At 36.8% G+C, this 576,716-nt stretch overlaps 2 long non-coding RNA genes across 2 annotated transcripts in view; both read right to left on the reverse strand.

Moving 5' to 3' along the window:
* Positions 1-240,232: 240,232 nt before the first annotated feature.
* LOC132437344 (uncharacterized) lies at positions 240,233-459,482 on the reverse strand. The gene is made up of 5 exons (XR_009522007.1): positions 459,412-459,482; positions 364,437-364,503; positions 352,840-352,921; positions 244,025-244,128; positions 240,233-240,332 (listed from the first exon to the last, which is right to left on the reverse strand). It is a non-coding gene; the product is annotated as an uncharacterized lncRNA (long non-coding RNA).
* A 112,754-nt stretch (positions 459,483-572,236) lies between these two features.
* The window catches only part of LOC132437342 (uncharacterized), a 207,290-nt gene continuing 202,810 nt past the window's right edge, over positions 572,237-576,716 (reverse strand). Inside the window, exon 6 of the long non-coding RNA XR_009522005.1 lies at positions 572,237-572,415. This is a non-coding gene — a long non-coding RNA (uncharacterized lncRNA). The remainder of the gene's footprint in view (positions 572,416-576,716) is intronic.

Genomic DNA, 576,716 nt, shown 5'->3' on the forward strand with positions numbered 1-576,716 from the left:
TAACACTAATATTTTAACCTGGTGTGACAGCTCCTCTGCGAACAGCTTAAAGCACCTTCATCTGGACTGAACCAATTCCGCCACTGTGAGATCCGTCCCTGCTTCTGGGTGATAAACTAGACCCCTCAGTAGCAAGAGCAATTGTATATTACATATTATAGGTTATTACATATTATCAGGATTAATAATATCTTCAAAAGGTAAGAAGTAAACATCTTTAACCTGTATATAAGAAGCAATAAGGTACTTAATAAAAGAATCATGTTATATCTTTAGGCTCCCAATTGAATTATGAACATCCCAGACTAAAGGATTCAGAACTTCCATGTTAATTTACAGGTTTGAGCTTTGCTAGCTAAAGGTGAAGATGGTGGTGGTGGAGGGGTTTTCAAAGACTGTTCGCGATATATTCAACATTTATGGTGAGTTTTCATGAAATTATCATTTTTAATTCAAGCAATGGATATTTGGAAATCACATGAAGCATGACAGAGAAATTGCATACTCCTGGATGGTTTCTCCAAGCTTGCCATTTCCAAAGGAAAAATAAAATCTCTTTGTGAGTTGAAGATAAATTTTTGGTGCACTTTTCCGTAAGAAGTTTGGGATAAAGTATACTTCAGAAAAGAAGGTCCAGTAATTTATGGTTTGTCTCTTTAATTTCAACTTGTTCTAATTCTGCACAGAAAGATCAGAGATTATTTTAATATGTGCATTAATTATTTCTAAAAATTTACAAAAGGATTGCTAATTTATTTAATTTATATTACTAGATGAGTTTCTTATCTAACGTTTTTAAGTCCACTTTTTTGTCGTAAAGTCTTTTATTAATGTAAAAAGTAAGTCAGGAACTTTTCTTATAATCAAAAGTCCAAACTGGATGTATTATCAACATTACAGCAGCTTTGATCAGCACTCACTCTTTGTAAATGGTGTGAATGGAATGGGGTGTAATCGGGTGGCATGCATTGGATTCTAAATGGAGATGCCCTAGCAGATAGGTGCATTTCCTGGAGTGTCTTTTTTTAGGTGCTTCTAGTATAAACATTTCTCACATCAGATAATGGTTGATAAGGAGCTCTTTAATTACATGGGTTTAAAATATTGCTCCAAAAATTGAGAAACATGCAAATTTAAGCACATAAAAAACACTCTTTAGATTTGATAATATTTCTCAAGAGTGACTTGAATTGACACATATTCCATATATGCTTATATGTATATCCTTAAATACTATTAAATATAGCATTGAGAATATGGTTTTTCTTGTGATTTCAGAATATCTACAGCTGAATACATTAAAGCTATATTTTATAGATATCTGATATGCTTTTTCTTCTTGATTTCCAAAATTTAATGGGGGCAAAAATCAATAGCCATGGCTCTCCAACTTATTATAAAAAATTCAATGAGATGCATTACCCCAGTCACAGTATGCTCCAACCTATACTGCACAAAAATTACAGTCAATATTATTTAGACATATGTGTTCGGAAACTGCAAAGGACATGATGAGTATGAGAGAAATTGACTAAATATGCAACTGAGCAAATTTCTGGATATATTACATGTCTTGGTCATACCTAGGTTAGAAATCTATTTAGAGCCTGCTGCTTCAGCCACAGACTGTTTATTCCTCACCTGATGCTAATCACAGTGATTGTGCCTGTCTTTGTTATGTCTGGCAAAGCAAATTGTAAGAAGTCAGCTCTGGCCAGGACAGCCAGTGGAACACACATGGTAGAAAGAAATCCATTTTGCTAGGATGGCTTTTCCAGGCTCTTTACTAAGGTTCTCAAATTGTTGGAGATAAAATTAAAATCTCAATGTCTGGGTAACTTTTCATATTTGCCAATTTTAATTTGGTATTTGGAAAAATTAAAGCAAATTATTTTTGTATTGTTGAAACACGTTTTTCTTGTTTTTTTCCCCTTGGCATCACATTTTTGACTAATGATATTCCCCAGAGAGATGGAATACATCCTAAGGAGCTACAGGGTCCATGCTCCTAAAATTACACTTGACATAATAAACGTGATTCCCTCCGAGACCCGACACACAGGCTTTGCCCAGAGGAGAAAGTGGGGATATTCAGGGCAGCTACTAGGCTCTGAACAGTGAGAGCCAAACACTTCACTAGCATGCTAGTCCTGGGTCCTTGTTTCAGAATAATCTTTCATCCACAGCTTTCTCATTTAAGGAATGATCTCTTATGAGTTCTGGACAAGTTCATACTAAGATGGAAGTTTCCTTACATCGAAGCCCATTTTACAGCTGTGAAAGCCAAGGCAAAATGTTTCATTTCTCTGAAGTCATACAACGAGCCACTTTGTGGGGAAAACTATGATTCAGCATCAACCACCAAGGCTTAAAATACTCCTTCTGGGTGTCATTGTACCCTGAGGATGTTTCAGAGTGAGGGACATATTTGCTAAGAACCGAATGTTTTATATTATTTATTTAAGAATACAATTTTTTACCGAATGAATACTTTAGAAATTAATAACAACTCAACCAAGTCCAAGTTGGTCTTAACCCTTTAAGAGTGATTCTCATTTGATTGACAGAACTTGCATGTTATTGCCTTAACATTAAAGATCAATACAGCTGTTCTGTCCCTCAGAGCACCTACAGCAGGTAGCCTGTCCTATTTCCAAAATGTTTTCATTAAGATTTCTTTAATTTCAGTTATGTGATTTTTGTTTTTTAGTGAGTGACTAGAACATTTAAGTCTTAATGTCTCTATATGTTTTACAGTTCCATACACTATTGCCACAATGGAAACAGACTCCTGTGGAGTGCTTCCCTAGTTTTCCCATTGATTTTCTATCCAGTATGATACTGTGATTATATATTACTTGGTTTTTCTCTTTATTATTCCCCTGGATATTAACTGTGCTATTTTAAAGCCTTTAATTCTATGGTGTGAACCTTAATCCCATTGCAGAGCACTTGCCTATGTGTCACATTGTCACAGTTCGTTCCCTAGTGTAAGTCTAGGGCGGTAGTGGCTTTTATTTAGGAAAATAAGTGTGTGCTGAATTCATCATAAGATGGAAAAACAGATCCTCTTTCATTCATTGAGCAGACCACACATATTTCCATAAGATGTAGTGCCATGTGGCCAAGGCTCGGTGTGAACAACTCTCTATTGTAAAGCGGTAGGAGAATAACTGTGAACTTCTTTTCTAACCAAGAAAATTCAGAAGTGGCACATTGTAACTCGGTTTGCAATATTTTCCCCAATATTTTCTTAAAGCCTCATGTATGGAAAGTGTCTTTGTTTTCACTCCATTTTGCATTTTGCCAAGAAAATGTGACAAAACAGTACTTATCATCTTCCTTCAAAACATATGGCATGTGCCCACGGAATATTAAATGATCTTTTACAATGACAACAAATGTTGTGATATTTCCTCTGAAACTCCCAGAATGTAAGGTTTCTTGAAGCAAGCAGGAAAAGCAAAAAGATGGTTCAGGGGGATTGGTTTGCTGGTAGAGATGGTGAAGAAAACATATGCTTCTTCAAGTCTGAAGGAGTGCTGTGTATAAACGCATGTATAAGCCAGGGTAGGAGAAAACATTGGTTGAAATTGCAGATCTTAAGTAAGATTCTGCAGCCAGTCCAGTGTCCTCTGCTTTAAAAGAGATAAGAAATTAGAGTAAATGTAATGAGGTTGTCTTTTTTTTCTATTACCTCTCACTGTAGTCAGAACAATTTTCCAGTGATCCTGGGTTACTGAGAAGAGGGCTGCCCACTTTTCATCTTTCTCTCACAAACTTCTAGCCAACAATGGAGGAGTCCTTTATTTGATCCACGAAGTTGGGAGAAGGATGTGGGTGTGTGTGACTTGGCCTTTCCTTCTTGTCTCCTTCAAATCCACCTGCCCCTATATGAGTGTTTCTGCTCTGCTCCCGCCCCCAGGTGATAAGCACAACTCCTTCTGGTCCAGATTTGCCTTCAGAGGGAGCTCTGCAGCTCCAGGCCTCTCTCTCACCCACTACTGGGACTCAGCAGCATTTTCCATCTTAGTTGTTCTGATCTACTCAGCAAACCCAAGCTGTTTCTTCAGTAGACGGTCCCAAGGTCTAGACTATGGGGATGGGGTAATGCCGGTGGAAGGACCTCTGATTTGGGCCACAGGTTAAGCTGTAGTCTCTCCCTACATTTTTACCAACAATAAAACTGCAATGTTCCATTTTCAGTAACATGGATGGACCTAGAGATGATCTATTATGGACCTAGAGAGTGAAGTAAGTCAGACAGAGAAAAACAAATACCATATGATATCACTTCTATGTAGAATCTAAAAAAAAATGATACAAATGAGCTTATTTACAGAACAGAAGAAGACTCACAGACATAGAAAACAAACTTATGGTTACCAAAGGGGAAGGGCAGGGTGTGGGGAGATGGATAAATTAGGACTTTGGGATTAACAGATATGCACTACTATATATAACATAGATAAAGTATAAAGGCCTGCTGTATAGCACAGGGAACTATATTCAATATCTTGTAATAACCTATAATGGAAAAGAATCTGAAAAAGAATGTATATATTACCTATATCTATATCTGAATAGGTTTGCTGTACACCAGAAACTAACACAACATTGTAGATAAACTATATTTCAATTTAAAAAACATAAAAAAAGACACACACTCTATACTGTAGCAGGAGTGACTTTTTAAACACACAAATCTAATTATGTCAATTTGTTTTCTTCAGTGTTTAACATTGCTTATTAGATGTCTAAACACCTCAGGGTAGAGAACCAAGCCTTTAGTGATCTCTACCTACCTGCCCAACCTCACTGAATATTTGCCTCTTCTAAATAAATTCTGCATTTAAGAAAACAAACAAAAAAACCCTCAGCTGCAGTATTGATCACTATCTGTCCATTTTCAGGGTCCATCTTTTAGTTGGTTTTGAACTCTGAGGGAAATGTACATTACTGTTTACTAGCCCTTAATAGCCTAACACTTACCATTGCGATGAAGTGTTATTTGGTATCATATTCATACTGAGCGCCTCAAGAATAGCTGCTATAAATAACAGATCCCTGAGAACAAGCGTTTTCTTTTTTTAACATTTCTTCCATATTAATATTTATTTAGATACTAAAGAAAGGCCAAATAACATTTTATTTTTTAGAAAATTCTAATTTTGAGTATATTTGAAAATTGTAATCTTAATTGGCTAACTCTCACCTCTCGCTACTCCATTAAAACATATCAGTTGGGAGGTTTATAATGTTTCATGAAAGATAGGAGAAAAATAATTTAGTGTTATATTAATAATAACTTTATCAGTTAATAGGTTTGTACTAATTTAATTAATTTCTGTGGCAATTAGTATTCCACAGAGAAATCAGGCATCAATATTTTCATTGCTAAGCAAATTATTTCAAAAGAAAGAGACATTCTTTTATTCACCAAATATGTATGTGCTAAGTATTGTTCTGAGTTTTGTGGTTACGTCAGTGAAAATATAGACCAAAGTCTAGGGATTTTTGTCCCCAAGGAAACTCACTTTGTAGCGGTGGGGAAGAGGTAGGAGATAATAAACACAATAAAGAAGTGTTTATAGTATTGGGGGAGGTGTAAAGTACTAGGGAAAATGAATATGGCAGAGTAAGGGTGATGGAGGGGTAGTAGGGGGGGAAGCTGCAGTTTAGGTAGGTAGGTCAGGGTAGGTTTCATTGAGGAGGTGCTGTTTGAGCAAAGGCTTTAAAGGGAGAGGAAGAAAGCCATGTGGATATTAGGAGGAAGAACGTTCCAAGTAGAGGGTACAGCCCTTGTGCAAAGGCTCTTAGGAGGGACTGTGTGTATGGAGAGGAGGGAAAAATGAAGACAGGGAGGAAGGGAGGTCAGGGGGAGGGAATGGGCCCAGAAAGAGCTTGGGTAGTGAGTTTTTGTGGCTTGTAGGCATTGTGAGAATTTTGACTTTTTCTCTGAGAGAATAGAAAGCCACTGGGAGGTTTCATAGAGGAGTAATATACGACTTAAGGTTTAATAGGATCTTTCCGGCTGTCGTGTTGAGAAAGTAGACTTTTGGGAGACAGGAGGGCAAGGAGGGAGATTTGTCAGAAGGTTCTTGTGATGATAAGGTGAGAGATAATGGTGGCTAGATCAGGTGACACCAGTGGAGGGAGGGAAGTGGCTGGATTCCTGATACATGTTGAAAGTTGAGCCAAAAGGGTCTACTGATGATGGGATGTAAATTATGAGAGAAGGAGACAAGTCAAGGACGGCTGCAGGGTTCTGAGCTCACTGGAGGGCTAGATTTTCCACTTAATGAGATGGGAAAAGTGGTGGGCAAAACAGATTGGGAAGGGATAAGATCAGGAATTTAGTTTTAATTAGACCTTAAATGTGGCATATTCGTAGACAACTAAGAGAAGACATTGAGTATGCTGTTGCATGTGTGTCTGGAGCTCAGGGGGGAAGTCTCTGTTGGAGATACACATTTGGAAGTTGTCAACATAGAGATGTTATTTGAAGCCTGAGTGTAACCTTTGATAGAACACTCTCAGTGCCCGGAGACTCTCCAAAGTCCTGTGAATGCTGAGCTTTTCTTTTTAGCCAAGTTTGAGATTCCATAAAGGCTGGCATTTTAAAAGGGAACCATTGAACGATGAACATTTTTCCTGCCGAAAAGTGACATTGAAAGAAAAAAAAATTGCCCTTCGATATCATGCACCTCACCTCTGCAATTAAAATGGAAAGGATTCAGAGGATCCAAAATTAATTTAGAGAATTCAGAGTCAGGCAGGCATCAACTTCCACGTCCCGAAGTTCTCTTAATTCTTGGCAACTCTCTCATACTTTTGTGAACATGCCCTAGACTGGCTTGCAACAAGGTCAGAGGTCTCACAGGTTTAGTGGTCAGAGGAAAAAATGACTCTGCTGCTTAATAGTCAAACCTACTCAACTTTTACAATGCATTTATTTATAGTTCAAAAGAAATTATTAGACGCTATACTACAGGCCTGAAAGAGTTAGTTCATTGCTCCAAAGAGCCTAATGCAAAGCTAAGGAATTTCCACATTGGGAGAATCTGACTCAAAATAGCAATCTACACAAGACTTTCTGAGTCAGAAAACTATTTAAAGAAGAGAGTGCTAAACAGTAATTCCAATAAATACTGGAAAATCTTTTGCTTTTGAGCATACGGCAATAGAACGGATGAAATCACTATCTTTAGGTCACACAACAAGATGGGTGCAGAAAAGGACAGAACCGCAGAGTTTCTGCCTTTCAGCTCTGTGGTCAGGCCCTTGGTGACATGGGCCTCAAATGTCCATAACTGAGTGACGCTAGTTCTGACACTGTCAAGCTGACTTCCCCCATGATTTACCTCCTTGGCACAGAATCATGTAACATTATACTCCTGACAGAGTGGCCGCCATCAGGAGCCTTAGAAACACTGTTTGAATGTTCAGTGCCCATCAAAAGAGAATGCCAAGTTTTAAAAAATGCATAGAAAAAGATTTTGCCAAGCTCAATCTTAACATAATTTTTCTTGGAGAAACTGTCCTTAAGCCAGTCATAAAACTATGAAAATATTCCAGGGACTGCCTTCTTGCACAGAGATTTGAAAATGCCAAACAGAGAGATGAATGTTAAACTTGCACTCAGTACCTGGCCTGGATCGAAGGTCAAACACCAACAGCTTGAAAATGTTGAAAGGCTCAGCTCACTGTGAAAGGTGAAGAGAGAAACGCGGTCCATGCTTTCAGGGATGCCCCTGGCTTTCCTCCCCTTATAGTAGAACCTGTTTCTCTTCCCCTGTTCTGTTGAGCACCAGTTCCCTATGGGGGCTTGATCTGAGCTGGGTGGAAGAATGGAGGTCTTGGGAGATGGGAACCAAGAGCTCACCGGGCGTGAATCCGGGCGACAACTTGCCCCATCCCACTCAGTGTTGAGCCATGCACGTGTGCACTATTTGAATGCGTTATCACTGGTGAGCTGAAGATCTGTTCCTTCAGAGAGCACAATCTGGGGAAAACTTTTCTCATTTACATAGAGGAGAGGACAGGGAATGCTAATGAAGTCTGTATATGGGCTATATTTCCGTCTATCTTAATAGTCTACGCTTTCACCAGGTGGGAAGGTGGAGGGAGGAGGGAGGGCACCGAGTCAAGGGACTTTCTGCGGTTCCTTCCTTTCAGCTTATAGGACTCTGGTTTTAAGAGGACTGAAACTGTGAGTTTAGTAGACTCACTTTAATCATTTAAAATGGCTTGGTCTGGAGGTGGGCACCCTTGTGTTTTGGGTCCCATGTTAAATTTAAGGAAACTGTTTCTAACCGTCGTGAAACTGTATTTTCCAAACCAACAGCCCGCAAGGCGTCGTATAGGAATAGAAGACACCAGCTTTATAGCCCCAGTTCTCAAAAACGATACCAGTGCCTGGTTGGATTTGATTACATTTGCCTTAATGGGCCACACAGGTGCCCCTCAGGTTCTTTGGGGTAACGTTAGGACTAGAACAGCTTTTGGAGACTGCCGCCAAGTGAATAAAGGCCTGATTTGATATCCAAGAAGCACTCATTTGCTCTCTCCAGACCTCACATAAGTTTGTTAAATTGGGAAAGCTCAGCAGGTGGTGTGTCTGAAATCTCTTTTTTTCTTTTCTTTCCCTTTTTCTTTTGCACTTGATTCTTGCTGCACTTGCCAAGGCGTGAGGCTTTGAAACTGACACAAAGACACAAAGACACACTGAAGCTGCTTGGTCAAATCTCCCCTCTCAAAACAGAGGGTTGTCTCTCTTCAAGAGGGAAACGTCAGCCCTCGGGATGTGGTAATTGCTTTCTAAGTAGTCCTGTCCCTTCTTCCTGGAGGAGATTTTAGTTAAATGGCCCTGAGGTTCGTGCCTTCAGCTACTGAAGTACCCTTACCTACTTGTAGTACAAATGGGACCCTCCCAGAAGAAAAACATGAAGTATTCTTCTAATTAAAGATTGAATGCTTGCTATTTGCACTTGTCTCTCTGTAGGAAGAGAATACACACTAGCCTTCCCACAGTGAGTATTTACTCACATTCCTGTCTGCATCCTCTTCCCTCTGTGTGAGCCTAAGACAAGGTCACCTTAATTGCCCTTCACCTGGATCAGACGGCAGCTCTATCCCACAACTAGATTTGGGCTGGCCGGAAGGGGGTCCTACAAACAAACCTCATCTGGGCTATGAATACTTCTGGCTGTTCATCCTTTCCCATCAGGGTCCTGCCTTCTGCTCGCTGTCTTCAAGCTGTGTTTACCTGCTTCCTTTTCCCCAGGCTGCCCCGGGACTAAGCCGTCTATGGCTCTCAGTGCATGCAGTTCAGGACCTGCCTCTACGCTATTGTCCGCGTTTGTACAACATAAATGAAAGTGAAAACCATCCTTTTTCAAGAATCCTTCAATAATATAGGGGAGGTTCTTCTGACTTATGTAACTCTGTCTCACCAGTGCACTCTTCATATCTGAAGTCCGTCGCAGGCATGAGCTCTGTCTCCTGTTCGTCTGAATCCTGGAGGTCCCTCATCTGTGCACCTTTCACACCGCCGCTCTGGGAGACTGGGAGGGGCTCGGTGCTGGGGACTTCACCTCTTGTCCTTCTCTCCAGGATCCTCCCTGCACAAGACCTGGCGAGGAAGTTTTTCGGACTAGATGAAAACACAGAATACCCTTCTTTGTGCCTTAGGTATTTAGTCAGAGGATGTGGGGGAGGAGATGGGACTCAGACAAGGGGTTCTTCAGCAAGACAGCAACTGACCAAGCACTAGATGAGAGAAGGCATCTGCAGCCTCGATTTCCTATTTCCTTACCTTCTCTTGTCCTGTTCTGCTCTGTCACTAAACATGCCACTGTGGACTGTCACTGGCAGTGGAGTCAGGGATTAGAAAGAAAGAGGGAGGAAAGGCAGGGAAATCTGGAGGAGAGATAGGAGGGGAAGGGATGTGCTGAGGCAGCACTCAGGGTTTATGGAAGGTGGGTTTGCGCCCACTGGGAGTTGCTTGCTGGTGGGCACTCCCAGATGGGAGGACCCCATTCCACCCCATCAAAGCCATGGGCTGGTGGCCTCCCCTCACTCTTTTCTACAAAGCTCTCCTCTGTGTGAGATTATCTCCACCTTTCTGGTCCTGTGTTACCTTCAAACAAAGACCCATAATTACTCTAAGCTAGGACAGATCTGGGATATACACAGCCTTTGACAATTGTCTTCTTTCGGAAGATTTCGGTATTCTCCAAGTATTAACATTCTTAGGTTTTCGGAGCCTGGGAACTTTCCTAATCCAGTGCATGCCAATGGGTGGTCCCTCATAGCCCTTCCCATTTGGGCCTACTGAGTTTCAGCAAATCCTAAGGGTAGAGCTGGAAGAAAGGACAATGCATTTTGACTATTACCTCCATTAGTTTGAATTTTTCATAGGAAAGAGCATGAACTCAGTGATCACTAAACCTTGAAGTTACATGGGCCCTTGTTTTTTGCATTCATTCAGTAGAAGTATTTACATAAAAAAAGCAAAAAAGCCCACCCTAACTTACTACATTATTCAGCATTGCAAGAACTCATTTCACGTCTATAATTGTTAAATTAAAAAAAAAATGGAATGTACCTTTCAAAGTAAGTCATTTTTTATTTGAATTCTACGTCCTTATGTATTATGTAACAATTAGTAATGATGTGATGGATAATTTTCTTTGGAACAGTTCCTGATTCCATTACTCAACTACTCGATCGACCAGTAATTATGAATCATATCTTTAATTAGCTGCTGCTCTTCAGAAACATATGAAAGCCAAGGGCATAAAGTAATTGGCATAAAAGTTTTCCTAATTAATTTATCTGTCCGTGTAAGTAACCAGGGCTAGAGTCTGGGGATCATTTATAACTCCGGGAAGGCTAGCCCTAAAACTCACTGTCGAAGGAGATTTATATTTGTGAATTATAAAAAGACAACAAGCCACAAAATTGCATTATCCCCCAACTCTAACAATACAACCCCCAATGTGCTGTTCAGAGATGAGCAAAAAGTTTCTATTGATCCAATTCATTTTCATCATATCCTCCAGTGAATCTTTCAAATCTCTCTTGCCTTTTCCTCACTCAACATTGTAACAGTAATCAAGCACATTAAGCAATTCATTAAACAAGAGCCCTCTGACCATAGGGAGTACTGCAGCTAACATTCATTAGGCAGCCAATAACTTTATTTAAGTAGCAAAGGGCTTGGGAGTAAAAACCAGCTCCTTTGTCTCTATACGGAAATGCACGTTTCAGCAATGATCAAGGCACACACCCTCTGGCTCACGAGGAGCTTTCAAATGAGGATCTGTCTCTGCATAAAGTGAAATTAGGGTAGGGTTGAGGTGTCCCAAGGATGTTCTCTCCTTGCCAGAAAGGCAGTCCAAGACTTAGCTCACTGCCGAGCATGGCTATGGAAGATTTATGTCGTCTGGAAACTCAATGTTCAAGTATTGATACTGGGGTGACAGATTTTCAGATCTGGCTTTAAAAATGCTAAATGACGGTTGTATGGCTTCAGAGAACCCTGGCTGGCTTTGCGTGGTAATAAAAGTGATGGATGCTTTTTCTCCCTTAACGACAGAAAGAGAACTGAAATACCAAAAGCGAAGAGCCCAAATTGTTTCTTCAAACCATAATTAGAGGCATCCTAGAAAAGTCCTACATGCCCTTCTGGGGTTGGGTCCTAGGGAGATGGGAAAGGAAGAGGTGACAAAAAGTGGCACTGAGACTGTACTTTTCAGAGAAAGGGTACCTTGCTAGTATCCCTTGAGGTCTGGGTTTCTTGCACTGCTGTCCTTGAGCTTTTTTCTTTATCTGGTGAACTTTTTCTTTATGGAGCAACTTGCGAATGTTGATATGTAGGTTGAGTCTTCATAAATAACACCATTCATGGTTAGAAGAAACTATTTTCAGATAGGATTATTTTTTTCCTTGAGGGGACCAAAGGAAACTCCTTTTCACAAGGTACTATTTTACTGCCTGAAGAGTCTCTAGGGGAAACACATAAGAGAGTTGCATTTTAAGACTTTCTCTCCTCCTACCTCTAACTAGTGGGCCATGTGTCAGGATTAACCTTCATTTGACGAGTTTGTTTCTTAATTCACAAAATGCTCTTTTCTTCTAAACCTTGAATCTCCTGGGTAAGGTGGTGGCATACTTCTTTCTAGCCCGTATCTATTGATTAAGCTACTGACATTGTGCCATCAGTAAATAAAATAAAATTGTCTTGGTTTTAGACTCTCTTCTGCAGCACAGCTAATAAAAGCAGGTGGTGTAGTGGGATTGATGGATGGTGCCCTCCCTCTGCTGCCAAGTTGGAGATCTGGGTTCAGAATGGGGCTCAAGCCTATGTTTGGGTCATTTCTGAGATCATTTTCTGAGTTTTTGAGAAGACGAATTATATGTGAGGCATGAAGCAGAGCAAAGGCAAGTCTTTAAGACCGAGGCAAGGGAAGTCTTTAAGACTGAGATTCAGAGCTGGGTGAGAATAAACCACATGAATGATGCTTCCAATAAACAGTAAGGATTTAAAATCATCACCTTTAGAGAAAGTGCTTTAAAATGTGATTAACAAATGCAAATTTTATATCCTCAAGGATTTACGACAAAGTGAATTTTGTATCCTTAAAACTTCCACTAAAATGTATTTTGAAACCATTGGAATTGTATCAATACTTCCGGGGTATAACGATCATATACAGAATTGTAGGTTTCAAAATGGAACAAATTGTTGTACCTTCTCAGTTGTAGCACTGGTGCTGCCACGTTCAGGCTGTGGCTGAGAGCAAAGAAAGGGAAGGAAAAATCATTGTAGTGCATCAAAGGCAGTATTCCTGAGGACATAGAAATCAGTGAAATGTGGCTTTGCCCTGAGATTTAAATCCCCTTTAACCGTGAATTGTTGTGGTTGAATTCATTTTTAATGGCAGTATGCTGAAGATAGTCATATTCTCTCTCTCGGTGATTCCATGGTGTTATGTTACTTTCTTGCCTTGATGTTTAGAAATATTTCAGATAACCATTCAGAAGTCCTACTTAATAAAAATGCATATGGATAGTCAAAAGTTCTTTTAAAGGAAGTATTTTTTAAAAACCAGTCTTTGGTGACATTTGGCCTTCATACTGCTTAATAATAGAAAAGGCTAACATGGTTTGAATGCATAGAAAGCATATTAAGTTCCAGGCACTGTGATAACAGTTTTCCATGCAGTATTTCATTTAATCTCTCAGTAATATGACAATGCAAGTACTGCTATTTTTTTCCTATTTTAAAATTGATGAATCTGGGGATTAGAGAATTTTTATAATTTACCCAAGATCCAGTAGTGGCTGGAGCTGGCTAGTATTAGCTTGGGAGAGCCACCTGTGTTTATCTTTTCTCAGCTCCCATATTCAGTGACCTCATGGTGGCAACTTGAAATTGACCATGGTGGGAGCATTTACACCAGGGAAATGGGCAAACGCTGCAGATCAGTGTCCCTCACATCCTTAAAACCAGTTATTAAACATTTATAAGCACACCACTTCCAAGATCCTATAGATAGTAAATGGTAGGGCCAGAATCTGAAACAATTTTTCTGGACTTTAGAGCTCATAATTTTTAGTGGTATATCACACTACCTCACTAAATTATCAGTCAGTATATGATGTTTACGGAACACTTTTTTTTTTCACTCCGAAGTACTATATTTGATGCTTTGGACCTAATATTGATTTTTCAAAAGTCTGTGTCTATTTGGGGAGACCAAATCCCAAGCTGGATCATGGGTACATGGAAGTTCATTTTACCATTCTCTCTGCTTTTATATTTTTTGAAATTTTCTATAATAAAAAGTAAGCATATCAACCTTTGGACCACAGAGGAACAGTTTGGTGCTAATAAGACTGAAGTACAAAACCTATGCCAAAGTATGCCAAAGCACATCTAAGTTTATAGATATTAAAATAGGTAATGGAATCTTAATGGAGGCCTAAAAGTGAAATGGTTAATCTTGACAGATCTGACTGTATAGCAAACAAGATGGAATAAAACAGTGCTATAGGACCGAAAAAGGGAAACTTCAATATGTTAAATAGTTATTTATATCCAATGGATGAACTTTATATACAAGGCATTTTAGAGGGACATCCCTTTTTTTGTTATAAGGTATCACTCAGGACTGTTACAATTGCTTTTCTTTTATCAATGTAATTTTGAAATTCAGCTTTCTCACAAAAGAGAGAAGACAGTGAATTAGATACACTAATGCAACTTTTTCTAAACATTAAGTGTTTATACAGCATCTTCTGGAGCTTTCTAATGAAGACCACTGCATGAAAACATGATGCGCCATTCTTTGTCATCCAAATACACATCTCTTAAGATGATGAGTTTTTAACAGTATTAACCTGTCACTACATTTAATAATAAAATGTCAATTTTATTAATAAAATTTAAAGTAAACTCTTAGATAAGTTTGAAATCCTTTTCCCTAATAATTATCTTTCTCATAATTGATGAATTTTTACTCTCCTCTTATATGCAATCCTTGATAGAATTTTTCTTTTAAACTCAAACCAATCTTATCTTAACTTGAAGCCAAAATATTCCTTAGACTTTGACAGCCCTGCATTTGAGGTGAGCTAGATGTTAGAGGCCCAATCACTTTTCTCTCAGCTTTGGCACTGACTTGTCTTGGTCTCGGTATCATACAATCACAACCACTTAAAGTGCTAAAATTAATTAAAAAAAGGTCTTGGAGAGACCTTCAAGATGGTGGAGGAATAAGACCTGGAGATGACCTTCTTCCCCACAAATACAACAGAAATATATCTACATGTGGAACAACTCCTATAGAACACCTACTGAACGCTGGCAGGAGACCTCAGACCTCCCAAAAGGCAAGAAACTCCCCATGTACCTGGGTAGGGCAAAAGAAAAAAGGAAAAACAGAGACAAAAGAATAGGGACAGGACCTGCACCTCTGGGATGGAGCTGTGAAGGAGGAAAAGTTTCCATACACTAGGAAGACCCTTCACTGGCAGAGATGGAGGAGAGCACAGGAACAGTGGTGCAGAGGGCAAAGCAGAGAGATTCCCACACAGAAGATCGGTGCCGACCGGCACTCACCAGCCCGAGAGGCTTGTCTGCTCACCCGTCGAGGAGGGCAGAGGCTGGGAGTTGATGCTCGGGCTTTGGAGGTCAGATCCCAGGGAGAGGACTGGGGTTGGCTACGTGAACACAGCCTGAAGGGGGCTAGTGCGCCACAGCTAGCTGGGAGGGAGTCCGGCAAAAAGTCTGGACCTGCCTAAGAGGCAAGAGACCATTGTTTCCGGGTGTGTGAGGAGAGGGAATTCAGAGCACCACCTAAACGAGCTCCAGAGACAGGCACAAGCTGTGGCTACCAGTGCGGACCACAGAGACCAGCGTGGACCCCAGAGACAGGCATGAGACGCTAAGGCTGTTGCTGCAGCCACCAAGAAGCCTATGTGCAAGCACAGGTCACCATCCACACCTCCCCTCCTGGGAGCCTGTGCAGCCCGCCACTGCCAGGGTCCCTTGATCCAGGGACAACTTCCCCGGGAGAACGCACAGCACACCTCACGCTGGTGCAACGTTACGCCAGCCTCTGCCACCACAGGCTTGCCCCACATTCCGTACTCCTCCTTCCCCTCCACCTGAGTGAGCCAGAGCCCACTAATCAGCCGCTCTTTTAACCCCGTCCTGTCTGAGTGAAGAACAGATGCCCTCAGATGACCTACATGCAGAGGCAGGGCCAATCCAAAGCTGAACCCCAGGAGCTGTGTGAACAAAGAAGAGAAAGGGAAATCTCTCCCAGCAGCCTCAGGAGCAGCAGATTAAATCTCCACAATCAACTTGATGTACCCTGCATCTGTGGAATACCTGAATAGACAAGGAATCATCCAAAAATTGAGTGGACTTTGGAAGAAACTGTAGACTTGGGGTTTGCTTTCTGCATCTAATTTGTTTCTGGTTTTATGTTTATCTTAGTTTAGTATTTAGAGTTTATTATCATTGGTAGATTTGTTTATTGATTTGGTTGCTCTCTTCCTTTTTTTATATATAGATATATATTTCCTTTTTCTCTTTTTGTGAGTGTGTATGTGGATGCTTCTTTGTGTGATTTTGTCTGCATAGCTTTGCTTTAATCATTTGTCCTAGGGTTCTGTCTGTCCCATTTTTTTTTTTTTTTTTAGTAGTTTTTAGCACTTATTATCATTGGTGGATTTGTTTTTTGGTTTGGTTGCTCTCATCTTTCTTTCTTTTTTTATTACTTTTTAATTTTAAAAATTTTACATTTAATAATTAAAAAAAATTTTAATTTAATGACTTTATTTTATTTTATTTTTTCTTTCTTTCTTTCTTTTTTTCTGCCTTTACTTCTAACTGTGTGGCTGAGAGTGTCTTGGTACTCCGAGCAGGTGTCAGGTCAAGAAATTAAAGATGATACAAACATATGGAGAGATATACCATGTTCTTGGATTGAAAGAATCAACATTGTGAAAATGACTATACTACTCTAAGCAACCTACAGATTCAATGCAATCCCTATCAAACTACCAATGGCATTTTTCACAGAACTAGAACAAAAAATTTCACAATTTGTATGGAAACACAAAAGACCCTGAATAGCCAAGGCAATCTTGAGAAAGAAAACCAGAGCTGGAGGAATCAGCCTCTGGACTTCAGACTATACTACAAAGCTACAGTAATCAAAACAGTATTGTACTGGCACAAAAACAGAAATATAGATCAATGGAACAGGATACAAACCACAGAGATAAACCCACACACATGTGGTCACCTTATTTTTGATAAAGGAGACAAGAGTATACAACACAGAAAAGACAGCCTCTTCAATAAGTGGTTCTGGGAAAACTGGACAGCTACATGTAAAAGAATGAAATTAGAACACTCCCTAACACCATACACAAAAATAAACTCAAAATGGATCAAAGACCAGGTAAGGCCAGACGGTATAAAACTTAGAGGAAAAGATAGGCAGAAGACTCTATGACATAAATCACTGCAAGATCCTTTTTGACCCACCTCCTAGAGAAATGGAAATAAAAACAAAAATAAACAAATGGGACTCTAATGAAACTTAAAAGCTTTTGCACAGCAAAGGAAAACATAAACAAGATGAAAAGACAACCCTCAGAATGGAAGAAAATATTTACAGATGAAGTAACTGACAAAGGATTAGTCTCAAAATTTATAAGCAGCTCATGCAGCTCAATATCAAAAAAACAAACAACCCAATCCAAAATTTGACAGAAGACCTAAATAGATATTTCTCCAAAGAAGATGTACAGATTGCCAACAAACACATGAAAGAATGCTCAACATCACTAATCATTAGAGAAATGCAAATCAAAACTACAGTGAGGTATCACCTCACACTGGTCAGAAAGGCCATCATCAAAAAATCTACAAACAATAAATCCTGGAGAGGGTGTGGAGGAAGGGGAGCTCTCTTGCACTCTTGGTGGGAATGCAAATTGGTACAGCCACTATGGAGAACTGTATGGACGTTCCTTAAAAAACTAAAAGTAGAACTATCATATGACCCAGCAATCCCACTACTGGGCATATACTCTGAGAAAACCATAATTCAAAAAGATTCATGTATCACAATTTCATTGCAGCTCTATTTACAATAGCCAGGACATGGAAGCAACCTAAGTGTCCATTGATAGATGAATGGATAAAGAAGATGTGGCACATATATACAATGGCACATTACTGAGCCATAAAAAGAAATGAAATTGAGTTATTTGAAGTGAGGTGGATGGACTTAGAGTCTGTCATACAGAGTGAAGTAGGTCAGAAAGAGAAAAAGAAATACCGTATGCTAACACATATATATGGAATCTAAAAAAAAAAAAAAAAAAAAAAGGTTCTGAAGAACCTAGGGGCAGGACGGGAATAAAGATGCAGATGTAGAGAATGGACTTGAGGACACAAGGAGGTAGAAGAGTAAGGTAGGATGGAGAGAGTAGCACTGACATATATACACTACCAACTGTAAAATAGCTAGTGGGAAGCAGCCGCATAGCACAGGGAGATCAGCTCAGTGCTTTGTGTCCACCTAGAGGGGTGGGATAGGGAGGGTGGGAGGGAGACACAAGAGGGAGGAGATATGAGGATATATGTGTATGTATAGCTGATTCACTTTGTTATAAAGCAAAACTAACTCACCATTGTAAAGCAATGATACTCCAATAAATATGCTAAAAAAAAAGAGGTCTTAATTTTCAGCCCTACAATGTAAGTCAGCTACAGAGGGTTATGCTGCTTCTCCAATGCCTTTGTTTTGCTTTTCTCCATGAAGCAGACAATACTCTTACCCTTCAGAACATGTACCTGATAATGATGGTGCCACAATATCAAAGAAGTATTTTCCTACTTCTCCTCTTTTTGAATGCATTCAGTCCCACTTCTGTCACTCATAAACTGTCAGAGAAAGAAAAAAGTCATTTACCTTAAATTTGCAAACAGCATTGCTTTCCTTTAAGAGCCACCACTTATTTGGTGTCTTCTCTGGCTCAGATTCTCTGCTGGATGCTTTAAACTCATTAACATTAAATATTCCGTTATTTTGTCCCGTCTTAATATAAAGAACTGGGAATTAGGGAGACAAAGATGAAGTAACTTGTCCAACCAAGATTACAGAAGTAGTAAATATTGGAGACCAAATTTGAACTCATTTTCCCCTGACCCAGCCTGAGCTGCTTCCTGTTGTATAGATTATCTAATTAAATGTTTCTCAGTTGGTTCCCTTTAACAGCAGTTTACAGCTCTGTCCTTGCTTAGTCACTATGAATTACATCAGAATAGCAACTTTTATCTAAAATGAGTCAGAAAAATATGCCTTCTTCATAGGGATCATTATTTTAAAGAGGTCTTCAAAGAGCAACTTTCTCTTACCACAGCTCTCTCACTAATTAATTATCAGCAGGGTAGCTTAATATTTGTTGAGCTGCTGTGTTTCAACCTAGGTAATAAAACAAGAACCTACAGCAGTCCACACCTCCAAGGTGTTTATAGGAGTGTGTGTAATGTGACACGGTCCTCCTCCACCGATGCTAACTTCCCAGGATTAGCTCCCAATTTTTATCTCTGCTTTGTACTTTAAAAGAATCATTTAAAGACAAAGTGAATGTCACTGGAAAATGATAATTGTTAAATGAAGACTTAAGGCAAATCAAAACCTTTATTCTGGCTACCTGGAGAGGTGAGGTTGTCCACATTGAGAATAAGAATGGGAGGAGCAATGGCCTCTGTCTACGGTGGAGTGTGAAAGGGCAGAGAACAAATATGTTTTTATGAGGCTCCCAGCCCAGGTAGCTGTCTAACTGGAGTGAGAGCTTGGAAACGAAACCGAACAAGTCAGATGGCCTCGAAGGAGAATCAGGAGTTAGAGGAAAATTTTAAATCAGTGGCTTGTCAAAGATAGTTAATTTTTATAGTCATTTGAAACTGTTCCTGGATAAAAGAATAAAAATGGGAAGTCACTAAGAATGGGGATAGAGGGATAGAAATCCAACTATGGAGAAACCCTTATTTAGAAGTAAGGGTTTAGTAGACAGTGTGACTTTTGGAGACACTTGTAGAAGAAATAGCAGAATTTGGGGACCATGCGGCTGTTGGTTATAAACAGACATATGTGTACAATCGTTGGGCATGTGTGATGGTTGATGATTCTAAGACTGAGCAAAAAAGGATGTAGTGAAGAAGAATTAAGAGAAAGATGAGACTTCAGTGTCTCTGCTCCTATGTCAGACAGCACAAGGAGATTTTCAGGCTTTATATGGAAATCTTTTCTTTATATGGAAAAATTTTCAGGCTTTTATATGGAAGACAAGAGAAGATATAGCCTTGAACAGCTAGGCAGAGGTGAATATTGGAAGGTAATTCTAGAAGACAGAAGTGCAAATCATCAAAAATAAAGCCTCTCTGATTGGTTAATAGGATGATTTGAGTTAAGATGGGTTTTTTGTCTACAACACCTCACAAGTGGCTGGTATGCCAACATTTTTGTCTCATCCTAGAGAACAGAAAATGTTTTGTGTTCCTTCTTTCATTGAGATTTGGGATTAAAGACCAATCAAACTGTCCAAGTAGAACAGCTATGGTTATTTGTTTTATTAGTGATAGTGAGAAAATATGATAAAAAACATCTGGAATAAAACATGTTCTACTGATCAGATATATTCCCCCAACTGCCATATGCACAGAAACACATGAATTACATGTGTATATAAAGCTGTGAATATATCTTGGCATGTCTCCTGGAAAACATGCCAAGTTTTATATATCCGTCTATACATAAGCACATATAGATAGATACACATATATATGCATACAGAGTTGTGTTATGTGCTGCTGAAGTGTTTGTTTAGTCCATTAGACACTAACAAGCTATTGAATAAGTGAAAGCATAAGATGGTGCCAATTGAACCTTATGTGTCTGCCGTGGTGGATGTGCAGACCTCAAGGCAGGGAGATAGACTCCCGTTTAGCACCAAGCTGTGTACCCAGTGGCTCTCAGTAAACATTTGTTTACTGACTGGCTGACTGACTGCCTAGATGACTTCTCACCATTCCTTGCAGCCCATCTGATATGTGGCAAGGGTGGATTTTAATGCCAGAAAATGCCCAAATAGAGAGCGGAGAAAGACTATACACATTGTGTTGGTGACTGCAGTTATAAAGGGGCAAATGTGTTACCTGAATACCCTCTTCTTCAAATTGCTAATACTGGATTAGGTGAGACCCAGGCCTCTTTCAATTTAATTACCAGAAGTGCCTTAAGGACTTTGCTGTAAATATTGTAAAACAATGATCCCTGTAACACAGCCTTGTGGCTGAGGAACTGAATGGTATTAGCATGTTCAAGTACATGAATTTTGTTTCTCCAATAATCCCAAGGGTTAAGTCTGAGGCAAGGCAAACTGTATTCATAACCAACAAGAGGAGATAATTCAGCCTTATGCGTTCCTTCAAAATAATACGTTTTGTTGCAATCCAAGAAAATATGTCGAGGTAATTTTTTCCTTCTCTTTTTCCTTTTTGAGGTTCTTTATTGATTCTAAGATTATTCAGGGATATCTACTATTTTCCACATTCAGTCTTTTTACTTCTTTTTGCTACCACATTTTCCCATTTTTAATTAGTCCATTGATTTTAAGAGCTGCAAAGCCTTATAGGAAAACTTTCAATAATATCCTTCTTATAAGTAGTTCTTTTTCATGTCACTCGTGTTCTACATTTTCAGTGTATTTTACTTCAAAAATAATTTGCAGAAGGTATTGCTAAAAATAACAACATCTGGATTTCTGATTGCTCGTTTCATCTTTTTTTTTTTTTTTTTTTTTTTTTTTTGCGGTACGCGGGCCTCTCACTGTTGTGGCCTCTCCCGTTGCGGAGCACAGGCTCCAGACGCGCAGGCTCAGCGGCCATGGCTCACGGGCCCAGCTGCTCCGCGGCATGTGGGATCTTTCCGGACCGGGGCATGAACCCGCGTCCCCTGCATCGGCAGGTGGACTCTCAACCACTGCGCTACCAGGGAAGCCCTTGTTTCATCTTTGATGAGGGTTATTCCCAACCAAAGTTGTAGTTTTCTCTTCCAGACACCATAAGTTAAGTTCTCTATTTTAAACCAGGGTGTATTTTGCTGTTGAGGAAACATTTATCCATAAATATTATTACTGGGGCTTAGGTAGAGACTTTCTGTTTATCAGTTAACTGATTTTAGTCCATTACTTAATCATTCTTACGGTATGATCACATAATTACAGATATTCCAAGAATGATTATTTATCGGTAAAACTTCAATAAATATGTTTCTGGATATGTGTTTTCTGTTTTCTTGTAGGAATATATGCTTATAGGTAACTAGTATGTTTGCTATGTTTATGATACGACACAGACATATGTAGTATATTCTAGAATTGATATCGTATATAAAACTTGATTTAAAGTATTAAATAATCACCTTTAACATGTGACCGAGTGGCAAAAACCTATAAAATATTATAAAAAGGTTTTTTGTAGATGTTCTAAAAAACTTTGATATGACCTTTATATTATGTCCTTCAGATAAATTGTTAGGTTTTTCTGGTTACTTCCTCTGTCCTAAACATCAACCTTGGCCCCTTGGGAAAGACTAAAATTTAAGAGTCAGAGGTGAAGTTCATGTAGAGATTTCCTATTCAATAAGTGTGTTCCCGGTCAGAGTACTTAAGTCTTACTAAGTTACTACTCGGAGTTTAAACATTTTCTTATGAATTCTCTGCCTATGAAAGTTTGGAAGTCTAATCTATTAGCATGAATAAGTGGCTTATAAAATGGTTAGAATTTTTCTATGAAAGACACAAATAATTAATCAGTATTTATTTTGATCGAAATTTACTGGGGAAGCCATCGTTACTCACTTTATCCAAAAGAAAAAGTGAGGCCCAGAGGTAGGGGGAGGCAGATGTATTTTCAGAGCTGGAAGTTACATCGAAGCCCATGGAGTCAGTCATGTGACCAAGGGAGGGGCCTGGGCTCTAGTCTCCATTGCAGAGTCAGGACACATACGTATTTCAATTGTTTAAAACTTAGTTTGGGGAAACAACCATCTGCAAAAATTTTCCTGTATTTCTCTGAATGCAAAATTCCTCTTTAATGGAACCTTTTCATGCCTTTATTTTGAAATCATGAGAAGCTGAGCCCTCTTTGGACACCCGATTTTTGAAGTTTGAATGCAGCCACCGTACGCTGAGGGTGAAATTAGCTTGGTCTCTGGGAGTTTTTCACGAGCCAGGGACTGGTTTAAAGCATGAAAGGCACAAGAAAGTCTGATAATTGGCCCACATAGGATTTATCATGTCTCTGTGGGGAAATGTTTAGGAAGAGGTATTCCGTACTTATTCATGGGAACATTCCAAGCATTTTTGGAGTTACGCTTGTCTGAAACTTATGTGAAGAGATTTTGATGGTGGCTATAAAACTATGGAGTTTTATATATATGTAAAAAAAAAGATGGAGTTGAACAGTCTGGTGATAGCTGTATAGACTGAAAAAAGTCAATAAATAAATTTCAGCACTTCTTTCAAAATGATAGCTTGAGCTATCAGATAAATAATAATTGTTTTACACATTGATAGTAAAAACAGAAAAAACATTTTATAAATAACATCAGAGGAAAAATAATCACAAAGAAACGCTTGGATGTTGATATTATAATTCAGTGAGTTTTTCTGGGTTTAAAAACCCCTCTTTTCCATTATTTTGCTAGCATGGTAGAATTACAGTGAATGTATGTTTCTTTATATAAGGTTTTTGTTTCTTCCAGCTAGCTCTAGGTAAACCCCCGGTTCTTTTTCCCCTAAACTTTATGCATACTCTAGTTCCTACATCAAAGCACCATTGACTGAAACTATATAAAATCCTTGGCCTCCAACCAGAGAAGGCCTAAATGCAGGAAAGTAAGGATAAATTAAAGTGACAGGGTCTCAGCAGTGGAAATTAGTGCAACTCTTCTAATTGCATGTCTAGCCTGAATGATGGGATACTTAATTCTTACACATCCCAGACAATTGCTTTATACTAACATGAGCTCTGGGAAAAAGGCAGATTCCACAGACATATGGAGCAGTAGATGGAGTGGAAAAATAAATCAGAAGCTCTAGCCACTCCGGAAAAAAAAATGTTTTATCTACATTGTTAATAAAGGTGTTGCCACAGTTAAGCCACGTGGATAACTGTCCTCTCGTCCTTTCTTTCCATAAACACTGAACATTAAAAAATTCAATGGCAGAGCTCCAACCAGCCTGGGTTAACTCTTGTGCTGCAAAACAACAAAAGCACGATGGGTAAAGGCATCGTTCCTTTGGTAAAAAGCAAGGACACAGTCTAAATACGAATCCCGACGGACAAATGGACCAGGAACGACAGCATCCTCTTCTCCCACTACTACAAGGACTGCTAATAAAAGCCTTCAAAACTAGCATGGGTTCTTATATCTATTTAACCTTTGGCCCCAAGAAGCAAAGAGCATCTGGCTAAGTGGAGAGTAAAAGTGCAGCAACTTTTCATTATCAGAGCTCACAGGCAGAGTATGGGGAAGCCGGAGCTGCCAAGCCTAGGTTAAATGCTTGTTGCCTTCACTGCCTGAGGCCATCTAGCGTGTTTAGAAATGATTAAGTACTGCAGCCTAGAAAGGACCTGTCCTGGGCGTTCATCTCTGACTTCCAGCAGAAAGGAGAGGCTGGCAATGACAGAGGCAGATGGATGAGTCTCATTAGTATGGCGAGGCAGCAAACCAGACTGCCTTCACAGAGCTGTCCAAAAAGAGGGAGCAAATTAAAATAGGATCTGGGAAAACCAATGAGCAAGTGTTTTAACTCTCTGCTACCTGGTTTCTCCAGCTGGGAGGTTATACAGCTGGCTTGGCTTCCCGTGAAATGCTGCTGCAGCATGAAACGATAGGATGGCTTTGCAGACTCACACAGTTCCAGTCGGCCATCCTTTGGCATCCTTAGAAAATGACTCCTGCGTTTCCTACGGCAGAACTTCACAGCTGATTTTATTCTTAAGCTCCCGTGACTGCCACAGATCAGAGCGGGGTGGAAGGGACGAGGGGGCGGGGTTTCCGCCTAAGTGGGAGTAGGAGCCTTGCCTTACACAGTACGCTGGCCCAGCCCAACCTGGAGGTGCCCAGTAAAGATCAAAGGTCTGCTCAGGAGCCAGGGTTCATGTGAAATGCCTGGAGCCCCTGCTGGAGAAGTGGCAGCTCAATCCCAAGTGCATTACCTTTCAAGACAAAGGAACTTCATTTGTGTTGAGGGCTGCCTGACCTCACAATTCCAGAGTCAGAAAGTTAGCAAACCCGGACCTGAGAGAGCTCTTCCAGGGCGGGAGAGCCCTGTAAGATGCTATGATATTCTGTTTGGGTGACTCTGGCAGTAGGGGACCCAGGGTCAAGTCAACACTATTGTGAGTGAGTGCCATGGAACTCAAAGCAATGAATGATTCAGTGAACAAATTGGACAATTGACTTGATCTGATGAAAGCCTTCTGGTCTACCCCTCTTCTGTTCAGTTGCTTGTTTATATCTTGGGCTTGGGATGGGGACATATGGCATACTAATACCCTGGGGTAGCCCTAAAGTGTTGGGGAAAAGTTGGTAGAAATTATTTAATTGTTTAGTCATTCACTCAGCAAACATTGGTCTGTCCTTGGGGTGATATGAGGCCCAGGGAACCAAAAGATGAGTAAGATAAAATATATTCTCTGCCTTCCTTCAATGACCTAAATCTAGTAGGACAGAGAAACAGAATAACCATGCCAGAAGTCTCTAGAAGGGGATAGCATTGCTCTAGGAGCTGAATGGAGGGTAAACATGCATTGACACGTAGAATCAGCCACCAAGGAGTTTATGGTTCAGGGTAGAAGCCAGACACCTGAACAATAAATTCTAGATCAAGGCAGAATGAAGAAAATGGCAGCTAGAGGTATAAGAACCCTGTTGTAAGAATCCAGGTGCAGGAGCAGTGAACTCTGCTGGGGTGGGACGCAAAAGGCTTCAGAGTGGAATTGGCATTTAAGTTGTGTTTTGCAGGGTCCACTGAAGGCCTATTCTTTGAATAAGAGAAATTTATAAATAAAGAAGGTTTTTGTTCTTAAAAAAGACTTATATACCCCTTTCCAAATATACTTTGGCTTGGTCAAATTTGTGTCATTGTCAGGTCTTACTTCATCTTGTCTCGTTCCAGTTGATTGTGTGCTACAAAGGGGGAAACAGTCTGAAGCTCCACGAGAAGTCATGAGGAATAAATGTAGCTGAGGAGATGAGACAGGAATTGGTTGAACATCTTTCTGATGTTGTTTGGACTATGCCCTCCTCTCACTATAGCACCCAGAAACTTAATTTGAAAAGAGTTGCTTCTTTTCCTTCAAATGAATACCTTTAATTCAGTTTTAAATTAAAAAAAGCAAAAACAAAACCATAAAAACAATGACAACAAAATAAGATTGATGGGATTTTATCCAGCCTTGTGTAAAAAATCCCCTACAAGTAATAAACTTCAGATCACAGAATCTGAAAAATGTCCAGGTTGTGCATATGTCCTGGGGAATTTTCTTTTTAACAAATCTCAATTCAAACTAGGTTGGTTTTCAGTTAGTGATCCAGAAAAGAAATCACAAAAGAACCTGCTCCAAATTTACAAAACTATAAGCTATAAATAGGCAACAAAATTGCTTTTGGACAGCAAGTATTTTTCTGTAACTCACCAACACAACCCAGCTTTCCAGCTTGTAAATTCCACAGCACAATCTTTCACAGCAGAGTCATCCTTACCTGATAGCACTGACAAATAGACAAAGAGTAAGCACCCACGTGATGGTACACGTAACATCTAAAGCCTGTGCTTACTGACGAATGAGAGCACATTGTTGGGGAGATGGTTTGGTTAGGTCCTATGAATCAAGAAATTATAAAAAAATATATTATCCCTCATGGCACTACTGCTATTCAGATAGATTTTCTTTGTACCCAGGTATAACTCCTGTTGACATCAGGGCCTGAATGGCTGAGCCAATTGACGTTGTATTTTAGAGTTGCTTCCTTATCCCACTCAAGAGAAGCAGAAACCATTTCTCATATTTATCCTCATGTAAAATGTACATGGATAAATCATTTAACTAAATGTAAGGTGTCAGAAAATGGTTCATACAAAGAAAATAATATTATGCAGTATAAACTCCCATTAAGTAGTAATGTGGCTGACATTGATTGAGGGAGATTAAGTCTAAGACTCTCTTTCTCATGACATTTGTTCAAATAAATAAAGGTAACTGGAGGGAAAAGTTGATGCTTTTTCTCATTTTGCATATAAATTTTACCCGTGTGATTTTTTTTCATCACAATACCACAAGACATTGCGGTATTACTGGATATATTATGGAATCCTGGATAGTGTGATAACTGTCAGTAAAGCAAGGTCATAATTGACCTTTATCACTGAAAAAAGGTTGGCTACCTAAAGATAAACTTTCATGTTGAATTTGGAATGTAAAGAGGAGGGTTGAGGCCATCGAAGGAGCACATCTGAATAGGAATCTATGAATATTTCATGTCTGTTAAGAGGTTGGAAACTTGGTATGACATTATCCTGACCCCTGTCCTGAAATATTTTCAAAAGAATATTCTGATGGGCAGCAGACAACTTCAGCAGAGAGAGGCTTTTCTTGCTTAGTAAGGAAATTAAACTGTGGTATGAAAATGTCTGTTCTTAAAGCTGTTCTCTGCAATGAACTAAACTGGGTGCTTATGTTCTGGAAGCAAGAGGCTAACCAACCTTCTCACTGGAACAACCTTCCCAATGTGTCCTTTCCCTTCATGTTTGGAGTTCTAGCTGCCACCATGCTGCTCTGCTGCCCTGATCTAGACAAATAACTGAGAAGAGGCACTTCTACTCCAAACTTCAGCACAGAGTGTTTATATATACTCAGTGAACACTCCTCTGACTAACTGGATGTGTTGTCCATTCTACCCCAAGGTACCTAGGTTCTGTCAAGCCAGAAATTTGTTAATAAAAAGTAATTTATTGAGAAATGGATAGCTGTCAAATGCTATGGTAAGACCCTTGAATATTTCAAGTAACACTATCAATAACTGACTTTAATAAAATACTTGATTTGTCAGACGTTCCATTAAATTTTTTAAATATACCATTTTATTTCAGTAGGTACCATTATCAACCTTGCTGTACAAATGAAGAAACAGGCACACACAGGAGTCCAGTTGTTTTTCCAGGATTGCAGTTAGTAGATGATTGAACCTAGAGGTGCCAAATGTCATATCCCTACAGTCTGGTGGAGAAGATAATCTTAGCAAACAAAAAGCAATTGGGAACAATAAAGAAGTTGTGTGGTAGAGATCACATATGTGATAGGAAATCAGAGAAACAACGAGAAAAAGTAGCTTTTAGAAAAGAAAGGTAGAAAGAACAGAAGCATTCCTGTGCAGAGTTTGCAACGATGAGCAATGGTATTTTAGTGTGAAGCAAATAAAAACTGAGGATTTGTTCAATGAACAGTGCTAAACAACAGCTTGGCATGGATCTCGTGTGATATGGGTTTTTCTGTTCCAGAGCACCCTTAACAGATTGTATATGCCTGCGTTGATCTTGACTGTCTTAAACTAATCTCTTCCCTGAGACCATAGAAGACTGAGCCTGTAACATTTATTTCAACCTGGAACTCCCCTGGCCTCCCGGATGCCTTGGCTTGGCATCCAGTCAGCATCTGACATGTTCTAGGGGTTGGAGGCAAGTCCATATGCTTCTCAGTGCACTGATTTCTGTGGGGCACCCAGCTTCACTGGAAGCCTCAAAAGACAGGAGAGGGTGAGGTGTGGGAACCGGGGAGTTAAAGGGATAAGACTATTGGCATTATATTCTAGGAGCTATTTGGAGTCCATTCATAAATAAAGCAACCATAATATTTTTCTAATCAATCCCCTGCTTTGGAAGGCAGACATGTATACTTGGTGCACAGTCTAGTCAAGGTTGCTTCTTTCAGGTGGAAAATCTAACCAAGAAATTCATCCAATGAGAACTGCAGAGGCACAACCTTGAAGGAAGCAGAGCCACTAGAGGATTAAGAGGGCCTTTGGTGTCTCCAGGCAGTGTAAAAATGCCTTTAGGATTATAAGAGTAAAAATGGACTCTTTCAGGAAACCCATAAACCTGCTCTGGGCTGAAATTCTCCAGTTGGGCATAAAAACCAGCAGTTTGTGTATACTTCTGGTTATGAGCTAACAGGTGTCTGGAAATGAAGAAACGAGTCATATTTCTGTGATAGAATGCCACAGAATTTCAGAGCCAATAAATTTTCTTTGAAAAAAAATTACTCTGTTCTATCACTATTGGTTTATAGTACAACAGAGCTTGACCTGCAAGTTAATAAAGAAAGCATGTTTACTAATTTGGCTTTATTCTCGTTGTCCCATGTTAATTGCAAAATATCCACCTATCTCATTTATGAATATGTTAATTTATGTCAGAGGGGCGCAGATTTTGAGTATGCAAACTCTTCCTTTAATTAGATCAAAGGAAGGTCCAGCTCAGTTTCACAAGATGGATTCTAATTTTTAATCGGTAAAATAAGTTTGGCTCCTAAAAGGCATCTTCTTTGACAGTTGGAAAACACTAATTAACAGACATAACTATATTAATTGCGTTATATCACTGAATTCTTATCAGTTAGCTTATGTTGCCTGCTTGCTAATGCAAACAGTTGTGGCTTTGGTGGAGTCAACTCATAAACGTCTTTCTAATGCTAACTAGCAGTCAATGCATGTAAAATTTCTAATGTTTCTTTAGGGAATTCTACATAATAGGTGTAGTCTCTCTTTTGAGTTACGCCCTGCTATTTAGTATAATTAGTACTTAAAGCTGCACCTATCATATTATAAGCTTCCTGGGAGATAAAGAACATATTTTATTTGTTTAAGAACAAAGAACCATAATAGTTTCCTTTAGGAATCCTTCTGCCCTAGGCTCAGTGGAAATCTGTGACCTACCAAGTAACTTCAAATTCATAACAATGAAAACTTTGTACCTTTAAAAGAATTGGTGAAAAGACTTTAACAGGGAGAGAATGGGGAAGGCGTAGTGCTGTTGGCCCCAGAGATGATTGTCTGAGCAGCAACTGCTTCTCTGATTAGGTCCTTCCAGTTACCCTGTCTCCATTGTGCTTCCAAAGGCCCACCTCAGGTGCTATGGGATGAAGGCTCATTTACTGTACATCCTTCAACCTGAGCTATGAGGAAGAATGTCACTGTGTGTTGATGGTGAAAGTATTTTTGTGAGTAGGGCCACCTCTGTTTTTTCCTTCTAGGTGTGTGGCCAAAATTGATTGCTCTGCTCATACCGGTGACTAAAGATGTTTTAAGATGATCTGTATTACATTTTACTAGTGCTCTTGAGATAAATTCTTCCATGTCCAGTGGAACATGCCTGCCTTGAAACCTTTTGGTGAAGCCTTGATGATGGGGCCTTAATATTTCCTTCCTATTCTGTAAAATATTTCCCCAAGAAAATATGCAGGCTGGGTTACCCCTCATGAGTAGCCTAGGACGATGAGACTGGGTACAGAGAAAATAAGAATCATGCAGAAGTTGACAAGACATTGGAAATGGCTGCACTGCAGTTAAGTCACACCCAGGGGAAGCTATTAGGACCTAATTTTGAGTCCTTTAAATCCACATACAATCAAAATCCTCCAGTGCTTGGAGAGACTAGTTCTGCAGATTTGTTAAGATGAGGTAGCCTCACTTGTGTATGTCCAGTTTGTTTTTCTGCAAACTTGTACCAGATCCCACAAACCATAGGAGTCCGAAACAGAGAGAGAATTAAAACTGACATTTATAAAAATACCACCCTTGTACTTCAGAGGTACCTGGGACCATATACACACACACTCCATAAACTCATTGTGCAATGCAAAAATGTCACTGTTTCTAGAGTAGGGATCTTTTTACACAAACTCATTTATCATCCAGTATTATGGTAACTTAAAGGTAAATTTCCCACTTAGTCTTCTCCCTTGCGTTCCTACTGTTTCCACCTCCCTCTCCAACCTAAAGAGAAAACACAAAAATAACAAAACTTGGTTGGAAGGAGGTGGGAAAGACAATTAAATTGAATGGAGAAGGCCAAGGCTAGGTGAAGAAGACAGCTGAAGAGTTTCCGACAAGGAGGTTTCATTATCACTAGTTGTTTCCTTGTAGGTATTCATTAAAATATCGGCTATTTGAAGGTATACCAATACATTCCTTCTTTGCAGATTCCACGTGGGAATTTCTCCACGGAGCTCTGAGTGAAAGAAGCCTTTGGGCTCTGCAGCCTCCCCATTTATGTCCGACTGCTTTTCCGTGGGCCATCCGCATGGGGCTCTTGGTGGCATAACATTACTAACGCCTGCTCGTAGATGCTAAGTTGTCCCTGCTCCCGGAAGCGCTGGGGATGAAGGACAAGACGTTTCCCAGTAACTGTAGCATAAATCCCTAGTTTCTGGCACTGTACAGAAGCTAGAACTTCCCGGCCTCTGTAATGTTTGCGTGTGAAGAGCTACATGCACTCAACTTTATATAGACTTCTCCCGGGGAAGCATATCCACTGCCAAGTCCTGTAACCAAAATGGAAGCCAGTTCTTATTAGAATTTCAGTATCAATTTTAATTCCCAAAGAGGTCTTTTTGGAAAACAGATTTTTTTTTGGAAAAAATCTTTGCAGATTTGCTAGTTTGATTTCCTAGTCAGTTGCCCACATAATTGCATATTGTCCACATATTCGACATTTGTCCTCAGTGAGTACAGTTGATACCGATGGTCACTACAAATCAAACCTGGGTTGCTTTTCCTTCTTTATGTCTCTTACATAAAGTTTGCTAAGTGAACACAAACTTTTATTTATAGTTTATTGTACGTTGAATAAATATTTATAGAGACCCAGTATGTGCCAGAACCTTCTCAAACTCGAAGATAAATACTGACTTGTGTGTGGTGAACAGATAGAGAAATTAGTAAAGTAGAAGTAAAAGCCTTACAAAGGGCACAGCGCCCTGGACCTTGTGAGGGATGGATGGCTTAGAACTGATGGATTATCTGCTCAGATATTTCCCGAGTTATACTCAGCCTCAACAGCCTGCTGCTGTCCCTTAACAGACTGCACACGCCTATTCCTCTGTCATCACAAGGCCAGAATGATGAGCTGTGCTGGTCCTGTGTGTCTGTCTTCCTGCTCTCTTTCAGTTTCCCTTTATTGAAAAGGCCAGGAGATTGAGTGAGATCCAGCCGGGAGACATTTAGGCATCTTCCAGATGGCTTCTGGGTAGGCTGCACTCTTTTTTCGCAATGGAAGAGCCCAGGAGGTGGTGATGGCAGCTCAGGTTTCCAGTACCTCAGAAACCTGTTCTCCCCGGTCCCTCAGAGATAGGTTCTGAGTCTCCCATTCAGAATCTCTGTGCAACTCCCCAGCAGCCCCCTCCCTCCCTCTACAGGGCAAACTCTGTGATTTCCATCTACTTACTGCATGGGACCTAGAGGTCTTCACAGGCTGGGATTGCTCTCCTAACTTAACGACCCAGTCCATAGTCAGTTTCAATTACCTCTTTCTCTCCAACATTTTCAGGAATATTATCTTTCATGGAATCTATTGCTGAATCCCATAGGATTTTATTTACGTTTTTCTCCTGTGTGTTTCTTTCCTCCAATTAACAAGGAGTTACATGGGAACTTTTATTTTTTCCTCAGGCACGGCTTTATTGGGCATCAATAAAGTCTTTATAAAGCATCATCTTATTTTAAGAAAGAGTTCCTCATTCATTTATTTGTTTCTCTTCATCTCTAAAAGGAATCGTTAACAATTAGGCCATCTGTCTTCTTATTTAATGATTATTAATTTAAAAAATTTCAAGATGAAAGGAAAGGTTTTCTTTTACTAGATAAAAATATCTCTTCTCAGCATTTTAAAGGAGGCCAGAAAGTTTTGAAACAATCTTAAGGTGTCCCTTTCAGCACTGAATTCCTCATATCCTGATACAAAAAGATCCTTCTTTTTTGGATTTAGGAGCCAGGATGGAGTTGTCATTCTGAGACGGAAAGACCATTGGATTTGGCGCTATTCAGACCTGAATCCTGGCACATCCACTGCTATTTACTAGCCACACGACTTAGGTTATTCAGTTTCTCACCTGAAAAATGGAGATGATATTAGCTACTTCAGAGAGATGTGAATATGGAGTTTAAAAAATTATGAAAAACACTTGAGGGCTTCCTTGGTGGCGCAGTGGTTGAGAGTCCGCCTGCCGATGCAGGGGACACGGGTTCGTGCTCCGGTCCGGGAAGATCCCACATGCCGCGGAGCGGCTGGGCCCGTGAGCCATGGCCGCTGAGCCTGCGCGTCCGGAGCCTGTGCTCCGCGATGGGAGAGGCCACAACAGTGAGAGGCCCGCGTAACGCAAAAAAAAACACAAAACACTTGAGAGATAGCGAACACAATTAAATTTAGCACCTCTCTTCCCCACTTTTGGATTTTTCTGTCCAGGAAGGTGGGTAATCAGCTAACCCTGGGCAGCTTCAGATCACAGTGAAGAGGATCTCTGAACAGCAGAACCTCGCACACCATGCGCAGACACGGACCACCTTTCCTGGGTGTGTGGACAGGGGTACATCTACCATGAATGACACAGAGTTTGCCCCTGGCTTCTTCCCACTCTGCCCTCGGAGGGATGCCCAGTGGACCATCCCAAGTCAGGCACTACTGGAGTGTGAGATCGCCTCATGCAAGACTTATAGAAGGACCCAGGGAGAGGAAACTGGCTCCTTCTCCCCCCTCTAGAAAACCCCACAGGGACTGTAAGAATTACAATTTCAGAGTAGGAAAAATGGCATCAATCCACAAAACCCATTTGCTTATAAATTTCTGCTACAGGGTCAGTCTATTTATGGGCAGTATGTATGACTGGCTGAAATGGAAATGACTGTGTATTACTTGTTTATTTCACAAATATAACATTTATAGAGGAACTATTTCAGTGCCAGGTGCTGCCAAAGTGTAACAATAAGTAAAAATAAACATGGTCCCTGCTGTCAGTGAGATTATGGTTTACCGAGAGAGGAGAACGGCCAAGTCATCACACAAATAGAGGAAAACCTAGAGTACTGATAAAGGCATAAACGAGAGGTACATGGCTTACTCTGAAGTTTGTAATAAGAAGATTTGAAGTAGTTGGGGGATAGGTGGGAGGGAGGCGAGTGGTCAGAAAAGGCTTCCCTGAGAGCTGAGGTTTGAATAAGAGCTACCTTGGCAAAGAGGAAGGGAAATGCAGGGGCAAGACCCAGTGGAGGAGGAGCAGGGAGAACCAGTATCCGTCTGAAAGCAGACAGAGCGCTGTGTGGGATGAGGCTGGAAAGATGGGCCGAAGCCAGGTTGTTCCAGGCTTCACAGGCTACTTCTTCATTAGAGTTGCAATGGTACTGGGGTAAAAGCACTGCTTTTAGAGCTGGGGGCCTGGGTTCAAATCCTGCTCTGCTTCTTCCTAGCCCTGTGGTATTGGACACGTCGCTTAACCTTTCCGCATCTCAGTATCTTCAACTTCATAATAAGGTCAATAATTATACTCCCTACCTCATGGGACTTCCACGCAAATTTAATGAGTTGATGAATGTAAAGACCTCAGGACGATGTCTGGCACCTAGCAAGCACTATGTAAGTGTTAGCCATTATTATTATTTTGTCATTTATCTGAAGAGTGATGGAAATCCACTCGTTTTGTGGTTGTCCCATGGAGAGCGGGATCAGTCCTCCTCCCCAGATTGGTTTGGATGTTGAGACTGAGGAAGCCATATATGTTCCAACCAACGGAGTGTGAGAAAGTTACTGCACACATAGTAAGGCTTCCTGCGGAGAGCGGAGCAGGCGCCCGGAGCCACTCCAAAATGGCCCGCAGCAAGTGGGAGAGGCAAGTGGCTTTGGTTTTCACTGTGGATATAGAAGGTGGGGCTGGACTGGAGATTCCCACCTACAGGCCAGCCTTGTGTAGTTTGAACTTCTCCACTGGCACCAGAGGAGAGCGTGCTCAGGGTTTTTTTAGCAGCTTACCCAGATCTGGGGCAAAAGAGAGGCAAGAGGAGAGATGAGAATGAAAGCTTTCAGTGGTCCAGCATCAAAAACAGTCAGACCCTTCATTTCCACCACCAAAGGATTTTAAGAAGGGAGGTGACTTGGTCAGGAAGATGGATTTGGCTACAAGGATTTACCGCCCCTTAACAATGTTACTTATCTTTCACACTTCCAAAAATGAGGGCTTTTTTTACCCTCAGGACAACAAAGGGATTTTGCTGACCCGTCAAAACATTTTATCATCTGGGTCCACACTCATTTAGTTCTCGGTCATACGAACTGATTAACAAAAGTGATGTGAACAATATATATCCCAAGAGGGATACAGTTTCTAATAGAATTTTACAATGTGCCAAATGTTGACTGAGATTACTGTGATGCTTTTTTTATTCTTTGATAATTTTTACAGTTGTGTTTAATATCATTTCAAAATGACTGGAAATAATAGGTGCTGCTTAACAGGCAGCGCTGTCATTTTTCTCTCTTTAGTTAAAATGCACAGTCCTTTTTATCTCTTCTTCCTATCACTGCTCTTTTGTCCTCTATTAGCTTAAATTAGGCTAAACTCATTGAATTCAGCAAAAGCAAGGACACGAGATGGGAGTTGCATATTTCTCTTTAGTTCAGCTATTATGGGATCATTCAGCATCTTTTTTCTTTGTCAGGTTGGATTTTACTGGCCTGAAAACAAACACAGCAAGCCGATATTTGGCCCGCTATACTTTTGCTTAAGCATTGAATTAACTCCCTCCAAGCAATGAATCTATGCTTTGACCCAGCCCAAATGTTTGACTGCAATCCTGTGTAACATCTGCCATGACTACCTTAAAACTCATTTTAACTTTTAAATTTATGTGGGGAAGCAAACTCCATATCTCACCTTGCTCTCCATCTCTCCTCCTGACTGCCCCAGTAAACGTTAATGTTTCATTCACCAAACTCTCAGTCAATTAGATGTGGAAAATCAGTCAACCTCTCTCTCTTCTTTTTCTGTTGAAACTGTTGCCAAATCTCATCAATTAGATTTTGATTTTTAATTTACATTTTTAATCAAAGTAATGCATGCACATGGGTGAAAATCAAATGGCTACAGCAGAATTTGTGACAAAAGGCAATAGCCCTTGTTCCATCCAAGCCTTGCCCACCATTTCTTTCTTTTCTTTTTCTTTTTCTTTTTCCATGATAACATTCATGGTGCTAGCAATAACCTTATGCTATTATTTCTTGATTTATCAACTTTAGATGTTGTCTTTTGACTTTTCCGATGATAAGTGAGAATTGATATCACTCACACCATCCTTTCTTCTCTGTCTTTCCCCACCCTAGTTTTAGTTCCTTCACTGGTTGATTCTAGAACCTCAATCACCCTGCTTCAAACTCCACCTTTTGTTTCATCAGGCAGTATTTCCTGACCTCCATATTGGGAGATAAAGTCATTAGTGCTCACAATTTTCCATCACCTTTTCCCCCTTCTAATGCCTCATCTCTGCCAGAAAGTTCATTATTTTGATATTGTGAAAGTCAATAGTGTTGACATTCTCTTCTCATGTAACAGATAATTTTCCATAATTTATTTAACAGTTAATTATAAGGTGAAAACAGATAAGCACCATTTACATTAATATGACTTTATAGATATTGTACACTTGCAGAGCAACATTCTGCCTGTTCCTCTAGCACCATTTCATGTCTTATTCCTGTGACTCTACCCTAATTTGCAGCACCTCTTGCCCATACCAGTGCTATAGTCTTTAACTGGTCAAGACCTCCAGGCTTTCTTTGTTTAAATTGAACCCACAACGATATAAGATTAATCTTCCTGAAGCATAGCTTCATTGACAGCACAGTTATTTTCAAAATCCTTCAATGGTTAGGCTAAAGCATCTTGTCAACATTGTTAGCTTAGCTCTCAGAATTCTTTACCAACTTTGTCTTTATGTTTATCCTCCCACTTCTGCCTCATCCCTTTTATGCTCTACATTTTTCCCTGTAAAAGTCCTACCCTATTCCATTCTCATCCTTTTGCTCACAATGTACCCCTGGAAGTCTGCCCCCAAGCCTACACCCAGTAAAAGTCTACCTTAAGGCTGAGATCAAATGCCTGCTTCATCTCCAAGGCGATCTTGCATAATTTTCTTGTAGCACAGTTGTCTTGTACCATTTTTTTTAACTTTTATATCTGTTTTAGGACCCTACTTGGATTGTGTGTTTGTAGACATTTTTTGTTTATTCCCCATAATATCCCTAATACTGGGCACTAATCATACTCACTCAACTCCAAAAACATTTGTTTAATGGAATGTATTTTTTGATTTTTTTCCTGTGCTGATAGGAACACTGCATTGCTAGGGGTTTTTGTATTGCCTTTGTATGTTTGACAGACTGGAAACACAGGGAAAATTAGGTAATAGGTTTTGTGATTTGTAAATAACTTTGACTCCCACAGGAAAGAGGCAATATCTGTACATGTGAAAGATAATAAGGATGATGGAAAATTTTTATCTTTAAAATGTGATTAAGTATAGCTTTCTCCTGCCATTGACTCTAGAAGGATGTAGGAATTCAGAATACATGTACTACAATTTCCCCTTCCCTGTTCAATGTCTTTAACATGCATGGCTAGTAAATAGCTTCAAAAGCCAATGTTTAGGTATTTTCTTTTCCTTTCAATTTCTTGATAATTCAGATGAAGCCTGTCTGAGATTTCATTTTGTTCATAGACATAAGCATAATGATTCTCTCTGCACTCAGTAATATGCGCTCTCCCTGTGACGGTTCGTCTGTGAATGGATATCGCTAGCATGAGCCGGTTGGATTTCCACGACCCTAGCTCTCTTTATGTAGGAAAATGGGGTCCTGAACCATTTTTACCATGAACTATCGTCTCTTTCTCTTATATAAATGCAAGCAACTTTGCAAACCCTTATGGATTCTTGGAAATTTCTTTTCAGAAACTTCTCTCTTTTTATTCTTTTCAAACACATACACATCTATCTTTAGTTTCACCTTCTCAAAAACCTACTAATATAAAATAAGTGGGGTATTATTCGTATCCATTGTGTAGACATAGAGTCTGGTCTCCAAGCAATAACTAACTTCCTAGTCTTTTTATGGCTAAATGAGAGACCTAGAACCCAGAACTCCTGGCCACTAGTGGTGCTTATACCACAATGCTGTGGAGCATCACATTTTGTAGATGCTGAGATTCCCATCCAGCTACGAAGTTTAATTTAACGATGAAAAATAAGCCCTACCATGCTAAAGAGAAAGGCATTCTGTTTACTATCTGCATGTATTGTCTATATGACATGGAGGGGCCATGTTCCATTCATCCTACTCTACTTTCCGTCACCTGCCACTCATGTGCCCCCAAGGCATCCCCACTCTTGATCTTTGCCTCTCAGGCCTCCCAGTTCCTTGTTCTCTGATCATAAACTGAGTTTTCTGGAATTGAGTCAAGCACTGGGTATGTTCCCCCTTAATCAGTGGCAGAGGGTGGGAGACAAGGCAGAGAATATGGGTGGCAGGGAGATGGCAAATGGCTGGCTGGTGTGCTGGGGTATTGTTCTTCTCAAAGGTTTTTACATATTAATGATGTCTCCTCCCGGGGAAGCAGTGCTCATCTGTTAAAGTTTCCATTTTAAAATTCATAATGAAGAAAAATTATCTGTCCCAGAGAGAGTGTTTAGAGCACACCAGACTGAAGCTAAGGTTAGGACTTACAAGAACTTAAAAAACTCTAAGCTGTCCAAGGCCTGGTTAGCTTGTTTCACTTTAAAGAAGAAAAATAAAACAAAACAAAAACCTACCATAATATGAAAGAAGATTTTCAGTTTCATTTTTTTGTTTCATTTTTGCCCCTTGAGGTTATTTCTGAGTCTTGAGAAGAAGACTTTATTTATTTATTTATTTATTTATTTATTATTATTATTTTGTGGTATGCGGGCCGCTCACTGTTGTGGCCTCTCCCATTGTGGAGCACAGGCTCCCGACTAGCAGGCCCAGAGGCCACGGCTCACGGGTCCAGCTGCTCCGCAGCATGTGGGATCTTCCCGGACCGGGGCACGAACCCGCGTCCCCTGCATCGGCAGGCGGACTCTCAACCACTGCCCCACCAGGGAAGCCCGAGAAGAAAACCTTTTTTTTTAACCCATTCCCTCTCAGTCTATGTGTCAGAACTAGCCCACTGCAGTCCTCTTCCTCAAGTGCCACTGCATGGGGCTGAGAGCGAAATATCCTTTCAGCCATTCACACACGTAACTTCGGAGTACAGCAGCCAGCTCTTAGTGATAGCAGGTCACCTGTCTTCTGTTCCAGTCAGATCTGGGCAAGCTTCAAGAGAAGGTCCAGACTGGCTGTGTTTGTGCCTAGGGAGAGGGGGGTTTGACTACTTCTTTCAGAGCATCAAAAAAAGGGGCTGAAACAACTCCTTTTGTCCTTTGATTTTTAAGTTTCTCTTTCCTCTGGAATGAGCAGCCCAGACTCTGTATCACATATTCGTTCTTATCAGAGGGGAGTTTGTTGTCATTATAGAAGATACTGGAACTGTATGGTCCCAGCAGCTGCCATCACTCCTCCTGAACCCCAAAGAGGAACTTCCACATCTTTAACTGGAGCAGAGTCCTTGAAGATTTACCTGACCGTGACTGTCATGTTCAGATTTCATCCCAAGGCTCTCATTCTTTCATACACTCATGGTAGACAGAATTCTAAAATGGCCCCTAAGAGTCCCTGCCCCATGGTGTATACGCATCTTCTAGTTTTTCAGTCAGACACTGTTCTAGGGGTGAAGGGATTTTTCAGATGTAATTAAGGTATCAAAGTAGCTGACCTTAAGAAAAGGAGATTACCCTAGGTGGGCCCGACCTAATCAGGCAAGTCCCTAAAAGGGACAGAGCTATTCCTGAAAAAAAAAAAAAAATTCAAAATGTGAGAAAGGGGGCTTCCCTGGTGGCGCAGTGGTTGAGAGCCCGCCTGCCGATGCAGGACACATGGGTTCGTGCCCCAGTCCGGGAAGATCCCACATGCCACAGAGTGGCTGGGCCCGTGAGCCATGGTCACTGAGCCTGCGCGTCCAGAGCCTGTGCTCCACAACGGGAGAGACCACAACAGTGAGAGGCCCACATACTGCAAAAAAAAAAAAAAAAAAAAAAGTGTGAGAAGGATTCCATGCCACATAGATTCTTTGTTTCTGGCTTTTTTTTTTTTTTGGCTGCATTGGGTCTTTGTTGCCGCACGTGGGCTTTCTCTAGCTGTGGCGAGCGGGGGCTACTCTTCACTGTGGGGCTACTGTGTCCCCTGCATTGGCAGGCAGATTCTTAACCACTGCACCACAAGGCAAGTCCCTTGTGTCTGGCTTTGAAGATAGAGGGGCCATGTGACAGGAGATGGGGGTTTCCTCTGTGAGCTGAGACTGACCCCTGGCAGACAGCAAGAAAGGAAACAGGGACCTCAGTCTTATAACCACAAGGAATCAAATTCTACCACAACTACATGAGTCTGGAAGACAGTACACGTCAGATGATTTTGGCTGACACCTTGATTTTAGCCTTAGTGAGACTCTGAGCTGAGAACACGGTCATACCATGTCCAGACTTTAACATACAGAGACAGTGAGTAAATAAATGGGTGTTATTTTAAGCTGCTAAGTTTGTGGTAATTTGTTATGCAGTATTAGAAAACTAATACGGTGGTTGCAGTGTCACCTGGAATGTTGTCATGAAGTCATCTTCCAACATGATCTATCTGGGAAGTGGGCATGTTTTTGTTATGTTAGAAACTAAAAGATGGAACTCCCTGTCTCTCCTACTGAAAAACGCCACTAGGTAAGTGACTAGTCTCGACCTGATAGCTAGTAAGGCCAAGTTATCTTTATCTTCTGTCATCCTTTTTGCCCTTATAGCTTGACATGAAAACAAATAGAAGAGCAATCTGTAAACTCTCAAGTGCTTTAAAACGTATGTGGTAATTATTATTTGGGGGGTGTATTTCAGAGAACTCTCGATTTTGTGTGTTTGGGTGCCAACAGCCACTTCTGCAAACTCCAGTGCGTCCCTAAGTTAGAATGCCGTCTAGGCAAGAGAAAGGTTGCCCTGATTTTATAGGGTAGCTGCCTATTTTCACTTTTTGACAAGTTCCCGGTTTCCCAGTCCACGTGTTTAAATCTTCCTTCTCTGTAAATAATCCTTGTCAATCGAGTGTATTTTTATAGGTAACTGAATCACTACTGCTAACCTTGTGGTATTAATGAAGAAGCCAGCACTGTCCCTGTAGGGCTGTAAGGAAGAGCTTAACGTGTCTGGCAAGAGCCCGGCCACTTGGCTGAAGCAATCATTGAACACAGTTTATTGGATGGAGGCCCATTATCCAGATCGAGTCCTGACACTCGTCAGGCTCCCTTCTTTACTCTGCGTGAACACAGGGAAGCCGTGAGGTCGAATTTTGCAAGTGGCTGTTAGAACTAAAGTTCACAATCTCTTTGTTACACAGATGCTACCTGACTAGTGGTTAAAAGGAGGGCAGCGGGATATTCTGCATGTTATTGGAGACAAATACGTTGCTTATGTAATTAATCTATTTCGTACCGAAGTCCTAAAAGTCAAGAATGACTGAAATCTTGTCTATGATGCTAAGCTACTTTGTCTTATTTTGCTGCTTGAACAACAATTTCATTATAGGCAAGTACTGATCATTTAAAACCTTGAGCTCTGGCTCAGTATGAGATTTCAGAAATAAGAGATTTCAGAGGTTCGCTGTTTAGGTTGGGTTATACCTGGTGTGGTCATGTTGTATTGTGGCAATGCTGTACATTTCACGGACATCCTATTCTAAATAACAATCTCAATAATTTAGAAACTGATAGCATTTTAAATCAGGGCTTCTTATACTGAAGTAACCACGTGAAACATCATTAGCTTCTGAGGTCTACCTTTTAAGACAAGGGAGTCTTGCAAGTTTAGCTAAGATGACACAAACACCAGAGAGCAAAAGCAAGGCCCCTTCTCCAACTGCTGAGCCAAATAAGCCCTGGGGCCAAGCAATTAGTGCAACACAAAGGCAAGCATTACAGTATCAGAGCCAACCTCCATTGTCTCACTGCACCCCGTGGGCTTGACAAGTTTTCTCATGGCCTGCAGCAACTGTGATTTGGAAAGTAAACAATTTATATGTCACATGACTGGATTGGTCCTTTAGACATCCACAAGCCTGCTATGATCTCAGGACCCCAACCTCAGCCACCAGACTGGTGAAAATCTCTGGGACTAGTCACATTTTGGGAATGGAAATGAGAGAGAATGGGAACATATATCTGGGTGTTTTATCAAAGCCCTCTGTTATCAAAGAGCTGAGGCCTAAGGGACTGGGGTGGGAGTGAAAGTGATGGAGGCTGCTGGAAGTGCCAGTGGGAGGAAAGTTTCCAGCAACGGGCTTTGGATTTGAATGAGTCCAGGAGAGTTTGATCTGGGTCTCTCAGCTTGGAGAAGGAAACTGAGACCACCTCCCTGTGTTTTGGAGTCTCCTGTCTCCTAGATAAGATAGTGAGGTATAATTCTCCAAGTTGGAGAAGTCCCAGAAAGCCACACTGCAGCGGTCCTGATGCCCTGTAAATGGGTCACAGGCCCTTTCCTGGGCCTAGAGGCACTTTTCCTTAGGCTACACACCTGGGACCCAGACATTTTTATCTTTCCTCATATATCATGTACATAAATACACACAGGATAAAACAATATAGTGAAGTCAGATTTATCTTCTTACAATCATTAAGGAGAATTCCTTTAAGTGAATGGATATCTTAGGCGGAAGGACACATTCAAATAATCAAAATAAAATTTGGAATCTCCTTTGTAGGATATCTTGTTCAACCCACAAATTTACCGTAATTATTTAAGTTGCAACAAGCATGCCCACTTAACCCTGTTATGTGTCTAGTTATACAGTTTTACATTTGGTTAGTAAACATTAGAAGCAAAAAAGGCTTCGGAAACACAGGTCCCTCTAGAATGGTGACCTCGGGAATGTATGGGAACTATGAAGCCATCTGATTGATGGTCTGCGACTCATCCATAATGACCTATATAACGATAGACAGTCATGCCCAGATTGATGCTGGTCATTGAATAGGTGCTGGGCAGTTTTTCAGGCCACTGCACAGTGCAAGAGGATGTGGGACTCTTGGTGATATTTTATGCAAATTTGCCTAAGCATGGAAGTAAGAGATTTCAGAGGTTCGCTGTTTAGGATGGGTTATCCCTGATGTGGTCATATTGTATTGTGGCAATGATGTACATTTCATCTGACATCCTATTCTAAGTAACAATCTCAATAATTTAGAAACTGATTGCATTTTAAATTACTTCCTTCAATAGCCATTGATTAATTAATATTTATATGCAATTTTTCGACCACTGTACATTTCATATTTCTCCATCTTTTCTTCTTTCCCTGATAAACTTATAACAAAAGGCTACAATTTATTTAAAGGAAAAAGTGCTTCAAAATTGCTTTATCCTTATTAATTAAAATCAAAATATACACTAACTTATTCCATCCAGTGGGATTTATTCTGGGTAATTCCATGCAGAAGGAATTGGGCGATGACAAGGCTTTTTTGCAGGTGCCTCGTTTGTGCTGTATCTTAGTTGAGTGAGGCATAAGGCGCGCTGACCCAGGCTTAGGCAAAACAGTTAATTCCACAGACATAGAATCAGAAGGATCTCTGTCAAATGCTGATTCCACTATTCACTGGCTGGCTGACTTCTGTGATGGTCTCTAAACCTTAATTTCCTCATCTACAAAATGGGGATTTTATTTCTCAGGGTCCTTGTTGTGAGGGTTAAATGAAACAATGTATATGAAGTCCTTAGGAGGGTGCCCAGCCCATTGTAAGTCCTCAGAAATGGCCACTATTCGTAGTAGTAGCATCATCCTTATCTAGCTTCTGTCTGAGGAATGCAGGCATTTCCTCAAAGGCTACAGACAGAACCATCTTTTGCCCCATACACCACATCTGTCCCTGTTGGGGTCTGCACGATGGTGACATCTGTGGTATGCTTTGCCCACTTCATCACCAGCCATTAAAAAGTTCTTTTTTTTTTTTTTTTAAATTTTAATTATTTTTTGGCTGTGTTGGGTCTTCGTTGCTGCGCGCAGGATTTCTCTAGTTGCGGCGAGTGGGGGCTACTCTTCGTTGCGGTGCGCGGGCTTCTCATTGTCACGGCTTCTCTTGTTGCGGAGCATGGGCTCTAGGCGCACGGGCTTCAGTAGCTGTGGTTCGCGGGCTCTAGAGCACAGGCTCAGTTGTTGTGGTGCATGGGCTTAGTTGCTCCACAGCATGTGGGATCTTCCTGGACCAGAGCTCAAACCTGTGTCCCCTGCATTGGCAGGCGGATTCTTAACAACTGCGCCACCAGGGAAGTCCCTAAAACGTTCTTCAAACTCTCTTAGCTAGGGAGATGAGGAAGCCGGTTAAGCTGTGTTGTTTCCTCCCAGGAATTTGACGGCTCTCAAGTAAGACCACAGGGGAAGCAAAGAGGGATGAAAGGCTTGAGGACATTTCAGAGACCCAGTTTCTAATGCTTTACCTACTTCTTCTTTTCCGGACATTGCGCTCTTCCTTTCAGATCCTGGTTTCCAGAGGACCTTAGCACAGCCCTGCAGCAGACAGTGAGTAATGCCTGCTGGATCACAGTGTGCCCAGGCCAGGCTGCATGGAAACTGCAGCCCCCAACCTCCCACTGGAGTTCTCTGACCAGCTTACAACCTCCCTGAGAAGGGAAAGCAAAGCAACCATTGTCATACCATGTTCTGTGAAAAGAGGTTCCAGTAGGTGTGGCAAATCTGGGTATGCTGTCACTCTTTGGAACATTTGAAATGTGCCTTAGCATATTAAGGGCTCTAGACCAGTAATAAAGAAATGTGGTGAATTTTTGTTTGGTCAAGTACTTCATCAAACATATTTGACCAAGGAATCACCAACTCCTTCCCAGAACCCCTGCATAGGACATCTCACTCTTGGGGAGACTCTGGAATAGTGGTTTGGTTCTGCTATTGTGAGAAGCATTATTCGCTGTTCTCCTTTCCTGCCTGGAGAAGATCTGGTGAGCCAAATAATGGACATTTTAAGTGAAATCAACTATCAGCCAGACTTTCTCTTCTGAATTAGATGGATTCTTTTTGGGAGAAGAGTGTGCACATATATTACTGACGTAACATCACTTTTGAATTGGGCTCATTTCACAGCTTTATCCTCCATTTCCGCCAAGATTCACTTACTCCTGGGATCAGGAAAAGAACAGGCACAGCTGACACTATAGCCATGAGCAGTTTCTGCATGTGCTAATGAATGTTTACATTTGTTCCATGCAGTCACGAACACCTCAGTTAAACATAAACAGAAATAATTCTGATCACGGTTCTAAAGTACAATTTGCATTTAAAAATTAGAAAGTAAAGTGTAATGATATAGCTTTACCAAAACAAAACCAAAACCAGAAAAAAAAACAAAAAAAACAAAAACAGTCCTGTCTCCCAAAGTGATGCGCTGGGTGTTCCTCTTTGAAAGAAATCTGATCAAATGGAAATTACCATCTCTCCTATGGAGGTGCTTGACGCGTTGGACTCAGTGAACTGTCATGAAAGGGTATGATTGAAGAAACATAGAAAATTAAGTTGCTTCATGGGTATTTGGTTTCACTCCTCTGAGGCTTTACAAATAAGATGATTAGGCATAATGTTGTAATTTTAGCTTCATAAATGTAATAATTGAACAACTATAATCTTTTTTCTTTCCTTGTCTTTCTCTTTGTACACATGTAGGCTGTGTATCATCTTTGCATCAGATCTGTCTTCTAAATTAGAAAAGATTCTGAAAATTATCAAGTTTATTTTAGTTTCAATTAGTATTTCTGAAAATCAGGATCAGACACTTCAGTAAAATGAAATTTTTGTCTTTTTGTGTCAAAACCTTTGTATCTTTATGACAATGATGTTAATCAATTAGTTTATAGGGTTCAGGATAAGTGTTGCCAAATTATTTTTTAAAGCTCATGAAAGTGTTGAACTAATTGATTAGTATATTAGCATCTGGGGAGTAGGACCATAGCTTCATAACTCATTTCTAAGGCATTTACAGTTAAAAAGTTTGAATCAGTTCTGAGCTGAACTCAGGTAGAATTCTTAGGTAAGACATTATTTTACTGGCCCTTGTTAAGCCACTTCAGAACTCATCATCAGTTTCTTGGTCTACAAAACAGGATCATAATTCCTTTGAGCGTATTATTTTATGGTAATGGGTAAGCAATTGTCAAGTTGTATTTAATGCAGTTTGGATTTAGAGAAGAAAATACCAGGTTATTGGATTAAGTAGATTTTTCTTCCTTTTGGGGATGTGAATAATGAAGAATATTGTTAGAAGGTGGTCTTAAATAGTAAAAAGTGGCGATCATGATAATGAAATTGGATGTACATTTGGGAAAGTTTTTGGAGAACATTAGGAATGGAGTATTTTTAAAGCTCTAATTGATATGAATCCAGAACATTTATAGCGGTTGTTGGCTTTCCTGTGGATTTGTCCTTAGAGGGTGCTGGATTCATCTCAGGCCTGGCCAGTGGTCAAAGCACTGTGTCCAAGAGACCTCCTGGCATAATTTATCAACACTCCCATGGTTCCAACAACGTCCATGCTGTATAGACCCTAAAATCATTGCTCTAAACTGCTTCATCCATGAGAAGGAGACTTGGATAACTTCCTTCCATATAATGAGAAAATGGTCACAACTATAATGAATGCTTAATTTTATAGTATTTACAGATGTGGCTATGATAGGAAGGATGTATTAAATACTTAGAAAGCAATAATAATAGTGATAATAATAATAACAACAATAATAATAATCCCTCAGATCTTGGGCTGAAGGACCAATGATAACAAAATATAGAGTTTGAAAAATAGTTTTTGGGGATGACATTGAACAAAGAGCGAAATGATTCTGTGAAAGAACACTGTTTGAAATAATTCATTCATTTCATCTCTATAGTTCTACTTGAAAAATGTGAGACTTTCTGAAGCAGAATGACAGCAACTAATGCAGTAGAATGACTTGGCTGAGCTACGTATTTGGGTGTGAAAGTGAATTTCTTTGAAGTCATAAATACATTCTGGATTTTTAGTCAAAGTTTAGATTTCCTAAAAGTTCTGCTCCGACTAGACTTTTAAAGCCATCCAAAACAAAATCTGTAATTTATTTTCCTATTACCTTTTTATGAGGTCTCACAGCCACCGTAACTTCTTTTGTGTTTTGAGATTTACAGGTTAGGTCCTGTAAAAGGGCACTTGTATGACCCTCTAGGCCAGGACTGTATATCTTGCCTTTCCATTTCTGGGCCACCAAAATTAATGAGGGCATCTTTAAGTGATAGTCTCCTCATAATGTTCCAATGTCCAGAGTCCAAGAGGTTAAATAATTTTACCACCACTGTTCTCAAATTTAGACACTATCATCAAGTGAATTGACATAGAAGATAGAGTTGACAAAGCTCACAGTCCCCTGTGCCCGATGTTAAATGGGAACTAAAATATTGATAGAATTCCATTTGGGATATTATCAAAAGTGTGGTACCTTTACTTTGAATTTTATTCGTGTTTGCAGTATTATTCAAAAATCAAATGCACCACACTCCTGCTGTCAGGGTGCCCTTGTTGTTTGACTAAGGGAGAATTCAGCTTCTGGGCGCTGTGCTCTCTAGCAGAACATGGTGCCAGGAAGGGCAGTGATACGCCTGCCTGGGAGAAATATCCCCTTTTGTACATAGCCTTACATTTCCAGTGCCTTTTAGACTCCTTAAAGCATTTTTAGCTAAAAATACACAGCCATTCACAACAGAAATTGTGTTCTCTCCCCATATTTTTTTTTAACCTTCTAATTTACTACATAATGGAAACAGCATTTCATGCACAGCATTCTTTTCTTTTTTCTTTTAATGTCCTATATTGCGTAGCTTTTTTTTTTTTTTAAGGACTCCTTTAAACCACAGTAACAATATTTGGACTTCAATATAAAATATTACCCTTTTATTCCAAGATAATAACGACTCTACCATTAAAAATAAATAAATAAAGAGAAAAGAGAGAAACCCCAAACAAGCCACACCATCCAGTTTCTGCCAAGCTGCCAAATCCTATTACAGATTCAATCCTATTAAAACGTTCCCAGGTTTAAGCCTGCTTTGGAGTTTTTCATAGGAGTGCATGACCCCTACCCAAACCCCTACATGTGTGGTCAGGGACCTCAGGATAATCGTAAACTGCCCGGACTCCCATTAATCTCGCACAGTCAGATATTAGTGCTTGTAAATCAGCACCTAAACAAGGACAATAGTTAAAGCCATCAATAGTCTTTTAATGAGGCAGATCAAAAACAAATGAAAGCAGCAGGACACTCGGATTTGCCAAGGAGGGGAAGGGGAAGGCCATAAGCTTTGTCTGATTCCTTATAGAAAAAAGTAGATGGATTTAATCCAGGTCCAGTCTCCTAACTATTGCATCCACTGTTTAAAAAAATACATAAAACAAGATTATTTCCAGGAACTTCCTTGATTTTCTTTGTTTGGGACATAGCAGCTGTCACTTTCTTTCTTTTCTCTCCCTTTCTCTTTATAGTTCCACACAAACATATATCGACATATGTGCATTAATGTACACATATTTAAAAAAGGAGGCCATTACAAATAATAACTGTACGTAGAGCCATTAGGCAATGATCAGTTATACTTTGTCAAGAATTGTAATTACTTATCTGCATCCTTGCAGGCATTTTATATGCTTTTGAAACTCCCACAGATGTTTTTTTGTCCATTAGAAAAGAAGGAAAATATCTTGCTTTGTAATTCCTTGTTTTAAAGAAGGAGAAAAATAAGGCAAGATAGGATTTATTATCTAGCACGCATGTGCAGCAGCATTATAATGGTTGCCAAGCAACCTAAAGGAACCATATCATAGTAAAGAGGGGGGCAAATGAGTGAACAGATGCATGGGATTAGATGTAGGAAGGGGAGAAAAGAGGCTGCCCTGAAATGAGCTCACCTTGGCACATGACTTTTTGATTGAGATTTACTCTTATTCAGGTATATTTATCTTAAATATCTCCTTTTGATTTTGTGTGGGATTTTTATTTTTGCAACGTGTTGTGGTCAGTTTACCATTTGACTGAAAGGCTCAAAAAGATGTTTAAAATGCTTATAAAATTCTTGCTCTTTCGTTGGTGCCCGTAACATTGGCTCAAGACAACATTTTGAGGAGCAGAAAGGTACAGAAACAAGCATTCTCACACATTTGCTCTAACGTCATCCAAGACAAACACACACATTCAAAGAAGGCATTTCTTTGGTGGTGTTATCAAAACATATGTTCACTTCACAATGACAGCTTATTTACTAAGCTGCTTTCATTGCCATCATTTAAAAACCTCCCCCCCATGTATGTATATATACACACACACATATATCATTTTATGCACACACGTATACATACATATATGCATATTACAGGGAGTCTATAGGTCAAAAATAAAACTCCATCTCTTCTTGCTTCCAGATTACAGACGTTTAGGCTGAACACTACACCTATCTTTTCGGAGGGTGTACTTAAAAGAGTTAAAACTGTTGTCTTACAGACACCTACTCTTACAGAAGAGTATACAACCCAGTTTGTACATTTGAAGTTTAAAAACTTATCACTGCGTGCATTTCCTAGCATGTATCCACAGATAATCAGATCATGTCGTAGGGGCAGAGCTTAATGTTAAATCAAGAAGGCAGCTTGCCTACACCACATCCTGGCAGTTCAGTCCCTTTTCACCCAAGAAAAGGGAAAACTATTTTCAAGCTCCTTGGAATTCTTTAAGAAATGAGACAGCCCCTAAATGAGTAAATGTTTCAAAAGTGACTCCCAAGTAGAGAACATTCAATTGGGAAATGCCCACCAGGACAGTCTCCGAAGATGCAAGATACGCACGGTTGGATGTTCAGAACCAGCCGCTGAAGGAAAATGAAAGGTCTAATCGACTCAGCAGACTTATATGGTGGCAGGATTCGCTCCACCTGAGAGGACTTCTGTCACTTCCTGCCTCATAGCAGCTATATTCGTGAGGAGCGCTGGCCTTGCGGCGAGATGTTGTTAGGCCAGATCAGCTCTTTGGGATCATCTTTCCCCTTGGACTATGTGATGAAATTGTAGCTCTGTAGGTGTCCCAAGAAGTGGTATGTGTAGTTGCATTTTAATTGTAGATTGACATGAGACTATTGCAGAATTATATTGTGTCTACTAATATATGTTCCACCTCTCTTGCCCTAATGAGATCACCTTACACTCTCTGGCACCGATGCAAACATTTAGAGCAGAATACTCAAAAGAGGCTGGAGTACAAATGGTACATAATTCATTACCCTGGGAAACGTGATTTCAATGCAACATAATGCAAGGTGCTCTCAAGTATTTCTGAGGCAGGAAGAGTGAACCACGGTCATGGTGAAGTGACGGTTTACATCAACCTGATTCCACTTGTTCTTTACTAGAGCTAACAAGCCCTCTGTTGTATTGTTGTATCCACTTCTATTTGCCAGACTCCACAGCAAAGTCCTTGCAGCTAGAGGAATAAACCCTTTGTTGCATAATCTGCAAAGCAATGGAAACTGGAAACTGCTGTGAGCAAAAGAGGAAGAACCTGGAAATTCTAAAGGACATTTCTGTGAGCTATTTTTATAAGGTCTCGGCAACCTGGAGAATTTGCATTTAAAATAACAAACTCTATTCTCCACTCCCGCTTCTCCACCCCCATTCACTCTTGTCAATAACCAAAAGGTGGCAGCATTTTGCCCATCATTCATTAGTGACATCTTTGGTGGAGCTAGGTCTGCATTTCCACTTTCATGTGTATTATGATTCCCTCTTGGTACTAAATGTGGATGGATAGCGCTGTGGCATTTATTAACAACAGCAACGACTACAAAAATGCGATTTCAAAAAAACTCAGAAGATTAATTATACAAATTATGGTGTAAAGCATCAGAATTCCTCCTGGATGAGGAAATGCATACCAGTCTAACTGCACTGACTGCAGAGCAATGAAACTCAGCACGTGGTATCAGAACCCAAACACCTTGTCCCTCCAGTCATTAGGAGACTGAACCTAATGTGGGGGAAATGAAAAAGGGCACCAATGAAAGTATCTGATGAGGTTTCCACCAGCCCAGGGATGCTCCCAATCTCTCCCTCAAAGCTCGCCCTAGTAAAGAGGGCAAGATTGGCTAAGTAACTGAGAGAAGGGTTGCAGATCGCCTTTACTTCTGATATTTGGAATGGAGTTGGGTCTTATCCATGAGGGTTTAAGGACACTCCTTCCCAGGAAGCCTTTCAAGGCCCACTCCACACATTTGCCTCAATCATTTGATTCCCAGCAAGGCCGAATGCCTCGTTTAAAAATCTCCTTATTTTGTAAAACAAGAGGGGACAGTTTTGCCACAGTTGTTTGCAAAGGGAATTTGGTCCTGTTTTTCTGAATGTTCCTTATAAACAGGGTCGACATTTGAAAGCAATAAACCTCTTCAGCTTCCTGCTCACTCTATGTAGTATGTTCACTAGGTTATTATTTTCCTCTCCTAGCATTATGAGATACAGTAATAGGTCTCATTCCCTCCTAAGTACCAAGATTCCCAATTTTCTCCAAATAAGGGCAAAATCCCTTTGTTATAGAATAGAGGTCCATTTTCAAATCTGATTAAAATGACCCAGGGAAATGTAGGCAAAAATAATGCTTAGAAGCCTCTAGTGTTTGTTGAAAAGGAATCAATTATTTTAGGGTTACTTTTGCTTTTGGACACAGTATCTGTCCATTTGAGAGAAGGGTTTTCATTGCTCTGGTGTCACTAACAGAAGTTACCTTCCACTCATCTTTTCCTAGGACTCTGGACTATATTGGGTGTGGACAGGAGAAGTGTGAATCCATTATAATATAATGGATGCCACTAACCAAAGTGATAAATGTTGATCTCTCATAGAAATGAAGCTGTAGAGTGAGTTTATGGATGTAATCAACATACGTACATTGCTTATGGAGTTCAAATACGTACAGTTAAAAATGGAATCAAGGAGAACTTAAATTTAAGAAACTCTGTGAAGGGATTCAGTTTCACAAGTGTCTATCTTAAAAAATAATGAATTTATAAATAACCTTGAATAATAAAAAGAAGTATATAGAATTAGAAGGAGAGCACAGCATGCTGTTAAAAGTTGATAAAGTCAACAACTATTAAAAAATGAGCTGGGGCTTCCCTGGTGGCGCAGTGGTTGAGAGTCCACCTGCCGATGCAGGGGACACGGGTTCGTGCCCCGGTCCGGGAAGATCCCACATGCCGCAGAGCGGCTGGGCCCGTGAGCCATAGCCGCTGAGGAGCCTGCGCGTCTGGAGCCTGTGCTCCGCAACGGGAGAGGCCACAACAGTAAGAGGCCCGCATACAGCAAAAAAAAAAAAAAAAAAAAAAAAAAAAAGAGCTGGAATCGCAGCTCTTCAACTTTATGCTGTGTGGCCACAGGAAAGTACTCAACCTTTCTGTGGCTCAGGTCTCTTACTCATCTGTAAAATGGTGATACAAACAGCTACCTCGCAGAACTGTGTTTGGATTAAATGAGATGTCCATAGAGCACCCATTCACCATGTGTAGAGTAGAGGAGCTGCTGTTATTATTACTATTAAGAACTTTATTAACATTTATAGTAACATGTGACTGATTATTCTAATGAGACATAACTACCAAAAATTACCAAGTCATAAGCCTGAGAAAGATAGTGGTAAATTTCTACACTTCCCTGTCATCCTAGAATAGAAGTTAATATAACCATAGATCCTTTCCTATTAAACATTGCATCTTTACTTCTAAACTGATGTCTTTCTGTACCTCTCTTTTCCCAGACCTGCTTTCTCACTTCACTGTTCTGATTCTTTCAGTGATATTACTATCATACTTTTAATATTTAAATTGACACTTGTTCATTTATTTATTCATCCAAAAGTTACATGGCTGCCTTCTTGTCATTCATGTATCCGATCGCTATCTTTTCCACCCAAATTAGTCATGCAGTCATTCTGCATCCCATCACCCTATCATAATTATCAGCATAAAACATATGACTCTCAGTTATCTTCTTGTTGACTCATTTGGAGTGTTTACTGTCTCCCCGCCACAACGAGAATGTAGGTTCTCTGAGGGCAGGCACCTTGTCTGTCTTGTTTACTGTTATCCCCAGAGTCTAGAACAATGCCCTTGGCATACTATGGGTGACCAGTAAATCACTGTGTACGTAATAAATGGCTGTGGATGATTATGCACTTGTTTTCACTAATAAATGTTGAGGTTCTTCAGTTAGGGATCTTGGTTCATTCATCTTCAGTTCACTGCTTTCTAGCATATAATAGAGGTTCCAATAAAAAGGTCTAGCTGTGTGATTCTGAAAGGCATCATGGTGAAGGCGTTTGAGCTGAAACTTGAGTCGATGACAAAGATGATGTTGTTCGTTTCAGGCAGTGGGTACTATGTGAGAAAAAGTTCAAGACTGGGAAAATTTAGTGAATTTTTAAAGATAATAACACTGAGCCAGATAAGCTATAGTTTGTGTAACAGGATAATACAGGATAAGGGTTTCAGGAGCACTGCGAATCAGGTTAGACCTGACCTCAAAAGCCAAATAAGAAATAAGAAGTCTATATATGAAGCAGACAGAGGAGAGAGATTTACGGTTATTGAGGAGAGTCAGTGGATTCATAGCTCTGATTTAGAAAGGTTACATGGCAGTTTTATGTGGCATAAACTGGGGAGAGGGTGGACAACAGCACTAGTTAGAGGCTAGTATAATAGCCTGGAACAGAGTAACCAAGAAAAAATTAGGGTGGCATCAGTGAGAAGGAAAAAAAAATACGAAGTCAAGAAAAATTGGAAAGAAAAAAAGAATTGCTAGAATTTGGAATGGAAAGTTCGGAGTGAAACACACTTTGAGGTCCCAACACTAGGTGATAGAATGGAGGATATATATCAAGAAAAATGGAGACGCCAGGAAGAAATTCAGGTTTGTTATAAGAGGGAGGAGATCCATTCTAGTTTTTACAAGTAGATTTTTAATTTATGATGAAAATTCCTAGAAGTATTGTCTACCAGGCAGCTAGAAATGTGGCAGGGGAGCTCAGAAGGTTTTGGTAGAAAAAGGTAGATTTGGGAATTACGTATACAGAGGTGTTATTTGAAGGAGTTGGATTGCTTAGGGCATCTTAACACAAAGATTAAAAAATACCTTGTGAATTGTGCATAATCAGTTTCTTTTAAAATCATGAAATCATCTTGACTTTTCTCTTATCTTTATTCCCTACAACTAATTAATCACAGAGTCAGCACCTTCCCTTTCAGCGTGGTTGACATTTTCATTCCCTTTGCTCAGAACATTGAAATCGTTTTTTAAGCGGTCCTCACTTCCTATCTTTTCTGATGGAATTCCTGTTGTACAAAGTTATCAGATTTCATCCCCGATTCCTCTCCACAAAGTCTCTAGTTGCATGCCACATCCTACAAGAAAAAGTGCAACTCTTTAAATATCTCATAACAAATATTACATGTAAAAATAGTCAAAGTTACATATGTGCAGTTTGGCTTTAGTATATCAGTCATCGATAGGACCTTGTAATAGGCCCTACGTTGCCTTGGAGGGCCAGCTCACTAGGATGGCAGCCATAAACATGGCTTTGTAGAGAACTCTGTTTTATCACTTTGGTCTATAGCTCTGCGATCTTTCCAATGCTCACAATTTAATGTACAATCCTTAAGGGTGTCTCTACTCAGATAAAAAGTATTGGGTCACCTTGTAGCAAAATGGAATAGTTTAGTCAAGAAAAGCAGGAGACATAGTGGGCTGACGTTAGGATGAGCATGAAGAGTTGATAGGTGCACTGGGAAAATCCACTCTAACTCTTGACAGTAGATTGTAACTAAAGTCATTTTACCTGGGCAAAAAACTCTGAGGCCTGAACAAACAGGGATGAACTTTAGGTGGCAGCTGAAAGAGAGGTCAGATGGAATAACACTATGGTCCTGCTGTACCTGCGTTGTCCAGGATGGGAGCTACACATGCATGTGGCTACTGAGTATTTGAAAAGCGGCCACTTAGAATTAAGAAGTAGTGTAAGTTTCAAATACACACCTGCTTTTGAAGATTTAGCATGAAAAAGAATGCATATGCACAGAGAAAAGGCCAGAGTGAGAAAGCAGCTGTCTGCAAGCCAAGGAGAGAGAACTCAGGAGAAACAAACCCTGCTCACACTTCGGCCTTACATTTCCAGCCTCCAGTCTATGAGAAAATAAATTTCTGTTGTTTAAGCTACATAATCTGTGGTATTTTGTTATGGCAGCCCTAGCAACCTAATATACCTGTCTTTTTACTTTTAAAATGTGACTACTGGAAACTTTTAAATGACCTTCACAGTTTGCATTTGTGGCTTGCATAATATTTCTCCTGGACAACTTTTTTCTAAACCCATGTAGGGCAGGTGTAGAGATGGTTTTGTAGAGTCCAAGATGATATCATGGATCATAGTGCAATACTCAGAGAAACAAAAGAATAGTGCTGGGCTTTGCTCGAGGAGAGACTGGAGTGGCAGTAGGAGCTGATATTTCTGGGATTAGTTCTCTGTAATCCAGGGGCCTCAGTTAACTTACTTCACCACTTCTCTAGCGGGCCTTTATGTCTAAAAGCATTGATGATACTTTTTAAGATTGCCTAAAAGTTGGCGGTGGAGGAATTTATTTGGATTAAACGTAACTTATCTGGATAGGATTCGGGGAGAGTTTTGAAAAGGTATGGAAACATAAAGAAAAAGGTGATTTTGGAACATGATCCTTTGCAGCAGGTAAAGTGGCAAGGGCATGACTACTGGTTATGCCAGACTGGGAGCTTCTGGGCATCTGAAGCAGTGTGATAACGTGAGACACATGAGAGATGAAGGGGGAAGGTTCAGAAAGTTCTATGGAAGAAGAACCAAAAGATTTGGCTTAGTTCCTGTCTCACAGGGTGTTAAGAAGATTAAATAAATATTAAATCAGGGCTTAGAAGAGTGACCTGGGCTTGTCCTACTTCCATTCCTTCCCTAATGTTGGGGACCCCATAAAAACAGGCTCCTCTATCTTAATAGGGGGCCTGATGGGAAGAGAAGCCTCATGGTGTTTCCTCCTCTGAGGATTTGAAGTCACACAAGTGGGGAGCTGGGGCAAGACTCTAAATGGCATCCCCAGTGCAAGCACCTAGTAACCTATTTTAATTTTCATCTTACATGGCTTCCAGAGTCCCCGGTTGGGCTCTTTTCAGAAATATAATTTCCTTCTCCATGTCACATTCGTAAATACTGTATTCAGGGGCTTTCTTTAAGGACATTAATCAGATTCTGCTCTCTGCTTTCATGTATACTTTTTTCTTCTTCTCACTCTTTTTGGCATGAGAAAGCTTGGGTCAACTTTTAAAGGATAGTCTAAGAGGTAATCTGTGTGAGAAAACGTATGTGTAGTCAAAGACAGCTTTGGATACTCCAACTGGGTTGTAGGAGTTTGATTCTAGGTACTAAGTAATTGCTGAGTGAGAAGCAAAGACAAGACTCTGTATGCAAAATTTCCTCTAATTAAAAAAAGTGAAGATTACAAAAAATAAACAACGTAAGAGAATATTAAAAATAAAGATAAAACTCCAAGAGTCATGTAATTAAGGGTGGTGCACTTTCCAAAACTCTAGCTAAGGAGTTTAGCTGTGACCTCTAAGCTATAAGCTTCCTGAAGGCTGAGGCATAAAGAAAAAAGAAAAGAAAAAGGATGGAATATAAAACATCTTGTCCTTAAAAATGATAAGGATGACTTTTTAGTTTTAAATGAATTATAGTCATCTCTCGGTATCAACAGCAGATTGATTCTAGGACATCTGCAGATACCAAAATCCACGGATGTTCAAGTCTTTTATATAAAATGGGGTAGAATTTGCATATAAACTATACATATCCTCCTGTATACTTTAAATCACCTCTAGATTACTTGTAATACTTAATACAAAGTAAATGCTATGTAAATAATTGTAAATACAATGTAAATGCTAGGTAACTAGCCTCTGGTGTGCGGCAAGTTTTGCTTTTTGGAAGTTTCTGGAATTAAAAAATATATTTACAATCCACAATTAGTTGAATCTGCAGATGCAGGACCCATGGATACAGAAGGCTGACTGTGCAGCCCAGATGCTAAAAGAAATTGATCATAGATATCTACTGTACATGATGTTTTTCACATATAGGTGTACACTAAATCTTTGCTGAACTTAGAATGGAGTGACTTTTAATGTTTGGGCCATCTGGCTTTGTGCCTTCTATTTTTTGGCTCTCTAGTTATTTTATAAGTAGCAATATCTGCTTATAAGTTACTCTGAGTTCTCCTCCTCCGCTTCCTCCTCCTCTTTCTTCTAAGAAAATATAGTTTACACATCTACTCAAATAAATGAATATTTCCATCTTGGCTGATATATTTGGTGAGTAAAAAATTGGTTACAAGATATGAGTATATTCACTTATTTATTCCACCAAGTTCAACATTTAACCTTATGTACTTGGAGTAACAAATATTAAAAAACAGTGAGCTTTTAAATTTGTTTTTATGCCAATTCCTATTGATTTACATGTGACATCTAATGTAACAGTTGTGTGTGCCAAGGGTAGCAATGCAGGAAGGATGGGTGAGGCATTTTTATTTTATCAAGATGTGAAAAATAGTCCTCATTGTTAAAAATAATACTATAATAGACTGCTTCAACTATGTATTTAAGTCGAGCTAAAAGTTGTCAAAATCTGTATATATATGGCAATTCTATAAATCTTATTCTCAAAAATAATAAGGTATGCACACACGAAAGTTCATAGGCATGGTTACTTTAGATGTGTACATTTCTTCCTAATCCAGTTCATTTATTCTGCCTGTAATATAATTTTTGACTATTTGTTTTTTTATCCCATCATATTTTCAAGCAATCTCGTATTCAATCAGTTTCTAGGGGGTTGGCACAGAAAAAGAAAATTACAGATCAATATCCTATATGAACATAAATGCAAAAATCTCAAAAATATTAGCAAATTGAATACACAACATGAAAAATCTCGTACATTATGATCAAGTGGGATACAAGGATGGTTGAACATCCACGAACCAAGACTCTGATGGAAGAGATTGAAAAGACACAAATAAATGGAAAGATATTCCATGTTCGTGGACTGGAAGAATTAATATTGTTAAAATACCCATACTACCCAAAGCAACTTACAGATTGAATGCAGTCCCTGTCAGAATTCCAATGGCATATTTCACAGAACTAGAACAAACAATTCTAAAATTTGTGTGGAACAACAAATGATCCTGAATAACCAACACAATCTTGAGAAAGAACAAAGCTGGAGGTATCACACATGCCCTGATCTTAAACTATACTTCAAAGCTATAGTAATCAAAATGATATTGTACTGGCACAAAAAACAGACACCCTGGTCAGTGGAACAGAATAGAAAACCCAGCAATAAAACTACACATATATAGATAATTAATTTATGATGAAGGAGCAAAAAACATACAGTAGAGGAAAGACAGTCTCTAAACAGTGTTGGGAAAACTGGACAGCTACATGCAAAAGAAAGAAACTTGACCACCATCTTACACCATACATAAAAATTAACTCAAAATGCATTAAGATTTAAATGTGAAATCTGAAATCATAAAATTCCTAGAAGAAAACATAGATGGTAACTTCACTGACATTAATCTTAGTGATGTTTTTGTGACTCTGGCTCCAAGGGCAAGGGAAACAAAAGCCAAAATAAACAAATGGGACTGCATCAAACCAAAAAGCTTCTGCACAGCAAAGGAAACCATCATCAAAACAAAAAGGCAACCTCTGAATAGGAGAAGATATTTACAAATCATATATTTGATCAGAGTGAATATGCAAAATATTTTTTAAAACTCATGCAAACTAACAACAAAAAAACAGACAATTCAAGGAAGTGAGGATGTGAATAAACATTTTTCCAAAGAAGACATACAGGTGGCCAACAGGCACATAAAAAGATGTTCAACATCACTGATTATTACAGAAAGACAAATCAAAATCACAATGAGATATCACCTCACACCTGTCAGAATGGCTATTATCAAAAAGTAAGAAATAACAAATGTTGGAGAGGATGCGGAGGAAAGGGAACAATTGTACGCTGTTGGTGGAACTGTAAGTTGGTACAGCCACTATGGAAAACAGTATGGAGGTTCCTCAAAAAATTAAGAATAGAATGACTCAGCTATTCCACTTCTGGGTATTTCTCCAAAGGACAAAAAAACACTAATTCAAAAGGAATGTTCATTGCAGCATTATTTACCATAGCCAACATATGGGAAAACTTAAATGTCCATCATTGGATGAATGGATAAAGAAGATGTGGTGTATACATGCAATGGAATTCTACTCAACCATAAAAACTAATGAAATCGTGTTATTTTCAACAACATGGATGGACTTTGAAGGTATTATGCCAAATGATATAAGTCAGACAGAGAAAGACAAATATCACATGATTTTACTCATATGGTATGAGTATAAATCTATAAAAACAAAACAAATGAACAAACAAAATAAAACAAAAACAAACTCACAGTCACAGAGAACATATTAGTGGTTACAAGAGGGGAAGGGGATAGGGAGGTGGGCAAAAGGCTGAAGAGGGTCAACTGTAGGCGTGAAGGATGGCAACTAGACTTGTGCTAGTGATCACTTTGTAGTGTATACAGATGTATAGTTATAATGCTGTATACCTGAAACATACAAAAATTTTAAAGAGAGTGAACTTAATAGAATACCCAATATTCCTGTATTTACAGGAAGCTGAACCACATTTTTACCTGGAGTTTGAACCAAAAGGCTTTTATAATTTCAAAATTACATTAAAATTGTTAACACTATAGTTTAGAGTTGTTGTTTTGTTTTACTTTGAGGGAATAGAGAATGTAGTTTTTATTCCTATTTTTATTTTTCAGAAAAAAAGTCATACTGCCATCTTCTAGGACAGTGTGAACTTTGATGACCTACCTCTGTTATTGTCTTGATAGCTAAGGAAGATAATTGAAAATTTTCTCTTTTGTGTATATTTTTACCCAGTAATTCTCAGAGCTTTCAATCTATGTGAAAATTACGAGTAACTGACATATTTGTATCCTTGGGGAGTGAAAACAATCTTACAGGACTGGTTTTTGAATTACTTCTAATTAACCAAAAGACTAATAAAAATCAACTTATTTTACACCCTTTCTGACAATCTACAGTAAAATTAAGGCAAATGTTATTTGGGGGAGTCTGCTTACTGGTCACATAACCAACATTTTAGTTAAATTTCTGTCAACTGAACTGTTAAAAATTAAAGATCCAAGATAAAATGTGCTCCCATGCTTCAAATCTGACCAATTCCATTACGTGCACTATTGAAGTATGAAAACTTTCTCCTTGATCAAAATGCTGGTAAGGATCTATACTTTTTTTTTCTTTCTTTACACGAGTACCCCTGCTATGAAAAAAAAAGTAGGAAGGCCAAATAAAAGTCTGAAACAAGCAGCCATAAAGTGACTTTTTACATTTTTAAAGTAGGTCAAAGTAAGGTATATTATTCTTACTACAAAAGTCAGGTTAAGCCTCTCAATTAGGAAAAGATGCATTTTTAGAGTTCTTCCAGTTTTATTGATTTTTGATGTCATTTTTAAAATGATGAATAACTACATTGTAGGAAACTAGACTCAAGGAGCATTTTTTTCCTTATCTTTTGCTACTTCCAAAGAGCCTGGTTCTGGCTTTCACAGGTCTCAGGAATATTACCTTCTAGAGCAGCTGGGATGATAGACCCATGCGAAAATGTCGTCTCTGACATTTATGAATATATGAATGTCCTTGTCCTGGGGCTCTGCCATGCACCTGAACATGGCCCATGCTTCAGACAAAAGCAAGGTCTCTCATTTGGAACAAGGATAATCTGCTTAAAAATCGAAATCTCTTATAAATGGCTGACGTGTGCAAGAATATCATAGAACATAGCTCTTCGTGAGGTAATTTTAAAAGAAAATGATACACATTTTGCTCAGCCAAGCAATCTGAAAGTTCAAAAGGCAAGAAGCCCTTCTCAGCATGAAACTGTCAAACATAGTTGAAAAGAAAGTTAATTACAATTGGCATTTCCAGGCCTTCTGCTGGCCATGGCTGCCTTACTGAAAGGTGACATTAGTGACATCCATTGCATAGGGGCTGAGAAATGAAGAGGATCAAAAAATCTGAAGCTCTGAATTTCTGCAACATAGGGTGAACGGCCCTAGGGCGCTTGTTATTTTTTATAGACATTTTACAGATGTGTGCATGAGAAGAGACTGAGACAAGCCACAAACTAGATACAGAGAAAATAGTGGGGTTCCAGAGAGATTGTCTGGATTCTTCCTTTTCATGGAAAAGGTACTGGCGAAGCCTGAAGCTCAGGCAAAGACAACTTTTCCTGTTTTGTCCACCTCTGAGTTTTCCTGAGTGGGCTTAGATTTCTCTCTGATGACTTCCTGGTTAGGTGGTTGGAAACAGAAAACGCTAATGGAAAAAGATTGACCTTCTCCCAGGAGCATCAGTTTTGTTGATAGTCTTGGGAGAAAGTATTTCATGTTAAAACAAGTATATATATTATGGGTGGAGAATTCAGACATTCACATATGTTTCAGATAAAATGGAGTATTTCAAGTATTTCAAAGTATTGTTTTGATTGTATGCGGCTTTGACTGGTTCCCAGATCCCAAGATGACACATTTTGTTTCCTTCGCCGCTAAGACAGTTTTGTGAAAACTTTTAGAGTTACTGCATCCTAGGATTGCAGTTATTAGTTAGAAATAACTGTTGAAAAATTGCTGCAGTGTGAAATTTAGCAATTGGTCTGGTTATTCCGTTCACAAAACCCACATTATGGTTTTATACACACCTTTAGCCCTGGATGAGGAGACAAGGGATACACACTGGGAGGCTTCCATCCATCAGAAAGTTCTAAGCAGACAAACGCTGAAGACAGAAGAGGTCACTCTGAGCCAGCTGGATGGGCAAAAACTGTACAGCCATCAGCAAAGCCAGAGCAGTATAAGTAAGACACACAATTATTAGTGTTTTTATGATAAATAACGGTTTTAGCAAGTAAGATGTTCACCAACTGATACAAAACAGTATTTTTCTCAGTGTTCTGTTAGGAACTAAATTACTATGATCGTCTTCATCTGGGTAAGAAACTAATGACATGATGACGTTACTGTCAACATATGTGATATAATATTTAATATTATAGCATTAGAGAGTTTTTCTTTTGTTGGCCAACCCAAAGACAGATGCAGCTAGTGGGAAGCAGCCACATAGCACAGGGAGATCAGCTCGGTGCTTTGTGACCTCCTAGAGGGGTGGGATAGGGAGGGTGGGAGGGAGACGCAAGAGGGAGGGGATACGGGGATATACATATATGTATAGTTGATTCACTTTGTTTTAAAGCAGAAACTAACACACCATTGTAAAGCAATTATACTCCAATAAAGATTTAAAAAAAAAAAAAAAGCAAGGGAGATATTGAATCACCATGGGATTCTAACCATGGGAATGCCATCAACTACCAATACTTTTTCGATGAAACAGCCAGTATAAGGAAGATGCTCAGAAGTGACACATTAAAAATTCCTTAATTTTCAATTATCGTTTGCAGTCTGGCTAGCATTATTATTAGGCACTCACATTTGAATTTCCATATGCATTTGCAAGAAATTCTTGAGTGATAACTTCAAAAATGTCATGTTTTTAAACAGCTTATTTTAGTTTGCCATGTATGAATACCCAGTTTTTATGCTTAGAATCTTAAGGATTCTGCTGTGAGTAGTTACGTAAATGTGAAGTCTTCTAATGATACACTGTTTTGCCCAAATGTAAAATTTCATTTTACAATAATAAAATAACAATAATAAAATCTGTGCGCCAACTAATTTTTGAAAACTATTTTCGGGGTTAAATAGTTATATAAATAAATTCTGGTAAATGACAAAAAATACACATTGACAAAAACCATATAACAAACCCATTGGATTTGGGAACTGATCTACAGAAGCTTAGTGGTTTTATTCATGCTTTAGGAAGTAATAAACATATTAATTCAGCCAATAAATATTTATTGAGCACCTACTATGGGCCAGTTGCTGTTCTGGGAGCAAAACTTCTCAAATAGGAAAAGGGAGAAAAAGTTAAATTCCAGTAACAACTAGAAAAATATTTTAATCTTATTTTAAATATTACCTAAGCTATTTGTTTGAGACTAAACTAAAATACTCTCTAATGTCTAACGTATCTGCAAAGTTTAATACAAATTACAACTTCCATGCTCTGCATCATGTATTAGGCAAAACTTTGATATACCTCTAATTCTTATATGTAATATTTAATACTTTCATTTAGATTTTTTTCAGTTTGGAGGATTTTATGAAATGCTCTAAAAATAAAACTTTCCTTCCTATTGAGGCTGGGAAACATCATTATTATCATTTTTGGTAACATGTAAAGCTGTAGTGATTCTTATTGCAGTCAAGTAGCAGTTACTGGTGAGGGCACAGATGACTGGTTTTTAGACTCGTGTCTAAAACTCGTTGCTGAATTCAGCCAACAACTTGTTCATCATAACTCTAACAGATTTTTCTGCTATTCGGACCACTGGGAACCTTATGAACCAGTCAGTTCTGCCCTCCTTCTTATGACAAAGTGCCAATACTGTCTACATCCAGAAAACCAAGCACCAGAATCATATGCTACTGCAGTGAGCTTACTTTTCAAGTGCAAAACAAAGAAAAAGAAAATTTCTCTAAAAAAGTGATAATTTTTCATTGTCATCATGCTTTAAAAAGTCTGAAATTTTCTGGTAAAAGTTTCCAGCCAAGAAGGAGGGATATTCTTGATCTTGATATACTAAATAATTCTCTCTCTCTCCCCCTCAAAATAATTGCGCGCGCTCTCTCCCCCTCCCCCCATCCTCGTCTCATTGAGGAGTAGGAACAGGGGATTGTTTCTCCATTATATAGACAATCTAATAATTTTAGCACTGGAAAAGATCAACTCATTTTAAGAGTAAGAAAATGGAATCCAGTGATTTGGATAAGATCCCAAAGCTAGGGAATAGTTGAATTTGTCGCTAGTTCCACGTTCCTAACTTGTAATCCAGTGATCTTATTAATGGACCCCCTATTGTCCCTTCCTGTATTATGTTATCCTATTGCTTATATGTTTAGGAATTATAATTTGACCGAATTTATCAAGTAAATAGAGTATCACCTCCATTAAAGACAGAAGGTTTTTTTTTCTATTTTGTTCATGATTTTGTCCTCTGTACCTAAAACAGTGCCTGGCATATAGTAAGTTCTTCAAACATATGTGTAGAAGGGTTTAATCATGGTTAAATTTGTGCATTAGTGAGTGAGATTACAGCTAAACTATTCTCTATTTTGCTGAAGTTAAGCCAGATAGAAGTGTAAATTCTACTGGAAAAAAAAAAAAGTTAACTTGCTACAAATAAATTCAAGAGACAATAAATAGAGTAGTTAATACTGGGAATTCCATTTGTCTATTCAGAATTCAAGCAAGCTTGACAAAATATTCAAAAGGTTCTATGAAATATGATTAAAACAAGAAAATAGTGATTAAAATGAGACTAAGAATCATAGCAACAGCTAAAATGTATTTTACATGTTTATTCTGAGAAAGAAGGCTATAACACACACATAATCTTCCCTTGTCTACACAATATTTTTATAAGGTAATTATTGAAGGTATATTTTCATTTTGAAAACAGTCTAATCCAGGAAAGTCAAACCACTTGCTTGAAATTAAAGGAAGTCAGAAGAAGAATGACTGGAAGAAAAGGAAAGGAGTGGTCTCACAATAAGTCCAATTCTGTTTGCATTTAGACCATGCTGCTTCTGGTTTGGTTTAATCAAAATAATAAAATCAGTCAATAGGCCACTAGCTGGGCTTTAAACACTATTTTAGGCGGAATAAAGAAAACGCATAATCATCTCTGTTTTTGACAGTCTTCACAAATGAGAAAAGAAATTCAAAGCTTTAGTTTCATTGATATTTGAAACATGACTGTTTAAGGTCACACCTTAGTTGCTGAGCAATAGAGGAAGTATAATTGAAAACAATGACTGACTCTGCAAAACCCACAGAAAAGATCCACGGTGCATCAGAGTCAGATGTGAGCTGGAGACCTTGCCACGAGCTGCTGCTACCCGGGGATGACAGAGAGTGACACAAAGCTGAAGGCGAGCTTCTGCCTTAGATTCCCATATACACAGTCTCTTTTGAAAACACCCTGGGTTTTGATAGCACTTCTGAAACCAGACATATTTTTTTTTCACAGAATTAATTTATACTCAACATCATGAATCACAAAAACACATTTTTGCTTGAACACAGGAATGAAATATAATTCACTTTCTTTGTTGCCGTCCAGAAATGCCCTTCAAAGCACTTTGGACACAATTGTCAGACAAGCATGATTTACTGTATTTGTGATGTTTTTGCTCAAAAGTTGGAATTTCCTTTGTGTTTTCCTTAGAAAGGACTAGTCCATTTCTTTACCCCTCTTCTGCAAGCCTAGAGCCCTCCTCACTCCCACACTCCCACACAAAGACACTCCTTAATTGTGTTACTGTTAGGCTGACCTCCAACCCCAACTAAAATGAGGACAAGGCTAGTTTTGTGTTTCGTGGGATAACAATTTATGAGCAATTAAAAATGAAGGGACACAAAGCATTCATCACAGTCTCAGCTAGACAGGCAGCTGAGGTCAAAGGCTCTAGCGATGAAGTGTGCACAATATATTTTTATTTCTGTTTTCACTAAGAAGGAAACGGGTTAGCTAAAAATTATGGCGTTCAGCCTCCAGTTCAAAATAGGTGCACTTAATCTTTGGAGACAGTCCATGCTTGGCCAGATAGGTTATGACAGCACATGCAAAGACACATACAAACACACACACACACACACACACACACACACACACACACTCACACTCACAACCTGAGTACCAAACAATATGATGTAGGAAAATGAAACATTTTCTAGTCCAATTCGCATACAATTTCTAAAAGAAAAATGTGCTAAATAAATATTCATTATGATTTTATAGCCAAATACACAATATTCTCTCCTCTTGACCCTATGATGGAAAACAAAATAGAAGATTTTAAGGTATAATCCTCCTGGCACATTTCTCAATCTGTTCGGGGGAACATGAGAGTCTTATAACTTTATTTTCCGGGAGCATCAGTGGTCTATTACATGAAAGTTGAGATTAATGTCTGGCCTGCTGAGTTTCAGTCAGAGTTACATATCAAAGGGCTAGAGAAAATGCCTCTCAACGTAATGTCGTTGGTTTTTAAAATTTGTCTTTTCCTGAAACACTACAGGATCCAAATCTGACACTCGTCTTCTGATTTAAGATTTTGGCCTGGCAAGAATAAAAGTTCCGGTGAATTAACTATTCGTTATGCTATTAATTGACGTCACTGTTGTTTTATACTGTGTCTAATTTTCAATAGAAACAAAAAGGCTGATATCAAGCATATCATCGGTGTTTATTCCAGGTGGAGATTTACTCACTTAATCAATGTGCTGTAATGTCAGAATAAACCAGAACCAAATCATAATGATTGTTATTATTTAACGCTACCAAGGTGATGCCAGGTACGCATGTAAAATTCTTCTGATGAGAGGAGTAGAAAGTTTACTATCACAAATTGGGAAGTCCTTTACATTCCTCAGTAATTCTCTACTAGAAAAGCAGAGTAAATTTTGAAAAGGAATTCAATTTGCACCTAAATAACTTGACTTTGCTAGAAGACAAAGATTAAAAGCTATCAATAGCTAAACTCAGATTAACACAACATTTCTCTCATCAGAAAATTTCAAGGTCTGTCATCCATTTGAAATCACCAGACTACGTGTCTGTCTCCATTAGCTGTGGCTTCTTTGAAGGCATATTCAGATACCTTGGTCATCATACACACACACATACCCTTTTATAATTTTGAAATACAACACATATTCCTTGCAGTAACCTTGGAAAAATTCAGGAAACCGCGGTAAAAACATTTCTCACAGTCGTACCATCCAATGATCCAATGATTATTACTGATAATTTTTGACATAAGACCCTCTAATATTTTCTTCTATTTATATCTTATTTTTAAGTAACACCATACACTATTTGTTTCTCTTTTATTCTGTGACTACTGTGAATTACTTTGATTGATTTTCCTATGTTAAGCCAACCTTAAATTCCTGGGATAAACTGCACTGTCATGAATATCTCATTCTTTGCATATATTGCTGGATTTTACTTGCTAATACTTGTTAGGGATTTTTGCATCTATGTTCATTAGAAACATTGAACTGTAATTTAATTTTCTTGTAATATCTTTGTAGTATTTTGGGATCAGGTTTTTGCTGGCCATATAAAATGACTGTGAAAATATTCCTTCCTCCTGTAGTTTTTGTAATAATTTATTTTGGAATGGTATTATTTTTTACTTAAATGTATGATAGAATTTATCATTGAAACAATCTGGGCTTGTAGTTTTCTCAGTGAAAGATTTTAATTATGAATTCAATTTCTTTAATTGATCTAGCGCTGTTCAGATTTTCTATTTTTTGTTGTGCCAGCTTTGGTAAGTTATGTTTTTCAGGAATTTGTTCATTTCACTCTCAGTCGTTGATTTTATTGACATAGTTATTCATAGTATCTCTTTATTATCATTTTCATGTCTATAGAATTTGTTATAATGTTCCCTCTTTCATTCCTCACATTGGTAATTTGTGTTTTCTCTCTTTTTCTATGGGTTTATAAATATTACCAATCATTTAAAAACACAACTTGTGACATTCCTAATTTTATCTATTATTTGCCCATTTTAAATTTTTACTGTGTTCTTCTTTTTTATTATTTACTTACTGTAGCTTACTTTGTGTAAGTTAACAAATATAGTTTGTTCTTCTTTCCCTAGATTCTTAAAATGGAAGATTAGATAATTAATTTTACACTTTTTTTCTTTTTAAAAATAGGCATTTAAAGCTACAAATTTCTCTTCAAGCAACACTTTAGCTGTATCTCACAAGTTTTGATATGTTGTATTTGTTATTATCATTCCATTCAAAATATTTTCAATTTTCCTTGTGATTTCTTCTTTCACTCATGAGTTTTTTAGAATTTTGTTGCTTAATTTTCAAATATTTCAAGAACATATTCTGTATGATTTTGATCCTTTTTTTAATTAATGAGACTTGTTTTACGGCCCACATACCATCTATTCTGGTGAAAGTTCCGTGTAAATTTTAAAAGAATGAATATCCTGCAGTTGTTGGGAGAGTGTTCTAAAATGTCATTTGGGCCATGTTAGTTGATAATTGTTTATATCTTTTATTGCCTTCCTGACTTTTTTCTTTACTTTCCTTGTCAGTTACTGAGAAAGAGCTATTAAAATATCTAGCTATAATTGTGAATTTATGATTTTTCCTTTAGTTTTGTCAATTTTGTTTCATGTATTCCAATGCTCAGGTATTATATACATAAGTGTTTAGGATTTTTATGTCTTTTTGAGAAACTGACTCTTTTATCACTACAAATCCCCCTTCTTTAACTCTATAAAACTCTGCTCAAAGTCTACATTGTTTGACATTAATACAGCCTTACTTGCTTTCTTTCTTTCTTTTTTTTTTTAACATCTTTATTGGAGTATAATTGCTTTAAAATGGTGTGTTAGTTTCTGCTTTATAACAAAGTGAATCAGTCATACATATACATATGTTTCCATATCTCTTCCCTCTTGAAGCTCTCTCCCTCTCACCCTCCCTATCCCACCCCTCTAGGTGGTCACAAAGCACTGAGCTGATCTCCCTGTGCTATGTGGCTTCTTCCCACTAGCTATCTATTTTACGTTTGGTAGTGTATATATGTCCATGCCACTCCCTCACTTTGTCACAGCTTACTCTTCCCCCTCCTCATATCCTCAAGCCCATTCTCTAGTAGGTCTGTGTCTTTATTCCCATCTTACCCCTAGGTTCTTCATGACCTTTTTTTTTTTTTTAGATTCCATATATATGTGCTAGCATACGGTATTTGTTTTTCTCTTTCTGACTTACTTCACTCTGTATGACAGACTCTAGGTCCACCTACCTCACTACAAATAACTCAGTTTTGTTTCTTTTTATGGCTGAGTAATATTCCATTGTATATATGTGCCACATCTTCTTTATCCATTCATCTGATGATGGACACTTAGGTCGCTTCCATTGTAAATAGAGCTGCAATGAACATTTTGGTTCATGACTCTTTTTGAATTATGGTTTTCTCAGGATATATGCCCAGTAGTGGGATTGCTGGGTCATATGGTAGTTCTATTTGTAGTTTTTTAAGGAACGTCCCTACTGTTCTCCATAGTGGCTGTATCAATTTACATTCCCACCAACAGTGCAAGAGGGTTCCCTTTTCTCCACATCCTCTCCAGCATTTATTGTTTATAGATTTTTTGATGATGGCCATTCTGACCGGTGTGAGATGATATCTCATTGTAGTTTTGATTTGCATTTCTGTAATGATTAATGATGTTGAGCATTCTTTCATATGTTTGTTGGTAATCTGTATATCTTCTTTGGAGAAATGTCTATTTAGGTCTTCTGCCCATTTTTGGATTGGGTTGTTAGTTTTTTTGTTATTGAGCTGCATGAGCTGCTTGTAAATCTTGGAGATTAATCCTTTGTCAGTTGCTTCATTTGCAAATATTTTCTCCCATTCTGAGGGTTGTCTTTTGGTCTTGTTTATGGTTGCCTTTGCTGTGCAAAAGCTTCGAAGTTTCATGAGGTCCCATTTTTTATTTTTGTTTTTATTTCCATTTCTCTAGGAGGTGGGTCAAGAAGGATCTTGCTGTGATTTATGTCATAGAGTGTTCTGCCTATGTTTTCCTCTAAGAGTTTGATAGTGTCTGGCCTTACATTTAGGTCTTTAATCCATTTTGAGTTTATTTTTGTGTATGGTGTTAGGGAGTGTTCTAATTTCAAACTTTTACATGTACATGTCCAGTTTTCCCAGCACCACTTATTAAAGAGGCTATCTTTTCTCCACTGTATATTCTTGCCTCCTTTATCAAAGATAAGGTGACCATATGTGTGTGGGTTTATCTCTGGGCTTTCTATCTTGTTCCATTGATCTATATTTCTGTTTTTGTGCCAGTACCATACTCTCTTGATTACTGTAGCTTTGTAGTATAGTCTGAAGTCAGGGAGCCTGATTCCTCCAGCTCCATTTTTCGTTCTCAAGATTGCTTTGGCTGTTCGGGGTCTTTTGTGTTTTCATACAAATTGTGAAATTTTTTGTTCTAGTTCTGTGAAAAATGCCCGTGGTAGTTTGATAGTGATTGCATTGAATCTGTAGAGTGCTTTGGGTAGTAGATTCATTTTCACAATGTTGATTCCTCCAATCCAAGAACATGGTATATCTCTCCATCTATTTGTATCATCTTTAATTTCTTTCATTAGTGTCTTATAATTTTCTGCATACAGGTCTTTTGTCTCCTTAGGTAGGTTTATTCCTAGATATTTTATTCTTTTTGTTGCAGTGGTAAATGGGAGTGTTTTCTTAATTTCACTTTCAGATTTTTCATCACTAGTGTATAGGAATGCCAGAGATTTCTGTGCATTAATTTTGTATCTTGCTACTTTACCAAATTCATTGATTAGCTCTAGTAGTTTTCTGGTAGCATCTTTAGGATTCTCTATGTAGAGAATCATGTCATCTGCAAACCGTGACAGATTTACTTCTTTTCAGATTTGGATTCCTTTTATTTCTTTTTCTTCTCTGATTGCTGTGGCTAAAACTTCCAAAACTATGTTGAATAATAGTGGTGAGAGTGGGCAACCTTGTCTTGTTCCTGATCTTAGTGGAAATGCTTTCAGTTTTTCACCATTGAGGATGATGTTGGCTGTAGGTTTGTCATTTATGACCTTTATTATGTTGAGGAAATTCCCTCTATGCCTACTTTCTGCAGGGTTTTTTATCATAAATGGGTGTTGAATTTTGTCGAAAGCTTTTCTTCATCTTTTGAGATAATCATATGGTTTTTCTCCTTCAGTTTGTTAATATGGTGTATCACGTTGATTGACTTGCGTACATTGAAGAATCCTTGCATTCCTGGAATAAACCCCACTTGATCATGGTGTATGATCCTTTTAATGTGCTGTTGGATTCTGTTTGCTAGTATTTTGTTGAGGATTTTTGCATCTATGTCCATCAGTGATATTGGCCTGTAGTTTTCTTTCTTTGTGACATCTTTGTCTGGTTTTCTTGTGCTTAAATATTTTCATGTCTTTTTTTCACCCTTTTACTCTCAACCTGTCAGTTTCTTTCTATTTAAACAAGAATATGAAAAACTACAAATCTTTTAATCAGCATTCAGTTGTGCTCAGGTTTTAATTCTGTTCAATAATCTTTACCTTGTAACTGAAGTGTTTAGCTCATTTATAATCATTTACTGTGATTATTGATATACTTGGATTTAAGTGTAGCATTTTATCATTTGTTTTCTATTTGTAACATCAGCTCCCATTTTCTGCCTTTCTTGTCTTCTTTTGCCACAATCAAATATTTTTTACTCTTCTGTTTTGTCCTTTTACTGATTTTTTCATATACTTATTAGTAATTTTTTTACTGGTCCCTCTAGAGATTACAATATATATCTTTAAATTAACACAGTCTACTCAAATGTTATACAAAGTCAGAAAAATATGAAACCTTACAACAATATAATTCCATCTACTCCCACTCTGTTCACTCTTGTCATGCATTTTATTTTACTTTATTATTTTGGCTATAAAAATCAATAGTCTATCAACAATATACATATAAATAAGGATAATGATTTTTGTATCCATTTCCCAGCTGAATATAGATTATTTCAAATTTTTGATTATTACGAATAAAGTTGCTATGAATAATATGTACAAGCTTTTACTGTGAACATGTGTCTTCAGTTATTTAAAATAAGTACCTAGGAGTGGAATTGCTGCATCATATAAGTGTTTATTTAACTTTCTGAAAACTTCCCAAGGAGTTTTCCCAAGTAGTTGTACCATTTTGAGTTCTTACCATCAATGTATGAGAGTTCCAATTGTTCTAAATCTTTGCTCTACTTGTTGTTTTAAATATTTTAAATTTTACCTATTTGAATGAAGTGGCATCATATTACAGTTTTAACTTACATATACTTTTGTTAAAGTGTGTGTTCAAATCTTTTGACTATATTTTTATTAGGTGGTATTATTGAGTGATAAGAGCTATTTATATAATTTGGATACAAGTCAGAATATCTGTGTTTTGTTTTCAGTGTTGGGGGAAAAATTCAGTCTTTCACATTTAGGTATGAGGTTAGTGAATACATTTTTTAGATGTCTTTTAATAATTTAAAGAAGATCCCTTCTTTTCCTAGTCTGTTAAGATTTTTAAAAAATCATAAATGGATATTGCATTGTGTCAAAATCTTTTTCTACATTTATTGAGATAGTCATACAGTTTTCCTTTTTTAGTCTGTTGATGTGGTAAATTACTACATCATTTGATTTCAAATCTGTATTCCTGGGTTAAAGTCCAGTTAATCATGCTGTATTATATTTTGATAATCACTAGATTCCATTTGATATGTCTATATCCATTTTTATATCTATGTCCATTTGAATTATTAATCTTTAGTGTTCTTTTCATGCAGTGTCTTTGTTTGGTTTTGATATTTGTGTAAAATCGGCCTCATTAAATGAGTTTAGAGAGTGTTGCTTCCTCTTCAATTTGCTAAAAAGGATTTGTAGAATCGGTGTTTCTTCCTTAAATGTTTGATAAATGTTGATAAGTAAACTCTCCTGGGCCTGGGATGATCTTTGTGGGAAACATTTTTATCTTTGGTCAAATTTTCATATCATAGATATTGGATGATTCAGATTAGTTATTTCTCCCAAATCAGATGACTTTCTTTTTGGGTCAGAGAAGTGTCACATCCCCAGCAGTAGATGGCTTTTGCTCTTGTATGAAAGGAAGGTCCATGGCTCATGTAGTTTTTGTCCTCAAGTCCATTCTCTATGTCTGTGTCTTTATTCCTGTCCTGCCACTAGAGTCTTCAGAACAATTTAAAACATGATTCTTAATACTAAGGAGTAGTTATTTAATTGTGTCCTTATCTGTTTTGTATTCCCAGCTTTTAATATAAAGTCTTGGATATACAGTACACAATACATCTTGTAGGACTGGATTTTTGAGTAAAGCTGATAATTATATTTAATTTAAAAAAAACTCTGCTGAACACATATAATATATAATAGACAAGACTGACAAAAAGTGGTTCCGTTTTGTTGCTAAATCTGCAGATAAATGAATCATGTGGTAATGTGCCTTAGACTGGGTTCCCCCAAGAGCAGAGCTTGAAGCAGCTGGCTTTTGTGGTTCTATTTCATTATGGAGCACAATCTCCATGGGGAAATAATGCAGAGAGGAAGGAAGACCAATGATATGAAACATTGTAAACTAACTAAACTTAGAGGGTGCAGGTTATTCTCAAATTTGTTAAGCAATGTATGTGTGTTTCTTTCCTATAAAATATTTGTTGATGTGAACAGAAAGAGTTAAGCAAGAATCTCTCCAATCTGAAACACTTAGAGCTAGAAGGCATCCTCCTTCCTCACACCAATTTTATGGATGAGCAAATTAAAAGTTGAAGGTTAAAGGCCTTGCTCAAAGTCATAAAGCTAATTTATAAGGACTATGAGTCTATACGGGACATAACATACAAGCAATGTGGGTCCTTTGTCTACTTGTTCATACTCTCTACAAACATGAATTGATCACCAATTTTATGCCAGACACTGTGCCCAGTGCTGTACTGTGTGCCCTTTAATGTTTCTGATACTGAAGGCATTCTTGCATTCTCATTTATATTGGTTTGCTCTATTGCTGTTCCAGGTTTAGACATGAGAAAAGCCAGACTTATAAGCATAGTTTTCAGGGGTTCACATCGCTTCTGTTCCCCGTGCAATGACACCATCCAACAGGCAGGTTACCATAATGAATAAAACATAAGCATCTAACCGTACTCTGGAGGCAAGACCAACTTTGAATAATACTCAAAGTAGAATGACATACTGAAAATATTTAGAAGTACCTATACTATTTTAATTAAGAGGAAACCTTTCTTTGATGGTCTTAGCTTTTTAAATTGTAATGAAAGTTAAAATTAATTTTTTTAAGACTTTTTAATGTGGACCATTTTTTGTTTTTTTTTCTGTATGTGGGCCTCTCACTATTGTGGCCTCTCCCGTTACGGAGCACAGGCTCCGGACGCGCAGGCTCAGTGGCCATGGCTCACGAGCCCAGCCGCTCCGCGGCATGTGGGATCTTCCCGGACCGGGGCACGAACCCGTGTTCCCTGCATCGGCAGGCGGACTCTCAACCACTGCACCACCAGGGAAGCCCCACGTGGACCATTTTTAAAGCCTTTATCGAATTTGTTACAATATTGCTTCTGCTTTATGTTTTGGTTTTCTGGCCTTGAGGCACGTGAGATCTTAACTCACTGACCAGGGATCAAACTTGCACCCCCTTGCATTGGAAGGTGAAGTCTTAACCACTGGACCACAGGAGAGTCCTGAAACTTAACATTTAGAGAGGAAATTTCTTCAGGTATAATAATTTCCACCAAAACCCACGCTGATATTAGTGGGTTGGAATAATAAAATAAGAATAGTATCTATGGGATGTGGGAAATAACAATGCTGAGTCCAGTCACATCAGACTTGGTAGTTTCCAATTCTGGCTGCATGTTAGAACCTTCGGAGAGCTTTTAAAAATACAGATGCTAGGGTTTCCCACCCAGAGATTCTGATGTAATTGGCTTGCAGTGAGGTTTGAGCAACAGAATTTTATTAAGGTAAGTCTAATATGTAGCCTATTAGAATGCACAGGTTGAAGATACCGTTAGAAACAAGTTTAGAAAGAAGAAAATAAAAACCTTTCATTATATGGTAGAAGGACTTGACTTTGTAGCCAAAAGGGAGTATCATATAGAACTAGGGTTCAATTAAGGTTAAGCTGATGATGGGGCACAGAGTGGAAGGAGAATGTGGGGGGGGCATGTGTGTACATACAGACTAAAGGCAGAAAACCACTTATCATGCGGACACAATAGGGCAACTGGGAGGTGATAAAGGTCTGAAATGAGGTTAAAATAGGGAAATGAATGCAAAGGAAAGAAAATATTTCCTTTCCGATAGGAATAGGAAGCAAACAGAAAAGAGTATGTCCCTTTTCCCTCCTACAAAATTCCAGTCTTCCTCTAAACTCAATTAAATGTTGCCTTTCAAATTGCCTCATATATTTTTTCAGTGAAAAAGGATACTTTAATTATTCATATGAAGTGACTATTACTTACCCCAAAATAATCTCTAAAAAGTAAATTTTACGTATATTTTAATGATAGTTGGAATTTTTCAAAATATATGCTAACATATCTAAATCTTAATGAAATCAACACATATATTCTCACATCAAAGCTCCTTTCGGACTAGATTACAGAATCTATACCTGCATAATTAAAGATCCCTGAAGGGACTTCGTATCAGGATAAGATTCTGAAAAAAAATAAATAAATGAAAATGTGCATTTCTGGTATGTAGTTTCTACACACCAAACTCAGGCAGCCCAGAGACAGAAGAGTGTGTCATAAAATTAAAATGTTTACTACAGCTTCTAGTTGTAAAGCTTAAGTCCAAATTTCTTCATCTTAAAATAAATAAAAAGAAATCAAACTATTCTCTGACTCTCTGACCGGCTGTATATTAGCTCCTCCAATGTGTCATGGGTCTTCCCTTCTTTCTTCCACAGAGTATTGACCTGCACACCTCCAGGGTTTGGTCTCTTCTGGGGTGGCACCCCTCTGGGAAGCCCTCTCTGACCACACAATGCAAAAAAAAGCTCTGAGCTTTTGCTACCAGATGCATCTTTCCTTGGTGTCACTATTACTGTCTGTAATTACACTACCATTTTGTAACCAATTGACTAGGGTCTGTCTCTCAGACTAGACCATAAGCTCTGTGATGGTAGGAAATGAGTCTGCTTTGCTTACTTCTGTATTTTTAGCACCCAGAGAAGTGATGGACACAGAGCAGATGCACTAGGGTCTGACATTTAAGAAAACAGAAACCATACCAGTTTCTGTTTTATAACAGAGATAATTTAACATGGGAGGACCTCATGGCACAAAACAGAGTGTAGAAGGGTATATTTGGAGCTGCGAGTCAATAGCCAATAACTAGCACACCTAGGGAAGTGCCTAACATATAGGAATTATTGAATATATATTTGTAAAATAAATGAATGAAAGAGGATAAGCCAAATTAAAGAATAAACTCAAAATAAGAAGATAATGAATAAAAAATGGAGTGTACTTGATACATCTCATGAGATAACATAAAAATTGGAGACAAAGGGTCTGAAATCTGAATTCTAATTCTAGGACCGTATGCATTCAGCTGTGTGGCCTTGAGGATGTCATTTAACATTTCTGTGTCTTAAATGTCTTGTACCTACAATGTGGTATTGAACAAGATCTTCTTCTTCTCCAGCTTTGAAGTTGCAGTCTCTCTTAGCTGGTTCCCTATGTCCCTTGCAGTGATAATCTGAGCTGTGGCAAGAACAAGTACAATCTTAGGAAATCTGGATGAAGAGTACGTCAAACTTGAAGACACCACTTTACTCCTACCCCAGGGAATGTGTGAATGTTCCCTCTTCTGTACTTGCCCTGGCAATTCATACATTCCTGCATTAATGCACAAGTTATCCCTTTGTATTTGAGAGATGTATTTAATTACTTTTTGGTTTCCCTGTTCGTCCTTGAAGTCTGAGACCCTGATATTTTTAATTCTTGAATTCCTGGTAGCATCTGGTACATGATAGGTGCTTAATGGAATAGTAGAATTTAGTGAAGACCGTTAGCTAGTGAGGAAATTCTCTTTAGGATTAGGCCAATTTTCAGGCTTCTCAATGAATCTATTTGGTTATGTTTTCTATCTATTCCTGCCAGTAATAATAGTTTTGGTCTTTACACCAAAGCATTAACAGTGTCTTCTTTGAAATCAAGAAGCATCATATAGATGGAAGAAGACAGAATACAGGAGGGAAAAAATCGTGAATGAATTACTCATCCATCCATCAAAGGGTCTTTATACCTCGGACCATGCCCAACACAAGATTTATGAAACACCCAAGAGCAACTGCAAGGCATGATACTTAAGAGACTTACAGTCTAGCTGGGAAGGTCACCATGAATAGTACAAGACAGAATCTAAGAAATACAGTGTGTCAGAAATTTTGTTTTTTCTGTCTTCAAATTGTATTTGGAATCTAACCACCAAGCACCACCTCCACTGGCTAGCTCAAGCTGCCATCATCTCTTGGCCTCCTCACTGGCCTGCCTGCAGCTGCCCTTGACTCACTTCATCTCAGTGGCACAGAAATCCTGTTAAAGTCTATATTGGACCAGAACACTTCTCTGTTCAAATTTACCAAAGCCCCCCATCTCATTAAGAGCAAAATTCACCATATTTACAACGCCCTTTTAGTAACTTCCGAAGACCTACTTCTCCAACCTCCTTGTCTTTTTCTCCCCCTTACTGTTGAGAGCCAAGCGTCTTGCTCAGAGATGTACAACTTCTCTGTCAAAAATTGGAAATTTTGGAGATTGTAGACAAATAATCCAAGGTTCAGTAGTGCTTGGAATTTGATGTGTGTGTGTGTGTGTGTGTGTGTGTGTGTGTGTGTGTGTATTTCTGTCTCTGACTGTTTAAGGGGAGCTATGTGCATGGCATTACAGTCAGACATATATGAGAGGCAATCCTATTTTACTACTTACTAGATGTGTGGCTAGTTATCCAATATCTCTGGGCCTCAGTTTCCTTTTCTATATAGTGGGTATGATCACATCTCATCTTGTGTCTTTCTGCATTTTAAATGATATCATGGCAGTTACAAGGATTTAGCTCAGCGTTCACCACATAGTGGATGCACAACAATTACTAGCTTCTTTCAGTTCTATTTGTGTCAGAATTGGGCACTTAAGATGCAAAAGAGGGGGGCATGGCTAAGGGTTCAATGTAGGCTCACTAGAATGGTAGCTCTGATCAAGAGGAGGGTCAGGCCTAATAGGGATGGGCTGGATAGGAATGGGTTAAAGGAGTTAACAGGCTGCCCAGCTGGACCATTCTCAATCAAGGGCCTGCATAAAAAGCAGGCAGGAGCAGAAGCGGGGGCTGGCCATGCTGAGAGTGCCTTCGGAGGCCGGCAGCTGAGAAGTTGCTCATCTCTTGGTTCAGCCTGTTGTCACACCCTGGAGTGGGGGACCAGGGGATGCGGGAGGCTGGCTGGCCTTTGTTAAAACCCTGAGAGCGAGCAAGCAGTGTTTTATATTGAGCCTGACAAATAAAAGGCCAACCTGAACCATCTGGTTCTGGAACATATGGGAAACACAGATTTCTATTGTCAATGACCAAAATATTAGTCTATTGAATCTTAAGGTATTTGACTATCAGGAAGAATTTGAATAATGGAATAAGTAGCTCTTAGAACGGTCACTCTGATGAGGGGAGGATTAGGAGAAAAGGCTTCGATGTTGCACACAAAGTGATTATTGATTTTAGTACAGTGCATCTCATTGCAGGGCTCCCGAATGTTTAGAAATATTAACTCACTGATGCTTAGAGTATTGCTGGGTGGGAGGGAGGGTTGCTCCAGTGGAGGGGAGAGTGAACGCGTGTCAGCCGAGAAGTCAGGAGACTGCTATTCTCCGGCAGGACGGATCAGAAGTGACAGTGGACTCAATTACAGCCTCCTGCTCCTATTTTCATAGTATGTCTTTGAGTCATTGTGAAACAAAAATTAAACACAATAACCAGAGCCTGTTTTTAATTGCACCCTAACAAGAGCCCTTGAAAGGCCTGCTAGTATGTAGGCAATTAGTTTAAAAATGCATCAAATTATTTGACAATCATTCAAGGATTTTTATTAAAAAATTTTTTTTTCTGTTGCTTTTGAGGTCAGGTTCATCAACCCTTAGTAACAGAATGGGGCAAGATGAATGCAAAATTCTACTCTAAAGCTGTCTGAGTGAAAAGTAGCATAGGTTGATCATTCCAATTTTAAACATGAAGCTTTGGACAAAAGTTTATAGTTGAAGAGGAGATTGCCTAAATAACCGATGACAAGCCCAGTGGATATACTGCAGCTTGACTTTAGCAAAACATTTGGAAATTCTTAAAATGTATCCTTCAGTCTACCCCAAATTGACTTGGACAAGCTTGAACGTGGCATAAGGCCTTATGAAGTTGATTTTTAAACCGTGAGGGCAAATTCTAACATATCCAAAAGTGAGGTGGTATACAGTAGGGCAAAACTGGGTCTTCAGTATTGCTTAACTGTGTTGCTAATTTGTAAAGAGTGCTAAGTGACATCTGCAAAGACAGAAGGGTGACAAGTGCCAATACTACCTGAGTGTTTAAATAAAGAGGCCCAGAATAATCAGAAATATTAACAAGAAGTTAATGGGCAACAGCTTGGAAAAGTACAAATACATTTGTGAGGGTCCACTGATGCTGCAGATGTTCAACCTGGGTAGAATTTGTCGTGACAGGGGGCAGCAGAGGAGATAATAATAATGTCTGGTATTCATAAAGCATCTGTCTTTGGGGATTTCAAAGCGCTTTGGGTGTGTATTATCTCATTCAGCCCTGCTCCTTTTTGTCTGCAGTAGCCCAAATAGTGGCCATAGGGGAGGCGGCCAGCACACCGACTGGAGACTTTATCTTGTGTTTAATGACACTGAGGCAAAGTGTCTGGGCCAAAGGGCATTTCAGGGAACTGAAAGGCCCAGCAATTTTGTGCTGGGGAAATTTCAGAAAATTTCTGTGAGTGTTCTGTGAGCGTTCTCAGCTTACTTCTTCGCACATAATTTAGAGAGGGGATGAAGAGGTGAGGGGAGTTGAGAAGCCTAGGAATAAGTATTATCTTGATGAAACTGAGGCTCAGAGAGATGGAATAGCCTTCAGAGTCCCACTGCATGTTGGTACAGGGAAGTTAGTCCCCCTCACGAGTCAATTCTGGGCTTTTTGATTGGGTGTTCACAAAATGATGTCTTTTAACATGGAGGTGGCAATCCAAGGGAGTCGTGGGATGGAACAGAGGAGGCAGACCACTCTGGAAAGTGGCAATGTAACTGAGTTCCTCATTACCGGGAGGAAGGAGATAAGTTGGAGTCAGGGTGGGCCTGAAGGGATTGACCTGTGACTAAGTGAGCTGGTGTTGGGGGAACATGCTAAGTCTACGGGCAGAAGAGGGATTATTGAGAATGACGCACGAGAAAACCTGGGAGTAATGGGACGGAATGAAGAACCCTTTCCAACAAAAGAAATCTTTGGGATGGTAGGGATACTCTAAGTCCACAGCATATTTTTGATTGAAAATAGCATGTATAAATAAATCCTATCCTTGCTTTTTGAATGATGAAACACATCTTGCAGTCTGCGATCATGATACAATCAACAAACACATTGCAAAGTTTTGTGTGTGTTGGTCCTTACCACACAGCATCCAACAATAGCAAAGAAAGATTACCCTCTACATGATCTTTGTGGGGAAATACAGGTTATAGCTGATGCTTTTCATAGAAAGGATGAGTACAACTTCACAAAAGCCCATAATCATTGCCTGTCTGGCATAGAGTGAAACCTTAGCCACCTGGTTTTGTATTTTCCCTGAAGCCCCCAGACGAAGGATAACTGCCACACAGAAAAGTAGAAACTCTGGTGATGCTGTAAAAAGTTGAGCAGTTTTGCTCTAAAATTATATAAAGTCTACTGATACATGCATTCAGGAGCAACTGGTGAAAAAAATTTCAGAAATAAACACCATCACGATTCCTTCAGGAAATGGCGTCTATAGACAATATGTCACTTCCTATATGATTCTACAGTGGTCTTGCATACATCCTCCCTCTTTGTACTCATAGTAAAAGCAGCTGATTAGAGTCTGGGAAACAACAGTCAAAGAGCCACGTTATACAGAGAATGCACAGAGACAATTAATGAAACGTGATCAGTCTCAACATTTTTCATATTGCAAGTGGAAACGTGCGTAGGATCTTATTACCTAATAAACCCTGAGCACACTGACAAATTCTGAACACTGCTAACTGTCCTGGTGCACATGCATTTCTTTCTTTTCCAGATTTTTGTTAAACACATACAAAAATGCCTCCAAACAATAAATAGAGCTACTCACATTAATATATTAAAAATCCCATTAATAATGTATTATAATGGTTCTCTTATGATGCAGTTTTTCATCACTGACCTTGCAGATTTTATCCAAAGTATGCCTGACCTCCCAAGGTCATGCCAGGGAGCCTGTGCTCAATTTCTAAATAGCAACAGGACCGCTCAGACATGAAATCTCTGGGTCCGAAGAAGTAAAGCCAGCTCCTAGCTGTTTTAAAAGAAGCCCCTTCTGTGCTGTGATTTTTTTTTTTTTTCGGTATGAGTCTTGATTTGATGAAAAGACTAAATTAAATAAATGAGCAAGTCATAATGTGTAAGCCATTCCTTCAACTCTCCTGCTCAATCCTGCTCACATGAGTTGGCAGTCTTTCTAGGCTGGTTCAGACTTAAACAATTACAGGCTTCCAAACTAATTAGGGGGCAGAGCATTATGGGACTGCTGAAATTTGGCAGTTGTTGCTAAAAATAAGAGTTCAAAACTAGCTGTTATGAAAACAACTGGAAGTTTTCAAGGAATCGCAATCATAAACCATCAGCGTGGCCCTGAGCCGCCCCGCTTCCTTTTGTGCACCTTTCTTCATTTTTCGCGCTGGTTGATAGAGGAACTGCACAGCTTTCTGTGCCAAAACAATGCCACTCGCACTTGGTCTAATTTACAGAAGCAATGCATCAATGTCTTTATTATTTCCACTATAAAGCATCTTTAAAATTTTTGAAAGTTTTGTGGTTAAAACATTATTACAGTCATCTCTAAATAGTCCATTGTGATACCGGATTTCTTTTTTCCCTAAAGAACTGCTGCTGCTTTAATATAATTTCTGAAAGGACAGATTTACCCTGAATAAAAGCTTCCCAGGAACAGTTCATAGACTGATGAGAGTCCACACCTACTCGTTTATAATTTTGAAGTAAACTTTAATCAGGAGTTGATAAATACAGCGAAACAGAAGTAAAATATTAGGTGAAGTGTTGTGATTATGAAGAAAGTGAGGGCTCAAAAAGTTCAGTGATTTCCTCCAAGTTTTCATAATATGTTTGCGTGTGATAAAAACTGGTAGAGAAGATAACTTTTTCCTTCTACCTTGCTGTCCACACAAAAATAAGGCCACTAAGGTCTTTTACTACACAAGGCAGGAACCCTGGACCTGCCTGTAAGTGTGAGAATGAACATGAGCAGATTCATTTTAGTTCTTACAGCACAAGATTTAATTATTGAACAACCAGAAACACCATCACCTGATTCATAATGCGATCTTGACATATGCCTCCCGGGATGGAGCTGGGTTGAGGCCACAATGCATGCACAGTCATGCAGGTACATAGAACACTACTTTCTCTAGTACATCTTTTCACCATCCTGGGTACTAACTGAAATTATAAAAGTGAACACAACCATCGGTGTAGAAAACGAATACAATCGTGATACATTTGGGATTTAATCCTTTAGCAAAAACATTCCATAGCTAACATAAAAAAAAAAAAAGCTAAGCACAAAACTTAGCACCTAGGGTTGCTTGATAATATTGATAATGAAAATATTGCTTGATAATGAAAATATTGCTATACTTTTCTCTCTCTCTTTCTTTCTCCTCTGATTGTAGCAGCACATAATTGAATCATTTGACTGCCAGGATTGGGGGCGAACTTTGCAGGCCCTGGTAGATCTTCACTGACTGGCCTATATGGGAGTTAAGCCTTGTCTTAATTCCAACAACATGCCTATATTTAGACAAGGGTGATAGTGTAGAAATGCAGCAGAAGAGCACAATCCTCTTTCTTCCATTTGGACCCCCCTTACTTCATTCTATCTTCCCTTTCTTTCACAGTTTAATATTTCAAAATAGCCATGTACACTTGTACCTCTAGCTACGTTTTCATCTTTATTTTTTTAAACCTTTACGATTTTGCTTTACTCCTACCATTCCCCCAACAAGATCAAGGCTTCAGCCTCTCTGTCTCCCCTAAATCCCATTACGTCATACCTCATCTAATTGTCCTTCAACCCCCTTGCTGGTTTCTCTTCCTTTAGAACCCTCCCAAAACCAGTATTTCCACTTTAACTCTCTTCCCTTCTCATTACTTCCTGTGTGCTGAGGACCACCCTTTACTGTTGGTTGAGATCTTTGCACAGAATTCCAGACCCGTGTGCTTAACACTTTGCTGGGCTTCACCACTGCGTTATCCCACTCAACATGTTCCTATCTCTTCCTTCACCTCTATTACCCCTCTCTCCACCTTGACTTTTATTCTCATTCCAGTTAACGATTCTGTCATCCGGTTGGTTAAATAGGAGAAAAATGTGTGAATTCTCTTGCTTCCTCTCTCTCCCTCCTCTTCCTATCCAAAAGGTTAAGTTATGTCAATGCACCTTGAAAGCTTCACTCAAATCTGTCTGTCCAGGGGCTTCCCTGGTGGCGCAGTGGTTGAGAGTCTGCCTGCCGATGCAGGGGACACAAGTTCGTGTCCCGGTCCGGGAGGATCCCACATGCCGCTGAGCGGCTGGGCCCGTGAGCCATGGCCGCTGAGCCTGCGTGTCTGGAGCCTGTGCTCCGCAACGGGAGAGGCCACAGCAGTGAGAGGCCTGCGTACCGAAAAAAAAAAAAAAAAAAAATCTGTCTGTCCGCCTTGCTGGTGACACACTCCACATCCTCATTATCTCTTTCAGATTATTGACACGGTTTCTCCTCTGTGCTCCTTTCTGCCAGGACTGCCCCCTTCTAATCCATCTCTACCTTGTTGCCAATTTCTAAAATGCAAACTTGATCATGTTAATTTCCCCTTTAGAATTGTGCAGTGGCTTCCCATCGCCTACAGGACAAATTCTTGTGTTGTTTACATAGCATATGAGATCCTCCGTGATCTAGCCACTAGTTAGCTCTCTGTTTTCACCTTCTAACATGCTTTTGTACACATTTTGGGCTTCATTCATCATAAAATATTTGCAGTTGATTCCCTTCCTTTCTTTTCTTGACTCTCCACAGGCGATCTCCTCCAGCCTCACCCCTTTAAATACTCTCTCTACATTGATAGTTCTCAAAATGACGTCTCCTGTCTGGACCTTGTTCTTGAATTCTAAACTCAAATACTCATTTGTTAGATGTCTATACACATCGCAGACTTAACATGTTTTTGTTTGTTTGTTTGTTTTTTGCGGTACGCAGACCTCTCACTGTTGTGGCCTCTCCCGTTGCGGAGCACAGGTTCCAGTCGCGCAGGCTCAGCGGCCATGGCTCACGGGCCCAGCCGCTCCGCGGCATGTGGGATCTTCCCGGAGCGGGGCACGAACCCGTGTCCTCTGCATCGGCAGGCGGACTCTCAGCCACTGCGCCACCAGGGAAGCCCAGACTTAACATGTTCTAAGCAAACTCCTGATCTTAAAACCCGGCCCTCTCATGGTTTTGCTCATATCAAGACATGGCAACTTCTATTTCTTGTTAGTCAAGCCAAAAAACCCTTCAACTCATCCTTGATGCCTCTCCTTCTCTCATACTCCATATCTAAGTCAAAAGTAAGCTCTGCCTATACCATCTTCAAAATATATCTAAAATCTGAGTTACGAATGTGGTCTAAGTTACCATTATTTTTGTTGGTTTGCTATAGCTTCCTAACTGGTCTTCCTGACACATCCTTGTCACCTTTCAGTCTGTTCTCGTAAAAACAGTCACTGTGATCTATTAAATTGTATGTCAGATCATATCACTCTTCTGCTCAGAACCCTCCAATGGCTTCCTATCTCACTCTGTGAAAGCCAGGGCTGTCTTCAATTGTTTTATCCCCCATTGGTTGTTCATTATCCTTTTTTTTTTTTTTTTGAGTTTTCTCTTTTTGTAAATTTATTTATTTAATTTATTTATTTGTGGCTGCATTGGGTCTTCGTTGTTGCATGCAGGCTTTCTCTAGTTGTGACAAGTGGGGGCTACTCTTCGTTGCTGTGCGTGGGCTTCTCACCGCAGTGTCTTGTTGCAGAGCATGGGCTCTAGGCGCGCAGACTTCAGTAGTTGTGGCACATGGGCTCAGTAGTTGTGGCTTGCGGGCTCTAGAGCGCAGTCTCAGTAGTTGTGGCGTGTGGGCTTACTTGCTCCGCGGCATGTGGGATCTTCCCGGACAAGGGCTTGAACCCGTGTCCCCTGCATTGGCAGGTGGATTCTTAACCACTGCACCACCAGGGAAGCCCCTGTTCATTATCTTAATTCCCATTGAGAAGTTTATATACATTGGTCTCTGCATTAATTAGAATCCTCTGCTACTTTCTGTATCCTAAATTTTTCAGAACCCAACTCATTTATCAAATCATTGTGTAATATTTTTCTTTGCATACTGTTACACAGAACAGCTATTATTATTTAAGCTGTAATGTGCTTGTCTGCAGCCAAACTGTACAATATTGAAAGTAAATGAGTGTGTCTTACATTTCATTTTATCCCTCGCAGCTTGGTCCATAGTATAGGATCCAGAAATATTTGCTCACATTTTTGATTGTATTAACATTACAAAGTAATTGGTTCTAAACCACAGGATTCTAAACATACATACTTTACTGGCAGAAGCGTTAATTTTGGGGATCAAAGAGTCCTAGACCTTGTTAATCTATGAAGGAGACATAGTTTGATGTGTATCTTATTAACAATAGCCACAAAACTGACTTTGAGGAACCAAGTTTTAAGTCCGTCTCTTCTGTCAATATTGGTGTCAGAACCCTGGAAAGTATTTCTGACCTGTAGCCGTCTAAATTACATACCTCCCTGAGATTAGATGGATACCCTACTCAGAATTAGACTAGCCCTTGGAGAGTTTACTTTTGGTTCTTAATCTTTTGGATGTCACAGACTGCTAGAGTTTTTTATGAAAGCTGTGACTCTTCTCCTCCCCAAATGACCATATGCATAGCCACTTAATATTTCCATAACTAAGGGACTCAAGTTTTCAAAAGCCTATCCATGGAATGTCTAGGACTTCATAGATCCCAGGTTAAGGATCACAGCTCAAGGACTGCAATTATATTTTTTCCCTTACTGCCCTAAATGGTTAGATGATTTTAGGTAAAGCATGTACAAGCAAACCTTGTTTTATTTGATTCACTTTATTGCCCTTTCCAAATATTGCATTTTTTACAAACTGAAGGTTTGTGGGAACTCCGCCTCAAGCAAGTCTACTGGTACCATATTCCCAACAGCGTTTGCCCACTTCCTGTCTTTGTGTCACATTTTGGTAATTCTCACAATATTTCAAACTTTTTCAGCATTATTATATTTGTTATGGTAATCTGTGATCAATGATCTTTGATGTTACCATTGTAATTGTTTTGGGGCACCATGAACCATACCCATATAAAACCACGAATCTAATCAATAATGTGTATGTTTTGATTGTTCCACTGACTGGGTCATTCCCCTGTCTCTCTTCCTCTCCTTGGGCCTCCCTATTCCCTGAGACACAACAATATTAAAGTTAGGCCAAGTAATCACCCTTCAATAGCCCCTAAGTGTTCAAGTGAAATGAAGAGCTGCATGTCCCTCACTTTAAATCAAAAGCTAGGAATGATTAAGCTTAGTGAGTAAGGCATGTTGAAAGCTGAGACCAGCTGAAAGCTAGGCCGCTTGTGCCAGTTAGCCAAGTTGTGAATGCAAAGGAAAATTTCTTGGAGGAAATTAAAAGTGCTCCTCCAGTGACCACACAAATGATAAAAATGCAAAACAGCCTTACTACTGATATGGAGAAAGTTTGAGTGGTCTGGATAGAAGATCAAACAAGCCACAACCTTCCCTTAAGCCAAAGCCTAACCCAGAGCAAGGTCTTAACTCTCTTCAGTTCTAAGAAGGCTGAGAGAGATGAGGAATTTGCAGAAGAAAAAATTGAAGCTCGCAGAGATTGGTTCATGAGGTTTAAGGAAAGAAGCTGTATCTATAACATAAAAGTGCAAGGTGAAGCATCTAGGGCTAATGTAGAAGTTGTAGCAAGTTGTCCAGAAGCTCTAGCTAAGATAATTCATGAAGGTGGCTACACTAAACAGACTTTCAATGCAGATGCAACAGCCTTATATTGGAAGACGATGCCATCTAGGACTTTCATAGCTAGAGAGAAAAAGTCAATGTCTGGCTTAAAAACTTCAATGCATAGGCTGACTCTCTTGTTAGGGACTGATGCAGCTGGTGACTTGAAATTGAAGCCAGTGGTCATTTGCCATTCTGAAAATCCTAGGGCCCTTAAGAATTATGCTAAATCTACTCTGCCTGTGGTCTATAAATGGAACAACAAAGCCTGGATGACAGCACACTTGTATACAACGTGGTGTATTGAATGTTTTAAGTCCACCATTGAAACCTACTACTCAGAAAAAAAGATGCCTTTCATGCTCTGGTTACCCAGAAGCTCTGTTAGAGGTGTACAAGGAGATTAATGTTTTCATGCCTGCTAACAAAACATCCATTCTGCAGCTCCTGGATCAAGGGGTCATTTTGACTTTCAAGTGTTAGCACTGAAGAAATACATTTTGTAAGGCTATAGCTACCATAGATAGTGATACCTCTGATGGATCTGGGAAGAGTAAATTGAAAACCTCTAGAAAGGATAACCAGTCTAGGTGCCATTAAGAACATTCTTTCAATCCAAGAACATGGTATATCTGTCTATCTGTTTGTGTCATCTCTGATTTTCTTCATCAGCGTCTTGCAGTTTTTGGCATACAAGTCTCTTGCCTCCTTAGATAGGCTACAGACACTATGGAGAACAGTATGGAGGTTCCTTAAAAAACTAAAAATAGATCCTGCAATCCCACTCCTGGGCATATATCTGGAGACAACCATAATTCGAAAAGATACATGCACCTTATTGTTCATTGCAACACTATTTACAATAGCCAAAACATGGAAACATAAATGTCCATGGACAGATGAGTGGATAAAGAAGATGTGGAATGGAATACTACTCAGCCATAAAAAGAATGAAATAATGCCATTTGCAGCAACATGGATGGAACTAGAGATTACCATACTAGGTGAAGTAAGCCAGACAGAGAAAGACAAATATCATATGATGTCACTCATGTGTGGAATCTAAAAAAATGATACAAGTGAACTTATATACAAAACAGAAATAGACTCACAGACATAGAAAACAAACTTATGGTTACCAGAGGAGAAAGGGGTGGGGAGGGATAAATTAGGAGTTTGGGATTAACATATACACACTACTATATATAAAATAAGACCTATATGTACAAGGACCTACTTTGTAGCACATGGAACTATACTCAATATTTTGTAATAATCTATAAGGGAAAAGAATCTAGAAAAGAATGTATTTATGCATATATATGTGTATAACTGAATCACTTTGCTGTACATCTGAAACTAACACAACATTGCAAATCAACTGTACTTCAATTTAAAAAAAAAGAACACTCCTGGGCTTCCCTGGTGGCGCAGTGGTTCAGAGTCTGCCCGCCGACGCAGGGGACACGGGTTTGTGCTCCGGTCCGGGAAGATCCCACATGCAGCGGAGCGGCTGGGCCCGTGAGCCATGGCCGCTGAGCCTGCGCGTCCGGAGCCTGTGCTCCGCAACGGGAGAGGCCACAACAGTGAGAGGCCTGCGTACCGCAAAAAAAAAAAACCCCAAAAAAACCAAACACTCCTGATTCATAGGAAGAAGTCAAATATCAACATTAACAAGAGTTTGAAAGATGTAGATTCCAGCCCTCATGAATGACTGTGAGAGGTTCAAGCTTCAGCAGAAGCACTGACTGCAGATGTGGTGAAAATAGCAGGAGAACTAGAATTAGAAGTGGAGCCTGACGATGTGACTGAATTGCTGCAATCTGATGATCAAACTTGAATGAATGAGGAGTTGCTTCCTATGGATGAGCAAAGAAAGTGGTTTCTTGAGACATTGTCTACTCCTAGTGAAGATGCTGAGAAGATTGTTGAAATAACAACAAAGGATTTAGAATACTCGGTAAACTTAGTTGATAAGGCAGGTGAAGGGTTTGAGAGGACTGACTTCAATTTTGAAAGAAGAAGTACTGTGGGTAAAATGCTATCAAACAGCACTGCATGCTGCCGAGAAATCTTTTGTGAAAGGAAGGGGTCAATCGGTGCAGCAAACTTCATTGTTGTCTTATTTTAAGAAATTGCCACAGCACTCCCAGGCTTCAGCAACCACCACTGCGATCAGTCATCAACGCTGAGGCAAGACCCTCCACGAGCAAAAAGATTGACTCTCTGAAGGCTCAGATAATGGTTAGCATTTTTTAGCAATAAGTTATTTTTAAATTAAGGTATGTACATCATTTTTTTAGACATAATGCTGTTGCACACTTAATAGGCTATAGTATAGTATAAACATAAGTTTTATATGCTCTGGAAAAATGAAAAAATTCATGTGACTTGCTTTATTGCAATATTTGCTTTTTTTGTGGTGGTCTGGAATCAAATCCAAAATATCTCTGAGGTTTGCCTGAACCATATTTACACCTCAATTTTCATCACTTACAAAGCACAGGAAAACTTCCTGGTGCCAGTTTAGTTCACAGAGGGTAGGCTGACTAAATCCCTTGGGCACTATGCAATGGAAAGTATAATTTCACCTAAGAGGAGAGTTGAGTCAATAAATGAGAAGTGTGAAACTGTACATAGCAGTAAGTCACCTTGTTAAATAGTTATGGGAAATTGAGCCCACTTCACCTAGATGCAATGGAATATCACCAAAAGGGAGAATTAACTTATCCCAGTAAATGCTTCACTTGAAAGTAAACAGCTCTAGTTCTCTGAGCCAGCCAGTCCCTGTTCTACTTTTCTTTTCTTTTTTTTTTTGTGTTTCCTTTTTAATAGCTTTATTGAGATATAATTCAAATACCATACAATTCACCCATTGAAAATGTACACTTCAGCATATTTTAGTATATTCACAGAGTTGTACAACAATCAGCATGATGAATTTTAAAACTTTCTCATCATGCCCCAAAGAAACCTTTAGTTATCACCCTCTCCCACCCCAGTCCCTTCAGCCCCAGGCAACAACTCCTCTGTTTTCTGTCTCCAGAGACATTTCATGTCCATGGAATCATACATATGCCATCTTTGTCTGCCTCCCTTCGCTTAGCGTGTTTTCAAGGCTCATCTGTATTGTAGCATACATCAATCTTTGGTTCCTTTTTATGGCTGAACAATATTTCTTCATATGGTTATACCACATTTTGTTTATCCATTCATCAGTTGATGGACATTTGTGTTTTTCTTCTACTTTTTGGCCATTCTGAATAGCTATAAACTTTTTAAAAAAATAGATCTTTATTGGAGTATAATTGCTTCACAATACTGTGTTAGTTTCTATTGTACAACAAAGTGAACCAGCCGTATACATACATATATCCCCACGTCCCCTCCCTCTTGAGCTTCCCTCCAACCCTCCCTATCCCACCCCTCTAGGTGGTCACAAAGCACCGAGCTGATCTCCCTGTGCTATGCAGCTGCTTCCCACTAGCTATCTATTTTACATTTGGTAGTTTTTATATGTCCATGCCACTCTCTCACTTCGTCCCAGCTTACCCTTCCCCTCCCCGTGTCCTCAAGTCCGTTCTCTACGTCTACGTCTTTATTCCTAAAACAGCTATTAACATCAATCTCTCTTTATCCTACGATTAATCAAGCAATCATCTCTTTTAAAGATTTATTTCTTTTTTGTGAGAACGGATGGCATGTTTTTAATGAAATTCTAAAATCTGATCAATGTCCCCCAATTCTACAGAAAAAGAATACAGCATTGCACTCAGAGCAATGATTTTTTTGGAATCAATCGGTGTTTTATTTTTTTATATATTCATTTCTCCCCAACAGCAAAAAAATTTAAAAGTAAAATAAAAAGATTTTAAGGCAGTAACAAGCAGCAATGTTTTAAAGACAGTTCCCCTAGATGTCCTGGCATTCTAGAGGGTTCAGTGAGGGTGATGTGGCCCCAGGCAGGGCTACCAGATGAATTTTATGGCTCTCTCCCTAAAGGGTGGCTTCTTATTGTATCATTTTGCCAAATCCAATAAGACCTGATGCGCTCATCACACCAAGTACATACCCGGGCTGGTGCCACAGTGTCTAGACTGTCATGTCACCTGTGTCACTTGTGAATCTTGTGAATGCAATCCATCACATTACAGTGACATCTCATCTTTTTCATCCCACTCCTTTTCCTCCCCATCATCATCCCTACCATTTTACTGAGCTCCTAAGAGGAGCCAGGCACTGTGCTATGTTTCCACGTCGTTAGATTATCAGTACAACTTAGCAAAGTAGTTATTAATCTAATGTTCCATTTGAGAAAACTGAGGCTCAGAGGAGTTAAGTAACTTTTCCTCAGTCTTTAGTAAAGGGTGGCAAGTAGACTGGAGAGAAGTTAAGGGGAAGAATGCACAAGCAGTCACAAATCACAGAAGTGGAAGGAAGGAGGAAGAACATGAGAGAATTTAAAAGTGTCCTATGAAGTTGGGACGACTACAGTGACACTGAATGGAAATCTTACAAGTAGAAGAGAAAATAGATATGAGTATTGACCTGTTTGAAAAATAGAACTGTTAGGGTAGAATTCGATGTTACAGGAGGAAACTAGAGCTAACAGTTTCTCCTTCGTTTCCGCCTGAAGCACAAAAGGGTTGAAGTTTTCCCACCTATTTAGAGAGAGAAGTGAGCTCTGCACAGAGGGCATGATGAAGCAGGACAGCTGGTGGAAGGGGCCAGCCACTCCACCACTGTCCTGAGTAATTCTGCTCTTGTCACCTATTTCATTCCCTACTTCCTAAAGTTGCCCTGTAGGTAACAAAACCCACATCCTGGATGGCCTCCCGCTGTTCTTTGAACCTGCCCCTTTAGAAGGGGGCGTCCTGCCCTTCAACACCTTGACTCTTATCTCTGAGAAAACTTCTGACCATTGAATTCGATTCATCTCATCTCACTGATGTCTTAGCATCCCCACGGACTGGCAACCTGAGCACATTCCTGGAAGCCCACCCCTTAAATCTATTTCTGCTTTCAGATAGTCGCTAACACAGCCATTCATTTCACAGTTATTATTGTATACATAGCTGTCCCTGTTCTAGTCTCTAGGAACACATAGCGAACAAAATAGGCATTGCTGCTTCACATGGGAACCTTACACACACACACACACACACACACACACACACAAATACACAGACACACATCAAAGTAGAAGAACAATGGGAAAAGGGAAATCATGTACTCATTCTATGTAGACCATGTGCATCTTTGCCATGTATATATTCACATCATAAAGATGTTGCTTCTTTTAATCATTGGATTTATCACTTAAGTTAGAAATTGTAGTTTTCTGCAGTATAGCAACAGGAAGAAAGAAGTGATTGTGATGCTTTCTTTCCTCAAAACATCCTCCCTGGGATGGAGTGTGTATAAGCTACCTGTCCAGCAGAGACAATGATATTGCATCTCTCCTCCCCGTGTTGCTTGGACGAAACTCACTCTTGAGTCTCTAGGGCTCAGGGGAGTTCAATGGGCTAATAGACAATCCCAGCTGAACCTTGGCAGACCTTCCCACCAAACCTCAGGGGTTACTGGATTTGTAATGCAACCCCAAAGCCATCTATGAATCAGCTGCAGTGGAAGTGCTTGCCTGTGGCATCTTGCCAAGACCCTATTAGAAGTCTCTCAGAAGAGCCTGACAACAGATATTAAAAAGGCTGCAGAAGGATGATTATGGTCTGTCATTTGAAGAGTCTACCCATGGACTACACATCTTCTTCCTTATGGATGAAAATGCCCCTAAGTATAAACTGTCTAGCCAGTACCATCTACTGTATATTGGCTGCAAATACAGTGAAGATGCTTTCAAATAACTCTTTCTTGGGAAGTTGGTCAGCAAAGGATGGAAAGCCCATAATTCTGGTATACATTTGGTATCCTCACCATATCAAATCCTGCTTGAATGCATCATCTTTAATTAAATGGTGTGACTAGACACTGAGAAAAACATATCTTCTGGGGCTAGCACTTGCTCTCAGAATCAGACATACTCTATCCAGGTGAAGCAGTCTGAACGTGAGGACGTAACACACTGATAAGGCGCTGCTTGGAAAAAAAGAGAAAAAGAGAGATAGAGAAAGAAAATTGTTCCTTAGAACGACCGAAGGAGCGTTTCAACACGTGCATAAGAGGAACAAGATAGTGGGAAAAGACAAGAAATTATGCTGGAGTGGTGCTCGAATTAAACAGAAAAGCTTTGGGGAAAGCATACTTTTCAACCTTCAACCCTTCTTTATACTAGACTATAACTAATTATAAATGAACAGATTTTTTTTTAATTTAAAAGTTGTATAAATAGCAATTTTTTCCATTGCTGCACAGAGTGTATAAAGAAAATAACCCCTTTCTGAGAGGGCACACCTGCTACAAAGATGTTACAAAATGAAACAGATACAACCTTTTGGGGGGAATGCCCTAAATGTGATTTATCTCGCTTGTAGTGTAGCCTGATTTTAGGCACAAAATAATTTGTGCTCCTTGTGGTCAATTTCAGATCTGTTTCATAAGAATTACAAAAAATGGGGATAAGGGAAAATTATTTGATATAAGTAAGGGGGAAAGATAATGAAATTGAGTAGAAGAAGCATACGTATTGAAAAGATTTAAGGAAAGAGAGCTTGATACATTTGAAATAGCTCATAGTAAAGGGACAAAAATTAAAATTATAGGACAAAACAATCATTCGTTCAATTGTTTACTCTTAAAAGAACAACAAGCTTTCTCTCCTCTTAGAGGGTCACTCTTCTGACCCCTCATTTTACATTTCCAATAGCCTTTGGTATATAATCTTCTCTTGGCTATAAACTCTAAAATTCATTCACTCATTCACTTGACATTTATTGGTAACTTACCAATAAATGTCTAGGAAAGGCAAAGGGAGGCTCCTGTGTGTCTAATTTAACAGCTGAGAGTTACGTATTAGAGTCTGGAGGCCACTCCAGCCCCCCCAAGTCTTACATCACAATTGTCTTTGGCCACCACCCAAAATGTAACCCCTCTGGGGACCATTACTGTCATTCCTATATCCCTCTGTGCTTTCTATCTCCTGACTCAGCCTCTCTTCTCTCCTCTCTCCTCTCCTGCTACTCCTTTCTGCTCTCTCTCTCTCTCTCTCTCTCTCTCTCTCTCATGTCTGTTCCATGGAATGCAAACTACCCTGTAACATTACCTTTTCCACAGAATACTTTGTTTTATTTGCTTGGAATTCAACTTTAGTTTTTATCTAGGATACTGCCTATCCAGGGGCCTGAATAAATAGAGTCTTCCATGGGATCAGGCAGTTGGGTCTGCTTTCACCTGGGTCCTGAGGCAACTTTCAGGTCATCCAAAATCTGCTTTTCCCCTGAGATTCACGCCATTTCACTCTAACACCTTCTTCTTCAATATCATCTAACCACGCCTAGTCAGTACTCCAAATTCGCTGGACATCTCGCTCACCGTCTTCCTTTATTTCCCATGACTTGCCAACAACCTAAGTGATTTCAGTGTCCAGGCCAGGACTTCTGATACCTAGAAACTATAATATTTTATTTCCCTTTCTCCAGTATATTTTTAAAGGACTTTATTTTAGAGAAATTTTAGGTTCTCAGCAAAATTGAGAGGAAGGTGAAGAGATTACTTATATACACTCTGCCCCACATATGCATAGCCTCCCCAGTTATCAATATTCCCCATCAGAGTGATAAACGTGTTGCAATTGATAAACTTCCATTGACACGTCATTATCACCCAAAGGTCATAGTTTACGTGAAGGCTCACTCTCGGTGCAGTATTCCGGTACCTTTTAACCTTCTCTTTTCTTGAACCCTCCACCCCCATGGCCATACCTGAATCTCGTTACAACCCACTTTTATTCCTCATTTGAGAGCTGTCACTCTAAAACCTCACTCTGACTGTAATCCTCATTCTTTATCTCCTACTCCTGCTACATGATTTCTTCAACTTCATAGAAATTTCCCAGCCTTTAGGTCCTCCATTTTCTTTCCATTGCTTCTCTAGGTATCCTGGAATCTTTGTTGATCATTTATTTACCCTCGTTTTTAGAACTTTTAGTATTTTACATCTTCATCATTCTGCTTATAGGTCAAGCAGAATTCTTCACTACTTTGCTCTCTTCTACCCAGTCTTCTGAGAGCAGCTGGAGGGAATGCCACCACCACACCGGTGCTCACATGACAATTCCCTGGCTTGACCCTGTCTTCTAACTGACAAGGTGCTTTACCTGTTCATAGTCAAGAGCCTTAGTTAAACACGAGTGTTTTCACTCTCAACCAAAGTGCACAAACTCACTCAGCCTCTGATTCCTGCCCTCCACATACGTACCTAATGTTGGTATATTTCTTATTCCCTTCTTCCTTCTACGTCCCTAATTCTGTACCTTCCACCACCTCTGGGACATTAATCCAGTGCTTTATCTCTTTTTTTTGTACCTTCAATGATCCCTCACTAGCAGTTTCTTTCCACTAAAGGTAAAAATATACACCAAATCCACACAGTCTAGAATAGTCATTGATACATGTACAATACGGGAATAAGTGAAAAAGGATACAGAGCTGCATAGGTAGAACGAACTCAACTTCCCAATAATTATTACATACAGCAAAGCCTAGGAGGAAATAGACCAAATCTTTACTGTAGAAATCGCTTAGTCATGGGATTCGAGATTACTCTGATTTTATTGTTTACCCTGTTTCATAGCCTCCAGACTTTCTGCTGTTAACATTATTATTTACAGAAATAATTTTTTTTCTAAAAATGCACTTTCAAAGACTTATAATCATACCTTTGATCCTGTGTCCCAACCTACCTTTATTTTATTTATGTAATATTTATCCAGCCAAGGAGATGTCTATGTTCATTCCATTTCTTCAGTTTTCATGCACTCCTTAACCCACTGCCATTAGAATTCCACCTTCCTAGTTTCACTGAAAGTCTCTGGTATTTTCTAGATGACCTTCGATATCACCAAATCAGAGGACTATCAATTCTTGTCCTGCTCAATCTCAGTGCCACATTTGCCTCTGTTGCCATCCCCCTTCACCTTAAACACCTCCCTCCCTTAATTTCCACTAAAGCCTTTGGTTTCATCTCCATCATGCTATCCTTTGTCTCCTCCCACACCTTAAGTGCGAGGATTCCCTAGGGCTTGGTGAGCACTTGGCTGCTTTTTGCCCTACTTTTTGCCCTCCCTGGGCTATACCATTCACACAAATGCATTTTTTTTTTCAACACGCATCTCCTGGCCATTCTGAAACCTCTACTTCTTGCTCTGGTCTAAAGTGTTTCCAAGTTTAGGAGACATATATGTATGTCATGTACAGTAGTAAGAGAAATAATAGGCTTTTTAAAGAACACAATTAACAGATTTAACTATAGTATATTTTATGCTTCAAATAGAAGTTGGACTTGTAAATATAAGATAATTCTCATTACTGCCAACTGGGAATAATATACTCAGACACAATCACATGACAAAAACTCGAAGGAGATGTATATTTTCACATTTGAGTGTATTGCTGCTTATGTGGTAGATTTTACATTTCAATAAAACTGTAAAGTGAAACTGTAAGTAAAATCAAAAGAAATAAAATTCGACACAACACAATAGAAATACTCCAAAATAAAAGCAAACATTTGCAGTAGCATTTGAAAATAGAGTTATTATGACAAATGCTGTGAACACCTGCTTATTGCATTGGTCTCATAATCTCACATTAAGGGCTAATCTGACATTCTAAATTATCTACTGAAATTTTATAAATGGCAGTAGAAAAAAATAGCTTTAATTTTTTATTGTTGCTGTTGCTCTCAAAGATGTCAAAGATCATTAAAAAATTCAAATAATAATGTACAGACACTCACTTGGCAAATTGTTAAAAGAAAGCAAAGAACTATAGGGAAGCCCTGATATATCAGTGGGACAATCGGAGAATGACCAAAAACATTAGATGCTCACTTGGTGTAATTCATCTTCACGCGGCTCTTCTTTGAGATGAGCATGGCCTTCCTTTTCAGGGGCCTGTGCCATTCACAGAGTCCTAGATTCTGAGTCAGTGGCCCTGGTTCAACACTGGGCTCTGCCACTAAGACTTAGTGTGAATTCTGGCCGATCATTTTTTTCTCTCTGAGCCTCGTCTTGTCCATCGGTGAAGGAAGTAACCGCACTGGGTTGTTGTGAGGCCAGCGCATGTGGCAGCAGAAGCCCTGTATCAAGTACAATACTCTCAATGTCCATTGAATTTCTTGAAATAATAATTGAGTCTTTTAGATGTCAAACAATTCTTAATGGAAAGGAAATAGAGATGAACACTGGATTTTATTATTTACTCTTCCATACACTAACTGGCTGATCGTGGGCAAGTCACTTATGCTCTCTGGGTCTAAGTTTCCTTAGCCTTAAAATGAAAAGTATAGATGAGATAAATTTTCCACCCTGATTCTCAAATCCTAAAGTCATTTAGGTGGTGAGATATTTTCTAAAACATTAAAATAAGCGTGGTCCTTTCATTTATTCTGCTTCTTCATAGATGACTAATTTAAAAATGTTTTGGAAAACATTTGGAAGTCAATATTAAACTTAACAGAGTATTTTGAAATCTTAAAATGAAAACTAAAAGATAGTATGATTTTTCTTTAGCTTTTCACAAGTTTCTTTTGGAAGTAAGTGTGTAAGTAATGAATAAAACATCTAACTGCATATGTGTGCAGATGCAAATAAAATTAGGCATTTCATAGCTGGTTGGAGCAAGAATTCCTATTCTAAATCTCTCTCTTCACTTATGCTGCTTGCTCAGAAAAAGCAGGCAGAGAGAGGCATTTTGCATCCATGGCTAGTCATAAAGTGACTATGCTTTCTCGGGGTGGGAAGGCAGAAATGACATCTTTAAAACTGGAAAACTTTACATCCAGACATTTGAGATCTGAGACAATCTGGGGCACTTTCTGGAGAATTAACACAAGTTCTCAGAGCTGTCCGTGAGGCAGCTGGAAATTACCAGGAGAATCCAGAGTGCGTCTCCCTGCGAAGAACATTCTTCCTACCAAGAAGAATGAATCACCCATTGTCACCTTGGGAGACAGCCTAAAACAATCAGGGCAAGTTGGGAAGTTTCCCAGGCCTCGCTACCCAGAATGAGACCAGATGGTAGAATTAATAAAAGTAAAAACATAGTATCTTTCACTGCAACTGAAATTGTAAGTAATTTGTATAGTCTGTGGAAGTCTGGATTTGTGTCACTGACATCTACTTGTTTCTGATGATCCTTAATACTAATTGAGGATTAAATTCAAAATATTTAAAAACAATATTTAAAAATATTTAAAAATAATTTTAAAGCAAATAAAATTCCCAACATTTCTATGGTTGTAAATTTTTAAAATCTGAGAACTACCATGATGTTGAAAACAGCTGCTAAGATGAAATAGACATCTATGTAAGTTTCAACAATACCCTATGAGAAATTTGTTTACCAAAACCTTTTTTTATAGGGAGACAGACCTAAAAGAAATAAAAAGAATTAACAATGGGGAGGGGGAAACTCAACATCTAGTCTCTAGTTTTTTGTAGTTTATGAGTTATCTGTTAATATATTTGCACTGCAAATTTACTAAAGCTGTTACCCACCATAGCCTGTGCGTCTCAATTTAAAACAATCATTTATGGGTGTTAGAGGATGCCTAGGAAAGCAGAAGGGTTCTGTGTCAATCAAAGCTAATCACTGGTACAGGCAGAGGGCTTTTGTTGGCCTCCATGCTCTAAGCCGTGCTTCCACATCTGTGTTTGAAGAGATTAGAGAGGTGCTTCATACAAGAACTGTATTAGTTAAAGCTGATCGACAGTATTTGGAATAAATCATGAAAAAGTTGAGTGCCAGAAGGGAAGTCATGGCAAGTGGAAGATCGAAACTAATGAGGGCGAAATGCACCCCGCTCCAGTCCCCCTGCACATTTGTGTTTCGGTTTTGCTCGCTGGAGAGCATTACCAGGTGCCATGCTCACCACTTCCTAGCAAGCACGCAGCAACTCAGCCAGGAAGCCCGACGCCAATGTTTTCAGTGAAATGCTTGCCACACTTGGGCGAAGGGCTCCGGTGTTATTGGAGGTGCTTCACAGAAAACAGATTAGCCCAAGTGGGTAAGTGGGATTTGAAGACTAAGGATGGCAAAGAATGAAAAGTGAAAAAGATCCCAGCAAAAATGAACACCGAAGCCCCCTCCCCACTTACGGCAGTGCTCTCTCTGCATGAAGGCCATACACTGGCAAATAAATTATGAGTGACAAGTATTTGAACCAATAAAGAGGGCACTATATTTTATATGCAGTAAATTTAATTCCAGATTGTGTTTCACCTCAGCAGGGTGACATGTTTATTGCCAGTGAAAGATGAAAGCCGAGGGAGTTAGAGGCAAGCGTCAGCAGTTCTAGTGGGCACCTGCAAAAAGAAGATTTGACAGACCAGTGGCTGAGCCCTTGAAATGAAATGCCAGATCAAATTTTACCCCCAAAGGGGTCAGATGTACTATCGTGCCCCCAAACTCGCAATACCAGCTGAATAAATGAGCCCGGTTCAGCAGAGAACAGGAGGCCAAGAGTGTGCTCTAAGAAATCCCACTCACAAGCTCATCAGCTTGTCCAAGTGCAGGGAGGCTGGGAGGACCAGGGTGAGGTGTGTCTGCGGGAAGATGTGCTAGAAGGATGCGAAGTGCCGCCGCCTCTGTGTGGCTCTAAGTGTCGTTTTAAAAATCTATTAAACAGATCGAAAAGTAGAAGGGAGTCTAAATTGATCTGCCTGCCTCTCAATTTCACCCTACAAGTGCTCAGCTCAGGTGCTCAATTTATTGAACCATAGCCCCTTTTTAAACAATCAACATCAACGTGCAATAAATATGCCCAGCAATGGCAATATGTACATGCACGACTCATTGTTTTAGATTATTTATGGGGGAACTGACTGACAATTACCTTGGTCTTCCTTTGGCAGATGGTGGCACAGTGGCACGTGGGCACAGCTCTGGTTATTGCCAAAATTAAGCACACTGAAGGGGTGAGCCCTGCTTTCCCCTATGACATAGGCAATGTACCTCAATTGCAAAGATGGGGAGGCATTTTTGGTATGATCTTCACAGGACTTCACTCATCAACTCAGAGAGAGAGGAGAAAGAAAGAAAGAGGGATGAGGGAGGGAGAGAGAGAGCAAGAGAAAGAAAGAAAAAAAGAAAGGAAGGAAGGAAGGAAGGGAGGGAGGGAGGAAGGAAGGAAAGGAGGAAAGGAGGGAGAAAGGAAGAAGAAAAAATAAAAAGTTGTTGGTCTCAGGAAAGTATGTCCACGAAGGGTATATGTAATAATTCCTACAATGATGTTGATAACTGATGTAAAATGAGAGCGAGTCTTTCCTCTTTGCATTTAGGAAATAGGTCTGTTATCCAATGTATGGATTGGACTAGCCCCACGATTTCAAAATCATTTGTGTAGACACAGTGTCATCAACTCTTGAATCAATCAGAAGGGTTAACACTTTAATTAGTTCCTTTCACTGACCCTACCCTGCAGAACTATCAGTAGAAACTTCTAGGTATTTAACTTCACATAAATGTATTTTAAGAATGTTTCTCATAGTTCAATGTCATCAAGATGAAGACGATGCAAAGTTTCTGCAAAAAATTTTGCAGAATTTCATATATGAAATTTCAAAATATTTGAACCATATATTCATTGACGTTATAAAGAACATGTACTACTCTCGTGTCTGGATGGGGGACGAAGGATCTAAATAATGTTACAAGCACCACCTAATTGATCTTAGGAACTTTCTAGGGCCTACTTGTTTCCTGTAAGAATAAACTCACATTTGGTGAACAGAGCTCTGGAACAGAAGGAACAGAACCTGGTGACACCTGGAGATACAAGAACACCTGTGATGTAAATAAGTACACCTACCATAAATAGTAATCGTCTCTCTGTTACTCACTTACTCCTGAAGGATGTTGTGAGGGTGACGGCTGGTTAGAACGTGTGTAAATCTTTAGTAGGACCTTTAGATAAGAGTCGCTGTATGAAAGACATTGTCATACATAGATGAAAGGCACCTGGCTGTCACCATTGCTAAGACCACGGTCCAGCGCTGTTTCCTGACCACCATTTTACTCTGCTCATTCATTCTGCTTGCTATGTTCTCCACAGTACATAGAATTGAAGCATTTTTAAGCTCATATCGTTTGTGTAGCTCCGAGTATTACAGACGTATCTCTTTCCTCCATCAACTACATCCCTCCTCCCAGGTTCCATATGCCCTGGCTTTCCCTATCTCTATGTTCCCTGCTGTTTCCTCCATTTTTCTCACCAGCCTCCTTTGTCTGCTCTTTTCAGACCTCTTGTGTGAGTTGCTCTTGGAACAGTCCATTTGTCTGGCATATGCCCTTCCTCTTGGCCAAAGAGCTCCCTAAGACTCCACAGGCTTTCAAAGCCATACAGCAAGAGTTCCTGCCAAATTAATCTATTCAGTTTGTTTCCCTTTTTGCAGATCATAATTATTGGCCTTACTTACAATTCGTTATAAGTTCTTGGGATAAAAGAAGCAGGTAAGAGTGTAGGAGGATCGGTAGCTGCCAGACAACTGAAAATATTAATAATGTTAGAAGAGAAATGATATTTAACTTGACAATGGTCAAATTCATTATAATCATTTAATGTGAAAGAATTCCAATGCATTTTATGGTTAGAATAAACACATTTCACATCATGTACACATGATAAACCTTCTATTTCTAGCCTTTTGTGTTTGCCTACTATCCTGTGACTCCTGAAATCCTGCTTTCAAGTAGTTTTAATGCCCTCCCTCAAGTTCCTCTTAGATTCACTCCTACTTTCCAATTCCACAGCCAACACCAACAATCAGGCATTTTTCACTCAAACTCAGACCACCTTAGAGACATCCTAGCCAGGGCATTGGAGGCTTTCTTTGTTTTTTTTTTTTCCTGTTTCATGGCTTCCTAGAAGCTGTTTCCTTTGGGTCTCCCTTATAAAGTTAAATTCAAACTCCTAATAATACTATTGAAAGCTCTCTATTCTCTGACCCTTCCAAACCCACCAGCCTGACATTGTGTGTGTATTATTGGATCCTGTTTCCTCCTAAACATTTGCCTTGCCAGGTTGTTTTGAAGATAGAACTAGACATTGACAGGCCTGACCACCGTGCCTAGCACATTGAGAGTTGCTCAATAAATGATACCTCGTTATTTATTATGACAAATGGCCCTTCTGCTTCTGCCCAGCTAATCTGCACCTCCTTCCTAGAAAATGGCTTCATACCCCCCTACTTTTCTCTACACTCAGATGCCTTCCCCCATTCTCCTCCATCCGTACAACTTGGCTCAAAGGTCCCCTCCTGCCAGAAACCTCGCTCACCAAGTGCTTTCAGAGCCTGCATGCCAGCAAGAAAGAATTAACAGACACCAGCGTGGCTGTGTGGGTTATGTTTAGGATTATTCTGTATCCCTCATATAATTTAGGATTATAGTTGGACTGAAAAAAAAAAAAAACCCTGATTCTGTTGAATAACAACTTCTGCTAAGTTATGCTAAATAATTTGTGTTAACTATGTATGCATATTTAAGTTCTAACCAACCTTCGAGGTCCAATTTAAATATCTCCTCCCCTTCCTTAGGTAAATTACTCTGTGATCTTCAGGCCATGATGAAGTGATCATGTGTTTTTGAAGGCTGAATTTTCTATTTGGTAAGAACGACATATTATCAGATATTGTGGTCGGACCTGCACATAGCATATCTGCCTTAATGGAGGATGGAGTGAGCTCCTGGAGCAAAGGAAGTTTCCCTCTGACAAATGTTTATTAAGGACCCAGGAGAAAGCCACTGTCCCTGGTGGCCCAGGCTGGAAAACAAGGAGTTGTGCCCAGCCTCCGGCTCAGGAGCACTTATGTTTCAGAGTGGCTGGGGACGACAGCTTGGAGAAGAGATGGACAAAAAGCACAAAGCAAACAAGAATGAGATATTTCATAAGTGCTAACTGTCAGTCTAGGCTTAATGGGCCACCAGTGGAAATTTAAGGAAAAATTTTGATTTGGCTCTACTTGCATTAGGATCTATTTAAAATTTTTGAATAAGCAAGATTACTTTTTAGTATTTAGGCATGTAGCATAATGTCCCCAAATAGTATATGGTGAGTGAATCTTTTTGAATGAATAGGAAAGTAAATGACATGCTGTTCCATTCTTTCCATATAATTGGAATTTTTTTTTTTTTTTTTTTTTTTTTTTTTTACTTTTACTGATCTGAGAAAAGTTGGCAGCATCTGAGTTCTATAGGACATGTTTATCTCCTAGGGTGAGGGTCACCTGTACGGTCACCTGCAAACCTTCTCTTGAAATTGACTATAAATGAATTAAAGTTGAATTGAGTTCAAATGGACAGTGGTTGTGTTGAGATCAAGGAAATAAACAAGAGAAAAAGCTGCAATTACAGTATAAAAACGAGCATTTTAGAGAAATGCTGAATAAAAATATTGCCTGGGATAGCAAAGTTCAATTGTGCTTACACTGCTAAGATTTCTTTGGCCCTTCTTCCATATACTTTTCCCCCAGAAGGTGTTAATTGATGTTGGCATTGAATCTTTGAAGCAGTGGGAATTCATACTTTAAAATGTCCAATTAGCAGCAAAAATGAGTGATGGAATGGGTCACTGAAGAATTTTAAAGGCAGAGAAGCACCGTCATTTGAGGGCATCTAAACCTCTGCCCTGAGTCAGCCTCCGAGGAGCTTTCCTTCAACTTTTGCTTTATCTCTTTGTATAGAGGCTAGGACAGCAGCAGACAGCCCCCAAAAGGAGAATCCTCGCAAGTTTCTTCAGAATGCCAAGTGTTATAGTGAACGATAAATAACCTTTCTGTAACAAGCATCCCTTTTTTCCTGCTGGAACAAACTGTTCAACTCTATTTGAATAAAAAGCCCACACATATATCAAATTAAACAAAATAGCATTGTTCCAAATACAGATCAGGCAGTCTTCCCAGACTCGTGTCAGTTAAATTTCATAGCACTCCACACCATTGTATAGTAGCTCTCTTTCTCCCCTTCTTTATGTGTGAGTGCAGAATCACTCTTCTTAGACAAAGGAATGCAGACACAGGCCGTGTCCCCATGCAGTTGAAGAAAATAAAGGTCCAAGTAGGGCCTCTGATGACAAGAAAAAAGAATGCACCACGGGAAATACAGGTGGAGACAGTACTACACAACTATACTAGGAGCAACTGATCAACAAGAAGTTATTTTGCTTATTGCCAGAACAAAGATTTTCCCATTTGATGAGGCATATCTCTGGATCGATGTTAATGAACCAGGGAGCTAATTGCATGGCACGAGTGCTGAGATGGGAGGGATGGTGTAGAATGTGAGGCCGCTTTGCACTAACTCCTAAGGGCCGATTGTTCAATTTTCAGGATTTTGCAAGCTTTTCGTTACACACAGTCATTATGAAAAACTGACATAAAAGTGTAAAAACTTATACTTCAATACATTATATCAAGAGGAATATAATATCCAAACTATTTTTAAAATTTAATTTAATTAATTTTTATACAGTAGGTTCTTATTAGTTATCTATTTTATACATATTACTGTATAAATGTCAATCCCAATCTCCCAATTCATCCCACCACCACCACACACACCCACCCCTCCCACTTCCCCCCTTGGTGTCCATATGTTTGTTCTTTACGCCTGTGTCACTATTTCTGCTTTGCAAACCGGTTCATCTGTACCATTTTTCTAGATTCCACGTATATGTGCTAATATACAATATTTGTTTTTCTCTTTCTGACTTACTTCACTCTGTATGACAGTCTCTAGGTCCATCCACGTCTCTACAAATGACCCAAGCCAAACTTATAACTTCTTATTTTACTACATTTTACTCTGTGCTCTTGAGGTTATTTACATATATTGTGTCTGTATGGTGGAAATAGTATGGGATGGCGTGATACTTTGTGTTTGCTCCTTATGATGCACTAGTAGCTTGGAATTGACTCATACTACAAGTCAGAGTTATTGCTTGTTTTTGTTTTTGCTTTCCAGAGAGCTGATTGTTATACATTTATCAGCACACCATCGGGTAGAAGTTCTTTGAGAAGAGACCTAACTTCCCATGGGAAACTTAGGCTGCTGAGGTGAAGAGGAACTTGAGCTGGGACTGCCTTCAGTGTTTCAAGGTTAAGAGGCACGTCTGTGCAGGACTTCCGGTGTGCAGGGGGCGGAGCTTGCTTGTCTCCTGCCTTCCATAAAACCTTACTAAGGGATTAAAGTCATTTCCTCCAGTCTGACATCTCCAAATTCTTTTTGAACACTAGAACTCAATCTGGGAAGATATTCTTATTAGGATAAGTTGGTTTATTAAGAAAAGTGTATATTCATTCTCACCAAGTGTAACATTTTGCCAATCTTACCGAATGTGGTATCAGTTTAGCCTGAATTGGCAGTAATTGAACCTCAGAGTAGCACAACAGCAGGACTGTCAGCCAGCACTTTTCTCTCTCCTCACCCTTTCCAAGCTTCCCGTTCAAGTTAAACTAGGAGGTGAACTGGGAAAATGTGATCAAGGTTGGAAGTGTTCAGAAGTGGCAATGAACTAGCTCTCTTTCCATATTGGGGCTTTTGGGTCACATACACCTATCTAGGCTTAAAAACTAAAAGTGAAATAATTTCTTTTGGTGTTGGTAGCAGATTTGAACTCACTAGGGGTTCTATAATTATTTTCCCCTTAATTCAGCCTCTATGGTGCATTAAGCCAATTAAATTACAATAATTTATTTAAATAATTATAATAAAAATATTTCATATATTGTCCAGGGTTATACACACAGAGTGTTATACAATATAGACATACACACATATTTTTGTGTATATATACTCAGTATATATATATATATATATATATATATACTATATATAAATATATATAGTATACCGTACACACACACAGGATATATATAGTCACATAAGAATATATGTTTTATATATGTTTGAATATATATATTCAAATAAAAAGTGTGCTCTGTCCTGGAATATCTGGTCAGAATGCCTTGGATAATACGCATGTCAGGACCAAGGCAGCATTTTTCTTTAAACATATTTTGTAAAGCGAGCAAGTATATATACAAACAAATTAGCATTTCTAATAATTACCATACTACTATTTTATGATTTTATGCTACAAAAGGCCAGTAACTATTATAATGTTTCTCAACTAAATGCCTTCTTTTATCAGCAAGTAAATTCCACTAAGAATGTCATGTGATCTTGCTATTTGGTTCTATGCACAGAGTAATCTCTCTCCATATTTAAATTGCACAACTGTCAGATACAGTATACCGTGAGGATCAAATCTCTTATGTCACAATATTAAACAATTATTTCTGGTCACACCATTGAATTTCCACTGCCTGAGGTGTCTCTTGTGTTCCAAATCAAGTCAAATTAAGAATGTATACACTGGTAAATTGAAGAAACAGATAAGCAGAAGCAGAAAAAAAAATAGGAAGATTATACTTGTAATGTTTCATTAAGCAATTTCCATTAGGAAAAGAAAAAAATCATTAATGCTAACCCATGTTTGAACTTAAAACACAGAATTCAAAATGATTCACACAGTGGGTTTTTACATGTAACCTATGCGTTTAATAGTCACTCTTTGATACATGACAAGTATCAACTTGAATTTTATGTGAACTGATTCACAGAAGTCATTCAGCAAATTAATGTAGTTTTGGAAAATTAACAGCAAAATAGGCATGCCGCCAAATGTCTAATGACAAATTGAAGGGTTTGGAGATGTGTCTGTCTATTTGCAGTATTGGAACTGTTTTCAAAACAAAAACACACTGAAAACAGTGCCGGCATGACAGGAGATGCAGTCATTATGCAATTTTAATTGACAAATAATTCCATTTTTATGTGAATAAATTCACCTAGCCAATAACTGCATTATCATCTATCATGTACTGGTTTCCCTTCCCATCTCATGCACCCTCTAATTTTGATGAATTTGATCAAATGTACCTGGCAGCATAGCTGAATCTGGCAAGTCAAGGGAAGATCACAGTGTGTTGGGGGAGAGGGAAGGGGCAGGTAGGAGGATGGTGATTTGTCACAGGGATGGAGATTGTCTTTAGCGTTACCTGTTGTGCAGATATTATTATCCTCCATTTATCTTCCAGTTTGAATATTCAGATTAGGATGTGTACCATTCTTTCAACAAGGCACTAAGAATCTCCCTAATTTCACTCAGGTATCCAAGGGGTATATGTGTAGGGGCGGAGATTGGGAAAATTAGAAACCTTTATCGATCTACATATAATTAATCTTCAGATGTTGGCTTTAAGCTCCAGCATAACAGCGTATAGCCCACTTTCACATAAGGAGTAGCTAAAATGCAAAATGATCACAAGTATGAACATACTCTAGCTAAGGGCAGGTATTCCAATGGCGGCATTAAATATAAATACAATAGAGTATTGACATAATGTAGTAAGGTTCCCTCGCTATTAAAAGGCTTTGTTCTAAAGCGTATCTGTGTACACAATGAGATGATGAACACAGAGCATCACATAGCTAAATTTAATATATGCAGGGGTATGATGTTTGCAATGCATGCATTTCAGCAGGTCCCATTAGTGCGCCTTTCCCCTCCAGTGAAAACAGAATGAACCACAGCCCCTTCTGGTTTGCATAAAGCAAACAAAATTAGATTTGCTTTGCTGAATTGAAACCCGCTTGGGATTGTGAGCCTCTCTCGGGGACAAATTACTTCAAACAATCCCTTTGTACCATAACAAAATCAAAAAATTCAGGCCAATCAACATGGCTCAAAACCCTTAACACAAGAATTAATAATACAACCTAGTCTATTTTTATTGCTTCTGCGCTACAGCTCCTTGTTTTAATGTAATTACACTTATTTGCCGTCCACATGTTAAATAAGCTTGCATATGTTAACTAATGCGACATAAAACAACTTTCCTAATTTTACCATTGCTACAAGCATTGTTCCCCCTGGAATAAGATCCGAACATTGGACAAGTTGAACACTAATGTTATTAAATTAAATCTATTTTTAGACCCTTGATAAATGAATATAGGCAAAATGTCTGTCAAATGTTTCTTCAGATAGGTGCAAAAGCTGATTGACAATCAGATTAGTCTATTAAGAATATTGGTTTATGGAGTGTTATTCACTTGATATCTCTTGGCTTTTAAAGCCTATTTCCCTGAAGAAGAGAAGGACATGTACAACTGTAAATATGGAATCTCTTAAATCAGTTATCTGGTCGATGACCACTTAAATTCAGCAGCTTGAGTCAGTATCAAGATGATACATATTCTTACTGCTTTAACACCTGAAAATCAGCAGAGGCTACATGCCTCTAAAACTTTCATCTGAGCCATAAGTTTACTGACTTTTCAGATTTGAAATTTACACTCTAGGATAACTTTTTGCCCATTGCTTTTTAAAAAGTATAGGTCAGATAGAATACTTGAATTCACAAAATTGTGATCTTTTGAGATCAAAAGCTCTCCTCCTAACTGCCTAGTCCATCACAAACATAATCTCATACTTAGGAAGGAAGAGTATGTCAAACATTTATGTATCAAGGAAGGTTTTATCTAATTGTTAAGAGGTAGTTAATTCTATAGAACTTGAGTAAGCTTCACCTGATACTGACCAAATATCTGAATGAAAAGTTGGAAAAGATCTGTCTTTAAGCATGGATTTATCTATGTAGCTATTGGATCATGTACCCTTATCAATTTGGTTCAACAACTTGTCAATTTTGCCCCAAAGATCATTTAGTCTCATTGTTTGCTATTGAATAGATAAATAAATATGATTGACATATAGCTCTTCCTTCTTACGAGTTATGTAGATTCAATCTGAGTTTCTATACGAAACACACACACGATTATGTAATCAAATCATTTATTAAAGTTCTCTTTATGTTAAATCTTTCAAATTAGACATTTCCTTTTAAATATGGCAGACAATTGATCAAAACAGTTAATCTCGTCCAAAGGTCTCAAACTGGGTCTCTAAGTGTATTTTGTTTAGAAAGGACAGTCTTTAAAAGAAGCAAAATCAGAACATTTTTATATACGGCACAACTGCTGCATTTCCCTGCCAGTCTTCTTATAATTAGCCCTCGCCTGAGCCCTGAAAGCACTTATATTTGAGAACCTCTGATCAAGACTGGCTGATTCGTCACTTATATTGAAATGACTTACATAATATACAAAGTACCTGAGATAAGGTTGTAAAAGTAGAATCAAGACACTGGGGTTTCTCCATATTAAAAAAATCCAACCCTGAATACGGCATGGGAACGTGTGTGTGTGTGTGTGTGTGCGCATGTATTTGTAATTTCATTTAATCCCCCTTTAGAACCTGTTATGGGACAGATAGAGGTAGGGAAAATGGGTGCCTTCCCATGAGAAGACCCAAAGTCTGTGGATCACACTGATGCCCTATTTTGAAAGACCATTCTCTACTGCTTCAAGTCAAAATGTTAACAGCACTGTTCTTTTAAAGAACAAGAGATGATGTCATTATTGTAGTTTTATTCATAAGACATAGGAATGCAAACTACCTCAGTTTTCTGCTATTTTTGCTTTCTATTATTTAGGTCTTATATTAAGTCCTTGGATCAGTTCCCAACCTATTGTGATTCTAATTTGATTTGTATACCCCCGTCTTTCTCAGAGGTACTTTAAAATCTTAGATAAAAGAAAATGAATTAGTTGTAAGTACGTGCCAGAGCAGCAAGAGTGGGGATATAAGATCAGTGAAATGAGTTCAGCTTCAGAAAGAACAGTTAAGTGATCTCACACCTACCCTCTCTCCTCCTTGCTCCCTCACCTCACAAATCACTCTTTTGTTCTCTGACGTTACCTCGTTACCTCGGTGCCCCATTGCTTTCTAGTACCAGTGCCAAGTGCCCAGTTTAGCCTTCCAGCTCCTTTCTCTGCAACTTGTAAGATTTTGGCTTAATGCATTAGCTTCTCAGATCTTTGCTTTCTCTATCTCTAAAGTAATAATACCTGCCCTTAATGGATTTTTCTTAAATTATAAGATTATCTCCTTTGAGTACTATATTGCATATTACATACGTCGCTATTATTTCCTTTGCTCATCCTCTCTCGTCTCCCCTTAGACTCTCTCTCCTTGTCTCACCGTTAATGAGTTAGATGAAGACCGTTAGCCCGGCAAACATAAAGGCATACTTTCTCAGATTAAATTCTATTAGCCCTCAGCTCACCGCTTTTTCCATTTTGAGGAAGAGGAAACTGATATTCATTGAGTATACCTGGGAGAAGGATTATGCATTTGCTTGAAGTGCTCAAACTACCACTTGAACTTTAGATTTTGCCCTGACATTCATGCAACATATAGAATATTGTCATGGGGCCTGTGAATATGATACAGAAAGTGGGAAGATCCTGAGTTTGAAGGCCAAATTAGGCTAGATTTTAGGGCATTTTTCACTGCTTCCTATTAGGGCAAGTTACTTGAGTTTAGTGGCCTTGCGTGTACAATGGGAATAGTATTTACCTTGCAGGATTGTTACAGGAATTAAGTGGGATAATTTCAGAACATAATAGGCACTCAATAAATTACAGCAATTATATACAGTTCACCCTTGAATAACACGGGGGTTAGGGCCGCTGTCACTGTGCACAGTTGAAAATTCGCATATAACTTATAGTTGGTCCTCTATATACACGGTCCCTCCTTATCTAGGGTTCTGCATCCACAGATTCAACCAACCTCAGGTTGTGTAATACTGTATTGAAAACAATCTGCCTATGAGTGGATCCCCACAGTTCAAAGCTGTGGTGCTCATGGGTCAAGTATATTTGATTGTCATGTAAAACACATATCGTAGCACCTGGCAAATAGTACATAATCAATAATGTTAGCTCCAGTCACCCATATCTTACTCGGTTTAACGAAATTCTTAAAAAGAAACTCAGTAGATGCTTTAAATTTATAACTAATATAAATTATTTCATTAAAAAACTGTTCACATCCTAAATAGCATCTCATATTGAAAAAATATTTTTATCTCATCATAAAAATGTTAACTAATTGATTGAATCACTCCTAAGATGTATCAATAAAAGACCACAAAAGAAGTAAGCAACAAGATCAAGTCATTTGTAAGACAATAGGGGCAACTAAATGCCTTCATACTGTGCCCAGCATGTATGCTGCACATATAGGCCACACAATCACTTAGCAATGTATAACTGATTAATTAAAAACAGAAATGGTTGCTTTGAACTTTACTGTTCTGAATTAGGACTATTTTTACTTTTGCCATGTGAAAACTAGCACCATTTTCTGCCAGAAAAGTCCTCTTCCTCTTTCCTTCCTTCCTTGTATGCAACCTCTCACTTTCCTGCACACTGTCCAGTAAACGTACAGGAATCAAGACAGTGTGGTTAGGAGTCTGGTATGAACCGATACATACTTCTATATATAAAATAGATAACCAACAAGGACCTACTGTATAGCACAGGGAAAACTATATTCAATATCTCGTAATAACCAATAATGGAAAAGGATCTGAAAAAGAACATATATACACATATATATGTATATATATTAGTATAACTGAATCACTTTGCTGTACCTTCAAAACTAACACAACATTGTAACTCAACTATACTTCAAAAAGAAAAAAGGCAGTGTGGTTAGCATGAGGTGGATATATAGAATAGTGAAACAGTCTGGAAATAGGACCATAGACATATGGTCAGTTGATTTTCGACAAAGATGCCAAAGCAATTCAATAGAGGAAAGAACAGCTTTTTCAACAGCTGTACTATAATAGCTGGATATTCTTATGAGGAAAAAAATGAATGTTGACTTCACACTATATATAAGTTTAACTCATAACCCATCATAGACATAAATGTATGAGTTAAAATGATAAAACTTTTAGAAGAAAACATAGAAAATATTTGTCTTTGGGATAAGGATTTCCTAGAAATGACACAAAAGGCACAAACTATAAACAAAACAAGATGTACAGTTGACCTCTGAACAACACAGATTTGAACTGCATGGACCCACCTACACGCAGTTTTTTTTTTCAATAAATACATACTACACAATCCATGGTTGGTTGTATCTGTAAATATGAAACCCGGATACAAAGGGCTGACCGTAAAGTTAACCAAGGATTTTTGATTGTGGGCGAGGGTTGGAGTAGGCTTTCCTAACACCTGTGTTTTGCAAGGGTCAACTGTGTTATATTTCATTAAAATGAGTAAGTCCTGCTTTTCAAAATACAAAATTTAGAAAGTAAAAAAGCAAGTCATGAGCAGGGCTTTGCAATACATATATTTGCAGTACATATATCTGATAAAGGACTTTATTAAGTTTTATAAAGAATTCTTACAACTCAGTAATAAGAAGATGAACAACCCAAATAGAAAATGGGCAAAAAATTTAACAGATTTTTCACAAAGAAAGATATACAAATGACCAGTCAGCATATGAAAAGATGCTCAACATTAATAGTTATCAGGGAAATGAAGATTAAAAGCACAGCGAGAAACCACTGTACGCCTATTAAAATGACTAAAATTAAAAAGACTAAAATACCAAATATTGCTGAAGTTACAGACCACCTAGACCTCTCCATATGCTTCTGGTGGGAATGTAACATAGCACTATCAGTTTGGAGAACTATGTGGCAATTTCTCATAAGTTTAAAATGCACTTAACAAATATGACGTGGCCGTTTTACTACCAGTAATTTGGTAAGAGAAATGAGAACAATGTTCATATACAAATGTTGATAAGAGCTTTATCCATAACCACCCAAATCTGGAAATAACTTTAAATGTCCATTAACATGTGAATGGATAAACAAATTTGGTCTATCCACACAATGGAATACTACTCAGCAAGAAAAAGGAACACTCATGGGTGAATCTCAACAACATTATGCTGAGCAAAAGATGCCCCACAAAATAGAGTAGATATTGTATGATTCCAAGTATATGAAATTCTAGAATAGGCAACTCTAACATATGTGATGGGAAGTTTGGGGCTGGGGTAGGAGAGGGGGGGAAATGACTGTAAAGAGGCAGGAGGGAATTTTGGGGGGTGGTGGAAATGTTTAAATCTTCTTTGGGGTGGTGATTACAGACGTGTACACCTTTGCAAAACTCATTAAACTTCATACTTGAAATGGGTGCATCTTATTGCATGCAAATTATACTTCAAAAAGCTGATTGTTTTTAAGTAGCTAATATTTAAATGCATGCCACATTGGACTGTTGGGTTACTACTGTAATACTATTCATTGTGAAACCAATTGCATGTGTAATCACAGATGGCAGAAAGTGTTTCTCTTGGGAAAAATCATGACTTGAAATTTTAACTGTTAAAATCGTGATTCGGGGTTTTTATGTTTGGTTTAGAAATTTGCTTCTAAATGTAAGCTCTTGTCCTGGCCCTACAATTTATTTTCCTTTGGCAAGTCAGTTAACTTCACCAGGTCTTTGTTTCCTCCACTGTGGAATGAAAGGCCTGGACAACGTTCAGATTTAATAAAAACAAATTATTTAAGCACCTTCTCTGAGCCAGGCATTGTGCTAGGTCAACTACTGCTCTCACAGGTCCTTTGACATTAAAATAATAAAGTTTTAGAATTTTGGACCTTTTCCATTTTCAAAGAAAATTGCCCTACCCCAATGTGTTAATTTGTATCATATTACCTACAAATTCTACTAGCCAGCAAAGAACTTCTAAACTTTATTATGAAGTGCAGTCTGATTCAATGTGCCTAGAAAAACATTACTTTCTTCTAATTAATCTCTGATAGTCTGAGTGGATAAAGGTTGACGTTTTTAAGCCAGATGCCTATAAGCTTCAATTGTATGAGCCATAGCATTCTTCCACTGACAGAATTTGACTCTTAATATATTCAACTCCAGGGTCTAGGGCAAGAGAAGCTTACTTAGTTAAGCCCAGGGCATGGGAGAACTTCTTCCAGGAGCGTTTAAGTGTTGCAGCAGAGAAGGATGGTAACCACATGATTAAAAAATGCAAATAGGGCTTCCCTGGTGGCGCAGTGGTTGGGAGTCCGCCTGCCGATGCAGGGGACGCGGGTTCGTGCCCCGGTCTGGGGAGATCCCACATGCCGCGAAGTGGCTGGGCCCGTGAGCCATGGCCGTTGAGCCTGCGCGTCCGGAGCCTGTGCTCCGCAGTGGGAGAGGCCACAACAGTGAGAGGCCCGCGTTCCGCACAAAAAAAAAAAAAAAAAAAAAAAAATGCAAAAGAAAACCTCAGTTGCCCTCCCACGGATTTCTTTCAGGCAGAGGGAATTAGAGCAGAACCCCTGACGAGAGAACTATTTAAAAGAAAAAAATGCTCTACTGGAAGTAGTGCATGTAATACAGCGATTTTTATACAGAACATCCACTCTCAGGGCACCCAAGTAGATGGCGAGTAGGAATATAAGCTTTTGTTACTTCTGGACACTAGATCCACTCAGGTTTTTCTTTTTAGATTCATATCTGATGTTTCTGTCTCTTTCAGTCTGTCTTTTTATCTTCCCAGAGGACTTGGCCTACCTTATTTACCTCAGTTTCCCTCTTGTACAAATTTTCCCTCTCAGTTTGTTCTGCATAAAAATTTTATTTATAATATTTTCTATGAAAGTAATAGTATCTGTTCATTGAGAAAATAAGAAAATACAGATAAGCATAAGGAAAATCACATACTCACAATTATTAGCAACCCATCTATAAACCCACCACCCAGATAGCATTATCCCCCAGCTGGGATAAAGTTTCAGAACTGTGCTATGGCCAAGTGCTTTCCCCTGGAGAGCAGGCTTTTGTTACAGACAAGGTTCTGGATATAATTCCCAATCTTTCTCAGATCTTCCATTTGAGAAACTGGAAGAGTTCCTGGAGGGAAAGCATGGGGCTCCCATAAGACTGGACCCACAGGAGTTTCTCACTTTTCCCCCAGTCCACAGTCAGCCTTCAGCAATTTGTGAGGATTACCCTTAAACATTCTGACCAGGTCATGGCTCCAGCTATGTAAGCAGATCTCAGTTCAGTATCTCTCAGGATGCACCTGCCTCCAGATTTTGATGCAGCAATTTGCCCTGGGACCTTAGTTCTCTGATGGGTCCAGTAAAAGTTACTGACTTTCAGGTTGTCTAGCTTTTTGGTTGTTGTAAGAAAGAGAACAACTTTCATTACATGTTGGAACTGAAACTGGAAGCATCTCTCAACTTTACCTCTAATGATAAAACTATACTTTGTTTAAGAAAGGAACTATCCAGAAAAGAAAAAAATTATCCATAATTTATTCACTAATCATGTAGGTGGGCAATCCTTTGCCACCTCACCACAGCCTTTTAGGAGCTGTCTGCTAACATTTGTCCACACAGAGCTCCCAGGTTATGCCCAGTGGACCATTTCTCAGCTAGACCTTGGCTCACTGAGCAGTTATGGTTATGGTCATGGCTGTGGTTAGAAAGGAAATCTGGCCTCTGAGCGTGTAAGGCTCTTTGCTGCTGTTGACATAACGTCAAAGACACAGATGTTTGGAACGAGTCTCAGTATTACTTAATATGTTTCTCCAGTTTTTATCTAGATATTTGGCCTTAACCTTTCTCGTAGTCCTCACAGTTTTCTTCTATCTAATATTAAATATAGGTCCTAATATATTTTTCTACAAGGATCAAATAAACATTCATGTATGAATGAATAAATGTTAGCTACTATTACACCAGTAGCTCCACTCTGCTATTTTTACATAAAAACTTGAATGCTGATATTGCTATAAATAGCAGCTACAAATGAATTTTGGGTGCATCGCTGGCAGGTTTCTGGTATACAAATGAACATGACTTGCAAATAGCAATTTTACAGTTTCTACATATGGAAATTCAGTTCTGTGTATAATATTCTGCTTCAAGGTTTAGAACAAGTATGCAGAGCAATGTTCATTCACACAACTTTGAAAAATGTGTTTGCTTAGCTATTTCAGTTTCTCCTACGGAAGAGTCCCAATTGCAACAAGCATTACTGTGTGCTGAGTTCAAGATGGCTGTGCTCAAAGAGATCAGGGCAAATTTGGATCCAATTCAATTCTATGTGGGCTTTTCTGATGGTCCCTCATCACAGAGTTCAAAGTGGACATAGCTCTTACATGTGATTTCAAGGTTTGGAGTTCCCTAGCTTTGAATCATTGCTGGAAAGAAACTGCCCAGCCTCAGACCACATTTCTAAGCCCTTATAACTTCTAAATGGTGTCATATGACTGTACCTGACAGCGCAATGTGAGGAGAAATGATGTGGGTCTCTTCTGAACCAAATGGATTTTCTCTCTCCTATCTTTCTTTCCTTTCCTACTACCTGAGTACAGAAGACACGAAACACTGCTAGACGGCTGTGTCAAAAGATGGTGGAACATCATTCTCAGAAAACAACAAACGGAAGAAAGTTGCCCACCAGCTAGAAGCATTATATTGCTCGTTTATGTGAGTGTGAATAAACTTCATTGTATTGAGTCGCTGAAATTTTGTAGCTTATATGCCAGAAGCTAGTATTACCCTACAGAAATTACTACTAGAAGTGATAAGCTGCTTTAGCAAATACTGGCAGTATCCCACCAGGACTGCACTGGAACATACCATTTTTTTTCTTAAGATATAATTGACATACATCACCATATAGGTTTAAGGTGTACAGCATAATAGTTTGACTGACATAGATTGTGAAATTAATACATCAGTAAGTTTAGTTAGCATCCATTATTTCCTATTTCATATAAATATAGTAAAAAGAAAAAGAGGGGCTTCCCTGGTGGTGCAGTGGTTAAGAATCCACCTGCCAATGCAGGGGACACGGGTTCAAGCCCTGGTCCGGGAAGATCCCATATGCCGCGGAGCGGCTGGGCCCGTGAGCCACAACTACTGAGCTTGCGTGCTGCAACTACTGAAGCCCACACGCCTAGAGCCCGTGCTCCACAACAAGAGAAGCCACTGCAATGAGAAGCCTGCGCACCATGACGAAGCGTAGTCCCTGCTAGCTGCAACTAGAGAAAGCCCATGCGCAGCAACGAAGACCCAACACAGCCAAAAAACCCAACAGATCCAAAAATAAATAAATAAAATAAATAAATTTTTAAAAACATTTAAAAAAAAGAGAAAAAATTTTCCTTGTGATGAGAACTCAGGATTTACTCTCTTAACAATGTTCATATATACCATACAGCAGAGTTAACTATAGCCATCATGTTGTACTTTATATCCCTAGTAATTATTTATCTTAAAACTGGATGTTTGTACCTTTTGACTGCTTTCATCCAGTTGCCCTCCTGGTAATCACAAGTCTGATCTCTTTTTCTCTGAGTACTTTTTTTTTTTTTTTTTTTTAGTATTCCAGATATAAGTAAGATCATACAGTATTTGTCTTTCTCTGTTTGGCTTCTTTCACTTAGCATAATGCCCTCAAGGTCCATTAATGTATTCATGTTATAGCAAATGGCAAGATTTCCTTGTTTTTTATGGCTAATATTCATTTATATATATATATGTGTGTGTGTGTGTGTGTGTGTGTATGTGTGTCTGTGTGTGTGTGTCTGTGTCTGTGTGTGTGTGTATGTGTATGTATCTCACATCATGACTTCTTATCCATTCATCCATCAACGGACACTTAAAGTTGTTTGCATGTCTTGGCTATTATACGTAGTAGCCAATAATAGCTATGAACTTGGGGGTGCAGATATCTTTTCAAGTTAGTCTTTTTGTTTCCTCTGAATATATTCTCAGAAGTGGGATTGCTGCATCATATGGTAGTTCTATTTTTAATTACTTGAGGATCCTCCATACTGTTTGGAATAAACTATTTTAAAGCTTGCTTGCCTTGATTTCCATCTGCCGGCATCTGCATCTCTTTGCAAGAAGATAAGGTCTTTCGTGTCTACACATATAGCAGGCTGGAAACAAGAGAGAATTAATGCCCAGGAGACCTCAACCAATGGCTGGTGGGAATTGGTCTATAAACACTTTATGTTTGCTGGTGGAAACTGACTGTACAAAAGCCATTTCACTCTACATCATAGTTCATGTTCCTCCTCCCATAGGTAGAGCTGTTGTTCCCTTTCCCCTTCTGGCTATGGCTTGCAGAGAGCTCTGAATCCCTAGGGGATGACAGAGCAACAGATTGGAGGGAGCATGGGTCTGTGTTTCCCCAAGCTGAGGTAAGCCACTTGCCAAACAGAAACTATATCATTATTATGTGAGCAAGTGGTAAATATATTTGGGTTAAGCCTCCAAATTTTGGGAGTTTACTTTTTTTTAAATAAATTTATTTAGTTAGTTAGCTTTGGCTGTGCTGGGTCTTCGTTGCTGTGTGCGGGTTTTCTCTAGTTGCAGCAAACGGGGGGCTACTCTTCGTTGCTTATTGTGGTGGCTTCTGTTGTTGCGGAGCACGGGTTCTAGGTGCGCGGGCTTCAGTAGTTGTGGTTTGCAGGCTCTAGAGCGCAGGCTCAGTAGTTGTGGCGCACGAACTTAGCTGCTCCGTGGCATGTGGGATCTTCCCAGACCAGGGATCAAGCCCGTGTCCCCTGCATTGAGAGGCGGATCTTAACCACTGCGCCATCAGGGAAGTCCCCAGGAGTTTACTTCTGATAGTAGTCTTCAATTAACTAATACAGAGGTAAACAAAAGAGCCTGTGTTCAAGGAGTACCACCGATGAGCCAGAAAATCACGTCTGATAATCATCAAGCAATGAGAGCAAATATGAGCATCCAAATTACTGGAGAAAAGACAGGGTTGGAGAATCATGGAAGATGAGAGCAAAACACAGTGGGTCAGAGAAGACAAATAGAAATAGGTTTGGACTAATGCCAGAGCTGGGAGTCAAGTGTGCGATGGGTGTTTGTGTTCACCTGCCACCAGATTGTGTGAATAACCTGAGTTTGTGTAAAGGGACCAGACTTGGATGTACCATTTACCTGGTATCTTACCTTTGTGGATTTTTCAAGAGAGTTGATTAGAAAAAGAATGGCAGGGATCTGCCATTCCCATAAACTCTACATGGTAATTTGGTATTATAGAGATTCAAAAACAACCATCAAAAGAAACAAAATTGCTTTGAGGTCACTAAGCCTATACTGTTGCTCGATATAAGAATCTCTTCAGGAATTCCCTGGTGGTCCAGTGGTTAGGATTCCGTGCTTTCACTGTTGTGAGCCCCTGTTTGGGGAACTAAGATCCCACAGGCTGCGCAGCGCGCCAAAAAAAAAAAAAAAGAAGAACGACAGGGTCTGCCATTCCCGTAAACGCTACACAGTAATTTGGTATTATGGAGATTTCCAAACCTGGGATATACGTCAACTTCAAATATATGGTTATGGCTTTACTAACATTTTTTACTTCCCAAAGGGCATATGAAGTCTTAAGTCCAACACATCTTATGTCTGGATTTCAGCCATCTGTAGTTTCCTAAAGATTTCTTTCAATCTGGAATTAGCCTCACTTAATCCAGACTTAATGATTTTCTACTGACCTACCCTGAGTCTCTGAGACAAGGTCAAACCAGTGCCAGGTATGGCGTTGATCTGGGGAGGATAGAGTGATGAAAGTACACACAGAAATTCATCATTGGAAGGTAAATAGGATGTCTTTCTCATTCTCTACACTTCTCTGTTCCATATTCAAGGAGCTTATAATCTATATGGGATGCTGTAAGGTATGTACCTAAAATGATAACTCATCTTACAGAAAATTAACGGTGTGGCAAAGAACTCAACGGCCTAATGAAAGGAGAGTGTACTTTAAGTCCAAATATTCAGAAAAAGTCCCATAGTGTAATGGTTTAGAGAAAGATGGTGTTTAGTACAAAGAAGAAAAAATTTGGGCCTCAGTAGCTGTCTTCAAACACCTGAAATGTTCTCAGAGTTTGTTAGCTTCAGGCAATCATTTTTTTCCTTGCTGTTTTATCTGTTTAGTTAATCTTAGTGAAACCTCTAAGAATATGCCACTGAATGATGTTTGTGTGTTTGTCAAATTATGATTACAGATCATTACAATGCATTAGATTCCAGCATACTTAATTTGTATATTTACCTTGTAAAGGTGCTAAGTTAATGTATACTAGAAATCAGTTTCAAGTGGCATCTGATGAAATTATTATTCTGTATCTTATTTGTTTATTTGCATGTTGAATTATTAGGCAGAATGATTTCTTTTCATTCTCTCCTTCTTAATTCTGATCAACTGTGAGGCAATTTCCAGACAAGTTTCATGACTGGTGATACTAGACCAAATTTGAGCAGTTACCTAATTTATAATCAGAAGAGAAGAGAGAAGAGAAAGACAGAAGAGAAAAATCATTTTGGTCAAATAGAGTTTGATTGGAAAATTTTTCTCTAACTTCAAAAGTACCAAAACCCAAATCATATGATCATCATATCTAACCAAATCATAACTCCCATAGGGAATTGGATTTTATGTGACTTTTTGAACACTTTGCTTTGAGTTCTATGAACCACTCAAGTATAGTCACAATGATCTAAGTGTTTCAGTTAAATCATACAGTTTAAACATTTACATTATGTAAATTTTCAGATAATTAGTTTACAGTCCCCAAAGACTTCATTTTGCACTACATCAACCTGATTTCTTTAGGATTTCAGTTAGTTCTTTTGTAGTTTTTAACGTCCATGTAGCAATTTATAAGCTAAAAAAATTCTAGATTAAGCATCATTTTTATGATCAATGGGACACTTCAAACAAGTAGTTGATTAAATGCCCTAGAGGTACATATACTGAGAAGCACACTCGTATAGCCCTAGGACAGACACTGAATATCTTACGACTTCTGCCAAATATGAAAAATAATGAATCTGCTCTGAAAGCCAGACCCACAGGTAAGCTGCGAGGCATGCTTCTCAAGGGTTAATTCTCAAGTGAACACAAGGATATATTCAGCCTCCAATAAGAAGTCTGTGCATTTAGCTCTTATATAGGCACACTCCAGTCTTTGGAGAAGTGAGACTGGGCTGAGAGGATGTCATACACCACTGTTTGAGCAGGGTGGAAGGCAAGACAGGTCTTTTCAAGTGTATGCTGTAGGCCTGAAGGAAGAATAGAATCGTCCTTGGAGCCTTCCAAGGAGAGGCGAGCCTGGCTGAATAATCAGTGAGCAGAAACCTAAACCCTGCAACTTATCAGGCAAAGGGACATGAAGGCTAGAGTTGCTGTGATGATGCAAATGAAGGGCAAATGGTACAAATTCCTGTCTCCCAGAAGGTGTAATTAGAGAACGAAGGTAGAAAAACAGCTATCTCTAGAAATGCAGAGCAGATGCTACCTCAGGCCTGGGTTAACAGTTAAAAGATATTGACAATTTTCATTTCTCGCCTTCATTTTATATAAAAGTTTGCCCGAGTTCCAATCCATAATACTAATAACAGATCACAAAATAGACACAGCACAATGTGAATGCAGAAGCCATGCACACAAAGCACTTAAAACATCTGAGCCAAAGGAAACCCGGGCCAAATATGAAAAACATATCTATGATAATCAATCTAAAATTATGCAACATAAAATTCAGTCTGAATCATGTGAACTATTTGACGTTCTAGCCATAAGAAATGCCAAGTTCTTTCTAAATGCTTTGGTTTGATAATACAAAAATATATTTTACTTCTCTCCCACTTCTCTTTAAATGGTATTTATGTTCTATATCATTTCTAAACTGGCATATACAATGCACACATTTTGGGCAGTTGCCATGCTGTCTCTCCTCATCATTTGCCGTTATTTAAGTAGCTTCAGTATAGAGGCCATGTGGTACTTCACTTTGCAGGGATACCAGAATCTGAGTATTTTTCTCATGTACAAAGGCACAAAATGTTTCAGCTGTTTCATGAGTCTGCATTAGCCCATAAAACTCTTAATTTAGCCTAGTGTTGTTGGTGACATGGTCTTATCTCCTCTGGGTACTGCTTAAGTTGCCTTCAGTTTTCTTCATGTTAGATGATGGTTTTCCTCTTTATACACTTGGTTAATTAAAATAACAAATCTTCAAGCCATCTTTTCGGAATGCCTTCTTATCACTCTAAACTAATTTAACTGGAGGGGGAAAAAAGGACCTGCTACAACCTAGTAGCCAATCTTCCAGCATCAACCATATTTAGTATCTTTTATAAAATAAAAATATTTTATCTTGGACAACTCTCTTTTTCATGGCTAATACATTGCTCTCTAAGATAATCGACCTTTTTCTGTTCTACTGTCCAACTGAAGAAACTTCGGTGCCTCTGCTACCAAGTGGACAACAGGAAGAACGGAATGTATTTTGTAGAAATCCCAGGGAATGGAATCAATCTGAAATCCACTGTCTACATCCCAAAAGCTAATTGGTAAGAGGGCAATGAGATACTAAATGGCTGATAGGAAAGTTTTCCATGGTCAATTTTAGCCTGTGGATCTCTTGGGCAGTCAGAAAATCTATAAAGAGTGAAGAACCGTTGTCTGGTGGAATGATAGCATTCTCTTATTCTGGCTGTGGAGATACGGATACGGTGCTTCCTTAATAGTTAAGATTCACGTATATTTTCATTTGCCTGGGACATTTTAAGTATGGCCTAAAATAACTTCTCAAGTTTCATTCCAACCATTTGATATTGTAATGTTCAGCAACTTTGAAGACATAGCTTTTTCACACTCGAGAACCTCAAACTATAATTCTATGTCAAAGAATTTGAATAGAGAGATGAGGTTAATCTTGTCATGAGATATGTTATTAAGGAGTTTTTCTATCCACTTGAACTACATACAATACTTGATTGTATCTTAATTTATACTATATTGCATTTTCTTATAGAATCTTCCTAATGAATATTCTGAATTAACCGGACTGATCTGCAGTTTTCTTTAGTTTTATTTCTGAAGAGTTTTATTTCTGAAGAGTTTAAGATCAAACACAACAAATGTGAACAATAAAGCTTAACTAAATAGTTTGGAATTAAGTAAATTAATTGCTGGCTCTAAAATTCAATGAAGAATGAATTTCTTTACTGTATAGTTTTTTCCCTGAGACATTCAGAAAGGAATCCATAAAGGAGTTAATTTTTAAGAATTCCAGTGCCTAGAGCATCTTGGAGTTAAATGATTAGTATGAGGCACATTGAGTAGGAGAATGGGGAGAATGATGGATTACCATCTGAGGACGTTTTGAATAAAGCAGCAAACTAAAAAGGAAAACTAGAGCAAAGGCTGCCTGGCAGATTTCAGTTGAGGGTACCCTTAGAATCTCTAACTGAGGTCAGTCTGAGGCTGCTCAGGACATGGCATCTGGCACCATTCCATTGGCTCTGACCTTAAAATCTACCTTCCTTCCACTCACAGTTACTGATTTACCATGGGAAGGTTGGATTGATAATATAGGCATATCTTGTTTTATTGCATTTTGCTTTACTGTGCTTCACAGATATTGTGTTTTTTACAAATTGAAGGTTTGTGGCAACCCTGTGGTTAGCGACAACCCTGTGGTTAGCAAGTCTATCAGCACCATTTTTCCAACAGTATTTGCTCACTTTGTGTCACATTTTGGTAATTCTTGCAATGTTTCAAGCTTTTTCATTATTATTATATTTGTTGTGGTGATTGCTGATCAGCCATGTTCGATGTCACTATTGTAATTGTTTTAGGGCACCATGAACCCCGCCCAGAAAAGACCATGAACATAATTGATAAATGTGTGTGTTCTGACTGCTCCACCAACCGACATACTCCCGTTCTCTCTCGTTCTCCTCAGGCATCCCTATTCCCTGAGATACAATCGTGAAATTAGGCCAATTAATAACCCTACAATGACCTCTAAATGTTTAAGTGAAAGGAAGAGTCTCATGTCTCCATGTTATTTAATTTTCTGTCTTCCAGTTTTAATGAGATATAATTGTCATATAGCACTGTATAACTTTAAGGTATATAGCATAATGATTTCACTTACATACATCATGAAATGATTACCACAATAAGTTTAGTGAACCTCTATCATCTCATATAGGTATAAAATTAAATAGAAAACAATTTTTTTCTTGTGATAAGAAGTCTTAGGATTTACTCTCTTAATAACTTTCATATAGAACATACAGCACTGTTAATTATATTAATCACGTTGTCCATTGTTTCCCTAGTACTTATTTATCTCATAACTGGAAGTTTGTACCTTTCGACTACCTTCATCCAATTTCCCCTCCCCCATCTCTGGTAACCACAAATCTGATCTCTTTTTCTATGAGTTTGTTTGTTCATTTGCTTGTTTTTGAAGTATAATTGACCTACAACACTATGCTAGTTCCTGTTACACAACATAGTGATTCAGTATTTCTGTACATTTTAAAATGATCACCACAGTAAGTTTAGTTTTAGTTACCATCTATCACCATACAAAAATAGTACATGATTATTGACTATATTCCCCACACCGTACATTTCATACTCGTTACTCATTTATTTTGCAACTGATAGTTTGTACCTCTTCATCTCCCATACCTATTTCTCTCCTCTACTTACCTTCTTCCCCTCTGGCAACCACCTGTTTGTTGTCTGTATCTATGACTCCATTTCTGTTTTGTTATGTTTGTTCATTTATTTTGTTTTTTAGATTTCACATATAAGTGAAATCATACCGTATTTGTCTTTCACTGTCTGACTTATTCTGCTTAGCATAATGCCCTCAAGTTCCATTCATGTTGTTGCAAATGGCAAGATTTCATTAATTTTTTATGACTAACATTCTATTGTATATATGTAAACTACATCTTCTTTATCCATTCACCTATTAATGGGCACTTAGGTTGCTTCCATACCTTGGCTATTATAAATAATGCTGCAAGGAACATAGGGGTGCATATATCTTTTTGAATAAGTGATTTCATTTTCTTTGGAATAAATACTCACAAGTGGAATTGCTGAATCATATGGTAGTTTTAATTTTTGGAGGGATCTCCATACTCTTTTCCACTGAGACTGTACCAATTTACATTCCCATCAACAGAGCATAACTGTTTTCTTTGGCCCACATCCTCAACAGCACTTGTTATTTACTGCATTGTTGATAATAGCCATTCTGTCAGGTGTGAAATGATCTCTCATTGTGGTTTTCATTGCCATTTCCCTGATGATCAGAGATGTTGAGCATCTTTTAATGTGCCTGTTGGCCATCTATGTCTTTTTTTGTGAAAATATCTATTCAGATCCTCAGTCCATTTTTTATTTGGGTTGTTTGTTGTTTTGATGTTGAGTTGTGTGACTTCTTTGTATATTTTGGATATTAATCACTTATGCATATATCATCTGCAAATATTTTCTCCCATTCAGTAGACAGCCTTTTTGTTTTGTTGATAGTTTCTTTCACTGTGTGAAAGCTTTCTAGTGTGATGTAGTCCCATTTGTTTATTTTTGCTTTTGTTCCCTTTGTCTGAGGAGACATAACCAAAAAAATATTACTAAGATCAATGTCAAAGAGCATACTGCCTATATTTTCTTCTAGAAATTTTATAGTTTGAGATACTATTTTTAAGTCTTTAATCTATTTTGAATTTATTTTTGTGCATGGTGTGAGAAAGTAGTCTAGTGTGATTCTTTTGCATGTAGGTGTCTGGTTTTCCCAACACCATTTATTGAAGAAGCTGTCTTTTCCCCATTGTACATTCTTGCCTCCTTTGTCATAGATTAATTGCCCATAGAAGTGTGGATTCATTTCTGTGCTATTTTGTTCTATTGATCTATGTGTCTGTTTTTGTGCCATACCATACTATTTTGATTACTATTGTTTTGTAGTATAGTTTGAAATCAAGGAGCATGAAATCTTTAGCTTTGTTCTTCTTTCTCAAGATTGTTTTGGTTATTCAGGGTCTTTTGTGGTTCCATTCAAATTTTAGAATTATCTGTTCCAGTTCTGTGAAAAATGCCATTGATATTATGATAGGTATTACATTTGAATCTGTAGATTTCCTTGGGTAGTAAGATCACTTTAAATATTAATTCTTCCAATCCATGAACAAGGTATGTCTTTCCATTTGTTTGTGTTGTCTTCAATTTTTTTCATCAGTGTCTATAGTTTTCCAAGTAGAGGCCTTTTACCTCCTTAACTAGATTTATTCCTAGGTATTTGATTCTTTTTGATAGAATTGTAAATGGAATTGTTTTCTTAATTTCTTTTTCTGATAGCTTGTGGTTAGTGTATAGAAACAAGCAGATTTCTGTATATTAATTTTGTATCCTCCTACTTTACCAAATTCATCAATGAGTTCTAGTAGCTTTTTGGTGCCATGTTTAGGATTTTCTATGTATAGTATCATGCCATCTGCAAACAGTGATGGTTTTACTTCTTCCTTTCCAATTTGGATGCTTTTATTTCTTTTTCTTGTCTGATTGCTGTGGCTAGAAGTTGCAATATTATGTTGAATAAAAGTGGCTACAGTTGACATCCTTCTTTTATTCCCAATATTAGAGAACGTGTTTTCACGTCTTTACTATTGACTATGATGTTAGCTATGTGCTTGTCATACATGGCCTTTATTATCTTGGGGTATGTGTCCACTATATCCACTCTGTTGAGAGTTTTTATCATAAATGGGTGTTGAATTTTGCCAAAAGCTTTTTCAACATCTATTGAAATGACTATGATTTTTATTATTCATTTTGTTATGTGGTATAAAACATTGACTAGTTTGTGGATATTGAACCATCCTTGCCTCCTTGGAATAAATCCCATTTGACCATGGTGTGTGGTCCCTTTATGCAATGTTGAATTTGGTTTGCTAATATTTTGTTGAAGGTTTTTGAATTGACGTTCACACAGTACATCCAAGGTATGCCCTTAATAATTTGCAATTATTGAGTATTTTATGTGCCAGTTATTGTTCTAAGTGCTTTGTATATATTAACTCACTTCAACCTAAAACAACTCAATGAGTGAGGCACTATTATAAACCCCACTTTACAGACAAAGAAACTGAGGCATAGAGAGTTAGTTAGCATGCCCCAAATCACACATTTCATAGGATTTGATCTCGGGAAGACCTGCTCTAGAACCCACACTCTTAAATATGAACTATACTGCTTTTATAAGAACATAATATCATCATTTTATTTAGTACTTTTATTTAATTCCTTTCTAAATTGTCTATAATTCCTTAGAGTTATCAAGAATATATCTAGTCTGTGGGTCCTCAAGACATTGAAGAGAACTGGAATTAACTTGAATAGTTTGTCAGACATGAAGTTAAAATTTTTTGAAATTTAAACCTTGAAGTCTACATTACAGTAAATGTACACTTAAAATGAATAGACAAAAATCACTCCGATTACCATTTCATTTCAAAATATATAACAATGCCTACCAACAAACAGCTCAAAATGGAAACATGAAACCATTCTTTATTGTATGTGAAGACAGAGTTTCAAAATTTTTTTTGGAGATGGGAGTAATAAGAAGACATTTTTAAGGCTGGATTGTTTGAAATCTCTTCATGTACAGAGTGGACGGACACTCAGTAAAGGCTAGTTGAAAGAATGAGTCTAAAATGAGGTAGCTTCTGCCTGCCTTTTGGAAAGATGTTCTCCAGAGGTCTATATTTTTAATGAAACTTTGCATTTATAATCAATCCAGGCAATTTCCTCTGAATTCCAGGAAATGCCCCTCAGGCCATACTCCATCAATTAGATTCTTTTCTTCTCTTTCTCTTTTTTTTAACTTGATTTTGATGTGTTATAAGCAATCAGCTTCCCCAAGAACTTGCTATTACTTTATAATTACAAGTACTGTACTCTGTTGCTGATTTAATATTATGTTTCTTAAGTAGTACTGTCAACTTTTAAAAATTAGTGATTCTACTTTAGCAAGAGCACTGGGCCCATTTCTCATCTTACTCTGAATCTAGAGGAGCTCAGCTGAACCAAGATGAGCACTGAGAGAGGTAAGAAACAATCTCACTGAGATTTGTTTCATTATAAAAGAAGTTTTCAATTCTACATCCAATATACTCAAATTGTAAATGCTTCAGCATCAACCAAGCATGATATATTGCTCTAAGAACAGTTGTTGCATTGTTTTTAAATGTAATGTTCAGGTAGAGTTACTTAACCAAAGAAATTAAATAATACTTTCCTGCTTTCACTTATAAAATTAAGCTTGCAATGATTCTTTTAAAATTTATAAGTTGAGTATTATTGGATCAGTGCTTGGAAGGGAAACACAAATTCCATATAGACAATAGTGATTTCTGTAGTCCAGAGAGTACTTGATTTTGAAAAGAAGTAACTTTCTACTTTCTGTTGATATTTGCTATGCATATATACTGACCTTTAATTCCAAGAACAAAATTCAAGAATAAGTGTATTGAGACTTTATCAATAATAAAATTTGATGCAGCACAGATAAGAAAATATTATGGGAAATGTTTCAGATATGAACCAAATTTAGAAGTCCAGATATTCTAAGTCAATCATGTACCAGAACAGTCTCCACTCTGCAATCTATAGATACCTCGTGTATACCTCCTACTTCTTGACTAAGGGTATATTACTGAGAAAACTAGCTACCAAAGAGTAACATCAGCATGCCAGCTAGCCCCAAACCTTTGAAAATTTTATAGTCATTGTTAAGTCCAGTTTATTGTGTAGCTGAGATAAATGTGCCACTGATATCACATCTGTGTTCTTTAAAACTGTCTCCATGGGCTTCCCTGGTAGCACCGTGGTTAAGAATCCGCCTGCCAATGTAGGGGACACAGGTTCGAGCCCTTGTCCGGGAAGATCCCACATGCTGCGGAGCAACTAAGCCTGTGCGCCACAACTACTGAGCCCGCACTCTAGAGCCCACGAGCCACAACTACTGAGCCTGCATGCTACAACTACTGAAGCCCACATGCCTAGAGCCCGTGCTCCACAACATGAGAAGCCACTGCGGTGAGAAGCCCATGCACCACAAAGAAGAGTAACCCCCGCTCACCACAACTAGAGAAAGCCTGCGTGCAGCAACAAAGACCCAATGTAGCCAAAAATAAATAAGTAAATAAAATTAAAAATAAAATAAAATAAAATTGTCTTCATGGTCTATGTAAACCTAAGCAATAAAAACAAAAATGAACATCACCAGAAATAGATGATGAAACCATCTGTGCTGGGTTAAATACCTTGCTCAGAAAGATGAGTACTGTATATCAGGAGTGAGAAGGGTTAGGTGGAACATATTGTCAAGAATTTCAGTGCACATATATACCACTGGGGGTTGGTAACTGCTGGCTCTAGCTAGCACAGATAGGGTGATTGGAGATGAGCTGTCTGTATGAAACAGTGGTATCATTCAGCTTGAATGCAAAGGGATAGAGTCAGAAATAGAGATAATCCTGCAGTGGCTATAGCCGTATGCCCACTTTGAAAAAAAAATGGCTTCTGATCACATTGTGCTTAGGTTCCATGTGTAATATACACATAGTAATGTGATCCTTTTGGCCTACTTTTATAAAGGACAACTCTATAGAGCTAAAGACCTTTCTAAAATCTAGAAATCATTGTGAAATGTGGAGCGCATATTAGCGGGTCTCAATTCAGTCGGATGAGTCTATTTAAAATGTGAATAGGGTGAGGGGATCTTGTATATCCTCACCCATTTGAAAGTAATTTTGAATGAATTGATAAATTAATATTTGCTAGGTATTCTGGGAAGGTTTTGAGATGAAAGAGAATGTGAAAAGGAAAGGGAACTATCATTAGATGCTCCTATTATAGTAACATAAAGTAGGTTACAAATTGTTTTATATTCACTAGTAAAGGAAATACTGTTTATTATTTCCTTGAAGGTGGGTACATCTGATAACTCAATTTCAGTGCCTATAGCTCATTATCTTCAAACTATGATCAATTTCCCTTCAGCTTTGAATGTTCTCTTGGCTCTAATGTCAACTTAAATTTTATTTTATATTCTTTGTCCATAATTAAGTCACCTTTTTGGAGGTAAAGTTAAGAACTATGTTTTAGCATCTGTAGTTCAAGTCTTTAACTGATGCATGACATTTATTTTAAATTTATTTAAATCTATTTAAATTACATATATTAAGTATATTTTTAAATTAATAACTACTTTTTAAAGAGTAAATATATGATAAAGTTTATTTGCTTACTCATCTAGCACATTTCTGGCTCTTCTACTAATTAACTAGTCCTCTGACCTTGTGGGAGGTATTTCACGTCTATAAGCCTACATGTCCTTATCTATACAATGGAAATAATGGAATTATAGCATGTTAAGGCTCTTCTGTGGTACACTTTATCAAGAAACATTTTAGAACATTTTGATACCACATCGTTAATGTATAAATTTTAAATATGGAGTGAGAGATAAGGACAGTTTTTCCTGAATAATACTTTATACTCTTTATTTCCAAATCATGAAAATGTTATATGGAAGGTTTGTGAGATATCAGCAGGTCAGGTATGTGTTGAGTTTTTCACATAAAGACCCAAGGGTTCTAAATACAAGAAGGCAGCACAGTTCCAGTGAACTTTTAAGGAAGTGGCCTCATAGAAAAGAGAAATTCACAGTAGCCACGAACTTTGAAAGGGACTAAATTACATTTCACTCCATATTCTTTCTTTCTAGCAAACAAATGACATTCTGTTAAATACAATAGTGGCATTAGATAGTATAGAATCAAATTATTTTTTAAGTTTGTCAGGTGATTTTTAATGTGTTTTCTTCAGCTATTATACTTATCTAAGACATAGTGTTGTAAAATAGAGTATTATGACAGTTAATTTTATGTGTCAACTGACTGGACCATGGGATGCCCAGATATTTGCTTAAACATTATTTTGAGTATGTCTGTGACAGTGTTTCTGGATAAGATTCACACTTGAATTGGTAGAGTAACTAAAGAAAAGAGATGTCCCTTCCAGTATGGGTGAGCCTCCTCTAATCTGCTGAAGCTGAATAGAATAAAAGGCTGAGTAAGAAAGAATTCTTTCTCTCTGCCTCATTGTTTTTTTCCTGGCTGTCAACTTGGGCTCAGACTGGAACTCCCACCGTTGGCTCTCCTGGTTCTCAAGCCTTGGACTTAGACTGGAACTATACCACCAGCTCTTCTGGGTCTCCAGCTTGCCTGCTGAAGATCTTGGATTCTACAGCTCCCATAATTTCATGAGCCAATTCCTTATAGTGTGTATGTCTCTCTCTCCTATTGATTCTGTTTCTCTAGAGAACCCATACTCATATGTGTCTAATGGCAGATTGGCAATTTACAAAATCCCTTGGGAACTATTTCAGAAAGTGGTCAGATAAATCATTGATATGCCAGCAATTTTACAAATGCTTTGTTATTCTTTAGAATAAAACTTCTATATCAAAATAATAATTTGGAAAAAATATTTAATGATACACGTATAGTTGTCTTTTCTCATTGTCTTACGTTGCTACTTTGAGAAATCTATATGGTCTAAGTAGCGTCATAGTATTTTTTCTGAAGTAGTTCATTATGTGATCATTATACAAATTAAGGTTGACGTTTCCAAGCATCTGACTAAAGGCATTTTATTTGACTCTTCTTTCTTCTTTTATAAAAAAGGATTGAAATGTTCTAGAACATAATGGACTAAACTATCTCTGATTTCTTTCTATGAGCTTTATCCTCACTTGAAGATGCTGAATGGTCTTCCCAGATTTCTACTGAATGGGCACCCACAAAGTCACTCTTTATTGTCTCTAATCTCTCCAATAAATTACCTACGAAAACAGAAAAAAAGATGCAAACTCACAGAAACCTGGAAAGTTAAGACTGGAAGAGGGAGGACTAGTGCTTCAGTTAAGCATGGTTGGGAGGGGGTTTCCACTGAATAGCAAAGCAATGGAAGATTACAATAAGAATAACTAATGGTCTCCTTCAACTTCTTCCTTACAATAAAGGTGTCTTGTTTCCTGAAACTCAGACGGAAGAAACCTCATTTCTTCCTCACTGCATGCACAGCAGTGTAGACACTCCAGGTCATTATCTAACAGAACACTGGGTCAGTCATCCTCATGATGTGAAAGTGTTGCTTCTTCAGGTATCAAGGCACTCTCACCACCCGCCCATCCACCACATTTCCTCAAGTTTTTCTTTTTTTTTTTACTTGCAAGAGATTTATTGGAGGTAATGCCTGTGAAAATGAAGGGAGACAGTAGGAGACAAAGAAAGCCTTCAGACAGCAATATGGGCCTGACACCACAAACTTAGCAGCTTTCATCAGCACTGACTAAGGATCTTCCAGTTTCGGCAGGTCAGAAGTCCCAGCACAGTGTGGCTGAGCAGATTCTCAGCTGAGGGTGTCTGAGACCAAAACCAAGGTGTTGGCAGGTCGCGTCTTTTGTCTAGAGGCTCTGGGGCAGACTCTGCTTCCAACCTCGTTCAGGTTGTTAGCAGAACTCAGTTTCTAAATGTTTGTAGGTACTGCTTCCTTGTTGACTACCAGCTGGGGGCTACCCTTAGCTCCTGAGGCCTCTGTCTGGTCCTTGAACACCATTCCTTATGTCTCAGAGCCAACCCCACCATATACATCTTAGAACATCCATATATGTAGAACACAATTCTAATAAGTCAACTGTGCAGGTGGTGCAGGGTTGAACACATGAAGTTACATCTTAGAAAACATCATACCGCAGGTGTGGAATCATAAATGGTCTACAGGCAGAAGCTCCTACAGTGGTGCAGCACAGAATTCCCTGTCCATCTCTAGGGTGCCAGAGATTCAAGCAATGGAGTTGGAAAATGGTTTCATTTCAGTTCAGAAGAACTGAACCAGATAGACTTTTACTAGACACCAATGTATACTGACAATCATAGATGTTAAGTACCCTTTGATCTATGCAGTTATGAAAAGGTGAGTCAGTTAGCACCTGTTAGACCACAAGCAGCTTCAAAGGAAATTTATACCTTGTCTGAGGGTGAACACTGATACTGAATGACCCTGATTTAAGAATAAGAAAGAGGAAAAAACAAAACCAACAATGGCACAAGGTCTAATAACAACAACCAAAAAAAGGTAAAGAGAACATTATCCTGAGGCCCAAGGAAAATCTGAAAATAATTTATTATGGAAATCTGAAGCCACACAAGAAAATTGTGTGGCAGACTCAGCATTAAGCTCTAAGACACAGCCTCTAGGAAGCTGCTTTATTTTACAACCAGAGAGAATTTAGCACAGGAAAGCCAGTCTTTTCAGTAACATTAGACATAGATGTGTTTGTGTGTGTATGTAGTTGTATAAATGGCATATTCAACTATATATAAATGTGTTAACTTATGTATACATGTGTGGATAGACAGATTTATACAAGAAAAAATCTCATAGGGTTTCTTTTGCTGTTATTTGTTGGTAAAAATTCCTTCAATAGCATTCAAGACCCATTTCTGATTAAAAAAAAATAAATTCCACAGAATTAGGAATAAAAGGATCACTACTATATTTTTTAAATTATCTTTAAAAAGATTCAAAATTATATTTAATTAAATATAACAATGCTTACATCGACTTCCTTGCCAAGGCAATAATATATAATACTGAAATGAGAGAGTATAAATTTTTGTTATTATTTGCAGACAATATGACTATTTAAATAGAAAACTCAAGAGAATAATTGACAAAACTCTGAGAATTAATATTAAAGTTCATTACAGTGATTAGATACAAATTAAATGGCAAAAATAGATAGTTTTTCTGTATAACAGCAATAACCAATTAGAGTACATAATGAGAAAAGGTACCATTCACATAATAGTAATATCTTATTAAGAAATGCACATAATCTGTATGAGAACTATTAAAATACTTTCCTAAGCAATATAAATAAAAACTTCAATACAAAAGGAACAGAAACTGTATTTCCATAATGGAGCACTGGATTTTATAAAATACACAAATTATTTCCAAATTAATTATAAGATTAATAAAATGTTATTTGGGATCATGATAAAATAATTTTAAAGTCTATTTGGAAGAATAAATAGGTAAAGATATCTATGAATATAATGGGTAAAAGTATATCACATTCAAATATAGTAAAAGAGATGTTTAAATATATTGCTATGCTAAAACAATCTGTGGTTCTGGTTCATGAAATTAAGTCTGATTAATAGAACAGATAGTACTTCAACACACTAAATACATACATAAGAATTACCTCATGGCAAAAATGAGAGTGCATCATAAAGTAAATGATTAAAAGATGCAGGTTTTTAAATAAAAGCTATTGGGAGAACTGATTACTGGGTGAAAAAATAGTTAAAGCCCCACCCTATGAAGTATGTATATTAAATAAAGACCTTATGGAAAAATTAGTTAAATAAATAAACAATGAGGCTTTTAAAAACTAAAAGTAAGTTGGTTAACTTTAAAAAAAAATGATCTTGGGACAGACAAATAGTTTCTATGTAGTGTCCCCTACAGTGTGTTCTGAGAAGCATTAGCTCCATGGAATGCTCTATGAACAAAGGGGTCCATGGGCAAATATGTTCTATAAATGCTGTACACTCTATTCTCTCATTGGAAATTCAATGCATATCAACTTCCTAAAAGCACGATATTATGAAAGAAAATCACTTAAATTTACACATCTTCTTTTTCTCCAAACTTATTAGGCCATATAATTTTATTTATTTAACAAAACTTTCCCAAATCCTAGTTTTTCAGAGATTACACTGTGGGAAAAGCGATTCTAAGTATAAAAACCATGGTAGACATATTTATTTTTAAAACACCAATGTATATCATCAACAACGTTAAACTTTTTCTGTCAAAAAACTCATAAGGCAATTGTTGAAAATATTTAAAACAAAAATGACAGCAGGTTAATATGATTACTACATATAAAAATACTTAAAATGTGGATAAAGAAACACCCCAATTAAAAATAAATAAAAGACATAGTAAGAAAATCCAAAGAAGAAAAGGATCAATAAATATAGGACATTTTTCAACTCACTGATAATGAAACAAAGACCAATTTAAGCATCCGTAAAACAGAATACCATTAGTTTTTCAAGTACCTTGATAAGTATATATATAGTTGTTAGTAAAAAAATTTAGAATAATACCATTATGTATAGTACCTCACTATTTCTGAGACACTATGAAAAGTACTTTAAATGAATTAATTTATTTGGAAGAAATAAGAATGCAAAAATGCCAAAGGTTAAGGGAGAAGAGAACTATTACACATCTGGACATAGTACTGTAATTGGCCAAACTTTCTAAGGCCTTTTGGCAACCAGCAGAAAGAGGATTAGAATAATTTACGTACTTAAATACGGTAAAATTTTCACATTAGATTAAGTACAAAATAATAACAGAGTTAGAACAAAATTTATAAATGAGGTTGTTGAAGAAGATATTGTGTACATTAGTGTAAGAGTTGGAATTACACCAGCTGTATGCTAATAAAGAAACAATTGGATAAATCACAATATATTCACTTTCTAGAATATTCTGTAGTCATTACAATTATGTTTTCATAGATTATTGGCAACAAGAAGTGGGGAAGGAAAGGAAAAAAAGAAATGATGAAAAAAGTGACTCCATCTAGTTACCAATAAATCCAATCTTTCACAGATTTATTTAGTGAATAGTCAATATCTTCATTATATTTTTTCTGCGGGATTTAGCGATCACTGAAGACATGGTCCCTGCTATTGTAGCCTTCTACAGACAGATAAGCCAGCTTAGATGCTAAGCAGAAGGAGTCAAGGAGGAACCCTGAACTCCAAGGGGAAAATTAAATTGTTCCGATGGCTGCATCCCGTGTTTTGTGTAATTATAAGGGACGAGAAATTAATCTGTCTTTCTCATAAACTGTAGTTTCCTTTGAAAAGGAGATAGTTTCACTCTTAGTGGGTATGGGACCCATGTCAGTTTACCTGGTATTGCAGCAATGTTTTTCTCAATGGTGTTCCATTGGGTAGGATAAGTGTAGAGAATGGACAGCAGCTGGGCATCCAAATGGCTCCTGCAGGGTCAACAGAAACAAAGTAAGAACAAAAAAAATAATCCTTTGAAAATACTCTGAGAGCATATTCTAAACTGATAGAGCATAGTTCTTGGAAGCTAAAATAGACCAGCACTGAAGGGGAGGAGGTGGTGGATCAGCTTGGCATTTTCTGACCTTTTTTTAAAAAAATAGTTTTATTGAGCTATAATTGACATAGCATAAAATTTACAATTTAAAGTATACAATTCTCTGGTTTTCGTGTATTTATAAAGTTGTGCAACTATCATCATATTCTAAGTTTAGAACATTTTTATTGTTGGGAATTTAAAAAAAAAGTTTACAGGGATAATTTTTCAGAATCAAATTCTTCAAATGCTGGCCATGTGTACAAATCACAAGCAGTTTGGTAAGTACATACTGTTTTTAGTACATAAGCAGACAAAAGTAATCTCTGTTCCTTGTTGTATTCCTTCAACATATTTATTAGATAGAATATGACTTAATTATACATTTACATCCCACAGCAGTATTAGTGCAGTTCTCGCTCTTGTTTCAAATCCTGTTTGAAACAAGAGTGTAAGATCCTAGGGGCTGGGAATTTACAAATAAGTATATATGAAAACATGGTCATTGACCTTATTGATCTTCCAAAGAGAAAGAAAAGGAAACTTGTCCTAAAATTTCTGCTGTGTTCCACGATGTGTTTCCAACTCTTCATTAAAACCTGGGTGATCTCTAAAGGTAAGCAGCAGTAATACCAAAAATAAACAACCTATTTTTTGTTTTCATGCTGAGAATTATTGCTTTGGTGACATTCTACATCTCGAACAATAATTTAGGGATTCAGGAGAATTAGCAAGAGAGTTAACTAGTAGAAAAGAATAAAAGAATAGAATCTACTTATTTTTTCTTTCACATAGTACAGAATTTTGAAATTGCCAATAATAATTACCCATCAGACATGAGCAATTGGAACCTCCCTGGTGGCGCAGTGATTAAGAATCCGCCTGCCAATGCAGGGGACATGGGTTTGAGCCCTGGTCTGGGAAGATCCCACATGTCACAGAGCAACTAAGCCCGTGCGCCACAACTACTGAGCCTTTGTCCTAGAGCCCGCGAGCCACCACTACTGCGCCCACGTGCTGCAACTGCTGAAGCCCATGCACCTAGAGCCCGTCTCTGCAACAAGAGAAGCCACCGTAATGAGAAGCCCTCACACCACAACAAAGAGTAGCCCCAGCTCGCTGCCACTAGAGAAAACCCACGTGCAGCAACGAAGACCCAACGCAGCCAAAATAAATAAATAAATTTACAAAATATAATTATTTAAAAAAAGAAAGGAGAAATTGTCATAAATTTTAAAATGAAGCCCATCGATATGATTTGCAAATTTAATGTAAAACAAAACCTGAGTCTCAATGCTTTGCCACCAGGTGACACTGACTGTAAAGGATCTTGTCACCTAGTCATTCAGAAAAGGCATTCTTTGGGGATAATTGTGCAGACAGAAGAATGAATGAGACAAATAAAGGAACAGGGAACGGGTTATTGCTGTTTTCTGAAGGCAAGTATTATTTCAATTTATAAGGAAATCAGTGTTAACTGAATGACAGGTTACTCTTCTCTTCAAAAGGGAAGATATTTAGCACTAAAAGCCTCATTGTTTTGGCTGAAAGGATGCTGGTTCCATCCTTTACCCAGGAAAGACTGAGCCCCTAGACCTAAATCTAGTTGTTGCTGTTTATTTCCAATAGCCTTAGGCAAAAATACTTAACCCACCCCCATGCCTCATTTTCTCCATCTGTAGAATGGCAGTAATGATCCTTACCTGTCTTTCAGGAGTGCTATGAGGCTTAATTAGTTGTTTGTAAAGTACTTTGCAGATGAAGAACTCAGTGTAAATGCTGTGCCATTATTATTATGGCAATCGTATGTTCTGTGCATCATTGCATTTTTTCTTTTCAAAATATTGCAATTTTCCATCTGTCATTTGTATTTCATCAAACAAAAGCTAAATTCTTGAACTTTCTCAAATTACCTTGCTAAGAAATGTATCTCAGTAAAAGTCTCAAGACCATATATGCACACAGCACCCAAGCGCCTTGAGGCAGTCTCTCCAAACTCATCACTAAGCAACGTTGCATAGTCCATGTATCACTATTTTCAGAAATTCTCATGGTCCTGCAAATATTATGATACCAAAAATAAACAAAAATTAGTAATGACTTGGTCTCCAAGTCTGATCAGAGCTAGATTTTTATCCCATAAAGTGAAAAGCCATTCGAGGTGATGGGGAGTTTGCCTCCCTTCCCTCCTCCCTTCCTCCCTCCCTGTTTCCTTCTTTCCTTGCCCTTGCTCTTTTAAACATATAGTCAAACAAAGCTGTGTAGTATGAACTGGATCTGAATTCACACACACTTTTCTCTCATGTCTAAAGTCATGGCTCACTGTGTCTTCTTGCCTTTCTTTTTTAAAAAAAAAAAAAAACAAAACATAGTTTTTCCAATCCTGTTTCCCTTCTGTTTGGGTCTACTTTACCACAGCCAACAATAAATGGTGAGTAACAAATAAAGAAACATTAGTGGGTCTAAGCACAATTGTCTCCCCAATCCATGCATTTGATAAATGTCCTGTTTCCGCTAAAAAAGATGTATAACCTTTCCTTTATACTAAATTTAGTGGTGAAAATCTTTAATAACTAAATCTGACTATAATTTCCCCCTTTTGACTGTTCTATTTCAAGGTCTCATAAACCCTTTTTATTGATTAGTTTTACACAGAATGCTGTAGAGCTCTAAACAAGAAATTAAACTGAATGGCAGGTGGATTTTTTTTCATGGTCTTTCAGTTCACCCAGCAAAAAGAAATGTTAATGTGATGGTTGACTTTATGAGCATTTCTTCTTTTTAATTTTTTTTGTAATTCTGCTACTGTGTGTGTAATTTCGTGTCACTTAGCTTTTATTCTGAACTTAATTGCAGAAAAGAATAACAAACACCTTAAAAATACTGGCTCACTTTTATTTTTGCGTCTTTGAAGTGAATCATCTGCATTCACATGTTGATATACATTATCTCATAAGAAGAAATAATGAAATTCCTTGTCAAAATGATTGGCATATAATTATGAAACTGGCTTCAGAATGGAATGTCAGGAAAGTTTTCTTCATCAAAGTTTGGAAATAGATTTTCCACCTCTCTTGTATATGGGAAAAACATGTTAGCTTTTGGTTTAGGTAATTAATACACTCTTCCAATAATATTCTTGAACAGGAAAAATATTTTCTACTATATTAACACTCAATACGACACAAGTAGTTACAAGTTTTTGACACATAAAAAAGGGATCACAGATGTTTGGACCAATTTGCAGCTCCTGTTTAGAATTTTATTTAATTTTATTTATTTTTTTGTCCTGCAACTGAGGGAGAAGAGCTAATTTTTCAAAAGAGGAAAAGGAATAGGTGCCTTATCCCTGAGGACTCATTTCCTTTATTTCTTGGGTGTTGACATTCCTAAAGTACTCTGTTCAGAAGGTTTTCACTGCCATTCAAAATTGTGGGGCACAGAACATAAAGATGAGAGATGTTAGAGATCTCATATTTCATGGTCAGTGGAGAAAACCACATGGAGAAAACACATGTGTCACCAACAGTGACTCTTAGAACCGAATGGTCAATAGCTGTCTAGCGTTGTTAGAACCATCAGAGGGAAAAATGACTTTGGAAATGCCTGGAGTTCCCTGCTTTGTGACCATGTGACTCAAACTCTTAAGGGACAAGGAACATATCTTTAGGAGCAGAGGCTCAAAGAGAAGTTAAGTCTTGAGGAGGAGATAGAGAAACTGAATAAGTGGGTACTGGTGACCCTAATTTAGCAATTATAAAACATAGGGAGATAGACTAGGGGAGAAACATACAACATATGAAAAGCTAAAGAATTCTAAGAATACTCAGCTAGATGAAAGATAAATGCTAGCAGCAGCTACAAAGAAGTTAGGAGGAAAATGTGCTGCTTTTTAATCTTGTTTAAACCAGAGTAAGTAAAATGAAGCTAGTTGAAGGAGCCATCAGTTCTGCAGAGAATATGTATGAGACATGGAGAGGACAACCACGTGAGGCCAGTACTGGGTATGCTGTTGTCTTTCTTACTCCAGGAAAAATTTGATCCAACATTGGTAAAGTAGAAGTCCTATCTATGCTGGACCTCCTGCAATCAGTGATAAACGTGTATACTAACTGTTAAATCGCATACAGGGAGTTCTTGCTTCTTCTTTAATAATCACTTTGCTTTTAGAATCTCAGGTTAAATAACTTGATCTTCACACCTTCAACATGGAAATGTTTTAGTTATTGTACTCAACTAAACACCAGGTGTTAATTCAAGAGCTCAGATACAGTTGGCCTTGAAAGACGGTGCCAATCCGTTTGTTACACAGCCTCCAGTCACCAAGCCAGTACTGGATCATGGAAGGAGCGATGATTAAACAGAGTGATCCTGGCTTATTACCTCAAGAAACTGTTTATGGTAAAATAACCTCAGTGAGTAGATGATGTAAGGCTGCCTATCACTGTGTTTCATAAATGAATGCTGCTGCTATTATCATTTCAGTATTATTATATTCCAGTAAATTTACCAATTTTCTTCAAGTTAAAATATCACAGCTTTTTGTAATATGTCTGTATCATTCCTGGGAAAACTTTAAAATACTTTGCATGATCATACTGGTAAGTGTCAGAAAAGTGAGCTGAAATCATCCAACACTTCCCAATTTCCCATTTCCAGCACATGTGGTCAAGGATCTGCTTTTATAATTGTACACTACTGTATTATTGTGGACTATCTTTGCTTTAAGAATGTCTTACTCACTGTCAGCTGAGGCTTTAAAGCAATAGTTCTCAAATGAGAGGGTGATTTTGACCCACAAGGGACATTGGGAAATGTCTGTACATTTTAGATTGTCGCAGCTAAGGTGGGTGGTGCTACAGGAATCTAGTGGGTGGATCCAAGGATGTTACTAAACGTCCTGCAGTGCATAAGAGAGCCTTTCACAACAAAGAATTATCTGGCCCCAAAGATAAATAATGCCAAAGTTGCAAAAGCCTGCTTTAAATCTGAACTGTTGCCCAAGATCTGCTATTTAGAAAACACACGCTGTGACTCGATAATAAAAGTCAAGCTTTCTTTTTAAAAATATATCTGTCAGTAAAGAGTTATGTCCAAGTTTTCAAATAATAATTTTTCACTTCTGTGTTTACAGAAATGATAAAAGCAGACTAGAGCACTCAGAATCTCATAGGTCATCAGATGCGTGTGTGTGTGTGTGTGTGTGTTTTACTTCAAATGCATTCATTCATTATTTCTTCCATTACTTAAATGTAAGAAATAGTTCTTCCATTCTTTAAGTTCCTTTACTAAGCAGAAGATTGGCTGAAAAATATGCATTTATCTGGAAATGGGGCAAAATACAGTCCATACCTTTTATTTACCTACTAATCTCAATATAACCAGCATCAGAACTATGGACCTAAATAAAATCCTAACTACAATCTTGCTGCTGACTCATTTAAAAGATTTTAAAAATGGATTAAATACTCACAAATGTCACTTGGGCCCACAAAAGTCCCAGGCGTGAGCACTGAATTGCTACCCTCTTTGCTTCTCAAAGGCGCATTTAAAGCTTTCTCTACATCTAAGGCAGCTGACAGTTGCCGACTCATTCTGACTGCACCTTTTGGCGGATTTTGAGTGTGTAAGCAATCAGCCATGTGTGCACCTTTTACAGGGCAAAGTGATTGACAAAAACTTGGAAAAAATCTTTGGCTCAACTGCCCTTCTCTGTGAACAAAGAGTAGTTTATCCAGTCGTCTGGAAGTTACAAGCATAAGAGCTCTGCTTTGCCCTGTTTTACCCTCAGATAAAGAGCTTGAATTTTCAGTTAGATGTTACTGTTCCCATAAAGCTATTTTTTCCCCCAAGACAGGGTAAATGTACATGTGTTGTCATTTTAGAAACACCGATCATACCCCAAAAGTGAAGTCCCTTTATTCTCTTCAGAGTGAAAAACAGTTTCTTGTTAGATGACTCTTACCAACTGAGCTACTCATGTTGAGAGGAAAAAAAAAAAAAAAACAACAACAGAAAAAAATCACCCTGACAATTGTACAAAGGACGACTTTATAGGAGACCTTCAAACACTGAAATTCAGCCACCGCTCCTGCTGACCATGATTGAGACATCTGTATTCACTTCACACTGACCCAGGCACTAATCAGCCAGGAAGTGCAACAAGCACTGGCAGAAAGTACACAAAGATAAAGTACCAAACGGTATGAATATTAAAATCATAAATACAATAAAACAAGGTAATGAGTGTCCTCAATTATAATAAAGCTAAAGCCCAATTAAAACATAATCACTGACTTATTATTCAGAATTTTTTTAGAGATCAAATTTAGCTGATTGGTTACACTCATTTCCCTTTAAAAGATTTCATCATCACTCTCTTTTTTGCATATCCACTTTAAGAAGATTCATTTATCCATCTAATTGAATAATTAGGCTTTTTTGATTAATTGTTTTAAATAGTTTCATGTCATGGGTCTCTTCTTACTGAAATGCTTTTATATTATCTTCTGTGCCTTGATGTTCCTGTTACAAATTACAAGTAATAACATCTTTTCACCTCTCCCTCTGGTACATCCAAAGAGGACAGGATTTAGTTGGAGAGTTTCCTACTGGTTCTTCTCTCCATCCCTCACTTTCTTTTCTGGTTCTCACAGCTGCAAGTGTTTCTGAGCTTCATCATATGTGATCATCTTAAACAACTAAGCTATAAAGCAAGTGTGGCCCTCTACCTTCTATGTCCATCCCTGCCATCGCATACAATATTCACAGCTTCAAAGGTTTCCCCAGGGGTCCTAGCCCAGCAGAAAATCATGATTATAAGCGACATTTGAGTGGATTTTTAGAATTAGTTTATTAACAATTACATCCGACTCAAGGCTCTTTATTAACAGTATCAAGACAGTCGCCCAGGATAGAACTCAGTGCTGCTGTGTTATCCTGGCATGAAAGCAATTTCTCACATGGGAAATGATCTCAAAAATTATCTGAAGGTCAGTATTGGGAGATGATACCTTCTTCTAAGATTAGAGAGGCTGAAGTCATGGAGGCCAGTCTGGGGCATGGGGGTGGGCTTCACTTTGCCATGCCACCTTGCTGGTCCCTTAGGACCAGCATTTCCATTTGAGAAATTAGGCAAGTCTTAGTGTTTGACTGCAGTGTATCTTCGACACACTTCTCCCACTAATCCCACTGTTACAAAGGAAGCCTGGAGTGAAGCATTTCTGTTGCCTTGAATACAAACTAGGTCGTCACTTGTCCCTAAAAGTGATTTAACTGACTCATAATCGTTTAGAATATTCCTTGAATATTGTTCTTTTACCAACAGACTGGTGCATTTGTAAATTGCTTCTTAAATATAAACAATTCATATGTGACAATTTTATAAATACGGCCCTAGTGGAATCATTTCAGCTTCTCTTATGAGCCAGAAACTGAGACATCTCAAATAGCAGTGTGCTCAGGTGAGAGCATGGTACGATGCCTGTTCTGTTTTCAGGAGTAAATTTTATCTGCCCTGAAGTAAAATGCAACGAGGTGAGACCTTTTATGAATCTGGATTAGAACATCTAGTTTTGGATTAAATCTAAATGGAATTGAGCCATTAACACTCCAGGAAGAGGGAAGAAAAACAGCTCTTTCTCCTAATGTTTTATCAGTAATCATGCCATCGGGGAACAAATGGGGGAGTAGCATGATTATCAAAAAAAAAATCTGTGATTACAGAGTCCAATTATGGCTATTTCATATATTGATTAACCTGCTTTTTTTTTTTAAAGGTAATAATTATGTTACCATTTGATTTCTAAGAAAAGAGCACATTTTCTCTTAAGGGTTTGTAATACTGAAGATTATGGATAAGTCAAGTATCAGGACAAGGTGATTACTTAACATCTGTGACCAAGTAAAAGGCTAAAGGAGAAAATCAACCAACATCTGCACTGTCAGTAAAATACTTGGCGGAAAAAAACACAAGTGAAGTGTGATTAATCACCGTGGATGTATGATTGAGTCAATTGACTGTTACTTTTTCATGATGATTAATCAGCTACAAAAATTATAATTGTCCCACTTCTAGTGGCTGCATGCTGTGCCCGATGACATCAGCTGGGGCTATAGATCCTCAATGTGTGGTTTTCAAAAGAATATGCAAATACAGCTGAGTAAGGAGGGGTGGGGCTTCGACTCCATTGTCAGAATCACCACGGAGTCCTCTCCCTTCTATTATGGTTGGAGTTTTCTTAGCAGCTTCCAGAGAGGGCAGTTCTTGTGCTATTATGAGTATTTCATAACCTCATCACCACCACAAGGGAAAATTAGAGAAACCCATTTCTGCAAATTGGCCATTGTGATCTTGTTCGGGAGATGATCAGATCCTCAGTGACTTATTTTCTTCCTTTTCACTGATTTCTTTTGTGATTAGCACAAATATATGTGCAAGGAATGATACTCTGTAGCAGGGAGTGGCTGGGGACCTGGGCTTTCAGTTCATTCACACATTTCACTCCTTCAGCACATTTGTGGAGCTAGTCGAAGGATCGGGGTTACAAATGTCCATCAGAATTTATCTAGGAACATCGGTTTACTAGCCATGACTGTGTGGTGAAGTGCGATTATCAGAATAGGCTTGCTTGTAAGTGTGAAGATATCTGTAAAGACTATTTTCCACAACATTCCTAAAACCTCAAGGCTGTAATATGTTTTTGTCGTTGGCTCTGCACACCTGTTCCTCACAGGGAGTACAGAGAACAATCCCGTACAGAATAAAGCAAAGCGCCCATTTTCTCTACAGGTTGGGGTCTTCTGGTATCGCTGGCAATGACATGATAGTGTTGAATGAAACTCTTCATCGTTCTACCTGATCCACGCTTCTTGTAAATTGATTGTTATCTTAAATTCATGGTTTACCTGAAGGGCTTAAGGTACTAAGGTCTGACACAGTAACCTGATTAATGAATTATCCCAAAGCAACTTTGTCTCATCAAGCTAGATCCAAGTATACTATTGAATTCCGCAGAAGGGCACCACAGGGCGAGAACCCTGGTCCTCCATGCATTGTAGTTCACTTTCACCATCTTTCACCCTGAGAAATCAAACTGCTTTCAGAAAATGTAGTCCACTTAAGGCTGGAAATTCAGGCTGTTATTTAGACGTTCAAAATGGGCCGATTTCTTTGAAAAAATCCTTAGAGATAACATCTTCAGAGAAAAAATCATCTTTTACATTCATTAAAAAATGACGGGGATTTCAAACTTCTTCTCAGCTAGTACTAAGCAGACAATACCTTTCTGAGCCTTCAGCTGTACATAAAGTTCACACTAATGATCTGTAATGAAGTGCTTCATTTTTGCACATCCAGCATTTTCCCCTTAAAGTTCAAGAAACAGCACAAATTTGCCAACACTATTCCCCTTTTAGCACATTGACTTTACTTCTAAACTGAAGCACTAACATGCCTGGAAAAAAATATTTAGTAATTTTTCTACTTGTGGGTCTTAACATATCTACAGATTCCAATGCGGTTCAAAGACACAGCCTTTTGAACACGCATCCCCCCCCCATTTCTTTCATTTTAAATAGGAATTATTAACAGCTCTCTCTTATATACACATGTTCTTCAAACCCACAGAGGCCTTCAATTTTATTAATATGAATCACTGAAGTCTCTCTAACTTCTTGTATTTAGATAAGAAAGAGAAACGTGGGAGCTCCAGTCTCTTGAGCTTTCTCTAGGTACCTACTAATTGTTAATTATTAGAGACTAACTAAGTCACTGAAGTGAGTCATTTGGCTGGTGTCTCAAATGCTGTCATTTACTACTACACAAATCAGCCTGGTGATAGAGTGTCTTTAAATTAGGTTACAACCATGCCGTTATTGGACAGGGAGTAATTGATAAAACCATTAGTAACACTTGTAGAGATAACAGCTAGCAAAATCATGCAACCATAATTATTCCTAATGGATACATGCTATAAATTGTGGCAAGAAAAAATCTTGCTTTATCTTTCAATCAAATCTGACAGTCCTGGAAGATTACTGTAGACTAAATGCTTGTGTATGAGAAAGTGACCTATCAGAATCTCTTTGCTTTTTCTTCTCCGTCTTTCCCATCAAATTATGGGTTTTTCTTTTGTAATTTCTTTTTCTGATAGCTTTCAGTGTAAGTCAAATGTAGGTCTTTTATTGGTTGTCTTTTTTGTGGGTTTTAAAGTATCTGTATTTTTCTCAACGACACATAAGACACCACGAGGCATTTCAAAACGTAACACAGAGACAGTTACAGATTAAGGCAAAGAACTTCAAGTTATTGTTTATTTTTCAATAGCAAAACTTACTGTTTGGCAATATATAACTTTTCTCTGAATTTGGATGTCAATATTCATTTAGCAAAGAAAGATCTCTGGTTGTAACAAAAAATTTCTATTTTTGGCTTACTTCAATTCTTTGATTTGAGAATGCAAAAAGATAAATCTCTATGGGGAAAATACAGAGATAAGTCCAAACTTTAGCAAAGCTTTCTTACTCTACTGATACCCTCTATGATGTGGCATTTCCAAGACATGTGAACATGGCCAGCAGTAAGTGAGGAAAACATACCTACCTATTTTCTGAGTTTAGAATTGTTTAAATGTATAAATAAAAGTTTCTTTTTTTTTTTTTTTTTTGGTATGCGGGCCTCTCACTGCTGTGCCTCTCCCGTTGCAGAGCACAGGCTCCGGACGCGCAGGCTCAGCGACCATGGCTCTCACGGACCCAGCCGCTCCGCGGCACGTGGGGATCCTCCTGGACCGGGGCACGAACCCGTGTCCCCTGCATCAGCAGGCGGACTCTCAACCACTGCGCCACCAGAGAAGCCCAGTTTCATGGTTTTTTAATCTATTTTATTGATATGATAATCATCATAGGTTGAATAAAATCTTTCCAAAGACTTCAGTGGCTTTCTATAGCTCTGTTTCCAAGTATCAAGAGATTTCAATTTGTAAAGAGTTAGTGATTATCTTACCTAAACTTCTCAAGAATCAGAAATATAGAGAATTTAAATAATTTTCTCAGACTAAAAAACAATCTTAGTTTAGGCAAATCTATATCTGGAACTCAGTTCTCATGGGTTCTGTTGAGTGTTACTTTCCATTTTCACAAAATTGTGGATACTCTTAAACATGAAATAGAGTCTGTGGGATCTTGTACATGATAAGTGTTCGAAACATGTTGGTTGACATACTAACAAATAATACAGGTAAAAATTTTGTAAAGATGAATGATAATAATATGGTACTTTAATTTTCTCTTAAAACTGGGTTTTAAGAAAGTACTTGGAGGGGAAACAAGTTATAAATTACTAACACATCCACACACATGCAGGTCTGCACAGCTGTTGGTTAACTCACTCCATTTTTCCTATTCCTCTCACATTATTCTTCAGTACATAGTAGGCCTGGATAGAACAGCCCCTTTCAAACAGGGCTAAAATTCAAAAAGAAACTCACAGATTACCTTGTATACATATCATCAAAAGAAGAGAAAGCGCATAACAAAACATGTGCAGGCAAAAAAACTACAAACGGAAAAAGAATAACTACAGTAAATAACAAATTTCAGACAAATATTTGTCTTTATTCTCATAATTTAAGGAGAAAATTATTACTAAAAAGTCTTAAATGAGATATAAAAGCAAAAAGAAACAATGATAACACACTAGAAGAATATAACACATAAGCTAACAGAACTCAGAAGAGAAATTGAGTCAAACAATAAAACCATTTCATAAATTAAAGCTACAAGATGAAGCATAAAGACAGAATAAATACTGCTGCAAACAGTGCCATGCAGTTCAAGCTTGAAAAAATTATATAAGACAGAATGTAAAAGAACAAAGAGAATAAAAGAATTAAAATGAACATTATAGATATTGGAGAAAGTTAAAGAATATCCCATGTATACATACTCGTGTCCCTAAAGAAGATAACAAAGCAAGTGGAACAGAAATAAAGTTGCAATAGAAGAAAACTTTTTTTAAAAAAATAAAGAAAATAAAGAAAATAGAATATGGGATATCTGAATGCCACATGAGATTTTGGGGGGAGGGGAAGTGCATTATTAAAGCAATCAACACTCAGATATATTCTAATAATTGTATTTAACTGCAAAGATAAAAAAATTCATCATATGAGAAAAAGGACCAGAAATATTAAATAATCTCTAAAAGTTATGGCCAAAAGTGTTCACAGGCACATTAAATTTCCAAAGACAATGAATGAATGAATGGTCATTGCACACTGAAAAAACAACTTAAACAACTTAAAAAGTTGACCCTGAAAGGTTATGACCAGTCCAATTATGGTCTATGCATAAAAGCAACAGAAAGATGTTCAAAACCTTCAAGAACCCCAAAATAAAGAATATAGAGATCTTTTTGAAAATAACTATTTAATGAAAATACCTAGCCAATGATCAAAATAAGGAATTTGAGAATGAGGAATCTGTGGTGTAAAATTATTGCTATAGAGCTAAGTGGAAATTGATATTTTAAAAATAATATACCTAACAAAATATCAAAGATTGTCAGGAAGGGGAGGTGGAAGAAAATGTAAGGCTACTCATTTTCTTTATGTAAGGTTGCTGGGAAAAGATGTAAGTTTACTTAGAGTGAGGTTATATACTTGCAGGAAGTTAAATCAGTGAATAGGGTTCTACTACTTTTTGTTACTCATTCAACAAAAAAGATATTGATCAAGTTCTTTTATTTCCACTCCTCTAGGTGCTAAAATCAGTCCAAGAATAAAACCTTTGTATATACTTAAAAAGTTACTGGGGGGAGGGGGGTTTAAAAACAATAACAACAAAAATCATTACATAAAATAATAAACTTAAGACAAAATATCTGCTATAGTAAAATAGAAATAGAAGGCATTTACCTTTTAAAAATAGAGTATTGCTGGATGGCATAACATAATTCACTTTTATGCGGTATATAAGACACTAAACTAACAGCATATCTCAGAGAGTTGGGAAATAAAAGAAATGACAAAGACCTAAGGTAGTAGAAGAGGAGGAATAAGAAGAGGAAGAGGAAGAGGGGAGAGAAAGCCAGGATCTCAACTTCTAAAATGGTTTAAATATATGAAAAATGTATTATAAAAGACCAACTTTGTAATGATAAGGGTATAAGTCACAATAAAAACATAACTGTAGGGGCTTCCCTGGTGGCGCAGTGGTTGAGTGTCTGCCTGCTGATGCAGGGAACACGGGTTCGTGCCCCGATCCGGGAAGATCCCACATGCCGGGGAGCGGCTGGGCCCGTGAGCCATGGCCGCTGAGCCTGCGCATCCAGAGGCTGTGCTCCGCAACGGGAGAGGCCACAACAGTGAGAGGCCCGTGTACCGCAAAAAAAAATAAAAAAAAAAAAAAAAAAATAACTGTAATAGAGATGTGCCAAAGGTCAGAGCATCAAAATGTATAAGGGAAAGATCATCAGGATTATAATAAACTATGGGAACACATCTCAGCCCCTAGCAAAACAAGGAGATAAAAAATAAATATAATTAAGATTAGCGATAGGGGTAATTGTGTACTTGAAATTACTTAGTTTTCAAGTGCCCATTGACTATATATGAATATATACTTAAAATCAGACCATAGAGAAAACCACAAAAAAAAAAAAGGATAAATTAGGAGGTTGGGATTAACATATACACACTACTATATATAAAATAGATAACCCAAGAAAGACCTACTGTACAGCACAGGGAACTATACTCAATATTTTGTAATAACCTATAAGGGAAAAGAATCTGAAAAAGAACATATATATATATATATAACATATATAAAAAACTGAATCACTGTGCTGTACACCTGAAACTAACATAACATTGTAAATCAACTATATTTAAAGTTTAAAAAAAGTACAACTAATATTGATTACATTCTATGATTACAATGTAGTAAAACTAGAAATTAATAATAAAATCATAGGCAAAAATCCCTATAACTTGGAAATTTTTAAATATGAAATCTCTTTAAAAATACAGAAAAAGTAAAAAATAAAACAAAGAAACTACATACTAGATTGGAGACTATATAGAAAATAAATTGTATGAATATACTTTACAGCAGAACCTGTAAGACACGGCTGAAGCTACACTCAAAAGAAAATTTAGAGCATTAATATTTAGGAATTAGAAAAAGATAACTAAAAAAAAAAGAAAATAATTAATTGAGATAAAAGCAAAAGATAAACTGTTTGAAATTGTAAAATAGGTCAAAAAGTTTCCCCTCTGAAAAAAGAAAAAAATTTGATCAATAACTAGTCGGGGCTTCCCTGGTGGCGCAGTGGTTGAGAGTCCGCCTGCCGATGCAGGGGACACCGGTTCGTGCCCCGGTTCGGGAAGATCCCCGTGCTGCGGAGCGGCTGGGCCCGTGAGCCATGGCCGCTGAGCCTGTGCGTCCGGAGCCTGTGCTCCGCAACGGGAGAGGCCACAACAGTGAGGTGTGAGTACCTCCCCCACAACCAAAAAAAAAAAACTAGTCAAAGAAAAAATTAGAAGTGATTGAAACATGGAGAAAACATACATTAGAAATAAGAATTTTGTTATAACCACAAATACAGAAAAAAGCAAGAGAATGCTTTGCCCAATTTTGTGCAAATATATTTCCAAACTTTATGAAGTAAATGAATTTCAAAAAATTTAAATCAACAAGAATTGGAGAATGACCCTTGTCTCTTTATTTTGGCATAATACTCAGATACATTTTTTCTCCATCTTATCAGTGCTGTTATTCGTGATGCTTTTGGCACCAAAATGTATTTTAAACTCTGTACAGCAAGCTCATGCTGAGAGCTACAGACCTGGGGACTGTTTCCTCCACGTTAAGAGAAGATAGACTCGCAGTATCAACTGGATAGAGAAGTCTGAGAGCTTCTTTCCTTTTGTTCAATTGAATAACTAACTCTTGGAAAATTCTCCAAGGTTTTTAGTGACAAAATAAATAATATCAGGCATTTCTCTTATTATTTAATTATAGAAATATTTTCTCTGTTCTATTTAGATCTTTATAATGAGGCAATAAATTTAAAAAATAAAGACAAAACAAAAAAATAACAATGTCATACTAGGTGCTATACCATGTCCCCTTCATTCACATTTGTGCATTAATTAGGAGTTTTGTTTTCTACTTTTCCTTCCTTTTGAAAAGAATGCTTGAGAGCTTATATTATAGGTACTTAAAATACTAATCATTTCCTTTATATATGAATAGATGGTGCTGAACTTATCCCTTGAAAATTAAAATATCATTGTGCTTCTATCACTCTCTACCCTGTGCTACAATTTCCTCCTCTCGTAAGCTCCTTTCTTTCCAATACCCACATATTTCATTGTTTTTAAGGCAGCAAGATTTATCCTGGTAAATATCACTACAATTTTCAACTGGTAATGTAATTATCATTTTTTTGGTGTTTTATCAACAATACAATTGCAAAAATAATTGTGTAAAAATGTATGTCATTTAAGTGTAACAAAATCACATTTGTGAACTTTAAAGTAACTGCAAGACAAGCGCCTATTCTTTTTGTATTATGGGGTAATCCATGGTTTTTGAATCCGTCAAGTTCAAACTCCAGCCCTGTTTGTGTGTAATTAGCAAACATCATTTCTTGAGTGTTACTGTGGTCCAGTCACAGAGGAACTGAGGGAAAGTAAAGGAAACAGGTACCCAGGCTCTGACATAGAGACTATATAGCTTGGTAAGAGGAAAGAACAATTATTGGAAATAACCTTAAAACTCTTACGAAGCTCATATAGAATAAAACAAATGTAAATATTGAATTTTGAGCAACAAAGTCCAAGAGAGATGGAATGAAGTAGGTAGGGTTAATCAAGAGATGTTTCAAACAGTAAAAAGATATGGAAAAGATTATTTAAGAAGAAATATTGTGAATATAATCTTCAAATGTGCACTTGATTTTTTTGTTTTTGTTAATTCAGGGTTCTTACAAATCCATATACATTAGCAGATTAAGTACAAAACAATCCAATTTATTCTTATATTTACTTATGTGATAAATCTCAGAGCAGTAATCTTTTCTGGTAAAAAAAAAAAGTGAATTTCAAATATGTTTCCATAACATGAAAGTCCTAATATATTGCCTTTTAACTGATCATTTTGATGTGTTTTATGACTGTTAACTTGTTAATTCTCAGTATACCCCTTTGAGAAAGATAGAAGAGGGAATTATTATAACCCCAGTTTATTAGTCAGAGAGTGAATCAGAGAAAGGTGAAGCACCTCATATCGGGTCACACAATTGGTTAGTAGCAAAGGCAAAAAATGAACCGTGTCAGAAGTCCCCAGCCATAGGCAACTGTGGCTGCCTTCAAAACATCAATCAGCAAACGTATTATGTTTTTTTAATGACATGTTAATGGTTTTAAAAAACCTCTCTTGGTTTAGAATATAAACTGGTATGTGAATATCACAAATTAAGTCAGTTAAATTAGTTCCAGTGAAACCCTTTGTCCTTTAAATGAAAAATTAACCAACTTGGTACATAGATCAGAGCCAGACTAGCTTTAATACACTCAAATTCATATAAACCTCACACTTCCCTGGAGAAAGTTGAGTGTCTAAAGATTTAATTCAAGTTCCAAGGTCAAGCTAAATAGATCTGAATTTCTTCTTAAAATGAGAGTTTCATTCCAATAAGTGTCTGACTTCAATTTGCTGCTTCTTCTCATATTGGGATGGCGTGGCCCAGGTCACCAAAGAAAGATCAAATCACACAGAATTGCGGAGGAATGCCCTAGAAAGGTTATTCTTCCACTGGTCAGGCAGGGGGCAAATAAGCAATTAAGTGAGCAGCTCTCTCCAAGAAGATGAGGCAAGGTGACAACTCGTCTGCTTTGCATGGGGAAACTTGGGTGAAGAGTGTCCTACCTTGCTGTCCAGATGCTTTCAGTAAACCTGATAGCTTTGATTGTATTTTGTGGGCTTATAGTATTGTTGAATGATATATGACAAAATAAAGCTATTAGAAATAAAACAAATGAAAAAATCAACACATTTCTATTCTGCTTTTTTAAATGCCATATCAAAAAGATCAGATATCCAAACGTGTAAACATATATGAAAAATCTCACCTTAATCCCTAATTGATAACCATGCTTCATTTTGCCTGAGTATCCTCTAACACTAGGTTTTGTTTTTGTCTTGTTGGTGTTTTTTGTTTGTCTGTTTGTTTTAAATAATTCCTCATTGTTTGGAAGTGTTCTAACAAGGAAATGGCTGAAGTTTACAGTTTTGTAATGGTTTTACAGATTTGAGGGAGGGTGTGGGTGGGCAGTTTCCCTGATTTTTCATTCACATTTTATTCTAAATATCAAAAGAGATAACAGGAAAATGCTAAATGGATAGAATCAGGTTTTGTTGAAATTTCTAGCAAAGTGTGGTCCTTTGGTGCTCTAAAAAACTTTTCAGTAACTGTGATGGCAATGTATATTTTAGTGACAGAAAAAAACAATTTTCAAGAACTTTATTAGTGAGGTAGTGCCATATTTTTAACATAACCTCAGATGAGACCTTATGAAATTGAAGGAAATGATGAATCTCCATTAACAGTATAACTTTTAATCAAGCTCTTAAAAGGAACATTTAAAGTCATAACTTAAAAATAGCAGTCTTGATTTTGTTACTAAGAAAATCAGAACTTTGACATACATTTTAGAGACACAGTCTCAAAAATGCAGGAGGACTCCTCTGTAGAACTTTAGAAAGTCATTTCAAAGACAAGCAGACCTAGATAATTAGAGCACACGTAAAAAACTGCGAGACCATCAGTCGATGGTGCTCTTCAGAGACCGTGTCAAACTAAAGAAATTGCAGGAGATATTGCTGAGCTTGAAAACGTGGCAAGGTTGAAGACAGGAAGTCTGAGGACCACCTGGAACCTGCAAGTGTGAGGTCCAGAAAAACAAATCACCTGAGTAGAGTTAGTTGAAGTATTTAATATTTTAAATGGCACAGATAATAGCAACATGAACTGCTATTTTCAGGACCAGAAGAACATAAATGTCAATTAAAAGAAAACAGGTGCAGAACACATGGAAGTCTCATCCATGCCGGGAGGAATAAACGCGCAGAAAAAAAGATTTCACAAGAAGGAATATTACGGTAAAACTCCTGACGTGAGCTGGAGCAGAAGGCATGTGTCCTGAGAGGAGGAGTTGGTAAGCACTCTCTGAGTGTACAGACCATGCCCTTTCCACTTTCCCTTCCTCCTAGGCCAGAACCCGGCACCCAGGAGCCACTCAATGTCCTTGCTACCTCTCAGCAACCATAACAGCTCCTATGTGATGAACATTTAATGAAATCAACATGCTGTTAAAATGAAGAAACATGACTATAGTTATCTTAACTAACTTGCTCTACTTCACTAACTCGAATTGAACTTGAACGCTAAATTGAAAGAATCCAGCATTTAAAATCAAAGATGTTATCTTTCAATGAAAGCCCTGTGCCTTGTTTCCCACTAGCTCTGCAACCAGTTCAATTAATTCTGTGGATCGAAATGTGTTCTCAACAAATAAATCTTGGAAACTACAGACTATACTCTCCTCTTGGAGAACCACAATGCTCATGAGCTTATTAAAGGCCCTGGGAAGTTTTTCAGTAAAAAATAAATGCCTGCTAATTGAGTTGAACCCGGAGTTTCTAAAACTTTTCCACACTTTTTTTTTCTTGAGGAGGTGGGATTACAGCTACTTATTGACATCTCAGGAAGTTAGAACACAGTGTAGAATGTGATGATCTAGAGTAATTGGTCCTTAGTTACCTTTGATGCCCCAAATGTGAGGGGTCCGTTCAGTCTAGAAACTTCTAGAGATTTAGATCTCAGGGGATCTCAATAAGCCTGGGTGAAGTCAAGAAATTTGGACTTGCCTAGTTAATCTAAATTCCTTTGAAGTCTACAAACTAACCTTGCATCACCAGGAACTTAGCAGACCATTTTCAAAGGTCTGGAAAAGATCTGGCTCCCTAATGATAATTCCCATCCTTTCAGATCTTTCTCTTTGTTACTTTCACCAGCAATTTGATCATACAGAAACCTTCTTAATCTATCTATTTTATCCACTCTTTTATCACTCTGGTCTATTTCTTTTTCCACCCATTATGGCTGGGTACTTATGTTATCCTCCGAACTGCTCTTTCCCAAGCGCCTCAGTTTCTTTTTATTCCTACTCTTAGCTTAATCTTCAGCCCTTCTGTATTGGGTTGCCAGAGCCTTTTCCTCAGCCTGAAAACACGTTCAAGTCTCTCATCCTAGAAAGTGTTCCCTTGATTCATGATTAGCTACTGGCAGAACTTGACCTTCTGTTTTTCATAAATTTCTCTGAAGACTTGTCTACCTACACCCACCATTCCCATCTCTTTGCTGCCATAACTTTAGGTCTTACCCTCTCAACTCCTATAAAATTATTCTCATTAAGTTACTAATATACCTTAAACTAAATGCAATAAATATTCTAAAGACTTTACTTGAGTGTCGTTTTCCCTTCATTTTTTTACCTGATTGGTTATTTGTTCTATGTTGAAAGTCTTTAATCTCCCTGGAATTTATGGTACCTCACACCCATGGTTTTTCTTCTATCTCCAATTGTTCTTCTCTGACTCCTTTGTGAATTCCTTTTCTTTCCTTACCTGTAAGACTTTGTTGCCCCAGTTCCATCCTTAGCACACTCCTTTTTACTTCGGACACCCTCCCCAAGGATCTTAATCACACTTATCTTGAACAGTTTCACGTTGTAAACTGATGTCTCCTGCATTTACCGTTCAATTCAAGCTCCTTTCATCTCTTGTCTGGATTACTGTCTTATCTCTGGTCCCTTCCTCAGAACATCTGCCCTCCATTTGGCCAGAGTGATCTATCTACATTCAAAGCTGACTCCTCTGTTTCTCAAATCTTACAGGATAAATTCAGAAGAGACAGGAAACATGTGTCTGTCTACCTCTCCAACCTCTTTTTTCTCTATTCCCTGCCTTATTGAATGGCTTGTTTGTGCTACTCTTCTTTGCTCATCAAGCCTGTGAAATATGCTCAAAGACAACTACTCCCTGCTCCCACCACCTTTGTGCATCGTTCAAAACTCAGCTGATATGTCACTTCTTCATAGCAACTTTTCCTCCCCCCCCAGGTTGTCTTAATTATCTTGCCTCTGTGTATGGTTTTACTACCTATAGCTTGCTGTATGTAGTTTGTTTCAGTTACTGCACTGTAATATAATTATAAATTTTTGTCATTATTTCCTCTCCTAGATTGGGGATTCATTAAGGTGAAGTGTCATATCTAATTCATTTTGTATCTCCAGTGCCTGGTAACCTTGCCTGAAACAGAGCAATTGCCAGTAAATGCTGGTTGGAGGTAGTGTTGAATGAATGATAAGAGCTCAGTTGTTCAGGCCTGCTGTTACAGGGAGCATTGCTGCATCTTCCTGGAGATGATGGAATAGACAACTTCCATTCCCAAATTAAGATACCTGAATTAAGCATTCCTTGTTTAAGACATGTGATCATCACATTTTGTCTATCACTTTGACTATTCGTTTGAATCATATTTTAAATGTACTCTGGAAACCTACAATTTAAGGAAAATAACAGTGAATTGAATCATTTGCAAAGCCAAGAATACTCTAAACATAGGAATTATTCCACTCCCTCTTCTTTCCTCTTTCCTTCATGTATAAAAGACCTGATGTGGCTTTTTTCCTGCAAATTTGTATTTCCAGGTTTTGAGTTACTTAAAGTGATATACCTTACACTAAGACTGTATTTAAGAGTCCAGGCAAAGAGCCCAGCTTAGAATATGTGATGAAACTTCAGGTTCCTTGTAGTTTTTCCAGTTTTGTGCCATTCGCTCATTAGGATAATGAGGATTTCAGCAGTTCCATGGGAAAAGCTTTGAGTTCCTCTAGTGAAGGGAATCATATAAACATAAAGTATTCTTCAGAACAGCAAATGCAATACTCTACACTAACTTCTGTCTGACTGTCATTATCTTTTAAAAAAGTGAGTGGATTTTTCCCCTGGAATTATCTTCAAAGACTTCTTTGTAGTTGTATTAGTCAGGAAAAATTCAATGTCATAGCCTGAACTTTCGTTTTTCCCCACGTAGTCCATATATGTTCCATTGTTCCACAAATAAAGAGAGGTGACTGGATGATAAGGGGATTTTTTCAGTCATTTTCAATTAGCTGCAGAATGTTTCTTTACAGTAGCTTGGTTTCTGGTTAGCTGACCCACAGAACAATGACGACCACTTTACACTGCAGAGACAGTGCTGACAGGGGGATAATGAGAGAAACTGTCTCGGGGTTTCCCATTAACAAGTGTAACCAAAGCCCCCATTGGCCTTGCTAATGGGTAATAGCATATTACGCTATTGGTGAAGGCCTTTAGGAGATGGCAGACAAAGTTGCTTAATTAGCGGCATCTGAAGTGTTACCTCTACTGCTCTCCCGAATCTTCAGTTTCCCTACAGTTTCTAATTATTTTCCTTTGAATAAGAATACAGTACCAGATTTCCCAACTTCATTATGCTCTTTTCCCCCCTCATCTGAATGGGTAATCAAGCACTACTTATTTCAATCAACATACACTCAAATAGAACCTAACCACAGACGTATGAATACAAGCAGTTCTGGTATTGATATTGATTTTCCAGTAAATCATCTTAAACCCAAATGATCAAAAATCAAGACAGGTCAACATCAAAGAAACAGGAATATTGGCATGAAAGCAAGCTCCGTTGATTGGTACAAATTAAAAGATCATTTATTAGTGATTATGCTGTATAATACTGCCAGTGCCAAATGAATGCAATTAAGATGAAATGGGCCCCTGCAGCTATAGGGGTTAATAAAGACTGAATTCCTAATGATTTTTCCATTAATTATGAAGATGTCCACAAAACAGCCTTAACAAAGTGGTGACCACCTCAGACAAATCTTTGTAATCGGGATAAAACACCTTCTTTAATTGGCACATTACTAAGATAATGTAAAGATTTCAACAGTTCCTAATCATTACTTTCTGAATACAAGGTAGGAAGAAAAAGCGTTTAGAACTTATGTGAGGAACAAAGCCAGGGAAGCTGATGTTTTGAGAAATCTGAAATAACTCTTATGAGAGTCTGATTAATGACATTGTTTCAAGCCCAGAAGACCCAATGCAAAGAGCATCTTCCTGTTTTGCATAATTAAATTACTCCCTCATATACCAACAGAGTTCTTCTCTTGTCTACAAATATGATTTCTGTAAGCCCTAAAGTGGTGAGGAGGGAAGAAGGGCAGAAAGAAGGAAGAAAGGAGAAAATAGAAGGGTTGAATTCGTAAGTGATTCTCAATTGGTTGGGGAGCACATTTCATCTTCCAGTGACTGGGAACAAGAGCAAATCCATCCAAAGATGTACATTCAATATGCATCTAAGCTTAGATTTAGAACTGAATCTGTGGCATTTACCTGGATGTAACAACATGGTCCTATCCATGAGCCAGTCTAATCTAATCCTGGTGGAAACAGAAAATATAAAATCCAAGTCTTTCTATTACTTAGTAGAAGTTGTTTAACTGATCTCAGAAAAAGAACATTTTTGTTTCTCTTTTTAAGAAAAATATTTCACAACATGCTTTTTAAACTGAGGACTTTTGCAAGCTTGTATCCCTCCTTAAAAACCAAGAGGCAGCCAGTGAATCAGTGAAAAAAAATCTCACAAGAAAAAGAACATTAGGAAAATGTGACAACTCACGTTGCTCAAAATGAGTCAGGGAAAGCACTTGTTTAGGGGTGTGTGTGCATCTTCTGTGTGTGTGAGAGAGAGAGAGAAGATGAGGAAAACTGAAATCTTATTTCATACATGGTACAAGTACAAAATCTCAAAAAAAAAAAAAAAACAAAACAACCCAGTGTTGCAAGAGGCATAAGTTTCTGAACTGCAGAGTTTTGTGTCACAGTTGACACACTTTAAGAAGTGAACATGCCAACTGTAACACCTACTGATCGCATCCTCTCTTGTCTCTCAGGCTGCCTTTTCTGTGGTTTTCAGTTGGGCATGCGTGACAGAGATTTCTGTTGGATCAACAAGTTTATACCTATTTTGCAACTTGATGCATGTGTGTGCATGGCTTAACATGTGACCATCTGCTACGCATAGGCTGCTAGGGACAGGTGTGCAGATGTGCCTCAGAGCCAGACAGTCTTGAGTTTGGATTCTTTCTCTGCTACCTATAATATTTTTGACCTTGAGCAAGTCACTTCATGTCTCTGAGTCTTTGCTTTCCTACCTGTGAAATGGACAATTAATATTCCCTGCTCATGGTCTTGTTATGAAGTCTAAAAAAAATAGTATATGTAAAGGACACAACACAGTGCCTACCACAGAGCAAATAGTCAATAAATGGTAGAAATAGTTTGTTCCTCTCCTTTAATTTTCAAAGATTGTTAGGTTGCAATCATTCGCATAAAAATTTCAAAGTTGTGTTGCTCAGCAAATTAGAAAGTATGAAGGCTCTAAAAAGCCTCACGAAATCTTGGGTGGGCCTGGAGTTACTTAATCATGAAACTTAATTTTCAACCTAACTAGTTATCTAATGTGCTTCCAAAATTGTTTGTTATGTTTGCATGTACACCTATTTGTGATATACAGATGCATTCCGCTCCTTGACTTATATATTTACTTACATGGTAAATATGTAATCACGAGGAAGAAGAGAAAATTGGGGGGAGAGATTTTTCTCTTAATTCTAATATTTTTAATGAAATTTCATTGTTACCGGTTGTTCTTCAACTCAGAAATAGAAATATTCTCTTGGGTGTGCGTACATGTGCATGTATGTGACTGCTCGACTGTGATATAAAATGTATTTCCTAGGGTGGATATGAAAAGAGCTTGAAAGCTGCTAGAGTGTAAGCTTCTTAAGGACCAGACTGGGTCATTTCCACTCTTTGAAAAGCATCACTTATGCTGTGAGAAGCAGGAAAAGTGATAGAAATCACCAGAAATAATGCTCACCTCAAGACAGGATTTATGAAAAACTAAGTATGTGTGGAGGAAGTCTTTTCCCAGGAGATAGGAAACTCAACCCCAGGTAGTGCTTTTGCTTTCCAGCTTTGATAAACAGCAAAATTTCCTGCAATTTTAAAATAAATTTATCTATGAAGATGACTGCTCTGGAGGTCATTTTCTGATTTCCTTTAAAGTCATTTAGTTCACTCAAATGTATTCTTCTGAGTCTCTTGAGTACCTTCCAATTGTGCTTCAAGGCTAACCACAAGGGCTGTGTAGCAAGTGTGGAGATTTTTTTTTTTTTTTTTTTTTTTGAGAAGAAGCTATTTCATGTAATGCAAAAAAGGGTTATACCCTCTCAACCTCAGGCTTGAGAAGCAAGCGAGCCTGCCTTCAACTGAAGAAACTTTTTTAGAATTATTATGGGGTTGGCTGACTACTCTTTTCTTTCTTTTTTTTCCCCATCATGGTTTGAATTTGTGCTTTCCCTGAGATGTGGTTTTCCAAATTTTATTTTTATTTTGCACATGTTGTTTCAGACTGGTGAAATGTTCATGAATAATGCTAGTTTATTTTCATAACTTTGTTTCATGAGAAGAAAGTTGCCGAGAGACATTTTCTCAGAATGGAGCAGATATGTGTGGTAGGTGAGGACAGACAGATGGTGTCAGGAGAATTTTTGTGTTATGGGGAAGAATAATCAGGGCTGTGCTTTCCCAGATATCCACAGCCAGTCAGGCTCCTCTGAGAAAAGGTGCAATTTGCATGTTTCTTTCATCAAATTTTTCCGATGTCATTTTAATAGTTCAAAGGAAGGGATATGAGTTCCTTCTTTATTTACTGTTATTTTAATGCTGAACAGCCTTTTTGTATAGCATTTGATTTTAGTTTATAAATAAAGAAAACACCTGAAAATGGTCATTCATGATATATCTCTACACTTCTGGGCCAATTATGGAATTATCAGATCCATGATAATTTAGTAACTTTTATTGCATGCTGGCTAATTTGTACTCATCGTATGCTGACACATGAGCAATACCACTTTTCTGGGTTGCTAAAAAGGACTCTACCTTCTTTACATTTCTGGTAATGAGTTTCATTGCATAATATGAATGAATATCTTTACCAGGTTTATACAGTTGGGTCACCCTTGACATATTAGTGATTTTGAATGTATAGGTAGACCTCGTATACAATCTTCAAGCAATAAGAAATTACAATAAGATTTAGATGCGAATTTTTAGAGTCTCCTCCCAAGTTTTTTTGGTAGCAGATCATTTGCGAACGCCCAAATAGATAAAATCAATTTCCTTGACTACACCATAAGAGGAGACCTAAGGAATATGATTGCTGTGTTTGGAACAGTATATTCCCGGATTTCACAAGACCTCAGGTTTAGGTTTCTCAGACAATGAAATCATATATGTCACCCTATGCCTGAGCGAATTTTGACCAAATACATATTGAATTTGAAACCAATCTTACTCTGTTTGCTGAGCTTGATATACACCCTGCTCAACCTCTCCACTCCTCAAAAGCAAACCTTTTCACGTTTCACAAATACATTTACACACACACACACACACACACACACACACGCGCGCGCGCGAGCGTGCACGCACTCCTTCAACAACCGTGTTCACCCCCTGCGAAGTTTAACTATTTTTCCAGCTTTCACTCAATCAACATGAGCTCCCACCAAACCCACACCTGTACTTTCCTACTCTCCTTTCTTACACTCCATTATCCCCCCAACCCTCCCCAACCCCTAGTTAATTGTATTGCAGAACTTACGTTCATCACACTATACTAATTAAGTTCCAGGTGGTGGCTTACAGTAGGTAAAGCTCTGGGATGTGACAACGAACAAGTGGACATGTTATTGCCCTCAGTTTGCGTTTCTGACAGTAACTAAGCAACTGCACTACAGTGGGATATGCGCTGTGATGGGCAGCAGCAGGGACGCTTGAGGGCAAGCCTCAGAGGGCCAAGAGTGTTAGAGAGGACTTGCTGGACTTGAGATTGGCTCTGCCTATGGCTCGCTTCTCTGATCGAGGCCCATCATGAAACTGGGCAGCCCCGGTGGGGTCTCCTGACTCCGGTCCTGGTCCACAGCCATGGTGAGAGCTACCCTGCTCCGAAACCCAGGCAGGCCCAGATCTATGACCTTCCTCTACCCACGGCTGCCATGGCCACACCCAGCCTGTTTCCTTAGGTTCCCCTGGGCCAGACCCAGTTGGAGTCAGCTTGCCCTTCTGAACACTGTGCTTGGATCTGCTAAGCATTCTTCTCTCTTTCCCTTCTTCCCTCTGACCTCACTACTTCACAGGCCCACTTTACCATTCGCCTGTGACCCTTAGCTCTGTCCTTACTCCTCATTGTGTTTTCATATATCGGCCTCATATACACCCATCAGGCATTAATAAATTGTAGTAAAATTTTGTTCTTAAATTTTGCAGCTCCTTTCTAAGTTTTCTCAATAGCACCATCTTTATACCTAGTTTACACTGGACCTGATCTAGAGGATGACATTCTCATCCTTGAGCCTGAGCCCAATGACATAATGGGCTGAGACTTTGAAAGGGTCTTGAGGAGGTGGTGAGTATATTTTGTATTTGTTAGGGATCTAAATTTCGTGGTCAGAATGAATGTTACAGAATGTATTTTCCAAAAATGATAGCAATGTTTTTTGTCCCCCAGGTTGTTCCAAAACCTTGTGTTAAATGATGTTTTAAAAGAGTCTATCCCCCAGCCTGCCCTGAACCTGATTGGGACATTGTGACTGCCTTGATGACTATAATGTGGCCATGCTGCCTAACTTCTAAGACTAAGTCTCTAGCTTCCAAGTGCCTAACTCTCTAGCTTCCAAGTGGCTCTCTGTGTGGTTACTTCCACTTGGAGACAGTCCACCAGGCTGTAAGGAAGCCCAAACTATACCATGCAGAGTCCTCATGGACAGACCCACTTGAAGAAGAACTGATTATCCCAACTGATAGCTAGCATCAGTCACCCAATCTGTGGGTGAATGAGTCTTCAGATGATCCTATCCCCTTGAAGTTTTCCATCTGAGGTTACAGTCATTAGGAAGCAGAGACAAGTCATCCTATGCCATGTCCAAATTTTTGATCCACAGAAACCATGAGTATGATAAATGACTTTTATCACACTAAACTTCGAGGGTAATTATTTTTGCAAAACCATAGCAACTAAAACACACATCTAATCATATGTTTTCTAATCTTATTCCCATATTTTCCCCACCTGAGATAACCACTATCTTGAATCTCAAATTTATCATTCCCAACATTTCATGTTTTATAGCTTTTATTGCATCTATATTTTTACCATCAACATATATGTTTTTTAGTTTAGTTTTTATTAAGGGTTGTGTGCCACCTTTGGACTTCTTTTTAGCAGTCAATAATTATTGCTAAAATTCACCTACATTGATGTTTGTCACTGTAGTTCTCTTGTTGTGACTATGGTATAACATTTTGTGTGAATATACCACAATTTATTTATTTCCTCAGCATTTTAAGGACATTTGCTAAGTTTTTGCCACTGTGAATAGCACTGTTATGAAGAGTTTGGAATATATCTAAGAGTGAGATTGCTGGGTAATATACATGCTCAACATCAGGACATAAATATTCAAATTTGTTGTACCTATTTACTGGTCCTCCAGCAGTTTATGAAAGATATTGTGGATCCCAGGAAGGATTTGGATGAAAAAAGAGCCATAAATTCATATTCTCCTGACCCTGATTAAAATGCTGCTTCTTTCACATGAGATACCTTGCCTCACTGTGTTGATGTTTCCACATCTGTCATCATCATAGTCAGTGATTTTGTTATTTTAATTCTCTCTCTCTCTCACAGACACACACACACAGATCAAGAAGAACATCCTGCTTTGCAGTTGTGTACCCAGTTCCTCCTTCCCACCATCCTAGTGGATGATTCCAGTAATTTCTCTAACTCTCCCAGCTCATGAAAGAAGAGGAAGAAATGGGAAGCTTCCAGATACAAAGTCCAGATGGCCAGAGAAAAAGTACAGACTGGACAAAGAAGCTATTGGCTGGCTACTGAAGATTAAAAAGTCTAAACTTCTTCATAATTAAATTGACTTCTGTTGACTGATTTATTTTTGCTGTTTCAGAATTAACACTGAAGGATTGCATTTATTTGTAAGGTGATCTTGCAACTGGCATTATAAAGTGCTAAGTAAAAGGAGGAGAAATGCTTAAGAAGCAAGCAGCTGGCGCTGCAAAACAGAGATGAAGTGAGACATGCAAAGAATGCGTGTAAGTCAGCTCTGTTATAGCAAATCGGGAGAAAGGACAGTAAAGCCATCAGTGGAGAACAGAAAATACTAAAGTGTCCATATATTACTTTGAATGACCTCAGTAATGTAGCATAACTGCAGATGTAACCTTGAGGATTGAAAGGGGGAGAATTAGAAAAGTATTGAAGATTTTTTAAAGTAGAAATCGACCAATTAAAAATCCTGTGTAATATCTTTCTATTTCTTTAGTAAGCTATTGATCAGATGAGAAGAATTACAGAAAAGGACACCAGATAGAAAGATCAGTCTATCTGTCTATCTATCTATCATCTATTTATCTATCTTTGTAATATAATAAAATAAATTATAACTTTACATGCATTATCTCACATTCTTTTTAAAACATTTTTCTCAAGTGCTAATTGAACAAAACTTCACAAAACATAAAAGATCAATGAACCCTTAATATTTGTAAAGAAAGCATATTTTTATAAACAAGTGAGATTCCCACAGGAATTCATCCAGGAAAGCAATTTATTGTACCTCACAGACAGTGACACTGCAAAAAAATGTGTTCATCAGTCTATTTATTTTAACACCAAGATATAGCATTTAATTCAACAATAAGACACCACTGACCGTTCTGTTTTTTAAAAAATAACAGAATTTGATGTTTTCAAACATGCAGTTGTTGTGTCACTTTTATTTGGTTCACTGTCAGTGCACCTTTATGGAAGATGGCTCATCTTAGCACCCTAGAAATACTCTATAAATTCCCTATCTGGGTAATGTAACTGTAAACTGAAATGCTAAGGAATCACATTTGTAAGTAGGGTGGATAAGGATGAAAACAAGAAGAGTTACACTCAATGCTATACCCTCACATAGGCAGGAGTCTAAAGAACATTCAGATAAAGCTGAGACTACTTTTAAGTCACTAGGAACGGTTTCCATGACTTTTTCACCAGAGGGCCTCTGAATGATGTACCCACCAAGTAGCTCAAAACCTTTACACTTATGATGGTTCCTGGTTTCATTTATTTAAATTCAATACAGAAATAATTGCTCTTGAAATTGGGGAGTGGCAGATTTATTTTGGAATCTTCAAAAATAGGAAACATAGGGAGGGTGGGAGGGAGGGAGATGCAAGAGGGAAGAGATATGGGAACATATGTATATGTACAACTGATTCACTTTGTTATAAAGCAGAAACTAACACACCATTGTAAAGCAATTATACCCCAATAAAAAAAAAATAGGAAACATTCTGTTGTAAACAAAATGGACTAGATCAGTCATACTCTTCTGGGGTACCCCAGACATTTCTGCTAAAACTGCCTCTGTTAGCATAGTAATGGGTCTGTAAGAACTTGTCAATGTTATCCAACAGCTAACAGAATCATTTGTGTTCTTGTGTTTAGACCGAAGAGGCTCAAATATATAAGCTTTATTTTCTTTTAGCTATAATTACTTCAAGTTAGTTTATTAATGATAAATAATATACAAGAAAAAAGTAGTTGATAGCAAGAAGATTGGTAAACAGGACTTGGCCCTATTTCTAAGTTTCTTACAGATAAGTAAGTCTATGATCTTACCTTCCTACTCAAAGCTCTGACTACAACTTGCCACTAAAAACATGACTGCTGAGAAATTCTGCTAGTCCTTAGTAACTGCTATAGTTTTCACTTTCAAGATAAATGGTTATGTTTTGTAAGGTAGAGTTTGGAGGTACTATAGCAGTGATGAAGAGTTCAGACTCTAGCAATAGACAGTACTTGATAGAATTCCACATCTTTCACTTGTTAGCTTTGTAATCATGGGCCAGTTTCCTCATTTTTGCCCTATAAAGGATGACTTCAGTACTGGCATCACATTACAGAGGGGTCCTGAAGTTTAAACTAGTTTAAACACACATGTAGAACCTTTCACATAGTGCCCATTACAGAGTAAGAGTTCAGTAAGTTGGGAGTCAATACAGTTACTTGAACCTGGAGGGCTCCGGATATAAATTTATGCAATAAACTGTAAAGTTAAAGTACAGTTAAGGTGAGTTTGAGACAGTGAAACAACAGAACCTGCAGGTGATTAAATAGTGCTTAACTCCAGAGGCAGACACTTTTGCACAGGAGGCATTCAGGGGCAAACGTGGGAAAAGGCCATTGAGTATTGCGAGAGACTCTTCCAGGGAGTACTCAGTCCGGAACATATTCTGGTTTTGTACTAAAGCCAGAGAAGTGTAGTTGAGCATGTTTACACTGAAAGCAAGCCACTTGGGAGAGTAGCACCACCTAGAGAACCTATTGTTCTGTACTAATAGAACTCAATAGGAATAGAAAGAATTAAGCCAAACCATGTAATTGCCATAACTGATGTCAGTGTGGTTGGGACACAGGGCTTTTCTTTAAGAAATAGCTTAGAGAAGTCGAGGCAGAGAGACTGAGAGCCCTCTATAGTACTTTGTGGTTAAGAGCTATGACTTTGGACCCAGGCCAACTTGTGTTTGCTTCCCTGCTCTACCAGCTACTGGCTATATGACTTTGGCAAAATGATTTAACCTTTCTGAATCTCAGTGTCTCATCTATAAAATAAGGATAATAATGTCAATTGTAAAGAGTTGTATTAAGGATTAAATGGAATAGTGAATATAAATTGCCTTGTAGAGTTTCAGCTTATTGGGAGTTCTGTAACTGGTAGCAATTACATGGCATTTATCACATCAGCATTGCTCTAAAGAAACAAACATCCATTAGTTCATCAGTGGATATTAACTGAGGGCCTCCTGTGTGACAGGAGCCATGCATGCTAGTGTCATAAGAAAAAAAAATTCTGTTTGTACCTAAGGACCCTAGAGAGTTGTTGTAGAGGATCTATGGAAACAAAGAGAAAGGAATATCTAAGCAAACTTGGGGACTTCAGGCCAGGCTTATTAAAGGAGTGAAGCTGAAATTAGGAGCTGACAAATGAATAGCAGGGGCAGGAGACTTAGTTCTGGAGGGCCTTCCTTGGACTGGGGACAGCATTGTCAGTTGGAGCACGGGTGTGTGGTGTGTTCAGAGACTGGGTACTGAGCCAGACCAACATAGGTTGGAACAGAAGGAAAACACGACAATAGATTTTAAAAGCAAAAGGAGTATAACCCTAGAATATGAGCTGTAGCTGCACTTGCCCAAAGCCTTCATTAATTGTTAGGAATAACAAATTCACATGCCAATACCCAGACTGATCACTGGCCTTTAGACTGAAGAGTAAGTGTGACAAGTATTGAGAAAGAGTAGTCTTTTTGCTTTTCTTATTTTCCATGTTGTATTACTTGACCTTTATCATGCCTCCAATGTTATTCTCTTGTTCCTACACTTGTAAGAGAAAATGAGAGAAAGTCAAGGAAGAGGGGACAGTAAAGAAACACTTTATAATTTAGCAAAATATAAGTAAAGATACTGCATTAAAGTACCAATAATAAATGTACTGTGTATATATTTATGTTGAAAATGTGTATATAGTTCATTTCATATGGGATTGATTGTCCAAGAATAATAATCTTGTTTCTGTTTTCATTTTTTAAATAAAATTTAGGAATAAATTAAACCAGTACCCAATCTAATGCTACGGGGTATACCTATGACATCACTGGAATTTCACATAACAATGAAGTGGCTACATTTTTCATTTTACATATGTATAAGGTGAAATTCAGAAAGATAGTGTAACTTGTTCAGTTTTCAAGAGCTAAAGAGTAGAAAATTTGGTACCTGAATCCAACTGGTGTGAGTCTGAAGTCTGAGTTCTTTGCATGACATTAGACAGTGCTGCGCTGTCCACCAGGAGGGGCCACGCCAAGGAAGAGCCCAACTGCTCTTCCTGACACTGTCTGGGTTCCTGAATCTGCCGTTCAGATAAGCTATGTCTGACATGAGAAAAACACGGTCTTATGAAACAGCTGTATTTGTTTTAAGTCCTAAGAACCATTTATCTCAGTTCATTTGATCCAATGCTTCTCCAATATTTGAAGAGTCAAAAAATGCTTTGCCGGATGATGGAATTATGTTATAAAGAGATAAGTAAATCAGTGGGGATGAAAAAATAAAGCGCTTGAGATTTTAACAATAACAAAGTGAACAAAATCTTACTCTTGTTTATTTCTCCAAATATTCTAAAGTACAGTCAAAAATGTGTCACAGAAACTCATGCCTAAATTAAAAGCAGTCACTTGCTTAGCAAATGGGGATATCAGTGCGCCTCTCAAGATGGACAGTCACTTGTTGCTTCTGTTTCACCGTGCAAGAAAGTGATGGACAGTGCGTGTCTTACTGCAAGTTTGGGCGCTTAATTGTGATTTCCAAATGTCACAATATGAAGTAGAATTCTTACAGATTGTTAGGCTATTAACAGTAACACATATTTTAAAATCATCCATTAATACAAATAAAGTCAGCTATATTATTACTTAGTAAATATTGTTGTGGTGCATCTAGGCTAATAATAATGCCAGTCTACCCCTCTAATTCCATTGCTTGTGTGCTATTCCAGTCAAGACATTTACATTAGATGAATGAGTTAATAAATATCAGTGAATCCGATTTTGGAAAATATTAAACAACAAGTATAACTGAGCATGTGACACAAAGTAATTTCAAAAACTCCATAAATAAAGCAGGACTTAAGTGTGAAAACACTGAGTGTACTTTCTTAGAATACTCTTCAGAATCGTTCAGGGAAGCATGTCACCTGTATTATAAGTTGAGAAGAAGATAAACCAAACCATCAAGTTGCAGTGAGTAAGAAGCTATAGCAAAAGATAACATGAGACAAAAGTAACCAAGAGATTATAATAAGGAGAAGAGGCTCTCGGAAGAAAAGCCTCAAGCTGTTCATAGCTTTGGTTAAGTGGAGTGCTCTGAACACAGTAGGGACACAATCAATGCCATGACCAATGAACTCATAAATGTGGAGCATCTTGAAATTAATGACAACTTTAACATGTCTGATGCCTTGAACTTATCTTATAAATTGGTCTTTGGAAAGAAGAAAAGAAGAAAAGTATTGGGCAATCAGGAGGTAATGAAGATCTTGTAAAAATAGCTATCTGCCTAAAGCAGGCTGAGTCCTTGGAAAGTCGGCGTATCTACAAATCAGCAAGCCCAGATGATATACCTTCTATCTGCGGGATGAAAGAAACTGGCAAGCATGCTAACTGCATCATTTACAGTTATTTTTGAAAAACTGTGGGGATCTAGGGAGCTACAAGAGATGAAAGGGAAAGAAAATACAATGCTCTACCTGCATTTACAAAAGAGATGGAAATAACCCCCAGAAAACTCAACAATAATTAATGTTAAAAAAGGGGGATATTCTAATGGCCTTTATCAAGATGACATTTTGAGAATATCTTCATATCCAGATGGAAGTATTTTTAAGGTTAAAATACAAAAGGAATTTGAATACAAAGGATTTGAATTTGAGTAACATTTCACAATAAAGTGTTTTGTTTGTTTGTTTATAGTTGTTTGTGCAAAACAATTTTCTGGAATGAACTCTGACTACCTAAGCAAAAAAAAAAATGGTTGGAAGATGGTAAATAGTAATTATAAGTATGGAGTTATCATTTCAAAAATACTAAGGAGATATGACAGTCTTTGATGTCATTTTTATGCAGATAAAATTATTGTGTTTTCATTGAAAAAAATGTTAATAGAATACTTTTATGTACCAAAAACTGTGCTATGTGCTGGACCATAAAGATGAATGAGGCAGGCTTCCTGACCAATTACACAGAAGTGTTTACTTAGCACAGGGGTTTCCACATAGTAAGAATTTAATAATGCTGACTATTACTATGACTATTTTAATTCTTAAAACAATCTTTACCTAGGGGCTTCCTTGGTAGCGCAGCAGTTGAGAATCTGCCTGCCAATGCAGGGGACACGGGTTCGAGTCCTGGTATGGGAAGATCCCACATGCCACGAAGCAACTAGACCCGTGAGCCACAACTACTGAGCCTGCACGTCTGGAGCCTGTGCTCCGCAACAAGAGAGGCCGCGACAGTGAGAGGCCCACGCACCGCGATGAAGAGTGGCCCCCACTCGCCACAACTAAAGAAAGCCCTCACACAGAAACGAAGACCCAACACAGCCAAAAATAAATAAATAAATTTATATTAAAAAAAAAAGCTTTACCTAGTGTAGAAATTCTACTAGTTTTCCTATTTGGCCTAAACATCATCTTAATTACTAGATCCTGACAGACAGATCAAAGCAGGCAATCTGTGAAATTTCAAATGCATGGGGATGGGATGGGGCAATGACCTTACCCATCCTCCTCTTTCCAGGACTGGTGACTCATGGCTTCACTCAGTTCTGTGACCTCTTTTCACATGCCAGTTATAGAACCAGGACAAATCTTACACACGATATGGACATTGAACATATAGCTTTTCATGTGGATTCCTATAGGGACTGGGGAACTCTAGCATTATTTTATCATGATATAGGACTTGTTTTGTACTTTAGACTGTGATGCTCCATGAATCTCCATTTTAGAAACACTCTTAGCACTGAATGGAATTTCTTCTCAGTTGTTTTATGTCCTTCCCATACTTTTTGCAACTGTGTCGACAGAAGGTATCATGGACCTCGGCATCTTGTAGTAAGTGCCACCATTGACATAGAGTGTATAATATGAACTTCAGTTTTTCGGCTGTGTCTTATTTATATTTTATTAAAATGAGTTTTAATATTTCTAAATTGCATATTTGGGGGGCAGAGGTATCCCTGATTTTAGAATATGGCAATTTTGCATTGAAATTAACAATCTTTTAATATCCTTTAAAGCAGATTAGATTAAATAATCAGTGAGTACATGAAATGTATATTTTATTCAGGAATTTTTATGCTCATAGTTTTGTTGGTCGTAGATAGTAGAGAACTCATGATTGTTGTTGTAAAAATACAGGCCTATGAATTATCTTCGCTATTTTACCTAACCGAAACTGAGAGCTGGAGCAGTTTTGTTGAATGGTCAATGGCACGCATTTAGTTAAGCCTAAGACTTGAGCTTCAATCCTTGACTTCAGAGCCTGAACTTTGAATCATTCTTATTGACTTCCATGACATAGGGTACAAAAGTACCACTAGAATTCAGGTTCCAGGAGAGCAGGACCCTTCATCTTCATCACTGTGTATTTAGCGTATTACTAACTTAGTTTTTGAACTGCCTTTAAGGTTGATCTCATTATTACACCAACTTATATACAAGAAAATGTTGAAGCTCTATCTAATTTAGAAACCCAGGCTCTTAACCTCTGTGCTGCTTAAGTGTTTCATGAAGTGGCCAAGAACAGAGTCTGAGAATTAATGTCCTGAAATACATTATAAGGTGAGGGGGGAGGAGCAGATCTGTGACTACTTCTGAAAGGACAGACATGGCAAATGAGAATTTGATTTCAAAGAAAGATAAATTAAGTTGTATGTAAATATCCATATATCAACAGAATGGAAGCATGAGTTTCTGGAAACAAAAGGAACAAGAAAATAAAAGTTAACATTTCCTGTGTGCTACGCCTTGGGCCATATGTTCCATCTTTATCATCAAGGACCATGCAAGATAAGCATTTCCTTATTTCCTTGACACTAAGATGCCACTGATTATAACATTCAGTAGTCTTAGTAATAGTGTTTTTCAGTAAAAGAATAAAGCTATACATAAAATATACACATGAAGTATAAGATTCATCCTGCTTATGTAACTTTAAAACGTGGAAAAATAAGTTCACAGAACTGAGTAATTACAGTATGGTCCCCACTTTGAGACATGTAGAAACTAAAGTTCAAAGAGCTTAAGGAGGGGCTTCCTTGGTGGTGCAGTTGTTGAGGGTCCGCCTGCCGATGCAGGGGACGCGGGTTCGTGCCCTGGTCCGGGAAGATCTCACATGCCACGGAGCGGCTGGGCCCGTGAGCCATGGCCGCTGAGCCTGCGTGTCCGGAGCCTGTGCTCCGCAATGGGAGAGGCCACAGCAGTGAGGGGCCCGCATACAGCAAAAAAAAAAGAGCTTAAGGAACTTTCTCAAAGTCATAAATCTAATTATGGTAATAATAAGAGCTGAGGTTTATTGAGTACATACTATGTACCAGGCACTGTTCTAAGCACTTTTTTTATATTAATTGTTTCAAAATCACAACAACCCTCTGTGGTAGGTACTTTTATTATCCTTATTTTGCAGATGAGAGAAATGAGACCCAAGAGAGGTTAAGGAATGGATATCTATGTGGCTGGGAATCACCATGGGCCCAAGTGCCTCCTACCCAATACACCAAGCTGTCCTGGCCATGTTAGCTTTTGTTCTGCAGTCTCCAGAGATGGTACCACCCTCAAGAATGGTCAATGTTAAGACCTAGTTCTTTCTCATTGGCCCTGGTCCACTGTAATTAACCTTTCAATGACTGGGCCCTCTCTGGAGCTATGGCAGCAAGATTTTTCCATTTTCATTAAAAGCTGAAATATAAATCTCAATAAATCTTAAACCCCTATTAATTGTTCTTTCAATGATTTTCTATATTGCCAGAAAAATCAGTCCTTCTACAGAAACATTCTAAATGTTTCACTGGTATGACCCCCAAAACTGGGGGTCACTGGTATGACCCCCAAAACTTCAATGTCTCCTTATTGCTAAGTTCAAAATTTTTTAGCCTGTCATTGCAGAGATTTTGAGATCTGGCTCCAGTCTTTCATGACCTTGTCTTTCACTGCATTCTGGTGAAGAATACAAAATTTTGTACCATGCTCTTTGGATATGAATCCAAGTTCTACCATTTGCTAGCTGTGTGACTTTAGGCAATCATGCTGCCCTCCTGGATTTCTGTTTCTTCATCTGTAACACGGTACCAGCCAAAATGTGTTGAGCACTGCTTTGTGCCATCCACTGCTCACTATCATATTTAAACCTTACAACAGCCCTATGAATCATCTTCGCTATTTTACCTAACTGAAACTGAGAGCTGGAGCAGTTTTGTTGAATGGTCAATGGCACGCATTTAGTTGAGTCTAAGATTTGAGCTTAAATCCTTGACTTCAGAGCCTGAACTGTGAATCATTCTTATTTATCGACTTCCATGACATGGGGTACCAAAGTACCACTAGAATTCAGGTTCCAGGAGAGCAGGACCCTTCATCTTCATCACTGTTCAATCACTATTGGGAGTCTGAGTGTGTGAACGTGCAGTGCATATTTCAAAAGAGATTCTATAATGAAAAATATTTTGAAAAGACCTGATTTATACCCACCATTTGGGAGATAATCAAGCACTCTTTATATCAACTGTGTGCCTTAACGAGAGAGGAATTGTGTCTGGCGCTTAGCTGAGGTCCAATAAATGCTTGTTGATTAATTCATTGAATAATAAATTCATATCAGGTCATTTACAAAAGTATTACTCACAGACAGGTAGTGTCTGAGTATCAACCTTTGTAATAAATTCCAGGTCTATAGTTTCCAGCTTAGTTCAGAATGACTTTCATTTAATACACTGTTGTTCTTCCTCTTGTGTGTATCAGGAGATGAGAAAAACGCAGAAGGCAACAGCTTCTGTTCTACACTCAGACATCACACTGGTTGCTTCTTATTCCCTAATTCTGTCCTGGCTGCCAGGGAGCTCAGAGCTAAATGTGGTACACAATTGCAGAGCCCAACTGTTACTCATTGTTTCTGATATAATGATGTTCCCTTCTTCATTACCTGACTTTGATGCATTTATTTTTATTTTAATGGTTTTCTTATATCTATGTTTTTCAAGCAAAAATTCTTAAATTATTTAAAAGAACACAAGTTTATACATAATAGGCAAATAGATCATAAAACGCTTGCCAGTACTTGCCTCATTAATGCTGACTTCTCAGACTTCAGGCCCAGCCTGTTGAGGACGATGGCTTCTACCTGAAGACTCTGTCCTTATTCAGTGTCCTTGGGAGTGGACTTGTCTGTCTAAGTATTCTGTACTTCTGAAGGTCTTACAGAGCTGTTGAAACCCAACTAAGAGCTTGCCAGAGAATTCCTGCCTTGTTCTGTTCATGGTTTTTTTTTGATCACTTCTCAACTACTCCTACTCATGCTAGAGATCCTTTATCCCACTCAAAACCTTAAATATCCAAACCACAAGCCACTAGGGCTGGTTCATTTTGAAACAAACCCCCTACCACTAAAGAATATAAGATTACTTGTATTCACAGAAAACAAATTATTTTGATCTAAAATGTACAGAAAGACACTACATTGTATCTGGATAAGACAAACGTATTTTCCAAGGCAACCATTTCTGCTTTCAAATTCCAGCTTGACTTTTCACAGTATCTGACTTCTCTGTGCCTCAGTTTCCTAATCTTCAAAATGATCTAATAATGGCCTCTTTATAGGATGATAGTGAGGATTCCTTTGATATAACAGATGTGAAATGTGACAGTTTTCATATTTTCTTCTCTTATTCTTTCCTACGTTATCGTAAATGGCCACATACATTATATTCTCCCTATGTAGAACATGAACCATCAAACACAGTTTCTCTGAAAAAGAGATAAAAACTAGGGGTGGAGAAAAAACAGAAAAAGGAGATCTTATCTTCTATATTTAAGAGGTAATAGAGTTGATCTTGTTGCTCGTGTGGGAATAAAAAGAACAGTGGGTACAGTTTAGGAGGCAGATTCTGACCCCATAGAAGTAGGAAAATTCTAATAGTTATAGCTTTCCAGACATTTCATGGCTGGCTCTAAAAGTGATGGTCTTCTTTTCATAGGACATATTTGAGCAGATATTCATCTTCCAGGACTGACAGAGGAGAGTCTTCTGAGTTGAGTGGGAGTTTAGACAACACGCCTTCTAACGGGTGTCTCAAAACACAGCTGCTGAATGTGAGAGCAATCAACTATGACGTCTTTCTGGGTTTCATGGTTCTATTTATGTCCTTTTGAAGCTACATCCTTGGTTGAAAAGGCCATTTTTCCTAGAGAAAAGAGGACCATTCTTCAGTCAAGGGCATGTCTGAAGTTCAAGATCTTAAAGATTTATTCACTTATTAAACGTTCATTGGGTTCCAGGCACAGTCCAAGATGTGAAAGGGGGATTAAAAAGATATTTCCTTATTTGGATATTATTTTATTCATTCATTCATCTATTCATTCATATATTTCTCTTTTTTTCATCCCAAATTACAACTTTTTACTGAACATTCTACTAAGTTTATGGCATTGTTTTAGGCTCTGGGGATATGCAGATAGAAACACTGCCTTCATAGATTTTACGTTTAAGTGGGAGGTACTGACAATAAAACGTTACAAATTAACAGAATAATTTTATTTAACTCTTTGGATTTTCTTCATACTTTAAAAAAAACCCAAAATATGAATTGCAAAATGTCAGCTTGAACTCCCTTCAAAAAGCAGGAGACAAATCCCTCCTAGACGAAGTCTCTGTCAAGGCTGGTAGACCACAGCTGCACCCTTGTCTTCCTCTCCTGCATCTCAAAAATTGCAACATTTGTTAGATCATTATCTTCACGACATCTTTCTTGGTGGGATTTAAGCTGTTAGTTTTATTTGAGCCTTCTTCTGTAAGCAGAAACTAACACATCATCATAAAGCAACTATACCCCAATTAAAAAACAAACAAACAAAAAGCAATGTATATTCAGATGGGTAAAATCATCTGTCATGGTTCACCTCCATCCAGGTAGACATGTTCTGTTTTTCCATTTTACTTGATGATCATGTATAAAACTGCTATCATTGGCAAGGCCCAGACCTTGATGGTAACGAGAGCTTAGGTTTTCAGTTTTGAGGGTGACAGATGATTACTGCACGGGGTCTGTTAGCTCCACTGTTTCATCTCTTTCAAGTTTGTCTTTTGTCCGTACTTGGATACGCATCAGAGAATGGATAAAGAAGACAGAGAAAATGGTGCCACACTCATAATTAAACCTCGTAATTACTGAGTGCTGACCACATGCCAGGCTCCACCGCGTGTGCTCTGTGTATGTTATCTTAGGTAATCCTCATAAAAACCCCATGAGGTAAGCATGATTATCTCCATTTACACTTGAAGAAATCAGGTCCCTGTGTCATACAGTGTACTCCAGGTCATCCAGTCAGAGTGTAAAGCCTGGACAGATGCGCAAGGCCTCCCCACCCTTTGCAGGGAATTTCCTCACCTCTTTCCTGCTCCAGCTTTAGGATGAAATGTAATGTGATTTAAAGGGTGACTGTGTAATGTGGCTACGGAGAGCTACCTGCCCTAGAATTGTGTCACTGCAGGTAGCTTTAGCTGTATGTGCTGTGACAGAGAAGTAGTTTTTCAAAGAAGTAATGTTGCAAGTTTTTCTTAAAAAGGTATTCTTTAATGAATATGCCTTTTTGTCTCACTAGGCTGTCAATTTCTTTCTGATTTTTCTCTCTATGTTTACCTTAAAGAATAAATTCTTTCATCTCCCCTGAATTGGCTTAGTAATTTAGAGGAAAAGCTGGCTGATACATCATCTCTATATAGAAGAATGAAACGTCTCTTAATTCAAGGAAAACTATTTTAAAGTAACTATCTGCTGGCAAAAAAAATAAATAAATAGGAGAGGTTACTTGAAGAGAACTCCTGATACAAATGATAGGGTGTAAGATATTTCTAATCTCTAAAGAGAGGCTATCATTGTCTGAATGATTTTATGTTAGTAATGAAAACCCAAGAAAATCAAGGTTAGCATTTTACGTGTAGCAATAAAATCGGGAAAATAAAAGTAAGGAAGAAAGAAGGTAGAGAAAGGAGAGAAAGAACAGTTAAGTCCTCAGATAAGAAAGAATCTGGAGTGAGACAGACCATCAATGGACACTTTACAGCTCTCATCCTTATCCCATTACAAATTCCTGTTTAAAACTGAATTCGAAGGCTTTCCCTGACCACAGTATTTAAAGTGGTATCTGCATCTTGTATCCCCTTATCCTTTTAATTTTTTCTAGCACCTACCAATTTCTATCCAAAAAGATATTTCAATGTCTTCTCATTTGTTTATTGTCACATTTTCCCATTAGAATTTCAGCTATGCAATAGAGACTATATTTTATTTATCCACATATGCTTAAAAATGGGTCTTGTATGAGGTATAGACACTCAACATCTTTTTGATAAATGAATGAATTAATGAATGCATATCAGTGTATGTAAACATAAACCTGTTTATTCAAGTACTGGAATATTTTTTATCTTACATAATAAGAAGAAAACCAATAAACCTATGTATGTAACATAAATTGTGCTCAAATTTGTTGCACATACTCGTGTGAGTACATTCATATAAAAATCACTACGCCTTTTCAACAATAATCTGAGTGTCAGATTGTTTTATGCAACAGATTATATATTATAAGTACACAGAAGAAGGTGCAGATAATACAGCAGTATTGCTGAATATGGATAGTATGATCACAGTTTAGAATCAATAAAATTGGGAGCATACGGACTGTTAGGATGGAAAAACAAAAGGGTCTGAAGGAACTTGGCCATCTTCATGAAGACGGCTTGCTGCAGTCTCTTTGACACCAGGCTTCATATTTGAAGGGAATGTCCAAGTTATGATTATAAAGATTAAACTGTAGTCATTGTTTTTTCATGAAATTTTAATATAGACTTAATCCTACACTACTTATCATGTTCTTATTGCTGTAACTTCTATGCTGTGTGAGCCAAAAACCGAAGAATGTTCTAATGTGTTGTCTGATACAAACACAAGGATATGTCCACTTTCAGTCCATGAAAAAATTAAATATATAAATTGATTATACTGCTCTTTGGTCTATGCCCTCCCTTTTTACTCCTGAGTGCATTAGTTACATTGATGTGAATCCTCTGATTCATATGTTTTGGGCTCTAATTATTGCCCTTATTATTCCAATGCAACCATGCAAATTAGTACAAGCTATAAGCTTGAGGTTTGAAAGAAACAAGGCCAAGCCAAGACGATATTAGTGCATAAGAAGTAGGGTTTGGGGCTTTCCTGGTGGCGCAGTGGTTGAGGGTCCGCCTGCCGATGCAGGGGACGAGGGTTCGTGCCCCGGTCCGGGAGGATACCACACGCCACGGAGCGGCTGGGCCCGTGAGCCATGGCCGCTGGGCCTGCGCGTCCGGAGCCTGTGCTCCGCAACGGGAGAGGCCACGGCAGTGAGAGGCCCGCGTACAGCAAAAAAAAAAAAAGATTAAAGTTAAAAAAAAAAAAATTCCTGTACTGCCTGCCTGTACTGTAATGTTCAAACTAAATTAACATCAAAATGATACATTTTATACTTTTATACTTGTGAGGAGTTTCTGTGACCCCAATGCTTATTTTTATTATTAACTCAGTGTCTACTATCTTCTTATGCTATTCTTTAACCTTTCCTCACTTTACTGATAGTCTTGTTCTCCATAGTTGAACTAAGAAAACCCACTTTATAAGAGGTTCAGCATGTCATCGTGATTAACGCAGAAAGAGGGTGGAAAATTCTCCTCAAATATCACCCTACTGAGCAGTGCCTAACACAGATGAAGACCTGAAATCTCTCAGCTCAACCCAGTGTCTCTTTTTTGTCAACTATACCAGAATTGAGTAGTTAGCTTAAAATTAGTAAGTAAAATTAGTAAGTAGTAAGTAAAATATTTTTGTATCACAGAAAATAAGCAAGTTACCTTACTTCCCATTAATGTTTCTCCTAAGAACCATGTCCTGTGTCCTGTCTAGGATTGTTAGCTTTGAATTTCCTTTGAATCTTCTAACCTTTTGCCTCTTCATTACACTCCATGAACCGGGAAATAATGATATCACTTCTTTTGGTTTCTCTTATTAAAGTGTTTTGAAACTGGCTCGCTCCTCCCCTCTGTTGTTGCTTATTCAGTCCTTATAGGAATGCAACCACAGCCAAGTTCTACAAATGAGGTGTGATTGCTTCCCTCAGAAAATTACTTCTCACTTTAATTATTTTTTCTGACATTTTCACCAATAAATAATCACACATTTTCAAACAGCACAACATAGAGTTTGAACTCTGAGCCTGGAGGTTAGGAAGCCCTTCATTTATCTCTGTCCACATGATCTGAGTTATTGGTTACTTGCTTTTCAACCAAGACCCATTATAGAAAAATTATATTCCAAGGTAATCATGTCTAATGAATTTTGCTTAATCTTTGCTTACATTTGATTTGCTAAATTCTACACTCATGGCATTTTTTTATCTCTCTTTTTTTTTCCATTGATAGAAGCTACAGATTTTCCTGAAAAGCTATTGTAGTTCAATATGGCTGTCTTCCTTGACATTTACATGCATCTCAACTTTATTTATTTTTCTGCATAGTACCTAGCTGTCCAGCTGGAGAAATGAAGATCGCACATTCAGCAATTTATGCAATCTCAGCCACAGACTATTTTACTGTCTGCTGAATAATTAGCAATGTGTGTAAAGATAGAATATACAGTAACTTGCCTGACTTTGGGCAAAAAAAGATTAGAATGACAAATAGTCAGACTCTAGGGTCAAATGCTTTGCCAGTGGTTGCATATGTTTATGCCAAAATACATAAAGAAATGTCACTTCAGCACATGAATGATGACAAACACTCCAAGTGGAGCTGCAGTTCATCAATCATTTCAAATGTGCAGATTGGGTTTACCTACATAAACAAAAGCAATAAAAGTACTCAAAGCCTCACCTTAAACAATTCAAGCATGACATAAACACTGTTACTGCACAGTCAAGCCCCATTTTACTTGAGAAGCAGTGAGAAAGGACCCGACAAACTATGATTTATTAAGATTAATAAAGCATATCTTTAATAAAAAAAGTTCTGCTCATAGTTTGTATAAATATGAGAATCTCATTCAGCATCATAGCACATCAGAAAGCATGTGCGGCAGGGAGTATGATTAATGAACCTTAAAACTGTGGATTTGCAATCATTCTCAACAAAGTTTCAGGTTCAGGTTGGGGAGCAGAGAGAAAGCTTGAAGCAAGAATCCACAAGGTAGGTTGCTCTGGGCTCAATTTTAATGATTCATTAAAAAGGTGACTTAATAAAACTATTACATGTTTCCAAGTCATTCTTTTTTCCCCAGGACGTTTTCGAAACATGGATCTTTTAAACTCCTGCTAATGTTTTAGGAGAATGAATACTATATTTTTGTCCCTCTTTGGTAAAGAGAAGGCCAAAATCTCCAAGGTCATAGATCATAGAGCAGAACTGAAGTCAGAAGTTCATTCAAGGTTACATACCATTTCTGTTTTTTGAGAAGGTGCACTGTCAGCATGAGATATTATAATTTTCTCATTTACCTATCTTCTTGTTTTCCTCTTCCACCTGAGTGCTGTGTCTGATACTAATTCTATGATTGGCTCTTTAGAAGACATAAAGCAGATATGTAAGATGGCAATGCCACTGTTCTATAATTAAAGAAAATTCAGCTCAGAGGAAGCAACACAATTTACTAATAATGAAGGCTCTTCTAGGTCTGCACATAGAGAAGTTAAAAGTTTCAATTCCTGAAATGAGGGACTCAGTTTAGTTGAACTGTACACTCTCTCAAATTTGAACTCAACTAACAAAAAGTGAATAGGGTTCTCTCTTCTTAATTTCATTGAACTTTTAGAATGTAATGGGGAAAAGTTCCCTGTTCAGGGTATAATTGAAAGATCAGAATGCTTTTGACATTTTTTTTCTTCACTTTTGGCCAATTTTGTAGATTCTGAGGGGTTTAAAGAATTCAGACAAGATACGCCCCATATCTGAAGTAAACCAAATCCCTTACAGGAAGTCATTTTGTTGTCTTGCCTCTTAAGAGGTAGAAACAAACTTGGTGGGCTTTGAGATACTTCTCTGAAGGTGTGGGAATAAAGACTGAACTGATGATAACATTCAAACAGAAAAGTTGATTAAAGTAAACTTTTAAAATACCCCAAAATGATAGAAAAAAATAAGAAATACATCCTTAGGGATGACAAAGGAATAATAGTTTAAAATGGCTAATTGGACATTTGTATGTTAAATATCCCAGGCTTTCCACATTCCTTGGAAATAACAGTGGATGGGGGGTGGGAGGGGAGGTCCAACAGGGAGGAGATATATGTCTACATATAGTTGATTCACTTCGTTGTATAGCAGAAACTAACTCAACATTGTAAAGCAACTATACCCCAATTAAAAAAAAAAAAGAAAGAAAGAAAAAACAAGGGACTGGGGCATAACTTTGGTTCCACCACAAATTCAATAACCAATTGAACAATTGCTGAGCAGACAAACTGTAAGCTCTGAGAAATTCAGAGATGAAAGAGGACCCTGTCTCCAAAGAACTCACAGTCTACTGTGGAAAAAAAATAACCATTCCCCTCAAAAATTATACTTTGGAGTTGCCATTTAGAACAAGAAGAGCCTTGATTCATGGAAAGTTTTGTGTAAACTTTGGCTTCATCACTGTCCAGACCCGATTACTATGAAACTCATTCAGGTTGAATTTAAATTGTTGATTTTCAGCTTCTTTTTTTTTTTTTTTTAACAAACATCATTAGATTTTAATTTCTTTCCCCAAAACCTGTTTGCCTCAGATTAAAAGGGCAAGTGGACTTTTTCTTGACAAATCTAAGATAGCAGTTTGAGCCGATATCTGATATGCATACACATATGTATATATGTGTATATATTTATTTTTTAAGTTAAAACTACTTTGTAGTAGATATTGATAATGTAGATAGAACCCAGCAACCTCTATCTTGGTCTGGATTTGCCTAAAAGGCAGAGCCTTTTATTTGGGATCAGATAATTCTCTTGTAGGGGCTGTTGCATATATTGTAGGATTTTTAGCAGCATCCCTGGCCTCTACCCACTACATGCCCATAGCCTCTACTCCTGAGTTGTGACAACCAAAACTGTCTCTCAACATTGCCAAATATCCTTGAGAAGGGGGAGGAGAGCAAAATTACCTATGGCTGAGAACCACTGGCATAATGTGAGACTCAGAAGGAGGAAATGTCAGTCCATGGGTATGTTATTAAGCTAGTCACACTGAGGCATCTGAGGTCTGTTTTTCTGGGGACCCTCTGTCATGCATAAGATGTAACTCTGATTTGTTCACCTCAAGGATGGAAGAAGCCTGTGTTTATCCATTTTGTATCATCTGTTGTTGGTCAAGGATCACCCTATGGGGGGCTGACTCCTTGTACTGCTTTGTGCTTGTGTCAGAATGGCTTGGTTTGTTCACACAGGTGTCTCATAAGTCATCAAAGAAGTCCCAGGTCAAAAATAAGGAGGTGTTGAGACCAGCTGTTTCTGGTTACACCTGTGTGAGATTGGTTGACACAGCCATGGGTGGAGTAGAAAATAGGGGGAATGTGAAGTGGGGTCCAAAGAGTGTCAAATGTAGCCCAAAGATACATTATGCTACTATTCAAGACTTTGGAACTCTTGGAGGGATACAGTTATGGGAACCGCAAGAAAACAAAATACTTTGGACTGCAATTCAATGGTCTGGTCATTATTTTTCCTCTCTCTATGCATTTAGAGACAACTAGGGTACATATGTGGGTGCATATGTATAACCTGAGACTTTTTCTCTGGAGAAAGCAAGCAACAATTAGATGGGCCATGGAGACACAGAAAGTATCTACAGGGTAGAATGTGCCAAAAATAGACATACTGCACTAAAATTAATATTCACCTTAGTCAGTGACTTTGGATTTTGCCCTTTAATTCATGCATTTAAAATGTATTTAAACTATAATATCAGGTAAGAGAAGCACATAGAAATTGTGTCAAATTCTTACAGAGTAGTGAAATGTGAGGTGCATAAAAATAAGACAAAAGTATAAAATCCAATTAAAATTTCACAGGAAATTTGCAGCAAGAATATATTGAGTAAAAAAGCCTAATCATGAGTTTTCAAATAAAATGTACATTTGTATTTGATTTTTGTTTCCTTTTTAAAAAATTAGCTCATAAGGTGCATGTTTAACTAAATGTTATATATTTATAATGCTGAAAAACAAGAATGTATGCATATATAGGTATACACCTATGTGTGCATTTGTATACGTGCTCAGAATTCTCTTCCACTTTTCATTTAGCTTATTAAAAATGAATACAAACAGACTCTGAGCTCCAGGACCCTCTAAGAGCTTATAGCCTGTAGCAGCTTTCAAGATAACAGCGTCTTCAACCAGAGGGATTCTGACTTCTCGGTCAGACTGTTTGAAGTTCCCAAGGCTTGGGGAGAGGGTGGTCTTTTCAGAAAAAGCCAGTATTTCAAAGAAAAGGCATACCTTTTTTTCCCCCTCTTTAGTGCCAAGATTTGAAAGTGCTCTGAAGAGGGGGAAAAAATATTCCCTTTAAAATGTAGTATTTCTCTAAAGAGACCCATTCCTCTGCTCGGCAGACTCCATACGTGCTGTCTGCCAAGTAATCCGTGCTCAGAGGCTCTGGGCCATACCCTAAGCCAGCTATGTGAATCAGGTCCTTCTCATAGTAATGACTTAAAATCAATTCTCATGACAGAGTCTTGTACCACAGGAAGTTTATTTTCCCAACATACGAAACTATGTTGGAATGACACCCATTAATTGGTTAGATTATTTATTCTTAAATACCCATAAACTATTTCTTCAATCTGTATTTGGCAATTCTAATTTAAAGGGAAGACGTAATTTAAGTTTGGTCAAACCATATTACATTGTAATATAGTATTTTTCTTTTCAAATCCCCGAAGCAGCTACGAAGGCAACTATCTTCAAGAGGAGGAAACCTGGAGTCTGAAAGCTTGCCTGACCTTGGCCAAGTAACTTAACCTCTTGGAGTTGGATTTTTCTCATCTGTCAGATGAAGCCATGTCACAGGATTATTGTGAAAGTTAAATGATGTCATGTCTATACAGTATCTGGCACAGAGAAGTCATCAACCTGCGTTCGTATCTTTCCCCATCATTCAGTCATGAAATATCACTTTAATACAGCATCTCGAGCCTCATTTTCTTTATTTGTGAAACAGCAAAGAGCACCTACCTTAGAACGATGTAGAAAGAGTGAATAAAGGAATCGATGAAAGGTACTTGGCATAGCACTTGCTTGATGATAACTGCTCCATGCACATTAGGTAAGGAGTGGTATCAGTAAGAGTAGTTACACAACTTTGTTATCACCATTAACAAATCTAAAGAGCATCTAAAACATGCATGGTATTGTGTCAGGTGCTGGGGGTAGAGTGTTAGAAAGCATTGGCTGTTAAGGAGCCAGGGCATACACATATGAAAGAGAAATACTAGGAAAAATTAGCATATCTTTAACAAATGACTAATACAGACTTTAAGTGACATAGGGGTAGTGAGGAAGGAGAAATCGCTGTTAATGGGAGTACTTGGGGGAAGGAGACATTTCAGTTAAGAAGAAATGACAAAATGATAGTAATGTATAAAGTGATTTGGGGAAATAAAGGATCAACCGGTTTGTCTAGGGCAAGAGATTGTGTAAGGGACTCGTGAGCATCAAGACTGAAAGAATTAGAAGGGATTCAATCATGAGAAGCCTTGGGTCCAGGCTTAGAAGTTTGACTTCTTTTTTCAGGAAGAGAATGTCAGTGGAAGGGGTTAGAATAGAAGATTGACAAGCAGAGCAAAAGTTTAGGAAGACTGAGAGCAATATATTTCATTTTTTTCTTAAAATTTCTTAGCCAATTAAAAACTCATCAACAATTAATATGTGAGCTGGTAATTATTGCTATTTATAATTCCAAGTAGAGCTCTTAAAATTTAATTTTAAATATGAGAAAATTGGCTTTCCTAAAAAAATACTGCAAAGCAAGCACCTGGGGAAAAACTAGTTTATTCTCTGGCTCATATGGGGACACGATTCTCCCCTCCCTTGTCTCTTTCTTTATCTCTAATTTTGTCTTTGTGTCAGAGAGAGACAGAGGCATTTATTCAAGAAGTGTCCTCTTGTGAGTCCTGAATAAGAATAACTAATAAAATTCTGTAGAAGATTATAGAGTTTTTGACAAAATTAACACAGCACTCTAGGAGAAAAAGGAGGAGGAGATGGACAAGGGGAATAAGGGGAAAGAAATAGAACCAAGTGGTAGACACCACAAAATTTGGAAGAACAAAACCAAGAAGACATTTACAGTATAAAAATAAAACTAGCTCCATTTGTGCAAGATTAAAGCTAGAAAATTTTGAGACAAAATAAAATCAGGTGAAGTCTAAAGTTCTTCCTTTCCTGGTGCTGTCCAGTGTAGCTTGGACATAGGCAACAAGCACAATCACCAATGGTGTGCTCAGCCAGTGAACATGTATTATCAAGGATGTTTTCATACTCCATTCCATGGGCAATGGTAGAACTGGATAGCTTATAAAAGATTTGAGCTCATCATTCAGTCATAGACCAAAAAGAAACAAAAAAGGGAAAGGAAAGATAGCTGTCTTGGCTTGCTTGGGCTGCCATAATAAAATACTATAGACTTGGTGGCTGAAATAAGGGAAACCTATTTTCTCACAGTTTGGAGGCTGGAAAGTCCAAGATAAAATTCCAGCAGGGTTTGGTTTCTGGTGAGGGCTCTCTTTCTGGCTTGCAGATGGCCACCTTCTCTTTATGTTCTGATGTGGTGGAGAGCGAGAACTCTCCAGTCTCTTTCTCTTTATACAAAGCATCAGCCCTCTGGGATCAGAGCCCCACACTTATGACCTCATTTAAACTTAATGACCTCCTTATAGGCCCATCTCCAAGTACACTCACATTGACAAATCACATATGATTTGGGGGACCTGTGCAAAATTCAGTCCATAACAATGGGCTATGAGCTGAACATCTGGTCCAAATTTCAGTTTGGTAAGTAACTACCAGTGTGTCTTTGAGCTGATCATTTAAACTTTCTGAACCTCATATCACTCATCTTTAGCAAGGGATGGGATGGAGGAGTATTGTTGGGCTAGAGACTTCTGAAGACCCATTTAGATTTAATATTTTCAGACTGCATCATTATGAATTTTGGTATAAACTGGCTTTATAGATTCCTGCAATCTATCAAATAGTCAGACTGCATAAATAAAGATTAACCTGACAATTTCTAAGGAATGAGCAAGCTTAAAATAAAGCAAGAGAAAAGGAGAGAACCTTTGGTGGAACCAACAGAAGTGTGACCACAAGTATTACAGTATTGCTGCCAACAGCTGGAAAGGGGTGACAGCAGCAGCAGATGGACTGGGCTAGCAGGCTTCAAGTTGAGAAGTGATTGCTAGTTTAGTCAAAAAATGCCTGGATTTTTGTTGCCAAAATTCTATAGTTTTTGAAAAACAAAACAAACCCAAATATTCTAATCAGTCTTTTTAGATGGGAACAAAAGCTCAATGCCATCTTCCACAACTAGATTCTCACCCATTCACACCATTAATCTTTGGATGCACATTTTTACTGACAACAACTAATTCTTTGCCACTATAATTGTCAAAGTTTGGTGAAATTCAGATCACTTCCTACCCTTTTTTGTAATTTTTAAAATAAAAAATCTACAAAACTAAAGAGAAAGAGTTACAGCGAGCTTGTTAGAGAGACATCGATAAAGATAGGGATAAATCACATTTAAGATCATTTAAAACTGGTAATTAAAGGAGTAATTTCTAGTTGATGGAGAAGCTTTGAAACTTAAGCATTTTGTGTCCAGTGGAAAAAATATGCCAGCGACTGTCAGAGTACTTTTTTGTATTGCATTGAATTCTATAATATTAGAAAGCCAAGAACATATTTAATAAAGCCACTGTTATCTGTTCTATTATATCTACCAGAATTCACGCCCAGACCAAAGAACCAAGGCAGCCCTGAGGAAGTAGGAGAGAAAAATCCTAGAGACAAAGGTGAGAAACTCAGCAGAGCAGAAGTAAGCGCTATGGGATGGATTTTTTCCATCCAGCATCCTAACTGGGGAGTAAAAATACCTTCTGCCTCTTTAAGGTAACTATTTATTTGCCCTGGTATGGACAGAGAACATTTGCTTTAGCTTAAAGGAACAAAAAAAAAAAGAATGTGTGCTCTAATGGAAGAATCAAATTATATCAGAAAAGGAAGCACTTTAAGCTTTATTGCTGTAGATCACTCTGCCTCCAGCTGTGAAACTGATTGATGTTTAAAACCCCTGAGGCACTGGCAGCTGTGGTGGCTGATTCAAATAAGAAAAAAACATGTGTGTGAGTGTGCATGTGGGTGTGAGTGAATAAGTGTGTAAGTGTGTGTAGGCGGGGTAAGAAACTATATAGGTAAAATTTATTTTCATAATTCTTTGTAAAATTCTTCTAAAATAGATGGAAGGAACATACTTAGATTAGATATTTAGACAGATAAATAGAAAAATGTGTGGGCATACATATTCCAATGAAGAGTATACTGGGAGAGAGACATATATATACACACACACATACATATACAAAGACAGAGGGAGAGAGAGAGGAGAGAGAGAGAGATCTATATGATCAATTAGATGAATGCTTTGCTTCTATGCCACTAAAAAATGAAGGGTAGATGAGTAGTTAAGGAATTAAGTGGTAAGGTTGTTGGCCTTATTTAACCTACGCTAATGTAGTTTAGGACAGGAAAAGATTCAGTAAATAGTTGCAAGGTGTAATTGAATTGAATTAGAAAGACACCTAGATTAGAAGGAATGCTTTGCTCTTGATTTCCCAATGCTAGGCTTAGGCCCAAGGAATATTTAATATATGACAAAGAACAAGGCGCGGCTGGGAGGGACACTATGCCCATCAAATAATCCAAATATTTGTTAAACTTACACTTTCCACCCAGCATTACAGCTGGAAACACAAAGGCTGGGTGTGGAAGAGTTTCTGCCCCCATGGTCTAGGTGAGTGCGAATGAGAACATTTGCATTGGTTTACGTTTGCATAAAACACGTACAGCTTTATCAATCTCCTGAAAAATCTACAGATTTCCTCCACGTGTCCACTCTTTTGTGCTCAATCCAAGAGATCGAAGCTATGATATGACAAAGATACTTTTTTTTTTTATTGAAGGAGTAATGGGAATAACAAAAACAAAAACAAGAGTAGGTGTTTATTGTGTGTATGTGGAAAATCCTGGAATAAACAAAATTTGCAGGGAAAGAGATATATTCTAGAACCTACAATGTAAACTTCTTTAAAATTACTTTTAAAGATATGTTAAAAAAAAAAAGAAAGAAAGAAAACCTCTCAACCAGGTTAGATCAGCTAGTATGAACTGGTTAGAACTCTTATCTTAGGATGAGTTCTTGAAATCTCAACTATTCATAAGAGTATAATAGTGTTTTTAATTGGACCTCTTACTACTCTTCAGTGAGCACTTTTCCCAGAGGAAAAAGCCCTCCTAATCCCATTATAAACCTGCAGTTTTCCTTCCTGCTGTCTGCTGAAGGCTTTCTGCACATAACCTTCAAAATTCTTCAGCTTGCCTCCCCCCCTTTTTTTTTTTTAATAATTTCATTCTTGCATGGTGAGTTACATAGTTTAAACTGATTTCTGAGACCTATCAGCCTGGAAATTAATTTAAAATTTTATTAAGAACTTTTCAAAGGAATGCTTGTGCTTATTTTTTCTCACCCACAACTTTCATAGTATTTCAAGCTCCCCTCCCAGAGCTTGTAAACAGAGGCCTCGAAGACAGCAGAGAAATATGCTGTTTTTATCATCAAAATAATTGTAAAATTGTATCTTGGTTGCATGGACAAATATTGCTGTTACCTTGCTAGTGGCATAACTAAAATGGAGAAGAATATGATCATTGTGCCAGATGTATCTTCAGCGATTTTATTTTTCTGGTGAAATATTCTTTTTTCTTATACTGGATTTGTTAATATAATTCTCTTGCAGTTCAGGTGACAATGGCCTGTTCCCTTTCTCCTTACTCTCCAATATGAACATGAATTCCCCATTACTCTTTTGGGTCTTGTCACTATCTGTCATGGCACGTGTCTCCTGTCTCCCTTTGATTTGTAGCAGGGGAGAAATCAGACTGACTAAGCTTCAACTACAGTGCCCTCTCCGGAGTTTCAATATAAAAGGGTTTAGGGGTGAAAATCTAATTGCAGGGAGAGCTACTTGTCTTAAGACTGCACTTGTTTAGAAAATACACTGTTTTAAATCTAACCTTGTGTTATTTAGCGTGTCTTTGGGGTGGGAGGGGCTGAAACTGCATCAAGACTCTGCTAATTACCCTTAGAGACACTGCCACCTTTCAGGCTGCACTTTTGAAACTGTCCTCTTCCAAATCAGTTCTCAGAAGGAAAGGCAGTTGAGCTCCCTGACATTCAGTGACCCACAGTGATGTACAGGAAATGTGGTGATATTTGGCAAATAAGTAACCCAAATGTACTCATCATGGAGCGTGGAACTCTATTATGGTACCCCATATTTTCATACTTTTGTATTATTTTTTTCGAAGGTTTCTACATACATTATTTCACCAGATCATTTATTCCTTCAATAGATATTTCTCTGCCTACTTGTTGGAAGGCTTTCTGCTAGCAACTGGATATATACTAGTGGACATGACATCAGTATTATAAGAAAGGTATGGTCTACACAGTTATGAGGTATATATTATAGCAGGCTGGACAAATGCTGAATACCCAACTATAAAGTGAATAATGTAGCTATAATAATTATTAATGCTTCTGAGAAGTTTGGGAGCCCTGATCTTGTTTTGTCTCTGTGGTTCCAGAAGATTTCTCTAAGGAAACGGTATTTAACCGAGATCTCAAAGACAAATAGGACTTTACTAGTGGAGGGGCTGGTGATGATGACGACAGTACCTCAAGTGAAGGGGGAGCATCTGCTGAGACCACACGGAGACCAAAAGGGACCTGCTTCTTCTGAGGAAAAGGAAGAAGGTCAGTGTGGCTGGAGCCTCAGGAGTGAGCAGAGGAAGAGAAGACGATTCTCACACTCACTCTGTAAGGGATGTGAACATGCATCCTCTATGCTGTTTTAACAGATGCAGGTGGCAAACTTGGTCAGATTTCCCCAGAACCTTTGCTCTTTCTCTCTCTCAGCCCCTCTCTTCGTTCTCTACACACCCTCTGAGTTTCAGTTACACATCAGGTAGCGTTTCCAGATTGCAAGAAATAGAAATATTCACTGACACTTAAAAACAAGGATTTTATTGGAAGCAGATTGGGTATCTTCCATACCTGAAGGAAAAGTTAAATAACCAGGACTGAGTTAGATAAAGAATGAGAATGATTCCAGAGAATTCAATAGTAGCAACTCATGGAGAGTCATCAAAAGGCCCAGTTACAACAATGTTATATCCTAGGAGAGAAGAGTTTGATTGGCCTGGTTTGGGCCAAGTGCCTATGTCTGGGTTTAGCAGAAGGAAGGTCCCAGGATTGCCAGTTCCAGGAGAATTACATGAGGGGTAGGAAGTATTGGGCACACTGGGCACCAAATGATTGCTTCAAAGCAGGTCTGTTACCTCCTTCTCTACTTCCTGTTTTGTTCCCAGCTAAACTCCCATTCAGTGTTTATTGGCTGCTACATTCCGGAGCGACTGCAGGGGGATCTTGAGTCTACATCTAATTTATCTAAGGTGTGAATCTCTTATGTAAGTTCAAGGGCTTTGTGTCTCTGGACTTCTGACTGAACTAGTGACTGGAGCCCTTGGGAGCCCACTGTCTTCCAGAAGATATTTATGCTGAGGGACTCTATTCTGGGAAAGTTATGCTTAGATTACTAAGATTATTTTCCAATCAGTTACACAAGAACTACTTTAAAAATCATTGTAGCCATTTCTCTTTTTATTTTCAAATGAATCATTCTTTTTTTTTTTTTAATTAAACGTGTTTTTTAAATGGTGGCTTAAAAAATGGCAGCACAAATGGCTGTGCGAACAATGACAACCTTAGAAAAGGAGATTTGATATTGAAAAAGCTGATTTAATACACCTTTAAAAACACTTTTAGGACTATTAAGTGTTTATTTAAAAAATTTAAGCCTATTGGAAAAAATATATAAGAAAATATAAAATCATCCATTGTAAGATAAACACTGTTAACATGTGGCTGTACTTCTTCCAGTCTTTTTCTTTGCATATTTATGTGTGCTTTTTAAAAGTGGTTCGTATTGTACATAGTTTGTATTACTGCTTTTTTCACTTAACATTAGACAATGACCATTTCTCTAGGTCATTAATCTTCAACAGCACGTTCTTTCAGATGCCTGCTTAGAATTCTATGTTATGGATAAATCACAATTTATTTACTCATTCTTCAACTGATGAACATTTGGGAAAGTTGTAAGTTTTATTATAAGCACTGCTACAATGAGCATGCCCAATACATGAAACTCAGTATGCATGTCTGATGATTTTGAGAGATTATCTTCCTAGGAGTACAATTACTAGGTCAAGGAGTAAAGACATTTTAACCAGAAAATTTTATTGATTTACTCTCTCAGCAGCAATGAACCTCTGGGGCACAGCACCAGTTTCCCACTTCTCACAAAATTCATTGTAAAGAATTTGGAAAATGCAGAAATGTATAAGAAAATAAAAAATCCTCTGTCATCTCATCAGCCAGAGGTAACTGTGTGTAACATTTCAATTCTAATCCCTTCCAGGATTTCTTCTCTATAACTATGGATATACACTCTGCATGTGTGAAAGTTTATGCAAAACCTGGAACTTTGCTCTGTCCACAGCTCTATTTCCAGCTTTATTCATTTTTTTCCTATTTAAGAATAATCTTCAGGAAATTTTTCTTAACGGTTTGCAATATTCTCCCCTGTGGATTTTATGTGTTAAATATTTAGGTTGGTTACTTCTGATTTTTATCATAAATAATGCTCTGATGAGCATTCATACACAAATCTTATTGTACAGCTCTGATGAGATCCTTGGCATTAACTTCTAGAGGTAGAACTATTTTGAGCAAAGAGCGTAAGTATTATAGAGATTTTTGATACATGATGCCAAATTACCTTTTAGAAAGGTTTTAGCAATTTATAATTCCACTAGCAGTGTATGAGAGCAACCATTTCACTCTAACTTCCTTAATGGTGAGTATTATTAATGTTTTCCCATCCTGGCTGTTGAATATTCAAAAGTGGTACTCTGTTTCTTTAATTTACATGTCTTTGATAACTAGTGATTTTGATTTTTTATATCAGCTGTCCATATGTATTTTCCTTTTGTGGTTTTCCAGTTTAGCATCCTTGCAATTTTTTAAATTGAGAGACTCATCTTTTGCTTTTCTTTTTTTTTTTTTTTCATTGAAGTGTAGTTGATTTACAATACCGTGTTAGTTTCAGGTGTACAGCACAGTGATTCCGTTTTATATATGTGTGTGTGACACATATACACATATATATTCCTTTTCAGATCCTTTCCCTTATAGGTTATTAAAAAATATTGAGTAGAGTTCCCTGTGCTGTACAGTAGGTCTTTGTTGGTTATCTATTTTATGTATAAAATCTTTTTCTAGTTGGCTTATAAGAACTATATAATAAGAACACTTTCTCCGAGGAAGAACAGAAAGCAGCTGTGCTCTCAGTGATTCCTGGTCTAGCAGCAGCAACACCTGGGAACTTTGTTAGAAATGGGGATTCTCAGGCCCCAGCCCAGCCTTCTGCAAGCTGTGTCTTACCAAGCCTTACAGGTGACTGGGGCATGCTGAAATTTGAGTGCCACAAGTTAGAATCAAGATGCCTTCTAAACACAACAGGATGTAATCACTCTCTCCTCTGAGTGCCTTTAACACCTGGTTTGCATAGAATGAACTCTATGAAATTGCTGATACGTATTCTTGAATGACAAAAATGGCAGTTTCATGGGCTCCAGACTTTTTACAGATTTAACAGTCCTTTTTACCAGAGATGATATTCAAAATATCTAAAACCTGTATCCTCATCCATCAGAAAGAGTGCCTTCAGTGTGACAGGGTCCTTCATGGCCCCTTGCTGTGCAGGTTTTTAACACTTCAGTTGCCAAAGGAAGAGTTGGGAAAAGGAAGGTCCTCCCTGAAAAGGAGCTGGGTGGCTGGGATGGGGGCGGGCACTCGTGGGGCTTGGGGCAGTATTTATTTACCAACCTGTCCAGAAGTATATACAATATTTTAATAATATATACAGCTGGACCTGTGCCTACATGACCTGGACGTCTGCTCTGTTACTAGTCTCTATTCTGTTTCAGTGTTCTTGATATAATTTTATTGTCCTCCGTCAATGACGACAAACTCTGTGGAGTTAGAAATTGCGCCCTCTTAATCTTTTTTACAAGCTGTAGAGATAAATATTATTCATTTCACATAATAAGTACTCAAAAAGTGTTTGTCGAATGAATATTGATTTTCAATTATGGCTCATTTTGAGGAGGAAGAGTTGAGATTTTGAGACGATGCTGCTTAAAGAGAATACACACAGAGAGAGGAATGAAGTCCTTGAGGATTTCATATTGTAACTCACCTAGCTTATTTATTTTCCTGGATCTGTATACACATGACAGAACATTCTGGTGTGATACTTAATTGCTGTCTGTAAAGAAACATCCTCTGGGAACAGGACTCAAAATTAGTCTTAGTGCTTCTTACATCAGGAGAATAGTTTTCTTCAAGACCCCACCTTTGCCTCCAGCACCTCTGCAGGCTTCTCCCCAAAAAGTGAGTTAAATGCTGGGCTCTTTGGTGTTTGTGTCAGTCCTTCCAACCCCACCGACTAGGCCAAGCGTACGCGTGTTCTGAACCCCACTGGAACACAGTTGCATCTTTGAGCAAACTGAGAACATTGCCAGTGACAAGGACATCTGTGATTTCAAAGCTTTTTTAAAATATAAATATTTGTATATACTTTAAAAACCTATTTCTGTATAAGATAGTCCATAGTGAAACTGTTTGATATTGAAACATGTAACCAGAGAAAAACTTTTACAAATCTTATTGAATCCTCCTAACACTTTCTTATAAGATCTAAATAAGTGCTGTTTTCCCAAATTCAGCAAGCAAGAGTTACTGCACAATATATCAGGTTGTTATGACAACTGATGATCTAGAACAAGTAAAACCTGTAGGGGTGAAGTACACCATTCAGCATAATGCACTTTATTCTGTTCAAAAGAAAAGTTATTTTTTCCTCTGCATATGAGACAATATGATGGGGAAATTAAATTAAATGGTGATGTTATTCCCTGAGGGCAAAACAATTCCATTCAATAAATTAATTTTACATCAGTAACTCTTTCTTTTCTTGAAACTGACAGTAATAACCTGACAGCTTAAAGCTCTAATAAACTTCAAGATCAGAATTACTACTCTACTTGTACAAAAGGGAAGTCGGGAGTATCACAGGTATGATAATCATTCCCTGTTCATCACAAACAGGAGAAAATCCTCCAAATTCAATTGAACTTATTGCATTTACCTGATGAAACAGGGTACTTAAAATAGTTTTTGACAGCCTGTGGTTTGAGCATCCTAACATTCCCTCCCATTCTTTGGGAAGGTCTCTAAACTTCCCTGCCATATTACATTAAACTATTCTAAATAAATAATACTTGAAACCTGGAAACCTATCAGAGAAAGAATTGTATCATCCTAATGAATACAAGAAGGAAGAAGGAGAGGAGGGAGAAAGGTGTGATGGGAATCTGTGGCTTAGATAAAACCAGTCAGGGCCAATGTTTCAATCTAGTGACGCAGGGATTTGTCGGGGCCGCTAAATTTGGGGCAGTTGAGCCCATCTAGAAGCTACTTTTTATATTGAGCAGCAGCAAGGGGGGCACTCGAAGCTTTGTGCCTTCATTTCCCCATCTCAACCTCTGCTACCCTCAGTGGAGCCAACAAGAACAAATACTAACCCCCAGGCATAGAAGAAGTCGTCTCTTTTACTATTCTTCTCATAAAAACTTTATGTTTCTCTGAGAGTATTTTACAAGCATGACAGAAAACATTATCGCTAATTCCGGTAGACTCACACTGGCCGAAACCTGGGAATTCAGCCAGAACTGAAGACCAAGTCGCCTTTGCATCCTCTCCCGGGTATGACTTCATTGCTAACACTTCTGTACCTAGACACCAACTCTTGGGTAACACAGCGGCTGCACTGTGCCAAACATCCCTGTGCTTATCTTTTTTCATTTCCAGGTGATACTGATGAGTGATTTGTGAATGTTAAAAAAAACCCATTAAGTGGAATATAATAAAGTTGCTCAGTTTCTTTGTCTCATTGAGTGGTTCCAATTAGAGGCCGAAGGAGCCCTGCTGGTTTTTCATCATTCAAGTTTATGACAAAGCACATAGCCCAGAGGTACCGGGACCCTGAAGACTCAAAGAGAGATGTCACCTGTACATCCAAATAGATTACAGAGGTTGGCTAATCTGCAAAGAAACGTGGGTCTCTCTAAAGCAGAAGGCATGTGCTGCCTGTTTTGCAGAAAGTACAATTTAATTGCCATGGTTCTGCAATTATTCACAAATCATGTTGAACAGTGAACAATTAAACCCCAATCTTAGCCCGGCGGTCTTTACTCCAGCTAGTGAGTTATATTTTAAAATGTTTAAGGCAGTTAGCTGAGCACATTTTTCAGCTCAAGCTAACAGACTACTCAAGGTTTTGTCATCTTTGCCATCAATCAGTCTAACCTAGAAACCCATGTTTTTTGAATGGAGTATGGAGGTGTCACATAAAAAGAGGGGAACACTTCTGCCTGAAAGAGTCCCAACCCCCCTTCTAAAGAGAAGGGTCTTATGTGCCATTTCCTCTGTGAATGGTTCCCTGGGAAAGAAAGGAGGCATTGATTTTGGTTTTACTACTGAAAATCTCTAGTGCCACCAGAGATCAAACAAAATACTCTCAACCTTATCTTTTCTTTGGAAGCAATAGCTTATTCTGTTGCCTAAAAGTGCAAAGCCAGAGAGGTACTATATTTTTGGCTGGACTCAAATGACCTATACCTACTATAATCTTAGGTTCAAAATGGTTTAGCTCTTGTCTCTCACTCGGTGAGTAATAAGATGAAAACAGGCCTGGAAAGGGCATGCAAGTGATTTCAACTGGCACCTTAAGGCAATTTTAGTACTAAATAATGGCTCTCGAAGGGCTTGTGTAATTGCCCTATTATAGGTGTGATTCTGTAACAATAAAATTGGCAGAATAACAATACCTCCACCAGTTGCTTTACATTTCAATTAAAGTCAACACTACGAAATGACCACTGTTACTTAGAATGAATGATATAAAGAAAATGACTTTCTAAGTTGAAAAACAACAAAAACAACTTCAACAAGACCCTCCAAAACGTCTCCTGTGGATCCCTAGTCATATGGAAATCCAATTCAACTTCATTCTCCTGTGAAGTTCCTGAAAGTGTAGGGCCAGTTGTATTTCATGCATTCATCATTTATTCACCAGAAAGGAGATTGTTGTCAAATACCTAATATGCACCAGGCATGACTCTGAACTTTAGTGACAAAGAGGAGAGCAAAATAAACAAAAACCCATGTTCTTCTGAAGTTTATATTCACAATGGTAGAGAAGCCTTTTCTTCAAAGGGCTTGAATAATAAAACATTTTTGGCTTTGGGGGCCATCTGAAAGCAGCCATAGATAATACATAAACAAATGGGTGTGGCTATGTTCCAATACTTTACTTACAAAAAGAAGCGGGGAGTTGGATTTGGCCCCTGGATGGTAGTTTGCTGACCCCTTTGCATCCAATGGGATAGTCAGACAGCATAAGAAAAAGATAAATAAGAGAAATCTTTATTAAGAAGAAAACCAAGCGATGAAATACACCGACTTGGAATTTTTTTTTAAAGGTTCTATCAAGGAAGTGAGGTGTACAATAGATGGCAAGAACACAGTTGTGTTTTTATGTCATACTGGAATTTCCGTTAGACCTTCTACTCGCTGAATTTTTGCTGATGGCTGCATTCTTATTGTGGATTAATAATAGGATAGTGCCCTTAGAAAACGTTTTAGTTTTGTTTTACATTTTAAATTAAGAGATTCTCAAATGCCCTCTTTTCCCTCATCTTAGGATGGGATGAATTTTTTGTATATAAGTAGTATTTATTTAACTATGCTATAAAATTATCGAGGGCCTGCAAAGGCTTTTAAACATTCCTAACCTTCCTTTCCATCGTTCTTAAATGACATAAAGTAATTGTGCAATGTTCCTGATTCTGCACCCAGCAAACTGCATCCAAACTCAAATCTGTTGTAATGAGTAAGCCAAAAAAATGCAGTTTGGATTACATCGCCATCCTTTGACTTTGTATGAAAGAAGTACTCTCCTACTCTCCTTTCAGGGAAGGATTAATTATCACAGTGTTCACTGGATGAGACTGACCCAGGGGTCTTACTGTGTTTTACATGTGCCTGTAAATTATTTTCAAAAAAGAAATAAAAAGGAAAAAAAAATAGTGTCTTAACATGGCAACTACCAAACTTCCTTAAAAATGAATGTTGGTGATGTAGCCAAAAAAAAAAAAGAAGAAAACCAAGGAGGAAGTGATGATACAAGTGTTGAGTGCATGCACGTGTGTGTGTGTGTGTGTGTGTGTGTGTGTGTGTGTGCTTTTGGTGTCCAGTTTGCAATTTTAGATAAGGTGGCCAGGGAAGTTTGATTGAAGACCTCAAGGAAGTGAATGAATCTGGAGTAATAGCCCTCCAGGCAGAGAGAACTGCTGGCGCAAAGGCCCTAAAGAATCCTCCATCAGATGCTCCAGCCAATGGTGTCCAGTGATCAAGGGGGACAGGCAGTAGGAGAAGATGAGGTCCAAGAGGAAATGAAACGATGGGCAGCAAATGTGGGAAGTGGGGCCAGATAGGAAATTGCAAAGACTGTTTTTTTATCTGGGTGAGATGGGGCCACAGAAGGGATTTCAGTAGAGGAGTAGAGTGATCACCTTTGTTGCTGCCCTGATAAAGAGATTGCAGGGAGGCAAAGGTGGAAACAGGGAGACCAAGTAGGAGGCCAGAATGGTTATCCAGGCAGGAGCTAATGGTGACCTAGACTAAGGTGATAGCAGTGGAGGTGATGACACGTGATGGGCATCTAGGTTATGTTTTAAAGCAGAGCCAGGATTTCCAGAGCATTTGTAGAGTTTAAGAGAAAAAAAATGAGTTAAGAGTGACTCCAAAGTTTTAACTCAAGCAACTGGAAGAGTGGAATTGCCATTTATTGAAATGACTACCCCTGCAGGAAGAGCAGAGTCTATCAGGGCCATGGTTTTGGAGGTAATGGCTCAGATTTCTTACACCAAAGTGGAGATGTCAAATAGGCAATTAGATATATGAGCCTGGAGTTGAGGGGAAAGTTCTAGGCTGCAGTTATAAATTGTCAGCATATAGATGGTATTTAAAGCCATGAGATTGGATGATATCACTAAGGATATGAATGTAGATAGGAAGGGAAATATCTGAAGACTGAGCCCCAGGCCGTTCCAATGTTGAGAAGTCAGGGAGAATAGGAATAATCAGCAAAGAAGACAGAGTCCCTTTACACTTAGGTGCTTTAGATATCAGTTTGCATCTTTGAATATATGTCTTAACATTGAAAATTTAATTGAAAGCTGAAAATAATGGCAAATAATTTGTACAAATTTAAAGAAAAATTTTAACATAACAATATTTTGTTCTTCATTAGGATTTTGTATATGTATATTTCTTGGCCTGAAGTCTACCAAATACAAACAACACTTGGCAAGATCTATGTAAGCGGGCCTGGGTCTTTTCCATCTTTCTGCTTAGGGCCTGGCACATACTGAACTTGCATATCCTTTTCTGCAGCGTAATTGATTTTATGTTGGTGCTTGACCGAATTACTTATACTAATCTGAGAATTTCTATGTTTGAGAAAGTACAGCTAGGTCTATGACTCTTCCATTTCATATTCAGAATTTTATGTTTTATATTCGCAATAAGTTTTTGCTAATGTCACTCCCACGCTGCCTGCACAACACAAGAGCTACCTGTTGAAAAGCAAATCAATTGTTTGTTTGATGTCAAACAATTAGACGTATATGATATTGTAGTGACAAGGAGGCAAATGACATATCCTAATCCTGGTTCTGCCATCAGTGTAATCTTGGCAAATCAGTCTCTCCGAGTACAATTTTCTTATCTACAAACTGCATGTGCTAACATTCTTTCATAACCTTTTGGACCTTTTATCCTATTGCATTGATAAATTTTTTTGGCTTGGGTTAAATTTTCCAAATGATATATGCTATAATAATGGATGGTAATGTATGTTACATAATTCTTTAACTGTATTGTGAATTCAGAATTTTTGCAAAATATTCCACAAACTTTTTATATTTTACACAAAATTCGAGGGGTATGTGTGGTTCTCCATTTGAACAGATGTGGTATCTTCTAGGCTGAATTTACATTTTCTCTACATAATAGCAACGAAACAAAACAAGGAAGACTTTCAAATAAAGGTGAAGAAGTAGATGGAAAAGATGGTCACTTAACAAGAGCTGCACTGACTGCTTCCATCTTCCTTTTTTCTCCATGCTCTTTTTGTGTGCTGCCAGATTGTCTCCTAGCTGGAGGTGACAGACAGCCCCAGTCCAGATTGCATCTACAGACAACCCATCTGGGAATTGTCTCTGCGAGTTTCAAAGATGTTCCCTGTGGCAAAAACCACTTTATAAGTCTCTTTTCAAGCTTGAGGTTCTGTTTAAACGTGTTTGAACAGTCATGGTCTGCTGTGTGATGGGGGTGGGCAGTTCTGCAGAGGCAGGGTGGACACTTCCTACTGTCGTTTCTCAGGAGCCGTGTCCTGTGGGATGCACCCTGGGGTTGGAAATAGGCTTGGGCTGACTGCCCTTTACTGCCATTTTGTGTTTGACACTCCTGCTGTCTTATTCTTTCTGTGAAGACTTATTTCCTCATTTTTTTCAGATTCTCTACTTAGGTATACACAGGACAAGGGGAGTTTTTTTTGGGGGGGGGGACAATGTCTTTATCCACTTAAACTTTTTCTCTCATGCTTAACCCTGTGGGTACAGGTCATTTATGTAATGTCTTGTGAAACATTTAATATATATAATACAGGGCATTTTAAAGTTATGCTATGATGGGTACGGGAGGTTTGGCGTGTTGGTTCTTTCAGCTGAGGAACCAGGGTGAAAAAATATGAGTTTGTCTTGGCCAAATGAGATGAAAAGGAATTGCTGACTTAAACACATGGGATGACAGTAACATACAACTGGGATCCTGGGTTGGGAGGAGAGAAGAGAAATATAGGAAAGCAACGAGGTAGACCAGGAATTCAGCGTCTCCATTCAAAGTGGAATGTCCAGATAAAAACTCAGTGGAATCAGTAAAGAAATATTTTGTAGCCTCTCTTTGCTTCTCAGAGCATTTGGCTATAAATACAGCTATTTCTCCCCTCTTTCTGATAAAAGATTGGGCGTATATCGCTTTCAGTTATAGCAGGATGGGATGACGTAGTTACATTTGTGAAGGCTAAGTTTCAAGACTATTGAATTTTGGACAGTAGCACTGTTAGCTATTCTCCCAAAAAAAGTACACTACAGAAATGAGCGAGTAGCACGCTGTGTCATTTTCGGTGTTAGCAGAATGAGCCATGGAAGGAGAAAGGTTCCAGTGTAAACATTTATGGTATTAGCAATATTCCCTTCTTGGGAGAAAAATCACATGGGGACAAATGTAATCATAGAAGAGCCGCCAGGTGAATGTAAATTTTAAAAATGGAATGATGCTTTATTAAGTGAGTTTCTTCAAAACATTCCAGTTAATGTTCTACAGGAGATATTGAGAAGGAAAACCCATAAAGAGTGATAAATTCCTTGGGAATTTTTTTTTTAATAGTGGATTTTTGACAGGTAAAGATAAAAGACCCGGGAACAATGTGGTGGCACTGGTGGAGAAATCCCAGCCAGTAAGAGATCTGGCTGTGAGGAGAGCAATAGAATAAGTGATGCTACGTGATGCTCAAAGATTAGAATTTGGGGGACAAAATAGATCATGTGCCAAGGGAACTATGGATGGAACCCACTAGGGTAACATGATGATTAATTTTATGTGTCAACTTGACTGGCCTAAGGGATGCCCAGATAGCTGGTAAGACATTATCTGGGGATGTTTCTGTGAGGGTGTTTCTGATTAGCACTTGATTCAGTAGACTGAGTAAAGAAATCTGCCCTCACCAATGTGGGTAGGCATCACCCAATCCCTTGGGAGGTCTGAATGGAACAAAATAGGCAAAGGGAAGGGAGAATTCTCTCTCTCTTCTTGAGCTGAGATGTCCATTTTCTCTTTCCTTCTGACATTGAAGCTCCTGGTTCTTAGGCCTTTGGACTCTGGAACTTACAGCAGCGGTTCCCCCAGTTCTCAGGCCTTTGAACTTTGACTGAATTCTATTATCTGTTTTCCTGCTTCTCCAGATTGCAGATGGCAGACTATGGGAACTTCTTTGTCTCCATAACTGTGTAAGCCAATTCCCATATAAAACTTCTATCTATCATCTATCTATCTATCTATCTATCTATCTATCTATCTATCTATCTCATATTGCTTTTGTTTCTCTGGAGAACCCTGACAAATACAGGTCATGTTACCAGAATAGAATGCTTCAGCAACTTAAAATGCAGGCAAGCATTGGAAAACACAGAACAGTACACATTTAAAAGGGTGGCTCCTAGACAAGGCAGGCTGTTGATTCTAGACTAGACATTCAGAGTAGAAATCACTGAAGAAACATATCCCAATATCTTGATCTCCAGGCAGAAAGAATATAAAAGAATTTCCGACTTTACATTAAGCCTAGAGAAATTTGTAACATAGGTTAGTTGAGATTAGACAAATCAGCAAAGACCAAAATAAGTTCTGGCAGTAGCTCATGAAGGGCCAGGCTCAGCTAGCCAGCCTCAGAAAGCTTGAGAGTCATGTGTGCCCTCCAGGAATCTCCCTGTTGTCACAATAAATTCTGATTGAAAGAAGAGAGAGCTAAGGCTATCAATAATCAGGAAGAAATAGAATGGTAACTCAGTTTAGATTTCTTCCTTAATAAATAAGCCAGCAGTAACTCTACAGAAGCTAGTAATTGCCCACTGCCTTATAAATGGTTGGAATTGGGAATTGATAAGCTTTTCTTTTATGAAGATGAAGGGAGCTGGGGACATCTCCTGCCTCCTCGTCTCCCCTCCTCTATGCACGGAGCATGGTCTCCCATCTGCCTACCAGTTAGAGAGGCACTCTGTAGGCTGGCAAACTGTGGGACACTTGCAGCATTCCTCCCTAATGTCAGTGGGGAAAATGGGAATAGTGGAGGTGGCTTGGGAAACTGGTGTGGAGCTCAGGACTGATCAGATGGCAACAAGAAGCAAATGGTTCAAATCCCCAACAGCATCCCAAGCTCTGAACCTTCCAACCTGCGCTATAAAATTTCAATCAGGTCTTTCTCATGGAGGCTGGGAGTTTCACAGATTTTAAAGACAATAACAACATCTGCACAAGAGATTGGTGATTCTTATCCTTATGCACACACATATGCCAAATTGCTGAGTGTGGCACAGGTGTAGAGGTTACATCTCTTCTTGGTTTACAGATCCATTCTGATCAAGGGAGAAATTTGGAGAATTGTGCCTTTGGAAAGAAATCTAAATGGCAGGAATCAAAAGTTTAAAGTTATGAGGCTAAGAGAACCTTGGTAACTCTGCTGGGTAACCTTGTGCAGGGGCAGGAGAGGCAGGAGAGCCTGCAAATATCCATCTAGATCAGACCACATGGAAAGAAACCGCTGGTTTTACAATTTCTGTCTTGATATTTAGAAGGAACTCCAGCTGCCAACTGACCCGTGTCTTACGATTAGTGGCAAAGGAACAGATCGGGAAGACCTGACTCAAGATGCAGCTAAACCAAAGAGAAAAACCTCAAGACCCTTTGTGGATGGCAGCCCTGGCCGTTTATCATAACACTGAACACTGTTTCACCTGGGTAAGGTGTCCTGAGTTTCAGTCAGGGATTGAGATCTTGTACAAGATTTGGGAGTAAGAGATCAACAAAACTGAAGGACTGTAGAAAGTGCTTGCTCCCTGTATATATCATTGTGTAATGATATGATCACTGCCTCTGTACGATAGGATCTTACAGCCAAACCTGTGGCTATTAAGAACATGCAATTCACCATGGAAAACTTTTAGGAAGGGGAGAGGATTCATGTAAATCTAGGATAATGATAATAAAGTCCATGATTTAAATTAGTTATCATCAATCATGTAGGGTCAGTAAAGAAACCCCATCTTCACCCTCACAGAGGAGAGAGATTGAGAGAAAAAGCAAACAGAAAGAAAGGATAATGAGTGACTTGCCTTAAAGGTACAGACTCAATGACACTGGCCTTTGGGGGGTGGGGTGAGATCTCCCACTGCCTCTCCAGGAGGCAAGTGCCTTCCTAGAGAATAATCTGGAAGCCCCAGATATCAAGTCTGCAGGCCCTTGTCTGTCTAGGAGAGGAATGTGGGGAATGTATTGTGTTAGAAAGGACGAATACCAATGAATCAGGAAGAGCTCCCCAAAGGAGTTTTGGGTAAAGTCACTGACACGTGACTATTCGAAAATTAGTGATCTCTCTCCAAGAAAATATTGGCTGGATGTCTATGGAACACTGACAGAATCCCAGTCCAATTATTTGGAAAAAAATGACACTTTACTCTGGGAGGGCTCAAGTAATTTCCAGTTGGCAAGACAAAGGTCTTCGTCCCCTTAACCTCTCCATTCTTTCCTGTTCTCACCCACAGTGGGGAGGGTGTCTTTTAGCTTACTAACACTGCAAAGTATCAGGGATGATTTTTCGGGCCTCTCACTGTTGTGACCTTTCCCATTGTGGAGCACGGGCTCCGGACACGCAGGCTCAGTGGCCATGGCTCACGGGCCCAGCCGCTCCACGGCATGTGGGATCTTCCCAGACCCGGGCACGAACCCGCGTCCCCTGCATCGGCAGGCGGACTCTCAACCACTGCGCCACCAAGGAAGCCCCAGGGATGATTATTATAATGTCTCGTAGTTTCTCCCTTCTGAGTAACAGGGAGCGCTAGGATGAGATCGCTGGGTGAATGGACTGTGCTGACTTTGACCACAAAGGAAAAACAAAACAAGAGAATGTGACATCACCTGGACTTCCAAGGCTGATTTTTTTAATATGAAAAGGAGAAAGATCATTCAGGGATAACAAAAATCACTCTCACCATCCTCCCACTTCAACCATGGGTTTTCTAGATGAGGTTCTTTTCAGGACTCGAAGGTGCCTGCATAGCCTTCAGACATGGCTGGTGCCGAGACAGAGTTACCTGTTGATCACCCGCCTAAGCTTAGATTCCCCCATTTTTTTCTTTTCTGAGTAAAAGGGTTATGTGGTTCCAGTGAAGTAACAAATGACATTGGTTACCTGGTTGGATATAACAAGGATGAGGAGGGCAGTCTCCATTCTAACCTTAGATTCAGTTTGTACCTTCACATAGAGTGGTGGTGACCTTACATCACCCCAAAGATAGAATCAGCCCCCAGAATGGACGTACACAGAGGAATACATGTACTTTTGCTAAATTAATTTTAATGAAGTGAAACTGTTTGCAAAATGTTTTGCTTCCTTGGCCATTCTGAAAACTGCTTGGGTGGGGGCCAGGCATCTTCTCAAGACCCTTCTCTGGGGGTGTGTAACTGCAGGGAAACGTGAGCTGGATTCTTCTGACAAAGACATCACCCTTCCTCCCTACCCCAATGACTCCAGGCCAGGAGAAAGACACCTTAAACTATTTCCATCACAATAGGGTTATAAAATAGTGCTTCTGATTTTTGTCAGGCTAATTCTCTCTTTAAACCATCAGATTATTTCTCGCCTTAAAATAGGGAAATTCTGGTAATATAAATAATAGTATGCATATAACAAGATATAAAATACAGAGGTATAGCACTCATCACCAGAATCAATTCGGGGGGTCTCTGAATGAAAGATATTTCATTCATTTGTTTTAACTAGTTGAAAACTATATTTTATTTTACTAATTTAAAACTGAATCATGGCAGGAGGAGTGCTATTTCAATTTTTTAAAATTCTTAATTCACTAATAAAATCGATCCAAAACAAAGTTCTTACCAAAGAATTATTTTGTATAAACATATATGGCTACTAGTTCATGAATTATATATTCGTGTATAATTTATAGCTACAATATTTCAGCTTTTTGTAGACAAGAACATTTTACCCTATGATTTATTGTCAGCGTATCACCTGCAACTTTACAGATAGTTCCTATCAATTATAGCTTCATATATATATCACTGAAAATGAAGGATAACATTTAAAGGGTTCTACTTCAATCAATTCTTATTCACAGGCTTTGCTAAGGATGCCAAACTTCCCTGGAAACATAATACTGTACATTTGGATACTACTTTACAGTTTTCAAAATGTAGTCAGACGTAATGTGTCCAAAATAAATTATTTTGTAGTCTTCTTCATATGAAACGATATTTCACAGTCAAATGTTGGATTTTAAAATATTAAAAAAAGTATGAGGGTGTTCAAAAAATATAAGAAACTTGACAATAAGGCAATAATAATAAGCAGGTAGTGCAATGGTGTGAACTCTTTCTAGCAGCCTTCAACTATTTTTATGCAGTGTCCTGATGAAGTCTCTGAACTTCTCTGACTCCGAAGTTCCATGGGTAAAGTAAGACTCTACTAACTTCACCGGGGATGTTGTCAAAACACACTTCAAAATACCTGATTTTATAAGCCAGGTAAGCAGTTTTATAACAATATGGCAGGGAGTTTAGGGGGGAAATATGTGAGTGCATATCTGGCCATTTCCTGCAGGCTAAGGCTGTTCAAGCAGAAGCTGAAGACTTGAGTGATGCATGAGCGTAGTTGTGTGTGTGTGTGTGTGTGTGTGTGTGTGTGTGTGTGTACAGGTACAGGTGGGCATGCGGGAATGTGCCCACATGGAGGGAATACTTGCTGAGAGATTTGTTGATGGGATGAAAGGTTAATCCTTTTTGTTGACAGTATAAGTTAATAAGGCCTACATTACCACCTCATCAAGGTGCTTTGGGAATATGAGAATACAGGTGAGACTTGGTTCCTGACTTCCAGAAGCTTAATCTCATTAGAGGGACAAGAAATTTACAGATGAAACAATTAGAGAACAAAACTTAATATATAAGTTTCTAAATTGACTCTGTGGTGTGTGTGTGTGTGTGTGTGTGTGTGTGTGTGTGTGTGTGTGTGTGTGTGTGTGTGTGTGTGTGTGTGTGTGTGTGTGTGTTTGGGGGAAGGCAGTATTAATGAAGGAATGTTCTTCACCAGGAAGAAACAAATGCTCAGAGTGCCACAAGGCAGTCATTCATTCAACAAAGCAGAGGATTGAAAACCCACCAGCTCTGCGCCAAGTATGAAGAACACAAAGCACATATTTCCCTTTTCGTTATCACTTATTTACAAAAAAAATAAGTGTATTCATGATTCAAAGTACAGTTTATAGATCCCAAGGTAACCAGTGGGCTGACAGCTCGACAGAAGCCCCACCTACTTTCCTTTCCTTAAGGACAACAAAGGAACAAATGTATAAACCCCAGAGCTCCAGCTCCAACATATTTTAAAAATCTATCTGTTTTATTTTATTTTTTCAGAAAATTAGATTAATTATCTTCTTAGGTCTGAGTGGATCCTTTTAGAATCAAAAGGCTCTGAGGGCTTGTAACAGAAACCACTAGAAACTTGTTATGAAATGATGCATTAACTTAGTAACCTGACAAGCCCTCTCTGTGCTTCCTGCTTCCTTCACAACAGTTGAGGCACTTCCTATTCTAGGGATCCTTCCCCTCCTGCCTCCCTTCTGGGCTCCTTGGGTACCCCTGCTTCCCAAGCATCTCTCATACTTTCCTATGGTTCATCAATGGTTTGTGTATTTGACTTCCCCGCGAGACTATGAACTTTTATATTTTCAGTACTTAGGACTAACATCACATCTAGCACCCAGTGGGTTCCCATGAAAATCTGCTACACAGTGTTAAACAATTCAGAGTCCTGGTTAGAAACTGTGCGTTTTCTAGAGCTATAAGCCGTAGGGAACCAGCTTTTGCAGCTGTGGTTTTTAAGAGACAAATTTCACAGACTCCTAGACCTGAAGGGGTAAAAATAAGGTTATAAAGGTATATATTTAATTCTTTCCTTTAGGAAATATATCACACAGGTGGAAAGGGGAAAAAGATGGTAGGCTGTGTCAAAAGAGTCAAGTTTTTCACTCTTGGAATATAAAGTAAAACTGAACTGAATGTTACTTGAAATTTTGTCTTTGGGTGGATGGGGTCGGGGAGGGCGGGGGGCAGAGAGAAGGAGAGAGAGACACTCACTACCATCTGAAGTCTAAGTGAATCCTTTTGGAAACAAAGTGTCAGGAGTGCTAATGCTCACAGCAAGAAACAGATTCCAAGAGTAAAGATCCGGGCTTTGAACCCTGCTGTGAAAGGCGACTCTTTCCAAATCAAAGGGTGCGGGAAGGCTGTAGTTCTGCTCTTCAACTCTGGCACTGATCAAAGCCTTTATTTGCTTCTGCTCTTTCAAACCGCAGATTAGTGCCCTAATCTTTGTATTCTCAACGCATCCAATTCCAAATGTAGAGAATGAAGATTCTCTAACTCCCCCAGGATGCAGAGCCCTCTACACCTGTATTCCTTCAATACAATAAACTCTCACTCATCTGGTTGTCAACGGTTTATAATTGACCATCAAATGAATACTTCCTTGTGATGCTCGTTGGACAGAGCTCTCAAGAACATCTTTCTTGTTTAAGCAAAGCCTGATGTGTTTAAACAATAGCAAAATAAAAAATCCTCAGGATGGGCAAAACAGAAAGATCGTCCTATTTCCCTGCTTGACCAATACAGCCCTGGGGAAAATGACTGGGATGTGACCTGCTTTAAGCCTCTCTCTGACTCTTTGCAGCAGTCCTTCAGTGCTCTCTTCCATTAGGGTTCAAACTCCTCTCACATCTCACACAGTCCCTCTGTGCTCTCTGCATCAGATACCCAAAGCCCTCAGGCTGTTTCCATTCTCCCCTACGGCAGGCAGGTAACACTGGAGGAAGAGCAAGGTGGCTAGTGTGTCTGGAGCAGAGAGTGAGGAGAAAAGTAGGAGAATAGGTCAGAGATATGGGGCAGAGGTGGGTCATGTATCACCTTGTATTTTTTTTTTTTTTTTTGGCGGAACGCGGGCCTCCCACTGTTGTGGCCTCTCCCGTTGCGGAGCACAGGTTCCGGTCGCGCAGGCTCAGCGGCCATGGCTCACGGGCCCAGCCGCTCCGCGGCATGTGGGATCTTCCCGGACCGGGGCACGAACCCGTTCCCCTGCATCGGCAGGCGGACTCTCAACCACTGCGCCACCAGGGAAGCCCTCACCTTGTATTCTTTAGTAAAGACTTTGGCTTTTACTCTAAGGAAAATGGGCTATATTAACAGGGTTTGAGCCATAGTCCAATTTATCTTGGAAAGGACCCCTTGGGTTGCTATGTTGAGAGTAGTCTAGGCAGCCATCCAGGTGGAGATTACAGTGGCTGGACAAGGCGATGGCAGTGGAGTCTGGATCTATTTTGAAGGTAGAGCAAACAGAATTCCCTGGTGGATTTCATTTGGGATGTGAGAGAAAGAAGCATCAAGAACACTAGAAAGGTGGAGTTGTTGCCAGCTGAGACAGAGAAGGCTGAGAGTGTAGCAAATTTGAGACGTCAAGGGTCCTACCAGAAAACAGGTGAAAAGAGAAAGCTTTTCTTTCTTTTGCAATATGAGATGCACATGAATGGGCTTCTGCTCTGCCTACTGGCAATTAGAAGAGGTTTTATAGTTTATAAGCTTTAGGTTGGTCACAAAAAAGGGGGATGAAAGAGAGATTGGTCTGGAGATTACACTTTAGGAACCACTGGCCGAAGAGCAAGAAAGTCTGAAACAAGTACATTCTACGGTTCAAATTTATCAAGAAAAGAAACAGTGTAGACCTAAGCCTTGCAATTCTTTATTGTAGGAAGATCTTAACCCTTCACATGGGGTAATATGAGGAGCTTAGTTTTGGACAGACAGTTCAATCTGTGAGTCTGCAGTTTGGGATGGAGGTCTGGGCTTGAGATAGTAATTGAGAGTTGCTGTCATATACACTTGTCCCTCTGTATCTGTGGGGGATTGTTTCCGGGACCCCCTGAAGATACCAAAATCCGAGTATGCTTAAATCCCTTATTAAAAATGGCTTAGTATTTGCATATAACTCACACATATCCTCCCGTATACTTTGAATATTCTCTAGATTACTTATAATACCTAATACAATGTAAATGTGCACAGTAAGTTCAAGTTTTGTTTTTTGGAAATTTCCGGAATCAAAAACCAATTTTTCGATCCGAGTTTGATTGAATTCACAGATGTGGAACCTGAGGATATGGGGGGCTGGCTGTAGATGGAATTTAAAGTCATGAAAAATGAGAAACAGATGTTCAAAATGCTTAATAATATAAGAACAGAAAGGTGAAATAAAGATTGGAGGCAAAGAAGGAATGATATTGATGTCAAATTTGATTGATACATGTATTTCATAGCTGTTCTTTTGTTATGATGGATTTGTAGAGGCCCAGATCAGGAAGTTTTCTTCTCTTTATTTCTTTTTGTTCTCCTCTTCTAATGTGAGGTGTCTGAGACTCTGAGATGTTGTTACATGAGCACTGTTACACAGCTAGTGTAGCACATTATATTTTCAAAGATGGCCTCAACATTATCTCACATTCCAAGTGCTATTCTGAAATGTGACCTCGACACCCCTTCCATTGAAATGTGAGGTCTTTGTTCCCATTCTTAAATCTGCGCAGGCTTATGACTTGCTTGTGAACAACAAAAGGCAGTGGATGTGAAGCTGTATGACTTCCAAGGCTAGGTCAGAAAAGGTGATGCAATCTCCACCCTATTTGGTGAACTACCTCTGTTAAAACCCTGAGCCTCCATGTATGAGGTTCAAATGCCATGTGGCTGCCATACTGTGAGGAAGTCCAAACCAGCCCTCATAGAAAGATCACATGGAGAGCTTGGAGGCTACAGTGAGAGAGAGAAATGACTGGCCAGCACCCAGCTGCTTGAGCTCTTCACTCTTCCAGTGCCAACCATTATATTGATAACATGGCAACTACATGAGAAATCCCAAGCTTTGCCCAGCCAGGCCTTTTCTGAATTCTTGATGCACAGAAACAGCAAGAAATAATAAAATGTTATTAAACCACTGAGTTTTGGGATGATTCATTCTAATTTGTTTAATTTTTCCAATTTGTTTGATCACCAAACCCTTTTTTTTGGAGATGAGGGAGACATAACACTCATTAACATGACTTAAAATTTGTTTCCCATCAAACAAACTTTGGAAAATATCCCCTGTATTCATCAAGCAAATTTTGGTTAGTGATTTGGTTGCTCACAGAGAACTTTCTACAGGAGAGAGGATTGCACACCAGTCAACATGTCTATTTGCAACTCAGTACAAATGTATAAATTAGGATTTCTCTATCATGATTGAATTTGGTTACCATGAATTAGTCCTCAGGGCCTCCTCACTTGGGGCAAAAATATCAAGTACTTAATATGCAAGGCTGAGTTCCATGCCTTGGATGTATGGTAGCCATTCTATGGAATGAGGCAGACCTTCTACTGATATTTTCTAAATGTAATAGACGTACCTTATTTATTTATTTATTTACTTACTTACTTTCTTTCAGAGGTAATTAGTTCTCTAAAAATTTGAGATTTGTCATGAATCATTAGAAGATAGTTTACCATTTTATACTTATCAGACCCTTTTTATTTTTTATTTATTTTTTTTTTATCAGACCCTTTTTTAAAAAATATATTTAATTATTTATTTATTTTTAATGTTGTCTGTGTTGGGTCTTCGTTGCTGTGCACAGGCTTTCTCTAGTTGCGGTGAGCGGGGGCTACTCTTTGTTGCAGTGTGCAGGCTTCTCGTTGCAGTGGCTTCTCTTCTTGTGGAGCGCGGGCTCTAGGTGCGCGGGCTTCAGTAGTTGTGGCACATGGGCTTACCAGCTGTGGCTCATGGGCTTTAGAGCGCAGGCTCAGTAGTTGTGGCACATGGGCTTAGTTGCTCCGTGGCATGTGAGATCTTCCAGGGCCAGGGCTCAAACCTGTGTCCCCTGCATTGGCAGGTGGATTCTTAACCACTGCCCCACCAGGGAAGTCCCTATACTTATCAGGCTCTTAATTAGGAATTTCAAAATTTTCAAGTGGAGTTTCCACAAGTGTCTTTGTTGGATTCTGGGCACAGTGCTGTTTGGAACCTAGGGCGTCAAAATTTGAAGAGTGGGTACTGACTTCAGCCCTAAGCTCTGTCTCTTGCTACCTTAAGGATGATAGGTCTTGGGAGTCTCCGAAAAGAGCCCCTTTTACTCTGATAACTGACCCTCTCATAATGGACTCCATCAAAGCAATAATGCAGAATCTTTCTGGAGAGAACCTCAAAGACAAGGTTGTATAGGAATATCCTCTGTTCAAATAAAAGTCTACTGACCAGAAAATAGATACAGAGGGAGAAGCTGTTTCTTTTCATTGCAGAGTCACTCATCCATACACATGGCTTTTTCTTAACATCTATAAGCTGCTTATTACCATATTTCTATTTCTAGTCTAGACCTCATATAATAACTATAAATGATATATAAAATTACCTATATAATGTCAATTTAAATCTCTCAGAGGTATTTCAAAATCAGCATATTCAAAACTTAAAACATGCAAGAACCCCTAAAATGTCACCCTCTTCCAACGTTTCACATCTCAGCAAATAGCAGTCAGCCATATATATAAGTTGGCAATCTTTTCCCTCATCTCATATGTCATCCAACACAATATATTTGATCTCCTTACCATTGTTTGATTCTGCTAAGTTCTTTCTCTTTCCAGCCCCACCACTGAGTGGAGATTACCATTAACTCTTACTTGAACTACTCCAATTATCAGAATTCTGTATTTCAGGCAACAGAAACCAACTCTGGGTGACTTATTTAGAAAATTAATGTAGCCTTAATATTGGGTAGGTAACTGATGGTTGAATGCTGGAAAAAGTGGTTTTAGCATATCAACAGAAACCATGGGAAGTAAGACTACAGATATCAAAGCCAAGGTCTCTTCATTCAAAGTCACACTTCTGTTTGAGAATATTTGATTTGCTAAGACTAGGAAATATGCCCATATCCCAAGTATCAGGGGATGGACATATCCGACTTATTTTGACATGAGACTTTCCTCCAAATTAGAAAATAGACTTTGATGAGATGACAAAAATCATGTTATTCTCATAATTGTCAACTTCCTCTCTATGGTAAATTAAAGATGGTTCAAAATTCTTCTTCACCCATGGCAGGGGAGGGGGGATTGTGTTCTAAATCTCCTCCCCGTGAATCTGGGCTGGCTTCTCTGACTGCTTTAATTCATGCTGTCCCCATTTCCAGACTCAAGCCTTAAAAAAACTAGCAGCTTGTACTTCTTGTTTTTGTAGTATTCGCTCTTGGAACCTTGAGACTACCATGCTATTGGAAGCCTAATCCATGGACAGAGACACTGGAGGATAAGATTTCTTGGAGGGAGAGAGAGGTGAGGGAGGGAAGAGAGAGAGAGAGAGAGAGAGAGAGAGAGGAAAGGGGTAGGGGGAGAGAGGAAGGGAGGGAGGGAGAGAGGGAGGGAGGGAAGAAAGAAAGAGAGAGAACGAACCAAGGCAGCAGACATTTGATTTTGGAGGCAGATCTTCCAGCCCCAGATGCCTAAACTGGCACCACACGAATAAGAGAACTACCCAGCTGAATCCTTCCCAAATTCCTGACCCATAAAATATGTGAAAAATAAAAGAGTTGCATTAAATCACTAAGTTTTGGAGGTAGTTTGTTAGGAGCAATAGATAACTAGAACAGCCTCCTTGCATTCAACTTTGAATTTCTTCTATTTTCTATACTGCAGCAAGAGAGTTTTTTTTAATGTATTTTTATCATATTAATATGCTGCTTAATACTTTTCAATAGCTTTCCAATGCTCTTAGGATCAAAATCAGTTCTTCAGCATTATCTTCAAGGTCTTGAATGATGTATCTCAGCTGTGTCTCATCTATTTCCACTGTCTGTCTCACTCTCTGAACTACAATCATATTGGCTATTTTAAGTTCCTCCAAAATGCCACACATCTTTCTGTCCTGCAGTCTTCACATTTGCTATCCCCTCTCCTAGAAGCCCTTCTTCTATCCACAGGCTTTTCCCTAGCTAACCCTTACTCATTCTTAAGATCTTAGTTCAAACCTCAGTTTCTCAGAAAAACCTTCCCTCATTCCCCAGATCTCTCATAGCTCCAACAGAGCAATCATTATATTCTAATTAAATAAGTCATTGTAAAAGAGTTTTTACCATGTCTTTGCTGCTAGAAATACAAACTTTATAAGATCTGTACCTATTGTTCTTCATTTTATCCTCAGTGCCTTGAACCATTCTCTGCACATAATAGACACAATAAATGCTTATTGAAAAATGGATACATGAAAACTGACCTAATATAGATGAATCAATGCTTCTCAAACTTCAAATGTGCAGATGAATCATATGGGGATCTTGTTAAAATGCAAATTCTGACTCAGTAGGTGTGGGATGGGGCCTGAGAATTGAGTCTATTTCAAATGAGCTCCTAGGTGTTGCCGTTGCTATTGGTTCTGTGGATCACCCTGAGTAGCAAGGCTATAGAAGAATCATAATTAAGCCGTGTGGGTAACATGGAGCAACCAGTTGGGATTACTTAATATTTTAAACGTGTGCTATCATTTTAATTTGATTCAATTAATTTCAACAAACAATTATTGAGCCAACTATTTCCCAGGATAGGCTAAACACGAATAAGATATGGTTAGTGCCCTCAAAAAGCTCACAGTATATTGGGCATAACTAAAACAGAAACAAACTAATGTGAAAAATGTACTATAATAAAAGAAGATTGAAAATACGGATTTGAGTATAAAATAGGCAGTTGCCAACTCAATTTGGGGAGCTCAGAAAATTTGAAACACGTTGGTGATCTAGCATGACTATAAACCACTGTTTTGTTTTGGTTTTGTCTTTTGTTTTGTTTTCTTATTCTATATATGTCCAGCTGAACTGAGTTATTGGAGAATTAGTGATTTAAACAATTGGCCTAACTTCCATATTCCATTTTCAGAATGAGCTGTGTAACTCTTTAGTCCTCCTCTGTACTATGGAAATCATGTTTTTGTTTGTTTCTTATGTCTGTTTATCTCTTTCATTTTCAAGTTACTGTACAATCTGTCATTTCTATCTTCAACTTGGTAAATCCTTTCTAGTCTTTATAGTTAGACTTGAATTAGAAAACAAAATATGCTAGAAAAACAATACCAGAAAGATGAAATGGACAGGAGCTGAGGTGGAGTCAGTATTAGTTAGTGTTCTCCAAAGAAACAGAACCAATAAGATATATGTAGATATACATAAAAGGAGATTTACCATAGGAATTGTTTCACATGATTATGGAGGTCAAGAAGCCCCACAATCTGCTGAGTGCCAGGTAAAGGCCCAGGAAGCCTAGCGGTATAATTTGTTCTGAGTCCAGAGGTCTGAGAACCAAGGGAACTGATGCTGTAAATTCTGGTCCAAGTCTGAAAATCCAAAAACCAGAAGCCCCGACTTCAAGGGCAGAAGATGGGTGTCCCAGCTCAAGCCGAGAGAGCAAATTCACCCTTCCCCCACCTTTTTGTTCTCTTTTTTCAGGCCCTCAACAGATTGAATAATGCCCACCCGCATTGGTGAAGGTGATCTTCTTTACTCAGTTTACAGATTCAGATGGGGATCTCTTCTGGAAACACCCTCACAGAGATACCCAGAAATAATGTTTTACCAGCTATCTGGGCATCCCTTAGTCCAGTCAAGTGAACATATAAAAGCAAGCATCACAAAGTCCTTTATTCAGTAACTTGGTCTTTAATGAGAAATAATTCTTTTTTTCTTAAACATTTTTCTAAATGTTTAAGCAATAGGTTGAGCTGTTTTTTTAGACAGGTATTTCCTCATTCACAGGTTGGGATATAGAACCTCATTTCAACCTCTGTGCCCACCCTTAGCTTTATTGCACTGATGATCTCCTGGCTTCGCTAAGGAACAGTCATCATTCTTTTAAGTTCTTCCCTTTCCAGCACAAAACTTTCCTTAAACACTTCTAAAATGTCATTTCTCCTGAGAGAAGCTAATTAACCATATCCTTCTGGTTATCATTTAATCATTATTTTTGGAGTACCCCAAATGTGTTAAATATCAGCCATTTCTAGCACCAAATCATTACTCAGAGTTTAGTCATTTCTTAATTTGGGGCCTTGACACCTCTTTATTTATCCCATTTATTAATATTTATTAGGACCCACATTGGGTCCTAATAAATGCTCACCTATTTAGGAAAGCCACATTTCCTGTCCTCTAAGAGTTCTCCAGGCCTTGCTTCATCTCACTTTTCCAATCAACCCGAGGTGTTACTTCAAAATAGTCTCTTTGACCCAGCTCTGTACTCTTTGACTTCCCTCCCCTATTGCATGCATCCACTAGCTTTTCACTGCCCAGGAATGAAATTTAAATTTAAATTTATCTGCGTCTCAAGCATTTATTTATTTTTATTTTTTCTTGTTCTTTCTGTACCAGTCATCTTCTACAATTCATGCCTTTCTCAGAATGTCTGCTGTATAAAAGAGAGATAAACAGAGGGGAAGATACCTTCAGGCTTGGAGTTTTGTCCCCACTCATATCCCTTTAGATAGAGGCCCACTTTCCTCAAGGTTGTGACAGCAGCTGTTTAACTCAGGAGTCAGTGAGGAAATGTTTTTACATAATGTATGCCTCTTAGGAAAACAGAATGCCTCTGTTTAGAAGAATCAGCACATTTTCACCTACCACTTCCCAAAATGCAGCCACAGTACTCAGCCCCGAGCTCGCTCTGTGTCAGTGTGATGGAGGGCACAGTTTCTCCAGTCGGGGTTGTAGATCATATTCTCAGGGGTTGCACTTTACTACAATGATTTTTTCAGTTTATGTTTTTATATCTTCATTTCAATACTAATATAAATACAATTCTGGATTATCTGCTTGATCACATTATAAGTAGGTCCTGCCTATGGGAGATCAGTGACCATTATGAACTTACTGATGAATACATCGGTGCCCATCGCTCTACACAGTGACAGTAATTTTAAGCCTTGTGGTATTGATAAGTACCACTACTACAATGAATGTTATGTGCCTAATGATATGCATGTATATTTTTAAGTCTGAAAGAATTTTCAAACTTGAGGAACTTTCATCAATGCGAACATGGACTCTCAGGAAGACATTCCTATACTCTAATTCCAGTCCAATTTACTAGCTCATTGCTCTTGAGAAAGTTGCTTAGCCTTTGTAGCCCTCAGCTTCCCAGTCCATAAAATGAGGTTAAAAAATGAGCTACTAAGACCACAGGAGTGCAGAATGAATTCAGATCATACACATATGCTTATTTGGTATATAACAGGTATTTAGTAAGTGTTATCTATGATTATGATTATATTTTGTCCTGTGAATCAGTTTAAATTAAGCACCCTCTGCATTATCTCTTTCCCTCTCAAAAGGAGAAGATATTTAAACTCATAGGCATAACTTTTAAAACAGAACTGACTTCTGAAGTGTAGCATAAAGCCACTGGCCACATACCTTGTATAATATAGTACATTATCTACTCTAAATATAGGTCTTTGTTATTATCACCTACAAAGTGTAGCAACTCGTACCCCGATTAAAGAGACTTCTGAAGGTGGTAGGAATAGAGAAGCCCAGTCAGAAAAAATGAAAACTCAAAAAAGCAAGAGTAGTTACCTGCAGAATAAAGAATGAGCAATTCTAACACAGTTTTGCTATATTTATCTCAATATTACTTTCTGTGTGGTCCTAAACTAGTTCTCTTGTTCACACAGGCAGCCAGAAATCTTCCACTAGGCCTAATAAAATAAAAAGGGAAAATTGCAGGGGAAAGATATAGCAAGACAGTAATCTATTGGTTTAGATAGATGAAATGCCTGCTGATACTGTTTATGGGAAATAAGTGTCATCCCTCCCTGCTAAACTTCACTATTTTCTAAAATGAACCCACTTTGAGATGTGATTTTTTTCTCCCACGTTAGACCAGTTGGATTCCATCGATCATAATTGTGACGGATAGCAAGTGATTTGTTTCATTACATTGTTAATGGCTGTAGTGGGAACATTTGAGCTATTACATGAAAAGCTGTGGTTGTGTCGTTGTGAAGCTTCCAAGGATAGAATTTTCTCTTCACTCTTTGTTTCTGCAATAGTCTCCCTTTGCCCTAACGGGGATGCACACTGAGTTTTAAATCCTTTTCCTCTTGGCTTGAGGGAGTTTGCTTTTTTCCTGTGTGTCATTGAAAAGTCTGGTATACACGTACTTTGTAGCCAGCCAAGACATGAAAGTGGCACAAGCAATATGCTGGAATTGATGTAAAAAGTTACCATTCCTGATAGACAAATGTGGAAAAGAAGACATGCAAAAAGGAACACATGCATCTGAAAAATTCTTATGAACCTCTCTACTTGGCCAAGTATCACCTCTTACCTGTGTGGATCTCTCTTATAAATCAGTAAAAAGCTGAGTGGAGCTGGGCCCGTCGAAGATAAAATGCATAGGATGATGAACAGCATTTGTCTGATATATTCACAAAGCAGGTGGGCTGGTTTATGCCTTTCATGACAAGCATAATCTAAAACAAATTTCAATCTTAACTTAGAGATATTTTAATGTATCCATTTGACTCACAAGCTCAAGCTCACATTGAACTTAAAAGAAAACCCCTCAGAGCTCAGTTTTTAAAATGCATCAAGTAAGATTTTATATATTTTAAAATTAGTCCAGATGTCATCAAGTTAGTTCTTAATTAACCATTGTCTCCCCTTGAATCAGTGACAGCGGTGGTTACCGCTGGGAGCAAGAGAGGCAGAGACACCTCTGAGTCATTTTAAAGGTGATTTTAACATTCTCAGCAACCTTCATCCCTAAGGGTAAAACCCTATGTAATGCAGGCATTGAAACCCTAGCCCTTTTGAATACAGGTCAAACGTATTCACTTCCCCAGTAGTTAAAAATTTTAAACTAACTTACAAACATATCTAAAAGTTGCTAACAAATATTTACCAGAAATTCGAAGATGAGAATCATTAATTTGAATCACCTTGAATTCAACGATGCTTCTCCTAAAGTTTAAAGTCCTTTCCTATAGGTTATATAATCCGTGTAACTCTACCATCCTTGGGAAACTGGTAGGAGAGTTGGTCTGTTTGCCCCTATTTTAGAAATGAGGAGAGAGAAAACCAAGTTGGTGACGAACTCAAGGTTATGCAATATCAGAACGAGAGCACACACTTTCAGCCTGTTCTCTGCCTTTAGACTGCCCACTGCCCTAGTGGATGCCTCTCCTCCCTTTGAGAACATACATATTCATGTGTTTGTAGTCAGCCGTGGATATTGACACAGACTACAATGAGTTGAAAAGAGAGGGGCAGCTAAAAGAACAATTAAGACTACTGAAAGAAAATAAGAAATTTAATAATTGAAATGTCTTCTATTTCTTAAAAAGAAAAAGAGAGAGAGTACATGAACCAGATAAGATTCAAATAAAAAAAGAAAACAAAATACATGTAAAATGAAAAATGCAATTGGTTTTGTATCTTCAAATGCTTAACTTACAGGATGGGAGAACACACAATTTAGCTTGTTTGGGTTTAGTTCTCCTAATATATTCTACGGAGTAATTTATTTTCAGGAGAAGCCTCACTGCAGCGCTCCTATTATGATAATGGGAATTTATGCACATGAGTATTTGTGATCACATCGCAGAGCAATTTTTGGAAGAACTAAGGGGGGAGGAATTAGCATTTTAAAAATAGGGATGAAGGCTTAAAATAAACCTCTAAATTTTCAATCTTTCACTCAGTCTATCTATACACACACACACACACACACAAAATTCCACAGTGAATTGTCTTATGTGGGCTAAGTGCTTCTCTGGTGAAGAACAAAACTTGTGAGTGAAAAACGGCATAATGCAGAGAATGCCTGCATGGATTTGTTGATGAGAAGGTGGCCGCCCCTGAGATTGGAAAACACAGCTCCTGCAGCCCCAGACCTCTCTGACCATGTTCACTTTGCTTACTCAGGAGCAGACAATGACAGGCAGGGACTTAGGGGGAGGGGATGAATCAAAGTCCCTCTTACTCTGTGTCTCTCTGCTAGAATTGCTGTCACCCTGGTGAGGTGACATGAAGTAGGGGATCAATCCAGTAGACACAGGATGAAAATGTAAACAGGGATAAGCTCTCTGTGCAGGCACTCTCTTTCTCGCTCTCTTTCTTCCATCTCATTCTATCTTTTTACACAAATTCCAGGCATTTGAGAGGGTAGGTGTTTTTTGCTGTCTTGAACAAGAAAACGCTCAGCACTCAAAGTCACTGAACAGTAGGATCATCTTTAGGGCAAAGCCACACTGCTTTTCGTGAATCGTGTGTGGCGATTTCAAGATTGTGTTACAGAGTGTGCCAATATCAGTGTGTATATTAGATCACTGCAAATACGAATACCCTCGGGGAATATTCTTGCAAAGTCACAGCTTGGGCATATTAATGAAAATAAAGCTGATCGAAGTAGGTAAACTCATAGGTCCGTGCACCAGTTTATGGGCACAAGTCAGCTGTCACTGGGTAGGCAAAGGGAGACATAATATTCCAGTCATTTCTCTAGTGGAAGGAACATTAGCCTACTCTCTCTCTTAATTGATATTCTGTGACTGAATCAAGCTCTGCTGATTGCTGACCAGCTCACACGTTCCCCATATGTCTCCAGATTGCTAAACTCAGAAATGTGAGACAGCATCACTGAGTTAGTCTGAGGACAGCCAACCTCGGTAGTGGTTGCTAGACCATTTGTTCCTATAAGGAACAGATAGGTGCAAATCAGGAGTCTGGAAAAATGTGTATTTTCACAATTTTCAATAAATTTATTATCTCATATATAAGGCACGACTCAAGGATTCAAATTAATTTCACTGGACAAACATTATTAAATAGTGTCAATTTGCCAGAGTAGGTGAAATATACTGTACAAGAATTTTATTTTCTTCTTTTATATTTGTCCTTTGATGTACATTCCTGTTCTTATTTGCTTGTGAAGAGTGGAAACAAAATTATGGATATAGTTAGCACAGATTAACTTCAGAGCAGAAAAGCTTGTATACTTCAAGTATCAATTGTTTACTAAAACTTGAGTTGTTAAAACTGAAAAGCAGAATGCAGAATTTCCTGTTCTCATCAGAGTCAAGGGCTAAAACTGTAACTTCTTCAATCACACATAAAGATATGCTAATATTTTACATTTTATTTTTGGAAAAAGTATCAAATATAATGCCAAAACCCCCAAGATGCGTGTTACTACTTTAAGATAATATCAGGGTGTATTCCCACATGCAAGGTCCTGAGCTCTTCTAAGTGTATTAATCATCCCAACAACCATACAGGGCAGGGACAGTTTTCATTCTCATTTTACAGATGCAAAAACAGGGGTTTATAAAGAGGTCGGAATCTTGTTCATTGCCCATAGCCCATCTGTGGGAGAGCTGTGATTTGAACCCAGGCAGTCTTGCACTGGAGCTCAAGTCTAATCTCTTTGCTATATGGATTCTTCAGTAACATTAAATAAATTCTTATAATTGAATCTGGCAATGTGTTTCATGCACTTTGAACATTGAGAATGTTTATCAAAATAGGAGAATGGGTACCATGTTTTAAACATAAATGCTTAAAAATGGATTGTACCTGAGGTTGCTGTTATGACAGATTGAAAAGTAACATATATACAAATATATTTAATCAATTTAACAAAAGAGACTTACCTTTTTATTAACCTACTTTTTATTATTTAAAAAAGGGAGAACATGCTAGGTTACTCACAGCAATTAGGGGTCTCATGTGTGTTTACATGGTTAGCAAGTGTAAATTATGCTGACCTGCTTAGGGCTTGCAAATAGCTTAGATATGATGATGGATCATGGTGTGACTTCCTGTGAGATCTCCTTGATTTTTGCTGAGAATATTTAAAAAGTAAAGGATGTGGCCTTCCCATAGGGATTACAACACTTCTTTGACTTAATCAGTTTGCTTTATGCTCTCAGAGAGAGAATTCTCTAGTTTCACTCATCTAGAGAAAACCATACTATTCTTGCTTTTTGCAGTAGTGAAGAAAATCACTGTTTTCCTCAAGGGAAGCATTTGGTAAAAACTGTAAATAATTTCTCAGCAAAATCTGATTCGTTAATGTAATCTTAAAAAGGAAAACCAAACAACAGGACAAAACAGATCTTATAAAATTTAATAACCTCAGTACATAATCATGTAAACAGTAACCTCCCTCTCTCATTAAAATCAAGGAGAAAGAGCTCCTAGTTTGAAGGTGTTACCATAAAACACAATAAATTGTTCTAAAATATTTTGGAGGAATTACAGTGAAATTTTTCAAGAGATACAAATCCCTTCATTTAATGTATTGGCTTGTGCTGTTCTTGAAATCATTCCATTTCTCCATGATGAGATAGGAGCCATGAGTCTCGCTCACTTGTTTTATACAGTAGCGTTTGAACAGAGCTATCACTTACTGCATGTTTGCTCTGTGTCTCAAGAAAATAAAACAGTGAAATGAGTAATGCTTTATTACCACCAGAGTCTACTGAAAAGCAAATAATATTCTCAGGCCTAGAATGAAATCTTACTGAGTGTTGGTGAAGGAAAGGAAAAGAAAATGTAGAAAAAAAGATTTCCAGAATTTTATTAGGCAGACAGCTGAAACAGAGTCACAGGAAATGATTTGAAAGCATTGCTTGAAATAAAGTTTTTCTTTTCTGCTCATCAATTAAACGATTAGTGCACAATTCTCTCCTTTCTAGCAATGTTGAAGTTAGGGATGAGAATTCTTGATTTACTATTTTCTTCGTAATAAAGGCGGCGTCCAACTTGCAAATGGATTGTTTTACCAAAATGCATTTGTTAGATTGTTGTGTGGGACCCAAATGCCCTTTTCCAAAGAATCAATGTTATAAATCACTGTTTGATTTAAAGCTTGGTCCACATAAGCCTAGTGAAAGCATAATGCTCCTCAGCTATACTACTGTAACTCTCAGCCTGAAGTCTGAGGTCTGAGCTGGGGGTGACTCATTTTGAACTAGAAGAGGGAGGAAGAGACTTTTCTTCCCTTTTCCTGGGCACAAGGCAATTCCAGGATATGGTGAGCATGCCTTCTGAATTAAAACCTGGGGCATATGGCCCAACATAGGAAGTTGTTTTCTATGAAAAAAATAAAATTAGAAAATAAAAAATTTTCTCCAAGGACATTCTACAGATATATGGAGATGACTTTTAAAATCGGTACAACCCCAGAAAATCCAGTAGATGTGGACGCTCCACACTAGTAACATTTGGGGAGAGAAAGTTTTGCTTTGTTTGGTTTGGTTTTGAAAGCCCAGCTAGAAGCAGGAAGCCCAGGAGGCTATTGCAGTTGACCAGAAGAGAGGTGATGGAGACTGGAATAAAGCCAAGCCAGAGGGAACAGAGAAGAGACCAATTTATTGATATGATAGATATTAAAAGTTGGAAATATCAAAACTTGGTCTTTTGGTGTGAGAGATAGGGAGGAGACAAGATGCTTGGGGGGGCTGACTGGCTGGACAGACTGGGGTTGGTGGTGGATCAAAATCATTGGCGGGGGCTTCCCTGGTGGCGCAGTGGTTGAGAGTCCGCCTGCTGATTCAGGGGACGCGGGCTCGTGCCCTGGTCCGGGAAGATCCCACATGCCGCGGAGCGGCTGGGCCCGTGAGCCATGGCCGCTGAGCCTGTGCGTCCGGAGCCTGTGCTCCGCAACGGGAGAGGCCACGGCAGTGAGAGGCCCGCGTACCGCAAAACAAAACAAAACAAAACAAAAATCATTGGCGGTAAAGGAAAATAAACCAATTAGCAGGGAAGATGAGTCTGCCCAAGGTCAGTTCTTTCAGCCACTCTTGCTTTAACACAGCTCCATTTTCTTCCCTACTTTGGACTTAACACATTCTCTAAAAAGCACTGAGATTTGGGCATTTGATCTTCACAACTATCCTAGGAGATTGTAGGTGATAACAAAGAATCAGAAAGGTTAAGTAACTTGCTCAAGATTATGGTTAAATGGCACTGAACTTCTATTAAAGAGATCTTTCTGACCAGTACTCTTTGCATTACTTAATCTTGCTACCTCTGTGTACACAACTAATCCTTCAATTCAATTCAATTCAATTAATTCATAAATTCAAAAAGTGTTTGATGAGTCCTTACAATAGGATATACTTGATACTGTCTCTAGGAATAGAGAGAACAAAGACATAGGCTCTGCCCTCCAGAAGTCTCATTAATGAGGTAGGCTTACAGAAATTTGAAAGCAAGCAAACCTCTCCTGAGAAAGAACCATATAAAGAAAGAAAGGAGTAGATAAACTTGATCCTCTGACTACAGGTGAGCAATATTTCCAGCAGAATTACTCACAGACCCTTGCTGTAACATTAAGTGGTGGGAAAACCTTGAAACTATCAACAAGACCTCTATATATCCCTGAGATGCAGGCAGTGCTGCTTTGGTGATGGTTGTCTCCTGTGGTGAAAAGAATGTAGACATTGAAGCCTAAGGACGTGGGCTTGAATTTCTGCTTAGTTAATTGTTAACGGTGTGACTTTGGGCCAGTCATTTAACCTCATGTGAAGTGGGTATAATGCTGTAAGAATTAGATGTGGTCTATATAAATAAAAATCCAACCTAGTGGCTACTATTATTACTACTATTAATAATAGTAGTATACTGCTATTATTATATTTAGTATTATTAGATACTGCTCACCCACTTCTGAATGGCAAATGGGACAATTTAACCATATTAAGGACCCCAGTTTATCAGACGCATGTGGCTGAGCAGGAGATAGCAGGCATAGCAGAAGTGAAGCCTTTTAAGTGACTAATATGGGGGAGGGGGGTACTGGCAATGTGTGGGTGAGATGAGGTAGTTGGTAGCTGTGGAAGAATCCAGGAGAAGTCGCAGAACTCAGGAACAGTTAATGGTGATGATGCCCAAAGGATAGAGTCAGGCAAAGGAGGGGTGAAGAGGGAAGGGCAGAAGTCCCATCGTAACTCATTCATGACCATGTTGGCAAATTCACTCATCTATTCCTTTAGTCCCTCAACAAATATTCGCTGAACACCAGCTATGTGCTAAGTACTGCTCTAAGCTGCAGGGATGAGGTGCTAAATAAGGTAATCAAGAATCCTGTCCTCACAGAATTCACAGTCTAATGGAGGTAAGAGAGATAAAGTAAACCGGAAATAGTCAAGGTAAGAGAAATCAAAGTGAAGATGTGCTAAAGCACAGAGACTCCAAATTGGAATGTATGGGAACAAAACACTAAAACTCTCTTTATATGCTGTTTGTGTCTATAAATTCATAATATTTAATTAACACTCTCCTAACACAGAGAGTGCAGCTGCTCCTGGGTCTGGCGTGCACAGTAGATCATGCCCTGTGTCCTGAGAGAAGGGTGGGAGCTCTGGTCCCTGGGGACTAGCAGAAGTGTTCTCCCTTTCACTCTCCCCATCTCTCTCTCTCTCCTTCTCTCTCTCCCTCTCTTTCTCCCTTTCTCTCACTACTGCACTATTTATTGGTCTTCTCTGATAGATCTGAGACCTGGACCCCTTATATGGCACTCTTTTCAGCCACACTGATATAAAAATGACAACCTAAACATATGTAACAAGAAATTGGCCAATATGTTTTCATATTATCAGTAAAGTTTGAAACGTGTATATATAGGCACAATGAACCTCACCCTGAGTGTAAATTTTACATTGTTTTTATAGGCCCTATAGACACGGCATAGAGGTCATTTATGTAATGAAATAAAATATAATGTAATAAAATGAAAGTAATAAGATAAACAACTTAAAATCAGACTTTACAGTTGCTGTATCAAAAACATTAAACAAGATTCTCTACCATGAACACAACCTTCTACATAAAATCAAGAAGTGTGCTCTCATCACACACCATGTCTGCTGGCACCTTGATCTTGGACTTCCCAGGATTGTGAGAAATATATGTTTGTTGTATAAAAAAAAATTAAACAAGATTTTCAAAAATAATGAAGCACAGTCAATCACAGTGTTCTCAGCTAAAAATTAAAATTATTTTGGAGAGAGCAAAATTTTATTTACTTAATAAAATAAATATCTTTAAAATATAAGCTATAATATCATATAACAAATAATATATCTAAAACATGTTCCAGAAACATAATGTTTTAATAAAAGTGTATTATTACTTTCATGAGTTAAATTTCACTTACCCTCCACTCTGGAAATGAAAGCATTCGTATTTTTACTATCAGCATTTGCTCAGCTATTTATAATCACTTAGAGATATCAACATCAGGTTTAGAGACATTTTCTTCTTTTATCTTTTCTTCATTCATTCTTTTTTCTTTTTTAAATTACCTACTGGGTTAAGACATTATCTAAAAAAAAAAAAAAAAAAAAGAGATCACCCAAATAATGAAATACTCAAACTAGTTTGGACACAAACCACAGTTCTAGTTCTAAACTTCATTGAATTTTTAAATTTCTCCTAAATCTCCTCGTATACCGGTGTTAGGATAAAGTGCATGGAGTGTTGAGGTAGAGCAGAGGTAGGGTGAATTATGAAGCTGCGTATCTACGTTCTCCAGCTTTTCCTCTCAAGTAACAGCCCTTGAACTTTTTTGCCTGGCATAAAACGGGGTAGAAATTTTTCGCCTGTCTGAAGACAGGAGCTGGACGAGATAACCCATTGTGAAACCTGGGTGTTTAGGCTGTACCCTAAGTGGTCAGTAAAATCATTAGGAGAGTCTCCTAAAGTTGTTGAGTTATTCGTTTTAAAATTTTTTAGCTATGAATATGAGCATCAACTCATCAGTTTTGGCTTGGACTTCAGTCCTATATCTAAAGAATAAATAATATAAATTTAATTATCTTCATCTAAATTGACCACCAATGCAGTAGTCATTTTGGTTATTCCTGGATCACTCAGTAAACCATATTTTACCTTATTAGTAATATGGAAGTTTTAGAGATGAAATCCATTGGCTTTTGAACGCACAGACCACACGAATTATCCACTTTCTTTTGACATGCATTTAACCCCAGGAACGGTTGTTAATTTAGTAGTGGTCAGAGGACAGGGACGGTCCCTACGTAGAGTTCCACGGCCCTAGCAGGCCTTCATTAGAACCTTGCTCCTGAACTCACTGGCCCAGAAATGGGCAACGCTTTACACTAACTGGCGAGATAGGATCATTCAAAGCGAGGGCTGGAACATAGCCATTGTGCCAGCACAGAAGTGTTGTGGCTCATCACAGCATAACCTTCCCAGGCTGTAGTTCTCTGGAGAATGAATGACAGATTCCTGAGCTGCTGTTGTACAGTGGACTAAAGAGAAGCAAAGGCAGGCAAAGGAAAAGAAAATAGAAAAGCCTGGAAGTTTTCCTAGCTGCTGAAAGTCCAAGCACGTGGTGGGGTTGGGGACCATGGGGGTAGACACAGCAGTTTGGCATGCTGCAGTCAGAAGCGTGTGGATCTTTTTAAATAAAATATCTGGGCAGTCGACAAGTCTAAGAGATACTGAAAAGTAAAGAGCCATCTCTATATGTGGGAAGCATTATTGTACATTGGTTTCTTCCTCAACTCTTACATTTGGAGAGCAATCATGATGAGGTATGTCATCTTCAAATACTGAGAACAGTGGCAAGCTGTGAAGTGGTTTCGGGAGAACTTTTCTCATATGTGAGATCTGGCCTAACAAATAAACAAAAATAATGCCACTAGGTGAAATAATACATTATTAGAAATTCATCATTTTATAGCATCCATGGTTTTTATGTTGAATAATACTGTGGGGAAGAGAAGACTTCTAATCAGGGTGGTAACTCCTCTTCAGAAAATATATTTATATTTTGCTTTTAAAAAAATGGGTAGTAGGCACTTCCTTGTGGCACAGTGGTTAAGAATCCACCTGCCAATTCAGGGGACATGGGTTCGACCCTGGTCCGGGAAGATCCTACATGCCACAGAGCAACGAAGCCCGTGTGCCACAACTACCGAGCCTGTGCTCCACAACAAGAGGAACCACCACAATGAGAAGCCCGTGCTCCGCAAAGAAGAGTAGCCCCCGCTTGCCACAACTAGAGAAAGCCCATGTGCAGAAACGAAGACCCAACACAGCCAAAAATAAATAAATAAATTTATTTAAAAAAAAAAAAAAGGGTAGTAGTCTTTTGGTTCAAAATGTAAACAGTAGCATATATCAAAGAACGGATAAAGATATTGAGATTATAGTCTCTGTGTAACTTTAAAATTTTTATCTTGGCATATTTAAATGCTAGTCTTGAGGTTTGTTTCATGTGAAATTTCTTCAGTCATCTCGAGGGGCTGTTACACACCTTCCAATCTTCCTGTAATTAAGGCAGTAGTTTTGTTGTCATCTTGTCACAACTCATGAGAAAAACTGAAAACTCAAGAGCATATTCAGTAGTAAGTCAGTATTAGACAGCTATATGTAATTTGACTTTGCATCTTGAGGCGCTTCACTACACTTGTGAAGAGTCAGCTATTCCTTTCCCATTAACTACTTTTTCCCTCTAAAGATTCTTTCTTTTTTCTTAAAGTTTCTAAGGGGCATCTTCCAGGATATTCCAGGAACTCAGGTGTTGGTAAATCTAGCAACAAACTCAATTTAATTTTTCTAGGATTCACTAAAATTAAGACTTTACTGTCTAGTTTTAATGGAATTCTAAGTAATATATTATTATAAAATTAAGTCAGAGCTCATTTGGATGAATTTGTAACTATCCCATAATGTTGGCAATCATGTACTGAGAAATTCTTTTGTAATATTTAATGTTTTTTGGTAAAAAAAAACCCAGATCCTTTCACATAGAGAAAGATAATGTGGAATTTAAAACAATAAATTATAAACTTGTATTTATTATTTGATAAGCCTTAGGCAGAGCCATGTACACATTAAAAATATTTTCTTTGCTCATATTACTTCTAAACATTGAAAATATGTTGCAAATTTCTAGAGGTTAGATAATGACCAATAATTCATTACTAAACCAAAAGGGCCTTCAAGGAGAATCCCAAAGACCTGAATTTATTTGGTTTTATTGTAACTTAGAGCAGAGATCTATTATCGACACAGTGAACACAGCTGGAGAACAAAATTATAATTGGAGATGTAGTAGGCAGAGTGACATTAAATCCCCAAATATAAGAAATCTCACAATGACTTCACAGATATAAAATTGGTCATGACTGGGAAGAGCACTGTGGATTAAAAAGACCTGAGAACTGGGCTTCCCTGGTGGCGCAGTGGTTGAGAGTCTGCCTGCCGATGCAGGGGACACGGGTTCGTGCCCCGATCTGGGAGGATCCCGCGTGCCGCGGAGCGGCTGGGCCCGCGGGCCATGGCCGCTGAGCCTGCGCGCCCGCAGCCTGTGCTCCGCAATGGGAGAGGCCACAGCAGTGAGAAGCCCGCGTACCGCAAAAAACAAACAAAAAGACCTGAGAACTAACCATAAGTCAGTAATGCCTGTAGGTAGGAGATTATTGGTCTTGAAAAATGTATAGATAAGGACATAGCATCAAAGGCCCCACAGAGTGACTCTCCCTGTATCCAACATTGTTTGCCTGACTTTGAACTCTATATTTTAATCAGCTGACAAGAGCATAAAGGGGAAAAGTGGAAATAATGAAAGTACTGAAAACTGGGTAACAAAAGAATAGCAAAATGACTGGGGTTACTTGGTCTGTATAAGAGAAGGGGGATGATGATAATATTGTTGAGTACATATAGTGATACCATGTGTATGGGAGAGTATAAATTGTTTATCATTAGTACCAAATCTAGACTGTAATGTAATTGTTTTGAAATAATCTGTAATATTTTTCCCCTTAGAAAAAACTTTTTGATTAAAAAACAAAAGCCCTGGGACTTCTGAGTAAGTTAAGGGGGACAAAGGAGACTGATTAATTTACTGTTCATGAAATGCATACAAAGTTAAGTTCTTCAGTTAAAATGGATAGATGAGATTCTTGGAAGAAATGGGACATCTGATGCACTTTGAATCGTTTCCAGGCCTTTTATCTTTGTGACAGCTGTAGCCAAAGTCGAAATTTTAGTCATTCCAATCCAGCTTTTTGAGCTCTGTAGACCCATGTGCCTTTAACAAGTAAAAAGAAATATTATAATGCCCTGAGAGGTACCTGATTCAGTTTCAGTGTAATTACCTTCCTGTTTCTCTTGCCTCTTTCTGCCATCCTTTATTTCTGACTTCCATGTTATACAATGCACCTGTCATTTAACTTTCTGTGCTTTCTCAGCTTTGGAACAGTTGGTGGTAATCCAAACCTAACAGCAAGCATCATTCTGTAAAGAACAATGCTTTCTTCCTTTTTATCTTCTATTTTCTTTTCTTTTTTAAAAATAATTTCTAAATGAAGAAAGACAAATTGCTACCCAGTTTCTGTCACCTGTTCATTTCTTACTGTTATGTCTGCTTTCAGGTTTCTCCATGGAGTATCTTTGATGCTATTCCTCCTAGAGCCAGGAAAAATCATCTCCTGCCTAAAATATTTTTTTCTGCAACATTCATTCTTGTCTGGAGATATGACACATTCATTTTGACATTTGGTGATAGAGGAGCTGAGACCAGCACTCGCAAGACTGAGATTCTTGAGAAGGTGGAGATTAGGATCTTTGAGAGAGAATCTTAATCTTATAATGTAGGAGGCAGAAATTTTTACATTTGAGATCAAACTTGATGAAAATGCACTTTAACAATTACCGTTACGCAAAACATTGTTAATTTCATATATATGAACGTAGCATCAAGGACTCCACAGAGTGACCTCTGCTGTTAACTGTGACCTCTTCAAATAATTTTGACTTTTATTTAAGCTTTATTTTATCCTGGGGAATATTCTCCATCTTTTGAAGAAGTTATGCTTCTTGTGTGATCTCATATATTATACTGGTCATAGCCTCATTCTGATCTTTAGAATGACCTGAAGATTTGGAAATGAATTCATGAGGTTAAGAGAAAATTTAAAATATCCCCATGGATTTATTTATTTTCTCTTTTTTACCAATAAAGCTCAACATTGAAATAAAGTAATAGTTTAAAAGCAATTTTATTTATTTTAAAAAGCCACATTATCTTTTAAGTTTATTTTTCACCTTTATTCAGTTTTATTTCTTATTTCCTTATTCTTCTGCTTTTGGTTATCAGATACTTTTATCATTGCCTCCCTCCAACTCAAACTGTTACCTATTTCTATTCCATATACAGTTAATATTTACTCTGTTTAAGGATGTTATCAACTTCATGTTTTCAAGTCCTACTTTCTAAAAATATTTTACTGAAATATTTCTAAAGATGAAAAATACTGTAAAGGTCAAACTACTTCATATACTTCCCACTTCAAAGGCTTTTCTATTTAATTCTAAGGTAAAATCATCTCGATTTTTTTTCCCCAAAGTGCTTTTCTGTAGTCAATATAAGAAATAAAATTAAAAATTTTAATTTATATAATGCTGAAGAGAAAACTGTCATCAGAATTGCTTATTAGTTTGCTTTTATTTAGATTCAGCTTTCAAGATATAAGAAACATTTCCTCTGTTCTTCCTACATGAATATTTGTGAACTGGTTGCCACCAAGTAGCAGGTTGTGTTATAATGTATCATACGCATACATTTAAGGCTTCTTTCATCATTAAAGGAGTCACTATCTTTAATTTTTGTAAGGGTTCTTAATTATTGGTGCTTATTTCATATTTTGATTAATTTTGGTTTTTAATTTCCACTACCTGTCATGGCATGTTTTGCCATGATCTTTCAGTTGGGTGCGATTTTAATTATTATTCCAGGGATTCATTTTCTCATTTATCATTACCTCAGTCCTTTTAGGTGCTTTCAGAGGGCTAATATCAACTTTCAAGGATAAAGTGTGAAGAACAGATTGCCTTCACACATTGATAATTTTGAAGATTTACAAACAAATTTAAAAATATGATTTCCATTAGTGCACTTAATAAAATTTGCTACAATTTAAGTAGTATAATCCTTGAAGTTTGCATTAGCAAAGTCCTGTGTCCCTACCTCCTGTGTCACAAGAGAAGCCCAGAAAGTTAAAAGGCACTAACTGGGCCAAGGAGGAAAAAGAGTTGAGAAATGTTTATGAGGTAAACTTAGAAGGACTTGATGAGGGTCTGTAAGGGAAGGAAGGAAGGAAGGAAGGAAGGAAGGAAGGAAGGAAGGAAGGAAGGAAGGAAAGCAGAGTGGAAGGGAGGGAGGAAGAAGGGAATTTTAGAATGACCCCTAGTACTCTGAGTTAGAAACATCCTAAGGAGCAGTAAGTTTTGACATGAATAGGGTAGACGGAGGAAGAAATGATGAGAGAAATTTTGGACCATTTTGAAAATGTGGAAATATCTCTGGCACAGCCAAGGAGAGATATCTCGTAACATTTATATTCAATTCTGAAACTCAGAGAACACCCTAGGGCTAGAGATGGCAGATATAAGTATATAAGTTGTAGTTATAACCTTGAGCATGGATGAGACAGCCCCCCTGCCCTCACCCCTAACCCCTACCCCCAACACACACACATCACTATGGACAATGTGCAGAGCAATCAACCACAGAGGGAGCCCAAGAACACTGGGGGGTTTTTTTTGTTTCTTTCTTTTTTTTTTCCCGTACGCGGGCCTCTCACTGTTGTGGCCTGTCCCGTTGTGGAGCACAGGCTCCGGACGCGCAGGCTCAGCGGCCATGGCTCACGGGCCCAGCCGCTCCGCGGCACGTGGGATCTTCCCGGACCGGGGCACGAACCCGTGTCCCCTGCAACGGCAGGCGGACTCCCAACCACTGCGCCACCAGGGAATCCCAGAACACTGGTTTTTAAAATGGGAGCAGAGGAAAGGATTTGGCATCAAGAGAAAGAGAAGAGAAGAAACTGGAATGAACTATGCCAAGGAATTCCTGCAAATAAAGAGTTTCTAAAAAGAAAGAAGGTTCAAAACTGACCAAGTTAGAAAAGTTTTAGTTAAGTGGTGTGATTGAAAGCAGAGGCAGTGTAAACCACACACGGAAGCAAGCTGGCTGACTGAGAGAGTGGGAAGAGCTGGGCACTTGTTAGAGAGAAACACCGGGCTGATGAGATTTTCCTTTCTTTTAGTGAGGGAAAAACTTGAGCATGCTTACAGAGTACAGGGAAAATATCAGTAGAGAAGGAGAGCTTTGAAATTCAGGGATAACAGAAACAGCTCCCTAAGAAGCTTTTCCTAGCACTCCATCTTCTTAATTCCCTTCTACTTGCAGCATGGATTGAGTATCCCTTCTATCTGTACTTGTGACTCTTTACATATATATTAGACAATTACCTATTTATTTGTCAGTATATCCCGCTGGAGAAGTGGGAGCCCTATTTAGTTCGTCTTTAAACCTCTTTTGCTTAGAGCCATGTTTATTGAAGGAAGAGACAGAAAGACACATGTTAGAGAGCAGAGAAACAGGATCCGTCAACCAAGGGGACTCTTCATAATATTTTGAAATTTGAGTGAAATGATAAAGATGGGCTTAAATCTTGAGTCGAGTTTACAGAGTTCAGACCGTGCTCTTACTTACCACGTTTGCAGACCCAGATCAATTTCACCTCTAGGGTATCTGACTTTAATATTTTTTAGACTCTTTCCTGCTAGCCCCATTTTTTGTGTTCTTTACTTCAGAGGCACACTCCTAGCTGTACAGAGCATGTAGAGAGAATATATAACAAGTAGTAGTGATGAATGAGACCATCAAATAAAAACATTCTGAAACACAGAAACCTATGAGTATCTGAACTAATTAAAAGCCCTCCAGGTCACTTTGTACAGGGAGCAGCAACAACAAAACAACTCTGTTTCACAATCAAGAGCTACTTGTTTTGTCCTGAGCAGCTATTTCTTAAATTAAAGCTGTTGGTCACAAATTAGACAAGGTAAGAAACTGGGGATTATAGTCTACTCATCAGCGATACTTTTAGCCCCCTAAAAGAAAGAAAAAGTAAATGTATGCCCGTTGATTGTGAATCGATAGCGTCATCTTCATTTGCGAAGGACAGCGCATTAGAACATGTTGATTTAGAGTTCCTTATTCCTGTTGAATAAACACACAGGTTGCTAATCATCAGCTACTAAATATATTTTCCAAAGGTGAACAAAAGAAGTGGGCAATTTGATGCTTCTTAATTAAGCTCACAACACAGAATTTTTTTATACTCTTAAAAGCATTTGTTTCTGAAAGCTAAATGAGTATAGATTTCTAAAAGAAAGATTCCCATCCCCCCAACACACCAACAGCTGTGAGTGATTCTGGCTAGTAAATTATATGCTATCCTCTACATTGCCTTGTAGATGACCTCAACCCTGACCTTGATACAGCAGTATTTCTAAGAATAATAATTTATTCTCTGTGTTAGATGAACTAAGCCCATGGTGATTCTCAGCTATAATTCCATACTATTTACTGAAAAACTGGTCCTATATATTCAGATAAATTATAGGTGGAGGAAGAGAGAAAGACAGAGACAGACAGACACAGATAGGAGACATATAGACAGATTTAAAAATAGAAGCATAGATGGATTGGAGGGAAGGTGACCAGGAGGTAGGCAGGGATAAATAGCTATCTTAGTAGTCATCTAGCTAGTGTGGTTTCATATATGTGAATTTTTTCTAATTCCATGCACATTAATTAATTTTTTATTTGTTTTTAATTTTAAAAATCTATTTAACCCAAGACATGCAAAATATTATCACTTTAAAATGTTGCTATAAAAATTATTGATATTTTACAGTTAATTTCTCATACTAATTCTTTTTTTTAACATCTTTATTAGAGTATAATTGCTTTACAATGGTGTGTCAGTTTCTGCTTTATAACAAAGTGAATCAGTTATACATGTACATATGTTCCCATATCTCTTCCCTCTTGCATCTCCCTCCTTCCCACCCTCCCTATCCCACCCCTCTAGGTGGTCACAAAGCACTGAGCTGATCTCCCTGCATGCACATTAATTTAGTGTTACTACACCTTATGTCAGACTTCAAAACCTGTTTTCCATTTGTAGGGTTATAGCCACAGATATAGGTATAGATATAGACATAATCTCTGAGGACTTTATAAGGTCATAACACTAATTTACATTCATAGAATTTCTATACCTTAGATTAACATACCTGCAATGAAAATTCCACAATTGTTATACTGACCCATAAACATTTCCATATATCACAGCTCACTTTGGCCCATTTTAAAGCTTTGTTTACGTATATGTAAAGCTCTACATTAATGTTTTGTATTCTGAAAATTTCACCCGCACAGCACCACTCACTTAATTGCACTAATTATTATTCACACATTAGCGCCTATTAGTCAGCATGGGTTTTTTTTTCCATTTTTTTAGAATGTTTTAGCCAGCATTCAGATTGCACTTACTTGGCAGAAATGACTTGTTATAGTGGTTTTCAAAATCTGGCAGTAAGCCTAAGAAGCAACCTCTTTTGCTGTCTGAATTTCCTGTTCCAGTCATCATTACAGATCTAGACAATCTGTTAAACTCATTGAAACTTTATGGGGAAAACGGTGGAGAGGAACTTCAGAAGGTCCCCAAATTCTGTTGTCAAAGCAATGGAGAACAATTTTCTAGTAAATGGGGGTTCAATTATACTGTGTTTGATATGCAATTACTGGTAGGAATTCATCCTTTATAAAATGTTATAGATTTGTTTTTAGTCAGTGTTATTTCACAGAAATCTTAGAATAACATTTAAGCATACTCAGGGGCATGACCTGCCTAAACTGGATCCCAAATATAATATATATTAAGATAGAACATTGAAGTTGTCTATAATGAAGATTGAGATTACTCTAATTTAAGAATTTCGGTACATATAGTAATAATGAAGTTGAAGTAAATTATAAATACTATATGTAGCTTGCTGGGGATACTAACTTAAGAGCTGGCATTGATAGGCTACTGCATTAATTACTATTTCCTGTACAATAATAGTGGGCACTTTTATTTTTCTAAACTCTATTAATTAAAAATCTTTCTTTTGGCGGTTTAAAAAAAAACCCTCTCAGGGCTTCCCTGGTGGCGCAGTGGTTGAGAGTCCGCCTGCCGATGCAGGGGACATGGGTTCGTGCCCCGGTCCGGGAAGATCCCACATGCCGCGGAGCAGCTGGGCCCGTGAGCCATGGCCGCTGAGTCTGTGTGTCCGGAGCCTGTGCTCCGCAACGGGAGAGGCCACAACAGTGAGAGGCCCGTGTACCGCAAAACAAAACAAAACAAAACAAAAAAACCCTCTCATTTTATGGACTGAATTCCTAGAAGGAAACAACAGATTTGTAGACAATAGAAGCAATAAAACAAACCATCACATTCTCCCATATGCTCAGTTTAGTTGACACTGCATCTTGCTGAATCTCAGACTTAGAGGGACTTTAAAGAAAACGCCAGTAGAGGAGGAGAGGTTGAAGATTCATGAGTGTCTTAGTCCATTTGGTCACCTGTAACAAAGTGCCATAGCCTGGATGGCTTATAAACAAAAGAAATTGATTGCTCACAGTTCTGGAGGCTGGAAGTCTGAGTTCAGGGTACCAGCATGGCTGGGTTCTGGTCAGGTCCCTTTTCTGTGTTGCAGACTTCCTTCTTCTCTGTGTATCCTTACATGATGGAAAGAGGGCAAGAGAGCTCTTTGGCGACTAATCCCATTCACGAGAGACCTCTACCCTCATGACCTAATTATCTCCCAAAGGCCCTCACTTCCATCTCCATCATGTTGGGGATCAGGATTTGGTCCATTGCACTGAAGAAGAGGAAGCCACTTCCTGACACTCTGTTCCCTGTTAGTTCCTTACCCAGTAGCTGAAAGTCTGTAGGTCTCTGCTTGCTGGTCAAGCTAAATCTGGGTTAAATCCTTAGCTCACAGTTCCTGGTTTACTGCATTTAAAATAAAGTGTTAACTTCATCTCTTCAAAATATTCTATAGATTCTGGAACACTTGTTTCAAGGCAGTCAGTACTGTAGCATCCCAAAAGGATTAAAATGGAAATCTCTGGGCTCTTTGAAAGCTGGAGAGAACAGAGTGGAGCAAAGCCTTCAGGGAACCCAGATAGTAACTGCAGCAGGGCTGTCAGTATAATGCAGTACAGGTGGACTAAAAGAGTTAGGGGGCGAAAGCAAAATCAAAGACAAGGCCCAGTTAGTACCCACAGGATGAAGGAACCAGTGAAAGAAAGAACAAACTGGGAATCACTTGGATCTGTTGGGGTTAGATAAAAACAAGATCGCAATATAGAGAGGATTAAAGTTGAGCCAGAGCCATTACAAGGACTAAAGTTTCAAGAAGCTATGAGAGCTAAGGAGCTGCTAAGAGGTCATTTTGGTGTGATAACTTGGGGGTTATTCCTGACCTTAAAGGATTCCGTAGATGTGGAAAGGCACTGGGATGGAGTGAGAGATTATCGGGGTCACCACACAAAGCTTTTGCTATTACCTTACATCTGGGTGAGAGTTCTTCTGGCTTTGTACCTCCATGGCACTTGGCTTGTCCTCTCTTAGGACCTGTGTTCGTCCACACACTTGTTACTGCCTCCCTCCTCACACTTTAAGCTCTAGAGGTCCAGACTCTGCATCTATTCTGCAGTTCCTAGTGCACTGTTTTACAAAGTACTAGTCTAAATTAAACTATCGATATGAACTGAGATATAAATGGATTGAATGATAAATATGTCCACATCTCTGCGGTTGTGTTTCATTCCATGCAGTGTTTGTTAGACTTGTCTTTGGCTATTTAATTCAATTGCTTGGGGTGTGATGAAAATGATGCAGAGGTCACAAGTTCAGTCCTTGTGTGAGCAGCTTGCTGAGCTCTATTTTATGGCCACTGAGTCCATTGGCCAGCTGTTTTGAAAATGCATAACATTGGCCACCAGAGGATGAGAAAAGATATGGGGGAATCAGAGGACCCTTATCACTTCTGATAACAATACACCTCAGAGTATTTGATTCATAATAAATCAGTCTTTGCACATAGGGTCCTGCTTTTTCCCTCAGGAATACTATTTAAAATATTACAGTACTATCCTTTTGGAAGTCCAGGAAGGAATGAGCCCCAGATAGAATTAGGCAGCAGAAAGGAAAGAGCAGGAAAATCATCTTTAAGAGAGACCAAGGCGTGAACCTCATCTATGCCGCTTGTGGCTAATATGATCCCTCAGACAAGCAGTCTTTCTGAGCTTCAGATTCACTAGATGTAAAAACTTAATTTATAGGACTTTTGTGAGAATTAGAGGAGAGAATATTAATGTCACAAACCTAATATCACTGTCACAGGTAAATACTTAGTAAATGTTTGCTGTTAGTGTAATATTTCCATAACATCTTATGGAAAAACCCAAATGAACTTTTTGGCCAACCCAATAACTTAGACTTGCAAGTAGACTAAAAGAAAATGGCTGGCCACATATGAGAATAGCAGGGGTGTAAGAATCAGAGTTATCGTGGCTGTCAAGGATCTCAGAGAGATACCCAATCCTGAGTTTTACAGATAAGAAATGGAAGAATCTCAAGTTTAAGTGCCTTGCTTGGTAGTCACATACTGGCAAAGCTGAGACTTGAACCTCCATCTCCATGTCCAATCTCACCGCTCCTTCATGCTTAGCAGGAGGAGGCAGTCTGAATTTCAATGAGGAAGTTAATATTTAGAATACCTTAGTAAGTTCTCTACTGAACACAGAACACACTCTAACTTGGTTACTTAATGTAGGCAACACTTATTGAATGCTTATCTTATGCCCAACCTTGCCCTAGGCACTGGGATGTTTGAGATTTGTTAAGATAAATATAAAACTGGCCCAGCCCTTGTGAGGACAAACCTCCAGAGAAAGAGCACCATGTAAACAAACAAATACCATTCAGGGCAGCAAAAACCCAAGGAAGGAGCTGTACAGTAAAAGAAGTCCTGGAACTTCCCAAGGAGAGGCAATTGAGCTATGCCTCCGAGCAGCTACGTGATGCTCTGCAAGTGCTATCAGACAGCGCCAGTCAGTCATTCCTTCTTCTCCTACATTTGTCCATAGAAATGTCTGTCAAAGAATATGTTAAGAAAAACTGCCAGAATTTTACGCATCGTTTTTGTATGTATGGTTGTTCTATGGCCATTTGATAGTAGGATATGAACTTGAGATTCAAACAGAAAACAGTCTTAAGTTTACTTATGTGGCTTTTTAATACGCTGAATTGCTTGGCAATAGCAGAAATTCTATTTTTTTTTCTTCAGTGTTTATACTATTCTCACTCTCAAAAGGAGGGGGAGGCATGTACAACCATCCTTGCTCACTGTATGCCACATCTGCCCTTGGGTCTTATTCTCATGTAGTCACCACAGTAGGAAGCCTGCACTCAGGAAAAAGTGCCGGAATCATTGTTCCATTGCATTTGTTTGGAGGAACCAATGGTTAGATAATATTTTGCTTGGTTGAAGAATAACTCTGATACGTTGTCTTAACTTTTAAAAGTAGATTTACAACCTTTTGAATATTTCCTCAGCGTTACCTTCTGTGTTCTGCTTTTTGTGATCTTAGGCTCCTCTTTGATCAAAGAAATTATCCCTTGATCAAAAATTAATACTGACAAAAATAATTTGACGGATGCTCTGAGTACTCATGTTAAAATTCAAGAAGCAAGAATTTGTATTATATTCAAGACTATAATGAATTAATCTAATTTGAAAAAAAGGATACATTTTCAATCTAAAAAATTAATTAAGTAGAACCCCTAATGTTGAATAGAAGTAATGCCCTAAATAAAATAAAGATACTGCTAAAAAGATTCTTGTTTGGTTTTTTAAAAAGGGGTAAGGACTGGGGAGGAAAATAATATTTTTCTTTAGATATTCAAAAAGATCTACTTTGTCAAATGTTACAAATAACCCCTCCTGCCAAAATAAAAAATTAAAAAAAAAAGCCACCATCTTCAATTTCTTTAACCAAATTGAGCAGGTATCACGGTTTTGCAGCTTTACATTAGGTTAATGTAAAGGTTGTGTTCATTTCACTTACTGTATAATTAGGATTTGAGTCCAAATCCCAGAGTGCGTATGATAGGGATTTTTCTTAAGGTGACTATCTGCTCTTCTCAAAATGGTCTTCTTATTTCTTGTGTTTCTAAAATCAGAAAAGTGAGTATAAACAAACAATAGATGACCTTTGTGTGTAAAACATCTGAGCATAGAAAGATTAATCAACCTGCATCAGTCAGTCATTAAATCAAATAGGAGCTTTTCTTGTACTTTTAAACCTCCGATTTACAGTCAGGCAAACTGTATAAAAAGGCTGGTAATACAGTGACGCCCAATGCCACTGGGCTTTAGAAAGCTGACAGTTCCTGTAAAATAGTCATTAAACAACCTCTAGAAGAGACTCATCAGCAGATGCCCCCAGGTGAAGGAGAGAGAAAGCTGAGAGAATGAAGGAGAATCTAACATCTTAGCATGACTGAATTAAACAGAGCATATTATGCTGATTTTCAGAGTCAGCCCAGTAATTTAATTTTCAGAGCAGTTCCTTTGATTGTAGCAACCATTTTATGAAACATTAATAAAACTGTGTGTGTGTATGTATAACACACATCTCTTTTCCATTTCATTAAGAAAAAGGAGTCAACATAGTCAAATGTGCTGACCATTCTGTAAATGCCAAAAAAAACCCAGAAATATTTTTGTTGTTTTTATTTTTGAAAAAGCAAAGGAACAGAATAATACAGCTCCCACTGTATTATTCCATAGTAAGCACAAAACAGGGACAGGAAATCAAGTACATAAATTTATTACATGTTGGTCCATGGGATTTTACATTAAGACTCTGAGCTAAATCATTACTGCAATGTATAATCCAAATGTGATTTTGTACCTCCTGGATAATGATGTCTACCGTGCATCCAAATTAATTATTGTAGAATATACATTGCCCTGTATACTGAGTGTTTAGCAAAGACATCTAAGACAATAGATATGTCTGCATCAAGATACCCAGTGGAGAGTTTTTTTTAATGATTTTTGTTTTACATTTTGAATAACAGAAGATTCACAGATATGAATGTGCTAAAGAAGGAAGGACCTTTAAATAATTAATACAGATGGGCCTCACTTTACGAATACGTATGTTCTTGAAATGTGCATCATAAAACTATTTTCTTTGCAAGTTAACTTGTATTTTCTCATTTATTTCCATCATAAAACTGAAGGTCCATTCTCACTGAAGTAATTTTTGGCTCAAAGACAAGGATCACATTTAAGAATGAATCAACCCTTTTAAATCAGTGGTGAATCTTATATTCAAATCTAGCAATTCTCCTTAGTCTGAGCTTTTTGGTTATAACTCTCTTTTCTTTCATGACACAGCCCTTATTTTAGCCTTATTGTTAGATACTTTGTATTCCCCCCTCCTCTATATTATATTTTTAAAGAAATAAGCATATATAAATGATAAAAAAATCAGAATATTCTTTCAAAGTAACATATAAATACAAATAATACATTTGTTAATGAATAGTAAAAAATAGCCCACACTGCCAGTCACAGCAAGGATGTGGGGAATGTCACAGACTAGGCAGCTCTAGAGGACATTAGGGGACCAGCGACCTGAGTTCACTGCAGGTGATGCAGGTGACTCACCACAGATCTTGCTAGGTCACTTGGCCTCTCTGGGATTTGGTTTCCTCATCTTTGAAATGAGGAGGCCACACTAAAGGGTGAAATGTTTTTTTCCTTCGTTATAGCTCTGGGATCCCAATAAGGGCTATGTAGGCCTGGTTAGTACTTTCTATGATTCTTGACGTGCTCATTAATGATAATGTCTTTGTTAAACTTGGCAGTCCTTCCTCATAGTATGATAGATACCATTAAAAAGACCATGGCCACATGTTATCATATCTAAGAAAGCCATTTCCCAAATAGTGTGCGTGTTTAATGATTATTCTTATGTTTGATTTTCAGTTTTTATGCTTATGGGTTTTCCCAGCTCTTCTATTAAACTATAAATTTCTATAAATATTTCTGTACTGAGTTTACAATTTGGACCTTGATATTTGTTTCTATATTTGAGACTCAAAATAATACCCAGGTGGCACAGATAGAATTCAAGTTCTCTTGGGTATTACTATTGTATATAAAAGCCTGCAGAGGATTGTCAGAATTTGTTTCATCTCATTACACCAAACATGTTAATTAACTCTTTAAGTTCCATAATCTTATAAAATGAATAACCTGTTGGGAAAATCATAAAGATTCACATTTAAGCACATACCTTAGGCACTTGTTAATCACCAACTGTAAAATACCCATAAGATTAAGCACCACACATTCAGGGAAGGAAGGAAATGAAAATCAGTTGTTTAACAGACTTTCATCTGGGAGAGATTTTATTAAGAGCCTCTTTCGTATATGCCAAGATATGAATGCTTGAATATAATTCAATTTCATACAAAAGAAAATTCCATTCAAATCTAAAGATAGAGTATTTCTATTCCAAGTTACTTTCCACTGAATCACTGAGAAGAATTGAAAGATAGCAATCCCAAATCCTAAATGTATGAAACAAGTCTTCAAACAGTTTAAAAATAACATTCGCAAATTCTTGGAGCCATGGTTGACAGCAGAATAAGGCCGACTGCTCAGTGGGTTAAGGTTAATTCCATGGTGTGTAGGAGGAATATAGTCAACTTGAATATTGGTAGCAAACCTTCTTGGTGAGTGTGGCCAATATCCTGTGATTCTTTTAAAAGGGAAACACAGTGTGGAACCCCAAATGCCAGCCCTAAGTTACACAATCCACTGGGCTACACTTTTTTCAAAAGTTTAATTTCCATTGTTAGTCCTATGAAGAACAGCCCTGCCCTCTCTATTTCCTTACAGAGCTGCTTTTGATGGAAAACTTTGTGGGTGTTTGTGATATTGCTCAGAGCCCATTGGCAGATGAGCCTCTCTTGCTGTGGCCTCCATCATTATTTGCCTGTCTTGTCTATTAACGAGCACTATCATCCCATCGTGGGATGACAGCTGCAACACGTACTCAGGCGCAATAAACAGCTAAATGAGGCGCACAGCAATTTCACTTGTCACCAGCGCCCTCGGCACGACTGGCTGCACAGCTTGATGCATAAATTCATGAGGCTGTTGCATATGATGGAGTATGCTTGGCTGAAAGAGGTGATGGATAGCAGGGCAGCTAAAAATGGCCATCACCTTGACTCTGTCAGGACATTTTTTAAAACTACCCCATCAGCTTTCTGGTATTCAATGCACTATCATAGCAGAGAAGACTCTTAAGGTACTGATTTGATACTTTTCTTCAATAAAGACTTTTTTTGGGGAGTTTTCTCTAAAAGGAGGTACCATGAACTGAGATGGGTTTCATTTATTCATCATTACCTTTGATGCTGCTAGATTAACTTAGGTTTAAGAGTAGAATTTTCTACATAAAAATCTCAGAATAAATTTCAACCTCAATAATGGGATGAAAACAACATGGAGTTTTGAAAACATTTCTGAATTGTACCGTAGAGCAGTGGGTTGGCTAACGTGAGATGTGAAGAATTTGAAAATAAAGCATAGGGATATTTAAACACATAGATTCCAGAGATAGAACTTAAGTACAACTCTTTATAACATTAAATTAAATTCCAAGACACATCATTACATCAGTGTTGGCAATTCATTTTTTAATTGGTATACAAAACACAAGGACTAATACTTTATAAAGTACCTCCATCAAAGAAGTGCTACAATGGGGACTTTAAATATAATCAATGATACAATGCATTCATTTCTCTAAAAATATCCCTTTAACCTCTTACTTACTCAGCTGCTTGAATTTAAGCTAGAACTCCAACCCCCATAGGCAGGGCCCTGGGTGTCCCACTGAAATGGGCTATACATCCTCCATCTATGTTAGTGGAAGTCATCTAAAGAAGACAAATATAAAGGCAACAAAATCAATGAGGCAGTCTCCTGCAAAGCTTTCTGCATTAATCTCTACCACACAGAGAAGTATACACACACCAGTGTAAGGGAAGGAAGTCACTTGTTCTCTAATAAAAGAGAAAACCCTTGATAATAAGCAATTAATAAAGTTGTCATGATTAGTTATGCAACTATGAATCAACAAGCACAGTAAAAATGACCACTTTCTATAGACATAAAATATCTATGATTCAATCATAGTGAAAACAGTCATTAATGTGGGTGATTATGAATGATTCTTATGGCTACTTTCCTTCTCTTCCTTTTGTAGTAAAGTAGGAACTCCTGAGCGAGAGTTAATCTAACAACTCAGACACATGTAATCTGGATCAGAGAGCACATTTATTAGCCATTTCCACTTTTGTTCTTATCTTCCCATATCCAGACTCATGTTTCTCAAACACGCATGTTCAAAATCCCCTAAGCTTAGCAAAAATATTTTTAAAAGCAAGCAAGCAAAAGGTGAAATCAGTGGGGGTAAATTTTAGTATTCATATGAATGCAAAGTGCCATTCCAAATGATGAAAAACATGTCCAAGGATGCAGGAGGAAAATACTTTTGAATTGTTTGAGAGGAAGGCGACTTTTAAAGAAGATACTGTGTTGGCCAAAAAGTTGGTTTGGGTTTTTTCCATCTTACGGAAAAACCCAAACGAACATTTTGGCCAACCCAATAGTTACATGGCATGATATCTGATGATATCCTTAAGATACTGCTTTAATAGCTACTCATCTGGCTAGTCCCAAGACTAGGTGGCTCTGATGTGGGTATGGAGGTATAGATACTGGCCATTGGTGGGGAGGGCAGATGGAGAAGAGGAACTTTGAAAGAATAGGGAAGATTAAGGAGATTCCTTATCAATAAGATTAGGTTGGAGGACACTGTGAACTAACAGAGATAACAACATGCATTGTATACCTACTTGAAGTCAAACATTGAAAGATCAGGGGTAGAGTAGGTAAATGAGACAATCTACTCAAGTACAAAAATTAACAGGGTACCAAAAAAGCTCAATAACCAAGATAAGTGATAATTTAATATGATATATTTTAAAATAGAAATTAATGCAAGATATTCATAATTGTATTAATCTATTGTTGCATACAAATTACTGCAAATTTAATGGCTTAAAACAATAACCATTTATTATTTCAATTTCTGTGGGTCAGAAGCCCATCACAGGCATGGTTGGGTCTACTTAGGACCTCACAAGGCTGAAATCAAATTGCAGCTCATGGTTCTCGTCCAAGCTCCTTTCTGTTAATAGCAGAACTCAATTCTCTGTGGTTGTAAAACTGAGGTCTCCATTTCCTTGTTGCCTCAACCTATTGATTATGCTCATTCCTTGTAGCTGCTCCCCAGTACTTGCTTGTGGCTCCCGCCTTCAAATGCAGTGCTGGTAGGTTGAATCCTTCCCACACTTAGAATCTCCCTGCCTTCTGCCTTTCTTTTTCACCATCAGCCAGAGAAAGCTCTCTGTGATTAAAGGCTCATGTGATTAGATCAAGCCCACCCAGATAATTTTCCTATCTTAAAGCCACCTGTGACATACAACATAACATAACATAGCAGGACATAAAATTACATAACAACATAGCACAACATATCATAACATAATCATGAGAATGACAGCCCATCATGTTTACACATACTGGGGACCGGGAAGGACATTTTGGGGCAGCTATTTGAGATTCTGCCTACTACAAGGATGAATAAAATATCAACATTTTAAATAAAATCAGGATTTAAACCTGCCCTTGTATGACCCTGACTCACTTCCTCACCCAAGCCCCAACTGTGTTTCTGATAAAATCTTTTTTTTTTCAAAAACAGGCAGCTGGCCTATGAATCATAATTTCCCACTTTGAATTTTTAAAATATTGAATTAAAATATTATTTATTTATTGGTGCCACTCTCTCCTAAAATTTTTGTACCCACAGTGAGTGCCTCAGTCACCTCACACTAGTCTCAGCCCTTTGTGTTTCACCTGCACCTTCTCAGGTAACTTTCCTCACAACCTTGTAAGGTGGGCCTGACCAATCCCTATCACAAATGGGCTCACAGAGAAGTTAAGCAATTTGCTCACATTCATATAGGTATTAAAAGACAGAGTTGGGATCCTAACTCAGATTCACCTGACTCCAGAAACCAAGCTACTGTCAGCACATTATGGGCCTTACTAGGAAGGGTCGATGAACAGAGACTATGTCAGCAACTCAGATCATGGATTCAGAATACTTTACCCAGCACTCCCACACTGTTGATTTAACTCATTAAAATGTTTAAGCCTCAGGTTGAGATAATAAGAGGCAGATTTTATAGTCTATGGAACAAGTAAGTGACAAGACTATAAATTCTTTAAGATCTGGGACATCTTTGATTTTATATATAGCTAGCATGCAATAGTTTTGTGAGCAAATTAATATAGAAGAAATGAATGCGATAAAATCATATAAAAACTCTAGGACTGCTATGATCTGTGAAGTACCATGCAATCATGATATGCCTTCTGCAGAAACATTAGGTGCTTCTGTTAGGGAAATATCCAATTCTATAATGTTTTATGGAGTCATCTCCCATGATCAGTTTCCTTAATATAATAATTAGTTGAGTCTGAAGACCTAGATTATATATATAGTATTAGACAAAAATAGTGGTTTAAGGTTGGTCTCCTGTGCTTTCTAAACTGATAACATAAGACAAAGCAATGTAGTGACTAGAACTGGCTGTAAAAAATGTAAACCAAAAAACCCCTCAATGATAAATTAGCTTTTATTTATTTATCAGAATGCACGTTCTGTTAGACTGTGGTCTATGAACAGGAAGAAACCAACAACCACCTGGTTAGTTTAGCCAAGGAAAGAAAAAAAGAGACAGGAAGAAAAAGAAAGAAAGGGAGGAAGGGAAGCAGGGAAGCAGGAAGGGGACGAGGGGAAGAGAAAGAGGGAAGAAAGAAAGAAAAAGAAAGAAAGGGAGGGAGGGAGGGAAAGAAAGAGAGGGAGGAAGGAAAGAAGGAAGGAAGGGAGAAAGGAAGAAAGGGATGAAAGAAGGAAGGAGGGAAGGGAGGGAGAGAAGGAAGGGAGGGAGGGAGGAAGGGAGGGAGAAAGGGAGGAAGAAAGAGAGAGGGAGAGAAAAAGACCTTTCTTGGATAAACTCAGATAATTAGATAACATGATATTTTGAAATATGTTACCTAGAATCATAACCAACTGTATAATTTGAACTTTAGAAGCATTTGCATTTCTTAAAGAACTTACTCTAGAATATTTTTATATTGAAGTATGTTTTCTTCTTTAAAAAAAAAGTGACAATCTAACCTAAATGAACATTAGCCAAAGCAGAGGGCAAAATGTTGGAGAGGAATCAGGAGTACATTTTATACTCAACTTTTGGCTAGGCTAGGGCTCCGCACTAGTGCACTCCAGATGATAGATTGGAGCTGTGCTTGGCTCGTTATGGATTTGGCTGATATCTAGCTGACCAGAAACACTTTCTTCCTCTGGAAACCCAAATACCTTTTTCTTTTTTTTTTTTTTTTTTTTTGTGGTACGCGGGTCTCTCACTGTTGTGGCCTCTCCCGTTGCGGAGCACAGTCTCCGGACGTGCAGGCTCAGCGGCCATGGCTCACGGGCCCAGCCGCTCCGCGGCATGTGGGATCTTCCCTGACCAGGGCACGAGCCCGCGTCCCCTGCATAGGCAGGTGGACTGTCAACCACTGCGCCACCAGGGAAGCCCCCAAATACCTATTTTTTTGAGCAAAATTATCCCAATTCAATTTACTTCTAATATCCTTATTACACTCTTTTCTGTTTATCTGTTGCATTATATAGTCACATCTACAGTGATATATATTTAAAATATGAAAAAACTTATTAATTTGTTTCAGGCCATATGCTTTTAAAAGTTTTAATAAAACTTCAAACTTTTATTAATTATATATTTTAATCCATGGATATGCAAATACTAGATTCATACGCTAAAACATGATAAAGATGCTATTATCTATTATTCCTGTATGCATATATGTTTATAAGAAATATATGTTTCCATTCTTTAATTTTGTCCTTTCTTTCTTTCCCTACTCATTGACAATGATGCATTATGTGGCATCATTTTTATAAAAGAATACCACATAGACATACATATGTTTCTAGATAAGATGGCTCGAGTTAACACTACCTTTTCTATTAGCCTCCTGCTTTAACTTGTCTTTTCTTCAGATACATTATTATCCTTTCTCTTAATTATTCTCTTTTCCTTATACTACACAATGATGAGTCTTTCTATTTTAAGAGGTATGAAACAGAGCTTCTCTACCAGAACCTGATCCAGATTCCACTTCAAAATGCCAAATGGCTAAACAGATACCCTGATATGTTCCAGAGAGAAAAAACAAGTTTAATAATCATCATCATAACTTCTTTGCTGAGCTTCAACATTAGTCCTGTATGATAGAGCTGATCATGTTATGTCCCTGCCTGAAACGATTCGAGGTTTTCTCCGGGTCTTTGGGATAAGAATTTAGGCCTCCAGAGCACATGGCCTGGCCCTGCTCCTGCCCAGCTGCTTCCGTGTCACCCTACTCATTACTCTCTCCCCTCTAGCTATACTTAATTTCTTCTACTTCCACCCATATGGACTGCATACTCATATGGATTAACTCTTTTAGTTTAATACTCAAAATGACTCTAGGAATTAGACAATAACGTTATCTTTACTTATATGTGAAGAAACTGAGACACACAGAGACTAAATAACGTACCAAGGACATGTAGATAAGAAGTCACAGAGCTAAGATCTTGACCCATGGGGCGGAACTTAAGCACTCCTGGCAATTTCTACAAAGAGGAAAGTCTACAGATATTCCTCAACTTATGATGCGGTTATGTCCCCCAAAACTCATCATAAGTAAAAAATATTGTAAAATGAAAATGCGTGTAATACACCTAACTTACCAAACACCATAGCTTAGCCTGGCCTACCTTACTTAAACATACTCAGAACACTTATATTAGCCTACAGCTGGGCAAAATCATCTCTACATGAAGCCTTTTTTTTTACAATAAAGTGTTGAATATCTCATGTAATTTACTGAATACTTAAGTGAAAAACAGGAAAGATGTATGGGCACAGATGGTTGTCAGTGTATCAGTTGTGTACCCTCATGATCACATGGCTGACCTGAGCTGCAGCTCCTGCTACCGCTCAGCACCACGAGAATTTGCATTGCGTATCACCAGCCTGGGAAAAGATCAAAATTCAGAATTTGATGTATGGTTTCTAGTGAAAGGGTATCACTTTTGCACCATTGGCAAGTAAAAAAATCCTAAATTGAACCATTGTAAGTTGGGGACTGCCTGTATTTTGTTGTTTTATTTGGTCTAGTTACTTGGCAAAACATCTTTAGAAAAACAAGAATAATTAACTGCTTTCTAGGCAGTAAATGTCAATGTACCAGTCCTCCAATTACCTTCTCTAAGAACCTATTTATCCACACCTTGATCTAGTTTGATGTGCATTTCTGAGTAAATACTTCTAAATAGTTTACAGACCAATCCCTCAAATATCTATAATGAATTTGACATTCTTTGAACATGTGTATTCTCAAACTATTAATTAGTTTGTATAATATTGAGATGAAGATATTGATTAGTTTATATGGTAATTTTGAGACATTACGACTAAGATGATCAATATTTCTGGCAAATGCTCATCTACAGGAAATCCAAATTGAAAGATTTTCTTCTAAAAGGCTATTAGCCCAGAGATAACTCTTTAAAAAATGGGCAGGAAAACATCAAGTCAAATTTATGTATGACTATACTATTGTAGTAGTAAATGACAATTGCAGAGATATGATAGGAAAGATAATTGTGATACTTTTGTGATAAAGTATCAATTCCTATCCCCTTCTCCAATGACAATGATATTAAATGCTTATTAATGAATTCTTTATTATTTACTGGTAGGGTGCATTTTTAGTGAAAGGTACTTGGACTTGGAAATTTATAAACCTTGCTCTATTAATTACTAGATGTGTGTCCTTGGGCAAGTTAAATCTTCTTAACTCCAATTTCTTCATTTATAAAATGGGTGATTTTACTTGCCATGTAGGTTTTGAGGATTAAATGAGATAAGATGAAAAATGTATAGCTCTGCACATTTACATGTATTAGAAGTTATATACCTAATGCTGTCGCTTTACTTTTAACTCCTCTCTAATTAGATAGTCTAGAAGATGTTAATAGTAGTTATTTCTTTTTAAAACTTATTTCAGCCTTCAATATTGTTGCGAATTATTCTAGCCATACAAAATAAGAAGTGACTACATCATGGCGCTGAGATTTATAGGTGAAATGAACACCCTGATCACATTACTGTTTCTTTTAGGATATAGATTTCTCTTAAATAATTATAAATTTCAGATTAGCCCAAAATAAACTTGAGTATTGCTTGTCTGATACAAAATAGAATTAGCCAACCTAGCTTTTGGCTTGATAAAGATGAATGAAATTTAAAAATCTAGAGTCCCATTAAAAGCAAATATAAATGAGAATTTCAACTTTTAATTGGAATATTTCCCAATATATGTACATTTAATAACGCATATCCAAATGCCTTGATTTAGGAATAGAATTTTCATACTCATGTGAATATGTGTCACTGTTTTATATTTAAAGTATAAAAATAAGGAAATGTTCAGAAAAAATATTGTATTTATGTAAAAATATTAACATGAAAGGATTATTCTTAAAGATTATTTGGAAGAGGAGTTTAGAGGTTCATAATCTATCCAAAATATAAGTAAATAATTAAAACTTCAATTACCCTAGCATCTACTGTAGTATGCGATATCCTTTAAATGATCAGTGAATGATACATAACAAGCAAATGAAGGAATGAATGAATACACTTAAAAAAGTGATATCCCATTCTTGTTATATACATCTTCCGCCTCTGGTGCAGGTGACAGAATTCTGTAATTCAAGATTCAACAAAAAGGAACTGCATCAGTCTATAACTTCTAAACCAGTACAGTTTATTATTGTATGTTGGCTTGGTATACAATAGAGATGCTAAGGGAGACTACAGTAGATTCAAAACTTAAACCAAAATCATGTTTTAAATAAAAATGCACACACTCTTTCAGTTAGTGACATTGTAAGTTCTCAGTCATCCATTCTGAAAATCTGAGTTACTATCTATTCTGCTTCTTACAACTAGTCTTTTTTTGTAAATCAAGAAGAGTTGCTGTTTGATTTTATAATATCAAAGCCACATCTTTTCTATTCTTTAGTTACCACCTAGATTCAGACTCATACAGTCCCTACCCCTCATTCAACCTACCCTCTCCATTTTTCCCAGTTACTTGTTTAAAGGTCTATACCGGTCATTTCATTGTCTTGTTCAAAAATTCCTCGTTTGTTCCTTTTGCTAATAGTTGTATTTTTCAAGCTGCTCCACAGTTTCTAGGGGTCTTTTGAGAGGCCTTCTGGGAGTGGGGAGGAAGGAAGATCCAAGGGATGCAGGAGGGTAGGAGTCTAGACCTCAAACCTACTTCAAACAGAGAAGCATTGCTTTTATCTGTTCCATAGATGAGGCTTCTGTTAGAGATTTTATTTGATGAAAGCCTAAAAACTGTTTGAAAACCTTAGGTCTATATATGGTCTCAACTCCCATCAGAGTCCCAGCCGTGGTCCTTCTCCAGTGAGTGAGAGCACACCTGTCCAGATTTGTGTTAGGCCATACTTTTCCAGGTCTCTTGTTTCAGCCACACCCGGACACTCATGGCTTTTGCCATGAGTTTTGTATTCTCCCTCAGGTTTCCGTCATAGGCTCTTCAATCCTGAATCCCCTCCAATCCCTCCTTGTTGAATTCCTCCTACACTTCAAAGCTCAGTTCAAATGCCACCTCCTTCTTCTCAACCTCAAAACATTCTCCTTTTGATTCTTTGGAATCTCAATTGCTCTTTTTTGAACCTCTATTGTAACTATTACCATAGTTTTCCCATGTACTTGAATACATGTTTACTTATCCGTGAGGCTGTAAACTGATGTCAGAAACCATAATAAATTCAAGTTTTCTTATCGCACGCCTATGTTTAACTCAATACATTTATTAAGTAATAATCAAAGTAATAATAAGTAAATTAAGTATACTGTACGTTAGATTAACTTTATTAGATTAACTTTATTCAGTAAGCCTCGATTACTGAAAAAAAAATCTGTATCCTGTTATACTAGATGCTAAGGATTGTATTCAATATTTTTTTAAATAATATTTTAATGAATATGGCTAGAATTGATCTTACCAGCCAAAACTCTTAAGTTTGCCAAAGAGGGATCATTACTTCTGATTTTAAAAATGTGGAAACTGAAGGACTAGGAGATTACAGCATTATTTTCAAATAGGAAAATAGGGCTAGAGAACCAGAAAGCTATACTTATTTTCTCTACTTAACCCACAAGGGAGCCTTTATTTCACCTTAACTTTTCATTTTTAGTTTTCCTCAGAATGTTCCCAATAAGCTTTGCTTAAACTTCCTTGAAAACTTTCCTCCCTTTCCTCAGCATGGGAGCACCTTCCATTTTGTGTGATACAGTCTCTATTTGGATAAGCCATACATATTTAGTTCTTTTTAATCTCACCTCACATCAGCCCTTCCAGCCTCTCAATCATTTTTGTAGCTCTCTCTGAATTCCCTCCAGAACGATGACATCCCTTCTGCTGCTGAGGTTTTCATAAATGGACACACTTTTCTGACTCACGATGTGTTATCTCTGCATGTGCTACCCAAGCAGTTTTTATAAACCACTATATCATCCCGTGCAATCTCATACTAATTTTCTGTAACTATCACTCCCAGGTTTCATTCAATATTACTACTTTCCAAGTACAGTAGCTTCATTTCCCTGATTATCTGTGAATTTTCATCCAAGATGCATTACTTTACATTTTTCAAAGCCTAATCTTATTTTGATATTGCCTACTCAGAGCTGTAACCTCTCTACGTTCATAAATATATTTTCATAGCTAGTGCTTGCAAACCATCCAAATTTTGTGATATTTCTAACTGTAATCTATGATTCAGCTACCCTTTCTAATTATTAGTCTTAAATCAAGTTAATATGTTATACAGACTCTCGTCATTTCCCTTTATCTCTTTCCCAAAAGAGAATACATACAAATCTTAGGTAGTCTCACCACTCAGTCTATGGTCACATATTTTATCTTTTGCTTAACATCCACATGCTTTCATGTGGATGAGTGACTGACGCATCACACATTTCCCAGCCTATTGGGGTTCGTTTTCTAAGTCATATTTTTAATATAACATATTAAAATACACATCAAGCCATGTAACGCATCCTCTATTGCATAAAAAGTGTTTTCTTTCTATTGTTTTTACTAGACTTTGAAAACTGTAATTCAAGAATTACAGTATTGAGCTTAAGTTACTCTTTTAGATAAAAAGAAATAATTATTCCTTGCACTCCCGTTTATAATGGAGAAAAGATTTCTTTTTAGGAATTATCCCTTTATTCATCTTAGTTGGACAGACAAAGCCTCAGAATTCCTTCTACACTTCCTTCTAAGGCATTCCTACCTGTAGCTCCTGCAGGGGAAAGAGGCCCAGGTGATCCCTTAAGCATAAAATGGATGATCTGTTGTTCAGACCTGGAATGAGGACTTGATACCAAGGTAGTCCATCTGGAGCCTACTAGGTAGTCTGATGCAAGAATTCTGTCCATATATAGATATAATGATGTAACATATATTAATATTTTTATATATCTGCAAAGGTAATGAAAGTATTGTTATTAAAATTTTATTAGTGGGGGACTTGAGATATAAAGAGTTTGAATGGCTTGTTTAACTCCAAACATATCAGTCGAAAGGCGACTTTTGCAGCACCAGGAATCCAATATTTATAACTGCAGGAAAGCCCAGAGTTAACCCAGTGTTGGATTTCCATTGACCACAGAAGTCTCTCTTCTTCTGCACATGCCTTTTAAAGCCAAAGCTTGGGGCCACCCAGGACTATAGTTTGCTGGTGGCTACAGAACTCACCTACATTCTGGACCTGGAGGATTTCTATTACTATCTTGTGACGTCATTCATCACAAGAGGATGCTATATGTATTTTAACTGGAGTATTTAGATGTTTTGTAGTGGGAAATTTTCAGGACATCTAGCTTGCCATTTTGCCAGGAGGAAAAGACTGCAATGGCTTCATGCATCTGTGTGTATCCCTGACCTGGAAAGTCCTTGAGGCCTCCTCTGCATGTATGCCCTCTGCCAAACCATGCCCGCAGATTGAAGGTGGCAACACATTTTTTTTTTTTAAGTAATTGAACAAATGAATTCATCCATTTGACTCGTTAGTTGACTAAAACAATAGATCAATGACAATTCATTCAAACCTCAGCCTGTTAAGCATTAATGTCTTGTAGAGATATCCTCTAAGGAATAGGTGGAACTCAGAAATGAATAGGGCATCTCAGTAATGCTGACCTACTCAAAGGCTCTTGGCCCATCCTGGGTCATGAAATCCTTTGCCTATCTGAGGAAATCCAGGGATTCCTCTTAAAGAAAAATGCATGTATGCAGAGAATATATGTGGCCTATGGTTTTGTTTGGTTCATAGCTCTCGGACACTCATCCACAGACCCCAAGATATGTACAGCACAGCCAAAATTCCTCACAAGAAGAGTCTGATTAATTTGTAGCTACTGGCATTATTACCCCTGGACACATGACCATACCTCTGTTTTACACAGTCACTTAAATTCACCAATTACTCACTCCCGAAGTCTCAGAGTCATGGACAAGAATGTCTAATGGGATCTGCCTATGTCACACTCCTAAAGGATTAGATGCCAGGTTGCTGGGGAAGGTACCAGCTACCCCTTTTCAGCATCTGTTGTGGGAGACCCTACCTCTCACTTATTCTGGGATATTCTTCCAAAGAGGAAGGGTGTTTGAATCTGGGTAGTCAAAATCACAAATATTCACTGAATCCTCAAAAACAAAGCAAAAGAACAAAATTCTTGCAAAGCTGAAAAGAAACATTAACCACATTCCACTACTCCAATCCAGTGTTAAAATGTTTCAGTATTTCCTTAATTTTTCCCCTTATTATTTTTCTTATCATTGTCTTATCCTCAATTTTGTTTTGCTTCTCACTCAATATCAGTATTACACAATAAACAACAAACTATAAGCTCTATAATTACAGTTATGTTTATATTTATGTAATATCTGTTTATATATCTGTGTATCTATCTATCAAATAATCTATCCATCTTTTCCTGGAACAAAATGAAAAATAATACTAATAGCATTTATGTCTAGATAGTACAATTTTAATTGTTATATTTTACTGTGTTCTATGGCTTCTAGAGTGTGTTCTAAAGTTTCCTTTTTACTGGGAATTCCCTGGTGGTCCAGTGGTTAGGATTTCTAGCTTTCACTGCTGAGGGCCCAGGTTCAATCCCTAGTCAGGGAACTAAGATCCCGCAAGCCGTGTGGCTTGGGAAAAAAAAAAAAAAAAATATATATATATATATATATTGCCAAAAACAACCAAAAAAAAGACTAAGGTTTCCTTTTTACTAGAAGAAATGCAGTAAAAGTATCAAAATAAATCAGTTTCCATACGTCCATATTTTTCATAGCATGGTTTTGTAATACTAATTTTCAGTTGTAGCATAATGTCCATTGAGTAATTGAGGGCAGTAATATTAGCTCTTATTTTTTTTTTACTGTCATAAAAATGAATATTTTTGGATTACTTTTGCAAAATAATTTTCATAAACGCAGTTATTGGCTCAAAGGTTACAAACATTTTGTTACTCTTAGTAGATATTGCCAAACTGCTTTCTAAAATCTTGTACCAATCCATAATGCCTCCAACCAAGAATGAAGGGTGATCATTTCATGGCCTCCTTGTCTACATTTGTAATATAATTTAAAAGTTTTGATAACCCAATATAAAAAATGGCAATTGATTTTTGTTTTACTTTGTCTGCCCCTGGTTATCTGAGCAAGGTTTAATATGTTCCATATTTATTTGCAAACTTATTGCATTACTCTGCATATTCTATTTTGTGTAGTTTCTATTCTATACATACTCAAGTATTTCACATACTTGAAAGTGTAGCATATACTTTGAAGTGCTTCATTTACCTAACCATGCATGCTGTTTGTAAATGGGGAATCACATATTACACTCATCTGCAATAAGCAAGCAAACTTATATTTTCAGATTTGCTCAAATGGGTCTATTTTCCTTACTATGGCTACATCTTCCATTTCTTCCCAAGCAGAAAAAGTAAGCAAACACAGGCACACACAAACACACAAAATCAAAACAAAATTTTCAATAGATAAATTCAATGATTTTTTAAATGTTAGTTTTTCTTACTGACAACTCCAGATCACTCATTCTCCCAGATAACTTTTTTCCCCCTGATTCTGAAATAATTTTCTTTCTGTTTGTTTGATGAAAGCAAGTTTGCTTGCCTGATCATGGAGTATCAGATGAGTCGATAGGGTTGGCTACCGGAGAATTTACAGCTTCAGATCAATCATCTGTATTAGAGACAGTGGGGATTTATGATGAAGAGTTATGGTGGCAAAGGGATAGATGAGAAAGATGTTTGTGACCCTGGGGATTTAGTCTGACCACAATGAAGAGAATAGAAGGAAAGAAATGTGTGCTTGTCTGGCATAACAAGAACAATGGATTTGGAAGAGAAGGGTGAAAAGAATTAGGTTTGAATGAAAGTCTGCCCCACGCAGGAGGTATTTGAGTTGTTCATTTGCTCCAAACAAAACATTTTCTCATTTTTACTCCCAGGACAGCAGGAAAAGAGGGAAATGAAGAAAACTTAGTGATAAGTTGGAAGAAGCAGATAAATAATTTTGGAGTAGTCTGGTTATGACTGAAGAGCAAATATGAATAAGAGAGGAAAACTTTTGCATATTATAGAGGTGAAAAAATCAGCATGAAATTTTGAGAAATAATGAAGTCTTCAGTGCATAATCATGCCCTGTGAAGGTATTAGCAAAACACTGAGAAAGGCAAGACTGGCAGAGGAGACAGCAATGAAGACAGAAACTGGGGATTTATCTACACAGACAAGGTAGTCAAAACCATCTGTGAAGCATAGTTCTTTAAGAGAAAAAAATTGCATCTATCTCCCCAAATACTATACAGGAAGGTATTGTGAGAAAGCTGAGGAGTCATCAGAAAGGATCCACAGAATCAGCGAGCAGTATTTATGGAAAGGCCATTTTGTGGCATGTGCTAATTAGTTATATATGTAGAAAGATGAATAAGATATATTTAGTATGACATTTTTAAATTTTGTTCAAGGAATAGTAGGAAAATAAAACAAAAGGAAGAAAAAAGTTTTATCTAGTCATATTTTAAAAATCCTTTCAAGAAAGTAAAATAACTATGCTATGTTTTATTTGCCCTGAAATCCTAAAATGACAACAGCCAGAAAGCCACAATTATGCTTAGTGCTGAGGTTTCATCAAATAATTTAGTTTTTATAAAATCTAGCATACTGTGTGTTTCTATTATGAATATAATAATAAATATTTTAGAAATTTTGGAAATTGCTGAGAAATAGAAGAAAGATTAACAAAACCATCTATAGTCACATCATTTGGGGGAAGTGCTTGAATGCCTTTCCACTAATTTAGCCTTGCATGGTATTTGTTTTTAGGTTTGACTCTTTATTTTTTTGGTATACTTATTTTCTCATAGCTATAGTCACATGTGAAAATAATATTGTGATGTCTTTTTTCACTCACCTTACAAACGAGTGCTTTCTAAGTTATTTCTGCACTTCAAAAAATTTCAAAATAGCCAAGCAAGCAGTTAAAATACAATTTACCTATTTCCTCAATATTGAACATTTAAATAATGCTGAACTAGGTAGCTTGATAAATTTTAAGTATTTTTATTATCATTAGTATTATCCACTCCCATGAGAATCGCTATTTTAGGGAAATCATCAGAAAGTACCTAAATAACCTTAATATAAAGCTAATACCTTTTTCATTTATCTACTTGCTGCATAATAAACAATCTTAAACTTAAAAAAAAAAAAAAGCTCCCAAATCAACAAATTGAACAGGGCTTGGCAGGCACAGTTCAAGAAGACCACAAGCTAAGTCATCATCATTAGTATCCAGAAGTATCTATTGAGCCTCTGTAAGACTTGATGCTTATCTCATTGAAAGACGTGAGATGGTATAGAATTTTCCCAGAGGAGAACATGTGGTATGTATTCAGGAAGGGCTGTCTGTATTCAGGTATGTGACTGGACTTGAATGCCTTGAATGAGAAACCAACAGGTGGAGAACAATTTCAATATGATGGTAAGGGGCAACTCTGAGGCATCACCTTAAGTCTTTCTAAGGTCTTAATAAATGATATTACCATCCTTGATTTGATCTTTGGCCAGGATTAGTTTCTTAATTTGAGAATGGTTTGCCTTCAGGAGAGATGGGAATGAGAAACAGTTTTATTTTGGGACCCCCATAAGTCCTGGATCATTTATATTTCCTCAAATTTCGCCTATAAACAGATCAGTTCTTAGCTCATCTCTGATCTCTCATTTTAGTCTAGGCAGCTAGAAAAAGTCAGGTGGTACCTTCAGTAGTTTTTCTGGAAATCTTCTTAACTAGCTCATCGAGTTCATTAGACATTTTTTATTTTCCACGTTAACTCAAGCACGTTTTTTTTTGTTGTTTGTTTGTTTGTTTGCTGTACGTGGGCCTCTTACTGTTGTGGCCTCTCCCGTTGTGTAGCACAGGCTCTGGATGCGCAGGCTCAGTGGCCATGGCTCATGGGCCCAGCCGCTCTGCAGCATGTGGGGTCTTCCTGGACCGGGGCACGAACCTGTGTCCCCTGCATCAGCAGCGGATTCTCAACCACTGCGCCATCAGGGAAGCCCAACTCAAGCAAGTTTTGTCAAACTTTCTGGTGCTACATAAGAAGGGTCCTCTTCCCTCCAGTGTCCAATAACACTTTTTCACTGATCTTTAGGGTCTAATTGATAGCTTCCTCTAGTCTCGTTAGGCTTCTGCTAATACTCTCTTCGAAGCCCTGTGAGCTTTCACTAACTGTCCTTGAGACTTTTGCAGCTTATAGTTGCTGTCTGATCCCAAAGGCAATGCCACATATTTTAGGACTTTTGTTATAGGAGCGCCCCACTTCCAGTACCCGACTATATTTCAGCTATGTATTGCTGCAAAACACACCAACCCCAAACGCCATGGCTTCAGACAACCACAGTCATTTAATTTGCTCAAAAATGTGTAATTTTGAACTCAACTATTACAAAGTCAGCAGGTACAGATTATCTCTGTTGCATTGGGGTGTTGAGGGTAGATCAACCCGGGGCTGGGAGATCTAGTTTCAACTTGTCAGAGAGATTGGTGCTGGAAATCAGCCTGGACGTGGACCAGGACCCTGGTGCTTCTCTACATGGGCTGCTTGGGCTTTCTCACAATATGCTGGCTGGGTCTTGGGAGCAAGCATCCCGAGAAAATCAGGTGGAAATAGTACCATCTTTTACAGCGTATCCTTGAAAACCACACAGTGTCACTTCTGCTATAGACACAAATCCACCCATGCAAGAAGAGGGAACCTAGCCCGTGCCTCTGAATGGGAGGAGTGGTAAAATCACATTGTAAGAAGAGCATGTGGGAGGACAGATATAGTTGTGACCCCTTTTTGGGTAATACTATCTGTCCCACACCCACCAATATTCTTGAGGACAATTAAAAATTCACTATTGATAATATGAAGCATTCTGGTTGGTAATGTAGCTGTGGCCATTTGTATTTTGGGAGGGAGTGTGTGTGTGTGTGTGTGTGTATGTGTGTGTGTGTGTGTGTGTGTGTGGTATTATATGTTTGATTCGGGCATGTTGGGGTGGAAGTTGGATAGAAGTGTGAGGAAACGTTTCTTTGTAGAGCATAAACTAAAATAGACCTTGTCAGAACTGTTGCTTGTTGCTTGTTCCTATGGAAATGGGCAATGTGGGAGGTGGGGGCAGGAGAGTGTTTTCTTGTGGGTAGGGCAGGTTGAAAGTTACTTTTATGAGGAAAAGAGCAGAGCAGAGCATAGACGCTGAAAGAAATAATCTTATAATAGTCAGGTGACAACCAGAGTTGCTTAGAAGACCAACTAATTAAATATGGCTGAGACATTAACAGAGGGGTATTTCTTCTCATTTCCATATAAAATCTAGTAATTCTCAGGAGGGTTTGAGAACATGGAGATCTTTGCTTAAACATAGGTGTCTTATGACTGTCACATCAACAGGACCACTGTGAGGTTTCTCTAGATGGACTTGAAAGTGGAGGATGGACTTGAAGGTGGAGGACCTCAACTGGGCACAGTTGTAGCAGAAAAGAGGAGCATGGCAGATGTCCTTAGGAATGGAATTTGACAGAACTTGTTTGTGAATACATATGATATATACCCTCTCTGGGGGTTCAAGAAATAATTACAGAATAATTCTGGTGGGATAATTTCTGATGGAGGAATTGTTTTGACATTTGACAGTTAAAAGAAAGAGCTTCAAGCCAGTGTAATGTGGGCATAAAAATTAATGTGATGTCATTTTACACTCATGGGCTGGAGTGGCCTGGACAGCTCTTTCCACAGCTACCATAAGGTCAAAGACTGTGACTCGCCTTCTTCCTGGAGAGTTGTTACCCAGGAACTGTTGTCTCTGAATGCAAGTGAGACAGTACCTTGGCTGAAGTGGTACCCTGGCCACCTCAGTCAGAATAACAATGCCAGTTTGGGTTATTTTTTATTTTAATTTTTTTTTTTTTTGGTGAAACTAACATTTTTTTTTTTTTTTTTTTGCAGTACGCGGGCCTCTCACTGTTGTGGCCTCTCCCGTTGCGGAGCACAGGCTCCGGACACACAGACTCAGCGGCCATGGCTCACGGGCTCAGCCACTCCGCGGCATGTAGGATCTTCCCGGCCTGGGGCACGAACCCGTGTCCCCTGCATCGGCAGGCAGACTCTCAACCACTGCGCCACCAGGGAAGCCCAAAACTAACATTTTTGAAGTAAGATAGGGATGATATAATTGTGAAAAGAAAGTGGGGAATGCATAAAGAGGCTTCCTATCTGGTGTGTGTGTATGTATGTGTGTGTGTGTGTGTGTGTGTGTGTGTGTGTTTGTGTTTCAATGTCTTCTTATGTCCTCTAATAGGAATTTGGGGAAGGCTGCTAGCCCGGTGTCATTTTAATTGGGAAGCATCATCTAAATTTTATGAAGAAAACAGGGAAGAACATTTCTGTCATCTGTCTGAGGAGATCATTTTCTGTGAATGATAATCTGGTACAAACAAAAGACACTTTTTAGGCCAAAATGAAATATTATGAATAAATAATTATAGTGGTACTCTATTGGTTATACTATGAACTCTTTTTCATGATTTATTTTTCTCTACTCTCTGAGTTATTTAAAATCCAGGATTTCAGTAATTCCAATGTTCTCTCATATAACACCCTCTGTTCTAGAAACAGTGGGACAAATATATTAGTATAAGAGATAACAAAACACCTGAAACGAGGGCACCTCAGGATGGAAGATGTTTGTTGTGCAAAGCCTTTGAAGAAAGACACTGCTTTCAGAAGGAGTTATAAATTTGCTGTGAACAAGGCAAGATCAGCACGAAGTTTTAAATCACTTCTTACACACAAGCTCTCGACAGGCATGCAAGGAAGCGAGACAAAGAACACTTGAGAAAATCTAAACTAGCTACCTGAAAATTGTACTTTTAAAAAAAGCATCACTAAGAAAGAACACACCTCATCACCTCTGAACTTCATCAGATGCCAGCATTTGGCGATTTTTAAGTGGACATGCCTTCTCTAACCATTTATGGTCTCCTCTACCTACTCTGACCCACCTCCTCTTATCCAGAAAGCTATTTCTTACTCACCTTTTAAGATTCAGCTCAAAAGTTGACTCCTAATGGAAGCTTTGCCTGATTCTTCTGCACAGCCTTCCCACTCCAAGCACTAGCTTTGGCCAAGTGTCCTTCCTTTGGCACCCAGTTAGAATACTTAATCTCCATATTCTCTTTGTTGGTTTACTTTTCTGATCTGCCTTCCTGCTCTGACCCCAACATAAATCCAGTGACTAAAACATAAAGTATTTTAAGCAGGAGTGACATAGTCTCTACTTTTCTATCATCCATATTCAGTATAATATCTGACATGAAGCAGATGAGTGCTTAATCACTCTCTCATAAATGACTCAGTGGGCAAGAAGCAAATCAATACATTCAGGGTACAAAAACAGTCTGCTACCTCTTCTTTCTCTTCTTCTAGGAGTGTTTTTTTTAGACAAATGCTGAGCAAAAAGGATTTTTCAGACTCTACATAGATATTATATCATTCTATTACTGAGGAAAGAGATTGACTTGACAGCTGACACAGAGAAAGGAAAACTACACAAGTATTTTGCTTTTGTCTTTTTCTTCAAGGAGAATGACTTGCAAACCGGAAAGGCTAAAAATGATGAAGAGGTAAATGTGAGAAGACAGTAGGGAAGTACTGAGATTCTTTAAATGAATCCAAATCTCTAGGCTAGGTGAATTTCATGCTACAAAACCGAAGTAAGTTACAGACATGACTGCAGAGCCTCAACTGATAACCTTTGACAAAACCTTGCTAGAAAACCAGAAATGGGAAAGCTTTTTCTGATTTCCAAAAAAAAAAAAAAGAAAAAGGAAAAGAAAAAAAAGTCTGGAAACTTCGGGGAAATGAGTATGACCTGTCACTGATAAAATTCTGTAAAAGATTTTAAAAAGGTTATTAGCTTAGCATTGGGAAAATAAAGTGATGCTCATTACTATGTTGAAAGGATTCACCTAGAACAAATCATTCTAAACAAATCCATTTTTTTCATCTTTTATCCTTTTGTTTTTGGAAAAGAAAATGAAAACAACATAAATGAATGAAGAATTTGCAGTGGACATCAAATCCCAGATACTGGGATTGGCACTAAAATAATGTTTCCATTCCTTCCGTAATCCTAGAATTTTGCACTATGCTGCATCAGCAATTTTTCTTTTGCACACTTTAAGACCTTATTGTCCTTTAATGTGGAAAGTACACATCAAATAATGTTCTCTGTTAGCTCATTTGTTGAACAGTACGTTACCTTGTATTCTAGCATTTCCTTAACCTGTCATTCTCATATCTTCATCACAATTTTGCTATATTTAGATACTACCAGTACAACTTGATGATTTTCTTTAAACTTTCTTCCTTTTGTACCTAAAATTTTTTTAAAGAAGTTTTTATGTCATTACCATCAATAAAACACCACTATCACTTTTTATAAATGGAAAGAAATTATAAAATAAATACAATGAAAATGTTACTACAGTTCAAAATCAAAATTAACTATATGTGTCAATAAATATAATTGATGTTTTAAATGCCTACTTTAAGAAAAAAGGTCCTCAATGAAAAGAATGGAACTATTTTTACTAATCACTAACTTGATAATGAAGAGAGGCACTACGTAAATGAAAAAATATATTTGGTTTTGACATTAATTATCTTCTTGAAGTTTTATTCATATATATCCCTAGACCAACAAGTGATGAAAAATTAGCTATATTGTAATTAAATGGTTAATGACAATAGGGAGCCCTTTGATAATGGGAAGGATTTGCAAAGCAAAAACTTGGTCATCATTTCCTAGTCATTGAACTTAGCCTTCACTCTTGCTCCAGGAGACAAAAACATAAGAAACCTGTGAAATGAAAACAGCTCCCAAGGATGGCAGGCTGGACACATGCATTATGTGCTCTACTGCTCCCACCATTCCCCAGAAAAGCCCTAGTATAACCTCAGTAAGGGAATGAAGGAGAAAGGTGCTCATGGAAACAAAGAAAATGGGAAAGAAGAGAGCAGCCACAACTGACAATAAATGGAAAGTTTTTAACTGATTTAACAGATCTGAAAAGATGAATCCTTACCGTGCTATGGAAGGAGCCAAGAAGCAATCTGACTTACACTGCCCTGAAAAATTCTCAGAAGGCTCAGTAACTGGGTGGTAGCAAATATTTCTGAAAGCATGGATGATGGTAGGGCTAAAAACTTAAAGAATAGTTAAAAGATTATTTAGGAAGCAATCAGAACCCAACGATACCCTCCTAACCAACTGGCAAATGACTGGAAGTTTATTCTCTGGAAAGAATAAAACTGAGGTCACTGGACTCAAGGGAGCTAAGCACAGTTGAGGTCAGGAATACCACACTGAAACTGGAGGTGTTGGGGAAAGCTTTCATCATGAATATGGAATCTCCAACCTTATTTCCCACCCAAGTCCTAAAATGCTAGCACCCGTGATTATGCCATCCAAGCAGGAGGCTGGAAGGAATTTTTCTGAAGAATCTGACTTTATTAACCAGCCCACAAGAAAAGGGCTAAAGATGCTGACATCTGAGTTTTTATCCCCAAAGCCCAAAATGGCTCAAAAAAATCACTTTGACAATGCCTACCTCCACATACAGAGGTTCTACCTGGCTTTTTATTTGCCCACTCAGATATCAGTAGATATTTGAGAAAAGTCTCTAATGGGAGAGGGAGATCAAAGAAAACAATCCAAATAAAGCAATCAGTGCTGTGAACACCACATAATAGGAAATAGTGATGTGGTCACTATTAGACTCTCTGGTTTTCATTTAATAATCAGTAAACATCGATTAAGCCCCTACTGTTGGAGTTTGTGAACAAATGTGAGATGAACTGAATCAGACAGAAGGAGATCATGATGTGAATTATTTTCCTGAAGAAGTTAGATTGGAGGACACATCTTGAGGGTCTAGCTGAAGGTGCTTGCTGACACTTTGCTAGCTACCACTCACAGACCCCCCCAGTGCAGACACTGGGGAGACCAGATGGAGGAAACTTTTCATCTGCAGAGCAGGCGCAATGTGCTGACCCAGGAGGGTCAACTGATCTGAGGCAGAAGCAAAGAAAGCAAATCTCCAGCAATTACAAGTTTTTCTTTGAATAGTTTTACCCAGTGAGGGGATGGGGACATACCAATGGCTGTCACCCACCAATCTAGTAGCACTTTCTTCTTCCAGAGACAAGTGAGTGAAGGTGGGAGTGGAAACCAGCAGTGCTGCTCCAGTGGAGGTCCCTCCACATGGAAACATGAGGAAGGGGGAATAAGTGTTCCCCTATAACGCCTGCTGTATTCTAGACTCTTTTGCCTGTGAACTGAAACCAGACCTATTCTTTTCCATGCTGTCATTATTCAATTTACATTTATTTCAACTCATCTTTAACCTAATTACTTTTGGACAATTTTTTCAAAGTTTTCACATATTTTCAAAATGTAATGATAACCAACTTACCTACCAGTTTTTGATCTACAAATTCGAGATCTTGTCCTTTCTACATATGTATCCAAATAAATAGCTACTATAAGATACAGCTAAGGATAAGACCCTATCCCTCCATGGTATCAATGGTATATCACATGATTTTGGGGGTATGGTCATTTGCCCAGTTTATAAATCTACTTACCAATTCAGTTCAAATTTCTTTTCACCAAGATAAGTCAAATCCTCTTATCATGAAGGAAATATTGAGACTTTGATCAAATTTTGTTCTAAAATTCACATATTTGATGTCCATTTAGCAGTAACTTAAATATTTGTTACTTAAATGGAAGAAAAATAGAAGGAAGTGAAGATATTTAGCCCAAAGAATAGAAGGTGTGGTGGGGAAGGCGTCTGATGTCTTTAAATATGTGAAACAGTGTGAAACAAAAGACTTAGATGAGTGTTGAGGTGTAGGCTTACATTTATGAGTAGAATGAGAGGGTTCCAAGTTCATGGGAGGGCTAATTTCAGTTAAATTTTGGAAGAACATCAAGATTTTATGTATCTAAAATCAATACATGCTTTTGAAATCCTCAGTTATTGATCATTAGAAATGTTGGAGGAGTGTCTAGATAACGATCCTACAGAGAAGTTGTCAGAGAGAACTGTACTTGGAAGCTAGCCAGTGGAAGAGTCTTTGGGAAACTTTGGGAAAGCAGGTTCTGGTACTCAAGCCAAACCTACTGAGATAGAACCTGGTGACAATAGACCTCTCAGCTGCCTTCCAACTCTCATCTGAATCTAGAATTGGGACTGACTTCTAGAGCCTGTATGCAGGAGTGCTCCCAGCAGTAGCCGAAGTTTCCAATTTTGTTTGGACATGAACCCTGATCATCAAGTCTTTGATGCCTCAAACCTAATCATTCATCCATGGTATGGACACATAATCACTCTCACAGTTACCTCATACTCAAAGGTACAAAATATAACTTATTACCACATTATATTATCAGATTGTTTTAAGTACTGCAAAATAAATAAGTGAGGTTCTCTGACCAAGAGTGATGAAGGAGGACCACTTTAGGAAGAAGGGTCATGGAAGGCCTTCCTGAGCAGGTGGTGTTAGAGTTGAGTCCTGAAAGATGAGAAGAAGCTGGCCAAGCACCCTGCTGGCCCAAGAGTGTCCAGGCAGAGTTAAGAACAGATACAAAGCTCCTAAGCTCTGAGTTTTCAAGAAAAGGATACATCGTCCCGATGTGGTAGGAGAGAAGTGAGCAAGGGGAAGAGTGGAAAGAGGTAAAGTCAGAGCTCAGCCTGGAGCATATCACGGGTGCCTTATAGGCCAGTGTTCACATCCCACTGGGCTTTATACATAATTGTATTATTGACAATCTATACTTTGTAATTCCCTTACCTGTTTTATTCACCTGATTCTATGTATAAGATATAAGTTCCTTAAGGTCAGGACCCATTTACTGCTCGCCTGAATGTCCTTCATTCTAGCACCTAAAACAATGCCAGTATCCTCTTAGAGGCAGTGCTCAGAATAGCTAGTTGAGTGAAAACCTTAAGGGAAACCGGATAAAACATATTTTCTGTGTTGATCCAAAGTGTTTAGAATGGCCACTGACGGCTTGAGATTCTGGCTGAAGTATCCTAAAAACTAAGATGACATATTGCTATTACTAAGCTGATACCACATTTTGCCAGTATTAAAACACCAAAAATGATTTTAATTTGGTATTTACATCTGTTGATTTAATCCACATAGACTTAACACAATGGATAAATCCAATTGCTATGTAACTTACCAGGGGGTTTCAGTTTTCTGTTTTTCTTCTGTACCTACTATAGTATGATAGTGTCTCATTATCCTCGTTCTTCCTGTTCACTGTGTTTTGACTAGTGCTATGCCAGAGGCTGTTTCTGAAGGTGGTACCACTTTTGAGTGAGCCTGAAGTCAAAAAGGCAGGGTATAGGGAAATCTTGGCTCCATCACACACCAACACAGTAGTTCAGTGCAAATTATTTAATCCATTTTAGAATTAGTTTCTTTACCTACAAATTGGGGATAACAATTATACTTCCCTCCTAAGATCGTGGCACAATTAAGAGATGATGTGTATATAGCGTTTAGCCCAGTCTCTGGCATTTTGGGATCACCACATCTATGTCAACTGCTACTATTTTCATAATTATTGTAACATATACAATATTCAAGCTTGGCCCCAGGTTTTTTTATTTAAAATGATCAAAATTTATACAAAAAAGTCTTACAAAATCCTGGCAGATCAAGGATGAGACAACTAGTAGGCAATAATACAGTAATTCATTTACATCATGTCAAAAATGACTGAAAATAAAACTTTATGGAAGAGTATATTTTTATAAAAATCTTTGCTTCAGAGTTTTCTGATAAATATTCGTTTTGGCCTGAGAACTACATAGTTGATTTCTGTATGAAACTGAATATTTTTTGAAAGTTAGAACTAAATTAGTTGGGTTATTTTTGCATGATGAAAGCGTGAAAACAAAACACCTTTTTTGCTAAAATATTATCTGGTCCTCGTTTCAGCCCAGAGGACTGAAAATACTATGAAATTAAAATTTCAAATGTGGGAAGGAAATTCTATAATATTTGTTAATTCTAGCCCCAAAATGTTCAAAGTTATTTTTGCTTCAAAATCTGGAACTGAACATGCACTTAACAATTTATTTCAATTCATACTGTTAGAAGCTTGCCCTATCTGCAGGTTTGAAGGTGTATTTGAAGTATTTCGCCTTTCTTTAGAGAAAGTTGCATAAAGTGGTAAGAGGAACAAGTCAAAACGGCTGTCTTTTAACATTGCTGGAGTATGCAGTTGTAAAATTTTTGAGGAAATAATAAATTATCTATATTTTAAACCAGGACATCTAAACACCATGTCATTGGTGTTCAAGGTGACGTTGTGCATGATCGGTGACATTTTTCAGAAAAAGAACAAAAAGCATCTCATTATGTATCACCCTTAAATAATTGTCTGAGATCAAATAATTTTACCCTGGATTCTCTATAGAACACTAGGATTATAATAGGCTTTATATATCAGGTGGGATAAGGAGTTAATACTGCAAAGGTGTTGGTTGAGAAATGCCATAGATACATGCCATTACATTCCTGGGTTTGGGGGCTCTGCAGCAGTGACCATTTGGGTTTTCCTATTAAAGGAAAATGTACTTCATATGGCTACATGGAATGTACCGAGTAATTGTGCTAATGTGGCTTCACTTGCTCTACTTTTCTATTTCCTTCTTTGAGAAGCTTAAATTTCAGTAGAACATGAATTTAGCATATATCTTGCATTTGATTAGATCACATTTTATATATTTTATGCATTTTAATCCAAGTTTGGCTCTGTGAACCTTACCATCTGTCTGGAGTTGTCATTGCATTTTATTTTTAATTTTAATTTACCCCATTATATTTTTGACTAAAAAGTGGTTTTATTTTTGGCAATTTCCTCACCTAGTGTCTTCTCTCCCTCTCATCCAGTTTCCACAATGCATCCAAAGAAGACCTTCTAAAACATAAATCTGATCACATTATTCCCAATTTAATCCCATTGTCTTTATAATAAGTCCAGAATCTTTAATTAGACTCATAAGACCTTGTATCATCTGGACCCTTTGAATATATCTCTGCACCTTCCTCTAGCCATGCTTTCTTTTGCCTCTGAGCCTCTGTACATGCTCTTCCCTCTACCTGGAATCATTTCTCCCACACTCTGCCTCAGTAGGTCCTATTTCTTCCAAGAAGTTTTCACTTACAATCTTACCTTTTCCCCACACTATATATACTACAGCCTCCCATCTCATAGATTAAACAAATTGCATAAGGTCATGTAGCACTATGTGTCTGCCATACTAGAATGTAAACTCCAAGAGGAAACAGATACCATCTACATTATTTACTGTTAGGACTCCCACATCTAGTCTAGGGCCCGGGACATGACAGTGGCTCGGTAAGTGTTTATTAAAAGCCTGGATGGATGAGAAAGAAAAGCTACCATAGAAAATACTATACATATATTATTTATGATTTTTACTTATTAAATATGTACAAATTAAAAAATAATCTGTAGGTATAACTGAAATCAAAAGCACTTGTAGACTTTTATTTTATTTTAATCTTTTATTCTATAGGAGCAGCAGCTAACTGAACTGCTATATTTTGTGGGCTAGTGGATGGTAAATGCAATAAAAATTATCTCAGATCATAAGATGTTCTTTGTAATTAGACATTGTTATCTGAGTTTCAATTATTTATGATAATGCTTCATTGCATCTAAAATAAATAGTTATAGAGATTTAAAAATCAATACTCCAATTAGAAGCTTACTACACATAAATCTACAAAATTGCACAAGTTTAAGTTTGTGGCCAAAACACCCTATAAAAATGCCTCTAGGAATCAGGAAGTTTATGAGATACAATTCAGATTGCTGCTAAATCCAAAAATGAGAACTGCAGTTCCAGTCAGAGGTAAGGTCTTTGGAGAACTTTACTATGCAACTCTGCTGATATGTTGAATATGCTGATTATGTTGACAGCTGCCAGCTTTTTCTCTTGATAGAACACAAAAGGTTGCTTAGCCATGGACCCAAAGAAAAAATAACTATAAATTCTAGAGTTGTTTTTTTTTTAAATTTTCATAAGAATTTATTTACTAATTTAGTTTAGTATTTTTTTTTTTTTTGGTTTTCACTACTCTTTATTTATTTATTTAACATCTTTATTGGAGTATAATTGCTTTACAATGGTGTGTTAGTTTCTGCTTTATAACAAAGTGAATCAGCTATACGTATACATATATCCCCATATCTCTTGGAGCCCCACATTTAGTAATATCACATCTATTGGAATCAGGTGGGGAAACCTATTCTCCTGGATGTGGATGACCTTGTTGATATAATTTCCATCACTGTGCTGCCAGTCCTGTGGGTTCATAGTTTGCAGGACAATACACTAAGCATTAAGGAGTTTATAAATTTAGTAAATATTTACTCATCACATATTTTGTGACACTATGTTGGGAATACAGTAATGAATAAGACAGAGAAAAAATTTAACAAGTAGATTACAGATTGTTACTGAGGGCTATAAGGGAAACAAAAAAGTGATGGGGGACGGTTACCAAAAGGGAGTGAAGTGGGAACCAAATTTAGTATAGCTGGTCTGGAATGCCTCTTAGAGGAGAAGCAATCAGTGAAAACGCTGGGACACACGTTCTAGGCAGAGAAAGTGGCGAGTGCAAAGTTTCTGATGTAGAAGAGGGCTTGCTATATTTGAAGATAAAAAAGAAGACTAATGTGACTGGGGAATAGTGTGCATGAGATCAAGCTGGAGAGGTACTCAGATGTCAGATGAGATAGGATTTGCAGGGGTTTGGGTTTTAGTCTAAAAGCAAGGGAAGCCCTAGAAAGGTTTTATGCAAGGAGATAACATAATCTGATTTACATCGCTAAAACTCTCATTCTGGCTACTGTATGGAAAATGGATAATAGAGGAACGAGAAAGAAAGCAGAGAGCCCTTTTAGGCAGTTATTGTTGTAGTCCAGGTCTGAAATACGGCAGCAGAGATGATCAAATATATATTTTGGAGACAGAATTGATAGGACTTGTTCAAGGGTTGGATGTGAGAGGTGTGGCAAAGAGAAGAATCAAGAATGACTCTCAGATTACCTGATTTAAGCAATTTGGTAGAGAGTGGTCTCAATTATTGCCGACGAGTGAGTCTGGGGAAAGAACAGAATCCCGGATAAAGGAAAGTTCAACTAAAAGACATATACACCTGAAGTCACTTGCTGACTCAAAGACCGTCTTACTACATGGGAAAAACTTGGTAGCTGAAACAAATCAGGGAGTCAGGTAATAACCGCTTTGTGCTTACTTGTGAAAGATATGTTATTTGCCTACTGGTAGGAGACAGAGACAAGTGCTTTGGATTATTTGTTATGTGAAAATGACATACTAAACTCTAAAATCCCTCATGAACAACATCTGCATTCACAAGACAGAGATCAGGGACTCGGGGTGTTATTGTGGCGGTGACATTTTAAGCAATGGCTGCGGAATCCCTCCAAGGTCTCCGACTACACTCTGCTGGCAATAGTCATTAGTGAAAATCAATCTGAAATTCTCTCACTTATTTGCCTCTTTAAAAAATAAACTCCATTTCCTTCCAGTGCTATTCCAAAAAAGAAAATTCTATTGCCTTTTTAAAATCATAGATTTTTAGGAATATGTTTTTAAAAGAGCATCTGGTTTATTTCGCACTGAAAGCTGGTGATGAGAAGTGAGAAACATGGATCAAGTCAGCACCAAACACAGAGACTGTGAATAATTTACTTCATAATTGGCAAAAAAATATTTTATTCAAGTTATGCGCCACCATTACCTGTTATTAAAAAGCCTTGGTATTCATTGAAGGACAAAATTTGGAGGACTTTCTCTCCCCAAGCATTATATTTCTTACCTAGACATTTCCCACAATAAGAAAGTCAAGGTTATGAGAAAATATCTCTTTTGAGCTATTAATTTAAGTTTTCACCTGGGGTTTTCCCCTTTTTTCTTCCCCTATTAGCCACGAAACAGAGCTCTGTGCTTACTACTTCAGGGTTCAGTGAAAGCAGAATTTGCCTGCCAACTACTTCCTCCCTAGTTCACTTTTAGCGCCGAAGCTTAAGTCAGTTTTGCTAAGCATCCTGGAGAGACAGTAGGGTTGGAACAGAGAAGGAGAGACTGCTATTGAAATAGGGCGTCCAGATAAAATGCAGGAAACTCAGTTAAATTTGAATATCAAATAAACAACAAATAATTTTTAGTATATCCCAAATATAGCATGGGATATACTTAAATTTTAAATTGTTATTTATTTGAAATTCAAGTATACCTGAGCATCTTATAACTTTTGTTGTTGTTAAACTGGCAACCTTACCCTGGAAAAGACTTAGAGAGGGAGAGACCTCCTCTAACTAAAAACAAAGAGGGGGAAAGTTTGGGACTTTGGCTCTGTTCTAGCAATATATGACTGTACATGGCAGGGAGGTAGGAAGACCTCTAAGGAGAATGGCTGCGTGTAGTGCCTGTGGGACAGAAAATTTGATACGTATTTATAAAATTGATATTTTAATTATTTATAGTATTCTGATTCTCTATACTCATAATTACTCCCCACCCAAATGAATAGCACGTTATTTCATTGACAATATATTTCTATCACCTTCATACATGAATGACAACTTCACTGGATATAGATCATTTGTATACAAACTTTTATACCTTAAACTCTGAAGATATTACTCTATTGTCTTTTTTCATCTAATGTTATGAGCAGGCTTAGTGTAGGTATGACTTTTCTTCCTTTATAAGTAACTTGTTTTGCCTGCCTGGTTATTTTCACAATTCATTCTTTCTCCTTGGAGTTAATGACATTCAACAGAATATGCCTAAATATCCATCTTTTCTAGCCCTGCACAGTGACTCTGCTTCCTAGGCCTATTTTGACAAAGATCACTGCTTCTAAAGCACTCCCCCTCCTGCCATCACCTCCACCCTCAGGGACCTGCTCAAAGGTGACTGCTCAATAAATATAACCGTTTGAATCTCTGCCTGTTCCAGCAGCCAGCGTTCTCTCATGCTCTGCTTTCTTGGACTGCCCCACTCCCTGAACATCAATTAACATTAGTTTTCTTTACTTCTCTTGACAATATGACCTCCCTGTGCCAGTGGCAGCCAAGGAACTCTAGGCATACCAGCATGAAAGAGGCCACTAGCTTTTTTTTTCTTTTTTTTAGCAGACTTTATTTTTTAGAGCAGTTTTCAGTTCACAGCAAAATTGAACAGACGGCACAGAGATTTGCAATATCCTCCCTGTTCCTACATGTGCACAGCTTCCCCCAACATCAACGTCCTCCATCAGAGTGTGCATTTGTTCAATCAATAAGCCTACATTGACATTTCACTATCACCATGGCCCATAGTTTACGTTAGAGTTCACTCTTGGTGTTGTATATTCTATGGATTTGGACAAATGTATAATGACATGTATCCCTCATTATAACATGATACGGAGCAGTGTAACTTCCCTAAAAAAGACCTGAGTATGAAATTAGTGGTTAAGTCCTATCTGAAAGTAGCTAGAATTTGGCATCTTTATATCTGGCCACCTGCTTATACTACCTGTTGATGAACTTAATAAACAATACATCACACACAGTAAAGATCATCTACGCCTTTGGTCCTGACTATTTCATAGCTACTTCCCCTTGTCCGCCATTGTTTTTCTAATTGTTCTTCTACAGGAAATAGAGGAACGATTCCCTTGTGGGATGAGCCAGGCCACTTCTGTAGCACTAGCTATATGGGAGAAGTGAAGGGAGAACAACACAAAATTTTTTTTTAAGAGTTGGAGCCAAGATACTGAGATGCCAGTAAGGAAGGAGGGGATAGAGGAATGCTTGCCCATTTCCCAATAGAAACTCCTTTGTTTAGCACATTAGCATATGTGGATGGGTTTTGGGAGTTCGTTTTTTTTATTTACTTGTGTAAGAGTTTCTCCTTCTTCTGGGGAGTGGATTAAGGGATAGAGAAAACTGCACTGGTTTCCAAATTTGTCTGCATGTTAGAATCACCAGGGGAGCTTGAAAAACATTGATGACTGTGTCTCCTTGCCTTGCCTTCAGCTACTGTGATTTAGCTGGTCTCAGATATGGCCTGGATCTTAGAATTTTTAAATCCCCAAGTCATTTCAGCATACAAACTACTTTGGGAATCACTTCCATAGAGTTGTCCAGCCAGGGGCCAAGACACATCAAAATCACGTGGAAGAGTTAAAAATATATACATTGCCTGAGTTTCCATCCTAGACCTCCTGAGTCAGAACCCCCAGTTGAAGGGCCAGAGCTCCTCAAGTGACTTCTCTGCAAACAGTAGCGACTATAGACAACAGCGGTCCTCATTAGCATGGCTACTACTCGAATAGATAGACCTTCATAGATGCTTGGAGCACCTTCTTTACTTCTCTCTAAGAATCCATGCCTCACACCCCCTTTTACAATTTGAACTGAACATAATTCCTTGCCTTTTTTTTTTTTTCATTTAAAAGTCACAGTGACCTGTTACCTGCTGTCAGTTGTTCTGTCCTGCCTGGTTCTTAACATGCTTCCTGTGCCTGTGCTCTCGCTCCAGCTAAACTGAAAGCTTCCTGAGAGCCAAGGCTTCCCCGTGCTTTAGTCTGGATCTCACATCACCCTTCCTCTGGTTTTCAGTATAATGTCCTGTAGGTTACAAATCACAATACAGACATCATATGTATATGGAGAGAAATTTGTTCAAGGGGCGTAAATGTAACTGAAAAGTAAAAAAGAAAAAAAAAAGATATTCATTTGTCCATAATTCTGAACGAAAATATTAAATTGATAAGTGGCTGGCAAATATTTAAAATTTTGGGATCTCTGAACTATATTATGTCTGTATTGTGCTTTGTACTTCACCAACCTATGTGATTGCTACCATAACCTTACTGGGAAGTAGACAAGACCATTTCATAGATGTATAATGATGGGGCCCAGAGGGAAGGTGACCTGCCCAGATCCCCCCTGACAGCTGGCAGACCCAGGTATAAAACACAATATTCCTGACTTTCAGTCCAGGTAGTTCCCTCCTATTTCTGTGATCTCAACTGCTCTCCATTCACCACTGACTCTCCACCTGCATCTTCAGTCCTTCCCTCTCTCCTAAGATCCACATTTCTAATGACATTTGAAAGAATTCCACCTGCATGTTCTAGCGATAAGTCAAACTCATTAGGCCTCAAAGGGAGACTTTATCAGTTGATCCCATCGCTTTTTTCCCAACTCCTATGTTTCTATATCCCATTTAACAACTTGGCTATTTTTCTCATTTCCCTTTTCCCCTTTTCATTCACTTTTCTTAGCTTATCACTTGCAAGGCCCCATTGATTCAGTTTCAACAATATCTCCCATTTCTGTCTTCTCTTTTCTGTGCCCACTGCTATTTTCTCATACTGGCAGGATGACAGCAGTCTTTTCAATGATTTCCTGCTGGCTTATTAATGCTCCAATCCTCACCTCTCATTGCCTCTTAATTTAAACCACAGATTTAGTTACCATATTCCCCTATTCAATGATCTTCCATTTCTTAAAGAAAAATTCAAAAGACTTTTAGGATCTTTCATGGTCTGTCCATAAGCTATCTTTCTAACATTACCTTTTCATAGACCTTATAGTCCAGACACCCAGAACTACTCACTGTTCCCTATCAGGTCACATACATTCAGTTTTATGCCTTTTTATACTTTGAAGGGTCTGTGCTCTCTCAGCCTAAGTGACCTTTTCCCTCCTTCTCACATCCTCACTCTCTTTATTGTCAAAAACTCACTCCTCCAAGAAAGCCTAAGTTTTTTGCATATCTTCTTCCAATTTCCAGCTTTATTCTGGCTGATAGCATATATACTCATTTAATACTTTATACTTCTCTTACCACATTTAATTATTCTTTATGTCATGATTATATATATATATATATGATATACAGTACATATTATAGATATTTTATAATATATATTATACTTTATATGTATATATGATATATATGTATATATGTATATGTATATATAATCTCACCTAAAATGAGCCTTCTTGGGAACACGATTCAAGTTTTGGTTAACTTGAGACAAGATGGCTCATAAATATTTAAATGAACTCATTTTTCGTATTTTTGACCTATCAGCACAATCTTGAAAATATATAAACAATTTCTGGATTGAATTGTAGAACAACTTATGTGTCCCATAGTGAGTTAGAATTGATGACTTCTAAAATTTTAACTTCAATATTGAATAATTGTTTCCAAATTTATAACGGATGATTCATTTAATAAAAATTTGCTTAATTAGAAATGTTTCTGTGAATTGCATATTTTAATTATTGGAAGAAATCTGCATATCACACATGTAAGACAGGTCCTGACTCCCTCCCCTTGCTCACCTGCCTCAGCAACGCATCCAGCTGCCCACCAAGACTACACCTGAGTCAAGCCAAAGTCAGTGAGAGAGGGGCTAAATATGGCGAAATGTGTGAAGTTCATTATCTGCAATTTCAACTTTGCCTTTTTATTAAAAACTCCTTTTTTCTTATAGTCTGTTACAAATCAGCTCCACAATTTAAAAAATTTGTAGCTTAGCTGAAAAACTATTTGTATTGAACAAGAGTGAATCAGGATTACATATTTTGAGATAAATTTTTTATTAACATCTCAAAACAAATTACTATCAATATCATTGCCTAAAAATACATTATTTAATTTGCAATTTGGTTTTACCAGGGGGAAAGATTTTTCTTTTTCTTTTCCTCTTTCTGGGAATTCTACTTTTGTCAAAATTTAGTTATTATCATAGTGGAAGTAATAGAAATGGTAATATTTTACAAACTAATATGAAGTTATTTTGATAAAGTGCTATTGTAATAACTATTCACAACTATATACTCACTATATAGAATTTAAATGGACAGTAAACCTAAAAGAAAAAAAATCAGTCCATAGAATATTGATGGAACTTGACAGAGTTTGACATTTTTTTTCATTTGGGCAAATTTCTATTATTGATCTGTTATTGATATGCAGATTTTAAAAATAAATCTTGGTTTAGTACCAGATATTGAAATATGTTAAATTTCCCTCCTCTCTTAGCATATATACTCACACTTTCAACTTAAGAAAACACTGTCATTAATATATTGATTCCACTGCAAAGTATTTAAAAAATAGCTAAAAATAATTGCTGAAAAATGATAACACTACCATCAACAATAATAAACACCCAAAAGGGGTCATTCCTTTTAATGACATTCCCTGTTCCTCTGAAAGAAAAATGACAAAAAAAAAAAGTTATTGAATGCAAAAGGAAAAAAAATGCAGCATTCTTGTTTTAACTTTGGATCAAAGACTGGGCATTAAACTAAACTGACCCATGCCAAATATTAATTCTACTGAGAAACTGTATTATGCCGAACATCAATTCTCTTGAGAATTTTTACTGAATCAACAACTTATGCCTATTATACATATTAGCAACACTATTATTTAATTTTATCATAAGAATATTCAAATTCTTTTTTGTTGGCGTCCAATACATAGACCAATATGTTTGAAATGAGTAGAATATTTTCACTGCCAACTAGTTTATCAATAGTAAAGGGAAAGCCACATTTGGCTAGCTATTTTGACCTGAGGCCACAGCACTTTTCAGCCAAACTTTGGACACATCACAATTTCCATTTTTTCAGTTTGATATTTTTCCCCACCAAAACCACATTTAAAACAATGAGAAAACTGATGTAGAGGAAGGAGGCTACACAACCATAGTTATGACATGCCACTCTTTGGGAATCCAAAAATAGTAAAACTAGCACCACTTGGACTTGTCCATTTGACCATGAATGAAAAAAAAAACCCAAAAAACAAGCAAGCGTATTTTTGCTTACAGAATTCTATTAGTCCATGAATATTGTTGCCAAGATGGGTGATTTTATACATTTTTTTCGGCACCATGTGGAAAGGTTTTTTTTGTTTGTTTGTTTTTTAATCAGGTAGACCAAATTTTTCTTGCTGGCATAATTCTCCCATAGCTTAAACAACTTATTGGATTATGTAATAAAATATAATATGCTTAATGCTGCATTTTTAATAACATTTTTAATGGAAATTTTCCTATATACACACAAGAATAGAAAATTTTAATGAACCCTCATTTACTCATCGTCCTAGTTTCAAAGCATTATCAATATTTTCCAATTTTGTTTCATTTCTACTCCATCCTACTTCTTTTTCTGGAGTTCATTCAAGCAAATCTCAGACATCCTATCATTTTAACTATAAACACTGTAGTATGTATCTCTACCAATAAGGACACATTTCTTCTAATCTATCACATAATGGTCCCATATCACAAAAATGACAATAATTTCTTAATATCATCTAATACCCAAATCTCCCTAATTGTCACAGAAATCTGTTCACAGTTGATTTGTTCGAATTGTGATTATAAAATGCTATTTAAAATGCTAGGTTTTATACAACCATACATTGCTTTCAATGTTATGTTTCTTAAGTCTTGTCATTTTTTATTAGTGCCCTTCCCCCTTTGGTTTTAATTTTATTGATTTCTTGGGGAAAAAAAAAAACAGTTTCACATTAAATATTTGATTGATTACCTTCTTGTGATCTCATTTAACTTGTTCCTCTAACTCAAGTGTTCTCAGTGGGGGTGATATATGTCTACAGGGGAGATGTCCAAGGGGCCACAGTGCAAAGGCAGATGTACAGTATATGGAGAGTATTAACATTTTACAGGTGGGACAATTAGGAAAAAAATGCCCCAAAGCTCTCCTTAGTGGGGATATAATGAAAAAAAGTTAATAAATACTTCTCTAACTCTTAATTCCAATAAAGTTGTAGTGAGATTTAGAGACCTGGATAAATTCAAGTTTAATTTGAAAGGAGAAGAAGACAGTGATACTGTGTGCATTCTATCACATCCTATTATGAGTCACATAATATCTAGATTTCCCATTTTTAGTGATGACAAGATTGGGCAGTGGGTTAAGGGGTTTTTAACCATCAACTAGTTCCCAATTAATTTTTCATCTAATGAATTTAGCTTTCGTTGGCCAGCAAGACCTACCGCCATTATTTCATTAAGGATCAAAAATAACAATTTTCCACTCCTATCTTTTCTTCTGCATTTATTACCTGGAATTCTTTTCAAAACAAAGAACTTTCCCACATTGACTATTAGCCTACCTTGGAATATAGTGCATAGAAGAAAGGTAGGTCAAATGCTTAACTCTTTTTCTTTATTTATAAAAATTAAGATAATGTATTCATGTGCTACTAATGGGTACCAATGAGTTTTGTTTTAATGTTTTTATACATTACGAATTCATGTATTTTAATGTATTTGATATGTTTTTCTTTTCCTTCTTGACACTTGCTTTGTCTCAGGCCAGAGGGAAACTCTTCAAGAGGCTTTTGTGTCCTTTAGTCTTTGAATTCTTTTTCACTTTCTAGAATAAGCTTAGTTTGCGTATTGCCTGACCAAGACCTGGAATTAGTTGTTTTCCAAGGAGTCCTGGTTCCTCTCCCTAGCCGCTATGGGTGCTTTATATAGATTTTTCACTGTTCCTAGGCCTTTTTCTTAAACAGAGGTACAAACTATATTCTTTTTCAAAAGATAGAAACAAGCCAGGAGTTCATCACAGTTTTTAGCTAACCTCTTTGATTTTATAACTTTGTGTATTTTCTGTTACTCAGAAAGCTTGATTCCTAATGATAATAACATAATTTTTCATTAACCCTATCTACCTATCTATCTATCTATCATCATCATCTATCTGTTTCAAAATAACAAGGTCACTGTTATAATTAACAATAAGTCTAGTAAATGTAGTTGAACATATCTTTGCTGGTCCTCTTAGATTCCCATTAGATTATTTCTTATGATGGATGTGCCCATAAAACACTATTTTAATATCACTTAAAGTGATTATCTTCTTTGTGTAGTTATGATAACAATATGGTTCAATTCATTTTTAGTTTGCTTTCAATTTTTAGGAATTCCTTTTTCCTCTGCTTTTGTTTTTTTACTCACACCAAACATTTACATAGTTTCAAAATCAAAGCTATGTGACAAGGTACATTCACAGATGTTGGCTTCTGTCTCTACCCCTTTTATCCTCTTTTTTACCTTGTCTTTCATTTTCTTACACAAAATATAGCATACTATAAACTGTTCTATATCTTGCATTTCCCTTAACAATTTATCCTGTAGATCACTCCATGTTACTATGTAATGATCTTCCTTGTTTCTTATTTTTACTACTATATCACCATATAGTATCATTGTTTACTCAATCAATTTCTTGTGGAGAGGCATGTGGAATGCTTCTAGCCTTTTGTTATTATAAATAATGTCAGAACAAATAGCCTCTGTATATAAGATTTCATATTTTTGCAATGAAACTTCAGGATAAATTCCTAGAAGTAAAATTTCTAGTTCACAGTGTAATACATAGGCAATTGTCAAATTTCCCATAGGTGTTATACTATTTCATCTTCCCACCAATAATGTGTGAGTGCCTGCTTCTCCAAGGTCTCATTGACAGAGTATATTATAAAACTTTTATTATTTTATTTAATCTGATAAGTGAGAAATGATAACTTAGTATAGTTTTAATTTACATACTTTTGTTATAGGATGAGCACCTTTTCATATGTTAAAGGATCACTTGCAATTACTTTTCTGTCAATTTTCTATTCAATATCTTTTGACCATTTTCAATTGAGCTTTTGGACTTTTTCTTCTGTTTATAGGAAGTGTTAAAACTTCTAACCTTAGGTTGGACCCAAAGTGGCTCTGGGCAAGTTACCCTCTCTATCTCCAGTAAAAATGATGGTGGCCTTTGGGAATAAACAAACTATTTACCAGGTTGAGAAATTGATTAACAATAAAATAAACGATTTCACTTTTATAATTACTCATTTGTAGTTGCAATGGTGTTATGTAATACTCAAATAATTTTATCTACTTTATAGTGAATGAAATTGTGCAAATGGAAATCTACATGAAGAATCAATCAGGGAAAAACTGATAATATAAAAATATATTATTTTTTAACCTTCCCCATGGAAGTGAGGGAAGACCATCACTACTCTCATTTCACATCAAGCTCTCACATGCAGAAGCTAATTTATGAATGTAAATCACTTGGGAAATACAGTGCAACAGTAATGTAAAATAAGAATGCATTTTTGATTACATGATATAGGAAACACAGATGTAGGGACTTAAATAATTCTGTAACCATAATTACAGCTTCCCAAGAACAATGCTGTTTATTAGATAACTCTACCTTTTTGTTATATAATAAAGCCAGATTTTCTCTTTTCCCCTCAGGAGGACACAAATTACAAGACTCCTGACCTCCAACCAATTGAATCCATTAGCATAGCTGTGCCCCAAGAGCATACCAAAGAGGACTGAAGCTGAGGAAAAGCTCCATTATGTCAGCTAAGTGGAAGGATCAATGGAAAAGTATAAACCAGACTTCTAGGATAGAACCATTTCAACCTAAAATGTAAGTGGAAAAGATGAAAATTAACATCTTATGAACCCTAGATACAATGAATTCTAGATTATTTTGTATTTTATTTTCCTACTTGGTTGTGGACTGATCTAAACTAATTTGGTCATACAAATTGTTAGGTTCTTTTTAGTATATCTGGAAAGCCACAGAGAGATCGAAGTAGGTGAAGGGTTAAGGTTAGCTACTTCCCACAAGTTGCTACCAGGTTTATAACAACAGTAACATACACAGATCTTTACTAATAAGAAATAGTCATATAGTCAGTCCAACAGGTTTGACATCCCCATCATCTCTGAAGCTCTGAAAAACCCTTGCATAAAAACTTTACCTAAGGCAAGTGCAATACACCTCTAGTAGCAGAATTCAGCTAACCCTTTGTCAGAGTCAGAGGACCAAGAGTCCTCTGACCCGACGCACATAAGAAAGCTTAAAGAGAAGCTCACATTGCACTCATAAAGGCATAACCAAGGACCCATGACTTTGACAGTTTGTCCACACAAGGATGAAGAAGTGTCTAAAATATTCCAGAGAATGCATTTATATTGAATAACATTAATTTTACCAATATCATTTATAATACACATTATTCTAATTAATAAGCCACCAGTATCACCAGTGAAAACCCATTTCTCCTTTAGTCTCTACACAAATTAGCAAAGCCTCTGGTCTTGATGAAAGATAAAGATACTCAGAGTACTTTTATTACTACCTCTGGACAGTGGTCTTCTTTCTGATTAAATACTTGGTAATACCCGTGGTGTAAGATTTTCTGGTTAGATAATTGCCCCTCGAGAATGGCTTAAACATTATCTCAGACTGTTCATGCTGAACTTTTTACAAGTATATTACAGATGTTACCATGGTTTTATGAGGAAGATACAATAATGCTTCTTTTCTTCATTTCCCTTTTTATTTTCTATTTTTAAAGGAAATTTTTAAAATCATCAATTTCAATAGAAATATTTCAATCTTGAGAACAAATCATCAAATTTCATAGTAATACTTTTATCTTGAGAATAAGATGTACAAGAATTTCAAGGTTTACTTACACAGAAATCTATTGCAATTTCTTGGCAATTGTAATTTCCTCTCACAAGTTTCTGGTGAGTACTAACTGACACAATAAAAGGCAACAAGTCTTCAAACACTACTTAAAATAAGTACTTTTCTAAGTGCACAGACAAAAATTCAATGTGTCCTAACGGTCTCAAGTCAGACAATGATCATCTGATTTCTTGAACCCCAGGCATCAGAGCATTATAGGCACAATAGCTCTGAGTAAGTGTGTTTATATGTGCTGAGATCAAGAGGGGATGCAGGCATGAAGAGGGCAAGAGAGGCCTTAGGAAATTCTGCTCTAGGCTTTGCCTGAGAAGATTTCATTCCTTCTATTAGCTTTTCTGCTCAATTGCCCTTCAAGTTGGGCTGAGGATTTTTAAAGTGCAGGACGGTTGTTAAGGGACAAATACTAAAGTGCTGTGTGGGAATAACCAGTTGAAGTTGACCAAGATTATAAGGTAATTGGCAAAGCTATTTGCCTCTACGCAGAGCATTTAAGTGTTAGAATATCATGGCACTACGAAAGAATTACCTAAAATGAGGTAATATGCTGTATTGTACTGTATGGGCTATAAGCAATTATGGAGGGATATACTTTCTTCACTTGTATTAATAAGGCTGAGCAGAATATAAAGAAATAAAAGCCTGGAATATATTACAACTCCTGAGGCAAATTGAAAGAAATTATGAAAGAATTCATTGTATTATTGAAACAAGGCAAAATGAAATGCATTGTGACAACATGATATAAATCACAGGATAATATCACATCTTAATAACCAATGCTGAACAGAAGAGAGACTCCTGTGTTGATTTACTGTGTAGAAAATGTGACATGACAGAAGACCCTTCACCAGCCAAATCTTTACATACTAGTACTGTCAGTTATGCTTTCCTTTCAAATATATAACTGAGAAATCATCCAGAGCAGAATGGACATGGGACGAACAAAGTGTGGTCAGTGATTCTTCTTACCTGCCCCATTCCACTAAGTTAATGCTCTGATCCTCTACTAGCCTGAAATAAAATCCCAATGCCAGTTTTTTATTCAGCAATATAAACCTACAGCTAATTACTATGTGCCAAAACAAGGCTGCAGAAAGTACAATCTATTAGCAATAACTTGTGTCTAACAATATAATTGCATCTGGAATAATGAATGTTCATTTTAGTATCAAAATTAATAATGTCATATCAATGCCATTAATAATTAAGGATTCTTTTTATAACATCACATCATTAATAACAACTCATTATGAATAATTCTATTAATATGAACAATAATAATATCATACTGTCTTTCTATACAATTTTGCAAGGATAATGAAAATGCTGTACACATATTGGACTAGACCATGCTGTGTCTGAGGAAAGCAGTTCTGGAAATATATTATACCTGTAGATCAATAAAGTATCTTTTTGTTTTCCTAGATAGTAATTTGTAAGTGCAAAAATTCATCATTAAATACTCAGAATACATATGAAAATTCTGTTTAAAATTGTCCATTTCTGTGTTTACAAGGAATACAGGATGGGATTAGGGGCAAGTTCTAAGTTTAATGCATGTAATATTACCTAACTTTAAAAAAATAATACACGTACCTGTCTTCTCAGGGAACCAAATCTCAGTTATTCAACACAGATATTTTTTTTATTTATCCAAGTATCCTCTATCTCCACAATGTATTCTAACATATCAAGGTATCTCTAAGTCAGATATAAGCAAATTATAGCCTGCAGGCTAAATCTGGTCCACAGTCTGTCTTTTGTACATAAACTTTTAATGGAACATAATGAGTTGTTTAGATATTATCTGTGACTCCCAATAACAGCAGAGCTAAGTAGTAGCAACAGAGACCACCTGGCCCACAAAGCTGAAATACTTACTCTCTTGCCCTTTACAGAAAAGTATGTTGACCTCTTCTCTAGATGATAGGAAGGAACTAATTTTGACATTTCCAAAACATAGAGAAGAAAATCAATAACATATCTTTAAAAATACTCATGTTCATATTTTAGATTTCCCCATATTAGAATAGTAAACTATAGCTGCATTATTCATTGTTATTTGTTGTTAATGGAATGAGTATAAAATAATCTAAGGTCAATGCTGGGAACAGAGATGGACTTCAATAAAAGCTGTTGAAGCGATGAAAGAGTACAAGTTTTATATTAGGATTAGAAAGCATATATCTTGAAATAATGATTTATTCTTGTCATTATTTACTTACCAATATGTTTTCATTGCTTTCCATCCACATTAACCCATGTGAATAAAAGATAATACCAAGATATTTTCTACATGCAGGTTTTTTAAAAAAATTTTTTTTAATGAAATGAAAAATTTCAAACATAAACAGAAGTTGACAGAAAAGTTAAATAAGTCCCATATGCCCTCTCCCAGCCTTCAGCAATTTTCAGCTCATGGCCTACCTCATTTCATCTACACTGCAATCTCTGTCTCTAATATTATTTTGAAACAAATTATATCATTTAATCTTTAAACATTTCAATAAATACCCCAAAAAACTAAAGACTTTAACTTAACTATAATGCCATCATTATTCCTAAAATTAACAATAATTCCTTAATCTTATATCTAGTTTGTGTTCAAATTTCCAATCATCTCATAAATTACCTCTGTCTTTTTTTTAAACAATTTTTAAAATTTAAATCAGGATCAAATAATAACTACAAATCTTTGCATCCAAGTTTGGGGATTCACAAGGAATGTCCTTATCTTGCTTTTTATTTAGATATTTTTTAGCGTATATGGGGATATGGGGGGGGGGGTGACAGATAATAATAGTATAGCTCAAAAGCCCTCGAGAGGGTGAGGAGCAAGAAAAAGCAGGTATGGCATGACCAAGTGTACTGTACCTCACAGTCACTCCAAACATTCAGGCCTGCATTAGGACAATCCAGGGAAACGCACTGTTACTAAAGACCTTAAAGCCATCCCCGATTAGTGTCCTCAGCTGGTACCAGGTAACAAAGAGGAGTTACCAAAACAGGTTCTGTGGTACCTGGGGTTCCACTTCCTGGACTCATTCCTTCCCCTCTTCTCAAATTCATGTGAGATGGAAACTAGGCCCTCAGCCCTTCCACAAAGCAGTTAGGAACAGGAACAGGCCAAAATAGCCATGTAACTGAGAAGTACAGCTACCTCAAAAAGAAAGCAGCATATTAAAGGGGACAGTGTACAGCATTTGAAGCAGAACTGCTGAAAGAGATAGACCAAAAATATAAAAGAAACACCAAACATCTACTTAAGAAAATGAGGGAACGTATGAGCAATCCGAAGCAAAACCAAGACATGATTAAAAACAAAAAAGAATGAAGTGAAAAAATATGAACAAGATAATAGCTATGAAAAGACATAAAGAACCTCTATCAGATATAGAACAAAGGAGTCAGTTGTAAGACCAAATTGAAGAACTCTCTCAGAAGGCAGCAGGGAGGGATAAAGACATAGAAATACAAAGGAAAACATAAAAGAATAAAAGCAGAATTATCAGAGGAGATATTTTTTAAATGAATAACAATAAATTTTCCACCATAGAGCTGAATGAATGACCTCAAGTACAATGAGTTCATATTGGTAATCATGAGGAGTAAGGAAGCAACTTCATATCTGGACACATTATATTAATATTAAGAACATTAAAGAAACACAGAAAAAAAATTTAAATCTCCCAGAGAGAAAGAGCAAATTACCCCAGGAAAACGAACCAGAATGTCATCAACTCTATTAAAGCAACACTGGATACAAAAATAACGAAATCATATTTTTACAGTATTAATAGAAAAGAAACTTTGAACTTAGGTTTTATATACAGCCAAAGGTCAATGAAGATTGTCTCTGGTAAAAACCAAACAAACAAACAAGACTTCACAGTTTTAGCATTGAGTGCAAAGACTAATATAAAAAACACTAATGTGGTAAGAACTCAAAAGAAGAAAAAAAATCCAGGACAGTACTTCTAGATGTATGGAAACTAAGGATAATCAAATGCCTTGTGACAATATATTGTTATCTTAAAAAAAAAAAAAAGCCTAAACAGAAGAAAAGGAAAGACCACAGTGACTCCACAGCAACCAGGATCAATTTCAAGAAATTTTCAAGATCTTTGTGGAGGTAGTGGTGAAGGAAGACCAATGGGACAGGACAGCATACCCAAGTAAATATCTGATCTGGGAGAATAAATACATATTGGCACATTTAAGAAATTAGTAAGAGTAAGTAAATGTGTGTAAGTCCCAAATTAAGAAAAACCACTGTAAAAACAAAATCAATATATAACTTTAAAAATAGCTAAATAAAAATTTAATGCACACAAAGGAAAGTTTATAAATGAAAATACATTTGAATGTTTGCCCGTGAAAGGGAATGGGAAATGGGGACAAAAGGAGTGAATGAATGAATGAAGCAAGAAGGAGTTCTGCATGAACCAATGTCAGTAGGACCCATAGATAACTGTGATTAATTCCACTCTCTGCACTTAAAGTCCAAACAAAATACACAAATGAATAAAAGAAATAGAAAGAATTGCCATGTGTTTCTTTTCTTTAAAATTTAAAGCAGGTGTTCCCTAAAACTCAGCTTCCCTAATGTACTTATGTTGGTTTCCATTTGCAGTATATGAATATCTAGAACAATAAGTCCTCTGAATATAAATTAAACAGTTTGTGATCTTATGAAAGTTTGATGAGTGAATGCTAAGGAAAACATAAAAAACAAAACTAACCTGTTCTCTGCCTGAAGAAAATGAACTGAGCGATTCTCAGTAGTTTATGGTAATGAATAATGCTTAAAAACACAGCCAGTTTCTATATGAGATTGAGTTTTATTGCTTGAGCTAAAGGACACTGACATTTTGCTTCCATAAAACACATTATATAGGGTTTTTCAAGAACCTGAGAGGTTTTGCTTTACTATTACAAATCCAGGGAAAGAAACGGAGTGTGTGATGTCTCTGTAGGTGAATGCTTTCAGGATATTGTCTTTTTACTGGGGACTGAAGGATCCTGAATTCTAATCATGGTGGTGCTGAGAAAGTCCTTTTAATTTTGCCCCAGTTTTCCCATCTCCTATGTAATGCTTGACATTGGCATTTGAGATGAAAGACTCATCTTCTCAGGATGAGTCGGTTTTATAAGGAAGGCTGCAACAAGGAGAGCTGTGCTCTATGAATCAGTGTAATATCCAATGCAAAATCTGAGCTGAGGGGTACAAACATTTCCTCTTTACTGTGTAATGTCTTTTTGAAAGGGCTGTTTGTAAAATTCAGCAAAATGAGTCATTTAGATAGTCATTTGGGTAGAAGGCAGCTAGAGAACGATCAAGGAGGAGCCGGTGGAGAATGGAAGTAGTTCCACCATTGGTAGGGCAGAGTAATGGAAAGAACCCAAGCCGTCCAATTAGAAGCACTTGGGCTGGAATCCTGACTCTGATGCTGTGTGACTATTCTGAATCTCTGTTTCCTTGTATCCAAAATGAGTATAATAGCATCCACATGAAAAGTTACTGCCAAATCAATTTTTAAAAGATAAAGTATAGAAAGCAATTAGCACACAGTAAGCATCAAAAAATATTATTACCTTTCTCATCCCCTGATTACACATTCTGTTTTCTAAGACAAAAGGGTACAGAAGCCTCAGGTCTAGTTTTTCATTTTCATCTTCTTGTAGAAATCATAAGGATCTAGAAGTAACACCTTGAATTTATGTCAGAAGGTGACATAAATTTCTGCTTCCTCTATACCCAGAAAATGTGTACTTCCAAACACATTTGGAACACAAGTGATGGTCAGGAGCAATCCTTAAGGGACTAATACAGGTAGAGAAAGGTGGTATGAAATTCTCACCTGAGTATATTATATTTGGTCATGAGTCAGGCACATCCCGGTTTGCTCATTTCTAGGATGTCTGTGACATTTTTATGCTCCACTTTTCTTTATTCCAGGGATAGAAGCTCATCCCCTAGTCTACTATGGCCCCCACCAGCACCTGCCATGACCTCCACAACCTAAGGAGCCTTGTCTTTCTGATCTGCAGAAGGTGATATTCTAGGATTGAATCTGGGTTCTCATAGTTGAGCATGACAATGACTTAATATTTGCTCGAAATTTATATAGATGATCTTCTAGATTCACTTAAGGGAACAAGATCTCTCCTAGAAAAGAAACATTTGAAGTTTATGTTATCTGAGTATCCTTTGTAAAAACAGCAAGCAATCAACAGGGGATAGTTATACTTTATTGACCCATGAGTCTCAGTTTGCTTGCAAATAAATATTGTGACTCTGTTTAATGACTTCATTTTTGTAGCACAAAAATATCTAATTTATCCATTTGGCTAAATTTTTTAAAAGATAAGGAGGCATTTGGAAAAATGTAAAGTTGTGTATTTAATTCATACCCACAATAAATTTTGATATAGATGAAAGAGCTACATATGAAGTAATAAAAGTACAGTATTATTAGAACAAAATGTATTAGCTAAGCTAACATTCTTGGGAAAGGGAAGGGCTGCTAAGGCAAAGCACAGAACAAAAATAGCATGAATATACTGATAAACTCAGCTATTCAAGAGACCAATGGCACATAAACATATAATTAAAAGACAAGCCAATGGCATTTTTCACAGAACTATAATAAAATATTTTAAAATTTGTATGGAAACAAAAAAGACACCGCATAGTCAACCCAATCTTGAGAAAGAAAACCAGAGCTGGAGGAATCAGGCTCCCTGACTTCAGACTATACTACAAAGCTACAGTAATCAAAGCAGTATGGTACTGGTACAAAAACAGACATATACATTAATTGATCAGGATAGAAAGCCCAGAAATAAAACCTCACACTTATAGCCAGTTAATCTACCAAAAAGGAGGCAAGAATATACAATGGAGAAAAGACAGTCTCTTCAATAAGGGATGTTGGGAAAACTGGACAGCTACATGTAAAAAATGAAAGTAGAACATTCTCTAACACCATACATAAAAATAAACTCAAAATGGATTAAAGACCTAAACTATAAAACTCCTAGAGGAAAACATAGGCCGAACACTCCTTGACATAAATTGCAGTAACATCTTTTTGGATCCAGCTCCTAGAGTAATGAAAATAAAAACAAAAATAGACAAATGGGACCTAACTAAATTTAAAAGCTTTTGCACAGCAAAGTAAACCATAAACAAAACAAAAACACAACCAACAGAATGGGAGAAAATATTTGCAAACAATGCAGCTGACCAGGGATTCATCTCCAAAATATAGAAACAGCTCATACAGCTCAATATCAGAAACCAAACAACCCAATCAAAAAATGGTCAGAAGATCTAAATAGACATTTATCCAAAGAAGACATACAGATTGCCAAAAGGCACATGAAAAGATGCTCAGCATCGTCAGTTATTAGTGAAATGCAAATCAAAACTACAATGAGGTATTACCTCACACCGGTCAGAATGGCCATCATCAAAAAGTGTACAAATAATAAATGAGGGAGAGGATGTGGAGAAAAAGGAACCCCTGTACACTGTTGGTAGAATGTAAATTTGTACAGTCACCATGAAGAACAGTATGGAGTTTCCTTAAGAAACTGAAAATAGAGCTACCATATGATCCTGCAATCCCACTCCTGGGCATATATCCAGAGAAAACAATAATTAAAAAGATACATGCACCCTAACATTCATTGCAGCACTATTCACAATAGCAAAGACATGGAAGCAACCTAAATGTCTATTGACAGATGAATGGGTAAAGATGTGGTATATATATATACAGTGAAATATTACTCAGCCATAAGAAGGAATGAAATAATGCCTTTGCAGCAACATGGATGGACCTGGCAATTCTCATACTAAGTGAAGTAAGCCAGACATAGAAAGACAAATATCATATGATACCGCTTATATGTGGAACCAAAAAAAAAGATACAAATGAACCTATATACAAAACAGAAACAGACTCACAGTCTTCAAAAACAAACTTATGGTTACCAAAGGGGAAAGGGGTAGGGGGAGGGATAAATTAGGAGTTTGAGATTAATAAGCACACACTACTGTATATAAAATAGATTACCAACAAGGACCTACTGTACAGCACAGGGAACTATGCTTAATATTTTGTAATAACCCATAAGGGAAAAGAATCTGAAAAAAAATTGTATATATATGTAAAGCTGAATCACTTTGATGTATACCTGAAACTAACAACACATTGTAAATCAACTGTACTTCAATAAAAATAAATAAATAAAAATTTAAAAAGACAAGCAACAGAGAAAATATTTTCATGTGTAAAACAAAGATCCTGGCATAGTTTGAGCCTAGTTTATATTCAGTGGAGAGGACTGAAGGTTTTCAAACAGAAGAATGACTTTAACAGAGCTGGACATTGTAAATATTACAAAATCCATAGTCAAATGAAATTTTCTTCATGACAATTTTACCAAAATATCTTACTTGCAATAGATATTAGTCTCAGAAATGAAGACTAAAAAATATTCTGTTCTAAATTTACACAAAATTAAATCATTTATACTTTACTTAGCACAATTATTTGTTATATTAACATAAATACGTTGTATTAACAACTACCATGTTATCTAACAAAACAATAAAAATTGCAATTTGTACAATGATGTTTCTAAGGGATCAGCATGCATTAAAGTACAAGGTACAAAATCAGCCTCTGATAAACTCTCCAAGCCAAGGTATTCATCAACAAAAAATACTAGGAGTCATCTCACAATAATATTATGAGGTTTAAATAATAAAATGATAAAAATAATCTATGCAAAGCCCTTAGCACAGGACTTGGTACAGTGGGAGGGCTAAATGTCAGCTATCAACACTGTTAGTGCACGGTCAACCTGGGAGAAGAAAATCTGGGAGCTCTCCTTAGTACTAATCCGAATGGTTACAGAAAATTCCGAGACTAAATAATGTGATTGAAGTTCAAAATATGTTTCAAATTAGTTTGAGATAACCACTGATGCTAGAAAATCATAATCTGTACAAAAAGATGCATGAGATAGGATTAAATGGGAAGGTAGATGAATTATAACAATTCCTTTCTATTTACTTAAGTATTTCCATTTTATTCTATCAAATGTATCTGGAATGTTGACAGAAATTTATAGTTCTCAGTGGTGGCATCAGCAAGATGGCTGATAGCTCTGCACTTCTTACAGCTTCTATTGCCTGAATTGAAACAAGAAGTCTTAAATTTTTAATACATGTGCATAGGCTTATGTATTGTTTCAAAGGACAATTTTAGAACATTAACTTGAAATATTTAAATATAAAAGCTGATAAAGGCAGTTTGACTATTTCAGAATTTTTATATAGATAAAAATTAAAACTTTGTTTTTTGGTAGGAAACAAATAGAAAGATAATCTTTTTTTTTTTTTTGGAGTTCAATCAAATAGGAAGGAAATGAGTTTTCATTGTTTAAGAATAAAATGCTCACAAGGAAGGGGAAATACTTGTTTCTACTGGATATTCAACCTGTACAAATATACATTTAAATAGCTACTTTCCTTGGTATCCAGTCCTTGAAATATCCATTTAAATAGCCTTTGGCTATGACTACCTGGATTTTAAAATAGTTCTGTTTTCAGTGTCAAACATTTGATGTCCATTTGCTACACTTAAAAAAAAAAAGGTTGGGCAATGTTGTGTCTTTTGAGATACAGTAACATGACAGAAAGTGACAAATGGGGGAATGTGTCACAATGAAGCATGATATATTATAGCAGAGTGATATGCTGATACTCAAAGAATCCATAATATGTATCTTTCTTTTTATTTGCTGCTACAGCAGAGGAGATTATTCTTATAGATTAAGGGACTACTGTCACATTTTAGGTAACAAAGTAAATATATTTCACCACATTAATATTTCTCTGTAAGACTGGCATGTGCTTTTTCTGTATTTCCTTTCTATTAATTTCAGAGTAGCAGCAGATGCATTTATAAATAGAATTCTATTTCTTATGCCTGATTTATCCAGTAGTAATACAATATTCTGAGTTTGAATTCTACGTCATTAAGAAAAAAAGACTGATGCCAACAATGGACAAAGTGTGACTGAAAAAGAAGAATATGTCTAAATACAGTAGTATTTTGACAATCTCAAACAGGATCCCTTATAGAAAAATACAACAATGCACAAAAATCCCTAATTTTAAACAGAAAATTGTCTAGATCATTAAAATACATTTTAAACAAAAATTGTATTGTCTTTTAATGTGTCCATTGTAGATTTAATGGATCTCATATGTTGTTACTTGTTCCAAATAATAGCCACCAGTAATATCTGTAACATTCAGCAAAGATGGCTTAACATAGGCTTTTTAATCTACAACTAAGAACTCTTGGATTTTTTTTTCTAGAGAGGTGTGCATGTTGTCTAGTTTCTCAGAAAATCCCTGAGCTACTTTTTGAAATCAAAGCAAACTAAAATCTGGGTTATCAGACATTAGTGATTATGATATATATAAATGCTAAAATAGTATGCATGGTGAATACAAATGCAATGTTAAAGTAAGTTGAAAAGAGGCAGTGATTTTATACTAAAAGCAACGATTTTTTTTTCTTTCCATCATAACTTTTTCTGTTTTCTTTATTTCTTTCCTCTTATTTATCATCAGAAAGGGAAACCCACTGGCCAATTAGCACAGTACCATCTCAAAAACATTAGAGTGTGGCTTAAAATCAAAGTCTGTTTTCTATACAAAACAGTTATACAAGGGAATTTAAATAATCATCCTGAGGGAATTTGCTACTAAGTATTATTGGGTACAACTTTACCAGACATGGTGATTCATGTATGTGAAGTTGTTTCTTTTTTTTCTTACCTATTTACATTAACCCCTATATAAGGTAGTTTATTAAAATAGAATAGCATATAAACTTTATTTTAACAAGTCAGAAAATACAAATAACTCATTCATGAAGCAATCACACAAGTTATTCCATTTCTCCTCACATGTACAAATTAGTAATAGAAGAGCCATTAACTCTCTCTTCTGTGTAACTCATACTCATAATTAAACATTTTTAATACTTCTCTGAGGCATAGGAATATCAGTCTAAAATAAAAATTCTTTGGTATTATGAGCATTGTTGTAAGTGTGAAACTCAACTTTTTGCACGTGATAAATAAGATTTTTAAAAATGCCAAATGAAATGTTTGACATTTAATAAGGAGAATATTTAGTCATAGAAAATACTTATTTTTTGAGGTGAAATGCCATTCTTCTCCATTAGCAGAGTGTAAAACATTAACTATACAGAATGTTAGTTTTTGCAGAGAGGAAAGGCACGTGATTTTATATGTTATCCTAGAGATGACTCTTGTCCTAGCAAAAGTCTATTGACCACACATTCCCTTAGATACAAAATCAAAACTATTTCAGAATTATTGAAAACTTGGGGATAGATATACTTAATGAATGGTGAAGATTGTGAATCATAGTATAACATTACAAAAACGAAGGTTCAAAATATTCTAACAATTATTATCTTCCAGGATACAATTCTTATATAGAAATGTATAATTTGTTTCAGAGAATGTTAATGTTCCCAGTTATATAAAAAGTTAAATTGTTACAGCTTTATTTTGTAACCATGAATATCTTATTTTAAAAACATAACAAAGCTTTTAATGTTTGGTGGAACATTATGATCATCATCATAAATATTTCCATTTCCATAGACACACTATGTCTGAATCACTTGACATTAACATTAACAATAATTTCAGTAGATATGGGTAATACAACCATATCTACTCTGTAGAAAAATGCACTTTATCACGTGAAATAAATTAATTCTTCTGTAATGCCCAAGGATAAAGAAAAGAATAAAATAAAGCGATTTATTCTCTATGTATTTAGATTTTGTGTTTATATTTGCTTTATTCAGTCTCCAGATTAATTTCAAAGTAAGACTTGCCATTAAAACAGTAGCATCCTAATAAAAGAGTAGTACATACAGAGTGAAGTAAGTCAGAAAGAGAAAGACAAATACCGTATGCTAACACATATATATGGAATTTAAGAAAAAAAATGTCATGAAGAACCTAGCGGTAACACAGGAATAAAGACACAGACCTACTAGAGAATGGACTTGAGGATATGGGGAGGGGGAAGGGTAAGCTGTGACAAAGTGAGAGAGAGGCATGGACATATATACATTACCAAACGTAAGGTAGATAGCTAGTGGGAAGCAGCTGCATAGCACAGGGAGATCAGCTCGGTGCTTTGTGACCGCCTGGAGGGGTGGGATAGGGAGGGTGGGAGGGAGGGAGACGCAAGAGGGAAGAGATATGGGAACATATGTATATGTATAACTGATTCACTTTGTTATAAAGCAGAAACTAACACACCATTGTAAAGCAATTATACTCCAATAAAGATGTAAAAAAAACAAAAAAGAGTAGTACAAGCAATATGTGATGGATTAAAGCCACATATTGAATTGAATTAATCATATCACTGAGTATTTTAAGGATACAGTTCACTGTGAGTTAAAGAAACATTTCACGAAATTGAGTTATTTGTAATGAGGTGGATGGACCTAGAGTCTGTCATACAGAGCGAAGTAAGTCAGAAAGAGAAAAACAAATACTGTATGCTAACACATATATATGGAATCTAAAAAAAAAATATATATATATATATATATATATATATATATATATATATATCATGAAGAACCTAGGGGTAAGACGGGAATAAAGATACAGACCTACTAGAGAATGGACCTGAGGATACAGGGAGCGGGAAGGGTAAGATGGGACAAAGGAAGAGAGTGGCATGGACATATATACACTAGCAAATGTAAAATAGATAGCTAGGGGGACGCAGCCGTATAGCACAGGGAGATCAGCTCGGTGCTTTGTGACCACCTAAGGGGTGGGATAGGGAGGGTGGGAGGGAGGGAGATGCAAGAGGGAGGAGATATGGGGATAAATATATAGGTATAGTTGATTAACTCTGTTATACAGCAGAAACTAACACACCATTGTAAAGCAATTATATTCCAATAAAGTTGTTAACAAAATAAAAAAATAATTAAATAAAATAAAAATTTCATTTTATGTATTTAAATATTTATATATGTATTTATTTATTTAACATCTTTATTTTTGTGTATGGTGTTAAGAAGTGTTCTAATTTCATTCTTTTACCTGTAACTGTCCAGTTTTCCCAGCACCACTTACTGAAGAGGCTGTCTTTTCTCCATTGTATATTCTTGCCTCGTTTATCAAAAACAAGGTGACCATATGTGCATGGGTTTACCTCTGGGTTTTCTATCCTGTTCCATTGATCTATTTTTCTGTTTTTGTGCCAGTACCATACTGTCTTGATTACTGTACCTTTGTAGTATAGTCTGAAGTCCAGGAGCCTGAATCCTCCAGCTCTGTTTTTCTTTCTCAAGATTACTTTGGCTATTCGGGTTCTTTTGTGTTTCCATACAAATTGTGAAATTTTTTGTTCTAGTTCTGTGAAAAATGCCAGTGGTAGTTTGATAGGGATTGCACTGAATCTGTTGATTGCTTTGGGTAGTATAGTCATTTTCACAATGTTGATTCTTCCAATCCAAGAACATGGTATATCTCTCCATCTCTTTGTATCATCTTTAATTTCTTTCATCAGTGTCTTATAGTTTTCTGCATACAGGTCTTTTGTCTCCTTAGGTAGGTTTATTCCTAGGTATTTTATTCTTTTTTGTTGCAATGGTAAATGGGAGTGCTTCCTTAATTTCTCTTTCAGATTTTTCATTATTAGTGTATAGGAATGCAAGAGACTTCTGTGCATTAATTTTGTATCCTGCTACTTTACCAAATTCATTGAGTAGCTCTAGTAGTTTTCTGGTAGCATCTTTAGGATTCTCTATGTATAGTATCATGTCATCTGCAAACAGTGACAGCTTTACTTCTTCTTTTCTGATTTGTATTCCTTTTATTTCTTTTTCTTCTCTGATTGTTGTGGCTAAAACTTCCAAAACTATGTTGAATAATAGTGGTAAGAGTGGACAACCTTGTCTTGTTCCTGATCTTAGTGGAAATGGTTTCAATTTTTCACCATTGAGAACGATGTTGGCTGTGAGTTTGTCATATATGGCTTTTATTATGTTGATATAAGTTCCCTCTATGCCTACTTTCTGGAGGGTTTTTCATCATAAGTGGGTGTTGAATTTTGTCAGAAGCTTTTTCTGCCATCTATTGAGATGATCATGTGGTTTTTCTCCTTCAATTTGTTAATATGGCTTATCACATTGATTGATTTGCATATATTGAAGTATCTTGCATTCCTGGGATAAACCCCACTTGATCATGGTGTATGATCCTTTTAATGTGCTGTCGGATTCTGTTTGCTAATATTTTGTTGAGTATTTTTGCATCTATGTTCATCAGTGGTATTGGCCTGTATTTTTCTTTCTTTGTGACATCTTTGTCTGGTTTTGGTATCAGGGTGATGGTGGCCCTGTAGAATGAGTTTGGGAGGGTTCCTCCCGCTGCTATATTTTGGAAGAGTTTGAGAAGGATAAGTTCTTTCAATGTTTGATAGAATTTGCCTGTGAAGCCATCTGGTCCTGGGCTTTTGTTTCTTGGAAAATCTTCCATTTTAATAATTATAAACCTTTTCACAATCTCATATCTCCCATATTGATTTATAAGTGAGTCCTTTATAGTGTATATAAAAGACCACATAAGGCCAAATTCTGTGGCCCTGGAGTTAATCTAGTATTATTATAAACCATAAACAGTAGATATGTTTATAGAACATCCAGTATCTCCAACAGAATAGTATTTTGGTATCTTTATATTCATAAATATTATAATAATTTAATATTCATTAAAATATTTGGAAAGAATTAGAGAAATTACATCAATTTTTGTCTCTCTTATTTCCAACCCTCAGTTCATCTGTAATATGGATAAACAATATTTTGCAATTTAAATTTAGTCAGTGTTAGAACTACAAATTTTTGCAAGCACGAAAATCAGCAGTCTTACAGTAATTTTATTAGCATTAATCCATCAAATTTCAAGTAGCCACCATTTTTGTCTACTGCACCAATATCTTTGCTATTATAATTTTCTTAAGCCTATGGAATTAAGTCTTTTAGGTCTGGCTCTTTAGCCATATCTTCATTTTTAGCTGAGACATTGCTTATTATCTCTGCTAAATAATTTGTAACCTTGAGGATATTCTGGGCAACACTTTCTACTTACATTGTCCACTTCCTGAGAAAGAAAGAGGTTGATGGATAGGAAATAGATACAGGCTTCCTTTGAGAGCTTCACACTGATATGTGCAAAGGTAGCCCTGGAGGTAGAAGAAAGATTTCTAATTGGTCTGGGATGGATGTTTTGAATTGGATGTTAGTGTATAAATCAGCCTTCATTGTTCTGGGTTACCTCCACAGCTCCCCCATAAAACAATATGGCAATGGGTTCAGAGCACGTTTCTTCACTTTTCCATTTTACAAACTACCTTAGTGGCATATGACTATAATCTCTCTCATCTGTGGTCCTGAAATCATAGACAGGAAGACAATAGGTTTGGTCAATGGAACATGAAACTAATGCATTATGGCATTCGAATTCCTAATGAATCAGTTGTTCCCTAACAACAGGATCCCACAGTTATACCAGTCACTATTCTTCATGGTTTTACACAGAATGAAGTTCTTTCAGTTTCTGGGACAAAGTGCTCTTTCTGGCTCAAATGTGTTACCTGCTAATCTTCCAAAGATCAAATTTCAGAGATTAAAAATTATGGAAAGGGACCCCTTTAAAGGAGGTAAAGAATGAATTAATAATTTGGAGGTTTCAGTTTCATCACTACTAAGTATTACTATAATTTGAAACTCATTTGAAGTATAGAAATCAGATTTTTTTGAAAAAAATTATATTTTATATAGCAATTTGATAATTGCAAGTTTCTTGTTTGAAAATTAGCATGGTTCAATCTCATTGACGTTATTGGTATTGGGTATACACATTATAATAACTTTTGGTTAGGATAGTAATCATTGATGATTATTAAGAGTATTTTAATTTTTTATCTTTTATGAGTATTTTTCTTATACCCACTTCTCTTCTTTCACTGTAGGAATCCATTTTGGCTAAAATCCAAGATTCTGACTCTCATCTGTGTTTACCATCAGTGCAATAGAAATGAGTAATTTTTCTTCCACCCATCATTCCCCATGAGAATGGGAAGTTTTCTCGTATCATCTGGATCTAAGATGAATGAAACTTGACACATTTATTTAAAGGAGCTGCGTAACTATATCATTACTGCATGAAACAATCTAAGGTTGCTTTTGACATTTCACAGTATGTGAAATTCACTGTGAATTAAAGTGAAATGAGTAACTAATAGGAGAAAACATAGTTATTTGACCTATTTTTTCCTCCTTATATTTTCAAAATAGTGGAGATAAGAATCATGAAGCCAGAATTCATCAATGTCTCTCTGTTAACCCTTTAATAGGAATCCCTGTCTTACTGAATGCTGTTACAGTTGGTTATGAACATCAAGTAGAAGAACTGAAGAGTATTTCTTAATCTGTACCCCTTGATTAAATAATTTATTTAAATAGAAGATATTAACTTGAAATAGAGATGTAGTTTCCACAGAATGAGTTTAGTTTATTCTAAATTCAAGCTCCTGAATGACAAGAGCAAAATAAATAAAAAGCATGCCTATTTTTGAAATTGTATTCTGTCCTGAAAGAAAAACAAAAAAAACGAATGTTCTCACTGATAAAGACTTAAGGAGGCAGTTAATTTTAGATTGTTTTGTAGCTAATATGAGGCTTTGAACAGACCTCTCCAGACTTTTCACCTTAGAGTAAAGCCATATTTTGGAAAATAACCAAAAATATTAAGATAGTGCATTTCTAAAGCACAACTTCTTTATGTTTTTGCTTCATGTTTTTAGATGTATTTTAATAATTGAAGTTTCAATAGAATTTGCCATACTAAAATTTCAAGTTCAAATCCAAATTCTGTGTTCAATTATTACACTAATCTTGGGTAAACAGTATTGCTTTTTTATGATTATCATGCAAGAAATGTTATTGACGGCATTATTTTAGAAACTCTGTAGCAAAGATCTAATTTAATATAGGGTCTCACTTTATGTACATTTTGCTTAATCCCAAATAGAATGATGTATTCACTCTCTGACCAGTTTGGAAGGTCAGTGCTGACTACATAAACTAATATACAAGTATTTTGCTTGCTTTGCTGATTTTCAAGTAAATGGCAAAATACTGCAGATTTATGGTACAGTATATTGATGAAAAACACATTATATCTACCACGCTCAATAAGTAACCAATTTAAGGTTTGAAAACCAATACGTATCAACTCATATAAATCCCACCACATATTAAATAATAAAAGCCTTCTGAAAAGATCAAATAAAGAACATCAATTTAAACTTTTCGCCAGAATTTTGGTTCATGAATAGTCTGACCTGTCTACGGATCAATGGAATAATTCTTTTATTTTGAATAGGGCTCCGTCTCTTAATATAACATATTAAGTTATCAAAGTTAAGTGTTACTGAAAATTTTCCACCTGGCTTATCATTCAATATTTTAAGTATATATTAATGTGTATGTTCACAGGCGAATGACCAGGGAATGCTTTTATAACTGGAAAGAAAAAAAAAAGGAGTTCAAATAATAAGTTCTTGAAACTGTACTGAGAAGCAGACTCTAAAGTAAATTTAAGTCATTAAAGCATACAGTGTAGAGAAAAGATTAAAAGACTGGTAGAAATATATTGAGGAATACTAAATTATGAATGAGTTGGTGTTTTTAAACCCTGCATGTTTCAAGCATGGTCTTATTTGTACATTCTAGAAGCCAGTCCAGGTATGATGAAGTACTAGAATTTGACTCTGGACTTGGGCTTACATTGCAGTTTACATTAACTGTGCAGAAGTCAAAGAGATTCAGTGTAGTTATGACAAAGCCATTTTCTCTTTTGGAGGATTCTTAGGAATACCTTGGGTGAGCTGGGGGGTGGGGATCAGGGTAGGGGAACTAGCTAATTCTTTCATGGTTATCAGCTGAGCTAAGGCACCAGGATAAACTATCAATTTCGTCTGAAAGTCAGGAGAGGTACCTGCAAAAATGAAGAACAATCTTTGGAATCAGGAAGCATCTGTCAAGTTTCACTGTCTTCTCCAAGAAATCCTTTCCCATGGAACAGAAATTACTTTTTCTACACTGGGAAACTGATTACATCACTTTCCTAAACTTCTAAGCTAACCATTTATAATTTGGTGTTCCTTATAATTTCTACTTTCAGTGAACTGTCATAATTTTCAGAATAAAATCTATGTTGCTTTTCTTGGACCAAGGTCTGGATCCCATCTCCTGGCTCTCACTTCCCACTCTTTCTATGTTCCAACCTTAATATGGTTGGAACTATTTGAAGATATTTGAATATGCTTTGCTCTCTCACCTCTCCATGCCTTGCACATACTACCTGAAATGTCCCTTCATTTTTAACTCCCCCTTTGAACTTCTCCATTTTATCTGTTTTGGAACTCTCACATAAGCCTTTCTCCTCAAGGTTCAGTTCTAATAGTCCTTGTTCAAACTTTACTCCCCAATCATCTTCAATTTCCCCATTCCCTGGCTGAGGGAAGCATCCCTCTTATGTGCTCTCATAACTCTCTGCTCACATCTCTATCAAAACCTATAACGATGTTGTACTATAGATATTACTTTACTTGTTTTTACACTGCAATAAGATACAGTTCCCAGGGCTATGACCTTTAACGCCAAACCCCTAATTCTTAGCTCTCAGTACAGTGTCTGACACAAATAAGCACTTAGAATGATTTGTTGAATAAATGTGCAATTGTCTTGGGAGTAGAGGGTAGAACTAAGCACCATTAGTAAATATACCACTTTTGAAAGGAAGAATTGGGAAAAGGCAATCAAAAGCAAGATCCATCACAGCTCTGAAGACTCAAGGCTTTGGTTATATTTCTTGCCAAAATGGAATTGTCTCCCTGAAGTTAGTCTTCGTAGTAGATTTGTGTCTTTGGAAGAACCACACTCCCCATTCCATAGTAATGCTGCTCTATGGGGTTTGCAAGGATTGTATCTGCTCTAACTCCACCTCCCCAGTCATGTGTCTCAGGGTTCTCCAGTCAGTTCTTAACCTGAGCTTTTCCATAAGCCATCAGGAAAGATGATCTCTTTTCTTCTAGAATAATGAGTTTTCAAGAACACATATATTGGAGGGATAGTATCTATCCAGTTACTATATGGAAGAGACCTATAGAAGACTGAAGTCAATAAGAGATAAACTCTTTTCAAAAAATTTTCTTTTAAATTTTCAATTGTAATAAAAAAACACATAATGTAAAATATACCATGTTAACCATTTTAAAGTGTATGGTTTAGTAGTGTTAAGTATATTCACATTATTCACATATTAGTATTAAATAGATTTATATATTCACGCATCTCCAGAACTTTTTCATCTTGGAAACTGCAACTATATATCCATTAAACAACAATTCCCCCTTCCCACCCTCTCCCCAGCCCCTGATAACCAACATTCTAATTTTTGTTTACATGAACTTGACTGTTCTAAGTAACTCATATGAGTGGAATCATACAGTATTTGTCTTTCTGTGATTGACTTATTTCACTTAGCATAATGTCTTCAAGGTTTATCTGTGTTGTAGCATGTGACAGGATTTCCTTTGTTTTTAAGGCTGAATAACATTCCATTGTGTGTATATATATATATATATATATATATATATATATATATATATAAAATACCACATATTCTTTATCTATTCATCCATCAATGGGCATATGGGTTGTTTCTACCTCTTCGCTATTGTAAATAATGCTGCTATATTGTGGATGTATCTCTTAGAGACCCTACTTTCAATTTTTTGGGACATATACCAAGAAGTGAGATTGCTAGATCATATGGTAGTTCTAATTGTAATTTCTTGATGAATTGTAATATTGTTTGCCAAGCTGTTGCACCATTTTACAATCCCACTAACAGCATGCCAGGGTTCCAATTTATCCACATTCTCACCAACACTTGTTATTTTCTGGTTTTGTTTGTTTTGATAGTAGCGATCCTAGTGGGTATGAGGTGATGTCTCACTGTGGTTGCAATTTACATTGAGACAGCTGGACTCCTGATTACATCATTAAGGCCACTGAATCCAGCCAGGACTTCATGAACTGATAAGCTTTTATAATTTCCTCAAATCAGTTTGAGTCTTTTCTGTTGTAACCACGAGAATGTCTAAGATACCTCTCTGTCCCAATGTACCTCTACACCTCTCCATACTTTTGATGTGCCATCACAAATCAAATCAGGCAGAGGTTTTCTGCAGTTAACAGGGATCCTTGTTGGGAAATGCAAATGTACTTTTACTATTGAGGAACTTTTAGCCAAACTTTGCATGAACTAACCTTTATCAAGCTGCTTCCTCCTAACGTCTAACTAACAAAATCCTCACTGAAGGTTTTACAGTTATACTTGCATCAGGAAGGAAGAAGAAGGAGAAGGAGGAAGAGAGGAAGGGGGAGGAAGGTGAGTAGGGCATGGAGGAGGGGTGGAGAAAAGGAGGAAGAGGAGGGAGGACAGAGGTAGAAGGGAGAAGCAGGAAGAATTAAAGAAACTCAAGATTCTGGAGCACTTTGTGCATTAGAGCCTTCTCCACCCTGCATTTCCGATCTGAGCTGAAGAGATGCACCGTCCCAGGAGAGCAGTAGGTGTTGGGAAACATTGCCACTTGATGTTGAGAGACCAAACTAGAAAGGAAGATAAGAGGATGCCAGATGTAAACATTGCCTATTTTATTAGAGCCAGTCTTGGAGTAGGAAAACGAAAGGACCCTCCTTGCCAGTGTCCTGCCCTAGGCCTCAAACTTATGGTCATGAAAAGACTGAATATTGATGTAGACAAAAGTATGATGTAATTACAATGAAAAGATGGGAGGGATGGCATGCAGTCAGAGAAGCCCATAGTAAAAAACTGATACCTAATACTAAACTGAAAAATCATGAAATAATAGTTATCAAATTATTTAGAAGTATAATTGTATTTTATGAGAAACAGAAATGGCTAAGTGTGGCATGGTAAGAAATCACCTTTTTTAAAAATTACCTCTGATAACGGGCAGAAGGAGGGAGGGGTATGGGGCTGCTTGTCTTTAATTATAAGCTTCAGAAAATTTTCACTTAAAACCATGTCCATGAATGACATTGGCGAGAAAGAAAAAGAAGGCAACACCACCCAGCAGGATGCCCTCACATCACACTCCTTGAGTTCAACACTTATAGATAACTATTAAGCAGGTGTATGTACACATGTTTGCATTTGTGTGTGTGGTATGTAATGAGATGTGTGTTTGTGTCTCTGCATGTCTGTGTATGGGTGTCTTTAACCAAATGAATTCCTGTTATAATACTGCAACTTGCTTTACCTCTAAAGAATATACCAGGAATATGTTCCATTCTTTTTATGTTACATAATCCTATAAAAGTAGTCTTATTTATTTAGCCATTTCTCTGATATATGCTTTTTAAAAGGTTCTTTTTTCCCTCATTTTGGGGAATATTTTTCAAATAAATAAATATAAAGTTTTTAAGTATTGATTTAGTACCAGAGACTATTTTATGGTTACAGTGATGAAAAATAAAGTGAGAAACAGCTACTTAGGTAACTATAATACCATGTAATGAGTTCCATGGAGGGTTGGCAAGATGGTCTACAACAAATATAGTATTATAGAAGCAGAGAAAAATAAGAAATAAGAAAAATATTAGAATGACAGAAAGGTGATAAAACTATAAAAAATACATTATATCAGGGGAAAAGAGCAGTTTATTTATTTTCTAAGAGTGTAATAACCACATGTTTTTCATTGAGATAAAAATATAATCAAAAGCTCTGAGAAGTTTGGTGCACCTCAACTAACCATGATTGGGTAAGGAGGGAAATGGATAAGGAGAAAAGGAGGAGAGAGGAAAAGATGGAAGGATAAACTTAGAATAAATAGCTTCGCTAAAATAGTAGTTTTGATTCTCAAAACTGCCTTAGCAGATTTGAAGATGTCTTCAGTAAGACTAACCGTGGTGGTGTGCTGTTCAAATAATTTGAGTCCTAAAATGAGAGTGATCAGGTGGTTTCCTAAGATCAACTTGATGAGACCATGTAAGAAACTTAACACACTCAAAACAAGGTGAAGAATTCTGATTATGCTCTGACCTTAACCAGTGTTCTTAAAATGGTTATATAGAAGTTGTTAATGTATGGTGATATTGTGTTAACGAACAAAATCTTAAAGCACATGCCAACAAGAAAAGCCCTAGCAGGACATAGTTTGCTTTGTACCATGAAAGAAAATTTTGGTCTAAAGAAAACAGACCAAAAAACTCTAAAAGCTAAACTTTTCAATAAAGATCAAGGCGGAAGCATTCACTGAATTCCATTCTAGAATCAGGACAAAGATGTCTGGTATCTAATGAAGTAAGTAGAGACATAGGTCTAACAGAGAAACGTGGTACTGTGAAAGATCAAGCTTTGAATCTACAGACTCAGGGGGATGGTCAAAATCTTTGAAGGATAAGGGATCTGATCCTAATATTGCAATTAAATTCAGTTCCCACATTCAAAATGGCCAAAAGTAGATCTCAGATTTGAAAAATGGTGACAGCAACTCATTTTATTGGGTTTAACCTGAAATCGTGTTTAGGAATCAACACTCAAGGTTGTGCGAAATCTGTACAGATATAGGCGGGGAAATATCAAATTCCAGAAGCAAATTCCAGATGTTGAAAAGAATAATTTTGTAAAAAGGCATCAGTAGAAGACGTTTCCATGCTCGACAGTCTATGAAGTAAAGCACAATAGGGCATGGGATGCTCTCACCTATGTGTCTAGCCAGTGTGTTCTAGACATGAAGAAGTGGAGAAGCGGAGGGCCAGTTAACTATATTTTACTTTGACTTTGACTTTTAGATGCACACACATGCATTTGCAAAATGAATATCTTTCTTGCATTCAGTTTTTATACCTTTTGGCCAAGGGGTCACAGCCTGAAGAATTAGGCTGGTCTGGGTTACGTTTTCGCTCTGTCACCTCATTCTGTCTGACTTTGGGCCTACAATTTTAATTTACTTAGCCTCAGTTTCTTCATATGTGAAATGAGCATAATAATAATTCCCATGTCAAAAAGTTATTATAATTCTTAAATGCGGTGGCGTAAAGCATACAGTCAGTTCCAAACATAGGGCAAATGCTAAATGGTAATAAAGTCAAACGTGGCAACATCCTCACATCTATTTCCCTTCAACACATTTTTTATGCCTATTTTATATGTTTACACAAAATTTTTTTTTAGTCATTTAGCTGTCCATGTTCATCCTGGGCATTGTTTACCATACCTGTTTTATTCATTGTTATATAATCTTTACAAGTTTAGATTGCCTGTTCATATTTTTTTTTGTATTCAGCAGCAATAAGATCAGAGATGACCTGCTTTTTTTTCTGTGCTTATTCAAAATCTGAATTATTGTTTTTAGAATGTTTAAAAATGACTGATGTATGCTTATTCCAACAATAAAAATGAATTAAAGAAGCCAGGTGATGTCAAAGCATTTTATATTTTGGAAAAAATAATTAAAGCATGGTTTCCTTCATGAAGAATAAAAGCAAAGTTAGATAGGATTTCTAAAAAAAAATTAGATGTAAAATTTGTACATTAAAACTTTTTATTGATGCCAATAAGCCTATTAGAGAGAACAGGATGCTATGCAGAATTGACCATAACTTTTTCATGTTATGAGTTGGTGTTCACAGTAAAATGTATTTTAAAAACTATGAATATAAAATATTAGTGCACTACGAATAATAATGGTTTCAAATTCTCCATTAAGACTTTTGCTTTCCAAAGGTCTGACAATTTTTGCAACTCCTTTCTAGCTTTGCATGTGTATAGCTTTACTTTAGAAAACAGCCACCAAAATATCTCTACTTTTCTTCCATCTCAGTGTTATGGTTTTACACATTGCTAAATCTCAGGCAGATAAACAGATTCAAATAAAATTTGGTGATAAAAGAAAACAGCACCTACTGTATGTTGAGAATTTCGATGGCAACTTTCAGCCGAATGTGAATTCAAATGGCTAGGTTATAAATCCCCTGAAAATAAGGTTTATAATGGAAATGCTGACAGGCATTTAACGATAGCAGCAGTAGCTGGCATCACTGTAATAAAAGGACTTAAATGAAAAAAGAAAAAAAAATGTATGCCTCACAAAGACATGTGGATTTCAGTGTAAAGTTATATGCAGACTCAATGTAAGGATGGATGATAATACGCCTCAGCAATTATGATGCATGGGTGTTAGTAACAAAGAATCTTGAAATTCAGCTTCCAATCAAATTGTGAAAGAGTTTAAGGAAAAACCTGAATGCAGTAGTCTTCAGTTCTGTTACTCTGGCACCATCATCCTCTTCCCAACATATTTTATTCATGCTTTAGCATCAGAGCAGAGCTTAGTCAGAAACTGACCCCCTTGAAAACAAGATGGGCATTTCAACAGCCAACCCTTTGGAACCCCCATTCTAATGAATTATTAAAGCGTTGGTTAGGCTTAGGTAAGAGAATACACACATTCTTTCAGGGACACTGATTTCTATAGTCAGAAAGTTCATAGTTCTGTTTATTTTTGGTCCTTCCCTAGAGGGGACAATAGCCCTGAGTAGCCTCTCTAAACCATCTGAATGCAGAAAGTTCACTTTCTGATTATATCCAAGCAATAAATTAATGACTTGGTTTTCTTTTTCCTTAAGAGTGAGACACATATTAACCTATTTTGTTTTTGTCTTCCACTTTTGAATTAAAAATCTTCTTATGTTTCTGAGTAATATAAAAATAAATGAAAGTTTAAAGTATCATATTTTTCTTGACTATGAATATAAAATAAAATAAATGAGGTTTTAACTCTGCTACAAAGCAGATTAAAATAATGTCTTAGTACGTGCCTATAGATCCAAACTGATCACTAGTAGATTCTGGTTTCCAGACTCTCGTCCCAGGTTACTCCTAAAGAGCTCTACTCTAATTCTTCTAACAAATAACAAGCTCTTTGGTTATTTTGGGAGAGAATATTTCCCAGGAAAAGGATAAAGGTACACACACTGGTGTGAGTGTCTGTGTATTCTTTCTTCATGCCTATAAATCCCACCCAAACTGTCAAGGTTGACAATCTAAAACGATAATCAAAACCACTTTTTACATTCGTTCTTGTAACTGCCGCAGGCAAGTTTTAAAAGATATGCTAACAAATCCCAAAGAATAGCTGGTATTAAATATTTGATATGACCTGAAATGAATACTGTGGATATAAAATTTAAGTCATATAGCTTATTAATTTCTTATCAATACCTAACTAGAGTCATATGTGTGCTCATTCAATTTTTAATTATTTAATTCAATTAAATAATTAAATTTAATTAAAAATAACATAAGTATGTACTTATATACACACATATATATGTGTATGTATATTCTTTTTAATTCACAGAAATTTAGGAAAAATCCAAAATGAAAAATTAAAGGTGGCTATTTTATAAGCTAGATTACTTTATTATTCTAATACCATAAGCAATACATCAAAAATCACCCAATGTGACTATTTATTTTTATTTGAATTGAACATTTCTTATTACACATTTTAATATACATTTACTGCTTTGTATACAACCATTTATTGGTTTATACCAAATATAACAAGAAGCGAATAAATTATGTATGCACAGTCAGTGCACTTTTATAAATTAAACAATTTCGTTTAACCTTACCCAGAGTAAGAGCAAGAATGTTAGCAGCACCCCCATCCAGTTATCACTAACTCCAAAGGTAATCACTTATCTTAGTGTGGCTCTCTTAAGAACAGATGTATGATGAGTGAGTGCAGGTGGTTTATTTGAGAGAAGATCCCAGGGTTTACCAAGTGAGAGAAGAGAAGTGAGACCTGAAAGAGAGAGATCAGTAGAATGTCTGTAGAAGAGTGGGTTAGTGCTGTGAGCAACTGGGGTCAATTCTTCTATGAATACTCTGAGAAACCATGTGGAATAGTCCAGAATTGTCCTGCTGGAGGACAGGGAGATTCTGTTTATCCACTGACTTCTATCTCTGATTTGTTGAGAATTGCCCTCAGGAGAGTTTACTTATCTGTACTTCTGGGTGAGGAGAATAAAAATGTGAGAAAGACTAAGATAAAATACTGAGATCACTTCTACTTTATCATGAGGTTCTTCTGGTCAGAGTTAAATACCATGTCCTTTTGGTAAGAGTTAAAGGTGATGGCTTCCATTTTGTTGTTGGTGTTATTAATATTTATGTAATAAATGATATTTCTCAGCAAGTCAAACTGTTACCAGATGCTCTGAGTTTTGCAGAAGAGTTTTAGCTGATGTCATGATGGGCAGCATTCCCAGTAATACTCTCTTTTGTCTGTTCCAGTTGTGGAATCTGCCCTAGGAAAGGTCTGTCCATGTCTTTGGTGTAAGAAGACTCAAATTTATCACAGCATAATGTCCTTGAGATTGCAAGATTCACACAACAAGACAGTATAATTTTCCCTATCTTGAACTTGATATGAGGCACGATGATTTATGTTAGAAGCAAAGGAAAGCAAGGAAAGAGAGAGTAAGTCATTTCACGCAGCCCACACAATAGAGTTGGATACGAGGGCAGGTGAAACGGAAATGCTGAGAAAATTTGAAGGAATGTGTCAAGATTCCATATGGAAAAGCAAGTTTAGTGGTGACTGAGATAATAGTGAGCTCAGTGATTTCTGAGAGGAGATAGCAGAGTTCTTATCACATGGGTGAAACATAGTGATATGGACTCCAAGTCTCAAAGTCATGTATTTGTCTACCAAGACATGTGTGACAGTCCCAATGCTGACAAGACTATAGTTTGGGGTCACATTTGCAAAGCTTCAAAGCAATGAGAGTAACAAGACAAAGAAACTAAATCCAAAGGAAACACTATCGTGGGCCTAAGGGCTCATGGAGAGAATTGACTGGAGTTATCTAAGATGCTGTTGGCACCTTAGGTCTAGACAGGGGATGACTGAGCCTTATTGGATGAAGATGCTAAGAATAAAAGTATTGGGACTCGTTTTCTGAGGTGGGGTGGGAGAGGACTTCCCTTCTAGCTTTTTTATAGAATTGCTGGCCTTTTCTGAAGCCAACGATCAGGACACGCATACTGAATTGAGTATCCAATAGCCAGCTGGATATGTCCTGCTGGTCAATTCTTGCTATTTCTGCTGACCACCATACTGTGTCTGCCAGTCAATTATTTTAAGACAGAATATTCTTTCTGAGCAAAGTTAACCAATAATACCATGGCTCATTATTTCCAGTTGCTATTTCTGGCTCCTCTCTGCTCTCCAGATTTATTTGATAATCACTTAACCTTTCATCCAACACCCTATATTCTGGTCACCTCTGAACATGCCATGCTAATTCACACTTCTATGCTTTTCAATTTACTGTTTCTGATATCTGGTATTCCCTTACCACCATTCCCAACTCAAAACTTTTAGCTTTCCTTTGAGACTCACATAGCTTTCCCTGATCACTCCCATCTTTTTTGATGTCCTACTGTACCTACCCCTCTACATGATGGATATTCATTTATCTCCAACTACATTACAAGCTCCTCTACTAGACAAAGGTCTTTCTATCTATTGGGATGAGGATATTAGTTGGCGCACAGTTAGCCTTCATTACATGCTTATTGGCTTTAATTGAAATATGCTAGGTGGTCCCAAAAGAAATTCTCCCTTTTTTCTCTGTTTTGAGCATTCCCAGGTATACAGTAAATTCTTAATAAATGCTTACAAATGTAATTGAACTATGTTAAATTGCAAAAATAAATGATATCTCTTTCATTGTGTGAGCATGATTATCTTTCCCTTTGCCCATTCCTCCAACTAGTTTTGGGAAATGATAGACCAAGAGATTCTAGAAGTTAAATGCATGAGTCCCAGAGACAGATTTCTGGCTTCAGTTTTTATTCACAAGTCATTTAAACTCTGTGATTTAGCTTCCTTATCTTCAAAATGAAGCTATTAATATTGCATTTACCTTGCATTTAGTAAATTATAAATGTTGGCTATTGTTACCCAAAAGTTTACATGAAAAGGACAATTTTCTTCAAATTTGAGCATGTAAATCAAACACTATATACCTAATATACATAATAATTATGGCACTTGATAAATGCTTAGCTCAAATATGGTGCCGCTTAAGCGCTCAATTTATCGTCACTGCCCCCTACTTTACTCCTTGTTCCATTACGGTAAATAACAGGAGCTTCTGCATAATGATATGAAAAGCTCTGTGATAGACAGACATATCACCAAATGCAAACATAGTGTCTTTCCCAACAAAACATGCGTGTCCATTGTTTGTTCCCAAGTAATAAACATATTGTTGGATGGAAGATACTGGGAACTAAGGCTGTTTCACTTAAATGAAGAGGCATTTCAAGTATACCTTCTTAACAAAATCATTTTGGTGGGTCTTTATACATCACTTTCAGAACTTTCTTCTGAGCTTTGATGGTGATATCTTTTCACATCCCAACACTATATAAATTAGGTTAGAATGAAGTAGGAACTTCCAATTTGGAAGACACTAATTGGCTGATAGTGTGGTGTGTTAGCTGCTAGAAGGAGCAGGGTGAAAGATGGGGAAAATACAGGTCCTATCTTAAAACAGTCTAGTTTTGAAATTTCATCATACAGAGGTAAAATAATGCAATAGCATGAATATGAAAATATGGGGTGAGGTAATATGTTAATAATGTAAATTGTATTTACAAGTATACCATTACTACATTTCAGAAAAAAAATGTGCATAAATTGGTAATATTTTACCAATATCACCAGGGTAATATTTCCCCTGGTAATTTCCAGGGGAAAACGCTCACCATTTTACTCTTCAAATATAATGTAATTTAAATAAAAAGTAAAACAGAACTCAACTTAAAAGTAGTTATATCCTGTATAAATGAAGATAGCTTAAAATGAGGCAGCTTAGATCTTGAATTAATTAATCAGAGAAGGTCACCCTGATCATCAGAAACATTACTTGTGAGAGATGAGGGTTTAAGTATCATTACTTTCCTACAGAAACAGTAGAAAATTAGAATCTAAAAAGGAAAACCTATGAGGTATGTATCAATAGCATTTAATTGAGTTAAGTATAGAAGGTAGAGTGTGAAGATATATTCTTATAGCACATATAGTCAAGAAGAATGTTTAGTGTACTTTTATTATTTTCCTTATTCAGGAATGATAAGTAGCAGAGCTAATTATCTCTGTATCTACGTCATATGCTCTGGCCACAGACACTGTCCTTGATAGCTGTCAATTTAGAAGCAGTACCTGCGACAAAGATAATATCAAATTTTGGAATAGTTAAGAATAACTTCATGTACATATGACAAGTTATGGACACTATAGAAAAATAAGTTAATGGAGGACAAAATGGTTATTTTGAAATCTCTTTAATTCACTTAACAATGAAAACGATGAACCCGATTTTACTTTTAAAAGACATAGATGTGTTTAAATATGTTAATTCCTATTTTTTAATATTGCTATTACTGTCTATGAATATACTCCCTGACTCATACACCATGCCATATTAAACTTTAATGCAATAAGCACAACATTGTATGTTTGCTTTACGAATGACTATACTTAATAAACAATGCATTATTTAGCTTGAATCAACTGAAGGAAGTTGTGGTCTAGGAAAAGAGAATTGTGAGACATAAGAATATGTTATTTCAATGTTCTCTTTAATCCAATGTTGTTCAACTCATCTGTTCTGCTCTGACCTCTGAGTTTTTGAAGAAAATCTATATTGTTGAATCACAATACATTTTATTACCAACCAGCATATATTACTGGATAAACAATAGAACAGTAAAGTTATGAATGAATAAAGTGCATGGGATAAATTAAAAAGTAGTAGAATAACATAATCTGAATTTGGAAATCATATAAAAACAGGAAATCTAGCAGATGATGAATCACAGTTTCTAAATTTTCAATATGATATTAAAATAGTGTCCATGAGAAAAATCATCATATTACAGACAAATTATAGGGGAAACAAGGTGCAAATTACAGAGGAATCCCCCTTTAAGTACAAATTTTTTAATAAAATAAAAATATAATTCAGTAAATAATATGCATATATGCTGCAGTGTTAAAAATGTCCCTATGAAATTTACATACAATTATCAGTAAGCTTTAGGGTGATCTTTGATATCCCTTTCTAGTGTTCACAGAAGTTAAGATTATAATTAGCAAGATTGGAAAGGTACTTAAGAATCCTCAAATGAGGGATTGTGTTATTACTTGTTAGTTTTTATTTTAATATTATGTCAGACTTACAGAAAATCTGCAAGAATATTTCTAAGACCCCAAGAGCCCTTTATCCCAATTTACTAATTACTTACTTTTTGCCCCAATTATTTTATGATTCTATCATTCTTTATCTGTATGTATACATAATTGTTTCTGAACTGTTTGAAACAGAGTTGGAGACATTGTTCCTTATTACCCCTAAATATTTTAGTATGTTTTCTAAAGAACAAAGGCATTCTAACTACAATAAAATGATCAAAACCACAAAATTTCACAGTAATGTGAAATAATATGATTATTACATAATCAATAGTTCATATTCAAATTTTGTAAACTGACTCAAGGCTGTTCTTTATAACACTTTTTCCCCCAGTCTAGGTGCAGTCTGGCATCACACAGTGCTACTGATCATTAGAATCCTTTACCCTGGAAGAGTTGCTCAGTCCTTTTATTTGCTGATCTTGACATTATAAAGAGTACAAAGTCATTATTTTGTAAAATATTCCTCAATTTGGGATTGCCTAATATTTCCTCACAATGAAATTTAGACTTTCCATCTTTGGCATGAATAATACAGATGTTGTATTTTCCTTAGTGCAGTTATAACTGGAAGCCCCAAACCCAACATCAGTGATGTTAACTTTGATCATTTAATAAATATTATATTATGTTATTGAAGAGGTTCATAATGAGCCTCCCCAAAATATGCCACTCTGGCATGTGGGATTATTTCGAGCTGAAGACAATCAAGGCCCAAAAGACTCATGAAGAGTTTAACCACTTAAAATAATTTAGATAGGTGGCCTGGCTCAGAAAGAGAGCTATTACCCGAGATAACCTGTACCTGAATGACCTATCTGTATGGCAGGGTAAACATCTATTTACTAAAGGTTTCTTCTCATGGTCCAGTGAACTACCCTACTCCCCTTTGAAGCTCCAGGCCCCATTCCTCAGCTCAGGATTGCACACTAGCCTCAATTGCCAGATTTGCCCTTGGGTCCTACATTTTTATGGAGAACTCTTATACATGTACTTAATTTTTATTCTCCTGTTAATGTCTTATGTCAATTTGGTTATTAGACCAGCCAAAGAACCTAGAAGGGTAGAAGGAAAATTTTTCCTCCCCCAAATTATATAATTAGGTTTCTCCATGATAAAGTTACTATTTTCTTCTTTGTAATGTAACTTCTATGGAGATACTTTGAATTTAATTTGTGGTGAGATACTTTATGTCTATGTAAGTTTTTTGTCCCTGATCAAAGCTTTATCCACTAACTTCAGCATCCGTTATGATTTTCCAACTCCATCATTTCTTCTATAACCATCAGAGTTCTATTTACAGTAGAACTTATTCACCCGTTTATTCATTTATTTAAACAGACTTATGGGTTCTTATTTCATTCAATGATTTATAATCTACTAGTATTGTTATTTATTTACTATCATTGTTTATTACAATACTCAATTTGCCCCAGATCTGACCAAGTTTGAGCCACTTCAACTTACCTCTTGTGTCTTTTGGACATGTCCCCAATATTCTCCCAGCCCTTGATTAATTGTGCTGCAAGAAGATGTTCAGGCTTATCGTGCCCTTTGTCTGCCAAAGACCTGAGATTCAAACATTTTTCCAAACATCCCTGGTTCTTTTTACTGGAAAATGATATTTAGAAAACAAGGTTGTCATAATTGCTATCAGTGTTAGCTATTAGTTGATAGAGCTAGCAAACATATGTAAGTGTGCACCTGTGTGCGTTTATGTAATATAAATAAATATATAAATATAGGTATATTTATACGTAATACATACTATATGTAATATGTATGTAAATATGTTCATACATATGTGTATTTTATATTGAAAATACACATGGAATTATTTTATACTGATATGTTTCAATTCTAATCCAGTGCCACAGGATACATTTAGTTTTCCCCCTTTCTGTATTTACAACTTGCTTCTTCAAAAGAGAAGCCTGTCTTCCATTACCCTTAATATAATTACTCATTCACTAATGCCTAGAATACATAGAATATACTTTCAGAATTGCTGATCCATACCACTGTAAAAAGCAAGCCTACTGAAAATTCTAAGTTTGTATTAATTTATAGGTAAAACTTATATACAGTGAAATTTACAAATCATAAGTACAAAATTGTATGAGTTTTGAAAATGGTACATTCATGAAACCCACACTTCTATCAAAATTTAGAATATTTATGTCATAAAGTATGATGGAATATACAGTTGTCTCTTTGGTGTTTGACTTTAACTCAGTATAATGTTGGTAAGATTTGTTCCTGTTGCTCTATCTATTAGGAGTCTTTTTCCATTTTATTTCTGATTAGCATTCTTATATATAAGGTACTACTCATTTATTCATTCTCCTCTTAATGAACACTTGGGTTTTTTTGTTTGTTTGGTTTGGTTTGGTTTGGCTTTGTCAGGAAGTAAAACTTTCCCGAACCCTTTTAGATGCAGTCTTTGGTGTTCTGCAAATTAAACAAACAAAAGACGACTAGTGAGAGCGAAAACATATAACATGGGAGTTCACAAAGAAATGTGACTCAAGGAGGTTAGAATTTGGGGCTTATATACCATTTTAATAGGGAATGGCAAGGAGCAGAGGGCACATCTGGGAGAACAAATGACTTTTTAGAAGAGAGAAGAGAAAGGAGAGTTTATGGAAAAACAGATGACTTCTTGGAAAGACAAATGGGCCCTTAAAAGAATAGATGGGAGATATGATAGTTTTGTGACAATGTATGTTGAGTGTGGTGCCAACAACTTCTTATCTCAAGAAGATTAGAAGATTAGATTTGTTCCTGGGGGAGGGGATTTATGGCAACTGAGCTCTTTTGGGAAGTTCCGCTTTTAGGCAGATAAGGGATTTCAAATGCCTTCAGCTCAAAATAATTCTTATGCCTCAGTGGCTTTTCTGGACTGTTTCAGCTTTTATGACTAAAATGCCAAAATCATTCTTTAAAACATCTTTTTGTATACATATGTTTCTACTTCTCTTGGAAAGTACCTAGTAATGAAATTACTGAGTCATATGGTAGGTATAAGTTTAACTTTGTAAGAAACTGCTAAAATCTTTTCCTAAATGGTTGTACCATTTGCATTCTCAGTGGCAATGTGCGAGAGTTCCAATTGCTTCAAATCTTCACCTACATTTGGTATTTTCATTTTTTTAAGTTCAGTAATTTGAGTGGCATCTCATTATGGCTGCAAATTATATTCTCCAAATTGTTCATTTTATTTCCTTATAGTAATTGTTTATTGTATCCTGTCTGAGAAAATATTTGTCTACCCATTTTGCCAAGATAATCTCCTTAGTTTGCCTTTAGAACCATTATGACTCTAGCTTGAGCATTTTGGATTATACTATATCTTAAATTAATTTTTATATTTGGTGTTGAGTAGAGTTTGAGTTTCATGTTTTTCCATATGATATTCAGTTGTTCAACTTCCTCTGTTGAAAATCCTTTCCCCAATGATTTGCTTTAGTGTCTTTGTGGAAATGCAATGTACTGTATAAATGTGAGTCTATTTCTGGACTCTCTAGTCCTTCCATTGATCTAGTTATCATTATTAAACAAAGTTAAGATGTCTTAATTACTGTAACTTTATAGCAAGTTTTAAAGTTGGATGATATAAGTACTCCATCTTTTGATTTCCTTAAGAATTTTTGGCTGTGTTGCATTTCCAAATAAATTTTGAGTATATTTCTGCAAAAAAGTCTGCTGTGATTTACATTGGGATTGTATTGAATCTATAGTCCAATTAGGGGAGGATGGAGAATGAACATTTTAACAAACTTGAATGCTCTAATCCACAAACACGGTGTGTTGCTCCATTAATTAAGATTTGTCTTAATTTCTTTCAGGAATGCTTTATAATTTTTAGTATAGAGATTTTGCAGTCCTTTGTTAAAGTTCATGTTTTTAGACACAACTGTATATGGGACTGAGTTTTAATGTATTTTCTACGCTGCTGATATATTAACCTTGTACCTGCAACTTTGCTAAATTCACCTACTGGCTCTAGTAATTGTTTTATAAATTCCTTGTGATTTCCTATGTAAATGATTATGTTATGTATAATTAAAGACAGATTTTATTTTTTGTTTCCAAGCTTTATTTATTTCTTTTGATTGCCTTATTGGCAAGATGTGGAATAGAAGTTGTAAAAACAGACATCTCACCTATTTCTAATTTTATGGAAAATCATTCAATATTTCACCATTATGCATGATATTAGCTGTAAGTATTTTTATATGCCCTATATACAATTGAAAAAAATCATTCTCTGAGTCTATTCAAAGATGTCAAGCTATTTCTCCTTCAGTCTATTAATATAGTAAATTATAATAATTGATTTTTGAGTGTTAAGACAACCTTGTATTTTTTTGAGAAACCACATTTACTCATGTTTTATCTTTCATATATAATTACTGGTTTCCTTTTGCTAACATTCTGTTAGGAATTTTTACATTTTTATTCATGAAGAATATTGGTCTTAGTTGTTTTCTTTTGTAATGTCTTAATCAGGTTTTAGATAATGCTGCCCTCATAAAATAAGTTTGAAAGTGTTCTCTCCATCTCAAACTTTCTGAAACATTCTGTATAAGATTTACACATATATTATTACATTGTAGTAATTGGCAATGTTTTTAAAAAATACATTTCAGAGATAAACTTAGTTGGACTTGATGTATTATTTTTTAATGTATGGTTCTTGTAGTTTAGACATATTTTATGACTTTTAATAATTTACACAAAAGATAAAGGTCTACCTTTTAATTTTTATAAATTTCTTGTGTCATTAATGACAACATCCTTCCATGTTTGGCTACAATATTAACAATAAGATATAGTCGTTCCCATATTTGAAAAATTGTGAAAAATGGGTATGTTCTTTTAGGAGTAATTCTTTGAAAATTTTCCAGTTCTCTTTTGAATTTTTGTTTTTTATGAAATATGGTCATTCATATTTTAAACAAATAAATCCAATATAACATGTTTTCAAATTAATTAGAAAATATCTATACACATAGGCCCACAATTTTTAATCTCATTTAAAAAAAATTATTCTCTTTTTAGACCAAATTTTGGGGCATGGACTATATAAAAATTTCTTATTCTATTTCCCCTACAAAAATCAAGTTCTTGGATTTACCACCTTTATACTTTTGGATTTTTTTTAATGCTTGGGGTCTTTTATTGCATTTTTTTATTTATGTTTGTTTTGCTCTTGTTTTCCAGTGTTCAATGTCTAATTATTCATTTCCATACTTTTATTTGATAACATATTCAAAGTTATGGATATTCATTTGAGTAAACTTTGGCAATATTCCATGAGTGATGACAAAAATATTCCTATTTTGTTCTTTTTCAAGAGCTTCTAATTATATTTTTGTTTCCTTTTTTAAGCAATTTCATAATACATTTTAAAAAACTATATGTTATGAGTGATTTTTGTTTAAATGTTTTATATTAACGTTTCCTTTTACTGCATTATGGTTAGAGAATGTGATCTGCATGTAGTCTGTAGAATTTGAGGTTTTATTTGTGGACTAAATCAATTTTGTTAGTATTGCATTGTTTATGTAAAATACATATTTTTTTTGTAGGTTATAATCATCTGGTATTATATTAATGTTAGTCTTTGTCAATCAGATCTGCCAACACCTTGATTTTAGCCTAGTGAGAACCATTTCAGACTTCTGAATTACAGAACTGTAAGGCAATATATTTTTATTTTAAGCCACTAAATTTATGGTTATTTGTTACAGCAGCCATAGAAAATGAAGATACCACTGCACTGGAAAATAATAGATACAGATGAAATACTATTAAAAAAATAAACAAACTCAGAGGGTCATTGACGCATAAAAGAAAGAAAATTCAAAGAATGCAAATAAATTATTTTCCAAAGAAACAAAGTTAATAGAAAAGTCAGAAAATAACTTCAAAATAAGTATATTTTAATATGTGGAAAAATAAGGGAGAAACGAGGATTCATGAGATAAAAACAGATCATCATAAATGAATGTTAGAGTTTTGGTATGAAAAATATAATTACTTTTATATAAATAGAGAACAACAACTGCACACTGGTAAAAAGCAAGTTAGAGAAATAAATGATCAAGGTGAAGAAACATGTCAAAAGACTTTAGAAATGGAATTATTAAGAAGAACAGAGGAAAACATTCTTATTTATCTACTGTCTAAAGTAGAATATAAGAGCATGTACGTAAGGAAATATTTAAATAAATCTATTCTCAAGAGTAAAATGAGAGCCTCTCTGAATGAAAAAGAGCAAACACTCAAGAATATATTCCTCCAAGGAAAACATAGGCAGAACACCCTATGACATAAATCACCACAAGATCCTTTTTGACCCACCTCCTAGAGAAATGGAAATAAAAACAAAAATAAACAAATGGAACCTAGTGAAACTTAAAAGCTTTTGCACAGCAAAGGAAACCATAAACAAGACAAAAAGACAACCCTCAGAATGGGAGAACATATTTGCAAATGAAGCAACAGACAAAGGATTAATCTCCAAAATATATAAGCAGCTCATGCAGCTCAATATCAAAAAAACAAACAACCCAATCCAAACATGGGTGGAAGACCTTAACAGACCTTTCTCCAAAGAAGATATACAGATTGCCAACAAACACATGAAAGGATGCTCAACATCACTAATCATTAGAGAAATGCAAATCAAAACTACAATGAGGTATCACCTCACACTGGTCAGAATGGCCATCATCAAAAAATCTACAAACAATAAATGCTGGAGAGGGTGTGGAGAAAGGGAACCCTCATACACTGTTGGTGGGAATGTAAATTGATACAGTCACTATGGAGAACAGTATGGAGGTTCCTTAAAAACTAAAAATAGAACTACCAGATGACCCAGCAATCCCACTACTGGGCATATACTCTGAGAAAACCATAATTCAAAAAGAGACATGTACCACAATGTTCATTGCAGCACTATTTACAATAGCCAGGACATGGAAGCAACCTAAGTGTCCATTGACAGATGAATGGATAAAGATGTGGCACATGTATACAATGGAATATTTCTCAGCCATAAAAAGAAACAAAATTGAGCTACTTGTAGTGAGGTGGATGGACCTAGAGTATGTCATACAGGGTGAAGTAAGTCAGAAAGAGAAAAACAAATACTGTATGCTAACACATATATATGGAATCTAAAAAAAAAAAGGTTCTGAAGAACCTAGGGCAGGACAGGAATAAAGATGCAGACGTAGATAATGGACTTTAGGACACAGGGAGGGGGAAGGGTAAGCTGGGAGGAAGTGAGAGATTGGCATTGACACATACACACTACCAAATGTAAAATAGATAGCTAGAGGGAAGCAGCTGCATAGCACAGGGAGATCAGCTTGGGCTTGATGCTTTATGTCCACCTAGAGGGGTGGGATAGGGAGGGTGGGAGGGAGGCTCAAGAGGGAGGGGATATGGGGATGTATGCATGCATTTGGCTGATTCACTTTGTTGTACAACAGAAACTAACACAGTATTGTGAAGCAATTATACTCCAATAAAGATGTTAAAAAAAAAAAGAATATATTCCTCCACAAGGTAAAATGAATTTATAAGGGTACAAGGAGGAGAGAGAATGATGAGCATAAAATTAAATAAATTGATTGTTAAAACTCAGTAAGTATAAATTAGAAGACGACAGAGAAGGAAGAAGAGAAAAAGAGGAAGAGAGGAGGAGGAGGCAAAGAAACTAAGGAAGATGTTTTTAATATTAATCTGAAAATAAGATTCAAGATGAGAGTTATAAATGAGTTGGGGAAAGGTGACAGGATCAAGGAGAGGGAGAGAAAGGAAAAGAGGGAGGAAGATAATGATAAGCTCTTGACCTTTTTTCGAAAAATATATTTAAGTATGAGTATTGAAAATTAAGCATAACTGAAAGAATAGAAATAAAATATAGAGCTATCAAAATAGGGACCATATGAAATTCAGTTCTTCTAGTAAAAAGTAGGGAAACATAGAGTCTAACGCATGATAAAGAAAAAACACAAAATGAGATGACATAGTAATCGCTGATCGGCCCGACTGTAAATGAGCTACATTCTCCTATTCCCAGACAGACTATATGATTGGATCACATATAAGAAACCAAACAACTATGACTAAATTTCTTTTCCCTTTCTTTTGTATTTCTATGGAAAAGTACGTGTGCATAAACAGTCAAGAAAAAAATGACAAAAAAGGACAAATTTAAGGTATTTTCCAAGCACATGTCTAGACATAATGTAAAGCTATAATAATGAGAATTGTGTGGCATTGAATCAGTAATGGATAAATAGATCAATGAAACAGAAGTAAGCCATAAGTGCGCATGGGCACGCACATGGCATATAATAAAGTTTCAAAATAGTAAAAAAAAAAAAAATTAAGTCTTACTTAAATTGTCTGCATATAAGTATTTTAAAATTTTGATTATCAGAAGGTAATCTATCTTTAGCTAAAACTTTTGACATGAGAACAAGTTTGTTGGAAACAAATGGACCTTAAATACCAGATATGTACATACTCATTCACTAATATAAATCCAAGTGATAAAAATATAATAATATCATATAACTGAAGGAATAATTTCTTTGCCTTCGTAATATTGGGTGAATTATGTAGAAGTAACATAATGCTGACAAGAGGTGAGACTATGCATAAAAATAATAATATTGCTAATTACCTTGCTGTAATAAAAACAGAATAAAAATGCTACAACTATTCTGTAGCATAGCTCATCCTTAAAGCATTGTAAACAGAGATATTATGATCATTAAGTATTAGCCTTGATGCGTGGTATTATGATGGAGAGCTAGTCTGACAAATACTGGCCCACGTGAAAAGAGATGTATTAAATTACTCTTAGATCCATTGCTGTATTTTTTCAATATGTAAGCTCTGTTTTTAAATTTTTATTCATGTCAGTATCAGAGAACACATATATAAAGAAATTAGATAATTTTACCCCAACATTATTCCCTATTCTTTACCTTTTTAACTAATATGCCCAAAGTGTGAAAAATTGTTTCAGAAGGTATCTTAAAATATCCAGACACAAAAATGAGCCCTTCAAAAAAAGTCAAAACAATTTTAACCTGGAAATTGCTATGGGGAACCTCTAAATGTTCCCGTATATTGCTGGCAGTCTACAAAAGCTTCTTGATGCATTTTTAATGAATCACATTTATTATCAAATATAGGATTTCGCATTCTATCAGCAGGGTAGTTGAGTTGGCAATAACAAAAAACAAGTTTTCCTAAAATGATATATAGACTCCCATATTTCAGCATTATAACTTCGGAAGTCACAGAATACTAGATGCACAGTACCCTTGCCTTTTAAAGGTCTGGCATGGACACATTGTGGCTTTTCTATCTACTTAACAAATATACGGGCTTTCTAATCTCTTCTGAATTATTGAGAATATTTTTTATAAATCTAGATGCAATGAAAATCTTATAGGCTTGAAGGTACCATGTGAATGAAAACCAAAACCATTTGCCACTAATTCATTATTCTGCATGAGTTCAGTTTCTCTGATTCTGAGATAGTGCTGGGAAAGCATATGACAAATCTTTCATTTGACGACAAAAAAAAGCACAGCAATGAGGTTATTTCTAGGCACTTATACTAGACTCTCTCTTTTTTTTTTGTCACTTTCAGTAATATTTTATTAAGTAAAATTCCTTTTAAAGTAAGGCATTCTAATCTCCCCCCAAATCTATATTTACCCCATCTTTGCCCCCAAATAAAAGCCATCTCACACTTTTCTCCAGAGAGTAACTACAAAGGGTTAAGCAAAATCCACCCTGACAATACTAGAAACAGTTCTCTCTCGGTGTGTGTTGGTTCACTGCTCCACAGGGCATAGCAGATGTTGTGTCTGGTAGTAAGAAGGGCCCAGGAGGTGTGGGCTGTCAATCACTTGGGTTTTTTTTTTGTTTTGTTTTCTTTTTTTTTTTTTTCCTAACTACAGGCTACGCTATGGATCTGAAGCCCAACTGAAACAATCTGCCTCAGCTGGGGTGTGCGAGGTATCAATAACCCTTGACAGAGGTGTCAAGAGCCTCGGTGGAGCTGAACTACCCTGCTGACCAGATGCTTAGCAAGTTAACAAGATAGCATTGAGCATTCACCACTTTTCCAACACAGCAATTAACACAACTGGAAGATCACTGCACTGATATTCTGAAAAAGAATCTCACCAAAGTAGCCTTTTATGGAACAGAGACAAATAAATATTGGACCACTTTGGGGGGAGGAGTGTTTTGAAGTTTCAAGTTGGACAGATGCTTTGGTTAAATAAATGTGAGAAACGGTGTGTGTGGGGGGGGGAAACTACTATCAAAAGTATTTTCTCGGTCCATTTCTAAAAATAATTTGTGAGTACACTAAAACTATATTATCTTGGGGAATAACAGTCAACATTTTTTTCAAAAGTGATCAGGACGAAAACTTGGTCTAAGAACAGAACCTAAATAGGCAAAGTTTTGCTAACGTGAGTAAAATCAGTCAGCATCTCTATATAAACTATAAGAACATATTCAGAAGTTGCTCAGTAAACAACATTTAGATATCTATAAAACTTGAAAAGAATAAAGCAATCCAATTACTGATTAAAAGAAAAACATCCCCTTTAAAAGACTGTATACCATGTTGATAAATGTCCTGACTCGAATATACTTTGGGTTTGTTTTTTCAACTTATCTTACTTTAGGGTTATTTCCTACCTTTTCATTTATAATTCCATTAGATAGCAATTATATATTTTTTCTGGAAAATAGATCATATACTATTTCTAGAAAAATACATGGTATACAGGAAAACATGAATATTCGCTTTAAACAATTTGATGTTGTTTGTCTTTGCTTTGAAATTCAATAATGCCATCAGCCTGTAAGACCTCTTAGAGCCCAGCATTTCACACAGTGAAAGCTGCTTTCTGTTACAAAAGCACAGCAGCTGTGGCTCCCGCAGATACCCTTAAAGACAGATATAATAAAACACTGGGAGGGAGTAGGTCGACACAGGAGCATGAAATGGACGAGATGAAGCCCCTTTGTCACAGCCAAACAGGCTATAAAGTTACTATAGTAACATACAGTATTAAACTCCAGGTGGATTGACTTAATCTTCCCCAAACAAAAAATAAAGGTTAACAAAAACCAAACCAATAACGATTACAATTACTCTACCCAAATATTTTTCAAGCAGTTGTTTTTGGTTGAGTCTGGATAGATGAGGAACTGGGTACACTGGTGCATGTTCTGATATGAAGAGACAATCCTAGAAGTTCAGGATTTGGGGGAAGAAATGCAGTTTTAAAATATTTTGAAAAAAATCAAATGAGTAGCAAGAAAATCAAAGTGACAATGAAAGAGCAATTAGATTATGTGGATTCTCAAGCCCAGCATTTTCTGTATTCATCACATTTTTGTCAAATGGTGAGATTTTTTACATGGTAATACCTCTGGTACTAAATTCACTGATAATGCAACAGCCTTTTCTTAACTTTAGTTAAAGAGTTTCAGTTCCATCTGTTTTAGACTGTGTTCTCAGCAAGAAAATAATGGCAAGATACAAGGTGCAGTAACTATGAAATAAAAGCTACAGGACTAGTCTGTGGAACATCAGAGGAAAAAAAAAAGGACAAGGAAATGGAAAACCATCTAATTTTTAAATTTCATGAAAGAAGTAAATCTAAGTGTTTAGGATATACAATTACAACTCAGGGTAGCTGTCAAGTCCTGCTATTCCTTTCTTGCACGTTTAGTACTTACTGTTATTATTTTGCTGTGATCATCAACCATTTCATCTACAAACCACTCCTACAGGGTAAACCTCACAAACTTTTTTTCTACCCAAACTATAACACATACACACATACTCACAATCTTACTCCTTTTTGCTTTAGTAAATAGCTATTTTTTTGTGGCTCTATTTTCAAGTGTGAAATTTCATGTCTTTAATGTAGATGAAAACTTGCAGTGATAAATAAATCTTAACATGTAGATATTTGCACTTTGGATTAACTCAATGATCATCTGAATTGCTCCTTTTGAATACTGCTTTAATGATCTGAAAGAGTTAAGAGACTTTCTCTGAACCTTAATTTATGCCATGGAGCTAGGCACCAGGGCATGCCGGACTCAGTATGAATATTTTTAGTAGGATTTAGCTAACAGTGTGAGACATACCTTTAATGGATTTAGTTTGGGTAAACAACCTTTGTCTAGACAGCCCAAATGTCACAGGTATTGGTGCTCATTTTAAGTGGTAACTTCTATGCAAATAATTGCAAAGTTGCATTTTGTTCTTTGTACTGATATTTTATGAATTAAAATGTTTGACTATATCAAGAGCTGAAGATACACTCACAGGTGGAAATTTTAGTCATAGACCTTTCTTACTGGTCATTCTTGTTTGACAACAGTGAAACAATTAGATTTCAGATTGCACTCTTAGATTTATGATGCGGTTGCTGAGGGCTGATTCCTACTAATATTAAGAAATCTATAAAAGAAATGTGGAGAGGAAGAGCTAATAGATTAGCAGACTTTGCGGGAAAGCAGAGAGCAGAATTAAGGTTGAGAGATGAAGAAACAGCCATAGTAGAGAGCAGAAAGAACCCATTTGTTATAAGATATTCATTCACTAAATCTCTTTGATATATCCATGCATGTAAGAAATATGGAATTTTGAGAACCAGAACAAACTGTATCATTTTTCACAGCTGAATTTAGTTTTCACAGCTGAATTCAGCTTCCTTGTAACGTATAACTAAAGATATTTTATATTAAATGTGTTTTCTTTTATTATTTAAAAGATCATATGGCTTTTACTAGCTATTTTTAGATTTACCCATAAAGTACTTACTGTTTACCTTATTATATTGTTCAAGAATCATAAGAATGGGGGAAAAAAATCAGTCCTTGATGTGGAAGCTTTCAAACTAACACGTCGATTCTAATGTTAGAATTACAAATGTAATTCACATTTACCTAGAGGTCTAACTTTTGAGTATTGCACAAAACTGTCCACAGGAATAGCTTAATGTGCCCTCAGATCTGGCTCATTTTATAATAGTTTCTTCATGCTCATTTGGGGGGTTTTCATAGATTCTAAAGTTCTAGGGAAGAAACAATAGGTTGTTCATATACTTTGAAAGAATAATTCCAAATCATTAAGAGTAAATTCTGACAAATGCAATTCTGTGATGCAATAGGTTATAAAAATAAGAGTAAGATACATTCTTTTCAGGCATATAATTTCATTCTAAGGAGAAATGCACTTAAAACTTTCAGTGCAGGCTAAAGTTTTTGCTTGTACTTAAAAACATTCAATTTTTTATGCAGGCAACATTATACTCTTCACAATTTTAATTCTGTTAAGAACAATATTTCATCTGAGGCTGCAATTAACTGTTCTGGTTGGTAACATCAGAATCCCCCTCCCCCAAATAAAGCAAAATAAAAGGGATATGGGGTCCAGAGCAACTATGATTGCATTAAACATTGTCTTAGATGAGAATGAGTTGCTGATATCCTCTTTGCATATTGCATAACCTGTTATTTCTTTTTTTCTTTTTTTTCCCCTTCAGTATGCAGTCCACATTCTACTAGAAAGGCTGTGGTCCAAACCAGTAATTAAAAACCCAGGGCTCTAATAACTTTGATAAACATGGATCTGCTCCACTGTATAAGTTGCTCTCAAAGAAGGAAAAAATACATGGATTTTTATAAGATAAATCAGTTTAATTCATAAAAATTCACAAAATGGGTAATAGTTCATACAGAGCATTTCTGCTATCTTCATTCAAAGCAGCAAACAAGGAAAGGCAAGGAGGCTACAACTCATGTTTTTAGTGCTATCAGCTGGAAAGTGTGTCAGACTCTTAAAATTGCTGTAATTTTCACCTCAGGCATCCCAAAGTGCTCGGTAAACCATCGGAGATGAAACCTACAACAATCTGTGAGCTCCAGCACCCTCCTCAGAGCCCTGCAGGATACCTCAAACTCCCCCAGACCCTACCGGCATCCTTAACAACTTGGCTCCGACCTCACTGATCATTTCATCAGAAGGACAGAGCCGCCCTCATCTGACTGCCTATTAGGATAGGAAAGAAGAATCGGAAACACGTGACAGAGCCATTGAGACAATTTATGCATAGGACAAGTATTCTAATGACTCTATAGATTGCACCCCAAGTTCCCTAACTCCAAAAGGAATGATGTAAACTGGAGGTTCTAGTCAGTTAATGAGCAAAGATAATCTTTATACGGGCACATCTATGCTCTGTACGGTGGATATCTCGTGAACAAGCACAAAGAGTGGTTGAATAAGCTTTATTTCTGTATTACTAACATTTAGTAAGGCCAATAAAAATCACTTTGCTTTTCTTTTTCAAGTAACACAAGCCCCTCTAAAGACTACTGCTATTCTCTAACTATATCCATCTCAGAAAATAAGTTCAGGAAGCTCATAATAAGGGAAGGTGTAAATATCATTGTGTTAGCATTATTTTCTTTTTCCCCAAAATGAAAATGGGGTTTGCAATGATTTCTGCATAAATATTGAGCCAAATTCAGTCAGTGAGCAAGTTGCTTTCTAGATACTTCTAAAAGCTGACTTAGCATTTGTTTTAATGGAGTGAATGGAGTCATCCTAACGTCTAAAACTTTTTCATGAAGTTGTTACCTAATTTGTTAATGACTTTCCTTGCTGGACTGTTCCATTTTTCAATCTTATCTCAAAATGCAAAGGTTTAAAAATAGGTATCAGCCATCTTAACAGCCATCACATTCAAAAGGGGTCACTAAGTGCTTCTACTCTCTGTGTAATTAATAGATCCTCTACTTCAGAGTTTGCTTTTCAAATAACGGTTCCTATGAAAACAGTAGAAAGTAATTTCTGAATGAAATCTGAAGCCCCAATTGCTTAGCTATGTTTGTGCTACATAAAATCAACTAACCTTAATATTACATGTAATTTACGATATATTAATAGTTTATTAGAATGTGAGCCCCATGGGGACAGGTCCTGTGTCTGTTTTGCTCACTCCACCTTCAGTGGTTGAAATAGTGTCTGGCACATAATATATATTTGTTGTTTGTTGAATAAATAAACAAATGATGAAAAGACTGAATTTGACATAATTTTATGCAGCTGCCTAAATATATGGAGAGGAACAGAACATTTTATTTCATATTTCAACAGAGTTAAATAAACTGAAATTCAGTTTAGAAAAGAGGTTTAAAAGCTGGTCCTCCTTAAAGAGTGTAGAATTCACAGTTAAGGTTACACAGAGTTTGTAATTCTATTTGTTTATAAATTAATGCTCTCTTTTGAATATATGTCACAAGATTAGTGTCAAAGGAAAAACCTATTAAGAAAAAATCCATATTTATTTGCAAAAGCAAACTGTTTATAAGGAAGTCTTCTGAAAAACTGGCTTCTTGAACACAGTTTGAAATGGATGTGTAAAGGGAAACTTAACATCCAAATGTAAGGTTACCAAGGTGGAAGAAAAACAGTTATTTCCTCAAATAATTACCCTATTTCTAAGAGTCTTCACCTATCTGTAGGTATCAGTACTGCAAAGGTAGGATTAACTTTGCTAGGAAGTTGGCCACTTTGGGGAAAGGACTAAAGTCTTCATTGATTTGAAGGACTGGCGCTAGACGGGTTTTCTGTTTTGTTTGTTTTAGTTTACCCCATAATGCAAAGGTGGGTTTTTTTGTTTGTTTGCTTCATTTTTATTTCTGACTGAGCTACAATATGCTTAGTCATAATGCAGGCAGGACAAGATGACAATTTTGCTTTTTCACTGCAGTTTTGTGGCCAGAAAATAAATTATTCAAAATATGTTTACTACAGGCCACACGTAAGTCTGTCTAGTCTGTTTGCAATGCTCTGGATGTTTAAGTCAGTCTGTCTCAGCCAGGCTGCTTTGGGCCAAGAAGAAGAAACTGGAGATGCTAGAATTTTGTTCCCTAGTAATCATCTAGGACTCACCTCAGTGCACTGGAAACACCGGAAACTTTGAACCCACTCTGCTTGCCCCCTCTATTATATTATTACATATTATTATATTATACTATATTATATTATTGTTATTATACAATGAATATAATAAATGTTGCAATGGCTATGAATTAACCTATCGATTTTTAGTAATAATTGTAATAATCAACTTGAAATTATATTTCATTATTTGGTCCATCAAGCAAAGGATTTAAGAAGTGCCTGCCCTAGTTCAAGGCTCATATCACCTGCTTGACAAATGCTTGTTGAATGAATACAATTTTATATAATGCTTATAATAGAAACTCATTACAGTAGAAACTTCTAGAAAATAGGGCTATTTCAGGAGTAGCAGGAGTACTTAGTCAAGGACACTTTTCCACATAAAGGGCTTTCACCATTCGGGATATTGACTGACAAGATGTCCTGAAGTGAGGATACCTTACTAGTCTAAATCTAGGAATTTCTACTGAGGTTGTAAAGGCAAGCCTTCAGAAAGAACTAGCAAACCAGAGAAAAGAAGAAACATGCATTACAGAGCATCTTAATGCCCAAAGGGAACTGTGTGACACCCCTGGATTTTGCCTGAATAGAGACATTTGAAAATAGAACTTCCATGGAATTCTTCATATAAAATATAACTAAAGTTGCATTCTTTGCTTTGTCACAAATTTATTTGTAATAAATAACTCTTTATGCAGCAGAAAGTGAATGAGTGGTAAACAGATGTGTGTAGCTACAGAGCTTTGGAATGATTACATTTGTTAAAAAACCAAATACCATATCAGCCAGTGAATTTATCGTAAACTTTGTTTCTCAGGTTTCACTTTAAAAAAGCTCTCAATTATTTGGATAAAGTCGGCTGAAAGGCAAATAATACCACTTAGGGAAACTGTATCTTAAAGCATATGAAAGTGAAATTTCCTGTTTGCATGAAGAGAATCAGTGGCCAATCCTTTCAAATAGATCAGAAGTTTCATTGTCATAATAAGAGTGACGATGGAAATTCATAGCGGGGTTTTTTGGCTGTCACAATGACGGGGGGAACTTTTGGCATTGAGTAGAGACTAGAGATTCTAGATATCCTGTGAAATATAGCCCTGAGCCCTGCACACGTTTTAATGCATTGCCAAGATACTAATATGGGTGTGAACGGCACCTAGAACCTACATCACTTTTATAAATAAACTCAAGCTATTATTTGTATAGTTTCAACATCACTGGAACTTTCCAGGAATTGAGCCATTATATAAAGTGATGGAAGTATGCCCTTTATTTATTCCAGACTAATAAAAGTTATTTACCATTTAGCAACATATTTCATAACTAGGGCAATGCTGCTTATTCTTGCACTGCTACTACGACACACCTGACTGAGTCTGTCTTTGGTAGCTGTTGCTTTCCATACATAGGGTCAGGCACATGACCACAAATCACTATTATAACCTTACAGAGATGTGACTCAGAGTAATGCAGAGAGAGAGAGCAAAAGAGAGACCAACTCTCTGAAGATACTTCTTAATCTACATTCCAATGTAGACACAGCAATGGAAGAACATCCTCCCAGAACACAGTATTTGCAGTTCCTGGTGCTCTGATGGTTTCATGAAAAGGACTTTGGCTCTTCCCTGGCTTTTTGCTGATGTGGTCCCTTCAGCACTTCTCTTTTCTGTCTACTATCTGGAGCACAGTTGAAACATCTTTTTCCTTCATTGCTTGTCAACTTTCCTCCTCAAGCAACATACATAGGCTGTTCTCATGGCTTCTTATTCAAGTGCAGGAAATGCTCGAAAGTGAAGATTATATTGATGGCCAAATAAACCTTCCTGAGTGTACATTGCATAAGTTTACATGTGTTCACAAGAAAAACTATGCTGTTCAAATTATTAACCACCATCACATTGAATGCAGTTGAGTTTCAGGATTTTAAGAATGAACTATCTTTCTTTCATTTTAATGTCTGTGTCATGCGATACAACAATGAATGTAAATTACTGAGCACAGGACCTAGCACAGAGTGAAAGCTTTGTCAATTATTGCTATGATTATCAGCTGTCTCTTGTTGCTCTTCTATACATTCAAGATAAAAGCACCTTGCAACTTGATGCCGGGAAAAATCATCCTTCAGTTCTTGCAAGTCTCATAGGGAAATGAAAGTTGCTTTAGAAGGAAAGCATACAATGACAGTGGTAAAATTTGTAGGTTTTACTCATGAATGGCAGTGATAATAAAGCGGAAATCCAAATTACATAGACATTTTAGGTAGTATTAGCTTCTTTAATTTAAAAGGTAAACTCCTTAATTCTCTCCTCTGTAAATAAAAAGTCAAAGTAAGTTTTCAAAGCACCCATACTTGTTTCTAAGTTATCTTAAGCGTATGGACTAAATGAAAATTTAACAAGTGCATGAAAGAATCTAGAAGCAATGCAGGCTATGTGATGGTTTTTGTCTTAGTGTAAAGCTTCGGTTCTGGTTTTGACTTTTGTCCTAATTTAGTGTGGTTCAAGACTTGGCCAAGAATTTTTTTTTCTTTTTGCAACACTCAGACTTCTTGGTGACAAATGGCCCTGAATAACAAAGTATGTGTCAACATCAGCAATGGGATAAGTTAAAAGTCTCTTTTATACTAAAATAACACAAGAGGCATTATTCAATCACAACTACTTGTTAGCCAAATCAGTGTGTACAATACAGGCTTTTCTCTATCAAAATATCTTTGGTGAGACCTTCAGATGACCTTTAAACTTAATATATACCTGATTTATTGTGAGGTTTCTGAGAAATAATTGAAGTGACTTCACAATGTTCCCAATCAATTTTTTTTTTAAGGATAAGAGTGTGAATTATATCAGGAACTGTTCATAGCCAGATGTGGCCCAGTCCCATGCACAGAGACTCTATGGGACTCAGAATATTGGAGGTCTACCTTTTCAAGGAGGCTAATATTGCTCAAGTATAAACAGGTCATTGATGCCTTGATCAAAAGCTATTGCTACAATGCAAAGCTATGAGATTTTCGAAAGGAGTTATGGAAAAGTGCAATGAAAAAAATAAACAAAATTTCCCAAGTCCTGCTGAGAATCTGACAAATGGATTCAATGAGTTTTCAGGTCTCTGCATGTGCCAAAAATCTGTAATTTTGAATTCTTGGAAAATTGGAATTCTAAACATGCTTTAAAAACAGGATTGGTTAATGATGAGTGATATACACATGGAAAATTTTCTTTTTCATATAGGTACATTGCCCAATATGCAAAAATAATTCAAAGGGAAATCTACTCATCAACCAAGCATATAAATTGCACTTGGGAAAAAAGTCATCCTTTCCCCCTATAAAGAAAGGCAAAAGTATAATTGGGATTATTTCCTCACAATCCTTTAAAATTATTTTTGACCAATAATAATACTTGAATGTTGTGCTGTATTTACTCATTTGGAGCAAGGTTAAATTTAAGTTTCAATCCATTTTTTGGTCAAATCCAATTCCCATTAGTAAGAGTTAAAAGCAGCTGTCTCAAGCAGTCTTAACAATGAGGATGTCCTTAAAAATATCAATTATGTATTAGATTTGCCATGGGATAAGCATTAATTTTTTTACTGGCCCCCAATCACCATACTTCTTTTAAAATTACTCTGTTATGAACAATATGTGACAAATTTTCTGTAGTTTTTAATCATGTTAAAATATATAAAGACACCAAGTGGTCTTTACGGCCGACATACAGATTAATAGTTCATTAAATAAGGATAGTAACTTAAAATCTTGATACACTTTATAACTTACAAATCACCTGTATATTTGTAATATAATTTTTAAAATTTATCTTAAAAAATGGAGATTTTTCCTCAAATTAATAAGATTCTTATGTCAAAAAAAAAAAACTCTGCCAATTTTCTCAGTCCAATTCAGGATTTTTTTCCAAATGCACTGAATTATTTAGAACAAGTCAGTTATAAATTAAATAGAAAACCCTACAGAATAAATCGCAGGTTCTCTCCTTCTACATATTAGACTTTTGCCCTTTTTGAAGAATTTTTCTACATTAAAATTATGTCTGATGTGGAATCTCTTATGGTATCAAGGCAGAAGATTTTTGTAAGACTTTTTACTAAATTAATGATGTTTGTAAAAAAGACAGATAAAATAAAAATGAGCCTGGTCGCTACTAGCTTAAGATTCTTGCTTTCAGTTTAGCATAATCTGTGCAGATCAAAAAGAAAATCATAATAAATAAGCTTCAGAAATACACTTGGCAAGAATTGTTAGTGTAAGGGTTAGTAGATTATGCTTATTAGATAACATTTAACAACAAAAACGTTGTGCAGTATTTTGTTGATTATGCTAAAGCAAGTGTTTTGAAAAATCACTAGCTTTTTCAGGTCTCTAATGCTTGCCTTACTGGGGGAAGGGGAAAACAAGAAAGGAAACATTTCTAGAAAAGCCATTTTGGTAATATCTGAGACAAAGCCATTCTTATTTCACTGGGATTTTATTTCATTCTTGTAGGCTTAACATCTCACTGCATGAACAAAGAAAATATCATGTGAAAAGAGCTTCAGGCTAGCTACTTCCAAAAGGATTCAACCTTCCGAGTGCTATCAATATCATCCATACACCCACACAGTTAGCACTTTTGAATACATTTACTGAAAACCATTAATAAAGCAACAATCTTAGTCTGGCTCTTAACCATGTGTCACAGTGAAATAAGTTCATGTAAATCTGTGAACTGCACGACAATGATCAAATTAACACTCATTTTAAGAAAAAATGCCCCTCAGGCTGAAAAATAATTAGGAGTCTCTCACTATCTTTTCCTAATAAAAAATCACGATATTATTGTTGACTGTGCTAATAAAACACCTCCCGTGACCCTGATGCAGCTTGATGTAAAATGTAAGGACTGTTCCATTGTGCAGTCTCGCACATGTTTTATTGAACATTTCCATTTGGCTCTTCATCTATGAACACAAGGGCCATAGAAACTGCAGAACTTTTGTCATAGTGCAGTGCAACTCTCACTTGTTTATTACTGCCCTTAATAAAACCTCCACTCTGAAATTTGGTATCCTTGAAATTTAACTTTTAACTACATAAGCTGAATATTCAGAGCTTTGGAAATGAGTAGGAATAAGAGCAAGGGACAGAAAAAGCAAGCAGAGAAATTCCATTTAGTGCAGAAAGCAGCCCACGGTTGGCACCTATGTTGCCATAAACGTCAAGTCTGGGATCTTGGTTTTCAGAAAAACATTATATTGAGGAAGTCATAATGGTCACAGATTGCTCAACATTTTTCCCTTTTGGTGATTCATATCCACTCCACAACTACTTCTTGAATGTTTTTGAAGGTCTAGGAGGGACAAAAAGAAGTAAAAATATAATCCCTATCCTCAAGGAGCTTATCAAGAATTTGACAGATTGGGGTTCTGTACTGAAGTGGATGATGAGCGGATGTTGGTTACTGATGTTTCCAATATGCAAATTGAGGATGAAGTATCACTTTATCTTTGAAAAACAAAACAAAACACATAAACCTGATAAGGTCAGCAAACTACTGAAGTGTGTGAATTCTTCACATTGAACAGCATCTGGACATTGATATCATGGTTCAGGGAAACCTGGTTATAGGAATCAACACAACTCAGGAAAGGCTTTTAAATAAAGGTGAGCAAGATATCTTTTCCCTCGAGTAGCTTGTAGTTGAGTGAGGGAAAATTCATGTCGATAACTAATTATAATACAAGCCAGGATATAGCGAGTTATTCTAGTAACCATTTACTTTATAATGAAATATTTTGATTCTTTTTTGGAAATTCTTAGAATTAGACCTTTGAAGTAATGAGTAATACATATGTTTCTTGGAAAACACTGAACACTTCAGGCACACGTACAATTTTAAGGTAATTTCTATTTTTTAAAAACCATTATATTCGAAAATATATATTAGTTTATAGCAGAGAGTAAGCAATTGGAAAGAAAAAAAAGGTCAAGCTTACAGGAAATGTTATGAGTACGTGAGAAAATATAAATTTTGCAAACCAAAGAAAGTTTTGTTTAATTTTAATTGAAGGAACATCTCAGCATTCTTCTAAACTTTCTTTTCTCAAAGTGTGCTCCATGGAATACTATGTTAAAAAATGTTTTGAAGGTCCAATAAGTCTGGAAATACTTGGTTAAGTCAAGTTAAATACATTTCAGAATTTAATATGACCATGTGCATTGTGTCTCTCTAGGAGAGAATGTTCCTTTTACAGAGCATCTCAAGGCACTGTAGTTTCATGGAAGAAAGCTTGGGCCACATGTGATGGTACATGAGAACAATAGCAGATTCTCAGGTCCCATTCCAGCAAGGTGTGGATCTAGAATTCCAGATTTTAAACACACTCTCCTGTGATTCTAATGTAACTGCCTGGCATCAGACCTTGGACAGATATTTGAGAATCTCTGATACTAAAGCTGAATTTACATTTAGATGCTACAGGTGAATCAAGGTTTACAGATACTAGTTTCAATATAATACTAGACATTAAACCATTTTTTAGAAAGCCTCTCAATGGGCAGAAGAAAGTGAGTGCTTTTCAAAAATACCCTCTGCTGTTGGGAGATTGGGATTGACATATACCCACTACTATATATAAAATAGATAACAAATAAAGACCTATTGTATAGCACAGGAAACTCTACTCAATACTCTGTAATGACCTATATGTGAAAAGAATCTAAAAAAGAGTATATATACTCTAAAAGAATCTAAAAATGGGTATATATATATATATATATATATATATATATATATATATATAAAACTGATTTACTTTGCTGTACAGCAGAAACTAACACAACATTGTAAATCAACTATAATGCAATAAAAATTTTTTAAAAATACCCTCTGTTGGAAGAGAGAAAAATTTTCATTACTTGGGCAATGCTCTTCTTAACATTATAACAATGTTTACAATCTGGCGGGAAAGAAGAAGGAGGATGTTAGTTAAAGTTCAAGAGATGTGTCTGGTTACACTTAGCACAGTTGTCATCTGCACTGCTCACTGCTGCTTTCAGCATTCCATTAGGCCTTTTCTTTTTTCCCTCCCCCGAAAATCACCTTCTATCTCTCTTCCTCTCCCAGGTTCCAAGAAGCCAAGTACTCACTAAAGAGAAACTAGGGGAAGTGTATCATTGCTTTAGCTATTACAAGCTGCTGGTGTCTAAATACTAAACATTCCACCCTATGTCGCTTCCACTTTCTAAGATACACAGACTGTTTTGATAAACTATTTCCACTCTTTGAGTTTTACAACTTTAGGTATAGCAGGAAACAAGCCCACAAAGGTGATAAAGAAAAGAAGATGGAACTGTCAAAGAAGGCCAAAGGCAAGGAGCAAAAGGAAAAATGTGTATTTTTTGAAAAAGTCAAGTCCATAAATTAAATTGTTTTCATCTACTTTTTTCCCAAAAGGTATGATTTGTGTGACCAGTGTTGTCCACAGCACATAAGATGGTATTGACACTGATCTTTCTAAAAGATCAAGAGTAACACCACTGCTCTTAGGATAATTTTATAAAGGAATTGTGGGGGAAATAGATGTTATTGTCCTAATAGCTCGCCACAGTTTTCCATTCTACTTCTCACTAGAATGTGAGAAACACTGACAAAACTAAAGCCTCTGTTCAAAGAATTCTTGAAGGAATGAGTGCAATTCAGAGTTAATAAATCACCACAATTCAAAATCTGGTATCTCATATCAGTTCTTAAAATAATTTATCATGGTTTATTAAAAAGGTACATCTTAAATCTCATTTTGTTATTTGTAAAAATTATTTTGATAACACACATTTCTGAACCAATATACTTTGAGGAACTAAACCTTTTGTTTATGAAAATTCTTCAGTGTATGTAACAAGCAAAAATTCTGGCTCATGGTAGCCAAATGATGGATGGATGGATGAATTAGTGAAGATAGCTGATATACCCAAATACAACTCCTCGCTCAATTATTCAAGTTCTAGCTGTGAATTTTATCTTGATTTGCCACTGTGATGTAAAAAGTTTAAATTACGCTAATATGCCGCTTTGTTGTTGTTTCATCATTCTGTCTATATAACAAATCATCCCCAGTCTTAGTGGTTTAAAGTAATACTTTATTATCATCTCTCACATTACTGTGGATCAAATGGACTCAGCTGGATGATTTTCACTTGGAGGCGCTCATGGGGTTGCAAACAAATGGTGGCTAGTGCTGGTGTCATCTAAAGGTTTGATTGGTCTAGACATCCAAGATGGTGGTCAGTTCATGCTGGATGTCACATGGGAGCTCAGCTAGAGCTGTTGACTAGAGCATTTACATGTGGCCTCTCCATGTAGCTCTCTCTCTCTCTCTTTTTTTTTAACATCTTTATTGGGGTATAACTGCTTTACAATGGTGTGTTAGTTTCTGCTTTATAACATCCATGTAGCTCTCTTACGTAGCTTCTTATAGATTCTTAGAGGATACATCGAAAGTACAAGTATACCAAGTGATCCAGGGAAACTGCAAAGCTTCTTACAACCTAGTTTGAAAGTCCTGGGACATCACTTTGCTGCAACCATAGAAAAAGGCAAGTCACTAAATCCAGGCTATATTCAAGAAGCGAAGAATTAGACTCCATCTCTGGATGTGGGAAGCAGTGTATACACACAGGGAAGGCAAGGAATTAAAGGTATTTAGCTTGACTATAACTTTTTAATTGTTCTTCTCTCTTCAAAGATATAAAAGTCTCAAAGATATTTCAGTGAAAAGAGTTCTTTCTTTTGATATAAAGAGGTCTAACACCCTTCCAACTCTTTCCATGTTTATCTGCTAAGGCAGAGGAGAATTAGCAAAACCTACGAACAGGAGTTAACCTCATTTCAATCAAGTATAAACATTGCCAATAATTTTATGCCCTGCCATAGATGGGCAAAAATGGCAAATATTTAACAAACTGTGAAGCACCAAGAAAATACATCTACCTTTGTTCTACCAAGAGTAACAGACTATTAAACAAAGTGGATGAGGAATCATATTTCTTATTTCATTTACATCTCCATGGAGCAAATGGTAATTTTGCAGAAGAGGCTCAATAGGTTAAGTGACTTTTTTCCCCTTAAATTGCACTATTAATGTGTAGTAAAACTACTACTGGAAATAAAACTTCCAGCCTGAGGACTGTGGATTTTTTCACTACATATGCTGCTTCAATGAAAAGTTAACAACCACTGTGAAAACCTGTGGAGACATTGGAGGTGAAAGAGTGAGGTTGGAGGGGAAGAATACGATGAAGTATGAGCCAGGGATCACTGTACCGAGAAACTTTTGTTTTACTCTTAATTGTTCCAACAAATATTTTCTACAACCCTATATACCCAGAGTGACAGTCTTATAGCAACCACTGTCTGGGAAAAATTAAAAAACAAAACAAGACTGTAGATGTGGGGAGTGGAGGAAGAGAGAATAATGTCGTGGAGGTCATGGAACCAGCAGCCAGGATGAGGCTCCAAGTGGCTGGAGATGGTGTGTGGGAAATACACTGACAAGTGATGAACAATGAGATACATGGAGAGATGGGAGAGGTGACCCCTTCCCTCCCTCGGTGCTCCCACCCCTGCTGCTGAATAGCCTTTTGGGTTTGTATAGAGCTTGAGGAAGGCTGTGAAAGAAAAGATGAGAACATCCATGCTGCCGGCTGCATGGCACTCTCTGATTTTTTTTCTCTTCCCACTGTTTGAAAACAAAACAAAACAAAACAGCATGCCCATAGCAAAATGAATTAATTTAAAATTTCAGTAACAGCCAAGAAATATAATGTAACAAATGAAACATGCTACTTCCTAATTATATAAGTATTACGTTTCTATTTCAGAATTATGTTTGTAGTTCAATCTTAAAACAGGGAAAAGGGTATGAGCAAGCAGCTACTTTATTTGATTCATTTCATTTCTCTAAACAGTATATAATTGTTTTAAAATGGAGTTAATTTTTTTCTTATGAAAAACACTGACAAATAAAGTTACAAAAAATAAAGAATAGAATGAAAGTGCTAAATATCACCTATTACTCTATTATCCTTTACAAGTGATTTATATATGTTACTAGTTAGAAGACTAATCTAGGCAAAATATTGTTCATAAAGCTTAAAATCTCAGCAAAACCCACTTCCAAAAATGAGGTCAAATAAGCAACTTTTCAGTTATATATTTTTAAGTGAACTGATTTATAACCTTCAGGGGTTAAGTGGTCTCAAATTCTTTTTATAACATTGCTGTACATTTTAGTTCATGAGAGAAAATTGCATACATTAAAAGGATACCAAATTTAATGCCATTCTTTATCTGCTTCTAATTCTTATCTACACATTCATTTATCTATATTCTTAACCTATTATGAATAATAATTTCTATTTTATGATCCATGCTGGGTTTTTTTTCCTGCAAAATGCACAAAAGTAATTAAGCTAAACTGAACCAATTATAGAAATACACTATTCAATAACGGAGTTGCCAAAAAAGTTTTACTGTACCCTAAGGAGGCAAAAAAAATGCCTATACAGCAGTAATATCATTCCACATGTTACATTTATTCCTGCAAGCCAGCCAAGCTCAAATTAATTGTACTGACTAAACTTTTCTTCTTGGAGAAAATTAAAGATATGCTGTTGTCAACACTTGAGCACAACCTTCCCGACACTTAAATGCAGAGAAGGGTGTGACATCCTGCCCCGGCTGCCTTGCGCTAATTAATCACTCTGGTATTTAGGACCATTCAAGCAGACAAATTAATGGGGAATAATTAGTGTATCTTTGTTCCAGCTCAGCTTTGCACACCAGACACTCTCGGGGAGAGAGGGGAGTTTGCAGAGCGCGAGCCATTAGCACGTGCATAGTTTCACTTCTGTTCAGCAAGTTCTTCCGAGATTAAGAGAAAAGCCAAATTAGCAGACGTGTGACTGGGGTTAGGACACCCTTCTGGAAAGAAAGCCCTCTGTTTGGGTATCAGCTTTCAAGAGCAAGTTGTTAATGCAGATACTGAATTTCACGAAACAATTAAACCTCAGGGAAAAAATAATTTCGGAAACCAAAAATAAGTCTTTTAAAAAGTATAGTGAGCAAATTTACTTTTATTTACATCATTTATATTTATATATCACGGAGATAAATTCAATCTTCAGAAATTCTATACTTTCCCTTATTATTGTTTGGTTTGGTGCATTTTTATTTAAAACAGATTTTTATCAACAAATAGTATTGGTAAATTTTATAATTAAATAGTGTAGACCATTTAACCTCTCTGCAGTTAGTGAGAACTCTCTGCAGATACACCCTAGGGCCATAAAACTTAATTTGTTTCTTCTGATAGGAATCACAGGGTAGAAAATTCAGACAAAGTCTCCATACACAGTCAGTGTGACCAGCACAGTACTGATTAAACTCTGTCCCAGTTTACACCTCTAACTGGTTACGGCGTGCACATGGGCTGAGCTAAGGCACAGTTTCTTACCAGAATATATTTAAAAACTAAAACCTGTTGAAGGTTACTAGATTGAGAAAATTTCATGATTTGGTCTCACAACTAAAAACAGAAAATCAACTGATTTATGATTACAAATTCTCCCAGATTAAACCTGTTTTACTCTAATATGTAGATTCCTTCCCTCACCAGAAAAAAACATCCGATTTTTCCACAAATAATACTTCAAACACCAGATTTTATTCTGATGATAAATTATTTCTGAGCTTTTTATTGAATAACAGGTTGTTATATAAAGAACTCATCTAAACATACTGCAAATAATAGTGTGAATATATGTATGTACATTCACATAATCACACTTATTTTGATACCATATGTATGAGAAATTTTTAGTTCTGTTTTTTCATTTTTCTGAGGTTTATGTAAGGGAGGAGTTTGAATATATAAAATATGTTTTCTGTGTTCAATGGCTATTTTCTGCATTTCTCTACCTAACTCTCCTGCTTTGTTCCTTAATAATCAAGGCAAGAATGACTGCTGTAGCAGCAGAGAACATTCCTGCAAATTCCAAACCCACTGTAGGAAGGTTCAGACCCCTGATGGCCTCACTCTCAGAGAGCAAATGTACCGCGTGAAAGGGCAGGTCTGAAAGGGTCAGGCTCTGATGTAAAGGAGACCACACAGTGAGAAAACAGACCACATTTGGAATCAGGTCATCCACCCTTTGTAAAGAAATTCCACCACCAGAAATACAAAGATGAACTGAGTGTGGGTCATCTGTGAGTGGGTTTAGTCTTGTTAGTAGCACATCACATAATAATAGTGTCAAAGAGGACTTTCCCTACCTGAGATACGTCATAATTTACCACACCCAACTTCCAGGTGTCATAAAAAGATGATAGTGTTAGGCATAATGCTCTTGAATTTGTGCTGGTAGAGAGGAAGAGGGAAAAAATGTCAATTACAAAACCACACATTCCCACAATTTCTTAGAGGCGAGAAATGAATCTCTCTCCGTTCTCCTCTGAGATACTAAATTACTGCCTATGATAAGCCCAGATGCCATTAGAAAGGCTTCCATCCTGGGAGCGGGTCCTCCTAGATCTTTGAAGGTGCCTAATCCTCATTAAAGGCAAACCCTGGGTGTAGGAGGGGCTGCGCTGGCATCAAGGCACCTGGCGATGACTACAAGCCCTGGCCCCATGGGCGGCTGCCGCTGAGCAGCAGAATGTAATTTAGTCGCACCAGCGGGAGCAGAGGTCAATGGTTTTATATTAATGGGGATCACGACAGTTCTAAGCTGTGGCGTGCTTTGAAATAAGTGTTGTACAAGGCAGCAAAGAGAGCTCGGCTGAGGAAATGAGCTGTGTCACTGTCTCCTCATGCCTTGCAGCAAACACCGGAGTGTTTTTAGTTGTACAGACTCGGTGCCATCATAATATTTTATAAACCACAATTACCTATTTCATTTGGAAAAACTCATACTCTTAAAGTGTGCTGATAGAGATGCTGCTAAAGATAAGAAAATTACTTTCTAATCCAAATAGAGTCCACGTGTGTGGCCAACGAATGGACTATGAATGGGATGCTCAGAGATGAAAACGAACTTATGAAAATAAGCCTGGGCACGTTATGGGTAGTTGTTGTGATGCTATTGAAAGATAGTATATCACTACAGACTCTGACATATTATGTAAGTGTCTACACCTAAAACAAAAGAGATGGAGAAGGCGTTAGAGGCAATGATTTTAAATTATGATCAATTATTCAATCTTTGAAGTTGAAAGCACTATTACCACACTTAGCCAAAATTTCTTTAAAATATAAAATTATTTGCAAATTTATTTTCAGGAATACCAAGTTTAGACTTTCTATTCCATTTTCAGCAGATCAATATTAATTTTTTTCAATTAGTAATTGGGGGCAAGGAATTATTTTTGTCAGCATCTCTGAGAGTAAGGAAAAAAAGCAAAATAACAGTTCTCCCAGGCCTCAGGGATGGTCAGATGAGAAGGGATGGGATGCACTATATATGGAAAACAATAAAGGTGTAACAGGAAAGGAGGATTAGATATTCAAAATTTCTTTTGAAGTAAACAGGTCAGAGATAGCTGAGCCAACAAGGATAAACGTGTAAGCTGTTCCAAACATGATTGATTAGGGGGAACTCTTTCATTAAGTGGATAATAGCTACCTGAGAGTTACAAAAAGTATTTAGCTGTGTAAAGGTTGGCATATTGATCAGAAAATTAAAATCTATGCTCATAAATGGCCACTTGGTAAAACAGTTAATTAATTTTCAATATTTCTCCCATGCCCAAGAAGAGTCTCGGCTGATCTTTGGGATACGTCAACCATTACTGGAAGATAAAGTGGTATCATTGAACACTGAATTACACATCATCTAAAAAATACTTTCTATAAAAGAAAATCCCATCTTGACTAGTCTATTAGAGATGCACTTTCCAAAGATATCTGTGAAATAATAGTGCCATGACAGATGTTCTATGCCAAAGCTCACACACATTCAGACACACACACATATATATATTCTGCAGTCAGATACATTTAAAAAATACTGCATTCTAAGTTCTTTGTATATGCCTGAAGGACATTAGCATATTAAAGGCTCTGAAAAGTCCTGAAATAAAGACCCATTTTAGTTTCCTTAAGATCTTTATCCATCTAGTTAATTTTATGACTATATTATTTTTTCTCCCCTGAGTCTATTAACATCCCCTTCTCTGAAACACATTTTGGGAAATGCTGTAATGTTAGAGTTCACTGAGCTAGTGACATGCATTTTCATGAAGTGGAACTAGTAGATGTAATCTCAGCCCCAAGCTTATTCCCTTGTACATAGGAACTGGTTAATGGAAGAGTTGGGTTGTTAATTATAATTTAATTAAAATTGCAGACTTTCAGAAAGTATGCTATAATCTACACGGTATTTATAAATTAATATACCAAAAAATTGGAGAGACACTCTAAAATTCTCAGGAATAAAAGGGCAGAGGATAGTTGGTACATTTCTATCTATAAATGTGAAGAATGGGAGCCACCAAAGGTTGGGTTTTGATGTGGGGACTTGACTAGTTCATCATGTTTTTAAATAATTTGGAATATGGAATGATTTGGATATTCCAAATCTAGAGATACATGTAGTTTTGTTGGGACAATCCAAGCCATGTCTAGTTAGGCAAATGACCTCTCTCCAGCACAAAATATAAAGGGCGCCAAAAAACTCAGTAATCAAGATACATAATATTTTTAACAATATTTTTCTTAATTAAAATTTATACAGATAAATCAATGGAAAACAAAATATCAGTATTTTAAATAAAGACAGGATTAGTGTTACAGATTTTTCCTTTTGCTTCAGGCTCCAATATGGCTCAGCATGGCACTGGGATAAGAAAGTACCAGAAGACAAATGGCAGGAAGAAAGAGCACTTAATTGGGAGTCCAAATTAGTTCTGATCATTTCTGCCAATAAATAGCCATTTAACTTTAGAAAAAAAATCTATCAATATACCATGTCTCTGTTTACTCATCTACAGGGAGAACAGCATTTCTCAAACAGCTCTGAGAAGCATTCCTTCAATGAGACATTAATAGGTGTTCAGAAAAAAAAGAAGATGGGTAATATTTTTATATCAAATATATTTTGGAAAAGCTATATCAAATTTGGTCAGATTTCTTTACTATAGGACTTCCGAGAATTTTTAACATGCTAATATATTTCATTTCTACCTTATAGGAAAATAGAGTATACAACAAATAGAACATTTATTATCATCTTGCATAGAGTATGCAAAATGCTAAACCAAGCAATCTAAGTTCCCTCCTCCCTATGGAACTATAAAATTCTAAAGAGGTTTTTCTGTTTAGAGGTCATGTGCATAGAGGAAATAGGAGTTTAGTATAAATTAAAACTTTATAGAAAAAATAACTCTAACAATGCTTACAGGAATCTTTATTTCTGCAAACATTTATAGCATAACAAAATGACTTTAAGTTCTCTAAAAACAGAAGATCTACATGTTGGCTTCAATAGCCAAAAACAAATGTTAGATTAGGACTGACACTCTGGTATTGAAACCTTACAAGACACATGTGAAGGATGGAAAGTGAACAGAGTAGAAAAATGAACCACCGTAAGCGGATGAGAGTAGATAGAAAGGGCTATTTTACGGGAACATATGTTTTTAAAGATGTTTCAGTATTTGAATATGAGTTTCAGAATTAATGTTACAAAATATTATCAATCATAAAAGGTATGGATAGATAGTTGACCCTTGAACAACACAGGTTTGAACTCCACAACTGCACTTAAATGCGTTTTTTTTTTTCTTTTCTTCCAATAGTAAATACTACAGTACTACTTGATCATCGGTTGGTTGAATCCCCCGATGTGGAAACACGGATACATAGGGAGGGCTGACTGAAAAGTTATACTTGGATTGTTAATTGCACAGAGGGTTGGCCCCCCTAATCCCCTGGGTTGTTGTATATACACATACATAGACATAGACAAAAATGTATAGATAAATATATGTAACAAATGGGTATTGAAACTTGAATACTTTTAAGGTATATAAAATAACCTCATACTCAGAGGTCATAAAATGATGTTACCCTGAAAATTTATATCAATGGCTCCTAAAATGATTTAGGAAAAAATGATAAAAATAGATCTATGGTGGATTAATAGTACATTGAGCAGGTTTTTGAAGGAGCTCAATATTGAGTAGCACAACTAAATATTGTGCAAAGAATCTCTTGGAACCTATGTCCAAAACAAATTACTGAATTGGAACTTTCATGAATATCAACAAAGATATTATTTTTCTGTTTAAACTTTGTGAGAATTCCAACTGTTTTCTTCTATAACCCCATGCTGATTTTGTCAATCTATAACTACCACACCTAATGTTTTCAGCTCACTCTCTTAAACCCCATTTTCAACAACCCTTGACCCCAGAGGACCTATAATCCATTGATTCTACTTGATTATCATGGTCCTAATCACCTTCATGTCCCCACTTTCCTCCTTACACAGCTAACTTCCTCAGGCAGTTATATTTTTTTCCTCACATACACTTCCAACTCCCTCGCTCCTCTTTTAATTCATTGTACCGGATGGAAAAACCACCAACCTGGTTAGATTCAATTCTGCCTATTCTGGCACATATGTTTGTACTGAATGAAACTGGAGAAACACACGCAGACACACAGACACACACACCCAGTGCTTTCTAAACTCACTTTACATTTATAATCACAAACCTCAATTGTGTTCTCAGTGCTCAATGATACCATATTTTCATTCACTCCACTATCTCCATCACCTAGAATGATGACTTCTTCACACCTCCACCTCCTCCAGTTCTCCAGTATTTCCTCCCCCATATTCGCTCACAGCAATGACTGGGAAAGTAAAAACACACGGAAGACAATTTCCACAAGTTTATCCCACTTTCTTCATAATTCTACCAACCTGCTTTAGTGACTATATATTTTGCCTTTTCTTCTATTACTGTGGATGACTTGTCCTTACTACCACATAAGGCCAACTCCTCCATTTGGCCATTGGATTGCATCACATATGGCCTAATCAATTTTATTATTCAAACAGTACTTTCCTCTTTCTCATATCACTCATCTTATTTTCTCTACAGCTCTTCCATCTCTGGGCCCCATTTCCCTTTCCAACTTCTGTCCAATTTCTCTCCTTCCTTTTACAGCAGAATTCCTCCTTTAAAGACATCTACTCTCATTTTCTCCTCTCATTTCCATTTGAAACACTCCAAAAAGTTTTTGCCACTATCCACTACACCAAAACTAGGTCACCAATGAACTCTATTTTGCCAAATCTAGTGGTCAACTCTTGCCATCTATTGTATTTCAGCTATAGGTAATATTTGACAGTTTTCAAATCCATTGCTACCTCAAATCAAACCACCATGATCTCCCATCTAGATTATTAAAAAACTTTTAGCTGTTCTCTGGAGCTGTTCTCTGAAGGAGCTGTTGCTCCTTCATTGCCCCCTACAGCCTATGCCTCACTGCAGCCAGAGCCATTCCATGATAAGGTAAAATACACCGTCACCCTTTTATGCTCAAATTTCCCTTTCCTACTCACAGTAAAAGCCAAAGACTTCATAATGTATAAGGTCCTGTTTTGGACCCCTATTACCTCTTTGGGCTTGTTACCTAAACTTCCCCTACGCTGCCGACTCAGCTCATTACCCCTATAACCACATTGGCTTCTCTGTTATTCTCAAACAAACGAGCATGCTCCCAATTCACTGCCTTCAAACTTTGTTTCCTATTCCTCTATAATCTGGACTTCAATATTCACGTGATTTGCTTTTTCCTTTCCTTCAGCTCTTTAGTCACCTGTCATCTTCTCAGTGAGCAACTCCCTGGACACCTTGTCTAAATCAGTGCACACACACACACACACGACATACTTCCTATATCACTACTCTGGTTTTGCACCACTACACTTATCACTCTCTAACATACTATATATTTTACATATTATGTTCTTTAACACCTATTTTACTTATTTATTTATTATTTTACTCATTATTTATTATATATTTTACTTATTATCTATTAATTTTACTTATTTAGAATGTGAGTTCCATGAGAGCTGGTTTTCTCTCTTTGGTTCTATTTACTGCTGTATCTTCAGCAACTAGGACATGGCTAGAATATAATAGGTGCCCAAAACATATTTGTTGAATAAATTAGATGAATGAATAATAACTTAATTTGAGTTGAAAACTTTCATCTAATTATAATAATTAAATAATTTGTTCAAAGCTAATATATAATATTCTAGCGAGCATGATTAGAAACAGTGTAAATGAGGTCCTCATTTATCTTATTCTAAGTTCATATTTCTTCTCAAATTTTGGAAATCTTTTGCTATACAAAGTTTTCATTTTTATATTATCAAACATGCTTATCTATTATTTTTTTTGGTAACTGGATTTCCATTCTTGCTTAGGAAGACCTCTCACAGAAACCCAGATTGTATATATAATCTCTGAGATATTTGTGCAGACTCTTTTAAAAACCAACTAGAATTTATTTTGTACATGTTGTATTATAGTAGTCCAATTTATTAATTAATTACTTCTACTTACACTCCTTTATTTAGTCTTCCACATACACTTTAAGATCATTTTATCCAATTCCCATAATAGTTCTGTTTGAGTTCTATTGGAATTTCATTAAATTTAATAATCAAAATTTGAAGAATTAACATTTTTACCATATTAACTCAAGACTAATAAATGAGATGGGTTAATAGTTCTCTAGTTTATACTCTTACATGTGTCCTAGTTGACAAATACATACATCTATGTAACCACAACATCGATCAAGTAATAGAACATTTCCATGTCCTCAGAATACAGAAAGTACTCGTTTGTGTCTGGCATTTATATGTAGCCTCTCCTTAGCAGAAAAAAAAAAAAAAAATTCTTCTTTTTAGAGATTCATCCATATTTTTGGATGTCTCAGTAATTTATAACTTTTATACTGCTGAGTAGTAATTCATTGTATGAGTACATCATAGTTTGTTTACAAAGTCACATATTATGACTCATTTTATTGATTTCAGGTTTTATATGTCATGAAAGCTGCTATGTATATCCTTGCACAAGTATTGTATAAATACATGTTTTTAATTCATTTCATAAACATATAGGATTGAAATTGCCAAATAGTTTTCCTAGGTTTTCTACTTCCACTGGAAATATAAGAAAGTACCTATTGCTCTGAAACTTTGCTAATAATTGGCACTGTCAACTTTTGTTTCTTTCCTTTTCTTTCTTTTTATTTATTTATTTATTTATTTATTTATTTTTGTTCTTCTAATAGGTGTGAAGGAATGGTCCACTGAGTTTCAATTATTTGCATTTCTCCGGTGGATAAAAAATGTCGATCAAATTTCCATATTCTTATTAGCTTGTATATTCTATTTTGTGAATGTTTTGTTCAATTTTTTAAAACTAATTAAAGGGTTAAAATCCTTCCATTTTAAATAATTATTCTTTTATTATTGATTTTTAAATGTATTTTATATATTTGGGATGCATATCTTTAATATATATTGTTTTCATTCAATTTTATCCCTGTAAATTTGAAAGTAATACTATTATTTACCATTTGATTGATGTCATCGCTCCCTGACTTCACACTATACTACAAAGCTATAGTAATCAAAACAATATAGTACTGGCACAAAAACAGACATATAGATCAATGGAACAGGATAGAAAGCCCAGAAATAAACCCATGCACCTATGGTCAATTAATCTATGACAAAGGAGGCAAGAATGTTCAATGGAGAAAAGACAGTCTCTTCAATAAGCGGTGCTGGGAAAACTAGACAGCTACATGTAAAATAATGAAATTAGAACATTCTCTAACACCATAGATAAAAAAACTCAAAATGCATTAAAGACCTAAATGTAAGACTGGATACTATAAAACTCCTAGGGGAAAACATAGGCAGAACACTCATTGACATAAATTGCAGCAATATCTTTTTGGATCCATCTCTTAGAGTAATGAAAATAAAAGCAAAAATAAATGGGACCTAACTAAACTTAAAAGCTTTTGCACAGCAAAAGAAACTGTAAACCAAACAAAAAGACAACCTACAGAATGGGAGAAAATCTTTGCAAATGATGTGACTGATGAGAGATTAATCTCCAAAATATACAAACTCATACAGCTCAATATTAAAAAAACAAAGAATGCAATAAAAAAAATGAGCAGAAGATCTAAATAGACATTTCTCCAAAGAACACATATAGATGGCCGAAAGGCACATGAAAAAATGCTCAACATCACTAATTATTAGAGAAATGCAAATCAAAACTACAATGAGGTATCACCTCACACTGGTCAGAATGGACATCATCAAAATGTGAACAAATAATAAATGCTGGAGAGGGTGTGAAGAAAAAGGAACCCCCTTACACTGTTGGTGGGAATGTGAATTGGTATAGTCACTAGGGAGAACTATATGGAGGTTCCTTTAAAATCTAAAAATAGAGCTACCATATGATACTGCAATCCTACTCCTGGGCATATATCCAGAGAAAATCATAATTTGAAAAGGTACATGCATCCCAATGTTCATTGCAACACTATTTACAATAGCAAAAACATGGAAGCAACCTAAATGTCTATTGACAGATGAATGGATAAAGAAGATGTGGTGTGTGTGTGTGTGTACAACATGGATGTACCTAGAGATTATCTTACTAAGTGAAGCAAGTCAAACAGAGAAAGACAAATATCAATTATATGGCTTATATGTGGAATCTAAAAAAAAGATACAAATGAATGTATATACAAAATAGAAATAGATCCACAGACAGAAAGCAAACGATGGTTACCAAAGGGGAGAGGGGTGGGGGAGGGATAAATCAGGAGTTCAGGATTGACATATGCACACTACTAAATATAAAGTAGATAACCAACAAGAACCTACTGTATAGCACAGGGAACTATACTCAGTATTTTGTAATAACCTATAAAGGAAAAGAATCTGAAAAAATATGTATTCTTTCCTATACATATATACATACAACTGAATCACTTTGCTGTACACCTGAAACTAACACAACATGTAAATCAACTATACTTCAGTAAAAACATTTAAAAAAAAAATTATGATAGAAAACTCCAAGGATTTGAGTTTGGTCAATATTAAGTATGTTAAATATATATAAAGAACAATAAAAGGCAAACAGTGTTTGAGGAAATGTTACAAATTGAAAAGAGATTTATAATATTAACATGTAAAAAGTTCTTTGTAATCAATAAGAAAAAAACTAATAGTTCAAAAGAGCTACTATGATATGAGAAGGAATGTTTAATAAGCATATGAAAAATATTCAACCATGTTTGTAATCAAATAAATGCAAATTAAAACAAAATACTCTGTTTTCATCCATTATAGTGGCAAAGATTTCTCAAGTAATAACTTTTTTTTTTCAGTATTACACTTAGTCGGGTGAGGAGGAACCAAGAATTAGGCATAATTTCAAACTACTGGTAGACATTTAAGTTGACATAATTTTGCTGGATATCAGTTTTACACTCATAGTTACACTTTTGGGGATTTATTCTGTGGAAACGTGGTGAAGCAAACCAAAGATTTGTGAATGAGAATATTGACTGTAACATCACCTAAAGCAACAAAACATGGTAAACAACCTACATGCCCAAGAGTAGGGGAAATATTAAATAAATTTTGGTACCTACACTTGTTGAAATATCATAGAGTCATTTAAAATCATATTTTAGATATTTAATATAATGGAAAATAATAAAAAATTAAGTTAACTTTTAAAAGTAGAGTATACAGCTCAATATTTAGAAGATTTGTAATTCAGTAAAAACAGTTTATGTGCACAGAAAAAAGACAAGATGCTAAATGTTAGTAATGTTTTGTACTTGAGGATATTATTAAAGATTAAAAAATTTTTCTATTTAGACATTTTTCTATATTAGAAATTTTCTACTTATAAATATTTTTATATCAAAGCCATTGTCTTGATATAAAAATATTTAATATCAAATATTTTCAGTACAAAGTGATTAGTGGCAAATCAGAAATAGATCAGCTTTTAGAACGGAATAGTTGTTCAATAATATTAAATAAATGATTAGCACTCAATATTAATTCTTTTACATTTTATTGTGTTTTCTCTTTCTCAACCTTTTGTTTTCTTACACTTTGTTTCTATACCCTAATGTCTTGGATTAATTTCTTCACAATCTTTCTAAATGCTTTTTAAACTTTTGCTCACTGCTTTGTCACCATTTTTGTAAAGATTTAACTAATGACAATAATATACTGAGGAATTTTGTACATTTGATATTATCAAAGATTAAAATTGCATTCAATTTTATTTTTCAGTCTTCAGTAAAAAAAAAAAAAAAATTATTAACAGAAAATGCTAAAGGGAAAAACAGAGGCCAAGGGCCAAGTATAACAAGAGAATACTTAGGTTAGGTGTTTGGGAAGTTCTTACTCTCTAAGGAAGACTGGATGAACAGTTGAAGTAAAACGTCCTGGGCTGTTAAATTCCTAATTTTTATAAAATTAAGTGATGAAAGAAATATTAACGTAGAATGATACTATAGGCTGAATGTTTGTGCCCCCCCCCCCCACAAAAAAATATGCATATGTTGAAACCAAATCCCCAATATGTCGGTATTTGGAAGCAGGGCTTTGGGAGGTGATTAGGTCATAAGGGAGGAGCTCTCATGAATGAGATTAGGGCCCCTTACAAAGGAGACCCCAGAGACCTTGCTGCTTTGCCATGTGAGGATACTATGAGAAGACAACTCTCTATGAACCTGCACCAGAAAACAAAACTGCCAGTGCCTTACTCTTGAACTTCCCAGCCCACAGAACTATGAGAAGTAAATTTCCATATTTATAAGCTACTTGGTCTGTGGTATTCTGTTATAGAAGCCAGAACATGCTAAGACAAGTGAGGTTTAATTTTTCCATGTGATGAATTAGAAGTATTTTGCTTTGAGCTTGACTTTGATAAAAAGATAAAGTGCTAGATTCAAAAATGGATTATATAAATGCATGTATTTTCAGCCTTTCCCACTTTTTAAGAATGGCAGCATATAAAACTTCCTATTTTTAAACACAATGGATTAAACATATCCATAAAAGCAGGTCCCCTACTTTGCCAGAATACAAAGCAGTTTGAACAAAATAATCTTAAGTGATACTTGGAAATTTTCTTAAGATCTTCAATAAAATCATAGATATATTGTGAACATCAGAGTAACTGCAGATAAAAAATATTTATCAAATATTTTCTGCCTCACTTACCAAATAGATAATTGATTTCAGTGCAGGTGTGGTTCTTGGCATTACCAAGCTGCAAATTCTTAATTATGCAGGAAAGTTGAGCCTGAAAAGTAAAACAAAGAAACGTATGAACTAATGTCAAATGGAAAAGTAAAGCCTGTTTTATGGAAAACAATTGATATTTCTCATTTTATCAAAAAAGAAGCAAGCTTACAAATTGATCCATATAACATTTCCTTATAAATATAAAAAATCCACTGTCATTGCCTTTATTTTTTTCCCTTAGCTTTTCAGGTCTGAATCTGACAGATGTGTATTAAATGTATCAATTCCATTTACAAAAAACAGATTCTTTTAATTGCTAGAATATACCCAAAGATATTCATAACATTAACATTTCATCACAGTATATCGTGATATTTTATTCTTTTAATTGCTAGAATATACCAACAGATATTCATGACATTACCATTTCATCACAGTACATCATGATATTTTTTTAACTACCATTTGCATCTTGATACACTAACTTTTTTTTTTTCATTTATACTGGTATTACACAAGCAATACAATATGCTGTAGTGGGTTTAAACTCAATACTTGTAAATTAATTCCCAGTTGTCTTCATAAATACTCTGGAGTATTAGAAGGATGCCAACTACATGAGCTATAAAATATTATTAGGAGTATCTAGTGAAATATCTACTTTTTACGACATTTTACAAAATTATTTCATGTCACAATGCCTCCTGACGGCACCTTTATAGAGGACTGCTACTTTAAAAGAAATTGATAAATACAGTAAAAAGCTGGAGTATTTTAATTTTGTGCAGTAAGCATCAAGTAGAAAGATGACTTACAGCTATTTTTCAAGGAATATTATAAAATGTGCCCAACTTTCAAGAGAAGTAATACTCTTGAAATAAAAATCTTGAAACATTGTATAAAACCTGCTCCTTTATTCAAAGAAGGAAATGTGATTTTGTGTGTGTGTGTGTGTGTGTATAAATGAGCCTGAGTGTGAAAGAGAGAGAGAGAAATAGAAATTAGAAGAAAATGAAAAACAAGTAAATAAATAAGAAGTCAAATGAAAAATAAAGCATCGTGTCTATTTCATGTTTTAGGAAAATTAAAGCCAAAGCATATTAAACCAAAGGAAAAAAGAAAAAAAAGTTATTTCATTGTCTAATTCATCTGTACATTTTATTTTATTTATACCTCTTGATGGAAGTCAGAATTTATCACCAAATCATCCAACACTGGCTTAAGATAATTTTTCGTCCTGTCTTGAAATTTCAAAATTCCACAGGTATCTATAGATCTGAGTCCTTGTAGGGCCCAGAAGCAAAGGCATTCCTCCCCGTGTTGTTGAAAAAGAAAAGATTTAGTGTGAATCAAAAAGGAAATGAAAGTAAAAAGGAGGGCAAAAAATGTCACATCTACAACTTGCCACTGTTGTTGGGCCTATTTTCCTTCCACTGGGTTAGTGACCTCAGTGCTAGCTACTGTCAAGTAAAATGGTCTGAGCGACACCTGTTTTCCCCAAACCCTTGACCCTTACTTGGCCTGCAGCTCTGACACGCCCTCATGCAGTGCATAGCAATGGAGTCAAGGAAATGGGCAGTTGCCAGGGGAACTGTGCCATACTTTTTGACTAACCACTTATATATTAACTCTCACCTCATTTGTGATGAAGAGAAATGCATTTTTAAAATTGAAGAGCAGTATTGATTAGTCTAAAAAGCTTTAAATTGGGTTTCAAGGTATCACAGCTTTATTCACTGCCACATGTCAGCAATGTGACTTGTAAAATATTTGAGACTTTCTGCAAAAGCATTCCGATTTTGGTACCTCAGTTGTAATACATAACCCAGAAAGAAACAGTGAGCCAGTTTTTTCTCATAGGTTTTATAAATCTGCATTAAAATTTTAAATTTTCAATAAAACAGAAAATTACTTGATTCTGTTTAAGGAAGTGAAAGAATAAATGTTCCTTCCTAAATTGAAACATACAGAAAATACTGAGATGCTGCCACTTAGGCATTTAAGTTGCTCCAGTCATTTTATTTACTTTTTTCAGACTCATCTTTACCAAAGTCATCCAGGCAGACTATGTGTGCGTCATATGTATTTGGTTCTTATAACGCCGAACTATCAAGAAAACATACCAGTTGGGTTATTTTGGTCATATGGATATGGATTTAAGTCCTAGGCATGACTTATACAAGGTGTATGACATAATGTAATTATCTAGTTAGTATTAAAAAAGAGACTTCTCTCCCAGGAAAGCAGGCTTTTGAAAATAAACCACAATATTTTTATGTTAAGCAACTGCCCCAAATTATGAAGAAATAGGAGAACTGGAAATGAAGAAACTAGAAAAGACCGCAAAGAAATTAAGAGCTTTCCAGGGATTAATGTCCTAGAAGCAATATGGCAAGAGAATCTTTCTTCCAGCTCCATATCATTGCACAAGGCAGAGCCACTCCCACTAAGGGCTGAAATCTGGATCAGAATAGGAAGGAGCACTGGCCAGCATGGAGCAAGGCTCTAGCCTTGGAGCCAGACCATCAGCCAGTACTCTCGCTTTCATGGTCAGCTTGACTAGCAAGACCTGAAATGTGTTCAGTAAGCCCTAAGGCCTGCTCCTTTAGGCAGTGAGAAAGTTTCACCTTGAGAAATAGATGTAAAAAGGAATCAACACTAAAAGAGATTGTGGCTTCATTCTTGAGGCTACATTGGGAAAATAAGTCAGGGCAGATTAATGTAGAGCACCAAGTAGAAAGTGTCAACTCTGTCACCATCACCACAACAGAGTAGTTATGTGTTTTCTTAGTGTCTGCTACTCAGTAAGTGCCAGAGTGGAAACAAATTTACATGATGACCAAACTGGATGAAAAAAGACAGTAATGGCAAAATGTACGAACAGAAGCTGTAAACAAGACAAAAAGTCTGGAATTTATAAAGTGGACTTAAATAATGTGGTAGGATCAGAGATGATCTAAAAGATGTTGTTAGAGATAGGACTACCGTGAGGTTATTTTAAAAAAGAAAGAAACAAAAGGGCCACAGTTTTACCTTTAATTGATCTTACTAAAACACCATTAAGAGAAATAGCCAGTCGAAAGTGAACCATAACTCTCTAAAATACATTTAATTATTTTAAAATGTGCCTTAGTTAATTTTTGAAGATCCACACATAGTATCATTTTTGTCTTTTCTCCCAAGATAAAAGCTTCTGACAATTGAATCAGTACCTCTAATATTTTTTATGTATTTGCCACAGACATTCTAGTTCTGGGAATTTATCTTAAAATTTCTCACAAAATATATAAATTGTGACACAAAGATGTTCTTCACAACATTGTTTATGACTCATTCATTCATTCAATAAAATTTCTGGAGAAATTTCAGTGGGCTAGGTAACGTGTCTGCTATTTAGAAAAAACCTAAATGCCATTAAAAGAGTAATCGTTAATTATGGTACATGCATATGATGAACTATTATGTAGTTATTAAAATGATTTTAATGGAATGTTTAATGACTTGGGAAAGTGTTAATGATATAATACTGAGTAAAAATGCACTTACAAAATATCACTTACCGTATTATATGAGACATGTAAAATTTGCATCAAAAATAAAGGAATACTCCAAAATATGAATGATAATTGCCCTTGGGTGGTGGAATGATGAATAATCTCCCATGCATTGCTTTTCATAAAGAACATGTATTCATTTAATAATTTAATAATAATTAACAAATACTCATATTTTGGTAAATTAGAAATATCATAACCTGACTCAACTGACCATCTGATTAGAATTTTACTCTGTAAGTGTAAGGACTTGATTGAGTCTGACCGAATGAAGGATATTCAGATAGCTTTTACAGACATGCGTCCCTGGAAAGCACAGTGCCTGATTTTGTGGATTGCCTATGTACTTATTTCACATTTTTAAAATGCCTTGTATTCCTAATAGTAAGCTGATATGTTTAAGACTTTTTGCTAATAATCAAAAGCAAGTTTAATATGTTTCTTATTATATCAATTTTATGGACGTATTATTTTAAGTGTATATTTTGATGAATTCTAACAAATATTTACATTGATACACTATTTTAATAAACATTCAGATTATTTCCATGATCCTCAAAAGTTCCTTTGCACTGTGTCCTTTGTAGATAATCTTTAGCCCCATCCCTGGCACCAAGCAAATATTGATCTGCTCTATGTCACTATAGATCATATTTGCCTTCTAGAATTTCATATAAATGGAATCATACAGTATATACTCCTTTGTGCATGATTATTTCACTCAGCTTAAAGTTTGTGAGCTTTGTCCATGTTGTTGCATGTATCAGTTTGGGATGCCATTATATATACTCCAGAATGGCTAAAAATAAAAAGATTTATGATATCGAGTGTTGGTGAGAAAGTGGAGGGACTCAAAATTTCACATACCACCAAAGGGAATATAAGATGGTTTAGTCAATTTAGAAAACAATTTGGAGTTTCTTATTAAGTTAAACAAATACTTATCATATGACTCAGCAACTCAACTCTTAGGTATTTATCCAAAAGAAATGAAAACATATGTCTACAAAAAGATATGTATACAAATGACCATGGTAGCTGAACTAGAAACATATCATTTATAACAGCCACAATTAGAAACAATCCAAATGTCTATTAACAGAAGAAAGAATAAACAAATTATGGTATATACACTCAATGGAATACTACTCAGTAGTAAAAAGTTGTCTCTTTTTTTTTTTTTTTTCGCGGTACACGGGCCTCTCACTGTTGTGGCCTCTCCCGTTGCGGAGCACAGGCTCCGGACACGCAAGCTCAGCGGCCATGGCTCACGGGCCCAGCCGCTCCGCGGCATGTGGGATCTTCCCGGACGGGGGCACAAACCCGTGTCCCCTGCATCGGCAGGCGGACTCCCAACCACTGCGCCACCAGGGAAGCCCCAAAAGTTGTCTTTTTAAGCATAATTTTTTAAAAGCTAGTTTAATAAAGTGTATTATCCTAAGAAAAAGGTTTTAACAGTGGGAAAATATTATAGATTCACCACAATAATATACATACCACTACTCAGTAGGAATTTTTTAAAAATTTAAGGAATTTTTAAAAAATTTTCTTCAATAAGTGGTATTGGGAAAGCTGGGCAGCTTGTAGCTTCTTGCAAAAGAATCAAGCTGGACTACCACTCTCTCAACACTATGCACAAAAATAAATTCAAAGTGGACTGAAGACTTAAATGTAAGACCTGAAACCATAAAACTTCTAGAAAACATATACAGTAAGCTCTTTGCCACAGGTCTTGGTATTTTGGATGTGTCTCCTCAGGCAAAGGAAACAAAAGCAAAAATAAACAAATGGGACTACATCAAACTAAAAAGCTTTCGTACAGTGAAGGAAACTATAAACAAAATGAAAAGGGGACCTACTGAATGGGAGAAGATATTTGCAGACAACATATAAGATAAAGAGTTAATATCAAAGAACTCATATAACTCAACATCAAAAAGAAAAACACAACCTGATTAAAAAATAGAGGATCTGAATAGACATTTTTCCAAAGAAGATATACAGATGGCTCACAGGCACATGAAAAGATGCTCAACATCAATAATCATCAGAGGAATGCAAATCAAAACCACAATGAGATATCACCTCACACCTGTCAGAATGGCCGTCATCCAAAAGACAACAAATAAGAAGTGCTGGCGAGGATGCAGAGAAAAGGGAACCCTGGTGCACTGTTGGTGGGAATGTAAACTGCTGCAGCCACTATGGAAAACAGTATGGAGATTTCTCAAAACATGAACGATAAAACTACCATATGACCCAGCAATTCCACTCCTGGATATACATCTGAAGAAAATGAAAACACTAATTAGAAAGGACACATTGCAACATTATTTACAATAGCCAAGATATGGAAGCAACCTAAATGCTCATCAATAGATGAATGGATAAGGAAGATGTGGTACGTGTGTGTATGTGTGATGGAATACTGCTCAGCTATAAAACGAATGAAATGTTGCCATTTGTGACAACATGGATGGATATAGAGGGTATTATGCTAAGTGAAACAAGTCAGATAGAGAAAGACAAATACTATATGATTTCACTTATATGTGGAATCTAAAAATCAAATGAACAAATATAACAAAACAGAAACAGAATTATAGATTCAGAGAACAAACAGGTGATTGTCAGAGGGGAGGAGGGGTGGGGAGGAAAGAAATAGGTGAGGAAGATTAAGAGGTACAAATTTCCAGTTGCAAGATAAATGTTGGGTATGAAATATACATTGTGGGGATGATAGTCAAAAACTATGTCATATCTTTGTGTGGTTGCATATTGTAACTAGACTTACCATGGTAATCATTGTGAAATATATAGAAATATTGAATCATTATGTGTGTAACAGGTACTAAATGTGCTGTAGGTCAAGTATCCTTCAAAAACAAACAAACAGGGGCTTCCCTGGTGGCGCAGTGGTTGGGAGTCCGCCTGCAGATGCAGGGGACACGGGTTCGTGCCCTGGTCCGGGAAGATCCCACATGCCATAGAGCGGCTGGGCCCGTGAGCCATGGCCGCTGAGCCTGCGTGTCTGGAGCCTGTGCTCCACAACGGGAGAGGCCACAGCAGTGAGAGACCCGCGTACTGCAAAAAAAAAAAAAAAAAAAGTCTAGCACAGTGCCTGAAATGTGGGAAGTACTTGTTGAATGGTGAAGCAAATTAAAAATGTCTTCGAAATAAAATATTCTATATCAACAATAATCCCAGTATTCAGTCTAAAATTATAAAATGATTAAATTCTAAAATAAAATCCCCAAAATTATCACTGTGATTTATCCACATTCGTGATTTTCACAACACTGTTCAAATGGGCTCAGAAATCTCTGGCCATCATGGAAGTGTCTTACACCATTTTCTTGTATTTTTTTCTATCAGAAAATTCATTCTTGGTTTGTACAATAACAATAATATACACAGGAGGAAAATGTACTTGTTCAGACTCTGGGGAAAAATGAGAAATTTTACGTATTGGAAACCTACTGTATCTCAAATACTAAGCTAAACAAGTTAATTCATCCACTCAACAAATACTGTTTAAGTGTGGCAGGTATAGTTCTGGTGCTGGTGACATATAGAAGTAAAAGATTCAGAAATGCCCCTGGGACTCATGGATCTTACATTCCAGTGGAGGGAGCATGAGGTTAGGGAAGGGGAAAAGGAAGTGGGACAAAGAACAAATAAATTAGTATATAATATTATGTCTAGTTACAGACCTGGTTTCCTTCATTCTCAACACAATCTTGCTACTTCACTATTTTTTAAATGAGGAAATTGCAAACCAGAGGTTGTCCTCAAGTCCTGCTCTAGTGGTAGTAATTTAACCCAGGTCCTTCTGACTGGAAATCCTTTGCTGTTTCTATTTTTTTATATTAGGGAAAAGAATGCAAAGACAATCACTAAATTCAAAAATTATAACCAACAAGGAAGAAAATGAAGGGGGAACAGGAAAGGACTTCAGAAGTAAACACCTGTCTCTGTGTGAAAGCCATGAGGATGTGCCTTGTGTACTTCCCACTATGGGAAGTGTAACTGACCAGGGGCCCCACTGCTGCACCGTGAAACCCACTGTGACATTTGCACTGAGGCCACACTTCCCATGGGCTGCTCCTAGCCAATCACTGAGCATGGCAAGGATATTAAGTGATGCCTATTCCTGGGAGACACTGGACTCCTCTGACAGCTGACTTTGGCTGGAAGACTCCCTAAAGCCCTTGCTAAAACTTCCTTAGACAGTATCAATTGTCAAGGACACTACCTTCCTTCTTTCTCCCACATTGTGGCCTGAAGGTGCTAAACACTTCCCTCACTATTTTAACTCAAAGGGGTATTTTCTCTAATAAAATACTTGCATGTTTAATCCAATCTTGGTGTCTGCTTCTCAGAAGTACAAGACAAGTGGCATCAACATTCATCTGAGCAAATGAGGAGTAAGATGAAGATTTGGGACTGGCTCACCTACCACCTGGCAGGTGCAGAGGAAACCATCTTGGTTAGTACGATAGTCCTTGGCACAGAGTAGCAGCTCAATTGTTAAAGATTTTACCAATGATGACCTGGGGAAATGTCTTAGTGGAACAGAATGCTGTAGCAGGTGCGAAGATGCAGACATCTGAAAAATAGGGGGGGCGGGAAACAATGCACACAAAGACAGCAGAGTAGAACACTCTTCAGATGGATAATGAGAGACTGAGGGTTGTTAACAAGAAGTTTATGGTTAAGTGTGTGAACCTGGAGAGTCTCAGTGCTAGCTTACAAAGAGGCCCTTATCACCTGTAGTGGAAGTGTAAATACAATTAAGTGACAGGCTAAAGACTTAACTGCCAGAGGCACAGAGCCTCAGACATATTTGAATACTCAGCCAAGGCAGTTTCTCGTGCAAAGATGAGGGCCCTGGTGGGAAAAACCTACGCCCATGAAAAATGGGACAGGGAAATCTGGATGGCTGACCTTGAGGACCATTCAAACTTCTGGTCACCCCAGGACTCTCTGGGCTTGCAAAGATAGCCCATATTTCCTTAGTGAGAGCTAGTATTCCCCCTGGAGGAGAAGATGATACAGAAGCTTCTCTCTCATAAGGTAATAGTTACCCCCTCAGGAGTTGCCCCAACTCCTCTTCTGACTGCCAGGCCAATAACTAAGGTCAAACCCCATCATAACCTGGCCAGGAGTGTGTTATCCCTGATAAGGGAGGAAAGAGACTCCACACTTAACAAATTGCAAGAATGAGCTGACATGTTCCGGCAACGGTAGAGGGAGTACCCCTTGGATTGGATTTTGAGGGTGTTTGATCAAGGGGACCACATATAGCTGGATAAGCAAGAATTCATTGCCTTAGATGTACTTTCTAAAGACATGGAATTTAACATCCTGGCAAGAACTCCAGGCAATAGGGCAACCTTGCTGCTGGGTGGCTTTTCGAGGTCTGTGAAAAATAATGGCAAACTCTCAGCAAAATAAAAGTGCCAATATTGCCCTGGCAGATAGCAGAGGAAGGAATAATGAGGCTGAGGGAAGTGAGAATGCTGAATGAATATGTTATATAAGCACAGAAGAGTCAAGAAGATATACCCTTCACCAAGGCCATCACAAATGTGCTGGTAAGAGGGGCACTGGAATAAGTAAAAAGCTCAGTGATGGTTCTTCAGAGGCCAAGGATGGTAGGAGGGGCAGTTACGGAGCTGTGCTCTTTAACAACGGTGGTAATAATGCCCTCCCTCTAAGTAACAGAAGCCAGGTGACAGCACTTTATCGCCAGCATTAAGTGGCTTCAATTATCATAATGACAGGTGAAATTGGAGAGACAGTCAAGGGATTTAACCTGCTGAGTTGTGGAAATGGTTAATAGAGCATGGCATCCTTACAGGCAGAAGGGACTGGCGGCCAACAATGTTGATGCTTGACATCTAAAATTAAGAAACAAAAAATGAACAAAACCCACAACAATGGAAGAGCAAGAAAGGATGCTGTAGCAGGTCCATGCTGCGAGGCAATCAGCCCCACCATCTGGGGCATAGAATACTTTATAGTGTTGGAGGGTTCACAAGACTCTATAGTGTTGGCAAAGGTGCAGTGTGGAACTTATGGCAAGCTCTAGTGGAGAATCACAACACAGACCTCTGGGATTCTGAAGTAAGGTCCGACACAGTAGAGGGTTTATTCACTCTTTGAGAAATAACCGTGTTACTGGCTCTAGTAAACACAGAACACTTGGTTATGGAACACATACTGACCATACATCTGAAACTGCCCATCATGAGCTGGATTCTGTTCCACCAATCAAATCATAATAACGAACAGACCCGGACACACTCCAGTGGTCATGAGAAAGTAGCCCAGACCACATGTCACCCACTATGGTTACACCAGTGTCCCTCTGCTTATTTGTATGGGAGTTCCTGTATCACTAAGTAAAAGATCAAGAAAAAGTCTGAGCTTGACATATGTGGATGGAATACCTCAGTACGTGGGTGCAAGTCAAATATGGACAGTGGTGGCATTGTAGTCACATTCAGGATTGGCCTTGAAAAAGTGGAGTGAAAAAAAATCTTCCTAATGGCTGCACTGTAGGCAGTGCCCCTGGTAATCCGTTTTGAGTGGAAAGAGATGTAACCTTAGGTAAGAATACATATAGATTTCTGGGCAATGGTCAGTGGCCTGATCATTGGAGTCCAGAAAGAAATGAACAAGAACCTAAGAGACAAGGAGGTCCAGGATAGAGCCATGTTGATGGACACAAAGGAATGGGCACAAGGTGTGAAGATTTTTGTATCACCCATTGTCTACCAGAAAGCATCCACTATGGAAAAGGCAATGAACAACAAAGTAGACAAAATGACTCCTGCACTTGACATTAGCCAGCCTTCATTATCAGTCACTCCAGAACTGGCATGATGAGCACCCAAATGTACTAGCCATAGTGGCAGAAGTAGGAGCTACATATGGGTCCAAAAACATGGACCTTACTTATGAAAACTGATCTAACCACTGCTACCTCCAAATATCCAACTTGTCAACAATGAAGAGCAACTCTGAGTCTCTGATATGGCACTATTTCCTAAAGAATTCAATTAGTTAGTTGACTACATTGCCCCATTCCACCCTGGTTTAACTTACAGGGGTAGACAGTTATTCTGAGCATGAGTTTATCTTTTTATCTCTGCCTACAAAACTTTACCCAGTACTGCTATACAGTGGCTAATAGAATGCCTGAATCAAAGACATGGAATCACCCACAGCCTAGCATCTAATTTAGGGACACACTTCACAGCAAAGGAAGTATGAGAGTGGGCCAATTACCATGGGGTCCACTAATCATAACATATACTGTGCCACTCAGAGGCATCCAGCCTCATAGAATGCTCGACTAACCTTCTAAATGTGCAGGTGAAGTGTCAGTGCTGAAAAAATGCTCTGAAAGGATGGGGTATGTTTATCAAACCAGAGACCCCTATATGGTGCTTTGTTCACAGTAGGAAAGACACATGGGTCCAAAAGCCAAGGAGTGGCCATTACTGACTCACTGAGGGATTTTGTGCTTCTTGTCCTTACACTCTTGAGCTCTGCCAGGGAATACACCAAGGGTGCCATCAAGCTATAAGTTATGGCTACTACCTAGAAACTTGGGTCTCCTGGTGCCCGGGGACCAACAGGAGAAAACAGCAGTCATCGTATTGGCAGGGGTAATTCATTCTGACCAGCAGAATGATGTAAGGGTGCTTGCACATGGGGAGACAGGGAGGAATGAATGTGGAGACCATTTGGATATTAGTAATCCCTTGCCCTACTGTACCTGTGAACAGTCATATGAAGCAACCCGGACTGTAAGAAATATGATAGTAAAGGTTGAGATATGTCAGGGATGAAAGTTTGGTTCATACCGTCAGGCAAGCCACCCAGACCTGCTAAGGGAATCAGTGAGAATGAAAGGAGTTTAGAATGAAGAGTGGAGGAGGGAGACAAGTACTGGTTATAACCCAGTGATCAACAGTAATGATGGGAGATTTAGTTCATTCCACTCACCTCCCTCTTTTTAATCTTTTGCTCAGGAAGAAAGGCTCATGGAAACATGGAGGAGCTGCTCCTGGACCTGTGGGGAGAAGCAGATCTGAATGGGTCAAGGGGCTCGTTGCAGTGGCCAGGAGAATGAGCTTTGCAGACCCACCACTACAGGGAGCGTTGCTGACCAAGGAGCCCAGCCATTGTGCTCCAGAAGCTATAGCCTCATTTATGCTGAGGTCATGTGTTCCACGGGCTGCTCCCAGCTAATGACTGAAATGGCAGGAATACTAAGGCAGACACATTCTTGGGAGGCAAAGTGACACCTCTGATGGACAACTTTGGCTGGAGAGCACTCTTTCACAGCCTTGCCAAACCTCCCTTAGATGCAGGGCTGTCTAGAACACTGGCAACCAACCTTCCCTCCCTCTTCCCTTCATTGTGGGTCAGATTTGCATGTGGTTTTATTATCATCCCAGCTTTATCCAGCTCCCTTCCTGTTTTATTTCACACAGATATTTCTCCTAATAAAATCCCTGAACATTTAAATCTGCTTTGTCATCTGCTTTTTGAGGGCCTCTGTGACATCCATATATGTTATTAAGGTTGAGATTTATGGATAGGCCGCAGGTCCTTTTTAACATGCTGAGGAAAGTACTGCAAACAAGTGAAATGGCACATGGCAAATAAGTGAGAGTAGGATAGTGTGACCATACAACACATTCTTTAAAAACCAGCATAGATAGTGATATTGATGACATTGCAATTGTTCATACTGTGGCTGAATTGCATCACTAGAGGGACAGAGAGCCTAAGTATTCTTGTCTCTCTATAAAAACATGCAACCTAAGAAGACAGGCTGGACGAGGCTCAGACTGCTGGGCAGTAAAACCACAAGTGGTAAAAATTCTTTTCCAACACTTCTCTTCATCTCTTTAAAAATTAAAAGGATTGGATTCTTGTTCCATACCAACACTTGGTAAAATCTCTCACTCTGCCAGTTACTTGCCATTTTGCTTCTGTCTCCCTTCCACAAACCCCCATTCAAATTGCTCCACAATCTACCTTACAGGGGCTTCCTCCCACCTACTTTCTACCAGATTTCTCACTTTCTTCTTTGCGCTCTTTACCCATTTTTCAATACACTCATTACAACAGATTCTTTGGAAAAAAGACAGGCTCTTCAGTAAGTGGTGCTAGGAAAACTGGACAGCTACATGTAAAAGAATGAAATTAGAACACTCCCTGACACCATACACAAAAATAAGCTCGGAAGATGGCGGAAGAGTAAGACGCGGAGATCACCTTCCTCCCCACAGATACACCAGAAATACATCTACACGTGGAACAACTCCTACAGAACACCTACTGAAGGCTGGCAGAAGACCTCAGACCTCCCAAAAGGCAAGAAACTCCCCACGTACCTGGGTAGGGCAAAAGAATAAACAGAGACAAAAGAATAGGGACGGCACCTGCACCAGTGGGAGGGAGCTGTGAAGGAGGAAAAGTTTCCACACACTAGGAAGCCCCTTCGCGGGCGGAGACTGCGGGAGGCGGAGGGGGGAGCTTCGAAGCCGCGGAGGAGTGCACAGCAACGGGTGCGGAGGGCAAAGCGGAGAGATTCCAGCGCAGAGGATCGGTGCTGACCGGCACTCACCAGCCCGAGAGGCTTGTCTGCTCACCCGCCGGGCGGGCGGGGCGGCGAGCTGAGGCTCTGAGGCTCGGGTTTCGGTTTCGGACGGAGCGCAGGGAGAGGGCTGGGGTGGGCGGCTTGAACATAGCCTGAAGGGGTTGGTGCACCACGGCTAGCCGGGAGGGAGTCCGGGGAAAAGTCTGCACCTGCCGAAGAGGCAAGAGACTTTTTCTTCCCTCTTTGTTTCCTGGGGCGTGAGGAGAGGGGTTTAAGAGCGCTGCTTAAAGGAGCTCCAGAGACGGGTGCGAGCCGCGGCTAAAAGCGCGGACCCCAGAGATGGGCGGGAGACGCTAAGGCTGCTGCTGCCGCCACCAAGGGGCTTGTGTGCGAGCACAGGTCACTCTCCACACCCTTCTTCCGCGGAGCCTGTGCAGCCCGCCACTGCCAGGTTCCCGGGATCCAGGGACAACTTCCCCGGGAGAACGCACGGCGCGCCTCAGGCTGGTGCAAAGTCACGCCGGACTTTGCCGCGGCAGGCCCGCCCCGCACTCCGTGCCCCTCCCTCCCCGCCGGCCTGAGTGCGCCAGAGCCCCCGAATCAGCGGCTCCTTTAATTTAACCCCGTCCTGTCTGAGCAAAAAACAGACGCCCTCCAGCGACCTACATGCAGAGGCAGGGCCAAATCCAAAGCTGAGCCCCTGTGAGCTGTGAGAACAAAGAAGAGAAAGGGAAATCTCTCCCAGCAGCCTCAGAAGCAGCGGATTAAAGCTCCACAATCAACTTGATATACCCTGCATCTGTGGAATACCTGAATAGACAACGAATCATCCCAAATTAAGGAAGTGGACTTTAGGAGCAAGATCTATGATTTTTTTCCCCTATTCCTCTTTTTGTGAATGTGTATGTGTATGCTTCTGTGTGAGATCTTGTCTGTATAGTCTTGCTTCCACCATTTGTCCTAGGGTTCTATCCGTCCATGGTTTTTTTTTTAAATTTTTTTCTTAATAATCAATTTTAATTTTAATAACGTTATTATACTTTACCTCCGTTCTTTCTTTCTTTCTTTCCTTCCTTCCTTCCCTCCTTTAGACAACGAATCATCCCAAATTGAGGAGGTGGTCTCTGACAGCAAGATTTATGATTTTTCCCCCTTTACCTCTTTTAGTGAGGGTGTATGTGTATGCTTCTGTGTAAGATTTTGTCTGTATAGCTTTGCTTCCAACATTTGTCCTAAGGTTCTATCCGTCCCTTTTTTTTTTTCCTAAATAAGAATTTTTTAATTCAATAACTTTATTATACTTTATTTTATTTTTACTGTATCTTCTTTCTTTCTGTCTTTTTTCCTTCTTTCCCTCCTTCCTTCCTTCCTCCCTCCCTCCCTCCCTCCTTTCTTTCCTTCTTGCCTTCTTTCCTTCTTTGCTTTTCTTTCTTTCTTCCTACCTTCCTTCTTTCCTTCCCTCCTTTCCTTCTTTCTTTCCTCATACTTCTACTAATTCCCACTACTTTTTCTCCCTTTTATTCTGAGCCGTGTGGATGAAAGGCTCTTGGTGCTCCAGCCAGGAGTCAAGGCTCTGCCTCTGAGGTAGGAGAGCCAACTTCAGGACACTGGTCAACAAGAGACCTCCCAGCTCCACATAATATCAAACGGCAAAAATCTCCCAGAGACCTCCATCTTAACACCAGCACCCAGCTTCACTCAACGACCAGCAAGCCACAGTGCTGGACAACCTATGCCAAACAACTAGCAAAACAGGAACACAACCCCACCCATTAGCAGAGAGGCTGCCTAAAGTCATAATAAGGCCACAGACACCCCAAAACACACCACCAGACGTGAACCTGCCCACTAGAGAGACAAGATCCAGCCTCATCCACCACAACACAGTCACTAGTCCCCTCCACCAGGAAGCCTACACAACCCACTGAACCAACCTTAGCCACTGGAGACAGACATCAAAAACAGCAGGAACTACGAGCCTGCAGTCTGCAAAAAGGAGACCCCAAACACAGTAAGATAAACAAAATGAGAAGACAGAAAAACACACAGCAGATAAAGGAGCAAGATAAAAATGCACCAGACCTAACAAATGAAGAGGAAATAGCCAGTCTACCTGAAAAAGAATTCAGAATAATGATAGTAAGGATGATCCGAAATCTTGGAAATAGAATGGACAAAATGCAAGAAACAGTTAACAAGGACCTAGAAGAAATAAAGATGAAACAAGCAATGATGAACAACACAATAAATGAAATTAAAAGTACTCTAGATGGGATCAATAGCAGAATAACTGAGGCAGAAGAACGGATAAGTGACCTGGAAGATAAAATAGTAGAAATAACTACTGCAGAGCAGAATAAAGAAAAAAGAATGAAAAGAACTGAGGACAGTCTCAGAGACCTCTGGGACAACATTAAATGCACCAACATTCGAATTATAGGGGTTCCAGAAGAAGAAGAGAAAAAGAAAGGGACTGAGAAAATATTTGAAGAGATTATAGTTGAAAACTTCCCTAATATGGGAAAGGAAATAGTTAATCAAGTCCAGGAAGCACAGAGAGTCCCATACAGGATAAATACAAGGAGAAATACGCCAAGACACATATTAATCAAACTGTCAAAAATTAAATACAAAGAAAGCATATTAAAAGCAGCAAGGGAAAAACAACAAATAACACATAAGGGAATCCCCATAAGGTTAACAGCTGATCTCTCAGCAGAAACCCTACAAGCCAGAAGGGAGTGGCAGGACATACTGAAAGTGATGAAGGAGAAAAACCTGCAGCCAAGACTACTCCACCCAGCAAGGATCTCATTCAGATCTGATGGGGAAATTAAAACCTTTACAGACAAGCAAAAGCTGAGAGAGTTCAGCACCACCAAACCAGCCTTACAACAAATGCTAAAGGATCTTCTCTAGGCAAGAAACACAAGAGAAGGAAAAGACCTATAATAACGAACCCAAAACAATTTAGAAAATGGGAATAGGAACATACATATCGATAATTACCTTAAATGTAAATGGACTAAATGCTCCCACCAAAAGACACAGATTAGCTGAATGGATACAAAAACAAGACCCTTACATATGCTGTCTACAAGAGACCCACTTCAGACCTAGAGACACATACAGACTGAAAGTAAGGTGATGGAAAAAGATATTCCATGCAAATGGAAACCAAAAGAAAGCTGGAGTAGCAATTCTCATATCAGACAAAATAGACTTTAAAATAAGGACTATTAAAAGAGACAAAGAAGGACACTACATAATGATCAAAGGATTGATCCAAGAAGAAGATATAACAATTGTAAATATTTATGCACCCAACACAGGAGCACCTCAATACATAAGGCAAATACTAACAGCCATAAAAGGGGAAATCGACAGTAACACATTCATAGTAGGGGACTTAAACACCCCACTTTCACCCATGGACAGATCATCCAAAATGAAAATAAATAAGGAAACACAAGCTTTAAATGATACATTAAAGAAGATGGACTTAATTGATATTTATAGGACACTACATCCAAAAACAACAGAATACACATTTTTCTCAAGTGCTCATGGAGCATTCTCCAGGATAGATCATATCTTGGGTCACAAATCAAGCCTTGGTAAATTTAAGAAAACTGAAATTGTATCAAGTATCTTTTCTGACCACAACGCCATAAGACTAGATATCAATTACAGGAAAAGATCTGTAAAAAATACAAACACATGGAGGCTAAACAATACACTACTTAATAATGAAGTGATCACTGAAGAAATCAAAGAGGAAATCAAAAAATACCTAGAAACAAATGACAATGGAGACACAACGACCCAAAACCTATGGGATGCAGCAAAAGCAGTTCTAAGGGGGAAGTTTATAGCAATACAAGCCCACCTTAAGAAGCAGGAAACATCTCGAATAAACAACCAAACCTTGCACCTCAAGCAATTAGAGAAAGAGAACAAAAAAACCCCAAGGCTAGCAGAAGGAAAGAAATCATAAAAATCAGATCAGAAATAAATGAAAAAGAAATGAAGGAAACAATAGGAAAGATCAATAAAACTAAAAGCTGGTTCTTTGAGAAGATAAACAAAATAGATAAACCACTAGCCAGACTCATCAAGAAAAAAAGGGAGAAGACTCAATAGAATTAGAAATGAAAAAGGAGAGGTAACAACTGACACTGCAGAAATACAAAAGATCATGAGAGATTACTACAAGCAACTCTATGCCAATAAAATGGACAATCTGGAAGAAATGAACAAATTCTTAGAAATACACAACCTGCCAAGACTGAATCAGGAAGAAATAGAAAATATGAACAGACCAATCACAAGCACTGAAATTGAAACTGTGATTAAAAATCTTCCAACAAACAAAAGCCCAGGACCAGACGGCTTCACAGGCGAATTCTATCAAACATTTAGAGAAGAGCTAACACCTATCCTTCTCAAACTCTTCCAAAATATAGCAGAGGGAGGAACACTCCCAAACTCCTTCTTCGAGGCCACCATCACCTTGATACCAAAACCAGACAAGGATGTCACAAAGAAAGAAAACTACAGGCCAATATCACTGATGAACATAGATGCAAAAATCCTCAACAAAATACTAGCAAACAGAATCCAACAGCACATTAAAAGGATCATACACCATGATCAAGTGGGGTTTATTCCAGGAATGCAAGGATTCTTCAATATATGCAAATCTATCAATGTGATAAACCATATTAACAAATTGAAGGAGAAAAACCATATGATCATCTCAATAGATGCAGAGAAAGCTTTTGAGAAAATTCAACACCCATTTATGATAAAAACCCTGCAGAAAGCAGGCATAGAGGGAACTTTCCTCAACATAATAAAGGCCATATATGACAAACCCACAGCCAACATCGTCGTCAGTGCTGAAAAACTGAAAGCATTTCCACTAAGATCAGGAACAAGACAAGGTTGCCCTCTCTCACCACTCTTATTCAACATAGTTTTGGAAGTTTTAGCCACAGCAATCAGAGAAGAAAAGGAAATAAAAGGAATCCAAATCGGAAAAGAAGAAGTAAAGCTGTCACTGTTTGCAGATGACATGATCCTATACATAGAGAACCCTAAAGATGCTACCAGAAAACTACTAGAGCTAATCAATGAATTTGGTAAAGTGGCAGGATACAAAATTAATGCACAGAAATCTCTGGCATTCCTATATACTAATGATGAAAAATCTGAAAGTGAAATCAAGAAAACACTCCCATTTACCACTGCAGCAAAAAGAATAAAATATCTAGGAATAAACCTACCTAAGGAGACAAAAGACCTGTTTGCAGAAAATTATAAGACACTGATGAAAGAAATTAAAGATGATACAAATAGATGGAGAGATATACCATGTTCTTGGATTGGAAGAATCAACATTGTGAAAATGACTCTACTACTCAAAGGAATCTATAGATTCAATGCAATCCCTATCAAACTACCACTGGCATTTTTCACAGAACTAGAACAAAAAATTTCGCAATTTGTATGGAAACACAAAAGACCCCGAATAGCCAAAACAATCTTGAGAACGAAAAAAGGAACTGGAGGAATCAGGCTCCCTGACTTCAGACTATACTACAAAGCTACAGTTATCAAGACGGTATGGTACTGGCACAAAAACAGAAAGATAGATCAATGGAACAGGATAGAAAGCCCAGAGATAAACCCATGCACATATGGACACCTTATCTTTGATAAAGGTGGCAGGAATGTACAGTGGAGAAAAGACAGCCTCTTCAATAAGTGGTGCTGGGAAAACTGGACAGGTACTTTTAAAAGTATGAGATTAGATCACTCCCTAACACCATACACAAAAATAAGCTCAAAATGGATTAAAGACCTAAATGTAAGGCCAGAAACTATAAAACTCTTAGAGGAAAACATAGGCAGAACACTCTATGACATAAATCACAGCAAGATCCTTTCTGACCCACCTCCTAGAGTAATGGAAATAAAAACAAAAATAAACAAATGGGACCTAATGAAACTTAAAAGCTTTGCACAGCAAAGGAAACCATAAACAGGACCAAAAGACAACCCTCAGAATGGGAGAAAATATTTTCAAATGAAGCAACTAACAAAGGATTAATCTCCAAAATTTACAAGCAGCTCATGCAGCTCAATATCAAAAAACGAAAAACAAAAAACCACCCAATCCAAAAATGGGCAGAAGACCTAAATAGACATTTCTCCAAAGAAGATATACAGATTGCGAAGAAACACATGAAAGAATGCTCAACATCATTAATCATTAGAGAAATGCAAATCAAAACTACAATGAGATATCATCTCACACCAGTCAGAATGGCCATCATCAAAAAATCTAGAAACAATAAATGCTGGAGAGGGTGTGGAGAAAAGGGAACACACTTGCACTGCTGGTGGGAATGTGAATTCGTTCAGCCACTATGGAGAACAGTATCGAGGTTCCTTAAAAAACTACAAATAGAACTACCATGTGACCCAGCAATCCCACTACTGGGCATATACCCTGAGAAAACAATAATTCGAAAAGAGTCATGTACCAAAATGTTCATTGCAGCTCTATTTACAATAGCCAGGACATGGAACCAACCTAAGTGTCCATGATAGATGAATTCATAAAGAAGATGTGGCCCATATGCAATGCAATATTACTCTGCCATAAAAAGAAACAAAATTGACTTAGTTGAGGTGAGGTGGATGGACCTAGAATCTGTCATACAGAGTGAAGTAAGTCAGAAAGAGAAAAACAAATACCGTATGCTAACTCATACATATGGAATCCAAAAAAAAAAAAAAAAAAAAAAACAAGGTTCTGAAGAACTTGAGGACATGGGGAGGGGGAAGGGTAAGCTGGGACAAAGTGAGAGAGTGGTATGGACACGTACACACTACCAAAGGTAAAATAGATAGCTAGTGGGAAACAGTCGCATAGCACAGGGAGATCAGCTTGGTGCTTTGTGTCCACCTAGAGTGGTGGGATAGGGATGGTGGGAGGGAGGAGATATGGGGATATATGTATATGTATAGCTGATTCACTTTGTTATACAGTAGAAACTAACACACCATTGTAAAGCAATTATACGCCAATAATGATGTTAAAAAAAACAACGAACAAACAAACAAAACAGATTCTTGACCAAGGTTGAAAGTTTCCAAAATCAGTCATCTTACTCTTATCAAAGAAACTACTAAAATCGATAGAAAGGACTTCTGAATGGTTAAAAATGACATTGAGTTGTTTGAGAAGCTGAGAGTTCATCCTGAAAGTTTTCAAGTTAAAGTAATCTCCCCAGTTCCCAAGAGCTTTCATTTTCAATGATTCTTAAGTCTTCCCTACAAAAATCCCTTAGGAGATTTTCTTTTTAAAAAGTGGGAAAATGATTAGCCATAGGTGCTTCTATAACAGTATAGAGAATTGACAGTTTTTGAAAGTTCTTTAATCAGGTTATCATTTTATTTACATTACTTTATTTTCTTCTTCTGCAAAGAGCTAAAGATAAACTTTAGTCTGTCAAGAATGTCATAAACTCTGAATCATCAGTGTCAGAAATAATGGTATTTTTGCTCTTATAAACTTGTTCTCTTTTGGTTTGTTCTTGTGTTTCCTGAAATGAGAGTTTTCCAGGATTCAGAATTCAAAAAGTTTAGCATAATTGTTTTGAATTAAATCACCACTATCAAAGGTTTCCAATGTTAGTATTTTTCTGTCAGTCAAGAAAGACAAAGTTTTGGGGAATCATTCATTTTAGGTCTTCATCAATATGAGCAAAAAACATGAAAAAAGGATACATTACTTTTTCTTTCTTCAAGCATAACTTTTTATTCATAGTTTCCTTATGTCTGCACTTATCTCTTTAAAGTTCCACTTAAGGTATAATGGAAAGGTCTCCATGAAATAAGCTAAGAATTCTGGAACTAAGTCATAATTCATTTCCTTTATCAGATACCTCTTCTCAAGATAAGCTCTAAGTCAAAAATAAATTTCATTATACTTCTATATTTGCTGAAGCTGTTGTTGTGATGACAGAAATTACTTCTAAATACTTTGAATTACTTTTATCTACTATAAAAATGTTACATGCCTTTTTTTTTAAACATCTTTATTGGAGTATAATTGCTTAACAATGTTGTGTTAGTTTCTGCTGTATAACAAAGTGAATCAACTATATGTATACATATATCCCCATATACCCTCCCTCTTGCATCTCTCTTCCACCCTCCTTATCCCACCCCTCTAGGTGGTCACAAAGCACCGAGCTGATCTCCCTGTGCTATGTGGCTGTTCCCACTAGCTATCTATTTTACATTTGGTAGTGTTTATATGTCAATGTTACTCTCTCACTTCGTTGCAGCTTACCCTTCCCCCTCCCCGTGTCCTCATGTCCATTCTCTACATCTGCATCTTTATTCCTGTCCTGCCCTTAGTTAGATCAGAACCTTTTTTTTTTTGATTATATATATATGTGTTAGCATACAGTATTTGTTTTTCTCTTTCTGAATTATTTCACTCTGTATGACAGACTCTAGGTCCATTCACCTCACTACAAATAACTCAATTTCATTTCTTTTATGGCTGAATAGTATTCCATTGAATATATGTGCCACATCTCCTTTATCCATTCAACTGTCAATGGACGTTTAGGTTGCTTCCAAGTCCTGGCTATTATAAAAAGTGCTGCAATGAACACTGTGGTACCTCTTTTTTTTTTTATTTTTTTCTTGCGGTACGCGGGCCTCTCACTGTTATGGCCTCTCCCGTTGCAGAGCACAGGCTCTGGACACGCAGGCTCAGCGGCCATGGCTCACGGGCCCAGCCGCTCTGCGGCATGTGGGATCTTCCCAGACTGGGGCACAAACCCGTGTCCCCTGCGTCGGCAGGCGGACTCTCAAGCACTGCACCACCAGGGAAGTCCACCTGTCTGTTTTTGAATAATGGCTTGCTCAGGGTATATGCCCAGTGGTGGGATTGCTAGGTCATATGGTAGTTCTATTTTTAGTTTTTTAAGGAACTTCCATATGGTTCTCCATAGTGGCTATATCAATATACATTCCCACCAACATTGCAAGAGGGTTCCCTTTTCTCCACACCTTCTCCAGCATTTATTGTTTGTAGATTTTTGATGATGGCCATTCTGACCAGTATAAGGTGATACCTCACTGCAGTTTTGATTTGCATTTCTCTAATGATTGACCATCCTTTCCTGTGTTTGTTGGCAATCTGTTTATCTTCTGTGGAGAAATGTCTATATAGGTCTTCTGCCCATTTTTGGATTGGGTTGTTTGTTTTTTTGATATTGAGCTGCATGAGCTGCTTGTATATTTTGGAGATTAATCCTTTGTCAGTTGCTTCATTTGCAAATATTTTCTCCCATTCTGAGGGTTGTCTTTTTGTCTTGTTATGGTTTCCTTTGCTGTGCAAAAACTTTTAAGTTTCATTAGGTCCCATTTGTTTATTTTTATTTCCATTTCTCTAGGAGGTGGGTCAACAAGAATCTTGCTGTGATTTATGTTAAAGAGTGTTCTGCCTGTTTTCCTCTAAGAGTTTTATAGTGTCTGGTCCTACATTTAGCACTTTAATCCATTTTGAGTTTATTTTTGTGTATGGTGTTAGGAAGTGTTCTAATTTCATTCTTTTACATGTAGCTGTCCAGTTTTCCCAGCACCATTTATTGAAGAGGCTGTCTTTTCTCCATTGTATATTCTTGCCAACTTTATCAAGGTGACCATATGTGCATGGGTTTATCTCTGGGCTTTCTATCCTGTTCCATTGATCTATATTTCTGTTTTTGTGCCAGTATCATACTGTCTTGATTACTGTAGCTTTGTAGTATAGTCTGAAGTCAGGGAACCCGATTCCTCCAGTTCCATTTTTCTTTCTCAAGATTGCTTTGGCTCTTCAGGGTCTTTTGTGTTTCCATAAAAAATTGTGAAATTTTTTATTCTACTTCTGTGAAAAATGCCATTGGTAGTTTGATAGGGATTGCATTGAATCTGTAGATCGCTTTGGGTAGTATAGTCATTACCACAATATTAATTTTTCCAATCCAGAAACATGGTGTATCTCTCCATCTCTTCATATCATCTTTAATTTCTTTCATCAGTGTCTTATAGTTTTCTGCATACAGGTCTTTTGTCTCCTTAGGTAGGTTTATTCTTAGGTATTTTATTCTTCTTGCTGCAATGGTAAATGGAAGTGTTTCCTTAATTTCTCTTTCAGATTTTTCATCATTAGTGTATAGGAATGCAAGAGATTTCTGTGCATTAATTTTGTATCCTGCTACTTTACCAGATTCATTGATTAGCTCTCGTAGTTTTCTGGTAGCATCTTTAGGATTCTCTGCGTATAGTATCATTTCATCTGCAAACAGTGACAGTTTTATTTCTTCTTTCCGATTTGTACTTCTTTTATTTATTTTTCTTCTCTGATTGCTGTGGTTGAAACTTCTGAAACTATGTTGAATAACAGTGGTGAGAGTGGGCAACCTTGTGTTGTTCCTGATCTTAGCAGAAATGGTTTCAGTTTTTCACCATTGAGAATGATGTTGGCTGTGGGTTTGTCATATATGGCCTTTATTATGTTGAGGTAGGTTCTCTCTCTGGCTACTTTCTGGACATTTTTTAAAAAATTAATTAATTTATTCATTTTTGGCTGTGTTGGGTCTTCGTTTCTGTGCGAGGGCTTTCTCTAGGTGCAGCAAGAGGGGGCCACTCTTCATCGCGATGTGCGGGCCTCTTACTATCGTGGCCTCTCTTGTTGTGAAGCACAGGCTCCGGACGCGCAGGCTCAGTAGTTGTGGCTCATGGGTCTAGTTGCTCCAGGGCATGTGGTATCTTCCCAGACCAGGGCTTGAACCCGTGTCTCCTGCATTAGGAGGCAGATTCTCAACCACTGCCCCACCAGGGAAGCACCTCTGCAGAGTTTTTAACATAAATGCTTATAGAATTTCGTTAAAAGCTTTTTCTGCATCTATTGAGATGATCATATGGTTTTTATCCTTCAATTTGTTAATATGGTGTATTACATTGACTGATTTGCGTATATTGAAGAATCCTTGCATTCCTGTGATAAGCCCTACTGGATCATGGCGAATGATCCTTTTAATGTGCTGTTGGATTCTGTTTGCTAGTATCTTGTTGAGGATTTTTGCATCTATGTTCTTCAGTGATATCGGCCTGTAGTTTTCTTTCTTTGTGACATCTTTGTCTGGTTTTGGCATCAGGGTGATGGTGGCCTTGTAGAATGAGATTGGGAGTGTTCCTCCCTCTGCTATATTTTGGAATGGTTTGAGAAGGATAAGTATTAGCTCTTCTCTAAATTTTTGATAGAATTTGCCTGTGAAGCCACCTGGTCCTGGGCTTTTGTTTGTTGGAAGATTTTTAACCACAGTCTCAATTTCAGTGCTTCTGATTGTCCTGCTTATATATTCTATTTCTTCCTGGTCAGTCTCAGAAGGTTGTGCTTTTCTAAGAATTTGTCCATTTCTTCTAGGTTGTCCATTTTATTGGCATAGAGTTGCTTGTAGTAATCTCTCATGATCCTTTGTATATCTGCAGTGTCAGTTGTTACTTCTCCTTTTTCATTTCTAATTCTGTTGCTTTGAGTCTTCTCCCTTTTTTTCTTGTTGAGGCTGGCTAATGGTTTATCAATTTTGTTTATCTTCTCAAAGAACCAGCTTTTAGTTTTATTGATCTTTGCTACTGTCTCCTTCATTTCTTTTTCACTTATTTCTGATCTGATCTTTATGATTTCTTTCCTTCTGCTAACTTTGGGTTTTTTGTTCTTTCTCTAATTGCTTTAGGTGTAAGGTTAGCTTGTTTATTTGAGATTTTTCTTGTTTCTTGAGGTAGGATTATATTGATATAAACTTCCCTCTTAGAACTGCTTTTGCTGCATCCCATAGGTTTTGGGTCATCATGTTTTCATTATCATTTTTTTCTAGGTATTTTTTAAAAATAAATGTATTTATTATTTTTATTTATTTTTGGCTGCATTGGGTCTTTGGTGCTGCATGCAGGCTTTCTCTAGTTGTGGCTAGCAGGAGCTACTCTTCATTGCCGTGCAGGGACTTCTCATTGCGGTGGCTTCTCTTGTTGCGGAGCATGCGCTCTAGGCACACGGGCTTCAGGAGTTGTGGCACATGGGCTCAGCAGTTGTGGCTTGCAGGCTCTAGAGCATGGCTCAGCATTTGAGGCACAGGGGCTCAGTGGTTCCGTGGCATGTGGGATCTTCCTGGACCAGGGCTCGAACCCATGTCCCCTGCTTTGGCAGGTGGATTCTCAACCACTGCACCACCAGGGAAGCCCCTCTAGGTATTTTTTGATTTCCTCTTTGATTTCTTCTGTGATCTCTTGGTTATTTAGTAGCATATTGTTTAGCCTCCAAGGGTTTTTATTTTTTACATTTTTTTCCTGTAATTGATATCTAGTCTCATAGTGTTGTGGTAGGGAAAGATACTTGATATGATTTCAATTTTCTTAAATTTACCAAGGCTTGATTTGTGACCCAAGATATGATCTATCCTGCAGAATGTTCCATAAGCACTTGAGAAGAAAGGGTATTCTGTTGTTTTTGGATGGAATGTCCTATAAATATCAATTAAATCCATCCTGTTTAATGTGTCATTTAAAGCTTGTGTTTCCTTATTTATTGTCATTTGATCTGTCCATTGGTGAAAGTGGGGTGTTAAAGTCCCCTACTATGATTGTGTTACTGTCAATTTCCCCTTTTCTGGCTGTTACCATTTGCTTTATGTATTGAGGTGCTCCTATGTTGCGTGCATAAATATTTTCAATGGTTATATCTTCTTCTTGGATTGACCCCTTGATCATTGTAGGGTCCTTCTTTGTCTCTTGTAATAGTCTTTATTTTAAAGTCTGTTTTGTCTGATATGAGAATTGCTACTCCAGCTTTCTTTTGGTTTCCATTTGCATGGAATATCTTTTTCCATCCCCTCACTTTCAGTCTGTATGTTTCCCTAGATCTGAAGTGGGTTTCTTGTAGACAGCATATAAATGGGTCTTTTTTTTGTATCCATTCAGCCAGTCGGTGTCTTTTCATTGGAGCATTTAATCCATTTACATTTAAGGTAATTATCGATATGTATGTTCCTATTACCATTTACTTAATTGTTTTGGGTTTGTTTTTGCAGGTCTTTTCCTTCTCTTGTGTCTCCTGTCTAGACAAGTTCCTTTAGCTATTGTTGTAAAGCTGGTTTGGTGGTGCTGAGTTCTCTTAACTTTTGCTTGTCTGTAAAGGTTTTAATTTCTCCATTGATCTGAATGAGATCCTTGCTGGGTAGAGTAATCTTTGTTGTAGGTTTTTCCCTTTCATCACTTTAAATATATCCTGCCACTCCCTTCTGGCTTGCAGTTTTTCTGCTGAATAATCAGCTGTTAACCTTATGGGGATTTCCTTATATGTCATTTGTTGCTTTTCCCTTGCTGCTTTTAATATTTTTTCCTTGTATTTAATTTTTATAGTTTGATTAATATATGTCTTGGCTTGTTTCTCCTTGGATTTATCCTGTGTGAGACTGCATTTCCTGGACTTGACTATTTCTTTTCAAGTTTGCAACTGTAATCTCTACACATATTTTCTCAGTCACTTTCTTTTTCTTTTTCTTCTGGGACCCATATAATTCGAATGGTGGTGCACTTAATGTTGTCCCAGAAGTCTCTAAGACTGTCCTCAATTCTTTTCATTTTTTCTTTATTCTGCTCTGTGGTAGTTATTTCCACTATTTTATCTTCCAGGTCACTTATCTGTTCTTCTGCCTCAGTTATTCTGCTATTGATTACTTCTAGAGAATTTTTAATTTCATTCATTGTTTTGCTCATCTTTGTTCATTTACTCTTTAGTTCCTCTAGGTCCTTGTTAAACATTACTTTTATTTTCTGCATTCTATTTCCAAGATTTTAGATCATCTTTACTATCATTACTCTGAATTCTTTTTCAGGTAGACTACCTATTTCCTCTTCATTTGTTTGGTCTGGTGGGTTTTTCCCTTGCTCCTTCATCTGCTGCATATTTCTCTGTCTTCTCACATTTTTTTTAACTTACTGTGTTTGGGGTCTCCTTTCCACAGGCTGCAATTTCATATTTCCTGTTGTTTTTGGTGTGTGCCTCCCCTGGGTGAGGTTGGTTCAGTGGGTTTTGTAGGCTTCCTGGTGGAGGGGACTGGTGCCTGTGGTATGGTGGGTGGGACTGGATCTTGTCTTTTGGTGGACAGGGCCATGTCCAGTGGTGTTTTTGGGGTGTCTGTGAACTTAGTATGATTTTTTGTTGTTGTTGCTGGTTTTTTGTTTTTTTGTTTTTGTGGCAGGGAGACATACCTGATGAGGGTGCTGCTGTGATCACAAGCAGTTCAATGTTGCCAGAGTATGAAGTTTGCGGCTGGAGAAGGTGAGAGTTGTTCAGAAGAGGCAGACCCAATGCAGGGTCCTGGAGGGTTTTGAAGACTGAAGGAAGGAGATTGGTCTTTTCTGGAAGGCAGTGAAGAGAGTAATGTGATCTCTTGCCTTAGTTTGGTTTCCATGAGAACAGGCCTTTTGACAAGGATTTGGGTGAAGTCATTTGTTTGCCAGGTGATTCTAGGAAGCAGGTCAGGGAGTAGGGAAGCCTTCCTAGTAACTGGATATCACATGCTCTCAAGCCTCTCTTCTAATGGGGAGAGTTGTGTTCCTGTCTTGCTAGTTGTTTGGCATGGGGTATCCAGCACTGGACCTTGCTGGCCGTTGGGTGGAGCTGGATCTCATTGTTGAGATGGAGATCTCTGGGAGAGCTCTTGTTGATCGATATTATATGGGGCCAGGAGGCCTCTGGTGGTCTAATGTCCTGAACTGGGCTCTCCCACCTCAGAGGCTCAGGCCTGACACCAGGGCAGAGCACAAAGACACTGTCAGCCACACTGCTCAGAAGAAAATGGAGAAAAAAGGAAAGAAAAATAATAATAAATAAAAAAAAATTTTTTAATTGTTAAAATAAATTTTTTAATTATTAAAATTAAAAAGTAATAATAATAAAAAGACGAGAACAACCAAACGAATAAACAAATCCACCAATGATAACAAGTGTTAAAAACTATACTAAGATAAACATAAAAATCAGAAAGAAGTCAGTTGCAGACAGCAAACCCCAAGCCTACAGTTGCTCCCAAAATCCACCACCTCAATTTGTGGATGATTCGTTGTCTATTCAGGTATTCCACAGATGCAGGTACATCAAGTTGTTTGTGGGGATTTAATCTGCTGCTCCTGAGGATGCACAGAGAAATTTCCCTTTCTCTTCTTTGTTCGCATAGCTCCCGGGGTTCACCTTTGGTTTTGGCCCCACCTCTGTGTGTAGGTTGCCCTAAGGTTTCTGTTCCCGCCCAGACAGGACAGGGTTAAAGCAGTGGCTGATTATGGGGCTCTGGCTCACTCAGGCCTGGGGGAGGGGGGAGGAAGGGGTATGGTAGTTATAATTGGAATGCAGTGCAAGCCTGAGGCAGAAGAGGTTGGCGTGAGTTGCAACAGCCTGAGGCGTGCCATGTATTCTCCCAGAGAAGTTGTCCCTGGATCACAGGACCCTGGCAGTGGCAGGCTGCACAGGCTCTTGGGGTGGGAGTGTGTGTGGATAGTGACCTGTGCTTGCACACAGTATTCTTGGTGGCTGCAGCAACAGTGTTATCGTTTCATGCCCATCTCTGGTGTCCGAGCTGATAGCCATGGCTTGTGCCTGCCTCTGGAGCTCATTTAGGTGGTGCTCTGCCTTCCGTGGGCAGATGGGGAAGGAATCCCCTCTCCTTGTGCACCCCAAAACAATGGTCTCTTGCCTCTTAGGCAGGTCCAGACATTTTCCCAGACTCCCTCCCGGCTAGCTGTGGCGCACTATCCCCTTTCAGGCTGTGTTCATACAGCCAACCCCAGTCCTCTCCCTGGGATATGACTTCCGAAGCCCGAGCCTCAGCTCCCAGCCCCAATCTGCCCCAGCAGGTCAGCAGACAAGCCTCTCGGGTGCTGGTCAGCATCAACCCTCTGTACAGGAATCTCTCCGCTTTGCCCTCTGAACCCCTGTTGCTGTGCTCTCCTCTGCGGCTCCGAAGTTTCACCCGTCACCCCCCATCCCCGCCAGTGAAGGGGCTTCCTAGTGTGTGTAAACTTTTCCTCCTTCACAGCTCCTTCCCAGAGGTGCAGGTCCCTTCCCTATTCTTTGGTCTCTGTTTTTTCTTTTTTCTTTTGCCCTACCCAGGTACGTGGGGATTTTCTTGCCTTTTGGGAAGTCTGAGGTCTTCTGCCAGCATTCAGTAGGTGTTCTTCAGGAGTTGTTCAACATGTAGATGTATTTTTGATGTATTTGTGGGAGGAAGGTGATCTCCACATCTTACTCCTCCGCCATCTTGAAGGTCCCCCCTCGCCTTTTTCTTTCTTAACTAAACTTATCAACCATTGTTGGCAGTGCAGCAAAAGTTAAGACTGAATGCTGTATTTTTAACACAAATTTCACAGGTGGCACTAAGATATTTTTAAAACATATCAAAATTACAAGTTTATGGAAATATAGTTTCTCAAGATCAAGATTAAGCAGTGTATATATTGGTAACGTTTATATATGTAATATATATGTCATTGTGTGTATGTATGTATGTGTGTATATATATATATATATATATATACCTATATCTAAGTATCTATATCTATACTTGATTATAGTGTCAAACTATGGCATCCATTACAACATATGTATATATAATATATATTCTGAATTTCTCAGTCGATAAAATATGTTGGTCACTTGTATTTTTTCCTTTCATTCTTTTTTCAAGAGTCATGTAACTTCTTAAGGTAGAGAACTATCTAGCATAACATCAATTTCCTTTTCATTACCATCTTGATATCCCCGTGAAATAAAGGCTTGTGTTCATCCTAGAGCATCCCTAAAATTTCCATGTACTCTTTGATTTTTTCTGAAATAATTCTTGAGGCCCTTAATATATCCGTGCCTCACATCTAAAGATACATTGTATATATTATACTTGATCAAACACTTTCCAAGAAAAACTGCAATATGTGTGGTGATAAAACTATCATAACTTTTTGTGTGTGTGTTTATATGTCTACTAGATAAGCCCAAAGTTTTTAAAGAAACCAACTTTATTCAAAGATTGATTAATTCAATGTTGTTGAAATAGTTTGTCTTCCCAAAGAAAGCATTATTATATTTTTATGCAGGAGAGTAAAGATCCTAATGTAACCATTCTTCCTCCTCTTCAATGCCCCCCACCTAAAAATGCACACAAATCTTTTGGTTACAAAGGGAAGTTTAAATAAATGCATTTATTTCCTCTCTTCCCTGAGGCCCATTTAAATGAAAGAAGGAAAAAAATGATAGTAAACTCATAAATGAAGGAACAGGCGAGGGGCCTCAGTAATTAAGAAATTATAATACATTTTTAGAAGATATGGAGCAGATAGAAAAAAAAGAAATAAAGGAAGCTATTTCCAAGGGAAAGTGAAAAGTAAGTAGAGACATAAAGGGAGCCTAATTTCTCTTGAGAATCTCAGAACATTGGGAATTGAGAAATACCAGCTAAGATGGGATCAGATAGGAGACTGGGTGCTAAAAATGCATTAATTAAAAGTCTACATAAGGGAGACTCACTGCCCTAAACACAAATCATTCCCCTAATTTGGGTACAGAATGCCAAGCAGATAAGAGTCCAGCTCTGACAATAAATAAGTCAACAAATTAAGTTAAATCTGCAGTGTCCTCTCAATCAAAATTGAAAGACGTAAGTGTCTTAGTTTAGGCTGCTATAACAATGTACCATAGATTAGGTGGCTTATCAACAATGAAAATTTATTTCACACAGCTCTGGAGGCTGGCAGTCTGTGATTACAGGCCAGCATAGCCAAGTTCTAGTGAGAGCCCTCTTCCAGGTTGTGGAAAACTCTCTTCTCATTGTATCTGCACATGAGATAAGAGAGAGCTTACTAAAGAGAGCTAGAGAGCTCTCTGGGGGTCCCTTTTATAAGGACACTAATCCTATACATGAGGGCTTCACCCTTATGACCTAATTACCTCCAAAAGGTCTTACTTCCTAATACCATCAAATTTGGGGTTAGGATTTCAATATATGAATTTTGGGGGGATACAAACATTCAGTCCATTGCACTGAGATCATTGATTTTTGCACTTTAGTGACTTCAGAAAATTGGCTAATTCTTTGTATCACCATCATAAAGCAAAGCTGCTTGTTAATAAAAGTAAAGAATTGGCTATTCTCACTGCCTCCACTTCCAAACTTGTCATTCTCTCTTGGACCTATTCCATGAAATAGCTTTTGACAGGGTCACCAAAGGCCTCTATATTTTAAAATCTTATGGTCAGTATTCAATTTTCCTTTCTTTCTTTCTTTTTTTTTTTTTTTTTGTTGTTGTCTTTCCTGTGAGCCCCAATAGTTACTCTTTCCTTCTTCCTTGAAACACTGTTTTTACCTGGATTCCAGATTCCACACTGCTGGTTAATTTGCTACCTCACTAGCTGATCCTTCTCAGTGTCCTCCTCACTGGAGTCTTCTCTTACCAACTCCTAAGCATTGGTGTGCCTCTAAGCTCAGCACTGAGACCCCTTCTCTCTATCTACACTCGTCATAGATGATCTCATGTGGTCCCATCCAACAAACAGAATTGTTAAAAATGTTTTAAGTCACAACATTTTGAGCTGATTTATTTCATAGAAATTCCTAAGTGAAATATAGGATTAACTAAGGGATTGCATATATACGTATTTGCATATCCATTGCTATAAATGCAGACTTTTAAAATATAAAATGCAGCATTCTGTGAAGGTTGTCTTGAAAATTGCACTTTGTCAGTTTCACTTTTTATAAATAGGATTTAGGCCATTAAATATCCATCAACATCATTGATGGTGGCTGCATACTTAACTATTTGGATGTGCCAACATTTATTTAAATAATATTTTGTCATTGGACATTAAAGCTGTACTCAATTGTTTCAATATTGTAAACAAACATTTAATGAGCATCCTTATAGCTAAATATTTGCACATCGTGATATTTATAATAAACATTTGGAAGCATAGTTCTTAAATCAGTTAAGTAAAGACTTTTGCTAAGTTTCTGTGAAGAAAGTCTATAACCAATTTATGTAACTACCAGCATGCAAAAGAATGATATCACTGGTTCTTAATGCCCATTTTTTTTTTTTTTTTTTTTTTTTTTTTTTTTGCGTTACACGGGCCTCTCACTGTTGTGGCCTCTCCCGTTGCGGAGCACAGGCTCCAGACGCGCAGGCTCAGCGGCCATGGCTCACGGGCCCAGCCGCTCCGTGGCATGTGGGATCTTCCCAGACTGGGGCACGAACCCGTGTCCCCTGCATCAGCAGGCAGACTCTCAACCACTGCGCCACCAGGGAAGACCTCAAGTTAATTTTTGATATCTAGTCTTAATACTGTATAAGAAAATAAATATATTTGAAACTTGAACTTGTGATATTGAGAAGAATATCACTAGAAGGCAAAAAATTTCATCTTTATGATGAATGATAGACTATTCATTAAAGACAAATTCTTTATCTCAGAAATTGAAGAGAAAGGCACTTGAAAATTAGTTCTCACTTACAATTTGAATAGAAAAGAACTATATTCAGGAAAAACTCTGACTATATCATTTTAATTTTATTATAACTTCCTTTGAATTCTGGATTCTCGTTTTATTAAAAAAATATTGATAGGCATTTAAGGCTCCTGACATACATTAATTATTTTAGTTATACTGTTATAACTAAACTGTTAGCTGAAGAGTACCTTATGCTTGTGGAATCATCTTTACTATTTAGATTAAAAAACAAGGTTTCCAAAACATTTGGCATTTTTTAATACTGGTCTTTTTAAAGGTTTCATTGAGGTATAATTTTTATACAATAAGCCATATATACTTAATAAGTACAATTTTATGTTTTGATACATGTATAAACCTGTGGAAACATTACCAAAATTAAGATAATGAACATATTGATCACTCTCCAAAAGTTTCTTCACTTCCCATTTTTACGTATCTTTCTCATTCCTTTTTGTACCCCACCCCCGAACTCTCATCCTGGGTGATGACTTATCTGCTGTCACTAACGGTTACTTTGCATTTTCTAGTTTTATATACATGGAATCATACATCATGCAGTCTTTTTTTTGCCTGGTTTCTTTTACTGGCATAATTATTTTGAAATTAATCCATGTTGTTACCCATATCAATGGTTCATTCCATTAACTTATACAGTCTGTCTTCAAGTGATATTATACCACTTCCTGTATAAGAATTTGACAACAGTGTACTTTAATTTTCCCTTCCTTGCCCTTATTCTATCATTGTAATATAGTTTACTTACATATATATGTGTGTATATATACATACACACACACACACACACACACACACATATATATATATATATATACTCAACATGACATTGAAGTTGTATCTGCTTAAACAGTTGTATATTTTAAAGAAATTTAAATATAAGGAAAATATTTTATATTTACACATTGTTTACCATTTCTGATGTTTTGCATTTTTTTGTGTAAATCAATATTTCTTTCTCATATAATTTTCCTTCTGCCTGAAAAAATTGTCTTTAATATTTCTCATAGTGTGGGTCACCTGATGATGAATTCTTTTAGCTTTTGGAGGTCTACAAAAGTGCCTTTATTTCAATTTCATTTTTGAAAATTATTTCCTTTAGGTATAGAAATATAGGTTGCCATTTGTTTAATACTTTTTAAAAACTTTTATTGTATTTATTTATTTTTTATACAGCAGGCTCTTATTAGTTATCTATTTTATACATATTAGTGCATACATGTCAATCCCAGTCTCCCAATTCATCCCACCACCACCACCACCATCCCTCTTTCCCCCCTTGGTGGCCCTATGTTTGTTCTCTATGTCTGTTAATACTTTGAATGATGTTGATTCACTTTCTTCTCACATTTTTCCCATTAAAAATCTACTACCCTCCTTGTTTTGTTTTTGTGCATGTATTCTTTTTCTCAGGCTAGCTTTAAATTTTTCTCGCTATCTTCATTTTTAATCAATTTATTTATGATATGTCTTGGTGTCATTTTCTTTATGTTTCTTGTGCTTAGCTTTTGTTGAGATTCTTGGATTTGTAGGCTTATAGTTTTGATACCCCTTTTGCTTGAGGTATTCCAAGTATATACCTATTAGTCCACATAAAGTTGTCCTATAGCTCACTGATGCATTTTTTTTTATTATTATTTTTTCCTCTGTTTTATTCTAAATGGTATCTATTTTTATTGCTTCAAGTTCACTAATCTTTTCTTCTTCAATGTCTAATCTTCTATTCATCCATTCTAGTGGGCTTTTTTTTTTTTGGTCAGAAATTATACGTTTCATTTCTTATAGTTTAATTTGCAATTTTTTAATAATATCTTTTATGTCTCTACTGAACTTTTTGAACATATGAAATTTATGAAATACAGTTACAATAACTTTTAATATCTTTGCTTATTTTGACATCGGTGTTAGTACAGGATTGGTTTCAATTGATTGATTTTTTTTCCCTCATCATATGTTATAATTTCCTTCTTTGCATGCTGATTAATATTTGGATTCAAGATGTTGTGTCTTTTACCTTGTCAGGTGGTAAACAATTTTGTATTTCTAAAATATTCTTAAGCTTTGCTTTGGGATGCAATTAAGTTTTAGAAATAGTTTGAGCCATTCTGGTCTTGCATCTACTTTAGAACTGGAGGGTGTTTGTCTAGGGCAAATTATTCCATAATAATGAGGGAAGACTCTTCAGAGTACTCTGCCCAATTATGAGGTCTTTCCAGTCTGGCTGGTGGGAATGATACTATCATGAGTGTTGGGCACCATTTCTTCTAATATTGGGGGGTGGATATTTCCCAGGGCCCGGCTTTTTTCCTCACGTGAATGCGCTGATCAGTACTCTACTGCCTACTTGAGGGGACCCTCTGTAGTATCTAGAGTTTTTTCTATGTGCAGCTCTCTCCTTTTCTGCACTCTGTTCTGTGAAGTTCAACAACCTTGGTGCCCCTGGACTCCCAACACAATCTCTTCATTTCAGGGAAGCTGGAAGACTCTATGTGCCTTTCTTCTGTGCCATCACCTGGAAACTCTCTCAAGGCAGTTAGCTGGGGTAGTTATTGGGCTCACCTTGTTTGTTTACCATCTCTCAGGAATCAGTGTCCTTCATTGACAGTTGTCCAGTGTCTTAAAACCTTTGTTTCAAATAAATTTTTCCAGTTTTGAATGCTTCCAGTAGGAGGGTAATTTCAATCCTTATAACTCCATCTTGACCAGAAGTGAAAGTTTACAGTAATTTTTTTAAACTATTACTTACCTGGCTTAAACTTTTTACTTTCTAGGGTTGTTAATTACATGAAGGGAGGGGTTGAAATTACAGACTTATCTTCACAATATACTGCTTTCATTGTGTCACTCTCAGCTCCAAAATCCAAAATGGCTCTTCTTGCTCATGAAGTTAATATAAATATAAACACAAGCCAATAAAGGTAGTTGTATAAGGAACTAAAACAGGATGTTCATTGTTTACAGCTTTCTTATTCTAGCTTGATGCAAGGAGACAGTTAATACAGAGGACTGGATAGAATATATAACCTTTATTCAATCATCCATGACTAATATTACTCGCAAACATAATTTTTATAAGAATTTCACAAGAAGTTATAGGTTGTATTCTCTGAACACAACCTGGACTCCAGATAATCTGTCAGATGAAAGAATATTAACCCCCACAAGTGAACTTAAGGACTCTAACCAAGACATTTGCCTAAATACTTGATCACCTCACTTACATATATAGTAGGAAACAGTTTTAATCTACTACAAGCATAAGAGTATCTTTCCTTAAGCATTTACAATATGAGTTGTGATTTTTTCCCACAATGTTTGCATATATTTGTAGACTTGTACCCTCTTTTCAAAGGCGACACATAAACTCCTATAGAAGGTCAAACTCCTGTAATTATCAAAATAGAAGAATTTTTAAGTACTTTTCAAAATAGAAGAATTTTTAAGTACAGAGTTTTTGTTGGAGGTATATTAATTTCTTTCTTAAAGAATAGTAGAATATTAGAGAATGAAAAAAGTTTATGTGGATTAAGCTCTTTAGGAAATATTTCAGAGAAAGCATTTTAACCTTAAAAATTCATAGAATTTTAGTAAACAGGGAAGCTGTAAATAGTGCTTCTACAAAATAAAATTACTAAATTCATGGTTTAGTTCCTTATTACTCTATATATTATTCTTGGAGCCAGATTTCAATACACCCTAATTATGTCTTAATGACTAATTCTTTATATACTGGTGCAGAGTTGTTTTAGAATTTTTGTGACTTAGGATATGTCCTTTTTATACAGTGATGAAATCAGCAAAGTCAGTACCTTTCAATATGTCTATGTCTATGTGGATGGACTGTACTTAATGAACTGTACTTAATCAGTCCTACTAGAGATTACCATTGGCATGTATTTCAGCCAGCTATTTCCATAATAGTGCTATATAATGAACCACTCCTATTCTCTTCAGTGTCCTAAAATAACAACAATTTTTCCATGCTCACCAATCTTCAGGCTGGCTGGAGGTCAAATGATTTAGGCTGGATCTGACTGAGCTTCATAGTAAGCTTCAGGTTGAGTTTAGGATTGTTCTAGCTGGATCTAGTCCTCATTGCTTGTACTCTTTTTCTATCATTAACAGGCTAATAGAGGCAGATGAAATCTGTTCAGTGGTGAACTAGATTATTTTCTCCACCACCAGAAATGGATTTTAGAGATGGTTAATATGAGAGTATTCCAGGGATGTGGGAATGTTTGCATAATTTTACCTGAGAATTTCCCAAGCATCTCCACCTTGTCTTTGACTATGTCCTTCTATGTCTCCTGAGCCTTTGCCAGGAGACTATACACAAAGCAAGACTGCCTTTTTTGAATACTTGATAACTTTATGTGTTGCAGCATATTGTTTCCTACGAGCCGAATATCATAATACGTTTAATGGCCATAGCCAGTTGCCTACCAAGTTAACTCTAAACATGAAACCTTTCTCCAAGAAGAAACATCTTAAAATTTATAGCCTATAAGAAAATTTACCTTAGAATGTCTCATTTTAAGTCTGAAATTCTCAGATACCTGTTAGGAATATAAAACAGAGTCTTTTTTTTATTTGGATGGGAGAATAATAAACAGCAATAAATAATGGTTTGGAGTTTTAGTGGCTTATCAATACCTGACTGAACTCATTAAGTAATCTGTCTTCAGTCTTATTTAGTGCTATGAAGTCCCCTAATAGCTTATAAACCTGAACACAAATGTAGAAGCACTACTGCTCATTTATTTTTCGCCAGCCACATCATTAGTAAAACATTTCTTTTATAAGAAGATATTTATAAATCAAAATCATATTTGGACCGTTACTATTTGAGCTCCTTTGGAACCACTATCTACTATGACACTTTAAACAGTCATGTTCCTTATAAACACTGCTGTAAAAAATGTAGGGAGTTTGAGGGTCGTGTGTATAAATGTGTGTTTTGTCCTTTTTTGTTTTCAAAAAATAAAGAATGGAAAATAAGAATTTTGCAAACTTGCCTAATATATAAATTTTCTGCTCTCTGGCACTGGTCTATACATTTTCCTGTTCAGATATCTTGCCTGGTGCCCATGCAAGAAGGTAGACCTACTGATTCCTATCATTTGGCTACCACTTGAAGATAGTAATCAAAACTTTCTTGGAATATAGTAATATAAGAGCGTTGAATAACAGAAACCTGGAGAGGACTTGGGGAGAGAATAAGGAGTACTGGTTTTCCTGGGGATGGCAAAGCTCTCTTCTGCTCCAGTCTTTTCATTGTCCTCCATGGATCCCAGTTCCCTGCCCTTGCCAGGATCCCTCTACTAGATGATTCAGAATTCCTCCTAAGAGTAACTTTTGAAAACATAGTTTTAATTCTTCAGTGTCTATCATTCCTTATTGATTATTATTTCTTTCTAACTTTTGCTTTTCCATGAGGGAAAACCTTGTATACTAGCACACTGGAACATTTTAACCAGACTAGAGTGACTCAGACTTATTTAAACAATGTCAGATGTCTTTTTATTCCACATTAAAACATTGCAACAACATAGGTAAAATATAAGAGACCTGGATTTGCTTCTCTCTGCTATTGCTATATTTCTCTAAAGGTCTCCAAATAAAGTTGTGATTTTATATGGAAACAGAGTATTCCCACTGGATTCTAATAATCATGAATGTCTGTGCTTATCTACAGTTGGAGTAATGTCTAAGCTCTTAAGATTTATACACACATGTCTTCATTCATACAATAAACATTAACTGAGTGCTTACTATGTTTCAGGCACTGGTACTACAGATAAGAAAGCAGAATTTAAAAGAGGAATATTTCTCATTTTAAGAGGACAAGAAATAGGAAAAAGACAAAAAGAAATACAAGAATGGGATGAAATAAACTAACACATTCTGACTCATACTCACTTATGAGCTGCGAAGATCATCCTGGCTTCAAAATCACCATGTCCATGACCCTGTTGGCACCTGCCTCTGGCCCAGTGCCTAACACATTCTACTCTTCCATGTTAAATTCCTCCTCTCTGGCCTGCCACAATGCAAAGCACTCAGCCTGGTAATCTCTATGGCCACCGGTTAAGTTGCAGTGCAGACCAAGTGGCTGAGATCTAGAGCTAAGGAAGTAGACTGTTCTCAGACGCCCCAACTAAATTGGTGTAGTTGCACGATTGCTAATGCAATGCTCTTGAATCCTGAACTGTGCTGACATCCTGAGAGGGATCAAGGGAGTCAGCATTACACTGCATTACATTATACTGTATTACATTACATTACACTACACTACACTACATTACATCTGATGCCTAAAACTTGCATTATTTTACATTCTTGGGACACATATCTTGCAGAGGCACAAATACTTAGATGGGAACCCCAAAGACCCATACTTGAAAGAAAAAGTAATGGACAAACAAATGTAGGTATTTTTAAATGCTATTTTTAACTTTATAGAACATTTCATCCTTTCAGATTAAAACGTATTTAGGGACCTCTGCACCGCTATCACATAGAATAAGTAAATTTCAGTTAAAATAACAGTATTAACACCAGCCTTAACAATATCATTAGCTAGAAGAGAAATTTTAGCTAATGATACCATAGGTCAAAAGACTTGATACCCAAAGGTCAAAAGACTTCAATTCATAGGTCACTTGGAAGTTCCCACTTAGGAACTTGAGAAAGGCATTTAATGCTGTACTTGGACTTAGAAGCACTTTCTCAAGAATAAATCAACTAATAAGAATCCTCCCTTCCATCACATTGGGTTACCTCACAAGTCAGTCCAAATGCCAATGCTTTTTGCTTTGATTTTCCCAAAGTACTAGTAATATGTTGTTATTCACTTCTGAATGATATTTCTCTGAGTTTTAAAAAAGTAAACCTTATTTAAGGTATTGCTGATATACTAAAGACAAGTTAATCATAATGATGTGATTTAGAACTAGGTATTTGAAGAAACAACTTTTTCTACATCATTTCTGTAAAAGCATCTCTTGGCCTGGAGCTGTGCCTAGGACTTCTATACACAGTCAGTGTAAAAACTGTGATATATTTCCCCCAAAGAACTTACAGTCCAAATATATGACACAGATCCTCAGGAAGAGTTTAAATCATTTTAGAATTGGTACTAAAAATTAGGGGATGGCAATTGTTAAGATAAAACATTTCAATTGTTAAGATAAAACTTTAAAGACAGATTTTCCCCCCATCATCTTAATGGTCTGGTGTCATATGTAATTCAGAGAAGGTAACTCTACAACTAAGCACACTGAACACATGTAATCTATCAAAAGAGTAAATAATAACACTTGCAAATTTCTTGAAGCCCTGAAATGAATCAAGGGAAAAGAAATAAATTATGATTTATGACTTGAATCTTTTACTAACATTTCTACTTTTTGAACGAATGGCATCGTACCATTGAATGCTTCCTCTCTGGGGGGGTGGTGGTGGTGGTTGGATGAACTGGGTGTTTGGGATTGACATGTATACACTGATGTGTATAAAATTGATGACTAATAAGAACCTGCTATATACAAAAATAAATACAATTAAATTTAAACAAACAAAAAAAGAATGCTTACTCTCTCTTACAGTTAGAAAATGTGTAATGGCATCATAATTAAAATATACCTATTGGTTATAAATTTACATATAATGCTACAGTAGTCATTGGACAAGAACTATTCAGGCAGAGATTCCACCTTCTAAGTGTTTAAAATCAGAACTGATGACACAAACTTGAATAAATCAGTGTCAGTCATATAACACATTAACTGAAAAGAAGTAGATACTAAACTATGATCATAAATTCATCTAAGGAGACTCAGTGGCATATGGTGGAGATTACAAAAAGTTTAGGTGAAATGTAGCAGAAGTATGGGGATAGGGAATGTGTCAGCTCTCTTCTGATCACTACTCAAAGGCTTCCTGGAAGATGCAGGGCTTCCAAAGAGTCAAGTTTGGGGCAAAGTGACAGGATGGAGTTCTCTCTGATCACAGAGTTATGGTACTGGCTTGAACTATGCTGGGAAGTGGGAGCGGGATAACAGGACGGAGGAAAGCTGAGAGACCTTGACTAAAGTTAACAGAAAGTACACAGCAAAATAGGCAACAGTGCCGAAAGGGGGCCAGGTAAGTTTGAGCACCTAGAACCAAAATTACAGCTTTCCAGGCCAAGGAGAAGTCAACGTCACTCTTAGTTTTGACTCAAGAAACTGAATTAGAAATAAACAAACCTGAGAATGATTCATTAAGAAATTCCCATGTGGATAGTTTCTATTTCAAAACCACGAATTTCAGTGTGCAAAACATATGACCTAAAGGCAGAACAATGCTTAATATATGAGGTATGCAGAAATGATTCTAGTAAGAAAACAGAAAAATGCAAGAGATAAAAAATTATAATTTTGTACCCACTTATTCAGGACTTCCTCTTGAAAGTGAAGAACAATCAGATTTAATTATGATAGAAAGAAAACAAAGCATTTACCTGTTTGGTTGGTGGACTATGTATTTATTGCTCTGTTATCTAAATATTTATTATAGATACTAAATTAATACAACACTCAACTCAAACAGACTACTCTCCATCAACTCAAAGTGAACTATCCCATTCTGGTCTATCTCCCTCTTATCCACATTTCAAGCTTACAGTGTACTTTTTAAATGAACTGACCCTTGGGATATGAAGAATAATTAGTTTTCTATTGTAAAAAGATTTTTAGAGGGAAAAAAAGAAAAAAGGAAAGAAGAAAAGATCAAGTCATATCTATTAGTTCCTTAGAACAGCAAATAATTTTTCTGGAACATATCATCATTATATTTCCATTTTCATGGTGGTCTTCTTTCATGTATACACATACACACACACACACACACACACACACACACACACATAAATCAATGAAAAAACAAGTCAGGTTGGCTTTCCTGAGTTACAGACCACCTTTTACAAAGGGTCACAATCATCCCCTCTTTTATCTCAAGACAAGAGATCCTTAAAGTAGCAACTGGTTTGGGTCTTGAGAAGGCAAAACAACACAATAGCAAAAACAAACAAAAACGAGAGAGAGAAGAGAAAGGAAGATAGAAAAAGATAATTCTGACCACTTGAATATATTTGTATTCAAATTATGTGCATTAGAAGCTTGTTTACTTAGGGAACTTATTACATATTTTTCTGAAGTTATGAGTAAAAATGTGAAACAGTTGGAAATAGTCACTACTCAAAGATATTTTTTATTAGGAACCCTAATGGCTGGAACACAGTTTAGCATTTGAAAAAGACTAAGATTCCTTGCTTGTGTTTTAAAATAAACAATGAAGTTCAAGGGGAGGGTGGATTATTTGACCAAGGTGGTGAAACAGGTGAGCAGTGGGTTGATGAGCACTGGTAGTATTATGACTGCCATGGTTCTGAATTCAGGAAATATTTGCACTTCCTTTTCCTATTCCCCTTTTCTTTTTAGTCTTTGATGGATATATAATAATTATATTTTATACGAATGCCAGTGGTGACGGAAGTGCTTCTCCTAATGCAGAGGCTGTAAAGCTATCAGAAGAGCTTTAAGCAAATGTTATCTGTTTTACAGAAGAAATCAATTACCTGCAGATTGCTTAAACCAGTGACAGGCATGGTAAGGAATAAAAGGTGTTAAGTAGAAAAGTTACAGCCATCAACATGTAAGGAATTACATGATATATGAAAGCAATCACTTGTTCAATTTACCTTCAAAACTAAAACAAGTTCTTCTGCATCGGAAATAAACATGAACCTCTCCCTGAAAAGGGACTAATTTCCAACTCAATGGAAAAAGTACTGTATAAATTTTAGCCAGCAATAGTGCTATTAGGAGCACACAACCAGGTTTTCAGAGATAAAGTATGTGAACTATTTAACATACTTATTTCAAAGTAGGCATCAGTTTGTCTTCATCTTCCTGAAATTCAGCATTATGTAATTTTCCAGATATGCCTGGAATAAAATGAGTCTGCTAGAAAATACTTCACGCTTTATAACATTCCTTATATTTATGTCGAACTGCAAAGGATTTTATTCAATTAAAACTATCTTTAGTATATTTAAGTTTTAATACTCATTATTCTCTGTTGGTAACATCTTATTATCTATATTAGCAAGACAAGATTCAGAAGTGGGCCTTTTTTCTCTGCTTAAGAAAAGTAAATGTTTCAGAGAGGCTCTGACAGTTCTTATGGAGGACATCATGGTTCAAAATGCTCATCAAAGCTGTTAATTACTCAGGTGGAGTTGGCATCTTGCTTGTGAAACAAGGTCACCATTTTTAGTTCTTTATCCTATCAGTCCTTTAGGAATTTTTGCCTTGTATCATTTAATTTTTAAAACAAATTAATTCAAATCACATGTAACATAAAAAGTGATTTCTTAATATTGCAAAACAGGAACCATTTTACCAGATGTGCCATTAGTGACATCACAGCATAAGCATCACATTTCTGTCATTGTGTGCAATGACAGCCATAACGAGAGATACCTGCCTAATGAAGAACTTATATTTTCCTTTTTACTTTCTTCTTTTTTTCAAAACAGGGAAGTGTTTAGAAGAATTTGCTCCCATGATCTTTTAATAGAATCAGGAGTAATATACCGGCTGGTGCATATCATTCTTTTACAATATTTTGAGGGAGAGTTCTACACTGATTTAATTTTCTTGGGAATAAAATAGGTATATTCAGATTTCATGCAAGTCAATTGTCCTTAATGGACATGTGTTAATGATAAATTCAAAGTACTACATTTTTGGAACATTTTTAAGTTAAAATTTTTAAGAAGAGTCATACTAGTAGTTTCCGCCCCCCCCCCCATTCTGACACAGAAAACAATATAGTGAATATTCCCAAATGAAAGACAACACAGCTAGTGCTTTTCTCTCTGCAAAATTATCAGGTTGATATAATGGCGATGTCCTACTGATTATTCACCACAGACCTTCCAGCAGGATAATGCATTCTTAAAATATGAACTTGAAGCTAAAATATTAAATATGCATTTCCTACTCCTATAGGACATGTTGAAATGCCACATGCTGTTGGTGAGAATGACCCATGAGTGTTGGATTTTTCTCCCCCTCGCTCTTCTTTTCCAGAAACAGTTAGTGTGGCGTGCAGTGAACCAAATCAACAATGTGATTCAAGCTGTCTCCGTAGCTTCTTGGCAAAAGAAAGGATAAACTATAAAACCCCCCTGCTACAGCTTCCTGCTCTTGCTTCCCACACTTTAACATCTTCTGTCACCTCTGGCGCTGTTACTGACCCATGCTAAGCTAAACTAAAGGATGATAAGTTTGCTGCCTTTGCCCTTGTCCTGAGGGGCTGCACATTATCCTATCAAGTATCAGTAGCCATTTCTGTGGGATATTTGTCACCCCACGCAGGTCTTTGGAACAAATGAAATGGGCAGCGAATTACAAAAATGTCATTCTCTAAAGGAAATGGATGAAGCCTTTTGTTCTCCAGTAATAAATAGATGCCATAGGCTTATAACACTATTTTTATATGAATTGACAGGGTTACTATTTCTAGGTCATTAAGGGAACAGCTTGAAAAGATTTCTTTCTGTACTTTTAAAAATAATGTTGTTTCCCTCTTTTCTTCTCAGTGATAAATATAAACAATACCTGGCAATAGATCCTAGAAATCACAGATCATGATTCATTTCAAGTTACTTTAGGTAATAATTGTTTTAAGAATGTATAAAAATAATTTTAGGAGGGATTTTGAAATTATAAATGGATTATGTGAGAGTTGTCTATGAACGGATTTTAAAAGTCTGATTTATACCTATTTCTCCTTTCTTCATGAAGCACAAGTATATTACTTCCTTTTCTTACTTTTCTCACACGTTATAGTTTTACAGGGCATCATGATAAATATGCCATGGACAAAGGTCAAGCAAAGAATAATAACTCAGTTCCTTAAATGAAAGCTTCAAAATAAATCCTCTGTGTTTAACAATGGTATACAGGGGTCAAGATTACTATTTCCCAGACTAGAGAATAAAATGTGTGTTATATCTTTGAGCCTCAGTACATTTGTTAAATGGGTATATTTGGACTGACATACTTAGATGTTCTTTGAAGTAGAATTTGAGAAAGACACATAATACATGGTAATAAATTAAATAACATCACATGTTTTTAGATAGACTTGGATTGGGTGGTTTATCAAGCTGAGCTGAGTAGTTATGGTAGTTATTAACTATTTCTAATATAATAGGTATATTTCTTCTATAAATTCGTGTAGCCAAGGATTTTAGAATTGAGCTGCCTTTTGCTTAATAAGCTTATTTTGTTAAGCAAAATTTGTAAGATAAGGTAGTGAAAATCATGCATGAGAATTTTTATTTGACATATTAATAGATTGATGAAGATTAGTAATAGTTGTGATATACTCTTTATGGACATAATTTAAGAGTGAAATACATTATCTGGGTTTATCTTCAGGTTTTGAGTCTATGTTTTAAATCATAACTCTTGAGTAAACTGACTGCATTGCATACCTTAGGTTTAGTCAATATATGTCAATATTTTGAGAGAATTGATTAGTAAAAACTGGGCAAACCAATTCTAACTTTCAATCAGGTCATAGTCACCATTTCCTGGAGGCAAATGATTTAAAAATTTCAGCTGTATCTTATACATCTTCAGTGAACATCTACCTTATTTTATATTTTTTATTTCTTTTTGCTTCTTAAAATGGGAACACATTCCTGGCTCTGTGAACTCCCCAACTGTATGAGCTGTGATAGGGCACTATGGGAGCCAAAGGTTCTTCAAAGAATACGTAAGTTTGTCAGACCACATATATTCATTTAACGCGTGCCAAAGCTCCAAGTACTAACGCACGATTTAATCTCTAGATGGATCACTGTCATTTTGACTCCTGTTTACTGCTGTGAGCCACCAGGTACTCACCCTCTAGAGTCTTTTATCTGGCAAGTTAGTCTCCATTGCTTGCAATGAAGAACTCTTTATCTTTAAACACTTAAATTCCTTAACTAAATCTAGCTGGTGATTCTTGCACATAAGGGAGGGGAAAGTGTTTGAAAACACAAAGGAAGAAAACCATAAGTATTTTTTTTCTCTGCAAATGAAAAATGATGGCTAATATTCCCCATCTTTGTATCACAAATAGCATAGGTAGGTTAAACAGAAGTATGGTAGATAAAATGATTTTCATTAATAGAAAAATTGTTAAAACATTACAGTAGTTTACTCAAAGAGTTGAGTGATTTGTTTTTCTGTTGATCTTTAAAAATAGAGCAGATTTCATCTTATTTAATTGTATTTTGTTCTGTCTCATTCAAAGGAATTAAAGGGAAAACTATATGCAATCTTTTCATCATCTAGATATTTATTGTTTAAAATTTGGCTTCTATCTATATCTGACTTCTCAAATGAAGACACTTCTCAAGGGCCATCAGTGTTCTCTTAATTACAAAAAGTAAAGTCCATTTAAAATTGATTAATTTCCCTGATTTCTAATCTTTAATTTAGTCAACAGATCTAAATCTGAGCTTCTTATTTCCCAAAATATCTTCCTGCTGATTCCTCATTGTTACATTCTAGGAAGCAGTAACTGTAAGCCCAGAGAACATTAGTGGTATTGTGAGAAAGGCCATAGGAAAGAATGCTATACTTCCACCTAAGAGGGGAAAAAAAAAAAAAAAAAAAAAAGGTAACAAGAAGCAAAAAGAAATGAGTTCCCCCATCTACTGGTGAAACTGAAGATTGTTTGAGCCACATTTGAGCCAAGGGCTTCAAAGCAAGAAAACCAAATGAAAGCTAAAGGTACTGGCAACAACTTGCAGCCTCCGGACCCTACCAGGTCAGGAGATGGGCAGATGGGTGTGTGGCTGCTTCAGAGCTGTGGCAACCTAATGGAAAGATGTTCTAACACACAGACACCCTGATCTCATTGACGAGCTGATCGGCACTCAGGAATATAGAATTTGGCAGAACGAAGTGAGGGTGGGGGGAGTGCAGTTTATTTTAGCATTTTTTTGGATAATTTATTGAACGAATGATATTTTTGATAGTGAATGATACAATGAATTACATTAAGTTATTCTGGGTAAGAATACCTACCTGCCTATATATACCCATGTTTTGGAGGAGAGAGGGCAGAAAAAGTTACAATATGTCAATCTGGACATATTTTATAAAATCACTTAGGAAATTTGCCCCCCAAATGGCAGATTATTTATATCAGAGGCACTTGTGGCATTTGAACATTTAATTTGACTAAATCTAGCTAGTGAGTCTTCACTATAAGAGAGGGAAACATATTTGAAAAGCATATAGAAAGAAAACATACGAAAAACTTAGAGTTTGAAGAACTAAATTTTTTAGAATAATCAAGTCTAAAGAAGAAAATTTTTCTTTCTTTTTTTTAACAAATTAGAAGCGCAGTAGGTAAAAGGAGATTCCTTTAATAGAAAAGTGTTAAAACATTGTGGTAGGCTACCAGTTTAATTTCCTTTTGTGTTGATCTTTAGAAAAATAGAGTAAACTCTGTTCTATTTAGTCAATTCTCTTCTATCTTGTTAGCACATCTCTCTCTTCAATTCCTGTCCAGTCAGTGGGCTAACACTCTTGATTTTGACCTTCAATATTTCTACCATCTGAATATAATTTTAAATTTCAGTTGCCTCTATCCTAGTTTGGACCCTCATGATCTCTCTGTTATGTAGCTTGCTACCACACAAAAACAAAAATTTTTTAGAATCAGCAAGGCTTACCTTCATTCTCCCTCCATCTCTATTGTACTGTATTGTATAATAAAGGAGACTTTGTAAATCACCTCTTCCCCTCACCCCAAAAAGCCTGGAAGCAGTCTAGTACAGGATTCACACTGTTGTATCTCTCACTAGCTCGGAGAACGTGGCCAGGTTGCTTCAAATCTTTAAGACTCAGTTTCGTCATTCAGAAAAGCAGGACTAATAATAGTTGATATTTTGAAAGCACCTGATTTTTTTGCAAACTTTCCCCAAGCTATTTGTCATAGTATGTTCCCTCCCAAGATAGAGACTTTTGGTAGGTATGTTTTCTAACAATACCTAAATAATGTGAAATGCAAAATACGTTACCTTTTGAATTTGCTGACATTTAGAACATGTATTCAATAATATTTAAAATAGCATTTATTTACAAAATGATTTGGTTTTCTTCATAAAAATAATTGTATATACTAATTTCATTACCTGATATTTATACACATATGTATAAATATGTAATTGCAAGTGGTTTAAACTCGTGTACTGAAATGGATCTAGGCGATTTTTTTTTCTGTAAATACTTTCTAAAAAGATGGAAACAATCAGTGTTTATGAAATCTGAGGCCAGTTTTGAGTAATATGCTCAAGGGTTAATGAGTTATTCTAAACCTAGATCTTTAAATGCCTTTTTTATAGCAGCATTAATATATATTTTTGTTAAGAACACAATAACTACCACATTTACTCATTCCTGGGGAATAATCATGAAGGTTGATTTTCATTACCATCTTAATTTTCAGATGATAATATTAAAGTGGAATCACAAACTTGGGCTGTTAACACTTAGTAAAATGAAATGTAATTTAAACCCATAATGAACAATTTTAAAAGGGAAGTGAACTACTGCTTTTAAATGGCTCAGCTTGTATTGATAAAAGTTGGCACACATAACTAATCTTTTTAAAGTTTACTTTCCAAATTTAACTTTGAGCTGTCACACAGCAACTATTGCTGGTTAAAAACTGCTTTGCAAAATCAGCCATAAAATGTGTATTATATATACATTTAATATAGAAAGAATTCTTCAAAGCATAATATATTAATTAGCTACATGATATAGCAAGTCACGATCAGATTACTTATTGAACTAATTTAATTTGCACAGTGGCAGCTAATTTAAAGGAAGCATTTTCTTTTCAAGCTTGTTTTTAGAAATTGTTGGGTAAAAATTATTAGTCTGGAATTTGAAAACAATCTTTCTCCCTCCCTTTCTCTCTTTGTGATAACTTCTACCTTTGGTGATAACTTCTACCTTTGGTGGATAGAGATAGAAATATTTTAAAAATGATAAGAATAAACTAGATGATGAAAACCCACTGGAAGAAGAAAATGAATTCCAGTTTCTAAGATTAGCATCAGATTTTCATCTCTTTATGCCCTCTTCAGTATCCTTTTGAAATCAATGGGAGATCTATGCATGGGGTAAGAAAGCTCACCTTAAATACGCTGTTGGGGTATACTCAGAACAAACAGATGGAAACTGAATCCTACTGCCCACAGGCCTACATGCTTGTTTCTATACTCATATATTCTGAAGAAGCAAATGTTCTGCTTGTCCCTAAGAAATAGGTGATCAGAGAGAGAAAAAAGAAATAAAGGGCCTTGATCCAATAATAAAGTGGGCCTTAACCAAGCTATTAATGCAAAAAGACATGACGGAAAAAGTTTGTGTATGATTACTAATATATTTTGAGACTGATGTATAAATGTCTAAGGGGACATGGGGATATGGGGATACACATATACATATAGCTGATTCACTTTTTTATATGGCAGAAACTAACACAACATTGTAAAGCAATTATACTCCAATAAAGATGTTAAAAAAAAAAATGTCTATGAAGAGTCTCCCTGAAAAGAACAAGTGACCCAACTGTATTAATGCTAACTGATAAGGAACAAAACTTTGCCGCATTACAGAGCCCCAAAGTTGTGGAAAATAAAACTATTCCAAGGATGTTGCAGATATACTTTACAAGACATTCTAATTAAATAATAAATATCCATAGTCCAAATACACCAATGGGTTCATTAGTGGAAATGAACAAAAGAAAAAGTGATATAAGGAAATAGGAAAGCTCTTTATTAAAATTTAGTTCTGGTATACAAAAGGTAAAATATGTCCCAATTCAACTAGCATTGTCTCTCTTAGCAATCTGTGATCATCCTGCTATTAGTATGGCGCTCATATTCTAACCACAAATTACTCAGAAATAAGTGTATTGATGGTTTAATCAAACAGATATTTGCCAAATTGGAAGTCATTTGTCAACATGAGATGTACACCTTGTATAGTTTTCAAATGATGGAAACTGATAACTACACAGGCAAAGTTCTGATCAGATTTATTGATCTGTGGAATTATTGAACATTTATTTTGTGCTAGGCACTACTCAAAGCCCACAAGTAAATCCTATGTGGTTGATACTCTTCTTAGACCAAAAAGTTCACTAAAATTTACCTATAAAGCCATTTTCTGAAGTCTAGAACCCCTCCCACATCCAGTGGTAATTGTAGCCTAAGATACAAAAACACTGGTCACCCAAACCACTTATACCCTCTGAGAGAAGCATTTATGCTCACTTCACAGACCAGGATCTAATTCCAGTTAATGTATTCAGAAATAATGAAATTCATTAATTCTATTCTGGTTTAAATTTTTATTCTCTTAAGTAAAACATGTTGCCTTATGGCCCTCAATTTAATAGAAACGATTTCAACTTCACATACACATGTTTCCCCTCTCTGTTTTGTGCTTTACACTATAATGGAGATAAACAAAATATTTTAGAATTAATTAAACAACTAAAAGCCTGAAGTCCAGAAATGTAGGTAGAAACACTCTTACTGAGTTATCTGTTTTTTTGTTGTTGTTCCTTGTTGGAGTTATTATTTCAAGTTTATACTCTGATGTTGGGGTATAGAAAATATTCAAAATAAAATAAAATTAATGAAATTAATAATAAAAGAGATGGTAAAATCAATTTGAACAAGAAACAGGTTGATATTCTCATGTGACTTGTGAAATAAACTAAGTTTATTAAAAATTTTAAAAGAGGATATTCTAGAATGTTTTGGAAAATGGTAGCATTCTAGAAAAAAATCATACATCCATGAAAAGTGGTAGCTCTCATCTACAGGTTTAAATTTAAGACAGGACATTATTGTCAACCTCACACACATATTTAGATGTTTAACGATTTAAGAGGGAGTTGTCTTTCATATTCTTTTAACAGAGCACAAGTCTTATTTTTGTTTTTCTGTTATCTCATATGTTTTAATAGGTCAGTGATACAAGAAGACAATTATTTCTCCTTTACCTGTTCATTTTCTGGAGAAAAATTATATGGTAAAAGCAAGGATGCAAAATAGGAAGAAGAAAAAAATGTATACGTTATGAATAAAGAAGAGAAAGAAAATATAAACAAGATGCTAAACAAGTATTCATGAACAAGGATCTTGGGTTGGCCTATCCATTTCTCATTTTTCTTTCCTCTCTCTCTTTTCTTTTATTGTCACAATGATTGTCTACAGTTCCTAGTCATCCACATCTCTTACTCTTTATTTTCTACTTTGAACCAAGTTGGCTATTTGCCATGCACTAAAATTTTGTATAGAAAAACTTTTACTTCTCACTTATTTCAGTTTTCAAGTCTGATGCTTCACACACACCCCCATCTTCCCAATTAGGTTGAAGTAGAAACAGAAAATCATAAATAGTAATAATTCCCATTCCCAAAGGAATTACCAAAAGGAATGATGGAATACTTGGATTTTTTTGAAGGGTGACCTATGATCACCTACCTTATCCATTTTTGAAAGAAAACTCACAGAGATTTTCCGTATGTTTTCTGGTTTTCTGAAGGCATTCAATAAACTGAAAAAGAATCAGCTCATATTGAAAAGAGCACAATGGGGATTCCCTGGTGGTGCAGTGGTTGAGAGTCCGCCTGCCGATGCAGGGGACACGGGTTCGTGCCCCGGTCCGGGAAGATCCCACATGCCGCGGAGCGGCTGGGCCCGTGAGCCATGGCCGCTGAGCCTGCGCGTCCGGAGCCTGTGCTCCGCAACTGGAGAGGCCACAGCAGTGAGAGGCCCGCATACCGCATTAAAAAAAAAAAAAAAAAAAAAGAGCACAATGATTTTGCCAGGGGGACAGTAGCTCCAGGACCTTTCAAAATAGCAACAAGCAGAGAAGAACTTGGAGTATGCTGTTGGTGGCCTTGTCTCAGCTCATTCAGGACAACCCAGGAGACATGAAATTTCAGACAATAAACTGTTCAATTGGATATCTGAACTGGCTGGAATGACTGTGCCACTGTGAGTTCTGGCTGTCTGAGCAGTTTATTTCAGCAATTCATTACTTGTGGGCTTTGAGTGCTAGGCACAAAATAAATGCTCAATAAATCTACAGTAACAGAAATTTTGATCAGAGCTTTGCCTGTGCAGTCATCAAGTCCTAGTTCTGTAGTCAATAACACTTCACTTAGTGTTGAACAATTCAGTTATCACCATCACCAACCAGAATGTTTCCAGAACAATCAAAGCCCTGCACCTCAAGAGGTTTGATAAACTAGAACTTTGAGAATCTTGACGAACACTCAGTTTCTCTTTATTAGACCAGCTTTTGACTATTAAGAAAAAAGGTCTACTTAATGAACTAACTTAGAAAAAAATAAAGATGAAGGCAAAGCAAACAAGAACATAATGGCTTTTACATGATATATGCCAATATTTTACCTGTTTCTATTATTCACCTTTCTTCCAGATTTATATATTTCTCCATTTACACATAAGGAATTGAGGACTTTTAAAAGTTCTTTCTCACCCTCAATAGATGCAACAATGTTTGGGATTCTGTGAGACACCTACTTATTCTTTAAAAAGAAATTTACCAAAAAAAAAGTTTGTTCTCAAAAACCATTGTGAATTTAGAATCCTCTTTTGCTCTTTTACCAATAGATCTCCTACTGCTGTTTGGTTAGTTTCTCGGCAAGAAGTTTGTCCTTCTAATGCAATCTCCCATCTCCAAGGTTTCCCAGCCATGGACATTCTGAGGTGGAGTGGAAGAGAGAGCCCTAAAGTTAATGCTAATGTTAAAGTACAAAGAAGGAAATTTAAATTCCCCCTAATATTATTAACACTGAAATTGAATACACTCATTTTTATTGTTTTTTTCTCTCTCTGAATCCTAGCTGTCCTAAATTCTACTTTTCAAGGTTGCAGGATTTAAAAAAAAAATCTCAATTAGGGCATCAACTATTATAACTATTGTTTTTTCAAGACCTGTTTACCCAGAAGCTAGAGTACAGAAAATGCAAGTATAGTAATAGGAAGCACATGTTTTTATTATTATTAAAACCACTTAATGAGAAACTCCTGAGGTAAATGTGTCAGCCTTTTTGTACCCTAAAGGATGGGCAGCTAGTTTTCCTGGCCACTGACGAGCTACTTCTGACCTGACTAAAACCATTTCAGAACCTCTCTAGTGTCTACTCATTCACAAAGGCCTCCCCCACCCCCATACCATCTCCATCCAATGAGCTGACTGCCTGATCTGCATGCAATATTGTCCGCCAGCATGAACGATTTACAATGGGCACTTTATTTCTGCAATTTAAAAGGAAAAAGAGAGAGAAACAACTACTGATGCAAAATATCATTTTTTCCTTTCTAATGGATAAGTAATAACCAGGAGATTTCTGAAAAGCTGTCCAGGGTGCCTGTCAGCATTGGCAAAATTTCTGACCTAGAGAAATATATTCACAAACAGCCCCTGTGATTATGAGTTACAAGCCCCTTTGGAGAAAGCTACTTAGAGAAGCACCAGAGAAATTATAAAACTAGTCTAAATACTTGGCACATCGAATTCACCATTCATACATACATAGATTTTCACAGAAGAAAATATATACAATTATGTGCTCTGAATTAAAATTAAAAGAACATATATGGAATACATGTTATACAAGAACTCTAAAATGAAACCCTATTTCAATAAATGCCAAAAGGCTGGAAATCAGGAAATGGACGTAAATTAGATCAGACTTGGCACCTTGCAAATCCATATTCCCATCAGCCCCAATCCTTGTGCTCCAATTTAACTTGATTCTGAAGATCCTCTTTGTGGTCTGATTTGGAACCTATTACTTCTCTTTTGAAAAGAGAACAATGAGGGAGGAGAGAAGGAATATGTGAAGAAAGGTAACAATAATTCACTTGAATTAAGGGATCATTTTGCTTCGTGTTCCCTTTCAGTCCCTCCTGCCCTTGCATGGATCTTGGCAATGGTTGCTGTTCTGGTGCCAATTTAGTGAAGGCAGTGGGTATCGTGCTGGAGTAGAAGGAACAGTGTAACGTCTCCAAACGGAAACTGCTTGTCAAACACCAGAAACCAACAGAGGAAATTAGGAAACTAGGGGTTAAAACAACTGTGCTCATTCAAATCAGAGCTTTGTCCTACACGGGATTTCTCTTAACAAGGGCTGTTCAGCAGCGGGCTCCTCTGGCAGGTCCCTTGGGAAAACTCTGCGACTTGGGCATAACTGTCCTCTAGGCGGTCTCTCTGAGTGCCGTTCACTTTGCAGAATGTGAAAGCTGTGTCTCCAATAAGTGAAGAAGTGTGCACTTAGCAAGGTATGTGGGATCTACACGAGATTATTTACATGGACTTGAAATGAAAATGATTAATGCAGTGTTTATACAATCTCCATATACATAGTAAGTTTCTTGGATAAAAATCAGTTAAAGTAGCAGTTTGGCATCCTGTGGAAGAAACATCTGGTTGGTTGACTGCAATTTCATTTATGAATCAGCAGTTTTGGCACTGTACAGACACAGAGATTAATTTTATGACATTATTTGAGCTTATTCGTGCTCCGTTTTAAAACGCGGGCAAATGTCCCAGTGTGATGGTAGGGGGGCTGATATAGTAATAACACTGTCTAGTGAGTAAATCGTGTAAATAAAATACTAATGGGATAAATCATATAAAGAGTAATTTATGTCATATTTACAGTCTGCAGAGTACTTCTATAGGTATATCATTGGGTTCTCATATAACCCTCTGAAGTAGACAAAGGAGATATTTTCAATTTCACAATTGAGGAAACTGAGGCCAAGGAAGTCACTTTGCCCAAGGTAACTTTTTTTACCAGAGCTTTAATTCAGGTCATCTGATTCCAATTCCAGTGCTAATTTTCAGCTCATAAGAGGTAGGGACATGAGCTAAATTGAAGAAAGAGTGCTTTAAAACCTGGTCAGGGTTGCTGCTTTGGGTTCAGAAGTGGAAAAGCAAAAAGGAAAAAAAATGCATTCTCAGAATTCAGTCTGTTTTGCAGTAACAGTGTGTGTTTGTGGTTATCGGGTATCAATAGGTATGGCACGTATGTACGCAAGTGTGCACCTTTGCATTTCATGTGTGACCATGCCCAATAGATACAGATCGGTATTCACAAGGCTAGTGCGGTTGAAAACGCATCGGTAACTCTGGTCTTAGTCACTTTTTACATGCCCTACAACAGTAAAGGTAATTCTTAGTTAGCTGCCACCATCACCTTATTATCCTTTAAGAAGATTAAAAAGTAGAAAGGAGGAATAGAAAGATGTTTGCTGTAGCAAACACCACCTTCACTTTCAATGTGCACTGGATAAGAGACAACTTTCATTGTCTATCCTGTGAGAAGCTAGAATTCGGATTCTCAATTTTTATATTTGAAAAAGAAGGTTGACCATCTCTTTACTTAAACATGTTTATGAATGTACCACTTTCATTTTAAAAAATTCCGAAATGTCAAACCTCTTTTTTTCCTTTTTTTAAAGATGTAGTGTTTGCATGGCATTCTGAACATACAGTGAAACTCAGACTGGCAGGAAATTGAGTTGGTTATTGACTAACTTTTTCCTAGCAGTTCAACATAAAATTCAGGAAAGAGGTTCTTCATGTGTTATGCACCCAGAAGCACGTAAAAAGAAGCCATACCTGTGCATAAGGACATAAGGAGATAATGGTAAAGGATACAAGTGCCACAAAACATGCTTAGTTTCATAGGCTTGTTTTTTAATTCTGCTTTTTTTTTTTTTTTTAACGCTTCAAGAGTAAAACAAAGAACAAGCTAGTGGCAAAGATTAATGCAAAAAAGGTGGCTCTTCCCCAAACATTCTGCCTTTTTATCCCACTGTCTGGAAAATGAATTGAGGTTTCTGAAACTAGCTTTTGCATTTCTCTTCATTAGGAAGTATATTTGTAAAACACGCTCCCAATTTTTGCCATTCATGATTCCTGGTCACAGGGTGATATTCTTCAGTGACACAGTCTTCAATGTATATGAGCCAAAGGATCATTCCTCATCCAGGGCTCACGACGGAGTTCGGGCGCAGCTGAAACCGCCCCTCCCTCACTCTCCTTTTCCACAACAGCAGCTCATTATCAGGAGCACGTTGCAAAGGGTGGTGCAAGCACAAAAATCAATCTGATTGCCTGTATAGCTCTGCAAAATCATTCCAGGGGAGAAAAAAGAAATGTCGGAGAGGAAGGAGAAAAGGGGCTGGGAGGGTGGAAAAGAGCAGGAATGAGGACATAAGCCCTCACAGGCCCATAAGGACTGAAGTTTAATGGCTGAGTGCTTGTTTTGAACTGTGACCTGAGGTTTGGCTGGGCACTAACAGTGGCATGCCTCATCAGCCACTGTCATAGCCACCCCAGGGTATACCTCCAGCAGGGAGTCAGCTCCATACCCTGAATTCTCAACTACCAGCTACCCACTGCCGCCTCTGCACGCACTGCTGAGACCCTGCCGAGAAATCAGCATGCAACCCAAGGAAGCATCCTTTCCTCTGGAATAAAAATTAATATTACTTGTCATATTTCATGTCTGAGCTCTTTTCATGCTTTATCCTCTGGTAATGAGGGCTAAATTACCAATATTAGTAGATTTTCATGGCTAGCACAGAAAGAGCTGTTACCAGAATAAATGTTTGCCTTGCTTCTGTTGGACACAGGCTCTGCTAATGCAGCTTTGCTAATTATTTCTAAATAGGCAATAATCTGCATCCCCTAGTGCTGGATAGCGGATTGGCCACGTACCTGCTATTTCCCTTATTTACATGTTTTACAACTTTATCAACTACACTAATTACACTCTGAGCACTGTTTAAAATTTTCTGTTAATAGAGATACAATGATGCACCAGAGGATGTGTATTTATGCCATAATTACGCCTCTGTTCCTACGATGCAGTCTCCAATTAGCTGTCTACGGTGGCACAAGCAGCTGCCTGATATTCTAAAGCAGTGAAACATCTGCACGGCGGATGATACGCTCACATGGATTTTTTTTTTTAAGCGTAGAAATTTACACCCAAGGGAGTGCAGACAAATAGGAGCCTGTCATGTGTAGGGATGATTAGAAATCCTCACCATGGCAACATTGGAGCAGCCATGTCACAGAGTGAGGGGACACATGTCTAGATGAAGGCGCTAAAAACATTTGCCTTTTTTTTTTTAGCTTCAGTCTTCCAAACTTCCCTCCCTCCCCCTTTCTCTTTTTCATATTCTTTGCTTTGCATCTAAAGCCAACCAAAACAGCAGGTGAAAAGGCCAAAGTCTGCAGCCATGCATATGACACACGGGATTTAGTGTCAGGAAAAACAGTGCGCAATCAGAAATGTTAGACCCAGGAAATGTGCAGGGCCAGGAAAGGGTATGCGTGGGGTTTCTTTGAAACATTTTGTAATAATAATTATTTTTTATTTTTATTTTTTAGTGGTGAGTTGTGTTCAGAGCAAGAGGCAAGATCGAAAATAAATATTAGACAGAATATAACAGTTGAGGTACCTTACTCAAAAGATGACACCTAATTTAAAATTTCCTTTTAACCCTCATTAACAGTTACAATTTCTGCATGAACAGTTGGCTAGCACACATTAGTGAGAGTAGGGGAAAGCACACAAATGTCTTCTAGTCTGATATCGAATATATTTCTTAATGGCTGCTCCTTCGATAAGCCTGCTTATATAAAGGCAGTGCATGGATGTGTTTAACTATACATAAAAAAGTCATTAAACGCTATAGGCAAATATGGAGGAAATTCAAAAACACATCATGTTTCCTAGAAGTATTTCTATAGTATGTTATATTAATTATACTTTCGTTAGGAGTAACATTGTACTTTGCTTGTGTTTTGACCACATAGGCTTCAAAGATGTAGCTCATGGTACATGAGCTCTATTATTGTTTTGCTCTATTATATTGCCTTTATTTCTATATGAAAATACTGAAGTTTAAATTATTAATTTAAAATTGGTTTTCCAAATAATTATCTTATCAGATGGTCATGGCAACACTTCACAATTAATAACAAAGACATGTTTAAAGGTATTTAATTAGCAGAGAGCTGAGAGGTGAAGGGGGCTACCACTAGTGAAATAATTAGAGGGAAAATGCTTTAGTATGAAGAGTAATTATAGGTAGGAGCAAAAACGTAACATATGTGCTAAATTATAAGTGTACCACAAGCAATGTGAATTGCATTAAGGATCAAACTTTATCAGTTAAAATCAGTACTTGTTCTGTGACAGCAATCCTAGTGGAAAGGCACTAGGTTGCCCATACCTGTGTTCCTTAACATCACTTTGGATGCTACTTTAGAATTTCTAAAATGTCAGGGTAAGGCCCAGATCATTCTATCACAAGTAGACTTCTCTTGGGAACAAGTCCCAAGAGTGCACATTTCAAAAAGAAAAAATCCTTTAATTCATTCTTTTGAGGAAAAATACAGCATTAGGAAAGCTTTAGTTATTAAAAGGCATACATAATACCTTTCGTTAATAAACTAAATATTTGCATATCTGCATATATATACATACATATGCAAAGCTGGCAATGCTTTCAAAATAATTGCATAATACTGTATGCCCATAGTATAAAATCTCAAAGTTGGAGTTGTATGTTTTAGAAGCAGGGTTTTTATAATTCCTCAATGTGTTTAAAATAACTTCTAATAATTCTAATAAAAATTTTAAAGAAAAGATCATTTTGAGTTAACAGACTATATCAGCGTCATCTTGGGTTAATGGCAGCTAAGTCTCCTAAGCCCACTTCTTCTAATTTCCCAACACTTTGGTACCACTGGGTAAATGGTGATCAATATTTCAGTGAGCCCCCTCAGGCTCCTGGCTTTTAGAGACCATGGCACTCAGGCACCTTACAGTGTTTACCAATGAAATCATAAGATGTTATGTTAACAGTGAAAATGTCTTTCCTCTTCTTAACACTTTAGGTAACATGGGAATTAGTTACTTATTCAATTCCAAAAGAGAAACTGAGAGTTGCCTTCATTTCCCCAAACCCAGCAAGTGAATTCTGAGTGCAGCTGGAGAGTGGCTACATAAACAATCCTTGTCATGACTCTGGGTTTCACCGTCCCTCAGCATACCATATTTTGTACAAGCCTTAGAGTAGAGAAGTATGATACTGAAGATCCACCATCCACCACATCTGTCAGCATAAGGACAGAGTTTATCTGATAAACAAGTCATTTTTGGAAACTGCAGATGCTCCCACTGTGAAGTATTAAATGTGGCCCCGCTTAGATACATAGAATAGGGTTCCGGTCGACTGAACGCGGGCTGATAAGCTCTGCACAGCTCAGAATGCTGTTTGCCCACATACTAATGTTAAACAAAAGAACCGCAGACTGCAGAGAAAGGATGCGGGTCAGACCAGTAAATTGCTTAAACCCTTAGGCAGCCTTCTGAAAAGAAAAGGCATGAAAGAAGCTGATATGAGCTTTTATGCAGAATTGTTCTGTTTATTATCCCTGTTAAGGAAATGATGGCAAGTGTTTTGTTAAACTCTATATTCCCAACAAGGCAAGAGGACTGCCTCCCTCTAAACAAGATGCAATATGCCACTGGTCATCACTTGATAAACCATACATCTCTTCTATATTATTTCTACATTATGAATACAATAAAAAGATGATAATAAAGCAGTACACATGATAACCATAAATGCTGTTAAATTGTGTCCTAGTATTACCCTACCTGATTTTTCATTGGGCATTCCAAGTTAATAACAATCTGTCATGGGAGAAATCCATTTTGTACAAAAATTTCACAATCTTCCAGTAAAACTTTTAGTTTTCAATTGTGATGACTCAATTTCAGATGAATTGCTGAGACAGTTTAATAATAAAATCAGATAAAATACGTCATTGTGGCAACATGTAAACTTACCCTGAGTAGAGCTGGGATACAATTTTATTAGTAAAATTCTCCGGTGGATAACATGACAGTCAGTACTGAATCTCCCCTGTGTTAGGGGTTTGAGCTGGGGGAAGAGAGGGGAAGATTCGTAAGTTTGCTAGACTTTCAGCACTTCCCCTCAGGTCTGACCCCTTAAGAAACAGCATCTTTTCTGAAAGAAGATTTTTTTCTTCTGCTCAACTCTCCTCTCTTCTCCCTCCCCTTCCACAGAGACACTCTCATTCTGATTCATGTATTGGGACAAAGGAAATGAGGGAAGATCCCAAGGCTTAAGGAAAATCTGATGAGAGAACCCTAAGAGAGGAGCAATCCACTCCATCCAAATCACAGAGCAAGAAAGGATTTGGCAATCAAAGGGCCACTGTACAGGACAAAGAAATAAAACTACATGATATAAAGATACAGAAGAAAGAAAAACACACACAGGCAATTGTACTAACAATAAAAAATTAAAAATTACCCTTTGCTTAAAAGTAGTCTAACATGTCATTGAGTACTACTTTGACATTTCCCTGCGGCTTTTCTCAACAGGCAACAAATGAAAACAATCTTGAAACCATTCTGCTAAAGGCTCAGTGCAGGAGGCCTGTCCTTACATTGTTATCAGATAATCTTACAATCAAGGTCGGGCTTAAAGCATTTACGCCTATAGGAGCAACAGGTTTTTAATAGAAAATACTTAATCCTGATCTCAAATGTTTAAAAAACAAACAAAAATTAAAGATACACACACAGACACACACACAAACACATACTAATATGATTCTTCCCTATTATAATCAAATTTTAGAGACAGTAAAATTTAAATAGCTGAACCATTAAGGGATGTAGAAACAGAAATATTTCTAGACAGAGTACTAAAGTAACAACAAAGAGAGCCCCAACCAGCAAAAGGCGGGTGGAAGGGGAAAGTTGGGCCTGCTGGAGCACAAGCGACTGGGGATTGGGCGGACTCAGTGTGACTGGTAGAGAGTTCAGCTAAGAACAGACATCAAAGAGTAAGGGAAGGTCACAGACATAAAAAAAAAATTATCTCTATATTTAAAAAACAAAACACACACACACACACACACACACACACACACACACACACACACACACAAGCTTCTGACACTGTGACACTGCAACTCTAGCAAATGGTCCATGGAGGGAGCTGTTGACACAAGTTCCTGGGTGGAGATAAAATGACACCATTACATCCAGCTGAAAAGAGGGAAAGGGAAGAGAACTTAACTAAACAACACATTTGACACGATTTGGCAGAAATAACTTTCCTTTAAGCTACAAATCTGCTCTCCGAAAGTGTTGCCTAATGTAGACCCCTCCCCTGTACCTCTGTAGGCCCCTGCTGTGCATGGATCAGAAACCAGTGTCACAGCTTCTATCGGTCCAGAGCAGAAGCAAAGATTCTTCAAATCACAGAAATAACCCACCACTCCAAAGAGGAAAGCGCTGAGAAAGGCTGGGAAGAAGTGAGTTAACCCCTGCAATGCCAGCCATTCTGTTATGGTAAATATTGATTATAGGCAACACGTTAGGTAAATAGATTGGAGGGAGGCTGTCATCAGAAAGGCCACTTTCAGACCGCTGTGAAGGGACAGGGCCCGCGGGAGGAGTATCTTTTTGCATAATGTCTGAGTCCAGAATGCATAATGGGTGCATCACTTCAAATAATTTTTGTTTTACACATTTTCCTTTATAGTAGTTTTGCCGAGTAAGCCTTTTTTTTCCTTCTAACTCCTTGGTAATAGGCATTGACAGGTTTCTGATGCTGAAAGTGGAAAATTATACATATGGACTGGGGATCCTAGCTGCTCAAGATTTATTCCCAAGGACCTTCACCCACCTAACCTGGGGGGTGGTTCTTCAGGGCACAGGGCTCACTGACCCCCTGAAGGGTGGCTGTGACCGAGAACAGGGCCAGGGCAGAGCAGTCTGTCCTCAGCTGCCTTCTGTTTCAGCTTATCTGAGGAAGATCTGCTGGAAGCTGCACACTTTCATGGGGTCTAAGAGCAACACTGATGACATTGGTTCACAAAAATGGGATAAGATTTTTTAAAAAATTGCAGACTTCCTCTTCCTCCCTTTTCGTGTCTTTAGATCTCTACGTGTGAGGGGGTAAAGCGAACTTCAGCAAGGACTATTACGTAATTTGGAGGAAACCTGAATGGTATCTTTTGGAAAATAAAACTTCTTTAGCAGCACATGTATATTTCCTTTTAGAAAACCTACCACAAAGGTTATTATCTGAGGTTGAGGAATCTTTTTGGAAGTGCAAATATTGAAATGAGAAAGATATTCTTCTATTTTTCAGTGTCTATGGAACTTACACTCATATTCAGCCATTATCACAAACCATTTTGCCCTTAGGTCATAAAAATTATGTATATATTTTTGAGATATTAAAGATTCTCAGGACGAACGTTTACTAAAAATATAAAGAATATGAAAATACCAATATTAAAACCATGGTTTGACCCTACCTACTTGGAATGGTACTGAAGAGGTATAGGTAGACCAGGGAAATTCTTTTCCATGGAATTTTGGTAAAAATTCATGAAATGGTGAGGCCTCTACTTGAACCCTTAAGGACTGCCTTGAAATAAAATGCTCTTTTGCCTATAATATCACATTTGTTCTCATAACAAACTTATGATGTGGGACAGAAGTTATTATTAATATCATGGGTTTAAATGGAGAGACTATGGTAAGAAGTTAATGACTATTAATGATGCATTAATTAATTAAGAGGAATGCTTTTTATTCTGTTTGCATTTTTTCGGTAGCTTTGCTTTTTGTTGAGTAACTTCAGGCCTTGGGGTAATTACCAAAAATTACTTTTGATGTATAACCTAACGTTGGTTCTCAAAAGCATGATGCTTGTATTTCAGCACATAGGATTAAGGATTTACGTGTTGATCCATTAAATTGTTTTTATTTTCTAATAAAGAATCCTTCCCAGTCTGGCTTTCTTGTGTCTGAATTGCTGAGTTGTTTGTGACGTGTGCTAACTGGTCATCCTGCATGAACATTACTTATTGTTCTGTGACTTATTGAAATTTAGCCATACATGAGAATGGATGCGAAAACATAAAATGGGACAATAAAAGAAAAATAGAAAAATAAAAGAAATTTACTGATGGAATGGTTTGGTAATTTTCTGTCATGTGAACATATTTTCACACCAAACATATTTCTAGAATAGTAGCAAAATAAGCAACATGTTTTAGACTTTAAGGAAGTTTGTACATAGATTGTGTTTACCTAAGTTAATACATCAGAAAGCTTAAGACTGAGTGTTTGGAATCAGTAATATTTGTATATTTAGCATATCCCCACTTCCTAGCTGTGTCTCCTCTTAACTAACTTGACTTCTCTGATCTGTTTCCTCATGTATAAATGGTCATTCCTCCTAGCCATAAGGTTGATGTGAGAATTAATTGATTAGTTAATGCGACTAATACATGTGATCAAAATTCCATCACTTCAAAGAACTAAGGATTTTGTACTGAATTAATTTCATATTTTGATCTTATTTAGAACAAGCTATTAGAAATTTTAAAAATTACTGGATCAAAAAAAGAAATCATGCATGTGTCTTAATATTCTTGATTATTTTTGGAACGAAAACTTTAAAAATTTACTGAAAAAGACATAAAAGAGTTACCTTGATATTTGGGTTCTAGCCTTAAATTCCCCTTAAAAGGAAATCTTGCTCCTCTGTGTCCTCCTCTGCAGACCCAGTGGTTCTGATATGCTTTCCAGCAGTGGGCACTTATTGCCAAGTTATATTCCTCCCTATCTAGAAGACTCTGAATATGGGACAGAAATTTCTCATTTAGAAATCCATTACTTTGGTTTATAGGTTTATCAGACAAATAGGAACCTTTGGGAATAAAAGGGGGCACTGTTGACAGCCACTTTCTAACAACAGGAGTAAACCTAGATCCTCTCTAGTAATCAGGGGCAGGTGGTCCATCTACTGATAAGTGCCATCCTATTGGTGAGCCATTTGTTTTAATTAATACACAAAATCAATAACTTGTGAAATATTTTCCCCTTCACCATACGTTTATCACTTGAATGATGTGGAAATTCTGTCTTTAAAAAAGATTTGGGGTGAGTGTCAAGGAACTACTTCTTTAGGTTATGAGGGACATCTTTGTGGTACAGAAATTATCTTCTGCAATGGTATTTTTAAAAGCAGAGACCTGTAAATATTTGCTTACAGTAATTTGGTGATATTGATATAATTATTCATAGAAAAGGAGTTTGCTGAATGAAACTAAACAGGAACCCACCTCCCACCCCCCATTTTTAGACAATTTCAAAAGGACATAGGAGCCTGAAATTCATATCGTACTTATTGATGCTTGCCTTAATTTAAAAATGCAAGCCATTATAGAATATTGACAAGGCTTTTATTTTTATCTCTTTGGTGGTATCTCCATTGCCTCTAACTTACACAGAGATCCTGAACTAATGCTATGAAATTCTCTTGTGTTAGCGATGATTCCCAAACATATCTTTCTGGCCAGATGAAGTTAACAGAATCAACTCATGTGAGCTGCTGGAGCTCTTCTAGTTGGGCACAGGATCATCTTGCCATCAAATGTGACCTGACACGCTCAACAACCGTTGATATATGTGCAGTAGTTACTAAGGCTAAACTCTTGATCAATATGTCAGATTTCAAAAGCGATTGCAACAAAGTAGACTCTGGATTATGAGAGAGCTGAATGCACAAAGGCAATGGAAGGACAAATCAGGCAGGACTGCCTGCATTTTGCATGTCAAAGGACAGAGCGCATGATGCCCGATCTATAAATGCTCCAAGTACTTACGGAGGCAGTAGTCTGTGGATCATTTGGTGGGCTAAACATGTTAAACATTACAAGCTAATTATTAGTAAGAAGAAGAAAGAGAAGAGGAGCATGAGCACACAGAGCTCTGTAAACCCCAGTAATTCTGTCCAGGACTGTGACTTGCTCAGACCTCACCTAAGCATCCATTAACATGATAATGCACATTAATCCTGCCAAACACAACTCATCTGTCATCCTCAGTGGCAACCCATCTGTGTGCATGTTGAGGGGGGGAATTTGCAGTCTTAGCTGTCGAGGGATTAGCTTCAGAGGAAAGGCTAATTTTCCGTAATTCTTTGCTAGGAAAGCACTCATTTGTTTGCATTTATTGAAGCACCTATTTACTTTTCAGCTTCATCATCTCACCAACATCTTAAGCAAAAGCTAAGCAGAGGATGGACAAAATGGCAATAAAAACATCTCAGGACGATCAAGCTGAAACCTAATTTAGTTCTCTCTCAAAGTTTGTGATATTATTTATTTGTATTTCTTTGGCTGATCTCAGATATGCTTTCTATCAAAGCAAAGGAGAAATATGTACATCGTTTTATATCTTTAAGTGTTGCTTATTAATGGGCTATGATCTTCAGTATTGCTTTGATCTAACTGATATAAAATGGGTAAAAAAACTATGTATGTTTTATTACCATATACATTATCTGTTGCGTGAACAAGAAAGAGAAGATACTGCTTCAGAGAAGGTACAAATAAAAGGAGTTTAGAGCTTCCCTGGTGGCGCAGTGGTTGAGAGTCCGCCTGCCGATGCAGGGGACACGGGTTCGTACCCCGGTCCGGGAAGATCCCACATGCCGCGGAGCGGCTGGGCCCGTGAGCCATGGCCGCTGAGCCTGCGCGTCCGGAGCCTGTGCTCCACAACGGGAGAGGCCACAACAGTGAGAGGCCTGCGTACCAAAAAACAACAAAAAAAAAAGGAGCTTAATTTTTTTTCTCACTAGTTATTTTATTTTGCGGTACACGGGCCTCTCACTCTTGTGGCCTCTCCCGTTGTGGAGCACAGGCTCTGGACGTGCAGGCTCAGCGGCCATGGCTCACGGGCCCAGCCACTCCGCGGCATGTGGGATCTTCCCGGACCGGGGTACGAACCCGTGTCCCCTGCATCGGCAGGCAGACTCTCAACCACTGCGCCACCAGGGAAGACCAGCCCTCTCACCAGTTATTTAAAAACAAGCACAGTGATTTCTCTCCTTGCTCTGAAACCTTATACAGTGGTTAAATGGTCTGTTCTTTGGGCTATATCTACTTTGGACAAAATTATATGCGTGTAATAAGCAACACAAACTTCCTTCTAATGCAAACCTACAAAAATTAAAAAAAAAGCATAGGCAAGAGAAATACCATTAAAATGTTTTGAGGGTAAACTAACTATTCCATTCAGTCAATTTAATGAAGAGAAAAATCAGTCATAAGGCATCATGACTGGTTGGTTGACTTAATTGTTCACTTTTCAGTGGGTTAGGTTGGAATAATCCAGCAATTACCCCCTGTGCTAAGGAAAAGATGCAGATAACCATTTAAAAAATAGCCATCAGGAAAGACCTTCAAGATGGCAGAGGAGTAAGACATGGAGATCACCTTGCTCCCCACAGATGCATCAGAAATACATCTACATGTGGAACAACTCCTACAGAATACCTACTGAACACTGGCAGAAGACCTCAGACTTCCCAAGAGGCAAGAAACTCCCCACGTCCCTGGGTAGGGCAAAAGAAAAAAGACAAAACAGAGACAAAAGAATAGGGATGGGACCTGCACCTCTGGGAGGGAGCTGTGAAGGAGGAAAAGTTTCCACACATTATGAAGCCCCTTCACTGGTGGCGACGGCGGGTGGTGGTGGGGAAGCTTTGGAGCCACAGAGGAGAGTGCAGCAACAGGGGTGTGGAGGGCAAAGCAGAGAGATTCTTGCACAGATGATCGGTGCCGACCGGCACTCACCAGCCCGAGAGGCTTGCCTGCTCACCTGCCAGAGCAGGTGGGGGCTGGGAGCTCAGGCTCCGGCTTCGGAGGTCAGATTCCAGGGAGAGGATTGGATTGGCTGCGTGAAAACAGCCTGAAGGGGGTTAGTGCACCACAGCTAGCCGGGAGGGCGTCCAGGAAAAAGTCTGGACCTGCCTAAGAGGCAAGAGACCATTGTTTTGTGGTGCGCGAGGAGAGGGGATTCAGTGCATCAGCTGACCAAGCTCCAGAGATGGGCATGAGCCGCGGCTATCAGCATGGACACAACAGACGGACATGAAATGCTAAGGCTGCTGCTGCAGCCACCAAGAAGCCTGTGTGCGAGCACAGGTCACTATCCACACCTCCCCTCCTGGGAGCCTGTGCAGCCTGCCACTGCCAGGGTGCCGTGATCCAGGGACAGTTTCCCCGGGAGAACACACGGTACGTCTCAGGCTATTGCAACGTCATGCGGGCCTCTGCCGCCGCAGGCTCACCCCTCACTCCGTACCCATCCCTCCCCCGGCCTGAGTGAGCCAGAGCCCCCTAATTAGCTGCTCCTTTAACCCTGTCCTGTCTGAGCGAAGAACAGATGCCCTCAGGTGACCTACACGCAGAGGTGGGGCCAAATCCAAAGCTGAACCCCAGGAGCTGTGCAAACAGAGAAGAGAAAGGGAAATCTCCCAGCAGCCTCAGGAGCAGCATATTAAATCTCCACAATCAAATTGATGTACCCTGCATCTGTGGAATACCTGAATAGACAACAAATCATCCCAAATTGAGGCGATGGACTTTGGGAGCAACTGTAGTCTTGGGGTTTTCTTTCTGCATCTAATTTGGTTCTGGTTTTATGTTTATCTTAGTTTAGTATTTAGAATTTATTATCATTGGTAATTTGTTTACTGATTTGGTTGCTCTCTTCCTTTTTAAAAAATATATTTATTTTCCTCTTTTTCTCTTTTTGTGAGTGTGTATGTGTATGCTTCTTTGTGTGATTTTCTTTGTATAGCTTCACTTTTACCATTTTTCCTAGGGTTCTGTTTGTCCATTTATTGGTTTTTTTTTTTTAGTATAGTTTTTAGCACTTGTTATCATTAGTGTATTTGTTTATTGGTTTGGTTGCTGTCTTCTTTCTTTTTAAATGAATTTTTAATTTTTAATAATATATTTTTTAATAACTTTATTTTACTTAATTATTTTTTTCTTTATTTCTTTTTTTCCTCCCTTTTCTTCTGCGCTGTGTGGCTGACAGGGTCTTGGTGCTCCAGCCAGGTGTCAGGCCCGTGACTTTGAAGTGGGAGAGCTGAGTTCAGGACATTGGTCCACCAGAGACCTCCCAGCTCCACATAATATCAAACGGCAAAAGCTCTCCCAGAGATCTCCATCTCAATGCTAAGACCCAGTTCCACTCAATGACCAGCAAGCTACAGTGCTGGACACCCTATGCCAAACAACTAGCAAGACAGGAACACAACCCCACCCATTAGCAGAGAGGTTGCCTAAAATCATAATAAGGTCACAGACACCCAATACACACCACCAGATGTGGTCCTGCCCACCAGGAAGACAAGATCAAGCCTCAACCACCAGAACACAGGCACCAGTTCCCTCCACCAGGAAGCCTACACAACTCACTGAACCAATCTTAGCCACTGGAGGCAGAAACCAAAAACAACAGGAGCTACAAACTTTCAGCCTCTGAAAAGGAGACCCCAAACACAGTAAGGTAAGCAAAATGAGAAGTCAGAGAAACACACAGCAGATGAAGGAGCAAGGTAAAAACCCAACAGACCAAACAAATGAAGAGTAACTAGGCAGTCTACCTGAAAAAAAATTCAGAGTAATGACAGTAAAGATGATTCAAAATCTTGGAAATAGAATGGAGAAAATACAAGAAATATTTAACAAGGACCTAGAAGAACTAAAGAGCAACAAACAATGATGAATAATACATTGAGCAATAATAAATGAAATTAAAATTTCTCTACAAGGAATCAATAGCAGAATAAATGAGGCAGAAGAAAGGATAAGTGACCTGGAAGATAAAAAAGTGGAAGTAACTTCCACAGAGCAGAATAAAGAAAAAAGAATGAAAAGAATTGAGGACAGTCTCACAAAGCTCTGGGACAACACTAAACACACCAACATTCTAATTATAAGGGTCCCAGAAGAAGAAGAGAAAAAGAAAGGTACTGAGAAAATATTTGAAGAGATTATAGTTGAAAACTTCCCTAATACGGGAAAGGAAATAGTTAATCAAGTCCAGGAAAGGCAGAGTCTCATACAGGATTAATCCAAGGAAAAACATGCCAAGACACATATTAATCAAACTGTCAATAATTAAATACAAAGAAAAAATATTAAGAGCAACAAGGGAAAAGCAACAAATAACATACAAGGAAATCCCCTCAAGGTTAACAGCTGGTCTTTTAGCAGAAATTCTGCAAGCCAGAAAGGAGTGGCAGGACATATTTAAAGTGATGAAAGGGAAAAACCTACAACCAATATGACTCTACCCAACAAAAATCTCATTCAGATTCCATGGAGAAATTAAATCCTTTACAGACAAGCAAAAGTTATGAGAATTCAGCACCACAAAACAGCTTTACAACAAATGCTGAAGGAACTTCTTTAGGCAGGAAACACAAGAGAAGGAAAAGACCTACAATAACAAGGCCAAAACAATTAAGAAAATGGTAATAGGCACATACATATCGATAACTACCTTAAATGTAAATGGATTAAATGCTCCAACCAAAAGACATAGACTAACTGAATGGAAACAAAAACAGGACCCGTATATATGCTGTCTACAAGAGACCCACTTCAGACCTAGGGACACATACAGACTGAAAATGATGGGATGGAAAAAGGTATTGCATGAAATGGAAATCAGAAGAAAGCTGGAGTAGCAATTCTCATATCAGACAAAATAGACTTTAAAATAAAGATTATTACAAGAGACAAAGAAGGACATTACATAATGATCAAGGGATCAATCCAAGAAGAAGACATAACTATTGCATATATTTATGCACCCAACATAGATGCCCCTCAATACATAAGACAAATTCTAAAAGCCATAAAAGGGGAAATTGACAGTAACACAATCATAGTAGGGGACTTTAACACCCTAATTTCACCAATGGAGAGACCATCCAAAATGAAGATAAATAAGGAAACACAAGCTTTAAATGATACATTAAACAAGATGGCCTTAATTGATATTTATAGGACATTCCATCCCAAAACAAGAGAATACACTTTCTTCTCCAGTGCTCATGGAACATTCTCTAGGATAGATTATATCTTGGGTACCAAATCAAGCCTTGGTAAACTTAAGAAAACTGAAATCGTATCAAGTATCTTTTCCAACCACATGCTATGCGATTAGATATCAATTACAGGAAAAAAATCTGAAAAAATACAAACACATGGAGGTGAAACAATACACTACTTAATAACCAAGAGATCACTGAAGAAATAAAAAGTACCTAGAAACAAATGCTAATGAAAACACGATGAACAAAAACCTATGGGATGCAGCAAAAGCAGTTCTAAGAGGGATGTTTATAGCAATACAATCCTACCTCAAGAGACAAGAAACATATCAAATAAACAACCTAACCTTACACCTAAAGCAATTGGAGAAAGAAGAACAAAAAGACCCCAATGTTAGCAGAAGGAAAGAAATCATAAAGATCAGATCAGAAATAAATGAAAGAGAAATGAAGGAAATGATAGCAAAGATCAATAAAACTAAAAGCTGGTTCTTTGAGAAGATAAACAAAATTGATAAACCATTAGCCAGACTCATCAAGAAAGAGAGGGAAAAGACTCAAAGCAACAGAATTAGAAATGAAAAAGAAGAAGTAACAACTGACACTGCAGATATACAAAGGATCATGAGAGATTACTACAAGCAACTCTATGCCAATAAAGTGGACAACCTGGAAGAAATGGAGAAATTCTTAGAAAAGCACAACCTGCCAAGACTGAACCAGGAAGAAACAGAAAATATAAACAGGCAAATCACAAGCACAGATATTCAAATGTGTTTAAAAATCTACCAGCAAACAAAAGCCCAGGACCAGATGGCTTCATGGGCGAATTCGATCAAACATTTAGAGAAGAGCTAACACCTATCCTTCTCAAACTCTTCCAAAATATAGCAGAGGAGGAACACTTGCAAACTCATTCTACAAGGCCACCATCACCCTGATACCAAAACCAGACAAAGATGTCACAAAAAAAGAAAACTACAGGGCAATATCACTGAAGAACATAGATGCAAAAATCCTCAACAAAATACTCGCAAACAAAATCCAATGGCACATTAAAAGGATCATACACCATGATCAAGTGGGGTTTATCCCAGGAAAGTAAGGATTCTTTAAAGTAAACAAATCAATCAATGTGATACACCATATTGACAAACTGATGGAGAAAAACCATATTATCAACTCAATAGATGCAGAAAAAGCTTTCGACAAAATTCAACACTGATTTATGGTAAAAACCCTCTAGAAAGTAGGCACAGGAGGAACTTACCGCTACATAATAAAGGCCATATATGACAAACCCACAGCCAACATTGTTCTCAATGGCGAAAAACTGAAATCATTTCCACTAAGATCAGGAGCAAGACAAGATTGCCCACTCTCACCACTATTATTCAACACAGCTTTGGAAGTTCTAGCCACAGCCATCAGAGAAGAAAAAGAAATAAAAGGAATCCAAATCGGAAAAGAAGAAGTAAAGCTGTCAATGTTTGCAGATGATATGACACTATACATAGAAAATCCTAAAGATGTGACCAGTAAACTACTAGAGCTAATCAATGAATTAGGTAAAGTAGGAGGATACAAAATTAATGCACAGAAAGCTCTTGCATTCCTATACACCAATGATGAAAAATATGAAAGAGAAATTAAGGAAACACTCCCATTTACCACTGCAACAAAAAGAATAAAATACCTAGGAATATACCTACCTAAGGAGACAAAAGACCTGTATGCAGAAAACTATAAGACATTGCTAAAAGAAATTAAAGATGATACAAGCAGATGGAGAGATATACCATGTTCTTGGATTGGAAGAATTAACATTGTGAAAATGACTATACTACCCAAAGCAATCTACAGATTCAATGCAATCCCTATCAAACTACCACTGGCATTTTTCACAGAACTAGAACAAAAAATTTCACAATTTGTATGGACACACAAAAGACCCCAAATAACCAAAGCAATCTTGAGAAAGAAAAATGGAGCTGGAGGAATCAGGCTCCCTGCCTTCAGAGTATACTACAAAGCTACAGTAATCAAGACAGTATGGTACTGGCACAAAACAGAAATATAGATCAATGGAAAAGGACAGAAAGCCCAGAGATAAACCCACATACATATAGTCAGCTTATTTTTGATAAAGGAGGCAAGAATATACAACAGAAAAAAGACAGCCTCTTCAATAAGTGGTGCTGGGAAAACTGGACAGCTACATGTAAAAGAATGAAATTAGAACACTCCCTAATACCATACACAAAAATAAACTCAAAATAGATTAAAGACCTAAATGTAAGGCCAGACAGTATAAAACTCTTAGAGGAAAACATAGGCAGAACACTCTATGACATAAATCACAGCAAGATCCTTTTTGTCTTACCTCCTAGAGAAATGGAAATAAAAATAAACAAATGGGAACTAATGAAACTTAAAAGCTTTTGCACAGCAAAGGAAACCATAAACAAGACCAAAAGACAACCCTCAGAATGGGAGAAAATATTTGCAAAGGAAGCAACTGACAAAGGATTAATCTCCAAAATATAAAAGTAGCTCAAGCAGCTCAATATCAAAAAAACAAAAAACCCAATCCAAAAATGGGCAGAAGACCTAAATGGACATTTCTCCAAAGAAGATATACAGATTGCCAACAAACACATGAAAGGATGCTCAACATCACTAATTATTAGAGAAATGCAAATCAAAACTACAATGAGGTATCACCCCACACCGGTCAAAATGGCCATCATCAAAAAATCTACAAATAATAAATGCTGGAGAGGGTGTGGAGAAAAGGGAACACTCTTGTACTGTTGATGGGAATGTAAATTGATACAGCCACTGTGGAGAACAGTATGGAGGTTCCTTAAAAAACTAAAAATAGAACTACCATACGACCCAGCAATCCCACTACTGGGCATATACCCTGAGAAAACCATAACTCAAAAAGAGACATGTACCACAATGTTCACTGAAGCACTATTTTCAATAGTCAGGACATGGAAGCAACCCAAGTGGCCATCAACAGATGAATGGATAAAGAAGATGTGGCACATATATACAATGGAATATTACTCCGCCATAAAAAGAAACGAAGTTGAGTTATTTGTAGTGAGGTGGATGGAACTAGAGTACGTCATACAGAGTGACGTAAGTCAGAAAGAGAAAAACAAATACCGTATGCTAACACATATATATGGAATTCCATATATATGGAATCAAAACAAACAAAAAAGTGGTAGTGATGAACCTAGGGGCAGGACAGGAATAAAGAGACAGATGTAGAGAATGGACCTGAGGACATGGGGAGTGGGAAGGGTAAGCTGGGGTGAAGAGAGTGGCATGGACATATACACACTACGAAATGTAAAATAGATAGCTATTGGGAAGCAGCCGCATAGCACAGGGAGATCAGCTCCGTGCTTTGTCACCACCTAGTGGGGTGGGATAGGGAGAGTGGGAGGGAGACACAAGAGGTCGGAGATACGGGGATATATGTATATGTATAGCTGATTCAATTTGTTATAAAGCAGAAACTAACACACCATTGTAAAGCAATTATACTCCAATAAACTCCAATACTATAATAAATTATACTCCAATAAAGATGTTAAAAAAATAGCCATCTTCAAGCAACCAATTTGACTGATTTCTCATCAAAATGATCTGTCATTTAACAAAACCGATCAGCAAGTTTATCCAAAAATCATATTGTTCTATGTTTGTGCATGGTTAGGCATTTTTAAATTAAAACCTATAAAGGTGGTAAATCTTTTATTTTCATTTTCCTAAAGTGTCATAAAGTACGTCCTGTGTGATGTAAAAAAACTCTTACATGCAAATGTTCCATCATATAATAAGCTTGGGGAAAATTGAGCTAAATAAAATTAACCAGGTTAATCATGACAGGACTTTTTTTTTTTTTTTTTTTTTTTTTGCAGTACGTGGGCCTCTCACTGTTGTGGCCTCTCCCGTTGCGGAGCACAGGCTCCGGACGTGCGGGCATGAACCCCTGTTCCCTGCATCGGCAGGTGGACTCCCAATACTGCGCCACCAGGGAAGCCCTATGACAGGAGTTTTTAGTTAATGGATTCTCTGCATCTTTATGTGGGAAATGCACGAGGAAGTTATTTTACATTTTAAACTGTTTCCTAATCTGGAAAATGGGGTCAAACACAGGACCTCAAACCAATTAATGCAGGCAAAGCATAGAGTAAGCACTTAATCAAAGTTAGCTAATATTGTCAGCATGTATATTTTTTCCAAACATATCTGGAAAAGTATCTTTTTCCCAAGTAACATTGCCTGGAATTAAATTTACAGAACTTACTCCCCTAGACTAACATTGTAAGATTTCTGTGAGAAATATCTATCAGAAGAATTTTTCCAACTAATAAATCCTCAATGTGAAGAGTTAACAGCTTATTTCTTTTTAAAGTACCTATTAAAGGAAGACATTTATAAAGAAAACCAACGCATTCAAGAAAAGAGGATCAAACTGTAATACTTGGTACTTGAGCAACCTCTTTTTTGGGTACCTGGTACTGAACATTTATTACCACCTGTCCATCACACCTGGAAAATGAAACAGATGTTAGAAAGCTGACACAGTAAAGCAAGGACTACTATTTAGCTTTTGTTTTCTTTTTTTCTTCCTTTCAAGATGGTACTAATGGAAATGACATAGAAATCTGTGTATGGCAGCACTTCTGAAAAAGAACATTTATGTAAATAGAGCATGAAGGAGGCATGAAAGAAGCTAGCAAGACCCATTTGGGTCTTTAGGCCTAATAGCCCAGATTTGGCCCTCAGATGTGCATGCATGCATGAGGTGATACTGAATTTGACTGAAGATGTGCAAACAATCCTAAAGCAAAATGAGTCCAATGCTTGATGCTTAAAGAGTTGAAATTGCAATTTCCAGACAAGATAGTCATAGAAAAGCTACTCGGGCACAGAGGAAATGTCCTGTTTCATCCTCACTGAGATGAGAGTGACATTTTAAGAAAAAAATGTCTAGAGCTTTTTAAGTTTTTTTTCTTTAGGGAGTTAATAACCAGATTTTTTTTCAAATTTATTTAAATCCATCAAAAGTAAATTTTGTGATATAAAACACTTCATTTCAATCATTTAAAAATATGTGGGTATTTGTGATCTATCAAAGTCAGTGAAAGATTTAAAACTTATATATGTGTATAGAACTTCAGCTCCACCAAAGTGAACTCAGTGCATTTGCTTGAATATGCAATGGTGCAATCACTAAAATAAATGTACTTGCTGCACTCAATTAAGCATTGTATTGTACATGTGTGTTTATTCAATTGTGTGACGATACAGTGATTGAAACACACACACTTGGCACATTTGTCTCAATCTGCAGTGCATTTATTTAAACGTACAATCAATCATAGACCTCTGCTTTTAGTTTTCCTTTGTGTTCTCAGAGAATACTAAATATAAACGATTGTGTGTATGCTTGACATGGTGAAGAACTGAAATGCACATTAAATAAAACAATATAAAATTGGAAATTTCAGGGCAAGAAATAATGCAACTAATATGTGTAAATGGGCAACTGCTGTCAAGTCTAATATATAAGGTCAGAGTTTTATGTTCTGAACTGTTCCTGTTGATTAGCAGCTGTGTGTATGGTGGTATTAATATAACTTTAATAGTAACTAACAAAAAGGATGTAAAAGATATTCAAAGCTATATTAAAATATTTGCTTCATATTTGTATATAGCTTTATTGAGTCTTGCTCTATGTCATTAATTATTTTAAACATGCTTATTATTTTATTCATCAGGCTATTCTACTGTCTGAATTTGTTGTGTCTCTCATCCTTCTGTGAATGTCTGTGAATTCTTACTCAGTATAGGATATCATATTGTGTAATTTTAAAGAGTAACCCTCTTCTTCCTAGGGCTCTATCTGTGTCTATTCTATGTGGTCTGAGTTGAGGGAACGTCTCTTCAGAGCAACATTTCCTGCCCGATATTCTGGCCTGGGACCCGAATTCAAGGGTTTCATATTCTCAGGGGGCATTTTTCCCTCCATCCAGTGCCAAGGTAGAGAATGACGAACTTCCTCGCCCACTTCTGGATTTTTGTTCATATATTTTCTTTACCTAGAAAGTGTTTTTTCCCTGTATGTGACATGGTCAACCTTCTCATATTTTAGATCTTAACTTATATCTCACTCTTTAAAGAAGCTGTCCCTTAAGACATTTCTACTTTTTTTTCTTTCATTTATATATTCATTCAATTAATATTTCTTGAATGCTCATAATATTCCAGGCATTGAGGATACGGTGATGAACTGGACAGATGCAACCACTATACCCATGGAATTGGTAATCTGTCAATGTGACCCTTTCACTTCTCATCTCCTTATTCCATTCCTTGTATAGCACATGCTGTAATTTGCTGTTTTTCTACCTGCTTACATTTTTTCTGTTTCTCTATCTTGCTTGGCTACACGCTTCTCAAGGACCAGAACCATGCCTCTTTTGCTCACCTATGTTTTCCTTAACACCAAGAACAGTGCCTGGAACATAGTAGGTGGTCAAAAAAAGTGAGGTGAATTAATTAGTCAAGAGGAGAGATGAATTTAGTCCTTGCAATGTCCCAAAGTAGCCTCTATTGTCCCTAGTTTGCAGTTAAAGATGCAGAAGCTGAGTGCTACAAATGGCATGTCCAAACCATGCTGCTGGTCAGTTACAGGACCAGAAATTAATATGAAAACAGTGTGACTGACAGTCCCCACTCTTCTCCATGGCATGCTGAATTAATTCATTTTGCACCGGTGAGTGACAGCAAATAGTTAAGAGAATAACCTCTGAAGAGAGTCAAGTCCAAATTCAGGAAATTTTCTTAACCTCCCTCATCTCTATAGTGGGGATAACAGTAATACCTAACTCATAGATACACTGTAAACTTTAAATAGATGATAGATGTAAAGTGTTTAGAACAGTGTAAATATTGCTGTTTTTGGTGTAATGATTATTATTGCTACTTAAAAACAAAAACCATGTAATTGTCAGAAGTGTCTTCTGCATGGAAGCTATTTGAATTATATCATTTCAATGAAAAGGCTAAGGATCATTTCTTATACTTCTGTTGTATCTAGATTAGCACGTAAGTCTGTGCCATTCCTCAAAAAGCATTTGAGCTATATGTGTTGGTTGGATGGCTAAAATGGAAGATAAAGAAAAGAAGGAATGACTTAATTCCTTTGCTGAAGAAAATAGATTGCAAATGATAAATCCGAACTTAAACAAATAGTACGAAAATTATTAAGCAAGCATGGTCTCTTTAGAGTATGTTTAAGCACAAACGTGCTGTGTGTTTACTGAATGTAGAGATATCCTCTAGAGATCAGAATAGTCCAAAGTTTCAGTCCAGACTCTCCTCTTAACTTTCCTATATAAGTCTTCTTGTACTACCCAATGCCTATAAAATAGGGTTAGCAGTAAACACAGAAAAGACAATGATGATACCTAACAATACATCTGACAAGGCCATTGTCATCAATTAAAGTAGATTTTTAACAGTAAAGCATTTTGACGCTTAAAATACTATACACATCAGAACTACGATTACTTTTAGTAAGAGTTGACAACAAACACCTGACTCAAGGGAAAGAGAAAAGGACCCAAGTGCCAGTCATGACTTCACTCACACTTAGAAACTTTCAGCTTTTTTTTTTTCCTGTGAAACTCAAGTAGAGGTTTTCTTCATTATCCCTATTCAGAGGACTCTCCGTTATCAGGGGCTTTCCCCTAATCCAAGGCAGAGGGAGAGTTGAACAAGGCGGTGGAAAGCTCAAGAGAAGGGAGACAGGGTGCTTGGGAAAACAGGACCTCAACAAGGACAGTCCAGAGACTCTAAGGACTAAAACCTCACCCAGTCTCCGAGGAGCCTAAAACCACTCCCTGCCAATCACTAAACCTCAGAAAGGCACGAGATTACTCTCCTCGTCATCCAGCCTGGGCTCACTGTGGCCTCCTCTTCCTCCATGAAGGACAGCTACCTGACCCACAGGGGCCAGGCTGCCGAGCCAGGAGGACCCACATAAGGTTGGAATCTGCCCACCTTGCAGCTGGGCAGGGCAGGATAGAAACAGCCAGCCCCCAGCAGCTTACTTCCATCAGGACAAGAACTTTTCAGTTGACTCTGAGCTACTTTCTTTATGAATCCTGTTTAGCCTCAAGCCACTATCAATCCTACCCTGTCCAGACGTTTACTACTTGGGCTACATCATTTTTGCCTAATGCTACCTACATGAAACTACACTGACATCAGCACTGCCTGCCAGAAATGCTTCTGCTCAAGTCCCCAATTACTGGGGTAATTGTATCTCCCTAGTTTACCTGAGACAGTCCCCATTTGCATCTATTGTCCCTATGTGATACCCACAGCTCCCCTTTCACTCCTAAAAGCGTCCTGGTTTGGTCCATAAATTATATGATCATACTGCTATATCCTGACTGTAACCCAAGCACCTTCACATTCATTCAGTAGGGAAATGCACCCATAGCCATGTGGATAAATCAATCACTGCTTTAGGTTATCCAGGAAAACTACCAATGATTGAAGAAACAAAAAAACAAAAAACAGTAATTTGACTCCTAATGCCACAGCATTTATCAATAGCTGATATACCATATGTTCCTTGCTTTTTTATTGTAGATGTTCCCTAACTGGAATATAATTTTGATAAGGGCAGGAACTTTGTCTGTTTTGCATACTGTTGTATCCCCAGCACTTAGAAAGTGATTAATGTTTAAATGAATGAAAGAAATCCAGGAGCTAAAGTAGCAGAATTTGAACCTTACCGTGGTCCCAGAACTATACCAAGGTCTTTACATACACTTTATTTTTCAATATTAGCAACTCTATTAGTGAAAATATTACTTTTAAAGATAAATAAACCAACGAAGACCAAGGATAAATAACTTGGCCGAGATCACATGGCTAGAACACCTTGGGCCCAGGTTACACATGCAACTGTAGTGCCAGAGTGCTTGGATAGGCTGCTGATGTTATAGCTGAAACATATATCCCTGACTTTTCACTTCCAAGTATGTTGTAGGAACAGAAAGAGACCAGTCCTTTTGTGTTGTTTTGTTGTAGCAGATCTGAGGAAATTCAGGTTTAGGTAGAGTTAAATACTTATTTTCGGTATCTGAAGAGATGTATTTTGATATTTTAAAAACGAATAAACACGTAACTTGTCATGCTTCCAAGTCTGAAGAGTCGTTAATAAAAAAAGCATATGCCTCATTTCAGCATTTCTCTAAGATGGTTAAGGTAGCAAATACTATCAGGCAGTGTTGACTGCACTATCACCATCTTGCTAATAGACAGTAGAGGGAGCTTCCCTGGTGGCGCAGTGGTTGAGGGTCCGCCTGCCGATGCAGGGGACACGGGTTCGTGCCCCGGTCCGGGAAGATCCCACATGCCATAGAGCGGCTAGGCTCGTGAGCCATGGCCGCTGAGCCTGCGCGTCCGGAGCCTGTGCTCCGCAACGGGAGAGGCCACAACAGTGAGAGGCCCGTGTACCGCCAAAAAAAAAAAAAAAAAAAAAAAAATAGACAGTAGAGGGAACTGTTAGTACATTGAGCAGCAAGGTGTAAACAGGCGACAGTAAACGGGGGAAAAGCAACCAATGACAGCGTACATTGCACTTGGATCTCTTCTCCTTTTAAATGTGATGTCATGTTATTATGAACTTCTCCTACCTGACAACTCCTTCTAGTCAATTCTGAGTGATATCTCTAAAAGGTTGGTTTTGCATGCTAAAGTACTTAGAATTTCTTTTTTATTGGGTTTCTTCACTGGAATCTCATTGTCATTCAGATGAAGCTGAAGCTACCTGTCCAAGCCCCCAAGGATTTTCAACACTTCTCCTCTTCTTTTTCTCTCCAGTCATTGCCTCCTCTGAACTCTTCGCCTTCTCACAATCTCAACCATCTGGAACAATTTCCTTATTTTTCTCTGACAGGTGTCCTATCTTACTTAAGACTCTCCATAAAACTCTTCTCTTCTGAGGGGATAATTTCAAGCTTACTTCGATAGATGTGTGGCCCTTCTGGTCATGACATCTACCACCCCATTGATAGCCAGGGGTTGATGGCACCAGTCTACTAGTCAGCTGATCTCTCCTTTCTCACTACCCTATGTCTTTCCCCCTCCAAAAAGTGCCTGATAAGTCAGAGACTTATCTTTCCAAACAAAGGAGGAATACTTTTACTCAAGAGTTTGGGTATCACAACAGTCCACTATAAGAAGCACCAAACTTCTCCTTTGATAGTTGAGGAAATGATTCCACCTTCAAATATCAGCTGCATGTCGTGTGAGCTGAATGCACACCTTATATGTCTTTTCTACATGGCTTTTAATGTATCAGGGGAAATATTCCACTGAAATTCTTGCAATTACCACCTGAGTTTCTGAAGTTACATTGCATGGATCACCTAAAACAGATAACTAAAGCCTATTCCAATTTCAGTAGAGAATCTATTATGTATAGTGGGACAAGCAATAAAATACATATATTTCATAAAACCCTGACACCAAAAGATGTAAGCTAGAAGGGTCTATGGTCACATAATCTTGGAAAGCAGTACACATATACTTTCCACCTTGGAAATACATAAAAATCATTCATGAACTTCATCAGCATAAGGCTCTGAGAAGTCCTCTCAAAAACAAACTATTATTGTTTTACTCAGTGTTTCCTAATATTGTTTGATCACAGAACTCTTCTTCTTTTAATTAACATAGCACATGTTATTATCTAGCAGAAATAGCATTCAATAGAACACAATTTAGAAAATATTGATTCAGAAAATAAAAGCTGGAGCAGGACTATAAAATAAATCTAGTCCAGTCCATTGATCTTATTGATGAGTAAACTTAGACATAGAAAGGATGTCTTGCAAATTCATGAAACATAACATATTTTACTTCCTTTGTCAGCTTCCTTGAAGCTAAGTTTCCCCATGCCAATCTATCTTCCTCTAACTCCTGCCCAGGTAACTTCTCATTGCCCAGCATCCGTCATTTTATGTCATAGTCAAATATCTCAAAATTACCTTATTGACGTAGCTTAAAATTCATACTCCTTAGCACGGCCTGCTATTGTCTGAGTGAACTGAGCATGCAATTCGTGTCATAGAAATGCTCCTAACATGCTGGCCAAAGTGTAGAGCTGCTTCCCAAAGACATTCAGTGCTTTCTCACCCTGGGGATTCTGCTCATCTCCACGTACCAAGTCCTGCCTATCCTTTGAGGCACTCTCAATGGTGTTTTCTCCATAAGGACTTCTAGGACTCTCTTAGTTGGAGTTTTACGTTCACTTATGTTCCTAAAGCACAACAAATGTGTACTCCAATTTATTAGTCTTCATCATGTACTTAAGGGTTTGTTTGATATCTTCCTTAAGGGCAGGGGTGTCTGCATTTGGTTCATCCCAGAATCCTGTTTCCCAAAGCAGGTTCACAGTAAATATTTGTAGCGTTAATCATATAGTTCACAGTCACACCAACATGTAATGACAGAGTGATGGCCAGACCCTAACATCTTTCAGAATTGGTCTGTTGCAAATAAACCTATAAAAAGCAATGGGAATGTATATGTTGGTAAGATACCATACTTTCAAATTTTCATAGAACCATAATATGCCACCAATAGAACAATTGCTATACACTCTTATGTTTCATTTTGATTATAGTTCAAGATGATAAATAAGGATGTGTGAAGTTCAAAACCCATTGCTCTATTTTCTGGCTTGTTCTGAGTGGCAGCATGTTTCTCTGCACACATGCTCGCCTGAGCGTGTACACACACACATACACACACACAGCAATGAAGTGCCAAAAATATGCAGATGTAATGTGAAAAACTCAGCCAATCATCTAAATGTTTAAAAAATATCCAGATGCTGGATTTAATGTAGACAAACCATCTGGCAGATTAGCTTAGTTTTCTACTTTTCATCCAGCTGTTGGATGCTATGGAAGGACGACCTAGGTCTGTACTTAAAGATGATCAAGGAAAGTGGTGTCCTATGTATATTGCTAATCCTCTAGAAAACACTTCCAGTTCAATAGGTTCTAGGTATCGATAATATTCTTGAGGCAGAAAACCAGAAATTCCATAGAGCAATGATGTGTTCGGAACTGCCCACTTTAAAACACCTTTCATGAACAACTGTTTTTCAGAAACTCATCATCTTAAAATAATACTGAACTTTGAAGTACTTGATTCCTACCAGCAAAATCTCCAGATTTTTATTTATTATTAAATATTTCGCAGAAGAAAAGTACCATAGAATTATTTTATTTCAACAGCAAGTTACCAAATATAAACTGCCAGAAAGAAAATCATCTTTGACAGAATGAAAAAGAGTGTTGCATCACTAGCACCAAGTTATAGACCAAAAGATGTTCTACCAAACACTTCTGTTTCTCTACTTCCATCAGCATATTCACATGAGATGAGGCACCAATGTCAATGTTCAGAAGCAGAGGTAGCCCATCAGTCATTGGGATTGAAGTTGGTTTTGATTCTATTTTGCAAAAAAGTTAAATATCTCTAGGTTTAATCATTGATTTTAAAAAATTCATAACTAAAAGAAATGAACAACTCTTTTTCTTTCCAGATAATGTATCATTCACATATCATAGCATTACATTTTTAATGTTTTTTTAAAAAAAAAAAAACTACATATTAAAAGAGAAAACTAACCAATGTGATAAATGCTACTTTCCTCCTTAATTTCCATTTGGCAGATTTTTTTATATTTAGAAGTCATAAGGGGTATAAAAATGTCCTAAACAAAGCAGTGGAAGGGACAGTGAAAAATCAGCAAATATTATTTTGTTAACAATAAAATAGGCACAAAATCATAGTACACATACTACCTCTAAAAATTATTAAAGGATGCCACGAGATAAAGCAGGGGAAAATGGTGTACAAGAAAATCAGACGTTCTGGAAAAAGCAAGGTGAAAAAGATGGGCATGAAAATTTATAGACAGTTTGAGGGTAGGTTTTCAAAGTTGCATGTGACAGAGCCAAGCACAAATCCTCTTACTTATTAACGGGATTTGTCCCTGTACCTGTCACACATTGCTTTGAAAATATCTGCCTCTGTGAAAGGTATACTGCTTCTCTCTGTCAGTTTTACTCTTAAGAGACTAATGTATAATCTCTTTAGGTTTCATCTTTTGTATTTCTGTGCACATGACAAATTGTTTTGAACACTCTTCATCCATACACATAAGAAGGTAGGCACTAAGGGCTTATCACCACATATTTAAAATCCCTGAGATACTACTCTCCTCATTGGGAATAAGTGTTCTATTAAAATAATCTCTAGATTTATCATTGAAAAAATTTTCTAACTAATGCATTCACGCCTTGATGCCAAAAGGCAATTGTTCTCAACCTTATCAGACTTAGTGCCTTTTTATAACAAATATTTTATAACCCATTTACTATAGTGACATAAAATTTGTAGATCTTATAACCATTCTAAGCACATCATTTAAAAAATCAGTACAATGCCCCGACTATAAAAGAGAAATAAAAAGAAAGTTCTTCATAATAAAATAGCAAGTATTTTGAAATGTAAATACCTGAGCATTGCTACATAATGAAGACACAAAGAAGCCAAGTCTGATAACTAAGAGAACCTTGCAAATTTGTAAACACGTCAGCTACCAAGGCAAACCTACACGAGATTGTTGTATTGATGCAGCAAACACCATGAAGGTAGTTGCTGCCAGTGACCAGCAATTGGTAAAGTTCAAGACAACAATTTTCTCTAAATTTACATAATAGTTTGAATTTTGAAAAATTCAGTGTACATGAAAATGTGAACAATCTTTTAAAATTACACGTAAAATAGAAGTAGGTTTTAATTGTAGATAATAATACACAGGTTTTTCATCTACATGAATATCTGATAAGATAATCAAAAGTCCTTCAGGCATGGAACAATATTTCAATGTGCTGAAAACTCCTGCAAGTTGCAAATGTCTAGCATTCCTTGGTTCACCAAGTCAGTGGTGGTCCCTGTGCCACTCCACCTAATATTTGTAAAAACCTAATACACCCTCACAAATTCCCCAAATTCTCTTTACAGTGATATTGTTTCCCAGTAAGAACTACTTCTATAGGATTACAGAAGAAGGAGGGCTAAAACAAATGATGGTACCTGCATTTTTTTTTGCTTTTATTTTGTTTTGTTTTGTTTTGCTAAGGTGAGGCAAAGCTTGATTTTTTTTTTTAAATCCACCATGCATTTGACATTGAGTTTACGAATTCTGCGGCAGGAGCACACAAGAGTCTTCTAATCATAACTTTTAGTTAAAAATAAATGGACTTAGCACATCAGTTGGGGACATTTGAGTGAAATTCACTTAATGGAGTATCATGAACGCTAAGGTTGACTATCAACATAAAAAAAATAGAAAGAATAGATTTAGTCCTTAGGAATTACATTTCACATGCATAAACAATTAATCCAGATACAAAAATATAATTTATAAAACAGAAGGAAAAATGAGATGCAGGAGGAATCTGAGGGAAAAGAAATAATGGTGTAAGCAGTTGTTTAAATGGAAAAAAAACCCAAAAACTTTGCCACATGACATGATATGGTGCGAGATTTATTATTCCATTTATCCATTTATCCTTAAAACAAGCCAACCATAGACATTTACCTTAGAAATCTAAAGTTCCTTATTTCTGTGCAGTACAGTTCTACAGAACCATGGATTGATGGTTTCATAAGGTATCAGTCACACTTCCATAGCATGTGCTGATATAAATATAAAAGCTTCATTTTAAAGGATAAATAAAGCCACACTATTATCTAAACAGGGTAAAATTTAACATCCTTGTGGTTTGTGGAAATTTTTGATGTGCCTGCTGGCTTTTCAATAAAAATCAATTATGCCTTAAATGCAAGCGGTAGTCAACATACTACAGACTATAAATTCAATTTCATACTCAGAAATATGGATTAGCTGAACTTGATGCCCTTCCATTGATTTCAGAAAGCAAAAGCTGATAAGGTAAATAATAGTAAGAGGCTCTCTGACACTTCAGATCAAGTTCCGGATTTCCATATTATTTTTGTAAGAACTTTGCAGTCACCACAATATGTCACCTTGTGAAATATGTATGATGAATAGATATTATATGGATTGCTGATTCATCTCTCCATACAGAATGGATATTCGGCTTTCATAAGTCGGGAAGGAACGGTACAGAGAAAAGAATATGCTTATTTCCCTTGGCTTAGTGCAAGGTATATGTCAACTGATTGTGAATAAATCCAGTGGATAATTAGAGAAAACACCGATTAAGCGCTGAGGTCCTTCCTAAAAAATAAAAATTTTATAAACCAGGAGCAAATGGATACTCTTCAGTTCTTCAGTGTCTTGTGTGTGTGTGTGTGTGTGTGTGTGTGTGTGTGTGTGTGTGTGTGGAGAGAGAGAGAGAGAGAAAGCATTTTAAAAACTGAAAAACATTCAGTCCTTCTGTTCACTCAAAAGAGCACCTTAAACTGGCAAGAATCTCATGGAGGGGGAATCATGAGAGGGGAGAAAAAGAAATGATTTGGTACTAAGAAATCTAAGGACTAATGATCATGAGGAAGAAATTTAGAACTGTTCTCAACATAATGGGAAATCCAATCATATCTGCAACAATTTCCTTCTTTCCTCCTTTAATGTGAAGAACATTTAGGTTTTATAGAATTACTCAAGTCCACATTTTGAGCATTTATGGCTCAACCATTCTCTTTTACGGTAAGCCTAGTGCATTCAGCTTAAATCCCAAAGAGTTCTTAGGACGCTTTAGTCCACAGGCCCTGGTCTCACCTTTTGTCAAGATGAGTTCCTGCTTTCCTGACACAAACAAGGATTGCTTTGTCACACATGTAGCATGCTAAGAGAGCAAAATGCTAGCTCATATTAGTTCAAAGATATATATACTTTAAAAGAGGAGATCCTAACAGCTTCCCTAGAAGCCAGCATTTTCTTAGTTCATATAATCATTTTGGTAAAAATCCATGGCCTAACGTCTCTGCTACTCCAAAGAAATTAATTATATTTAAATTTCTCAAGATAGAGGTAATTTATTTAAAATAAACTTATATGTCATTTATTTAACTGAGGTACAAGTAGTTTTATTAAAGGATGTTAAACATAAAAGTAGCCTATATAAAATGCTATAAATTCCAAGGGGGACAGATCCTAAAGAAAAATATTTCCAATAGTAAATAATTTTTTCATATATGCATCTATATAGTATCTGTTACTCATCACTATCAGTTTATGGAGAAATCATAAAGAAAAATGGCAATGTAGTTGCTGTGGACTCCTTTCATGAATAAGAAATTGTTTACACAAGAAGAATAAAATCACAAAAGAAATGCTACAGTCTCATTTCTGACTTTTTCAGTTATTTATCGTCTGAGGAAAGAAGTCAACAAGCATTTCTTTTTTGCAGCTCTTAAATATCTATGTGTATGTATGTTCATTTATAAATATATTTTCTTTTCATAACAGGGAATATAGGAACAAACATATTTTTCGGCAATGTCTTTTCACGTTATTTAAATTTAAGTTAAAAAGTACAACCAGAATTTTTTTCTTATACCAATATATACTCATAGAGCTGTAAAACATGAAGTTTCTTGGTAAACTATTTACTATGTGAATTATAAAATTTTAAGTTTCAGTGTATGAAATAACACTATCTTTGAAACCTATCTAATACAAAAATGCCACAACCAACAATTTTTATCATACGTTGTAATGCAACTGTAGCATATGAGGAAGAAAGGCATCACATTGTTTATGAAAAAACAATTCTTGTAGATACACTTGGAAAACTGCAAACATTCATAAACAGTTACTCTTTGGGGATAGAGAAAAACTGCCATTAAACAGGTGTTAGAATTTAAATGACATCTCATTAGTGACTCCTTTTTGCAGCTTGGAGACAAATAAAACCTTCATTTAAAAGCATTAGTGCTATTCCTAAGGGTTTCTGGTATCATAATGTTTTGTTTTATGAAGATATTTAGTTTCTTCCAGCATTCTTGCTTATTTATACAAAATAAACCAATTGCATTTCCAAGTTTAGCTGAGCGTCAAGTCCAGGGGTGAATAAGGCCTTTGCGGTGCTGTAAATACCCTTGCTCCTCCCTCCACTTCAGCCAGTCTGGGAGATTAGACCACAGCCTGATAATTAAAGGTACTTTTGAGCACCACTTCCACATGGAGAGTTACTCCTTGTGTCCTTTGCCCTCAATTAAAGAACAGTCATATAAAACTCAGATTTTCTCAATGTCCAAAGCCATTAACTATTTTTCCAATTCCTCTCAATGAGAAATGTGAGATGATCTTTACAATTTAAGCATTATATTAGAGTGCATAGCTATTGAAAACTTACCTGCAAATTGGGAAGTCTATGTGCACTAGCATTTTACACTATCCTCACAAAGACAACCTCAGGTCTCAAAATAAGAATGTGAAGAATAACACACAGGGGCTTCCCTGGTGGCGCAGTGGTTGAGAGTCTGCCTGCTGATGCAGGGGACGTGGGTTCGTGCCCCGGTCTCGGAAGATCCCACATGCCGCGGAAAGGCTGGGCTCGTGAGCCATGGCCGCTGAGCCTGCGCGTCCGGAGCCTGTGCTCCGCAACCGGAGAGGCCACAACAGTGAAAGGCCCGCGTACCGCAAAAAAAAAAAAAAAAAATCACACACAGAATGCATGTCCCAGTAATCAAGGTGGATTACAATAATTTCTCCATTTCACCGCCTTGAAAAGTTATGCAATCCACAGTTTAATTCAGCTGACTGAGAACCTTGGAACCCAATTCATTATAATTCTGTATTGTATTGGGGAAGCATCTGCTAAGACAAACAGCAAAGAGATAGAAACTTTGAGTAGTTGCTTTCCTTCAAAAATAATAATTGTTATTGAGTACTGGGTTTAGAAACTGCAATGATACATTTTGGAAATGTAAAGATAATTAGACCAGATCTGGCCAGGAAGGAGCTTAAAATTGAGTGGCGGCAAAGACAGTGGAAAAACAAAGGATAAGATAATCTCCAAGGATGATGAGGATCACTGAACACTTAGAAAATGCAAGGGGGTAAAGTTCACAGAAGAAAAGAAGATATCGGGCTGGAAGAATCAGAAGAGGAGATGCCATTTGAAAAGGATTTTACTGGTTGAAGGTGATTTTGTGAAAAGTGGCTAGGCTTGTGTAAACATAGGCTCTGTTCAAGGAATTTTCAGGAGATAAAACTGGCCATGACGTAGAAGACCATCAGTGCATGCTTAAGAGGATACCTCAAATTTGTGAGGGAAAAGGAGCCTTTGAAACCTTTGGGAAGCACAGAGATATGAGGTATAAAAAAAGTATTTTAAAGGAGGGAAGGATGAGAAATTGAAGGTGAAGAGACTTCTCAGAAAGCTAATCTTTGGTGTGGAGGCAAGAAGTCAGAAGCCCCGATTCAGGAGATTAATAATGTGAGACAAAACAGTGGAGAGAAATTACAGATATTGTAGAGCTAGATTCTATTGAATGTGGCAAATGATTGAAGAATGAAGAGTAAATAGGGACTCTGAAGGCCCTTAGCTTGAAGTAAAAGAAGTTGCTGGTTTGTGGGGAGATGGAGAAGGTGTTTTGGATATATTGAGTCTGAGACATTAGCAAAGAAACTGAGTAGATAAAGTGACAAAGCTGGTAAATTTCTCAATTAAAAGGTAAGTTTTCAGTGGTCTTCCACTCAAGTGTATTAGATTGTAGGAAAATTATGGTGTCACACCTGACATGGAGTGATTGAGAAGTAAATTATTGACTTCTGACTTAGAGAAAATCTGAGATTTATGTGACTATTAATCTAATCCTCAATAATAAAAGTGAGACTGGAGACAGAATCCTCTGGGCTAGATTTGCAAGCATTTATCTGCACAGGAGTGAAACCACAGGATGCAATAGTATCCAGAGAGAGAAAATATAGAGATGAAAAAAAAAAGAAAAAAAAGTAGAATGATAGGAACATATGCACAAGGGAAGAGGGAAAAATGGAATTCAATTTTATGATGGAGTAGGATGCATTCAATTACTGTTTATACATTTGGTGAATAAAAATAACAATAAGAAATGACGAAATTACTTAGGTGGCATTGCTTATTAAAATAATTGCTAAACATATTCCAGTTGATTTTGACAAGGTTATAACACTGTTATCATTTCAAATTATCATCCAGTTCTCATTTAATCACACAGCCTAAGCAAAATACAGAGCCCAGAAAAAAAAGGGGGAAGAACAGTGAACCAAAAGGCAGTTTAAACACAGTAAGTGACATTTATTCAAAAAGGACAAGTTGCAGGCTGCAAGGGAAAAAAAAAATGTTTTAGCTGAAATTAGCTTATATTGCTGAATACATGACTCTGTGACCTAAACATTGGAACACTAGTCTAGAATAAATCTAGAACAGCAGAATACAAATATGTGTATGTGTGACATTTTAAAAATATTCCCCTTTGAATATAATGACTAGGTATGTTCTCTTATTCATTGGCTTTATCCTCATTCTTATCCAGGAAGTGAATTAAAAATTTATGGGAAGGATGAAATCAAAGAAGAGAGAAAAAGGTACATAATAAAATGCTTTGTACAACTATAAACACCAGGTAATTTGGTCTTTCTACTATTGTTAAAGCTGAAAACAAATTCATCTTAGCTCTCCTGGGCTTCCTCTCTGCTTCTTTCCTTTTTCTCACTTCACTTACCTCAGGTGCCCTTTCCCTTTAACATGCCCATTCTTCTCTCAACACCAATTCACAGGTAATGGTTCACTTCTGTTGTTCACATCTTTATGTAAATTCAAGTCAACATGTAACTAACTTCTAATCCTCATTCACTCTTTTGCACAGATTAAATGAGATGTTATTACTTATTATCATGTACATTGGCATCTTCTGATTTACCACGACTTTCATATACCTCACTAGATTTGTAGACCGTGAACTGAAAAAGGAATGATTCTCTCTGAGACCATACTTATTATTGCTTAGGTTTTGTGTATGCCTAATTATTGATTAAAAGTCTTTACCCACTTCACTGAAGAATCTGAGAGATTACGGAACAGATGGAGATGTTTGAGCAATGGCGGGGACAACAGGAAACCCTGAACTCCCTCACACCACACAGGGAGCTGGCTATTCTAGCTACTGTGTCTGAACGAATACAGTACTTGGTATAGAGGACCTGAAGTGTGGAGAGCTAGAGCATTTTAGTGGTTGCCACGGAAGACCCTGCCTATTGGGGTAATGAAAAAGGTGACTCCAGCAATAAAAGAGTAAGCACCTCATCCCTGGTTGTCCTAACTTCCTCCTTTTTTTTAAACTTTTTCCTCCATAGAGAAGAAATCTTAGTTCTTTGGTTGGTCATATTTATGCTCTTTCTCCCTTCTTTCAACCTTGCAATATCTTTACTTAGCTGATTCAGTCATATTAAATAGTAAATGATCATTAATTGTAACGATTTGCTGAGTTTTGTGCCCACAAAAGTCACCTCTACCAAGAACTGTAATTTCCTGATGCTCGACGTAGTCTAGGGGCACTGAAACTAGCCCTAGTTGAACAGATTTAGGAACTTTCTCTCTTTAGATCTGACAGACACCCCATCAAACTGTCATTCTGTCAATTCTGTTCTGACCTTTTATTTTTCTGGGCCCAAACCTCCACGTTAGGCTCCTCCTTTTCCAGGATCAGGCCCTGCTGGTTCTAGCCCATACACTGGTAACGCTTTGACGCTAGGACGTGGCATCTGCAATTTGTAACCTTGCAGCCATGAAAATTCACTTCCAAGCTGTGGCCTGGTCACCTGCTTCCCAAATCCCTGATGCCTGCTGCTCTCATCCCCACTCGTTGCCCATTTGTCCTCACTCATATTTACAAACAAGAGAGTAAGATGCCAAGAGGTTATATAACCCATTTCAAGGTAATACAGATAACAAGTGGCAAAACCACAATACAAACCCAGATCGGGTTAATTTTAAAGTTCATAATCTTTCACCATACCTCCATCTCACCCAAAACATACACACACACAAACAATATTTTCCAAAAAGGCTGCTTTTCATAACCAACTAGAAATGTCAGCATCACAATCTTCAAATAAAGATAAAACAAACATTAAATTGAATTCAATAAAAGTAATAATGTTGCTGAATAGATAAATTTCGGGTTCCGGCTAAGCATTTAATTCCTCATTTCTCCTTTATACAACTCTTTTGGAAGATGCAAGTGCTATTTTAGAGATATTCAGAAAGCTTTTTTTCACATTTCAAGAGAAATATGCATGTTCATGAACAGAGCTAATATCTGCCATTACACAATCCTTGATTTTCAGCCCTTATAATTTTCTTACATGTGATTCAGTGTAGTTTTAAAATATATATACACATATATATTTTTCCCATTAGAAGTTTTTATATATGGCCACATATCTGTCTCAGTTTTACCGCAGAAATTCAGATCTTTAATTTTCTCCTGTTTTACTTGTCCACAACAGAAGAAATAAAAGACAAACTTGACCCAAAATAATTACCAACACATTAAAAATGCTACACACTCTTAGGTGTAACTAGATTGCTCCTTAATTAAAACACTGCCCTGAATGTTTGGTGGGTTAGAGTCCCACCTGAATGAAACAGTGGTTAAAAGAGTGTTTTCTCTGTCAAAGAATTATATTCAGAACAAGGCCTTTTAGACTTTTAACAATTGTGTCAAAGGGAACAGAACATTTTGTCTTTTAAAAGTGATAATTAGTTTGTTATTTCATTTAAAAATAGATATATCTAATACAAGTGTCTAATGATGTGTTGTAAATAAAACTAAAACTAAAGAGGAAAAGCCGGAGAAGCAAAAAATTACTAAATTAAAAATATTTTAAGCCAAGTTGAGCCCAAAGTCTCTTTCATTATTTGATGGTCTAATATCCCTATCATAATATATTTCATCACACAAGTGTAAAATTTTACCTTTCTTTTAATGAATGGTCAAAATTCTCACTTTTATATTTAAATGTCTTATAATGCTAACCCTTTTCATTCATATTACCTAACCATTCACAGTTGTTTAGAAATATTATAAGAAAGCTTCCCCAGAACAACAACCACCACCAGCTTTCTAAGAAGCTAAAATGCTGCATCACTTCCATTTAAACTGCAAATGCATCCCCCAGGAATATGTGCATTCTGTCTGCCTTTGTCAGGTACTCTAGGCCACCAAAGTTCTTACATATGAGACTGGTATGAATATCGCTTGGTATTACACACAAATCTCTAAAGATCTATTCCAAGCAGGCTTTTTGCTTTCCCCCCTTCCTTTCTTCCTTTTTTTTTTTTTTTTTAAAGGGGGGAAAAACTGTTTTATATCGACAACCATCTGTGAGCCTGTCTTTCAGGCCATCAAACTCTCCCATCCATTACGGAGCCTTCCTCACCTCCTCTGCATGACAGCACAATAAAGATGACATACTAATTCAATGACTTGTAATTTCAGCTAAACAAAGACAAGTGCTGCAGCTTCTTCTTTTGTGTTAACAGTGCCATATCGGTGAAGCCAGCTATGCAAACATAGCACTGGGAGGGTTTTATGACAGCAGTTGAATAGGGAGACTAGCTTGGTGTTGCTTTTTATGGTTTTTGGCTCCATAATTTTTGGCTCTGTGCTGCTGGCCATGGCTATTGTGTCTGGATTCTGTGTCAGCAGCAGCTAATTGTTCCAATAATGTTTATCATAGGGATCCACCAGGGAGCTGTATATGTGGAGATAAGCTACAGGGCAATGATACACACTATCTTACTGATCTCTATACACAGTGCTTTTGCCTCATGCCAAAAAGGTTTTTAGGTTCCCAGTCTTAACAAAAAAAAAAAATAACAGCTTAATCATCGTGCCAACAATAGTGTCTAAGGGGATGTAATCAGGTTCCTCTGATAATCTTAGCAACACATGAAAGTCATGTGCAAAAGCAGTAATTGAAGCAGTTGGTTCATTCTACCACCTGCTGTTGAAGTCACAGGTTAATCTAAATGAGGTCCCCTTCCGATGAAGCAGTATGCAAGGCACTTTTTATATCATAAATGTGCATTACAGAAACCTTACAAAATAATAAAGTAACAGTTCATTAAATGAACTGTATGAAGTAGCCCAGGCTTGTCTAGCTTCTCCTGCTGCTGTCAGATGGCATATCCAAGTGTAAATTCTGTCCTCGTGTCTATACCCCAATGCACGCTTCAGTTTGCAATGGTTCCAGACAATGGGAGTTCCTGAGACAGATGCCCAAATGTAACTAAGCGTCAGGCAATCATGGGAATCAGCTGCAGGAAAGTGAAACATTTTTCTTTGTCTGCTTTTGATGCTATTTCCCCCAAGATTACTAAATAGAATGTTGACAATGTTAAAATAGCCCTAGAATCAACAATTAAGCAGCTTGCCATTCTCTACATTAGCCCATGTATAAGGGATGAATTTTTCTAATTAAACTTTTAACACCTGATTTCCATTTAAAATTTTCCTCAACTGGTTTTCATGAGGTCCTCACCTGACAAAGAATAATAAGATTTGTAGTATGCTGCTCTTCTAACAGGCAGTTTCTTTAGCAGAAGGGGTTTTAAAAAATCATGAGAACTGTAGAATTAAGACTAATGAAAACTTTTAAATATAGAAGAAATGACACTTTCAGATTAAAATTTGTGCTTAACTTTAAGTTATTTCATTGAATAATAATAACCACCATCTACTGAGAGCCAACTCAGCATCAGATGCTAACTAGTAACCTTTTCTTAAGTCTCACAACCATTCACTGAAATTGGTATTAAGTCTGGAAAAGTTGAGGAAACTAAGTCTTAGGAATAATGCATGATAATCCAAGTTTCTGGGTGAATAAGTGGTAATGTTAAAACTGGAAACCAAGGTCAGCCAGAGTCCAATGCATGCACTTCTCCCACCAAGTTAAACTGTTATAATATATTTAGTATAAAAGAAGGGAAAGAAATACAGTGTTTATGTTGAGAAAGAAGTCCCTGGTTTGAATTAGGCACCTACAAGAGGGCCACAAAAGAAAATAAATTTGTGAACATAAATTAGCATATTCCTGAATTTAGTCATGTGTGTGGGGTTGGGGGGTAAGGGTACAGTGGATATTGTTACAGGATCAGGAAAATTTTTTGATAAAAATAATAGATTATATTAATTTAACCTAATTCAGGAGCACAAGGCAATAATAAGCAGTCAACAGACTATAATACTGAAGGTTCTTAATAAATGCTTGCCAACTTTTAATTGGTGAATGAATTAATCAAATAATATGAATAATCGCAATGACAGAAGCAACTGCATTTAGGAGTGCTTACTACATGCTCTCACCCTCTCAGCAGTTCACACATATTTTGTCTTGCACCCTTACAACAATTTGCTAAATTTGGAATTATTATGCCCATTTTATAGGTGAGGAGGTTGAGGTCCTGAAATATTAGATCACCTGTTCATGGCTACATTAGCAGGAAAGTGGGAGAGCCAATATTTGAGCCAAAGATAGTTAGACTCCTCAAAGTTTTTGCCTGAGCAAACTAATAAGTGAACTTAAAAATAATAAGAACATTAAAATTCTCTTCAGTTGTCAGATTCTAACATTGCCTCCAAGGAAAGCAGCCCTCTGTCCATGGACTTAATCAGAAGAATTGTATTCATGTCATAGGAATGATTTAGTTTATGCATTTGGTAAACTTTCTTAATGGCAAGGATTGTTAAGATCTGGACTGTGGTACCAGAGAAGGCTGGAGAATATTTGAATATTCTAGAGATCTTATTTTACTTATATCTGTCTCAATTATTTTACCTGATGGCTAAAACAGTAGAATAAGTAACCTTTAAAGACATATCTAGGACAAAGTTACCATATTAATTGGATGCAAATTCTTCTAGAAATTCTTTCTGTGATAGATAATATATCAGTTAAAGTCTATGAACCTAAAAAGTATTGTCCCTAGGAATGTCCAAGCTTACAATATCATGTTGAAGTATGTTTCATGCAAATGCCTAACATAAAAGGTGCATTCATGAGCCTTGAGTATTAATTTCCTTTTAATTCAGGCCTGAAGAGGATTCAGGATGCTATTCTGTTTGGAGAGATCAAAAACAATAAAAAATAAAAGGAAAAGTGAGGCACTTTTCCCTAAACAGCTTCTTTCAGAGAGGTTTTTGTTTCTGCTTTCCTTTTCATTGATATAATGTTTTCAAGATAAAATTTATTTCAATTTACCTGGAATTATTTTCAAGTAATCAGATTATTATTTAAAGTCTACCCACCTATTACTACAGTTGCTGGGATTGATTAAATTACAAAATTCACAGCGAAGATGGATTATCTATAATTCCTACAGGTCCTATAATAACACCCTATAGTTTTCCATTACACTTTGGTCTGCTCATCTTTACTTTGTTACTGGAAAAATATGTTTGACAAAATTTATAAAATAATATTTTGCCATTTTGGACTCCTCATTTTCTGTTTAGCATTAAACACTTGAGGCTTTTAAAGTACTACTAAAGTCAGGGCTTCTGGCTTCTCATCCAAAAGTAAGGAGCTTAGAAGTCATCATTCCATCCTAACAACAAGTAAACAGCTAAACAAACTGAGAAATCAACAACATTCTTTGATCCATCAGAGAAGTGAGATCATAGGGCAAATTTATGGATAGGAAGGCTAAATATTGTCAAGATTTCAGTTCTTCTGCACTTAATCTATAGATCCAACATAATTCAAATCAAATTCCCATGAGTATTTTGTGAGTATCTACAAACTGATTCTAATGACAGTGTGGTAATGGTGAAAGAATAGACAGATTGATCAATGGAACAGAATAGAGAGGCCAGAAACAGACCCACCTAAATATAGGCAACTGATCCCTGACAAAGGAGCAAAGGAAATATAATAGAGCAAGGGTATTTTTTCCAACAAACAGCACTAACACAATTTGACATCTAAGTGCAAAAACTGAATCTAGACACAGATCTTATACTCTTCAAAAAATTAACTCAAAATTGATCATAGACCTAAATGTAAAATGCAAAACTATAGAACTCCTAGAAGATAACATAGGAGAAAATCTAAATGACCTTGGGTATAGCGATGACTTTTTAGATAAAACACCAAAGGTATGATGAATGAAGGAAATAATAAGCTTAACTTCATTAAAATTTAAAAGTTCTGCTCTGTATATGACACTGTCAAGAGAATAAAAACACAAGCCACAGATTGGGAGAAAATATTTGCAAAAGACACATCTGCTAAAGGTCTGTCAGTCAAAAAATAAAAAGAACTCTTAAAACTCAATAATAAGGGCTTCCCTGGTGGCGCAGTGGTTGAGAGTCCGCCTGCCGATGCAGAGGACGCGGGTTCATGCCCCGGTCCGGGAAGATCCCACATGCTGTGGAGCGGCTGGGCCCGTGAGCCATGGCAGCTGAGCCTGCATGTCCGGAGCCTGTGCTCCGCAACGGGAGAGGCCACAACGGTGAGAGGCCCGCATACCGCAAAAAAAAACCCAAAAACCTAAAAACTCAACAGTAAGTAAAGGAAAAACGTGATTAAAAAGTGGGCAAAAGACCTGAACAGACACTTCCACAAAGAAGATACACAGATGATAAGTAAGCACATGAAATTACGTTCAACATCTCATGTTACTGGGGAATTGAAAATTAAAACAACAATAAGATACCACAGCGCACCTATTAGGATGGTAAAAATTCAAAACACTGACCACACCAAACGCTGTGGACGCTGTGGAGCATCAGGAACTCTCATTCACTGCTGGTGGGATGTGCAGTGATTCAACCCCTTTGGGAGACAGTTTGGCAGTTTCTTACAAAACAACATATTCTATCATTTGACCCAGCAATTGCACTTTTTGGTATTTTCTCAAGGAGTTGGAACTTCTGTCAAGAGAAAACCCTGCACAATGATGTTTACAGCAGTTTTATTCATAGTTGCAAAAACCTGAAAGTAAACCAAGATGTCCTTCAGTAGGTGAATGGATAAATAAACTGTGGTACATTCAGACACCGGAATTTTATTCAGTGCTAAAAAGAAATGAATTATCAAGCCATGGATGGCCACGGAAAAATTTTATTTATTTATTTATAATTTTAATGATGTATTTTATTTAACCTAAATACTATCATTTTCAAATGTAATCAATATGAATGATTTTTTTTTTTTTTGGCTGTAGAGTCTTTTTTAAAAGTTTTATTGGAGTATAGTTGCTTTACAATGTTGTGTTAGTTTCTCCTGTACAGCAAAGTGAATCAGGCATGGAAGAAGATAATATACTCAGGTTGCAAGAAACCAACCTGTATGATTCCAACTGTATGACATTGTGGAAAAGATAAAACTATAACGACAGTAAAAAGATCAGTGGTTTCTAGGGTTTGTGTAGGAGGGAGAAGTGAATAGGCAGAGCAGAGGATTTTTAGGGCAGTGACACTGTTCGGTATGATACAACAATGGTAGATACATGGAATTTGCATTTGTAAAGACCCAGGGAAGGTACAACATCAAGAGTGCACACTAATGTAAACTATGGACTTTGAGTGATAATAATGTGTCAGTGTAGGTTCATCGATTATAATAAATGTACCACTTTTGTGGGCAATATTGATTGTGAGGGAGGTTGTGTGTGTGTGTGTACAGGGAGTATATGGAACTCTATACTTCCCACTCAATTTTGCAGTGAACCTAAAACTGCTCTAAAAAGTAGAGCTTATTAATTATGAAAAAAGTAAAAGTCAAGAGGTTTTGAAAAACATTAATAGGAAAAACCTATCCCTCACTTAGTTGTCAAGCAGCCTAGTTAAAATGTAAATCTTACTGTATCATTACCTGCTGAAAACTCTTCAGGGACTCCCCATTGCTCACCTGAACGAGTGCGGTATGTGTATCACTGGTGGTACCTGAGATGATTTTAAGCAATACACAGGAAACTGTTCTCTAAAATTTTAACTGTAATGCATTTACTGTAGAGTGTATTAAAAAAATACAACTAGCATAACAAAAAAGTAGAAGTTGAATAACCATTTGTTGATTCTGATAATTGGATTATTTTTCTCTCTGCTATGGTATCCTGCATGTTGCCGTACAGCCCTTTAACGATTCAGTTCCTTATAAAGCATTATTTTTCTTCCATTATTATCTGCTATAAAATTAGGGGTATTTTCTGCTACTGGGGGAGAATTTTAACCACTTGAATGTTAAGGCAGTTAACATTTTTAAATGATCTAGCTCATGGACTAAGTTCCTAACAACAACATAAAATGTTTTATAGGCCTCAAAATATTTTAAAAATGATTTAAAATAATCATAAAATAAGCATAGCTGCAAGTAAAATATATTAGAGTAATAGAAAATAGAGCTCTCTTATATCTGGTGAAATCAAATTAAATTTTTTCACTAGCCTTTACAACTCAGTATGTTAAAAAAATCGTATACAAGGTAATTATTTATATTTACCTTTTTACATTTTTTTAGTGTTATCATCTCTCAGATTTATTGGCCTTTTTCTATTTGGTTAACTGTAATACTCTACATTGCTATGCAGTCATAGCTTGATTTTTCCCTTGGCATGGAAAGATGGCAGTTGCTAAAACAAAGGACTAACACTTCCAATCTTTGAAATTAAATGAAATCATTCCCTTCCCAGTGTCTTGAAAGATCAAGAAATGAAAAGGCTATTTGTCTTCTTTCCCTATGTGATGGTATCGTTACACAAGAGGAGACTCCACCTATCCAGGACTATACAATTATTGCTAACAGAGCCTAGCAAAGTACTGTGTGACCTTGGAAGATGAGTGGTTATGGAATATTATGGAATGTTTCATGAACCATGGTAAGGTTGCCAGGGACTTTGAGCAGAGTTCAAGCTGCAGCTGGAGCAATGGCACAATCTAGAATCTTTTGAGGCCAAGGAGTCAAGTCTCACAAAATCAGTAACCTGTTAATTCCTCCAGTTCATAAATATATTATGTAATTTCCACGTAATAAGTAATGCCTATATCTTACATTTTATACAACTTGTATCTTGGAGCCTGTGTCTCTGTTCTTTCAAGTATGCCCTAGGCTGCACCAGTAGAAACTAAATCAGAGTTCTCTCCTCATCCTCAGCACATAGCCATGTGTCTACTACATAAAAAAAAAAAAAAAAAAAATACAGAAACACCAATTTATTTCAAATTTAAATCTCTTTGTCAATTTTATATATATCTTGTTTCTGTCTTACTAAGATGCAACAGTTGGTATGATTGCTTTATATATATTTATACCTACGATGTCATGTACTACACATGAACATATTATTTATGCAATATAGAAATCTTTTGAAATTACAATTGAGACCCAGAATATTTCATTGATGTCTTAACATTTATGCTTATAAAAGCCATGCAGAATATGGTAGTTCTTTTTTTTTTTTTTTTTGGTGGTACGTGGGCCTCTCAGTGTTGTGGCCTCTCCTGCTGCGGAGCACAGGCTCTGGACGCACAGGCTCAGGGGCCATGGCTCACGGGCCCAGCCACTCCGCGGCCTGTGGGATCTTCCTGGACCGGGGCATGAACCTGTGTCCCCTGCATCGGCAGGCGGACTCCCAACCACTGCGCCACCAGGGAAGCCCTGGAATATGGTAGTTCTTGATTTTCCATTACATTAAATGTATGTAGTAACCTCTTTCTTTGTCATAGCCCAAAATCTTTTGAAAACTCTGTATTTTCATAACTCTCCAATTACACCTTTCTTTTTTCATGGGCAGAATCTCAAAATGTTATTTCCTGGTGTGACAGATTTAAGAATTAGTCCCAGTTCTTCATCCCTCCCTTTACCTGCTCCCTTTGCCATGTGACCTGCAGTCCCTCCCACTAGAGGTGGAATGTACTTCATCTTGACTTTGGACTTGGCCGTGTGCCTTGCATTAGGCAAAGAAACAGCCAGATGAGAATTTGCTGATTCAGGCTGCAGACTGTAAGAGACATTGTGTGTTTCTGCTCGCTTTCCTGCATTCTGCCATCACCATGAGAAGTGTTTTCCCTTCAGCCTGGGTCCCAAAATGAATACAATTTGGATCCAGAATGAATTCAACCCATATCAAAGAGCCTACTCCAGCCAGATTTATACCATGAAGCACAGCCACCCAACCGAGCCCCAACTATAGCAGCTAACCTCAGCCACCGTGTAGATGTGTGAGCAAAAACGAACCTGAGGTAGTATTTTATGCTGCAGCACTATGGTAGATAGAGCCTTTAATAAATTCATTCATTCAGCAACCTTGTCACAAGCTTACTAGCTTCTATCTAGTAAGAATTATAGGGCTAGAGTGAAGATTGAAGAAGCCTGCACAGTCTTGGAGGCATGGTGTTTCTACAGCGGCTAAAACTGCTGGTCCTATAAGAGTTTAGATGCAGGCAGCAGCAATAATTGAATTTCCATGAAACAGTCTCTTGGTACTGTTTGGTATTACTAACTTGGTAGTATTTAAGCCTGCAACATTGGCCTTCCCAGTAATTCTGTTAGCTAACTGATGCCCTGAAATATGTATTTTCCATTAAATAACTAAAGTAGATCATGTTACCTGCAACCAAACCTTGAATTGAGACAGTGATTGTCTTACTTTTACATTTTTTAAAATGGGTTAACAAGTTTAATGATAGTAGCAAAATAAACTGAGTTAGAACCTACACACATTAAAGAACAGTAAGAGAACACTATTAAGAACCATGTGCCAACAAAACTGACAAAACAAAAAGTTTACAAAATTGAAAAATTGAAGTCAAAAGTTAAAGTTTGATTTGTAGATTTTTTTCTCTTTAATTTCTATTCTTTTTAGGTAGTGAAATACTAGTCAGATAACCAGAATTCAAGGTCCATGTCTACTTCTTATCAAAATTAATCAGTCTCGAGTAGGTCATACAATATCCCCATGCCCCACTTTCCTCATTGGTAAAATATGGAAAATACCTAACACCTGCTTCTAAGAAGGATTATTATGAATAAAAAATAATATGATTAAAAGTCACTTTACTTTTAAACGAGGTCAGGATAAGTATATGCATATATATATTTACAAATGTACGTATTCAAATATGTGTGTGTATGATTTAGTGTTACTATCAGCTCAAATGCACTGAAAAAAAATGACCCATGCGTTTATACCTATTTCAAAACTGTTTCCAATTAGGAGAACTTCCCATCACAGTTTATGATTTCATCTACTTGTGCTCTATTCTTGCTTTCTGTTTTTGCCCATGGAAAGAGTATTATCACTAAACATGGTATAAAATATAACTCATTCACTAGGAAACACTTGTTCATAATATTTAATGTCAATCTGTTTCTCAGTTTACCATAAAAGGGCATTAAAAGTGATTGAGCTTTTAAGTGTGGGGTTATAATCACATTTATTAAACAATCTATGTGTTCACTTACTAATAGAAAAAAAATGCACGATTGATTTAGAAGAAAAGAGAAAAAGTCATGTACAAGCACTGTGTGAATGATTTTAGGTTATGAAAAGAAAAACCTTGAAGATGTTTTTGATTTTGATTTCCTTGTTAATATTCACTTTTATCCAATAATAAATGTCTGCAAATGGCTGAAATTAATAATTAAACAAAATGTGATATTTTGCGAATACACATAGGAAAACGTTTTGAAGACCTTAAAACATAAACTGCTCTCATGTAACCAAAAGAGAATAATATTTTTAATCTTTTATCTCATTTATATAACTTTCTAGAGGAAAGGAAGCATGTTAATGGTAATAATTTTCAGCTTAGTTACACTGGAACCCATTTGGAAAGCTCTGTAGGAAAGTAATGACTAGAAACAAAAATATACTGCTTTCATACTAGCAAAACTGCAGCCAAGTGTGAGCATGATGTCATCGCCCTGCTAATTGTTAGCCCATCGTTAAGTACCTAGTTATTACTAATTGAACCAAAATCAAGTGAGCCTTATTCCATGTGCAGTACATAAATGCCAGGGGGAAAGGTGGAATAAGTAGATGAGTTTTATGCTCCAAGGTATCTTGGAAAGAAACAGGACACATGTAAACAAGTAAATAATGTAAATTTAGATAATGAAAAACATTTTGAAGAAAATAAAGTCAGCAATCACTACAGAGAGTAACTGGGCAACAGTAGGTAGTATAGACAGGGAAAGTCTAAAGAGGGTGAGATTTGAGATAAGACAAATAACTATGGAAGTTATGTAGCATAATCAATTATTTTTTACTGTAGATACAGCTCTCTAGAGGGAAAAATTAAGAATTATTTAAAGCCAATTTCACTCAGAAGAAGTATGTCCAAGATTTTGACAGGGGTATAAGGAAGGAGGACCAGAAATAAATAAGGATATTTAAAAAGTGGGTACAAATGTCTAAAACTCTGACATATGGACAAATACACTTGGGCTCTGGAGTCAGACAGACCAGAATTTAAATCTCTCTCTGAGGCCATCAACTGAGTGGCTATGGGCAAGTCACTTTATCTCTCTGACAGTACCTACTTCATAGACTTGGATTCCATAAGAGACATTCTTAGCCTTCTTACAAGGTGAAAAATACTTTAACATACAAAATAACAGCAGTTTGCAAATGCCTGCACCACTGAAAAAGAATTAGAGGGTACAAAGTAGAAAATGCTAAGGTTAATTACATTTTCAACAAAAGGCAAGCGATGAGTGGAATTGAGATTTTATATAGGAGTCAATAGGAAGTTCCAATAAAGTAGAGGCAGTAGAGTGCTCTTTCCCTATAGACTTCCTTCTATCATAGCACTGGATACAGCTGCCATAACACCACGCTCTTCTAACGAATGGCCCTTGTTCTTCTGGAATAACCATTAAGAACACCAGCAGATTCCCAAGAATACAGGCATTTCCCAGACAGTTTCACCCATATGGTGATAACAATTTTTTATTTTAGTTTTAACTGAAATATAACTTATTATTTGAAAGAGTGACCTCAAAGCATCTTTGCAGCCAGACTATATGTGTTTAGATTAAGAAAAAAAGCAGCTAGCCTTAATTTTGCAATACCGTGTAACAATAAATTCTAGCTATTTTATATTCTGACTCATGTATCTTTAACAGAGCCTATAGCTAAGCTTTGGTTGTAAGATCGCCGTGGCTAATGAAAATATATGACTCGGCAAAAGTTTTAGAAACTACATTCATCTGCAGTTCTGGGATACAGGGAGAAAAACATTGTTTTTTACTTTTAAAATTAAGAAAATCTAATTTGCAAGTTACTTAGGAAGAAAATAGATGCTATTTTAAAAGTCTTGTTAAAGGATAATTTCTAATACTGCTAGAAATGCCTTCCAAATATGCTGGTTAGTATCTGCCCAAATTACTACATTGGTATCTTTGCATTAGGCTGAAGGTAAAGTTTTCAAAATACAATCTCAATAGTAAGGAGTAAAGCAGGGCTCCAGGGGACAGAAGGATGAGTAAGTACTTTCAAGGAGTTGACAATCTAGGTGAGAAAGCAGAAAGATGATGCAGAAATAAATGGCAAGCCTGTCTGTGATCCCAGAAAGATGGTTAGGAAAGCTACTGCCCTGCCCTTTTCTTTATTTGCTTCACTCTCTCTGAGGGAGGTGTGTCCATGAAATCACTTGAGATTCAACTCAAAACCCTTAGAGTGAACCCTAGCCAATGGCTAGAACCCAAGCTGATAACCTGCGTCTTTGGACCACTATACCTTTCCTAAAGTCATATCAAGGTCTCCACGGTCTCTAACTCTCTAGGGAACTTTCAACAGGTGAGTCTTTAAAATGGCTGTGCACTCTCCAGCACTTTAAAACCAGAGAAGTGGCTGCAGGACTACTCCTCATTTTCTGGGTACACACACTCTCTAAACCCTGGCCTTCTCCACATACTTACAATACTTACCACAAAGGCCATGGCAAATACCTCTTACTCAATTTCCCATTCAACTGTGTCCCTACTTTATTTATTTATTTTTTTTATTTTTATTTTTTTTGCGGTACGTGGGCCTCTCACTGTTGTGGCCTCTCCCATTGTGGAGCACAGGCTCCGGATGCGCAGGCTCAGCAGCCATGGCTCACGGGCCCAGCCGCTCCGTGGCGTGTGGGATCTTCCCGGACCGGGGCACGAACCCGTGTCCCCTGCATCGGCAGACGGACTCTCAACCACTGCACCACCAGGGAAGCCCCCTACTTTATTTTAAAGTAAGTGACTAGGTGGCTAATGCCATGACTGCAGCTTTAAAAAAATAATAATTGCTTACTGATACTCTTAAGAAAAATTTAAATTAATTTTATTGAGGTATAATTTCCATAAAAGTATCTATTTGGTACCAAAGGTATATGATTTGATGAGTTTTGACAAATTATATTCCTGGTTAATTATCATCACATCAAGATATAGAATATTTCCATCTTTGATGACTTGTTCTTTTCTTAGGATAAATCACTAGGAGCTAGACTGTGGAGTGAGAGGTATGTACATTTTTAAAGCTTTCACTATATATTACCAAATTGCCTTCCAGAAGCTTATTACAATTAGCCATGCTGTGATATAGACAAGAATCCTAAATTTAGATGAGATCATTGCCCTATTGACAGTCGTGTTGTCCCTTCCAATAAGATCTAATTTTGATTAGAATGAATAAAAAGAGGTTTAAAAATTCTTTGCTTTGATAATTAATATCACTGAATTATTATAAAAGTGGAACTCTTAGAAGCAAATTAAAAGCATGTTAGGAATAGAAATTGTTGATATGTTTTTTAGAAGATGACAATTTAATATAAAAGTTTTAAATTATGTATTTTTTCAAAAATAGAAAAACTGTAATTGAGATAACATTTACATATGATAATTTTTTTCTTGCAGCAATGCTATTCCAAAGGTAATCCATGGGCCTTAGTATCAGTGTCACCTGGGAACTTGTTAGGGAGGCAGATTCTCAGGCCCCATCACAGACCTCCTGACTCAAAACCACTGGGCTTCAGGCCCCTCAGTGTTTTAACAAGCCCTCTATTTGATTCTGATGCATCCACAAGTGTGAAAAAGATGGTTCTTTGAGAATATTTTAAGAAAGAGAAAAAAAATGAAACCCTTTCCAACACTAAGGAGTAAATCTGGCATTCATTAATCACCAAATATCTTTTTCAACATTTACTTTAACCTTTTAGATCTAGGTCTCTTATCTGTCTAAAATGGCTGTGATTTTCTTAAGATTCCTTCTAGATTTAAAAATTCATGATTGCTGTGTGCAAAATTCTGAATTAAGGGCTATAAAAGATATAAAGAAGTCATGAGTCATGATCTTTATCTTCAATGAACTTACCATTTGGTTGAATAGGCCTAACATAACTAAACATACAGGCTCTATTGGTAACTGAATAGGCCAGACAACAGGCCATACAGGTGCCAGAGGAGATGGAGATCACTGAGGGTCTTGGGGGACATCTTGGGCTTCTGTAAGAACATGTAATATGAGGTGTACATCAAAAGTTGTATAGGTTTTGCTTTAGTGGAAGAGGATGAAGGAGGGTATTTCTGGTGAAAAGACAGCCAAATAGAATAAAAGGTGTTTTAGAAAGAATATGTAGCTGTTTGGCTATGTTGGAAACTACATGTAAGTGCATAGCTTCAGATGAGCCTGTAAAGGAAGGCTGAGTCAGAATGTTATTGGAAACTTACATCCGCTTTCTGGGTATTTTATAAAGTAGACAGTTCTTAAAAGAAGTTTTCCTGATCAAATAAGAATCCCCCTGTAGGATGGTTTGGCTATGCAAATCAGATCACGAGATTCATATTAAGGAAAAGCAAGTCACTTAAGCCATATGAATCAAGATTCCTTTTGAGCTGACTGGAGAAAGGTAGACTCGAACTATAACCATGTTCTTGGAAACTTTGGAAATTACCTGCTTTCAGAATAATAAAACTTGAAAATTTGCACGTTCCTTCCAAAGAGAATTGTAGCTAATGTTTGGTATATTATATTATAAAGGCTGTGTTATGACCATGTTTTCCTGTACAAATTTAAAACTCCCAGTATTTAATGATGACCTAGTTTAATAAAATTCAAAACCCTTTTGACACTGCTGTAGGACATTAGGCTAGGCACATGAAAAAATTAGATTCAATAACCTACAGAAACCACAGTATGTGTATCTCATATGATACTCAGGATTCTGTTTTTCTTTAGAGAAATTGCAATGAAATTAGAAGTATATGCAGGAAAGTCAAGGAGAATCTAATAAAATATCTACGAACTTCCCATTACTAGTAAGGGGAGATGACATTTTCATGCATAGGAATCTGATAAAGATTTTAAACACCGGTTCATATCAGTCTACTGATTGATAGTTGTAAGTTAGCAGTGGTTTGTTAAAACAACTTACCTGTGTGGAAAATACTGCATCCAGTGATATCTTTTACAAGCTCTTCACATCTTATGGGTATGATGTTCGTGTCTAAAGGCAAAGGATAATACAAAGGTAGATGTAACTTAAAATACAAAGTAGAGGTTTTCACTTTCAAGTATACTGAGTTTATTAAATTGGTCTATGGGGTTTATGATTAAGTATTGACAGTGCCATGAATCATAAGCATGTAGTGTATCCCACCACAATTTGTAGTGATGCTTGTGGTGCTGATGGTACAATTTAACATTTAGATAGTTCTCTTAAACTAAGGGGCTATGTAATTTTAATCTATAATAGTAATTTCTGGAAAAAATTAGACTTGAACTATTTCAATTGGTATCTTGTAAATTGGGGATTAAATAAAACAAAGTGTGTGGCTTTGTCGATGCCCTGTAGAGATTTGACTGCAAAGTGTTCAGTTGAGTGCTTGACTGCCTGGACTGATGCTTTATTGAATTGATCATTGTGAAAACACAATTTTGCCTTTAGATAGTCATTTGTTGGCCTCCCCTAGTCAAAACCACTTTGCTTTTAATAAAGCTTTGAACTAATAGAGTTTCTAAAGGTTTCTTTGAAAACCTCCCTATTACTTATCTCTATAAATAATAACAGTATTTATAACAGCTCTCTCTGAGCTGTTACCTCATTTTCCTGTCTAATAATGTGACATCTGACATATTTATTTGAAAAGAAAAGTGACCAAGAATTAATCCTTTGTAAACCACCAGCACTTGAACAAGTTTGCAAATATATGGCTTTATGTAACAATTTTCTAATATCGTCTCTCCATATAGTACCTATTTTGAGCAAGAGTAAACAAAACTTAGCTCTAAAATATTCCTCAGATATATTTATTGTAACTTCCACTGAAAGCAATTTTTATTTCACTGTTATCTCAAAGCTGTACACTAAAATTTCAGTAAAATTGAAACTAGTAAATAAGATTATAGCTTTTACAGAAGAAACTTTAAAGATTAAAACTGAGTTCCTACATTCAAAGATAGAATTACAAAATTAACAGCTATTATACACAGTAATGTGATTGACATTGCTAGGTCTCTGTAAGTCAAGCACAAATAATCACATAATATGTGGGACCAAAATACGCAAAACTTCATAAATACCTGTAGGTGGGTGTTTTTCTATTATTATGTGACTGTATAGATTCAAGTTTGACTCTCTAATAATATAACTAAAATAAACTCTAAATTTCAATTCCTTCTTAATCACATCATTAATATAAAAAGTTGTATGTAACAGTTTTGCACATATTTATAATTGCTTATACATATAATTTTACTACTGTCCAAGTAGTATTACAATTTACATTAGTCACTTACATATGATTTCACCTATAATCCTAATAAATTTGAGCCTATGTGGCTCAGTCAATTCATGAAGTCATACTCCTAAAACCACAGTCAAACCACCAAACGATAATTTAAAAGAAAGTTCAATCTTTGTCTCTTTCAAATAAGTTTGAAAAGGATCTAATCCATAATTCATATCCATCAACAGATCTAAAACAAGCAAACCCAAAAGCTTATTCTCTCACAATTTGTAGGTGTTTTTAGGCAATTTAAAAAATAATTTTAATTTGAAACAATCTCAAAGTTACAAAAAATAACAGAGTAAAATATTTTTTCTTGAAATATTTGAGAGTAACCTGTCAACCTGATGCTCCATCACATCTGAAATATTATTTATTTCTTATAAATAAGTACATTATTTTACATAACTGCATACAGTCAGTAAATAAACACTATCATCTAATCCTCAACCCCCCTTGAAGTTTCATCAACTGTCTTACAGCAGAAGGATCTAGTTCAGAATCATGCATTATTTGTCATGTCTCATTAGTCACCTTTAGTCTGGTATAGTTCTTCAGTCTTTCTTTGGTAACCTTGACACTTTTGAATGTCACAAGCCAGTTATTTTGGAGAATAGCCTCCAATCTGGGATTGTCTAATGCTTCTTCATGATTAGATTTGTTATGCATTTTCAGCAGAAATGTCATATGCGATGTTGTGTTCTTCCAATTGCATCTTGTATCAAGTGGCACACACTTTTTATTTATTCTGTTATTGATGATGATCACTTTGGTTTTTTGTTTGTTCATTTGTTTTTGGCTTAAACAATAGCAATTACTGTCTCATAGTTCTGGAAGCTAGAAGTCCAAGATCAAAGTGTCAGCACGGTTGGTTCCTTCTAGGGGCTGTGAAAGACCATCTGTTCCATGCCTTTCTTCTAGCTTCTGGTTGCTGACAATCTTTGGAATTTCTTGGTGTAATCCTTATTGCCTTCTTGATACAAGACTGCTTCCCATGGTTGGTTAGAATATCTTTTGTTCTGATGTTTATATTGGCATGTTTAGATGTCAGGTTTAGTCTTCTGAAGATGAAGTTCAACCATTTTGTATCAAACAGCACAACCAGTGTCTGTCACTTTCCATGCATAAAGTTTAATGAGATCTTATATGTAAGATCTGATTTGCTAGTTCTTCCTTGTACAAGAATGACTCTGGTTTCTGCATTAACCTTCACATGGTGTTCTCCTACTTTCACCGTGTTCTCTCTGTGTCCAAATGTCCCCCTTTATAAGGACCCCAACGATATTGGATTAGGGGCCAACTCTACTCCAGTATGACCTCATCTTAACTAATTACATCTGCAATGACCCTATTTCCAAATAAGGTCACTTTCTAAGATACTGGGGGCTGTACTGCACCGTATGAATTTTGCAGGGGACACAATTCAACCCATAAGAGAGGCAGAAGGGATTTCTCCTTCCAGTCTACATCTTGTTCCTGTCAGTGCCAGTTGGTTCCAGAAACAGTAGTTAGTTCTTGTTTCCAGGGATTTTTTTTTTTTCTTCTCACATTCATTTCACTTAGCATAATGCCCTCCCACTTTTTTTAAGGATAACTAATATTTCACAGATTTTCTAAAAAGATATTTATTTCATTTTCTTTGTATATATATCCAGGAGTGGGATTGCTGGATTATATGGTAGTTATATTTTTAATTTTTTGAGGAACCTTCATATTGTTTTCCATAATGGCTGCACCAATTTACATTCTCACCAACAGTCCACAAGGGTTCCCTTTTCTCCAAATCCTTGACAATACTTGTTATCTCTTGTCTTTTTAATAATAGCCATCCTAAAAAATGTGAGGTAATATGTCATTGCAGTTTTATTTGCATTTCTCTGATGATTGATGATATTGAGCACCTTTCATGTACCTATTAGCCATTTGTATGTCTTCTTTGGAAAAATGTTTATTCAGGTTTTTTTGGTCCATTTTTGAATTAGATTATTTGCATTTTTGCTGTTGAGTTACAAAAACAAACAGAAAAAGGGATTTTATATATAGAACACCCTAAAGATTTCACCAGAAAAACTGCTAGAACTAGTAAATGAATTTAGTAAAGTTGCAGGATACAAAATCAACATTAAAAATCATTTGCATTTCTTTACACTAACGAACTATCGGAAAGAGAAATTAAGAAAGAAATCACATTTACAATAGCACCAAAAACAATAAAATACTTAAGAATAAATTTAACTAAGGAGGTGAAAAACTTGTACACTGAAAAGTATAAGTCACTGGTAAAAGAAATTAAAGACACAAACAGAAAAATATCTCATGTTCTTGGGTTGGAAGAATTGATAGAGTTAAAACATCCATACTATCTAAAACAATTTACAGATTCAGTGCAATTCCTATCAAAATTCCAATGGGATTTTTTTTTTTTTTTTTTTTTTGTGGTACGCAGGCCTCTCACTGTTGTGGCCTATCCCGTTGTGGAGCACAGGCTCCAGACGCTCAGGCTCAGCGGCCATGGCTCATGGGCCCAGCAGCTCCGTGGCCTGTGGGATCTTCCCAGACCGGGGCATGAACCCATGTCCCCTGCATCGGCAGGTAGATTCTCAACCACTGTGCCACCAGGGAAGCCCCCAATGGGATTTTTTTATAGAACTAGAACAAACAATCCTAAAATTTGTATGGAATCACAGAAGACCCCAAATAGCCAATGAAATCTTAAAAAAGAAGAAGATAACTAGAGGCATCATACTTTCTGATTTCAAACTATATCACAAAGCTACAGTAATCAAAACTGTATGGTACTGGCATAAAGACAAGTACATAGACCAGGGGAACAGAATAGAGAGACTAGAAAATAAGCCCACCCACATACTGTCAACTAATCTTTGACAAGGGTGCAAAAGGGAAAGGATAGTTTCTTCAATAAATGGTGTTGGGAAAACTTTATATACTTATACAAAAAGCATGAAATGGGACCACTATTTTATACCACTCAAAAATTAATTTGAAGTGGATTAAAGACTTAAGTGTAATACATGAAAACATAAAACTCCCAGAAGAAAACATGGGGAAAAGCTAGACATTAGGCTTGGTAATGATTGTTTGGGTAAGACACCAAAAACACAGGCAACAAAAGCCAAAATAAATAGGCAGGACTACATCAAATTAAAAGGCTTCCTCTCTTGCTTTCTTCCTTTGTCAATTGATGATGTTTTGTTGTGGTATGCTTTGATTTCTTTCTCTTTATCATTTGTGTATCTATTATAAATTTTTGCTTTGTGATTACCACAAGCTTTCATAATACATCTTACAGTTATAACAGTCTATTTTAAGCTAGTAACAATTTAACTTCAATTGCATAAAAGAGTTCTACACATTTGCTTGCTCCCTCTCACATTTTAGGTTGTTGATGTCACAATTTACATATTTTTGTGTTGTGTATCCATTAACAAAATGTTATAGCTATAGTTATTTTTAACACTTGTTTTTTAATCTATATGCTAGAGATCAAAGTGCTTTACACACCACAATGGCAGTATTAGAGTATTTTGAATTTGACTTTATATTTACCTTTACCAGTGAATTTTATACTTTCAAATGTTTTCATGTTACCAGTTAATATCTTTCCATATAAGCTGGAAGAACTCCCTTTAGCATGTCTTGTAAAGCAGGAATTATGGTGGTAAATTTCCTTGGCCTTGGTTTGTCTTGGAAAGTCTTCCTCTCTCCTTCATTTCTGAAGGATGACTTTGCTAGGTAAAGTATTCTAGGTTGGCAGTTTTTTCTTTGAGCACGAAAATATGATCCCACTCTCTCCTGGCCTGCAAGGTTTCTGCTGATGGCTTTATCAAAGTTCCTTTGTATGTGATGAGTTTTTTGCTTTTTCTCTAGCTGCTTTCAGAATTCTCTGTCTTTAAATTTTGAGAGTTTGATTATAATGTGTCTTGGTGGAAATCTCTTTTAATTAAATCTGTTTGGGGATATTTAATCTTCATGTCCCTGGATGGCCGTATCTTTCCCCAGATTTGGGGAGTTGCAGGTACTTTGAGGACTCTACCGCCAGCTCCATCCCATACTGCATTTCTGCCATCACTCCCATCCCCACTACAGAGATTGTTTTAGCCCCTCACACCAATCTTTCACCTTTCTCCTCAGATTTCTACAGATTTGACTCTTTATATCCAACATTCCTAATTTGCATCACAGAAGATCTGGAAACTGGGCTAGCAAAAACTCTCCTTCAGGATAAAGGATAAAGAAAGGATAGATTGGGGAAAGATGGATCAAGGAAAGATAGGGAACACTCAAATTTCATTTATTTTCCTTTGCTACTCTACTTACTTAGCTCCCACCCTAGCCTGAGGAGTACAGCAGCAACTTAAAGGACACGTGGTTAAGGGTAGCAATATAGCTCATTCAGAGGATACAATACAATTTCACTCTTGATTTTTACCTATCATAGCTATATTTTTACTAATTTAGCTAATCAGCCACATCATTATTTTAAAAAGCATTTAAAAAATAAATATGCTCAATAAAATCTTGAAATCATATGCTCTCATTATACATTTGCTTTCTTTAATTTTCCCTTTCAAATAAGAACTAATATTGAATTTCTATAGTCTTAATTTATATGAAAAATCTATTTGCCAGTTATATAAATCCATAAAGCAATTATAATTATGTGAATGAAAATAATAAATATGTATAAAGGATAAATAAGTGTGTACAGAAAAATATAGCAGTAGAAACTACTTTAAAATCAAATTCTAGAGAATATTTGAGGAAAAAATAAAGAGTGGATTAAAATGACAGTTGATAGTGAAAATTGATGGCCTTGAAATAAAGTTTAAAAAATGAATATTTATAAAGTAACTACAAATAATCAATTTTATTTAGAAGACATCATTAGTAAGCTCTTATAGCACTATAATAGTCTCATAAGGAGCATAGGTGAATGGATTACTGCCTCTGAAGTAAACTTTCTCTCCATAAAATGTCTCTGACACCACAAATTATGAATTAACTGTGGATTTCTTTGAAGACCTAACAGATCCTGTGGTTATCCTTCTCCTTTTACATTAATTATTTTCAGGGAGAAATAATCAACCAAACCTGGTTTCTTCAAGAGAAGGACTAGCCACTTCATTGGTTTACATAATTTCTCCTCAAATCTGCCATAGGGTAAGGTAAATAAAATGCTGCCTTCTACTAGCTCCACATTGTACTATTTCTTTGAATATTCTTAATATTTAACTTAAAATGTTAATTTAATAAAATCTGAACTTATACATTAAAGAAAGTCCAAATATAACATGTAAAAGGTGGATCTATTCCATAACCCACGATAATAAGCAGTAGGCTTTCAATACAATTTTGCTAAATGAATAAGTGAATGGAAAAATGAGATACTAAAAATATCCACTTCAAAACAGGTACAGTTTAGTTATTTATAGCCATCGTATTTTCTCAAGGCAATTATTTTTGTTACTGAATTCTTACTTTTCCAAATACAAATAATTTATTTAATTTTCATTATTTTGGTAAATACTGATGACTCTTCTGTTCCATCCTAACCCCTAATTTTTAAAAGGAGAGCATAATGCATAAGACACATCTTGTTTAACAAATTGTCTTTGTTGGAAATAAGTAAAAGGTGCTCTATTTCTCTCAGCAGTTTACATTAACTTCATCTGTGCTTTACAGATAACTTTTAGAGCAATGATTCCCAACCAGTGGCCTGTACCTCTGTGGCACAAGATATACTTGTGAAGAGTCCCAGAATGCATGTAGAAATAAGGTTACATATACTGGCTGAAGGTGTTTGTTTATTAAGCACACACACAAAAAATCACTAAAGTGTCTTATGATGATTTAAGTAATCAGTTATTTAATTAAATGGATATATGTATTAAGTGTATAAATATGTACATGTATATGTGTGCATATACATGTGTGTGTACGTGTGTGTTTATGATTAGAATACTACCTGGTATATAGTAAACACTTAACGTTAACTAGTATTATTTTTCATTAACATTTAAAACATTTTTAGAATGTTGGAAAGGAAATACTAAATATTGAACTTACGGATAATATTTGAACATTTGAAAATATTTTATAAGAAACTTTCAGTTTAAGAGCATAACAAAAATTTGATTTATCTTATTTTATTTACAAAACTATAAATTCATGGAAAAAATCAAACATGTAACCTGAGTCATTTCTATAAGCTTCTTATTAGAATGAATGTACTTTAAATATAATATATTCATTTCTATTCTGGATATTTCCTATATGGATCAATGATATCCTACCTGAGAAACAGTAAAAAGTTGAATTTTTAGTAGATTTCTAGTTGAGAAATATAGGAAAATTTAGTCTGATGATAATGAATTTCTTAATACCACAATTCAATAAAGGTGGCCATAAGCCTCAATTGCTTTTAAAAAAAAAATAGTGCTAAAAATTCCTCATAAACCTTAGTTTGGGACACAAGGCTGACATTTTGGAAGAACCATATTTGTGTCATAAAATCTAATATCACCTTAATTTGCAATACTTTTTAAGTCAGTGTTTAGTGCTTGATTGAGATATTTTCTGCTATAGAAAAATGCTGATGTAAAATGGCCCTACCTTGAAATAATACTTTAATACATTTTACTGTTTGGAGACTTTAAAATGAAGAGAAATACAAAAGATAATACAGAATATCCCACTCAAAGTAAACAAAGGGCAATTTTTAAAAATATATATTATCCCTCCTTTACTTCCTTTTTCTATTTGTTTAAGAAATAATAACTTACAGATAAAGTTGAATCCCCAATATTCTTTCCTCTAACTCTATGTCTCTTCTTCCCTCTCTAAAAAGAACCACCGCAATGAATTTGATCTGTACCTAGTCCACATTTTTACACTTTTACTACATGTAAGTATATAGATTTATAACTATCCCATAAGCTTCGAGTTTTGATATGCAGACGTTTTATCATTCAGTTTTAAATATTATTTCATTCTCATTGCTATTTTCTTCTTAATGTTATCGCTAACGCTGGGAAGGATTTTATCTGATTTTTTTAATGTTTATTTTCTTGTTGATTTATTTTGCAATTATATTTCAGTAAGAAAATTTGGCCTATAAATAATTAATTCCTTGAACTCTGTTGAGAATTACTTTTTGATCTAATAGGTGGTCACTGCCTTTTATAAATGTTTTATGTGCCTTAAAAAGAATGTATACTCACTATTTGTTGGGGCCAGGATAAATCCAACTTATTTTTGTGAATTACCCTTAGACAATTTTGTCATACTTGACTCTTAGGCTCACTTTTGTAGATCTTGGTGCCTCCAGTTGAAATATTTTATTAATACAGATGATTAGTATCAATCATGTCTACATACCAATTATTCTGTAAGTATCTTGAAGTCCCAGTTCTGTTATCTTTGGAGAAAACACCTTGCATGAAAGTTTCACCTGAAGCAAATATGACAATATTCCAAGGCAGAATTCAGCTAACTGTATCTTGTAGTTGAGGTATCTAATCTAGGGTGCTTTCCCTAAGTGGTGGGTTATAGTGCTGGCTGGACTTTCACAACCTGCTCATGTGTACACAAAATTCTAGCCAATCCATCTATGTCAAATGCCACTAATTTCATCAATGAGAACCTGTTTTTAATATCCACAATGCTGGTTAGCAAGACTTTTATCAATGGAAACTCATTTCTAACATTCATTGTGATAATTAGCAAAGTCTCTGGTGTTGATGGGAGTCAGAGATAGCTGCAGCACTATAGTAGCCACTTCTGGAGTGTGGGTTTTAGATTAAATGCTCTATAACCGATGGAGTGTACATTTCTGATAAAACAACTAATCTGAGCCCCTGGGTTATATATCATGATGAACACACCCATTTATACTGAACTGTGTATGTTGAAGTAATTTAAGATAAATGACAGATATCTAAGCAATCTTATAATTTAAACTGTCTGTATCCTGTTGACTTGGAATTTGATTGATCTATCCTTTTTTGACAGAAGGATATTCAATCTATTATGCTTGTGGAATTGCCCAATTCCTTTTGTAATTTTATCAGTATTAGGTTACATACCTTAAGGTTATTTGATTAGCTGTATACAGAGTCATATTTTTAAATCATCTTGGTGGACTGTAACTTTTACTTATGTGTAATATTTCTTCTTAATTGAATAACGGTTTTGCCTTAAAAACCTGCACTATCCAATATAGATCTCACTACAATGGCATTGTTTGGGCCATTGTTTGCTATCTTTATATTTTTAAACTTGTGTGCCATTTTCTTTATGTATTTCTTATATGTTAAAAATATATATCTAATCTTTCATTCTGTAATTTTAGTCATGTCCTTTACATATATTTCTATTAGTGATGTATAAAAGATTATTTCCAGACTCATATTTTTGGTCTTTGTTTATACAGCTTTTTTTTGCTTTTGCCTTCATACCTCTCCCTGCTTTTTATTTCTATTTGTGAACCAATAATGTTTATCTCATCCTTGCCTTTTTTTTTTTTTCTCTGCTAACATGGAAGTTATTCCCATTCTTTTAGTGCCCTCGCTTAACTTTCTAGCAATAATAATTATATATTTTCTCTAACCTTTACTGAGTTTTTATAACTTTTAAATGCTATTCTCTACACAGCTACACCATTTAAGATAGATAAGTATTTCTCAACCTTGACTCAATTGACACTTGGACCAGATTTTTCTTTGTTGTAGGGGACTGTCCTGTGCATTGTAGAATGTTTAGCAGCATCCATCTGGCCTCCATCTACTACATACTATAGCTCCTTCCCTAATTGTGACAAAAAAAGTGTCTCCAAACATCACCAAATGTCCCCTGGAGGGCAAAATTACGCCCTCCCCCCAGTTGACAACCACTGATTTAGAGGATAAATAAGACTGATAAAGCTCCTACTTTGCTATTTTTTAATGACAAGAAAAAAAGGTAGAATTTGCAAGTTGATCTATACCTAAGCATCTTGTACAATTTGCCTCTTAATTAACAGCTAGAGGAATTAAAAGCCAACCATATGTCAAAGTTTTAGAATTACAGTTCTTGCAAAGTTATTTGATCACCAGTTATTTTCCTATTTTCATGAAATTTCAGTTAAGAGCCAAATAAAAAGAGGTTTTTACCTTTAATTTATTTCCCAGAAGTATCTGTGTGTCTACAAAGATTTAGACAGCCACTGGGGCCAAGCCAGGATTCCCGTAGTGAAACAATTGACTTGGCATCACATTGACAACATATAAACAACAGTTTGTCAACAGGCTTCACATTAGTGACAGAAAATTTTTTGGCAAAATAGAGGCATCCTTCTGGGCACCATGGCAAAAACAGCTACTCGCTTTCATTTAGGAATCCTCTGTATGGAGTATCAAATTAATTAAAAGATTATAATTATGACATTTGTTTAGAAAAAAAATTTAAGGAAAAAAATACGGCAGAGCAGAATTTTTGCTGAAAAGAATTTGCCTCTAGCAGTTTATTCATAGTTGCTGTAGACCTATAAACTCTGGGTAACTGTTAAAGGTTTTGTGTTTTTGTTTTGTTTTGTTTTGATTTGATTTGATTTTTTTCCTGAGTTAAAACTAACAGTATGGAAGTTATTTGATAACCAAATTTGGGGAATGTATTTTTTCCAAAATGATGATCACAATACTACAACGTATTCTGCCTTCAAAGTCAGTTCATAGAAAATGAAAATGATAGACACAGTGAAAGCAAAACTACACATTTATAAAAACAATTTCTGTGAAATAAAATGTAAATAATGCTTCATAGCTTTCAAAGAATAGAGTGAGATAAGAATCATGGGAACCTGAAAATGTTCAAAGCAAAAGTAATTCTCTTAAATGTATAAAGAACAAAAGGATTTAAGCTTGAATAAAAACGATTTCAGCACCAAAACCACTTAATAAAGGTGAAAGTAGTTCAATCCAGTTGGGAATATAAATTCTGTGCACAAACCTGTAGCTGGAAATTGCTCAAGATAAACAGAGGATGGACTTTGCTTAGTCTTTCTATGCCCAGTTAAGGTAAGCATTGTTCAGAAAAATTTGAAAATTTGAAAATATTCACCACAAGCACGTCTTGTTCTCCTTTAAACCAAAGGCGGAAAGTATTGGAAATCGACAGGGTTATTTAGGAAGATCATGAATATAAATGTTAGTGAAGCTGAAACTGCTAGACCTAAAACTCACTAAAAACCATTAAAAAAGCTATTTTAACATTTGTGCCCAGATTTTTTATGTATTATTTGAACACAACAACATCTGAAATGATTTTTCTAATTCTAATAGATTAGCCATTTTCCCGAAGAGGTTTGTCATATAAATGGCATCTGCCTGTGAACATACATTCTCAGTCCCTTAGGATGATATTCAATTATTTAATCTTTTTTTCAACAATTCTGTGCTCCTAGTCTATCCCAGCACTGTGTTAATTATAAAGGTAAGATGTACTCTCTCCTCTCCAGGAACTCATGGTCTGTAAGAGAAGATCAGCGCATTAACTGGTAACTACATTATAAAAAAGTTCCTAGAGAATGTTTAATCCAAACTTAGTGTCTGTGGTTAGCTCTGTGAAAGGTGGGAGGACATTCAAGGACAGGTTGTTGCGCTAGAGAGGCCAGGGGTAAAACAAGAGGCTCTATGCAGGTGCTTGCAAACAAGGAGTAGAAGGAGATGAGGATGGAAAAGGAAGTAGGGTCTTGTGCATAATGATAGGGAGTTTGGACTTTATTCCAAAGTGTTTGAGATCCCTCTGAAGAGTTCTGAGAAAAGGAATGACACAAGTAGCATTGCATGTTAGAAAGTTCATGGTTACGGCAGTATGGATGGCGCTATTTGAAGAAAGGCATCCTGAGACAGAGGCCAGTTAGCAGGCTCTCTCTGGTAGTACAAGGGAGAATGGAAGTAGATACGAAAGTCAAAGAACTTAGAAGGGAAAATGGGTCAAACTTGGTAATTAATTGAACTTGAGAAGTTAAGAAAAAGCATTTCTAAGATCAGTAACCCTATAGAATATCTACAGTACCACAATTTGAGATAGCATATATAGGGGAATAAAATAATGAGTTCTGTATTGAACATTCAACCTTTAACAAATATTTATGGAGTAGTTACTACGTGCCAGACACATTTAGGAGCTAGTGATACCACAGTCAACAAAATTGACAAAAACACCTGCACTCAAACGCTTAAATTTATTGTGGGTTGCAAACAAACAAGGTGAATATGTACAATATTTAGAATGTTAAATGGTGACAAGAAGAAAAAAAAGAGAGAAAGAGATATGGACTGTGGAACTTGAACTTTTAGATAATGTGAGCAAGGACAAACTTCACTGAAAAAATGACTTTTGAGTAATGGATTGGGTTGGAATTGGAAGCAATAGTCATCAGTATTTTCCAAAAGAATGAAAATTACAGAATATAAAATTTTATTTGCAGTACAAAAATGAGAAATCAGTAATAATAATAATAAGCTTATCTTTCCACTCCAGTTCTTCCATCTGTACCTATGGCCCACATGGGACTATATATGCCCACAATGGTCAGTTCCTTCTCATGGATAGTATATTAAATGTTGGAAGTTTTCAGTCATTTCTAAAAATGTCTCATATCGTTCAGTCTCACAGGATTCAAATGATCAACAATGTTATTTCAATATCTAATTGTTGCTTACTGCAAAACAAAAAATGCTGAAAACCTAAGAGGTATCATTCTCTATCCATGTTTTCTACAAAATAAACTCTGCTTAAGATCCCCATGCTCTTTGTAGCAGTTGTGATGGAAGAGTTTAGGTCTTTTTTTCTTCAGATTTTAACTATGTTTTAGGCTGAGAAGGTTTTACTGCCATGACTCAAAAGTTTTTTTTCCAGGCTTCCCTGGTGGCGCAGTGGTTGAGGGTCCGCCTGCCGATGCAGGGGACACAGGTTCGTGCCCCGGTCCGGGAAGATCCCACATGCCGCGGAGCGCCTGGGCCCGTGAGCCATGGCCTCTGGGCCTGCGCGTCCAGAGCCTGTGCTCCGCAGCGGGAGAGGCCACAGCAGTGTGAGGCCCGCGTACCGCAAAAAAAAAAAAAAAAAGAAAAAAAGAAAAATGTCTTTATTCCTATGGATGTTTTCTGTGCTTTAATAATCTTGCTTATCCCTCAGGTTATAGATCACTGTGGTTTCCTCTTATAAGTGTTTATGAATGTTGGCATGTGAAGTATGAAAAAACAATGCATTCCTACTATGTGGCCTAAAAGGCCAATGGTTTAGGTTATTTGCTTTTAGAAATCTCCAGATTGAGAAACAGAGAAATAAAAAGACTACTATATATAATACAATTTCACAATTAAGATTTTAAGTCAGTGCTCTCCCATAGAACTTTTAGTGATGATGGAAATATTTTATATCTATGCCAATTTTTTTTTTTTTTGGCCGCATTGTGCAGCTTGGGGCATCTTAGTTCCCTGAACAGGAATCAAACCCGTGCCCCCTGCAGTAAAAGCGCAGAGTCCTAACCACTGGGCCACCTGGGAATTCCCTATGTTGTCCAGTATGGTAGTGACTTGTTATACGTGGATACTGAGCACTTGAAATGTGACTGACACTCTACTGAGGAAATGAATTTTCAAATTTTATGTAAATTTAATTAATTTGAATTTAAATCACTACATGTATCTAGTGGCTACTGTATCGAACAGCACAGTTATAAAATAAACAAATACATTGGAGGAGAACCAGAGATTATTACTAAAATGAGTTTTGAATAGTGACACTAATTGAGACAGATGTATTAGTAAAGGGACTTAAAGGTCAGGGGAAAGCATAGTCAAGTTACAAAAGTGTGAGGGAGCACGCCAAGTTTGGAAACCACAAGATTTTCCAGTATGGATCAGCTGATAGTATGTTAGATGTGGAGGCACAGTGGAAGTTTGAAAGAAATAAGGGAGGTGAAGGGCTTTTTCTGTCATACAGAGAAATTTAGATTTTATTCTGTTGGCATGAAAGGCCACTAAGAGTTCAAAAGGAGAAATAGAGACACAGATGTAGAGAACAAACGCATGGACACCAAGGGGGGGAAAGTGGAGGGTGGTGGTGGTGGGATGAATTGGGAGATTGGGATTAACATATATACACTAATATGTATAACATAGATAACTAATAAGAACCTGCTGTATAAAAATAAATAAAATTAAATTAAAAAAAAGCATTCAAAAGGAAGCAGAACATAATCAGATATGCATATTAGGAAGACTATCTTTTGAAATCAGACAGACCTAGTTAAAATTAAGGACCTAGAGTAATTATATCATATAATAAATAAAGTGATTAAACAAATTAAAGGAATGTCCATGAAATATTCATACATCCATGGAATACTTAAAAGAACCCATCAGATAACTGACCACAAAGAAAATGTTAAATCCAAAACAAAGAAGAAATTTTAAAGGCTACAGTATCTGATGATAAATACTACAACTATCAATAATATTTAAAAGCATAGCAAAATGTAAAAAAAAAAGTATTATACAACATGTCACTTAAAAAATGTATAATTATCATACTGAAAATCCCTCACTTTGTGCCCTGAAAACCCTTTTAAGTGTTTTTAAACTTGTGTACCTTGGTCCTTAGTCATATCTGTACAGCTTGATTTTGTCATAGATTCTGTACGGCAGCTGTCATAGAAAGAGGGTTTAGGTAAGGTATTTATATTACTTTTTTTTTTTTAAAGCATAAGTACTGCTTACTGTCCATTTCCAAGTCTACGTTTAAGTAAAAATAATATTTAATAAATGCTCATCATGCTGTGAAGAGAATTTTACCCTTATTTGAGTTTTGTCAATTTGGGTTTAGATTATAATATCTCTCAAATTCCCTTTCGTATTCCCTTGATAGCCTAAACAGATGCTTAAATCATATTTACTGTAATTAACCCACTTACTTTCCTTTGTTTTTGATTCTTTCTTATTAATGATTCTTCTCTACAGTTTATGGTTTCTACTAAATCTATTCATTGGCAGGGTGCACAGGATAATCACAGGCTTTGAAAAATGGAGGAACTGTTTTACATTACCAAACAACAAAAATAATTTGATTGATTTTCAGTAGTCAGGTTTTCAAAATGCTTCAAAGTCACATTACCTGCTTTTAATCAATTCAGTGAAAGGTTAATATTTTGAAATATAAGGGCTCTATATATTTCAACTATTATTTTGAATAATAGATACTCATTTCAAGTAAAATGTATTTCTGATTTGTAGCATTTGGTAAGTACATTATGTGCTTTTTAAATAAATGTATTTAATATTTAGAATACAGAAATGTTTTAAAAATAACATACTAAACAAGCTAAGAAATACACAAATGTGCTAATCATATGATCAATTATTTTAAGTATATTAAGAATTATTAACTGAGACATTCCATAATAATTTTCATGCCTGAGTTTAGACTACATTAAACTCGCTCTCTGGTGACATTATTTTGGAGTAGTATTACTTAGCAAGTGAGTGAATTTGATAATTAAAGATCTAAAAACAGTCACTATAAAAAAGTTATAAAAAAATTATGGCATCATTCCTATAGAGAGTATGATATGCTGATTTGGCTTTTTACTTCATTCATTCATTCTAAAATACATTTATTGCATACCCATGACACCAGAAAAGAGACTGGCCAGGGGACTATGGTATTTAGGCAATATGTAGGAATAAAAAGATGAACAAAGTATGCACCACACCCTCAAAGTGCAAAGTATTGTTACCTACTAGTGATGACACAAAGGGTGGTAAGCACTACAAATGTGGTAAAGGAAGAATCCAACCAAAATTAACTTGTTAAATGAATTTCTTACAGTATCACCAGAGTATTTAAATTTTCACAGCAAAGATTTTATAACTTTCTACTGAATTTTTTACCATCCCTTGGCTACGCATTACATTTCAAAATTTAGATGTTCGTAATTTCCCAAGGTAAATACCTTTTCTTATAAGCAATTCTAATACACATGACATATGGTTATATAAAATATACTAAGTAATAAATCCTCAATTATTATTGGCTTCATTTGCCTGATATTCCATTTTAAATATCAAATAATGATCTCTTTATTAAAAAAAAATACCTGAAGGGATGAGAAGAATCAAGCAATACTTTTCTTAAGGGAAATCAAAGAGAGTGGTTTCAATTAAGTAATCGGACATGTATTCAAAATATTTTAAAAAAAGGAGGAGCTTAATTCTTCTGACAGACAACCATCGACTACAATCAAGACTGTCTTTTTAATCAATAGAGAGCTTGCTGGATAGTAAACATTTACTGCGTAAGTAGTGTTATAAAGTACTCCAGCCTTAACATAGCTGTTGACTCATTCCTCCACTATATGTTCATAAGTAGTTTAGCAATATCTAGGAAAATGAAAACCTTTTAAAACACTGTAAAATGCTATTTTAGAAAAAGTATACATTTTACATGACATGTAAATTGCTTTCCGAGAAGAATTTGGTAGCATATATGAAAAATGGTAGACCTACTCTGAAAAGGTCTGTGAGGTTTTTAGGCTAAGAACTTTTCAAGTGAGATTTTCCAGTCATAATATGGTTTCCATACTGTAAATAGTGACTGAAAATAAACACAGATTCTTCTGAGAGGTAATTTTACATTTTGCTACGTGTTTGTCACAACATTCCACCTTAAAATAATATTTCTGATTTCTTACCTTAACTGACCGATTAATAGTCTTCCTCCCCAGTTTCATGCTTCAGTGTGATCACTAACAAAACAGTCTACATTTCTTAGCTGGGAGGTAATAGCATTTCTGAATGACCTGAAATCCTTTGGAATTGTACTCTACCTGATTTTCAAGGGTGTTTAATCCATTTGTATGCTCCAAATTTTCCATTTGAATTTGCATCAGGTCATGTAATATCAGTTTCTTCTGTGTCACCTGAGGTAGCAATAACTTTATATAAGGTGACAATGTGTAATGTACAGTTTAAAAACCCTCCTTTCTTCTACAGGAGTGGGATCTGTCAAATGCTGCATCTGTCCTACACCACTGATCTACTTAACGGGTGTAACTACTAAAAAAAAAATATCTAGCTAGTTTTGCATATCTCAGTATAACTATTACATACTGACTGATCTTCCAAATTAGCCATTCCATTTTATACTATGAATGCATTTTTCTTATATGAAATTAAAAAGAAGCTAATGCATGAAAACAATAAGAAATAAATTACTAAATTTTTTCTCCCTCCTATGGAAGTTGCCAGGTTGAAATGCAAGAAAACAATATCACTACCATTTAATTTCATTTATACACTCATTTGAGTGGTGAATCCTAGAAAAGGAGCATTATTCCTGGCTGGAATTTGGCAGGCAAAGAATAGTGAATTCCATCTTTAAGGCCATACTTCTGTATTATCTTCTAGAGCAGGGATCGGCAAAGAATGGCTCATGGGTCAAATCTAGCCCACAGTCGGTTTTTGTAAATAAAAGTTTGTTGTAACACAACCACACCATTCTTTTTTTCTTTTTCTTTTTCTTTTTGTATTGGCTATAGCTGCTTTCAGGCTACAAAGGCAGAACTCAATAGTTGCCACAGAGATTGTATGTCCCACAACGGCCCCCAAATTTACTCTCTGGTCTTTTATAGAAAATGTTTGCAACCTCTCTTCTGGATTATTTATGAACTGTGAATTGTTGGCTATATGATGTTAAGACAGATGCTATCATAAGACTTCTTCACAGGTGACAAAATTTTTAAAAGTAAATAAATATGTTGAAATACTAGAAGAAATAAGTTTCCTTTGTAAGCTCTGGGAAACAGAATCATATTCCATTGCTGAAAGAGTTTTGTTTCTTATTTAGTACAATGTCCCATTGCTTTTTTTTTTAATTTTTACAATATATTTTATTTAACTCAGTATATTAAAAATTTGATTTCAACATGAAATAAATACGAAAACTATTAAGATATTTAACATTCTTTTTTTTCTACACAGTATTCAAAATTCAGTGTATATTTTACCCTTACTGTGCATCAGCATTTGGATAGAGCAATGAACCCTTTCCTAAGGAGGGTTGGTAAGACACTTGGGCCAGAAGGAATTTTCCCTAAGGAGTGAGGCATGTGTACTTTTAGTCTAATCAAGGAAGTCTTAAAAAATCTTAAAGAGTGAGTTTTACTCTTAGAAAAGAATCAAAGAGTATATCTAGCACATACTTTGCTAGATATGATTCCTCCACTCAACAAACTGATCACCTACTCTGGGCTGGATCCTGTAAGAGAATCTGGGACTGATTTTACATTGCTATAGTGATATCTTTATACTCTATTCCCTAACCACATTGGGAGGGAAATTTCTAGGCTCTTTTCTATCAAAAGACCATTTATGAAGAGAGTTATAGACTATAATACGATACTGGACTGGGTGATAGATGGGCCACTCAGTAGAAGGCACTGAATAAGTTTGTTAAGAGGAGCCTGCAATGAGTATTACAGATACAACCCACCAACTGGTGAAAGCAAATAGACCCTATGGAAGGGACCTTCACCAGTGGAAATCTAGTATAACAAGGAGTAGATGCTAGCATCTAGGACTGGGCAGGATTTGATGTGGAAATGGACATTTCCTTTGCCATCTTCTGATGATGTCTAAATACTATTATTTAACATTTTCTTTTGAAGTAGAAGTGTCCTATATAAGCATCAGTATTTGTTTTCTTGGGATAAATATTCAGACTCAACTACTAAAGATCTCTAACCATGGCTAACTAGGACACAATTCCAAAAGCCACTTATAGCTGGTCCTGGTCATTTAGCAGGAAGGCAATTGTGATCAATTTGACTATTTGCTGTCTCTTAAAATAATACTCTTTCACAAGGTCTTTAGCCAAATCCTCACCTTCTATCCATCCCTAGCCGTATCAACCTGAGGGCAGCCACACGGCTTTCACCTTTCTGAACTCCACTCCTTTTGTTGAGGGTTTTGCCAACTTGCCTTACCCTGCCTGTCCACCCAGAGAAATCATGTGCTGGAGTCCTGCTTCAACCTGCTGAGAACCTCCTGGAAACACACAGCTTTGCTTGAAGACTCACCTTCATGTCTCTGCCAATTTAATTATGATCCCTGAATTCTATGTTTTATATCCTCAAAAGGTCCTGGCTTCCCTGAGGATCCAGTTGTTGGTGAGCCCTGTACCTAGTCTTACCTCTGTCTTTTTATGCAGTTACCAATCACTAAAGTTCTGGAAAGATATTCTGCTAAAAATGTTAGGGTTATGGAAGTACATGGAAAATTTCCTCTTTCCCAGATGATAATCAATTTATCCTGAATGAGGCTTCAAAGTAAACTGAAGCTCTTGGCATTGTTTTGGAAATTGAAAATATGATTGATGTCTCTCCTCGTTTCATAGCTTCTATTGCACTTAAACTTCATATAGAGTATACCTTATAGTACCTTGTTCTTTTCTATTTGTTCTGCTTTGCTTTTATCCCTATATTGGTGCTTTTGAGTGCTTCCATCATAGCATTACCAAATGCCTTGGCAAATACGGTAACAGGCCTGACTTACTGTGTCCTTCTTGTTGGATTTCCCACTCATCAGGTTTCTGTGCACTCCCTGAGGATCTCTTGCCTCAGTTAGGATTTGGTTGCCTCCATTACAAACTTCCTCTGATGATAAAACCAAAAATCAGCCAGGATGTACTGATACCACTGAGGTTGGAGGTAGGGTCAGTAAATACATGAATATCACCCCTGACAGTTACTGACCTGAAACACCCTTGGGGTCCTGCCTCCATGGCTCAGTCCTTCCCTTGAGACACTCCTAGTTTGGGTCTGATTACAATATACAGAACTCATTGTTGATAATACACTTTAACTATGTGATTAATCAGTTGTTTAAATTGAAATGAGAACTGAAATGTTCATGTACTTGAATAAATTTTTACTGGGTGCATATAGTTGTCTAATTCATCCTGTAATTTTTCTTTGTGAAATTAACAGGGCCTGGGGGAAAATTCAGTCACTATACTTGACTTTGCATCTGGGGCCTTTCTGGACACTACAGAGTCTCAATCTAGATTTGAAGTTAAAAAGGGGCAGAGCTTATGAATTAAATTCCCTTTGTGTTCTGCTGACTCTGTTCTATTAGTTTAATATGGACACAGGACTAGGCATGCATCAAAAGTGCTGTGTACATTGATACAGTCTGGAGACCAATCTCTTTGTGCATTTTTATCAAATTTAAATGACATACTTAAAAAGAGTGTCTTTTGGATACCCTACCAGATGTATACAAGGCATTATATTAAAAAAATTAAAGAATCTATTCAGGGGTGTTTTTCAAGTGCACTCTGCATATGCAATATAAAGCTGAAGAAGCTCTCAGAAAACTCAGTTGCCTCTACAAGAATCACCTGGAATTTTAAACCCTTTAAAAGTAGCTTCCAGAATAGTAGCTTTCATGGGCAACCTAATCAGTCCTTTTACCTTAAATGAATAAGATAATTTGACCTCTGGAATCTAAGATCCTTGAAGACTGTGCTAGTTTGTTTGCATGAATTTCCCAGAAACAAAGTTTCTCCTTTTTCAAAAGTGTTTGATCATGAAAGCGTATCCATCCTCTTTTTCTTAAGTCTTTGTATATCATATTTATATTTTTGATCAAAATGGAAAAAGGGCAGAAAAAAGGAGTGTTGCACCACCAGCTATATCACGAGCCAGACTACGCTGGGTGCTTCAGTGATTTCCTGGGAGTTCGACATGGAGAAGGATAACAACTCTGGAGGAACAAGGGAGCATTTAGTGCTTTCCTTCTGGGGAAGACAATGAAGAGCTCTAGAGCTTTCCCCAGCTGGCAGACACCACAATGCAGCATCTACAGAACACACATTTGGTGATGCTTTTTGGACTATAGGCTTATACACACTGTCTACAGCATTCAAGAGAACACTATGTTTCCAAGTATTACATTTACTGCGGGCAAAAGAGCATGAGTGGAGCACACCCAGTGGTGTGGTAAAATGCCCTGGCAGTCCTGAGTTACTCTGGCCTCCAACTCCCTAATGGGAGGGAATCACTTAGGCACAAACGAGACATGAGTTATAATTGACTACTGAGTTGGGGTAACATTCTATTCTTATTTCGCTGATGAAAATGACTGTTTTTTTTAACAAGAATATAATTTTAGTTTAAGTTCTGTTTTAAAGTTTAAATAAAATTGAAATAAACCTTTCAAAGCTGTATATTTGAGTACTTCCACTGTTTGCCAGTAAGATATTTACACATGATATGATGAAATGAGACAATGCATTTGAAATCATCTTTTAAACTGAAAAGCATTTTAAAGCTGTAAGATTCTTTTAGTTACCTTAAAAAAATAATAATACTAGATTCCCCATCATGGTATGGTTTGGCCTACTGTATAGTTACTAGCATATTTAATGTGTTTGATGAGTCCAACATATGACCTGGTTGGTGGAGTTATCGTGCTATCATGTTAGATTCTTAAAATAGATTAGAGGGGGAAAAAAGGCTCTGTATTGCATTAGTCATACTCCTGGCAGGAAGCTGGTGGCCCTGCCCAATAGAGTAATTGAGAAAAGTTTAAGGAAGCTTAATGAAACTAGAAATAGAAAGTTAAGTACTCTCAGGCTAATAGTGGGGAGTTGTTGCCACCCCAGGTCTGAAGGGCAATGGGAGGAAGCAGGTAATAGACCACAGAGATTTTGGGGAGAGGAATGCATCTACTGCCACGTTGCGGAGGGTGTCATGGGAATAAAACCCCAGCCTCCCTCCACTTCCACCCTTTAATTTTTGCCTGTATCTACTATTGGTTGAACCCAATCTTAAGCCAGAGAACAGGGGAGCCCATTAATAAAGTTCATAAACGTCAGTCTCTGGAGGCACAGAGTGGGGTGGATGTGACAGGGTAAATAAAGAACATAAAAAATAGAGAGAGAACTAAATTCAGAACAAGATGAATTTCTGAAATTTTTCTATGTTAAATATGAAAGTGTGTGTTAAAAATGAATTTAATTGACATGAGTGAGGTTCACTCATTCTCTTACTCAGCAAAACTTTAGTGAATACCTACTATATGCTCTGTTCTATGCTGGGCACTGAGTAAAATGACTTGATCAAGATTCCTCGCTTCAAGGATTTTTTTTTTTTTTTTTTTTTTCGGTACTTGGGCCTCTCATTGCTGTGGCCTCTCCCATCGCGGAGCACAGGCTCCGGACGCGCAGGCTCAGCGGCCATGGCTCACAGGCCCAGCCGCTCTACGGCATGTGGGATCTTCCCAGACCGGGGCACAAACCCGCGTCCCCTGCATCGGCAGGTGGACTCTCAACCACTGCGCCACCAGGGAAGCCCAAGGATTTTATCATTTCTCTGAAATAGAGGTGTGAACAATCAACTATTACAACCCCATGCTATAAAAGAGGAAATCAAAGAGACGGGAGGAGAAGGAACTAATAGGAGGCTTCTAGAAGGAAATACAACATGAGCCAAGTGTTAAGGAAGCATAGGAATTAAACAGTGGACAATGGACAAGTGAAAAAAGTGACAGTATAGGTAGACCAAGTAGAACATGTAAAGATGTTCGGCAGCTCAGTTCAGGAAACAGGAACTTTTTCAGTTTTGCTGGAAGGAAGGGAAATAACAAGGCTGGCCTGGGTCACTGAGGTGCTTTATTTGATATGTTAGCAGTTGTGTTTTATCTTGAAGTGGATGAGGAGCCAAGAAGAATTTTAATCTAGGAAAAGGCCTGAGAGATTTACATTTGAGAAATGTAAGTATGGCGGGTGTATGTTAGACATATGGGAAGGGTGAGAAAATGGAGAGCAATTAAGAGAATACTACAAAATCCAAGAAGAGAAGTGCCAAGGACTTTGTATTAGTCAGAGTTCTCCAGAGAAACTGAACCAATAGGATATAATCTGCAGTTGGCAAGCTGGAAACTCAGGAGAGTCTATGGTGTAGTTCCAGTTCAAAGGCCGGTAAACTTGAGACTCGGAAAGAGACTATGTTTCAGTTTGAGTCCAAAGGCAGGAAACAACAAACAACAAACAATGTTAGTTTGAAAGCAGCTAGGCAGGAAAAAAAATCCTTCTTACTCTTGGGAGGATCAGACTTTTTGTTGTATTCCGGCTTCCAACATTGAATAAGGCCCACCCGCACTAGGGAGGGAAATCTGTTTTACTCAGTCTACTGATTCAATGTTAATTTCATCCAGGAACACTCTCAGAGACACACCCAGAAAACTGTTTAGCCAAATGTCCGGGATGTCCGGGGCACCCCTTGGCCCAGTCAAATTGACACATAAAATTAACCATCACAGCCTTGAAGTCAGAACAGTTGTGGGAAGAGTACAAAGAGTCTATGTAATAGAAATGGGAGATCAAATGGCTCTCAGAGATGATGGACACGTGTGATGCCCAAGAGCCTGTCTTGCACACCAGGGTAAAATGTGATATCACTGACTACTGTGAGATGCGCCTGAGGAAGGGTAAATATAGGGAAGTTTGGGTTTGGAAAAATTGAAGTAGTACATGTGAGGTAAACCAGGATGCAGAAGTTTGCACTAAAATAAAGATGTGCTTTACATGGTCATTATAAGCATTCAGACAGACAACTTTTATGTAACCAATTATTATTAGATTATAACCACTCAGTATGGGTCTCTTTCATATGATCAAATATAAGAGAATTTAGAGCACTAAGGTGATCTACATTTCCCTTAGAAAAAGAATAAGTAAAGTCAATATTCCACTTACACTGTATATATAGATTCACTATATTATCAAGACATTAATATCTTGGTATTGAAGAATTTTAGTTTAATATTTTTATCTGATATTTTTGTTGGATATTATACTTTTTCTATTTTCTATATCTTTTCATGCAAGTGTTTTGAAACAATAGTAATAACATTGTTTATTTTGAAAACAAATCAATTCAGGTAAATAGCTATTCAATAAAGGAATACAAAAAAAAAATCCCTTAATTAAATTATCTTTGTTCCAAACTATTTGTGTCTGTGTAGATAGCTCTTCCATAACCCTGGACTTTGCTACATATAAAATTAATGTATTTTAACATATATTAATTATATTTTTACTAATCACAAACAATAATTACCTAGCTAACTTTTCTTGTGTGGAGCTCCATGAGAGAATATGCTCTCTGATTATACCAAAAACTGAATACGTTCAATATCATTTGAAAATGATATTTTCAATATCATTTGCAAAGGTAGATAAGTTGATATTAGTTGTTTATTCAACACTTAATTGTACAACATATTGTAACTCTAGGGCTCTCTGGGTGCCTCCAACTCCCCTCATTCTTCAACTTCCACTCAAGTTCATCCCTTCTGTGGAGCCTACCCTGGTTCCTATAGATGTTGCCAAACTTTGTTTGTTTCCAAACTTCTCTAGAACATAATCCACATCAAAAATGTATCATCTTGACTTATTGTTTCTTGTATTTGTTTTAATTTTAACTCTGAAAGCAGATGGTAATATCTTTGAGGTCAGGGCCTAATCTCTCACTTTGAGGTCCATAGCCCCTTGCAACCATTTGATTTTATATTTTTGTGCTCTGTATATTGGTTGATTTATTTATCCTGAGCCATACATAGGAAAGAATGAAAGAAGGGAAATAAGATAATATTCTGTATGTTATTGCCAGATAATTTAAAAGTGAAGCAGAAAGTTAAACTTACTGAACACTTCACAATTTTGTACAGAAGAGAAAATAGAAAATCTTAGTCAACATTGTAGACCTTAGATCAAGTACCATGTGTGGCAAAATGCTGAGCAGAATTCATGACTTTTAACCTTGGATTATGATTGAAATACATGGCATGATTTTAATATGTATATGTATAAATCATTTAAAAGAGAAATAATATAAATAAAGTTAACTTCCTTATTATAGAAAAATTAAAAAGATTTATTTTTAGTCTAAAAATAATAAACTCTTTAACCACACCAAATTTGTTCCTATTTTAAAAAGATAATTTAATAGGTTTATGTAAAACTAATAAACATATTTTTCATTATGTTACTTCCTTTGCAGATTTTGTAGGATATTATGTATTTATATAGTCCCATAGATAATCATTTCTAAACATAAAGCATCTATGTTCTCATATTCATTACAAAATGAAAATTCTATAAATTGAATTCCAATTTTTGGTTTTCTTCAGTAGTAAAAACAAAACAAAACAAAACAAAAAAACTGCTCGAAAAGACTAAAGGTTAGGAATTAATCCAGGTCCAGTAAATCAAGATAACAATTTCCTGGTGTGTAAATTTCTTCAGCTCTACTAAGACTGATACTTTGCTTCTACAGATATGAATATTGATCAATGACATAAATCTCTCTGTGGGACACACCTAAATTCCATTAAAATTTAAGAAAGCAAATGTATTTCTCATGTTGATATTTTAAAGCATAGTTTTCATTTTAAAATGGCTAGATAGTTATCCTTTATTATCTCTAAAATATTCTAGGATCTTGTCCCAGATGAAATTTTAGGTGAAGGAGATTCTTTTTCACACTCAAACTGTTCTGTTGTTGTTGTCGTTTATAGAAACATTATTTGCAAATAGAACACATGATGGAAGTAGAGTAAAATTTAAATACAAATATCTAGGGAGGACTAAGCACCCTACTCCATTCTCACTAATTTTCATTTGTTATTAATCATTAATTAATCTAATCCTTGCTGTTGCCAAAGTTCAACAGAAAACAATCATGCTCACCTTCACTGGGAAGACCCCATTTATCTTTTCAATTTTTCCTGCTTTCTTTTCCCCTCCTTACCTACAAGAACGATAAAGGGAAAAAAATTCATATCACAGTGTGATGCTGCTGGTGTGTATAAAAAACCCTCGACAGTCATTTTCCCGTCAGCGGTTTCCCTGCTGGCCAGCTTCAAAGTCTCTCCCCTTCCCCATCTCCTTAGGTAGCTGGCTGCTAGATGTTTACTGATTAATTTGCATCAAATGTTCTCCTAGCAACCAGTGTTAGGATAGGATTAGATACTTTTGTAAAAGACTGTTTTCTGTTAAAGAAGCTTAGACTTTCTACAACACCATAAACAGAAACTAATAGTCTTTAAGCAAAGCTATAATGTGATTCCTTCATATGTTTAAAAGGAATTTCAGCCAATTGCCTTTTACTGTTGTTTTTACTTGGGAAAATCGCCATTTCTTTGATTTATAAGTTTGCATTTGTGGACACACCCCCATTTATAACACAGATAATCTTGACAGTAGAGGAATATATATTATGTATTTTAAATAAATCCAGAATTTATGTCATTTTGTAATTGTCAGTGTGAGACGTAGACAACAAATAGGTCTGGTTTCTAATGGCCAGTTTAGTTATATACAGAATATAGTAAATTTTCCTACAGAACACTGTAATTAATTTTCATCTTTGAACAAAAATAATATAAACCCCAAATTTTCAATTAAAGTTTACTTTACTGGGAAGTTAATGTACATCTTTCTCTCTACTTCTTAAATAATGTTACTGTGTAAATTCCAATAACAATTACTAATATTAAAGTATTATTGGATGGAGAGTAAACATAAGAGAAGTTATAAAATGTATAATAAATCATCTCAATAACATTAAATAAACTGACCAACAGTATACAATGATTATCTTAACAGGTGGCTGAAACCAGAGGAGGAAATATTTTATTGTGTCACATTAGGATTTTAATCCAGCAGAGAACAATCGCAGATCAATAATAGTTATTAGGTTATTAAGAATAAAAGTGATAATATTTTACAATTAAAAGATCTAAGATTCAAAAATAAAAACCTATAGTTGAATCATTTGGTGAAGATAATAGAATATTTTCCCAGAGTTAAGAATAAAGCAGCAAATCTTTCATAAGAAAAATAAAATTACCAATTCAGCTGTGATGGCTATTACACCTAGAATATAAGAAAGAGTGCCATTTCCACAATTTTTCTTTTTTCACTAATAGTTTATTGTTTTCTATGTAGGTGTTTCTTAAACTTCTTATGTACTTTTAAGAAATCTGAATCGTAAACACTACCCAGTTATCCTGTTTCAAGAGTTTTTATATTGGAAATCTAATTCAAATTGTAGAAATTAGAGTTATAGATACTGCAGTGCTTTAGCATCTTGATAGATCATGGCAAAGCAATGCAACTTTTTACCTTCAGGGTATTAAAGATGTGGAAACTCTTATTTATTGAAGGCCTACTCTGTGCCAGGTGAGTGGCAAGGATTTTTAATAAAACACCTCATATAATCCTTTAAAAAACAGTTGAGACATATGTTAATATCCCCAAATTATAGATCTTATCTGAGATTTAAACAAGCTAAACAGCTTGCCAAAAATCCCAGAGTAAGGCAAAGCCAAGAAAGAGCTGCAACTCATGACTGTGGGGCTGAATCTGATATCTTTCACCACATCAAACCGTCTCCTTGTCATGGAAATGGAACCACGCTTCACCCTTCAAGCACCTGGCAGTTCGCTGAGGCCCAAGTTGCCCAAATCACTCATCCAAACTTGGCCTGGACTTTAAAAATACTACTTTCTTCTCTCTGATGTCTTATCAAAACTCACCATTTTCACATAGCAATGGCAAAAGAGTAAACTAAACTACATAGGAATATGAATGACTCAACTCAACTCAAGTGTTTACCTTCAGGTAGAGAATAGAAGGGAATTTGCATGAAGATACTGAGTCTGTGAGTATAAAAGAAAGATTGTTTCTTGTAAGTTCACGCGCGCGCGCGCGCACACACACACACACACACTCTCTCTCTCTCTCTCTCTCTCTCTCTCTCTCTCTCTCAAGGTTGCTTTTCTTCTCCCTCTTTGCATAGCCTTGTTTAAGAAATGCTTTGCTAATGAGATTTGAGGGATAGATATCCTTGATACCCATGCACTGACCTGTCAAAGGGTCCCAGATCAATCCTTCGGGTTAAGCCATTGGCCCTTGTTAAAACCATGGCTATACTTGTAATGAAGGAGAAAATGTAGAAAGAGAATAACCTGTTGTTACACTGCTGAGTTTTGAGTCCCAGTTGAGTAGCACTGAGCAAGAGATTTAGACAGAAGTTTGGGGAAAAATTTTTTATTACAAATACACCTGTTTAACAATGTCACCTACATCTTGAAAAATACATCATTAAGAAATATGTGCTAAGTGCCTACTTTCAAAGCATTGGTGAAAAATAATAGCTAAAACTGCTACAAGGGGATGCAACACTAAAGGATAAAATGATATTTTATATATGCTCTTTGTATCAAAAAAATGAAAGGTAAAATTGAAAGCTTATGCTCTATAGAGCTAATATGACACCCTTACTAAAGGTAGAAAGGGAAAATGATACCTAGTGGGAACAGTAAAGGAAATGAAACATAATAAATACTAAAATAAATTCTGGAGAATATACCGCAATACCAAGAATTTGAAAATGTTTAAGAATTCAACAGAGAAAAAAATAAGTGGGATATTTCCTTAACTGTTTATGAACATGCAAAAGAGAAAAAAAAATCTCTCTGAAGTGGCCTGGAAGAAGTGGGTTAGAAAAAGTAAATCTTTTTTAAAAGAGACATCCTTGCCACAGTCCCCAACCCATTAGTACAACTGTATGTCAGTTTCATCAGAAATGCTATAGAATGTTAAGCAAATTAAATTTTGCAAAACACTAAAAATGTTTTTACATTAAGAATACTATTTCCTGGACTTCCCGGGTGGTCCAGTGGCTAAGACTCTGTGCTTTCAATGCAGTGGGTGTGAGGGTTTGATACCTGGTCTGGGAACTAAGATCCCACATGCCACACGGTGCAGCCAAAAAAAAAAAAAAATGTATAACTGATTCACTTTGCTGTACACCTGAAACTGACACAACATTGTAAATCAACTATACTCCAATAAAAATTTTTTAAAAAGAATACTATTTCCTTATGCACTCCAATACACTGTTTATACCCAGTGCAGCTATAGCTTAAGGATGACCGTGGCTGGTAAGGTAGCCTTGTCTGTGTATTTCCACAGAAGCCATTCTCACTGAATGATTTCCTTGCACACAAGGAATTCCAGAGCTATTTGATCCAAATCAATGCAGCTCTCCACTCCAACACCCACATCATCCCCATTTCTCCACTCTAACACCTACATAACTCTCAGCTCTTCACTCTAATTCCTGCCATCATCCCTGGTGCCTTCAGCCCATAAGATCAACTCATCCAACAACCTAAACCAGCAACTCTTCTTCTAATCCCACTGTATCTACAGTCATGATAACTTGAGCAAACTCATAAGTACCATCACACCCAAGGTCTGGAAATGGCTTTATATGAAATAATAACTTCCAAAACCCCACTCTCTGATTACAATTCTGCATCCTTTTTACTTTCTTCTGCATCATTTCAGCTATACCTGGACTTTAAGGTTTCTGATTCCACACTCTCACCCTTTTCTCCCAGTACATTAGCTTCCTCTTGAGTTCCCTACTCTCTATAACTAGTCTCAACATGCTCCAGTTCAACCAGTCCCACCTCTCCACCTCAGGCCCTGCATCCAAGAAATTCAACCCAACTATTTTGCTGTTTCCAAAGCTGGGGGGCTCGTGGGGTAGATTGCCTTTACAAATGTAGCCCCTAACTTCAGCCTGGCCCAAGCAGCTGTGACCATCCTTTAACAGTCAATAATCAGCTGTTTCCTACTCCTCAAAGAACTCATTCAAAATAGTTACTGTTAGCCTCAAAAACTTTACCTCGTGGTTTGCCAGTATATGGTCAATCAACAGCTCTTTGCAAAACAAAACGAAATAAAAAAAGCCCTGATTTGTACAATAGCATTTGCTGATCTTCAAGTCACAGATACTTCCACCAGGGCACATTTCAAGGCATCAGCAACACCACTAAAAGCAGAGTGGGAAGCAGTGTGTAGTAAGTAGCACAACTTTTATGGCATTCCCAGATACAATAGTGTACCTGTGCTCAGACACAATAGATAAATATAATACCAAGAGCACAGAAAGTAGAAAGGAAGTGATGAATATTGAGCATTTATTACATTTTTTTACAATAATTCAACTGTAAATTTATGTAATTTGTGTTGCAATAATGGCCATGTTTTACAACTGGTTCACGAAATTCTTGAAAACTCAGAAATTAGCTCTTGCTAGCCCATGCTAGCCAGCACCAGCACATCATTGTTTCTCCCATGGCAAACCTTCATTTCTCTGTGCCAGTGATCCTGCCTCATACTTTACTGAGAAAACAGACTGTACATAATTTTGTTAATTTCTTTCCCCCATATCTACAAATTTCTTTGTAGTTTTCCTCACTCTGACCTCATTTCCAGCTGTTTCAGAGGTGTCTTTTATTCTGCTCAAGATGTTTACCTTAGTTATGATTTCTTTACCACTAACCCCAGAATTATGTGTCCTTGGTTTTCCCCCTGCCTCCTGTATTTCCAAATACTCTCTCTGCTAGCTCCATTTGTATACACATATACAAGATCCCCCATCAGTGAAATTGAAAACATCTCTTGACCTCTAGCCCTGTGTCTACTTTTAGCCATCTGCATTTTTTATACCTGCATATCATTTTTTATCAGAGATCTCCTAGGAAGAACAATTATTTTTTTTTCTTAGAGAACATAGCTTATATTTCTTTATTTTTTATTCATTTTTTAACATCTTTATTGGAGTATAATTGCTTTACAATGGTGTGTTAATTTCTGCTTTATAACAAAGTGAATAAGCTATACATATACATATATCCCCATATTTTCTCCCTCTTGCATCTCCCTCACACCCTCCCTATCCCACGCCTCTAGGTGGTCACAGAGCACTGAATTGATCTCCCTGTGCTATATGGCTGCTTCCCACTAGCTACCTATTTAATATTTGGTAGTATATATAAGTATATAAGTCCATGCCACTCTCTTACTTCATCCCAGCTTACCCTTCCCCCTCCCTGTGTCCTTAACTTCATTCTCTATGGCTGCGTCTTTATTTCTATCCAGCACATAGGTTCTTCAGAACAACTTTTTTTTTTTTTAGATTCCATATATGTGTATTAGCATATGGTATTTGTTTTTCTCTTTCTGACTTACTTAACTCTGTATGACAGACTCTAGGTGCATCCACCTCACTACAAATAACTCAATTGCATTTCTTTTTATGGCTGAGTAATATTCCATTGTATATATGTGCCACATTTTCTTTATCCATTCATCTATCAGTGGACCCTTAGGTTGCTCCCATGTCCTGGCTATTGTGAATAGAGCTGCAATGAACATTGTGGTACATGACTCTTTTTGAATGATGGTTTTCTCAGGGTATATGCCTAGTAGTGGGATTGCTGGGTCGTATGGTAGTTCTATTTTTAGTTTTTTAAGGAACCTCCATACTGTTCTCCATAGTGGCTGTATCAATTTACAACCCCACCAATAGTGCAAGAGTGTTCCCTTTTCTCCACACCCTCTCCAGCATTTATTTTTTGTAGATTTTTTTGATGATGGCCATTCTGACTGGTGTGGGGTGATAACACATTGTAGTTTTGATTTGCATTTCTCTAATAATTAGTGATGTTGAGCATCCTTTCATGTGTTTGTTGGCAATCTGTATATCTTCTTTGGAGAAATGCCTATGTAGGTCTGCCTATTTTTGAATTAGGTTGTTCGTTTTTTTGATATTGAGCTGCATGAACTGTTTGTATATTTTGGACATTAATCCTTTGTCAGTTGCTTCATTTGCAAATATTTTCTCCCATTCTGAGGGCTGTATTTTTGTCTTGTTTATGTTCTCCTTTGCTGTGTAAAAGGTTTTAAGTTTCATTAGGTCCCATTGGTTTATTTTTGTTTTTATTTCCATTTCTCTAGGAAGTCCGTCAAAAAGGATCTTACTGTGATTTATGTCAGAGTGTTCTGCCTATGTTTTCCTCTAAGAGTTTTATAGTGTCTGGCTTTACATTTAGGTCTTTAATCCATTTTGAGTTTATTTTTGTGTATGGTGTTACGGAATGTTCTAATATCATTCTTTTACGTGTAGCTGTCCAGTTTTCCCAGCCCTACTTACTGAAGAGGCTGTCTTTTCTCCACTATATATTCTTGCCTCTTTTATCAAAAATAAGGTGACCATATGTGCGGGGTTTATCTTTGGGATTTCCATCCTGTTCCGTTGATCTATATTTCTGTGTTTATGCCAGTACCATACTGTCTTGATTACTGCAGCTTTATAGTATATTCTGAAGTCAGGGAGCCTGATTCCTCCAGGTCAATTTTTCATTCTCAAGATTGTTTTGGCTCTTCAGGGTTTTTTGTGTTTCCATAAATATTGTGAATTTTTTTGTTCTAGTTCTGTGAAAAATGCCATTGGTAGTTTCATAGGGATTGCATTGAATCTGTAGATTGGTTTGGGTAGTATAGCCATTTTCACAATGTTGATTCTTCCAATCAAAGAACACAGTATATATCTCCATCTATTTGTATCATCTTTAAGTTTTTTCACCAGTGTCTTATAATTTTCTGCAATACAGGTCTTTTGTCTCCTTAGGTAGCTTTATTCCTAGGTATTTTATTCTTTTTGTTGCAATGGTAAAGGGGAGTGTTTTCTTAATTTCACCTTCAGATTTTTCATCATTAGTGTATAAGAATGCAAGAGACTTCTGTGCATTAATTTTGTATCCTGCTACTTTACCAAATTCATTGATTAGCTCTAGTAGTTTTCTGGTAGCATCTTTAGAATTCTCTATGTATAGTATCATGTCATCTGCAAGCAGTAACAGCTTTACTTCTTTTGCAATTTGGATTCCTTTTATTTCTTTTTCTTCTCTGATTGCTGTGGCTAAAACTTCCAAAACTATGTTGAATAATAGTGGTGAGAGTGGACAACCATGTCTTGCTCCTGATCTTAGTGAAAATGTCTTCAGTTTTTCACCATTGAGAACTAGGTTGGCTGTGGGTTTGTCATTTATTGTTGAGGTAAGCTCCCTCTTTGGCTACTTTCTGGAGGGTTTTTAATCTATGTGGGTGTTGAATTTTGTACAAAGTTTTTTATGCATCTATTGAGATGATCATGTGGTTTTTCTCCTTCAATTTGTTAATATGGTTTATCACATTGATTGATTTGCATATATTGAAGACTCCTTGCATCACTGGGATAAACCCCACTTGATCATGGTGTATGATCCTTTTAATGTGCTGTTGGATTCTGTTTGCTAGTTTTTTCTTGAGAATTTTTGCATCTATGTTCATCAGTGATATTAGCCTGTAGTTTTCTTTCTTTGTGACATCTTTGTCTGGTTTCGGTATTAGGGTGATGGTAGCCTCGCAGAATGAGTTTGGGAGTGTTCCTCCCTCTGCTCTATTTTGGAAGAGTTTGAGAAGGATAGCTGTTAGCGCTTCTCTAAATGTCTGACAGAATTCACCTGTAAAGCCATCTGGTCCTGGCTTTTGTTTGTTGGAAGATTTTTACTCACAGTCTCAATATCAGTGTTCATTTGGTCTGTTTATATTTTCTATTTGTTCCTGGTTCAATCTCAGAAAGTTGTGCTTTTCTAAGAATTTGTTCATTTCATCCAGGTTGTCCATTTTATTGGCATACAGTTGCCTGCAATAATCTCTCATGATCCTTTGTATAGCTGCAGTGTCACTTGTTACTTTACCTTTTTCATTTCTGATTCTATTGATTTGACTCTTCTCCTTTTTTTCTTGATGAGTCTCGCTAATGGTTTATCAATTTTGTTTATCTTCTCAAAGAACCAGCTTTTAGTTTTACTGATCTTTGCTGTCGTTTCCTTCATTCTTTTTTCATTTATTTCTGGTCTGATCTTTATGATTTCTTTCCTTCTGCTAACTTTGGGTTTTTTTGTTCTTCTTTCTCGATTTGCTTTAGGTGTAAGGTTAGGTTGTTTATTTGAGATGTTTCTTGTTTCTTGAGGTAGGACTGTATTGCTATAAACTTCCCTCTTAGAACTGCTTTTGCTGCATCTCGTAGGTTTTGGGCCATCGTGTTTTCATTATTATTTGTTTCTAGGCATTTTTTGATTTCCTCTTTGATTTTTTCCATGATCTCTTGGTTATTAAGTAGTGTATTGTTTAGCTCCATGTGTTTGTATTTTTTTCAGATTTTTTCCTGTAACTGATATCTAGTTTCATAGCGTTGTGGTCAGAAAAGATACTTGATATGATTTCAATTTTCTTGAGTTTACCAAGGCTTGATTTGTGACCCAAGACATGATCTATCCTGGAGAATGTTCCATGAGCAGAAAGAAAATGTATTCTATTGTTTTTGGATGGAATGTCCTATAAATATCAATTAGCTCCATCTTGTTTAATGTGTCATTTAAAGCTTGTGTTTCATTATTTATTTTCACTTTGGATGATCTGTCCATTGATGAAAGTGGGGTGTTAAAGTCCCCTACTATGATTGTGTTACTGTTGATTTCCCCTTTTATGGCTGTTATTGTTTGCCTTATGTATTGAGGTGCTCCTATGTTGGGTGCATAAATATTTACAATTGTTATATCTTCTTCTTGAATTCATCCTTTGATCATTGTGTAGTGTCCTTCTTTGTCTCTTGTAATAGTCTTTGTTTTAAAGTCCATTTTGTCTGATATGGGAATTGCTACTCCAGCTTTCTTTTGATTTCCATTTGCATGGAATATCTTTTCCATCTCCTCACTTTCAGTCTGTATGTGTCCCTAGGTCTGAAGTGGGTCTCTTGTAGACAGCTTATATACAGGTCTTTTTTTTGTATCCATTCAGCCAGTCTATGTCTTTTGGTTGGAGCATTTAATCCATTTACATTTAAGGTAATTATTGATATGTATGTTCCTATTACCATTTTCTTAATTGTTTTGGGCTTGTTATTGTAGGTCTTTTCCTTCTCTTGTGTTTCCTGCCTACAGATGTTCCTTTAGCATGTCTTGTAAAGCTGGTTTGGTGGTGCTGAGTTCTCTTAACTTTTCCTTTCTGTAAAGGTTTTAATTTCTCTGTCGAAAATGAGTGAAATCCTTGTCTGGGTAGAGAAATCTTGGTTGTAGGTTTTTCCCTTTCATCACTTTAAACATGTCCTGCCCCTCTCTTCTGCTTGTAGAGTTCCTGCTGAAAGATCAGTTGTTAACCTTATGGGGATTACCTTGTATGGTAGTTGTTGTTTTTCTCTTGCTGTTTTTAATATTTCTTCTTTGTATTTAATTCTTGACAGTTTGATAAATATATGTCTTGCTGTGTTTCTCTTTGGATTTATCCTGTATGGGATCCTCTGTGCTTCCTGGACTTGATTGGCTATTTCCTTTCCCATATTAGGGAAGTTTTCAACTATAATCTCTTCAAATAGTTTCACAGTCCCTTTCTTTTTCTCTTCTTCTACTGGGACCCCTATAATTTGAATGTTGGTGCATTTAATGTTGTCCCAGAGGTTTCTAAGACTGGCCTCAATTCTTTTCATTCTTTTATCTTTATTCTGCTCTGCAGTAGTTATTTCCACTATTTTATTTTCCAGGTCACTTATCTGTTCTTCTGCCTCAGTTATTCTGCTATTGATTTGTTCTAGAGAATTTTAAATTTCATTTATTGTGTTATTCATCATTGTTTGCTTGCTCTTTAGTTCTTCTAGGTCCTTGTTAAACGTTTCTTGTATTTTCTCCATTCTATTTCCAAGATTTTGTATCATTTGTCTATCATTACTCTGAATTCTTTTTTCAGGTAGACTGCTTATTTCCTCTTCATTTGTTTGTCCTGGTGGGTTTTCCCCTTGCTCCTTCATCTGCTGTGTGTTATTCTGTCTTCTCATTTTGCTTAACTTACTGTGTTTGGGGTCTCCTTTTAGCAGGCTGCAGGTTTGTAGTTCCTGTTGTTTTTGGTGTCTGCCCCCAGTGGCTAAGGTTGGTTCGGTGGGTTGTGTAGACTTCCTGGCTGGGCAAAACTAATGCCTGTGTTCTGGTGGATGAGGCTGGATCTTGTCTTTCTGGTGGGCAGGTCCATGTCTGGTGGTATGTTTTGGAGTGTCTGTGACCTTACTATGATTTTAGGCAGCCACTCTGCTAATGGGTGGGGTTGTGTTCCTGTCTTGCTAGTTGTTTGGCTTAGGGTGTCCAGCAGTGTAGCTTGCTGGTTGTTGAGTGGAGCTGGGTCTTAGCGTTGAGATGGAGATCTCTGGGAGAGCTTTCGCCATTTGATATTATGTGGAGCTGGGAGGTCTCTGGTAGACCAATGTCCCGAACTCAGCTCTCCCACCTCAGAGGCACAGGCCTGAAACCCAGCTGGAGCACCAAGACCCTGTTAGCCACAGGGCATTGCTCCCAAAGTCCACCACCTCAATTTTGGGATGATACGTTGTCTATTCAGGTATTCCGCAGATGCAGGGTACATCAAATTGATTGTGCAGATTTAATCCGCTGCTCCTGAGGCTGCTGGGAGAGATTTCCCTTTCTCTTCTTTGTTCGCACAGCTCCTGGGGTTTTCAGCTTTGGATTTGGACCCACCTCTGCACGTAGGTCGCCTGAGGGCGTCTGTTCTTCGCTCAGACAGGACAGGGTTAAAGAAGCAGCTGATTCGGGGGCTCTGGCTCACTCAGGCCAGGGTGAGAGAGGGGTATGGATGCAGGGCGAGCTTGTGGCGGCAGAGGCCGGCGTGACATTGCACCCGCCTGAGGCGCGCCTTGTGTTCCCCCCGGGGAAGTTGTCCCTGGGTCACGGGACCCTGGCCGTGGCGGGCTGCACAGACTCCCGGGAGAGGAGGTATGGATAGTGACCTGTGCTCGCACACAGGCTTCTTGGTGGCGGCAGCAGCAGCCCCAGCGTCTCATGCCCGTCTCTGGGGTCCGCACTATAGCCGCGGCTCACGCCCGTCTCTGAAGCTCCTTTAAGCGGGGCTCTTAATCCCCTCTCCCCGCGCACCGGGAAACAAAGAGTGAAGTAAATGCTCCTTGCTTCTTCGGCAGCTCCAGACTTTTCCCGGACTCCCTCCCGGCTAGCTGTGGCACACTAGCCCCTTCAGGCTGTGTTCACGCCGCCAGTCCTCTCCCTGCACTCCGACCGAAGCCCGAGCCTCAGCTCCCAGCCCTCGCCCACCCCGGCGGGTGAGCAGACAAGCCTCTCGTGCTGGTGAGTGCTGGTCGGCCCTGATCCTCTGTGCGGGAATCTCTCTGCTTTTCCCTCTGCACACCCGTTGCTGTGCTCTCCTCCGTGGCTCCGAAGCTTCCCCTCTCTGCCACCCGCTGTCTCTGCACGCAAAGGGGCTTCCTAGTGTGTGGAAACCTTTCCTCCTTCACGGCTCCCTCCCACTGGTGCAGGTTCCATTCCTATCCTTTTGCCTCCGTTTATTCTTTTTTCTTTTGCCCTACCCAGGTACGAGGGGAGTTTCTTGACATTTGGGAAGTCTGAGGTCTTCTGCCAGCATTCAGTAGGTGTTCTGTAGGAGTTGTTCCACATGTAGTTGTATTTCTGATGTGTTTGTGGGGAGGAAGGTGATCTCCACGTCTTACTCCTCCACCATCCTGGAGGTTTCCTCTGGAAGAACAATTCTTACTAGCAGTTTCTATATCCTTATGCTTGTTTTTTATTTTTTTCTAATATGTTACAAGATTACTATAAGGAAAAATCATGAATCTCCTCCAAAATGTCGAACTTCAAAGATTATTTTCCAATTCTCAGATTTTTAAAAAATTCTTTCAGCATTTGTCCCAGTTTTACATTCCTTCTTAAATTTTCTCTCCCCTGACTGCTGTGTGGTCTTTGACAATCTGCAAACCTGTAAGAAAATGGACAGGGCATCCATCCATGAGCATCCCTGCAAGGACCACCTGATCAATCTGGTCAGCGGAGGCTGGGAGAGTCTTAGCCTTTACAGATGTAGGGAGCAGAGAAGCTCTTTCCTGTTACCTTGAGAGGGGATGATCACTTGGCAAAACATCTGGCTCCTATGTCTGTCCTCACTTATGGGATAGCTGCTGCTTATTGCATCCTAGCAGTTGGACCTAGGACATATTATATATAGAGAAGAAAGCAACACATCTAAGGAGACCCACAAGAAGGGGGAGATATGCAGAATACTCAAAACAGGTGACTTGTTTGAAAGAGAATTGAGGTGGAAGCAAAAACACAGCTTGAATAAAAACTGAGATCACTCAAGCAGATTCAAACTTAATATTTGTGTACACACACACACACACACACACACACACACACACTTTGGACAACGCATGTTTCCAAAACATTGGTGATCTGGAATTAGCTCAGTAGCTCAGTTTTCCTTCTCTAAACCTAACCCAGGATACGTCTCAGAAGGAACAGGGATGGTGATGGATTCTGAAGCTTATTCTGAAAAGTCCTGAGGAAGATAAAAGGTGGTTGGGTTCTAATACCAGAGAAAACCAGTAACTTCAAATAAGAGAGGGCCACATAGCAAAGACTCACATGACTGGCAAACATCAGAAAGATAAGATTAAACGCTCCCCCAAGCTAGAGAATAGGAAAGTATTAAGTGTTGGTAGGAGGGTAAATGCTGGTCTAGAAAGCAATCTAGCAGTCGTTAATGAAATCAAGTATTGAAATAAATAGCAAATGACTCCTCAATTCTGCTTCTGAGTAGATCAGGGCCACAGAATATAGTAGTTTGTGTGCTATGCAATTTCAAGGAGTATATTGCACATGCAAATATGTATTACATGTAAATACACCTGAATTTTACAGAGATATACAGTTGAAACAAATGTTAAGTTGTTCAATTTATAACTAATTAAAAGATAGAATGAATGTGTGAAAAAATCTTTTCATAGAAAATACATATAATTAATTGAAATAGTTGTTATGTGCATTCCTGATAAAATACTAAGAATTTTTTATGTCTCACCTATATTGTCAATGACAGTTACCTATTATGGTTAGAAATCTTTAATAATATATGGAGGCAACAAAAGAGATAATTTTTTTCAACCAGATATACTGTACATAAAATAGTATCCTTTCTTATCTTGTTTCTTGAATTATTTTGTTTTCAGCTATCAATGAGATTTTTTTCCCCTGACTTCTCATAGTTCAATATCTGGAATCCACAAAAATAGCTGTTTCCATCTGTTCCTCTCAGAGTAATCAATACTTAGTTAAGTTAATGCATAATAATGAATACAAATCTCTCAGAACGTGCTTTGTCAAATTTTGGTATATAATTTTGTCCAGGATCAGGACCTTGACAGAAGGATATCTGCATTTTCATTTTATTTTACAAGGGATGTGGGAATTCTGAATATCTACTTTCTACTTTTTTCCCCATATTATTGCTTTGTAAAGGGAAGCATTCTGCCACAGTGAAATAGACATGTGTTTCAGAAAATTCTCCCTTTAGGCCCAAACATGGGCTAACTTCAATAAATGAAAGTGGTATAGTTTACAAAATTGGTTTCTCACAAAGTACTTGAGTTGAATCAGCTTTTTAGATGCCTCCAAATTTGTAAGGGAAGCAAAAGAAAAAGCTTTCCTCCAGCATCAAGAAAACACTTTACCACAGATAACTGTCCCATTTAATTTGCATTCGAATGCATACCAAACTGAAAAATAGCAACACTCAGGAGGCCAAACCAATGGAAGGCTTCCTATCAACTAATAAAGTGATAGGTGAACAGGGAAAGAGGAAGAAGGGCTGGACGGAACCACTTAGTGGGGTAGGTAGGTTGGTTGCATATTCCCAAGTTCAAGTTATTAACCTTTCTTCCTGTCTTACTACCAGCTCCTCTTCTGCCAGGAAAAAAAAAAAAATTCCAGACAGTCTAAGAAATCAGCTGACAAACCTCATTATTGATGGCATCAGGTGGTAGATCAATGCCAGAGGAAAATCAATCGTAAAAATATTTTTCAGTGGTGCATACAGATGAAGAGCCGCAGCAGCGTTTCTTGATGGAAACCATGAAAGTCTGCAGCCACCCCTGAGAGTCACTGCTTCACAGGAGGCAAGAACTTATCTGGTGCTCTAGGGATACTAATTTGCCCCATATGATTTCCTCTGTTGTAGAGTGTATAACTATTTTCCATGAAAAGAAAAGAAAATGGAGTGTGGAGATTCCACTGAAAGTACAATGTAATTTCTCAAATAGTATTTTGTTTTATGGGTATTTACTATATATACAGCTATTTAATAAATTTAAAGATCAGAAAGTTTAAGAGCTAGAAAGCATGTCTAAACTAAAGAGCATGTCAGTTTTACATTTGGAGAGAAAATAATTGTGAAAATAATTTTCTCACACAAAAAGATAAAGTTCTCGAAAAATTCCATGTCCAAGGATGCTTATTTAAGAATGGGAGAATGATAGTGAAGCAATTTTAAAGACTCATCCCAATTTATAGCCTCTGGTACCAAAATATCCTTACACTGCGTGACAATATTTTTTCTAAATCATAGACCAGATCCAATGAGAGGACTCCTACCCCAAAGCTTGTGGATCCTATGCCGAAGTTATTAGACTAAGATAACTAGGTGAAATGGGGAGTTGGTGAAAGCATATTACTACAGTCAGGTTTACTCTGTGGTAAATGAAACATAACTTTAGGTCCTAATTTGTACAAGTGTCTTTCAAGGCCCTGGGAGGATCTAAAAATCTTGTATACATTATTGTAAACTCCCCCTTTCCCAAAATTGTATAAGTTTTCAGCAGTCAAAAAATTGGATTTACCTTTGGGTGTTACCCAGTCGAAGTTCACAGAGATGCACACGTTCCTTAGTAAACAGAGGAGTACCTATTGTTCTGCCAGGACTGCGTGCTCATCAGAAGTGAAAAGCTATCATTTTGAGATAGGCTATATGACTTTCACCAAGGAGATGGAATGCAGAATCTCATTTCAAGGTAAAAATAGGATTCTACCAAGCCTTCATTTACCTCTCAGAGGAAATAAAGTATAGTTTACTAAGTATTATTGCTGTAATTTGTAAACTTCATAACTTCTCTCTCTTTTTTTTTTTTTTTGTATTATACATAGCCTGTTTTCACATAGTGATTTACAGTAAAATGCCCAAAGTTGTTTTTAAGGCTGTGAAGAGCCCAGAAGCCTATGTCCTTTCTAGAGACAGTCTTGGATGACCAGGACTAGAGAAGGCAGTGATAGAAACTTAAAGGAGAAAAATAAACTGATGAAGTCCAAGGATCTACAAGAAGATGGAAGCAAGGCCAGAGAAAGAACAGTCAGAGCAGCTGAAAAGCCTTGAACCATCATGGATACTTTCTCTAACACCTCACACTTAGGTTGACACATCAAGAAATCTCATTGGCTCTTACTCTAAAATATTTCCAGAGCATATTCTCTTGTTACTTATTCTAGCACTACCAAGATGCTCCAAGCCATTATCCTTTCTTGTCCAATTATTTTGGCAGTCTCCTAACTACCCTCCCTAATTCTACCCTCACCCACTGCTTATTTTCTGCATGGCAGTTAGAGAGATCCTTTCAAAATAGAAGTCAGATCACACCATTCTCTGCTCAGATTAAAATCTAGTCCTGGGCTTCCCTGGTGGCGCAGTGGTTGAGAGTCCACCTGCCAATGCAGGGGACACGGGTTTGTGCCCCGGTCTGGGAAGATCCCACATGCCGCGGAGCAGCTGGGCCCGTGAGCCATGGCCACTGAGCCTCCGCGTCTGGAGCCTGTGCTCGGCAATGGGAGAGGCCACAACAGTGAGAGGCCCGCGTACCGCAAAAGAAAAAAAAAATGTATAAGTGATTGGCTAAAGAAGAGAAAAATAAAACCACATGAAATGAAAACCACGTAAGGCAGAAAAATAGTGAAAGACAAAGGAGCAAAGAACAAGGACAACAAATTAAAAAAAAAAATAAAAATATGGTAGATATTAATGCACCTATATCAATACCCACTTTAGAGGTCAATGTTCTAAATACACCAATTAAAAGATAAAGATTTTCAAAGTGGATCAAAAACTAGATCCTATTATATGTGGTCTATAAGAAACTCACTTTAAGTATGGGGATACATACAGATTAAAAGTAAATGAGGAGAAAGCCACACCAATTTTAACACTAATTAAAAGAAAGGAGGTAGTTGAATTAACTTCAGACAAAGCAGATTTTGGAGGAAAGAAAGTTATCAAGGATAAAAAGGGGCATTAAATAATGACAAAGGAATCAATGGAACAAGAAGACATAACAATCCTCAATATGCATGCAGCTAAAAACAGGGCATTGAAATGTGTGAGGCAAAATATTTTGAAGTAAACAAACATGAAAACATAACCTAACGAAATTAGTAGAGTGCAGTGAAAACAGTGCTTAGAGGGAAATTTATAGCATTGAGTGTATATATTAGAAAAAAAGAAAGATCTAAAATCAATAATCTAAGATTCCAGTTTAGGAAACTAGAAAAATAGTAAATTAATTCCAAAATAAGCAGAACAAAAACAATAAAAATTAGAAGAGAAATCAATGAAATTGAAAATGAGAAATCAACAGAGAAAAGCAACAAAACCAAAAGGCAATTCTTTGAAAAGATCAATAAATTAAAGAACCTCTTGCCAGTCTACCTAGGAAAAATGACAGAAGACAGAAATTACTAATATCAGAAAGAAAAGAGGACATCAGTACTGATCCTATGCACATTAAAAGGATAATAAAGGAATATTTTGGACAACTCCATGTTCCCAAATTAGATAACTTAGATGAAATGGACCAATTCCTTGAAAAACACAATCTGCCAAAACTTACACAAGAAGAAATAACAATGTGAATAATTTTATATTAACTAAAGAAATTGAATCAATAATTAATATCCCCTCAAAATAGAAAGCAAGAGGCCCAGATGGGTTCAGTGATTAATTCTACAAACAACCAAAGAAGAAATTACACCAATTGTCTACAATCTCTTCCAGAAGACAAAAGCAGAGGAATTACTTCCCAACTCATTCTATGAGGCCAGCATTACTCTAATACTAGAACTAGAGAGTGACATTACAAGAAAACTGCAAACGAATATCACTTATGAACATCAATGTAAATATCTCACAAAATATTAGGAAACCCAATTAAATAATGTATAAAAATAATTACACACCACAACCAAGTTGAATTTATCCCAGGTATATAAGTCTGGGTCAACATTTGCAAATCAATTAATGCAATCCATCACATCAACAGGTGAAAGAAGAAAAATCACATGATCATATCAATAGATGCAGAAAAAGCATTCAAGAAAAGGCAACATGCATTCATGATAAAAACTCTCAGCAAAATAGGTACAGAGGAGAGCTTCCTCAATTTGATAAAGAACATCAACAAGAAACCTGCAGCTAACATAATAGTTATCGGTGAGAAACTCAACATTTTTCCAGTAAAAGCAGGAACAAAGCAAAAACGTTCCCTCTTACCACTCCTTTTCAACAATGTACTGGAAGTCCTAATTAATGCAATAAGGCAAGAAAAGGAAATAAAAGGTATACAAATTGTGAAGACCAAAATAAAACTGGAGTTTTTCACAGATGACAGGATCATCTATACAGAAAATCCTTGTAAAACAAACAAACAAACAAACAAAAAAAACCTCCTGGAACTAAAAAAGTGATCATAGTAATGTTGGAGGATACACGGTTAATATACAAAGGTCATTTGATTTCCTAGATACCAGCAATGAACAAGTGGAATCTGAAACTGAAAACACAATACCGTTTACATTAGCATCTCCCAAAATGAAATATTTAGGTATAAATCTAACAAAATATGTACAAGACCGATATATAGAAAACTACAAAATTCCAAGGAAAACTCCATATTGGCAAGAAGTCAGTTATTTCCAACTTGACCTGCAGACTCAAAATAATTCCAATCCAAATCCCAGCAAGTTATTTGGTGGATATCAATAAACAAATTATAAAATTTTATGAAGAGGCAAAAACTCAGAATAGCCAACACAATGTTGAAGGAAAAGAGCAAAGTCGGAAGATTGACACTACCCAACTTTAAGACTTACTATAAACCATTTACATTAGCACAGTAATCAAGACTATGCCATATGATTGAAACAATAGACAAATAGATTAATGGCACAGCATAGAGAGCCCAAAAAGAGGCCCACACAAATATAGTCAACTTTACAAAGGAGCAAAAGCTTTATAGTTGAAATAGTCTTTTCAACAATGGTGTTAGAACAACTAGAAATCCACATGCCAAAAAAAAAAAAATGCATCTAGACATAGATGTTACATCCTTTACAAAAATTAACTCAGCTGCATCATATACCTAAATGTAAAATGCAAAACTATAAAATTCTTAGAAGACGACATAAGAGAATACCTAAATGACCACAGGTATGTGATGACTTTTTAGATACAACATCAAAGAAATAATCCATGAAAGAAGGCATTGATAAGATGAACTTCATTAAAATTAAAACTTCTACTTTGTAATAAGCATTGTTAAGGGAATGAGAAAAAAAAAAAACCACAGGTTGGGAGGAAATATTTGCAAAAGTCTGATAAAGAACTATTATTCAAAATATACAAAGGACTAAACACTCAACAATAATAAAACAAACAATTCAATTAAAAAATGGGCCAAAGACCTGAACAGACACATCACCAAAGAAGATATACAGATGGCAAATACACATGTGAAAAGATAGTCCACATAACATGTACTTAAAAAAACAACAATGATATACTACTACACGTCTTTTAGAATGGTCAAATCCAAAACACTAATAGTACCAAATGCTGGTGAGGATGTGGAGCAACAGGAACCTTCATTCATTGGTAATGGGAATGCAAAATATTACGGCCACTTGGAAATTTCTTACAAAACTAAACATAGTCCTACCATATGATTCAGCAATTGTGCTCCTTGGTATTTAACCTAAAGGACCTGAAAACTTATGTCCGCCCAAAAACCTTCACATGGATGTTTATAGCAGCTTAACTCATAACTGTCAAAATTTTGAGGCAACCAAGATGTCCTTCAGTAGGTGAATGTGTAGATAAACTGTGGTACATCCAGACAGTGAAATATTATTCAGTGCTAAAAATAAATGAGCTATCAAGCCATGAAAAGCTACGGAGGAAACATGAACACATATCACTAAGTAAAGGAAGTCAATCTGAAAAGGCTACATACTTTAGGATTCCAATTGTATGACATTCTGGGAAAGGCAAAACTATGGAAACAGTAAAAGGATCAGTAGTTACCAGTGGTTAGGGGTCAGGCAGGGGTGAATAGGTAGAACAGAGAGGATTTTTAGGGCAGTGAAACTATTCTATATGATTCTATAATGGTGGATACACATCATTATACATTTTTCAAAACCCACTGAAACATACAAGATAAAGAGTGAACTCTAATGCAAACTATGGACTTGGGTGATAATGATGTGTCATGTAGGTCCACTGATTGTAACAATGCACCACTCTGGTAGAAGATGCGGTAGACTATGCATGTATTGGGGGACAGAGGGTATATGAAAAATCTCTGTATCTTCCACCTAGTTTTTCTCTGAACCTTAAACTGCTTTAGAAAATAGTCTATTTATTTTTAAGTTAGCTCTTCAGTACCAGTTTTTATATATAAAATTCAGTTTTTACTTAACAACTAAATGCCTGCTTTAAAAATAATCAAAAGAAATAGTTGGACTTTTTAAAGGCTTTCTTCCTATACCCATTAATTCATACTTTTATTAAATATGTTGTTTAGGATTAAATCTCTTTTACAATAACTGTATTTAGGTGTCACCCTATTTGAACCAGAACTCTTTCTCTGTATCCCTCTTTGAGTCTGACAAAAGACATTAAATAAATCAGAGTGTATAGAGTACATTTTTAAAAGTGAGGAGAAGCCTTTGCTTCTCTTCAATCTCTTCTAAAGTGGCTTTTTTAAAAAAAATAACTAGGATGAAGGAAAAACTTGTCTATATTTAAAATTCTTAACTGTTAAAAAGATAAAGATAAAATTTCAGATCCCTCTTAGCAGCACAAAATGGCTGGGCAGCACCTCTCTGGGTTGTATGGATTTTGGATTATGTCATAAAAGATGACATTTTCTTGATTGAGGTGACAGGTGGAACTAACCTAGGAGATGAACTCATGGGTAATTCTGTAGATAAACACTTTCAGAGTAGAACTGTAAATGTAATTTTCTGATGAAAACCTAGGTTTTTTTTGTTTGTTTGTTTGTTTTCAAGCCTTCCAATCAAAAGTCATCTGAAACTTCTGGCAAATGAATCTGGAAGATTAGGAAGAATTGAAAGAGATTTGAAAGGAACATGGTATTGGAAAAGATTTAGAATTATTCTCCAATAGAATTTTCCCTGTCTGTCTTTACCAATCTGGCTTACACAGTGCTTCAGAGAAATATTTCCAACCCGTAATAATGAACAGGAAACTACAATTTAGCACGACTCAGGTCAAAGTTCAGAACTAAGCCCAGAATGCTGTTTACATTCCTTTGTGGTAAAATCTGGATTCATATACTCTGCTTTAGGAAAAGTTCTGGTTACTGTGATTTAAAATATCTATTGTGAGACATGTGTTTGTAGCAAGTGATATCTGCTTTATAAATGTTGTAAATACTGTCTCCCCAATCACGTCTACCACCACTAGCACCGAATTTTAAGTTAGATAAAGCCATAGTCATTTGTGAAGGGGGTCCATGATGGCACAAATGGAGAAGTTATATTTCTTCCACTGTTTATCTTTCTATGTACACAGTTCATTTCTTTCATAAAATATGTCAACCATAAAAAAAGAATGAGAAGAGTCTCTTGCAATTAATTATTCATTTTAAACACACACACACACACACAATATAGCAAAACAACTTCAAAATCAGTGTTTCATTTCACTGGCTTTCTAGACACCCTAAGGAAACCACTCTACTGCATTTTGAAGAAATCTTCACTCTCAAATTGGAGAGCTACTTATGGAGGAGCACAAGAATTATAAGGGGTTAAAACTGGTCACCATGAGAACAAATAGATATCTGCAGGAATGTGTTTTTTTGCTCCCAAGATCCAACTAGACCATCCCTATTGATCCTGAAGGCAGTTAATCAGACTACAAAATTTTTACTTAGTTCTGGACATGTACGTTGGCTTAATAACACAATATCTTGCTTTTCAATAATACTTTATATAATATCCTTTTTTTCTCCATATTGGTTGATTTCCCAGCTATGACATATCTGGTTCATTTTTGTTTACATTTACTGAAAAAGGTACCACTAGAGTGGGCCTTTTTTAAGAAAGTCTTATCATTTACAGTCACAGCAAACCCATTAACATTTCCAAATTAATTATGATCTGAAATGATCTTTATGGCTTGCGTACTATGACTGGTATTTCTTTTTGCTTCTACTGATTTCCACAACTATTAAATGTGCCAGTTAAAGTGGTTAGGGGATGTATAAGAAATCGTATAAATTAAATATCACAATACAAAAGATTATTTTCTTAATAAGTGAATACTTCAGGAAAAAAATTCAATGTATATTTTGATAAAAACTTCACCAAGAAAACAGGTTTCAATATTATTTTTGTTTAAGTTGTCAGTCATTAAAATTCACTAATGATTATAAAATCATTTACCAGTCCAACCAGACTTCCAAGATTTTCAATGGAGAAAAGAAAAATTACCATCTGCAAGTTCCTATGATAGGCAAATCTCATTTGCAAAGCAACATGAGAATGTTTATTTGGTGAGATTGATTAAAAGCATAAATATTCATCAACTCCTCCATTTCATTCCTTTCTCTTCTTTTATTCTGCTAGCAACACTGACAGGTAAGGTCCTATAGTATAATACTTACTTAATCAAATGCAAGCAGAAGTATATCTAACTTTATAACCATTGAGAAAGTTATTCAAAAAGCTAGAACAGAGACTAATATCTTGAAATCCTTTTTTCATTCTTTATGGATAAGGTACTACAACAAAAATGAATCATATTCCATGATAGAGCATTTTCCCTTTGTTTAAACAGGAAATATTTATCAATTCAAGTTTCAAATTATTTTATTTTGTTTAATTTTTTTTCTATCAACTTTACTGCACACACTGAGATCATAGAGGTGTGACTAAGGAATTACATCTTCAGTTCCCTTCCAACAAGGTGACCACTTGCAAGAACTCCAATTCTCAGAAACAGTGACTCATACCCTGATCAAGCGCATTAAAGGTCATCTAAGTAATGCCAGGAAAGGATGTGGCTCCTTGCCAAGGCTTCTCTTCCCAGTTTATAAGTGGAAACAGTGTTCATGCTTCAAAATGAGCACATATAGTTTTATTTACAAACTTTAGTGTTTCAGCCAGCCATCGGATTGATATCACTAATGAAGTATTCTGAACTAGTTCAGCAGCACCCGGAACATCAAGACGTTGAGATCTGTGGCAGTCACAGCACTGAAATTAGATGGGCGTCTGGTTTGACATAGGGCTAGAAGCAAAAAATTATTATATTATACAATAATCATATTCTAATGCTTATTTTAACACTTCCTGAAGTGAATGACAAGAGTAGAATATCATTAACAAGGCTCTACAATTTAACACAGCAACACTCTTGAAAAGAAAAGAACATTGGCTTTTGTCATAATTCCATTAAGTATACCAATTTGAATGACTGATGAATGGCACTTTACTACTTTCCTGTCTTTAAATTTTAGCAGCGTGGTGGGAATGACTTTTTGAACTTGTGTCCACATGTATATTTTACTGAAGAGTCTTGTTTCACATTTTAAATGGGTGGCTGAAATAGTGCTGTAAAGGGAGACAGAAATGTTGTTGACTATTTCAAGTAAAACTACATCTTTGTTGACAGCTGAGTTAGCCACCTGAGAACGTGGTATTTGAGTTACAGAAAGGCTGAAAACTAAGAAAAACAAGTAGGAACAATAAAGGGATGGTTGTCATTCAGGAGATCACAAATGTGACTGAAACTATCTAGATTCAGCTATCTTCTAGCTCCAGTATTCCTTGTCCCTTTCCTTTTACCATCTCCTGCCTACATTTATTTTGCTGACATTTCCCTCTTTTTCCTAGCAAAATTATTCTGTATGTTGAAATTTACTATGGATCTGCAAAGAAACTAAAGTCATTGACCCTTTGGATTTTGCTGTGAATGAAATCCTTGGTCTAAATGCCTCTCTTCATTTCATTTTCCATACACCACTGGCTTCCTTGCCCTTTTCTTCCTTGAGAATATATATATTTTAAAATGTTAATTCTTAAATCTATTTCTATACCTGCAACCATGCTAAATGTAGCTGGAGAAAAGCACCACAACCACATAGATTATGTGTTTAAATTCATTTTAAATTCATGACCATGAACTTTAAGGACTCCCATACTGGTGTCCAGCAATTCTACAACACTTCATCTGTCCAATCACTAGTCCACTTTCCTAGGTGACTATTCTGTAAATTCTCTTCCCAAACCTCCAACACCTTCTGCCCCATTTCTACTCTCAGGCAAAGACCCTGCTTTCTATCTCACAGAGAAAATAAAAGCATAAAGTAACTTCCTCGAGCTCCCACTACCATATCTACCCAGCAACCATAATTTGTACTCATGTATTTGCCTCCCTTTCAGTTACAATAGATGGACTCCTTAAGTTTTTAAGGTCATTACCTTCACCCTCCACTTTTGCATTAGATATCAGAAATTCTTATCTGCCTGGGCACATTGCTTCAGTAATTTTTTCCTTTGATCTGCTTCATCATTTTCTATTTTTCCCATCATTCATACAAACATGTTGCTTACTTCTTCCATTAAAAAATAATAAAAACTTTTTTTAGCCCTATATTCCTGATTCCTTTCTCCAATTCATGGCAAAATTCTCAAAAGAATTGTCTATATTTCTCCAATTTCTCTTCTCCCATTTTCTCTTAAGCCCATTCCAGTTAGGCTTTTTCCCCACCACTATACCAAAATGGTCTTGTAGGTCATAGGTGATGCCCACAATGCCAAATCTAGTGGTCAATTCTCAATCCTACATCTCTTTAGCCATCAGAAGCATTTAACCCAGTGAATCACTCCCTCAATATTTAGTACAGTCTTTACACTGGCTTTTCCTCCAGCCTCAGTGAGGGCTCTCTCCCAGCCCATTTGGCTACTTCCCGTCCTTATCCCCAACATCTTTTTTTTTTTAACATCTTTATTGGAGTATAATTGCTTTACAAGGGTGTGTTCTCCCCAAAATCTTGATGTTGGAGTGTCACAAGGCTCAGTCCTTTGTTCTTGCCTCTAGCCACATTCATTTTCTTGGAAGTTTCATTCAGTCTCTTTCAAAATCTCAAACAGGCTTTAACTACAATTATGTGAAGATGACTGTCATATTATATCTTCAGTTCAGACTTCTTAACTCCAGACTCTTATGCCCAATTGTTTATACACATCTCTACTTGGATGTCTATTAGGCATCTCAAACTTAAAATGTCCTAAACTGATATTTCCCCTCAAATATGCTTTACTCATACTTCCCATATCAGTTTATGACAACTTCATCCTTCTCATTGCCCAGATCAGATACTGGAAGCCATTCTTAACTCCCCTCTTTCTTTCACATATCAAATTTAAGTATCATAAAATTCTGATTTTCCTCTCCCAGGTCAGCCTCATTACTGATCTCCCTCTTTCCTTGTTCCCTTACAGCCTCTTTCCAACACAGCACTCAAAGTGATTCTTTAAGAACTTGTGTTAAATCTGTCACCCTTATTTAAACGCTAATGATGTTACATTTATTCCCTAGCAAGAGCCAGTAGCCTACAAAGTCTTATATGATCTAGTCCCTGTACTTCTGTGACTTCATGTCCTCCTATGTTTTCTTGATCACTGTGTCTCAGCCTTACTGGTCACCCTGATGCTCCTTGCATGGTAGCCATAATTCAGCCTTAGAGCCTTGGCTCTGTGGTTCCTACTGCCAATAATGATCAGCCCCTAACATATTGAATGGCTTCTCTCTCAGCAATTTCAAGTGCTTACTCAAATGAGCCCTACCCTGACTACCTTATTTAAAATTGTATCCTGCCTCACACAATTTACTCACTTTATGTTCGTATTCCATGGCTCCGCTTCACTTAATGGTTTTATTTCATGCTATTTTCACTTAATTTTTGTTCATTATTTATTATAATTTTTTTCTATAAACCATGAGAGGACAATTGTACAGCTGCCGAAAAGAAAATAAGAAATTAACATAGATCCTTAACTTATGCCATATGAAACAAAACTAAAAATGTATCCTAGACCTAAAAGTAAAACCTAAAACTCTAAAACATCTAATCTAAAAGATAATGTAGCAAATAAAATCATCATTGTAACTTTGGATTACACAATTATTTCCTAAATAGAATGCAAAAAACAAACTTAAAAACTGGATAAATTAGACCTCATTAACGTTAAAAAGTTTTCTCTTTGAAAAACACTTAAAAATAAAAAAGCAAGATATAGACTGGGAGAAAATATTAGCAAAACTCATAACTGATAAAGGACATGTAGCCAGAAAAACTCTTCAAATTCAAAAATAAGTAAACCAATATTCTAATATTTAAAAAGGTTGAAAGATTTGAACAGACACTTCTATTCAGAGGTACAGATGGCAAATAGCTATATCGATTTCCCCATCATCACAGACATAAAATGGCTAAATGAACAACTTGATAATATCAAGTGCTGACAAGGATGAGGAGCAACTGCAACTCTCATGCATTGCTGGTGGGAATGCAAATTATATAGTCTCTTGCTAACTATAAAATCCACCAATGCCTCTCCTACTTATTTATTCAAGTAAATAAGAAAACATATGTGAGAAGACCTTCAAGATGGCAGAGGAGTAAGACGTGGAGATCACCTTCCTCCCAAAAATACATCAGAAATACATCTACATGTGGAACAACTACAGGACACCTACTGAACTCTGGCAGAAGACATCAGACTTCCCAAAAGGCAAGAAACTACCCACGTACCTGGGTAGGGCAAAAGAAAAAAGAAAAAACGTAGACAAAAGAATAGGGACAGGACCTGCACCTCAGGGAGGGAGCTGTGAAGGGGGAAATGCTTCCACACACTATGAAACCCCTACACTGGTTGAAACAGTGGTGGGGAGGAAGCTTCAGAGCCACGGAGGACAGCACAGCAATAGGGGTGCAGAGAGCAAAGCAGAGAGATTCCTGCACAGAGGATGGATCTCGGACAGCACTCACCAGCCTGAGAGGCTTGTCTGCTCACCTGCTGGGGCAGGTGGGGGCTGGGAGCTGAGGTTCAGGCTTCGGAGGTCAGATACCAGGGAGAGGACTGGGGCCAGCCTGTGAACACAGCCTGAAAGGGGCTAGTGCACCACAGCTAGCTGGGAGGGAGTCCGGAGAAAAGTCTGGACCTGCCTAAGAGGCAAGAGACCATTGTTTCTGGGTGTGTGAGGAGAATGGGTTCAGAGCACCACCTAAATGAGATCCAGAGACAGCACGAGCCGCAGCTATCAGCACAGACAACAGAGACAGGCATGAGACGCTAAGGCTGCTGCTGCGGCCACCAAGAAGCCTGTGTGTAAGCACAGGTCACTATCCACACCTCCCTCCCGAGAGTCTGTGCAGCCAGCCACTGCCATGGTCCCGTGATCCAGGGACAAATTCCCTGGGAGAACATACAATGCGCCTCAAGCTGTTGCAATGCCATGCGGCCACTGCTGCCACAAGCTTGCCCTGCATTCCATACCCCTTTCTCCCCCCAGCCTGAGTGAGCCACAGCCCCCTAATCAGCTTCTCCTTTAACCCCATCCTGTCTGAGTGAAGAATAGATGCCCTCAGGAGACCTACATGCAGAGGCAGGGCCAACTCCAAAGCCAAACCCCAGGAGCATTGTGAACAAAGAAGAGAAAGGGAAATTTCTCCCAACAGCCTCAGGGGCAGTGGATTAAATCTCCACAATCAACTTGATGTAGCCTGTATCTGTGGAATACTTGAATAGACAAAGAATCATCCCAAATTGAGGCGGTGGACTTTCAGAGCAACTGTAGACTTGGGGTTGGCTTTCTGCATCTGATTTGCTTCTTGTTTTATGTTTATCTTAGTTTAGTATTTACAGCTTGTTATCATTGGTAGATTTGTTTCTTGATTTGGTTGCTCTCTTCCTTTTTTTCTTTTAGATATATATATTTTTTCTTTTTTTCCCCTTTTTCTCTTTTTGTGAGTGTGTATGTGTATGCTTCTTTGTGTGATTTTGCAGGTATAGCCTTGCTTTTACCATTTGTCCTAGGGTTCTGTTTGTCCATTTTTTTTTTTTTTTTTTTCCTTTTTAGTACAGTTTTTAGCACATGTTATAATTGGTGGATTTTTTTTTTTTTTTTGGTTTGGCTGCTCCCTTCTTTCTTTATTTCTTTTTTATTTTTTTACTTTTAATTTATTTTATTTTTAATAATTTTTTATGTTTTTTTATTTTAATAACTTTCTTATTTTCTTTCTTTCTTTCTTTTTTACTCCCTTTCCTTCCAAACTATGTGGCTGATAGCGTCTTGGTGCTCCAGCTGGGTGTCAGGCCTGTGCCTCTGAGGTGGGAGAGCCAAGTTCAGGACATTGGTCCACTAGAGACCTCCCGGCTCCACACAATATGAAATCGTGAAAGCTCTCCCAGAGAGATCCACCTCAATGGTAAGATACAGCTCCACTCAATGACCAGCAAGCTACAGTGCTGGACACCCTAAGCCAAACAATTAGCAAGACAGGAACACAACCCCACCCATCAGCAGAGAGTCTGCCTAAAATAATAATAACATCACAGACACCCCAAAACACACCACTGGACTTGGTCCTGCCCACAAAAAGACAAGATCCAGCCTCATCCACCAGAACACAGGCACTAGTCCCCTCCACCAAAAAGCCTTAACAGCCCACTGAACAAACCTTAGCCACTGGGGGCAGACACCAGAAAAAATGGAAACTAAGAACCTTCAGCCTGCTAAAAGGAGACCCCAAACACAGTAAGTTAAGCAAAATGAGAAGACAGAGAAACACACAGCAGATGAAGGAGCAAGGGAAAAACTCATCAGAACAAACAAATGAAGAGGAAATACGCAGTCTACCTGAAAAAGAATTCAGAGTAATGATGGTCAAGATGATCCAAAATCTTGAAAATAGAATGGAGATGATGGCCATTCTGACAGGTGTGAGATGATATCTCATTGCAGTTTTGATTTGCATTTTTCTAATGATTAATGATGTTGAGCATTCTTTCATGTGTTTGTTGGCAATCTGTATAACTTCTTTGGAGAAATGTCTATTTAGGTCTTCTGCCCATTTTTGGATTGGGTTGTTTGTTTTTTTGTTATTGAGCTGCATGAGCTGCTCTCACACTGGTCAGAATGGCCATCAGCAAAAAATCAAAAACAATAAATGCTGGAGAGGGTCTGGAGAAAAGGGAACACTCTTGCACTGCTGGTGGGAATGTGAATTGGTACACCCACTATGGAGAACAGTATGGAGGTTCCTTAAAAAAGTAAAAATAGAACTACCATACAACCCAGCAATCCCACTACCGGGCATATACCCTGAGAAAACCATAATTCAAAGAGTCATGTACCAAAATGCTCATTGCAGCTCTATTTACAATAGCCAGGAGATGAAAGCAACCTAAGTGTCCATCATCAGATGAATGGATAAAGAAGATGTGGCATATATATACAATGGAATATTACTCAGCCATAAAAAGAAACGAAATTGAGTTATTTGTAGTGAGGTGGATGCACCTAGAGTCTGTCATACAGAGTATAGTAAGTCAGAAAGAGAAAGACAAATACCGTATGCTAACACATATATATGGAATCTAAGGACAAAAAAATGTCATGAAGAACCTAGGGGTAAGACGGGAATAAAGATTCAGACCTACTAGAGAATGGACTTGAGGATATGGGGAGGGGGAAGGGTAAGCTGTGACAAAGTGAGAGAGTGGCATGGACATATATACACTACCAAACGTAAAATAGATAGCTAGTGGGAAGCAGCCACATAGCACAGGGAGATCAGCTTGGTGCATTGTAACCACCTAGAAGGGTGGGAGGGAGGGAGACGCAAGAGGGAAGAGATATAGGAACATATGTATATGTGTAACTGATTCACTCTGTTATAAAGCAGAAACTAGCACACCATTGTAAAGCAATTATACTCCAAAAAAGATGTAAAAAAACAAAACAAAACAAAAACAAACAAAAACAAATTATTTTGGCTACAGTATGTCTTCTGCATTTCCTTATATTAGGTTAGCCAAAAAGTTTGTTTGGTTTTTGCCCTTAGTTTTCTTTAACTTCGTTTGAAACAATTTTGTTAGAATGTATTGTGACAGCTGTCATATAAGCGTGCATTTAAAAAAAAACATCAAAATTTGTGAATTTTTGTATAGCCATTTTAATATCGAATATGGAAGAAAAGCAATATTTTCGGCATATTACACTTTATTTATTTCAATAAAGGTAAGGACACAACTGAAACACACAAAAAAAAAGATTTGTGCTGCGTATGGAGAATGTGCTGTAACTGACTGAACGTGTCAAAAGTGGTTTGCGAAGTTTTGTGCTGGAGATTTCTCGCTGGACAGTGCTCCATGGTTGGGTAGACCAGTTGAAGTTGATAGTGATCAAATAGAGACTTTAACTGAGAACAATCAATGTTATAACACACGGGAGATAGTCGACATATTCAAAGTATCCAAATCATGCGTTGGAAATCATTTGCACCAGCTTGGTCATGTTCATCACTTTGATGTTTGTGTTCCACGTAAGTTAAGTGAAAAAAACCTGCTTAACCGTATTTCCACATGTTATTCTCTACTTCAACGTAATGAAAATGTTCCATTTTTAAAACAAATTGTGACAGGCGATGAAAAGTGGATACTGTACAATAACGTGGAACAGAAGAGATCGTGGGGGAAGTGAAATGAACCACCACCAACCACACCAAAGGCCAGTCTTCATCCAAAGAAGGTGATGTTGTGTACGTGGTGGGATTAGAAGGGAGTCCTCTATTATGAGCTCCTTCCAGAAAACCAAACGATGAATTCCAACAACTACTGCTCCCAATTAGACCAAGTGAAAGCAGCACTCAACGAAAAGCATCCAGAATTAGTCAACAGAAAATGCATAACGTTCCATCAGAATAATACAAGACTGCATGTTTCTTTGATGACCAGGCAAAAACTGTTACAGCTTGGCTGGGAAGTTCTGATTCATCCATTGTATTCATCAGACATTGCACCTTCAGATTTCCATTTATTTCGGTCTTTACAAAATTCTTTTAATGGAAAAACTTTCCATTCCCTAGAAGACTGTAAAAGGCACCTGGAACAGTTCTTTGCTCAAAAAGATAAAATGTTTTGGAAAGATGGAATTATGAAGTTGCCTGAAAAGTGGCAGAAGGTAGTGGAACAAAATGGTGACTACGTGGTTCAATAAAGTTCTTGGTGAAAATGAAAAATGTGTCTTTTATTTTTACTTAAAAAGCAAGGGAACTTTTTGGCCAGCCCAATACATTTTAGGATCTGCGTGTCAAGTTCTACAAAATAGCTATCTGAGATTTTGATTGGGATTGGCATTGCATTTATTAATTGGGGAGAACTAACATCTTAACAATACTGAGTCTTTCAATCTATGAACACAATATTTTTCTTTACATCTTTAATTTCTCTCACCAATTTTTTATAGTTTTCAGTGAATAGGTTTTGCAAATATTTTGTTAAATTTATCCTTAAATATTTCATGATTTAGATGTCAGTAATATAAATATAATGGTATTTAAAATTTTTCATTTTCTAATTTTTCAGTATGTAGGAATACAAGTGGTGTTGTATACTGAAAAAAAAAAAAAGCACGGAGAAAATAAAGAAACGTTTAACAAGGACCTAGCAGAACTAAAGTGCAAACAAACAATGATGAACAACACAATAAAAGAAATTAAAATTTCTCTAGAAGTAATCAATAGCGGAAAACGTGAGGCAGAAGAACGGATAAGTGACCTGGAATATAAAACAGTGGAAATAAATACTGCAGAGCAGAATAAAGAAAAAAGAATGAAAAGAATTGAGGACAGTCTCAGAGACCTCTAGGAAAACAATAAATGCACCAATATGTGAATTATATGTGTCCCAGAAGAAGAAGAGAAAAAGAAAGGGACTGAGAAAATATTGGAAAAGACTATAGTTGAAAACTTCCCTAATATGGAAAAGAAAATAGTCAATCAAGTCCAGGAAGCACAGAGAGTCACATATAAAATAAATCCAAGGAGAAACACATCAAGACATATATTAATCAAACTATCAAAAATTAAATACAAAGAAAGAATATTAAAAGCAGCAAGGGAAAAACAACAAATAACATACAAGGGAATCCCCATAATGTTAACAGCTTATCTTTCTGCAGAAACTCTACAAGCCAGAAGGGAGTGGCAGGACATATTTAAAGTGATGAAAGGGAAAAACCTGCAACCAAGGTTACACTACCCAGCAAAGATCTCATTCAGATTCAATGGAGAAATTAAAACTTTTACAAAAAAGCAAAAGCTAAGGGAATTCAGCACCACCAAACCAGATTTACAACAAATGCTAAAGGAACTTCTCTATGGAGAACACACAAGACAAGGAAAAGACCTACAATAACAAACCCAAAACAATTAAGAAAATGGTAATAGGAACATACATATTGATAACTACCTTAAATATAAATGGATTAAATGATCCAACCAAAAGCCACAGACTGGCTGTATGGATACAAAAACAAGACCTGTATGTATGCTGTCTACAAGAGACCCAGTTCAGACTTAGGGACACATACAGACTGAAAGGGAGGAGATGGAAAAAGATATTCCATGCAAATGGAAATCAAAAGAAAGCTGGAGTAGCAATTATCATATCAGACAAAATAGACATTAAAATAAAGACTATTACAAGAGACAAAGAAGGACACAACATAGTGATCAATCCAAGAAGAAGATATAATAATTGTAAACATTTATGCACCCAACATAGGAGCACCTCGATACATAAGGCACATGCTAACAGCCATAAAAGGGGAAATCAACAGCAACACAATCATAGTAGGGGACTTTAACACCCACTTTCACCAATGGACAGATCACCCAAAGTGAAAATAAATAATGAAACACAAGCTTTAAATGATACATTAAACAAGATGGACTTAATTGATATTTATAGGATATTCCATCCAAAAACAACAGAATACACTTTCTTCTCAAGTGCTCATGGAACATTCTCCAGGATAGATCATATCTTGGGTCACAAATTAAGCCCTGGTAAATGTAAGAAAATTGAAATCATATCAAGTATCTCTTCTGACCACAATGCTATGAGACTAGATATCAATTACAGGAAAAAATCTGTAAAAAATACAAACACATGGAGGCTAAACAATACACTACTAAATAACCAAGACATCACTGCAGAAATCAAAGAGGACATCAAAAAATACCTAGAAAAAAAAGACAATGAAAACACGATGACCGAAAACCTATGGGATACAGAAAAAGAAGTTCTACGAGGGAAGTTTATAGCAATACAATCCTACTTCAAGAAAGAAGAAACATGTCAAATAAACAACCGAAACTTATACCTAAAGCAATTAGAGAAAGAAGAACAAAAAAAACCCAAAGCTAGCAGGAGAAAGAAATCATAAAGATCAGATCAGAAATAAATGAAAAACAAATGAGGGAAACAAGAGCAAGATCAATAAAACTAAAAAGTTGGATATTTGAGAAGATAAGCAAAATTGATAAATCATTAGCCAGACTCAACAAGAGAAAAGGGAGAAGACTCAAAGCAATAGAATTAGAAATGAAAAAGAAGAAGTAACAGCTGACTCTGCAAAAATACAAAGAAACATGAGGGATTACTACAAGCAACTATATGCCAATAATATGGACAACCTGGAAGAAATGGACAAATTCTTAGAAAAGCACAACATTTTGAGACTAAACCAAAAGAAAAAGAAAATATAAGAAGACCAATAACAAGCACTGAAATTGAGACTGTAATTAAAAATCGTCCAACAAACAAAAGCCCAGGACCAGATGGCTTCACAGGCAAATTCTATCAAACAGTTAGAGAAGAGCAAACACCTATCCTTCTCAAACTCTTGTAAATTATAGCAGAGGGAGGAACACTCCAAACTCATTCAATGAGGCCACCATCACTCTGATACCAAAAACAGAAAGAGATGTTAGAAAGAAAGAAAATGACAGGCCGATATCACTGATGAACATACATACAAAAATCCTCAACAAAATACTAGCAAACAGAAACCAACAGCACATTAAAAGGATCATACACCATGACCAAGTGGGGTTTATCCCAGGAATGCAAGGAGTCTTCAATATATGCAAATCAATCAACGTGATAAACCATATTAACAAATTGAAGGAGAAAAACCATATGTTCGTCTCAATAGATTCATAAAAAGCTTTTGACAATATTCAACACTCTCCAGAAAGTAGGCATAAGGGAACTTACCTCAACATAATAAAGGCCACATATGACAAACGCACAGCCATCATCATTCCTAATGGTGAAAAACTGAAATCATTTCCTCTAAGATTATGAACAAGACATGGTCGTCCACTCTCTCCACTATTATTCAACATAGTTTTGGAAGTTTTAGGCACAGCAATCAGAGAAGTAAAAGAAATAAAAGGAATCCAAGCCGGAAAAGAAGTAAAGCTGTCACTGTTTGCAGATGACATGATACCATACATACAGAATCCTAAAGATACTACCAGAAAACTACTAGAGCTAATCAATGAATCTGGTAAAGTAGCAGGATACAAAATTAATGCACAGAAATCTCTGGCATTCCTATACACTAATGATGAAAAATCTGAAAGAGAAATTAAGGAAACACTCCCATTTACCACTGCAACAAGAAGAATAAAATACCTAGGAATAAACCTACCTAAGAAGACAAAAGACCTGTATAAGAAAACTATAAGACACTGATAAAGGAAATTAAAGATGATACAAAGAGATGGAGAGATATACCATGTTCTTGAATTGGAAGAATCAACATTGTGAAAATGACTCTACTACCCAAGGCAATCTACAGATTCAATGCAATCCCTATCAAACTACCAATGGCATTTTGCACAGAACTAGAACAGAAAATTTCACAATTTGTATGGAAACACAAAAGATCCTGAATAGCCAAAGCAATCTTGAGAAAGAAAAATGGAGCTGGAGGAATCAGGCTCCTGGATTTCAGACTGTACTACAAAGTTATAGTAATCAAGGTAATATGGTACTGGCACCAAAACAGAAATATAGATCAATGGAACAGGATAGAAAGCACAGAGATATACCCATGAACATATCGTCACGTTATTTTTCATAAAGAAGGTAAGAATATACAATGGAGAAAAGACAGCCTCTTCAGTAAGTGATGCTGGGGGGCGCTTCCCTGGTGGCGCAGTGGTTGAGAGTCCGCCTGCCGATTCAGGGGACACGGGTTCGTGCCCCAGTCCGGGAAGATCCCACATGCCGCAGAGCGGCTAGGCCCGTGAGCCATGGCCGCTGAGCCTGTGCGTCCGGAGCCTGTGCTCCACAACGGGAGAGGCCACAACAGTGACACGTCCACGTACCGCAAAAAAAAAAAAAAAAAAAAGTGACGCTGGGAAAACTGGATAGCTACACGTTAAAGAATGAAATTAGAACACTCTGTAACACCATACACAAAAATAAACTCAAAATGGATTAAAGACCTAAATGTAAGGCCAGACATTATAAAACTCTTAGAGGAAAACATAGGCAGAACACTCTATGACATAAATCACAGCAAGATCCTTTTTGGCCCACTTCCTAGAGAAATGGAAATAAAAATTAACAAATGGGACCTAATGAAACTTAAAAGTTTTTGCACAGCAAAGGAGAACATAAACAGGATGAAAAGACAACCCTCAGAATGGGAGAAAATATTTGCAAATGAAGCAACTGACAAAGGATTAATCTCCAAAATATACAAACAGTTCATGCAGCTCAATATCAAAAAAACAAACAACCCAATCCAAAAATGGGCAGAAAACCTACATAGACATTTCTCCAAAGAAGATATACAGATTGCCAACAAACACATGAAAGGATGCTCAACATCACTAATCATTAGAGAAATGCAAATCAAAACTACAGTGAGGTATCACCTCATACCAGTCAGAATGGCCATCATCAAAAAATCTACAAAAAATAAATGCTGGAGAAGGTGTGGAGAAAAGGGAACTGTCTTGCATATATTGGTGGGAATGTAAATTGATACAGCCACTATGGAGAACAGTATGGAGGCTCCTTAAAAAACTAAAAATAGAGCTACCATATGACCCCGCAATCCCACTACTGGGCATACACCCTGAGAAAACCATAATTGAGAAAGAGTCATGTACCACAATGTTCATTGCAACTCTACTTACAATAGCCAGGAAATGGAAGCAACCTAAGGGTCCATTGACAGATGAATGGATAAAGGAGATGTGGCACATATATACAATGGAATATTACTCAGCCATAAAAAGAAATGAAATTGAGTTGTTTGTAGCGAGATGGATGGACCTGGAGTCTGTCATACAGAGTGAAGTAAGTTACAAAGAGAAAAACAAATACTGTATGCTAACACATATATGGAATCAAAAAAAAAAAGTTTCTGAAGAACCTAGGAGCATGACAGGAATAAAGACGCAGACATAGAGAATGGACTTGAGGATACAGGGAGGGGGAAGGGTAAGCTGGAACGAAGTAAGAGAGTGGCATGGACATATATACACTACCAAATGTAAAATAGATAGCTAGTGGAAGCAGCCACAAAGCACAGGGAGATCAGCTTGGTGCTTTGTGACCACCTAGAGGTGTGGGATAGGGAGGGTGGGAGGGAAACGCAAGAGGGAGGAGACATGGGGATATATGTATACATATAGCTGATTCTCTTTGTTATAAAGCAGAAACTAACACACCATTGTAAAGCAATTACACTCCAATAAAGATATTAAAAAAAAGAAAACGTATTTACACACAAAGACCTCTATATGAATGTTTATACTTTTTTCATGATTACCAACACCTGGAAACAACACAAATGTCCATCACCTGGTGAATGGATTAAAAGGGAAATAAAAAATGTGTGGCTCATTTTAAAAACAGAATACTATTCAACAATAAAAAGAAAAGAACTGCTGATACATGCACAACATGGGTGAATTTCAAAATTATTATGCTAAATGAAAACATGGGGCTGATGGTCACCTACAGAGGAGAATAGTTTTACTTTTTGTGGTGACTAATTTTCTATAACTCCATTGTGGTGATGGTTATGCAACTATTTATGTTTATTCAAACTCATGTAACTATATACTTTAATATGATGGGTCTTACTGTACATAGAGTAACATAATAAATGACATAAAGAAGAAACTAAGAGATTAAAATAAGTAGAAATAAGTAAACAATACAACAACAAGTCATGAAGTTAACAAGAAAATGTGAAATCTGGATTTCATTTAAATATACCTCAAATAAATTTAAAGGCAAGAGACTGAGAAAAAATCTGTAATATATTAAATAACACGGATTAATTCTTAAATGTATGAAGAACTTCTACAAACCATTAAGAACATAAAAAATCATTAGAAAAAATAAATAAATGGTAATAATAATCGTCATCACAGAGAAAAAATTCAAACAGCAAAAATACTTCCAAGAAATATTAAGATCACAAGTAATTAGGGAAATGAAAATAAATATAAGATTTTTTTCTCACTCATTTTGTTGGCATAAATTAATAGTTTGATAAGACCCAGTGCAGGTGAGGGAAAAGTCTCTTTCTTAGGAAAAAATCACGGTCATTCTATTCATGGCAGAATGCACTGGTATAGTTTACTTAGCAGGTAATTTGTCTGTACATATCAAAAGCATACATATTTTGAATCAGTGATTTCAAGTCTAGATATCTATCATGGAGAAAAACTTGAACATGAACAAAAACAAATATGAAACATGTTTTTCCAACTTTATGTGTAATAGCAAAATTTTGCAAACTTTAACTTCTCCATATATATGTGAATATTTAAAAATTATAGTGTGACTGACAAGGGCTTAATTTCCAAAATATACAAACAGTTCATACAACTCAATAATAAAAAAACAAGCAACCCAATCAAAAAATGGACAGAGACCTAAATAGACATTTCTCCAAAGAAGACATACAGATGGCCAATAGGCACATGAAAAGATGCTCAACATCGCGAATTATTAGAGAAATGCAAATAAAAACTACAATGAGGTATCACCTTGTACAGATCAGAATGGCCATCATTAAAAAGTCTATAGGGACCTCCCTGGTGGAGTGGTCATTAAGAATCTGCCTGCCAATGCAGGGGACACAGGTTTGATCCCTGGTCTGGGAAGATCCCACATGCCATGGAGCAACTAAGCCCATGCACCACAACTACTGAGCCTGCGCTCTAGAGCCCGTGAGCCACAACTACTGAGTCCACATACCACAACTACTGAATCCCACGTGCCTACAGCCCGTGCTCCACAAGAGAAGCCACTGCAGTGAGAAGCCTGTACACTGCAACAAAGATTAGCCCCTGCTCACCACAACCAGAAACAGCCCGCGCACAGCAACAAAGACCCAATGCAGCCAAAAATAAATACATAAATAATTTTTTTTAAGTCTACAAATAATAAATGCTGGAAAGGGTGTGGAGAAAACAGAACCTTCCTACTCTGCTGGTGGGAATGTAATCTGGTGCAGCCACTGTGGAGAACAGTATGGAGGTTCCATAACAAACTAAAAATAGAGTTGCTATATGATCCAGTAATCCCACTCCTAGGCATATATGAGGAGAAAACTCTAATTCAAAAAGATGCATGCACTCCAATGTTCATAGCAAAGCTATTTACAATAGCCAAGACATGGAAGCAACCTAAATGTCCATCAACAGATGAATGGATAAAGAAGATGTGGTATGTGTATGTGTGTGTGTGTGTGTATATATATATATATATATATATATACTTATTTATACACACACAGACACACACACACACACACACACAATGGAATACTACTCAGCCATAAAAAGAATGAAATAATGCCATTTACAGCAACATGAATAGACCTAGAGATTATCACAGTAAATGAAGTGAGTCAGACAAAGACAAATATATGAAATCACTTACATGTAGAATCTAAAATATGATACAAATGAACTTATTTACAAAACAGAAACAGACTTACAGACTTAGAAACTTATACCAAAGGGGAAAAGGTGAAGGGATAAATTAGGAGTTTGGGATTAGCAGATACAAACTACTGTATATAAAATGAAGAACGAGGTCCTACTATATAGCACAAGGAACTATATTCAATATCTTGTAATAAACCATAGTGGAAAGGAATATGAAAAAGAATATATATATATTCTTTATATATATAACTGAATTACTTCACCGTACACCAGAAACTAACACAAAACTGTAAATAAACTATACTTCAATAAAATATTATAACTGTATCATGAGTTACTATATATTCACTAAAAATGTTACATCTATATATAAAGATATGGAAAGTTGCCCAAGATACATTGCTAATGGAAATAAAAACAAGTTACAGAATAATTTGTACAATATGACCATATATATATGTATATATATGCCTATAGCTATGCAGATGGGAAGATTATAAGTGGTATATGGATAGATATGCATACATAATGTTTTCAAGAATTGCATATGAGATTTACAACAATGATTACTTAAATTCAGGGAAGTGGGATTTGGAGAGAGTATTTGCAAGACAAATCTTTTTTTTTTTACCTATGTTTTTATAGCATTTGATTAATTTTTGAAACGATCATGTATTCCTTTCTTTTTTATTCTAATTTTAAAAATTTAACAGATAAATAAGACATAGTTCTTAACTTCCAGGAGCTTATACCCCAGGGTGTGAGGACAGACACCTCAATGAACAATTGGTATACAATGTGATGTGTTCCTTGGTGGGAATGTATACCAAACTGCTGTGGAATCATAGAAGAAAGAAGATATTACATTGCCCTGAAAATTGTAAAAGGTTACACAGAAAACTACATTTTATGATTGAGTATGAGCTTATCAGTAGGTAAAGAAGGGGAAGGCTATTTTATTTTATTTTATTATTTTTTTTAACCTTTAAGAGTCTTCATAGTAAAGAGTTGCCATAAAATCTAGTTAATTTTGAACTCCATTAGGGGAAGTTTACTTTAAAAAGAGATAATCAAATATTTGAATGAATACAGACTTTCAAATCAGATAACATATACTCAAATTTTGACTCTTATTTACTAGTGGAGTCATTTACATATTACCTAACTTTCAAAGCCATATCTGTAAAATGCATATAATATGACCATTTTAGTCAAGTTGAGGAATGATGGTATCATTAATATGATAGGGCATGAAGCAGGAAGGTTGGGTTTGAGGGTGACAATAATGAGTTTAGTTTTTAATATGCTAAATGAAGATTTTGAAGATTAGAAGAATTGAGACTGGACATAAAGAATACCAAATCATGAATATACAGGATATATTTAAATTCATGGCAGTGGATTAACTGGCCAGGAAGATAGTATCTACTGGGAAGAAGCCCAAGGATGATTCCCTAGGCCTTGTCATTCATGTGTGGTCCATGGACGAGAAACAAGTGCATCTCCTGGGAACTAGTGTGAAATACAAAATCTCAGGTCCCACCCCAGGTCTGTTGAATCAGAATCTGCATCTTAACATATTCCCCAGATGATTTGTATGCAGAGTAAAATAATAAGCATTACTCTAACAAGCATTACTCTAGAGAATGCCAAATCTTGAGGGTCAATTATACAAGAGAGAGATGTAAGCTAAGCAATGGCCTGCATATTCCATGATATTTATAGATAACCTGGCAAGAGGAGACATGAAAAATCCATGAAGGAATTACTTTTCTTTTTTAAGAGAAAAATCCTGATGGTGCTAAATTTCGATCTTTTCTCCTCATCCACTCTAATCACGTTTATTGTGCTTCTGACACCTTCCATTATCCTTTCCACGGCTTATTATTTTAGTAGATATTGTGCTGCTCTCTTCACACTGAACATGACATTGTTTCTGTGGCACCAGCAGCAACTTTGTGTTCATTCATATACACATATTAAAGAGTGGATTATCATTAATTACGCACTAAATGTTCTTGGCAACAGACTAAGTGACAAAACATTTGCTTTTGTCAGAGTTCTATTAGGTGAACCCAAGTTGAACCATGGAAAAATATGACACTTTTCTTTATTTTAATTTGTATCACAAGGTCAGGATCATGACAGTGACTCTATTTTGCACATTATTTTCTCTATCATTGTAATGATGCTAATGGAATTCTGTTAACTAAACAGTTTTTATCAGGTCTACAACCTATTTATTGCATATTAAGAATAAATTTCATGTTAACATTACTTAATCTACTGAAGTTTCAATTCAATAATAAAAATATGCTTTTCTGAAGAATGTCATTGCTTAAAAGAGTTCAAATGATGATATATTTTTACTGTTCACAGATAATTCAAGCAGAAATTGGAACAAAAAAGAGAAAATTAAAATAATATTTCTATAGTAGTTCAAATTATAGATCAAAGAAACACTTCTTATTAATATACCACGTATGTCACAAGTTGCATTTAACTCTAGAAGTGCTTGGAGTCTTAGAACTTCCTTTTAAAATATGCATGAAAAGAACCTTATAAAGGAAAATTTTCCAAAGGTAAATCCAGTGCTAGTTTTCATGCTAATATGTTACATTATAATTTTCCTACTGATGATTAGCTCCAGATCATAAGTAATTAAAACAACTTCAGCACACTTTCTTGTGGTATATCATAGATTCTCAGTAAGTAGTACACTATACCTACTACATAGTTCCCTGGGTAAAAATTCCTTGAATTAAAAAATGAATGAATAAAAATATATAAAATATTGTTTTCTACCAACATTTCTGTAATTAAACTAAGATTCATTTGCAGAAAGTTTGCATGAATACGAGAACATGCTTGATCCCTTAGCTTATTTTTCAGGGATAGGCTATACTAAAACTGGATAGAAAAGAACTTATTTACTCTGCATTTATTCAGTCTCTATAATGTGCCATTCTACATTCCAAAGAAAAACAGTATTGTGTGAGACTGGTATTCATTTATGGTTTTGTCTGTTTGTTTTGTTCTCCTGTTTTGTTTTTTTGTTGTTGTTGGTTTTTTTTTGCGGTATGCGGGCCTCTCACTGCTGTGGCCTCTCCCGTTGCGGAGCACAGGCTCCAGACGCGCAGGCTCAGTGGCCATGGCTCACGGGCCCAGCCGCTCCACGGCATGCGGGATCCTCCCAGACCGGGGCACGAACCCGTGTCCCCTGCATCGGCGGGCGGACTCTCAACCACTGCGCCACCAGGGAAGCCCTCCTGCTTTGTTTTTAAGATGTATTGATTAAGTTAAAATATTTAACATTAAGCAGAATTCTTGGAGCCTATAATGGAGACAAAAATGAGACTAAAACCATATATCCTGACTCTAAGTACAGAATTTCTTTAAAACTTACAAAATCCTATTTATTAAATGTTTGCATTTGATTGGACTGATATTATATAGATCTATTCAAAGACCTTTACATGGGGATCGTGAAACAGAGATTTTTTTCCTTACTTCTGCTCAGCCACAGTGAATTTCTTGAGCCTCACTGCAGAGCCAGAATAGGAGAAGATATTAGGAAAATATCTGCATGCAGAAAACCCAGCAATAGCAATGCTGAGAATCCAGTTATGTGAGTACTTCCATCATAGAAGACTACATAGACAACTATCAAAAACGCCAGATGTCATACACACACCGTGCCCTCTACACACCCAAAATATACACACATGCATATCTTACACTAGGTGGGCACACGGTAGGTTAAAATGGATCTTTGCACATTGGTTAACCTGATTTATTTCTCTAACAGACTATTTCTTTCACATAGCAATATGAGAGGAGCTGCCAAACTTTCCATTAGAGTAACAAGTTCAACATGTTAACATGGGAACAATCACTGATAAAAAAGCTATGTTGGAAGGATGAATTCTATTACAGTAATAAATGGCTTAGATTTTCATATGTGTCAAATCTATCAACAAGAAGGCTTCTATTATCAATATGGGTTTTGATTACAGATTTATAAATGGCTAAATAAAATGATAGGAAGTTGAATTTGTTTGTGCCAACGTCAGACTGGCCAAAGCCAAAACGTGAAGCTGTGAATTTCTTATATTCCTTGTGGCACTACTTTCATTGTCTTGGATATATACTCCCAACTTTCAGTAGCTACAGGGCATGTTAATATCTCCTATTTTTCAGGATTCCCTCTAGGGGTCCAGTGGGGGATTCCCTTCCTCAGCAGCACAAGATAGCACTAACTCCCTTCTCCCTGCCCAACCTTGCCAACCACATCTCATCAACAAGTACTGTACATAAATTTCACACCCATAGAATCAAACTTTAATCTCACATAAATACGAAATTAGCATTATGTAAATGGTTATTATAGCATTTATTTTTCACAGAATTTCCTATATTATTCCCTTTGGATGTTAGAACAGTATTTTCTCAGACTTTTTAAAATACCTTTACCCAACCAAATGTAGAGAGACTTTCAACATCCCTCAAACTACATTGTGAGACTAGCATCTACAATAGTTATATATGAATGTACTCACATTGTGCGAATGATACACAGAGAAAATCACAAATATTTTAGCAATAATCTCCAGTTATAATTTTACACATGTTGATACTGATTGCTTATCAAGGGAAGAAATATATTAGAATTTCTTCATTTCTTCCTGTATTCAGGCAAGTACAAATCCAAATACGCTTCAGGGAGTTTTATACAACTTTCTGAATTTTCCTGCAGGTTACATACCTACTGCGGCTGTTTAATTTAGTTACTTACAATACTGAGTTGAAATTACAGGTTCTACCCCATATTAACCAGGTTGCCGATTTTAGGATTCTGTGCCAAGCTTTCCTTTTTTTCCCTGGCTTTACTGAGGTATAGTAGACAAAAATGTAATAATTTAAAGTTTACAACATGATGATTTGATGTATGTATTTATTGTGAAATGAGTACCACAGTCAAGTTAATTAATGCATTTATCACCTTGCATAGTTACTTTTTATTTTCATTTTTTGATAACACTTAAGATCTACTCTCAACAAATTTTAAATATATGATACAGAATTATTAACTATAGTCACCATACTGCACATTACATTCTCAGAACTTACTCATCTCATAACTTGGGTGAAGTTTCTCAATGTAGTCCCATCACCACAAGCAATATATCCCAGTGAAGACCCTTAATATCACATATGGTCATGTAAATAAATCAGAGCCCAGATCTGCAAGTCTGAATGGCAACTACATCAAGTATTTCTTCTCCATTAAAGACATAGGCAAATATAAGTGTATTTCCATTCCATGTTGCAGATCAAGGCTCAGAGGAGAATTTCCTTTGTTAACAGGTGTTTTCAAGTTATGAGGTCAATATTAAAAAATTGATTCTGAAAATAAAAGCATAATCATTGCAACATTTTCCTTTATGCTCCCTACTATCCCCTTTAGGGTCCTAGTTATAATACCTGTATTTAGAGCATGCATTCCCAGACAAAATTTTAACTCTAACAAATATACATACATATATTAATATATACATATAATTAGATATATAATAAGTTCTATCTCATATATACATAAATATACAAATATAACCCATAAATATGTACATATAATCATATATACATACATATATATATATATATATATATGAGTACATGCATATATGCATGTATATGGAGTATGGAGAACTGAGGTGCCACAGTGGATATTACCCCAAAGGACAACCTATGAAGTGACTCATATATATTTAAAAGAGCACTTATGAGAATGAACACTATCTTTCTGTGTTTTTTATGTAACATCACTCTCACTGTTCACTCTTTAATCTATATTATTTTTTCAAAGGAGTCTATTTTCTCTAGCAGAGGAAAGCTAAGTGAAAGTAAAAGTTACAGAATGCTGGTTTATAATTTGATTTTTAGGAGTGGAGTAAGCATTCCAGATCCCCTACGTTTCACAAAGTCTCTTTCAAAAACACTAACAGTATATTTTAGGGAAACCTCGATTGCCATTCTAGCCCATCTGCTCTTTATTAACTCAAGGTTCTATGGAATAGAAGATTTTTAACCTCCACATGCATATTTTACAAATAATTTCTGCATAATTTTGAGTCTTTATTATGCACTTCCTTTTGGTATTTTTACTTTGGCCCAATATTCAAGGCACAATACTTGAGGCAAGAAATAGAAATTATACCCTTTTTCCTCTATTTATAAGGTGTAAAGCTTTCATAAAATGGGCTGTATCTCCTTGAGGGTCTTTGGCCACATTTCTCCCCCACCTCCAACCAGGCTAAGGAATTCTTCCAGAATTCTGTTTACAGATGTGTAATGCATTTTTTCTTTACTTCCAACAATAGCAATTTTACTTTGATCTCATAGCCACCAAACTATTAACCACAAGGATGCTCATAAGCAAGGTATAAGGCAGGCATGTCAGTGATTTCCAGAAGGTCATAACTCAGAATTTAAAAAAAAATAACTATTACAATGAGGAACAGGGTACATCCAAAGAAGGAAGAGTTATAATTTATGCCTGACTTACTTCAGCAGAATATAGTTTATTTATAAACTGCTTATGGCAAACTCTGTATGCCCCTGTTCTATGCATGTGCTGAACTGTCTTCTGGTAAATTATTTAAATTACACCTAGCAGTAATTCCTGAGGACTTTCATACTTCATTTTCTCTATTAATGTAACAGAGAAAAGCTGCTTTGCAAGGATTGCTCTAAATTCCCAGAGTGTGAGTTCCAGACTCTGTACGTGTTGCATTATACCTGTCAAAAAACTTGTCTTCTCCTGAAATTTATTACTGAAGTTTCTCCACCCGAACTACTCATTGAAGCCTTACAGAAAGCTCATACATGATTTAAGCAGCTAACAGCACTGAAAGAAATAGGTCAGGTTAAAAAAAACAACTGAATTTAAGCTACCTTCACTTATTACTTATGCAAGATTATGTATAATTTAGCACACTGCTGAATATGCAAGGACAGAATAATTGTTTACCAAAATATTTACTCTGAGTTGGTACCTGTGTTTTAGTGAGATAAGGTGACTTCTCAGCATTTGCTAATCACTTTTGAATTAAAAAACAATGAGTGAGTTTTTGATTGGGTTGATAACTGCACAACAGTATATGTAAACAGAGATCTTATTTAACAACTTCATTCAAGTAAAATACCTGATACTGTTGTACAGACAGCAGTTTCATGAAAGTCATCCCATTTTAGAAAACATTTCTTCTCTTTTCTTCCTTTACTATGGTCCTATCAATACACATACAAGTGTTACAGAAAACCTCTCTATAAAATGAGCTATTTTTTTTTCTCTAATTTAAGCTGAACATGGCATAACATTTTTCTAAAGTTTAGAAGCAGACCAAAGGGGTGAAGAGCCACCAAGGAAGGAGCAATATAGGTTCAAAACAGGGTCTTTAGGTCAGCTATTTTCCAAATGTAAAACTGTTCAGTAGAATATAAGCCTTGTTTGACATAACAGTATTTTGATTTATAGCTTTTCAGAAGAATTTTTTTATATTGTTTTAAACTATTTTATATTGGAGTATAGACAATTAACAATGTTGTGATAGCTTCGGGTGCACAGCAAAGGGACTCAGCCATACATATACATGTGTCCATTCTCCCCCAAACTTCCCTCACATCCAGGCTGCCACATAACATTGAGCAGAGTTCCTTGTGCTATACAGTAGGTCCTTGTTGGTTATCCATTTTAAATATAGCAGGGCATACATTTTTTTATTGAAGGAAAAGAATCATGTTTCTACAAGACAGTGTTTGTCAGTACTTAATTTACAAAACGCAAATCAGTATGCCCTAAATCAAAAGTTTAAAATTACATGAAAGTACCTTACTAAAATAGTTAAAAAGTTGAAAAAAATGTTTCAGAGAATGTATACTTTTATTAATTTCAATAGTTTGAATAAATCCAAATTTCATACCCATATAAAATGTTATAATTCTGAGAGAATTGTCATATGTTAACCCTTACATGGAACAAATCAGGGTACTGAGTTATGAATTATTTTTAATGAAAACTCATGAAAGAAAACATAAGAATATAAGTCTTAACACTTTAAATTCAATCTTCAGATACAGCACCAAAGTATATGGAATTAAAACTGGTATTCAAAAATAGAGAGGAGCTTCAAGATGGCGGAAGAGTAAGACGTGGAGATCACCTTCCACCCCACAAACACATCAGAAATACATCTACATGTGGAACAACTCCTACAGAACACCTACTGAACACTGGCAGAAGACCTCAGACCTCCCAAAAGGCAAGAAACTCCCCACGTACCTGGGTAGGGCAAAAGGAAAAAGAATAAACAGAGACAAAAGAATAGGGACAGGACCTACACCAGTGGGAGGGAGCTGTGAAGGAGGAAAGGTTTCCACACACTAGGAAGCCCCTTTGCGGGCGGAGACTGCAGGTGGCAGAGGGGGAAGGCTTTGGAGCCACGGAGGAGAGCGCAGCAACCAGAGTGCGGAGGGCAAAGCAGAGAGGTTCCCGAATGGAGGATTGGTTCTGACAGGCACTCACCAGCCTGAGAGGCTTGTCTGCTCACCCGCCAGGGCGGGCAGGGGCTGGGAGCTGAGGCTGGGGCTTCAGTTGGATCCCAGGGAGAGGACTGGGGTTGGCTGCGTGAACACAGCCTGAACGGGGCTAGTGCGCCACAGCTAGCCGGGAGGGAGTCTGGGAAAAAGTCTGGAGCTGGAGCTGCCGAAGAGGAAAGAGACTTTTTCTTCCCTATTCGTTTCCTGGTGTGCGAGGAGAGGGGATTAAGAGCGCCACTTAAAGGAGCTCCAGAGACGGGTGCAAGCCGCAGCTATCAGCGCGGACACCAGAGACGGCATGAGATGCTAAGGCTGCTACTGCAGCCACCAAAAAGCCTGTGTGCAAGCACAGGTCACTATCCACACCTCCCCTCCAAGGAGCCTGTGCAGCCCGCCACTGCCAGGGTCCCGTGATCCAGGGACAACTTCCCTGGGAGAACGCACGGCGCACCTCAGGCTGGTGCAATGTCACGCTGGCCTCTGCCGCAGCAGGCTCGCTCCGCATCTGTACCCCTCCCAGCCCCTGGCCTGAGCGAGCCGGAACCCCCTAATCAGCTGCTACTTTAACCCCGTCCTGTCTGAGTGAAGAATAGACGCCCTCAGGAGACTCAGAGGCAGGGCCAACTCCAAATCCGAATGCCAGGAGCTGTGCGAAGAAGAGAAAGGGAAATCTCTCCCGGAAGCCTCAGGAGCAGCGGATTAAATCTGCACAATCAACTTGAAGAACCCTGCATCTGTGGAATACTTGAATAGACAACGAATCATTCCAAATTGAGGAGGTGGACTTAGGGAGCAATGATATATATATATATTTTTTCCCTTTTTCTCTTTTTCCGTGTGGCTGACAGGCTCTTGGTGCTCCAGCCAGGTGTCAGGACTGTGCCTCTGAGGTGGGAGAGCCAAGTTCAGGACATTGGTCCAGCAGAGACCTCTCAGCTCCACATAATATCAAACGGTGAAAATCTCCCAGAGATCTCCAACTCAATGCCAAGACCCAGCTGCACTCAACGACCAGCAAGATACAGTGCTGGACGCCCTATGCCAAACAACTAGCAAGACAGGAACACAACCCCACCCATCAGCAGAGAGGCTGCCTAAAATCATAATAAGGTCACAGACACCCCAAAACACACCACCAGATGTGAACCTGCCCACGAGAAAGACCAGATCCAGCCCCATCCACCAGAACACAGGCACTAGTCCCCTCCACCAGGAAGTCTACACAATCCACTGAACCAACCTTAGCCACTGGCAGAAGACACCAAAAAAAAAATGGGAACTACGAGCCTGCAGCCTGAGAAAAGGAGACCCCAAACACAGTAAGTTAAGCAAAATGAGAAGACAGAGAAACACACAGCTGATGAAGGAAAAAAAAAAACCAACCAGACCTAACAAATGAAGAGGATATACGCAGTCTACCTGAAAAAGAATTCAGAAAAATGATAGTAAAGATGATCCAAAATCTTGGAAATAGAATGGAGAAAATATAAGAAATGTTTAACAAGGACCTAGAAGGACTATAGAGCAAATACACAGTGTTGAAAAACACAATAAAGGAAATTAAAAATTCTCTAGAAGGGATCAATAGCAGAATTGCAACAGTGAGAGGCCTGTGTACCACAAAAAAAAAAAAAAAAAAAAAAAAAAAAGACATAGACTGGCTGAATGGATACAAAAAAAAGACCCATATATATGCTGTCTACAAGAGACCCACTTCAGACCTAGGGACACATACAGACTGAAAGTGAGGAGATGAAAAAAGATACTCCATGCAAATGGAAATCAAAAGAAAGCTGGAGTAGCAATTCTCATATCAGACAAAATAGACATTAAAATAAAGACTATTACAAGAGACAAAGAATGACACTGCATAATGATCAAGGGATCAATCCAAGAAGAAGATTATAACAATTGTAAATAATTATGCACTCAACATAGGAGCAGCTAGATACATAAGGCAAATACTACCAGCCATAAAAGGGGAAATTGACAGTAACACAATCATAGTAGGGGAATTTACCACCCCACTTTCACCAATGGACAGATCATTCAAAATGAAAATAAATAAGGAAACATAAGCTTTAAATGATACATTAAACAAGATGGACTTAATTAATATTTATAGGACATTCCATCCAAAAACAACAGAATACACTTTCTTCTCAAGTGCTCATGGAACATTCTCCAGGATAGATCATATCTTGGGTCACAAATCAAGCCTTGGTAAATTTAAGAAAATTGAAATCCCATCAAGTATCTTTTCTGACCATAACTCTCTGAGACTACATGTAATTACAGGAAAAAATCTGTAAAAAATATAAACACATGGAGGCGAAACAATACACTACTTAATAACCAAGAGATCAATGAAGAAATCAAAAAATACCTAGAAACAAATGACAATGAAAACACGATGAACAAAAACCTATGGGATGCAGCAAAAGCAGTTCTAAGAGGGAAGTTTATAGCAATACAAATCTACCTTAAGAAAGAAGAAACATCTCAAATAAACAACTTAACCTTACACCTGAAACAATTAGAGAAAGAAGAACAAAGAAACGCAAAGTTAGCAGAAGGAAAGAAATCATAAAGATCAGACAGAAATAAATGGAGGAAATGATAGCAAAGGTCAATAAAACTGAAAGGTGTTTTTTTGAGAAGATAAACATAATTGATAAACCATGAGCCAGACTCATCAAGAAAAAAAGGGAGAAGACTGAAATCAATAGAATTAGAAATGAAAAAGGAGAAGTAACAAATGACACTGCAGAAATACAAAGGATCATGACAGATTACTACAAGCAACTATATGCCAATAAAATGGACAACCTGGAAGAAGTGGACAAATTCTTAGAAATGCACAACCTTCCGAGACTGAACCAGGAAGCAATATAAAATATGAACAGACCAATCACAAGCACTGAAATTGAAACTGTGATTAAAACTCTTCCAACAAACTAAAGACCAGAACCAGATGGCTTCACAGGTGAATTCTATCAAACATTTAGAGAAGAGATAACACATATCCTTCTCAAACTCTTCCAAAATAGAGCAGAGTGAGGAACACTCCCAAACTCATTCTACGAGGCTACCATCACCCTGATACCAAAACCAGACAAAGATGTCACAAAGAAAGAAAACTGCAGGCCAATATCACTGATGAGCATAGATGCAAAAATCCTGAACAAAATACTAGCAAAAAGAATCAAATGGCACATTAAAAGGATCATACACCATGATCAAGTGGGGTTTATCCCCAGAATGCAAGGATTCTTCAATATACGCAAATCAAAAAATGTGACACACCATATTAAAAAGTTGAAGGAGAAAAACCATATGATCATTTCAATAGATGCAGAGAAAGCTTTTGACAAAATTCAACACCCATTTATGATAAAAACCCTCCAGAAAGTAGGCACAGAGGGAACTTACCTCAACATAATAAAGGTCATATATGACAAATCCACATTGAACATCATCCTCAATGGTGAAAAACTGAAACCATTTCCACTAAGATCAGGAGCAAGACAAGGTTGCCCACTCTCACCACTATTCTTCAACATAGTTTTGGAAGTTTTAGCCACAGCAATTAGAGAAGAAAAAGAAATAAAAGGAATCCAAATCAGAAAAGAAGAAGTAAAACTGTCACTGTTTGCAGATGACATGATACTATACATAGAGAATCTTAAAGATGCCACCAGAAAACTACTAGAACTCATCAATGAATTTGGTAAAGTAGCAGGATACAAAATTAATGCACAGAAATCTCCTGCATTCCTACATACTAATGATGAAAAATCTGAAAGTGAAATTAAGAAAGGACTCACATTTACCATTGCACCCAAAAAAATAAAATACCTAGGAATAAACCTACCTGAGGAGACAAAAGACCTGTATAAGAAAACTATAAGACACTGATGAAAAAAATTAAAGATATACAAATATATGGATCAATTACCATGTTCTTAGATTGGAAGAATCAACACTGTGAAAATAAGTATACTACCCAAAGCAATCTACAGATTCGGGGCAATGTCTATCAAACTACCAATGACATTTTTCACAGAACTAGAACAAAAAATTTCACAATTTGTATGGAAACACAAAAGGCGCTGAATAGCCAAAGCAATCTTGAAAAAGAAAAACGGAGCTGGTGGATTCAGGCTCCCTGACTTCAGACTATACTATAAAGCTACAGTAATCAAGACAGTATGGTACTGGCACAAAAACAGAAAGATAGATCAATGGAACAGGATAAAAAGCCCAGAGAGAAACCCACGCACCTATGGTCACCTTATCTTTGATTAAGTAGGCAAGAATATACAATGGAGAAAAGACAGCCTCTTCAGTAAGTGGTGCTGGGAAAACTGGAGAGCTACATATAAAAGAATGAAATTAGCCCACTCCCTAACACGATACACAAAAATAAACTCAAAATGGATTCGAGACCTAAATGTAAGATCGGACACTATAAAACTCTTAGAGGAAAACATAGGAAGAACACTCTTTGACATAAATCACAGCAAGATCTTTTTTGATCCACCTCCTAGAGTAATGGAAATAAAAACAAAAATAAACAAATGGGACCTAATGAAACTTAAAAGGTTTTGCACAGCAAAGGAAACCATAAACAAGACGAAAAGACAACTCTCAGAATGGGAGAAAATATTTGCAAATGAAGCAACTGACAAAGGATTAATCTCCAAAATTTATAAGCAGCTCATGCAGCTCAATATCGAAAAAACAAACAACCCAATCCAAAAATGGGCAGAAAACCTACATAGACATTTCTCCAAAGAAGATATACAGATTGCCAACAAACACATGAAAGAATGCTTAACATCATTAATCATTAGAGAAATGCAAATCAAAACTACAATGAGATATCATCTCACACCAGTCAGAATGGATATCATCAAAAAATCTGCGTACAATAAATGCTGGAGAGGGTGTGAAAAAAAGGGAACCCTCTTACACTGTTGGTGGGAATGTAAATTGACACGCCTACTATGGAGAACAGAATGGAGGTTCCTCAGTTTTTCAAGGAACAAAATACTAGCAAACACAATCAAATGGCACATTAAAAGGATTCCAGGACATGGAAGCAACCTAAGTGTCCATCAACAGATGAATGAATAAAGACGACGTGGCACATATATACAATGGAATATTACTCAGCCATAAAAAGAAACAAAATTGAGTTAGTTGTAGTGAGGTGGATGGACCTAGAGTCTGTCATAAAGAGTGAAGTAAGTCAGAAAGAGAAAAACAAATACTGTATGCTAACACATATACATGGAATCTAAAAAAAAAGAAAAAAAATGGTCATGAAGAACCTAGGGGCAAGACGGGAATAAAGACGCAGGCTTACTAGAGAATGGACTTGAGGACACGGGGAGGGGGTTGGGTAAGCTGGGACAAATTGAGAGAGTGGCATGGACATATATACACTACCAAATGTAAAATAGATAGCTAGTGGGAAGCAGCCACATAGCACAGGGAGATGAACTTGGTGCTTTGTGACCACCTAGAGGGATGGGATAGGGAGGGTGGATGGGGGGCAGACGCAGAGGGAAGAGATATGTGGATATATGTATATGCATAACTTATTTACTTTGTTATAAAGCAGAAACTAACACACCATTGTAAAGCAATTATACTCCAATAAAGATGTTAAAAAATAGATATAGAAATAAATAGAATAAAAATTTTAAATTAGGTTCTATTGTACATTTATCATATCTTGAAATGAGAAAGTCAGAGTATAATAGAAAAAACAAGAAATCATTTATGTAGGGTTCTTTAAATGAACTAAAATTGGGAATTCCACATATAGATAAATACCAGATACATTCTAATTATATTGAGTTAGTATTTTAAATGTTTAAATCACAAAATGAAGGAAATATACTTTAACATTTATAAGCTCTCCTAAGTGATGGCAATTTTCAGCTTTGAAGTGATAGCAGAATTTAGAAAGCAAAAGGTAGACAGGCTTTACTATATAGAAATTAAGACTATGCTATAAGTTTTCAGAATAAAAAGGAATATGGCCTGCATAAAAAATATTTATAGCAATTATGGCCACAGGTTTTATTATGTTATATAAATCATTTACATAATTGATAAGAAATACATTCAAATATATTATAGATAAATACATAGCAGCAAATCCAAAGGACAAATGACATGAAGCAACAATTCACATAATATAAATATAATTAGTATACAGACAGAAGAGAATATGCTTAACATTAAGTGTTATCAGATAGATTACAATTTAAACAACAATCAAGTGACATTGTTTTTCTCCCAAAATTAATTTTAAAGTCATGAGTCACCCTAATGATGGTGAGGTGGAAGGAAAATATGGCAGAATTATTTGTGATAAGATGTTAAGTATTCAAAAAGCAAATAGCAACCTTCACATATTATTTGATATATAGACATTAAATATGAAACTTATAAAGTCTATTTAGCAACAAAGAAAATTTTTCATAAAATATGTATTTTTAAGCTTAATACAAAATTGTAACTACAAGACAGTATGTCTACATATGTATATAGATAAGTACTTGGGCTAAGAAGAAAAAAACTAATGTAATTTTGGAAGGAATCATAGTTTTATGAATAACAGTTTATCTTTCATTTTGTTTTAACTGATTTTAAAACAATATTAATTATAATAAGTACTTTAGTCCTTATTGACGTTTGTGAATTATTTCCATTTAATTCTCACTATGACCCTGTCAGTTAAGAACTAGGAATGCCTTTCTAAGTGACTGAAGAAATCTCTTTGCAGTGGATTGGTGGGGCATCTGCCCATTTAACAAAATTTTATTGCCCAATATATTTTCAATGGTGACAAAAATAAAATAACTGCCACAGAACAAATGTTTGGAGTAGGATGATACATTATCAACATATTTCTATCATGTTCTATAATATTAATGTGGCTATAACCAACTAAGTATGTTCACATCTATTTAATGGGGCAATACATAACTCTTCCGGTAGACAAATTGCTAAATATTCTAAAGTTGCTGTGAGAAAAAGGGAAATCTGTTGTTAATTAATCCACTTTTGTCAATTTTTTCCAATAATTCTAATGACTTGAAAGAAAACTATTGTAAGGACCTTAGCTCAAAAGATATCAAACATTAGTCCCACTGACTAATTCAAATACCACAAAATTCAAAGAATCATTTGGAAGAAATTATAACAACACGATTGCCAATATATGGACAAACATCTGTGTGTGGATATTAGTCTTGTAATTTTTCAAATAATGGTAATTTCAAATGATTGTTTCTGATCATAGCTTAAGTAATAAATCTATGCAGGGCCACATGTCATAACATGCATGCATCTCAATGAAATATTTTACTTTATTTTGGTGTTCAAGAACACTATGCCTCAAAATCAGTCTCATATGAGTATATGAGTATATTAAAAAGCATATGTATCTTATTGGTTACATTTCTTAATAGGCTGAGCATCATAATAAAAAATTTCCATATTAATTTCAATATTTCTACACAAATACACAATAAATTTATTTATATTTTTCTGATAACTTTACCCAATTATCCAACTCCTTTCTTTGCTTTTTTAATTTAAGATGCTTTCTCATAATTGATTTTGCTGTTTCTTCATGCTTATACAAAATGGAACAGGGTAGAAATGAGAGGTAATAGCTAAACATATTAATTTAATGATAATATTTTAAGCTGTGGTAGGAAATTACTGCTTTCTTTTCCACAAACTCAATTTTAAAAGGGCACGTTACAGGATTTTTTTTTAACAGATGCCTTAGAAACTAGCTATAATGTCAGATTTCCCACCAGGAGCAAGTTAACTTACTGTAATGGATGCTCATTGTTACTTATGTGCTGTCACTAAAGTTTTTTTCTTTTTGTTTTTTGCAAAATTTCCTTAAAGAGTATCTTTTCTCTTCCTTTTAGTAATTTAAAAACCAAGGTAAAATTGAAGAATTTTCTGAAAAAAAATGAAGTACATGAAGTATCCTAAAACAGTCCTAATTTTCATCAATACATAATGCATTTCAACTTTGCTGCCTCAGTGCTTCAAATTTCTATATTTGTCTCAATGTCATGGTCTTCATGGCTAGAAAGTTATTAGTGTCTTATCCAGGAATTTTTAGTTTTGCCAAAGCAATCACGATATCTTCAATCCTCATTTTTCTTGTTTCAGCTTAAAATGTATATAAATCTATGAATTGGTATTTTAAGATTTTCTCCCCCTCCTTTATATCAGGTTTGGTACTGAAAATTCATGGGGAAGAGGTAAAATATTCAATCACTGGTGCCAAAAATGTTAGTTGATTCATATAAAAATTTAGAAACCTGTTTTATAACAACAAAAAACCAATGTATTAAATACTATGAAAAGCAAAACTTTAGTAATTTTAGTAGAAAACTTCAAAGAAGATTGCATATTAACTTTATATCAAGCAAAAAGAATTGACAGACTGGTAGAAATATATGCAGGGCATATATGAGACAAAAAACTCACATCTAGAGCATATAAAGAACTGATAGAAATCAATAAACAAAAAACACTATTTTTTTTAAAAAAAGCACAATTCATTTGAGAAGGTAACTCACAAAAGAAGAAGAAATCCGATTAACACCTGTCCTTCTGAAACTCTTCCAAAAAATTACAGAGGAAGGAACGCTCCCAACTCATTCTTTGAGGCCACCATTACCCTGATACCAAAACCAGACAAAGACGCAACAAAGAAAGAAAATTACAGGCCAGTATCACCGATGAACATAGACACAAAAATCCTTAACAAAATACTAGCAAACCAAATCCAATACGTTAAAAGGATCATACACCATGATCAAATGGGATTTATCCCAGGGATGCAAGTATGCATCAGTATCCACAAATCAATCAGTGTGATATACCACATTAACAAACTGAAGAAAAGACACGATATAATCATGTCAATGTATGCAGAAAAAGCTTTTGACAAAATTCGACACCCATTTATGATAAAAACTCTCCAGAAAGTGGGCATAGAGGGAACTTACCTCAACATAATAAAGGTCATATATGACAAACCCACAGTAACATCATTCTCAGTGGTGAAAAGCTGAAAGCATTTCATCAAAGTCAACAAGGTAGATCCATTCTCACCACTTTTATTCAACATAGTTTTGGAAGTCCTAGCCATGGCAATCAGAGAAGAAAAATAAATAAAAGGAATCCAAATTGGCAAAGAAGAAGTAAAACTGTCACTGTTTACAGATGACATGATACTATACATAGAAAATCCTAAAGATGCCGCCAGGAAACTACTAGAGCTCATCAATGAATTTAGTAAAGTCATAGGATACAAAATTAATGCACAGAAATCTCTTGCATTCATATACACTAACAATGAAAGATCAGAAAGAGAAATTAAGGAAACAATCCCATTTACCACTGCAACAAAAAAGAATAAAATACCTAGGAATAAACCTATCTAAGGAGGAAAAAGACCTGTACACAGAAAACTATAAGATACTGATGAAAAAATCAAAGACAATACAAACAGATCGAGAGATATACCATGTTCGTGGATTGGAAGAATCAATATTGTGAAAATGACTATACTACCCAAAGCAATCTACAGATTCAGTGCAATCCCTATCAAATTACCAATGGCATTTTTTACAGAACTAGAACAAAAAAATCTTACATTTTTTATGGAGACACAAAAGAACCTGAATAGCCAAAGCAATCTTGAGGGGAAAAAAATGGGGCTGGAGGAATCAGACTCCCTGACTTTAGACCACACTACAAAGCTACCGTAATCAAGACATTATGGTACTGGCACAAAAATAGAAATATACATCAATTCAACAGGATAGAAAGCCCAGAGATAAACCCACCCACCTATGGTCAACTAATCTATGACAAAGGAGGCAAGGATATATATAGCGGAGAAAAGACAGTCTCTTCAATAAATGGTGCTGGGAAAACTGGACAGCTACATGTAAAAGAATGAAATTAGAACACTCCCTATCACCATACACAAAAATAAACTCAAAATGGATTAACAACCTAAATGTATGACCGCACACTATAAAAGTCTTAGAGGAAAATCTAGGAGAACACTTTTTGACATAAATCACAGCAATATCTTTTTGGATCCACCTCCTAGAGTAATGCAAATAAAAATAAAAATAAACTAATGTAACCTAATTAAACTTAAAAGCTTTTGCACAGCAAAGGAAACCATAAAACAAATGAAATGACAACCCACTGAATGGGAGAAAATATTTGCAAACAAAGTGACTGACAAGGGATTAATCTCCAAAATATACAAACAACTCATGAGGCTCCATATCAAAAAATCAAACAACACAATCAAAAAATGTGCAGAAGATCTAAACAGACATTTCTCCAAAGAAGACACAGATGGTCAAAAGCTCTTGAAAAGATGCTCAACATCACTAATTATTAGAGAAATGCAAATCAAATCTACAATGAGGTATCACCTCATACCAATCAGAATGGCCATCATCAAAAAGTCTACAGACAATAAACTCTAGAGGGGGTGTGGAGAAAAGGGAATCCTCCTACACTTTTGGTGGGAGTGTAAATTGATACAAATACTATGGAGAATAGTATGAAGATTCCTTAAGACACTAAAACTAGAACAACCATATGACCCAGAAATCCCACTCCTGGGCACATATCCAGAGAAAATCATAATTTGAAAAGATACATGCACCTCAATATTCATTGCAGCACTATTATTTACAATAGCCAAGACGTGGAGGCAACCTAAGTGTCCATCGACAGAGGGGTGGATAAAGAAGATGTGCTACATATATAAATGGAATGTTACTCAGCCACAAAGGAATGAAATAATGCCATTTGCAGCAACATGGATGGACCTAGAGATTAGCATACTAAGTGAAGTAAGTTAGATAGGGAAAGACAAATATCATATGATATAACTTATATGTGGAATCTTAAAAAAATGATACAAGTGAACTTATTTACAAAACAGAAACAAGACTCACAAATTTCAAAAACAAACTTATGGTTACCAAAGGGAAATGTGGCAGGGGAAGGATAAATTAAGAGTTGGGGATTAACATATACACACTACTGTATATAAAATATATAATAAACAACCTACTGTATAGCACAGGGAACTCTACTCAATATTGTTTAATAACCAATATGGGAAAATAATCTGAAAAATAATGGATATATGTATATGTATAACTGAGTCACTTTGCTGTACATCTGAAATTAATACAACATTGTAAATCAACTACATTCCAAAATAAAATAAAATAGAATTTAAAAAAAGAAGAAATCTGAACCTCTCCAACCCCCTTTCCCCGCCCCCAGTAGTCAAGAAATGGTCCAATGGGATATTATTTCACATCCAATAGATACGGCAAAGAATTGGTATTCTGAAAATATCAAGTGTTCTCAAGGATATAAAAGAGTCACTTTTATTTACAACTGATAGGAGTGTAAATTGTTAAAATCACTTAGAACCAATTTAACAATATCAAACACAGATGAAGTTTCAAATTCTTAGCAACTTCAATCAAGGTATACACTCTAAAGACATTTTCACGTGTGTGTGCACACAAGGCATATATTAGAATAATATCAGTGTTTATAATATTTTAAAATTAAAATAAAACAAGTGCATTTTAAATAAAATTTGGCATAAAATGGAATGTCATTAAGTGGCAAAAGTAAATATATGGAGCCACAAGTCTCAGATTTTCAAATATAGAATGTTTAGTGCAAAGAGTAAGATGCTCAAACATTTTTGTAGTATGAGTCATGTTCATTTAAAAACATATAGCCAGGGACTTCCCTGGTGGCACAGTGGTTAAGAATCAGGCTGCCAATGCAGGGGACACTGCTTTGAGCCCTGGTCTGGGAAGATCCCTGCTTCTGAGGAGCAACTAAGCCCGTGCGCCACAACTACTGAGCCTGCACTCTAGAGCCCGAAAGCCACAACTGCTGAGCCCACGTGCCACAGCTACTGAAGCCCGCGTGCCTAGAGCCCATGCTCAACAACAAGAGAAGCTACCTCAGTCAGAAGCCCGAGCACCGCAACGAAGAGTAGCCCCCGCTCACCGCAACCAGAGAAAAGCCTGTACGCAGCAAAGAAGACCCATCGCAGCCAAAAATAAATAAATAAATTTGTAAAAAAAACCCCAAACAAAAAAACATATAGCCAATGCTATATGTTAAACATATTTTTAACAAATATAAAGGGGTGCAAATTCAGAATGGAAGTTAATTTGGGGGCAGAGTGAGGGTTCAGACAAACACAGGGGTTTCTAATAATTTTAAAGTTTATTTCTGAAGCTGGGTGGTATAAAATGTGTGTTTAGTAGATAATTTATATTTTCTAATGCTTAATATTTTCCATAATTAAAATACATCAATGTCTATTTGTCCATTTACATAGGTATAATTCTAACTACACATTATCATATAAACACACATGATCAGTAGATAGAATTAATATACATTTAGTATAATACCTGTGTAAAGTTATTCACACTTGAAGATAAGTGGTTAACAGAAATAATTAACCAAGTTCAATATTTTTCCCTTATTATTTGAGGCCAACTCTCCTGTTTTGCCCTCTTTAAAAATAATCTTTATTAGGGATAATCAATTAATACTTATATAAAATAATGTGGTTTTACACTATGTAAACAGAACAAAAATATAAAAGGAAGTTATTGCAGTTTATTTCTAATCTGTGTGTGATGACAACTCAGTGCTGTGTCCTCGTTACAGGCCGTGAATCTTAAAAATCACCGTCCTGCTTCCTGATTGGAAGGGTTGTCTGCTATTTAAAAGCCCCATAAATCAGGCAGAATAATCTTTTCATTCAATAGCCTTTTCTGAATAAAAAGAATTTACTCTGAAAAAAAATTAAGAGGGGACACACTGTTCATTAAGGTATTATTAACAATAATTTATATGAAAAGTTATTCCTTTTTCCAACCAAAGCGGATAAGTGCATAGTTATGAGCATTAGTAGAAGCAAGAACACCATGTTTACACTTAGTTACTGGTGTGAAATATCTTGTCCCCAGTCATGACTTCCATATCGGTATGCTATACAGGCCAGGAAGCATGGTGCAATTTATTTTAGGTTTACAATTTCCCCAACAAATATCATGCCACATCTCACTATTGCCTATCATTTGAGAGGTAATTTAAGTAATATAAGATCCCTCCCGCCTAATATATTCATTTATTCTATGATTCCGTATTATAACCAAACCCTTAGCTTCAATTTTTGATTTGAGAAAACAACCTTGGGTTTTCTCAGACTTTCTTTAACTATTTTTCCATCTTCTTTTCTATGACCCACCTATTGGATAATTTTTATATAAAATCCCTAAGTGCATTTATCTCTGCTTTATTTATTATTGAGAAACTATACACTGTGCACTGTGCTAATCTCTGATGATACTGTGTTCAAAATGAACACAATTTCTACTCTGCAGGAATAGGAATTTACAATCTATTGAGGAGAGAATGATTAGCAAACAGGCATTTCGACTCAGTGAGAATGCCCCGGCATGAGATCAGAAGTGACTGTCCTCCGAGGGGCATCTAACTCAGTTTTAGGAAGCTAATGACAGGCTTTTGGAAGAGGGATCCTTCAACTGGGATATGAAGAATGTGCAGGAGTTAGACAAGGTGAGAGTTAAGGGTGGGGTGGGATGGGGAAAAGGTGTTTTAGGCAAAGAAGGGCAGCCTGGTGTTTTGAGTTGGGAGAAGGCATTTCTAACTGAGACTGATTCTTTAGGTTAACATTCCCATCTGAAACAGTAACTAAATCCACGTATATAGTTACATAAAATGCATAGTGGACCCTCAAATGTCTTTCTCTTCATTCAAAATATTACAAAAGCTTTTATTGCAGAACACATACTTAAACCCACTCCATATTCATCAATGTTTCATTGAGAATTTAGATGCTTTAAACATTCTAATAAATAGTTGTTTGTGTGTTAAGCTATATATATTTTTTACATATATGGAAGCACATCCAGCCATCTTTCATTTCTTCTTAAAGATTATGCATTTCATTTTACATCTCACCCTCAACATCTAGATGAGTGCTTTGGAAATAGTGCACATTTAGAAAATATGCTTACTGATTATGAGTAAAAACAAATACCCTACTTAGGACTGTTATTAGGAAAATATTGGCGATGATAACTCCTTTAGGATTCTAGTAGTAATTAGATATTATCTTACTAATGCAATGTTTTCCATTATAAGAGATAAAAATCGATATGTCATTGAAAATTAATACTCCTATACATATAGGAGTATATATGTCTCCCTCGGGTACCAATATACAGGCACAAATAATGAGTTTTTATATGGAATTACACGGTTTTTATACTAATTGTCAATGACCAAGGCCCCTTAATGAATCAAGAAAATGCTATATAACTTACAATATATTTTTCTTTCTATTACAAATGTTTATTTTTTATCACTAAGTTTCTTTGATTTTATCTGGCTAAAAAATAAATCTCAATATTTCCAAATAATTTTCCTTTTATTATTAAAAAAAAATTCTGGTTCCAGTTAATGGAAACTAAACAAAAGTGTAGCGAATGAGGGAGTTTTCTGTCTCAAAATTTCATACTCAGAATGAAAATCAAAACTCCTACAGGAAGCTCAGGGATTTGAACCTCAAAGGCAAGTAGAATCAGGAATTTTAATGCTTCTAGGACACTCTTTCTTAATTTATTTTCTTTGATTCTTTATACATGCTATACGCACTCTCTCTTTGCAGACCTGCACTTTCCACGTGGCCACTGACAGTTCCCAAGGTATACATTTTACAGCTTTAGCCACCAGAAAAAGAAAGAGAGTACTTCAAGTCCCAAATACTCAAAAAATGGACTGTGGTAGATCAGGCTAGGGCCAAGTGTTTACCTCTGGACCAACATTGGACATGGTAAGAGGTTACTACAATTGGATTAGCTTGATTCTGGGAGAAGGTTTGGAGGGGTACCTAGTGTATCATTTGGGTGGGGGAATTCCCAGCTGAAGGTAAGCAAGCTGAGTATATAAGCATAAATGCTAATTGAATTTATCTCCCACTTATATTAATAACAAATATTATCCATCTGTTTGTTGCCTAGTGAATTTCAACAAACGATTTCCATATTCCTCTTTTAATACATGGAGGAAATGTTCTATGTCGAATGTATATTCTCTGTATCACATTAATGTACCTGTAATTAAACAGACATGTCTCATCAATTATTTGGATCCCTAATGCCTACTCATTTTATAGTGTTATATATATATATATATATATATATATATATATACACACATATATCCAGGAAAAAATAAACTTGAAAAACTGTCCTAGGTATCACTGGTGCTGTATAAGGATAACCATGCAAAAACAGGTTGATTAGTTTGCCTTTAAACTAGGAAAACCTGTCACAACAGATGTCATTAGTCATCTGTAGGAGGAAACCAAGAGACTCTAATAATTCAGCCTCCCATGCAGAAGCGTTGCTAAAATGAGAAAAAGCTTTGGTTAGGCCAACTGGAGAAATCTGGATTGATCAACATTTGTATTTTTCATTGTAAATGAATAAATTGTCATTTGATGTTTAACAAAGCATTCTCTGTGAAAGTAATAAATGGGTATCCAGCTGTGTGGGACCCATGAACTCTTGGTGTGTTGACCAAAACAAATTACTGATCCTGAAAGGCTGAGCACCAGGCCTGAGAATGTGGCAAGTTTACTGATGGAGAGAGAGTGTGTTGACGATTTCTGAGTGGTCAGTCTGTAGAATCTTTCAACTCCCTGTCTTAATGTACAGGGCCTTCAAAATGCAAAAGATACATTTAATTTGTTTTGGTAGTTTTTCTATAAAAAACAAACATTCAACAATTATTAAACACACATTTCCAGAGAAAACAGTGGCGCTTCCTCCACCCCCTTTTACTTTGTAATTGATTTCTAAGGGAAAACATTTTCATCACTTTTTAAGGAGACCACAGTCTTCTTACCATTTAAGCATCAGACCCCTGATTATATTTCATTCTGGGCTTACTGTGCACAGTCTGTCGGCTGCAAACATATATTTCTGCCAAGTTAAGTTTGTATATATGTCTGCTTTTCTATATAATGGAATGTTTATGCCACCGAAGGGTTTCAAATGGCATAACTTTGGAATAAAAACTTGCAGATCCCCGAAGTGACTCTAAACAGGGTCAAGCAAAGCTTATACAGCCAAACAAATAATCTTAATCTCATTTTGTCTTTTTTTAAAAAACAATGATTCTTAGTAAAGTTACAGAAAGCAGTTCTGGCAGCAATTTCATTGCTATGTTACCAGTAATGAAAAAGGAAATAGGAATCAGTCACTGATCATTAAATCTTTTTATAATCCACTAAAGCATCACAGTTGATTTCTCCAGCCCTATTAAGCTCTTGTATTTAGGTTAAGTTTCTGTTAATAACATGCATTTCTCAATCACAAAACAATTTAAAACTAGTACCCCAACACTAGACTAGATGTTAAAATAATGTTTAGCTTTCATATAAATAGTATGGTAGATTTTACCTTTAGTTATTTATTTCTTTGCATTGCACTGAATGCACTGGTGGAACTCTCCAAAGTTATTTGTTTTCAAGTGAAAACAAATAAGTTAACTATATTCATTGAAGAGATAATATAATTTATTTTGTCATATCATTGAACTTAAATACACACTTATAAAGGCTATAGTAACTGCCTACACACAATTGAAGTCTACAAGTTGCTGACACCATGCCCTCAAGTTCACTATTTTTCCACCTGGAATTCTCTCCCAGTCCTTCCCTGTCAATCAGTAGGTATCCTTTTTTCCCAAGGACCAGCTGAAACTTCACATGCTTGAGAAACCCACAACGACTGAGACCATTCCTTTACCACACGTATAGGCTGTTTTCTAAGCAGCTCTTCCCCACGTCTCACGCTACTGCATGCTGTTTTGCAACAATCTCAGGTTGCTTCATATGTGAGCCATTTTTTTTCCAAATAGGTTTTAAGTTTATTGTGTAAAGTTCCATATCCCCTACTTCTCCTTTATTCTGTGGATCACCTGTATATCCCACAGAAATTTGGCAATTTCTTACTGTCATACATAGAAGTCATAACAGGTGAATCAAGTTTAAAATTTTTTTTTTATTTTAAGCCAATTTATAACTTTTCCATGTCTCTAGCTAGGACAATCTGCATTCTATTCTTTCTCAATCATAGAAAGAAGAAGATATAAAGAATCATATTACATAACCCTCTTTTTGAAACAAGACAGTACCATATGTAATATATAAATAAGTAATAAATCAAACAGGACCAATAGTTATTTTTTAATTCTAATCCTTGTTCTCCATCACAATAGAAAGATGTCAAAGGTTATGAATAAATGTTTATTAATTAGGTGAACAAAGTCAAGTAGGGTTAATTCTAAACCGTTGCTGAATTCAAAATGAATTGTTTTGAATGAATTGTTTTGAAATGTTTCCATTTCTGTTTGCATTGTATTTGTGGAGTCCTTAAATTTTTGTTTAAAAAATAATGGATCTTACATTATATACACAAATGCTAGAATCCTACTCTTATGTTTCTACTAAATCATTGAGTTTGTACACTTAAGTTATGTTAATGATTTGCTGAAATATAGGTGGTACAAAGTTGTTTTAATGTTTTGGTAAAAGGTACTACCTACAAGCAAGAAGATGCAAAGTGAATAGCTATCAAGGGCTTCATCATAAAAATAGACTTGGGCAAACACATATGAGTCAGTCTTTCAGCACCACAAAGTATGTTTTTAAATGTTCATCCTTAGATGTACAGAAGCTGTATCATTAGAAGGAAAAATATTGAACCAGAAAACAAATCTGAATAGAACTGTTTTAACATAATCAGTTCAATATTTTCTGGGTTTGGTCTGCATGTTTGAGTTGGCCTCTACTGTAATGTACTCAAGATTTGAAGAGTTAAGTCCTCAGTATCTTACAAAGAGGTAGTATAGAAGAGTTTGGACTCTGCTGCTAGACTTTCTGGTCAAATCCTGGATTTACGACTATTTACTAGCTTATAACTTGGGAAATTTCCTTAACCTCTCTGAGCTTCAGTTTTGTCATCAGTAAAATGAATAAAAATAATATTTTGAGAACTAAATGTCTTAATACATTTAAAGTGCTTAAAAGAATGTCTGGGATATAGTAAGTATTCAATACATTTCTATTATTAAGTTTTCACAAAAATCTACTTTGCTCTTGTTCTTTTTTTTTAAACATCTTTATTGGAGTATAACTGCTTTACAATGGTGTGTTAGTTTCTGCTTTATAACAAAGTGAATCAGCTATACATATACTTATCTCCCCATATCTCTTCCCTCTTGCATCTCCCTCCCACCCTCCATATCCCACCCCTTTAGGTGGACACAAAGCACCGAGTTGATCTCGCTGTGCTATGCGGCTGCTTCCCACTAGCTATCTATTTTACATTTGGTAGTGTATATACGTCCATGCCACTCTCTCACTTCGTCCCAGCTTACCCTTCCCCTTCCCTGTGTCCTCAAGTCCATTCTCTAGGTCTGCATCTTTATTCCTGTCCTGCCCCTAGGTTCTTCAGAATCTTTTTTTTTTTTTTCAGATTCCATATATGTGAGTTAGCATATGGTATTTGTTTTTCTCTTTCTGACTGACTTCACACTGTATGACAGACTCTAGGTCCATCCACCTCAGTACAAATAGTTCAATTTCGTTGCTTTTTATGGCTGAGTAATATTCCATTGTATATATGTGCCACATCTTCTTTATCCATTCATCTGTTGATGGACACTTACGTTGTTTCCATGTCCTGGCTATTGTAAATAGTTTGCTCTTGTTCTGATACTCATTGTTACAGTGTACCTAATAAGGAAGACTACAAAAAGGTCAATTCAATTTTCAATAATTCAAGTACTGCAGGACCTAAATACCTTTTTTACTTAATAATGGCCTTCCTTGAAAAAGTGTACTTAGTGGACTGTGCTTTTTGGCTATAAAATTCGAATTCAGAAACATGCTTCTCCCTGTGCCCCCCTTAAGAAGGTGATGCAGTTAATGCTGAACTGACATAATACTCAAGCTGATAATGGCTAGACTGCTATACACAGGCCAAAAACGAAAAAGAAAAATATTCCTTTTGAGTTGGAATATACTGTTCTTTATGCCCTTCACCTGTTTCTGATTTCTACCTGCTTGCATGGCAACCTTCCTCCCTGAATCTGGGGTTCGAGTCTTTCTCTTCCCCTCTCACACACTACATTCCCTGGTCTTTTGAGGTCCAAGGACAAGTAGTAAAATCAGAGATTTTCATACATTAATGCAGAGAACACATATATACATTCTTTTTAATCTTTTTTTCCATTATGGTTTATCCCAGGATATTGAATATAGTTCCCTGTGCTATACTTAAATAAAAAATAGATTTTAAAAAAAAAAACAGAGAACACTAATCTTCTTAAACTTAATAAAATGATCAGATATTTTCAGTGTGGGAAATTTCATGGTTTATTTACAATATACTGGTCATGCTAAAAAGTTAAAATCTAACTGTAAAGCTTTATTATATTCAGAACAAAAAAATTCCAGATTTCTATATTCCTTTGCAACTATTTGATAGAGGCTTTTCTAGAGAATATTTGGTTACTTTGACACTTTGGGAAGTTTTTACTTTTTAATGTAAAAAAAAAGCTAAATATGTGACTATTAATTTTGGATTCCATGGGGCTTAAATTATCCTTGTTATTTCTGTTCCCGATTAACGAAATAGCAAGAACTCCGAAAGTGGACTTCAGTAAAAACAAACGGCATTGGAGAAAAGAAAGCCAGGAAAGGGGCTTCCCGGGTGGTGCAGTGGTTGAGAATATGCCTACCAATGCAGGGGACACGGGTACAATCCCTGGTCCGGGAAGATCCCACATGCCGTGGAGCAACTAAGCCTGTGCGCCACAACTACTGAACCTGTGCTCTAGAGCCCGTGAGCCACAACTACTGAGCCTGCGTGCTGCAGCTACTGAAGCCCATGCGCCTAGAGCCCATGCTCCACAACAAGAGAAGCCACCACAGTAAGAAGCTGCGCACCGCAATTAAGAGTAGCCCCTGCTCGCCGCCAACTAGAGAAAGCCCGCATGCAGCAATGAAGACCCAACACAGTCAAAAATAAATAAATTAATTAAAAAAAAAAAAGAAAGCCAGGAAAAGAAAATGCATTTAACGAAATCAATAACAGTGCAACTCAAGCCGCAGTCATTGTGCTCTAGATCTCATTAAAGGGAGTAAGACATTTTCTCAGAAAATTTACTTTCCAGACTATCTATTAAAATATAGTATGCAAATTGTCCCATTGTAAATGGAATCGAGTGATAACTATGTGCTCTGGATTTAATTACACATGACCTGGACAATGATACACCTGGAACCAGTGAGGCATGGGCACCTGCTCTTCTTGTATGCTTATGATTCATCTCACTCATTTAATCCGTAAGCACCTTGGGAAAATACGATTTCCTCTCTTCAAGCTACTTAGTATTATACAGCTCCCCTTTGTTTCTTTTTCATACGTATCTTTCTTTTTGTTACAATTTCTTTGATTCTAAGCAACTTTTCATTATTATACAGCCTACGAAGCACCAAATGAAGTATTAAAACAGAAAACTAAAGAAGATCCATATTGTGCTTACCAACGTAAGTTCCCACCAGAAGCCGACTCCAGGTAAAATGAATGATTAACTCTCCGGGCCATTTTGAGAGGGCAGGAGAATGACTGAGAGCTGGGGAGAGTTCTAGGTGGGGAGGAGTAGAGTGATTGCATTCAAGTTGCATTATTATGTGAGCATTTCTAGTAAACTGCCTCAATTAAACTAGAACAGGACCTGTATTTCAAGCATCCAGCAGTTTGTTGCGATTTGTTTTCTCATTCTAAATGAATATTCACTTTTTCACGTAAGTTTGTAAGCACAATTTTGGACTCTTTTGTTATTTAAGAGGGCGAGGGTCCCTTTCTCAGAAATTGTATATGCATCAGGTCCCACAACACCTGGATCTGTCCCTTTGTCCCATATTGACTGATATTTCTTGTGATCATTCACCTTCCAGCAGTGGTCTTCTTTGGTATTCGAATGAAAATCTTATTTGTACTAATAGCAAAAACAAATATAAATTTTTAATTTTAAAGTTTTCACTGCATTTCAAAATATATTATGTGATGGGCCCTCACAATAAAATGTAATAAAGAAAATACTGATGTTACTTTCTACTACAAATGAAAGAACCTAAATTCACACATAATAATTAATTCATATAGACACCTTTTATGGAGCTCAAGCTGAGAAGAGTTAAAGAGGTGGGCTAGTGCTATTTTAACATGATCTTCCATTTCTAAAAAATGCATTATTTATTCTGAGAGAAACGGGGTGAGAATTAATTTGGAAGGAAACGAGGTCCTGCATCATATTTACCAGTATTTTATTTGCCCACCCTATACTAAATGCATGCCAAAGAATACTAAATGACTAAATAACAAGAGAATTGAAAAGTGAACATTAAACATATCAGGCTTCTGAACACTAAATATATCTGGCTAGCTTTGAATTTTTTTAAATGTAGCCAGGATTTAATTGTTCAGGCTTGGGTTTTTTGTTTTATTTTCAATTTTAACTAAATGACAATCATTTGTGTGTATGTTATCTTTCCCTAATATTTCAGTTTAAATGATTAAAAAACATTTTACAGGATGATTGCTTTTATTTTTAAAATAAGCTGCATAGCTGCAGAGTCCCATAAAGAAATAGCAGCAATACCACACAAGGTGGTTAAACAGCTTATGAATTAAACTCCATATAAGCAAATTTCTTTGTAAGTAATTTATATTGTATGGTAAACTTGTATCCAACTAGAACAGCAAATTAAAACATTAATCACATCTGTAAAATTTAGGGCCTTGTGCATACAGAAAAAAATTATTAGGGAAATACATTTTCTTGTATTGCTGAAATAAATATTCCACATATGGAAGCCAGTCTAATCCTTCTCATTATAGTGTGGATGAAGATGAACATTAAGCCCATATAACATTTCTTCCTGAATTAGTCGATAGCTCATTTTAGTAGGTAGCACATATTTCCAAACCTGAAATGCCCACGTTGAGTCAGATTTGCAATCCCCCTTTCCTTCGCTGCTCAGGCTTTCCATCACTGTTAGGTAACCACTGTGATTATTCCATATCACATACTGATGAGATGGCAAAACAGTTACAAGCTTTCTTCCCTGCATTAAGCAGGTTGTAAGCCATGGAAAACGAACTTGCCCTGAAATTATCAAGCATTCCAGTACTCTGTAGCTGCACCCGTGCAGGCAGCCTGCCAAAAGACATCCAGGACATCAGCCCCTATTCTCAAGCACATCTTAATCCAGCTGTTCCTCACAAAACATCCAGCATGCTTTGATTTACTGCTCTACTTAATTAGAATGTAGAGTATGAGGGACCATCTTATGCACGAGATAAGCATCCTGAACGATAGTTTAAACTTTATAGAATGTGGTGAGGTTTTTGTTTGTTTGTGTGCTTTTTGTTCTCATAACCAGATAGTGAAATGTGTGTGCTGCATTTCTGGCATTAGCCAATTGAAACTAAATATAAAGGGTGACTATATGCAAAGAAAGCAAAACAGACATATTGCCAATCAGCATTCTATGTGCACTCAAGGCAGTGTCCACTTCAAGATGTCAATACTGAATGAACAATACCACCAAGGGTACTCTGTTGAGCCTAAGTTCAGGAAAGAAACAAATAAAATGTTTTAAAATTCTGGGCTGCACATTAGAATGTTAGGGATTTGAATGGGATTCTGAGGAAGTTTTACAATAATAAAGTAACTGTGCTACTATTAGGTCTTTCCTCTGAGGATACAGCTTTACTGAGAGACTAGTCCAGAAAGCTTCAAGCAAGCTCCTACCTGCTCTTACATCGGAATAGAGGAGGGTTTTCTAATATGTAAAAGAAATGTCAAAACCTAGATTTAATTCTGCAGATGATAATTTTAAGGATTAGCCCCCAAATCCCTCACATCCCTTGCAGATGGAAAAGTGAGGATAAACATTGTAAAATACTTAAAAAATTGGTAATACTGGGTGTTTTGGGTTCTATGATAAATTAACCCCATTATTTCACAAAATTAAGTTAGAACTTTTGTTTGTTATTCTGTACCTAGTTACTGAGAAGAGAAAGTATTTCCTTAAAAGATCCAATATTATTGCTCCCCCAGAGGAGATAATACATTACATAGAACCTATACTTTAGAGACACATATTACATAACCATGACTGAAGTAATCAATTGAATCCACAAAAAAGAAAACATTAGATTTTCAGTGAGTTTCTAATCCATACGCTTACTCTAATTTTCACATCTGTTTTTTCTAATGTAAACCATACCAAGAGCTATAAGGAAAAAAAAAGAAAGAAAGGAAAAGAAAGAAAGAAAGATATTTTTTATGTTTTCTCAGTAAGAGATACCATATTTTATAACTCATATATTTGGGGTTTAAAATATTATAAAGCTGCTTTTTGTAATATAAAAATTAAATAGTGTACAGAATATAGCTAATTAACATTGTATACTAACATGACATTAAATACATTATTTATTTTTCATGGACATATTTCATGACCAAGATAGGAACATTATCTTTTAAATAGCAACAATGTTGATGGCCGTTTTCAGCAGAAGATACACACTCACTGCAGCTTATATTTTAGCACTTTATACATTTATAGAAAGTGGCATAAAATGTTTTTCTTCCAAATGTCCATTTCAACCTTTTAATGATTAATTTAGATTTCATGCTACTCTTTGGATAGTTATATAAAAAGTTTCACTGAGTTGTATATATGTGACACCAAAACACTTAGTTTTGTAAAAAAATATTCAGCCAAATCTTGAGTTGATACTACTTAAGATGAAACACCTTTTAGATGTTTTTTCTAGCAAGTGATTGTTTCAGCACCAGGTATTCATTATCTGTATTCCTATTCCAAAACCCACTCCTATCATTCCTGGAATTCCTAATCAATAAACGTTACCACATAGGTTTCCTAATATATACTGTGTAATTAAAAATTTTTGCTTATTAAGCAATAAGCATAACAAGCGACACTGCTCCATAAATGAAGGCATATAAGCAGAGATGAAAAATAAGAACAAGAAGGGGGAGGAAGAGGAAGAAGAGAATGAGGAGGAGAAGGAAAGAATTTAGGAACTGCAGAAATTTGCTTCAAACCAGGGCAGTGGTTACTGAAGTGGGATCCACAGAACAGTAGTTCTGTAAAATGCTTAATGACAACAAAACATAGGTTGTGAGGTAAAACACTCTGGATAACACTGCACATTATAACCTCCCTTGAAATTTCACATGTATTAATATTCCAATACACATTAAAGGCTCAGCCAACTTCCCCAGTAGAGAAACAAGTTTAATTTTGTTAAATTCTGCAGTAGGTATGGAGATGCATCACTCAGCTCCCCTTACAAGGAAATATGTGCTCCCAGCTGCAGGGAGCATGTCCAGCAGACAGCCCCAGCCTTCAGCTGTGGGGCAACACCCTTCTGTTGTTTGGACCAGAGTCCTGCCATGCTAAATCAATGCAGCGCACTCTGACAAGCAATCCATGCTGGTCAGCATCCCTCCAGGTGTGCTGTTGCTTCATCCCAGCAGGCATCTCGGCATCCCATTCCACTTCTTCCTCTGTCCTGTCAGACTTGCCTCCTCCCTTTCTTTGCACAAGTGTTGATCTCCCAAATTCTGTCTCAGAGTCTGAATCTGCCCAACCTGAAACAACTATGCTCCTAATCTAACAACTTAGTTTGACCACATGATGCATTCCCTAGCACCTGCTTTGGGGAAAGCTGAAATAAAGGTTTGGAGGCAAAAAGTTCCTTTCCCAAGACTAATGCACAGGTTGCGCTAAATCTATTCTGAAAAAATTGACTCTTTAACTCTGCATCTCTGAGTTGTCCAGTAGAGAAATCAATGGACTTTTCTCTCCTTGACCTCATAACCTTTATAATTTTACTGCAAGCATCATCTAAATTTTTTCCTCTTGAATTAGAGATGTAATTTTGTGGCAAAAGTCCTTTATATTTCAGTTTTAAATGTTCTTTAAATTTTAATTCTAAAAAGTATAACATCCAAATAGTCACTCTTCCCCGGACAAATTATTGTCATCAAATGTGGAACATGTGACCTAAAGTTGAAACATTTTAATAGATGTAAAAAGAGTCCAAAACATAAATATTTACCAGAACAAATTAAAATTCTTGCATCCTGCTGCTTTTATATATGATCTTTAATAAAGAAAAGAAATTATTCATCTTTTCTTGTTCTGAATTTTAGATAGGTCATGTTACGACAAGATGAAGACAAGTTGTAAACACACTAAGTATATATTTAGTGGTATTTAAGATATGGTTACACTTAAGGTTTGAAATAAGGTTAATTTTAATGATCATTATTTTATGTAAATGCTTTGAATTTTTCAGTTCTGAAGTTTATTTGGGGTTATATATGAGATGACTTTTTTCAAATGTCTAGTGAACAATTTCCCCAATACAATGAACACTGTTACCATTGCTAGCTAATAATAGACATTTTCTATCTCCAAGTTGTATAGACATGTTCTATCTCCAATTGTATACACATTTATTAAGCATGAACATATTATACAGAACATGTATTTAGAGCTTTCAGCCAAAAGTAAACAAAGAAATGAAATAAATGAACCAGAATGACTACAAAACAACAACAAAAAAAACCATGAGATTCAACCATAGTACCAGAGTAGAGAAGGTGGGTGTGGTGACAATGGCCATTTCTCTAATATCAGTAGAACTTCAATTTCCTTTCATTTTTGGAGAAAGGGTGGAGTCTCAACACTTTGAACACATTTTGTCATGAAGGCAAAAAGGGATGCTAAATGGATTTCCTCAAGCTTACATCATACAGTCTATGCTGCTAGGTGTACCAGTCATACAGTTGCAAGTAAGCTAATGAAGAAATTAAATCACTTTCCTTTTTTTGTCTCTTCCTTAAAGAGGTTGCATTTTGTGCTGACAGTGCATAGCTGATAAAATAGCAATTTTTGAAAAGCTTGCTCATTTAGCTACTCTCAGAACCCCTGCTGACATCACTGACATTTTCTCCAAATATGCAAATACTGAAAGTCACTTTCTAAGATGCATGCATATATTTCCAAAAATGTTATTATTTTATGATCAACTAGGCATAAATGCAGAGGCAGACTAGTTTACTGGCTTTGTAATGCCACATTCATGAAATGACTTTTTTTTAAAATGAGGTTTCATAGGAATCTGTCACAGCCTCATAGATCTTTAAAGGTGAGTTATTCCTTTTATATAGAGTGGGGGTTATTTTAAGGCCTTCCCATTATATAAACATAAAAATAGGAGTAAAAGCCCATAAGCTCAGCAAACTCAAAACTGGGTGACAATGGCAATATTATCATTAAACTCAACACACAACTTTTAAAATATAATGCACATGCAGTGGGCACGAATACTATCTTATTTAAATGTCTGTATTAAGCACAACCACTCTCTGCTAGAAATAGGGAAAAAACAAACAAGTCATATTCATCAAAGTAATTGTGTAGGTACTTTCAGTACCAAAATGCCTAGAATGAAGGATTGAACTGCTAACGGCAGCAGTGACAGCCATGAATCATGGTAGGCTACTCCGGGGCCTTTACCACCATAAAACAAAAGATGTAGATGAAAAATGCTGCAATTAAGTGATTTGATTTCTGCCCCCTTTTTCCAACTGCATTCGTGCATGGCTGCACAGCAAAGATTGATGGGAAAAATTACTCTACGTGATCTCTGACAGAGCCTTGGAACAATTCTATAAGGGAGAAACATACAAATCAAACCAGCTTTCTTGTATTCAAACAAAATAATACATATAAAGCAAATACTTTAGCCTATATCCAAAGCACCAAAATTTGCATGCACACATAAATTGTTGAGAAATGCTCTGCTATCAAAACCAAACTCATGGATTTTCCAGCTAGTTGGGTTATACTGATATTTGTTTAAATAAATGTTCAATCAGTACTGCTGAGTGGCATCCTCAATATGTCTGTGCACCGAGAACAAATTACAGATACAAATTTGTGGAGGTAAAACATTCTTATCTTTTATATCAATAAATGATTAATGAAAATACACACAAAATAAAATAATAGAAAATTTCACTGACTGTACAACTCCCCTGTCATTATAGTCATTTAGAAGGGCATTTTTAGTGGGTATTCACAACTCAGTTGGGGTCCTACATACAAAAGAATCAGATTTGAACACCAGGGAGTATTTTACTGTGGTTGGTATGTACATTTAAAAGATGTGAAATTTGCAACATTCACTGAATAAAATAAACAATACTGCTCATATGAAGAAAGGTATTTCTTCTTATCAGAGGCTAAAGTGAAATTACGTGGGTTTCATTTCCTGAGGAGAGATGGTCACTCAACTGCAGTTTACTGTAAGAAATGTACAATTAATTTAATTTGAATTTATACAATAGAATTGCCCCCTCCATCAAAAGGGAAAAACATGTGTATACTTGACTTTGTTATGTGTACCGAGGCTATATTTAATCGCTGCTAGTATAGTGATGTTGAATTGGGTAATTTCTTACATTCTATCTGTAGACCTTTACATATCTGTCTTTCAAGTATTGTGGTATTTTAAATAATGAGTTAGAGGTAGATTTTGCAAGACAGTAAATATTTTCACTTCTTCTATTGATTTCTGCCTCGTCAGGACTCTAAAAATATGTTGTACTGAAACTAGTATTTTACTATGGCTTTTCAGGGAGTTACCTTAAAAAAATGTGTAGCCACTGCTTATGTGCTTAATTGTTGTGGTTCTTTCATTGTCTAACAAGATAGGAAACCCCAGGGTCCCAGGGCCAGAACTCATTAGTGGATTTTCTGACTTTAATAATGAGGAAATCTGTGACATACCAGCATGGTTTGATAAAATATCACAGACTCGGAAATCAGGAGACCTGCATTCGCCACTAATTAATATTAGGTCGAACTATATGAAATCACTATTTTTGTAGGTCAAAAACAGCTGGCTATCACAATTATCGATACAAGTGGTTCAACCTATATTACTTTGGTATAGGGTAAGCACTCAGCTTCAATTTCCTCACGTGTAAGCAGGCAAAGTGACCATTTCTTATTCCTACAAGTAAGTATTTACTTAATATACGTTATTCAAATTTTACATTTTTATCTTCATCTGGTTGGTAAATAAATCTTATACTTTACCAATGATCACTAAATGTCAACAATTATTATGAATTCACTAAGTATCTTAAGATGTAATTAAGATATACATTAAGTATCTTCAGTACGTATTTTGTAAGTAATCAAGGTAAATCTAACTCTATAATAAATTCATTCAGTGAAATTTCTTCAAGAATTCATTTAGTCCTTCCATTTATAAATGGGTTTTTAGTGTATTTATTGGGACACTTGAAAGACTTTTCATTTAATTTTTAATAGACCATCCCTTTCTTGTATAAAAACAAGAAGTATAAGTAGAAAAAATCATGCCTGAAGACGAAATGGAAATTTAAATATAATCATGATAAATGTGCTGTAACTGAGCTAAAGATTTGGCTCTGAGCTTCCTGGAAGACTGAGTAAAGAGGGAAATAATGTTGATGTCTTTTTATATGTTTTATCTTTTATGTTTAGATTCTTAAGGTCAGGAGGCATACCCTCTAATTCATTTGGATATTCTAAAGTAATCACCCCTCCTTTTTCTCCTCCTTCTATTCACCATTTTTCTTCTACAATGAGACTCTTGGCAGCAACTAAATAGATCAGTATAGAAAGCTATATTCTATAGAGAATTATCATTATTACATTACTTAATATTTTACATTTTGGGACATAGTGGTATATGTGAAAATGCTTGCAATATAACCATGTACTGAAGATAGGGTCAATATAACCTTTAAATACTCAGCCTCCTGATAGCAATACATTTAAGTTATTTTGTAGAAATAACAAAACCATAGGGCTATCCTAAGAATTTTAGACTATATCCATAATGTAAATGATAGTATCTACTAAAGCTAAAAAATGTAATATATAAAAATACCAATTTTATACTATTTTTATGTTTTTCAATAAGGTATAACTGACACACAACATACAATATTTTTTAAGTGTATAATTTGATAAAATTTTGGCATAAGCGCACAGGCATGAAACTATCACCACAATCAAAATAATGAACACATGCATCACACCCAAGTCTCATCAAGCTCTTTTGCAATCTCTCCCACCTGCCTCCCTGTTCCTCTTACTGATGTGTCTTCCTGTGTTTGCATTTTTATAACTTTTATACAAATGGAGTCATGTAGTATGTCTTCCTTTTTGTCTGGCTTCTTTCATTCAGTATAGTTATTCTGACACTCTTCCATGCTGTTGTGTTTATCAACAGTTCACTCTTTGTCAATCTGAGTAGTGTTCCATTGTATGGATTCACCACTTTTTAAAAAAATCTGTTTACCTGTTGATGGGCATTTGGGTGGTTTCTAGTTTGGGCTATTACAAATAAAGCTGTTATGACCATTCGTATTTTCTCTTGATACTGTTAAGAGAATGAAAAGTCACAGACTGGGAGAAAATATTTGCTAAGTATATATCTTCTAATGAACATGTATTCAGAATATATAAAGAAATCTCAAAACACAATGATAAGAAATCAAACTACCCATTAAAAATGGGTAAAAGATTTGAATAGGCACTTAACCAAAGAAGTTATACAGATGGCAAATAAGCACACATGAAGGTGCTAAAAATCATTAGTCATTAGGAAAATGTAAACTTAAATCACAATAAGATATCACCTACTGGAATGGCTAAAATTAAAATGAATGGCCACACCAAGGGTTGGCAAGAATGTAGAAGAATTATCAATTTCCATACAATGCTGGTAGGAATGTAAAATGTTACAACCTCTTTGGAAAACAGCTTGACAGTTTCTTAAAAAGTTAAAGATATACCTATCACATGATTCAGAAATTAACTGTGAAAACTGACTTTATTAAAAGACTATCATTAGCAAGCTTGAGGCTAAGAGAGAATAATGCTTCTGGCATGGCATACTTTCTGTTAATGTTTACCTCCGTAACTTTATAACAATACAGACTTTATATACCATCTATATGTCATTGATTTCCAACTTTATGGCTTCTCCATCATACTCCAATGTACATCCAATGCTTACTTGATTAGCCCCTCAAAAGTAGTTTTCTTCTAGGTTCCCCATCTCAGGAAATAGTACTACGCACCTAGTTGCTTGACCCAAAATTCTAGAAATCATACTTGATGCCCTCCCCTCCCTCACTACTCCCCTCATTGTTCCCCATACCCAATCCATCAACAAGATCTGTTGTATTTACCTCCAAAATGTGTCCAGAATCTGTCCAGTTATCTCCATTTCTGTTTAATACTTCCCTAGTGCAAATTTCCATTATCTCATTATATTGCTGTAATAAATTTCTAAGAGCTCTCTTTATATTTATTCAAATGCCTAATTTCTACAGTCTATCCTTCCTACAGCAGCCAGAAAACTCTTTTTAAAACCTAAATTAGATAATATCACTCCCCTTATTAAACCCTTAAATAGCTTTCCTTTCCAATTTCAATAAATCCAAACTCTTCACAAAAACCTAGGTCATCAAATTTTGGGCTCTTGCATACCCAACTCAACTCTCTCACTACTCCAGACACAACTGGCTTTCTTTCTGCTCTTGGAACACTAAGCTCATTTGGGTGGTTACACCAGACCTAGTGCCCCCAGATCTTTTTTAGACCTGGCTCTTTTTTGTTTTTCAGTCATCAGTTCAAATATCTTCTCTCCAGTGAAGTTTCCCTGACTACCAAATCAAAATTAGCACTCCTCCATCACCCCTTATACTATTTTCTCATTCAATTACCATGCTATCATATTAATTATTTTATTTTCTTGTATATTGTCCGTCTTGCTTCCTCTGGGACATTGTCAATATTATCAAAATATTGAAATCTTGTCAATATTGTTTATCCAGTGCTTAGGAAGTAGGGGGGACAAGTCAATTAATATTTAATGAAGAATTCTTTTTTGGAAGATACATTTGCATGGAAATTAAAGGTAATTTTACCTCCCAAATATCATTTTTTATGTGTTTATTTTGTAGTTTTATTTGCTTTACTTATGAGAAAAAATATAAAAGCTGAGGTTAAAAAGAAGAAAAAGAGAAACACACTAAATTTGAATGTGAAATTTTGCCATAGAGTAACAGGTCTTATACTTTTCATTTTAAGTAACTGGAAGGTTAGGGAACTGTCACTTGACATGGCAGTCATTCTGGGGAAGGACTAAAGCATAAAGCAGGCACTCATACTACAGTCTTCTGTCTCCATTAATCAAGTTTATAGCAGCCACATGTAGCACCACCAGATGCTGGAATTTTTAGTACCTAGAAGATCTTGACTTTTTACCAGACACCCACTAACTGGGGGGTGGGGAGTGTAGGACGCATAGCAAGTTACACTATTTCTTTGTTTTCCACAAGGCATTAAATAACAGATTATTTGGTCAGCTTCTATAGCCCCAGGAACAAATATTTCCTTTAATTAGTCCTAGGAGCTTTGAATGTCACAGGACCTGATCCAAAGGAGAAAAATGACAGAATCCTACAAAAAAATAACTTTTCTTTTCAATGGGTGATAATTCTTAATGGTGACACTATCCTGGAAAGTCATCCCTTCCTTCCTAAATGGCAGTTAATGTGGCATTCAGAAGAAAAGAAAATGACCCTTTCATGCAGAAGATATGAAAAAATGGAACCAGCAAAGTCAATGAATGTAAGTGACTTGCTGGCCATGGAAGTGAAAAAGCATCCTTAATGTATAGCCAGCCACAGAGCACACAGCTGGAGTGAAGAGGAGGGAAACATAAAGCAGGGACATGCAATGGCCACAGGAAAAGTAAGAGAGCCCAGGACAGTGGCCTCAATGAGAGGAAGTGGTGAGAGAATAATGGAGAAGAGTCCATTTAGTGTGCCATTTCCAGAGACAAATTGTGTAGGGAAAAGTGGAAGAAGGTGAAAGGGCTAGCAGTGAAAGCAGCAAAGACCTTGAACTGATAAAAATGGAACATTGAATAAAGGCAATCTATAAATTTCACCCTACTTCATGTGGGAAAATGGGCCAGAAGAGGCCTATTGAGAAAACCAAGCATAATTCATGTTATAAAGAGAGTTTAAAAGGGGAAATTAGCATCTGTACCACCCACACTCAGTTATGTTTAGCTTAATTGATTCATAAGTATGGCCATTAGTTTATACATGATGTAAGATTTGCTTATCTATTATATAAACTCATTTTTAATTTAAGCTTAAATTTATAAACCTTATCAGATAATTGGCTATTTCCAATATAGTAGAGCTTTGAATACCAATCAAATGCCATGAAGAAAGGACAGAATATTCTTGATTTGATTTGCTATAACCCAACTTCCCTGACAGAGTAGAGAGGAGGAAAATAAATTGGAATATTGAAAAGGAATGAGTATAAATGAACAAAACGAAAAATACAAATTACAAATGAAGGAGAAAATGTTTCTTTTCTTTAGCATAGCACCAATAGGGAATATCTTACAGGAAGTATCAGAAGGAGCAGAAGAAAGTGGATAGGTTTTTCTTTGGAGCAGAAAGTAACCCAGACTCTCTGGGAGATTGAGAAACGTTTCTTTTCTCCTGGGTTTCTACTTCTCTAACTACATCAATCTATCCACCTACATCTATCTATCTAAAAAAAAAAGTCTAATTCTTTTAGAAATCAGATAGCTACAAAAACCAAAGGGGTAATATAGAATTTACCTAGAGTTGGAGAATATGATTTGGAAAATTAAATGAAACAAGAGCGAAAGATTATCTTAATTTCAAAGATTGTCTACTAAAAGTTCCAAATTGCCTCAATTCATTTTCTTTTTATGTAGTAAACTCACACCAACTTACAGTCAATGAAGTAAAAACATATTCAATATTCACTCAACAAACATTTACTGAACCTTCTCTTTAAGAGGATATGCTTGGCCCTATGTTCAGGACCATAATTCCCTTGGAGAGGAAGCAAAGAATTTTGATTCCATTCCATATCCCATAAACTGAAATGTAGCATTTATATTCCCAGTGTGGATATGAAGCCCCCAACACAAAATTATAGTTTTCATCACAGATTATCGCTCAAAACTCTTCAGGCTTTACTTTTTAATGCATTCTAGTATATAAAATTTAAGGTCTTCAGTAACTTCAAATAGATTTAATGAAAAAATGTTATTCAATTAGTTTCTTTTAGTATATTTGATCCATGATATTCAGAATACTAATTAATGAGTTTTTAAAATGTAAGGACTCAGGAATTTAATAACGTGAAACTTCTTTTACTGAAAAATAAAACTATGGCTATATTCACTATAGTTTGATAGTTCGTATGATGTAATTATTACTTTTAAGTTCACATGTCTTAAAATCTGATGTAAATGGCTTCACGGAAATAATATTTTAGCTTGTAAATTCATTATTTTAAAATTTACTATACTTCAGGAGTTAAGCTGAAGATCAGCCAAAATCCACATTGTTTTCCAGTCATATAGTCTAAATATATAATAAAATGTATAATGTCATTTTATCTCAAACATTTCACATTTAGTGGTTGTAAGTTATATACTAACCAATCTTGTATGAGTAAATGCATAGTGTTAAAATGTGACTTTTTAAACTAAACATATTTAAGAGAGTATGTAACATTAAGAGGATCAGTCTTTAAGATTTTTAGAGTAGGGATAAATATAAATGAAACTTAAGAGCTTAATTTTTACAACTTCTCAAATATACCGAATTAAACAAATTTCCTTTATTTAAAAAAATTGTTTATTCTTTTTATCATCAGTTCTATAGTACATTTAAATATAACCTACGTATTTCCTGGAAAAAGTCAAAAGTTTACAATTATTTTTAGTGAAAATAATTAACTTTCTTGAAAACTATTTCCCTTCTAAAAATATAGATACACAATTTATACAACTGAAGTTATGAGTGATAGATTAGCATTATTATTAAAGAATTATACATACCTTGGACAAGAAATATTAACATTAATAGCTACCATTTATTATGTGCCTACTAAGTCCCAGGCCTTATCCCAGGCCCTTTGCATATATCATTATTAATACTCACAACAGCCCCGCAAGGTATAGTTTCTTTTTTCATTTTTACAGCTGGTACAACTGTGCTTCAGTCCAGGTAAGCACTTGCACGAAGCCAAACAAGTGGAATAGCTGGAATTCAACCTCAAACCTCTGTCACTTCTGTCTGGGAGCTTTGACTGTATTTATCTATGATAAATTACATGCAGATATGCTTCCTAATTTTTCAAAATTCACTGTCAATTAAAATGTTTTCAAAAAGAACATCTGACAACAAAACCAGCCACAGGCTTCATTAAAGTACTGAGACATTTGGGGACCATGCTGCTGATATTAACAATGCCCAAAGTTTGAATTTTAAAACTTCACTGTTTGTAGTATAATCATGTCAGTTGAGACAGAAGTGATTCCAATTTCATTTTTAAACATGTGTTTCAGACTACTTTTGAAAAACAAGGGGTAGCTGTACTGGGTAACTACTGTGTGATACCCACTCCAGTAGAAAGTTATACTTACACTTAATAATACAAATATACACATTTCTTGAATGCTTACTGTGGGTGGCTAAGTGCTTCAAATGCATTATTTAACTTTTATAACAACCTGTGAGAAATACTGTTATCATGATTTTACAGGTAAGTAAACTGAAGCACATAGGCATTCATCAGTTTACCCATAGCCAAGTAGCTAATGGGTAGAAAGGATAAGTTTAGATTCCATATTTGCCCATCTCCAAAGTCCAACACTCACCACTAATCTATCCTGCTCTACATACAGTGGCCTTTAGAAGTGGACATTATTCAAGTTTCTACACACGGTCTAGGGTATGGGCCTGTGATCATACCTAGCTGTGGGCTGAGCCTATAGTAAGAAAGGCAGTGGCTGCAGCCGTGTCTTGGCTTCTTGCCACACTTCAACTCAGGGAAAATTCATTTTTTCACTTCAAAAGTGAACTGCATTAGGTAATCTCTAATATCCACTAAAGCAATAAGAGTATTAAGATCCTATTAATACATTTTATTTATGTCACTGAACATTGTAGCTAAAAGTATAACCAAAGTTTTGTTGTTGTTTTGCTATTACTTCTGTCCCTCTCCATAGGCACTGTAGAGGTTTTAAGCATGAACAGACTGGAGACGCAGAGAACTGGATCCTAACTCCCACCCTGTTCTACTAAGGCATGCGTGACCTTGGGGAAGCCGCCCAGCCTGTCTGTGCTTCTGTTTGTTAATCTGTAACAGGAAGAAAATACCAGTACCTATCCCAAAGGATTGTGTGAGAAAAAATATATATAAAAGTGCTTGGCACAGAGTAAACTCAATAAAAGTTAACTATTATTATTTGGAATTATTATTATGTTATGAGACTGAGAGGTTATATTATACAATTTATGTTTAATTGCTAAAAAATTCACAAGAAAAGTAATTAGGGAAAAATATTCACTGCTAGTACACTCTGGATGAAATTTTAAATTATATTTATATATGTATATATGTGCATGTGTATTACACACGTGTGTCCATGTATATGTGTGTATGTACACATGTAACACATATACACATTCCCCTAGCATTAAACATCTACTTAAACATTCAGTTTTTACTTGCATTTTGGTCTCTTTTTTCTCCAGTATTTTTAGATGGTATGGCTGACAAGATCAGCATCAGACTTAGATAGAATGATAATATGCAAAAGCACACAGAATTCTCACATGTATAAATGCTGTCTAGTTATTTTAAGATGTTTCGTGGAAACTACTAAAGTGGTAGGGATGGGACAATGATGCATCAACTGAATTAATCACTATCATCACTCTTCTAAAGAAAAAACAAAGCAACTTCAGCACACTCAATCATCAGGAACACGAAGAGAATGGAGCCGCATAAAGCCAAGGCTGGGTCCCCGTTCTTGGGTAGGCCATGTTGTTAAAAATTTGCTCCACAGTTCCCGAACTCTGAAATTCCTCTTTACAAGTATCATGGAGGATTTTGTTTTTTTTTAAATTTGCTCTCTTGTTTGTTTTTTATTTGTTTTGTTTATTTGTTTGCTTCTTTACAAATAGAAAATGCAACTGTTTTACAGGACTGTGGAAAGCCTTGGAACCAGATATTTGAGTCTATCAATGAATTTTACCTGATGGTGAAACTCAAAATGATACAGACAGTAAGTTTCAAAGACACATGGTTGAGAAAGGTAGCTTTTTTTTTTTTAATGCTGGCAATTCTAAGAAGATGTGAGGCTGTTTAAGTCTCACCAAAACTCAGCCATAAATATGGAAACAATTCCATGGCTTCCAGTTTTTTGTACTTTTTCCATATATATGATTGCTTGCCATTGATCCAAATGCATTTCTGCCCCATGTACTGTTAACTAAAGAAAAACTCAGATAACAAGAATATCTTTATAAAGGGCTATGAAAATAAGGAATAGCCTCCACATTTACTCACTTTAGCAAGAACATAAAAGGTAACACAGTCAGTTTATCTCAGATATTTCACTTACTATTTAATTAACCACAGTCTAATATTTTGCCCTGTGTTTTATTTCAAAATACAGGAATGTTAAATAATGATTATATTATTGTTAGAATTAAATATATGGTAACAAATACAGTTGAGGCAACTGTATAAATAGATTAGGAATAAATTGCTGGTTTTGTGGATTTTGAAATTTTATATTATTTTATTCTTTATATATGTATGCTAGGTCATCTTATGAGATATTTTTCCTCTTCATAGAACACTTTGCAAATGTTATCCTATAGATCAATGTTGGACTTGCCACTACAGACCACCAAAAAACATAATACTGCAAAGATGGGATATGCTGAAGCAGCAGCTGTTAGTAGTTTCTCACATATGTGTGTGAAAGGAGAGAAAGAAAAATCTTTGTGCATTCTAGTTCATTCATAGAGCTTCGGGAATTAGTTACAATTATACTGCTCAATACTAACAGCGAGAATCAGGAAACAAATATTGGGGTATAAATATAAGAAGTGAGCCTATAATTTTATGTCTGCCTTCACTTACATTTTTATGTATACCTTTATAATATGTATTCATTTCATATTCATGTATAAGCATATATTATACATGCATATATTATATATAAATATAATAAAAGCTATTTCAGTATATATGAATAAGACAAAATAAAGGCAAATAAGTCACTTCTAAACAAAATCATCATCAAAATATACTGCATATGTTCTATTTGGAGGGTATGATTCAAATTATAGATATCAGAGTTAGCAACAGTCCTCTGTTTATACCATCTGAAACAGCAGAGAGATGATCACTTAGCTTTGTTTTGGTTCCAATTCATTTTTTTTTCAAGAATTGTAATTAAAAACTGCATTAATGCCACCAATTATGGCCTCCAAGGGACCAGAAACCCCATGTTACTCCGTGATGGAACACAACTGAGCTGCAAACATCCATTTACCATTATAATACTCATTAATCCTGCCAAAAACAACTCATTACGGGACTTCAAGGAAATCATCTCATAGGCAAACACAGCACAGAATGTCATTGTATTCCTCACAGCAAAGTTGCAGAGGTGCAAACTGCTCAATGTCACCAATTTATGAAGCTTGAAAACTATGGTTTCACTTTTTATCAAGCTAAGACCTTTATGTGAAAGAACTGGGCTAACCTCTCACCCTTTAAGCAAAATCTTAATAAGAAGCATTTTGACTTAAAATCTCAGTAATACAAGCCTGAAAATTTTTACTAAACTACCTATCAAATTCTTCCAGAACCCAATCTCACCTCTTTGGACATCAACACCTCCCAAAGCAATGACAAAATTCCCATCACATTCACTGTCATCTTTCTGGCTGGATCTAAAATAAAATATAAACGCTTTCTCTTTCTTTAGTCAATTGAATATATTCAAATATATCTGCTCCTTTTTCTATCCCTGGCTCCAGGGAGGTGCTGCAACCAGCACGATCTCTCTGAATGCTTATTGGTGATTTGATGCCACTGCTCTAGGTGACAAATCAAGTCCTAAAATACCCTGCAGCAAACAAAACTCAGAGTTGTAAATTATCATTTTATAAGCAATTATTGCAAAGATGAACGATAAGAGAAGAGATTTATTTTAAATACATGAACAATGATCATGTTTCAAAACCAAAACAAACTCTTCTCTTTCTCTTCAACACCGTATTTCCTCTGATATTTCAGGACTCTTTGCTTAAGCAGAAATTATCTAAACGTGGTGTCTGAAAAAATTTTCTGAAGTAAGCTTAGATAAAATACAAAGAAGCTAATTTTAAAATATTTGGTTATACTTATTGTCGTTTTACAGGATTTGAAAGAAAGGAGGAGAAAAAAAGTTGTAAGAAAAATTTTCTCCAGTGACTATACATTTTCTCTCATAAAATTACTAGAAAGAACTGAAAGTAAGTGATAATATGCAGTATCTGAAAACTAGTAAGTGACCACCTTTAATCAAGATTATTCTCTAAGAGTTTAAACCAAACTTACTTCATATGCTTTTAAAAATACCTATTCCACACAATTCTAATATAACAATTAGCAATATTAGTCAAAATTGGTTGAATCAGTAGCAAAATGAGGTCTAACATGACTTCCTTCTACAAACAAATTCTGGAAGTTGATACTTGGCATAAAAGCTGAAGAGAAACATACAATTTACAAACTGATGAAACAAAAAAAATTATCCTTATTTTTCATTTTCAGCTTTCAGGATTGGGATTTAAATCTTGAAAATAGCTACAAAGCAGCTGCTGTGTGCTCACACCAGGATTTACCTGCTCAATTGTCAACCTTCTAAATTACAGAAGTTTCCTGCTAGACTCTAAGTCCTGTGAGAACTCTGTTGTACACCACTGAGTCATCAGCTCTTGTCATCACGTGGAATACAATCTCTAAATGTTTAGTGAATTTAAAAATTGTTGAATTTTACCAGGATAATAGCCTGAGAATATGCAAATATCTACATTGTCCCTGTTGTGGGTCTTTTCCCCCCCACCCCAAGAAGATGCATTTGTTTTATACCCTAAGTTCTGAACTCTTTTCCTTGAAAAAGTGGGTGTGTTATGAGCAGGAAGCAGAAATTTTCAAAAACTGAAGAAAAAAATCCACATCTTGGTTTTTGTTGATGGAAGAAAGCTTAACTACTGAGAGGTAGGAGTAAGACAACTGGAAAAGAGATGAATGTTTTAGACTGACAGTCTTCCTCACCTTTGGAGGCCTTGATGTACTCACTGCATCTAGGTCCTAGATGAGGCATTACTCTGGAACGTTTAATCCTTTGGAGGCTGGAAGCTTTGCCCAGAGCTGAGAGGATCAGAAGAGCTCTCTGAGGGCTGAGTTGGAGTCAGCAAGGTGTCTGTGACTTTGGAATAGCACTCCTGATTATGCCACAAGCTGACTGCTCTACAAGGACAAGTAAAAGAAAAAAAGAGAAGGAAATCTTGGCTTAGGATACAATTCACCCATCCCCCAGTGTATCTGGCCCCTTATTAGACCAAGATATCTTCATGATCTCAGTATAGGCCTAGATATCAGGAGCTAAAATAGATTAAATATGACTTTTAAAAAAGGAATATGAAAATTCCTGTATTCTAGTTTTTCTGACCAAGATTTATACCTGTACAGAATCAATGCAGAAAATCCCATACTCCTGTTTCTCCTTGCAAGTAGAGCTTCAATACGGATCTTAGTTTATCAGACTAAAAGCTGAACCAGCTGGAAAAGAGTGAAGTCTAGCAGGTACTTCCAGCTCTTTTCCCAAACTACTAGCAAATAAGTACTTGCTTCTTTGATGGCATCCTTGTTCCAGGTGGGTATCAAGTTAGATGGGAGGACATATTTTTTTCTAGTTTTGTTTTCAAACTGTGAGGTGGGATGAGTAGGGAATCCTCAGTACAGTAATAGTTACTTACTAGGTACTAAATCTTGTATGAGATAAAATATGAAAGATTTTTCCACAAAATGGGTGTTTTCAGGTTGTGAAAATGAAATGGCTTTAAATCTAACATGCAAATGGAAGTGATTCATGTTTGGATGGGCACCATATTCACATTCTAGAGTTCCAAGTTAATGTAGAGAATACTAATCATAATAAATAAAAATAATTCTTAGTCTGCTGCATTTTACATGTTTCACAAAGACTGATGAGTAGAAAGAAACTAACTTACAATTTGTCAGTGGGCATTCTTTGGGATTAAAATAGCCAGTTCACGTGAACGTGTTGAAAGTGTCAAGCACCGTGTATTTGCTGGGGTACAGAAGACAGAACTTCCAGATCTCTCTGAGATGTGGAATCTGCACTGTCAAATATGCCAACTAATCTCTGGATGGCCCAGACCAAAGTACAAAACTCTGTCACTTCAGGAAATTTTAAAAATATTATCTAGCATTTTATCATTATCAGAATAAAGTGTCACCATCAAGGTGTTGCAAGAGAATGCAAACATTTGTTATTTATTTATATAGCTTAATTTGTGTTTTCTGTTACGGGCTCTAGGAATGACAAATAATTCCAGTTGTATAAGTAACATATACAGTAAATGCCCTAGCAACACAGACACGCAGACACACATACACAGACAAAAGTGAAATCATACCAAGAAGAAAAATCTACCACTTTTTTTAAACAGTTGGAGCAAAAAAAATTTATACAAGAACATGTTTCCTAAAGTCCTGGAGAGGCCACTTGTGCTCACAATCTACTGTTAATATAAAATTCGTATAGTAAATGCACATGTGTTTTGGATTATTTAGGGTTTATTTCATTGATAATCATTACTGCCAGAGCCAAGTTAAAACTAACATACTTTCATTTTATGAATGAATTGCTAAGCAATTGTTGCCATTCAATTTTCTAATTCAAGTCATTGCCCTCTTCCACTTTTCCCCTTCCTACCCTCACTACAGGCTCCACTCTCATCATTTAAGCAAACTAAAATAGAACAACAATCACGAATGTTGCTGCAAACTGTATTTAAAAACAGATTGGAAAGTAATGAAAAAATATTTGCTGAATTATTCTGTTTAAATATTAGGTTTTCTTTTTCTTTTTTTTTTTTTTTTGCGGGACGCGCAGGCTCAGCGGCACATGGCTCACGGACCCAGCCGCTCCGCGGCATGTGGGATCTTCCCGGACCGGGGCACGAACCCGCGTCCCCTGCATCGGTAGGCGGACTCTCAACCACTGCGCCACCAGGGAAGCCCTAGGTTTTCTTTTGATGACAGTGTGCTGCGTCTACCTGGATGGACAAATGGGATTTTCTTGCATATGTACCAAGGACTCATTCCGATTTGACTTCATTCAAGTTGTTTCTGACCTCTTTTCTAACTTTACACATCACTGTAAAAACCGAGCTCACTTTTCCAGGTGCTAGTTTCTCCTCCACCCTGAGACAATCAACTGCAAAAACAATGATTATAACTAAACGTCCCCGACTGACATATATCTCAATAATATATTTCGAATGCCTGTGGCATATTATTTCTAATGACATTAACTAGCTGATTTTCATTCTTCAATGATTTAATGCTACAAAAGTGATAACCTATTGTCTGATATTTCCTTTTATTGTTTTTACTCAACTATCAGCTTAATAACATGGCAATCTCTAACTCATTTCATAAGTTTGTTGGTATAGGCTACACATAAAATTTAGATTCCAAAATATAAATTGTAAATGAAGAAAAGAATTATGGAAGAGAGGCTATAAAATTTCAAATTATTTCACTACAAAGGTTTATCTTATTAGCAAAACAAAAGGTTATCACATGCACCTTTTGAAATGTTTCAGAACATCAGACAAAGACATTGAAAGTTGGACTTCCATGGTGGCCCAGTGGTTAAGAATCCACCTGCCAATGCAGGGAACATGGGTTCAAGCCCTGGTCTGGGAAGATCCCACATGCTGCAGAGCAGCTAAGCCCGTGAGCCACAAATACTGAGCCCACGTGCACAACTACTGAAGCCCACGTGCCTAGAGCCCGTGCTCTGCAACAAGAGAAGCCACTGCAATGAGAAGCCCACGCACCGCAACGAAGAGTTGCCCCTGCTCCCGGGAACTAGAGAAAGCCTGCGCGTAACAACAAAGACCCAGCACTGCTAAGAATAAATAAACAGGGCTTTCCTGGTGGCGCGGTGGTTGAGAGTCTGCCTGCCGATGCAGGGGACACAGGTTCATGCCCCGGTCCGGGAAGATCCCACATGCTGCGGAGCAGCTGGGCCCGTGAGCCATGGCCACTGAGCCTGCGCGTCCGGAGCCTGTGCTCCACAACGGGAAAGGCCACAGCAGTGAGAGGCCCGCGTACCGCAAAAATAAATAAATAAATAAATAAATTTTAAAAAATAAAAAAAATAATTGAAAGTTAAAGCAACCTTATAACAATGAAAGATATTAGCACTGCCGGTGAGAAAAATTAAAAGCATAGTGTCAAAATCTAAAAGTACAACCTATCGTAGACACAGAATCTGGCTTTGGCTTAATAGGTTCTGTGACTTTACAGATATTTTACAGGTAAAATTTCAAGACAATGTCCAAAGAACCTAAGGCAATGAACAAGTCAGGCGAATCAGAAATTTGTGAAATTTCAACCTTGCAATCCCCACCATGCCAGTCCTTGGCTGGAAGCCACAGAATAAAGTTAGAGATGTTTTCCAAATTCTGGAGATTTTAAATATATAGTAACTCAAATGATCTATCAAAAAACTAAGAATTTTAAATAATTTTTAACATTTGTGGAATGGATTTTCATATTGAATGACTCACCTCCCTGAATCTTTTGTGCTTCTTTTGATACTGTGTAGCACGTACAAAGTAGGGACTCAATAAATGCTGAATAGACTGAACTAAACTCTTAACGATGGAACTCAATTTATTTAAATATAGCAGGAGGCAGAATAGCACTTTGGCGAAGAGTAGGCATCTTGTGGTTTGATTGTTTGCTCTTTCACTATTTATCTGTCTGACTTTCAGTAAATTGCTTAATATCTTTAGATATCAGTGTATTTATCTGTTAAATGGGGATAATTAAGTTAAATATTTAGTGCATTAATTTATATATATATATCTCACAAAGAGCTTACTAATTTTTATCTAAATTAATAATTATTTGGGGGTGTTTCAAAGAATAAAAATATATAAATTCATAGTAGATTTAGAATAAGGCAGAATTGGAAACATTTTGCTATAACAATAAGATAGAGCATTCTTTACTTCAAAATTAATATTTTAAAATTTTATTTTTATTTCCTAACATAGGTGTACTATAATTTCAATCAACCAAGAAATGCTTATTAACTATCTCTCATATATATATATATATATATATATATGCAGTGGTAAGTATTATATAAAGGTATATACAATTTAAATTACCAAATCAAAGAATAATTTGAAGGAATGTACACTTTTAGAAAAAAATAATTTTAAAAATATTCACCATCTAATATATTTCAACTTGTGGAGCAATTTGAATTTGCTTATTATGCTATCTTCAAGTAGGCGCTATTCAAAGGATAAAATCTAAGAGTAACTGTGTTTAAAAGGGCATTGAAGGAGCATGACCAGATGTCCCAGGCATTATGTGTAGTTTCCGCAAGAGCCTGCAGCATGGAAAAAGAACTTCACTGATCAGAAATCTGAAGGTTGGGCAAGCAAATATGGTGAACGCTATGAGCAATTGTGCCCTTCTACTAGCATAGTGTCTTT

The sequence above is a fragment of the Delphinus delphis genome, chromosome 14, assembly GCF_949987515.2.
Source record: "Delphinus delphis chromosome 14, mDelDel1.2, whole genome shotgun sequence".
Taxonomy (NCBI): domain Eukaryota; kingdom Metazoa; phylum Chordata; class Mammalia; order Artiodactyla; family Delphinidae; genus Delphinus; species Delphinus delphis.